This window comes from Schistocerca nitens, chromosome 6 (genome assembly GCF_023898315.1).
Source record: "Schistocerca nitens isolate TAMUIC-IGC-003100 chromosome 6, iqSchNite1.1, whole genome shotgun sequence".
NCBI lineage: Eukaryota > Metazoa > Arthropoda > Insecta > Orthoptera > Acrididae > Schistocerca > Schistocerca nitens.
The window spans coordinates 598,255,831-598,757,426 of NC_064619.1; the positions used below are offsets into that span (position 1 = coordinate 598,255,831).

Below are 501,596 nucleotides of genomic sequence, written 5' to 3' on the forward strand. Positions count from 1 at the left end.
TTTCTCCCGTGCCTGTTCTTCTTGAAATGCGAATTCCAGTTTTCGCAAAATGCCCTTAAATACCTCAGTATCGCTACCACAACAACCGGCAAGTGATCGTTGATACTGTTGATACGAGATGGGAAGTTTCATGTAGCATAATCTGATGATTTCCGCACCGCTACATGGGTTGTCTGGGTACTGGTTCCTTTTTGTCATATTTTCAAAACATTTGACCGGACTCCGGTACCCTGCCCCTTCCATATCTCTGGACATCATAATTTCTTGTTTGATTCTTTCTTGGGTTTCTTTAGACCAATACTTGTCCAAGAAGGCATTTTTGAATTCTTCGAACGAGACGCTCGTCTTCGCTACATTTCTCATGTACTCACCGGTCGCGCCGTCCATACGGGAGCACACAAAATCCAGCTGGTACATCAATGGCCAGTGTGGGAACAAAGATAACTCGAATTGTCCCATAAAAGTTTTTGGATGCAAGCTATTACCTTCGTCCTTGTAGTGATGGAACTTTCGGACTGATACAAAATACTTGTAGTCAAACCGGTCATCATTCCAGTTATCTTTTCGCCCTTTCTTACGTTTCGGGACGTGGACTAATTCGTTCCGACACGCTATCGTCATCTCTCCCCCTCGACAGTTGTTCGGTACATCTGATCAGCCGACAGCAATTGTGCTCACTGGACTGCTGCGCGCTGTCCCTGTTTACCTCGGTCGTTGCCTCAGAGCTGTGAATGAAGGCGTGGCTCCCGTTGCTTATAGTGTCAACTTTGTCACACCGTGAAGCGGTTATCTGTGTTCCGGCAAGTGACAGTTCAGTCGACGCAATAATTATACCCTTCTCCTTTCCTGATGTCTCTGTAATGAGACGTTTTACCCCGTCCTTTAAATTTCTTTTTAATATCGTCACCTCGTCTTTCAACATCTCGTTAGGCCCTATGTCCGGTTGTTCTTGCTGCTTTTCTTCGAAACGTTTCATCCGGCTTTGTAACCTTGATAACATGACCCTTCCTACTTTAGCCGTGTTTTGGGTGGAGTCCCGAGTTTCTCTCGCTATTTTTCTTGCAGTTTTCGCAATTAATTTGGCTTCAATTGCCGTTCGTTTGATGATGGCAATCTCTTTATTTTGATGCCGAGATTCTTTACCTCCTCTTTTACTTGCTCTTTCAACTCCGAATTCGATTTTTTAATTTCGGCATTACTGTTGGCGCTCTGCTCTTTCAGCTCCGAATTCGCCTTTTTAATTTCGGCATTAAGGTTGGCGCTCTGCTCTAAGTTCACCGTCTGCATCTGTTGCAACAGGTCCGTAATATTTTTGAGAGTAGCCGCATTTTGATCCTCGTTCTTTTGTGGTAGAAAATGCGACTGCCGGCCGCGGTGGTCTCGCGGTTCTAGGCGCGCAGTCCGGAACCGTGCGACTGCTACGGTCGCAGGTTCGAATCCTGCCTCGGGTATGGATGTGTGTGATGTCCTTAGGTTAGTTAGGTTTAAGTAGTTCTAAGTTCTAGGGGACTGATGACCACAGCAGTTGAGTCCCATAGTACTCAGAGCCATTTGAACCAAAATGCGACTCTTCTCTTCTGTTCTGAGGAACCCATCGATATCTAGACAAGTACCGTCTCCGCGCCCCCGTCGGTTCACTTGTGAATGAATCGTTTGATAATGGTCGGACACCGTTTTGTTCCAACACACTCTGGCTTCTTGGGCTGGATCTTCCATACTTATGGATTAATCCTCTACTCCCTGCGTCCCCCGAGCCCTCAGTATCACTGCCTGAATCAACGTCCTTGCTATTCAGCGGACTAAACCAGTCGTGAGGCGCAGTTTCACGAAGTTGCAGCTCGCGTTCGTCACGCTCATCGGTAGAGCTTTCCCTACTGTCACCCATGTTCTCCTGAGTAACAGTCTGATTATATTCTGCCATTGTCTTGGCTTCTCCCCTCGTTATCATTTGCACTTTTATGTTACTCAAAACCCAGGTACCCCTTACATCCAATAATTAGATAACGCAAAACATATATCAGGACACAAATTGATACACTGGTTGTGAGCAGTAACTCGACAAACAGTTCATGAAGAATTCCACCAAAAAGGCTAGTACCAATGATTGTGTTCTGTGTGCTTAGCATGGGCTGATTACGGCACTGCACATCATAAGTACTCCAACAAATCAAAAATACAATGCACAGGCACCTATAAATGTCAATTTGAAAGGACAGCACATGAAGAAGACAATGTAACTTATTGTAACTAATGCTACCCGTTTTTCAATTAAAAATGGCTAAGCAATGGATCACGTGGAATAATTTCCTTTTTCAAGACTACTTCCTAGCAAATCCCAAAGTGTCGTATCCTGGCATGGGTCAGCCATATCTAACACTCCACCCATCACTTATCTGGTTTTGTCGTGTGTTCACCCCAGGTAATTGACTAACAGATCAACACAGAGTGCAAAACTGCTGCAATGTTGGATAACGCAAAGAAAGTAATAAGACCCTGTGACTCCTGATTGAACTTCGGTGGCAGTGTTGACATTAATTGATTCAGAATTGATCCCTTTTAATTAAAAAGGGGTGCACATTGATGTTATATTCAGCTATTGAACACCAGATGCCAATGTTGAATATAAAATTAATTAAGAAAGTGACTTGGGATTTCAACTACTTGGTTGAAAACAGATTCAGTCGATTAGCACAAATTTATTTTAACTCACGACCTTCAATCATCACATTACATGACTCTCCAAACAGGCAGTGGTAATAAATTGCGTTTGCGTGGAGTAAAGAGTGATAACTCAAAAGTAAATCCTATGGACTGACCCAGGCATAATGTGAAGTGCGAGAAGAATTCTACAATACACGGCCCATGAAACCCTCATGGAAACTCTACCGACGTGATCCAACAAATTAATCAGTAGCGCCTAACTCAAGCCGCAGCGGGCGCAATATCACCGAATTCTGCGTGGCGGAGCAGTGTCGTTGTGCGGACGTTGGCCAACCTCGTGGTGCTGAAAGGCTGCACTCGTCTATTCTCTTCTAGCTTTCTTGCTCAGTACATAGCTTGAACGAAAACTTCTCTATCTTCAAGCTCAATCGTTCCATTTGCTAAGTCCTAAACTGCAGAGACGCTCACTCAGGCAAGCTGAGAACGCCACATCCGCACTCTAGGCAAGCTGGGAACTGGAAGACTTCTACAGAGGTCCACTCTTCGACTCGGTTTCCCCTCCAGCAAAATCACTTCCACCAATTGCAGCGCAAGTCGTGTTAATTATGCGTTGCTTCCAAACGCTGACCAGTGCCTGCTCTGGGAAGTGAACAAATTCCCACAAAATTTCCCTTCCTCTCAACTTCTGCTTTTTAGCTCCTCCCAGACCAAACATCAAGGTTAGCGTCTGCACAAAACACCAATTTTTCCGGAATTCTGACTCCCAGGAGAGTACTTTAAATTCCTTGGTCCTATGTTCCCATCAGAGGCCGGCGTATTTCCTACTGTCGCTCTTCGCCTGATTTACTTCAGACTCTGTGGACCTTGAATTCAGCATAAACTTGCTATATTTTGGCCTCTGTTGACTGCTCCACCATAGCTTTGCACGGCTTTCTCGCATGTTTCACTGAAAACGGGATGACGGACATTTATCAACAGGCATACAAATACTCTGTCTGCTTCCCGGTACACCAGCATGGGGTCAACCACCCCCTCTCACTGTCACTCATCTTAAGGCAGCTGGAGGCCGCGCCTTGTTACCACTTTCTCAGAGTTTGGGCCATCTTAAGCCGCCTATTGTCGCTTCCCTTCACCGCTCCCCAGCCCGGCCGTGGTCAACTCTGAATACTTCCTTGGGATAAATTAGCCTCCAGTAAATCGACGCGTTCCACAAAGTTTTCATGTCGCGTGAATTACTTCAAAACCATCACCTAATATTAATTATTCCAATACGTCCACACTATACCCTCTACAAGATGCATTGTGCATTGTCAGTCATTTTTGTTCAGCCCTACTGTTCACTCAACGTGAGTTTGGTGATCTTTAATTTCAATATGTATGTAAATATTACATTGAATGCACTTTAGGGTGAATTGCTCGCCAGCAGATGCGTCGTTTCGCCTCCCAATTCAGTGGGCAATTTAAAGGCACATTTGCAGAATGGGTGTCGAAATATAGCAAAAACATAGTTATAAGTTCAGAATATAAATAATGAATTACATACGATATTAATTCGTACATACAGTTTTATCGATTGTGGCATGCAATTGCTGAAACATTAGAATAATCAAGCAGTTCTGTTGTCTTGCTGAGAAGACAGCACCTTTTCTGTTTTGCTGATAATTATTTGGCACACTGCCATTATGACGCAATCTCACTGGAGTTACTCATAGTTCCACACAGTGACAGAATTAAAGTAAGTGTCTATATGGTTAAGTTTAGTACAATATTTTGTGAATACAGTCATATTATTTAATCTTGTGTTTAGTTTGTGTTGCAAGCTACTGTTCCAATAAAATGGCGTTTGGCATGGCTAAAGGTTCCACGTTACAAATTATATCAAAGGTCCACTACGAACCAAAACATTGCAATCATCAAACTACGAAGTCAGATATTCTCAGAAAAATCACTCACAACGAACGGATCTTACGCCAAAAGCCATTGTCAAGCGCCCAAAGTTTGAAAGTTTGTATAAACTAATCACATACCTTTATCATTACTCATTATTATTTTTTTAATCTTTGATATTCTTAAACCAGACAGGAAAAGCCTCAATAAAACCAAAATGGCTACACCACATACAAATACTTTCAAAGAAGAATTCCTGATACTTAAATCTATACTCGATGTTAACAAACTTCTCTTCTTGAGAAACGCTTTCCTTGCTATTGCCAGTCTACGTTTTATATCACATCTACTTCGACCATCATCAGTTATTTTGCTCCCCAAATACCACAGCTCATCTACTACTTTAAGTGACTCATTTCCTAATTAATTCAGTATCACCTGATTTATTTAGACTACATTCCATTATCCTAGTTTTGCTTTTGTTGACGTTCATCTTATATCCTCCTTTGAAGACGCTGCCCTTTCCACTCAACTCCTTTTCCAGGTCCCTTGCTGTCTCTGACAGAATCACAGTATCATTGGCAAACCTCAAAGTTTTTATTTCTTCTCCCTAGATTTTAATTACTACTCGAAATTTTTCTTTTGTTTCATTTACTGCTTGCTCAATATATAGATTGAATAACATCAGGGATAGGCTACAAACCTGTCTCACTCCATTCCCAACCATTACTTCCCTTTCAAGCCCCTCAACTCTTATAACTGCCTTCTGGTTTCTGTAAAAATTGTAAATAGCGTTTCGCTCCCAGCATTTGACCCCTGCCATCTTCAGAATTTGAATGGGAGTATTCCAGTCGACATCGTCAAAGCTTTCTCTAAAAATGACAGAAAAGTAGGTTTACCTTTCCTTAATCTATCTTTTAAGATAAGTCGTAGGGTCAGAATTGACTCACGTTTTCAAACATTTCTACGGAATCCAAACTTATCTTCCCCAAGGTAGGCTTCTACCAGTTTTTCCACTCTTCTGTAAAGTATTCGTGTTAGTATTTTGCAGCCATGACTTATTAAATTAATAGATTGGCAATTTTCACACCTGTCAACACTTGCTTTCTTTGGGGTTGGAATTATTATATTCTGCTTGAAGTTTGATGATATTTCGCCTGTCTCATACTTCTTGCTCTCCAGATGGTAGAGTTCTGCCATAGCTGGTTCTCCCGAGGCTATCACTAGTACTAATGGAATGATCTCTACTCGTGTGGCCTTGTTTTGACTTAGGTCTTTCAGTGCTCTGTCAGACTCTTGACGCAGCATCATATCTCCCATTTTATCTTCATCTACATCTTCTTCCATTTCTATATTAATGCCCTCAAGTACATCGCCCTTGAATAGACCCTCTATATACCCCTTCCACCTTTCTGCCTTCCCTGTTTTGCTTAGAACTGAGTTCTTGATATTCATACAAGTGGCTGTCTTTTCTCGAAAGGTCTCTTTAATTTTCCTGTTGGCAGTATCTATCTTACCCCTAGTGATATATACCTCTACATCCTTACATTATTTTGTCCTCTAGTCATCCTGCTTAGCTGTTGTGCACGTCCTGTGGATCTCATTTTTGAGACGTTTGTATTCCTTTTTGCCTGCTTTTTTTTACTACATTTTTATATTTCCTCCCTTCATCAATTCATTCAATATCTCTTCTGTTACCCAAGGATTTCTACTAGCCCTCGTCCTTTGACCTACTTAGTCTTCTGCTGCCTTCACTATTTCATCTCTAAAATCGATCCATTCTTCTTCTACTGTATTTCTTTCCCCAGTTCTCGTCATTCGTTCCCTAATGCTCTCTCTGAAACTGTCTACAACCTCAGGTTCTTTCAGTTTATCCAGGTCCCATCTCCTTCAATTCCCCAGCTTTTTGCGATTTCTTAAGTTTTAATCTACAGTTCATAACCAGTAGATTGTGATCAGAGTCCACATCTGCCTCTGAAAATGTCGTACAATTTAAAACATGGTACCTAAATCTCGAATTACAGTGACAATTCTTACTCACATGGCAATCCTGACCGTGAACCCACCAGAGGAGGCTGGACTTCGAGAGCCTACCACGGTCCAGCCCCCTCTTGGTTCTCCTCACACCCTCAAGATAAAATCATGGAGTTGTACTATAACGAAGTGATCGAGTTAATAAAGCGAATTTAACATAAACACGAAAATTATTTACTTACTTGGTAATCCTGTCTCCAGAACTCTATACCTCTTGTTGCTACACTCTGAATCGTTGCTGCTGCTACATCTCTTCATCTTGGAGAGGAAAAAACACGCACACACAGAGATGAAGGTACGCACGACAAGGCAGACAGTAGCAGACTGAGGACAATGGAGGTTGGTTGTGGGTTTATATATACAGGCGACCAATGAGAGAGCTTCATTTGAATGGACAGCCAGTGAGAAGCTTTTATGGAATGTCACTATTTCTGGAAGGGCTTGAAGCGACCATCATCCCGCTTTCCAAATAATAAGAATGCTTTTATGACTATCGACGTTTTCACAAGCATGCACAGATGTGAAGAAGGCTTTTAACCACGCGACGTTTACCATTCTTGAGATGTATGTTCATAGCAGGACATTAAGATTTCTGGGAAGGGTAATACACTCCTGGAAATTGAAATAAGAACACCGTGAATTCATTGTCCCAGGAAGGGGAAACTTTATTGACACATTCCTGGGGTCAGATACATCACATGATCACACTGACAGAACCACAGGCACATAGACACAGGCAACAGAGCATGCACAATGTCGGCACTGGTACAGTGTATATCCACCTTTTGCAGAAATGCAGGCTGCTATTCTCCCATGGAGACGATCGTAGAGATGCTGGATGTAGTCCTGTGGAACGGCTTGCCATGCCATTTCCACCTGGCGCCTCAGTTGGACCAGCGTTCGTGCTGGACGTGCAGACCGCGTGAGACGACGCTTCATCCAGTCCCAAACATGCTCAATGGGGGACAGGTCCGGAGATCTTGCTGGCCAGGGTAGTTGACTTACACCTTCTAGAGCACGTTGGGTGGCACGGGATACATGCGGACGTGCATTGTCCTGTTGGAACAGCAAGTTCCCTTGCCGGTCTAGGAATGATAGAACGGTGGGTTCGATGACGGTTTGGATGAACCGTGCACTATTCAGTGTCCCCTCAACGATCACCAGTGGTGTACGGCCAGTGTAGGAGATCGCTCCCCACACCATGATGCCGGGTGTTGGCCCTGTGTGCCTCGGTCGTATGCAGTCCTGATTGTGGCGCTCACCTGCACGGCGCCAAACACGCATACGACCATCATTGGCACCAAGGCAGAAGCGACTCTCATCGCTGAAGACGACACGTCTCCATTCGTCCCTCCATTCACGCCTGTCGCGACACCACTGGAGGCGGGCTGCACGATGTTGGGGCGTGAGCGGAAGCCGGCCTAACGGTGTGCGGGACCGTAGCCCAGCTTCATGGAGACGGTTGCGAATGGTCCTCGCCGATACCCCAGGAGCAACAGTGTCCCTAATTTGCTGGGAAGTGGCGGTGCGGTCCCCTACGGCACTGCGTAGGATCCTACGGTCTTGGCGTGCATCCGTGCGTCGCTGCGGTCCGGTCCCAGGTCGACGGGCACGTGCACCTTCCGCCGACCACTGGCGACAACATCGATGTACTGTGGAGACCTCACGCCCCACGTGTTGAGCAATTCGGCGGTACGTCCACCCGGCCTCCCGCATGCCCACTATACGCCCTCGCTCAAAGTCCGTCAACTGCACATACGGTTCACGTCCACGCTGTCGCGGCATGCTACCAGTGTTAAAGACTGCGATGGAGCTCCGTATGCCACGGCAAAGTGGCTGACACTGACGGCGGCGGTGCACAAATGCTGCGCAGCTAGCGCCATTCGACGGCCAACACTGTGGTTCCTGGTGTGTCCGCTGTGCCGTGCGTGTGATCATTGCTTGTACAGCCCTCTCGCAGTGTCCGGAGCAAGTATGGTGGGTCTGACACACCGGTGTCAATGTGTTCTTTTTTCCATTTCCAGGAGTGTATGTGATGGGTGGAGTGCATCATTAGGAACATCAGGGAGAATGCAGGTGGTGTTATTCTCGGCTATTTTCGTGAACAGGTCGTGTTAGGACACGAATTTCCATGCAGTGAGTGTTTCTGCACTGCATTATTTTCAGCTGTTTAAGCGTTGTGAGGGTGTTTGCATTGCTTCATACATGCGTTATTTTGCCAATTTTATGTGTAGTGAACGAGTCTGTGCATCAGTGTATTGTATTATTTCGGTAATTTACGAGTAGTTTGCATGTCTGTGGACTGTGTAATGCTTTATTTTGATAGTTTACAATTAGTGAGCATGTTTGCACAGCGCTATAAATGCATTATTTTGACAATTTACCAGTTGTTTTTGTGTCTGCACGTCAGTGTACTGCATTATTTCGGCGATTTACAAGTAGTTTTCAGGTCTGTAGGCTATTTACTGTGACCCCAAGCACGCTAGGGCGAGTGTCCTGTATGAGTGTAATAAATATACTGTGTGAAATCCATGCCAAAATCAATTGTTCTAACTTCTCACTGAAAAAAATAAATAAAAGTCCACTACTTCCTCTTTCCAGCAGCTGGGCACAGACATAGTCCTTTTCCTGCCAATTCCAAGGAAGAGGTGGTGGTCGGATGACTTAGGTTAGAGTAGGTAGCTCAACTGACCTTTTTTCCAGCCAAAATATTTCCGCTTTTTTCTTAGGTTAGTGGAGGTATCCTAAGTGACTATTTTCCCACCAAAATGTTCCTGACACTTTCTTAGTAGGTTAGTGGAGATAGTGCAAGTGACCTTTTTCCCAGCAAAATTTGAACTTCCCGCCATTTTCTTGGAGAGGGGTTGAGGAGGGGAGGGGATTAGGTTAGTGGAGATACCAATGGCAATGTTGCCACATCTATCGCCGCCATCTTGGATCCACCTTCTTGGATAAATCTGGCAGTGATGCAGAGTGAGGTGTGTCCTTGTTGTCCCACTACTCATATCTGCTTACTGGCCACCTGATGGCCATCTGCACTTGAGGTTCATACAAAGAGTTCTACTGAGTTGTTGGAGAACATACCCTTGGCTGTTATTTAGAAGTTGTGGATACAACATGATGGTGCACCACATCACTTCAGTGTGGATGTCCGAAACCATCTCATTACTGTACTTCCTAATTGCTGGATTGAAAGGGGAGCTCCTATTCCATGGCTTACGAGGATATACCTATGGGCATATCTAAAGTCACTTGTGTATGAGTCCTGAGTGGATGCATAGATGGAAAAAGTTGCAAGCGTTGTAGGCACCTGTGATGTGATTTGAAACACCAGGAATATTTGTCAGGGTGCATCAGAAACTTGTTCACCGATGTCATGCTTTCATTGAGGTTGATGTCCATTAGTTTCAGTACATTTTATAAGACACAGTACAAATGTTACGTTCATCATGTCACTGATGATATTTGAAGTTAACTGTAGCTAGTCTAAACAGAAAAGTACACATTAATGTGATTTTATTCCTATTATCTCCTTCAGCTGGTTTCTCCAACCACAGGTTCACTACCTCAAATTGTTCAGTGGAGCATCCTCTATGTCCTGTTAAACTTTTGCACACTTTTATGGAAACACCATCTGGAAGACTGCAGGTCGGTGAACATTATTCATAATTTATTCAAAACATATTTACAGAGAAAGAGATTTACCATATACACATAAATCCCTCCTGCTAACTCTCTCTTTTAGTTGCCGCATCCTGCAGAACTGGACATGTCCTCTTTAATCAAGCACTGATGTTGTAAAAAGACAACCACACAAAATGAAGAAACTTGATGTTTCCAAGCTTATACAACATTGCATTGTGCAGAGTGACCGATGGGCAAAGGAAAGAGTGATTGAACATAAACACCTGCAAGTGAATCACTCTACTATTTCCTCACGTCGATGTACCAAGCAACTAAAAATATCTCACCAAGTCCAAATTATCTCTGAGGTAAAATATTTGAAGCGAGTTCGCAAACTGAGGCATCTTTCCTAGGAATTCACATTCCTCCAGCTCGAAAACTCGAAGCTCATCGGTATTACAAAGCAAGCGCTTCATATCCATTGTACTCGTTGGAGGCCAGCGACGTGTCTTTGACACTTTTTCAGACTCAATGGACGTGCCTTCAAGTTCAGCTGCTGGATCGTATGCTCAAGCTACGAATGGTAACAACAATTTCTCTAATTTATTTTGCAAAGTAACCTATGTGGCTCCTGTTTACATCTTTACTTTATAAGCAATTCGACTAAAACTTATCTCAAGAACACAGGGAGTTTTTGTTCACTTCTATTTGGTTTTTGGGCATTACACCATTCAAAAAATAAAGATTTCCGCACTAGTTCATGAACCTCAGGGAAATGACTGCGGTCTAAACAGAACTAGTTCATGAATTGGCCTCAGAAAGCTAGACATCAAAGCGAGTATTTCTGTAGTTTACATATAAGCTTTTCTATTCTGATTTGCTCTGTTTTGAAGTATTGTGTAACAGCAGCAGCTTGTCTTTTTCCTCGTCATAATCCAACTGTGAACTAAGATTCACGAGTTACGTGATACCTTCAAAAGGCAGGACTGCAAAATGGATTTACAGGACTATAACTAAATTACCTACCAATGTGCAGTGCTTTCAAACCGGTAACTCTGTCGTGCCGTGTAAGCCGTGCAGTTCAGTCGTGGAAACTGTGCGACTATCGCGCTGTTGAATACCCGGGGACGCGACTGAACAGCGCGGCTAAAGCTCTGTAGCGAGAGGTGTGCCGCGCAGGGTAGCCGAGCGGTCTTGGGCGTTTCGTTACAGTCCGTGCGGCTACTCCCACTGAAGGTTCGAGTCCTCCCTCGGGCATGGGTGTGTGTGGTGTCCACAGCGTAAGTCAGTTTAAGTTAGATTAAGTAGTGTGGAGGCTTAGGGACCGACAATCTCAGCAGTTTGGTCCCATAAGACCTTGCCACAAATTACCAATTATTGCGAAATGTGTCTGTTGCTTGTGGGAATCAGTTTCGAATTGTGTTCTGACGAGGAAGCGTTGCATTTTGTTTTGTTATTGACGAGAAAGTACATACGTCAACGAAAGGATTGGATTTTCAGAGTTCCTAGCATTACGTTTTTCGATATTATTGCTGCAATCCTTATTTTCTGAATCGCAAATTACAGGGCGACATTCTGTCTCAATGGTGAAAATTTCTACGTCGAAAGCAACTTTTGCAGCGCGTGCACAAAATTGTTTAAAACGACACAGGAGCTTTTTCATTACCGAAGCTTCACTTCCGTATGGTACTGTTGGTACTGACATAACTTTATGAAATTCCTCCGGTATGTAGCAGCGAACACCAAGCTAGACTACAAAAGAAATGCAGATATCAGGATGGAATTAAATATTTTCGATATAAAAGGTAAGATTGACGAATACCGACAAAAATGGATATCTCATCTGTTACGAATGGACCAATCAAAATTACCACTACTCCGCAAGGTAAAAGACGCATTGGAAGACCCGCAAAACGATGGACCAGGTGTAGCTGCAACAGGTTGAGGGAAAGCCTAATGCATGACGTAAGAGGAAGAAGAAGAAGAGGAAGAAGAAGAAGACGACACAGGAAATACACAGGATTTGACAATCACAATGCGCAACAATCGACAAACGCAGCACATCGTGGTGAGGCGGCAACTGTTTACCGCCGCCATTTGCAACCGCGCTGCAAGATCGCCAGGTGTGAAAGGGTCAAACGTGGCAAAATCGTCGTGATAAGTCGCGGGGAGCGGCGGGTGCACAGCGAGTCGCTCTATCAAATAGCTACTGTGAAAGACCTTACGCCAATTGCGTCTCATATTAAGAATATTAAGTTGCGCGACCAAATCGCGGAAGTGTTAGGAGCGTATGCGCACACACTGCGTCTCTAAGGATTTCCTCCGGTGCGCTGCCTTGCCCTTCGTCGGCTCAGTCCTAATGTGTGCAAGGGCCAGGTCACGTGGGACGATTTTTGTCGCTGCTGTTTGAATAGCAGCGAGTAATCGCTTCATGTCGCAGAGTACTCATTACTGTTGACAAGCAGAAAATCAGGGAAGAAATGTGTGCAAATGGTGATGCAAGGATGGGTAAAAACATTTGGACTTCCAAATTTAAATACATTGTGCAACGAAACAGAAGTAACTTATTACAATCACATAGTCGTGACCAAATTTGTTTATTTTTGTGTTCGGTTTCGATCTTCTAAGGGATCATCTTCAGATTTCACATTCCTTGGTCACCGCAGGAAATGTTGGCGTGGAGCAGGTCCATCTGTGAAGAAAAAGAAGATTGGTCTGCTCTACGCCAAAGGTTGCTACGGTCATCAAGGAATGTGGAATCTGATGATGATCTCTTAGATGATCGAAATACGTCATCCAAAAATAAAAATTAACGACTTAAGTGCAACAATATTAATAGATCGCTGTTTTTCCTGGAACAACTTTCCGAAAAAATTTAATTTCAAGAGGAAGTAGTTTGCCGGTTACTCGCTATTAAAAGACATGAATGTGAGGTTGTCCAGAGAACTTCAGCCAAAAAAACCCCGTCGCGCTCCTCACCAAAAGACATGGGTGACCTACTGCCATCGGACCAATATTTGGATGGTTCATTTTGTAGAACTGAAAACACACCCCTACAAATTTTTGATCATTAAAAAACCGACTTACATTCAGAAAAATATACACTATTGTGTCTGGGCATTTGTGGGGATGTAACTATCTTTTTATTGATCGGTTTACTATACACATATTTTTAATTCATCCCCCTGAACAAAGACGAAAAGCAGAATGTCCATAATGATGCACATATAGATACAACAGTGACTGTCTTTGCATAATCAATCTTCACCGGCCAGTTTGCCGAAGTAAGAAAAAGTATTTCCCATTCTGTCACCTGCAAAAGAATCATTTAAAATATTTCTGGTTGTTCTGTCGTGAATGAGAGTTTCATTTCAAAGGAAACTATTCACTGTCTTCTCTTTTTGGAAAATATGAACATGAAGAACAAGCCCTTCATGGCTAGCTTTTAATATCTGTGTACATGTCTCAGTACAGTACATGTCCTAATAAATTAAATGTAATGATTTCTCTTAACTGAAACACACACGTTTAACATTATTAGCTGCCCGTAATTACTGATCGTACACAGCTAGTAATGTGATGTAATTGGGTACCTAGGTTTCTGTTGTTAATAATAGTAATGGCACCAGCTAAAACAAGAAGTGAAAGAAGAAGGCGAAGAACTATTTCATAGTTGCTTGCAAGTAAGTAAATCAGTTAAAAGGATGGACTAAAATCTGTGGCAATGTTGTAAGAGTCTTGACAATATCGCTTGGAGAATGCATGAATGTAGTTAGTCATCGTGAAATCTAAGTCTTAAACATACTTTTCCACTTAGCTCTAACGTCCTTCGAATTAATTACGTTATCATCTCAAAACAACTCATTGCTGTTATCAGGTGACTACCAAGTCTGTTCGTTCACTTATCACAAAAGTAAGAATGAAGTTACCATAGGCAGTGCACTGAGATCCGGGATGTATGACCGAGTTCAGTGTATTTGTTTTCAGGCATCTGCGCAGACAGAGTTTAAAAAGTGTGTCCTGAAATGTACATCAGAACACAGAGTTTCAGGTACCACGCAACACAGTGCAATAGACACGTATGTACTGGTCTCTCCATGTGGTGCTTATGAACAACAGCTGACAGAGGTTTTGCTGTGATTAATCTCGTTTCCAATACGTTTTCAGCTCATAAATCGATAAGAAAACCATCAAAACAGCCACAAAAGCTTGGGTTTTCCGTCCGGATAGTGCGTAATAAGGTCAGCAAAACGTGAGGGGACGCTTACTCCAGCAACAAAAAAGGTATCACCAACTTAAACCCGTGTCGAAATACAGATTGATCTTGATCTTTTTAATAGCATGTCACTTCACAGTTGTCAGTTTAACAGTCTGTGGTTACAGCTTGTCTTCGATACAATTTTCTGCCTATAACACAGTGGCAACTTTAGGCGTTTTGTAAACACAAAACAGCTCTAGTAGCAATTTTGTTTATTTTCACGGCACTTTTAGAGCAGCGACTGTTTGTCAACAAATTTATTGAAAGTTGTACCTACTGAAAATACAGAACTATTTGTGGTCATAACAAAAAAGGAGCTATTGCTTATCATGTGTGTTTCGTGAATCTAAAACCTAACTGTTGCCTTTTGTGAAATACATTTCCTCATGGACTGCTTTTATGTAAATATTGTTTTTTTGTTGTTATGGTGATGTATGTACTATTTATGCTTTGTGCTGTATGTATGATGATTTTAAAAGATATCCATGCGCAGCCGTTAGTATCCTGGAGGCTTACAGGGAATCTGCAAGTTGTGGGAAGTAGTTAAATTACGTCTTTGGTCGTTATGGGGTTGTTTCAGCGATATTAACTCTTGCGCCAGATGTGATTAGCCGTTAAGATTATTCCAAATTTAGGATGTATAAAATCAGCAGTTGTGAAGGCACTGTTGATATTGAGTTGTATTACTTTTTTCTTTTCTTTTCTCATTGCAATATAGGTACATTCCACTTATCTTAGCCAGCTGACGTGTTCGTTTTGTAATAAGGTGTACTATAACGTTTCATCACTTTAATTATGTGAGGGCATATATTGGTTATTAACATGTTTACTTTTGGCTGGGCAATATTTCGATTGCATTAAATATTTGTGGTAACTACATTAAGTGTAATGATTAAAATGATCTGCCATAGGAGGTGGAGAGAGCGAGTGCTGAATCGACAATCGGAGAGTTGAACAGTAAGTGTGTGTGTGTGAGTTTGCGTGAACGCGCAGAGACAGTAGCATGTCGAAGTCGTGTCGGAATGAACCGTATCCCAAGTAGAGCCGAACATCCACATTCTGAATACTTTATGGACTTAACATTGCCATGATCATTGTGTGAAGAAAATATCAGATAGCTTCAAATCGTATGAAAAGCTAAAAGCTACGCTGATAATTTATGCACGAGGTTGTTTTCGCTGATGTGATTAAGTGGCGAAAAACTGATGTTATGTATTTTTCGTTTACAAGCTAATGCGTCTTCGCCCGCTTTAGACCATAAAGGTAGTTATTTAAAGGGTGTTCTAAATGTGAGTTCACGGATGTGACATGTGAGGCGAAACGAGACGCAATACATTTTCATATCCGGCAAGTTGCTGTGATTCTGCATACTTTAAAAACTGTAAACCTGACACGTGGCAGACGATTCTATATTCCTCGTACATCCATAGTTGAAATGGAGGGCAATGGGACGTCAGCTGGTATAAATTTATATTAAAAATGAATAAATTCCTCCAGCTATATTTAAGGTGTCGAGTTTATTTTGGCAACTAGTTTCAACGTTGTAACAACGTCATCTTCAGGCCCATACACTTGTTGACGTCAACTGCGTCAGGCTGTTTCTAGAAGTCAGTGGTGAGAATACGGACGTGCTCCGTGTGGAAGGTGGTTAGTAACTAGTATGAAGTTTCACTTCACTGACTAATAGTATCAGCCGCACGTAGTTAACGTCAACAAGTGTATGGGCCTGAAGATGACGTTGTTACAATTTTGAAACTAGTTGCCAAAATAAAATCGACACCTTAAATACAGCTGGAGGAATTTTTTCATTTTTAATATGAATCTATATCCAGCCGGAGTGAGTGGAGGAATGTTATATCCACCGTATGGATTACGCATACGTCAAGGTGCACATATGTATTTTCATATTAAGGAACCATTTACAACTTCGCCAAGTGGCCTAGCTCAGACGACGCAGGAAGGCATCATCCAGCAAGCACAAATAAGCAACATTATATTATCGCGTCACTCTCCGCAAAAGCTCTGCAAACCGGCCAAGTAACTGTTAACGTAATTTTAATTACACTGACTTAATCAAATACGTGCCGTTCAATAAATGTAGTTCCATACTAACTAAGTTCAAGTATTTATCTTCACTTAAAACTTCCTGGCTGATAGGCCGTGGTCGAAGTATAAAGCTCTCCCCTGACGTTTCGTCTCCGACTGCGGGAGACATCCTCGGAGATACAGCGGCGAACTGTTAGCCACATAGTTCCCTACCACTACTATTTGTAATCTTTGCCTGTTTTTCATTCGTTTGGCATTATATGTGCCTCTACGTGCTTTTCTGGGGTATGTGCACCGGCAAGTGTGTGTTGAATAATGAGGGGGAATTGTACGTGTTTGAAAGTTGGTTTTTATGAAATTTGCGCGAGTTGTGGGCTCCGTCATCGGGTTTCTGGCTCAGACCAATCAGTATAAATTATTTTTTTTCTAACTGATGCAATTGACAACGTTACGATGACAGGAACTTACGTTTACGTTCTGACCCTCGTTATATTGCAACGTTGGCATGAGTTTACTTAGATTTTGAATTACCTAGGGTCAATGTTACGATCTGCTTAACTTATTTTATCAAAGGATTGCGATTTGCAATATTTTTTGGGTTTTGCTTTTTAGTTGTGAACATAACTTTTACAGTATCTGGTATCAAAACGGGCTTTTCCTGTTCTCGAGTGCTTAAAAGTTACTTCATTACAGTTCTGAGATAAATACTTTGGCTTATTCACTTTAAAAATTGGGTAGTTTACTCACCATAATGTTATTTTTAACCTAAGACTCTGGAATAACAAGGCTTGAAGTTTAATATCATCAGAGCCAGTTCCGTTACACAGTATTACAATGAATGACAATAAGAAGTAATACAATAACCACTGGTATAAACTATTAATTAGGTATTATGTTATTCTAGATCACCCTTTTTAGAAAAAAGTCTATCTGAATAGCTTTACTTGAGATTTTGCAATGTTCAAGAACCTTTACGTCCATAATTCGAACCACATCGCAAATTGGATTGATTCCGTCGACTGAAGGAAACAAGAATTAAAATTGTAAGCCGAGCCTAGGAGGCTTTCAGTTCTAATGCGGACACAACTTTTTATACAGTCTGACGATGATTACTCACTAGTCGAACTGCTTGTGGAAATAAACCAACTGAAATTGGAGCTGCTGCATGATTAGAACATATTAGTAGAGTTGTGGAACTCCCATAAGTCCTAAAATAATCGTCCACCAAACAACTACAGTGTTATTTAACGTTTAAAGGCCATCTCCACGGCTTCTGGCGCGACTAGCTGCACCAAGAAACGAAACGGAAGGCTGAGAACAACGCCAACAACGCCCCCAATAAGTCACGAGGAAAGTAAATATAGGTCACGAAAGCTCACAATATTACTAATTACTAACTTTATTTATCTCTTTTAATAAGCAAATTGATGCCTGTCACTTTCAGTCTCCTGCGTTGATTTTTACCTAATGTCCATAAAAATGGAGTAATTTTGTAAGAAAACACAAAAATCTTTCTTCAGTTACAGGCGCATCTTATACACACTCCGCGTCGAAGTTAATAGGCCGTTTATACGTTCTGAGAACGAATATAGTTACCTAACTCTCTCCTGTTTTGCGTAGAGTTGCGATATAAATGGTTTCCTACTTTTAAATGCATAGCTTCCTTTGTTAGTTGTTTATTTATCCAGTTACCATTTTACATTAATAGTAGGCGCGTCAGCTGAACACAGTAATGAAATGTAATTAACAAATTGCACGTACAGTTGAAGTTATCTATTGAAATTAATGTTAAACTATTTACCGACATCTCACCAAGAGTTGTCATCGTTGGACAACACTTTAGACACTTGATTTGGGACTGACATAAGGTCCACAATAATATTCCTGCCTCACCATTTAAATATTTTTGTAGTCAAACTTGTCTGAAGAACTGAGGCACCATTCATCTATATTGAACAAGTTTTTAATAGATCGATCTTAACTGCAATAGACAATTAGCACTTTCGTGTACCTGTTGCATACAGTACGTCATCTTAAGTGAGTTTCACAATTAGAAGGCACTGAAATGTAATTTTAAACGCGTGAATAGCTACTTTCACACGCACGTAATTATTACGAACGAACTTCAGTCAACAGCAATCATGTGGGGCCACAATCCGTGTCTGTGGACGCTACTGTTGCCGCGCGAAATGGCTCCCAAGCACGCGTTAGTGCGTTGCATATGGCGGCTAGCGCATGGCGTTGTTTACTTCACCTCGCAAGATTTCGTCGGAATTCATGCTGTTTTAAAAGAGTGCCGCATTTCCCTACGAGTGTCACGTACCTTTAGAGCGTTGTTGCTTCTCGTGTAACACAGTGACAGTGCTCTACCGCCGTCTACAGCGCAAAACTGTCTAAAAACAGCTGTGTGGCCAGTTGGCAACGCGCCGGCACCGTAGCAGACCTTGGATGACGTCAATAGCTGTGGCAACGGTACCCATCACACCGCACGCTCCGGAATCTGGGTAAGTGCGGCGGTATGAGATCCGCAAATTTCTGCTTAAACCTCTGAGTACTAATGATTTCTACAGTGGTTTTCACCTGAAACCACCATTTTATTATTTTGTAGTTTGAAGTACTAGTGCCTTTCGCATGAAACCGCCGATGCCATTGCAAGACAGAGACATCTAACGGTACCCTGATACACTTCTGCGAATACAGTGCATTGTAGCAGCAACTTTACAATGTTCAAACCAACAGTCAGCTCGGAGATTGTGCTACGTCATTACAGGAAACTGTGACGTGTTTTTTTTTTCTTTTTGTAGTGATCATATTAAGGAGATGATTAGTATATCTAAAGTTATACAGTGAGTCCAAAAAGTATTCGAGTAGCTGCATATCTTTTAGAAAACAAAGTCTGTGTAACATGAAAAGAAATGTATACAAAATCTAAAGAGCCAGTCATGTAAGAAGTACCTGGGTAAGCCACTTTTGTTGAAAAGCAAGGAAAGAAATACATCCAAATCGACAGCAAGATTAACAAAATAGAAAATGTACTACAAGAGCTAGTTCATAAAGTATTCGTCCACCATCTGAACATGCCGAAATTCTGCGCGCAGTGATTAAACTATAACGCTGACCCACGGCACACACTAGAGTCAGCCGTGCTCGGCCTGTTCTGAAAGCTACCGATAGAGTGCAATTAGCGCTATGGGCCGTAAGGGTACTGAGACGACGCTGATCGAAAGGAAACTTATTCTGCGCTTACATAATGAGTACAAATCTTCTTACGAGATTGGTCAAGTAGTCGATAGACCTAGATCGACGGTTCAGTCGATAATAGATCGATTTTGCGCAACACAATCATTAAGAAACCAACCACGTACCGGACGCCCTCACAGTTTGACTGATGCAGACCTGATATTTATCATGAGGGAAACGAAGAAGAAACCTAAAATCAGCGTTCTTAAGTTGGCTGGGTTCAAATGGTTCAAATGGCTCTGAGCACTATGGGACTCAACTGCTGAGGTCATTAGTCCCCTAGAACTTAGAACTAGTTAAACCTAACTAACCTAAGGACATCACAAACGTCCATGCCCGAGGCAGGATTCGAACCTGCGACCGTAGCGGTCTTGCGGTTCCAGACTGCAGCGCCTTTAACCGCACGGCCACTTCGGCCGGCAGTTGGCTGGGGAGTTAGAGTGTAGGGAAAAGAAGGTATGTGCCAATACAATCAGAAATACCTCCGAAACGTATGGGTATCAGGACCGGGTAGCGCGCAAGAAATTTTGGGTCAGAGAACAGAATCGAAAGAAACGTCATCATTCTGCGATGGAACATAGATCCAAAAAGGAAGACTTCTGGAATAGAGTAATATTTTCTGATGAGAGTAAATATAACCTACTCGGGTAGGATGGCAGGCGAATGGCGTGGCGTAAGAAGAATGTGCCAACGGTTAACAGTTCATGTTACACAGACTTTGTTTTCTAAAAGATATGCAGCTAGACGAATACTCCCTAATGGTGTGGGGCTGTATGAGTGCTGCAGGTGTTGGAAAATTACGTTTTGTAGAAGGTAAAATGAATCACCATGTATATATATCTACATTTTAAAGGACAATCTGAATCCTAGCGCCGAAAAATTAGGTCTGCAATGAAATTAGATTTTTCAACAAGATAAAGACCCAAAGCATACGGCTCTAAATACAAGGCTGTGGCTCCTGTACAATACCCCAAAACAACTTAACACCCCTCCTCAGAGACCAGAGATTAATCCTTTGGAAAGTACTGTAAGATAGCATCAGGATAAGGCACATTTCTAACAAGAAAGACTTAAAAGAAGCACTTCAAGACGAATGGGACAAAATTCCAGCCTCTCTGACGGCAAACTTCGTCAAGTCGATGCCCAGACGACTAAAAGCGGTAATAGCTGCAAAGGGAAACCCCCCCTAAATAATAATTTTTGTAACTGAAATCATATTTTCAGATTGTAAATTTAAAAAAATATGAATGGACGAATACTTTTTGAAGGAGCCTTTGAATAAATTACCCATTTTCTCAAAGTTGTTATCGCTATGGATGTATTTATTTCCTTGTCCATCAATAAAAATGACTTACCAAGGTTCGTTGCATATAACTGGACGTTCACAACCAAAGTTCGTTGCATATGACTGGATGTTCACATTTTGTGTTCCCTTCCTTTCACCTGACATATACCGGTACTTAGTGTTTTCTAAAAAAATTACAACTAGACGACTACTTTTTGAACTCACTGCAAGTCCTAGAATGCTTTCGCGATGTCATGCTCTAGTAAAATATTCTTGGTTTACAAGCCGCGTCGCTCTAGCTTCCGATAGCTGCCTATGCCATTGTCTTCTCAGTGACAGCCACCACTGGCTGGGTGTTCTGCTTATACAGATGCAATGTCAATGTCTGGGACCTTCCAGAGAGGAGCCGGAGTCATACGTGTGCAGAAGGCAAGCTGGAAAAGTTAGTAGCGGCTCCGTCCCGTCGCGGCACTGAGTGACGTCACATGCCGCGAGGGGCCGGCGACACGTTTGAAACTGCCGCTGCTGCGTCCCTACAAGCGTCAAGCCTACGTCTTTGCTTTCGCTCAATGTCCAGAGCCCGTCCACATGCCCTACTGAGTGCGTACCCCTATTATCTATTAAAACTTGCTGTTGAGTCTTATTTGGGCAGCTTATTTTATAACAGAATCCCAATATGATGGCGTTTGAGCCAAAACTCTCGGTTTTCAAGTAGTATTTTAGCCCAGTTTCTAGACAATGTTCAGCCGAGGCCGACTTGTCAAGTTCCCTTTGTCCGATATGTCACGAATGATCTGCACAACGCTTAGGAACAGTGCGAGTAGTTTAACGTTTTTAAACGCTACCACATTCACAGGGGCACTATACAGGGTGTAAATTTTAAGTTGACAACCACAACAACCCGAAAAATAAGCTTCACACGAAAAAATGTGTAGAATCCAAAGCTGATTATTTTCGAAGGGGACAAACATGATTCAAATGGCTCTAAGCACTATGGGACTTAACATCTGAGGTCATCAGTCCCCTAGACTTAGAACTTCTTAAACCTAACTGACCAAAGGACATCACACACATCTATGCCCGAGGCAAGATTGGAACCTGCAACCGTAACAGCAGCGAGGTTTCGGAGTGAAGCGCCTAGAATCGCTCGGCCACAGCGGCCCGCCGAAGGGGACATCTGCTGGTGCTAAAATTAGTCCGCCATCCCAGTCCCCTGGGATGGGGCGGGAGGCAACTTTAAAATTTCAAATGGGAACCCCCATGTTGTTGAAATGGCTCAAGTGGCTCTGAGCACTATGGGACTTAACTTCTTGAGGTCATCAGCCCTCTAGACTTAGAACTACTTAAAACTAACTAAACTAAGGACATCACACACATACATGCCCGAGGCAAGATTCAGACCTGCGACAGCAGCAACAACGCGGTTCCGGACTAAAGCGCCTAGAACCGCTCGGTCACAGCGGCCGGCTAGGACGCCTTCCGATCTAGTTTTGTCGTAAGGCCATGCTGTCAGGATATTGTTAGTTTTCAATTACTAATTATTAATTTGACGATATTATCAATTTAAGATGTTCAGTACATAAATAAATACATCATAATGGCATCAGTTTCGAACGTTACTTCGAATAATATGGGTACCCGGTGCATTATTTATAGTCACACGAAGTAGAATTGCACTTGCACTTTACAAACAATGCTCATTCTGCAAGGGACACAAAGTAGGAAACATAGAAAAAATCTCACACGACGACTCACTAAGATAGTCCAAGAACGGATTGTCTTAACTAACCTCCGCAAACACGACCAGTCATACTGTGGGCCTCTTCTACCATCCTCTACGGACTCACTGGCTAAACTGAGACATTTGTGGAGGTTTAGTGCAAGTGGGTGGTTCCTGCAACACCAAGTTAACTTTGTGCATGGACCTCATTTTAACTTTTTTACTGATACTCTTGAAAAAGGATGGCTACTGAATCAACCTGAGTCGTACAGTGCTATACAAAATTTTGTTTCAGATCTTGTAGACAGAAAGCAATAGCATTAAAATGACATGTAGCATACATCTGGGAACGATAAGGTGCTGAACTCAACACAACCAGAATGAAGACAGACTTTTGCAACGTTTATTCGCTTCAGCTGCATTTAAGCAATATTTACAATAAAGAACAACTGAATTTCTGTGAAGATAATGGAAGAGCGATCTCAAAGTTACTAATGAATCTTCTAAACATTTTACTGATAAACAGTGTGAGCGTTGATAATGACAGAATTTACATGTATCACGAAAATTTTCTTTTTTTCGGCAGATGTGTTAATTACCAGTGTTAAATCTCAATTCAAGGATATGAAAGCAAATGCATTTTGTTAATAATCAGGCACTGACATGAGGTTATGGCGTTTATGCCTGATCCCTCATAAGTTTATTACATTTGTGTTGTTATGTATTTAATGCACAGTATAGGAAGATTGGGTTACTGGAGGCTAGCGACTAAGTAGGATCACAAGGCAGACTCGCTGAACGACGCGCCAAATGGTCACATAGAGTGAGAATGATTGGGCGAGAAAAAGCCTTATCGCACTGGAGCAGAGAGACACGATAGGCATTCACCTACAACGCTGGCCGCCAAGTAGCGAATAGTAATATGCAGCTACAACCGTTCTGATAACGCTGCTTACACTGAGAAATTGTTAATAATAACTTCAATATCACCCAGATCACCAGGAAACGCTAATTACTGATCATAGCTACCGTTAAGTGCTTATTGATGTGAGGGATGGAGCAATCACAAACACGCCCTGACAGGGCAGGTGTCAAACTGCTAAGATAGTTCACCACTAGATCACGATCCGTTTCCGAGCAGGTAATACATGAATCCGTGTACAAAATCTGCTCTCATGTAAAGGCGGAACAGTTTGTTGAAAAATTGCTTCCGATGACGTACTAGTGTGATGTGTTAATCCGTGGCAGTCTAAGACCGGTTTTCGAGGTGGCAACACGCAAATTAGTGTGTGAAGTGCAACTCCGCGCAAAGACGGAATTAATTGTTAAAGTTGCCTCGGAAAGCATATTTGTGCGATCTGATGTTGATTCTATGATCGCGTGGAGACTTTTACGGTGTCTTTTGAGAATGATTATCATGCGGAAAATTTGCCATGAGTAATGATAGAAGTATCCCAGAGTTTTTTTCTATAGTTTTTTTGCTTCTGTAAACAGAAACAAAATCCATTTACTGCATGCGCGTCAGAGCATGCGGCAGCGGAGTTAGAAACCAACTGTGACGACAGCTACATCTTCACAAGACGTGAGGTAAGCAATTTGCCTCTAGTTATGCTAGGGATAGTGCGTGCTGACATTATTTACTGTAAGCGCCGTGTTCGTTAATCGTGGCATATCGTTTTTGTGAAAAGTGTTATCTACATCTACTTCTACATCTATATTGATACTCTGAAAATCACGCTTTAGTGCTTGGCAGAGGGCTTATCGAACCACCTTTACAATATGTCTCTATTATTCGACTCTCGGGACGGCGCGCGGGAGCTCTGATTTTCCTTATTCTACTATGATGGTCGTTTCTTCCTATATTTTCGCATTCGAAGGAGAAAGTTGGTAATTGAAATTTGGTGAGATGATTCCGCCGCAACGGAAAACGCCTATGTATCAATGGTGTGCATTCCAAAACCTGAATCATGCCCGCGTCACTCTCCCCTCTTTTTTCCGATAATACAAAACGCGCTGCTCTTCTTTGAACGTTCTTGATGTTCTCCGTTAATCCTCCCTGGTAAGGATCCCACGTCGCGCAGCAGTATTACGAAAGAGGACGGACAAGCGTAGTGTAGGCAGTTTCTTTAGTAGATTTGTTACATTTTCTAAGTGTTCTGACAATAAAACGCAGTATTTGTTTTTGCTTTCCTAGCAACATTTTTCTTTGTGTTCTTCCCAATTTAAATTGTTCGTAAGTGTTGTTCCTAGCTATTTAGCTAAATCTGCGGCCTTTAGATCAGACTGATTTTTTCGTGTAACCGAAGTTTAACAGATTCCTTCTAGAACTCGTGTGGATGACCTCACACGTTTCACTAATTAGAGTTAATTGCCAATTTTCGCACCATTCAGATATCTGTTCTAAACCGTTTTGCAATTTGTTTTGGTCTTCTGATGACTTTATTAGACAATAAACGACAGCATCATCTGCGAGGTGCCGGGGCTAGCAGTGTATTTATCACTAAATTCTACTAGAATCCACATATGTAAATCATGCTCTAAGCCCCCCCCCCCCTTTTATTCTAACTCCGACTTTTGCTGTTGCACAAGGATAAAAAAATACGCGAACTGACTCTAATCAACCCTGCCAGTGGAGTAGAAGAGAGTTTGGCACCTGCAATAATTTAATTTGATAAATAAGTTAAATAAACAAAGGTTTCATTAGCATAGTGAGGAATGATAGGGTTGCTCTATCGATTAACAGAATTAAAGTTCTGTCCAAAATAACAATATGATTTATTAAGACTAAACACAAATTAATAAACAAAAACACATGAATTCTAATTTATGATACATTAAATTGGCTCGAATTGGAGACTCATACAAAAACTGTAAAGGTGAAGTTGTCCCTAAACTAGATCGTGAGGTTTAAGACGAAGTGGTATGTGGAGCCAATTCCTTGCCACTCAAATCTCAAGAGAGACACACCGCTAACCCAACAGTAATTGCTGCTACTCAAGACAGAACAAAGTTAGAAAAAGACGAACAGGCTCGCTCTGCTGAGCTCTGATTATCACCTAGGAAAATCCCTACCTGCCGGTGCTGCGGACATACATTACCAAAACTGTCTTCTTGACTGCCAGAACACGATCTGGCGTACCGCAGGCGAGGGCTGGTTGCTTCGACGTCCTCGACCGAAAGGCGACTGCCGACTCCCAGAGCACCCGTACAGGCCCAACACACAACATTCCCGCCCCCACGACAGTGGCCGTGGTTACGTTCCAATCAGCAACCCGAAAACCGGCGGAAATTCCACTCCATTGCCGGAGCACTACCATTCCACCAATGGAGATTCTTGGCGCCAATTTCTGTGCTGATTTTGCTCCGTCACGGAGCTATGCCCTGAGCAAGCCAATCACGGTTCCTATTTTGCAGAAAGCGCGGGAATTTTCCCGCCACAGCTGCCTGGGTACATAAGTCATTCCCACGCCTCGCTGGTAGCCCGCCAGAAAGTGTTTTCGCTAAGCTTCTGCGAAGCAACGGAACCTCCAGCCCAGCCGCCACTTCCGGCTCCCGCGGGCGCGTCTCCTGACAATGTCGGCGTCCGGAAAGTATTCACTCGACCCCCCACACCTGTCGGCCTACCCTTTCAAAGTCAGAAGAGCCCGCCTGTCACTGGACCACCCGGGTGGCGAGAGACGCTGCATGGGAAGTCCGCGTGTGAAGGAATAGCAACGGAACCTCCACCGCATGCAACTAGAGAGGAGAATCGTAAGATAGAAATATGAGAGGGGGCTCATGCCACCTCTCACATCTACAAACAACCTATGACGGCTACTCAGATTGTCTCCTAAATCGTTGATATACATAAGGGACAGCAGAGGGACTGTAACACTACTTCGGGAATGCCATTTATCACTTCTATTTTACTCGATGACGAACTGTGACCTCTCTTTCAGCAAATCATGAATCCAGTCACGTTAGTGAGACGATATTCCATAAGTACGCAATTTAAGCGACCTAGTTTGTTTCACAAGAACGATGTTTTCTAAATCCGTCAATAGACCATTCTCTTCGAGGTAATTCATAATGTTCAAACGCTATATACACTTTGTGATCAAAAGTATCCGGACACATGGCTGAAAAGGTAGTGAGTCAATCGCCCAAGAACAATCTTACAAAGTGACTCCACATGCCGCACTCTATAAAAAAAATCACTGCAACTGAAAAATGCAGCTCATAGAGGGAGGATTATTTATGATGTAGCCAACTTCACCTTCTTAGTATGGAACACTAACACTCACATCACACATCCATACCCAGGGAGCCCCTTCCAAACACCGATTCACACAGATATTCACTCTCTAAATATGGCCCGGGCATGTGAGCCAAATATGGAGCAATTTATTCTTTACAATCAAAGTTGTAGTGCTCCGCAATTGAATGCCCAAGATTTTACAACAATTTGAATCATGAAACTAACCTGAACTCACTCTCACATGATACTATTTAAGTTAACAATCTCTTTGTGAGCTTTCAGAATCTAATTACAACCTCCGATTCATTCTGTCTCCCTGCAGCAAGAATAACCTTTACAAAATGTTCCCTGAACTGATGGTCCATTCACAATGACAGTGGTGGTATCTGCTTCAGTTTATGGGGACTTCAGGCACACTGTTCGCATACACACAACAATAAATACAAAATACAAAAAAAAACATGGTGTGGAGAACAATACAGTAATTTGTAATAAGAATTACAGTGTAAAAACACAAACACATACAAGGTATAACATACATTACAAAACCAACATTAGAGAAAGAAATTTAAGAAAGAAAAGAAAAAAAAAACAAGGTTCATGGGGCATCAAGTTGTGCGTGCACATTGCACAATGTTCACGACTGTGCTGAGAATGAGGCACTAAATCACATTGTTAGAAATATTCGAAGCACTTCACACATTACACCTTACTGACATCACATAGGACTAAACGTCGGGTGTTGTTGCTATGTTGTTGAAACGGCAGTAGGGTATGCTGGAGCATCTGCAGTACTCTGTTGAGATTGGACCAAGACCCACGCATATGATGACGGCAGTATGGTAGGAAGACACAGTGATAGGCTCTCCTCACGTCGATTAATTGTCTCTGAGGTCTACTTGTTGGGATACATCACTAGTGTAGGCCTCTTCTCTCGCTGGACAGTACTTTATGTTTCCCAATATTGCAGTTTGACGAGGGATGATGGCACGTGGAGTGACTCCACAAGTGTGTGAGGTCATCCATACAGGATCGAACTAGGAGCGACGATTGCCAAAACTGCTCTCTAATAGAGAGGAGAAGTTAGAAATGAGACCATACATTTGTTAGTGTGGCACGATACTGCTTTGTGTATGCAGATCGGCCAATGCTAGTGAGTTGTAAAAACCCAAACAGGTGAGTATATAGCGTCCCTTTCTGTCCTGAGGCACATGAGGCGCAGGTTCTGACACGATATGTGATCTTCTTCGTGTACTCACGACAACGTGGTCTGCCGCAGGGAATCCCTCCAAACGGCTGCCGCGTCCGGAGAGCTAGCAGGCTGTCGCGTGTGGGTCGCGTGTCAGTGTCAACGGCCAGCCCCACTTTCGCTTGTGGCCCGGCGAGGGTTGTCTGCCGCCTAATCCCTCAGGTACACGGCCTGGTGCTGTCAGCTTGTAGGACCGGATGCTCTCCCGCCCTTCACGTCAGGTAGCGCACTGACGCTTTCTTCTTGCAGGTAGCCAGTGACCTCCGGCTGGCCCCTGCATTGCCACGATCCCCGTCATCTGCACAATTCTTACAAAAATCTTATTCCTAACTTTTCCCCATGACCTTCTATGTTATAATAAATTTACAGAACGATACATTGATGGTCTGTCATTTCAGACGCTCTAATTTTAATTTTATAGTTATTTATCTGTAGCTATCATAACAAAAATCATGGAAATAATTTATCTTGATATTTGTGTAGAGACCGATCTCACTATTGTACATGGTGTGTGACGCTATATAGGATGAAGAACTAAATGTGCGGGCCCGCACTAATATTACTATTAATTATATAGATCGACAGTAGACATGCTCAAGAGTTAACTACCATATGCCAACGATCTACATTCTATGTCTTCTAAATAAATTATATTATTATGCAGGCTGAAGTTTTACTGAGCTATAAAGAACATGCAACTCTTGTACGTTCGAACATGCAACTATTGTACGTTCGCTCGCCGGTCGTCCCTCCATCTCGGGTCTGTGGTTTCATGACATAATTCCTGTTACGTTGAGATGTCTCGCTGCTCGCCGCTATTGACGACAGTGATGTGCGCGCCGTACGACATGGCCTCCGAGTTCTCACTACGCCTCACTGAAACTCCAGAGACTGGGTTAGCCATGGCTATACACGACAATAAATTTATAGTTGCAACTTCCTTCTCTATCTGATGCGGTTTTCGGGATCAAAGCACACCTTTCCAGAAGCAATGTAATATGACCAAGCCAGGGGTGGTTCCTGTTGAGGATTCAGTCGCCCAACACACGCCAGCTACACAGTGTGTCACGAATATCCAAGTATAAGTCCCTGGTTATTCATCTGTGACAGTCACGAGCAGCACGCTAAATCCCCAACCAGCACATTGGCATGGTAGGCTTTATGCTCGCATTTCTCTCGTCTAGGGCACCATTGGAGTCAAACGCTCACAGGATCACCCCGACTTGCAAGACAACGATGCTGGCGCAGCTCTGCAAAAAAAAAAACTATACTGCCCATATTCATCCTCGAAATCACGCAATGTACCACAATCTTGCCGTGCACTGACGCGTGCCTGCAAGCATTGGTATGAACGTTTCACGAACTGGTTGTGGCCGCTATTGAGCGTATCACGACTTCTCAGAACGCTTCTAAGAGCACGTTCTTGTATGCGCCCGTTTGTGCGACGTCTCGTCACTCATCTTTATCCCTTAACATGGACACCAGATAGGAAAGGACAAAAACATTGCTCATGGAAAGGTAGTCCCTCTTATCGCAACGACAGATGAGATCCCGAACATAAACAAAAAGAGGATAGCAGCAGTAAATTCTTATGCAAGACAACGCAGCGTGTTAATACTTTAGCAATCTTAATCTATTAATGTAACGATTATTGTTCCTCGAACAAAGGTTCATATATTTGCCTATTCTACTATGTACACTTCTTACACTACTACTATTCTACGAACTCCTTTATGTGAGAGATGTGGTGGAGTGCTGTGGACTTCTTTTCTTTCAGCGTCTCCAATTCATACGCATTGTGGTGAGCTGCTCTCCTTATACGGTACGGGCCGTTGTAAACAGAATAGAATTTTTGGCATTTCATTTTTTGTTTGTTCGAAAGTCGGAAAGACTTAACGAGCACCTTTTGTCCAATTTGGAAGTGTCGTAGACGAGCTCCCCTGTCGGCACGTCTCTTCCTGACCTCTGCTGCTGCCCGTATCCTCTTGAGAGCCAAATCCACTATGGCTTGGTGCTGCGTTCGCGCCCTTGGTGGGAAGTTTACGACCTTGGTTATCAAGTCCTTAGGAATCCGGTTTTTCAGTACTGTAATGGGTGCCAATCTTGTTATCCCATGGGGTGCCTCATTGATCACCTCCTGGAAGTCTTTAAGGAAAACGTCCCATGTCGTGTGCTGTTTGTTACAGTACAACCGGCACAAGTTTCCGAGTTCTTTAATAACCCGTTCTGCAGCATTCGAGCTCGGATGGTGTGAAGATATAAAAATGGGATCAATTTTACATCGACGCAACGTCTCCTTCCATGTTTTTGACTTAAACTGTGGCCCGTTATCAGAAATGATTCTACTCACATGATCAACCTGTGGTAGGAAATCCCGGATTAGGACTCGTGATACAGTTCGTCCTGTCGCCCTCTTCAGTGGCGTAAAGGTAACGTATTTGGACGTTAGTTCAACAAACACTAATACGTAAGTATATCCTCTTCTTGTTCTTGGCAAAGGTCCCATCAAATCTGTTGCTGCTAATTGTCTTAATTTGGTCGGTACGATTGGGTATAATGGTGCCTGCATGCTCACAGTGGTGTGCTTAGCCTTTTGGCAGTCTTTACACACCGACAGTACCCTCCGAATTCGACGCTCCATGTTTCGAAAGTAACACATGGTCCTTAGCTTGAGATTGCACTTGCGTGGTCCGAAGTGTCCATAGCTGAGGTGAGTATGCCATATAACCTTGTTTATTAGGTGTTCAGGGATGCATACCCCCCATTCAGTGTCATTGGTATAATTTCGGTGGAAAATTATGCCTTTCTGCAAGAGGTAGAACTGCCTGATGGTGGCGTGTCTTCTGTCTATCCATTTCTGTTTCAATAACACTAGGGCAGGGTCCTTGTCTTGCTCCTTCTTGATGTCCTGCATACTACAGGTAATAAAATTTTCAAAGGCTACTTTCTGCATATAGTAAAGGCAGTAGTGATTTTCCTCCAGATCTTCTTCCATGTTGTGCTCAAATCCGATCGGTGACCGTGATAAGGCGTCTGCAATAATGTTCTGACTGCCGGGGATATATTCTATCGAAAAGTTGTACTGCTGTAGATATGATGCCCACCTAATGAGCCGCCTGTGATTAAGCTTTGCAGTCATCAAGAACTCGAGTGCCTTGTGGTCTGTGTAGACCCTCGTCTTGCGACCAAACAGAAGGTATCTGAATTTTTCAAACGCCCATACAATAGCCAGCGCCTCTAACTCGGTTACTGAGTAATTCCTCTCACTCTTGGCTAGTACTCTGCTAGCAAACGCAATTGTCTTCCACACCCTGTTTCCTTCATGTACATAGTCTTGGAACACCATGACACCCAGACCGGAGTATGAACTGTCCGTTACTATGCAAAGCTCTTCTGCTAAATTAGGGTGTGATAGGATGGGTGCTTGTAATAATGCGAATTTTAATGCTTTCCATTCGGATTCTGCCGCCTCATCCCATTCCCAAGGAATCTTCTTTCCTGTAAGTTGATGCAACCGAGGACTGCTCTGAGATTTGACATGTATAAAGCGGTTGTAAAAATTTATGATCCCCAAGAACCCCCTTAACTGCTTCTTTGTCGTAGGAATGGGAAACTTTTCAATCGCTTCGATCTTTTCGAGATTTGGCGCAATGCCCTCACCCGTGATGATATGTCCTAGAAATTTGACAGAGGACGTCCCAAAATTCGATTTTTCGATATTGATAGTCACTCCGTATTCCTTGAATGTCGCAAGGAGTTCCCCGAGGACCGCATTGTGCTCTCCCCAAGATTTCTCCGCGATCAGCAAATCGTCCACATAGCTGGTGACATGACGTTTCAAATTATCGCTTAGTATGCCGTCCAGCCCCCGAATGAATGCGGCAGACGAAATGTTCAAACCAAATGGGAGACGACGAAACCGGTAACATCTTCCAAATGCTAAAAAGGCTGTGTACTGTCTGCAATTTGGATGGAGCTCGATCTGCCAGAAACTCGATTTTAGATCAACTGATGAGAAGATTGATATTCCATGGAAGTTTTGTAAGAGTTCCTCTAATCGTTCCGGTCTGTCTGTTTCGGGTTCTATTATGGTATTAATTTGTCGCGAGTCCAAGACTAAACGAATACTACCATCTGCCTTCTCGACTACTCTTAACGGGTTATTATAGGCTGAAGCCATAGGTTCTATTATTCCTTCACTCAGCATTCGCGTAATTTCAGCTGCTACTTTCTGTCGATATGCCAAGGGGATTGGATAGGGTGGCACACGAAACTGGTTGTGCGGACGAACACGAAATTCATATTGGAAGTTCTTTATTGATCCTGTCTTGGGAAGAAAGACCTCCGCATGTTCTACTAGTAATTTATGAAGTTCTTTGCGGTGGTCACTCCTTATATTCTTTATTGCTTCCACTTTTTCTCCTATTTTCTCCTTTATTTCTCCCATTATTCCGACTTCATTCTCATCCGTGTCCTCTCCCTTACCCGCAACGTCGACCTGTTCTTCCTTTCTGTCTTTCAGACACGCATAGTTTATCCGTACACAGTTAGACGGTAGTTGAGCTGGGATCAGCTGGTCGTCGAACTTAATGTGGACGGGATTCCCTTTCCTCAAAACCACTTCACCTCGTCCTAGATCAACTATCGCTTCATGTTCATTTAGGAAGTCCGTTCCTATTATCATGTCGATCGCCAGATTTGGCACGATCCAGAAGTTAGACTCTATTTTGTGTCCTTGGCAGGAGAATTCCAGTCTTGTTTGTTGGGTGACCTCCGTACATTTACCCGCTAATGCCCCTTTTATTTTGGTTTTCTTAACCGATAGAACAGGCCAGTCCACCTCCTGAGAGCACCTCTTGTATGCTGCCTCAGATATTGCTGTTATGTAGCTTCCACTATCTATTATCGCATTCATACTCTTTTCAGCTATTGTTACTGTGATAAGAGGCTGCCGATCTTGTCGAGGAGTTGCTTTATGTTCCTCGAGCAGGATTTCTGATAAATCTTCGTAATGTATCATCCGTAGTTGGCCAGGTCCGAGATTACGTGCGAAATTCCGGCGGCCTGTGTTCGCACTAGTCTGGCGTCAATCCCTTGTTAAGCTCCCCCTCCTCTGACGTGCATTAGGATTTGCGGGTCTAGTTTCAATCTCCTGGTTCCACTGTTGTCCTTGGTTTCGCTCTCTCCAATTACGGTCGCTTTGCCGTTCGTTATTCCTCCTATCCCAGATTCCTTGTCTAGATTGACCCTGCTCCCTGACGTTCTGGTTTCCGTGTCTTTGGTTTCCATAACCTTGAATAGCGTAACCTTGACTTCCGTAACCCTGGTTTCCTAACTGACCAGTGCGATTATGCGATCTGTTGTCGTCTTCCCTTCCTGGCCCGTGGTATTTGTTACTTTGCCCCTTCTTCCTGTCCTTTGCGTCTTGTTTATCAAAGACTACTTCGAGTTCGCGCAATAGACTCTTGAATGCTTCTATGTCAGATCCACACTTGCCGACAAGTGTCTGTTGGTACCTAACTGGCAATTTGGAAAAGCAAAATTTAATGATTTCTCCGTTACTATATGGACTATCTAAAAATTGATTCTTCTTGAGTAACTCATCAAGAAATTTGGTTGCGCTCCTATGCCCGGACACTTCCAGTTCAGGACAAAATATTATTTCCCCTTTAATCCTGTCTTGCGTTTGCTTTGACCAGTAGGTCCGCAGGAATGCACCAACAAATTCCTGATAAGTCCGACACGTCACTGCCACACCCCGCATCTTTTCCGCGGCTTGGCCTTCGATGTGTCCACACATGAATTCTAATTTTGCCTGGGTTGGCCATGATGCCGGTAATGAATTTGTGAACTGCATCACCCAGTTCTTCGGATGCATCGACCCTCCATTTTCTTTGAACTTCTGGAATTTTAGTATCGACAGGAAGTGATTGTGATCAAAATCCTGTCTGATCCTCGCACTGGTGTTGTCACTCGTTTCCGATACTTGCACGTCTGCTGAGTGTCCTGCTCTATCTTGCTGATAACTGTGATGTGCTACCTCTGTATCACAGTGGAAGTGGCTCTCAGAATTCACTCTCCTAGGTGGGCTATAATTATTGGAGCTATTACTCGCTGTTTCTGCGTGTGCATTGTTAGTTCCGCACTCTGTCACTGGGCTAGAGCACGGCGGGCTTTTGCTCGGAGACACAATTCTGTGTATTCCATCATTGGTATCCGAACGCGCAGTGCTCGTGTGCCCGTTTTGCTCTAGTTTTGCTATCCGACTCTCTACTTCTTCCATTCGTTTCGTGGTGTTTGCAACCGCGATATTACCTTGAGTTTTTAAGAATGCTAGGGATTTCGAGTGGGATTGTGTTGTACGTCGCAAGCGCCCTGCGAGTTTAGAAGTTGCTTCCGCGACTTTCATTGCTCCTATTGCTGCCGTTTTGGCCAGGCCTGCTACTTTTTGTGCAGCCATTGACATTTGTTTTGCTTCTCTACATTCTTCCTTTATTGTTATTAATTCCCCACGAATTTCCCCTATATGCGAAATTATAGTCTGAGTGTCCTTACGCTGTTTCTCATCTTCTTCTTTCATTGATCGTAGGAAGCTCAGTATTGGGTTTACGTCATCTTTTTGATCCTCTTCAAACGTGGGAGATGTAACTCTGGACACCTGGGCGCTAGAGCTCTGACGTGGCTGAGCTAGCCATTGTCTGCTCTCGTTCGTTTGATTATAAACTTCTGCTACCGTCTCGACCTGTGTGCCTGTCTCTGTTTCATCCTCTACCTCACTATCATAATCACGGCCGCGTCCAAATCACCGTCCTCATCAATGACCCTGTCGTCCTGTCTTGCTAAAAATGTGCCCATCTCACCTCTGAACCTATCCCCGTCAGTAACGTGCCCCTTATCCATTATAGTATCCACTTTTGTTTTAGCTTCGCTCACTAATAGTCGTGCCTTACTTCTCGTGATCATTCATGAGAGACAAAATTTATCTAAAATACACAATAAAATAATCTACTCCCTGTATTTTTTTACACATAGACATAAAATTTCAACAACGCTGTTCCAGCGCTGTAATTACAAGCACAATTTTATGTGGTACAGAAACGGCACACAAATCCGACAAAGTGCGATGTGGTACGGACACCACATCAACGAAACACAAAAAAACAATGAACAAAAAAATATATACACTGAAAACAAAAACTGTAATCATGCGCCGCTACTTAAAACTAAACGCGGAACTACCAGAAAAAAATTTGGGTATTAATCAATAAAAAAATTAGAGAAAAAAATTTGAATATTCGTACTAAGAATACTGTTTGTTAATCAGTGATTCTCAGGAAAGATCCGAGGCTAAGGGTCGCCATATTATGCGAGGTGCCGGGGCTAGCAGTGTATTTATCACTAAATTCGACTAGAATCCACATATGTAAATCATGCTCTAAGCCCCCCCCCCCTTTTATTCTAACTCCGACTTTTGCTGTTGCACAAGGATAAAAAAATACGCGAACTGACTCTAATCAACCCTGCCAGTGGAGTAGAAGAGAGTTTGGCACCTGCAATAATTTAATTTGATAAATAAGTTAAATAAACAAAGGTTTCATTAGCATAGTGAGGAATGATAGGGTTGCTCTATCGATTAACAGAATTAAAGTTCTGTCCAAAATAACAATATGATTTATTAAGACTAAACACAAATTAATAAACAAAAACACATGGATTCTAATTTATGATACATTAAATTGGCTCGAATTGGAGACTCATACAAACACTGTAAAGGTGAAGTTGTCCCTAAACTAGATCGTGAGGTTTAAGACGAAGTGGTATGTGGAGCCAATTCCTTGCCACTCAAATCTCAAGAGAGACACACCGCTAACCCAACAGTAATTGCTGCTACTCAAGACAGAACAAAGTTAGAAAAAGACGAACAGGCTCGCTCTGCTGAGCTCTGATTATCACCTAGGAAAATCCCTATCTGCCGGTGCTGCGGACATACATTACCAAAACTGTCTTCTTGACTGCCAGAACACGATCTGGCGTACCGCAGGTGAGGGCTGGTTGCTTCGACGTCCTCGACCGAAAGGCGACTGCCGACTCCCAGAGCACCCGTACAGGCCCAACACACAACATTCCCGCCCCCACGACAGTGGCCGTGGTTATTACGTTCCAATCAGCAACTCGAAAACCGGCGGAAATTCCACTCCATTGCCGGAGCACTACCATTCCACCAATGGAGATTCTTGGCGCCAATTTCTGTGCTGATTTTGCTCCGTCACGGAGCTATGCCCTGAGCAAGCCCATCACGGTTCCTATTTTGCAGAAAGCGCGGGAATTTTCCCGCCACAGCTGCCTGGGTACATAAGTCATTCCCACGCCTCGCTGGTAGCCCGCCAGAAAGTGTTTTCGCTAAGCTTCTGTGAAGCAACGGAACCTCCAGCCCAGCCGCCACTTCCGGCTCCCGCGGGCGCGTCTCCTGACAATGTCGGCGTCCGGAAAGTATTCACTCGACCCCCCACACCTGTCGGCCTACCCTTTCAAAGTCAGAAGAGCCCGCCTGTCACTGGACCACCCGGGTGGCGAGAGACGCTGCATGGGAAGTCCGCGTGTGAAGGAATAGCAACGGAACCTCCACCGCATGCAACTAGAGAGGAGAATCGTAAGATAGAAATATGAGAGGGGGCTCATGCCACCTCTCACATCTACAAACAACCTATGACGGCTACTCAGATTGTCTCCTAAATCGTTGATATACATAAGGGACAACAGAGGGACTGTAACACTACTTCGGGAATGCCATTTATCACTTCTATTTTACTCGATGACGAACTGTGACCTCTCTTTCAGCAAATCACGAATCCAGTCACGTTAGTGAGACGATATTCCATAAGCACGCAATTTAAGCGACCTAGTTGTTTCACAAGAACGATGTTTTCTAAATCCGTCAATAGACCATTCTCTTCGAGGTAATTCATAATGTTCAAACGCTATATACACTATGTGATCAAAAGTATCCGGACACATGGCTGAAAATCTCTTGCAGGTTTGTGGCGCCCTGCATCGGCAATGCTGGAATTCAGTTTGGCGTTGGCCCTCCCTTAGCCTTGATGACAGCTTCCACTCTCGCATGCATACGTTCAACCAGGTGATGGAAGGTTTCTTGGGGATTGGCAGCCCATTCTTCACGCCATGCTGCACTGAGGAGAGGTATCGATGTCGGTCGGCGAGGTTTAGCACGAAGTCGGCGTTCCAAAACATCCCAAAGGTGTTCTATAGGATTCAAGCCAGGACTCTGTGCATGCCAGTCCATTACTGGGATGTTATTGTCGTGTAACCACTCCGCCACAGGCCGTGCGTTATGAATAGGTGCTCAATCGTGTTGAAAGATGCAATCGCCATCAACGAATTGCTCTTCAACAGTGGGGAGCAAGAAGGTGCTTAAAACATCAATGTAGGCCTGTGCTGCGGTAGTGCCAAGCCCCCTCCATGAAAAACACGACCACACCATAACACCACCACCTCCGAATTTTACCGTTGGAACTACACACGCTGGCAGATGCCGTTCACCGGGCATTCACCATACCCCACAACGTCTTTCCACTGTTCAACCGTCGAATGTTTACGCTGCTTACACCAAGAAAGGCGTCGTTTGGCATTTACCGGCGTGATGTATGGCTTATGAACAGCCACTCGACCATGAAATCCAAGTTTTCTCACCAACTGCCTAACTGTAATAGTACTTGCAGTAGATCGTGACGCAGTTTGGAATTCCTGTGTGATGGTCCACTTAGATGTCTGCCTACTACACATTACAACCCTCTTCAACTGTCGGCGGTCTCTGTCAGTCAACAGACGAGGTTGGCCTGTACGCATTTGTGCTGTACGTGTCCCTTCATGTTTCCTCTTCCCTATCACATCAGAAACAGTGGACCTAGGGATGTTTAGGAGTGTGGAAATCTCACATACAGACGAATGACACAGCTACCTGTAATCACCTGACCACGTTCGAAGTCCGTGAGTTCCACGGAGCGCCCCATTCTGATCTCTCACGATGTCTAATGACTAATGAGGTCGCTGATGTGGAGTACGTGGCAGTAGGTGGCAGCACAATGCACGTAATATGAAAAACGTATGATTTTTGGGGTGTCCGGATACATTTGATCAAATAGTGTATGTTCCAAAATCCTGCTGTATATCGACGTTAATGATATGGGCCTGTAATTTAGAGGATTACTCCTCCTAACTTACTTAAATATCGGTGTGAGCTGTGCAACTTTCCAATCTTTGGGTACGGATCTTTCTTCGAGCGAGTGGTTGCAAATTATTGTTAAGTATGGAGATGTTCTATCAGCACACAATGAAAGGAACCTAATTGGTTGTCAGTCTGAACCAGAAGACTTACTTTTATTAAGTGATTTAAGTTGCTTCACTACTTCTAAGTGCCTCATTTTCGCAGCTGTTCTTGGTTCCAATTCTGGAATATTCACTTCTTCTTCTTTGGTGAAAGAATTTCGATATGTTGCGTTTAGTAACTCTGCTTTTGCTGCACTGTCGTCGATGGTATTTCCATTGCTATCGCAGAGAAGGCATTGACTGTTTCTTGCAGCTATCATACATTACTCACGGTCAGAATCTCTTTGGATTTTCTGCCAGGTTTCGAAACAAAGTTTCGTTGTGGAAGCTATTATAAGCATCTCGCATTGATGTCCACGCTAAATTTCGAGCTTCTGTAAAAGATCGTCAATCTTGGACATTTTGCGTTCGTTTGGATTTTAACCCAGTGTGTAGTATTTGAGGGTGACAATTACATCTTTTGGGAATTATACATGACGTACACTCATGAATGCTTTGCAAGGTCTGCAGGATGAGTTTAGTCCAGACATCGCTCGGTTTCTTTATTCAGCTCAGATTATGTTCTCTGAAACACGCACAGGGTAATATTTAAAACCACGTAGCTACAAGATACCAACTGAAACGAACTGCAGATCGGGCGCCGATTGATCTCATAAGGTCCTCTCAGATTTTAGCTATCAACAATATAACTTTTTATGTGTTTTGGCTCAGCAATCTTGAAAATAATTGTGGCAGTTTAACCCATAACTGTTTGAAAGGAGTCAGACACTTAAAAAGCAGTTTTAACAGATGGATCTTTAAAAAGAAAAACACAGTTTAAAAAATATTAATTTTTTAACGGCCAGCCATGACTGCACCAAACAATAAAAGATTTTCAAACAAAATATTGCCTTTTACAACTAGGTTTAAAGTAACTCAGGCATACGCCACTAGCTTGGGTTGCTCATCCATATTGAGGACTCAGACCAATACGACGGTAACTAATGTAAGTTAGACAGCATAACGCGCAAGAACCAAAATTAAATATGAATGACAAAGCATCGCTCAAAAAACAAGTGTTTCCCAGAACACAACCAATGCTTTAGTCACACATAATAGAAGGTGCTCACAATATCTTTCTACTCCGGTCCTTGGCTGCATCCACAAACCAAAGCAGTAGAAGTAAGAAATGTGCCAACTCTAAAGACGTAAACACTCGACCACGAAGGCAGCGGAAAGCAGTAAGTTTTCAAAAGTAGCAGGCACACGTTCCACAGTTGAAGATCTCCATCCATAATACTATTAACCGTACTTTCAAATCTCGGCGAGCAACTCCTAGTTACTATGTGGAACAGCAAGAAACGAGCGAGCGCAGGATAGAGCAAACGTGCGGTTAAATACACTCACCGTAGACTACGCTCGTTCTGGAGGGATTCGACGAATCCGTCGCTATAACATAACGTATAGAGAAGTTTAATGACAAGCAGATATGAAGCACAGTGGAAGACATTTCCATAATTATATTGTGCTCTAATTGAGGCGGACAATGTGAGTAGTTAGCTTATGAGTGGCCCGTCAGATCGTATAGCACACATAATAACACTGAAAATAGTGAAGGGTTACGTATTGAAGACAAGGACTTACAGACATGGATGAACTTGGAACGCAGCTATTCGGAGAGAATATCAAAATACACCCGAGTGTCGGGACCTGTTAAAGTTAGAGACTAATACGATGTAGATGTTTACACATAAATACCCTTGTATGAGTGTTATCGAAGCTTTTTTTTGGGGGGGGGGGGGGCAGCGTACATTAGAGATTAGCAATTTAGCTCCAAAAAGGAGTTGAACGGAAAATACAAGATGTTCTGTTGGTCCGATATAGGGCTACATGAAAGGTTTAGATCAGGTTTTATTCATTAAAGAAAAATCATTTGATTGTGTTGACTACACTATATACGAGTACTCCTGCTCAAGTTAGAGCGTTAAGGAATTGGCGGAAATGTTCCTTCCATATTTGTAAAAGAGAAAGAAAGTTTATCTCCATTATCAACAAAAAGAGATCCCGTTCCACTCTTCATCTTAGTCGGATTCTACAGTAAAAAAATAAAATAAAATAAAATAAAATTTCGCATGTGGACCAGTGCAAACAAAGAAACAGTGGGAACAATTTTAAATGGCTCAGGAAACGGGCACAAGAGACAGAACACTCACAAGCAGCAGAAATTAATAACTAAATAGGAAATGTGGTCTCACCCATCTACTCCTCAATTTCATCCCAGATGAATAGGTCGAGGGTAGCAGCACTTCCTCCATCGCCTTTGCTTATTTCCTGCATTTGCTGAAGTGGATCCCGCCTCTCCGCTATTCTACGAACAGTAAACCAGAACGCCATTATGTAAGACACACGTCGATAGCAGGATTCAAACTTATTCGATGATAAATTTAGTACCAAAATTTGAAAGACGGAGTTTTCACTCTAACGCGATGCTGCGCAAATTTTAAGAGAATGTGAAACAATGAACATATTTCGATGTGGTTAGTTGGTTGTGTATTGTTGTGTATATGCCCTCCCCCCCTCCCCAAGGAAAGTTCTCGCGCTCAAATCATTCTCGAAACCGAAAGCTGGATGAAAACCGAAGTAGAAAGCTCCGAAATGTTTAACGATGCCTGGAACGTATAACAGAAAGACGCCATAGACGGGGGCGTGTTCATTGCAGTGGACAAGAATATTGTCTCTATTGAAATTAAGTCTAACTCTGAAATTATCTGGACATGAGTAACCGGCGTAGATGAACTCAAGATAACCTACGAGTGTTTCTACTGGCGACTCGATTCCGCCGTAACAGTTGTAGAATCATTCAAAGAAAGTCTAGGCTCAGTAGCGCGGATGTAACCCTATCATGCAGTATTAGTTGAAAACGACCTTAACCTATCTAGTATAGTCTGAGACATCTATGGATTCAGTGCAGGTGGTACATACTGATACTCTTGTATATTTTGAACACGTTTTCCGAAAAAGTCTTGACCAACAAGTTCGACAACCAACACGCAATGGAAATATTTTAGATCTTGTACCTAAAAACGGATGGTCATCAACATTGTCAGTTTAGAGACGGGGATTAGAAATCATGATATTATTGTAGCGTCGCTGATTACTATAGTCGATAAATCCACTAAGATGGCCAGGAGAGTAATTATGTTGGAAATAGCAGATAAGCAGTTGTTGGAATCCTACTTAGACAATGAGTGGGCATCATTTTGTAATCATGATTAGTGCTCATGATATTATTCTAACGACGCTGATTACTACAGTTAGTAAACCCACTAATATGGCCAGGAGAGTATTTGTGTTGGTAATAGCAGATAAGCAGTTGTGGGCATCCTACTTAGACAATGAATGGGTATCATTTTGTTCCAATACAGCGAACCTTAAGGAGTTACCAGTAAGGTTTAAACTGATAGTAAAGCTCGTTCCGGAGAAATGTGTGCCGAGTACTTGGGTTACGGATGGAAAAGATCTACCGCAGCTTAAAAACTGAATTTGGAAAATGCTGAGACAGAGAAGAGTTTGTTACAACCTAGGGACAAAAGAGAACGAGGAAATGTCGACAGGCAAAGTTTAGTAGAAATCTACGCGTCTATAAAAAGATCGATGCGCGAAGCGTACAACAACTTCCTCTGTAATACGTTAATGAAAGATCTTGCCGGGAAGTCGAGTTCTGGTCCTAAGCAAAATCACTAAGCGGGTCGAAGACTTCTATCCCGTAACTCGTCGAACAGTCAGATATGACTATAGAAAACAACGAAACGAAAGCTGAAGTTTTAAATTTAGCTTGGACGTCGCACAGACTTTCCTGCGGAGAACATAGAAATAGGCGTCCCTGGCGTTTAGAAGCAAGTCAAGTAAAAGAATAAGCGGCCCAGACCGAACGGAATCCCAATCCGTTTTTAGAGAGATATCTCTACGGCATTGGCTCCTAACTTACGATGCATTTATGGCGAATCTCTCGCCCAGCGCACAGTCTCAAGCGATTAGAAAAAAGTGTAGGTGACCCCTGTATGCAAGAAGTGCAGAAAAATGAACCTCAAAATTTTACAGACCCATATCTTTAATACTGGTATTCTGCAGAATTCTTCAACATATTCTAAGTCGGAATATAATCAATTTGGTTGAGGCAGGAAAGCATCTGTCCACAAATCAACACAGAGTTATAAAGAACTGCTCGTGCGGAACTCAGCTTGCCCTTTTCTCGCTCGTTATCTTGCGAACCATAGATGTAGCGAAACAGATAGATTCCATATTCCTTGGTTTCTAGAAAGCGTTTGACACAGTCCACCCCCTCCCCCTCGGAGATAGTTAACGAAGGTCCAAGCGCACGGATTAAATTCCCAGATATGTTAAAGGCTGGAAGACGTGTTAAGTATTAGGACCCGACAGCGAGTGTTCGCCAGAGACGGGAGTGCCCAAGGGAACTGTTATAGGGATGCTCTTGTTTTCTATATAGGCAACGGCCTTGCCACAGTATATACACCGGTTCCCGTCAGATCACTGAAGTTAAGCACTGTAGGGAGTGGCCGGCACTGGATGTGTGACCATCCGGGCCGCAATGCGCTGTTGCCATTTTTCGGGGTGCACTCAGCATCGTGATGCCAATTGAGGACCTACTCGTTGGAATAGTAGCGGCTCCGGTCAAAGAAAACCATCGTAACGACCGGGTGAGCGGTGTGCTGGCCACACGCCCCTCTTATCCGCGTCCTCAGCTGAGCATGACATGGCGGTCGGATGGTCCCGATGGGCCACTTGTGGCTTGATGATAGAGTGCTTGTTTTCTATATACTGTTTACAAATCATCTAACGTGTAGAGTGAGCAGGAATATGCTGCTGTTTGCTGAGAGCACCATAGTGCACAAGGAAGTATCGTCGAGTGACAGCAGAAGAATACAGGATGAATCAGACAGAACTTCTGTTTCTTGTAAAAGCAATATTTGTAGTGTGCTGCTTTAATTAAATTAAATATCTAGGCGTTATGTTGCAAAGCGGTGTGAAATGGTGCGAGCACATAAGGACGGTAGCAGTGAATGGTGAGTGGTGAATGGTCAACTTCGGTTTGATGGGAAATTTTTAGGAAAGTTTAGCTCATCTACAAAGGAGAGCGTAGTGCTCGAGTGTATGGGATCCCCACCAAGTCCGAGTAAAGGAAAACACTGAAACAGTTCAGAGCATGCTGCTAGATTTGTCACCAGTGGATTCAGTCATAACGTATTATGGAGATGCATCGTGAATGCATATGGGGAACTCTGGAGGAGAGACAATTACACCTCTGAGGAACTATAGAGAGCAGGCATTTGAGGCTGAATGCTACTACTACGATTCTACTACCGCTAATATACATTTCACGTGAGGACCGCGGAATGGGCGATTGCTGTTATGGTTGAGATCCGCCGCGCTCCTGGATAGGGGGATGTGGGTGGTGATAGCTGTGTCACAAATACCGGACTAGCAATAGCACTTAGAGCTTTAGCCCAGATCACGGAAGAAACAGATTGCCCCATCGCTTTGTCTAGCAGGCAACCATTGTCAGGGAACGGCCACCAGGCGGCAACAGCGTCACACCATTACTTGTGGCATCAACTACTAGATGGCACTCCGTTCTGTGAAATATGTGGCAACATAGTCCGAACGCGTGCAGCTCTCCACCATTTGGCGTCTGTAAAGTACAGCTGTTTCTGACGTACCGATGGTAGTGGATCAGGTCGTCTTGCAGAGGGCCTGCGAGTATATCAACTGTGGAAGGAGTAGACGGACAAATCCTGAACTAAAAATGTAGTAGAACTGTCTCAAAACAGAAAATTATAAAAAAATATGTAGTTTATTCATATTGTATTTAAGTACCAAATAAAGATGCTCCGTTAGGCTGCACAAATATGTTTCGTTGCCTTTCCTTGATCACTCTACTGCGTTTAACTAGAAAGAAGTAATGTGTTAAATCTGAGCAAAACAGTACTGCTTTTCACAATAGTTGATGTGCTGACCGCAGAGTTAAGATGTTTACCATCACAGAATTTGTTTTTTACTCACGATATTTAAAGTTTCAGAATATTTATTTTTTTCGAAAATATCGTTGTTAGGTGTGTACGTGAAATTATATTCGTTTACAACTAACAGTAATCATATGCAAATGTGATTATACTTAAGAACGCTTACAGAAATACTTAGAAAGGATGCAAAACTGTTTCTAAAACTTATGTACAGTCTCAAAGTGAAAAATATATTGTCGTTATAACTCACCTAATCCCTATAGATACTCTATGCAAAATAAATAATTATGTCGGTAAAAATTGCTCTGAGCACTATGGGACTTAACAGCTGTGGTCATCAGTCCCCTAGAACTCAGAACTACTTAAACCTAACTAACCTAAGGACGTCACACACATCCATGCCCGAGGCAGGATTCGAACCTGCGATATGTCGGTATTGTCAGGACGCGAAACCCACTGCTAGGTGCAATATTTGTCAGTAAATTAACTGATTAAATTTCAAAGACGTTGAGAAGATTTTCATAAGCCATATGAGAAGAGCTGTATAACAAAGAGGAAATAGATGGCATGGAAGGCGAGTGTAAAACCTATGCGACTGCAATACAGTCTGCATTTAAACAGTAACTCACGAGAAATGTTTGTGTGTTACTTTTCATTTATTTCATTTCGCATATGATTGTGAGAAATATCCCTACAGTAGGAATAAACTTAGTTTGTAGAATTACAGAAGCTATTCTACATTCTTCGATTGAAAACTCGGGAGAAATCATAGCCGATCATGAGCTACAGTCAGCTGTGTGACGAATGGATTTCGCGCGCAGCACTCTAGCCGAACACAAATCAGCGTCGTTCACGTCACCGAAGATACAGCGTTGCCAATTCCGCGACATGGACAGGTCAGTTAGCATTGTAGCGTCACCTGCGACAGCTGTTGATCGATGGGAAAACTATTTTTACGGTTGCCTGTTCCACCGTAAGGATGGTCAATCGGTTTCTTATGTGATCTGGGGTTTTAGTCTGTAGTAGCTATAGAATACAATGTAGACGGTAATTAGCAACCATTAATATGTTTGGGACAGCAGCGACGTGAAGTAATTGGGCCAGCCCAGAGCCAGGAGTACGTCCAATGGTATTAGCTCGGTGGTCAGGCCAACGCTGTAGGTTTATAAGATCTGCTGGCACACAAATAACGCTGTAGAGGTCATAGCTTCTCAGTGTACTTGTAGTGTAGATTATTAGCAAGTACTAACCTTGTCCATGGTATTAGCCATTAAGAAAGTATGCAGCTGCAATGGTTAATGTAGTAATTTCTTTCTTTCGCTTACGCCATAGTCACACAACGATCGCAGGGTCGGCGTGGCTACAACGGATTTGGCAGCGTTAGTGTTAGGGATGGCAGGATGCCATTCCTGCCGTCACCCCGTACCCCCCCCCCCCCCCTCCTCAGGGCGGAATCAGTGTACCCCAACTCTCCTTGCTCCTTTCTTGATGGGTTATTTTGATGCCTAGTCAGCAGAATTCCTTAACATCATCTACATCGTGAACATCAATTCTAATGATAAGTGTCACGCTGTTCTCATTTGTGCCACTTATCATTACCTTCAGTCTTTCTTTGATTTCCCTCAACCCACAGACAGTACTCATTAGACTGCTCATTCCATTCAGCAGATCCTGCAATTCTCCTTCACTGAATATATCTATGTCATCAGCGAATCTTATCACGGATAATCTTCCAACTTTTAATTTTAATCTGATTCTTCCAATTTTCTTTCATTTCCTTCATTAAAACTTCGATGTACAGACTGAATAGTGTGTGCGAAAGACTACACGTATCTTACACCCATTTTAATGTCATAACATCGTTCTTGGCCTTCCAGTCTTAGTGTTTCCTTTTTGCTATTGTACACATTGTATATTATCCGTTTTTCCCTAAAGCTTACCCCTATTTTTCTCCGAATTTCGAACATCTTGCACCATTTAACATTGTCCAACCCTTTTTCCAGGTCCGTAAATCCAATGAATGTGCATCATTTTTCTTCAGTCTCGCTCCCATTATCAACCCCAACATGATAACTGCCTCTCTGGTGCCTTAACTTTCCTAAAGCGGAACTAATCCTCATCTGGTACATCCACAATTTTCTTTTCCATTCTTCTGTTTATCATTTTTCACAGCATCAGTAATGCATGAGCTGTTAATTGTACGATAATTTTCGCACTTATCGGCTGTTTCTATCTTCCGAATTTTGTAGATGATACTTTTCTGAAAGTGCAATGGTAAATTTCTAGTCTCGTCCATTCTATATGCCAATGTGAGGAGTCGTTTCTTTTGCCCCTTCCACCAACTATTTTAGAAATTCTCGTGGACAGTTATCTATCTCTTCTGTGTCATTTCGTGTTAAGTCGTCCGAAGGTCTTTTTAAATCGGATTCTAATAATGGGTCTCCAATCTCTTCCCTTTCTACCCCTATCTCTTCCTGTCTCCATTCATCAGAAAACTCCTCACCCCCTCGTACTCTTTCCACCCATCTGCTCTCTCCTCTAACAGTAGAATTCCCATTGCACTCTTAATGTTCCCGACCTTGCTTTTAATTTTACTGAAGGTTGTTTTGACTTTTCTGTATGCTGAGTCAGTCCTTTCGATAACCATTTCTTTTTCGATTTCTTCACATTTATCATTTAGTCATTTCACCTTAGCTTCCATACTCTTGCTTTTTAGGCTATTCGTAAATGACTTGTATTTCCAGATTCTTGAACTTCCCTAAATATTTTTCTACTTCCTTCTTTTGTCGACCGTCTGAAATATTTCTTTTATTACTCATCGTTTCTTCGCAGTTACCATTTTTGCACCTATGTTTTTCTTTCTAGCATTCGTGATTGCCCTTTCTAGAGATCTCCATTCCTCTTCAACTGAAATGCTTACTGCAGTATATTTTCAAGGGGCTTCAAGCTTATCTCTTCACTCATAAATACTTCCATATCCCACTTCCTTGCGCATTGATTCTTCCTGACTATTCTTTTAAACTTCAGCCTACTGTTTGTCATTATCAAATTGTGATATGAATCTGTATCTGCTCCTGTTCAATATCTGTTTTCAATATCTGTTTTCGGAGCCTCTGTCTTACAGTGATGTAATCGAACTGAAATCTTCTTGTAACTCCTGGTGTTCTCCAAATATACCTCCTCCTCTTGTGCTTCTTGAACAGAGTACTGCAGTATTAAATAATCTTTCTCCTCTCTCATTCCTTCTACCAAGAACTTATTTTCTCGTAATCTTTTCTTCTATTCCTTCCTCTACTACCACATTCCAGTCTCCCGTGATTATCAAATTTTCAATTCCATTTGTGTACTAAATTGCCTGTTCAATATCCTCATATACTCTCTCTCAATCTTCATCTTCTGCTTGTCACGTCATCATACACCCTACCTGAACTATCATTTTCGTGGTTGGTTTGCTGCCGATTCTGATGAGAACAACCCTTTCACTGAACTATTCACAGTAACACACCCTCTGCCCTTCCTTTCTGTTCATGACGAACCCTACTCCCGTTATATCAATTTCTGCTCCCAATGATATTGCGAGAGTCGTTCGAAAAGTAATGCCCCACATTTTTTTCTCAGAACATTTTTATCGTTAAGAGTCAGAATATGGTGGTAATATACATCAACATATCTTGTCCATGTCCTATTTTTCTACGTAGTCTCCATCACGTTCTATGGCCGTACGCCAACGTTGTGGAAGAGCATGTATTCCCTGCTCGTTAAATCAGTTGTCATTGTAGGCATATCCATGTTTTCGCTACTGGACTGACACTCGTCATCTTCAATGTGTGTTCCCCATAGAGAATCTTTAAGCGTTCCAAAGAGGTGGTAGTCCGAGGGTGACAGGTCTGGACTGTAGGGTGGATAAGGCAGTGATGTCCAACCCAATTTGGCGATGCGTTTCCGGGTTCTCAGACTTATGTGTGGGCGTCCACTGTTGGAGCAATATTTCTGCTGGATACTTGTCTGATCTAACACGACAGAAACGATTCTTGAATCTTCACATATGCCTCTGAGTTGGTGGTTGACACTCTTGGCATCATATCCACGAGAATGACGCCATCACAGTTCTCAGAAAATTGTCCACTTTTCCGGCAGAAGGGGTTGTCTTGTATTTCTTCTTTTGTAGTCAGTACGGATGGTGCGACTTTAGGTAGAGGCATGTTACCTATAGGCCGCCTGACATATATAAACGATTTATCAAAATTAACTCGCGACCGTTCGTCAGCCCAACAAGAGACTGAACTCTTGAAAGAAACTGCAGGAAAAGTTTCGGTATATCTCTTGGAAAGTCAGAGATCATGACCTGCAACAAAAAGCACCATAATTCATGGCAACGAAATATGATAAATAAAACGTTTTCCACAATTCAAATATGTCGGTGAAACCATTCAGGGAAATGGAACTGAAACAAGAGCTAATGAAAGCGGATGCCAAAAGACGGAAACCACATGAGAATTTCCCAAAATATCTACAACAATGGATATATTTCCAATCTCACAAAACTAAGACATTAAAAAACAGTAGTTAAACTAGAATTCCTTTATGTGTCAGAAACACTAATTTTGATCAGGGAAACACACACTGAAAACAATAAGAAAAAGGAAAGGGTAACTGTAAATAAAGATCTGGAGTCAGATCTTCTAAATGAACAATATCGATTGAGAAGCTATTAGGAAATCAAACAATACACAAGTATCCATAAAGACATTAGAAAACACAGATTAATATTCTAAGGAGACATTAAAAGAATAACCACAGATGGACTTACGAAACAAACAGCCGATTTTTGTGATAAAAGGTTGTTGTTGTTGTTGTGGTCTTAAGTCCTGAGACTGGTTTGATGCAGCTCTCCATGCTACTCTATCCTGTGCAAGCTTCTTCATCTCCCAGTACCTACTGCAACCTACATCCTTCTGAATCTGCTTAGTGTATTCATCTCTTGGTCTCCCCCTACGATTTTTACCCTCCACGCTGCCCTCCAATACTAAATTGGTGATCCCTTGATGCCTCAGAACATGTCCTACCAACCGATCCCTTCTTCTGGTCAAGTTGTGCCACAAACTCCTCTTCTCCCCAATCCTATTCAGTACCTCCTCATTAGTTATGTGATCTACCCATCTAATCTTCAGCATTCTTCTGTAGCACCACATTTCGAAAGCTTCTATTCTCTTCTTGTCCAAACTATTTACCGTCCATGTTTCACTTCCATACATGGCTACACTCCATACAAATACTTTCAGAAATGACTTCCTGACACTTAAATCTATACTCGATGTTAACAAATTTCTCTTCTTCAGAAACGCTTTCCTTGCCATTGCCAGTCTACATTTTATATCCTCTCTACTTCTACCATCATCAGTTATTTTGCTCCCCAAATAGCAAAACTCCTTTACTACTTTAAGTGTCTCATTTCCTAATCTAATACCCACAACATCACCCGACTTAATTCGACTACATTCCATTATCCTCGTTTTGCTTTTGTTGATGTTCATCTTATATCCTCCCTTCAAGACACCATCCATTCCGTTCAACTGCTCTTCCAATTCCTTTGCTGTCTCTGACAGAATTACAATGTCATCGGGGAACCTCAAAGTTTTTATTTGTTCTCCCTGGATTTTAATACATATTCCGAATTTTTCTTTTGTTTCCTTTACTGCTTGCTCAATATACAGATTGAATAACATCGGGGAGAGGCTACAACCCTGTCTTACTCCCTTCTCAACCACTGCTTCCCTTTCATGTCCCTCGACTCTTATAACTGCCATCTGGTTTCTGTACAAATTGTAAATAGCCTTTCGCTCCCTGTATTTTACCCCTGCCACCTTTAGAATTTGAAAGAGAGTATTCCAGTCAACATTTTCAAAAGCTTTCTCTAAATCTACAAATGCTAGAAACGTAGGTTTGCCTTTCCTTAATCTTTCTTCTAAGATAAGTCGTAAGGTCAGTATTGCCTCACGTGTTCCAGTATTTCTACGGAATCCAAACTGATCTTCCCCGAGGTCGGCTTCTACTAGTTTTTCCATTCGTCTGTAAAGAATTCGTGTTAGTATTTTGCAGCTGTGGCTTATTAAATGATTGTTCGGTAATTCTCACATCTGCCAACACCTGCTTTCTTTGGAATTGGGATTATTATATTCTTTTTGAAGTCTGAGGGTATTTCGCCTGTTTCATACATCTTGCTCACCAGATGGTAGAGTTTTGTCAGGACTGGCTCTCCCAAGGCCGTCAGTAGTTCCAATGGAATGTTGTCTACTCCGGGGGCCTTGTTTCGACTCACGTCTTTCAGTGCTCTGTCAAACTCTTCACGCAGTATCGTATCTCCCATTTCATCTTCATCTACATCCTCTTCCATTTCCATAATATTGTCCTCAAGTGCATCGCCCTTGTATAGACCCTCTATATACTCCTTCCACCTTTCTGCTTTCCCTTCTTTGCTTAGAACTGGGTTTCCATCTGAGCTCTTGATGTTCATACAAGTGGTTCTCTTATCTCCAAAGGTCTCTTTAATTTTCCTGTAGGCAGTATCTATCTTACCCCTGGTGAGATAAACCTGTACATCCTTACATTTGTCCTCTAGCCATCCCTGCTTAGCCATTTTGCACTTCCTGTCGATCTCATTTTTGAGACGTTTGTATTCCTTTTTGCCTGCTTCATTTACTGCATTTTTATATTTTCTCCTTTCATCAATTAAATTCAATATTTCTTCTGTTACCCAAGGATTTCTACTAGCCCTCGTCTTTTTACCTACTTGATCATCTGCTGCCTTCACTACTTCATCCCTCAAGGCTACCCATTCTTCTTCTACTGTATTTCTTTCCCCCATTCCTGTCAATTGTTCCCTTATACTCTCCCTGAAACTCTCTACAACCTCTCGTTCTTTCAGTTTATCCAGGTCCCATCTCCTTAAATTCCCACCTTTTTGCAGTTTCTTCAGTTTTAATCTACAGGTCATAACCAATAGATTGTGGTCAGAGTTCACATCTGCCCCTGGAAATGTCTTGCAATTTAAAACCTGGTTCCTAAATCTCTGTCTTACCATTATTTAATTTATCTGATACCTTTTAGTATCTCCAGGGTTCTTCCATGTATACAACCTTCTATCATGATAAAAGGAGCAAAGACAATACCGAAACAATGGAATGGGTTGTCGAGTCAAAACTTATATGAAATTACTCCACAACATTTCCAAAACAGCGAAGTCTTCTGGTGCAAAATTTACAAATGTCAAGTTGACCATGAGGAAAAACCGAAGAAGACTGGCATAACTTGGTCTGTAGTGAGAAGGAAAGCCCACAGGAGGAGAACTAAAGAAACATGGGCACAAAGGAGGACAGACGCCCACCTCAAAGAACTTGCCTTAGTCCTAATGGGCTTATTCGCAAATAAAATAAACAATAAACAACAATGTAATAATGAGGTTTGCACACAGGGTAAACTTCAGGCAAAGAAATCCTTGAACAAAAGACCAGGAGGCAACATATTGAGCAACTGGAACTTTAAACCAGTGCTGCACTGCAAACGCACTGCAGCACATGAATTTAGGCGCCTTGTCACGGTCCGCGCGGCTCTCCCCGTCGGAGGCTCGAGTCCTTCCTCGGGCATGGGTGTGTGTGTTGTCCTTAGCGTAAGTTTGTTTAAGTTAGATTAAGTAGTGTGTAAGCTTAGGGACCATAAGACCTTACCATAAATTTCCAAATTCCATAACATTTCACATGCACTTCCGGGTGGTGCATTCAGGCAATTCAGTGTCAAAACAACGAAGCAGAGGGCTGACATATACGAGTGTCTTGAAGGAAAGACCGCCACCAGCCGCAGTCGAGCATCGGATTAATCCGATGGTGAATGTTGAAAATTTGTGCTGGACCGGAACTCGAACCGGATCCCCCGCATAATGTGAGCCATTGCCTCAACTGCTTTGGCCTACCTGGGCGCGCTTTCCATCTGACCCAAATTCTCAACTTGTCACATGCTAACAGCGTCCTCTGTCCAAACACCTACTTGCTACAGCGACGCCTGGATTCTCGCATGAAGATATGCCCAACAAATGGACACCACAGATGTGTATATAATATATCTACAGGTATGGTGATCTTAGTAACTTCATTGCGGATGCACAGCAGGTTCTGAGCCCCGTGCGGGAATCCAGCAGTCGTTGTGAGGAAATAGGTGAATGGACAGTGGATTCTGTTAGCGTGTGACAAGTTAAGAATTTGGTTCGGATGAGAAGCGTGTCCAGGGGGCCACGGCGGTTAAGATAACCGCTCTCATTAAGCGGGAGATCCAGGTTCGAGCCCCTATTCATCTGAAACATTCAACGATCACCATGGAACTATTTTGGTGCCCAGTAGCGGCTGGAATCGAAATTTTATACTTACAGCAACATTATCAATCAACAGATTGGTGTTGTTACTGTCGGACATGTCCAACAGAACAGACGCCACACATTCATATGAATAGTAAATACGAAAGTTTCGCTTTAGTGGTTTTGAGCCCAACGCACACTGCGCAACGTCTAGTGAATGCCCGTGCACTCTAGTCACAGACTTCTCAAGCAGCAGTAGGGGCCGCTATCACCTTGTCGTCTTCCCACTCAGCTGCCAGCCTCCAAGCGCCTTCCTCGGCCGTTACTCCAACTGTAGGACTTGTTCCGCTCCCCGTCCCACACTACACTCGGTTGTCCCAGCTCGTCAACACCATATGAAGATGGTATCTGTTCTTTCGGACATGTCCGAAAGAACAGATATCATCGGTGACCATGCAGCGCTCTAGACTGAAATGATAATTAAATTAAGACCCTACATAGGCGTTGATATACATCATCGGGGACGGTTCAAAATGTGTGCCCCGACCGGGACACGAACCCGGGATCTCCTGCTTACATGGCAGACGCTCTATCCATGTGAGCCAGCGGGGGCACAGAGGATAGTACGACTGCAGGGATTTATCCCTTGCACGCTCCCCGTGAGACCCAAATTCCCAACTTAATGTCCACACACTACATTTGTAGTGCCCCTGCCCATTACACTCATTACTCGCGGCAGACAGTCTTACTGAGTCCCGTAAGAGTTCGGGCAATGCGTGTGCATCCGCACAGAAGGAAAAGGCCAATGGTCGGTTAGTCTGAAGTATATGAAGATGGTATTAGTAAGTGTAATGCCGCTTAAATTTAGGAGGCGAAGGCGTTCGTGCCTTACAGTGTATAAAGCTTCATCTTATTATATGTCTACAATGCCGTTGGTTATTAGGACAAGGAGTCGTCGTAAAGTAAATAAATCAGAGTCTGTGTCCGTATAGGTTAAAGGTGCACTGAATTATGCCAAGATTAAAGTTGTAGGTGATGTAACACATTACTATAGAAACTGAAAAAAGTACCTGCCCGTTCCATCTTCATATAGTCAAGGCTAACTGGCCGTTGACCTTCTTCTTCTGTGTGGATGCACACGCATTGCCCGAACTCTTACGGGACTCTGTAAGATTGTCCGTCGCGGGTAATGAGTGTATTGAGCGGGGGCACTACGAATGTAGTGTGTGGACATTAAGTTGGGAATGGGGGTCTCAGGGTGAGCGTGGAAGGGATAAATCCCTGCAGTCGCACTATCCTCTGTGCCCTCGGTGGCTTAGATGGATAGAGCGTCAGCCATGTAAGCAGGAGATCCTGGGTTCGAGTCCCGATCGGAGCACACATCTTCAAGCGTCTCCGTTGATGTATATCGACGCCTGTCGGCAGCGTAGGGTCTTGGTTTGATTATCGTTTCGTCGACAGCAGTTGCGCTAGCGGCATGCTCCTTTGCTGCTCTCTGCGCCCTCTTACTGGCAGCGAGAAAGGTCCTTCAGCATTAACCTCATCTGCGGAGCACGGCATGACCTCAGCTATGCCGCGATAGTTACGGCACATTTTTCCCGTAGAAATTAGTTGCTACCCATTCTTTTATTCGCCTAAGAGGTTGGGTCGTCTTACTGTACTGTACCATTCTGTTACCATTGATAACGGCCTCAAATCGGTGAAAGACAGAGTCTACATGTTTCTGCATGTATGACATACTCAGCAGAAAGTATTGCATCCAGTAAAGGTGTTGCATTACAGGAATACTGGCTGCTTTGTATCATCGCTATTCCTATTACTTCCAGACGTATTCCACGAGATTAAGATCAGGTGACATTAAGTACCACTCGATATGCAGTAGGGATCCTGAACGTTCGTTGACCCGGGAAGGTAAGCGTGCACCCTGTGAACGTGGTTGTTGTCATTTTGTTGTTGTTGATTTAGGGCGCAAAACGGATGAGTGTACTGACACAAAACGACTTAACAAATGTTCTGATTTACAGATGGATTGTATATATCACCTATGTTGACTGCTTCATGGCACAGATGGTAATTCAACGAATATCGCGCTTGGCGCGCTTGAGAATTAAGGTATTTGCGGCAGCCAAAGAAATTGATTGCGAGAATAAACTCTTTGTGGGCGATGCTACTCATTGCTGATAAAGCATCCCTGACCATGGGTTAATAATACCTTTTATTATCGCTTGAGATGCTGGAATAGAAAGACGTGTTGTCGGAGTGGACCTAAGGCCGTTTCCTACGTGAGCAACAGAAGCGACCAACAGCGAGCGACTTCTGGATATGCGACACTCCATCGACAAGCAGCAGCACTGAGCGAAAAGCTCGGGTGTCCTGCGTTCAAGCGACCATGTCGCTCTACAAGATGGCTGCTTAGAGTCAACCAGCTGTTTCTATAAAACGGCATCCTTAACCTGTAGAATATCGTAGCTGCAGAGTAAGGCTACAGAATTAGGTTTACTTAAATATATAAAGGGAAAAGGAAAGCTGTGAATCAAATTTACAAAGGGGGGAATCTCCATGGAGAATTTCATAAATATCACCAATTCCGAAGATCACCAGACACATTTTTCGAATACACGTGAATGGGCAGAAGAGCATTCGCCTTTGTCATCAAAAAATTAAATACGAATGCTTTGTACATGATCAAGAACTTTTTACCGCCAATAAATGCGGAAGAATGACTGACTACATGACTAACTACCCTAAATGGACACATTAACACACTGATTAGTAACCGAAATTAAGAGCTAGTTGTTGTGCAGCTGTTGCGATAGTTTGCGGTTCTGTCTGTTGGAGAGGTCCTGGGTTCGATTCCAGGTTGTTTTTATACCTTAATTTACTCAGTTACATTTCTGTATACAAAGTTTAATGTACGGTATACTGTTTACACTCATCGCTAAGTACACTACTGGCCATTAAACTTGCTACACCAAGAAGAAATACAGATGATAAACGGGTATTCATTGGACAAATATATTATACTAGAACTGACACGTGATTACACTCGCGCAATTTGGGTGCATAGATCCTGAGAAACCACCTCTGGCCGTAATAACGGCCTTGATATGCCTGGGCATTGAGTCAAACAGAGCGTGGATGGCGTGTACAGGTACAGCTGCCCATGCAGCTTCAAAACGATACCACAGTTCATCAAAAGTAGTGACTGGCGTATTGTGACGAGCCAGTTGCTCGGCCACCGTTGACCAGTCGTTTTCAATTGGTGAGAGATCTGGAGAATATGCTGCCAGGGCAGCAGTCGAACATTTTCTGTATCCAGAAAGGCCCGTACAGGTCCTGCAACATGCGGTCGTGCATTGTCCTGCTGAAATGTGGGGTTTCGCAGGGATCGAATGAAGGGTAGAGCCACGGGTCGTAAAACATCTGTAATGTAACGTCCACTGTTCAAAGTGCCGTCAATGCGAACAAGAGGTGACCGAGACGTGTAACCAATGGCACCCCATACCATCACGCCGGGTGATACTCCAGTTTGGTGATGACGAATACACGCTTCCAGTGTGCGTTCACTGCGATGTCGCCAAACATGGATGCGACCGTCATGATGCTGTAAACAGAACCTGGATTCATCCGAAAAAGAAATGACGTTTTGCCATTAGTGCACCCAGGTTCGTCGTTGAGTGCACCATCGCAGGTGCTCCTGTCTGTGATGCAGCGTCAAGGGTAACTGCAGCCATGGTCTCCGAGCTGATAGTCCATGCTGCTGCAAACGTCGTCGAACTGTTCATTGTAACGGCCCCCTGCCTTAATATGATGAAAATTTTGTTTTATGTTAGTAAATAAAATGTCACATGCTTTAGGAGAATATAACTTCTCATCAAAACATTTCAAAGATGTTCACAGGGTGGTCGTCACAACGCTGAATAATACTGTTTCAAAGGTAAAGTTTATAGCTCTTCACTTTTGTTGTCTAGGGTATTACATATTTATAAGAGGTCCGGATTTTTAAAAAAAGGTAAGGCTGGAGACATCTAGTAGTTTTATAAAAGTCATCACACGATTTTATTCCTCTTCAAAAAAACACACGTAAAGTTTACATGGCATCTCTGACAAAACAGTTACACCTTGTGCATCAATCTCTTTGGTTCTGCGATCCACATACGTTTACATACAATGGAATTAGCCGGCACTAAAAACACTGACCGACGTGACTTTCACAACTACACTGAGCCAATTACCCGCCGGTCTTTTGACAGTGCTCGTATTTATAACCTTCCAAAGAGATCAACAAATTATCTCTTTTTTTTAGAGTCAATTAAATTGTTATTAAATGAATTACTTGCATGAAATAGTTACAAATGATTCTGGTGCTCAGGTGTTTAATTTAAAACCATAAGTGGTGCATTTTACAAATAATTACAAGTGTCAACCAAGTGAAATAGCTGGATTACAAAGTGTTGAATATAACCTTTCTCATTTACATAATATTGGGGTTAAAAAGTGCAAATCTGTAAATTACGTGAGTATACAGTACAAAAGTATTATTAAACTTATTTGTTTTTCATACTAAGTGTAGTGAATAATCAGGTTTTCATGGCCAAATTTTATAACAAGCAATTTCGTAGTCACATATGTTGACACTTTGAATAAGCCTATGTGAGCAAAACATAACAGTTCCTAATGAAATATTCGTGTTAAAACAGTTTAAATAAATGTACCTTGCTTTTTAAATCTCTCTTGGATCGAAATATTATATATTAATGACATTGAAAAACATTCCATCATAATTACACCCACACGAAATTTAACTAATTTGAGTTTAATTTACTGAAAAATCGTAATTTATCATTAGTATCGTATACTTCCATACTTCTTTTCCCTCCTATCGGGATCATACATCGTGCAGATGGTTGTTGTCTTGCAAACGTCCCCATCTGTTGACTCAGGTATCGAGACGTGGTTGCACGATCCGACAATCTTTGATTGTCGATATATCCACAGCCTCAAATAAGTGACAACTTCTATGTGGATGAAGAGCCATGACATACCGCTACCACGGCAATGGACGCCGTGGCCAAGGCAAAGATAACACCATACGAACACACCAACTGCTATCATGACGACGGCGTCCTCGCTACACGGACTAGAGGGCACTTGATATACGCTTTATGATCCATGGCAACGGGGTCCTCACCACAAGGAGTAGAGGACTCTGTAGTCCTTCCATATTAGCCATTTTAGTAAATTGACTCAAACGTTTTCTACGTAAATGTACGAATAATTTAGTAATAAGAGATCTAATACATAAGTAGAACCTGCTTCCAAGAGCGTAACAACACCAGTATACGTGTGCTGCGGTTTCTGACCAATCATTGCGTTTGTGTTTGTTTAGGCCAGGTTTATTCTTATGGTGGACAGATTATAGCGCCGACTGCCGATTAAGTCAGCATTTCCTTTCAAACGTCTCCGCCCACCGTAAAGACTACTCTTGTCATTTAGTTTATCATTTTCAGCAATTTTTTTCAAAGAATGCTGATGTGAAGAAATAGCACACTAGTTGAATTAAAAATGTTTTTTTAACGCTGCTAGTGTACTATTTCTTCACATCGGAAACCTTATTATTCCATTCACACCTTCGCCCCCCAGTGCAATCCGGCTTCCTTTGTGCCACATATACTTGCTTCACACAGTCAAAGAGAAAGGTTGGACGCGATGAAAGTTCAAAAAGTAGTGGGACTCCTTGTCACAGTGAAAGTAAAATTATGTTCTACTAAAATATCAAATATTTACCAAAAATTGTTAAAAAAATATAAAATAAAGTAAAAATATCGGCATTCGATACTGCCATTCTGATATCGATATACAGGAGGAAAGTATATAGACTATATACGGATACGCTTAAGGAAAAATATCGATATATCGATATTTCATAAATAGCCCTAATTCGGAGGATGGAACAGTCTGCGACGGTGGGATTGTTTGATCTGCATTTGCTTCAGTTTCTACAACTAGTGTGTCTCCGAGTTTCTGTTTCAGGCCATCATCCAGTCGATCTACCTTCATATTCAGTTCCTCATACACATTTCAACAGCTACTTTGTAAGTAGCGTTTAGTCCAGCAGTGGTACGTTCTATCACCAGCTTACTGTCACTCACTAGCACAAAACAACAAAAATGTTGTCATTTCGTAAGGCAGGTGTGACGCTACGGAATAAAGAGGAACACTTGGCCAACGCGAATGACGACATAAACTTTTTGGTTCATGTTGACTGTAACCTGAATCGGTGGACCCAAGTCTTGGTACAGAAATCAACGAAAGATCATCGCACCATATCCAACCTGTGCTAACATTTCACACACTGTCGGCTGAATGCCTCATTGAGCTACCGGTGCACTGGACGTTTAGCACTATTGGAAGAGAGGGCAGATCGAGAATCTTCAAACCAAGCTAGACGCCCTCAGATAGCTCCTTGGCGCACTGCAAACGTTCAGCTTCAGTGCCGCTATGAACATTGGTCTTATGCAGGGTATCCGAGTCCAAATGACCATTGCAAACAGTTCTCTTGCTGATGGTCGCTCCGAAATTGGTTGAGATGGGCCTGCATTTATTGAGAACAGCAATTCATGTAGGTTTTGAAACCGATTTCATTGACAAGACGTGACACTCATCTCCACTCCCCGTTGGTTGGAATCTCTTCACGACCACTGTTATTAAGTCATGTTCCATGTCGTTAAAGACAAGTTGGACAGTTAATTAGCTTCGTTCATAGGTAGTTTCAAACACGAGAGGTCATTTCTTCTATTCTTTATCTCCACGTCGACCCGTCTCATAGTGCTGGTTCCATACAACAGGTTGGCACATACACAACACGTCACCGTCACCTCTTCCGCCAGGTGTGGAGACTCACATGTCCGCCCAATACCTGTCCCATACTAGCGCTCCATAGCGGACAGCGTGTAGTATTTTGCCATTTGAACTAAGATTTTATAGTGAAACGAGATGAAATGGGTACGCTTGTCTGAACATCCAACTGGGGTCAAATTACATTAGGTGTTCCTCAGGGTTCCATCACGGATCCCCTTCTGTTCTTGATATTTTTGAATGACCTCCCTTCTTATCTGAAACAAGAAGCTAAACTGACACTGTTTGCTGTTGATACAGCCATCACTATTAATCCAGTGAAAGAAACTCCAACAGAAAATGATACAAATAATGTCTTTGGAAAAGTTATTGGTTAGTTTTCTGCGAATGGGCTTGCTCTAAAATTTGAAAAAACAAAGTAAATCCAAATTTCTACCGTATGGAGTACATTTCCTTTAATAAATATAACACACCAACTGAAGTCAGTATCCAGGGCAGAACATACTAAGTTTTTGGGTGTATATATTGAAGAGAATATTAATTGGAAAATTCAAATTTTGGATCTCCTAAAGTGACAAGGTTCAGCAACTTTTGCAATCAGAATAATTTCTAATTTTGAGGATACAGAAATTGGCAGTCTAACATACTTTGCATACTTTCATTCTCTGATGTCATATTGAATAATATTTTGGGGTAACTCAACATTTAGGCAGCAAGTATTACTGCTCAAAAGAAAGTGGTAAGAATAATATGTGTAGCTCATATTCGCACATCTTGTAGACGTCCGTTTAAAGGGTTAAGAATTCTTACAACAGCCTCACAGTACATTTACTCAGTAATGAAATTTGTTCTCAACAGCATGGATCAGTTTAAAAACAACAGTGACATTCATTATTATAATACCAGAAGAAAGAAAGACTTGCACTATCCTCTACTTAAGCTATCTTTGGCATAGAAAGGGGTAAAATAAGCTGCTGTAAAACTTTTCGATAAATTACTACATGAAATAAAATATCTGATAGATAGCAGTAATAGTTTCAAAAATAAATTGAAATGATATCTCCTTGACAACTCCTTCTATACCATAGATGAATTCTTGAATATGAATAAATGAATCTGTAGGTATATCGTATGCATTCTATGCCATTTAAAGGAATGAGGTAGGTAACACAAATTTTAAGCTTAAAAAAAATCTTGATTCATGTTAGCATTTCTTATGCACTCGACACGTTCCACATCATAACGGTTACCGTGAGATTTATCAGTGGAACACTTAACGAACTAACTAACTCTGTGGGTGAAGATATGCAAACAGGCATCGGCCATATCCCAGCACGCTGGTCGTTACTCAACAGTGTCTGAGTGAAACGAATGTTTTCAGAGAGCATGGAATGGTGGAAGACGTTGTAGAGACCACGGTTTGGAGAATTTCATTGTTGTCACATACAGGAAGATTCATCCTATCAAGCTCGAATTTTCTCCCAGTGTCGAATTTGGACAGCAGTTTTATGAGTGTGGCACCATGCAAACTCGTTGCGCGGCGATTTTGTCGTTCACCGACGAAGCGACCTTCAACAGTGAAGGTGTGTCCAACGCTATCATAATCATATGGGCTGGCGAAGAACCTCCATTCCCCTACGAAAGAGGTAAACTGGAAACATTTCAATTAAATTTATAGGCTGACACACTACACGTTCTAAACAAGAAGGAATACAGCTATACGCTGTCCTCGGTGAAAGTGAGGGAAAACTACGAGACCTACTTCGTGCAATCTGTCTGTAGCATGTGTGAAGTAAACTTACGTTAACGGTATGTACTGTGGACAGTGAAATTTCACCGTACTATCGATTAGTCTCACTGATCAAAGGTAATTATCGAACGTGTCACTTCAAGTGGAATCCGCGTTGATAACACGCAGCGAACTTTGCTTCAGGCAACAGAGTGAGTGGAGTCATTACAGTGGAATGGCGTCTCGAGAGCCCACACTGATGTAGCCAGCTGTAAATTTACTTCCAGGTAAGGTGGCAACGAATTACCGTCGTAATTATAGCGTTTTTGCTGTTCCCTTCACAAGGCACTATATGGTATTCCCTTGACATCTGTGCGACAGATCAAGACACAGAAGAAAGAGACGATACTGGATGCGAAGAAATTTTCTTGTCTTACATTACAGATTTTGAGTCTGTCGGTAATCAGACCACGCTTTCCGACATTAAACTCATATATTTACCTGTCTCCGTCATACTTAAATGTCTGTACCACTACCACGGCCACACGCTATTGCCCTGTACTCGTTTTAGGGGGTATTGTTACAATGTCAGCTGGAAAATAGTATTTGAAAACTCACAAATTTTCTTGCAGTAATTACAACGGAATCTGGGATGGTTTCTTCAACGTCATGACCAGTTACTTCTCTTCTTCCTCGTCCAACCGACTTTATGTACCATATATAACGACCTTGATATCCTCCCTTTATTTTTCTTATTCACGTCCTATTTGTTCTTACAGTTTCCTAAACTGATGATTGGGAGCACATAAATTTTATTATAGTACAGGGAAATTTAGTGTGAAACATCTAAGTCAATCTGTTTTTATTACTCGCTATCCAATTTTCACACGAAAAAGATCTGACTGTAGTATATGACTGGATCTTTGATGTGTTACAGTAACGCTATAGTACTCGATATATTTTAACGATCTAAATTATATCTTTGGGAGCTGCTTCACACTTTTCACGGATGATGTACACAAGGAAACCATTAAGCCAAAAATGATGTATTTTGGGAGCCCCTGAACAGGATCGATACATGCCACTGTTGACCATCGGTCAGACAATGAAACAACGGTGCGTAAATTGCAGGAAAGAATTATTATCGTTATTCTATGAGCAGTCAAACGAAAACTAGACAGATGAAAATAGTTCGTAAAATGTTTGTTATTTCAACAATATTTGCCATAATTGTTAATACATTTATCCCACTTTGAGACGAGGCGTTCAATTTCTGAATGGAAAAACATTTTCTGCGGCCTATCGAACACGATTTTACCCAGGTGAGCAACTCTTCGTCCGCTGCAAATCGACAGCAGCCAGTGTCTTTCTTCAGGACTCTAAAAATAAATAATTATTGCTTAGTGAGGAGTCGGGACTGTTTGGAGGATGCGTAAGGAAGGGCTTCCAGCGGAACTTCTGCAGCCCAGTCAGAATAATAGGCTCGGCAGCTCTGGGAAAGTCATGATGACCTTCTTCTTTGACTGCAAGGGCGTGCTTCTTATTGACGTTTTGGACCACGACGCCATAATGAAGCACAGGGGTAGGTGCTCTCTTTGCAAAAGCTGAACCGTGCCATCAAGGTCATATGCCCAGGAATGTTGACGGAAGGCAACATTCTGTTGCAGGCTAATGCCCGCCCACATTGTCAAGATTGTATTGATTACGTTGCAGAAGCTCTGCCGGGAAGCTCTTACGCATTCTCCGTACGGTCCCGATCTCTGCCCATGCGATTTCCATATTTTTGGAGCCCTGAACAAAGACATTCGTGGCAGTCAAATAGCTTCGCATCAAGAGGTGCATGCCCGTGTACATTCATGGTTCAGTAGGTAGGCGCAAACATTTTTCCATGAAGGCATCGGAAGTCTTGTCTCACGGAGGGATAAATATACGACAGTAACAGTTACGCAGATTAATTTTGAAATAATAAACAGTTCACTTACATTTTTACATCTGTCTTATTTTTATTTTAATGCTCCTTATAACTGTGGTTAATACTGATCACTTAAAATAACTAGAAGCAGACAAAACCATAATATGTATTGGATTACGCGTGTTGCACGAGTAGTACGGCTATAAAAAGGTAATTATAGTGGAACGCACATACCACACTAGGGCAGTATCCAAAGCAAATGTAGATTAGCCACGGACGAAGTAATTTCATACTAGCTACTCGTAGGCACTGGTCTGCACTCCGATGCACTTATCGGGTTGGATTAATGGAATAGACAGTGAAGATCAAAGGCCAATGGTTCGTTTAGCAAGTGGGAAACTATCACACAAGTGGTAATCAGCCCACAGTGGCAGACGCCTCAAGTGCTGCATGTCATATTACAGTGCTGTTAGCTAATGAAATTCAAATTTAAATGGTTCAAATGGCTCTGAGCACTATGGGACTTAACTTCTGAGGGCACCATTCCCCTAGAACTTAGAACTACTTAAACCTAACTAACCTAAGGACAGCACACAAATCCACGCCCGAGGCAGGATTCTAACCCGCGACCGTAGCGATCGCGCGGTTCCTGACTGTAGCGCCTAGAACCGCTCGGCCACACCGGCCGGCAATAAAATTCAAAGAGTATTCATTCCAAGAACTGAGAAGCTCGTATTACATCGTTCCACATATATCTCGTGAAATTAGCATGATTTATAGATGACGATAGTTTACTTCGCAGTTAAAGTACACTCAAACATCAAAAAACGACGCACCACGAAGGAATTACCCGAATAGGAAACAAACTGGTTGGCGTGACGTACTTCTACACACAAAGAAATGATTGCAGATTTAGGGAAATTGGATGACTTATTCAAGAGAAAGAGATTCCGAAATTGAGGAACTCAATAACGTGTTGGCCCACGTTTGGCCATTATGCATGCAGTTATTTAGTTTGACATTGATTGATAGAGTTGTTGGGTGTCCTCCTAAGAGATATCATGCCAAATTTGTCCAACTGGCGTGATAGATCGTGATAATGGTGATTGGAAGGCCCTGACCATAACGCTTCAAACGTTGTTATTCGGGACGGGATCTGGCGAGACTATTGGATACGATAGGGTTTCGCAAGCAAGAAAACAAGCAGTAGAGACTCTCGCCGTGTGCAGGTGGGCATGAAATGTAAGCCCAAGATTACCTGCGATGAAGGGGAAGAAAACGGAACGTGGAATATCATTGACGTATCGTTGTGCTGTAAGGGTGCTGCGGATAACAATCACAGAGATCCTTCTAGCAAAGGAAATTGCGCTCCAAACCATCACTCCTGGTTTTATCATGTTTTTTTTTTTTTCTATCGGGACACCGTTGTGCTTAGCGACAGTATTCATTTCAAATAGGAGAGGGTACAGCAGTCAGTCGCAGTGATGTTTATTGCATATCCAGATTTTAGTCACTTACATTTACTGCACTGCAGGAGACCACCCATTGACCGAAGAATGGATATGCAATAAACATCATTGCTACTGACTCCTGTACTCTTTACTACATCGCTTCTGGTTGTTGGGCAGTATGGTGAGCAAAATTCAGGTTAGTATACCTCTGCTGTCCGGGGCATCCCCTGACACATCTTCGTTGGTCATCAGGGTAAGTTCGAAGCGATATTGAACACTGAGGACAATTCTACTGAAGTCAACGAGATTCCAGGCCCCGTCGACCAACGAAGACGTGTCTGGAGCCGGCCGCGGTGGACGAGCGGTTCTAAGCACTTCAGTCCAGAACCGGGCGGCTGCTATGGTCGCAGGTTCGAATTCTGCCTCGGGCATGGATGTGTGTGATGTTCTTTGTTAGGTTTAAGCAGTTCTAAGTTCTAGGGGACACATGACCTCAGATGTTTAAGTCACGTAGTGCTCAGAGCCATTTGAACCATTTTTTTTTGTCGCTTTCCGGAGGATGATGGTTCAAACCCGTGTCCGACCATCCTGATTTAGGTTTTCCTCGATATCCCTCTATCGTTTAAGACCAATGCCCGGTTGATTCGTGTCTGGAGACTCCTTGAACAGTGGTGGAATACCAACCAGGCTGTCGTCCATCATACGGCCCGACAACGAGGAGCGATGGCCTGGGCTGCTATTTCACTTCATGGCAGGACCATTTGGTTGTCATCCGCTACACTCCTACAGCACAACGGTTGGTCGACGACGACGTTCTGCGCCCCGTTTTGTTGTTCTCCATGGCAAACCGTACTGTGCTTACGTTTCACCACGATAGTACCCGCCTCCGTACATCGAGATGTTCTGCTACTTGTCTTCGTGCTTGCCAAACCGTACCATCGCCACAAAGATCGTTACATATGTCTCCAATTAAGAATGTTTGGAACCTTATGGGCAAGCCTCTCCTACCAGCTCGGGATCTTGCGATCTCACGTGCCAGTTGAACAGAATGTGGCACGATACCTCTCAGGAGGATATCCAACAACTCTGCCACTCAGCGTCAAGGCAAATAACTGCTTGCATAAGGGCCGGAGGTGGACGAACGCGTTATTGCCTTATTAAATTTGTGAAGGTCTTCCTCTTCAATAACATGTCATCCAGTTTCCCTGAAACTGCAAACATTTGCTTGCCCGCATATGTATATATGTCTTTTTCTTTTTTGAGCCTATTTACTCTGTTAGAATAAATCAGTGACTGAGACACTACGAAAAATTAGATAAAATACGTCTGTTATCGCAAGCAGATGATGGATTTAGTATCTGTTAATATACACTCCTGGAAATTGAAATAAGAACACCGTGAATTCATTGTCCCAGGAAGGGGAAACTTTATTGACACATTCCTGGGGTCAGATACATCACATGATCACACTGACAGAACCACAGGCACATAGACACAGGCAACAGAGCATGCACAATGTCGGCACTAGTACAGTGTATATCCACCTTTCGCAGCAATGCAGGCTGCTATTCTCCCATGGAGACGATCCTAGAGATGCTGGATGTAGTCCTGTGGAACGGCTTGCCATGCCATTTCCACCTGGCGCCTCAGCTGGACCAGCGTTCGTGCTGGACGTGCAGACCGCGTGAGACGACGCTTCATCCAGTCCCAAACATGCGCAATGGGGGACAGATCCGGAGATCTTGCTGGCCAGGGTAGTTGACTTACACCTTCTAGAGCACGTTGGGTGGCACGGGATACATGCGGACGTGCATTGTCCTGTTGGAACAGCAAGTTCCCTTGCCGGTCTAGGAATGGTAGAACGATGGGTTCGATGACGGTTTGGATGTACCGTGCACTATTCAGTGTCCCCTCGACGATCACCAGTGGTGTACGGCCAGTGTAGGAGATCGCTCCCCACACCATGATGCCGGGTGTTGGCCCTGTGTGCCTCGGTCGTATGCAATCCTGATTGTGGCGCTCACCTGCACGGCGCCAAACACGCATACGACCATCATTGGCACCAAGGCAGAAGCGACTCTCATCGCTGAAGACGACACGTCTCCATTCGTCCCTCCATTCACGCCTGTTGCGACGCCACTGGAGGCGGGCTGCACGATGTTGGGGCGTGAGCGGAAGACGGCCTAACGGTGTGCGGGACCGTAGCCCAGCTTCATGGAGACGATTGCGAATGGTCCTCGCCGATACCCCAGGAGCAACAGTGTCCCTAATTTGCTGGGAAGTGGCGGTGCGGTCCCCTACGGCACTGCGTAGGATCCTACGGTCTTGGCGTGCATCCGTGCGTCGCTGCGGTCCGGTCCCAGGTCGACGGGCACGTGCACCTTCCGCCGACCACTGGCGACAACATCGATGTACTGTGGAGACCTCACGCCCCACGTGTTGAGCAATTCGGCGGTACGTCCACCCGGCCTCCCGCATGCCCACTATACGCCCTCGCTCAAAGTCCATCAACTGCACATACGGTTCACGTCCACGCTGTCGCGGCATGCTACCAGTGTTAAAGACTGCGATGGAGCTCCGTATGCCACGGCAAACTGGCTGACACTGACGGCGGCGGTGCACAAATGCTGCGCAGCTAGCGCCATTCGACGGCCAACACCGCGGTTCCTGGTGTGTCCGCTGTGCCGTGCGTGTGATCATTGCTTGTACAGCCCTCTCGCAGTGTCCGGAGCAAGTATGGTGGGTCTGACACACCGGTGTCAATGTGTTCTTTTTTCCATTTCCAGAAGTGTATGATAGTGATTCAGATTTCCCGTTCATTCCGAGCGTTGATATGGAGGAATGCTCGGAGATGGTTGTGATTCAAAACGCAGCCATTACTTGCTTCCACAGAGTGTGCCGCTGCCTCTCCTAACGTGTTACGTGGGCCCATCCACCGATAGGGTTCACCTTGTCTGTGATTACGGTTTTCGATCCGGGTTGCTCCCTGACCTGTTGGCGGTCAATTACTAGCTTCTGGCTAGCCGTTCTATTCAAGAACTCTGATAGCACTGTCTACAGGAACCTCCTGTTTGTTCCACCAGTCTCTACGTCACCGGCAGTTTAAGTGATCGTAAACTGCGTTTTGCACGTGCCAAGTGGGACAGAAAAATAGGTAGAAGTAAAAGATTAATCTACCAAAAGGCTGATAGTGTTTGAAGATATTAAGACTTGCCGGTAGTAGTTCTTTCCTGCATATAACGAGACATCTGCTGTAGACTAACTCTGTGAAAATTGCAATACCTATAACGTACTTTGGAAATGAAGGAAAACGTACTGTGTAGAAAAGTTTGTCATCAATGTCAGATTTGATAGAAACAATACGCACATTCTTAGCAGTAGCTTCTGGTGCAATGCGTACTCGACAGCTGATAGAAAACATCGATGCACAGATCTCACTGCAGTTCGATTCTCTGAAGTTGGAGCGTATTACGGATTTATCACTATCTGTAATCGCAGTTGTATAAACTGCTACCGGTGACTGATCACCAATAGAGAGGTTCGGTATAGACTTTGAATAGCACCTGAATGATAAGTCTGAGAGCACGTGTAACAGACAGCGTGCCACAACGGTTTGCAGTGATATTTACCCACGCTATTATGAGACTATTTAGAGCACAATCACCACGACCGGCAGCCATTTCGCAATTATTGTAGGCCAACTGGTTGCTCCAGACTTCTCCACGATTTACTGCTTTCACGCAGTTATGTTTTTCTGCATGCTTTATAATTTCGTTTACTCAGTTTCCGCCATACTTTTTAATCTCGTACAACCCACCAAAGAACAATTTTCTTGGTTACATGTCCCATCCACATGATTTTTATTACATTCATAACAATATCATTCACCACAGTCTGTTTCCTGATGCAGTTATTTGTTGTCCGACGCTCCTAGTATTTCCCAACATGCAACTCTCCATTGCTCAACTTCTAACGCTTTTCGTGTTAGTCTTGATCGCCGTAACTCATATCCATTATAAACTTTCCTTTTAAAATAAATCCCAATCTCCTAATTAAAAACTCAGTTTCGTTCACCGAAACCTTCCTCACCAATTTCAATCTCACGTTTTTGCTGTCAATCCAGTGCTTATCTACAGCTGACAAGCAAATTTAAAATCTAATCCGAAATTATTTCCTCTGGACATCTGATCTACTCCATAAATAAATATTAACATTTGCGTTTTTAAGCTCTGCCTTCTGCAAGAGACAATGTATTTCCTTTCATATTTACCAAAGAAATTTTCGATACTTGCTTCATCTTCTCTAGACCTCTGTTTAATTCTGAAATTACGTTAATTCCGAAACTCGTTTGGATTTAAGCGTTTTTATCTGTTCTGCCGTGCATCATTGGTACGTTTTGTGGTTTTATTCTACGTTTTTATACTTTTCCACATCTATTATACATCACCTTCACCTTTTATCGCACATTTTCATCCATAGAACGAAATGATCTCCTTCATCGTATGACAACATTTGGTAACAGGTGACGGTGAAGTATAAAAAGTGCTGGTGTCTACAATAAAATGACAAACTTTGTTGTAATGTCCATGCTTGTGAAACAGTATCAATACCGTGTTGCTACTCCTCATGATTTGTGCGCGTAACATGCTGGATACTCCTCAGGATGCTATGTAGAATGTGGCGGACATCTAAACGTCTCACTCGTCGACGGCGGTGGCACTTCTTAGTTCGTTCATTCTGTAAGGAGGCTTCGCACGACGAAGTTCATTTGAAGACAAGCATACTGTTGTGTACATAGTTCCGCGTAGTCAGCGCGTACACAACTTTCCCACTAGAGCGCGCCCCGCTAAGCACAACAGCGCAGGCGCAGCGCTCGTCCGTCTCCGCACTACGAGATGGCGCTGCCATAAAGACGGACCAAATTCTGCTTCCGCCGATCAGCATATTAATATGTAACGCAGCCAATGAGATTGCTGCTAACGTAGAACCTTTTCTCCTCGCGGATCACACTCGCGCAGTGATACATGAACGCACGAGGTATTATAACGAGTGTACAGACCTCCGATTAATCAGTCTGCATCATTCTGTACGAGTCTGCATTTGTCTGTACCAGTCTATAGTCAAGTTTCAGTCTGTGCCTAATAAGATCATCATATTCCTGTACATAGCCATGAAGATAAATGTGTAGACAATTTTGTCAAGTATCAGAGATATGTGAGAATAAGATTAACGTACCAAGACCAAGGGAACTTCAGGCTGTCAATTGTAAATGGCATCCAGAACCAAGTTAAGTTATTTTTATGTCTGTTATTATTTTAATAAATGTGTGTGAAAATTAATCAAGTTCTGTTTAAAGTTGGCCACCGTCAATCTGCTACTCTAAGCGTGCAAGTGGCATTTCTATCGTCTGACCTAACGGCAGAAGATAAACACGCCACCTATTGCTGACACTCGCCTACTTTGTTAGAGCGACAAGTCAAATAATCTGATGGTGTGTGTACCGAAGGTCTTACAGTAGCGTACCACACATACTGAGTCGGGTCTGCCTCCTGGAGAAATCTGTTTATGAGTTCGAGGCGGAGCGCTCGTATTGATAGACAGAGCCTTTTCCAGAATGTTGGCGTCTGTGCTGAACAGTAGATTGAAGGTTCTTTCAGGGTACTGCTCAGCCTTCAAAGTAATCTCGACAGTGATACGAGAAATTCAACATCAATAAATGTTACTGGCCCAAAACATGGGTGTCCCACCTCCCCGCTGAATCCTTGAGACTGAATGCCTGAAACATGCAGTGGTATGTGTCCGCCACTACACTTCTACAACGATCATCAGGCGTCAGACATATCCAGCTTCCGTCGGTGAGCCAGCTTCCACTCATGGTACTTCATTGTCCTCATTTTTTTGTACGGGTGTTGCTATGCCCCACTCGTGTTCTACGTGGTAGACGCCAAGGGGTCACAATGACAGCATTGATCACGTGGACACGATTGCATCCACACAGTCCTTCCATTTTGCTCCAAAACGTAAAGTTCTGTTACAGTGTCCTCATTACCTACAGGTCGTGGACAAAAATACATTACCATACCTAATATGATGTAGGGAACCAGTTTGCTTTCAAAACAGATTCAAGTCGTCACTGAATGGATAAATACATGTCCTGTATGGTTTTCAACAGAATCTTATACCATTTTTCCTGCAAAATGGTGGCACGTTGAGGCAAAGATGATGGAATTGGATAGCGATCACGCACGCTTCTCTCCAAAGTAGACGAGATAAGCGAGTCAGTACAGAGGGCTAATGACTGTGGTGCCCAGGGTGCTGGCGACAATTCACTCCGTGCTCGCAAAACCAGTCCTGAATGTGAAACGTCCCCTTTGAACAATTATGAATGACAGTGCTAAAAAAACAGCTGAGTAAAACTAAACGTACTCAGAGATTTCTCTCTTTACGTATTCTCATCATCACTAAACTGACATACAATATTTTTTAGCGCAACGCAATCTGACTTTCAATAATCCCTACAAAAGAATGGCCCTGACTAACAATAACCTATACCTTTCGTGAATCACTTGCTCCACAAAAATCTACGTTACTCGAACTACTGCAATGCAGCGAGTGCCAATACTGCCAGCTAAATAAAATATTCTAACTACTGAAGGCACTAACTACTGATAGGCATAGTTAGCAAATGAAAGATTTTGATAGGGAACAGACTATGTATTTACATTATAACGTTCAAAACTCATCATATATATATCTACCAATTCATGACATCCATCTTTACGAATTTCCTTTTCCTGGAGGACACACGTCCAGATCGTCCGCTTATAGTAACCTCTCAAAACTCTGGCATCTCTCTCTCCACATAAACCACTGCTGGTGGCTCACCTCCAACTGCCCAACGCTGTGCGCTGTTCACATCCAACAGCCCAACAATACACTAGCGAATATTCCAACAATGAGTCCAACCAGCCACAGACAGCACACAGCGCAGTCAGAGATTTTCATGCACAGCACTACGTGGTATTACCAACATAAAAACCTAGACAGCCTACTTCCTAAACAGCGTACTTACAGCCTACTTACAAATGATACTAGCTGTCTGAATGGGGCCCCTGTCGTCCCGGAACACAGCTGCAACATTGGGGAACAAACACTGTACCAAGGGATGGAACTGATCCAGCAAAATGGTCACATAAACCTGGGCGGTAAATTATGCAGAGTAACTGTGAGACTAATCGAATATTAGCCGGCTGCGGTGGTCTCGCGGTTCTAGGCGCGCAGTCCGGAACCGTGCGACTGCTACGGTCGCAGGTTCGAATCCTGCCTCGGGCATGGATGTGTGTGATGTCCTTAGGTTAGTTAGGTTTAAGTAGTTCTAAGTTCTAGGGGACTAATGACCACAGCAGTTGAGTCCCATAGTGCTCAGAGGCATTTGAACCATTTTGAACTAATCGAATATTAACATATGGCTGCCCAAATCATCACTGAACCCCAACAATGTTTCAATCTTGAAACGTATACTCGGCCAGAAGATTGAAACAATGAGAAACAAGACTCATTCGACCAAATGACATTCTTCCACTGGTCCATAGTTCACGTTTTATGGCTTCCGGGCACTACGGTTTGCTTTTATAGGCTTGAGTATCAGTAATAACTAGTTATGGATTCCAGTTCTCCTGCTGTTCTTTGCATGTGGAGCTCCCTCATATTCAAGAATGAGATTTTCACTCTGCAGCGGAGTGTACGCTGATATGAAACTTCCTGACAGATTAAAACTGTGTGCCGGACCGAGACTCGAATTCGGGACCTTTGCCTTTCGCGGGCAATTGCTCTACCATCTGAGCTACCGAAGCACGACTCACGCCTCGTCCTTACAGCTTTACTTCCGCCAGTATCTCGTCTCCTACCTTCCAAACTTCTCAGAAGCTCTTCTGCGAACCTTTCAGAACTACCATTCCCGGAAGAAAGAATATTACGGAGACATAGCTTAGCCACAGCCTGGAGGATGTTTCCAGAATGAGATTTTCACTCTGCAGCGGGGTGTGCGCTGATATGAATTCTTTTGTTGCTGACAAGATTCGCGAGTGGGACCCACAGTTCTGCAGTGACTTCGGTAGCTGTCGTCCTCGTATTTTTTCATAACAATCCTATTCAGTGGTACTCTATCGCTGTCACTGGATACACATACTTTTACGCGTTGTGACGTAGCAAATTATGTTTATGCGCTCTCCATGTATGCTGTAGAAATCTTTGATTACGGTTCCTCTTGAATCACCAAACGCTTCGGCCAACTTGGTTACAGAACTAACCACCATAAGAGCAACGACTATTTGCCCACGTACGAATTACTTTGACTCCGAATAGAACAGCGCAATGTGCAGTCTTGGCTAGTATCTGCACTTACGTTCAAATATGCATTTATCGCTGTGCTTCCCTGTACATACTGTATTTTGTAGGTACCGGTCATCTCTGCAGCAAACAAATATGTTCTTCCCTAGTGTCATGTGTCTCAGATTAACGTTCAAGATATATTGTGACGTCGCTGTAGTGTTCGCCAATTCGTCGGGCAACTTTGCGTGCAGACGACCCTTCTTGTACTAAGTTGAGAATGCGTGTACGATCTAAGCTTCAAAGAACGTCTCAAGGCATGTCGACAGACTGAACAGTACACACAGCAAGCGTTGTCCTGTTCACAAGTATTGGGAAAGAGATTTACATAATAATAATAATAATAATAAAATGCATTCCAAGACATGTGGGTGGTGAAGTGCTCGTTTGATCATTGTAAAACTCTCTTCTTCTGGAGCTTATAGTACTCGGAATAATATTACACTACTGGCCATTAAAATTGCTACACCATGAAGATGACGTGCTGCATACGCGAAATTTACCCGACAGGAAGAAGATGCTGTGATATGCAAATGATAAGCTTTTCAGAACATTCACACAAGGTTGGCGCCGGTGGCGACACCTACAACGTGCTGACACGAGGAAAGTTTCCAACCGATTTCTCATACACAAACAGCAGTTGACCGGAGTTGCCTGGTGAAACGTTGTTGTGATGCCTCTTGTAAGGAGGAGAAATGCGTACCATCACGTTTCCGAATTATATAAAGGTCGGATTGTAGCCTATCGCGATTGCAGTTTATCGTATCGCGGCATTGCTGCTCCCGTTGGTCGAGATCCAGTGACTTTTAGCAGAATATGGAATCGGTGGGTTCAGGAGGGTAATACGGTACGCCTTGCTGGATCCCAACGGCCTCGTATCACTAGCAGTCGAAATGACAGGCATCTTATCCGCATGGCTGTAACTGATCGTGCAGCCACGTCTCGATCCCTGAGTCAACAGATTGGGACGTTTGCAAGACAACAACCATCTGCACGGACAGTTCGACGACGTTTGCAGCAGCAGAGACTATCAGCTCGGAGGCCATGGCTGCGGTTATCTTTGACGCTGCATCACAGACAGGAGCGCCTGCGATGGTTTACTCAACGACGAACCTGGATGCACGAATGGCAAAACGTCATTTTTTCAGACGAATCCAGGTTTTGTTTACAGCATCATGATGTTCGCATCCGTGTTTGGCGACATCGCGGTGAACGCACATTGGAAGTGTGTATTAGTCATCGCCATACTGGCGTATCACCCGGCGTGATGGTATGGGGTGCCATTGGTTACACGTCTCAGTCAGCTATTGTTCTCATTGACGGCACTTTGAACAGTGGACGTTATATTTCAGATGTGTTACGACCCGTGGCTCTGCCCTTCATTCGATCCCTGCGAAACCCTTCATTCCAGCAGGATAGTGCACGATCGCATGTTACATGTCCTGTAGGGGCCTTTCTGGATAGAATAAATTTTCTACTGCTGCCCTTGCTAGCACATTCTCCAGATCTCTCACCAATTGAAAACGTGTGGTCAATGGTGGCCGAGCAACTGGCTCGTCACAATACGCCAGTCACTACTCTTGATGAACTGTGGTATCGTGTTGAAGCTGCATGGGCAGCTGTACCTGTACACGCCATCCAAGCTCTGTTTGATTCAATGCCCAAACGTATCAAGGCCGTTATTACGGCCAGAGGTGGTTGTTCTGGGTACTGATTTCTCCGGATCTATGGACCCAAATTCCGTGAAAATGTAATCACATGTCAGTTCTAGTATAGTATAGTTGTCCAATGAATACCCGTTTATCATCTGCATTTCTTGTTGGTGTAGCAATTTTAATGGCCGGTAGTGTAGATGTTTTCGTTGCGCATCTTTGTGGCAGAGTACGCTAAAATTGACACTCAAATACATCGGGAACTACTTGAAGAACCAAGCATGAAATTTCAGGTAGTCAGTTGTTAATCGAAACGTGCTTGGTTGGCAGATGAACAGTTCGTCAAGATTACTGATAACTAGCTTGTTACAAACTACTTGCTCGGCCTACGGTGCAATACTGTCCACTTGAAAGCGCTATTTTGCTCGCAAAGTGGCTAGAAATACTGACACATAATCGAAGGTTATTGTAGTTGTGATTTCCAGTCCAAAGAATGGTTACATGCTGGTTTCAACACTAGGCTATCCTGTGCAAGTCTCTTCACCTCTGCATAACTATTGAAATCTTCAACCATTTGAACCTACTCACTGTGTTCTAGCCTTAACCTCCCTCTACTGTCTAGAAGAGGGGTCTCCAAACATTTGAGCCTTTTCTACCAAGCTGCAAGAGCCGTGGCCTAGCTGCATTTTGTCTAAGTTTTCTTGTGGCCTGATACCCCAGTACCGCTGGGAACTTCGCGGTACAGTTCAGAAGCTTTTGTGGCCCTTACCACTTCTGCCATTCTTTACGAGCTGATATTGAGTGGCACTGCAAGTAGGCATTACGCAATGAATTGTTTTTTGTTCGATCTTGAGCTGTGGACTTAATTCATTTCAGTTACATTGGTACAGAGAAATACTATATAATTTTTTCATAATGCGGAGCCACAGTCATAACATATTTCTTTAACGTCAGTACCGCCAATAGGCTGATGTTTATTTACAGTGTTACATTTACACTTACACGATCATGATTTAGGCTTCAAAGTGCCATTATCAAGCGTTTTCTGAAAGCAGGTTAGACAATAACAGTGAAATACATAACAAGTGATATAATCGTATAACAATCCATATTTGTAATGTTTACTTACCAGTGTTATAAGTTGCCTAAGATGGCTTTCATATGTGGTAGCTGATCCAGTTGTTAACATTGCTATGTCATCTTTACGTCATATAAATAAGATGTCACTACTATAACATGTATATAAGATTTATAGCACCAGGATTACAGCCATATATATCAATACCACGGTGTACTCACGTCTGTAATTATAGCTCATCAACCATTAACAAATACTGTGATATCCGCACTTTTTAACTTATTTTAAATTTAAATGTGGTGTTTAACTTGGAATCTTTTGATTCTTTTATTTGCTTAAATGCTTTTATGTACATGACATGTTTCACCAACCTGTGTTATTTGCACTTGTTCCTAAGTAATGTTCCAAGACGTATAAGCCAGGAAGTTGTTTTTGAAATGGTTATTCGAGACTGGAAAAATAGCACTAAACAGATTCTTTATGCGAAGTAATGTTCGTTAAGCAGGTTAGTTTCTTCCTTTTTTTTCGCTCGTTGTGTTCATCACTCGTCATGGGATGTGCTCGATAAGCAAGGTTCGAAAGTAATAAAAAAATAAAATACGACGGGCCGGATACCACGCATGTCTGGCCCATTACCGCGGGCCGTAGTTTGGTGACCCTGGTCTAGAATTTATATCCCACCGCCCACCGATACTTGTTACAGATGCCAAATTCTATCATACCTCAGAATGAGTCCTTGGGCCACATATTTCATTTTTCAACAATTACATTCAGCGCCTCCTCGCTAATTGTCCAATTTAACTACCTAATATTCAACAATCCTTTGTAACAACGCATTCGAAAAGTTTCTATTCTCTTCTTGTCTGAACCGTTTATCGTCCACGTTTCACTTTTGTACAACGCTACCCTTCATACAAACACCTTCCGAAAAGAAGTCATAACATTGAAATTTATATTCGGTAGTGTAGTGGAACAGGAAAATGACAGGGCTGGGTTGAGTCGTCAGTACAAATGGGTTTTGAACACACATCATTCCAAAAAAATTTCATGCTTAAAAAAGTAGCAACAATGAAAAGAATGCTCAGTGCAATAACAAATTTGACTTGTACGATATTGCAGTGCCTGTGTTGTTAAAAAGAACGATGAAATTTTCCTTTGAACATTCGTGCATGTAAAGCTGGAAATTCGGGTTCAAAAATTGCTCTGAGTACTATGGGACTTAACATCTGTGGTTATCAGTCCCCTGGAACTTAGAACTACTTAAACGTAACTAACCTAAGGACATTACACACATCCATGCCCGAGGCAGGATTCGAACCTGCGACCGTAGCAGTCGCGCGGTTCCGGACTGAGCGCCTAGAACCGCTAGACCACCGCGGCCGGCCCGGTATAAATCTCCATTGCCGTTATTCCCTTATACAGCTGGTGGTTGGTCGTATTCGCAACTGCGAATACATCTCGTGTATTTCATAACGGCTGTAGTCACCGCAGCGCTTGTTGCTTCGGACATGCATGCATGAAGGAGCATTGCGTCTTACTTCTGAACAACTCAGACATTGCAATATCTTATTTATTCGTCCACGCATGGTTTCAACATTCGATAAATTCAGTTCTTACGTAAAACATAAAATACAATTTTAGAAGGAATTTATGGTGTCTATGGAATCAAGTAGCCATCTGTGCTATTGTTATAAACATGTCTTACGTGTAAAAAAATAGGGTTTACGTATGGTCAAATTAGTTTAGCATCAAAGAGTCTGTTGCTAGTGGTCGCGATCGAATTTGCTCTAATAATCGATAATCAACAACGAAATTATATTATTCCACCTACTAAAAGACGTCATTACTTTGTAACAGATTTCAGAGATACTTTACTTCTTTTTAGTAATCTATAACTACACTCCAGTAAAAGACTAAATAAGGTACACACTCAGTCTTGATCTGTATATCTGAAAACTATAGGATATAACTATGGTGTAACGACCACTGATCTTAATATACGCAGCTGACTGCTGTTGAAGACCACACTTACAAGTAACTGTAGTCATACTACATCCGCAAACGGAACAACAAGAGATTTTAAAACACGATGTAATGAATAGCGCTCTCTACCACTTCATACTGATTAGCGAAGAATGGATGCAAATGAATGCAACAGATATTTCAGCAAGTCAGAGCTCCACCACGCATGTCCTCTCCTTGGAATGTTTGGTGAATACTTTGTTCTTTTGTTTCAGATGCAGGGATGACGGGAACAGCGACTGTGGAATATGAACTAGTTCCACCCGATGGAGGGTGGGGCTGGATGATTGTTTTAGGGGCGGCGCTCTCCAACGTAAGTCTTTAAGTCAATGTTCTGTACCTACTGGACATCTTTCAAAGCAAATAGATTTACTTTAAGACTGCATGACAAGGTCTGTAAAGGACAACTACGAAATATTCTTTAATTCAGATAATTAAGGAGTAACACTAATTTATTTACACACACACACTCGGGTGGCTTCCTGCCTACTGAAGGAAGGTCAAAAATTTGACTTTCCTGCTATAAGCTATTGTTCAGTAAACCACAATTAATAGCAGTTTAAATTTGTTTATTATTTTGGTTACTCTTAACGCATCGATTAAACGCTAGCATGACACTGGGCGTTCGTTTCCGTCTCTTGTTTTTGCCTGTTTCCTTCATCTTTGTCAATCACTGCAACAGCAGCCAAGAAAAGCTCACTGGGGTATTGTGACTTGAACCTTAAATTCACTGCGCTTATATTCTTCCACGCAGTAAAAAATTTTGATTCGCAAACCTGAAGGCGATGTGTGTCGTTAGGCGATGCATCCAAGTATGAGTGAGTTCAGGTACAATACACCAACTACGATGTCTCAACGTTAAAATAACTGAACTGATACTGGAAAAGTTGCAATCCTGTTACCACAAGCATTTTAACAGAAAGCCTTCTTAGAAATATGTGCCCAGATCTGGAACCACATTTACCAATGTTACAGTGCAGCGGAATGTTTAAATGTTCCGATATTCCAAATGGTGTTACCTTTATCCGTTTCCGTTCCTTTTCCATTTGATGTCAAGCAAGATCATAGCACACACAGCAAGCTTTGCTGCCACGTGCGCCATGGTCAGAGATTAGTAATCACAATGGCTGCTTTGGGGTCTCGAGTTCGGAACTCCCCCGCTTTTCTCTCCCCATCCACGCTTAAATTTTGGATAAAAATCATCAGCAATGGCGGCCGAAGACTTTCGGCATAAGCACTCACCCTCACTCTGCCAACAGCCTTGTCAAAGAAGGCGGAGGAGTGGTCAGAGGGTGGGATCACTCTCTTGACTTTGGGGAGGGAAACGGCCACTAAAAGGTAGAAGAATCAACAATGATCCAAGACATGATGACGCAGATAGCAATGGAAACCACTGTATTAAGGACACATTATGTGTATCCACAGGACTTGTGGCCTGTAGTTGAAAAATTGTTATGATGCTCTCTCCATTGGCAAAAGATTCCGGACTAGTCCCCCATTCGGATATTTGGGAGGGGACTGCCGTGGGGTAGGTGACCATGAGAAAAAGACCAACTAACCAACTAAAGGAAGTCTGAACTGGCAGGGAAACCAGGAAAACTGAAAAAGAAATGCTAAGGCTTCATCTACATTCAGTGGGCGTCAGTGAAGTGAAATGAAATGAAGATAAGGATTTCTTGTCAGACAGGTACAGGGTTATACATCAGCAGCGGAAAATGGTATAAATGGAGAAGGATGAATAGGAAGCTAAGACAGAGAGTGACTGATTCAAAAATGGTTCAAATGGCTCTGAGCACTATGCGACTTAACTTCTGAGGTCATCAGTCTCCTAGAACGTAGAACTAATTAAACCTAACTAACCTAAGGACATCACACGCATCCATGCCCGAGGCAGGATTCGAACCTGGGACCGTAGCGGTCGCTCGGCTCCAGACTGTAGCACCTAGAACCGCACGGTCACATCGGCCGGCAGTGACTGATTGTGGACTGTTCAGTGATAGGGTTAGTCTTATAACAATCGACGGCAGACCAACCCCGCAACAATAGTTCAGGTATACATGTCGACGTCACAAGCAGAGATTGAAGATATAGAGAAAGTGTACGAGGATAATGAACGGGTAATTCAGTACATAAAGGCATATGAAAATCTAATAGTGGTGGGGGACTGGAATGCGATTATAGGGGAAGGAATGGGAAATTGTTACGGGAGAATACGGGATTCGTAGTACAAACGAGAGAGGAGAAAGACCAATTGAATTCCACAATAAATTTCAGACGGCTATAGCGAATACTCTGTTCAAGAACCACAAGTCCAGGAGGTATACTCAGAAAAGGCAAGGAGATACAAAAAAGATTCCAGTTATATTACATTTTGATCAGGCAGAGATTTCGAAACCAAATACTGGATTTTAAGGCGTACCCAGCGGGAAAATATAGATTCCGATCAGAATCTGGTACTCATGAAGAGCAGGCTGAAGTATAAGAGACTAGTCGCGTAGAATCAATGCGCAAATAATTGGGATACAGAAGTACTAAGGAATGAAGAGATACACTTGAAGTTCTCTAAGGCTGTAGACACTGGTATAATGAATAGCTCATTAGGCAGTTCAGACGAAGAGGAATGGACATCTCTGAAGTAGGCAATAACAGAAATAGGATGAAAAAACAAACGCAGATGGAAGGTAACTGCAAAGAAACCACGGCTAGCAGAAGAAGGAGAAATCGCTGCGTGTGATGAAATCGAGAAAGAAATGATTTTCAGAGGGACCGACTCAGCATATACAATAGTCGAAACAACCTTCGGTGAAATTACTAGCAAGGATGGTGATATTAAAAATACAACGGGAATTCCCCTCTGAAATGCAGAGGAGAGAGCAGATAGGTGGAAAGTGTACTTTGAGAGCCTCTTCTGTGAGGTGAAGAACATATCTGGTGACGTGTGACATGATAGAAGAAGAAAAAGGAGACGATAGAGAAGAGAGAGGGGATCCACTAATACAATCAGAATTTAGAAGAGCTTTGGAAGACTTAAAATTAGATGAGGCAGAAGGGGTAGATAACTTTCCATTGGAATTTCTAAAGTGAGTGTGGATAATGACTAAAAAGCGATTATTCACAGTGGTGTGTCGAAAGTATGGGACTGGCGATATACACCACTTGACTTTCGGCAAAACATCATCCACACAATTCTCGTAATTCCCAAGATTGCAAGAGCTGACAAGTGCGAGAATTACCGCATAATCAAATTAACATCTCATGCATTCAAGCTGCTGACCAGAATAATACATAGAAGAACGGAAAAGAAAATTGAAGATCTGTTAGATGACGATCAATTTGGCTTTAGAAAAGATAGAAGCACGGAGGGGCAGTCTTGACGTTGCGGTTGATAATAGAAGCAAGACAAGAAAAATGAAGACACGTTCATAGGATCTGCGGAACTGGAAAAAGCGTTTGGAAGTGTAAAATAGTGCAAGATGTTCGAAATCTTGAGAAAAATAGAGGTACGCTATAGGGGAAGACATTTAAAATATAATTTGTAACATAAGCAAGAGGAACCAAGAAGACTGGAAGACCAAGAATGAAGTGCACGGGTTACAAAGGGCGTAAGGTAGGGAAGTGTCTGTCGCCCCTGCTGTTCAATCTATACATGGAAGAAGCAATGACGGAAGTAAAAGAATGGTTCAAGAGTGTGCTTTAACTTCAAGGATATCAATGTTAAGATTCGCTTGCATCATTGCCATCGTCTGTGAAAGTGTAGAATTACAGGATGAAATGAACAGAACATAGATTGAGTGTAAGCTGAAGAAAGACGAAAGTGGGACGGTCACTGATGCGAGGACATGAAGCGAGTAACGAGACTCATGGCTGGCTGTTCGAATATGTGTTTTAAATACATACGAACAATTTAATAAACCAGAGTTTGTGTACAATTGTAGTTATTTATGTTTATAACAATGCAAAAGTGTTGTGTTTATAGTAGACCGGTAAAAAAAAACCTTTGTGTTGTAAGGGAAAGCTTTCCACTACTGTTCGTCAACGATTGCCAGTGATGTCCTGATGCAACCACAATGAATATGCATTTCGTTTTATCGTTAAATAAATAATTATCAAATTGGACTTGTTAACTGCTGCTTCAGGTACAACAGTCAAATTACTATGACTATAAAACTTACTGTCCTTAGGACTTTCCGCGGAAAGTCATAAACTAAACGAAGTATTTTCTTGAATCGACTGTGTTTTCTTCCAGCTGAGAAAAGGTAATTATGGAGTGATATGAATCCTCAGATGATGAAGGAAGGACGGAATGAAGATTTGGCTTTAACGTCCCGTCAACGACGAGGACAATATAGGGGTAGCAAGCTGAGACGGGGGAAAAGATGAGGACGGAAATCGGCTGCACGCTCGTATTCTTTTCAGAGTTGCTTTCCCGGTTTGAAGCTTCAAAGCTTTAGAAACTATGGAAAACTTATCTCTTTTGGCCAGATGAGAATCATGATCGAAAGGACATGCGTTCTCATTATTGGAGAAATCTCACCGAGGGAAATTTGTATACTGCCGCTAGTCGATCTCTGACAGGTGTTCGTCCGTATTCGGGTGACACAGACCCTCTTCATAGTTTCTTTTCTCCGTCATTTATGACACTGTCGTTTCCTGGCAGCAAGTGGAATGTAAGACAATTAACTTCACGAAGATATGAAACGTCAATTTCTCATGGTATTGCCGAGGAGATTTTTACTAGGTTTTTACAAAATATTACCGATCCAGATGTGACTAAAGGAATTCAAAGCTGAATGCTCAACACATGTTGAAATTTTTTTTTAAAACGGTCTTCCTTCAACAGTTTGCATGCCCGTCCACCAGTGACAACTTTTCCATTGTTTTGGGTTAACTTTTTTAGACAAATTTCTTATTGAGATATAAAAATAGGACCCCAGCCTTGCTCTTGATCTTTATATAACTGATATTATGCGAAGGAAGTATGATTGTACAAGATGTACATGATCTAACTAATTGTTTGTAGGGACGTTAATTAGCCCGATTGTTCTTCAGAGACAATTAGCAAAAGATTATGATGTAATATCGTCTCAAGTAACCTAATACGGCAATTTCTCTCGGATAATTTCGGAAATAAACTACCTAGATTCGGGATAAAATTCGCAATATAGCGTGATATCTACTTTCCTTTCAGCCAGAGACCTTAACCAGATGGAACCATGTTGACATCACGAAGAAGGATGACTTTCACACTCAATTTAGATTAACGTCTGAGTAAATCTAGAACAATTGATTTGTAGTAAATTCTGTGATCTACATCAAACTGTAAGGGGTACTCAAAAGAAAAGACACGGAAGAACACTACGGTTACAGATGAAGTCTTTATTCAAAATTAATCACCAGAAACCTGTGTACAATTATCCTACTGTTTCATGAGCCGAAGGATTGCCTGGTCTCATAATTCCCGTGGCTTTGACAGGAGCCAGTCCGTCACAGTGTCCAGTTCGTCGTCCGACTGGAAGCGCTTCTCATTTATAAGTTCTTTTTTCTTTTCTTTTTTTCTTTTTTTTCTTCGCACGAAACACATTACAGTTTCAGGGCAACATGTGCGGGCTATTGGTGGATTCTCAATCTGCTTCCACTTGAATTTGACCACTACACTATGTGTGACATTCGAGACGTGTGGATGCGCGTTATCGTGGAGCAGAATCACCCCTCCCTGTGCAGCCCAGCCGTTTGCTCCTGATAGACTTGCTTAGGCTACGGAGACTCATGGAACATCGAACCTCGGACATGGAAAAAGACGGTGAGCGTCACCTTGATTCCTGTGGACAGTTTTTAATATTACAGTGGGTGATGACGACACCACAGTTGCATCTCTAGATGTATAACTACGTCATTCGAAAGTGGCACACGCAAATTTCGTCCGATTTGGATGTTACTTCGTTTCTAACCTTTCCATTTGAAAACTACTTTTATCTGAACGCTGGAAATGCGTTTCAGTACACTAATCAAGACAATCACCGCAGGCTTCATTCTACGTCCGCCGCTTCCCCTCCGCAAGCTAATAATAAAATGCAGACAATAATAATAATAATACACCCAGAAACTGAAAGCCGATGGAGGGAGGGGGATGGGGCGATGCTCCTGAAAAAGTTATAAACAGGAAATTCTCAGTTTAAGAAGGGCCTGGACTCCTGTTTAGCAGTATATACTCGTATTCCTTAAATGTGTTATTTTTCTCGTGTATACTAAGTGAAGCCAACGGCCTTGCTGCAGTGGTAACGCCGATCTCCACCAGATCATCGGAGTTAAGCGCTGTCGTTCTTGGATAGCACTTAGATGGGTGACCGTCTGGGTCTCTTGGCAAGTAGAGAGCACTCAGCCCTTGTGAAGACCATTGAGGAGCTACTTGACTGAGAAGTAGCGGCCCCGGTCACGAAAATTGACAATGGTCGGGAGAGTGGTGTGCTGACCACATGCCCTACGCAACCGTATCGCGAGACGCCTATCGGCTGAGGATGACATAGCGGTCGTGCTGTACCTTTTTGCCTTCCGAGACCTGATCGGTTGGATGACATCCCTGCAAAAAGTCAGTTCACTAATTTAAGCCGTATCAGATGCTATATACTTTCATCTTTGAATCATTATCTCACTCACACAAGAAAGGTAGCTCCTGTTACAAGTTTTTAAGATCGCTCGAATAATCGGCAAGCACAAACGACAATAATCTGCTATCACAGGTGCTGCCTTGTACTATTTGTCACTTAACTAACTGTAAATTATTGCAGTCCACGTTGTAAAGCAAATTGTGTTTTATTGTAAACTATTATTGGTTAGATTTCTGGAGAGTGCAAAATTTCGCAACACGTTCCATATGACTCTGTCACTGATCTACATTGTTCTTAACAGCGAAAACTGGAAACTAATCACTGCGACATGCAACGAGAGAGGTTGAATACACCGAAGTATCTGAAAGGGTTAAAAGCTGATAGATGAATAAGTACTTTACAGAAATGCTTTGAATCAATTGTAGACAAACGCACTGTAAAGGCAGATTGCGGCAGATCTCAAAATTATTTAAAGCAATGCAAAATAGGTCTACAAACACAGCACTAAGCCAGGCACTAAACAAATCCCGCTCGAAATGGATAACTGCCGGGATAAAGGAATAGTCCGGTGGTCCAACTGTTGCTTAAACTAGAATTACTATGAGTACGTTCTTCAAATATATCGAAAATACCCACTGCTGTTATCTCATTGATCTATTACTTCACATAATTTGAAAATATTACACTGTCGTACCCAACTAATCCTAAATAGTACTATTAGCTACGGTTCTAAATTGCTGACGCATAATTATTTCCTTAAGAACTGTCCAGTGCGGTGCAGCGCACAGACAGCGCGGGGACTAGTACAGGGTGTGGCATTTAAAAACGGCCTTTAACGTAACTGACACTCATCTTCCGTCAAATGAGAATAAACCCCTCCAGGATTCCCAAACAGAGGTCACCGTTCACTGTCATCTCAAAGAATGTTGATCCCATAACACATTTGTCGGAAATGACACACCAAACACCAATCTTCTCGTTAAGCAGGGGTACCTGGTGGATCGCTTGTGGATTTTCTGTCGACCAATACCGGTTGTTTTGGCAATTTATGCACCCAGATAAGTGTAACCACGACTCGTCACTCATGACGAGGATTACTGTTATGTAATTGCTTGCATTAAGGCATGTTGCTCTTCACTGACAATAATCGAACAAATGTTACCCATTTAAATTTCTGCAAGTTTTAGTGTGCAGGGATCTGAACCAACCGCGCCACTTAATTTACAAGCAAGCGTTTAATGGGAATGTAATAACCCATCAATCATGACTGTGACATTTCGTATTTATCTAATTAATAGGGTTTTGATAAAGGATTTTCAGAATCTTGTGTGACAGCTGCTTCATTTACATCTCATATCCTATGCTACACAACTCCGTGTATCACACGGGGACAAATCTTGGCAGTGTTTTGAAGCAGCAAATACTTTAATAAGTTTCTATATGTCATTGCGCATCAACAGTAAGAGGAAAGGAAATATATTACGATTGTTTGGTTTGTTTTGTATTCTTAACTCTAATGTGGGTATGTATTGTAATGTGAACGTTCTTTCAACCGAATAATGCAAATGGCGTGGTTACGTAAACTTCATCGTATGAAAAGAATAGCCAAATTCATATGAAACTGTGCAACTATTTTCAGTTAACTTATATTAAAACTAATTATAAGACCAAAAATTGTAATCTAAAGGAGCTATAATGCAATCCTTAAAGCTAAATTATTTTATTGCGTCTTAACAGTGATGTTAAAATGGCCCTAATAAACTTTCGTGGCACTGAATTACAATATAAATTTGGTAAGGTTATGGTGAAAAGTTGAACCTACAGAATGGTATAAAAAGACTAACATTTAAAATCTAAATTATGAAAATGATTTTCATCATTTACAACAATCCTTACAAAATTCATTTCTAATAAAAATATAGCTCTGTCATGTAATTCGTTAATGAAATGGTATAGGAGTGGTGAATCTAAAACTACAGTCAAGGGCTCCCGTACCCAGAGGCAATGGAGGCCGTGTACCCCCTCCTTTCCCCACCCCCTGGCTCTCACGGATTGGGAAAATATAGTGCAAGCAGGTGCTTTTCTTTCAAGAAAATGAATTAAAAATTGGGATTTCGAAAATTTTTAACAGGGTAAAAACTGACTCTTTTTTGTAATGGTTACTTACAAGTCGATATTTGTCTTCCCAAATATTAAAAGTACTTCATACTATTTCATAGCCATACGTTTGCCCTCCCCCACCCCCTTCTAAAATATGTTATGGGCGGTACAAGCCGCGTGAGCAGCTAATTCGTGAGCAGCTAATCCCGTCTCCAAAATCAAACTAACTGTATTGAATCAACAATGAAAAATCACACCGAAACTTTACCTATCTCAAACTTATCATAAATGACGCAGGAGCAAGCAGCAAGCAATGCAGCGATAACGTTACCTGAATATCTTTACATTTCTGAAATCAGTCTTTACTAAAACTGGTTTCCAAAAATCAACATCCTCTATGATTGCATCTCCGTCTTCTGCAAGTTATTCCCAGACCGCTAAGCAGCGAGACCAAAACCAGACTCTGTCACGTAACACTCGCGAATGCTGCACGGGCAACGACAGTATACTGACAACCAAAGATCACATTGCTTCTACGCGGAATCTCTGTGGCGTAACGTACAGATTATTGAAAACTTCTGTTTGAAAAAAGTATCCCTTTGATATTTTATGTCTTGGAAACAGGATTAAAGAACTTCCTACGGCGTGGACGGGTGAAGACAATATCATCCTCGTCCAGTGGTACTGGGAATTGCATATTATCTGCATGGCATCGGATATTGTCATCACGCCATCGCCAATGTTAGTTCGTTGTCCATACCCTGGGGGAGCTGAAAAAAAGGTGAAACATTATACTATGAGCGATTCTGAGAGGAGGTACTTCAACATTTTTTTAATAGCTGTGTTGGTTTATCCATATACCCCTGTATACTAATGAGTATTAGAGTATTACTTTCGTTTGTAGCCATTCCACAACTATTTACTTTTCTTTCTGTGATGACATAAGCGCTAGTGCTTTCTTACTATCTTTCTTTGTTTTTACGTGTTTCCTTGTTTTTGATGATGCCATTTCCTTGTTTTCTATAAGTTTCCTGATTAAATCTCAATTATAGTTTCATTCTTGTGCTACATTATCTACTTTTCCTCTCCCTCAACATTTGTTAATTTATTCTTCTTAATGTAATATTGAATATCTTGCTCTATTTTTTTTCAACTTCATACATTAGTGCGTGAGTGAGATTGATAAGAACAAATGTTAACCTCAAGTAGACCTACGACCGAAACAAACAAAAAATTTCCAGAATGAAATTTTCGCTCTTCAGTGGAGTGCGCGCGAATATGTATCTTCCTGGCAGATTAAAATTGTGTCCCGGAACTGGAGAAGTACGACTCACGATCAGTGCCCACAGATTTACTTCCGCCAGTAGCTCATCTCCTACCTTCTAAACTTCACAAAAGTTCTCCTGCGAAATAAAAAGCTATATTAGCCATTCAACAACACCTATTACATTACTAACGTAGAACATTACGCATTGCTATCTCCTACCTTCAATGTTGGTCGATGCAGTGGTATCAATCCTGAAACGTTTCTAAAAATGTCATACGGTGTTAGATCAACTTCTGTACACACAGTTTATTGAACAATATTTGCAAACAACATATGCTGCCCACATCGTAGACAACACAATGATCAAAATTCAGCCTGTTTTACTTGTTATATATTGGCTTTATATCACATAACTGTAGTAAATATTAAGTAAACAAACACTTTTACATTATTCTCACAACCATCTGAAATTCAATTCCAGATATAGCACCAGTTTCAAGCAATAAAATAGAATATCGGTTTAGCTGTCGACACGACTAAATACTAAACCTTCTTTCCACCGAACGTCAAAATACGAAATAATGCTACTACCTGTTTGTGACGCCTACGTTGTCAACATACATATGCTTAGGTACACACTGTTCACAACAGCTTTATCGAAAGGAGAAAATCTAGCAGAACAGCCAATTATATTCACTCAGAATTGCTCGTAGTATAATGTTTTACATTTGTATCTCCCCCCCCCCCCACACGTACTGAAAACGAACTAACGTTGTCGATGACTAGTTGGACGAGTTACCATCTACATCTACATCTACATCGTTACTCTGCAATTCACACTTAAGTGTCTGGCGGAGAGTTCATCGAACCATTTTCATACTACTTCTCTACCATTCCACTCTCTAATGGCCCGTGGGAAAAAGGGACACCTAAATCTTCCCGTTTGAGCTCTGATTTCTCTTATTTTATTTTGATGATCATTTCTCCCTACGTAGGTGGGTGACAACAAAATATTTTTGCATTCGGAAGAAAAAAGTTAGTAATTGAAATTTCGTAAATAGATCTCGCCGGAAAGAAAACCGCCTTTGTTACAGTGACAGCCACCCCAACTCGCGTATCATATCAGTGACACTCTCACCCATATTGCGCGATAACACGAAACGAGCTGTCCTTCTTTGCACTTTTTCGATGTCCTTCGTCAGTCCTACCTGGTGAGGATCCCACAAGGCGTAGCATTATTCCAGCAAAGGACAGACAAGTGTAGTGTAGGCTGTCTCTTTAGTGGGTTTGTCGCATCTTCTAAGTGTTCTGCTAAGAAAGCACAGTCTTTGTTTCACCTTCCCCACAATATTATCTATGTGGTCTTTCCAATTTAAGTTGCTCGTAATTGTAATCCCTAGGTATTTAATCGAACTGACATCCCTTAGATTTGTGCGATTTATCGTATACCTAAAATTTATCGGATGTCTTTTAGTACCCATGTGGATGACCTTTCACTTTTCTTTGTTTAGTGCCAATTGCCACTTTTCGCACCATACAGAAATTCTCTCTTGATCATTTTGTAATTGGAATTGATCGTCTGACGATTTTACTAGACGATAAATTACAGCGTCATCTGCAAACAATCTAAGGGGGCTACTCAGATTATCCCCTAGATCATTAATGTAAATCAGGAACAGCAGATGGCCTATGACACTACCTTGTGGAACGCCAGGTATCACTTCTGTTCTATTTGACGATGTACTGTCTATCACTACGAACTGTGACCTCTCTGACAGGAAATCACGAATCCAGTCACACAACTGAGACGATATTCCATATGCAAGCAATTTGATTAACAGTCGCTTGTGAGGAACGGTATCAAAAGCCTTCTGGAAATCTAGGAATATGGAATCGATCTGAGATTCCTTGTCGATAGCACTTATTACTTCATGGGAATACAGAGATAGCTGCGTTGCACAAGAACGATATTTTCTGAATCCGTGTTGGTTATGTATCAATAAATCATTTTCTTCAAAGTGATTCATTATGTTGGAGTACAGTATATGCTCCAAAATCCTACTGCAAATTGAGGTCACTGATAAGGATCTGTAATTCAATGGTTTACTCCTATTTCCTTTCTTGAATGACCCGTGCTACTTTCCAGTCTTTAGGAACAGACCTTTCGTCAAGTTAGCGGTTGTATATGATTGCTAAGAAAGGCGCCATTGTGTCTGCATACTCTGAAAGGAACCTGATTGGTATACCATCTGGACCGGAAGACTTGCCTTTCTTAAGTGATTTGAGTTTCTTCGCAACACCTAAGGTATCTACTTTTATAGAACTCATGCTACAGCTGTTCTGGTTTCGAATTCTGGAATATTTTCTTCGTATTCTTTCGTGAAGGAATTACGGAATACTGTATTTAGTAACTCCGCTTTAGTGATGGCATCATCGGTAAGATTTCCATCGCTATCTCGCAGTGACGGTATTGACTGCTTTTTGCCACTGGTGTACTTTACATACGACCAGAATCTCTTTGGGTTTCCTACCAAATTTTGAGACAATGTTTCATTGTGGAAACTATTAAAAGCATCTCGCATTAACTTCCGCACCAAATTTCAAGCCGTCTTGAAACTTAGCCAGTCTTGGGGATTTTACGTTCTTCTGAATTTGGCATGCTTTTTTCGTTGCTTCTCCAACAGTGTTCTGACGTGTTTAGTGTACCATGGTGGATCAGTCCCGTCTCTTATTTACTTATGCGGTATGAATCTATTTACTGCTGTCGATACTGTATCTTTGTATTTGAGCCATATCTGGTCTACACTTACATAATTAGCTTTCTATAGGAAATTCTGCAATCCTGTTTCTAAGAAATGAAATAGGGACTGGAGAAGTGATGCAGGAGAAGGGCAGACGTGAGATAGGAGGAATGATGACTGGAGGGCGTGGTTCGGGGATTAGAACGGAGGAGGGGACGTCATAGACAAATACGATCAAAGTCGGTATTGCCCTCCACCCATGATCCAAAGTGGCTATTGCCTTCCTAATAATATCTAGTAAAGCTAATTGAGAAGCTGCAGAAAGTTTCCTATTCTGGCTGCATCAGTGCATTCGAACGAAATTCAAACATAATTAATCTATTAGTTTACAGTAACATGAGAGTAAGAAAAACTGAAATTAACTACCACTTCCCCATCTACGTACACAATGCTGTTGCATATTTTTACGCCTCACAATAGTAACTTCATAGTTCATAAATTGCTGCCTTCAAATTTCAAAGTAGTACGATTAGAAATTTTTACCATGTTTGCTTATCAAGTTGCTAAAAACACACACACACACACACACACACACACACACACACATATATATATATATATATATATATATATATATATATATATATATTGGATTTATATGATGATTATTTCGTAAAAATCAAAATGTCTTATCCGAACTGATAATAATTACAGTTATAACATGAATACTGCTATTAATATAAATATTAAGTTAGTATTTACTGCTTCACATTTTTCTAGACAGTAAATTCAAAGAACAAACTTATTTAATATGAGCTCTGACCAGATATTCGAGTAATTTCTTGGTGTACGTATTCAGCACTTGTCATGATAGTGCACTTCCATAAAAAGTTCCGATCACAGTTACTCTACGACAACGGGCACTTGACCCTGGCTGGCATTTCCCATGGATCTGGGTACTCATGTGTGGTTGATGTTCCCTCCACATTTCCAGCCTGGGACCGTCCTATTCATACTTTTTGTGTTTGCTTCCCTGTTATTGCTCCTAGTTTTCATTAGAGGTTTAACTTAAGCTACAAAGCTGCGAAGTACCCAAATTTCTGCTGGCAGTATCCTTTCTTGTAACTAATGGTTGTCTGATAAAGTCGTCGCACATCCCATTCTGTTTGCTTTTTATTGTGCATTTCTTATGTTTCCCACTCTCCCTTCCAGTATTTTCTGTTGACGGTCAGCCGGACGTCATCCACTTCATTATAATATGTTAAACATCTATGGATACATGGTTTTTAAAGTTTACCAGCAAAATTTTTCACATGCACGTGTTACCTCTAATCTCTTTCATTCAAGACTCCTATTTCCTCATACTTATGCTCATATTTGTATCTATACGTTTCTTTATTTCCAGAAAGCTTTCCGTACTGTTAGGCATCGTCGTCTAGTAAATAAAACACGCCCATACAGAATAACGTAATGCCTACAAATAAGGAAAAGAAAAAATCTATATGTCGTTTGACTACACAGTCATTTATTAGTAACTGCGCTCAGTCATAAACGTAAAGTATCTAAGAGTAATCGAATCGGTAGTTAGAAGAAGGGAAGAAATACAAAACCTCCCTTTGTGGGGAAATACGAAAAAATCTCTCCTGATTTAATTGAAGATAGTTTTAACCAAATACTATATGATATTCTTCACATAAACCAGTACCTCAGAAAGATGAATTGGATTGACCTGAAGGACTCACTCTCCCCTGATTTTATTCAAGGTTCTTTTAACCAAATACTTAAATGAGATTCTTTACATTAACCTACTATCTCAGTACCTTGAAAAGATGAACTGCATTGGCTTCGAGGACTCATCACGATATAAAAAACCGAGGATTTGTTCCCTTCTTCAAAGTGATTATGAATTTGACATTAATACTTTGTACAACACTGAATCCCGTCTTTCTTGAGAACTGACTCAAATCAGTGTACTGTTGTGGTGTGTAAATTCCGTCTGGTCATCTGATATTTTTTTTCGTTGTCCCAGAATTGACGAAAAGAGTGCCCTCGCAATGGCAAGTACCAATAAATCTTTATAAATCGTCTTCCAACAAAAAACTGAAGGAGCAAGTGCACTAAAGTGTTACGGTTTTGATACCCACAGGCGTCACTGAAAAGTTGTTTATTTTTGAACCAGAGCTTGCTATATACTTCTTCAGGTCCACGTTTAGCTTCTCCTTCAGAATAAACATAGAATTGGAAAGAATATCTTTACATGTCGTGTATGCTGAATTCATATAGCCAGACTTTCCTCAGATGGTACATTTTTTGAACTGGGAATTTTGGTAAAGGGAGTTTTTACCCGAAGTCAAAACAAGTGCTCGAACCTTTGGATCATTGGTAGAAAGAAGTTTTACACAACTGTTTGTAAAAAGTGAAACAATCAGAAGCAGTTGCCTGCAACACGCCACTATAAGAGGAAGTGTAGAACGGCGGAACCACAATACGGGATTTAAATGACAGATAGGTGGCGCGGATGTAGGCCCCATAGGACCCTCTTCTTGTGACCGGATAGGTCATTGTAACGCAACGTTCAGTCAATGCTGAACTGTCATACGAAGTAGAAACGTGTAATCATGTGGCATCCTGCTTCGCCGACATCCACATGGTGTAATACCGGCATGTGAATGCGTCCGAACGGGGCAGAATATTTCGTCACTGGGTGGCAGGTCTGTCGTCGTTCTGTGACACTGCAGCTCGTACACGGCACTCTCTTTCAACAATGATGCTTATGGAGTGGAGAGCACCTACAGGCTACTGCACAATACGATGTGACCACAGCTCGAAACTACCACAATTTTGTTCGCTTGGCCGTAAGGGGACACAACTGCTTCGTGCACGTTGTTGGCGAGATGTTGGAGCACTACAACAGGTGTGGACACGACGACGCTGGCGGTTCGACGTCGAGTTGGGTTGATTTGGAGTTGATTTGGGGGTAAGAGACCAAACTACGAGGTCATCGGTCTCATCAGATTAGGGAAGGATGGGGAAGGAAGTCGGCAGTGCCCTTTCGAAGGAACCATCCCAGCATTTGCCTGAAGCGACTTAGGGAAATCACGGAAAACCTAAATCAGGATGGCCGGACGCGGGATTGAACCGTCGTCCTGAATGTGAGTCCAGTGTGCTAAACACTGCGCCACCTCACTCGGTCGTCGTCGATTTCTGTGGGCTGTACAGGTGGCGCGCATGCCTTTGCGTCAGCATCCAGTGACCAGAACCGACACATGCCACAGACGGCAATGGACACGTGAACGCCGACTATGGCCTGCTGAATGGCAAAATGTAGTGTTTTCGGACGAGTCCCGCTTTAACTTGTCCTGCAGTGATTCCCGGACACGCGATCGAGGTCGCGATAAATGGTTCAAATAGCTCTGAGCACTATGGGACTCAACATGTTAGGTCATAAGTCCCCTAGAACTTAGAACTACTTAAACCTAACTAACCTAAGGACATCACACACACCCATGCCCGAGGTAGGATTCGAACCTGCGACCGTAGCAGTCCCGCGGTTCCGGACTGCAGCGCCAGAACCGCCCGGCCATCGTGGCCGGCGAGGTCGCGATAGCGAACGCAGTCGGGAAGACTGCATCGTTGAGCACCTTAGCGGACAAACGCCACGTATCATAATGGTCTGGGACGCCATTGTCTGTAATGCCTTGAAAATAATCTGAATAGCTACCGTCACATGAGGGAGGTTTCACAGCCCGAGGTGCCGCTCCTCCTGCAGGCCGTTCCACATGCCATATTTCAGCAGGACAACGCCTGGCCTCATGTGACGGTGAACGTGCAAGCTTTCTACGATGAACGAAGGGCACCACTGCTTCCCTGGCTTGCCAGTTCGACTGACACGTCGCCCATCAAACGAGTTCGGATATGGTCCGTCGGCAGCTTATTCATTCAGTTCTTCCTGCAGCCTTAGTGCCCGAGTCTTCAAACGGCGTGGCAGAGCATTCCCCAGGGGCGTTCTTTGGTTCCACGCCACGACATCTAGCGGCTCCGATTGCAGCACATGGTGCCACTATTGCTCACTGAATTTCCACAGTCACAGTGCACGAAAACATGTGCTGTGCTAATCATTTGTGTAGTGTCATGTCCCTAATTGGCGAAATTAATTTCATTGTGATCACATCTGTCGGTTTTGTTGATTCACTTTTCCCAAACATTAGTGTATTTCTTTCCGTTATAAAACTTGCGAGCCTGACGATCATGCGTGATCTTTTCGGCGACAGAAGTACGCTTTACCTTGTCGTTCAGACTTTTATCTTCGCAGTAGTTCTTCACAAGTACTAATGACACTGATTTGAGGACGTAAAAGTCAATAGGCATAATATATAAAAAAAGGTCACATTGTACCTCCTTGGTGTGCATGTTTTTCACAAGAGGCTTTACAAAAGACGTTTAGATAAGCTTTCAAATCCAGGGTTATTCTAAATGATGGAACCACTTTCTAAAATTCGTATGTATTCAGGTACAAATCCAAAATGAACTACTTTATACCAATAAAAAGAGGAAGTTTCTCAAAGTTTTTGGTGGGCGGCGGCGGGCGGGCGGTGATGGTTTCAGAAGCGGCCGGTAGAGCTCGCGCGGCAAAAGGGCCGTCATTCCGTTTCACTGTCAGTTGTGAGTGATATGGCGAATGTGGAGTACAAGGCTTTCGGCGTTCTTGAGTTCGCGAAATCTTAGTCGCAAATTGTAGTGCACCGGGCATTTCGTATCAAATTCGATGTTCAACCAGCAACTGGCAAAAGCATTAGCCGTTGGTTTAATGAATTTAAACAACTGCGAGTGTGTGCAAAGGAAAAAGCACAGGACGAAAACGCGTAAGTGAGAGGATAATGTCCGACGGATTCAAGAAAGTTTTGTGCGCAGTCTCAGTATGTCTACCAACAGAGCCAGTCGAAAAATGGGAGTACGCCAACCAACTGCAGGGAAAGTTCTGAAATGACGTTTCCTGTACAAGCCCTACAGATTGCAGCTTGTGGAGGCTCGCAACAAAAATGACAAAGAGAAGCGTCTTGCACTTTGTGTTTATGTGCTAGCAAGGATGGACGTTGACGCATTTCTACAGCGTGTAATTTTTAGCAATGAGCGACGTTCCACATTAGTGGAAAAGTCAACAGTCACTATGTTCGCATATGGGGTTTGGAAAATCCACATTCACCATTGCAACACGAAACAGACTCACCGAAGATCATCGTGTTCTGTGCCGTAATCCGCACAACGGTTTATGGATCATTTTTCTTTGCTGATAGAACTGTACCTGTACCTGGACATGTTGGAACAGTGGTTGTTCCCTCAAGTTATGGAACATTTCCAGGACTTCATTTTCAAACAGGATGGACCTCCGCCCCATTGGCACCGTGATGTATGAAGCTTTTTGACTGACTCCCTTCCTCAGAGCTGGATTGGTCGCAGGGGACTTGAGGACATGGCTCTGCATTTCTGGTTACCGAGATCTCCTGATCTCACGCCCTGCGACTACTTCTTATGGGGTTATCTGAAGGAAGCTGTTTACGTCCCGCCTGCACCAACCACTCTGAACGATCTGTGTAACCGCATCACTGCTGCCGTGCACTCACAAACAGCAGATACAGGGTGTTTCAAAAATGACCGGTATATTTGAAACGGCAATAAAAACTAAACGAGCAGCGATAGAAATACACCGTTTGTTGCAATATGCTTGGGACAACAGTACATTTTCAGGCGGACAAACATTCGAAATTACAGTAGTTACAATTTTCAACAACAGATGGCGCTGCAACTGATGTGAAAGATATAGAAGACAACGCAGTCTGTGGGTGCGCCATTCTGTACGTCGTCTTTCTGCTGTAAGCGTGTGCCGTTCACAACTTGCAAGTGTGCTGTAGACAACATGGTTTATTCCTTAGAACAGAGGATTTTTCTGGTGTTGGAATTCCACCGCCTAAACACAGTGTTGTTGCAACAAGACGAAGTTTTCAACGGAGGTTTAATGTAACCAAAGGACCGAAAAGCGATACAATAAAGGATCTGTTTGAAAAAGTTCAACGGACTGGGAACGTGACGGATGAACGTGCTGGAAAGGTAGGGCGACCGCGTACGGCAACCACAGAGGGCAACGCGCAGCTAGTGCAGCAGGTGATCCAACAGCGGCCTCGGATTTCCGTTCGCCGTGTTGCAGCTGCGGTCCAAATGACGCCAACGTCCACGTATCGTCTCATGCACCAGAGTTTACACCTCTATCCATACAAAATTCTAACGCGGCAACCCCTCAGCGCCGCTACCATTGCTGCACGAGAGACATTCGCTAACGATATAGTGCACAGGATTGATGACGGCGATATGCATGTGGGCAGCATTTGGTTTACTGGCGAAGCTTATTTTTACCTGGACGGCTTCGTCAATAAACAGAACTGGCGCATATGGGGAACCGAAAAGCCCCATGTTGCAGTCCCATCGTCCCTGCATCCTCAAAAAGTACTGGTCTGGGCCGCCATGTCTTCCAAAGGAATCATTGGCCGATTTTTCAGATCCGAAACGATTACTGCATCACGCTATCTGGACATTCTTTGTGAATTTGTGGCGGTACAAACTGCCTTAGACGACACTGCGAACACCTCGTGGTTTATGCAAGATGGTGCCCGGCCACATCGCACGGCCGACGTCTTTAATTTCCTGAATGAATATTTCGATGATCGTGTGATTGCTTTGGGCTATCCGAAACATACAGGAGGCGGCGTGGATTGGCCTCCCTATTCGCCAGACATGAACCCCTGTGACTTCTTTCTGTGGGGACACTTGAAAGACCAGGTGTACCGCCAGAATCCAGAAACAACTGAACAGCTGAAGCAGTACATCTCATCTGCATTTGAAGCCATTCCGCCAGACACGTTGTCAAAGGTTTCGGGTAATTTAATTCAGAGACTACGCCATATTATTGCTACGCATGGTGGATATGTGGAAAATATCGTACTATAGAGTTTCCCAGACCGCAGCGCCATCTGTTGTTGAAAATTGTAACTACTGTAATTTCGAAAGTTTGTCTGCCTGAAAATGTACTGTTGTCCCAAGCATATTGCAACAAACGGTGTATTTCTATCGCTGCTCGTTTAGGTTTTATTGCCGTTTCAAATATACCGGTCATTTTTGAAACACCCTGTACGATTTCGCGTGTGTAGGACGAGTTTAGCTACCGCGTCGATGTTTGCCATGCAGGAAACGGTGGCCACATTGAACATTTATAAAATTTATCACATTTCTGATTATTAAATAATTATTAAAAACTAAGTAGCTACAAATTATTACATTTATTAAATTGATATCAGACATTATGAAAAAAAAGAAAAACTTAGGAACTTCCTCTTTACATTGGTATAAAGCTTGCTCATTTCGGATTTGTACTTCAAGAAATACGAAATTTTGACAATGGGTCCATCATTTAGTATAGCCCTGTACTTCATATTCTGATTGCTGCAGTGCGTTTCTTTAACACGGTATTCGTTAATGTGTTCATCTATAAAAGAGCGAATGTTGTACGATATTGCATTACTGCGAGGTCCACACTCGCTCTGTTAGCCGCGGAAACCTGGTTTGCGGTTACTAATGACGGTAATCGAAAGTTTCCTGGGACGGAAAAATCAAGAGTTTGTGTTAAAAAATTCGTATTAAGTGAAAAACACAGATTTTAGTATTTATACATGTACAGTACAACAATAATGAGTAATACACTACACTATCAATCATTTTACACTAGTATAGGCTTATAACACCCAAAGTGACTGTAAAAGTACAAGTACCCACAAGTTACAGTACTTTATTGAAAAAAAATTCAATCATGGTTCGCTGAAGTTCACGGGAACGAAAATGCCTTGTAATTTCACAACCAACTATATGTACTGAGTCCGTAAACTCAGCAGTAACGTAGGTTGTTAAAACAAATCACTTTAAACTCTCCAAGGTTGTAAGCATCTCATGACAGGTAGATGGAATGGTATCTGTATTCCCCTCCTCCTCACTTTCTTCCTATGATCCTTCTTGCATATCGCTCACAGCTTTTGTCATATCAGATTCCACAAAAACACATACGGCAACACCGTCGACTTCACTAACGAATTCCTCAAAATCAGTCCCAGAGTAAAGCATTGCAGTACTTACCATGCATCAGGTGAAGTGGCATCGTTTACCTCGTGGACATCAACAGTGTTGCTGTTTCTCCAGGCTCTGTTAAAGCGCTTCTCTATATGACGTGACGTCACGGAATTCCAGGTGGCTGCGATGGTTTTTATTGCTTGAAGCAGATTCCAAATGGGGGTTGCAGTATTCTTTTGAGCAGCACCAATTGCAGCTCTTACAAGTCGCTTCTCTTCATAAGATAAATGATGCCTTGGTCCAAGGGCTGAAGGAGGCTGCCGCGATTTGGTGGAAAAAACTGAACTCTTATATTCGTTAGGATGAGATCCTGTGCATTATTGGCAATACTTCTGTCGAATGCAAGAATAACATGTCTACCGAGCAACCATTCCACTGCTGAAACGAAGAAGTCACTTGCGAAATGATGTGTCATCGATCCAAGCTTTCTTACAGTGAGAACAGATGCAAGATAAAGTCACCATATTTATGTGTTTAAAACATCGCAGTTTCACGGACTCACCAATAATCCAGTGACGAAACTTCTCACTGCCGTCCGCAGTACATACGAGAGCGACAGTTACACATTGTCCACTGCGTCCTCCACCATGACATTTATCATCTTTTATCCCCAGGGTGCGATTTGGAAAAAGTTTGTTGAAAAGTCCAGTTTTGTCTATATTGAACACAACACACGAGGCATGCTTTTTCCCGACTCAGTCGAAATCAGGCAACCAACTGTTCACACTTTCTTCATCAATTTTATTTACTTCACTACAAATTTTTACAGATGAAAATGAATGTCTCTTTTGAAACAGTTACAGTCAAGTGGCAGAACAATTGAAGACTTCGATGCCTAAGTTTTTGACAGTCTCATTTGCTTTTGACTGACTCATAAGGCAACTTAAAGGTATGTTAGCTGCACGCAAGTGATTGAACCATTCCAGCAGTAACTTCTCGTTGTCTTCTAACTTAGCGCTACCAAATCGTCTACATTTGTTCCCGGAAACTGATGCAGCAGCATTAATGATTTTTCCTCGATTCTTAATCATCACAGATAAAGCAGATTTGGGAATTCCAATTTCTGTTTTCTTTGTACCACGGTCTACCTCATCTTTATTCTTAAGCTTTACATGTATATTTAGAGTTGTATGTTTCCTGTTCGCCGTGTTTCGCGTGTTAACCTTTGTAGATTTTTATACGCTAGTCTAACTCGACTAGGCTACGATTAAAAGAACACCTGGCATCGAATACGTTTCTAAATGTTAATGCACACATTACTGAATTCATTTACATGTACCGTACAAGCTGACCATTGAGAAAATAATGGCAGCTGCCGACGTAGAATACGTTAGAAGCGAGTCAACAGTGGGTAGTTAACTTTGTAGTTACTTTTTTTGCATTCATTTCGGAAAAAATAACACTTAAAAACACTGTAGCCTGTGTTATAATGAAATTTAATAACTCTAGGGACTGAAAAAGAGTTCGTCTTAACCGAAATTCGTGTAAACGATAAAACTCCCCATAAGATTCCTGGCGGGGGCAATATCATTTTCACATTAACGGCAAGTTCATCTTAAGCGACTTCGTGCTAACGAGGTTATACTGTATCACTTTCAGAGGTGGATGAAATTGTAGCAATAACCTAAACACCAAACAATTGAAAAGCAGGCGTACAACAGAAAACATGATATCACATTAGAAACGCCAACTGACACGGTTTTAAAACATCTAGAACAGTTACTGCATCAGTGACTCTTACTTGTTTACCTGTAATGAGTAATATCGAAACTCCTACGCCAGAGATTAAACACAGAACAATACTTAGACGCACTGCAAGCAAGAGGTTTAAAGCAACTGAACAGCAGATGCGAACATCAGCTGCTAGCACGACCACAGCGTCGAGGGAAGACGAACTTAAAACTGAAACGTTCGCTTTTTCAAACTAACTATATATTGCCAAGTTCAAATGGCTCTAAGCACTATGGGACTTAGCATCTGAGGTCATCTGTCCATTAAACTTAGAATTAATTAAACCTAACTAACCTAAGGACATCGCACACATCTACGCCCGAGGCTGGAATCGAACCTGCGACCGTAGCAGCAGCGCGGTTCCGGACTGAAGCGGCTGGAACCTCTCGGATACAGCGGCCGGCGCTATTGCCAAGTCCGATTAAGCCGGCGTATGAGTGGTTTTCGTTCCCTTTTGATAGCGCCCAATGTGCCTCTATATTCTATCACACGTTTGGTGATAAAGAAGAAATATTGAATTTTTGGCGCTTGTCCCTTCTTCAGATTATCGATTTAATTTTAAGGTTGAATGACGGCATAGTTCTATCACTATGGCACCCAAATTTATCAGAAACATCCCCATCAAATAAAATTCACGGACGAAAGTGATCTCTTACATAAGCATCGTCCGATCAATTTTTAAATATTGTTCGACAGTCTGTATTGTTTCCGAAATTGTATTAAAGGAAGTGACAGAGATTATTCGAAGAAGCGCTGTGAGTTTCGTTTCGGGTTGGGATTCGCTTAGTGTACCGTAGGTGAGAAGCATATTGAGTATTGTTGGACGGCCTGTGATCCCTGCCAAAATGGACTTACGGTAGACACAGAGAACGTTCGAAGAAGAGTTATGAACTCCGCTACTGATTAGCTTAACGTACAGTAAGTGGGTGACGCTACAAGAAATGCCTCGCGCATAGCAAATACGGTTACAAAATAGCAACAACCGATGTTCCAAACCAGGAAACATGTCACTGCCTCTAAAATTCGTCTCGCTCAATGAACATTACAGTTAAAATTAATTACATTTTGATTTACACAAATTGCAATCCTATATTTCCACGTATTGTCCACGAATAGTACAGGAAAGACCGATGGTCGGGCATGGTATTATGAAACGCTATTACAATATATACCATTACCTTTACCCCATACATTGTCGTGCTAAGGATGAGTGTTGTTATTGTTGTGGTCTTCAGTCCTGAGACTGGTTTGATGCAGCTCTCCATGCTACTCTATCCTGTGCAATCTTCTTCATCGTCCAGTACCTACTGCAGCCTACATCCTTCTCAATCTGCTTAGCGTATTCATCTCTTGGTCTCCGTCTACGATTTTTACCCTCCACCCTGCCCTCCAATACTAAATTGGTGATCCCCCGATGTCTCAGAACATGTCCTACCAACCGATACCTTCTTCTAGTCAAGTTGTGCCACAAGCTCCTCTTCTCCCCAATTCTATTCAATACCTCCTCATTGGTTATGTGGCCTACCTATCTAATCTTCAGCATTTTATGTAGCACCACATTTCGAAAGCTTCTATTCTCATCTTGTCTCAACTATTTATCGTCCACGTTTCACTTCCATACATGGCTACACTCCATACAAATACTTTCAGAAATGACTTAATGACATTTAAATCTATACTCGATGTTAATAAATTTTTATTATTCAGAAACGCTTTCCTTGGCATTGCCACTCTACATTTTATATCCTCTCTACTTCGACCATCATCAGTTATTTTGCTCCCCAAATAGTAAAACTCCTTTACTGCTTTAAGTGTCTCATTTCCTAATCTAATTCCCTCAGCATCACCCGACTTAATTCGACTACATTCCATTATCTTAGTTTTGCTTTTGTTGACGTTCATCTTATACCCTCCTTTCAAGACACTATCCATTCCATTAAACTGCTCTTCCAATTCCTTTGCTGCCTCTGCCAGAATTACAGTGTCATCGGCGAACCTCAAAATTTTCATTTCTTCTCCATGGATTTTAATACTCCGAAATTTTCTTTTGTTTCCTTTATTGCTTGCTCAATATACAGATTGAATAACATCGGGGATAGGCTACAACCCTGTCTCATTCCCTTCCCAACCACTGCTTCCCTTTCATATCCCTCGACTCTTATAACTGCCATCTGCTTTCTGTACAAATTGTAAATAGCCTTTCGCTCCCTGCATTTTACCCCTGCCACCTGCAGAATTTGAAAGAGAGTATTCCAATCAACATTGTCAAAAGCTTTCTCTAAGTCTACAAATGCTAGAAACGTAGGTTTGCCTTTCCTTAATCGTTCTTCTAAGATACGTCGTAGGGTCAGTATTGCCTCACGTGTTCCAACACTTCTACGGAATCCAAACTGATCTTCCCTGAGGTCGGCTTCTATCAGTTTTTCCATTCGTCTGTAAGGAATTCGCGTTAGTATTTTACAGCTGTGACTTATTAAACTGATAGTTCGGTAATTTTCACATCTGTCAACACCTGCTTTCTTTGGGATTGGAATTATTATATTCTTCTTGAAGTCTGAGGGTATTTCGCCTGTGTCATACATCTTGGTCACCAGATGGTAGAGTTTTGTCAGGACTGGCTCTCCCAAGGCCGTCAGTAGTTCTAATGGAATGTTGTCTACTCCCAGGGCCTTGTTTCGACTCAGCTCTTTCAGTGCTCTGTCAAACTCTTCACGCAGTATCGTATCTCCCATTTCATCTTCATCTACATCCTCTTCCATCTCCATAATATTGTCCTCAAGAACATCACCCTTGTATAGACCCTCGATATACTCCTTCCACCTTTCTGCTTTCCCTTCTTTGCTTAGAACTGGGTTTCCATCAAAGCTCTTGATATTCATGAATTGGTTCTCCTTTCTCTAAAGGTCTCTTTAATTTTCCTGTAGGCAGTATCTATTTTACCCCTAGTGAGATAAGCCTCTACATCCTTACATTTGTCCTCTAGCCATCCCTGCTTAGCCATTTTGCACTTCCTGTCGATCTCATTTTTGAGACGTTTGTATTCCTTTTTGCCTACTTCATTTAGTGCATTTTTAAATTTTCTCCTTTCATCAATTAAATTCAATATTTCTGCTGTTACCCAAGGGTTTCTACTAGCCCTCGTCTTTACCTACTTGATCCTCTGTTGCCTTCACTATTTCATCCCTCAAAGCTATCCATTCTTCTTCTACTGTATTTCTTTCCCCCATTCTTGTCAATTGTTCCTTATGCTCTCCCTGAAACTCTATACAACCTCTGGTTCTTTCAGTTTATCCAGGTCCCATCTACTTAAATTCCCACCTTTTTGCAGTTTCTTCAGTTTTAATATACAGTTCATAACCAATAGATTGTGGCCAGAGTCCACATCTGCCCCTGGAAATGTCTTACAATTTAAAACCTGGTTCCTAAATCTCTTTCTTACCATTATATAATCTATCTGATACCTTCTAGTATCTCAGGGTTCTTCCATGTACACAGCTTTCTTTTATGATTCTTGAACCAAGTGTTAGCTATGATTAAGTTGTGCTCTGTGCAAAATTCTACCAGGCGGTTTCGTCTTTCATTTCTTAGCCCCAATTCATATTCTGTACATAGTATAGTATATATAGGATGAGTATAGACTTTAATATTGTCCATCTCCTTATTTTACATAAGCTGGCGAAAACTTACCAGTAGCCCATATAACATTACTCTTGATGGATTGATATTCACGATTACTCGAGGTAACAACTCCGGGAACAGTGAAGTTATCACCGCTTGTAATTATATATAGGAATTCTTTGGGTTGGAACGTTATATAACAGAATACATGCTGGGGTATAAAATGCACAGGAACAGCGAACACACAGAATTGATGGGGAATGGTTTCAAATTTTTATTTTTATCGTCTTCATGTTGGTAAGTCATAACTCATGTCTGAATTTTCTTTAATGATAGTGCTTTCATACTAGTGAAAAAGATTAGGAAAGAGAGTGTAAACTCTGTGACCGGTGGTCTTGGTGTCCCAGACAGATAGTTATCCTTCCAATGTACATCTCTATAGCCCTTACTTGTTGTATCGTCAAGTCCTTATTATCTGAGTAACTTTGGCTACCTGCATTCGTGCCATGTTCAGAACCAGATGATATTTCATGTTTTCTTCCAGATGACTGGTCAATGCCTGGTCGCCATATTCAGCATACTGTTTGGAGGCAAGATGCTGTCCCTAGGATTCAACACAACGAGCGCTGCCGTCATCATGAACACCATGATGGCAGTCATGCAGTTCTCTGGTGAGTGAGCTTCAAACACTGCTGCAAGTGATACCTAGTGGCAGAAATTATTTTGGAAAGCTGTTTCACTGCGTCTCCAGACTGACAATACTACGGCGATATCCGAAAGAGAAAACGTGAAATGTCAATCTAAAGGTATTTGACTAATCCATGTTGTTGAACATGGTCAATAATGTGGAAAAGCAAACTTCGCTTTCGATGATATCTCTATTTGTACAGATCGTGTTTTCATAAAACGATATGACCCATTTCGATTGTGCTAGTAGTCGTCTTCAGATTATAAAATAGTGTTACAGGGCATTCTCCGACCCATCTTGTACAATCAAGTAATTTGTCGTAGATCAACTCACTACTAGGATGCACAACATGTAATAGTTTACACCCGGTAACCATATTTTCCGATCTGAAGATAATTGCTAAAAATTTAGAAACCGATCATATAATTTCATAAACTCTCAATCTACATAAATGAAGGTTACATTTTGATAAATGACTCTTGCTAGTGAATATTGTTATCCATAGAGTCAATACGTTATAGTAAGTTCTTGGTGAAAAAGTTGTGCAAAGTTGTCCAACTTCCTCAGATTTTGTGATGATGCCATTGAGTAGTATATCCTATGAACTATTGGGATGTCTTCCCACATGCCTAGTGGCCGAGAGAAAAACAATTGTTGCCTATATCCAAGGGCAATGCTGTTATCAGTAGCATTGAATACGTGACATAAAGATGGTGGATGGCGAGAGATTTAAAAATCCAAGATGGTAGATGGTGAGAAATTTAAAAAATGAAGGATGTCAATGGTGAGAAACTGTAAAACTTTCGAGACTGCCATGGTGTGTAATTTTTAAACTAAGTACACTACCGGATGGAAAATTAAAAATTAAGTTGGCAGAACTACACAAGTTGTGCCATATATCCGGTGCCCTTTCCTACCTACCCTCCTCTCCTCTCTGGCGAATCACAGCGACCTATTAAAATCAACCAGTCACGGCTTAATATTTTAGAGGTCATTAAAATGAAAAGTTCGGCTACAATGTAGCTATCTTGACAGTGCACAAAAGTATTTGAATGCCCTCATGTTTTCGTCCCATGCAGTTATGTAGGTTTCAACTTACCTGCGTATATTAGTGGCATCAATACATGGACACATATTTATCCAAGAAATAACGTGCAGTTGGTAACTTGCAATATTCCACAGTATCCAATCGCTCTTAATTTTTTTTCTGTGTGTCGCTCAAAACTATACCAAAATTTATATAAAGGGCATAGCTTGCAATATTTTTCGCTGTGCTCGGAAGAATTGAAACACTCTGGTTTTTATTTGCGTTACATTCAAAGAATACAACCAGAACTTACGTAAAGGATATAAATCGCAGTATTTATGGCCGTGCTCGAAAGTCTATGAACACACTGATTTCTATTTGGCATAATGGTAGAGTGAAATTCATGGATATTTCTAGGATACTTGCGGTCTACTTCTAAAATGTAATCTATGTCTGACTCATCCCTAGTATGCTCATTACATCGAAACTGTCCACCATTTTTGCAGACAGCCACGCAGAATTAGAAAGTAGTATGTGCTGCTTCATTGTCTAGCTGTAGAGACTATTAATGTCGAGGTATATAATATAAGATAGGCTGCTATTTTCATTTTGGTAGCTATTAAGCTGCTGCCTGTTGTTTTCAGCAGAATGTCTATGCATACAGTAAAAAATAACACCTGTGATGACATGTTCACCAAATTGTAATTTTTCTACGTCACAGAAAATTGCAATTTCAGTTTAATAATTTTTAGCAAAGCATACCGCGCTAAACGAGCTGAAGTCACATCCAGTTCAAGAAGTTTTGGACAGAGTGCTATATGACTGCTGGTTGGCTGTATGCTGGTTCTTTACACATTTTTAATTTATATTGAACTTGTGTGACCAACTCCTCGCGTTACCTTAGAGAATTGTACTCGATTTTGCGTCCTGGCTGCTAATATACCGGGCCCATAAGAAATGGTGTCTATATTGTGACCCTTATTTGATTAACGTGATAAACAAATTAATTATTTTTGAAATATGCGCAACGGAAACTGGTGCGAGTTTCTCTAAGATAACACGTTCTGGGGTGGTTGAACTCATAGCCGTCCTATAGCAGCTGGTAGCCTATCTAAATTCACTTTGCAGATTATTTCTGTCTTTCATTAACTTTAGAAAATCGAACTGAATAACATACATCCTACCCATTTCATGTGTCAGGTGACTGGGGGAATATTTCTTAACTGAAATGCTGACTCTCATTTAATAGATTTATTTTCTACTTTGATGAAAACTTTAGATGCCGACACAATACAATTTTTCTTTCGTTACAAAACTTATGCCTGAATCAGCGTTACCTCTCATGGGTAGGACAATGACAAAACGAAAACACTACACGAATAATTTCATATATGACACATAATTTCATAATAACACAAAAAATATATAACACATAATTTCGTAATAACACAAAAAATACTTAAGTGGGCCACACCATCTTTAGCGGGAAAATCGTCTTTCATTCTTTAAGACTCACTTATCGTCATGCAGGAATTACACCACTAGAAATTTAAGGTAGGACACTGCTGAAGGTAGATAAACTCTATCAGAGAAAAGATTCTGAGCAAAAATGATGTACTGTTGACGCCAACATGAGGTGCGAACTGAACTCACAAAGGAAGTACCAAAAATAATTAAATTTCGCGACAGAAATTTCTCGATCTACCATCCGATGCGCAATCTGCACTCATTGAGCTAAAAGTGAAGCTTATAACTCGGGAAATAGCTACATGAACTGATGGTTCCTGTTGCATGCTCACTACCACAAAGCAAAATTTCACCAACACATTTCAGAGAAAACTATTGGAATAAATTAAAACCGTAACCTGTACCGATGAAAGTATGTTGAATGCGTGCTATGAGCATACCCTATCGTGAATTTTTAGCCATATTACCTCATTTCTATCTCACCAAATCTGCGAGCTGCTGTGCTCCCGCGTCCGGTCCGTCTCATGGCTGGCCCCACAGTGCTCTCCACGCGCCAAAATCCGACCAACGTTCCTATTCAAACGCGGTGGTTGATACCTCACCGCCGCACCAACTTGGTAACCTACCCTCGTGCCTGTTTTCATCTTCGCTTGCTGCTCTGGCCTACTTGCCGTTATTCCTGTAATGTTGGCAATGACTGTTGTTCCCTTAAACTGTTCCCTTTGATCCATGCTCCCGCTACATTTGACTTCCATTCATACCCATGCACACTCATATAGGATGGAACAGGGAATATACATATAAACGGCGTGTGACCTCTTTGTGAAATGATGAAAAGAAATAAACAAATGCGTCAAATATTCCTTTCACCCAGCGAAGTATTGAAGCTGCTAGCAATCAAAGAAAAACTTATATCTCGATATAGAAAACATAATTACTTCCTATTGTAACCTGAGGCAAAACGAAAGTAACGCCTCAAGAGTATGCGGAAATTTTCAAAGACATCTGCCAATAGCAAGTTATTCGCTTTCAAATAAGGGCCAGGGTAATCTTCTGATCTCCTGTATTTAAATAAACGCCAAAACTTCCTTGTAATAACAATATTCCTCATCCTTGTAGTAACAATACTCCTCACCGTCTTTCAAATGAACAATGAGGTCTGTTTGAGTTCCATTCATTCGAAAGAGAAGTAGGTTGCACATCTATTTGATTTCTAGCAAGACAAACTAAAAAACAGTATCGTGAACATAATTTAATGTGACAACAAATTTTGACAGGTGTAGTAAGCTATTAAAGCTACTGTTTGTCATACATACAGATATGAGTGCATATTACAGCCAAGTGCTACTGACTACATTCAAGTGCATGAACAAAATAATATTGATTTTTAGATGAACTGCACTGTGACATATATACAGAGATTCAGTTTTAGTGGGGTGTAAAGCCGGCCGGGGTGGCAGAGCGGTTCTAGGCGCTACAGTCTGGAACCGCGCGACCGCTTCGGTCGCAGGTTCGAATCCTGCCTCAGGCATGGATGTGTGTGATGTCCTTAGGTTAGTTAGGTTTAAGTAGTTCTAAGTTCTAGGGGACTGATGACCTTAGAAGTTAAGTCCCATAGTGCTCAGAGCCATTTTTTTTTTTTTTTTTTTTTGTGTAAATAGTAGCGTATGGCTTAGTGACCAGGAGCAGTTCTTTCAGTTGGACATGACTTCAGCAAGTTGTGTGTTCCTAAATCAACGCGGTTATCCAACTGATGAAAGGTCACCTATAATTTAACACGGAATCCGAATCACGTATCGTTCTTGACGACTCCTCACATCGTTGAGAGGTAGAAGCTAAATTAACAGCAGACTGAAAATCTCAGTGAGCCGATCGGTATTCAGTCCCTCTACCTCCCTGTTTCCCGGCACACGTGGCGCAGTGGTTAGCACACTGGACTCGCATTCGGGAGGACGACGGTTCAATCCCGTCTCCGGCCATCCTGATTTAGGTTTTCCGTGATTTCCCTAAGTCGCTTCAGGCAAATGCCGGGATGGTTCCTTTGAAAGGGCACGGCCGACTTCCTTCCCCATCCTTCCCTCACCCGAGCTTGCGCTCCGTCTCTAATGACCTCGTTGTCGACGGGACGTTAAACGCTAATATCCTCCTCCTCCTGGCACACGTCTTGCTGCTAGACCACTAGGCTTTACAGCAGGGTTCTAATTGAATGGGAAAGTTGTTTAACAGACAACTGTATCCGGTCGCCGAATGCATAAAAATTTTTTGATACGAAACAAAGGTATGAATACTAGGCTCAAAGAGGCAGTAGCGTTACGAACACCAGAAATTTGCAGCATCTGCAAGGAATGCTGGAACCAAACTGATTTAAAACAGAGGGATCATTATCATGTTGCTAGCAGTTTCCAAGGAAATGCACATGCTTACTGTAATTTAAATCACGGACCTTATTTTACAATGCTAGTTGTGTTTCATAATGTAAGAAATTACGATGTTCATTTTCTAAATAGTAATCTATGTGAATATGTGAAAGAAACTGAGCATAATAGAACGTTCAAAATAAATCCAGTCCATCTTTCTGTGATTGCGACGAACATGAGGAAGTATAATTCGTTTACTCAAGGTATCACAGCGTAACATCATTGTGACATAAAATTTCGGTTTGTAATTCCATGACGTTTATGGCGTGTTCGCTGGGAAAGTGTGTGAACTGAGACTAACAATAAAAAAATTCCACGCCTGTCAACAGTTTATCTTTAATAATAAGAAAGATTTGATTCCATGTGAGCATGTTACTGAACAATCGGTTTTGTTGGACGAACAGTCGCTGTCAATTGAAACGTTCAGGAACTTGACGACTGATAGAGCCGTTATAACAGAATTTGAACACCTAATAACAAGCAGGGTGCGGTGTTTATTTGAATCCAATAACTATTCCAACCTATATTTGATAATCAATAACTTGCTACTAGCCGAGGCCGTTGAAAATTTTCGCGCACTCTGTCTCAAAAGTTACGAACTGGATCCAACCCGTTATGTGAGTTCAACTGCTGTAGCGTGGGGAGGTACGCTGAAAATTTGTAATTTAAAATTCCAACTTATTACAGACATGGAACAATTACACTCTGGTGAGTGTGAAGTCAGAGGCGAACATTAACCACTATTTACACAGACTGTGTGAGAGTACTGTGTCTGCTGCACTGTAATATAAGGGATTACAACTAAAATTTCTGCCTGCAGAAATGGTGCATTGTTTTGATGTCATGAGGGTACCAGATTAACCAGATTATTGATAAGTTTTACATTATCGAAGAAAACATGGAACATCCAAAAAGTTCACTGTGATTTATCGTAATGGTAGTCTGTTGCCCAGCAGTAAGGTGTCATTTCAATTAGACGTCATGGACGTGGGTGTTGCATGATTTCTTTCGATTGGCATGTAAATGTGATTGGGAAAATAATACCTAACATCGATTATACAGGGTGGTCCATTGCTAGTGACCGGGCCAAATATTTCACGAAATAAGCATCAAACGAAAAAACTACAAAGAACGAAACTCGTCTAGCTTGAATGGGGAAACCAGATGGTTGGCACGCTAGATAGCGCTGCCATAGGTCAAACGGATATCAACTGCGATTTTTTAAATAGGAACCCCCATTTTTTATTACATATTCGTGTAGTACGTAAAGAAATATGAATGTTTTAGTTGGACCACTTTTTTCACTTTGTGATAGGTGGCGCTGTAATAGTTACAAACGTGTAAGTACGTAGTATCACGTAACATTCCGCCAGTGCATCGTGATACATTACCCGCGTTAAAATGAACCGTTTACCAATTGCGGAAAAGGTCGATTACGTGTTGATGTATGGCTATTGTGATCAACATGCCCAACGGACATGTGCTATGTATGCTGCTCGGTATCCTGGACGACATCATCCAAGTGTCCGGACCGTTCGCCGGATAGTTACGTTAGAAAGTGATCAGCCACATGTGAAACGTCAACCACGACCTGTAACAAATGATCATGCCCAAGTAGGTGTTTTAGCTGCTGTCGCGGCTAATCCGCACATCAGTAGCAGACAAACTGCGCGAGAATCGGGAATCTCAAAAACGTCGGTTGAGAATGCTGCATCAACATCGATTGCACCCGTTCCATAGTTCTATGCACCAGGAATTGCATTGAATGTTGTGTACAGTTTTGCCACTGAGCACAAGAGAAATTACGGGCCGATGACAGATTTTTTTGCACGCGTTCTATTTAGCGACGAAGTGTCATTCACCAATAGCGGTAACGTAAACCGGCATGATATGCACTACTGGGCAACGGAAAATCCACGATGGGTGCGACAAGTGGAACATCAGCGACTAAACGAGCGTTCACACTTAGCTGTTAATATAGCAATAATTTCCGAAATACAAAGCACTGGCAGCAGATCACAAGGCTATCTTTCAGTATATCTATATTTCTTCTACTCCTTAAAGTTCTTATAATTTTCGTTTCATTTGACATATTTTGCAGAAATGAATTATACTTTCTTCTTCATACGTTATTCTTAGCTTCTCAGGCCATTCATATGGACTTAAAACTCTTATGTGACAGAGGAGATTATTATACCTATTACTGTTTTGCAAACCTTGATTCATTTCACGGTAAGGAGGCTGAGTAGCTAGCAATGTTGATTATAAACTGGCGGCAAGACGCATGTAAAACTACCCTGCATGAATGATTTGTATTTTATTGGATTTTGACGGAGGCACAGATTTGATATTTGTTTATTTAATCATAGTGTTAGCATAAGGGTCAAGATTTTTCTGCAGTGACTGAAATACTCTGCACTTCTTTTTACTAGTTTCCCTCATTCAAAGATCACATGAAGGAGCGGCTAATTCTATCTATCCGTCCAACGTTGTTCTTAAATTTTCCACAAATTCTGCGCTTCCTAAATATTACCATACGCCCGAATATTTGGTTCTTTCGTTCTGATCCCATGTAACATCATTCTCAGCAGTGTCAAAATGGGAATATCAAATCTCAGAGTCTTCTAGCGTTGTTTTAATTAATGAAACTCTGCGAATTGTGAAAATATTACCAATAAGCGACATTCGACGCTGAAAAGCTTTTGCGCAGGTGTTTAGTTCCCTTTGCTTCTCAGGAGGTTGATTGTGTAGAGCATGGATTCCCAAAGTGGTCGCCGGCCGCGGTGGTCTCGCGGTTCTAGGCGCGCAGTCCGGAACCGTGCGACTGCTACGGTCGCAGGTTCGAATCCTGCCTCGGGCGTGGATGTGCGTGATGTCCTTAGGTTAGTTAGGTTTAAGTACGAGTAGTTCTAAGTTCTAGGGGACTGATGACCACAGCAGTTAAGTCCCATAGTGCTCAGAGCCAATTGAACCCAAAGTGGTCGATATCGACCCCTTGGGGTCGATATCGGTTTCCTAGGGGTCGACATAAACGAAAACTGATTTTCGGGGTCGACGAGGTCTAAAAATCGACCCCTATTAAATTAACACAAGTTCTTATTTCAAACTTTCAACATAGGTAGGTACTGTATTGTTTATGTTGTGTTACGTGTACTAAGAATAATTAATATTTTTGTAGGAAATAACATTGTTGTAGTAATGTAAAGTCTCAAGTTCGTACAAGATGAAAAACTCGGCAAGTCTGTGTGGACAAGTTTGTGCAAGATAATGAGTTCGTGCGTACATCTTTCAGGTGCGTTTTGACTTGCTCCCTATTTGACGCTTACGCGATCTAACACGAACCAATTCATGATCGAGTCCAAACATGTTCCTGATATTTTACTATTTAACGAGCTTGCACTTAGGTTGAAAGTTCATTTGCGTTTTGAAATTAGTTGGAGCTTGAACGATAATAACTCATATAAGTACTCATTTATTTCAAGAGATTACAAATAGGAAAAAACTAAAGATAGGCCCCCTTATTCATAATAGTCTGCTAACTTAAAGGATTGCTAATTCTCACTCTGTCTTCTTCTATTGACCTAAATCAGAATGAAAAATAACACTCTGTAGCAGCTGTTTTAAGTTAGCGGACCATTATGAATAAGGGGATTGATCTTAAAAAGTAGGTAATTTGGCCATCGGGGTATGGGGTAACAGTTCATTTTGGAAAAGGGGTCACTTGTCCAAAATAGTTGGGGATCCTTGGTGTAGAGCATACAGCTTTGCTATATGTGTCAGAAAGTAACTTATTCCATAAACTTTTCTAACAGAATTATTAACAACTAGCTCTAATCTATGCTTTCTGCAATGCCATATTTTGATGGAAATTAATTTTTAAGTTGTGCCCCTACACCTCTGTTTCTACAAGGGTGAGTCAAATAAAAACCTTAAATTTGTAATAACAAATCGAAATTTCGCGCCGTTATCCTGTAAGTTGGTAAGCGTGCTACAAACAGCGTGCAGAATGGCCTGTAGGTGGCAGCGTAATGCAGATGCACACATACCGTCGCAGTATCAGTATGCAGATGGCCGCCCCACTTGCAACTTGCACCAGGGAAGAACAACGTTCTGTTATTCGGTTTTTGAGTAGTGAAGGTGTGAAACATATTGAAATTCATCGATGAATGAATGTTCAGTACGGTGATGCATGTTTGTCACAGCAGCAATTCTACGAATTGAGTAGGAAGTTCGTAAATGGTGTGATTTCAGTGGAAGATGCTCCTTGTCCAGGTGAGGCACAACGAGTTGTGACTCCACAAAACATTGCAGCAGTTGAAGCCATAGTGAAGGAAACCGCCGAGTGACATTGAATGACATTGCAGCTTGTTTACAGATTAGTCATGGGTCAGCACACCACACTGTGCATGATGTGCTCCAGTTTCACAAAGTGTCTGCAAGATTGGTGCCACGGCAGCTGACTCCTGAAATGAGAGAACGACGTGTTGATGCCTGTGAAGAACTTTTTCGGCACTTTGAACGAGAAGGTGATGGCTTTCTTGCAAGAATCGTTACTGGGGACGAAACCTGGGTTCACTTCCACCAACCGGCAACCGTACTCACCAGACCTTGCCGCAAGTTATTTCCATATGTTTGGACCACTCAAAGACTTAATGGTAGGAAAGAAGTTCCGTTATGATGAAGAGGAACGTCACGTGGTGCATGGGTGGTAGCGCGGACTACCAAAAACTTTTTTCTCTAAAGGAATTATGCACTTTGTAAGCTCTGTAGGACTTTCATTGAGCATGGGGGAGATTATGTGGAAAAGTGGTACAGCTTTGCACCAATTCTGCGCAATAAATAATATTTAAAAAAATATTTAAGGTTTTCATTTGACTCACCCTCGTAGGTATCTTTCTTGAGGCACCATCATGTGAGGAACATGTAAGACATTCTTTCAAATATTCTTCATTCGTACCAAAGAAATTGAGTTTGTGTAAAAAGGGCAGTAGTAATACTAGAAGATATTCCTCTCTCTAGTCAGATCTAAAACATAGTTTGACGATAGTCAGTGTCTTTCATAGAAAACCTTAAACATACAACTACAACATATGAAATGACACAATTTCAGAGACTTTACTGGTCTCACAGAGAAACGATTTTACGTATATAGACTGAAGCGGCGAGTGAAAAGTTGTACCTAGGCCGGGAATCGTTCGGTCGCTTAGTGGCTAACGCGCCTGCCTAGCAAGCAGGGGCCCTGGAGGAGGAGGAGATTAGTGTTTAGCGTCCCGTCGACAACGAGGTCATTAGAGACGGAGCAGAAGCTCAGGTGAGGGAAGGATGGGGAAGGAAATCGGCCGTGCCCTTTCAAGGGAACCATCCCGGCATTTGCCTGAAGCGATTTAGGGAAATCACGGTAAACCTAAATCAGGATGGCCGGAGACGGGATTGAACCGTCGTCCTCCGGAATGCGAGTCCAGTGTGCTAACCACTGCGCCACCTCGCTCCGTCAGGGGCCCTGGTTTCAGTTCCTGGGGTAGGTACAAATTTTCGTTCACTTCTTCGCTCTGTATACACAATTAGCGCTTGCTTTTTGCTTAGTATGGTCGGCTCATCTTTAGTATATTTATTTTCCGCTTGTTTACTACATATTTCATCAACCTTTGACGAATACTTTTAGTGATATGAGATGTGATGTTAATATAAGAGAAAGCTGTGTGAAGGATTCTTCCTACATGGAGGTAGTTAAGGGATCTATATTAACAGGCATATCAGGATAAGGTCTTTGATATTTTGCAATTATGTAAGCTGTACTAAAAAGGCAAGCAGTGGTTACAACCTCTTCTTCTTCTTGCACTGTTATAAGTCTTTTGCTAAGTATCGCGTTTTGCTTAATTCCACTATTTCTAACGTAGATAAGCGTTATTTACTTAATTTATGCTCATAAATTTATTTTCGTCAAACTCTGTTCTCGAGCTTTTTTCATCGCTTCCACATCAATTTCTTTTTCATTGCACTCTTCCTGCGAAATGCAGATTTTCTTCTGAACATATCTTAAATTCCGAGTTAGCTTTACTGATAATTATCCGTGGATTCTCAGTGTTAAAATAATTCCGCTGATCTGAGGTCGAACAAGGAGGCAATGGAGAGGAGGTGTCACTAAATGAATCCGTTACTCGATTTACTGCAGAGCTTTCAGAGGTAATTACTGCACTTTCAGCTACGGCGGATCTTTTCATTTCACTTCTAGTACTGTTACTGTCTGTATTCGAAGCCGGCCGCGGTGGCCGTGAGGTTCTAGGGGCTGCAGTCCGGAAACGCGGGACTGCTACGGTCGCAGGTTCGAATCATGCCTCGGGCATGGATGTGTGTGATGTCCTTAAGTTAGTTAGGTTTAAGTAGTTCTAAGTTCTAGGGGACTGATGACCTCAGATGTTAAGTCCCATAGTGCTTGCAACCCTTTGAAGGAACACATAAAAATGTTGTGGGGACGGCTAACCAAAGACTGCGCTTTATTGGCAGGACACTTAGAAAATGTAACAGATCTAGTAAGAAGACTGCTTACACTATGCTTGTCCGTCCTCTTTTACAATACTGTTGCGCGGTGTGGGATCCATACCAGATAGGACTGACGGAGTACATCGAAAAATCTGAAATAAGGGCAGTACGTTTTGTATTATTGCGAAATATGGGAGAGAGTGTCACTGAAATGATACTGAAATGATGAATTTTGGGCTGGACATCATTAAAAGAAAGGCGTTTTTCGTTGCGACAGAATCATCTCACGAAATTCCAATAACAAACTTTCTCCTCCGAATGGGAAAATATTTTGTTGACACCGACCGATGCAGGGAGAAACGATCACCAAGATAAAATAAGGGAAATGAGAGCTCGTACGGAAAGATATAGGTGTTCGTTCTTTCCGCGCTGGAATAATAGAGAATTGTGAAGATGGTTCGATGAACCCTCTGCCAGGCACTTAAATGCGATATGCGGAGTATCCATGTAGATGTAGAAGTTAATAACATCTAATTTCTAACAAGTCAAAGTACGTACTGCAACTGCAATCGAAGTTTTGTTTCAGATGTAGCCTAGTTCTAGATACGAGTATAACGTGTCTCGTTAACATAAAACATCCATTAAATCTTTGTTTCAGTGCTAAGCAGTACGGCGGTATGGTATTGCATTGGATATTACCGATTAAAGTTGAACTTGGTTTGATGCAAACAAACAACAATACTTAACGTCAGACGAACTAACTGACTGTTGAACATATTTTTCTTTGCAGCCCTTAGCAACGTCTCAGTGTTTGAATCTTCAAACAGCTATAGGATTAGCTTTTTTAAGAGCCAGTCCATATCGCCATAGATTTGTAGGTTCTAGAACAATCCGCGGTCCGCATGCGGGGCGGCGCCAAGCCAGGTATCAGTGCGACATAAGAAGTCAACGTCTATTACACGACTGGGAAAAAAGACCGTAAAATTCCTTTTATGTAAAGGTATTATTAAATGAATGTTTTCATTTTGCAGTTTCCGCCATACCGCCGAGCCTCCCACTCTCTCTTTCTCTCGGTTCTCTCTGTCTCTCTCTTTCTCATTCTTTATTTTATGACAATGTAGCAAAGACTTCCATAATATATTGAGTTGCATATCTCAGTGTTTTTCTTGTGGTCCATGCCTGTATTAGCGATAATTCTGTCATACGTTATGCAACTGCTAGTAAGAGCCGTCATCTACCCTCCGCTATTGTCACAGATTCTACCCCTGGATGATTATTGTCTAATACGTTCTCGTTCATTGCGTGTGCCGATTTCGAACTAAATGGTTAGAATTGTGTGTTTTGACACCATAGTTTACACTGCGTAATAGTTTCTCCTAATTATAATCAAGTATGGAGCATTAATCACAGAGTCAAATTGTTGTATCCCAGTGTGTGCACTTAAATACCCGTCGCGTGAGTAACTAGTGGGGGCACATACCCTGCAATCATGCACAACTCCATTTTACGCTAGATAGTCAGGCGTGAGTATCTAAGATGAATACTTTCAGAGCCAGAACAAAACAAAACTCAACCAATGTAGCGCAGTCTTAGTAGCAGTTTGCGCATAGTCTAGAAAAGAGCAGGATAGAGTTTGTTTAGCAGTAATAACGTACGAAGAGATTTATGAACTGCGAACATGGTAGGGTGTGCAATTATTAACGAAACTGTTAAAACAATACCGTTAGTGAGTCGTACTTATTATCAATTAATACCTTCCACTCTGGACCCTATCAAACTTTTAATATTTTAGGGTAAATTTTTAATGTTTTGGGGTTCACCTTAACAAAAGCGAATTTCACCTTTCACCTTGTTTCTGAATGAGAATGAGAAACTTATTTACTTTTTATTACAATGTTTCTCTTCTTGCTGCTAAAATTTCAGTAATTTCAAACAAATCAATACTATTGGTACGTTGTTGCTGTAGTAGATAGCTTTAGAGTTCCGTTTCGCAGCTTGTTATGCACAGATAGCTCTGTGCGGTCACGGTGTTATTCGCGTGCCTGTAACGTATTCCTTCCTTCTCAATGTTCTAGCAATTCTTTCCACGCCACTGGCGTGATTCATTAATACGTCACCCGGGGAGGATGTAGCTAGTGGCTGGATTATACTCCTGGAAATGGAAAAAAGAACACATTGACACCGGTGTGTCAGACCCACCATACTTGCTCCGGACACTGCGAGAGGGCTGTACAAGCAATGATCACACGCACGGCACAGCGGACACACCAGGAACCGCGGTGTTGGCCGTCGAATGGCGCTAGCTGCGCAGCATTTGTGCACCGCCGCCGTCAGTGTCAGTCAGTTTGCCGTGGCATACGGAGCTCCATCGCAGTCTTTCACACTGGTAGCATGCCGCGACAGCGTGGACGTGAACCGTATGTGCAGTTGACGGACTTTGAGCGAGGGCGTATAGTGGGCATGCGGGAGGCCGGGTGGACGTACCGCCGAATTGCTCAACACGTGGGGCGTAAGGTCTCCACAGTACATCGATGTTGTCGCCAGTGGTCGGCGGAAGGTGCACGTGCCCGTCGACCTGGGACCGGACCGCAGCGACGCACGGATGCACGCCAAGACCGTAGGATCCTACGCAGTGCCTTAGGGGACCGCACCGCCACTTCCCAGCAAATTAGGGACACTGTTGCTCCTGGGGTATCGGCGAGGACCATTCGCAACCGTCTCCATGAAGCTGGGCTACGGTCCCGCACACCGTTAGGCCGTCTTCCGCTCACGCCCCAACATCGTGCAGCCCGCCTCCAGTGGTGTCGCGACAGGCGTGAATGGAGGGACGAATGGAGACGTGTCGTCTTCAGCGATGAGAGTCGCTTCTGCCTTGGTGCCAATGATGGTCGTATGCGTGTTTGGCGCCGTGCAGGTGAGCGCCACAATCAGGACTGCATACGACCGAGGCACACAGGGCCAACACCCGGCATCATGGTGTGGGGAGCGATCTCCTACACTGGCCGTACACCACTGGTGATCGTCGAGGGGACACTGAATAGTGCACGGTACATCCAAACCGTCATCGAACCCATCGTTCTACCATTCCTAGACCGGCAAGGGAACTTGCTGTTCCAACAGGACAATGCACGTCCGCATGTATCCCGTGCCACCCAACGTGCTCTAGAAGGTGTAAGTGAACTACCCTGGCCAGCAAGATCTCCGGATCTGTCCCCCATTGAGCATGTTTGGGACTGGATGAAGCGTCGTCTCACGCGGTCTGCACGTCCGGCACGAACGCTGGTCCAACTGAGGCGCCAGGTGGAAATGGCATGGCAAGCCGTTCCACAGGACTACATCCAGCATCTCTACGATCGTCTCCATGGGAGAATAGCAGCCTGCATTACTGCGAAAGGTGGATATACACTGTACTAGTGCCGACATTGTGCATCCTCTGTTGCCTGTGTCTATGTGCTTGTGGTTCTGTCAGTGTGATCATGTGATGTATCTGACCCCAGGAATGTGTCAATAAAGTTTCCCCTTCCTGGGACAATGAATTCACGGTGTTCTTATTTCAATTTCCAGGAGTATATATTCGTTCCTTGGGTAAGAGTAAATGTCGAATGCGAAGTGCTTCCACTGGACAAGCAGTGACACCGTTCCAACGCGGAATCGATGACACGTTACAGCAACAAGTGTGTTGTGCGTTCTTTTCTGCATATTTTTCTGTAAGACAGGAATGTAATAAACTGGCACTGCGCAACATTTCCGTATCTGTGATCAAACATTTTGTTTCAAAAAGACTGTGAGGAACATGTTATGAAATGCACTGTCACAGGCAGATAACGTTCATCATTTATAAGCGCCCTTTACGTCGAAGCGAACGCGAATGAAAGCAAGCGAATGCACATTCTCAAACAATGCGCAGGAGGTTCACTTCCTGGCACCATCGTTGACTCGTACCAGCGAATAAGCATTTACACTAGAGCAAACGCAAGAGAAAGTATACAATGTGCATTGTTTTTTGGTGCAAAAACGTTGCCGTGATACAAAGTTGCTTAACTTATATTCAGCACACCGTAATGGAGAAAAGACACATACAACATGATTTATTTTGAATAGGAGGCGCGCTGTTGGTCATGGAAACAAGACGGCGCGGACACAGAAAAATGAGAGTGTTCGAATTTTTGCGCAGGCTTGTAAGACATGGAGGTTTGCCCCTGATTAGTGATTTGCATTTTTAATCACGGCTTGCTTTACTCTAGAACTATAGCCGCATCTCGATGGACTATTTTCGCCTTTTCCTAGCTGCAAATGAACCGACGATTTCAAAGCAAGAAACAAATTGTAAACGATCCATACCAGCAGAAGAGAGGATAGCACTAACGCTACGATTCTTAGCAACAGGTGATAAGATAGCCTCAAATATCTATTTCGTATATCAGTCGCAACTCTTCCCAAATAATGAGTGTCATGTGCGGAACACTTGAGGAATTTATGAAGGTAAATGAGTATTGTAAGGTAAAAATATACAGAAGTCCAACCACACCTTTATTGGAGGAAAAACAATTTTCATTTATTCTGTTCCAACCTTTAAATTTCGTGAGAAGGTAGCTAAACTGTGACATTTAGACAGATACGTCGAATGTAAGCCACGAGAATGATCAGGTCTTTCCTCCATTTTTATTTTACATTGATCTACGTTATCTATTTATTTTGATGACATTTATTTCTCTTATAGGTATTATGTGAAACAAATAAAGAGGTACACGAAAATGGACATAGATGATACCATAAAGTTTGTGCACCGCATTCTCTGTCACTTATGTAGTATCTATAGATGTGGACGTGGAGGAAGAGTATATCATACCACAGAGGTTTGAAGACAAACCAACTGGATTTATATTTTTTCACTGCACCCATTCCAGATGTTTTACGTTGTTTACCCCTTTCACGCCTACAAGATTGCAATGACTTCATTTCCTTCATAACTTCCCTTGTTGACGCTACGAGAACTTCGGCAGTTTCTTTCCAAGGATAAATATTTTGGTGAGTATTTTGTACAGTGGATCTTTAGAATCCTATAAGCACCTGTGGAACCTACACTTTTCTATCAATAGTGCACGCTTTCTACCACCACAAGAAACATTTACAACAAACAATACGGACAGCTGTACGCGCGGGAAAACAGCACACTGCGGCAAAGCAAGTACACTGTGTAGCGGAAAGGATGCCAACTACCTTCGATGGTTCACTCTAAAATCGTCAACGAGCAGATCACAAGCGAACACTTGTGAATGTGACCTGCGCACGGCCGAACACTAAGCGCCAAGCATTTACACTAGAGAGAATTCTCGTTCGCTGTTGTGCGTTCGCTTGCGTTCGCTTGTGTTCGCTTTGGTGCCTGCCGGGTTATTTGTGGTCAAAGAGACGCTTGTAATAGGAAGTCCTTGTTCAGTATCCATACCTTTATCGCTTTCTGCTTTGGTGTTACAGCATGATTCACGGCCTACGAGAAAGTTTTTAAACAATTAACAGGTTTCTGGAACTAATCACCTCGTTTAACTGTAACGCTGTAACCTGTTATTCTTATTTTGTAAAATAAAGAAACCCCACAACGTCCTGCTTGTGTTTCCGGTCGAGTAGCACGAGGAAGCGGTTTTTATGGATTTTATGTCCCTTTTATCCTTTTGACCCAGAACCCTTGTTCCATGACAACAATGGGGTGTGGATCACCTCAAATGATTGAGTGATTTAGCTTTTTACACCAAATGATGGAACTTTAAGTGTTCCGAAACTTGTGGTGTACACAATAAAAGATTGTGGCTTTAACAACTGTTGTGCAGTTTTTTTTCATTTTACAAAATGGGCTTATACAGTTGTGACTGCCCCATAGTAAGAACTCTTTATGTTGTTACTTGTAATCAGTAGCTTAGCCCATCCCTATAACAGGCGAGTGTCGCTCCACTGCCGTGTGGCCGGCAATACACTTGCAAACTGACAGTTGGCCACGTCTATTGCCGCATAGGTGGCGAGGCTCGCTCGCATGACTGTGTCGCAATTCAGCAAAAACCTTAAGCAAATGTTATCAGAGAAATTATTTCTAAAAGTTAATAAGCATATTTCACTATGTCATCCAAGTTTACAACTGTCGTCACTTAATGAGAAATCATGTCCACAAATTTCTAAATATAACTGTGTACGTCTTTTTCAGGTCTTCTCACGGGGCCGCTGCTGAAGAAATTCAGTATACGTCAAGTGGCTTTCAGCGGGGGCTGTCTAATAGTGTCGGGGCTCCTTCTCACCAGTTTTGCCAATTCGTTCATCCACATCATTATCACGTACAGCATCTTCATAGGTCAGTGATTCGACTTACCATCTTTGTCAATACGCTTCTTCCACGATTATTCTCGTTCTTTGCAGTTGGATCTGCCCCGTTAATCTTTCCCTGCAACACTCTCCTTTCCTTCTTTCTTTCTTCTTCTTCTTTTTCTTCTTGTTATTGTGTAGTCGTTGTCGCAATGCGGAAACGAGGCTATTTATCTAATGCTCAAAGGGGCATATCATTGGCTTTCAGGCCAAGGGTGGAAGCATTTCTGAAACGACCAAGTTTCTTAACCGTTCGGTTGTCACTGTGATTAAAATATACCGTACATGGCAAAATGACGCCATCCAAAACCATCGTCAGGTCATGTTGAGGGGTGAACGACGGTATGTGTACAGGCGAATAGACGTGCAACTGTTGACTAACAGTCACCCAGATGAACTAAAGGTCTCCCATAGAGTCTTCTCAACATTGCTGCGTATGGACCTCCACAATAGACGCCTGGTTCATGCACCCATGCTGACTGTTGTTGACTGGCGACGAATACTGGAATTTGCGCATTAATACCGTAACTGGACGTTCACTGAGTGGTGACATGTGGCCATTTTACCTGAATCATGTTTTACACACAGTCTACCGAGCGAGGTGGCGCAGTGGTTAGCACACTGGCATTCGGGAGGACGACGGTTCAATCCCGCGTCCGGCCATCCTGATTTAGGTTTTCCGTGATTTCCCTAAAATCGCTCCGGGCAAATGCCGGGATGGTTCCCTTCAAAGGCCACGGCCGAATTCCTTCCCCGTCCTTCCCTAATCCGATGAGACCGATGACCTCGTAGTTTGGTCTCTTCCCCCAAACCAACCAACCAACCAACCACTCAGTCTGAGAGATATCTGTCGGCGAGCATGGTTCTGCAACAGTTGTCGTAACTGGTCCAGGTCAGTGGATGGAGCATTTTGGTCTTCGAAATGCTTTCGTGGCACTACCTGGGTGGTCTCGTCATTCTGGAAGTCGCAACTGAGCAACAAAAATGTTTATCTATCCTTGGGACCATGTTCAGCCCTACATGCGGTTTCTTTTCTTCAACTCGATAGCATCTACCAGCACTACAGTGCAATGTGTTACACCACTCGCAGTATACGTGCGTTGTTTGGAGAGCACCAGGATGCGTTTACGATACTCTCCTGTCACTAAACTCTCCAGATTTAAACCCAGTCCAGAATCTGAAGGACCACGTCGATCAGGCTGTTCGACCGCCCAGGTGGCATGTTGATGACTCCACTCTAGGCGTGCCTTCATTAAAGACGAATCAGAGGCAGACATACAGCAGGTCTCTGACAGTAAAGGCCACTCTGCCGAGCGAGGGTTGATTGAAATATAATGCCTCCACCTTCGTAACTCTTCAATAGTTGGCAGCATTGGCATGCGGCAGGTACTGGCTTCTTCCGTAGCCTCTTCTCTACAGCTCCAGTTGGCGGGAAGCCTAAGCACTGAACGATTGTGTTGTTACAGTGTAAAGTATGGAACCCTGCGCAGACGCTCGGTCAATGCGATTTAACCAACGTGCAGTCATTGAACACTTGACAGCAAAAGTTGTCACCCCAAAGAAGGTTCATCAGAGAATGAAAGCAGTTTATGGTGATTGTGTTGATGTGAGTACTGTGCGTCGTTGGGCGACGTGACAAACAAAGAGTTGGACGTCCTGTGGCAGCAATCACCGAGTTTCACAAGCAGAATGTTGACATATTGATTCACGACGATCGTCGTATCACTCACAGAGAAATTGTTAGCACAATCGGCATTTCACAAGAACGTGTGGAGTCACATTATTGCTTTGCTTGGCTATCGGGAGATCTGTGCACAATGGGTACCCCGGATGCTGACTGCTGAAATGAAAGCGCCCAGACTTGAAATTTGCCAGGAACTCCTCTCACGTTACGACATTGAAGGTGATGCCTTTCTCCATTCAATTGTGACAGGAGACGAAACGTGGGTACACCATTACGACCTGGAGACGAAACGTCAGTCTATGGAATATCGACACAAAGACTCAACCCAGAAAAAGAAATTCAAGACGCAGCCGTCAACTGGAAGGATCATGGCCACAGTGTTCTGGGACGCAGATGGTTATCCATGTTGATTTCCTTGATCGTGGAACAACAATAAATTCAGAGCGTTACATCACAACGCTGCGAACGACGGCTAACAAGGGTCCGAAAGGAAAAGGGAAATGTTTTCGTGCAGCATGACAATGCCAAAACACACACTTCACGTGTCACCACAGCAGAACTTCAGAGACTGAATCTCACCACCTTGCGGAATCCTCCATTCAGTCCAGATTTAGCACCGACTGACTTCCATCTGTTCCCGATAGTGAAAGACGAACTGCGGGGACATCATTATTCTTCTGATGAAGACGTTGAGAGTACTGTGAGACTGTGGTTGCGGAAACAAAGTGTCGACTTCTTCCGTGACGGCTCTAGAAAACTTGTTCATCGTTGGCAGAAATGTATCCAATTGGCAGGGGATTATGCGGAAAAGTGAATATTGGTAATTAAAGATCACATTATAAGGATTATTTCTGCGTTTGATTTATTAAAATATTCCCATTACTGATGATTCTAAATGAATGCAGTGGAGTTTACCCTCTAAAAGATACTGATAGTCATTGATGATAATGCATTTGGTGAATGAAGTGCCAGGGAGAATGTTTAACTTCAACCACATGTTCATTAGACGACAAGCAAATATGTGAATTCCGACATCAAAAGTTTGGTAGACAACATTTTTCTTGAGAATTATCTTTTGAAGCATATAATACAACAAAGCATATACAAGTCCTTAGCTGTGGTATTATTTCGATAAGTGTTATTTTACCCAAGGGAGGCTGACTATACTGGTCATAATAAAATATTACTGCAAAACTTGAGAGGTGGCATGAGCCCCCTCTCATATTTCTATCTTACGATTCTCCTCTCTAATTGCATGCGGTGGAAAGTTGCTATTCCCTCACACGCGGACTTCCCACGCAGCGTCTCTCGTCACCCGGGTGGTCCGGTGACAGGCGGGCTCTGTTGAACTGGAGAGGGTTAAGCCGACGGGTGTGAGGATGTCGAGTGAATGCTTTGCAGACGCCGACATTGTCAAAAGACACGCCCGGAGGGGTTTGAAGTAGCGGCTGGGCTAGAGGTTCCGTTACTTCGCAGAATCTTAGCGAAAACACTTTCTGGCGGGCTACCAGCGAGGCGTGGGAATGACTTGTGTACCCAGGCAGTTGTGGCGGGAAAATTCCCGCGCTTTCTGCAAAATAGTAACTGTGATTGACTTGCTCAGGGCATAGCTCCGTGACGTAGCAAAATCAGCGCAGAAATTGGCGCCAAGAATCTCCATTGGTGGAATGGTAGTGCCCCGGCAATGAAGTGGAATTTTCCGTCGGTTTTCGAGTTGCTGATTGGAACGTTTAACCACGGCCACTGTCGTGGGGGCGGGAATGTTCTGTGTTCGGCCTGTACGGGTGCTCAAGTAGTCGGCTCTCGTCTTTCGGTCGAGGACGTCGAAGCAACCAGCCCTCGCCTCCGGTACGCCAGATCGTGTTCGGGCAGTTAAGAAGACAGTTTGGTAATGTATGTCCGCAGCACCGGCAGATAGGGATTTTCGTAGGTGATAATCAGAGCTCAGCAGAGCGCGCCTGTTCGTCTTTTTCTAACTTTGTTCTGTCTTGAGTAGCAGCAATTACTGTTGGGTTAGCTGTGTGTCTCTCTTGAGATTTGAGTGGCAAGGAATTGGCTCCACATACCACTTCGTCTTAAACCTCACGATCTAGTTTAGGGACAACTTCACCTTTACAGTGTTTGTATGAGTCTCCAATTTGAGCCAATTTGATGTATTATAAATATTTCATGTGTTTCTTTTATTATTTTGTGTTTAGTCTTAATAAATCATATTGTTATTTTGGACAGAACTTTCATTCTATTAATCGGTAGAGCAACCCATCATTTCTCTCTACGTAATGAAACCTTCGTTTATTTAACTTATTTATCAAATTAAATTATTGCAGGTGCCAAACTCTTTTCTACTCCACTTGCAGGGTCTATTACAGTCAGTTCGCGTTTCTTTTTAATCCTTGTGCAACAGCAAAAGTCGGAGTTAGAATAGGGGGGGCTTAGAGCATCATTTATATATGTAGATTCTAGAATTTAGTGTTAAATTCACTGATAGCCCCGGCACCTCGCAAACTATACAGTAAAAATTAAACTAAACGATAACATCTTTTATTTACGCAAGCCATCACGTGAGTACTACAGCTGAATGTCTATGGATGATTACGTCTCTACAAAATTATTGCTGTAATTCGACCGTCACCATGACACTGCCACGTACAAATGTAGTTTTCATTTTGATCTTCTGCAATAGAAGTGGTCTATCTGCTGTTGGAAACAGGATGAACGATGACTCACTGGGCCACGTTAGTATTTTCCGATTGTAGTTGGCCTAAGCTACATGTCCTCGGCCTATTTGCTTTTACTAATGCGCTCTCGGTAGTAATGTGAAATTGTGCATTAATTTGCAGATTTTTACGATTCTGAGCTTAGAGAGTACTATAAGAGCAATAACGGGCATTAAGTACTACGAGCGTATTTATTAGATCGATGATCTTTCTCAGATATGAGATCTTTTGGCTCAAGTTTAAATGATGTTCTACTCTGTATTAGATTGACAGCATGATGTGAGTTATGTTACTTTCAGCTGGTTTGATGCTGCTTTGCACGTTAGTCTATCCTCTGCAGTCTTCATCTCTGCATAACTACTGATACATGCGTTCAATAGAATCTGAACAGTGTAACCGAGCCTCGACTTCTTTCTACAATTATTAACCCACACTTTGCTCCTTTACTAAATATAGTATTATTTCTTGCCTCAGGTCCAACAAACCATAAATTTCTTTTTCCTCAATTCTGCTCGGTAACTAAATGTCAGTTACTAAATCTACTCATCTAATTCTCAGTGTTCCTCTATACCCAACATTTCTAATTATATTCATCCCAGTGGAGTAGTCTCTTTCCAGTCTTCTGTGTATAATTAATGTAATTTTTTCTGCAACCAACTGCAAACCTCCATTAAATGCATTCTCAGTTTATTTTCTGATTTATTTTACTCATATCGGACTCTTCTATAAGAGCTCTATATAGGGAAAACGCTTCGTTACGAAATAAACATGACCATATGCCTAATACGGTAACGGCCTTGCCGCAGTGGATACACCGGTTCACGTCAGATCACCGAACTTAAGCGCTGTCTGGCGTGGCCTGTAGTAGGATGGGTGACCATCCGGGATGCCATGCGCTGTTGCCATTTATCGGGCTGCACTCAGCCTCGTGATGCCAACTAAGGAGCTACTCGACCAAATAGCAGCGCCTCCGGCCAAAGAAAACCATCGTAATAACCGGGAGAGCGGTGTGCTGACCACACGCCCGTCCTATCCGCATCCTCAGTGAGGATGACACGGCGGTCGGATGGTCCCGATGGGCCACTTGTGGCCTGAAGACAGAGTGCTGTATGCCTAATACGAATCGTGTACATATGGCTGTATTACAGTGAACACAAGGTACAAAACGGCAGTGTATTGGTGGAGCTGTTATTTATACTTGGTGATTCATGTGAAATTGTTTCCAACGTGATTGCGGCGGCACGACTAATTAACGGATTTGCACGCGGAATGGTAGTTGGAGCTAGACGAATGGGGCATTCCATTTCTGAAGTCGTTAGGGAATTCAGTATTCCAAGATCCACAGTGTCAAAAGTGTGCCGAGAGCACCAAATTTCAGGCATTACCTCTCACCACGGACAAGGCAGAGGCCGACGGCCTTCACTTAACGACCGAGTGCAGCGGCGTTTGTGTAGAGCTGTCAGTGCTAACAAGCAGTTCAAAAATGGTTCAAATGGCTCTGAGCACTATGGGACTCAACTGCTGAGGTCATTAGTCCCCTAGAACTTAGAACTAGTTAAACCTAACTAACCTAAGGACATCACAAACATCCATGCCCGAGGCAGGATTCGAACCTGCAACCGTAGCGGTCTTGCGGTTCCAGACTGCAGCGCCTTTAACCGCACGGCCACTTCGGTCGGCTCTAACAAGAAGTCAACACAGCGTGAAACAACCGCAAAAATCAATATGGGGCGTACCACAGAAGTATCCGTTAGGACACTGAGGCGAAATTTGGCGTTAATGGGCTATAGCAGCAGACAAGCGCCGCCAGTGCCTTTGCTAACAGCACGACATCGTCTGCAGCGCCTCTCCTGGGCTCGAGACCAGATCGGTTTGACACTAGACGACTGAAAAACCGTGTCCTGGTCAGATGAACTCCGATTTCAGTTTGTAAGAGCTGATGGCAGCTTTCGTGTGTGGCGCAGACCCTACGAAGCCATGGACCCATGTTGTCAACAAGGCACTGTGCAAGCTAGTGGTGGCTCCATAATTGTGTGAGCTGTATTTGCATGGACTCTGTCCTCTGGCCCAAGTGAATCGTTCATTGACTGGAAATGGTTACATGCGGCAGTTTGGACACCATTTGTAGCCATTCATCGACTTAATGTTCCCAGACAAGATGGAATTTTTATGGATGACAATGCGCCATGTCACTGGGCCACAATGTGTTGCGAATGGAGTTTGTAGTAAAGAAATAATAAATTAAGTTAAATTAAATAATCATGTCAGATGCTGAAGTTTTGCAGCATGAATAGTGAAAATTTAGGAGGGTTTCCTAAAGGTTTGAAATTATCTGTATCTAGCTTATAGTCGATGCTATGCTCGCATATGAGTAGTTCTCTTATGACGAGTGATGGTAAGCAAGTAAGCTATTGTACGTGCAATAACGTCAGCTGCTCTCGCATGTCTGTATTTTCAGGTAAGCGTAACACAATAACTCGATGCGCCTACTCCCCTAAGTACCGGCAAACATGATGACGTGGTACGTATACTGTGTTGCTGCCGATCAATGCATGTGAAGGGGTCTTGTCAGGTACGCGCATCTATATAGTGTGCTACTGAAGTAGCCATGCATTGTACAATGTTACAATATGCAACAAATTTGATAATTTTTTAACATAATTTATGTTCAGTGATGTGAAAAAATGTGTTTTGTCTTCTACTTTACACTTCTAACTGTTTACTTTATCGCGCGTATTACATTATAGTATAGAAATATGGATGAAACATCTTGAGGACAAGCATTGCATACATTATGTCGGAACGTACTATGTAGAACATACCAATCAACAAAACGTTTTCACAAATATGATGAAGTACAAAAGTGAAAGAACAAATAGCTTTTTCAAAGATTAACTATATTTCCCTAATTCGCGTAATATTCTACAAATCAATAAATACCTTATACTGCTTTTTAAGTAGCCTATGTTCTTCCTCGGAGTTCACGCTACATCCATACTAAATTTTATCAAAATCGTTTCAGCGGTTAGGCGCGAAAAGGAACAGACAAACACATTCATGTATATAAAACAGTAAATTACGGTATGTTTTTTGCATAATCCGATTTTGATGAAGTAAAACCTGTATGTTGCCTCAAGCTAAGCTCCCGTTAACTGTGAAAACCCCATGAAAATTCGAGTAGTGCTCTTGGAAATTAGCGTGTTAAAACAGACAAATAGACTGACATGATGTTTCTAGATAAAATTTTAAATCAGTCCAGTTTTGATTAAATAAAGCCTATACGCTGTTCCAAATTACTCTCACGGTACCTGCAAAAAACGCACAAAATTCGTCAATTAATTTTGAGGATCAGCGTATCCAAATACACAAACAGACAGACACGACGGTTTTATAATTTTATTGTTAGTATAGACTGAAGCCCTTATTTACATACGGTACAATACTTTTAGCGATGAATGCCATCAAAAATGTTCAAATGTGTGCGAAATCTTAAGGGACCTAACTGCTAAGGTGATCAGTCCCTAAGCTTACACACCGCTTAACCTAAATTATCCTAAGGACAAACACACACACCCATGCCCGAGGGACGACCCGAACCTCCGCCGGGACCAGCCGTGAATGCCATCTTTTTCTGCGCTAGTCTCCTTCTTATATAATTCTTGCTCTTTGCTAACAACTGAATTGTTTATCCTGATTATTCGCTCTTAATTTTATAAACAAGATGACTGATTTTGTATTTGCAGGCTTTCATGAAATCTTTTATGGCAAACAGGATACATCAATATTAGTTACTTCCATCTCCTGATGACTGATTTTGTATTTGTAGGCTTTCATGAATTCTTTTATGGCAAACAGAATACCTTCCTTTTGTGCTTTTAACATGAAATCACCGACGCTGTTGCAGTAAAGAGACATCTAGTGGTACACTGAGGTACTTCTACGAACGTAATGCATTGTGGGAGACATTTATAGGGTCGGCGCAGGAATGTACTACATGATTTTAGGAGATCACTCCATCTTCAGGCCACAAGTGGCCCATCGAGACCATCCGACTGCCCTGTCATCCTCAGATGAGGATGCGGATAGAAGGGACGTGTGGTCAGCACACCGCTCTCCCGGTCGTTATGATGGTTTTCTTTGACCTGAGCCGCCACTACTCGGTCGAGTAGCTCCTCAATCGGCATCCCAAGTCTGAGTGCACCCAGAAAAATGACAGCAGTGGACGGCGGCCCGGATGGTCACCCATCCAAGTGCCGGCCACGCCCGACAGCGCTTAACTGCGGTGATCTGACGGGAAGCGGTGTATCCACTGTGGTAACGCTGTTGCCAAGTATGTCTAAAGCTATTATAATATTAATTATGCACTACTGCTCTTATGAGTAGTTTCGATATGAAACCACTGGGGCAGAATATAGTTTTGACAGACAATTTCTTTAAAATGTAGGTCCATTTTTGCTTGTTATTTTGGACTGTAACTTGTTTTAGGCATTTTAAGTTCACGGGACTTCGAGATGTGGAATTATGTTTGTGCAAAAGAAGAATATGCTTTCAAATGTATAGCATGAAATGATGGGTAGTTCAGAACTGTGTATCCCAGAGGTACTGACGTGAAACCATCTCCTTAAAACATACTGATTGTTTACTTTTTGCCAGTTTCATCTCACATTCTTTGTTTGCTATGGTAATATTAGTTTTGAGAAATAAATTTTCAAATTATATTCCAAAATGAAATGACCAACTTAAAACAACTGAGTGCTAAGGTTTTACCAATTCCTTCTTGTATGGTTTGCTTACTATGATGCTGTTGTTGTGGTCTTCAGACTGGTTTGATGTAGCTCTCCATGCTACTCTATCCTGTGCAAGCTTCTTCATGTCCCAGTACCTACTGCAGCCTACATCCTTCTGAATCTGCTTAGTGTATTCATCTCTTGGTCTCTCTCTACGATTTTTACCCTCCACGCTGCCCTCCAATATTAAACTGGTGATACCTCGATGTCTCAGAACATGTCCTACCAACCGATCCCTTCTTCTAGTCAAGTTGTGCCACAAACTCCTCTTCTCCCCAATTCTATTCAATACCTCCTCATTAGTTATGTGATCTACCCATCTATTCTTCAGCATTCTTTTGTAGCAGCACATTTCAAAAGCTTCTATTCTCTTCTTGTCCAATCTGTTTATCGTCCATGTTTCGCTTCCATACATGGCTACACTCCATACAAATACTTTCAGAAACGACTTCCTGACATTTAAATCTATACTCGATGTTAACAAATTTTTCTTCTTCCGAAACGCATTCCTTGCCATTGCCAGTCTACATTTTACATCCTCTCTACTTCGACCATCCTTACTATGATAATGAGAGTTAATTATGTCAAAATTTTGTAAATAATGTTTTTTGATATTGGTGGGACTACAGGGTTCGGGAAACGTACTTATGTTGAGCTCACTTTCGACAGGTCTCGGCTTTGGGCTGGTCGCTCCCTCCGGCTTTATGGTAGTGAAAACGTACTTCTTGAAGGCACGAGGTCGTGCCGTCGGCATGTACATGTCGGGTGGAAACGTGGGCCAGATGGCGATGCCGCATGTGGTGCGTTTCCTGCTGGAGAACTACGGCTTCACCGGCACCATGTTGGTTCTGGGAGCCGTGGCCATGCACGGACCCGTGGGCAGCCTCCTCTTCCACCCGCTGGAGTGGCACGCCGAGCGCCGACCCGTCGCCAGCGAGTTCAAGCCTCTCAAGGGCGAGCCAGACGGGTCCACGGACTGCCCTACAGTGGATGTGGATCGCACCAAGCTCCGGCAGCCGAGGCATTTCACCTCCGTGACGTCACTAGCCAACTCCGAACTGGGCGACGTGAACGAAGCCGTGCCTGTCCATTACAGCAAGCGTCTGCCCACCACTAGCGAAGAGGACACGAGTTCAGTTCGACAGAGTGAGTACCAACGAACAGATTCCTGTGAATTACTAGAACTTTCTTGAGCATCCAGTCTCATTCAGTGGTTGCAGTTCCATGAGCTGTCGCAAAGAACAGCTTGTCAGCTGCAGCCATTCTGGCGACAGTACATCTACATCTACATGGATACTCTGCAAATCACGTTTAAGTGCCTGGCAGAGGGTTCATCGAACCACCTTCACAATCCTCTATTATTCCAATCTCGTATAGCGTGCGCAAAGAATGAACACCTATATCTTTCCGTACGAGCTCTGATTTCCCCTATTTTATCAAAAAAAAAAAAAAGTTCAAATGTGTGTGAAATCTTATGGGACTTAACTGCTAAGGTCATCAGTCCCTAAGCTTACACTCTACTTAACCTAAATTATCCTAAGAACAAACACACACACACCGATGCCCGAGGGAGGACTCGAACCTCCGCTGGGATTAGCCGCCCAGTCCATGACTGCAGCGATAGACCGCTCGGCTAATCCCGCGCGGCTTATTTTATCGTGGTGATCGTTCCGCCCTATGTAGGTCCGTGTCAACAAAATATTTTCGCATTCGGAGGAGAAAGTTGGTGATTGGAATTTCGTGAGAAGATTCCGTCGCAACGAGAAACGCCTTTCTTCTAATGATTTCCTGCCCAAATCCCGTCTCATTTCTGTGACACTCTCTCTCATATTTCGCGATAGTAAAAAACATGCTGCCCTTCTTTGAACTTTTTCGATGTACTCCGTCTGTCCTACTTGGTAAAGATGCCACACCGCGCAGCAGTATTCTAAAAGCGTAGTGTAGACAGTCTCCTTAGTAGGTCTGTTACATTTTCTACGTGTCCTGCCAATAAAAGGCAGCCTTTGGTTAGGCTTCCCCATAACATGTTCTATATATTCTTTCCAATTTAAGTTGTCCGTAATTGAAATACCTAGGTATTTAGTTGAATTTACGGCTTTTAGATTAGACTGATTATCGTGTAACCGAAGTTTAACGAGTTCCTTTTAGAACTCATGTGGATGACCTCACACTTTTCGTTATTTAGCGTCAACTGCCACTTTTCGCACCATTCAAGTATCTTTTCCAAATCGTTTTGCAGTTTGTTTTGGTCTTCTGATGACTTTGTTAGCCGATAAACGACAAGGTAAATACGTTGTTTGTTCTCTATCAAAATCTTTCATTTGCTAACTATGCCTATCAGTAGTTAGTGCCTTCAGTAGTTAGAATCTTTTATTTAGCTGGCAGTATTGGCGCTCGCTGTATTGCAGTAGTTCGAGTAACGAAGATTTTTGTGAGGTAAGTGATGCATGAAAGGTGTAGGTTATTGTTAGTCACGGCCATTCTTTTGTAGGGATTATTGAAAGTCAGATTGCGTTGCGCTAAAAATATTGTGTGTCAGTTTAGTGATGATCGGAATAAGTAAAGAGATAAATGTCTGAGTACGTTCAGTTTTGCTCAGCCGTTTGAAAATCAAATAACGTAAGGGGTTTACCAGCACAGTTATTCATTAATTTTTCTAAGGGGAGATTTCATAAATGAAAGATTTTCATAGACAACAAACAATATATTTACCTTAATAATATTCCAGAGTCATCATATATATGTCAGTTCATGATATACAGTACTCTTTCTGATGGACACACGTCCAGATCATACGCTCTCAAAACTCCGCCATCTCTCTCCCCACATCCACCACCGCTGGCGGCTCACCTCCAACTGCGCAACGCTACGCGCTGTTCACATCCAACTGCCCAACACTACAATAGCAAATATTCCAACAATGCAAACCAGCCACAGACTGCACACAGCACAGTCAGTGATTTTCATACAGATCGCTACATGGCGTTACCAACATAAAATCCTAAACAGCCTACTTACAATGTGTCGTCGATTGCGGAGGCCCTGCTTAGGAGCGTTCGATGTACTTGCGTGTTCAGACACACTCCTACTCTGCTCAACATTAAAGTCTGTATTAGTTCCGCCACAGTTCACCGCCAGTTCTGTTGTACCGGTCTGCCTAGCCTAGACGTGCGACAATTTTAATGAGACGTGGCCGCCCAGCCCACGATATCTGGATCTGGTTTCACCTTGGTTTCGCCGCGTTTTGAATACACCATAGCACTTCTCGAATACCTGACAAGTGGTGCAGTTTCTGAAATGCTAGTGCCGAACCTCTGGGCCGTCAGAATCAGCCCTCAGTCAAACTCAGGTAGATCGCGTGCCTTCCCCATTCTACACACGGACAGCACTCTTCAAATGGTTCAAATGGCTCTGAGCTCTATGGGACTTAACTTCTGAGGTCATCAGTCCTCTAGAACTTAGAACTACTTAAACCTAACTAACCTAAGGACATCACACACATCCATTCCCGAGGCAGAATTCGAACCTGCGACCGTAGCGGTCGCGAGGTTCCAGACTGTAGCGCCTAGAACTGCTCGTCACACTGGTCGGCGACAGCACTCTCACCGATACTACATGCACTGTGCGTGTATCTGACTAACAGTCACTCTTCGCCATGTGGCGCTGCTATCGCCTGGATGGGTTCATATCGATGGTGGTTCGATGGTCATTATGTTATGGCTGATCAGTGTATTTCATCTTCACAAGGTTGAAAGGTAACTGGATTTTACATGACTGTGAAACTCTGAAATCTGCCCAAAGACAAATGCTGTTAACCAGCATATATGAAATTACACTAAGAAAATTAATTCAGTTTTATCTCTTTTGTTAACACCTAGTGATACCGCTAAGGCAAATGTTAATTATTGTATCAATTAAATGAGATGCAAATTCAAGTCAATACACTACTGGCCAGTAAAATTGCTACACCACGAAGATGACGTGCTATAGACGCGAAATTTAACCGACAGGTAGAAGATGCTGTGATATGCAAATGATTAGCTTTTCAGAGCATTCACACAAGGTTGGCGCCGGTGGCGACACCTACAGCGTGCTGACATGAGGAAAGTTTCCAACCGCTTTCTCATACACAAACAGCAGTTGACCGGCGTTGCCTGGTGAAACGTTGTTGTGATGCCACGTGTAAGGAAGAGAAATGCGTAACATCACGTCTCCGACTTTGATAAAGGTCGGATTGTAGTCTATCGCGATTGCGGTTTATCGTATTGCGACATTGTTGCTCGAGTTGCTCGAGATCCAATGACTGTTAGCAGAATATGGAATCGGTGGGTTCAGGAGGGTAATACGGTACGCCGTGCTGGATCCCAACGGCCTCGAATCACTGGTAGTCGAGATAACAGGCATCTTATCTGCATGGCTGTAATGGATCGTGCAGTCACGTCTCGATCCCTGAGTCAACAGATGGGAACGTTTGCAAGACAACAACCATCTGCACTAACAGTTCGACGACGTTTGCAGCAGCATGGACTATCAGCTCAGAGATGATGGCTGTGGTTACCTTTGACGCTGCATCACATACAGGAGCGCCTGCAATGGTGTACTCAACGACGAACCTGGGTGCACGAATCGCAAAACGTCATTTTTTCGGATGAATCCAGGTTCTGTTTACAGCATCAAGATGGTCGCATCCGGTTTGGGGACATCGCGGTGAACGCACATTGGAAGCGTGTATTCGTCATCGCCATACTGGCGTATCACCCGGCGTGATGGTATGGGGTGCCATTGGTTACACGTCTCGGTCACCTCTTGTTCGCATTGACGGGACTTTCAACAGTGGACGCTACATTTCAGATGTGTTACGACCCGTGGCTCTATCCTTCATTCGATCCCTGCGACACCCTACATTTCAGCAGGATAATGCACGACTGTATGTTGCAGGTCCTGTACGGGCGTTTCTGGATACAGTAAATGTTCGACTGCTGCCCTGACCTGCACATTCTCCAAATCTCTCATCAATTGAAAACGTCTGCTCAATAGTGGCCTAGCAACTGGCTCGTCACAATACGCTAGTCACTACTCTTGATGAACTGTGGTATCGTGTTGAAGCTGGATGGGCAGCTCTACCTGTACACGCCACCCAAGCTCTGTTTGACTCAATGCCCAGGCGTATCAAGGCCGTTATTGCGGCCAGAGGTGGTTGTTCTGTGTACTGATTTCTCAGGATCTATGCACCTAAATTACGTGGAAATGTAATCACATGTCAGTTCTAGTACAATATATTTCTCCAATGAATACCCGTTTGTCATCTGCATTTCTTCTTGGTGTAGCACTTTTAATGGCCAGTAGTGTAATAAATGCTAAAAATATTATGGCAGAGAAACTGTCAGATGTTACGATCGCGTTGTTCCTTGTTATCTGTTTAGCATACTGCCGTCAACCAAAGCTAAGCTCTTTTGAACTCAGCTATAGCAGCTGTTGCTGCAACCGCCTCGCAAGCTACATATTTGGCAATTCTCAACTTGTTTTTTTAAAAAAAATTTGCAGTGAGTCTTAGCATTTTGACATTGGGTTTCTTTCGGTGTTTCTTCCTGTATAAAAAAATTGAGCTCAGGTTTCGACATGTCTGATTACATACGTCCCTTGTAAGTCTATACAGCGGGACAATTTGCCTCATACAGCAACAAATAAATCAAATATACAAACCTTCCAATGTATAAGTCCATTTTTACTGAAAACCATATAAAAATCCCTACAGTAGTTATTGATATTTGCTTCACATACAGACAGGAAAGCGTGGCGTGGGACTTTAAATTATATATCCTCCCCCACAGTTCAGCCTCGCTGTACCCAGCATCTGTTTTCCGAGGCACATACGAGTGGACTGCAAGGTACTGACGACTCGAAGAGAAGAATATTGCATCCAGGAATCACCCACAGAAACAGCAGATACAGTTCTACTGAACATATTGTGAGAATGGGGATGTAATCACGCGTGCAGTGGTGTTGGTAACGTGCATTTGGCATTGTAATGATCAATCAACTAATTCGAAGTAAGCGAACCTCCTCCGCCCCCTTCTTCACAACAAGGAAGGAAGGAAGGGGCAGGATAATGTGCTAGCTACTTGTTGGATTGCAGTTCTTTGAGTTATGTTTTATGTATTCTCGTTCTGATACCGAATCAACTGGCGAAATTAATCTTAAGCGGTGGAAAAAATTAATCTACAGCAAATGAGTCAGCCAGAAAATGGCAGACACTTTCCAGTTTCTCTAGTTTTAACCTAAACGCCCTACCAGTACCCAATTCACTCATTTCTTCTGGTGTATTCATTGACTTTCTTTTCCTCGTAGTCCTGACACCAATTCAACTTAAACTCTTACGAATACTGAACTAAACTTTTACCATTTTGAAACAATGCTTGCGATTTTTTGGTAGAATAATATCGAATCTTAAGTGAAATTTGGTCTTCGACTTCTCAGAGCCCCAACCAGTGTGGCGCCGAGTGATCGCCTTCATGGACCTGGACCTGCTGCGCAACCAAGTGTACCTGAACGTGATGTTCGGCTCGGCGTGCACCATCACGGCGGCCATCAACTTCTCGCTGCTGCTGCCCTTGTACCTGCAGCGCCACCTGCGGCTCTCCATGTCCGACACGGCGCTCTGCCTCACCATGATGGCTGCCGGCGACCTCGTCGCCAGGCTCACCCTGCCCTCCTTCACTGACCGCCTCAGGGTCAAGCCGCGCCTCACGTTCTTCGTCGGTACTGTCTTCTGTGGCCTCACCCGTTCAGGTCAGCGACCCAGGCTTTGCTAAAAACACTAAAAACAAATGTACATTACTTTTGAATTTCTATTAAGATTCCTTTCACAGAAGTATCTGACGAAATCAAACATTGTATCTTATGAGATCAGGATAGTGTCATAGGATCTAGAGTAACTGCTGAGCCCTGAAGGAATATCGTGCTAAACAATGCTGACTGTAAACATCGAAATTTTGGCAACATTGTCATATTACTGAAGGTCTCTTGTGTGTGTGCACATATACTCGGAAGTTCATCTGTAAATGGAACCACATTTATTTCGCGAATGAAGAACGACGGAAAGAGGTTTCCGGCAAATGAGGCGCGAATAATTTTTTTGAATTTTTTTTTTAACTCTTGTCTCTTCTTATCTCTTAATTCAAGCGAGATAAGAAGCAAGAATAGTCGTTTCTGTCAGATAATGTACCTTTCTTTTAGGGATAGCACAAATGTGACCACCTTCGACACTTTGGCCAGGTAAATAATCAGAATGACGTGGTTATTTTGCCTGGTAAGACAATTCTCAGATGGAAACCCAGTTCTAACCAAAGAAGGCAAAGCAGAAAGGTGGAAGGAGTATATAGAGGGTCTATACAAGGGCGATGTTCTTGAGGACAATATGATAGAAATGGAAGAGAATGTAGATGAAAATGAAATATGAGATATGATACTGTGTGAAGAGTTTGACAAAGCACAGAAAGACCTAAGTCGAAACAAGGCCCCAGGAGTAGACAATATTCCATTACAACTACTGACAGCCTTGGGAGAGCCAGGCCTGACAAAACTCTACCATCTGGTGAGCAAGATGTATGAGACAGGCGAAATACCCTCAGACTTCAAGAAGAGTATGCTAATTCCCATCCCAATGAAAGCAGGTGTTGACAGATGTGAAAATTACCGCACTATCGGTTTAATAAGCCACGGCTGCAAAATACTAACACGAATTCTTTACAGGCGAATGGAGAAACTGGTAGAAGCCTACCTCGGGGAAGATCAGTTTCGATTAAGTAGAAATGTTGGAACACGTGAGGCAATACTGACTCTACGACTTACCTTAGCAAACAGATTAAGGAAAGGCAAACCTACGTTTCTCGCATTTGTGGACTTAAAGAAAGTTTTTGACAATGCTCAAATTCTGAAGGTGGCAGGAGTAAAATACAGGGAGCGAAAGGCTATTTACAATTTGTACAGAAACCAGATGGCAGTTATAAGAGTCGAGGGGCGTGAAAGGGAAGCAGTAGTTGGGAAGGGAGTGAATGAGGGTTGTAGCCTATCTCCGATGTTATTCAATTTCTATATTGAACAAGCAGTAAAGGAAACAAAAGAAAAATTCGGGGTAAGAATAAAAATCCATGGAGAAGAAATAAAAACTTTGACGTTCACCGATGACATTGTAATTCTGTGAGAGACAGCAAAGGACCTGGAAGAGCAGCTGAACGGAATGGACAGCGTCTTAAAAGGAGGATATAAGATGAACATCAACAAAAGCAAAAAGAGGATAATGGACTATAGTCCAATTAAATTGGGTGGTACTGAGGGAATTAGATTAGGAAATGAGACACGTTAAGGTAGAAAATGAGTTTTGCTATTTGGGGAGCAAAATAACTGATGATGGTCGAAATAGAGAGGATATAAAATGTAGACTGGCAATGGCAAGGAAAGCGTTTCTGAAGAAGAGAAATTTGTTTACGTCGAGTATAGTTTTAAGTGACAGGAAGTCGTTTCTGAAAGTATTTGTGTGGAGTGTAGCCATGTATGGAAATGAAACGTGGACGATAAATAGTTTAGACAAGAAGAGAATAGAACCTTTCGAATTGTGGTGCTGCAGAATAATGCTGAAGATTAGATGGGTAGATCACATAACTAATGAGGAGGTATTGAATAGAATTGGAGAGAAGAGATATTTATGGCGCATCTTGACTAGAAGAAGGGATCGGGTGGTAGGGCATATTCTGATGCATCAAGGGATCACCAATTTTGTATTGGAGGGCAGCGTGGAGAGTAAAAATCATAGAGGGAGACCAAGAGATGAATACACTAAACAGATTCAGAGGGATGTAGGTTGCAGTAAGTACTGGGAGATGAAGAAGCTTGCACTATAGTGTAGTATGGAATGCTGCATCAAACCGGTCTCTGGACTGAAGACCACAAAAACAACAATATTGCATTGGAGAGGCACTAGGAAAATATGGAGAGGTTCAAGTAGGTAGACAGTGTGACTGAGGAAAGTGACAGCAACAAAAAGATGGTAGTAGAAGTATAAAAACGGTACAATTCTCAAAAGCCTAAGAAGCCAAATCTGGAATACAGAAGTTACCTAAAAGTGAAAAGTGTCACACGTCAGTTAGTCTTATGCTACAGAAATATGGACAATGAAGGAAAGTCATACAGTCAATTTCAAGGCTATTAGGTATCTTGATGAATAGAACTCCAGAGATGGAGACAAATAAGAAGAATTTAAGGATACCAAGGAAATGAGAGACCTTAGATTTTTTTAGAAGGACACTGAGGGGAAGATCGAAGATTATAAGGCTGCGAGGATTATAGGAATATGTCAAAATGTAGGGAAACGAATATGATAGAAAAGGGCAAAAATGGGAAGTGATACGAGAGTAGGAAGGATTTTGTTTGAGGCAGACTTGTTAAGTGTCTGTATACTGTAGTATAAAATATCGCCCATGATAAAGATGATGACGATGATGATGATATGACGTTTCCTTCGGCACAGACAGATACATAATGCATGCCGTCTACTTTGAATTTTTTTATTTCAGTACCTTCTTTCATACTTCATCGTAAGATAAGGGCAACAAAATAATTATAGGGATGGATGTTGTACCTGGAGGAAAGTGTACCTACGGTCACGTTACATATCCTCAATGTTGTTTCAGTCTAGTGACTCATTTTAGAATCACGCGGAGTAAAGTGCACTTGAAACTGATTTAAGCAGGTTCTGTCAGCTTCTACTGTTTTTCTTAGCGTGAGACGGAGGTTATGTTTGGTGAAGCATTTACAGATTTACGAGTTCTACGTATTTAAGTGGTGTGTAATGTATGAAACCTATTTGGAAGATACTGTTAATTCTTTAATTACACAGTTTTGTGGCGATTCAGTTCTGTATTTTCTTAGAACCAGTTACATAAAACAGGTAAGCTGCACTTCATTCGTCATACACCATATTCTTCCTTGAAATAGAAGCAGGTCATCTATCACGGAACATGTAATATTTGAAAACGAACTGAGATTTTTTATTCCGTTAATATTTTCCCTCCCTTGAAAATGGAAATTTGCATTAGTTGCCATTAGTTCCTGTTCAAAATGTTTTTGACTTGCAGTTGTCCATAGTATTTCCTTTAATTATATTTCACTTACTGATTTTTGTTGTGTAGTAGAGTAGTAATGTAATATAAAGGCTGTTAATTGCTGAATTGACAAGATTTTCTCGGTTGAAAGAATTTAAATAGAATATTTGTTCCTAGATACATGATCAGGGTGTACTTTGAAACAGTTCTCCATATTTTGAAGAATCTTTCTTTTCTGCAGAAATTTTTGTAATTTCAGAAAAATAATGCAACAAACACAAAGTGATAGTTATCATTTCAAAGATGTCGATTGACTATTTCGTTTATGCAACTTAGATAATTCGGATACTACTGCAACATGTACTGATATACATAATTAAGGCCATTTACATATTTCTGAACACGGCGCCAGTTTACAAAAGTTTTTCAGTTGGATAGTTTTGAAGACTGTGTCAGTTTATGCAATTCAGATTTTGATACTTTTGGTCCTGGTACAAATTTACGCTGTTCAAGATGTTCATATAGTTTTGAACTTGGGAGCAAGTAATGGTTTTCAACATGGCGCTAAATTATGAATTTGGGTCACATGGACACTTTTGAACGTGGCACCAATTTATACCATTCGGTTTGTAGGATACATCGGAATATAGTTCCGGTAGTTCGCATACTTATCAACGCTACACTAATCTATGCAATTCACATTGTTTGGATACTACTGGACATCAAGCTGCTTTACACAACCCAGGTCAGTCGGATACTTTTGGACATAGGTGGACGAGATGGTAGTTCTGAGGTTCATACTGACTGGCTGCTTCAATTTAACTGCTGCATTGTTGCATTGGAGGGGGTTTGTAAAGCAAAACGGAGCTAATTCCGCAGTCTTGGATTTTCGAATTTTCTGACATCACTTTTTTTTTTAGTCCATCGTCTATTTCATTGCCATGCACCTGTATTTTGGCACCTGTATGTGATCTTACAATGTGGGCCAGGTACACTACTTCTGCTACAGTACCCGGTGGAACGTCGCTTTCATGCACTACTGCCACTGACTCCTCTTTGTTATTGGCTACTCTCCTTTCCCGCAGTGATAGCCACGTCTTCTGGCATGGTGGCTCTGTGCATATGGAACGCTCTGTCTGGTTTCTCCCGAGGCGCCGCCATGATCAACACAAACCTGTGCGTGGCCGAGGTGTGCCCCGAGCACAAACTGCCGGCCGGCATAGGCTTCAACATGGTCTCCTGCGGCATCCTGCTACTCACTGTCGGACCTGCCATAGGTAAGGAAATCATCATCACACACCACACGAATGCGTCCACACACACGCACATATTCACGCACACACACGCACACACACACTGCGAAAAAAGTGGTCCAACTAAAACATTCATATTTCTTTACGTACTACACGGACATGTAATAAAAAATGGGGGTTCCTATTTAAAAAAAAACGCAGTTGATATCCATTACCTATGGCAGCGCCATCTAGCGGGCCAACCATAGCGCCATCTGGTTTCCCCCTTCAAGCTAGACAAGTTTCGTTCGTTGTAGTTTTTTCGTTTGACGCTTATTTCGTGAGATGTTTGACCCGCTCACGATCAAGTGTGTGGTGTGTGCGAGCGCACCGGATGCAGCCTTAGTCAGTTCTAACCGACGTTATGTATTGCATTTTAGATAATACTTATATTACATAATACTTACTTGATACTCAAGACTTGAGGAGTAGTGAAATGGACATAGGTTTCACTATAACTATGCTGCTTTAGATGTTTTACGAATACTTTTCTCCTGTCTTATGGAAAAGAAATGAGCGTTTGGCGTTATTGGCCGGGAGGCCCCTTGCTGGGCAGGTCCGGCCGCCATGGTGCAGGTCTTATTACATTCGACGCCACATTGGACGACCCGCGGGCCGGATGGGGATGAAATGATGACAGAGACAACACAACACCCAGCCCCTCAGCGGAGAAAATCTCCAACCCAACCGGGAATCGAACCCGGGCCCGTAGGACGGCAATCCGTCACGCTGATCATTCAGCTACCGACGCGGACTCCTGTCTTATGAAACAGTACACATTCTCTTTGTTGTTGGTAATCTACACCACATTTGTCATGTGACGAATAGGATGGTACTTACTTTGTAATTTTCTGTAAGTGCAATTAAACAGTTGCAAAATGACGCCCCAAAGATAAATAAAATAATTGATTTGCACCTACTGTTGAGCACTAGTAATGCAAAACATTATGACTTGTCTTTATTCTAATTGGCATTCAATATCTGTATATAGATGCATGTGACTAATTGTTGCCAAGGTATTCTGAAGTAACCCCATATCTCTTCATGTTATATGTTTTCTGCAATTTTTGATAATCATTATTACATCACTTTATCATTAGAACTGCTGTTTCATTATTATCATTTCATAAATGTGTTTTATAATTTCTGTACTTTTCACAGTTTTATGAGCTTCATTTGTATATTTTACAACTAAGGTGGACTTATCATTCAGGTCTGGAAGTGCATTATACTACTATACTGTCTTCTACACTCCAACGGCCGTAAAGTTTAGAGCAAAAGATATCCCAGACTTGGAGATTGAGAAAGCTTTCAGATTTTGGTAAAACACATGTTTTCCTTATAGAAGAACTGATCACGCCTCTGATAATATATTCAAAGTAAGTGATGAAACACTGATTTACAGAAACACTTGATCAGAACTGCAGAAACGGGAAACTGGACAAAATACCTTTTTGTGGAAATGAATGATATACGGTCCCTTCGACATAGCTTAGTGAGGTGCACTGAAACAGACGAAAAAGTCACGGATACGAATTACCTAATGCTGAAACTTCTAAATGGATGACCGACTTCCATTCTTGGTATGGAGCGAAAACTAGAACACGGAGAAGAATGATTATGATTCGTATTCGGATGGAAATTGCGACAAGAAAATGTTCAAATAGAAAGGTACGAAATGTCGCAACAACCAAGCCGGTTGAAGTTAGCACATGTCGCTTTGGGATAATGTAGTGAGACATCTAGAGATGCAAATGCACAGGGTGATCAAAAAGTCAGTATAAATTTGAAAAATTAATAAACCACGGAATAATGTAGATAGAGAGGTAAAAATTGACACACACGCTTGGAATGACAGGGGTTTTATTTGAACAGAAAAAAACATAGTTCACAAAATGTCCGACAGATGGCGCGTCAAAGATCTCTTGCGCGCGTCGTTTCGTGACGATCGTGTGCTCAGCCGCCCCTTTCGTCATGCTTGCCCTCCCAGATCCCTAGACCTCAGTCCGTGCGATTATTGGCTTTGGGGTTACCTGAAGTCGCAAGTGTATCGTGACCGACTGACATCTCTAGGTATGCTGTGAGGCAACATCCGACGCTAATGCGTCACCATAACCCTGGACATGCTTTACAGTGCTGTTCACAACATTATTCCTCCACTACAGCTATTGTTGAGGAATGATGGTGGACATATTGAGCATTGCCTGTAAAGAACATCATCTTTGCTTTGTCTTACTTTGTTATGCTAATTATTACTATTCTGATCAGATGAAGCGCCATCTGTCGGATATTGTTTGAACTTTTGTATTTTTTGGTTCTATTAAAACCGCATGTCATTCCAGGCATGTGTGTTAATTTGTACCTCTCTATCTACATTATTCCGTGATTTATTCAAATTTATAGTGGCTTTTTGATCATCTGGTAGCTCCCAAGTGGTTGTGCGCATGAATCGTCTCCCCCTACAAAATTTAATGCTGTGCTGCTATCACCGTCTTTTTCGGCGTCGGAAGTCCGATACCCATCGAATTCCTCAAGCACGGAAAACAATCAACAGCGACGTGTACTGTGAGGCAAGCGGTAGCCTACGCAAGGCCAACCAGAACAAACGGGATGGGTTGTTCATGGATATAGTGATTCTGCTTCAAAACAACTCGCCTTTACACGCCTCCGAGGTCACACAAAGTGTAATGGCCATGTCGAAATGGAAGAAGGTTGAGCAGCCGCCCTACACCCCGCATATGTTGCCCTGCGGCTTCCATATAATTGGTGCACTTAAAAAACATCCCAAAGGAAAGCACGTGATCTGGTATGACGAACTGAAGGATATAGAGGAGGACTGGTTGCTGACGCAGCCACTGAAACCTTGCGAACAGGATATCCTTCGGCTCCTGGAGTAGAGGGAGAGTTACGCTGAGGCCTCTGGTGATTACTTTTGACTAAAGACTTCAGGTATACCCACAGTGTTGTTCCGTACCTTTTCTTTTGAAAAGCCCTTATAACAACGTTTCACCACACGTCAGTCCTGTGCAGAACAAACGGGTAATATAACATCAACCAGAGAAAGCAGGGACGGTGCTGAAGAAAGTAAAAAATCTGGAACTTCCTGTCAGATTAAAACTGTGTGCCGGTCCAAGACTCGTACGCGGGACCTTTGCCTTTACGGGCAAGTTCTCTACCATCTGAGCTACCCAAGCATGACTCACGCCCCGTCCTCAGAGTTTTACTTCCGCCGGTACCTCGTCTCCTACTTTCCAAACCTCACAGAAGCTCTCCTGCGAACCTTGCAGAACTAGCACTCCTTTCTTCCAGGATTGCTAGTTTGCAGAGTTCGCAGGAGAGCTTCTGTGAAGTTTGGAAAGTAGGAGACGAGGTACTGGCGGAATTAGATCTATGAGGACGGGGCGTGAGTCGTGCTTGGGTAGCTCAGATGATAGAGTTCCGCCGGCCGGAGTGGCCGTGCGGTTCTAGGCGCTACAATTCCGGAACCGAGCGACCGCTACGGTCGCAGGTTCGAATCCTGCCTCGGGCATGGATGTGTGTGATGTCCTTAGGTTAGTTAGGCTTAATTAGTTCTAGGTTTCAGGCGACTGATGACCTCAGAAGTTAAGTCGCATAGTGCTCAGAGCCATTTGATAGAGTTCCGCTTGGGACGCGACAGCGACCGGACGTAACGGTACTTCCGCGTAGTCGTAGCGCCGCAATCCGTGTTTATAGAAATTCTTGGACTGTGACCTGTGATATTCTCAGTGCTTCTTCACCACCGTCGTACACACGCTTCTTAATTAACTCACAGACGTCTCGGTTGCTCATATAGTGCAGTTAAGGCTCCCAGTGTACCACGTAAGAATTAACTGTTTTTTGCATTTGAGAAATCTTCCAGGAATGTGCAACCGAGTTCTCTAGAAATCCGTGACTGGATAGTAAATATTATTGGAATCACGTCCAACCAGATCCACACACCATATTATAGCATGGCGGAATACTGTTTCTTTGAGAAGTTTTTAGATCAGATACAACTGGAGAAAATTTTGGTGAATACTGGTGGGAAAGAAGAGTTCCGACTTCGTGATCAGTCGGTGAGTACAGCTTCAATTACTAACGCTGACATCAAATATAAACAAGTGCGAGGGCTCAATTTGCCACCTGAGGCTGAGAATTGTTTTGTTAGAGATGTCCTCGCCAAATACGGTGACATCCGACAGATTAGAAACGAAAAATGGTGGAGCCGTCACAAACTCCAATGTTACAGTGGGGTTCGCTCAATTGACATGGCCGTTAAAGTTAATATCCCATCCTATACAATGGTTTGTGGTTATAAGGCTCACGTCATTTACGGTGGACAAGTAGGCACTTGTTTTATCTGTAACACGAGTGGCCATTGACGAGATGACTGCGCACGGCGCTTTGTCGTACTTAGAAACAAGCTGCAACAACGACAGAGATTAACACTGGCTGATGTCCTAACATAAAACCAGACGCCTTCTGTGATTGACTCCCAACCATCTGTGTCAGAGGACAACGATCTCGGTAACGGCACCTTCCCGCCCTTACCTCAGAAACCTGTGGCCAGTCACCCCTTAGCCGCCGGTGTTGCATTATCTGTCGGTAACCAACGACGCCGTACTAGTGACAGTAGTGGCTCCGGTGACCAGGTCGTAAAAAATCAAACCGACGACGCCGAGTCACGGGCCTCCACACAGGACACGCATGTGTCGGATGGCTCAGTTACGACCCGCGAAATTCACATTCAAACTCCCGACGCAGAAACTGTCAACACGAGGGCAGTCGAGTGTTTACAGCAATACGTTCCGATGCCGCTTCTCGACTCGCCACTGGTGGTCAACACACAAGAGGCGGATGTCAGTCAACGCCAAATGGTGGACACAGAGGATGATGCACGCGGTGTAGAGCATAACATAAACAGCCGCCACCTCGAAACTGCTTCCAAACAACACGAGGACCCGGACAGCTGTATACAAACAGCCAGTGCGGCTCCAAACGAACACAGTGAGCCTACTGAAGCCGCGTCTTCGGACTTGCCGTCACCCGTTCCGAAACAGGGACTTTCACATACTGCTTACAGCCATGACTCGCCGACTCCGCCGTCTTCTATGAAACTTCGGACGACTGTGCGACGGCAAAATAAAGTTAAACCAAATGACTCCATGGCTGGAAGTAAGTCAAAGAGTAAAGTCAGCGCAAAAACTGGTACAGAACCGGCGGATGTAGTTTCGAAGTCCGACGGTGAGATGGACTGGGCTTCCTACGCTTTCCAACACCCACACGTCTCTGACGATCACGAGTCAAGCTTATAAGTTTTTGTCCCTGAATATTAATAGAGTTAGCCGCGCAGGATTAGCCGTGCGGTCTAGGGCGCTGCAGTCAAGGACTGTGCGGCTGGTCCCGGCGGAGGTTCGAGTCCTCCCTCGGGCATGGGTGTGTGTGTTTGTCCTTAGGGTAATTTAGGTTAAGTAGTGTGTAAGCTTAGGGACTGATGACCTTAGCAGTTAAGTCCCATAAGATTTCACACACATTTGAACATTTTTTTATTAATAGAGTTAGGATAGATTTAAAATTAGCAATGCTACGGCAGTTTATCTATGAGCTAGAAGGTGATATAGTTCTGTTACAGGAGGTGTCTATCTTAAGTTTTGATGTATCAGGATTTGCAACAATCGTAAACACCGGGGCGGACGGGGGTACAGGTACGGCCATTCTATCACGAGACGGAATCCCAGTGAGGAGTATCGAAATGTTGGACTCCACTAGAGACATAGCTTGCCAAATTTTTGACGTCACCCTCGTTAATATCTATGCTCCATCTGGAACGACTCTAAAATCAGAAAGAGCTAGCTTCTTTAAACAAGACATCATCTAGTTGTTACGCCGCAACCCAACCCAGTTCATAATTAGTGGTGATTTTAACTGTGTGATCCACAGGAAAGATCAATCGCCAAACTTTAATTACTGTAGGGAACTACATGATCTGGTGCGTCACCTGCAGCAGAAGGATGCGTGGAAACTAAAATTTCCTACCCCGGTAAAGTACACGTACCTGAGCTCCACCGCATGTAGCCGTCTAGACCGTTTGTACATCTCTGAGAACATTTGTCAACATTTTCTGGACGCCGATGTCATTCCGGCTAGTTTCTCCGACCACTTCGCCCTCTGTGTCACGATCAATCTGGCCAAACAGCAAACTAAATGGCATAGGATTCCGTGGAGACTAAATGTTTCTGTTCTCGCCGATGCCGCGCTACAAGATGTCATTTCCACGACATGGGCGGATTGTCTCAAGCAATGCTGCAGATATTCGAGCAAGATAGTCTGGTGCCATGTCGCGGTCAAACGGAAAATGCGATTATCCATAAAAAAAACTACAGTTGGCAACGGGCGCAAGGTGTCAAACGCACAATTGATTTTTACCAGACAGTTCTGCGAGAGTTGTATGCGACTACGTCACCAACCAACACGCAGCTGACGGCCATCAAATAAATAAAGGCGAAGTTTATAGGCATAAAGCGAACGCAGCTTTAAGGACTGAAGATCAGTTCTAAAGCAAAATCGCTTCAAGAGGACAAAATTGCATCGCTGTATCACCTCATAAAATATGGTGCCAGTCGCAAGCAAGCTTTTATCGGGGAGCTGGACACAGATGATGGACACCGTTTGACCCGGCAGAGTGATATTCTTACTGCAGTTTACCGGTACTTCAAAGATCTGTACTCGCAATGCGATGCACATGGTGATGTCGGCGGCGATATCGTGCGTGCTCTGCCCACCGTAGTCACGCCTGCGGGGAACTCTCCGGTCGTACGCGATTTTGCTCCAGACGAAGTCCATGAACTGATTTCTGGCTCACCATCAAATAAATCCCCTGGCCCTGATGGTTTTCCACAGGAATTATATGTGCGTTTCTGGTCCATACTCGCAAACGCTTTTACAGATTTTCTCAATGAAGTGATGCGAGGGAGTGACGTGCGGGTCGAAATGAAGGAAGGTCGAATTGTATTGATACCAAAAAGCAAACACCGAAAAACGTTAGATAACTTCCGACGGATTACATTACTCAATTTTGATTACAAAACCTTTGCCAGAGCACTCAACAGCAGATTGTTTCCATTAATGAAGCAAGTGATTAACAACCATCAATCTTGCTTCCCTGGTCGCACAATTATAACGCCCCTTTCGGAATATAGAGATGCAATAGCTATAGCGTCAGTCACTAAAGTGAATCTCACATTGCTGTTTATCGACTTTTGTAAGGCATTTGATGGCGTCCGCCACGAGTACCTCCTACAGCTACTGCAGCGGTGTGGTTTTGATCAACGGGCTATTAATGTCGTGCAACATTTCGTCACGGGCATTACAACGAAAGTCAGAGTAAATGGACAGCTTACTCAACCCATCGAGGTCCAAACAGGAGTGCCGCAGGGGAGCCCTCTCTCATTACGCTATTTGTTTTATCGCTCGAGCCACTCTTAGGCTCCATTTTTTATCTCTCGGGCCGCTCTTACGCTTCATTCATGACAAACTTGCATGCCTTTCGATCGCCGGGACATCCTTCGTGGTTCGTGCTTACGCCGACGACGTCGGAGTGTTTCTGCGCAACAACGGAGACGTATCAACCCTCAAGACCGGGATAGACGAGTACTGTCGTGCTTCCGGTGCTACAATCATCGCCGATAAATGCACCTTTGTCAACATTCGAGGATTCGACGGAGTTATTGTACCTTGGGCGAAGCGTGTCGAAGTCCACACCACTCTGTGGATGATTATCGACAAATGCGCGCTCAAAATGAATGCAAAAAATTGGAAGTAGGTCACCAATAAAATGCAAGATGCCATCTATGAAAACAACTGGCGGTCCGTTGACATTCTCCAACGCATTCGAGTCCTCAGCAGTTACATATTCAGTAAAGCGCAAATATTTCCAATCCCCAAGATGCAGGCCAAACACGTGATGAAACTCTCTAATAGATTTATCTGTGCAAGGGCATCTGTTTAAAGTGAAATACACCATGCTGACGTCTTTCAGACAGGCCGGCGGACTCAACATGCCTGACATTAACCGAAAGTGTACTGCGTTATGTATTAAACGAGTCACCCACTTGTTGGACAAGGAACCTCTCAGCGTAACCAGTTGGCTCTTCCGAACCTTACAACCCACCGACGTGCACCCACCCATTAATGTAGGTAAAATGCATCACAAACTACGACATGTCAAGCAGTTTTTTCTTGAAGTAAGCTGTATAGTTGGAAACTATCTCACGCAGGATTTACCGACGACGCATCTATTATTAAAAAGATGGACATCTCCAATAGTCCGGAATCCCATTGAACTTAAATACCCGAGTTTTCACTGGAAGGCAGTTTTGGACAATATAAGTTTAACCGTCCACACTGCTGAGGCGGTTTCCACAGGGTATAATGTGGTAAACGATGTTATACCCACTAATGAAAGGTTGAATAAAATCGGCTTATGTGGCAGTGATAAATGCGACCGCTGTGGTCTGGTCGACACCTTACGCCATCGCTTCACTTGTGGCGGTCATCTCATTAACTGGAAATGGGTGCAGCAGAGGCTGGGCCTGATTACCCGCAGCACCCCAGCCAGCCACTGCACCGACATCCTGCCCTGGCCGGACACGAAACATTTTTCCGCGACACCGTGATGTGGATGTTAGGACAGTGTGTGACATATATCATCATCTACAACAGTGAAGATAATCTCATTAGTTTCGAGGCTTACATGAGAACGGCACGCTGGAAGATGAAACGTTACCCAAATTTCAGGACGATGTTTGGTAACATGTTAGACCTATTTTTGAAAAACAAGGCGTAGGGTAATTCTCGACACCGGTAAGGACACAAATCACGTGCACGACGATGTAGCGGACAAAATACACAACGAGTATGGGGTTACACCGGTTCCCCGGACTGCTCCCGACTTCTCAACAGTGTTATTAACTTCATTATGACGTTTTCCTTAATTAATGTTGTCTATTCATGTCTTTGTATTTCGTTTGTCTGCTCCAAATGACTTTCTGTGAAGAGTTTGGACGGTTGTGAATCAACTGACAGAGCTGCAATTCTAGTTTTGGACCGTCAATTATATATTTTTTGTGTGTTTCTCTTTAATATGTTTGCGTTTTGGTTCTATACCTCTGTCTGGACTGAAGATGCTATTGTCAGTTTAAAAACTTTGTTATGTTTTGTAAGCTTAAAAATGGCACTAAGTATATTGACATGTGTTCTTCAGCCTACTGTGGGATACAATTCGTGTTGAAACAGCTCCGGTACTTCATTATTTTGTTTTTGTGCTTATGTGCTTATATGATTGTTTAATAAAGAAAAAAAGATGTTAGAGCACTTGCTGTCAAAAGTCATAGGTCCAGAGATCGAGCCTCGGTCCGGCACAAAGTTTTAATCTGCCAGGAAGTTTCATATCAGCGCACACTCCGCTGCAGAGTGAAAATCTCATTCCAGTAAAAAAATTCTCTCACCGTTCAGCAAAGATTGGCAGCATTTCCAGCAAGCACGTTGAGGTACTTCGTGATTTTTGCATCAGATATTTCATAAGTTGATAACTGCAAGATCATTTACATAAATTATATTTCTATGTTAATGCCTGTTAAAAAAGTTTTGAGGCATGATGCATATAAATATTACTTCTCTTCAAAGACACAAAAGTAAATTTAGGAAAATGTGAGATCGTGAATTGAGACACAAATCTGAACCTAACAACTGCCAATAATTATTATTATGCTGGTCCCAGCACTCACAGTTACCTAAAGGTGCGATATACTGGCAATAACACTAACCTTTGGATATAAGGAGCAATTTCAGTGAATCATGATTTCAGCTCTATAATCTTACTCAGGTGCTATTTGTAACCTCAAAATATATTTTCGAACTGCCTAAATGACATGTCATAGTCGAAATAACATCTTCTGAGATTCCAGATCGCCCTTGAGAATAGATACATTTATTGTGTGAAATAAATGTGAATACAGATCCTCAGTCAAACGGCGGAAATTTCTTTTAAAAATTTCTCCACAACTTCTGTCCCTCACAAAGGAAAAAAAAATCTGGGAGTTCTTGAAACCTCAGCATCTTCAAAAGAAGAGCAAAAACTAAGTAGAGCATAACGGACAAAATTCCGGCATTTGCTTGTGATAGGAATCGACATAGACAGACTAAATGGCCCCTGCACAAATCAATAAAAATTGTTTAATCGTGATCTGTTGTAACCCCCCCCCCCCTCTCCGCTCCCCTTACTGCCACGAAATTTTTAAGTTAGTCTTAGAGTTGTTTCCACTCACTGATGGTCTAACGACTGGTACAGTGTGGATTATTTCCAAAAGATTTACAGGAAAAATGGACAAAATTCGTCATAAAGGGCGGGATGACACCAGTTTTACCACACAGATTTGTTGAACACCAACTCTCCATATCAGAACAAAAGAGAGAGGACAATGGAGCATTTTGGAGCGGCATTCTGAAGAACAGGCAATCGTTTCGCATACCAGTAGCCGTGAGTCGTATTAGGTGGATGTCAAACGCAGTCTCAACGTTCACGATAGCCTCTTTTTCAAGTTCAGTTTCAGTTATCTCAGTGGGAGAAGAACTCCTTAAGAGGGATAGGTGTTTTCCTTACCCGAATGTAGCAACAAGCCTAGTTTGTCTCATCATATGAAATTAATACACCCAACCATAATTTCTTGGTCATGAATCAAGAGATAAATTATCTGAACCCTGATACTGAAAACTGTAAGGCTTATATGAAATTATTTCTAATCGTCTGTAGCACTACCGGAGTATGTGACTATCGTTACACAGGGTTACCTTAAGCCTAAATGATTTATCGGGTTTGTAAGCAATGTTTATCGGCACGTATACATCGTACAAACACGGGTACTACATGAGGAGAGAGACACACTCACCAAGATTAAAAATCACATGGATTGGGTTTTGTACCCGAACGCAACAAGCTATGGAAGATGTTGATGACTTTGCAAGAACATCGATATTCGTCGCCGTGGCGACTTTTTATTCGCCGGAAAACGTGAATCGTCACAGTGTGCGAGTGTGGGAAACTGAAGTGCCGCAAGTCCGTGTGGAGTTGGAAAGGGATTCGCCAAAAGTGAATGTCTTCTGTTACACTGTGGCGTAACGCTCCTTTTTAAATAGGTTATAACACCGATATTTGCTACAGTAATCAACACTTTCGATCACATGTGGAAAGTACTAAATTTTGACCTTAACAGGCTTTTTTTCCAGTGGATCGCCACAAAGAAAATTGAATTAAGTCAAAGGATTGCTTTGATTAAGTTTCTACAAGTTCGGGTGTTGAGAGAGACGAAGATCCAGTTTTTTGCTCATCAAACATTTATAAAACTCCTTCGCTTTTCCCAAATTGCACCAAATGACAAAAATCTCTGCTGGTAACTCCCAATACATCGATCGATACCTCACTTTAATATTCAATGACCCTCCAAAATTCATCAATAAAATTCGATCCTCAAATCAATCGTCACATGATGACGACAGACTAAAAAAGATCGTACACATCTTTATCTTATTCCAATATATCAGCATTCTTGACCGAGAAACACGTCAACTTTCATAGTTAACGACGTACATTATTGGGCATTAAAATTGCTACACCACGAAGATGACGTGCTACAGACGCGAAATTTAACCGACAGGAAGAAGGTGCTGTGATATGCAAATGATTAGCTTTTCAGAGCATTCACACAAGGTTGGCGCCGGTGGCGACACATACAACGTGCTGACATGAGGAAAGTTTCCAACCGATTTCTCATACAAAAACAGTAGTTGACCGGCATTGGCTGGTGAAACGTTGTCCAAAATGTTCAAATGTATGTGAAATCTTATGGGACTGTTAAGGTCATCAGTCCCTAAGCTTACACACTACTTAAACTAAATTATCCTAAGGACAAACACACACACCAATGCCCGGGGGAGGACTCGATCCTCCGCCGGGACCAGCCGCACAGTCCATGACTGCCGCGCCTTAGACCGCTAGGCTAATCCCGCGTGACTGAAACGTTGCTGTGATGTCTCGTGTAAGGAGGAGAAATGCGTACCATCACGTTTCCGACTTTGATAAAGGTCGAATTGTAGCCTGTCGCAATTGTAGTTTATCGTATCGCAACATTGCTGCTCGCGTTGGTCGAGATCCAATGACTTTTAGAAGAATAAGGAATTGGTGGGTTCAGGAGGGTAATAAGGAACGCCGTGCTGGATCCCAGCGGACTAGTGTCACTAGGAGTCGAGATGACAGGCATCTTATCCGTATGGCTGTAACGGATCTTGCGGCCACGTCTCGATCCCTGAGTCAACAGATGGGGACGTTTGCAAGACAACAACCATCAGCACGAACAGTTCGACGACGTTTGCAGCAGCATGGACTATCAGCTCGGAGACCATGGCTGCGGTTACCCTTGACGCTGCATCACAGACAGGAGCGCCTGCGATGGTGTACTCAACGACGAACCTGGGTGCACGAATGCGAAAACGTCATTTTTTCGGATGAATCCAGGTTCTGTTTACAGCATCATGATGGTCGCATCCGTGTTTGGCGACATCGCGGTGAACGCACTTTGGAAGCGTGTATTCGTCATCGCCATACTGGCGTATCACCCGGCGTGATGGTATGGGGTGCCATTGGTTACACGTCTCGGTCACCTCTTGTTCGCATTGACGGCACTTTGAACAGTGAACGTTACATTTCAGATGTGTTACGACCCGTGGCTCTACCCTTCATTCGAGCACTGCGAAACCCCACATTTCAGCAGGATAATGCACGAGCACATGTTGCAGGTCCTGTACGAGCCTTTCTGGATACAGAAAATGTTCGACTGCTGCCCTGGCCAGCACATTCTCCTGATCTCTCACCAATTGAAAACGCCTGGTCAATGGTGGCCGAGCAACTGGCTCGTCACAATACGCCAGTCACTACTCTTGATGAACTGTGGTATCGTGTTGAAGATGCATGGGCAACTGTACCTGTACACGCCATCCAAGCTTTGATTGACTCAATGCCCAGGCGTATCAAGGACGTTATTACGGCCAGAGGTGGTTGTTCTGGGTACTGATTTCTCAGGATCTATGCACCAAAATTGCGTGAAAATGTAATCACATGTCAGTTCTAGTATAATATATTTGTCCAATAAATACCCGTTTACCATCTGCATTTCTTGTTGGTGTAGTAATTTTAATGGCCAGTAGTGTATATTTGCACATCAGAATTCATATACTAACACAGATATTCTTATTATCAAGTTCAAACAAGATCTGCTCTTCAACGTCGTGTTTTTGTATTTCCAACATAGCTCCCTCGTATTACAAAACATTTCAACGATTATTTTCATTCATTCATTTGATATCAGTCGAAAGGCGATAACAGGCGACGATAGGATCTTCTCATACACGATGGACTTTGAGCGAAGGGCAACAACGGCCAGCTCACGTTCATTGGCGGCGACATCGAAGATGTTGCCGTCTGCAAGTTATAGTGCCTTTCCTCGTTTTGAAACAGAATAGAAACAGAGCATTGAGTGTACAGTTTAAATATGTTAGTTACAACAAAAATATTTAACACTAATGCTATTCAATCTAGGTCATCCTATAGGGATAGTATTGGCTCAGCTGCCAGCTGAGCTTCTTGCCACACTACGACATATCCAAGAAAAAGGCATATGGCCTCTTTACTTCATCGAGCAGACGACGATAGGCTCTGTGTAGCTGGACATGTTGCAGGGTTGGGGTTGGGTTGTTTGGGGGATGACAACAAGCAGCGAAGTAATCAGTATGAGACTGATGGAGAGGAAGTCGGCCGTGCCCTTTCAAACGAACCGTCACGGCATTTGCCTGGAGCGATTTAGGGAAATAACGCAAAACTAAAACAGGATGGCCGGGGGCGGCATTGAACAGTCGTCCTCTCGAATGCGAGTCCAGTGTGCTAACCACTGCACCACCTCGCTCGGTGGACATATTACAGTTGTGGGTGTTACCAGAACTGATTTCTCACTGTCTGACTTTCATCTTTCAGCAGGGGGGAGCTCTATCTCACAAGAGCACAATTTTTCGCGCCTCCCTCAGCTGGCAACTGCCTCATCGACGGATGTGGCGCTCCGTTCTGAGGTGATGTTCCTCTGTTTTGCCACGTCGCACAGGTCGGGGGATGTCATGCCATTTGATTTCTACCTGTGTGGTTATAATCAAAACAAAGTTTATATACCCCCATGAAGACAACTGCTGCTGTACAGTGAAACTGTTATTGAACGTATGAAATGAACTGTATTAGCGTTCGGATGTGTGCCGGGTGACCAAGGGTGCGCACATCGAAAGTTGGTAGAATTTACCAGAAACTTCTTTTCATTTAACGCCCGTCTTTGTTCATCGAATACTATAAATAAACAGTGCTTTGAATTCCGATGAGTCATGTAGGCTAACCTTGCATGATGTTGCAACAGTGGATTAGACAAACATGATGGCAGTTATCCTAGGAGGAGACGAAGATGAAAACGAAAAAGAAAAAAATCAACCGAAGAGGTACAGTCTGATTCAAAGTGATTTTCTTCTTTTATAAACATAAATTTCTCTTCTTTGGTAACTTTCGGTAGAAAATGTTCTTCAGGAGATATTCCATCAACGGCGAATTCCTCAACAAAGAATGTACAATAGGAAATGAAGATTCTCATCACGAAAGTGATAAGATTTGGAAGACGGTTGTGATATGCAGAAAGAGAAGATTAGGACATTCCCACAAAAGATGAACTGAGAAACAATCTATTTGGTAGGTCAGGGATGAAAAGTGTACGTATTACACAATACTGCCAAAGTCCTGATGAGGAAAAAGTAATGTTCGCTAACATCATGTCTCGTTTCAGTTCTGGTTAGTAAAAACGCCTCTCTTTTACAGGAAATGTGTGCATTTTTATCGACAAATTTTTAACAAAAAGTTATTTCAAAAAATTTTAACTATTGATGCTGTTTCTTCCAGTAAGTTTCTTTCAGAAAAGAAAAAGGAAATGCTGGAGTTTAATGGAATTAATCGACATGTGTGCTATTTTTTATTTTGTACCTTCAGCCGTAAAGATCGCAACGAGCGGGGTGGCGCAATGGTTAGCACACTGGACTCTCTTTCAGGAGGATGATGGTTCGAACTCGCGTTCGACATCCTGATTTAGGTTTTCCGCGATATCCCTCTATCGTTTAAGACAAACGCCGGGTTGATTCCTTCGGAAGGGCACGGTCGCATTCCTCCTCCAGTCTTCCCTAGGCCGAGCTTGTGCTCTGTCTCTAATGACCTCGTCGTCGACGAGACGTTAAACACTTATATCCTCCTCCCCCGTAAAGCCCTCCTACCAGTTGTTGGTTGGAGACGAAACTTTGTGACTGAACAGGATTCGAGACTGGCAGCAAATAAATATTACCTTTTGCTAAATAACTTGTAGCAAATAGCATGGTATGTTTCCACTCCCAAAACAAATACCTGTACGTTACTTTTGATGATTTCAGGTACTCCACCGATTATTCCAGTGTCCTAAGAGCTATAGAGCCAAATTTAACGTTATCTGATGACTAACTACGACATACGAGTGTAAGCCGCACGTGAAAGCTAGTCGGGGGAAACAGTTTAAGGGTTGCCTACACCCTAAGCAATTGCTTATTAGCATTTGCATAGAATGATTTAGCGAATTATGTTAACGCCGTGTCATACTCAACATGATGATCTGCAGTGTCATTTTCTTAACTGTCTTATACTGTCGTTTGTTATAGACGACGATTTTTAAAAATGAAAGCAACAGAGAGGTTGGAAATTCCTATTGACATGTGGTCCGATTGTCTCGAATGCCACTAGACTTTGCAGAATTTAGAGCACAGTCCGCCACGTTAGGACAAAGGAAAACAAAAACTAATCTGTCACTAAAACCTGTGAAACGTCTTAAGTCTGACGGAAATAACTTAGTAACTGCTGGTGTAACTCCCGAAAGTATTACCTTGCCTTTATGATACTATGAAACTTGTGAGCATTCTTTGGTGACACTTTTAACTTCTGTGATACTTTTAAATTTTTTAATAAATATTAAAAACTTGTGATCATAAGCTCGAGGCTAAATAGTATTGCTAAATAAGGAGCAAAAATCAGTCGTTTCCTGTGACACCAATATTGTTCTTTTCTGACAGCAAATTTGCCGCTGTTGAGTGTGGCTAAAAGTGTCTAACCTTTGTTCCTGTTGTATCAGCATATATGGTTGTTCACTCGTTACCTGTGTTGTGGCAGAATAATTATTCCATTGTTCATCGCGTTATACGTTGCCAATTTTCACTGTCCATGAGTGTAAAAATGTTATCACAATAACTTGCGACAGTTAAACTTGAGTCAGAAGTCAGGACCATGTGAAGAAACCTATATTATTTCAAAAACAGAGCCTGCTTCTTAAATAATTAAAAAAACTATGAAGTGCAGTGCGATTTTTGGGAGATAAAACCGTAAAAGTTTCGTAAGTCTTAGAAACTCATTACCCTAACACTCGTAAGTTACTTGCTAGTTGTGCAGGTAAGTTCATATAATACAACCAAACTTCATTTATTCCGTGTTCACAGACCGGCATTCGTATTAACTGATTTCCGAAACAATGTCCTGACCGCTAGCAAGGAATCTATTGCACGCACCTTGTGAATGCACAACCACTGTGTACCAGACGAACGATGCACTTCTGGCACAAATATATTAGTGTAGAAGTATATATTGGCAAATGAGACAAAGCGCGTATAGTTCTACATCGTTTACGGTCATAAAAATTTAGAAGCAATTGAGGAAGTCTAAGCAGCTTATCTATAGGCGCACCCACTCTTTGGATATTTGTAACTGGATATGGCGTAAACCGACAAAATTTTTCAAACATCGAACGCTGCATGAATGATGCGACAGAGGGGAATCAAATTTCAGTTTGTACATCCAAGATATTTCCTTCGATATGGTCAGAGTTGAAAGAAGTCGCCTGGGACGCTGGTTCTCGAAAGCTATATAAATCGGGGACATTGGATAAGATGATAGTTGCGTATGTGAAGAGATCCAACCAGTCTCCTCCAATTCTCCTTGTTTTTATTTTAAGTTCAAACTGGGCTTTATGGTTAGCTTTTTTCCCACTGATGTGACTGGTTTAAGGAAAGTGGTGTCGTGATTATATTATTTACCCCTCTTCCATTTTTCAGGCTACGTCCGTGACGAGACAGGAGACTACCCACTGTGTATTCATCTACTGACTGTGTTGATGCTCGTCGCCATGATGTCGTGGCTAATTGAGGGCGTCGTGCAATGGTGCCGCCGAAAGAGATGATTCCAGACTTGAGTTAGCGATGAAGAGATACCACACGGAGAACGATGGTGTCTCTCTTTCAATTGGAGAGGAATCTTGTATACGAAACATTATTGCAAATTTGTCAGCATCTTATGAAATCTCATTATGAAGTGAAGTTACAAACACTGTGTTAATTTAACGAGTTTTAATTTGACATGTGATAATTTGATATTTAATCGTATTACACTCTCCAATTTCTGTATGACTGCTCACGGACAATAACAGTACCAATTTCTCAGTACCTACGATGGTACGTGAGGTACGAGGTTGTATGGCATGATGATCACGTACATTATAGATACTTGTAGAGTTTTCGAAGTTCTGTAAAACTGCAAAATGTAAAATATGGACATGGAGCTCTTACCCAGATCAATCTGTCTCTTCAGTGTGTTTTTACGATGTAAACTAGAATAATAAATATTTATTTTACGACCTTGCAATTCATGTATCTGGACGTAAATGTTCAATAAATCAAAGTATCTCTAGAATTATAAAATTACACTATTGTCTTTGACTACAGTATAAATATGGAAGTCCAACAGAGAGTTCTGTATGAATTGTACGAAACACGTATTCAGTAGGGTGATCAGTGTGTAAGTGAGCGCCTACCCGGCACAATATTGGTTTCCTTCCTGATTTCCACAGATTCATTGTTATAATCCGCACGTTGATTTTAGGATGACTCTTAATTCTATATTCGCAGTTTTGCATCAATGACTATTCTCCTACTAAATACTAACGTATTTGGCGGTCTATGAAACATTATCCCTTTGCTCTTCTTTTCAAAACATAATACTGTTCTTTTTATCCTTGAATGCTGTGGTCCAAATGCAATACTGAAATCTTTTTCTTTAATTCAAAGAAAAGTATTGAAATAAATAAAGTTCTATTTACGACGCAGGTCCTTTCAGTTTAGGCACTTCACTGTCGATGATTACTTTACTGGAAGTATCTGGCACTGTCTGGCTTACAAGTTACATGAACGATTTCACTTTTGCAGATCTTGTGTTTAACTTGTCTGTCCCAGTTTTATTTTTATCACATTCTTTTTTTCACATCTTACCCGTCAAGAACATTTACGTTACTTTTTGTTTCTTATCTGATGATATAACTTTTTACTCAGCAGGTCGTCAATTACATTTACTTCTGATCTGTATTACTGACACTTCAACGTTATCTTAGAAATTGTTTTACTTTTATCACTGTTCTAAGCATTTCTGTTACCTGCTTTGTTGCAATATCAATGTCTAAATTCAGCTGCAGACGGGGTGAACCATTTTAGCATGAGTAAGCCTTTCTATACTTCTACATTAATTCCACCTCCTTATATTTAACTAAATTGCACTCCTGTCTCTCTGTATTTAAACTTTACTCCCCCACAATGTCGAGCATGTTATCCGAAACGGCTTTATTTCTCTATGTCAAATGACAGTTAGTTTGTTAAGTATGGAAGTGCCCAAGAACTTGAAAGTAGTTTCAACAATGACCATTACCACATTCACCGAACATTCTGTTTTAAATTTGACGCTTGCACGTACGTGTGCTCGCTTTCGTAACTGCCAGGTCTGCTAATAAATAGTAGGACATGTTGGCATCTATAGCCTTTGAGACTCGTCTGCATGACTAAGACTCACCAGTCGTGTGAAACTACATAAAGTAGAAACGTGTATACAACAGCTAAAGTAAAGAAGTTAAAACGTCCTTCCTTTCTTTTTTTTAATTTTTCTTTGCCTGAAGTTCAGCACCTGTGGTTACTTTATCATTTGATATTTATTGTTGTTCCTTTATTTTTTTTTACTGTTTTATTGTAGTTTTATTTTTATTGTTTCCTTAAAGCATTTCTTGAGTGTAACGAAGAGCTCAATTTTGTTGTACTGACTGCTAAAACGCATTTGTGCGTCCAAGTCCACAGACGATTGCCATTCCTCAGCCAATTGCTGCTGCAGTATTAGCTTATCAGTAAGTGACGATGTAAATCAAACAGAAGATGTTTACCTTCAATTCTGTATAACTAAAACCTTCTATCTTAAGCATCAAGATTTTGCCGTTTCCCTTGTTCAAGGGGCATCTTGTTCAAGGGGCGTTCAATAATAAATGCAATAAATATTTTTTTCTCAATTCCGGAAGAAAAAACGCGGAATTTGTGGAACATCGCAGGTTGTTCCCGCTTCAGCCTCTATAGATGCATGAACTTGCAGTAGGTAGCAGTGCTGTAAGTAGCCTTCAAAATGGCGTCTGTAACGGAGATGTTTCAAGCAGAGAGCTCTCAGTGAGTTTCTTTTGGTAGAAAAGCGGAGCATCGCAGATATTAAGAGGCACTTGCACAAGGTCTATGGAGACCCGGCTGTGAACAAACGCACGGTCAGTCGTTGGGCGAGACGCCTGTCGCCATCACAACAAGGTCTCTCAAACACGTCCGATTTCCCGCGCGCCGGCCGGCCGCATACTCGTACAGCCGTGATTCCTGACATGTGTTCGTCTCCACAAAAATGCAACCGAAATTCTCCTTCTCCATAACGCGGATCCTCACACAAGTCTGCACTCCAGAGAGGAGCTTAGAAAACTTTATTTCACTGTTCTTCCTCATCCAGCCTACAGCTTGAATCTCGCACCTAGTCCAGTGAAGAATGCACTCCACAGAAATCAGTGCGTGGGGAATGGGGAGTTTATTGCTTCAGAAAGTTGTTGACTCGAACATCGACCAATAGAGTGATACCATGCGCACATTCGGGTCCTCACAGTAAGCTCGCGTATCGCCGTCGCACTCACCGTAAATCATGTTGAAGAATAAGGTTTTCTTAAAAAATAGGGTTTGTCGGGAATACGGTGTACTGGAATCTCGAATTAAATCAATCTGCTCTCAAGAAAAAAATATGTTGCATTACTTACTGAACGCCCCTCCTGCTATAGTGATATCCGTGACACTCTCTCCCCTATTTCGCTTTAATACGAAACGAGCTGTCCTTCTTCGAACTTTTCGGATATCCTCTGTCACTTCTATCAGGTGCGGATCACACTGCGTAGCAAGCTCCAGAAGAGGACGAACAAAGGTTGTGTAGGCAGTCTCTTTTGTAGACGTGCTGCATCTTCTAAGCATTCTGTCAACGAAAAGCAGGCTCTGGTTTGTCTTCCCACCAGCATTATTTAAGTGAGCTTTTCAGTTTGTTTCTAACTGCAATTTTTAGGTATGTAGTTCGATTGACAGCTCTGGGATTTGTTTGATTTATCGTGTTACCGAAATTTAACGGAATCCTTTTCTTATGTGGATGATTTCAAGGTTTTAATTACTTATGGGGAACTGATGCTCTTCGTACTATACAAATACCACGTCTAAATCATTTTTGAAATAATTCTGATCTTCTGATGACTTTACTGGATGGTAAATGACAGCATAATCCCAAAACAATCTAAAATAGCTGCTCAGATTGTCTCCGGAATCATTAATGTAGGTAGCAGAGGGCCTATAACACTCTTTTGTGGAACAACAGGAATCACTTCTACTACAAACTGTGACCTTTCTGACAGGAAATCACGAATCAAGTCACGTAACTGAGACGACAATACATCGGAACGAAGTTTGATTAGAAGTCGATTGTGAGGAGCAGTATCCAATGTCTTTTGGAAATCTAGAAATAAGGAATCAGCTTGAGTCTCCCTGCCGATAGCAAGATTACTTCGTGAGAATAAAGAGCTTTCAGTGTTTCAAAAGAACGATATTTTCTGTATCCGCGCTCTCAGTGTGTCAACAAATCATTTTCCTCGAGGTAATTCGTAATGTTCGAACACAGTAGATATTCTGCAACTTCACAGCATATCGACGTGAGTGACGTGGGTCTGTAATACATCGGATTACTCTTACGTTCATTCTTGAGTATCGATGGGACCTGTGTAAGTTTCCGGTCTCTAATACGGATCTTTCGTAGACCGAGAGGTTGTGTATAATTAAGTGCGGAGCTGTTATATCAGCATACTCCGAAGGGAATGTAATTGGTACGCATTTTAGAACAGAGGACTTGCGTTTAGTAAGTGATTTAAACTGGCTTGCTACACCCAGGATATCTACTTCTACTTCTAAGCTAATCGTGTTGGTAGCAGTTCTTAATTCGAATTCTGGACTAATTACGTCCGTCTTCTTTGGTGAAGGAAGTTCGGAAAATTGAATTTAATAACTCCTTTCAGTGGCACTTCATCGGTAACATTACCATCACAACCCTTAGTGGAGGTATTGATTCTGTCTTCCCGCTGGTGTATTTCACGTCCAGAATCTCTTTGCATCTTCTATCACATCTCTAGATAGAGTTTCGTTGTTGGAACTATTAAAAGTGTCTCGCACTGAAATTAGCGCTAAATTTCGAGCTTTTATAAAACTTCGCCAGTTCTAGAGATTTTGCTCTTTTCGTCGCCTCTGCAACAGTATAAAGGCAAGTCAGGTCCGACTTTCATTAATTTATTTGGTATAAGTCATTCCATTGCTTCCGATACTACTTCTTTGAATTTAAGGCACATACGGCCTACGCTTACATAGTTCAGAGGGGAAGGCTGCTGTCTCGTAGGAAGGCGTCAATTGATATTTTTATCTGGTTTCTTAAATAGATATATATTGCTTTTATTTTAGGTGGGTTTTGGTGTTACGGTATTCAGTCTCGCCACAACGACGTTGTGGTTAGTAATCCCTGCATCCGTCATAATGCTCCCTGTTTACTTGAGATTATTTGTTGCGAGTGATTTTTCCCAGACATTTACACTTCGAGTGGAATGCTGAACAAACTGTTCAAATATTTGGTTAGAGGGACATGTGCAACTGATCTTCATAGAGCACTGCGGTAACAATGGTCATGGGGTAGGGAAATGCACATATACATATGTCGGCGGTACCGCTTACAAAAGGTATAAGAGGGCAATGCATTGGCCGGGCTGTCATTTGTGCTCTGGTGATTCATGTGAAAAAGGTTCCCGACGTGATAAAGGCCGCATGACGGACATTAGCGGACTTTGAACGGGGGACAGTATTTCGAGACAGACGCATGGTACATTTCATTTCTGAAATCGTAGGGAATTCAGTGTTCCAAGATCCACAGTGTCAAGAGCGTGCAGAGAATACCAAATTTCCGGTATTACGTCTCACCACGGACAACGCAGTGATCGACGGCCCTCACATAATGACCGAAAGCAGTGGCGTTTCCGTAGAGTTGTCATTTCTAACAGACAAGCAACGCTTCGTGAAGTAACCACAGAAATCAGTGTGGGAAGTACGATGATTGTATCCATTTAAAGAGAGCAGCGTATTTTGGCGTTAATAGGCTGTGACAGCAGATGAGTACCTTTGTGTATTAAACCGGGGACCTAGAAACAATGGGGAGGCTTCGTCCCCACCCTAGGTTATTGTGTGGTTTTGTCTCCCAGTGGATGCCCCGGGAACGTCTCATGGTGGACGCGTACGTGGAGACAGTGTTTACGCAGCAATCGCCGACATAGAGTAACTGAGGCGGAATAAGGGGAACCAGCCTGCATTCGCCGAGGCAGATGGGAAACCGCCTTAGAAACCACCCACAGGCTCGCTGGCACACTGGACCTCGACACAAATCCGCTGGGCGGATTCGTGCCAGGAACTGGCACGCCTTCCCGCTCGGGAACCTGCGCGTTAGACAGCGCGGCTAGCCGGGCGGGCTGGCGAGTGCCTTTGCTAACAGCATGACATTGACTGCAGCGCTTCTCCTGGGCTCGTGACCATATCAGCTAGGCCCTAGACTACTGGGACTCTGCCTCGGGCATGGATGTGTGTGATGTCCTTAGGTTAGTTAGGTTTAACTAGTTCTAAGTTCTAGGGGACTAATGACCTCAGCAGTTGAGTCCCATAGTGCTCAGAATCATTTTGAACTACTGGGACTGGGAAGCTGTGGTCTGGTCATATAAGAGCCGATTTCCGTTGTGTTGCGGCCCCATGTAGTAAGTGTTGCTTCACACAGTGGAGAATGGCAAAACAGGAGCACTCCGGTGACCGAGGCGTTGCGAAGTAGGCAAGCACAGATAGCCTTCCTGACAACACCAGTCTACCAACAGACTGACGCAAGGACGCACACAGACCGAGCGCCAAACAAAGCCTGGAGAGTGCTGAGTAAGGGGAAGTGAGGTCAGCACGTTAAGTTACGCTGAAATATACTGCGGGAGTAATAACAAAAAGCTACCACCGAGGGTAAAAAAATCCTCCTGCTGGATATAAATAGTGGAGCGCAGGCAGCAACAGACAGAAGCCATTAGGAAGCAGTTCGGATCAGAGGATAGACGTGGTCCTTGTCCGAATGTTCAATCTTCGTAGGTGATGATTCCAGAAGTCTGTTCCAGCTCGCAGGAGCCATCCGTTCGCCGCCAGATGTCAACTTCAGCTCTGGAAGTCGGCCCGAGTTCGGTCGACACCATGGCTGACTAACTACAGCGAGAACTTCCAGCAGGACCGGCCGCAGCGCGGTCTTGGTCACAGGCGCTGCCGGGGACTGACGCCCGGACTTCACGGCAACCAGGCCCCACGGCGCGTGGCCCGTCCATGACGGTACGTCGCGGACATCGCGACTGACAGCTTCGGAGCCGCCGGTGCAGCAGGCGTCGGCAGCTGACCTCATGGCGACGTGGCTCCGTGGGCGTGCCCGTACTGGGGCGCCGGGCGGCGACGAGTTCATCCCAACCACAGGGCATCCTGGTTTCAGCGGAGCACTGGTGGCCTGAGGCTCCCGAGTGTGATCAGCAGGGCGCGTTGCGCGCATTGTCGGAGAATCTACACAGCAGCAGCCAGGCGGAGGGATCCGCAGGCCTGGGCGGCGACGACGAGGGAGAAATTGTAAAGAAAGTTGAATAAATAATTGTAAAACTCCACGCCGTCTCAGTCTTTGGCGCAGCCACTGTGTCTGCTGCTAACAAGTGGTGCATAAGTCGTGACAGTTGGTAAGAGCTGATGGTAGTGTTCAAATGTAGCGTAGACCCTACAAAGCTGTGGGCCCAAATTGTAAACAAGGCACTGTGCAAGCTGGTGGCTGCTCCATAATGGTGTAGGCTGTGTTTATGTGAAATGGACTGGCTCCTCTGGTCCAACTGAACCTATCATTGAAGGGAGAATGCTATGGTAGGCTACTTGGAGACCATTTACAGGCATTCATGGGGTTCGTGTTCCCAAACAACGATGGAATTTTATGAATGACAATGAGCCGTGTCACCGGGGCACAATTGTTCGCAATTGGTTTGAAGAAAATTCTGAACAATTCGAGTGAATGATTTGACCACCCAGAGCCCGACATGAATTCCATCGAAGATTTATGGGACATAATCGATAGGTCAGTTCGTGCACAAAATCCCGCGCCGGCAACGCTTTCGCGATTATGGGCAGCTATAGAGGTAGCATGGACCAAGATTTCTGCAGGGGACTTCCAACGAATTGTTGGGTCCATGCCACATCGAGGTGCTGCACTGTGCCAGGCGAAGGAAGATTCGACACGATATTAGGAGGTATCCCACAACTTTCGTCACCTCGGTGTACTTTTTAAATATTAAAGTTGTTCAGTTCTAAAATGGAAAATGTAATTTTCAATAATAACAGTACAAATAAAATTTCTTTGTTTCATTTTCCCTTTGTCACCTAACGCACTTCACTAACAGTGCCTACGCCCATCGAGTCCCTTAGTAACATTTAGGCTTGTTCTATATTCACACTGAAACAACCATTTCTACATTGCACTTTCATTCGGATGATGCAGGTAAGAACTGATCACGAAGCCTTTTTATTTACGTTCTACTGTCAAAGTGTTTCTCCACGAAAAATACTTATTCTCTGACACGACACTCTTTTACTCATAAATCTTATTATTAATCCCGCGCGCCTCTTCTCGGAACAACTGAATTACCCGAGCACCTATCTTCTACGAAAAGACGTAACACATTCACTCTTAATTACACTTTCTACCAATTCCTTCATACTGCTTATTAGCGACGGGGCTATGCGCAAAATCATTATACAGCAAGACAGTTCTCTCTCAGAGTAAAGGCGCGCTCAGCCTCGAAGGTCCAGAAGCCAGCGATAAATAAGGAGTACAATATCGATGCCTTACAACATCAAAGACTGCACTACTGCTTAAGCAACTAGTAACTTGGTAATATTCATAACAGTCGGCGCCTGACGTCTTTGAAACTGGAACTGACACACTCTTACTGGATTCAGAGGTGTTTCGCTTATGTCATATATCTTGCATGCCAGGTGCGATAGTTTCGTTACGGCTAGCTCTCCCAAGGATCTCGATAATTCTGACTGAAAGTCATCTACTCCAGGAGTCCTGTTTCCACCTAGAGTCTCAGTGCCCTGTTAGATTCTTTTCGCAGTATCATATCTTCCATCCTATCATTTGTTTTCTCTTTCCTTTCTATAAGAGTGTCTTCAAAAGCCGGCCGGTGTGGCCGAGTGGTTCTAGGCGCTTCAATCTGGAACCGCGCGACCACTACGGTCGCAGGTTCGAATCCTGCCTCGCGCATGGATGTGTGTGATGTCCTTAGGTTAGTTAGGTTTAAGTAGTTCTAAGTTCTAGGGGACTGATGACCTCAGATGTTAAGTCCCATAGTGCTCAGAGCCATTTGAACCATTTTTTGTCTTCAAAATCATTTACCTTGTAAAATCCTTGCATATATTCCTTCCACCTTTCAGCTTTCCTTTATTTGCTTAGTACTGGCTTGGCATCTAAGCGCTGCGTATTCATTCGGTCTCTTCTGTTCGTTCGAAAGATCGCTTCAATACCCCTGCAGCCTTGCACGTGTCCTCTATGCATCCTTGCTTTGCCATTTTGCATTTTCTGTCAGTCTAATTTTTCAACTGTGAGCATCCACATTTGCTTACTTCATTTACTGTATTTTTATATTTTTCTGTAGAGTCAGATAATTAACCACTTCAGTTGTAAATAGTGTTACGGGTTCAAAATCATGACTGGATTTCACAGTTATAATCCCATATTCAGTTGTACAAGAACCATGAGGCGCGTGGTTGCTCACACTGTGAAATTTAGCTACGGGCCGGTGACAGCCGCACGTGAAGCTGCGGATGTAGTTCACGTGCAGCTGTCACCTGAGTTCAGACGTGTTCACAGCAGGTGACGGCTAAGCGTCTTCCAGGATTCGGGGGAAAGATTAATAGCAATTGCACTCCAGCATCGTGTTGTAACTGCCTTCACGCGATGACGTAACTAACGTTACGAAACCGGTCGTGCTTGTTAAATAAAGTAACCACACAGCTGGAGCAGGTTTGTCCAGTGCTCACAACTATTTTATATGTGCTGATGAAAAAACCCATGCCACGTGGGAACGAGGTAGTGAAGAAACATTTACAATAAGATCATAGACTGGTACGGTTCTCCTTCGGGAAAAAAATGGTTCAAATGGGTCTAAGCACTGTGGGACTTAACATCTGAGGTCATCTGTCCTCTAGACTTAGAACTACTTAAACCTAACTCACCTAAGGAAATCACACACATGCTCGCCCGAGGCAGGATTCGAGCCTGCGACCGTAGTAGCAGCACGGTTCCGGACTGAAGCGCCTAGAACCACACGGCCACAGCGGCCGGCTTTGGAAAGAAAGGAAGGATAAAATATACGCTGTCCTCAGTGAAAGGAATAATAGCGAGAGCTGCTGCCTGAAATCCGTGTGTAGTAAATGTGAATCAAATCTACATTAACTGGAGGACAAACATATTTCACCATGCAATCGATTGTCTCACTGATCACAGGTAATTATCGAACGAGTCATTTCGAGTGGTATCCGCGTTGATAACACGCAGCGAATTTTGCTTCAGGCAACACAGTGAGTGGAGTCGTGACAGTGGAATGATATCTCCAGAGCCCCCGGTGCTGCGGTCCTGCTGAGCATTTACATCCAGGTAAAGTAGCAAGGCATTATCGTAGCAGTTATCACGTTTCTGCTGTTCACTTCATGTCACGTAACGGGAGACAACTTTATGCGATTTCACGGTACACACGTAAGAAGCAGTAGTGGATGGAAGGGAGTTTTCTCGTCTTCTCTTACAAATCTGGATTCTGTCGTTAAACAGATCACCTATCCCTAAATCATACTGGCACATTTATCATACTCCACAACCCCTAAACTTTTATGAAACTTCTAACCGGTGTCTTTCTACGGCTATTGACTAGTGGAAAGAGTGCATTTGCACCATCAGGTGTACAATTTCATATTTATTCTCTACCATTTCCAGTTATAACAACCATATTCACAGGCGAGAAACAGTAAACGTCAATGAATGTTCTACAATTAGCATGTCGTATTTGACGAAAATGTATTTTTAATCCATTGTTGTATACAGTTTTTTTTTCTTGTGGAGATCGTTGTTGCAAATGAAACCAGTAGAGATGTATATACCCTAAATGTTTGTATCATTATCACGTGAAAACGCTACATGCGCTGTAGGCGTTTTAAGGAGTGTTGTTCAAAATTCCTCTGGAAAATCCCGACACCTTTTTTGCAGTCATTACAACTGAATGCTGGGATGTTTTCTGCAATGCCTTGGTTAGTCCTCTCCTCCCTGCGTCGTTCCTAGCACAATCAAGTTGGTGCGCCGTACGTAAGGACTTCCATGGCCTTTAATTATTTGTTTTCTTCGCGTCTAAGTTGTTACTGCTAATTTAATAGTTGTTGGTTGAGAGCACGAGAGTTTTATAATACACACATCAAAAAACGTTTTGCATCACCACGGTTCCGAGAGTTCCGGAACCTGTACAGGAAACTGGAACAGAGATCAACATAAACACATAAACATCACTTCCGCCCTTTTTATTGCTCATGGAAACCACACATTGCATGTCGTACCACCATACACATCGGTATCTCTAATACCCAGTAGCACGTCCCCTTGCATTGATGCATGCCTGTATTCGTCGTGACATACTATCCACAAGTTCATCAAGACAATGTTGGTCCTGATTGTCCCATTCCTCAAAGGCGTTTCCTCGTAGATCCTTCAGAGTGGTTGGTGGGTAACGTCGTCCATCTATCCCAAGCATTTTCGATAGGTTTCGTGCCTGGCGAATATGCTGGCCACTCGAGTCGAGCGACGTCGTTATCCTGAAGGAGGTCATTCACAGAATGTGCACGATGGGGGCGCGAATTGTCGTCCATGAAGACGAATGCCTCGCCAATATTCTGCCAATATGGTTGCAGTATCGGTCGGAGGAAGGCATTCACGCATTGTACAGCCGTTACGGCGCTTTCCATGACCACCAGCGGCGTACGTCGGCCCTACATGAAGTCACTCCAAAACATCAGGGAACCTCCACATTGCTGCACTCGCTGGACAGTGTATCTAAGGCGTTCAGCCTGACTGGGTTGCTTCCAAACACGTCTCCGACGATTGTCTGGCTGCGACACGCATCGGTGAAGAGAACGTGATGCCAATCCTGAGCGGTCAATTCAGCATGTTGGTGGGCCCATCTGTACCGCGCTGCATAATATCTTGGTTCCAAAGATGGACCTCGCCATTGACGTCGGGAGTGAAGTTGCGCATGATACAGCCTATTGCGCGCAGTTTTAGTCGTAACACGATATCCTGTGGCTGCACGAAATGCATTATTCAACATGATGGCGTTGCTGTCAGGGTTCCTACGAGCCGTAATCCTTAGGTAGCAGTCAGCCACTGCAGTAGTAGCCCTTGGGCGGCCTGAGCGAGGCACGTCATCGAAAGTTCCCGTCTCTCTATATCTCCTCCATGTCCGAACAACATCGCTTTGGTTCACACGGAGACGTCTGGACACTTCCCTTGTTGAGAGCCCTTCCTGGTACAAAGTAACAATGCAGATGCGATCTAACCGCGGTACTGACCGTCTAGGCATCGCTGAACTACAGACAAAACGAGCCGTGTACCTCCTTCCTGGTGGAATGACTGGAACTGATCGGCTGTCGGACCCCCTCCGTCTAATAGGCGCTGCTAGTGTATGGTTGTTTACATTTTTTGGCGGGTTTAGTGACATCTCTGAACAATCCACAGTCAACGTCTATCTTCAGGAGTTGTGGGAACTGCGGTGATGCGAAACTTCTTTTGAGATGTGTAGTGTATCAATGTCAGTCTGTTTCTATCGCTCGCTATCCAATTGTCACAAAAAAAGTTTTCGTTAAGGTATCACAGTGGATCTTTTATAGTGTTAGAGGAGCGCAACAGTTCGTGATTCACACTGAAGAGCCAAAGAAACTGGTACACCTACCTAACAGCATGTAGGAACCCCGCGAGTACGCACAAGTGCCGCAACACTACGTGGCGTGGACTCGACTAATGTCTGAAGTAGTGCTGGAGGGTACTGACACCATGAATCCTGCAGGGCTGTCTATAGACTCGCATGAGTACTAGGAGGTGGAGATCTCTTCTGAACAGCACGTTGCAAGGCATCCCAGATATGCTCAATAATGTTCATGTCTGGTGAGTTTGGCGACCAGTGGAAGTGTTTAAACTCAGAAGAGTATTCCTGGAGCCACACTGTACCAATTCTGGGCGTGTGGGGTATCGCATTGTCCTGCTAGAACTGCCCAAGTTCGTCTGAATGCACAATGGACACGAGTGGATGCAGGTGATCAGACAGGCTACTTATGTACGTATCGCCTGTCAGAGTCCTATCTAGACGTATTAGGCGTCCTACATCACTTCAAGTCACGTTGAACGATTATCTTCAGTCGTTGGTACCGTTCTTGCAGGATCTTTCTCCAGCCGCAGTGACGTCGTAGATTTATGTTTTACCGGATTTGTGATATTCACGGTACACTCGTGAAATGGTCTTACGGGAAAGTCCCCACTTCATTGCCACCTCGGAGATGCTGTGTTCCACCGCTTGTGCGCCGACTATAACAGCACGTTCAAACTCACCTAAATTATAACAGTAGTAACCGATCTAACAACTGTGCCAGACACTTGTTATCTTATACAGGCGTTGCCGACCGCTGTGCCGTATTCTGCCTGTTTACATATCCGTGTACTTGAATATGCATGCCTATGCCTGTTTCTTTGGCGCTTCAGTGTAAAATAAAGCTGCTTGACACTGTTCACGAATAACGTCGTACAAAGGAAAGTCGCAAGATCCGAAAAAAATTGTGTTGGAGTGGAGGAAGCTCTGAACAGGATCTAAGCTTCATGCAGGGTACTGCAGTTAACGCTCACAAGGGGAGGCCGCCAATTGTGAAATTCAGATTCGATTCATACTGCGCATAATAAATGCTCATGGCCAGAGGTGTAATGTGGCAAAGCACCAAGACGCACTTCTCAGCCGTGGTCGAGAAAATGGACGGTTAAAAGAAACCGCTGCGGTGAAATACTCTCTACGATTAATATTTGTCTACAGCGTATTGGGCGCAGCGGTAAGGGCTCGGGTTCGTAACCCGAAGGTCGCGGGATCTATTCTCGCCCCATGCAATTTTTTTTATTATTAGTTTTTTGTGAATTGCTTATGCATGTTGGTGAAGGCAGATCGCTCTCCAATTGTAACGCCTCCATTTTTCCGTTTGTTTAACAGGGTGTACCAAAGCTCTCACGTCCGCACCAATTTTCGACGATGTTATAAGTTGCGCTAGGGATCGCATCTACCTTCTTTCGAAGTTAGCAGCCAACTACGCTGTTATGCGGCGGCTCGTTTCGGCCCATTCAACACCTGTCCTTCAAGTGTAACGAGCGAGTAACGGAGTTTATATTTCATACCTGCCACAGCAAATTTGTGTTCGTGGGGTCTCTATTCTAATTCGAATGTTTGACTTACGCTATATGTATTCGTTTCGGAATATCGTTTCTACGTCTTCCGTTAACTATACGTGGTTAACATTATGAGAACAATTAATAACATTTATGAAATACAACTTTGTTTGCGGAAAACATCATGATGTTCGAAGTCGCCAGTTTTTCCACGACAAACGACTTTCGACAACTTATTATATGCATAATTGTTGCAACAGATTGCCGGGAATATATATATATATATATATATATATATATATATATATATATATACATGTGTGTGTGTGTGTGTGTGTGTGCACACATTTGAATTACAAAAAACAAATACTAAAAAAAAAATTCATGGCGCGAGATTCGATCCGGTGACCTTCGGATTACGATCCCGAGCGCTTACCGCTGCGCCACGATGCTGTAGAAAATTATTAATCGTAGAGAGTATTTCACCGCAGCGGTTTCTTTTAACCGTCGATTTTCTCGACAACGGCTGAGAAGTGCGTCTTGGTGCTTTGCCACATTACACCTCCGGCCATGAGCATTTATTATGCGCAGTATGAATCGAATCTGAATTACACAATTGGCGGCCTCCCCTTGTCAGTCTAGACAAATGTAACATTTTGTTCATGATATGCTGGAAAGATCCATTATTATTGTTATTACGATGATAACTGTTCGCTTACAAGCATGAGAAACAGACACAAGCTTAAGATGTGCCGAGGTAGGAGTGTAGAGCGAGTGGTATGACCACATGAAGCTAATAGGGCAAAGACAGATGACACACTGAGCTGAGGTCCAAAGGAAAAGTAGCTCACCGACAAAATAGTAACTTCTTTCTACTGATCCCCGCTGGTACGCCGTCTGTGACCCTTAAAAAGTTGGATTTATGGAAGAGATAAGAAGATCCGACACCAGTGGTACGTTTAGCAAATGGGGAAGCATCACAGAAACTTTCATCAGTTTTCCGCATCGAACGCTATGATTGTTGGAGCGTATATTACAGTGTGACAGTGTGGTGGTTGCTAAAGTGCAAAAACTGTTCATTCTACGGACAGAGGGAAGCATCTTCCACATACATCTCGCGAAATTACCGTTACTCGTAGATAACGATGGCTTACCTTCCTCCTGATGTAGTTACGATGCTACAGCAAAACAACTGAGGCAACATGAAGGAACCTTTGTATGGAATACTTCTGCTGTCAGAAACGGATGGTAGATTTAGTATCTGACAGTGATTCGGATTTGTCATCGATACGGAGGAAAGGTCAGATTTTGATTCATAGCACCATCGCAATTTGCTATGGTGAAATGCTCCGACGCTGCTGCGAACATGTCACGTGGACTTGTCCCCGGACCCACAAGAAAGACGGGCGTCGCAAAGAACTTGTGACGTCACTCCAGTTGCATTGTCCACCATACGTTGCATACAGACGGCTCCATACAGGGTCCGCAGGAAATCAAAATGTCAATGAAGAGGTGCCCAGTACTCCTGGGAGAAAGGGTATTCCGCAGACATGGCTTAGTCACAGCCTGGGGGATATTTCTAGAATGAAACTTTCTCTCTGCAGCGGAATGTGCACTGATCTGAAACTTCCTGGCAGATTAAAACTGGAATGATTAAACTACCCAAAGGATGAAAACACTGAAAATTTTTGAAGATTTTGAGAGTTAACAATAGGAAGCTATTTAAAACATATTATGAGACATATGGTGCGAGCTAACATTGTAACAGTCACCGTATCCAAAACTAACAGTTGAAAGGAAAGAAAACTCACTGTGTAGAAAAATTTGTCAGCAGTAGGTGATCAGTGATTGCAATACGCGTTCCCGGCAACACCTTTTCTTGGATAATCGTGTAGGAAATAGAAAGTTGTAAATAACAGTAGTGTGTTAACAGCAGTGGTTCGTTCAGTAAGCGGGAAAGCATCGCAGAAATGGCCATCCACCTCACGTTTCAGACCCTACAAGACTTGCAGTATTCAAAAGTGTGTGATTTATTATTAATATTCCGAGAGGCTACGTATTACTTCCATCGAATCACGGCTTGCAAAACGACCACGACAAGAAAAGCAGAGAATTCGAGCTTATTCAGAGGCTTAACTTGGAACCCATCCACCCGACTCACAAATGGGTCAGGAAGACAGTAAATGATAGCAGCAGACAATGTACACTCCGCAACACACCGGAAGATTGTTTGTGGTTTAGATCGTCATTTACTGCAGCACTCTGCGATATTGTAGATATAACACTGCCGGCAGGATACTGTTGTATGACTCTATGAAGTAAACGTATTGTTACTATGTAGTTTAACAATGACAGAATGATGACACATGATTAATAAATGAGAATGGAGTTACGCGTCGATAAATAAAGTAGACCTTAGTGTACATCTCCACTGCAGACTGATAATCTGATGTTGCTAGATGTTGTCAATTTATCACCGTCCGTAATCGCAACTGTATGGATAAGTTGCTACCTGTTTCTGATCATAAACAAGAGGAGGACGGCCTTGGATAGCACCTGTACGATAAATCTGTGATGTTGCGACAGGAAGACTGTCGCAATAGTGTGCAGTGACATTAAGGCGGGATAAAGAGAGACTGGTGCACAGTCACGACGACCAGCAACCGTTACTGTTCAGATTCGTTAATCAAAGCATGATTTAAAATATCATCTGTCCACCTTCCACCATAATCTTCGTAATGACGTCGTCCACCTCAGTGTTTTCTCAGATGCATTTCTGTGTGTTTCCCATCACTCCTAATATTTACCAAACATGCAACTTTCCAATGCACGGTCTTAATTTTTTTGTATTTAAACTGCATTCTTCAGTCCCATAAGTCAAAACTAATAACACAGTCTCATTACAAACTATTCATTTCAGATATATTTCAAATTTCAGATTAAAAACTGTGATTAGACTACAGAAGCCTTCCTGAGAAATCTTTTACGTTTACGTCTCTTGCATCAATCCAGTGGTTCTCTTCAGCTGCAAAGCAGATTATAAATCTACTCTGAAATCATTTCTTCTGGACAGGTCCTTCTACTCCATAGATAAACTCTTAAATTTGGTAGGTTTGTTTGCGTGAGCAAGTACATAAATACTCATTCTACAAATTCAAACGCCTTTTACTTGGTGCAATCTATTTTATTTGCTCCAAACGCTTTTCACTTTACATTTAGGCATTTTGAGTGGATTTAATATAGTGCAATACAGTTTTGTTTTTACAAGCGATACTTGTAGATTAGAAAACACCTCACATCCTAATTTTTAGATACTACTTATAGTAATTCGTTTCTGCTGCTGAAATCTACAGAGTAAGCAGGAAAATACAAGAGAAGATAGAATATCGAACTCAGTGACATACAAACACAAACTCAGACATAAAATCACTAACATTTTCAAAAACAAGGCATAAACATAGCATACGCAATAGACAAATCTATGAAAAAATATCATCTAAAACTGACAACAGACATACACGTACAAAAAAGAAGGTATACATTAATTGAAATGTAACTCTTGTGATGGGAGGTATCGGAGGCAAACAGGTAGAAAGTTCAATGACAAATACGAAGAACCCATGACAGCAGGGAAAAACGGGACAAACCACTCTACTTTTGCTGAACATCTCAGAGTACATAATCACAAGACAATCTGTAGTGAAGGAGACATGAAAATAGTCAAAATATACAATAAAAGACACTCCCTGATACTAAAAGAGAATTACCATACACAGAAACCTAATCAGAGAAGAAAGCCCTTTTGTCTGACTACTTTTAAGTGGAAAACAACTCACAATTTACATTAATAGACAAAATAGTAGAACAACACGCCAACAAATGATCATAAGAATAATACCTTGCAATTATTTCCCCTCGCTCTTCCATGGTCCACTCTAAGTAACCTTTAAACCAAAAATCCAACCATACAAACCCCAATGACTTGTTATCTACAGTCTGATAACTATGGGATCCGCATTCAGCTTTCTACAGCGTCGTCCCTGACTACCCAGAACCCTACCCTCCCGAATATCTTAATATTATATTACATATTTTAAAAAAATGTGGTTCATGGTGTGGGTTTCTGTTGTCATGTCCTAGTTCATGAACCACGGGCAACGTATGAGTGGCCAAGTAAGTGGTCCCGTCAGTCGGGATACCAGTTACTTTGGAATAAGGCTTGGCATCTCGGACATATTCTGAGTCGTGGTCACCTTTGTGCTCATACGGCAAAGACTACCAAATCCACCGGTTAGTCCCTCAACCGTTAGGGGTAAAACTCAATGGAACTCGGGGCAAGTAAGGCTAGCAACCTGCTTCCCTGGTACTTTAAATATGATGCTGGCAACAATCAGCAAAATGCCTCGGACCTTTGGAGGTGACGGAGTCCCACCTCTAACTGACAAACCAGGGACTCCTAAGATACGACTTGGCAAACAAATGGTAATGAGATGGGGATCTATTAATATCAATGGGGGCTACCCTGGGGAGAAGGTAGAGCTGGCAGAGGCTGCAAGTAAGAAGGGGCTGGACGTTTTAGCTGTTAGTGACATTCGGGTAAGGGTTGAGAAAGAACAGGAAGTGGGAGAATACAAGGTCTACCTATCAGGAGTCAAAGCAGGAATAGCACAATGGGGTGTAGGGCTTTACATCAGGAAAGAAATGGAACCGAGCGTAGTTGCAATATTGTATGTAAACGAACGAGTGATGTGGATAGATTTGACAGTGTCTAGCAAGAAAAGTAGGATAGTGTCAGTATATTCGCGTTGTGAAGGGGCAGATCAATATAAGATGGATAGTTTTTATGATGCACTCAATGATGTAGTTGTTAAAGGACAAGGACAGTGTTCTGCTCATGGGTGATATTAATGCCAGGATTGGAACTCGAACAGAAGGGTATGAAAAGGTTATGGGTGAATTTGGAGAGGATATGGAGGCCAAGAGGAACGGGAAACAACTCTTAGATTTCTGTGCCAGTATGGGCTTAGTAATCACAAACTACTTTTTTAAACATAAGAACATTCACTTGTATACTTGGGAAGGCAGGGGAACCAGATCTGTCGTTGACTATATAATAACAGATCAAGAATTCAGGAAGGCTGTGAGGGACACACGTGTGTTCAGGGGATTCTTTGATGACACTGATCATTATTTAATCTGAGGTGAAATTGGTATTGTGAGGCCGAAAGTGCAGGAGGTCAGGTCCATATGTAGAAGGATAAGAGTGGAGAAACTTCAGGATAAGGAAATCAGGCACAAGTACATAACAATGATCTCAGAAAGGTACCAGTTAGTTGAATGTAGTCAATTACAGTCACTGGAAAAGGAATGGGCAAGGTACAGGGACACAGTACCAGAAGTGGCTAAAGAATGTCTTGGAGCGGTAGTGTGTAAAGGTAGGATGAAGCAAACAGCTTGGTGGAATGACACAGTCAAGGTAGGCTGTAAAAGGAAAAGGAAGGCATATCAAAAATGGCTACATACTAGAACTCATGTAGACAGAGAAAGTTATGTTGAAGAAAGAAACAAAGCCAAACAGATAATTGCAGCATCCAAGAAGAAATCTTGGGAAGACTTTGGAAACAGGTTGGAGACTTTGGGTCAAGCTGCTGGAAAACCATTATGGAGTGTAATTAGCAGTCTACGAAAGGGAGGTAAGAAGGAAATGACAAGTATTTTGGAAAGGCCAGGAAAACTGCTGGTGAATCCTGTGGATTCCTTGGGCAGAAGGAGGGAATATTTTGAAGAGTTGCTCAATGTAGGTAAAAATACGATCAGTAATGTTTCAGATTTCGATGTACAATGGGATAGGAATGGTGATGGAAATAGGATCACATTTGAGGAAGTGGAGAAAATGGTCAATAGATTGCAGTGCAATGAAGCAGCTGGGGTGGATGAAATTAAGTCGGAACTCATTAAATACAGTGGAATGTCAGGTCTTAAATGGCTACGCTGGATAATTGAAATGGCCTGGGAGTCGGGACAGGTTCCATCAGACTGGAGAAAAACAGTAATCACACCAATCTTTAAACATGGAAACAGAAAAGGTTGTAACAATTACAGAGGTATCTCTTTAATCAGCGTTGTGGGTAAAATCTTCTCAGGTATTGTTGAAAGGAAAGTTCGAGTATTGGTTGAGGACCAATTGGATGAAAATCAGTGTGGGTTTAGGCCTCTTAGAGGTTTTCAGAACCAGATCTTTAGCTTACGGCAAATAATGGAGAAGTGTTATGAGTGGAACAGGGAACTGTATCTATGCTTTGTAGATCTAGAAAAGGCATATGACATGGTTCCTAGAAGGAAGTAATTGTCTTTTCTACGAGATTATGAAATAGGAGGCAAACTTTTGCAAGCAATTAAAGGTCTTTACATGGATATTCAGGCAGCAGTTAGAGTTGATGGTAAATTGAGTTCATGGTTCAGAGTAGTTTCAGGGGTGAGACAAGGCTGCAACCTGTCTCCACTGTTGTTCATATGATTTATGGATCATATGTTGAAGACAATAGACTGGCTGGGTGAGATTAATATATGTGAACACAAAATAAGCAGTCTTGCATATGCGGATGACTTAGTTGTGATGGCAGATTCGATTGAAAGTTTGCAAAGTAATATTTCAGAGTTAGATCAGAAATGTAAGGACTATGGTATGAAGATTAGCATCTCCAAAACGAAAGTAATGTCAGTGGGAAAGAGATATAAACGGATTGAGTGCCAAATAGGAGGAACAAAGTTATAACAGGTGGACGGTTTCAAGTTCTTAGGATGCATATTCTCACAGGATGGCAACATAGTGAAAGAACTGGAAGCGAAGTGTAGCAAAGGTAATGCAGTGAGTGCTCAGCTACGATCTACTCTCTTCTGCAAGAAGGAAGTCAGTACCAAGACTAAGTTATCTGTGCACCGTTCAATCTTTCGACCAACTTTGTTGTATGGGAGCGAAAGCTGGGTGGATTCTGGTTACCTTGTCATTAAGGTTGAGGTTACGGATATGAAAGTAGCTAGGATGATTGCAGGTACTAGTAGATGGGAACAATGGCAGGAGGATGTCCACAATGAGGAAATCAGATAAAAACTGGGAATGAACTCTATAGATGTAGCAGTCAGGGCGAACAGGCTTAGATGGCGGGGTCATGTTACACGCATGGGAGAAGCAAGGTTACCCAAGAGACTCATGGGTTCAGCAGTAGAGGGTAGGAGGAGTCGGGGCAGACCTAGGAGAAGGTATCTGGATTCGGTTAGGAATGATTTTGAAGTAATGGGCTTAACATTCTGAAGAGGCACCAATGTTAGCACTGGAGGAATTTTATAAGGGAGACTATGCTCCAGACTGAACGCTGAAAGGCATAATCAGTCTTAAATGCTGAAAAAAAAATAGTTTGATGCACACTTGGAAACATACAAACACACATACACAGACACACACACACACTCATACATGCATGGCTACAAACAGACCAGAAGGGAACAGTTATTATTATGTCCTTCGTTTGGTTAACAATATTTACGTAAGATATTCGGAAAAGAGACATCAAATGAAAACATTGCTGCAACAGAAATTATAGTTCTCGAAAGAAAATCTGCAGTAACTGCTACATTAGTAGTGGTGTGTTACAGCAGTTAGCTTATCGAAATATGGAATTAAGAGAAAAAGTGTGACTTGAAAATGTGTCTATGTTTCATAAGCGAAGTGATTGTGTGACATCTTATCTATGACCAGATGAGAGGAGACCAGATTTCAGGCTGGAAAACGAGTAATTGTAAGTAGTAATTAATTTACGTAAAAATTAGGATCTCAACTGTTTTCGCGTCTGGAGCAAACACAATACATTGTAGCAAGAACTTCTGCATTTAAATTTATAAAATGAGTGTTTAAATTTGGGTTTGTAAACTTTTCCTTCTGCCAAACAAAATGTATTTTTTTCTGTGTACCGTAACGCGTTTCGACATCTATGTACTCTGCCAAAGGTCCAAAATGGGAGCGACATTTCGGTTAATAAAGTGCAGAATGGATGCTTAACATTTTTAGTTAAAGTATTAAGTGCCAAAGAAATCAAAATATTAATAATTACTTGCCACGACATTTAAACAGAAGTCTGTTTACAATGAATGGTTTGTTTCACTTCTTTGAAAGAACGTACCTTCATTGGTTACAGTCAGCCAATACTTCTTGTTGTTCATAACCACTCACAAAATGTTATATAACTTACATTACAATTTGGGCAAGGGAAAAGAAAAGTGCTCACGCAGAAATTGTGAGCAATTCGTTTCCAGTGACATATTGCAGCTACGACATTTGCGGTTGTCGTAAACAAGACAAATGTCAAGGTTGGGGACGAGAGACCCAGTATCCGCAGTGCTGAAGCTATTATGCTTGTTACATTTCGCTGAAACCTCGTATTCCTGGAAGTCGTGCCGAAGTCGTGGAACATTCGGGTGAGTAGTAGCATATTTCTCTAGAAATAATTAAAACCCGACATTTGCTTATAAAACATAAATAACGAATTAGGAATTCGTATTTGTTGAACTTGAGTTTCGCCTTACACACTATTCTGAAAACCCTGAAAAAGCGAAATACAGTCAAGTCCTATTTCATATCGCAATTGCTTATTGTCACAACAGACGGATCCATTGTTAAAAAAGCGACAGAGGTTTGTCTCTGTACGACGAATTATTCCCACTGTCGGTTCGTTCTATGAAACACATTTGGTTTAAGACAAGAGCCTAAAATTAACCACTTTCTATGGTGTCTCAGTATTTAACAATGTCTGCAAAATTCGTTGGCAACACGGACAGTGAGATGTTTACATCTATTATCTAGGACCTAGTAGAGTTGAGTACAAGAAAAAAGCTGTAAACAACTAATAAACTGCTTCACCACGTCAATGATGTGAGAATATTCTAAAATGCAAAAGACAATGAAATCTCTGTGTTGTGGCAGTATCTAAATGCGCAAAGTGTATTCAGTATCTATAAAAAAATTAATGTTTATGTAGATTATCACAGAATGTTTACGTCAAAATTATTTTCCACACATGTCTCACTGTGTTTGTGATTTCTGAAGTATGTGTCATGTGGAAGGGGGAGAAAATGCATCACCAGAAGAAAATCACTAACAGACGCTAAAGAATTATTGGCCACCTAGAAGTTAAGTACAAAAGAAGCTTTGAAAATCTATAATTAATTGCGTTACCACATCTGTTGTGCCGCAATATTCTAAATTACGCCATAAAATGTAATGTTTACGTTGTAACAGTGTCTAAATACATAAAGTGTATTCAGTCTGATAATGTGTGCAACGTCATCACCCAACGTTTGTTTCATTCATCAACAGAATAAGCAGGGATAGGAGAGGTGGAGAGGGGGAGGGAGGGGGGGGGGTGAATAAAGATAATGCAGGCAGGAAAATAATGATGCTTCAAATTAAATATAGCCGCATTTAAAATGTCTGTGTAATTCATTAAAATACCTACACAGTCTGATGCTTATCGTATTATGCAGGACATCTACGAAAATATGACCAAAAAACACCTACTGCATATGACAACACATTGCCTGTGAGCATACGATTGTGTGACCATCCTCCATTGCTGTAAAAACCTTATTAAACGGAAATAATTATATATAATGTACAGATATGTAGATGCAGATTCAGAAGTGGTAGTGTTCCACAATTTAGGGGGCCACAACTAAAAATGGCATGAAAATTCTACCAATACTTAATGCTACTACAGCTGAAATATAGTCTTAATATCAAGTACTCAGCCACACAGGTCATGGTTCAAACCTCAGATTATCAAAGTTCAAACAAAATAGCTGTAAATATTGCGAAGTAAGGTACATGAACATTATAGAATGTGCGTGAGTGTGACAGCATGAAATGGCCGGCTTGCAGAGAAGATAATATCGACGTCTTAATACATTGTTGTTGTTGTTGTGGTCTTCAGTCCTGAGACTGGTTTGATGCAGCTCTCCATGCTACTCTATCCTGTGCAAGCTTCTTCATCTCCCAGTACTTGCTGCAACCTACGTCCTTCTGAATTTGCTTAGTGTATTCATCTCTTGGTCGCCCTCTATGATTTTTACCCTCCACACTGCCCTCCAGTGCTAACTTTGTGATCCCTTGATGCCTCAGAACATGTCCTACCAACCGGTCCCTTCTTCTTGTCAAGTTGTGCCACAAACTCCTCTTCTCCCCAATTCTATTCAATACCTCCTCATTAGTTATGTGATCTACCCATCTAATCTTCAGCATTCTTCTGTAGCACCACATTTCGATACATAGAAAACAGAAACGAAATAAAGTGACTACTGCAGCGATAGCGATGGGGAATTACGTATAATCGTCGAAGTAATTAAATTTCATAACAGAGTAGCTGAAAAGAAAGATGCAAGTCGTCGTGTGTGTACCTAAACAGTCTCGCACAGGGATCAAACACTCGGTCCATTCGTAAACATTACGTTTTCTGACGCGTTTTAGAACGTTGCGGTACCACAGATGTCGGAACATAATTAATTTGAGCCTTACAATGCTTCATTTGTACTTAACCTCAGCTAGGTTCCAATCATTTTTGGATTATTTGTTATCGATTACTTTTTATAGTGATATATTTTCTTCACTCTCCCCTTCCCCCTGACACATACCTTGGAATGCACAGTCATAACGAGATACGTGAGCAAAGTAATTTTGATGTAAGCACACTGCGATTACACACATAAGCGTCACGTTTTTTACTCAGACTGAATACACACTTCACGTATTTAGATATTTCTGCAACATAAACATTTCATATCCTGAATTGTTTTAGAATACTGTGACATCATAGATGATGTAAATTAATTGCTTTGAGGCTTACAGCGCTTTTTTTTTCTTGTACTTATCCTCAGTTAGATCTTAGACATTCGATCCGTGTTGCCAACGAATTTTGAAGACATTTCAAAATACTTTGACACTACAGAAAATAATGAATTTTAGGCTCTGTTGTGTCTTTAACCAAGTGTGGTTCATAGAGTGAACTCTGAATGCGTTTGCCCAGTACAGACAACTTTCGGTGACAGTGATAATGACTCATGGTAGAGAGAATGAACGTTTCACTTTTTTAAGTGGGGATCCATCTGTTGGTGACAGTAAGCAACTAGAATGTGAAACTATTTCACGTTTTCAGGGTTTGTGGAGTAGCAATTACGGTAAAACTCATGATTAACAAACACGAATTCCTAAATCGTTATTTACATTTTGAAACAAAATTGCTGGTTGCAGTACACCATGGCAGGTGATATATAGATTTGAAGGAAATTTATCGATGTGTCTAGTGAGTCAGTCCTTAAACGAATTTTTGGAAATCAGTAATGCAATCATAGTTGACGAAAGTTCCAGCACACTTGGGGTTGGGTGGGGGTGTGGTTGCGGGGGTAGGGGCGTCTTGCCATGATGATAAAATATAGTAGTTGCTGATGTCAGTGAAATGTATCAAACCCAGTTACATGAGAAACGGTTGCTGCGCAGTAGGCGACTTGAAATTTCTCAAAGGGTGGGGGGCTTGCATGCAGCTCGCTGACAGCATGATGATGAGAGTGTCCAGGTGGGCTGTGGCAGGAGGGCTGTCTCCCTCCACGACCATGGCTTGTAATGATAGAATCCCAGGAATAACACATGTTAGCGAAACATAACAAGCCTAACCGCCTCAGCACTACAATGCTGAACCTGCCATCCCTAACCTTGACACATGTCTAATTTATGACAGCCACAACTGCGTCAGCTGTAATATGACACCGCAAACAAGGTGCTGACGGGTGCTGAATCAGCACATTCCTTTCCTCTTGGCCATGTCCTAAGGTAGTTTATTTTTTTAGATCATCAGAGTATACATTGTACATAACATTTTCTAACTAGTTGCAAACACCCCTAGGTATTCGCTGACTGTCACTAGTGAAGGGACGTTCTTTCAAAGGAATGAAACAAGACATTCAATCTTAACTGCCAAGTATTCGATTTCCGTGGCAGACAATTATTTAAATTTTGATTCTTTTCCATTGTAATACATTAATTAAAATGGCGAGGTAGCCTTTCTGCTTTTTATTAACCTTGTTGTCGCTACCACTACCAACCTGAAGGAGGGTACACAGATGTTGAAGCATGTTAGGATAAATAGAAAAAAATTTCATTGTGTTTGACAGAAGGCAGAGTTAAAGGACCCAAAATTAAGTACTTATTTTATACATTTAAATACCGTTTTCTTTCTGCAGTGTATTTTATTTGCTCCAGACGCGTTTCAACTTTTACGTTGAGGCATCTTCAGTGGATTTAATGTGGAATAACACAGTTTCGTTTATACGTGCAATATTTGCGAATTATAAAACATTTTACTACACCTAGGTTTATACTTTACGAAAACACAATGGGTTTGATTGTTTAACGTGCATGACATCCAGTTACCGAGTAAAACTTATATAACACATTTATATGTGAATCAAAGAGTCAGCAAAGTTGTTGATAACCACCTCACAGATTTTATAAATTGTCGTGACATGCCACTATAGGGTCTCTTCGTCCCTCTCCATTACCTTGGTACCAGTGGATAAAATTTCAAGAATTCCAGATGTCAGTGAAATACTGTATAACAAGCATAACTATCTTAGCACCACAGATGCTGGGCTTCCCCTCTCTAAATTTGACACATGGCCTGTTTATGGCAGGTGCAGTTGCGTCAGCTGTAAGATGATACCAGAAAAAAGTGCTGATGGATGCTGCTGAGCCACCAGTCCTCACCGTCCCTCCCCTCCCCCCCCCCCCCCCAATCGCCATATGCATAGTGAACCACTGTGCTTGCAAACCCCCAAGACAAAATCATACATCGTATAATGTGTCATGTGTAATTAACAACAACAGCAAATACTTATCTAAATTAAAGACTAAAGACTAATATAACCCTTCCTGGCCACCGCTGTGGCTAGGAAATTTGAATAGGTTTAATGCAGGAAACACTCAGTTAAATGTTCAGCCAGTGTATCACTTCTTAAGAGTGACCTATTTCCCATTCACTCACCACACGTACAGCAGACTTCATTAGCAGTGACCCCATATCAACGCAGTTGTGTCCATTATGGCTATAACCAATGTGGAACGGCTCCGGCTACGATCTGATCTACTTCATTTGCCGAAGTCAAAACACCAGGAGTCTGGGAACATACCCTGGGCAGACACCGGCAGTTCCAAGTCCACAATTTATGGGGAGCTGACCCACCTGACATACAGCCTACAGTTACGGAGTTAACAGTAGACAACAATGAAAACATGATATTTCGTTGAGTAAAATGCATCTACCGACAATACAGTCCTTCCTGCAAATTCGAGCGTTCTCATATAGGTATGCCAAGGTTTTGTTGAGAATCTTGGTTTGGAACATCCACAGCAACAGGCGCTAATCCGAATATGGACAGATAAAAACCAACTGGATTCTGCAAGAACCATTGTAAACAATCACGCCACCGTGCCGCTGCTCTTTATAAACAATGCAATAACACTCGAAGGTCACACTGCCAGCTCCCGTAGTCAGTTTACTGTCACCTCAGGCCCTTCCTGTTCGTAGACTCACAACCGACTCCTCCGGCGGCCGCTTCGGCATACAGGGGCAGCCACCGCAAAGAGCCAAACATCACAATGCTCACCTCAACGACAACCATCTTCTGTGGTCTTCGATTTACTTTTGACATTACATTAATTCTGAAAGTGGATTTGTACAAGTCGGCTTACACTTACGTCTACCGATGACCACGCTGTCTGGTCTCCTTCACCAAACCAACCAACCAACTTAGTCTCATTATGGTTTTGCAGCATGTCCAGTTTACCGTCATCTTGTACATCATAGATGTGTTCTGTTGCTCCCTTGCAAATATAGACACGTCTCGCATTTCTTACACTTCGGCTTCATCCGTTATGACGCATTCAGGAACTCACTGTCTCACTCTTCAATGTCACTTGTTCTCTGGTCATTACTGAGTGGGGAGGATTCCCATGACGCCCTAGAAGTTTGAACTAAACACAACCCTGCTCAGTCGGGATCTTCCTGCTGGATGAATGTGTTTTGCGAGTTGCACGCCTAGCACTCAAGCATTCTCGTTCCAATAGACGAACCCCTTGCAATAACACTGACTGTTGTGCTGAACAGTTGGCTGGAGGATCTTGTCTTGACAATACACAGACCTCAAATTAATCTCGCCAGTGATATGAGACCCCGACGTCTACACATAGTACCAGCTGTGAGCATGATTGGCTCAAGTCCGTGTTGTACCCAAGGATAACATGCCTGAAACATGCAGTGATACACAGCCACCACCATACTCTTCTACAACAGTTCTCAGGTATATGATATATATACTATATTCTTCTGTGTTACACACTGGACACCACTATTGATCAATACTTCGTTCATGACGTATCCTTGCCTACTTTATTTGTATAGAATGACACCAGAGCTTAGTTCTGTTGTTCGTGATCGACGCTACGGTATGAAATTGTTTGTGCGGACATGATTGGATACTCTCTAGGTTAACATAGCCCCGCAGCTCTCTCTACAATGACGGCATGCACTGCATCTTATATTTTATAAAAACTTATATATCGTTTACTTTTCTGTCTAAGTTGCACATTTCTCTACAAATGTCTAGCTTCGATCATATGTGACCATTTTCGGATCTATGTACTTGCGTAAACACCCCACTGTATCATGCAGACTGGAAATAAAAGGCGATCAAAAAGTTTACATTCGAAGGCTGTTCTCTCCACAATTGGTACGCCAATCAGGCAAGATCGTTGTAAGCATTGAGGCAATCACTCCACTGACGCACCAGTTTGAAGATTCGTGTTTGGTAAAACTCTGTGTCCTGCTGCGTGAAGGAGTCCGTAACAGCCTGCTGGGTGTCCTTATCTGCCAGGCATTCTTTACATTTCAAGGCCTTTTCTAAGGGATTGAAAGAGCTATAATTGCATGGGGAGAGGACCACAGGGCGGATGTACGAGTATCTCCAACTTGAGTTAAGCTGGCTCCCAGATAGACTGGCGTCTTGTGTCGAATCGTCACCAGTACAGAACTTGGTGCATCATTCCACAACGGTGATTTTCGACCGACATGCTGCCCTACCCAAATTCTTCATCCTCTGATGGATGTCTAATCTGTATGTGCTTTGGAATCCAAGAGAATAATAATAACATCATGCTGGTCCTGTTTGGACGCATTTGGGAATAACGTCGCCATAGTTCACAGTGCCACGTTTACCGCACACGCTTCAGAAAGACATAAATGCCACATCGATCCCTTGCCTTGTGCTTAAACATTCGCATTGGAGTCACGGTACGTTGCATAGATATTGCAGCAAAGCCCTCAAATGCCATCTTTCGGATCGACCCGTATACGTCAGGATACATTCTCTCGACATTACCTACGAACCACAAATTACAACTAACGGATATCAGCAGCTCACTTGGTTCTTCAGTGCTGTCGAACAAGCTACCAGCTTTCCATGCTCACAACCCTTCTTGTCGTGAAGTGATAATGCATGCTCGATCTAAGTTTGAAATGTCCCTTTAAAACACGTTGACAGACTACACAGAACACGCAACAAATGTTCTCCCGTTCACTAGCAGGGAGAGATATTTTCGATAGTAAAAACACGCACTGTCCAAGTCAGTGGTTTGGAGTAATACTCTTATGAGCAGAGGAAAACATCTCAGGATTTGTCAGTGTGTGTTTGTTGACATTCCACGATGTCTATATAAATGTCTCTCTCATGATATGTTGGTGAAGTGTCGAGAATACGCGCCGACAGGGCGTGCTCAGGGGGGAAGGGAGGAGGGAGGTTGACCTCCAATCACCAAGAGACGAAAGGCAGTCCACCCCATAGCACAAGACGATGATCTCTGATCCAGGTGTTTAGGGGGAAAAAGTCGGACGCTGTAATGGGACGCACACATAATCTCGACACTTCGCCAGAAGATGATGAGAGTGACACCGCGAATTTGAACATAACTACATGAATGGAAGTGTAAGCAAGAATTTTTCAGCAGTATGCACCAGGAAAATCTACATTCACACTCTTTTGATCTTTATACACACTCTATTCGGCAACTTGTGCAGCCTAGAATAATATATTTACGTTGTCACTGCTTGTATATCTAACGGAATAGGTAAAAACTGTCAGACAATAATATCGGGATAGTTCCCACTGTAAAAAGCTGAAAATTCAGATAATTTTTAATCGAAGTATGCTTTGCGTGTGAAAGAAAAATATGTGGAGGGTACTGAGGAGGTGTAGTTTGTTTTCAAAACAACTGCAAGACCTACGCAGGAACACTGCACAGCTTTTTGGAACCTATACCACGTTTGTTTAACATAGACTTCAAGTGTATAGACTGAAGGTCAGCGTAATTTTGCTTGCAGAAAGGTTGAAAGTCTCGGGTTTTGGAGTGTTCTGGCAGATGCTTATCACTTCATCCTCTCACTACATCTGCAAACTGAAGGTGAAGATATTTTAAAAGATGGTTTTATTAAATGGATCTTCTGTCAGATACTTCTTAATAGTCAGTGAGTTATGAATGTAGATGTACACAACAGACAAGGCTCAGAGCTGATGGACACATGGCCTTCGTTAGGAAGAGCACCTAACTTCATAATACACGCATGGATTTTTCAGCTAATTAGTCCTGTTCTCATTTTCAGATGCAGAGATGGCTGGAGCAGAAACTGTGGAGTATGAACTAGTTCCGCCCGATGGAGGGTGGGGTTGGATGATTGTGTTAGGGGTCGCGCTCGGAAACGTAAGTCGAAAGACAATGTACTGCATGTATCGAACATCTTTCAGAGTAATAAATGACTGCATGATTAGGTCTATAAAGAGAGCTGTGGAGGAGATAGTACCACCAATTTATGCACACACACACACACACACACACACACACACATATATATATATATATATATATATATATATATATATATATATATATATATCGAAAAGAGGGTAACTCTTCCACATCTACATTCCATACTGCGGACTATTGACCAATAACCCATTATTATCACAAATTTAAATCTCATGAGTATCCTGTTATTCGTAAGTATAGACAAAATTACTACTCTGTCAGGTCACTTTGGTCTTTGCCTCTGCCCAATTCCATGAACATTCCAGTCACAGCAACGCTGCACAAGAAGAAGTCACACGTGTCTTGTGGTGATACTGAATACTAAACTAAATAATGAACTGAATACACTTCACTTACTTCCTCCCCCTAGCAAAATTATTTAATCCGCAAACAATTTTACATCGTTCAGGAACGTTACTCATACACTCACTACATGGTCTATGTCTCCATGTGTATGCCGCTAGACGATGTAATCAACTATGAGTTAATTCAGCATGAGACACTAACTTACATGGGTTAACGCTTATAAATACTGAACTGATTTTGAAAAAGTGAAGATCCTGTTACCTCCAGCTTTACATCACAGAGTCTTCACAGATATACGTGCCCTTTTCTGGATCCCCATTTACCTATGTTATAGTGCAGTGGAATATTCAAGAGTTCTGATATTACATTTACATTGAGCAGTTTCCGTTCGCTTACAATAGTATTTCTACGATATCTGAAGCTACATTTAAGTTTTTCAGTACTAACGTTGTATCTAGAAAATGTATCAAAGCTTTTGACGTAGGACTATGGAACAAGTTATATCATTAGCAGAAGGGGAACTCCCAAGCAGTTTACAGAAATGCTGAAAACCACCTACGAAAACGCACACATATGTACTGAGAAGAGGCCAGAGTAATTCATTGCTAAATACACTGCTTGACAAAACAAAATTAAGCACCCAGAAGACGTAGTCGGATGTGAATGTGACACCAATACATACACACCGTTGGCAGGTATTTAAATGATGGCAGAACGACCTCCAAAATGCATTAGTTTTGTTCATGATTAGTGTTCTTACCGTTCCCAGAGGTTTACATATTAAAATAGATTCCTCATGTGAAGTCGTTCGTTTTGATGGAACACTTTCACCCAGTCAAACATTATCAAAGTAGCCAAAATGTTTCTAACTTTTGCTCTTAGAGATTGATGTTTCGGTTCGCGTGTTTCTCTTGAATGTTTTGGTATTATTTGTAGCACTTAGCTTTATACTAACTTTTCTCGTGGCAGTAATAACACTCAATAATTTTTTGTTCGCAAGAACTTTGCTTAAATTACTTTGTCAGCACTAACATAGTAACATTTTTCTGATCAACCCTAACAGTAGCGAATGCACTTACCATTTCTTGTCTGCGACAAGCGAAACTCTTCAAGTCTGCCTCTTTTCATCACACAAGTCCTAAGCCATACTAAACGAAACATATTTCGTCGAAAGTTAGCCTAAAACTTTATCATCCTTGTCTGTTTCTCCACTGGTTCACCAACATCTGCAGGACATCCTGCTAATGTTTCAGGTTTTCAAATATAGTGCACGATAGTATTATAGTGCAACATTTTGTAATTAAAATCGTTGTTTTAATGTAACTTTATTTGTGGCTGATCGTTGTTCATGAATTACGTTAAGCCGCTTCCACAGACCAATTGCAGTATCATACGACGCAACAGTTTGTAGCTGGTCAAATTTCAAACCATACGAAATAAAAAGCTCTGCTTATGTCTTAAGCTCATCCTAACAACATTCTGCATCTGTGTTGGCACTGGCCTTATTTTCTTTTCATCAACAATGTCCGTACATTTCCCAGGATGGAAGAAATTTCCATTTGACATTTCCATAATCATAAATTATTTCAATCAAATTCCTGGGTACTGACGAAACTTTCCCTTTTCGCTTCACAAATGAAAAATTTCGATGTATTTGAACTCACTTCAGAGACATGCTTGAAGTGAAGAGAACAAAGTATCACTCTGCTGAATTATGACACCGGCATCTTAACAAATGGAAATATATCTTTTTTGAGGTATTGGAAAGAGATTTTGAAACTCATCTCAACAACTTAACATGTTTGGAAATTGATCGAGTAGTACCCAGATCAAAGTGGAGGAGTGACTGTCCAATCGTCGGGACGAAAGGTCCAACGAACGCTTGTGCTAGTGCAACAGACTAAGCAGCAATTTAACTCAAGTATTACTCATGTGTTTAACTGTGCCCTAGAATCCCGTCAGTCTGTGCCCTGTTGTAACGATCATATGACCAGCTCGTTAAGCTATTCCAACTTTCACATCGTGTACAAAAGTAAAAATGGGGATATAGTCTTCACGCTGAATCTTGCTAGAGTTTTAGCGCCGTGGTGTGGTTGTATGATGAAATACGTTATAATGGTACCATCCCCTCAAGATATGTCTTTACAAATATAAAAACTTTTCAAGAACCTGGAAGCTCTGTTATGTGAACGAAAAGCTAAAAGAAATGCAGATCATTTTATCAGAAGTAACACCCAGTCAGTACTAGGCAGTTTGAACATGAGAGTGGGATCAGCCGAAGAAGTGTTTTTTGAGCACTACATTCCAAATCATTCAGTGTATTCCATATTTCTCCATCACAAATACCATGGCAGTTGTTTTCAAAACATGATAGAATTCCACAAATATTTTCTACGAGAGCTGCTAAATGTTCTGGTGTTGTTTACGAATGAAGCATGATTTTGAAGTTATGGTCAAATCAGTCTTGACAGTGTATACTACTATTCTTTAAAAAACTGCTCTGGCTACAGGAACAGGGTAAACAACAACCTTAGTCTGTCATCATGTTATGTGAGCGTTTCAAGAATCATATCAGCGGTCCCTACTTTACTGCTGAGAGTCTGGAAAAATCACAGGTATCTGGAGTTCCTAACAGGCATTTTGTCTCAGCTATTGGAAGACATTTCAGTAAATAAATGCAATGGATGTCATACCTCATGAATCCCCCTCCCCATGCTGTGACATCTTACTTGAACACTTTAAGTCACTGGACTGGTCGCTCAGAAGACACAAAATGATGTGCCATCTCGCCAGACATAACAAGCCTGTACTTACATCTGTGAGGAAATATATAGCCAAGACGTCTACAAAGTTTTAACACAGACTTATACTGCAATGTCTAGATGCAATTTAATGTGCAATGCTGTTCGTCAAGAACAGTTTTAAACATGTCTCAATGCTCCAAGTCATTATGTTGAGCACTTTGTGTAACAATCATAACAAACCCACAATGTATACTACCTGTGTCTTTGCCTTCATTTCGTACAGTAGGGACTGCACTAACATCAGTTATCTTGTTCACAGTTTTGGCGAAAGTTGCTACAGTTTTGGGTAAATTTGTTACAGTTTGTTGGAGCATGGGGTAATTTGTTACATTTTTAGAGACAGTGTCTTGCAGTTCTGCGGCAAGTTGTTAAACTTTTGCACCAAGTTTTTTACAACTTTTAGTCAATTAAGTGCAATTTATGGAGAAGGAGTTACAATTTTGGGGAAATTATTTAAAGTATGGGGCAGCTTCTTGTAGATTTGAGGAGGTTGGTACAGTAGTGCAAATGTTTGTAGGACCTGTTCTCCTGACAGTGGGACAGTGGTTTGGAACACTGTTATCCTGTTAGTATTTCATAAAGTTCCATACATGTTATGTTGTTAAGGTCTCTAATCTGCACCTTGGTTTTGAGATTTGTTAAAGTCAATAGTTGAAGTTCATCAGCAGATATCAATGACATGCACTGCTCTCCATATTACAGAAAACAAAGGCCAGGCGATTTAGCAGTGCAGTGGAAAAAACACTATTTGATAAAGAATAAGTAATTGCAGGGAAAAGTAAATTCTGAGCCATTTTTGTTTGTGCAGGTTGCATACATTCAGGGGCAAGCATATATTCAGGGCCAAGTATACATTCAGGGGCAAATTAGCTGCCTCCTCATTAATACTGTTTCGGATTGTGGGAGATTTCCAGCAGCAGAGAGGAGATGCGAAACCTGCGTTCCTCAGCCGAAACACTTTATAAATTCGCTAAGATCTCATTACGATTGACCGTCTGCCCCTATGTGGATGGGAGTAACAAAGTATTACCGCATTCATAGTTTAAAGTCAAAGATTGAAAGATCCCACCAACAGCTTTACATGACATCAGAACGTTTATCTCGAGCAGCATAACGGGCCTTTCATCTTACTACACTTAGAGAAGTGCTAGGCACAGCATGTTTCGGTGTTGTTCCTTCAGCATAGCTAATAATTGAATGTTAAGACTGCATGGGTCTATCAGGACCTATCGAATGCGTGTGCCTGATTCAACGACCTCTGACGTTCCTTTCTTTGGTGGGGTGTTGAGAAGGCGGTGTACATTAGTCCAGTCGCCATCAAAGCTAATTTCATTTCCTGCGTCAGTGATGCTTTCCACGGCACCACCTTGTAAGTGAATCCTGCCCAGCTTCAGTGGTACAGTCACTGATGCAAAGACATAAAGACATGGAGCAAGTCACGAGACTGACGGCAGGCTTTTCGAAAGCGTGTTGTAAATTTATGGAAACAATTTAATATATCACAGTTTGTTTATAATTATTTTTATTTATGAACATCCAGTGTTCAAATAACTTACAGGTATGCAGCTGGATGAGGTCGTCGACAGCCGCTGATATTTCGCCAGGAGCACAACCCTGCGATTTTCAAGGCAAAACAGCAACAAGTAAACGCTGAGCGAGCGAATTTAGACCCTCGGTTTTCAGAGAACCTCCGTGAAGGTAACGTGCGCGCTTACACACACACACACACACACACACAAACACATCACACACTCTAATATCTAGCGCCATTAAAAACCAAAGATGGCCAAAGTCAGAAGTTATCGAAAGGGAAATAAATAATCAACGGCTGAGGTATCATAAACTCTGTCCTTCTGTTTTTCGACAACTGAGAAAGTAGGATTACATCCCCAATTTAAGCAAAAACCCCCATCTCTATTTATAAGATTATTGGCTAATTTAATTTCCACTTCTTCCTTAATAACACTATCCCAGTAGCAGGAAGTGCGTGCCAAAATCTCCGTGTTGTTACATTCCGTAGGGTGACGGATGCCTAAACGATGTTCTGCGTTGGCGCATTTGCTCGGCTGTTGTAGTGTGACCAATACATGAGTTGCCACAACTTCAGGGAATACGGCAGATAAGGCGTCATTGTCACCTTAAAGGAATTTCTGATTAATAGGAACTCACTACGTCCAACCTGAAAGGTAACTAACGCACACGACCGTTACAGCGAGTATTTAAAACACACCTGATTTGCGTCCTCAAAGTGGAGCTAGTAGTGCCACTCTTTCCGGACTGGCGGGAAATTTGAGCACACAACACCTGTCAGATGTAGAAATACGCCTGTTAACCTTTGCTTATGTCACACAACTCCTTTTTTGTGTTTAGTTTCTTTTTCCGTCAGTGTAGAAGTATTAGGAACCGACAATTAGTTATTTTCGTTATTCATGTTGCTGTTAATTAACACATATATTTGAGTTTTCATAAGATCAGTGCTTCGATACTACTCAGAAAAAGCGTTGGGAAAGAGATTGTAAACTCTGCACCCTATGGTCTGTAGCTACTAGTCAGGTAGCCACTCTTGCAATTTTCATCTTTTCAGGCCTTCATTCACTCTTCTTGACATCCCCTTCGCCTTGCCTTCACATGTAATTGTCATTCTCAGCACCACCGTGTTTTCTGTGTTACACACCAGATGACCGGACAGTGCCTCGTGGCAACTTTCAGCCTGCTGTTTGGAGACAAGTTACAGTCACTGGGCCTCAACACGACCAGCGCTGCCGTCATCTTGAACACCATGATGGCTGTCATGCAGTTCTCCGGTGAGTCTATTATGAAATGCAAACACTGCTTCAAGTCTTATTGACAGAAATAATTATGGAAACCTGTTTCACTTGAAACAGAGTCTGCAGAATATGGATGGTAGAAAGGGATGATATCTGGGTACAAAATACGAGAAATTACAAATTAAAATAAATGAACAAATCTATGTTGCTCGAAATTCATTTGCAATTGGAGTGAGTTAGTTTGCACAGAAGTCTGAGAATAATTTTCAGCGCTTTTTGATGTTATTGAGATTTCTATAAATATCGTTGTTTTTCAGTCTTGTTGCGTTTGTTATAAACAATTACTTTTATAAACGAACAAATACTGCCTTACAAAACATATCCGTAGTTAGTATGAAACAGGAAAACATTAAAAGAAATTTGGACATTAACTACAATGGAATAAGTTTCAGTTAGATCTTCAGTAACTTTATTAGTTTAGCATATAATAACTTAAATTAAAATTTATACAAACTAGGAATTGCACACTGGTGAGATGCACTGCATGTCAATATCCAAAAAGCATCCAAATACAAATAAATGGTTCAAATGGCTCTGAGCACTATGGGACTTAACTTCTGAGGTCATCAGTCCCCTAGAACTTAGAACTACTTAAACCTAACCAACCTAAGGACATCACACACATCAATGCCTGAGGCAGGATTCGAACCTGCGACCGTAGCGGTCACGCGTTTCCAGACTCTAGCGCCTAGAACCGCACGGCCACACCAGCCGGCATCCAAATACAAAATAGAAAAAATGAAAAGGGCTAAGTTGCATGCTACATAGGTGCAACCAAACTTATATACAAAGCATTTTATCCACATAAAGATTACACTGCCTGTCGAAAAAGTCTACACGTTACAGTAAAAAATCTTCACCAACAAGCACACTGTGTTCATTGCATACATTGCTAGAACATTTTGGACAACACAGAGTGACTTTCCTTTCCAGTTCACGTGGACCCAAAAAGTGTCTTCCTTTAGGCATTTTGATAAATGATGTTCATTTCTTGGTGATTTTTGTGGCCACATCTAGCCAGTGCTTGCTGGACTTGTCTTTGGAAATTTAGAATTTTGATTCTGAGTTTCATATGTGGATGAATAAAAAATGGTTCAGATGGCTCTGAGCACTATGGGACTTAACATCTGAGATCATCAGTCCCCTATAACTCAGAACTACTTAAACCTAACTAATCTAAGGACATCACACACATCCATGCCCGAGGCAGGATTCGGACCTACGACCGTAGCAGTCGCGCGGTTCCGGACTAAAGCGCCTAGAACCTCTCGGCCACCGCGGCCGGCGTGGATGAATAAGTTCTAAGTCGAAGTCTTTCAAGAAAATCCTTCTTTAACGTGATTTTCCATTGTGTTATTGTGGATGTTAGTTTGAGAATAAAAAGAAAGAATCTATATCTGCACCAGCCATTGCATTAGCCTATAAAACAAACGGACATCTCCATGTCTGCCTTTCGCAAGTGTAAGCACGTACCTTTTGGTCAAGAGAATCCACTCCTGATCTCTCGTTTATTCTTTCTGTGAGTCTCATCAACTGTGGCAGCACTGCACTCTTACTGTTCTTTGGCGCCCTCTGAAAAACACTTGTTGCTCATCTATTGTGGCGTTCTCTCCTGGATATTCTCTGTCTGCATTTGCTTACGAATCGTTCCCACGCATTGTGAAAAGCTACCACATTATCATCTTTGCTCCTAGCTTGTCGGATGTGTCTATCGTCGAACCTTATTTCTTCAAACTTCTTTATAGACAAAGTTACCATATAAACAGGACTCCCAGTTGATTCGTGGAATAATTTTCTTATAGGAACATTCCAGCATCTGTAACTGCCAGTTAATAGGAGCATTCCAAAAAATGTATTGATTTCCTCGTTTGTCACATTATAGCTGCTGAGCGTCGTCTTTCCAGATGTGGGCAATGAACTATTTCATTAACAGCTTTATTTGTGATGACATAGCTCCAAGCGTCTTTTGGCGTTTGTGTATTTGTTCCCCTAACAGGACCTGGGGAAACTTTCATTATATTATGATTAAGCGTTCTGCTAGAAGGAGGTGGTCCTTTTCTTCTCTGAGACTCAGTATGTCCGATAAAAAAGTTTGCAGACTTCGATGAACTTGCTACGTTACTTGCATTTTCAGGCTGATTTGTGCTTGGTATATTATTTGTGTTTGCAAGCTGGGGTCTACTTGCTATGTTATGTGAATTTGCAGGCTACGCTGTATTAGTAGGCTAGTCTATCCTTGGTAAGCCTACGTTATTTACAACCCAGGATTCATCACTACTTTGTTTAGATTCTGAGCTGTCCGACATAAGCCTATAAGCAGGATCAATTTCATCTTCAGAAGCAATACTAGATTCACATTCGTCCAACCATTCAGAAATAATCGTTGAAGAGTTGGGACCATCTACATTCATTGTATAAGCAGGTTGCTTTATTCGAGAACTGCTAGATGATTCCATACTGTAAGAAACGAACGTTTCGGTTGGAAAGGAAGTCTAAATAGTTACTTTGTCAGAGAAAAAGAGAAGGAAGAAAAACACAGAAAATAACTAACATAATTATTTACATCAGCTATGAAAGAAATTCCTTTCACTTCTGTTGACTTCAGAAATGAGTAGAAAGTCGATTATTGTTCTTGCTAGTCTAGTGGGTGTGCCAGTATAAAAATACCACAAGTAACAAAATTCAAAGATTGGCAGAAAATCGCTTGCTAAAGAATTAGATTACACCATGTCTGAAAATTCCTCTTCACATATTATGTGCATAGCATTTACAATACGCTTTTTCATACAATCGTTGCTATATTAAATACAATTTTGTCATGTTTCTTAGTTCTATACATATTTTTAAGGATTACATAAGATAAGGTTAAATTATGTGTAATTTTAATATGATTGAACGCATGGTTAATTAACTCTCTGACCTTAAAGGCCCTGTCACGCATCCAAGGGTTAAAAGTGAAATGGACCCAAAACATGTTCACCAGAAGGATATACCAGAATTGAAGGCAAACTGTGCGGTACGAGGCAATCACCTACTTCCTGCAAATGTAGAAGTCAGGTCGTTGCTTGTCAGGGTCAATGAGTTCGATGAAGTACCAACATATTTCACTTTGTCATACAGAAATTGATGGAAACCTTTGGATTAGGATTGTGTGTGAGAGGTAGCTGTTATGGGCCAAACCACAGGACACAGAGACAGGAGGAATCCTGCCGATGTGGCATTCAAAGTTTATAAAGACTAATGTTTTATGGTGTTAAGCCGTTCAAAGCCTGTTAAGACTGTTGTTCATCTAGTTTTGTGACAGGAGGTAATACGCACTAGTATCTCTGTGGTCTGAAAACAAGAAATCGGTCAATGGATGACGTCACGCGTTTTCCACAAAGCGTAAGAAGTTTAAAAGTCAGGTATCACAACAGCAAAGCACTCTGACTGCTTTTTAGGGTGATGAGAGCGTTATTATGCGCACAGTACACGTTGCAAAACCGGAACGTACAATAACAAACGGGTTACAAATATATTTCACGCGCAGTCAACAGAAATGACGCTACAGGCCGTCCACGGTGTATGTACACTGGTATTTTATGCAGAGGGTATTTTTCGTATGAAATCTGTAGATAAAATAAAAACGGTGGCCAAGACAATGGCTTACGATACTCCCACCGTTTTTTGAAACGCCGCTACTGAAGCGTCCCCAATCGGCTGGTGTATATAAACATGCTGTGAACGGATTGTGTATTGAGTATATGGAATACAGAAGCACACTGAAAATGCAGATGATCTATCAATATTGAAATGCTTCTTACAGTTTTGGGGTAGTGTTGTCTCAGTAACAGAGAGGGAGATGGAAAGCGAGTTAGAATAGTCTGTACTGACGGATTTGTATAAGAAATCAAAACTAGAAAAGGTGTGAGGTAAGTTCGTTCTCACCGCTCATGTTCATTTGTCGATTGAGAAGTGAATGAGGGCATTAAAGCACTGTTGTATTTCGTCAAGGACACAAAATTTGCACAATACGAGTCATTGATGATGCATCAGTGGTAGCCTGAAGTGGACAGCTTGGGTTTCGCTCTAAATATATTAGGAGGTGTGCTAGCTGTAGCGTTAGATATGGACAGCAGGGAGAAGAAAGCGTCACAGGTGAATATGCTAGTGGGATGAATTATACAGCCGGGAAAGTGAATCTAGAAGGAATACATATATTTTGATACCTGGAAAGCAGAGCAGATAAACGTCAGAAGTTCACGGAAGGCATAAGAGCAAGGACAATGACAAATGATCTTTTGTAAATAGCACCTGATGTCCAAGAATATAAAAATTTTGCTTACTTCTGAGTATATTAAAATGAGTCTGATATTTGTAAAAAAAAAAAACCCTAGAAACGAATTACAACAGGCGCAAAGCATCAGAAGGTACGTGACAAGTGTTCGGATATACTCATAAGCAGTCCCTTTTCAACTTTAACACGTCAGATCGTAGTTCATTTCTCGTGTTTTCGATGATACGATTACTACTTGGTTACTGTGAACTGTATACATTGCATTATCTCAGATATACTAGTATATGTCAACATTAATAGGAAGAGGGGTGTTGGTTTAACTACATTTTCCTAATGATATCGGAAAAACTCCTCCGCTTTCAGTGGCTGGGAAATTTGGAAGTAGCAACATTAAAAATAGCAATTTCTGAGTGAAATCATTCTACTGTTACTATATGCCAGGCTCTTGCAGAGCTAGAACATCGCTAAACTGTCAGAATGTTACATTCTTTTGCCCTTTGCACTTTCATGATCGTTTTTCGTGGACTGTGATAAAAGCAAATAATGATTCCCATAAAAAAAAACTCTGACCTATGTAATAGTATACGTTCTCTGCGCACGACCTTTTGCGTCAACAGTTATACTCAAAGTATCTTCGTGAGTATTTGTTACTGTACGTTAACGTTTTGCAACATGTACCATGAATTTTCAGTTGTGTGAGAGATGTTTAATATGTGTGAATGTCTGTATCGGAAGACTACTAGAAATCGTATATAAAAATATTTTTTCGCAAATTCGATATTAGCTACGCATAAAGAGTCATAATTATAAAATCGCATGTTATGTTCACAATTAATTATAAAATTGTACGTTGTTTGTATATTACAGTAAAGGCAACAATTAATACTGCAGCTCATACATCGAAAACATCACACGCAAACAGGACAGTATACAGAAAAACGCACTTGAACATGGGAATTATTTGCCGAAAACCTTCGTGAAAGAATTAAATAAGAGGAAATCGTTTCTGGCTGCTGAAAAAGTGATTTCCAAAGATATATTATTCTTACAGTTGCAGACTTTCACCAATCTTTTCTAATAGGTTAAGGGAAAAAAGTTTTAGACCCTTACAGTTCTCGACTATCAAGTGTTCGAGGACCTGAAAGCCCTATCCTTGTCATGCTAAATAAAACGAAAACGAAACAAAATATCTGGTGAAAGCTTTTATAGTGAGATTGCGGACAAATACGCCCTTTGTGTCAACGAGGAGTAAAGAAAAGGAAGAATTTGAGAAACGGAACAAAACCAAATTCATGTCACGACTTTCGATTGACAACATAACACAGCTGAAATACCAACTCCTAATAATAGGGCAGTCATAATCGGTTAACATTAATGGCGCTTGTCGACGTAGAGGAGTTGGACAAAAATATGAAAACTCTATGAGAAAAGCATGCTCCAACATCAATTCAGGTGCTGCCCAAGCCTACAGGTTGCGCTGTTGAATTTGACCACTAACGGCATCTCCGCAATGTCCACAGTACGTTGGAAATGTTAGTGGCGGTCAGAGAAGTGTTGTGTATAGATGTGAGTGCATTATGCAAGAGCTAACCGAATTGGAATGTAGGAAAATGGTTGGTGTCATGTGGTGAGTGCTTCTGTAACCAAGGGAACCAAAGTGTTTGGTGTTTCACCACGGATATGGTGGGTGCTTCTGTAACCAGGGGAACCAAAATGTTGGTGTTTCAAGAGGCATCGTATTGAAGATTTACACTGCATACAGGAAAAGTGGGAAAATATCATCTACTAAGTCACAAAGCGGACGAAAGTGTATTTTGAATGATTGTGAGGCGAACCCAGTCAACACCAAAACAACACGAAGGGTGCTCAATTAGGAGGGAATTTCAAGACGAACCCGAATTTCAGAACCACTCATCAGTAATGCAAATGTCGGTAACAGGAAAACTCGGTGAAGAAGCCATTAAACCCGAACAGTGAACCAATGGAAAAATGTCATTTCCGTCGGACGAGTGTTATTTTACACTGTTTCCAACATCAGGCCGTGTTTGGCCCGCATCTCGTGGTCGTGCGGTAGCGTTCTCGCTTCCCACGCCCGGGTTCCCGGGTTCGATTCCCGGCGGGGTCAGGGATTTTCTCTGCCTCGTGATGGCTGGGTGTTGTGTGATGTCCTTAGGTTAGTTAGGTTTAAGTAGTTCTAGGGGACTGATGACCATAGATGTTAAGACCCATAGTGCTCAGAGCCATTTGAACCATTTGAATCAGGCCGTGTTTATATCCCAAGAACTAAACATGGGGGGAGTTTGGAGATGGTTTGCACAGCCATATAATGCCATTTCTTGGACCCCACCAGTACTTTGCAAGGTCACATTACTATCGAAACGCCGGCTGCCGTGGCCGAGCGGTTCTAGGCGCTTCAGTCCGGAATCGCGCGACAGCTACGGTCGCAAGTTCGAATCCTGCCTCGGGCATGGATGTGTGTGGTGTCCTGAGGATAGTTAGGTTCAAGTAGTTCTAAGTTCTAGGGGACTGATGATCTCAGACGTTAAGTCCCATAGTGCTCAGAGACATTTTTGAACTATCGAGGTCTGTGTAACCATCTGGGATTTTCAGGTCGGTGCCATGGTAAAATATTTGTTAAAATATTTGTTCCTCAAGAGGATGCTGTTTTCCAAGATGACAGAGCCCCTGTTCAGGAGCTGAGATGGTCCACAACTGGCTTGTTGAGCATAAGGTTGATTTTCTCATTTCCCCTTGCACCACAGTCACTGTATATCAGTATTATTGAGCCTTAGTGGTCTACTATGGAGGGAAGGATGTGCGATCGTCATCCCACATCATCGTCACCTCAAGGTGCCACAATTTTGCACTAAGAATATAATAAAATAGCCTTCGAAATCATATAGGATTTGTACTTATCCATTAAGAGACGATTGAAGATGTTTTGAATGACAGCTGTTTTCCTGCAACGTATTCGTCATATTAATGTGTTGTGTTTTTGTGGTTCCATATTTTTTTCCAACTGCTGTAGTTCATTGTGCAGCGAACAGACGGCGGGCAGTGTATTCGCCATTCGGCTACTGCCCCATTTACTGCCATGTTGATAGCGACGCTTACGTGCATCTGTGTGTTGTAAACCCAGTAAATATAGCAAACAACCATTCTCAACAAAACTAATTGTGAAATTTAATCGAAGTTCTTCAGACTTTCATGGTAAATGAAATGTCGTGTGACGAGGGGTAGACCGCTCGCCTGGTGCAAGTCTTTCGATTTGACGCCACTTCGGCGACTTGCGCGTCGATGGGGATGAAATGATGATGATTAGGACAACACAACACCCAGTCCCTGAGCGGAGAAATTCTCCCACCCAGCCGGGAATCGAAACCGGACCCTTTGGATTGACGGTATGTCGCGCTGACCACTCAGCTACCGGGGGCGGACTACTTTCATGGTAATTGGTAACTGCCGTCACATAATAGGAAATAATGAATACTTTTTACGTAGAAAGTTTCTAAATGTAACTATGTACATATTTTTCAGGTCTTCTCACGGGGCCATTGCTGAAGAAATTCAGTGTACGTCAAGTGGCTTTCAGCGGGGGCTGCTTTGTGGTGGCTGGGATCCTTCTCACCAGTTTCGCCAACTCTTTCATCCACATCATTATCAGCTACAGCATCTTCTTAGGTTAGTGAGTCGATTTACTCACTTTATCAAAATTCCTCTTCTGCAATTAACTTCTCTCTTTGCAGTTATCCCTGTCCATTAATCTTTCCTTGCCCGTCTCATCCTTTTACTGTCTGATTTCCTTTTTTCTTTTTTCTTTTTTTCTTTTATCTTCCTCTCAGTATTTTGCCAGTCTCCAGTAATTTATCTATGTTGTGAATTCTATACTGCAATCACTGTTAAACGGACAATTTGATATAGAAAGGGCTGAAATCCTTTTTATTTTGATTACTGCATTTTCCCCCCCCATGAACCATGGACCTTGCCGTTGGTGGGGAGGCTTGCGTGCCTCAGCGATACAGATGGCCGTACCGTAGGTGCAACCACAACGGAGGGGTATCTGTTGAGAGGCCAGACAAACATGTGGTTCCTGAAGAGGGGCAGCAGCCTTTTCAGTAGTTGCAGGGGCAACAGTCTGGATGATTGACTGATCTGGCCTTGTAACATTAACCAAAACGGCCTTGCTGTGCTGGTACTGCGAACGGCTGAAAGCAAGGGGAAACTACAGCCGTAATTTTTCCCGAGGACATGCAGCTTTACTGTGTGATTAAATGATGATGGCGTCCTCTTGGGTAAAATATTCCGGAGGTAAAATAGTCCCCCATTCGGATCTCCGGGCGGGGACTACTCAAGAGGACGTCGTTATCAGGAGAAAGAAAACTGGCGTTCTACGGATCGGAGCGTGGAATGTCAGATCACTTAATCGGGCAGGTAGGTTAGAAAATTTAAAAAGGGAAATGGATAGGTTAAAGTTAGATATAGTGGGAATTAGTGAAGTTCGGTGGCAGGAGGAACAAGACTTTTGGTCAGGTGATTACAGGGTTATAAATACAAAATCAAATAGGGGTAATGCAGGAGTAGGTTTAATAATGAATAAAAAAATAGGAGTGCGGGTTAGCTACTACAAACAGCATAGTGAACGCATTATTGTGGCCAAGATAGACACAAAGCCCATGCCTACTACAGTAGTACAAGTTTATATGCCAACTAGCTCTGCAGATGATGAAGAAATAGATGAAATGTATGACGAGATAAAAGAAATTATTCAGGTAGTGAAGGGAGACGAAAATTTAATAGTCATGGGTGACTGGAATTCGTCAGTAGGAAAAGGGAGAGAAGGAAACATAGTAGGTGAATATGGATTGGGGGGAAGGAATGAAAGAGGAAGCCGCCTTGTAGAATTTTGCACAGAGCATAACTTAATCATAGCTAACACTTGGTTCAAGAATCATGAAAGGAGGCTGTATACATGGAAGAAGCCAGGAGATACTGACAGGTTTCAGATAGATTATATAATGGTAAGACAGAGATTTAGGAACCAGGTTTTAAATTGTAAGACATTTCCTGAGGCAGATGTGGATTCTGACCACAATCTATTGGTTATGAACTGCAGATTGAAACTGAAGAAACTGCAAAAAGGTGGGAATTTAAGGAGATGGGACCTGGATAAACTGAAAGAACCAGAGGTTGTAGAGAGTTTCAGGGAGAGCATAAGGGAACAATTGACAGGAATGGGGGAAAGAAATACAGTAGAAGAAGAATGGGTAGCTCTGAGGGATGAAGTGGTGAAGGCAGCAGACGATCAAGTAGGTAAAAAGACGAGGGCTAATAGAAATCCTTGGGTAACAGAAGAAATATTGAATTTAATTGATGAAAGGAGAAAATATAAAAATGCAGTAAATGAAGCAGGCAAAAAGGAATACAAACGTCTCAAAAATGAGATCGACAGGAAGTGCAAAATGGCTAAGCAGGGATGGCTAGAGGACAAATGTAAGGATGTAGAGGCTTGTCTCACTAGGGGTAAGATAGATACTGCCTACAGGAAAATTAAAGAGACCTTTGGAGAGAAGAGAACCACTTGTATGAATATCAAGAGCTCAGATGGAAACCCAGTTCTAAGCAAAGAAGGGAAGGTAGAAAGGTGGAAGGAGTATATAGAGGGTTTATACAAGGGTGATGTACTTGAGGACAATATTATGGAAATGGAAGAGGATGTAGATGAAGACGAAATGGGAGATAAGATACTGCGTGAAGAGTTTGACAGAGCACTGAAAGACCTGAGTCGAAACAAGGCCCCGGGAGTAGACAACATTCCACTAGAACTACTGATGGCTTCGGGAGAGCCAGTCATGACAAAACTCTACCATCTGGTGAGCACGATGTATGAGACAGGCGAAATACCCTCAGACTTCAAGAAGAATATAATAATTCCAATCCCAAAGAAAGCAGGTGTTGACAGATGTGAAAATTACCGAACTATCAGTTTAATAAGTCACAGCTGCAAAATACTAACGCGAATTCTTTACAGACGAATGGAAAAACTGGTAGAAGCTGACCTCGGGGAAGATCAGTTTGGATTCCGTAGGAATGTTGGAACACGTGAGGCAATACTGACCTTACGACTTATCTTGGAAGAAAGATTAAGAAAAGGCAAACCTACGTTTCTAGCATTTGTAGACTTAGAGAAAGCTTTTGACAATGTTGACTGGAATACTCTCTTTCAAATTCTGAAGGTGGCAGGGGTAAAATACAGGGAGCGAAAGGCTATTTACAATTTGTACAGAAACCAGATGGCAGTTATAAGAGTCGAGGGGCATGAAAGGGAAGCAGTGGTTGGGAAAGGAGTGAGACAGGGTTGTAGCCTCTCCCCGATGTTATTCAATCTGTATATTGAGCAAGCAGTAAAGGAAACAAAAGAAAAATTCGGAGTAGGTATTAAAATTCATGGAGAAGAAGTAAAAACTTTGAGGTTCGCCGATGACATTGTAATTCTGTCAGAGACAGCAAAGGACTTGGAAGAGCAGTTGAACGGAATGGACAGTGTCTTGAAAGGAGGATATAAGATGAACATCAACAAAAGCAAAACGAGGATAATGGAATGTAGTCAAATTAAGTCGGGTGATGCTGAGGGAATTAGACTAGGAAATGAGACACTTAAAGTAGTAAAAGAGTTTTGCTATTTAGGGAGTAAAATAACCGATGATGGTCGAAGTAGAGAGGATATAAAATGTAGACTGGCAATGGCAAGGAAAGCGTTTCTCAAGAAGAGAAATTTGTTAACATCGAGTATAGATTTAGGTGTCAGGAAGTCGTTTCTGAAAGTATTTGTATGGAGTGTAGCCATGTATGGAAGTGAGACATGGACGATAACTAGTTTGGACAAGAAGAGAATAGAAGCTTTCGAAATGTGGTGCTACAGAAGAATGCTGAAGATAAGGTGGGTAGATCACGTAACTAATGAGGAGGTATTGAATAGGATTGGAGAGAAGAGAAGTTTGTGGCACAACTTGACTAGAAGAAGGGATCGGTTGGTAGGACATGTTTTGAGGCATCAAGGGATCACAAATTTAGCATTGGAGGGCAGCGTGGAGGGTAAAAATCGTAGAGGGAGACCAAGAGATCAATACACTAAGCAGATTCAGAAGGATGTAGGTTGCAGTAGGTACTGGGAGATGAAGAAGCTTGCACAGGATAGAGTAGCATGGAGAGCTGCATCAAACCAGTCTCAGGACTGAAGACCACAACAACAACACTGCATTTTCGTATGACTATCAAATCAAAACCACCATGAACAAAGTATTTATTTTGTTGGATCACTTTTAGTCTTTGATACGGCAACCCACTTTTAGGACCACAGTTGTTTCAAATTCACTCTCCGGGTTTCTTGACATGATAAAGTTTATCTAATCCGTCACTCAGAGGAGTAGCTGTTTCTTTTCTCCAAAAAGGAGCCCGTGATCATCGATGGTGATCCTTCTGGTGACTGAAATGCCGGGGAGAGTGTTCTCAAATAACCACAAGTTAGTAGTGTGAGATATAGTATCACGTCTTTAGTAGACCATACTGTTCCAGAATATCACCACATATAGAGCAGCGTACAGTTAGGTGGCAATAGTATTTTACCTTCACTTTTGTTTGTATGTCCTTAGGTTAGTTAGGTTTAAGTAGTTCTAAGTTCTATGGGACTGATGACCATAGATGTTAAGTCCCATAGTGCTCAGAGCCATTTTTTTGTTTGTATCGATTACTTCTGTCATAGATGACTGTGGTGGCTCATGTTCAAATGAATTTCGTCTCTGCGTTTCACTCAAAGCTAGTTTCGAAGGCAAGAAAAGCTGTGAGGATTTGTCATAAGTCGTGCTTGTATAACTCAGTATGTGAACACTTACTCACGAAAGGGAAATGTCTCAGCCTGGACTTCTGTTTTAATGTGTCAGGAAGCTTCAGTGTGTTAGTCACTTGCTACAAAATCTGAATGGTGGAGAAACTGCTGCATTATCTCATTTCTGAACAGTAGTAGAAACTGAGTAGATGCGGCGGCAAAAGGTCTGTTACACTCGCGCAGTAGGACAATCAAAGGCGGCACAACGCCCCTTCGTTTGTCCCGAATAGATATCTGGAGCGTTATTTCACAATGTTCATCCGCAGTGATTGTTGTCCATCCCGAGGACCAAATGATCCACCGGAATTTTTAAATTTACTTCATCTGTGCCATAACGTTGTTTCTAGTCACATGCTGGCACTGAGATTTGCGCAGATATTAGTGTAGCGTTAGGTCACAGGTCTGCCTTAGATCTCCAGGTCAGACGGGGGTGTCTGCGTCCTCGCCTTGTTGCTGTTACTTTGTTCGCCTACAAGTCGCGTAAACAACACAGAACAACGCTAACCCGTGAAATCAATTCTTGTTTTAAGACTATACCTTATTCGTTTCACATGTCTAGCATGTCTAACGTTTGGCCCGGCATACTGCTCTTCCTTACCTGTGTCTGCTTTTCACCAGTCTTGTGTGTCTCCCATAAACATATGAGTAGTCATTGTGCTTAGTATCGCTGTGGTCATCTTGTGTCACCGCACTTTTTTCACTCATGAACAATTTGAAATTGTGTTGAAATTATAGTATTCCTAAGCCTATGACGAATCGATCAATTTGTTTTGTAATGTGACCGGATGTCCAGAAGGTCTACTGTACGTCTAGCTTACAGCTGAGAGCGGGATGGGCGACATCAGTAGACTCGGTCATGGTCAAACAATACACACATGAGGTATGAGGCACTTGAAGCTCCCTGGCTTTTCAAGTACTATGTGCTATAGAGCAGTTACCAAGCAACAAGTTAATGATCTTTTTATTCAACATATTGTACTGTTTTTGGACACTAAAGGCTTCAAACTTTTGCCCATCATTCGATATAGCTGCTTTGCAGGATGAACTGCTAGTCAGATATTGTTTGTTTTGCTTGCCGTGCTACCCACTTGTGAAAATATATTAATGGACCAATATTCATAAAGGATGTGAAAAAAATAACATTTGGAAATTGAATAAGAGTTGTTTAAAACAAGTACTTGAAATGAATGTGACTTGATAACTCTAAAGCCTTGCATTTCTGTTGTTTTACATTTTTATTATTTTGCGTGTAAAGTGCAGTAGTATTATGTTCGACGTGTCCTGGTGTTATAACATCACGAAAGCACAGAGTAGAACATGGATCACCATTAGCTCTATTACAACAGATAATCCGATTTTATATACAATTCATATGTTCTGAAAGCTTACAAAGTCACTTGGACGCAAAAATATTCATTGTTTACATTAGGTATCAGATATGAGGTGAAAGATATCTGATTAACAAGGATATGTTTTCGCTAAGGTAAATAACCGCTATGCAGCAGAAAAATTTAACATATTTGTCTTTTAGAACACATATGAAATAATCCTTTATAATGAAAATAGTTCCAACACTTAACTTTTTATCACGTAGAAATCATGTTAGAAATTTATTTTTGTGTCCTATGAGAGAGTATTGTTTTGGAAGCATTTTATAAAAGGATTGTTAGCCAGTTTAGTTTGTTCATGGAGGATGTTTGTGCTAACATGCTTTTATTTGGAAATATTTCTGTTTCTTCAAGATACTCATAATACTGTCCTTGTCTGCATAGTGAAGAATCTGCATGTTGTTTTCAGTACTTTGCACAGAACATTCAGCAATGCGAACAGCCAAGGTGTTTTTCCTTAAACTGTTTAGCCAAACTGCATTAACTTACTTCCTAAACCTTATGCTGAAGCATCTGCCTACCTGATAAATGTAGTATTTTGGGCAGGATTCACATAGTAGTTTGCATGTGCCTGCTTCCTTATGGGAATAAATGGAAGTACATTTCAGGAATAGCTTGGTGCTGCAGCTTACTGTTAATGAAAAAACATATTCTGTTATTTATACTTTTGAAGAGATTGGCTATCTTATAGAACAATCTTTCCGAGAAAGGACATAGAGCATGTTTTGTGGTGGATTTGGCAGATTGTAGTGGCAATAATGATGCAATAGATGTGTTGTGTTTAGTTTTTAGTATATCGAAAAATGTGTCCAAAAAGGGGAGGGCTGTAACCATTGTTCCTCGTTATTGGTTTAATAATATTAATTTCCTTTAGTTCCTCTTTTCTGTCAAGCGGTATCTTAAGCATCTGCTTCAGCATTGTTCTATAATATGATGTTTTATGTTGATATGGCTGACAAGAACTATTGTTAATACTTACATCAGGGCTGTTGATTCCCTGAATATACCGAACTGGTATTTCTGATTTTTATTCATAATTGTAATGCTTTTATTATTTCCATTTTCTTTGGCGAAGGTGATGTTTTCATACACGTTGCTGAGTTGATTCGCAGGAAAGTCTATTTCACCACATATATCGTCATTCAACTGAACATTCTTTTATACCTGGTAGTTTATGACTCAGACTTTTCTAAATGAAACTCTATAGTTTTTCCGTGGCATTTGAATGTTCTTCAAGAGTAATTGTGTGGAATATGATCAAATAATAATAGGATAACAACATTGCAAACCACTGTCCTGTCGTTGCGTTAGAATGTACCTTGCCATCTGTCTCACTGTAGTAAATGTCAGCAAACATGTAATGCAGGCAAGGCCAAAGCTAAACTCAGAAGAGAATAAAACAAAAGTAGTTATAATAGCCCATGAAACAGCACCACTAATAAGACACAAAAAGCACTGATGCGAAACGAACACTGCGAAGATGCATCACTGCTTAGAAAACGGTCTGGCACCCCGCCAGAATCCAGTGTGGAATGTATTAGCTTCAGACAGCAAAGGTGTCAAAAATCAAACAGGATAAGGACACATAAAAGGAGGTTTGAAGGGAACCAGGTGTCACTGACTGAGGAAGACTTCTAAAAGAACAATATCAGGAACTTCTACAAAACTTTTAAACAAACCCTCCAAATGACCATCTACTTTCAGCTTCAAAAATAAAGATGGAAAATTAGCCCTAAGGACCCAAGAAAACTGCGAAATACTAACAAATTATTTCAACAAGTAGTTAAATAGTAAACAAAAAATTTCTCGAATAAAATCTGGACTGTATTTACAGAAAATAATAACCACCAAGCATGACTGAAATACAAAGTAACATTAAAGTAAAAAGGCACCCAGGAAGGGAATGTAGAAAACTGCAGATATTGGGACAATAAAGAAGCTACATGGTGTCTTTCAAAATATCTGGCAAGCAGAAGCTACACCAGAAGAATGGGAAAAGTCATTAAGTCATTCTATTGACCCTGGAAACTTACCAGTAACAAGCAAATTTCTTTCAAATGAATTACAAAAGGGACTGGAAAGCTAACAGAGTCTGCAATTGGGAGAGTACCAACTTTGATTTAGAAAAGGACAATCCTGCGTGGTACAAATTTTAAATCTGAAATTTACAGTCAATTACAGAAGAATTAGAATGAAAATCATTAATAAATTGTGTAGTCCTCAAACGTTGTAGGAGTGGTAGGAGTGATAAAATATCATCTGCAATAATAAAAGGCACATTTATAAATATAAAATGTTAACTTAAATTTTTAGGTGAAATCTTCAAACATTTTGAGCTCAAAAATGGTGTAAAATGGTTCGTGGCCCTACAAGTTCAATTGTGTGCCAGAAAAGGTGGCCAGACGTTGAGTAAATGAACAGAAGAAGAAAGAATTCAAAAAATCATAACCGGGAGAGAGGGTGATAATCTGAGGATTATTGATTGTTTGGCTTCTGCAGACGATCTTTCCATCTTAGCTGAATCTATAGAAGAAGCAACAATACACATAAATGTCCTACAAGCGATATTTTCTCAAGCGGGCTATGGATATCTTTGTAAGAACAAAGTATGTGACAGACGGGATGTAAGCACCGAAACATAAGGAAACGTAATATGAAAGAGTGAAAAAGGCTACATAAATTAAATATTTATATGGTAAATGCAGTCTAATACCCTGGAACAGAATTTAATACAGGCAAGAAAAACTGAAGTTTCTTTCCAACCCTGGCTGAAGCACTTTCGTTTAGTACTGCCTAACGGGTGACAGAAACAATGGAACATCAATGATGTGGATCAAAGAAGTTAAAGCAGACCCAAAGAAAATGGAAATAACGGAGAAAAAATTTAAAAAAGAGAAAAATTTAGAATAAAACTAAAATCTTTAAAGCATTCCTGGCGAAAACGGAGAAAAATGCAAGTGCAATATGGTCAGAAGAAACCAGATGACAATATAGGGAAAGGGAAAAAAAACTGCTGGAAAGAAAATACGAAGATGTAAGTCATTTCGTGTGGTCCTCAGTAGGGTAAACTAATAAAAATAAATCAGCTTCATAATTCGGCAACTTACGGGCGACTTACGTTTTCCCGCAAATTCGACGCATTGAGCAACCGCAGTTTCATATTGTCGCAGAAACCGTGACATAGTGGTTATGATAGTAAACTGTTACATGGAAAGTCGTGAGTTCAACGCTCTCCTGAACTGAAAAATTTTAATTTCTATATTCGGTTCGAATACATTCTAGAAGTATCCACAAATCTCAAGAATCAGTGTATTGTAATGTTCTGTAACTGAATATATACCGTATGTGTTCTAGCCGGAGGCAGTTCGCTCCACGCTTTTGTATGTACAAGTGCTGGATGACCCTTCGTTAGGTGAAGTTAGTGTACGTCATTCATTTATTTACACCTTCTTCTACGTGGCATTATTCTGGTGGAGACGCTGGGTATTGGAACTTGTGACAGCTCACTTTATCGACGACACAGTGGCTCCCATCAGGCCACGACAGAGCCGCCATTTACGTGGCGAGAATCCCGAGTTCGAGCCATATTCAACAGATCGCAATCTATCGGAGACAGAAGAAGAAGAGGACGCTACGATGACAGTAACTGTGTACCACCACATGGGACATCCTTCCAGGTTCTCTGGTGACGATGACCAAGATCCAAGCAAGTGGCTGAAGGCATATGAGCGTATAGCCAAATTTAACAAATGAGATGACACCGTGTGATTGGTTAACGTATTTTCCTACATGGAGAGCACTGCCAAGCAATGCTAAGAGAACAGCGAGGAGAAGTTCACAAGCTGGGAGGTATTCGAGGCGGAACTGCGCAAGTATTTCAGCGACACACAACGACAGAAGTGCAAGGCTGGAGATAAATTAAAGTGCAGGGCACAGCGTCCAGGAGAAACTACAGCATCCTGCATTAAAGACATCTTGGAGCTGTGTAAAATAGTGGATCCTAGAATGAAAGAGGAAGATAAGGTTGCAAATCTCATGAAGAGTGTTGAGGACGTATCAAGCCCTACTCCTGAAGCAAGTTTCGACACAGACGACTTCATAAAATGGCGCCAGTATATCGAGACAATGCATCAAAAAAAGAATTACATGCAAGAAGTTAGAGCGGCTTCCAAACGTCATATCGATGTCTTTGATGGAGGAAGGAAATGATTTGACAAGTGTTCTTCGTCAGAGAGTGAGAGAGGAAGTTCAGAAGGCACTTGGATTGCACAGCGAGCAAAAAACCGAGACGCTTCAAGAAGGTCATAAGGGAGGAAGTGGGTCAGACATTGAATCCAATCTCTCGCCCTTCATTACCCTCTAAAACGGTGAAAAAGTCAAGACCCAGGGGACGTTACGTCTCTACAATGCCGAATGAGGAACCTGTTTGACCTCCAAGGAAGACTGAAGTCTGGAGGACACAGGATGACCAACCAGTATGATTCCACTGCGGACGACCGGGACATGTGATGTGCTGTTGTCGAGAAAGGCGGCGGATATTTGATGACGCCCGCGCAAGGAAACAGCAGACCGATCTTAGCCGACCCCAACTGCGAGGCGACGGAGATGAACGAGAAGATGTGGGTGCAGGACGACGTAGGTCACCATCGCTGCAAGGTAGCCGCTGGAGAGGACGCTCCCCAACACGCCGATCAAGGTCTCCGTTGCCTTTTAGAAGCTCCAGCCGATCACCTAGCCGCCCCAACCTGGAAATCAAATGGTGTGACCTTCCTTAGAGGTGAAGCCGCCGAAGAGAAATATCCTCTGCCACCGATAACGACAAAAATGATAGGAAACTGCGTCGATATCCTCATGGATGGACATCGAGCCCAAGCTCTTGTGGACTCGGGAGCATCATATTGAGTCATTTCGGAGAAGTACCGTCGCCAGTTGCAGAAAACCGTATTCGTCAACAGCAAAATCTCGCTGCTGAAGGTGGTTAATGGGAAATATTTAAAAACTACTGGAAGAGGTACCATTCGTGAGGGTATAAGTGGCCATCACAACCCTTAGAATTCATCGTCTTACAAGAGTGTAATCATGACGTCATTCTTGGATGAGACTTTTTCAAAGCTTCTCATAATTATAGATTGTGGTTGCTCAAAGATTATGCTAGACGAGATGAGATACTGTGGGCAGGAAGATGCGCATCCGAGTGTGAAGACTATGTGTGCTGGATGAAGTGGTCATTCCTGCTGTCAGCGCTAGAAAGGTAACTGTCATGTGTCATGCATCAACCATTGATCTTGTAGTGGAATGTAAGAGAAGCATACCACTGAAGAATAACTTGGTCATCCCAGTCTCTGTCGACCCTTTTAAGACAAGATCTTCTAGCTCGACTATCACCAAATCTCACAAAGAAAGAACTGAAGAAGCTACTTGCCATTCTTCAAGAGTCCTCTGAATGCTTCAATCCACAGGTGAAGAGCAAATTAGACAAATCGACGGTGAAACACCGGATTAGCACTGGAGACCATCAACCAATAGGCCAGAGACCATACTGTGTGTCAGCAACGGAACGTCGAATAATTCGCCACGAGGTAGAGAAAATGATGAAGAATGACATCATTCAGCCTTTGCAGAGCCCATGGTCGTCACCAGGGATCCTCGTCAGGAAGAAGGATGGCAGTTGGCGCATTTGTGTTGATTACAGGAAGCTTACTAAGATAACTAAAAGGGACGTTTACTCTCTTCCACGAATTGACGATACAGTAGATTGTCTGAAGGGGGCTAAGTTTTTCTCGACCATGGACATGTACTCGGGATACTGGCAAATCAAAGCAGATGAGGCTGATCGTGAGAAAACTGCATTCATCACCCCTGAGGGCCTGTATGAGTTTAAGGTAATGCCGATTGGTTTGTATAATGCACCAGCAACTTTTGAACGGATGATGGATAGTCTTCTAAGTCACAAGAAATTGAAGATGTGTCTTTGTTATTTGGATGACATTTTAGTGTTCTCAGAAAAATGTTATGAACACATAAAAAGACTGAGGGCCGTTATTAAGTGTCTCCAACAAGGCGGACTGAAACTTAATCCGAGAAAGTGTCTCTTTGGAGCAAAAGAAATCAAAATGCTTTGACACCTTGTGGCAAACGGAGGTGTGCGGTCAGACCCAGAAAAGGTGCGATCTATAACGGAATTTCCTATTTCTAAACGCATTAGAGATGTGAGAAGCTTCCTCGGATTATATTCTTATTAACGTCGTTTTATCTAAGACTGCTGTATCAAAGCCAGGCCACTCCAAGAGTTGTTAAAAGGCGATGCTAAATTTATCTGGGGTGGTGCTCAACAAGATTCTTTCGAAGTGCTACGAAAAGCTCTGACGACTGACCCTGTACTTGGTCTGTATGATGAGATAGCACCTACACAACTACACACAGATGCCAGTGGGTATGGGATCGGTGCTGTTCTGGGGCAAATTTCGGATGGAAAAGAGAAGCCTACGCTTCTAGGACACTTACAAAAGCCGAGAGAAACTACTCAACTACAGAAACAGAATGTCTTCGTGTGATCTGGGCCATGTGCAAATTTCGATACTGTCTCTATGGAAGGTCATTCACAGTTGTTACAGACCATCATTCACTTTGTTGGTTGACAGGTCTTAAGGATCCAACAGGACGACTCGCCAGGTGGGCACTACGTCTTCAAGAGTATGACATTACAATAGTGTACAAAAGAACACACCAAGATGCGGTCTCTCTCTCAAGAAACCCTATGCAAGACCATCAAGACTTTGATGAAGTTAGTGACTGTCTCTGCTGAGCAGCAGAAGGACGCCAAGATATCTCAAATTATGCTTGCCTTAAATCAGTCAGAGGATGTGAAATGACAGTTTAAGGTAGTTAGTGAATTCCCTACACATTTTCCATTATTTAATCCTAGTATAAGTATGAACCAGTATTAAAAGTACAATTTCTCTTTTACCAGCATACATATTTTATAAAGTTTCACTAGTTTTAAACATTATTAAGTTTTTGCAATATATACTTCATAGACTTCCACTTTCCCTCAGACAATTCAAAGATCTTAACTAGTACAGAACAATCACTTCATAGTCACATACACATAATTACACTGTATAAACTTCTTACAATCGATAATGGCGTTACAAGCGTAGCGGCAATGGAAGTTATAAGAAGATCGGAGTACGCAGGACCAATGACTCGTTCCCGGACTAGGAGGACGTAAAACGGAGACACTTTCCTATTAAGGAGGAAGCAACGTCGCAGTCACCGTGGTGTAGTGGTTGTGATACTAGACTGTTGTATCGAAGGTTGCGAGTTCAACATCCACCTCAGCTGTAAAGTTTTAATTTCTATATTCGGTTCGAATACATTCTAGAAGTATCCACAAATCTCAAGAATCATTGTACTGGAATGTTCTGTAACTCTATATATACTGTATGTGTTCTGGCCATAGGCAGTTCGCTCCGCGCCCTTGTATGTCCAAGTGCTGAATAAACCTTCGTTAAGTGAAGTTAGTGTTCGTCATTCACCTAATCACACGTTCTTCTACGAGACAACATTTTTACTCTGCTCCTTGACTGATAACGCACTACACCCCGCTTTCATCTTCTTCTGGATGTATTTCGGATGGCCTTAGTTGCCCCAACCCGCGGAATACAGGAGTCTTGGCCAACAAAGGCACTTCTGCTCACTGTAGGTCGAATTGCAGAGACACGGGCATGGGATGTTGGGAGCACATTGGAAAGCACCCTTGTACTGGTGAGTCACGGTACACGTTCGTTCACACCCGTAGCTACGGTTACCTCGAGAACCACACTGAACGATGCAGTCGACGTGCCAATAGGGCAACTTTCAGACAGGTAGGGGAGTGTTCTCGTGTGGTGGTCGTTAACATGGGATGAAATGGAGCTCATGCTACATGTACCATCTGCTCTCACCAGCCCATGATACGTGAATCTACTGTCCAATAATGTATATCTGTTGGTTCACCTATAGCACATTTAAGGTGTCCTGTACCTTCAACAAGACAATCTAGCACGCTATCGCTCCAGAGGTGTTCTAGAGCATTCTGTTGCTCCTGAGATGATTCATAGTGGTATGAGAAACACTCCACTGTCAGGAGTGTGATGATGTATCCTCACAGATCACATGAGCCCCGTCCTATTGAAGTATTTTTTGCGTTGCAGAGGAAGAAGTGCGTACCTTTGACCGAGATTCGATCAATCTATGTGAGTTATTGGTGGCAGTGAAGTGGCTATGAGTCAGGATGGCTCTCTAATACCTGAGAGCCGATGCAGCGATGGAGGGCCATTGTCTGGACAAAACAAGATGTTACACGCCTGTGGGTAGATGTCTGTAATTTAGCTGCCCTGTTTCTTTTGCCGGGGACTGCTTGAGTCTTCAGACTAGTTTGATCTTGACTGTCATGGTTTCTTCTCTTGTATCTTCCTCCCTGACTACTACACAACAATATGAATAACTTGTTGGATGTATTCCAATCTCCATCTTTCCCTACACATTTTGTCCTCTACAGCTCTCACTAGTAACACAAAAGATATTACCTTGTGTTTTAGCACTTGTCCTACCATTAACTCCTTCCATTCCATGTTTACAACATATTTTTAACATAGTCTGTTCTGTGCAGGAGCTCTTCATTTCATATATCAGCCCATTTAATTATCAAAGTCCTTCTGTAATTCCGCAAATGGTTCGTTTGTCTTCCTTTACAGAAATTTATTCTTTTAATTAAGGGCTATGATGGTACAATCCTTTTAGTGAGGAATGTCCTCTTTGTCTATGCTAGTATGTTTCTTATATCGTCCTTACTCTTTGCAAGCAGTTGAAAATGTATCTTGAATAATTTACCTAATTACTAGCTTTTAATTTTAAAAACAACGTAATTGTCTTCATAGTTGTAGCCTCTCAACAGACGTTTTCTAGCGAATAAAATACAACAGCTATCGTTGCACAGGTCTCGGCAGTGGGTTTGTGGCGCCCTCTAGCTTCATAGCAGTCAAATCGTACTTCTTGAAAGCACGAGGGCGTGCCGTCGGCATGTCTATGGCAGGCAGCAACGTGGGGCAGATGATGATGCCGCACCTGGTGCGTTTCCTGCTGGAGAACTACGGCTTCAGTGGTGCCATGCTGGTGCTGGGAGGCGTTGCGATGCACCTTCCCGCATGCAGCCTCCTATACCAGCCGCTGGAATGGCACGCCGAGCGCCGACCAGTCGCCAGCGAGCTGAAGCCGCTGAAGGGCGAGCCAGACAGTTCCACAGATGGCACTGCAGTGGACAAGGAGTCGCCCAAGGTCCGGCAACCGAGGCGTTTCGCGTCCGTGACGTCACTAGCCACATCCGAGCTGGGCAACATGAGCGAAGCCATACCTGTCGATAACAAGAAGTGTCTACCTCCCACTAGCGAAGAGGACCCAGGCCCTGTCCAGCAGAGTGAGTACCGACGAATATGTTTCAACATCTTGTCGCTCTACTAGCTGTGACCTTAGTGATTGTCAGTCCATTAGCGAATAGATCAGTACATACATAACGCATCCACTGGGACAGCCCGACAAGGGCCAGCTGGTATGCTGAACTGAAACTTGCTGTCCTTATTAAGGGTGCATTCAAGTTACTGCTTTTGTTACGCTGTATCGCTGTTCATGTAATGGTCTAATGCAATTATTTGTCGATTTTTGGAAGCATGATCCACGTCAACTGTTTTCTCGGAATAAGCTAGATACAGGTACCTCTCGTGTTCTATCCGATGTTGCTGTATAGCACGCTCTGTCTGCCTGAAATAATAGAAAGTGCTTAGACAAAGGATCCAACATGTGTTACACATTTTAGTCCTGTGTCATTATTAACTGGCCTCATCAGTTATCACTTTGACGGTGGTTTGTCAAGTATCCTTGTAAAAGTCAGTTAACCTTTCCTCACAAAAAAAAAAAAAAAAAAAAAAAACAGAGGCAAAAACGCAATCAATTACAAAAATTTGCAGTTTGGGTAACAACTTTCATTAATTTCTACCAGAAACGTTATATCATTACAGGTAATGCCTGAGTACGATTTCCCAAATAAATTACCATGTAGTTGGTTATCATCTCTGTAAACGGCAGATTCATCTCACATACTATGTTGGAAACCAATTTTGTAATTATTAGTTTATAACCATGGAATCTTCCATGCAGCCACTTGTCACAATCAATGGCAACTTTACTGAAATAAGTATACAATAGGAACTATAACATATGTCGGAAGTTTCGGCATCTGATTTTGACATAACCGCTATCTAATTCTCTTTTGGATTTATATTGTATGTCTGTCGTTGTTAGTCTTTACTACTCATATTTTATTAATCACAAAAGAACCAAAAACACTTTTTAGAGTTCGTATGAATTTGGTATGTATGTTAATCTACAAGTGGTTTATGGTAAGTGACTTCTCATATTTAATCCACCTTACCCAATAGTTGAAATCAGGTTTGTACTGGGTCTTTGTTCCTTCCGTTACTTATATCACCTACATTACAAAGCCAATCTCTAATGACCTCATTGGTGATGGGATAATAAGTACCAATCTTCCTTCCTTGTTGGAAACGTTCCCCTCCAGTAACTAAATGATAAGGCAGCTGTGTATTATGAAGAATATTTTATGCGATTTATCAAACTGAAACCACCTTACAAAATTGTAACTTATGGCCTTAACATCTGAAAATTTATACTAAAATAGTGTGCTACATAGACTTATTCCATGCTCATTATAGATCTGATGATGGTTGCTGCACCGTGAACCTGCTAATATTCATCAGAATGTTGTTGCATTTGTAAATAATACAAATTATTAAACTAACTATTTATCAGTTGTTATGTGTCTCTGAAACAGTTTGTGTATCCTGATGATACAGATAATTTCTTGCAATGTCACATGTTAACGGATCTGAGTAATACGCCCATATGGCCTTCCTACGACAATGTAAGTCTCATAATATGTCATATAATAATGGTCTATTTATTGTGAGATATTACATTAAAAGTGGTACGATTATCACCTTACCATGTAATGTTGTAATGATCTAAGCATATATTCAATAACAAGAAACTGTTTGAACAAGGAACTCAAACTACATCTACATGATAATTTTGCAGATCACAACTAGATGGTTCATAGAACCACTTACACTTCATTTTTGTACCATTCCATTCTCGAACGGAGACTGGGAGAAAGGAGCAAGTAAATGTTTCTGTGCGAGTTCTGATTTCTACTATTTCTTCATGAAGATAATTTCTTTCTATGTAAGTGGACGCCAACAGAATATTTTCGAGTTGGAGTAGAAACTTTCATGTTTGAATTAAATGACATACTTGAACCCAAGTTAAAAGTGGAACTTAAAATTCACAATACTGACTGCCTTTTAAGCTCTTCTGTAAAACCTACAGACACTTCGTTCTGCGAAATTACTTACCTCTTCGCAGTCCAATGATATTTCAGTCACTGTGAAACGCATCAGTCAATTGATGGATCGCCGTGCCTCATATATAGTGGCAATTGATTCAATTAATTGTGATCCATGTCATATTTCGGCCAGTTGATGAATATTGGATGCTGATAACATTGGTGATGTCAGTGAAACGCAAAGAGTGAGCGACTAACAATTGTCTTTATTTTCTCCTATCTGTGTAGTTACTTATATGTTCGATATGGGTTGTGTAATAGGAATCTGATGGAGTCTTAGATAGGCTTCACGAAGGCGACCAGCCCCAAGAGCTCCCTTGGAGAGAACAGTCAGCTTCCAAACATTAGGCTACTTGGAGCAGGGAACAGCGACCTGGTAACTTAGCGCCACATAGACGTTTACGTGTCCTGTACTGTCTGCCTCGGCGCTAGTATGGCACAAGCGGACAACATTTCAAAACTTAGGCAGTGCGCTGGGTGGTCTCCTTTCTCGTGGGAAGCTTGGTAGCTGTTTATTGCTAAAAGTTTTTTCTTCTCCCCTGTGGGAAGTACGGCAGACAGGCACAACTCTACACGCTGTGAGAATTCCTATGTCTCGCAAGGCGGGAAGGAAGCTCAATGGGTGATCTAAAAAAATCAGTAAGTGATAGTTTCTCTCGAAATTTCAAATGCAGGAAAACAATTCACAGGGGACACAAAAAGATATATATGAGGAGTTTGAAGCTTAGTTTTCTCACAGTTGTCTAATTCTGAGGGCAGCTCATTGGTTACCTTATAAAACATTCGCTAGGTTTTAAGACACATTATGATTAGTAATTCTTAGTGTACCATTCTGATTTCGAAATATGTTTTGTGTGGGTTCAGTGCTGGGTAAAGAGGAAAGACAAACTTTTTTCGACACTCTGAGTGGAGAAATGGAAGCTGTTTTTTTTTGGATTTTGAGACATAGAGAAGCGGGCACTGTGATGACACTGACTTTGGAGACACAGCAAAATTCAGACTTACTTTCCTGGGGGGCAGTCCATCACACTCCGGCTAATGAATAGCACTTATCAGCAGGCCCGACTGTATGCATGACTCGACTCTCCAGCTCGTCAGTTGTGGTAGGAATATCTGGCAATCCAGGCTACTCAGGAAGGAGAGCAGTTGGTTAGGTCCCGTTATTTAACTCTCGGTTAGACATTCGAGGGTTCATCAATGACCAAGCAGGGTTTTCAATTTGTGTGTGGGTTTGATACAACTTTCTGACATTATCAGGGCAATCACTGCACATTCATCCATGATTATACTTTTTCGAGAATATGTAGTTATAACGATAGTCACTCACATCACACTTGTTCTTTGTGGACATTGACAAATCAGCCTAGTTCTGGCTTAAACTTGGTTTAATGTGAACACTGGTTCCTGTCAGATCAACGAAGTTAAGCGTTGTCGGGCTGGGCTAGCACTTGGATGGGTGACCATCCGGTCTACCGAGCGCTGTTGGCAAGTGGGGTACACACAGCCCTTGTGAGGCAGACTGAGGAGGTACTTGATTGAGAAGAAGCGGATCCGGCCTCGGAAAGTGACATACGGCTGGGAGAGCGGTGTGCTGACCACATGCCCCTCCATATCCGCATCCAGTGACGCCTATAAGCTGAGGATGACACGGCAGCCGGTCATTACCGTAGGGTCTTCATGGCCTGTTCGGGAAGAGTTCAGTTTAGTTTACTTTTAGTCCTGAATTGGCACTTTCTCTCACTCCGTCTTTTATTAATGACTTTATTGTGACATTTATTGTTTTCTTGATTATGCATGTGCTGGTGAGGAGTAATTGTAATAAACTGAGACCAATTTGAGCCAAGGCTTTTAATTCATTTGGTAGAGGAACCCCTTCTAGATAATTAAACTTGCAAAGAATTTTGTAAGAACCAAGACCCGGTACTAATGTATGAAGGCCTCTCTGTTAAATTATTCAGTCCACTGCTTGTCAGATTTATTTTCGTGTCTGGGTTCATGAGGAAGGATCTGTCTCTTGACCCAACCAGTGCAGTTCATTACAACAGCCTAAACGCTTGTTAGCTCTATTGTGAGCTTACTTTTGCAGTTGTAATCAAAGGATCGATATCAAATACTTCGCAGTTGTCAAGGGAGATGCATTTGTTTTCCTTGAAATAATCAAACTTTTTACAAATTCATACTGAAAAGAATGTAATACCATAAGCTTCTATATTTCAAATAATGTTTCAAACTGACTGGCATGCATTAATTTTCAATACCATACAGAACTTCTCAAAAAAGGTATATTCGCTGTTCCTAAAAAAACTTAAACTGTGTGGAAGTTGCTGCTGGAAAGACAGTCCGTAATACCAAAGCAATTCAATTAAATACCAAAGGTTAAACATTGTTGTACTTTATGTACTTATTAGATTAGCTGTTGTTGTTGTTGCTGCTGTGGCTGTTGTTGTTCCTGCTATAGCGCTCTTCAGTCTGAAGACTGGTTCGATGAAGCTCTGTAAGTCACACAGTAGAGCTGCTATCCCCAGGAAGTAAGAAGTCCCTAGTTTTCCCTTCCTTCAACTTCTTGCAGCACCAACATGGTAGGTGACTGAGCAGAGTGGTGCCTCTGCAACAACTGAAAGGACTGCTGCCACTCTTCAGAAACCATTTTCTTGTCTCTCCACACACATATCCCTCCTATGTGGTTGCAGCTGTGGTCGATTATCAGTAACACAGAGGTATGCAAATCACCTATCCTTCACAAGATTCATGGTTTTTGTGGGTCACCTAAATTATTAAATTTTGTTATGTTTATTGTCAAACTTATTCAACTACATACATTACGCTATAGATGAAGACTAGGAATGATCAAGATCTTCACAGACTTGCCGATTAATGTATTCTTGTGAGACCCTAGAAACATACAACAATCACTGTAAAATACAAAAATTATCCATTACGAAATACATACATATGTATAATATTTTTCAATGGTGTAATATACACTCCTGGAAATTGAAATAAGAACACCGTGAATTCATTGTCCCAGGAAGGGGAAACTTTATTCACACATTCCTGGGGTCAGATACATCACATGATCACACTGACAGAACCACAGACACATAGACACAGGCAACAGAGCATGCACAATGTCGGCACTAGTACAGTGTATATCCACCTTTCGCAGCAATGCAGGCTGCTATTCTCCCATGGAGACGATCGTAGAGATGCTGGATGTAGTCCTGTGCAACGGCTTGCCATGCCATTTCCACCTGGCGCCTCAGTTGGACCAGCGTTCGTGCTGGACGTGCAGATCGCGTGAGACGACGCTTCATCCAGTCCCAAACATGCTCAATGGGGGACAGATCCGGAGATCTTGCTGGCCAGGGTAGTTGACTTACACCTTCTAGAGCACGTTGGGTGGCACGGGATACATGCGGACGTGCATTGTCCTGTTGGAACAGCAAGTTCCCTTGCCGGTCTAGGAATGGTAGAACGATGGGTTCGATGACGGTTTGGATGTACCGTGCACTATTCAGTGTCCCCTCGACGATCACCAGTAGTGTACGGCCAGTGTAGGAGATCGCTCCCCACACCATGATGCCGGGTGTTGGCCCTGTGTGCCTCGGTCGTATGCAGTCCTGATTGTGGCGCTCACCTGCACGGCGCCAAACACGCATACGACCATCATTGGCACCAAGGCAGAAGCGACTCTCATCGCTGAAGACGACACGTCTCCATTCGTCCCTCCATTCACGCCTGTCGCGACACCACTGGAGGCGGGCTGCACGATGTTGGGGCGTGAGCGGAAGACGGCCTAACGGTGTGCGGGACCGTAGCCCAGCTTCATGGAGACGGTTGCGAATGGTCCTCGCCTATACCCCAGGAGCAACAGTGTCCCTAATTTGCTGGGAAGTGGCGGTGCGGTCCCCTACGGCACTGCGTAGGATCCTACGGTCTTGGCGTCTTGGCGTGCATCCGTGCGTCGCTGCGGTCCGGTCCCAGGTCGACGGGCACGTGCACCTTCCGCCGACCACTGGCGACAACATCGATGTACTGTGGAGACGTCACGCCCCACGTGTTGAGCAATTCGGCGCTACGTCCACCCGGCCTCCCGCATGCCCACTATACGCCCTCGCTCAAAGTCCGTCAACTGCACATACGGTTCACATCCACGCTGTCGCGGCATGCTACCAGTGTTAAAGACTGCGATGGAGCTCCGTATGCCACGGCAAACTGGCTGACACTGACGGCGGCGGTGCACAAATGCTGCGCAGCTAGCGCCATTCGACGGCCAACACCGCGGTTCCTGGTGTGTCCGCTGTGCCGTGCGTGTGATCATTGCTTGTACAGCCCTCTCGCAGTGTCCGGAGCAAGTATGGTGGGTCTGACACACCGGTGTCAATGTGTTCTTTTTTCCATTTCCAGGAGTGTAAAATGGATTTCTTCACATAAATGAATAGAATATGATGTAATACTAAACATCTCAGTACACTATTTAAAAAATATTTGCTTCAAATTTTAGAATCACATGCCTTGACATCTGCCACATCTAAAGTTAAAAACAATTTGCGGTAGCACATAAAGTAATGTCTATAGCATCTCGATTTTTCCGGTTCAGCCTAAATCATACAAAAAGAGAGCTCATTAAATTTTGATCTGGATCTGTGAAGCTGTGTTGCTGTGTGGCTGTTGAAGAGTTTGACTTTCAAAGCGTTACAAAAAGATGTTCTGTACTGGTTTAAGATACCTTACAAATAAATTATACTCTATACCTGAAGAGCTTAATTTTACTGTAGTGCAGAATTACACTCAACAGTTCTAGAGAAAACCTTGTATTAAAGCGCATTGCCATGTGTAACACATTACACATCCCAAAGCAATTGCAAAATCTACAGGTTGTGTCCATCATGATGACACAATTATTTGGGGATTATAAAGAACGTGATGTGTATCAGTTTCAGTTAACAAATCCTATGACTAAAGGCTACTGAGCCAACAACTCTTAAACAAACTACTTTTTGAGGTATTGGAGAACCTACAAATAGTTGTTTGTAAGAGGTAATGAGTTGATATGTTTTGGATGTAGCTTATATAAGGAAGACTAACTTGACGAACATGTAGGTCATCACTATGTGGATTAAACACAGGAAACTCCATTAATTTGTTGAAAGTATAGTAATAGATACACCACCATTATCACTGATTTTGTAAAGGTCTTTAAAACTTCAGCCTATGTTTACAAGTTGAAGTGTACAGTAGATCTGTCTTGAAGAACTTGTGATTTACGGGAACTTGTGATTTACGGCGTTCAGTAGCAGTAAATATATCTTCAGTGTTCATTAATGCTAATAAGAACTATAGAGAAGCTGTCATATTGAATCGAACCGTGTAGGCGACATCCGATCCAAAACATATGTCCAAAACATATGTCTTTTGTTTAGTTGTACCATCGTAAAAACCTACAGCAGAGCGATATCAGGCATCGTTGTTCCGGTTGGATACACGATTTGGGGTGCAGATTTAACACGAGGCACTGGGAGGTATTGACAACTGCAGTGTGGGACGACAGGAAGTGTTGCCAATTAGAATGAGGGTCTGCATTAGCGTTGTGTAGCTCACGATGCCGTACGCTCAGGTTCAAAAAAAAGAGAACACCTTGAACGACTAGAGACAGGACGTTCATATTCATAGGACATGTACATTACAATGTTCTGCAGAAATGATTAGCATTTCAGTCACCTTAGTTCGGCATATGTCTTCTAGTCTAGTAGGCACATGGTAAGCCATGGGCACTGATAAATTCTTCCGTGCATGTTGGCACCGGTGCGTATAAGGCGCGAATGGCATCCTGTTGTGCAGCCATTCATGCTGCATTCACCTGGTATTAAAGTTCATCATAGGTGCTTGGCATTGGGTCGCAGTGCTGCACCTGTTGTTTCATCATATCCACCACAAATTCGATTGGCGACAAGCCTGGTGATCAGGCAGACCAGGACAGAAAGCTGATATCCTGGACACCAAGAAGGTACGTGTTTATGCAGCAAGATCTGGTCGTGCATTGTCTTGCTGAAAAATGGCGTCTGGGGTTTTGTGCAGAGAGGGTGTGGCTGTGGGTTGCAAATGTCATTCACATAGGTCAAACTGGTCACAGTACCCTGGACACCAGTTCTGATTTGCCGTTGCACCCAATAGCACTCCACACTGGAGGGTCATGAGTTGCATTGCATGTCTTTTACGAATGTAATGACTGTGATGCCACTCCCCCTGTGTGTGGGGCACCAAAATGAGGCCATCATTTTTAAACAATAAGAACCTGGATTTGTCCAAAAACACTGTCTATGCCATTCCTACCCCCAGTGAAATCGTCCCTTCTTTTATATTCGACCTTAATATTATCTTTTCACACATGGTTCACGATATTATTCCAATCTTCTGGCGTTATGTTACACCTCATTCACCAGCCTCTTTGTGACTCGCAACATAAAGGTTTTATATCGCTCCCCGACATCTGCTTTTATTTGAGCTCAGATAACTTCGGTGGCACACGGTGGAAGACGTATAACTTTGTGGCTGTGATTTTCTGCTCTCGTATCAGCTACATACTACATCTTCTGTGTCTTATATCGCTTCACTAATACTAGAAGTCCCGCTTTTCGCATATTGTGTTCAAAGCATATTTTACTATCTTTCAACCAGCTGTCTATTCCGTCTCTCCTTGCAGCAGCATTCGTTGTACCGAATGGTAAGGTGCATTTTCCATTACGAAACCCTACCGTAATTGACTTTTAGAAGTAGACGAATGATGAAATGGTCTTTAAATGTATCTGCATTCATTTCGTCTTGGTAATAGACAGGTTTTTTTTTTCACTGAAATGACACCATAGCACTGGGCACAGCAATTAATCCATTTGTCATTAATTTTATTACACTCTCCAGATGCACTGCTAGGAACTCAGGCAGAAAACGGCTAGTGTCCCCGCGTTCCATTAGTACCGTTCTTCCAGAGAATTTTGTCGACCGGTAGCCAGTTTTTTTTCGTTTTTAACAATTGAGAGACTTGTCGTTCTGCCGATAAAGTAATCACCGTTCGACAGTGAAGCCATTAACTTTTTAGGTGTTGGGAACTTTTTCGTGCTGTAACACGTGTTTGTATGTTGTCTCATAGCACTTTCGTCCAAGGTGCCTGTTTCAACCACACGACACGATCTCTTCCTTGACTTTGCAGGCGTGACAATAACAAGGCCACCAGCTGAACTGGCACCCTCTTTATCATTTATCACTCTCTTCACGTTGCTGTAGAGATGATGTTCAATACTTCCACTACCTAGTCAATCATTTTATTCATTGGCGTCAAGGGCCCTCCATTGCCCCTTTCCCTTTCAAACTAAACAGACAGACTGTATATAAATTCGTGTGCTTGAAAATTCAGCGTTGCATCTTTCCCAAAAGTCATCGTCTCTTCACAACAGGAAGCCATTTTCCACACACATGACCGAGAGAGGTGACGCAGTGGTTAGCACACTGGATTCGCATTCGAGAGGACGACGGTTCAGTCCCTCGTCAAGCCATCCTGATTTAGGTTTTCTTCTAAATCGCTCCAGGGAAATGCTACGGTAGTTCCTTCGAAAGGGCTCGGCCGACTTCCTTCCCCGTCCCTCGCTCATCCGATGAGACCGATGACCTCGCTGTTTGGCCTCTTCCCCCAAACAACACAACCCACACACATGTCAAGAAACCCACATAGTCAGTGGAATGCACACACAAACGTGAACGAAGCACGCAGCACCCTTGACTGAAAGCAGGGAGGGGTTCGTCTAGCTGTCTAGCACTACAGCAACACTGGGGCGTTGCCTCAGTAACGTAAGAAAAATCTCAGAATCTGACTGGCCGCCGTAGACGCGCGAAGCACGTGCGCCAAGACCACTTCACCTGTCAGAGCTCTTCTCTCGGCCCAGGGAGTGTATGTAGTAGATGTGCGCCGTCTAAAACGTGCCAAGATTGCGTGGGCCGCACTGTCTCAAACAGCTAAGTAGGCCGCGAATTGTGAAGTGCTGTGTAATTCGTAATTAATGGTACAGGACTTAGACGTAGCTCTCGGTGTGTACTGTTCAGCGTTTCCACAAAAAATGCAGTGCCAGTGGGAGCCACGTAAGGCAGCATGAAAACACTGGTAGCAAAGAGATCACTGGCTGGAACGACAAATTGTAGACGCATGTCACTTGCTACCAATAAGACTGATTTCAAATCCTACAGGAATGTTAATGAATACAGGTTTATTTCATGCAGTTTTGGTGCAAACAGTATGACGGGAATTGCATACGATGGGCGTATGGAGACGGGTGTCCCATAAAAGGATTTTGCTCACACCGGCAGATAAAGCTGCACGTCTTCAGAAACTCGACCGCAGATGACTGGAAGCGTGTTGTGTGGTCGCAATTTACTGACTTTCTAAATGAGAAAATTATGGTCGTGTTTCCTCACCTTGTTAATTTTAGCTGTTGAGTTGCAAGTTTTTTTCAGGTGACGTTACAGTGGGCGACTTGCGTGTTGGTGATGAGGAGGACAACACAACACCCAGTGGCGAAAATCTCCAAACCGGCAGGGAATCGGACTTAGGTGCATTGTGTGGCAATCAGACGAGCTGACCACTCAGTCAAGGACGCGGACTTTCTAAGTGATCCAAGTTGTCGACTACATTGTTGGCTTAATTAGACATTTAACTTGTGGAGTTTAGAGGATGTACTTCACGCCAGAGGTGGTTCTGTGGTGTTTTGATGGTGGACTTCCTAGCATGACTTCACTTCACTCATTAAGGTTACCATGTTAATGATTGAGATGTTTATTTCAACATCTGCAGGGGCCAAGCAATGCACTTTTTCCTACATCTCCCAATGCAGGTGCTGTTGATACTCACGTCTTTCAAGTTGGAGTCACAAAGGGCTGCTCATATACGTTTCCTGCTTCACAGAAGCATTCTGTTGCGTCTCGACAGGCCAACTAAATCACCAAATCCCATGCCCCAAGCGAAAATATCTGTGATTTTCTGGAAAAGCAAGTAAAATGTAACAGCTAACATCTCCACAGTTTAGTAATCCAATATGGCCTAATTAGCTATGTGTGGATTCAACTGGATATGACATATGTGAAGAAAGTTTTGAACTCTCTTCTTCACACTATTTAGGCCATTGTAATGCTAGAGGTGTTGCTAAGAGGTCTGATATCTTCTGGGGGAGTGACTAATACTTTGTGCAGTAAAATGAGCCGGCCGGAGTGGCCGTGCGCTTCTAGGCGCTACGATCTGGAGCCGAGCGACCGCTACGGTCGCAGGTTCGAATCCTGCCTCGGGCATGGATGTATATGATGTCCTTAGGTTCGTTAGGTTTAGTTAGTTCTAAGTTCTAGGCGACTCAGAAGTTAAGTTGCATAGTGCTCAGAGCCATTTGAGCCAGTGAAATGAAATATTGTATGGCATTATTGGCTGGGATACCTGATCTGGAATTGTTCAGCATACTGCTGCAAGTCTTTTTATTTGATGCCACTTCGGCAGCTTCCACGTTGATGAAAACGAGATGTAATGATTACGACAACGCCAATACATAGTCTCTGAAGAAAATGTCTGATCCGGCCGAGGAACAAACCTGTAACCATATGGTCTAGAGGTGACAATATTGACCACTAGACCACAAACTGCAGTACTTTTTTTTCAGTGTGCTTACTTTTATATTATCCATAACCTCCAACGAGCCTCTATCTCAAATTACATTTCTCTTATACTGTATTTTGTTTAGTTTAAGCACCACGTCAGTACGTTACTCAGTCATTACTTTTATCTTGTCATTCTTCTACTCGTGAACCTATAGAACCACAATTATGAAGATACTGAAATGCCCATTTGTTGAGATACGCTGTGCAACGTTCCTTGAGATATGTATGCGTGGCCGAAGAATCAAGCACTCCTGCGACTACAGGCGTCATGCAATAAGTCAGTTGTGAACGCGGGCAACCATCAGCTGTGCAATGGAATACGTCAACGGAAATTTGTGCCAATCCAGTACTCGAACCCGGATTTCCAGCTTTACGTGAGTGGTCGAATTAACTGCTTTGGAATTGGCGCACGACTCAATGCCAGACCCAAACATCCAAGTGCCATCGTTTATGCGTTAGAACCTGCATGTGTACCTCTTATGAAATTCCCGCATGGAGGGGTGGGGGGATTGTTGATTCTTAGTCGCTGCCTGGTATGGTCGAGTCAGTACGATATTGCAGTAACTGTGGCGTTACGAGGCACGAGACAGGAAGTGCATGCAATTCTGAAGAAACATCACACCTTACTTAAGAACACAGGTACTGCTATAACGAACTAATCCAGAGACTTTCAATCAAAATGCCTCCTACCCCCCTCCCCCACTCCAACCTCCTGTACGAGAATTACATGATGTGAATGACAACATATGAACGTTTATGTCTGGTTGTAAGTCGTGCACGGATAGTTAAGGCGACCACTCGTGTAAATCGGGAAATATCGGCTCAAGTCTCGGTCCGGTACAGTTTCCGTTGTCGTCATTCCATTACACAGCTGATGGTTGTGCGTATTCGCAGCTCAGAAAACATTTTATCAACAACAGTCATATTTTCAGCTCTTGTGAAGACTGAACAAAACCTTTGTCCATTCCAAAAAATGAGTGTATTCTCTTTTCATAGAATAAACTGCAGCAAAATTTACGTTAATTGTTCGACTTCGCAGAGACTCAGCCAGTGTGGCGTCGAGTGATGGCTTTCATGGACCTGGACCTGCTGCGGAACTGGGTGTACCTCAACGTGATGTTCGGCTCGGCGTGCATGACCGTAGCGGCCATCAACTTCTCGCTGCTGCTGCCCTTGTACCTGCAGCGCCACCTGCGGCTCTCGCTGTCGGAGACGGCGCTCTGCCTCACCGTGACGGCCGTTGGCGACTTCGTGTCCAGGATCACGGTGCCTTCTTTCACGGACCGCTTCAAGATCAGGCCGCGCATTACGTTCTTCGTGGGCGCTATCTTCTGTACAATCACTCGCTCAGGTCAGGACCCTAGTCTCTGCAAAACCAAAACTAACATCAAATTCTCTTTTGTTCGTTGTTTCAGATAGGAAAGATTCATCAGCAGACTGGTCTGGTTAAATGTAGCAATGTATCTGGTAAGATCGAACTATCTTTATAGACCCAAAAGTTACTACTGAGGATGAAAGCAGCATGTTCCTTATTTCAAAAACCTGTATTTCAGCAAATCAACCATTTAACTATGGGGAACTGAATGACTGTACATACACGAAGGCTAAGTCATATTTTATTTTGTGAATGAGTCAGTATATCCTAACCAGGTTTTGTACAAATGATGTTAACCGAAATACAAAATCAGGTACAACTGTTTTCATCGAGAAATGTAATTTCCTCAATAGCTTTGAACGGCTGTGGAAACATCAGTACAATGGTTTAACTGTTGTTAATGTTTGTCAAGTGGGGCTGTCAGGCCATGAGGAAGATTCCAAAGAGAGGACGAGTCAGATATCAATTTTGTGTCAAACTGTCCACAGCATCACTTACATAAACTAATGGAAAAAACTGCAACGCCGTTAAATAATTATTGTGGTATAATGAAATTTTGGGAATGCGTTTGTCTATTTAAGTTATCAATATTGCAAGATCAAAGGTTAATGTCAGAGTGAAATAAGCCACTGCAAAAGTGGAATGCTGGTATACGAATAACAGGTGTAATCACCAAAATGTTGAATGCAAGCAAGCAAACGGCATTGCGTTGTGTTGTACAGGTGCTGGATCACAGTTTGTGGGACGAAGTTCCAGGCCTGTTCCACTTGGTCGGTCAGTACAGGGACGGTTAATGTTATTTGTTGATGACGCTGGCGATGTAGATCGATGACGTCTAATACGTACTTTACTGGGGACAAATCTGGAGGTAGGCGGCTAAAGGGAGAGGTTCGACACTCTACAGAGCATTTTTTACAGAAGAGGTATGTGTAAGAGTGTTATCCTGTTGGAAAAAACCGCTGGAATACTGTTCATGAATACAGTTCAGTAGGTCGAATCATAAGATCGACGTACACATTTGCAGTCATCGTGAGTAGAATAACCACGACAGTGCTCCTGTTATCATACGAAATCGCACCCCAGACCATAACTTCAGGTGCAGGTCCTGTGTGTCAAGCACGCAGACAGTCTGGTAGCAGGCCTCCTTCTAACCAATACACGGCTATCACTGGCACTAAGGCAGAACTAGCTTTGATTGGGAATCACAACAAACCTCCATCCTGCCCTCCAATGAGATCTTGCTAGGTACCTCTAAAGTCAGAAATGGCTGTGGTTTGGGGTCAGTGAAATACGCAGCAGCAGTACGTCTTGCTCTCAGCTGTCTCTGAAGTAACCGATTTGTATCAGTTTGTTGTGTCACTGGGGAGCCAACTGCTGTTTAGATTGCTGCTGCAGATACTCTAAGATACTCCAAGCTATATGCCGAACACGATGGTCTTTCTTCTTGCTACTGGCAAGTGGCGATCTAGTGCCTGGTCTTCTTTCGACTGTACATTCTCATGACCATCGCTCCCAGCAATTATGAACAGTGGCTACCATCCTACCGACTCTTTCTGAAATATCGCAGAAGGAACATCCAACCCCTCATAGCCCTTTTATACGACCTGTTTCAAAGTCATTGACCTATTGATAATTGTTTTTATTTTACCTTAAAGTCAAGGAGTTGTGCAACATAAACGAAAATTGGTAGGTGTCTTTCTACATCTGGAAGACGATGTCTTTTCAAATTTCGCACCACTATGAGGATATAAATCAGGTATGCAATAAACACCTACTGTAACAGTTGTGAGCGTTAGTTACCTTTGGGTACTAGGCGTGGTGGGTTGGTGTTATCAAGAATTTTAATATACTACTTTAATTCCCTTACACAGATAGGAAATTTAATGTCTAGTTACACCTTTTTCGTACTTCTTTCGTGTAACCATATATAGGGTGTTAGGGGTATAAGTGCTGATATTTTTCTAGTGACTGAGAGAAGTATACTGAACGACGTTACAACAGTGTTTATCTCAACTACAGAATAATAATGATAGCCATGGGTGTAGTGTGTTTTTATGTGGGTAGGTACTTCCAAGTATATGCGGTAAGGCGAATCCATTAACGCATGTTTTCAGCTGAGCAGCAGGTCAGGTGTCGATGTATGGATGCATGGACGCAAAATGCTTAGCCTACACCGTTTTCGTACAATTAGTAGTGCAGTTACAAACACACAGAAAACATCAGACAGCGCATAATGTGATGTGTTTGCTAGAAAAATGTTAGATGCAGAGAAAAAAACAACTAACCCACTCATTAATGTACCAATGATAATAATGTACTGCACTTATACCCATAACACCCTGCATAACGGTCAATACAATAATATTTTATAATTTTCCTAATCTGCACAAAAAACTTCCGGTTGCTGTATACTGATTAGAGAATCGTAAGAATCAAGCAAGTTATTCATGTTCTCTTTCCTTAGATTTCAGGTGTTCACATCGCTTTCACTGAAAAACTAATTCAGTGACAACAATGTTTTTCTTTAATACACAACATACAGAACTGTGTTCTATACTTAATCTAACGATCTAATTTGCTGTCCTTTTATCAGGTTTTATTTTGTTTGTATCTCTAGCCAAGAGTTCTGACGTTCTGTCAATTATTACAAATATATTCTCTATTCTAACTATTTCTGAAGTGATTTATATAGTGTACGAACTACACTTGTGCCAACACGAAATGTCAACGAACTAATGTGATTCGTCTGAAGCATTAATTACCTATCATAGATCTAAAAATGTATCTGTGATGTTCTCACCTTCTTCAAGTGCATCAGGTCCCATTTCTATACTCTCTCATGTAACTTATGCAGTAATGGTACCAATTTGAAAACTAAACTGTGCCATTTTTCTTTATTATTACCATATCTAGTGTCCACCCCTGGGAGCTGAGTGGTCAGCGCGACGGTATGTCATACCTAGCGGCTTGGGTTCGATTCGCTGCTGGGTCGTAGATTTTCTCCTCTCAGGGACTGGGTCTTGTGTTGTCTTTATCATCATTCTTTCATCCCCATCGACACGCAAGTCGCCGAAGTGGCGTCAACTCGAAAGACTTGCACCAGGCGAACGGTCTACCCGACGGGAGGCCCTAGACACACGGCATTTACTACATGTAGTATAACTGAAATATTTCCTGGCAAGGGATAACAGCAGAGAAAACTGGCCTGTAGCTTTCTGCGTATTTTAGATTTTGCTTCTTTCTCTAGTCATAGAAAATCTCTGTCCGTGTTAGACATTCTGGATAGGTAATTGATCACAATGACACAGTCATTTTGTTTGCTAAAGGAACCTTGGGTAGGGGAGACACTGTGTCAAGCACGACACAATTAATGCTGAAAAGGTAGGACTATCTGTTTACTTGAAACTCTCTATGAGTTTCAAGTAAACAGATAGTCCTACCTTTTTAGCATTAATCGTGTCGTGCTTGACACAGTCATATCGTGTAAATATCTGGGAGTAAAGTTGCCAAGCGATGTGAAATGGAACGAGCATGCCAGGATTGCGGTAGGGAAGCCGAATGGTGGACTTCGGTTTATTGGGGGAATTTTAAGAAGGTGTGGTTCATCTGTAAAGAAGATCGCGTATAGGACGTTAGTGTGACCTATTCTTGAGTGCTGGTCGAGTGTTTGGGATCCTCACCAGATCGGATTAACAGAAGACATCGAAGCAATTCAGAGGTAGACTGCTAGATTTGTTACTGGTAGGTTCGATCAACACACAGTTTTTACTAAGATACTTTGAAAACTCAAATGGGAATCCCTGGAGGAAAGGCGACGTTCTTTTTGAAGAACAGCATTGAGAAAATTGAGAGCACGATCCTACTGCCGCCAACATACACTGATCAGCCAGAACGAGTCATAGCATGGTAACAATGAGACCTTGGTAGGTCATTGGAAGGAGCTGGCACCACATATACACACACGAGTTACCTTATTCCGTAAATTCTTGGAAGGGGGGTGATGAGGTCCGACATCACAATGAATCACATTCCATATGTGTTCATTCGGGTACATATCTGGCGAGTTGTGCGGCCAGCACATCAACTGGAATTCGCCACTGTGTTCCTCGAACCACTCGTTACACTCTTGACCTTTTGACATGGCGCATTATCTTGCTGAAAAATGCCACTGCCGTCGGTAAATATGATCGTCATGAAGGGGTGTACGTGGTCTGAAACCCATGTGTGATACCCCTTGGCCGTCATGGTGCCTTGCACGAGCCCCACTGAACTCATGGATTCCCATTTGAATGCTCCCCAGAGCATAATAGAGCCGCCGCCAGCTCGTCTCCGTTCCGCAGTATAGGTGTCAAGGAGCTCTTCCTCCGGAAGACGACAGATTCCGTCCCTTCCGTCTGCATTATGAAGAAGGTATCGGGATTCATCAGACCATGCAACGCTCTGCCACTTCGCCAACATCTGGTGCCGATGGACACGTGCCCACTTCACTCGAAGTTGCTGGTGTCGTGATGTTAACATTGGCACTTGCATGGGTCGTTGACTGCGAAAGCCTATCGTTAAGCGGTTCGGTGCAGTGTGTGGTCAGACACATTTGTACTCTGCCCAGCATTATAGTCTGATGTTTGTTCCGCCACAGTTCGCCTCTTGTCTTGTTTTACCAGTCTACCCAGCCTTCTACGTCCGACATCTGTAATGAAGGGTGGCTGCCGAACCTCACGGCGTATGAATGTGGTTTCACCTTGCTTTCGCCACGTGTTGAAGACACTCACCACAGCACTCCTCGAACATCCGAGAAGTCTTGCAGTTTCCGAGATGCTCGTGCCGAGCCTCCAGCCTACCCTCGATCAAACTCAGATATATCACACGCCTCCCCCATTCTACACACGGACAGCACGCTCATTGACACTACATGCCCCCTGTGTGTCTGCCTAGCACTCATTCTTCGCCAGGTAACGCTGCTATCGTCTGGATGGGTTTATATCGATAGTAGGTCGTTGGTCGCAATGTTCTGGCTGATCAGGGTACATTTGTCATGTGGACAACGAAGCTAAGATTCGAGAAATCAGGGCTCGTACAGAGGCATATAGAGAGTCGTTTTTCCATCGCTCTGTCCACGAGTGGGAGAGAAAGGAAACGATTATACTGCTACAGGGTACCCTCCACCACACGTAGTATGATGAATTTCCGACTACGTATGTTGTAGATTTAAGTGTACCTTTCTGCCCTGCAACGCTTCCAGCTGTGTGTCCACGCGGGCGCTCCCTAGTTACACCTTGCTGGCTGTTTCCCCTTTCGCCCGCCGATGTAACTCACCTCGCTCCATCGCCACTGCTTCACCCTGATGGTAGCAGTGGTCTATACAGAACCGCGTTGGCTCCAGAAGGCGACATCAGAAAAAGATAAATTAAAGCAGTAGAAAAACAGTAGAATTTTCAAAACCATAAGAAACGAAATTTGGAACACAAATATTCCCCAAAGGTCGATAAGTGTCGTATGGAAGAGTGCATGTACTCATTTTATCTTATGATGCAGCAATATGGACACTGAAGTTAACTTACTTCGCGGAATAGAAGCATAGGATATTTAATTAGAGGGATGAAAGAACGTTATTGACACAGGAGATGAATTTAAGGATACCAAAAATATGAAAGACATTAGGAGACCAAGAGAAAGACCTCCAAAGGCTGAAGGAAATATACGAAAGTGTCCAAGGCTAGGGAAACAATTAGAATATGGTAGAGGAGGCAGAAGAAGTCAGAAAATGTTAGAGAAGCTTCTCTTTAAATTAGACATATTCCATGTCTGTGCCTGTTCTATATACTGATAACGATGATAATTCCTTCTGCGCAAACTGACACTTCATGGATGTACTATTTTTTGTTTACAGTATTTCCTTTCTTACTTCATTCAATGTTATGGACAACAATATAATTATACTTGGTGCACTATGTTTTGCATTTAGTATGTTCTGAGTGACATAAAAATATGTTGCTGAACTGAATAACTTCCATCCGTGATCTAAGTGCTGCTTTGTTTGTACTTTCTTTTTTAAATGTTCAATACTTTACTTCACGCTGCGAACCATTTGACATTTCTCTTTTGTATTACATGTGATTCAGTTGGTCGTTAGTTAAGTGATACTGTATCACTCAAAATGTAGCTTTGAATGCGCCACCGCCATTTACGTCGCTTCGCTACTGGCCACTATTCCTCTCTGCAGTAATAGCCACGTCCTCCAGCATGGTGGCGCTGTATGTGTGGAACACTCTGGCTGGATTCTCCCGAGGCGCCGCCATCATCAACATTAACCTGTGCGTTGCCGAGGTGTGCCCCGACCACAAGCTTCCAGCCGCCGTAGGCCTTAACATGGTGACAAGCGGCGTCTTCCTCTTCACCCTTGGACCCGCTATAGGTAAGGAAATCCGCATCATATACATACAAAATTACATATACTAAGTGTAGGACTAGTGCATAATTTTCTTTTTCATACATCTGTAAACTTACATTGTTTACAGAAGTATTTATGGGAGTGTGCAGTGGCCATTTTAGACAATTCTGACTTAATACTCAGTTCCATATGTTAGGAATTGCGAAATCGGCATAAGTTTTTGCTACTAAAGTTTGATTATTTATGTGATTTATCAGTATTTTTCTCCTGCATTATAAAACGAATTACTGACACGCTTCATACACACATTTGTTTATGACTGTTATGATTGCCTTTATCTTCAAATTGGCTAAAAGGTCTGTCTAACAATAAGAAAGCAACCCCCGCCCCCCCTGCCCCCAAACGACCGTCACCTTCTGAAACAGTCACTCATAAGTTCATTTTTCTTAAATTATTTATTTGTACTTCCTTTTAGACAGTAGAAATGCCAAATTTTGTCAGTAAATTTAATAACTGATGTTTAATATTTATTCCCAGACCATGTGATTTTCTATTGATAACTTATTATGAAAGAACACTTAATCTTTTTCATATGGTTAATGTTATGCATTTGCTTACAAATGTCATTAGATAATCTTATGATGTTATCTTTAGAATACTTATTTTATTATTTCATAATTTTATTTTACAATGTCTTCATCTTTACGGTTTCATGTGCTTGGTTTACTTATTTCATAACCACATAAGATTTTATCTCTCAGGGAAGATTTTTCATTTAACATTTCGTAGTACTACCAAACTAGTGAGCTATAATTTTTTTTCTAAAATTTAAGATCTCCAAAGTTTAGAACCAAGGGTATCAGTAGTATGTGTACAGCGACATTGACTCACTATGCACTTAAACACAGTATTGAACTATGTGATACCACTGTCAAAATCCAAGATGGTGAGCACTTTGCTCTTTAAACCCATATTGCCCCATGGAATATCACTAAGGTCAAAAGCCATTACCTATGATTACCCCTTATCATTGATGTGACAATCATGATGTCAGAGAGGTGGGAAATAAAAAAAAATTCAGGCATGGGCACAGAAACAGTATGTATACAGTTTGTTTAATCAATATCAGTAGTATTTTCTTTTTTTAATATCTAACTTTCTTCCAAATTGCGTAAAGTGGTGCCATTTAAAAAATGTGTTGCTAATACTGCAGAATTTCCAAAAATTGTCCAGGCTTAACCTAAATTACGTCTCTCTCTATCTCTCTCTGCCTCTCTCTCTCTCTCACACACACACACACACACACACACACCACACAAAATTTATTGATGAGGCAATACAGTGCTGATCATAGATATTTTGGAATCAAATGCTCCACTGCTGACTTGACAAAGACTTTTACAGAAGCCTTCCAACTGCACTCAAGCCAAGAGGGCTGGGAGCAAAATTTCTTTTTCAGATGTGTGTATATATATATATATATATATATATATATATATGTGTGTGTGTGTGTGTGTGTGTGTGTGTGTGTGAGAGAGAGAGAGAGAGAGAGAGAGAGAGAGAGAGAGAGAGAGATGAACAGCATAAATCTACACAATTCAGTTGAAGTTTCCTTTTTTTTCTGAGAATGCTGAGGTATTGGGAGTACTTCCTTTTTGAATATGACAGCAATTTACGAAATTCAGAGGATAGTTTAAGTATTTTTAAAGAAAATAATACCAGTCATTTGTACTGTACATGATGGATACATTCTGAATGCCTGTTTTATCAGCCTTTTTTTAGTTTTCCGGCAATGTGACATTTTAATTATGACGTCATAGATAAGGTGGCAAAGCTTGTGACTTTAGTGGTATTGCACTGTTCAGCTGTGTATTTAATTGCAAACTGGCTGAATGCTTGGTTGTGATGCCAGTGTTATCACACAATTCAGTGCTGTGTTTAAGTGCAAAGTGAGCCAGTGTCACCATAGCCATACTACTGATACAGTGTTGGTTACTCAAAAAGTGTCCAGGTTTTGAATAAATGCATATAATCTTACTCGACAAGCTAATAAGCTGATAAACTATTCCAACTATTTAATAAATGGAATGATTTATAGAAACAACTGACTAGAACCGTGGACAGAAAAGATGGTTTTATGTAAAAATTATCTGATGTCTTAGGTGTAATGTACTGAGACACGTACAAACAGACAAAAAAAAACGATGATATGACTTTAATGTAGTTTGAACATCACAACTGATGACCAACTTCCATTGTTGGTGTAGATCAAAAACTAAAACAGAAGGCAGAGAGATCAGTGAAGGCCATTCCTATGTCAACAGTATGACATCTCTGCTCTGTAAAAACCATGGTCGGGTGGCTGGTTGTAACAAGCTATCGGTTTGTGTGAGGACTGTAGTTGGAGACATACTGCATCAGGTACATCTCATAGTTTTTCTATAGAACTCACCTCTCGTCTTCTAAATATATTCCTTTCGTTGTAGAAGGTAATGTTCAGAGGTGGCTTGGAGTATGAAGATATGCTGCAACTGTGATGATGTGGATCTACCTTTCAGTAAACAAGTACAAAAATTTTCATCCAGACTTTTTTTACTGAGTGCTGTACTTCTTAAAAGTTATACAACGAGTTCTAGACAGTCTTATGTAAATCGGTACTGGGAATTCATGAATAATAATGAAGTTGCACACAGTTTACAAACATGTATTCATTATGAATGTTTAAGATAGCTTTGAACACAAAATCTCAGAAACATTAATGCAGTTATATAATGATTTTACATATGGGACTGCTCTCGGCTACGAATGCTAGCCAAGTGCAGTGAATCACATTCTCAACAATGGCTATTAATAATACATGTTTAGAGCAGTGAACAGATTGCTACCCAGACCATCAGCTTACATACCATGCTTGGCTATGGACCTCACCTGACTTTGCATAATAGTACAAGACAGTTCCTGTCTTGAGTGCCGTACCCAATTACAACCCAATAAAATCGTGCCATCTCAAATGGCCATGGTTTGCTCATCTAACAGGAAGTGAGGTAATTGTTTCCAGGTGGGTTGTGGAGCCATAACCAATCATCAAGATGCCACCACTGTCATCTACCCATATTGCATATCTTGTGACATATGGAAGTATAACACCAATTACTGGATACAATTTGATATCGGTGTAACAACTACCAAGAATAATGTGACCCATTTTTCTCATACTCAACTTTTGTGCATAACGAACATATGAAATCCAAGCTGTTACTTACAATAGTAAGAAAGTAATAATGTCACCATTCAAGAAGATCGGTTGTTGCGACAACCATAGCAGTAGATACACTTTGTATGTACTGGTGCACTAACACAATCTTAAAAAAATGAGTATTTTATAAATAAAACCTCTGATCTGTTAAAATTTAAAACTGCGTCAAAAAATTGAGAAATATTTAGCTAACTAAACTGATTTTATAATGTTAACTAAATACCTACTTTTTACAATAAAACAACAAAATACAATAAAAAACCGATTTCTAAGTTCAGTTACTTCATTTATAACACAATTTGTAAAATAAAATCGTATTAGTTAAGAAAAAAGTGTTACTTTAAAAAATTTTCCATTGTGAACATAAGTAAATTAATTAAAAGGATTTATTTAAAAAAGTACATTATTTTTTAAAAATCACAATGTGAAAGTAAGTAAATTAATTAAATTGTATTACTTACCAAAGTACATTATTTTTAAAAAAGTCACATTGTGGAAATAAGTAAATAAATAAAATGTATTAGTTAACAAAAGTAAATTTTAAAAAATTTACAAACTGATTGTAAGATAACAAAATGTATTAGTTAAAAAAGTAAGTTATTTTAATATTTTTAAACTGTGAACATAAGTAAATTAATTAAAATGTATCAGTTAACAAAGTATATTATTTAAAGAAATTATATTCCAAACATAAGTAAATTAATAAAATTGTATTATTTAACAAAGGTAAATTACAAAAATTTTACAACAGCTATAAAATCCTTATTGAGTTCCACACTAAAGTGTTCTCCACATCTAGTATTTCAATAATCACAGTTCATTTATGTCAAGTTCATTTACATTTTTAATTTATTATAAATATTTATATTGTTGAGCTTCTAGATTAAAGTAGTTACCATTAACATAGAAAAAAGTTTAATTAGTGTTACAAAAATAAATTTGTAGTTTGCAATAAGTATATTTCTAAAAAAATAGTAATTTCGAAATTGGAGGTATATGATTCATAGAAAATTATTATTTTATTTTTTATATAACAATTGACATTATTTCTTATAAATGGAAAACATAAATGAAATGCAACTAAATTAAAAGAAACTAATGAACTAGTTGTGCAATCATATTTTTCACAAAGAGTGTATTGATAAATGGTTAAGGCAAAAAATTGTCTACTTTGTAAAACTACTTTTAAAAATAAATCACCAGAAAGAGCTTTGATAGATGGTAATGATGTTTCTGAGTATTTTTCTAATGATAATATTTATTAAATTGAAAAAAACTGTAAAAGTTAATTTTTCTCAAATCTAATAAATTTTTTATATAAATGGAGAAATTTCAAAAAGAATATTCTGTGGCATCTAAATTTTGTAAATATTGTAATACAGAGAAAGTAATCGATAATTTTAGTTTACAGAAATACACAAAAGATGGTTATAGAAGTATATATGGAACCTGTATAAATAAATAACCTGTAAAAAATTACAACAAAAACAGTATTCATTGTGATTGTGGAAAAATCGTTGCTAAATATTATTGAAGGTACATTTACAGCGAAATGCAAGGGATCAAAATTCAAAAATATTATTAACAATGAATAATGAAAAATCTACACCTACAATAAATAAGGAAGAACTTTTAACTGAAGAAACATCTATATCTACAAAGATATGTAAAAGTTGTCAAGAGATTGAGGACTCTAATTGTTTTTATATAAATCCTTCACATAAAGATAAACATAATAATAAATATAAGATCTGTACTTTAGAATATATTAGCAATAAGACAGCTTTAACTTTATGATTTATTATTTATTAAATAATGTATCTTTATCTTTCATTATCTAAATTATTAAAACTAATTGATTGTTGAACAGAATAATATACTAAATCTTTTAAAAAAGTAATTCCTTTAAAAGTAAGTAATAAACTAAATATCTTTTTGATTAATTATCTATTAACTATTAATCCTTATCCATGTATTAAATTATTATCATTTTGTTAATTTTTTATAATAATCTAAAGATTTTTCTTAAATTAAAAGATCAAAATGCTACATACATTCCTTATACACTGCAACAACTTACTGTTTTAGTCTTTGTTAGTTTCGTAGAATAAATAGTTGGAGGATATTCAAAGTTATGTAAACCTAATTAAAGTACATTTATTATTAGGAATATTTTAGTTATTCCTAGATATTACAGACGTGAAGTAATTAAAAATCATAGAAATATTTTTAAAAATTATGCAAATGAAGTAAGCGAAAATTATCAAAATATTGTTAAAAATTATATAACTGAAGTAATTAAAAATTCTACAAATATATAAAGTAAGTGAAAATAATACAAATATTGTTAGAAATAATACATGTGTAGTAAGTGAAAATTTTTGGAAAAATTACCAAAATCTATTAGAATGTGAAAATCATAAATATTTTTACAAATTATACACCTGAAGTAAGTGATAATTTTTGGAAGTAGTTACCAAACTATTAGAACTTATACACAAGAAGTAAGTGAAAATCATACAAATATTGTTAAAAATTATGCACCTAAATGAAGTTCCAAGGTTGCTGGAGCTGTCCCAGAAGAAAGTGAAAATTTTAGGAAAAAGTTATTATATTACAATATTGATGATGTTTTTATAACTAATGAAAATAAACCATTAAGATAATAATTCCATTTTTTGCAAATATATTTGTAATACTGAATCCCACAGATAGAAACATAGTCAAAGATTACTTAGTGGAAAAAACTTTTGAAAACAGATTACAAACTATGTATTTTGAAAATATTATAGATATGCTTGATCCTAATCATTTTTTAACTGCACTAGAAAAAAAAATTTAAATAAATGATAAAGTTCAAGAATTTGGAGAACAAACACGATACTATACTATTTTTGTGGTGTCACCGCTAGACACCACACTTACTAGGTGGTAACTTAAATCGGCCGCGGTCCTGTAGTACATGTCGGACCCGCGTGTCGCCACTGTGGGATCGCAAACCTAGCGCCACCACAAGGCAGGTGTTGAGAGACTGAGGAGACCTCGTCCCCAGTTGTACGGACAACATAGCTAGCAATTGGACGTGCTAAGCCTTGCTCTCATTTGCCGAGAGATAGATAGTAGAATAGCCCTCTGCTAAGTTAAATGGCGACCACCTAGCAAGGCGCCATTTGTATCAGTGCCTATAGCTTACTAATATTCAAGAGAGATGTATTCCAAGGACTAATTAAAAGTTAAGTAACAAGCCTCTACATACTTTTCTTCTTATTCATTTATAAGTCTCATGTTCCAGACTTCACGCCCGTCTGCGTTAGCATTGCGTGCCCTATCGGCTACAGCAATGTGTCTAGGCTGTATGGTCTAGACACAACAATTTTGACAGAAAAAGATTTTAGTAAATAGATTTTACTAGGTAAAAGAGATATATTAGAAAAAAATCACATGTATCAGGATGGACATTAAGAAGAATTATTGGTTTGCTCCTAGATATTAATAAATATATTCCACTAAAAGGATCTTATATTGATTTACCTAAAATAATAAGAAAGAAAACAGCTTGCATTAGAGTAGAAAATAATGATGAAAAATGTTTTTTATGATCTATAAAAGCAGCTTTTTTCCTGTAGATAAAGATGCTCAAAGAATAACAAATATAAAAACGTTGTTCTTGATCCTGATAAAAAATTTGAAAATATTGAATTTCCTGTATTAGTTGGTCATATTCCAAAAATAGAAAATAGATTTAATGTATCTATTAATGTTTATTCATTTGATGATGAAAAATAATAATCACTAAATCTAAAAAGGTAATACATATTAATTAACTTATTTCAAGTAAAGTAATAATTCACACAATGCTTATATAAAAATTTATCTTACATGTATCTAGTCAAATCAATAAACAAGAAGAAGTAACATTTGTATGTGATTTATGTTTACTACACTTTAATAGTAAAGAAAAATTAGACTATCATACAAAAAACTGTTTAACTAAAAAAAAATTTAAATTTGAAATGCCAAGTGAGGGAGAATTTGTATCTTTTAAAAATTATCAATTTACTCAAAAAGTTCCATTTGTTATTCAAGTTGATTTTGAAAGTTTAGTTTTAAATATGGACAATGTTGAACCAAATCCAAAAATATCATATACAATAAAATATCAAAATATGAACCAAGATGATCATGTTTTTTATAGAGGATCAAATTGGTATAAAAAATTTATTGAATGTATAAAAGAAGAACTTGAAGATATTGGAAAAAATTCTTCTGAAATTGAAGAAATGACACCTCTTACATTTGAAGAAAACAAAATACATAATAATTCTAATTTTTCACATTTTATAAATATAATTATATAAAAATAATAAAATATTTGTCATCAAGATCATATTGCTTCATTGGTCAATAATTGTAATTTCAACCTACAACAACTGGATTTTGTACCTATTTATTTACATAATTTATCTGGATATGATTATCATCATTTTGTAAAAGAACTTGGTAATGGTAGTAAAGAAATAGAACTAGTACCAAACAATGAAAATAAATACATTAGTTTTAGTAAATGCACAAAAAATAAAAAATGACATTTGTTGATACTTTTAGATTTATAGCTTCTTTACTTGATAAACTTTCAACAAATTTAAACGAGAATCATTTATAAAATATTAAATGTATTTTTCTCCATAATTATTTAAGTTTGTAATTAGAAAACGTGTTTATCCACATGATTTTATGGATTCTTGGAAAAAATTTGAAGAAACACAATTACCAACAAAAGAAAAATTTTACAATTAATTAATATGTAATATAACTAATGAAGTTTATGAACTTATAATAATAGTTTGGGAAAAATTCAATATAAAAAATGTTGGGAATATCATGATTTGTATCTTAAAACTGATGGACTATTATTAAGAGATAGCTATGAAAATTTTCGGAAAACTTTTATAAAAACATATAATCTAGATCGATCTTGGTATTATACAGCAACAGGTTTATCTCGGGTTGAATTGTTAAAAATTACTGAACAAAAACTTGAATTATTATGTGATTATGAAATGCTTTCAATGGTTAAAAAAGAAAAGAGATGAGGAATTCCACAATGTTGTAAAAGATTTCCTTCTACATCTACAACTACATTTAAACTCCTTTAGCCACCCAACGGTGTGTGACGGAATACACTTTATGTGCCAGTGTCATTACCTCCCTTTCCTGTTCCATATGCGAATGAATTTGCAATTAGAACAACTGCCAGAAAGCCTCAGTGTGTGCTCGAATCTCTGTAATTTTACATTTGTGATCTCCTTGGGAAGTATAATTAGGGGGAAGCTATATATTCGATAACTCATCCAGAAACTCTCCCTCTTGAAACGTTGAAAGCAAGCGACACCACAATGCTAAGCTCCTCTCTTGCAGAGTCTTTCACTTGATTTTGCTAAACATCTCTGTAATGCTATCACGCTTACCAAATAACCCTCTGACGAAACTCGCCGCTATTCTTTGGATCTTCTCTATCTTTTCTGTGAACCTGAAATGGGATGGATCCCACAATGATGAGCAATACTCAAGTTTAGTTCAAACAAGTGTTTTATGAGTCACCTCCTTTGTTGATGGACTATATTTTCCTAAGATATGTAAAATCAAATAATAAATATTTAAAAGATTTTGATAATAAACAAATATCAAATTATATAACATATCTAGAAGCAAATAACTTATATGGTTATGTTATGAACCAATATTAACCATATGGTTGATTTAAATGGGATGTACTAACGAAATTTAATTTTACAAAATACATGAAATTTCAAACAATCGTTAAAATGGTTATATATTTGAAGTATATTTAGAATATATAAAAAAATTACGGATTTACATAATAATTTACCTTTTGCTCCTGAATCAAAAGTTGTCCATGTACATTTATAAGTACTTTAGATAAAAAAAGATAATTATGTAGTTTATTATAGAAATCCAAAACAATACTTATCCCTATGAATGCAATTAAAAAAATACACAAAGATTAAAATTTAAACGAACTAATTGGTTAAAGAAAGTATATAGATTTTAACACACAGTTAAGAACTAAACCTACAAATGATTCTGAATAATGTTTGTATAAACAAATCAATATTTGGAAAAACAATGGTGAATGTAAGAAATAGTTAAGGTGTAACCTTAGTTTCAAATAGTAAAATATGTGATAAACTTGTACCTAAACCAAACTTTAAATGTAGATCTGTATTTAATGAAAATCAAAGATTGATTAAATTAATAAAAATGATTATATAACAGATAGTATATAAAATATTCCACAAATAAGCAGAAAAGTTGTTTGTAAAATAAAGGAGAATGTAGTAGAGAAGTAATGGAAGAATTTTGAGGTTTAAGAGCAAAAATGTATGCTTATAAACTTGCTGATAATATTGAAGAAAGACTAAATGATTTAAGAAATGTGTTATTAAAAACAAAATAAGTTTGCAGGATTATAAAGACTGTTTGTTTAACAATATAGCACAAACGGATAAATTAATATAATTAAAAGTGAAAAACATGAAATTTATACAGTTCAAGTGTATAAGAAAAGTCACGTATAGGAAAATTAAATATATACATTTCCATCTGGACATTATAAGTTATTAAAAATTAAATAAAGTGTTTTATTTATAAAATAAATAAAATTATATGTATATAAAATTATTAAAATATATTAAAAATATAAAATTTTTTCTTTATAAATGGAAAATTATTCCAAGTTAAAATAAACATAAATATTTTTGAATAAGAAACTACAAGCACTGAATAAAATATGCAACAGAACAACAAAAAAAGAGAACGAATTATTAAAATAAACAATGAAAAAATTGAAAAATTAAAGATGAAACAATTAAATTAAAAGATTAATTAATTAAACTACAAAATGTGCAAATCCAAAATTTAACGGAAGTAATTGATAATCATTTAAAAACTAAATGATTGTTAAAATAAATAGCAAACTAATTCATTTAAATACCAGTTGTTAAAAACTAATTGATTGTTAAACTAAGGTAAACTAATTATATATAAAATTACTTTATATTTATGTATCCAACTCTTATGTGAATGATCAGAATCTACCCATTTAACATAAACTTTATTTACTTTCTTTTTTTAAACTTTTTCAACTAAGTGTAGAATTGGATATATTTTTTCTGTAGTTCTTGATCATAAATATTTCCTTTTATAACTTATAATTATTTGTAATTGGACTGGTATAAATGACATCTTCAATTTCAAATACTTTTGTTGACCTATTAGTTGTATGAACTTATTCAAAAAGATCTTTAAGTTTAGGAATTCTAACTTTATAACCAATTTCAATTGTCTTTTAATTAGATATAATGTTACTTTTAATTTTTTTCACTGTCTTGTATTGGTTTCATATTTATTGTAGATTGTTTTGTATTATTGTATTCATCAATTAGATTTCCTACTACATATAACCATTTACAATTTTCTTGAAATGCAAATTTCTTCAACATTTTTACTTAAACTGTTCTGTTAAATCGTTCAACATTAGAATCTATTAATTCTGAAAATGTTGAATAATAATAAATGTGTTATTTCCCCATTAATCCTTAAATTCTTTGTTACTGAATTCTTTACTATTATCTGATTGTAAATTATTGGGCATTCAAAGTTTTTTGAAATGCATCAATTATATTTTCAGCTTTTTTATCTTTAATAGGAACACCAAATACAAATTCTGAGAAAATATAAATTATTGTTAATAAATATTTATAATTTCTTATTGTTAAAATTCCCTTTAAACTACCATAATCCATTCCAATTGGATCAGCTTGCCATACATAATCTATATTAGGGAAACAAAATTTTTCCTTTGAATTTTTTTCTAATTGGTTTATTATTTTCATGAGTATTATTTTAACCTTCATCATCTATAAAATTTTGTTTACACATTTCAGATTTAAAAATTGTACTAATACCTTCAATGCTTGGTCTTCCATTTTTAGTTATTACTCTATTTTGATTATGGTTCAAATGGCTCTGAGCACTATGGGACTCAACTGCTGAGGTCATTAGTCCCCTAGAACTTAGAACTAGTTAAACCTAACTAACCTAAGGACACCACAAACATCCATGCCCGAGGCAGGATTCGAACCTGCGACCGTAGCGGTCTTGCGGTTCTAGACTGCAGCGCCTTTAACCACACTGCCACTTCGGCCGGCTATGTTGATTATGTGGTTTCTGTAAATTCTTTACATTTCAAACAATAAAAATGATCGTCTTTAAGAACTAAATGTGAACTTTGATTTTCCATTTATACGCAAAAAATATATATAAATTAAAAATTTATTAAGATAAATAATATATTTAAATTAAAAATTCATTTAATTTGAATTATTTCACCAAATTCGATTAAATTTACATCTACAGGTACAGCTTTAACAGAATCTTTCAATAATACCGTTATAAAATTTGATTTGTGTTAGTTAATTATTATTTATTTGATTTATCTTATCAGCTACACTTACTTTTATATCAGAATCATCAAAGTTTAAATCTCTATTTAAATTTTTACTAACAACAAAGATCCTTTTAAGTGTGAAAACATATTCATAAATGTACGTTGTTTTTGTTCACCACCTGGTTTAGAAGTATATTCAATTATTTGTTTATCATATACCCTAACTTTAAGTTTACTTACTCAAGTATGGAGTTATGTCTGTTTCTGAGAATTAAACTAAAATGCTTTTTCAGCTTCTTGTTTTCTAAAATAATTATTGTGCTGTGTTAGAATGCTTGTGTATTCTGGTTCTGTAAAATATTCCTTTTCTAAGTATTGTTTGTTAACTACTTTTTTTGCAACAATTGGATCATTTATATTATCAAGTCTTCTATTTTTAAACCAATGTAACTTTTAGTTATTTTATAAATAACATTAATTCTTTTTGAAATTTTTTAATTTTATTAGTTATCATAGGATCTATTGATGATTACAGTTCTTTAATATTGTTTTCAATTTTTTCTTAATTGAATTCAGGTGTATTAAGTACTGGTTCAGTTTGTTTAGTTAGATGTATCTTATTTCCAAAAATGTCAATTTACTCAATCTCAAATATCATTAATATTATAATTCGCACATAGCAATTTGAAACATATAAACTTAAATAACCACATAATACTTCATCAAAATTTTGTATTCTTTCTGTATTGTAGTATAGTTCACTTTTTCCTAAGTAGTTAACTATTTGTCTTGTTAAATTACCTAAAAATGAATCAAAAACGTATTTTGTATCATTATTTTAATAACAAAAGCGTACAATGAGTCCCAGGATTATCAGACATATTTAAATTTAACACACCACATTCAATTTTTTGTGTTTTATTTAATAATATTCAATCATATATACACCACGAAAGTGGCTTTAATTGTTTAATTACTTTTTCAATATTAAAACTACTTAATGCATTAGTATATTTATATATTACTTTTTGAAATTTCATTTCGTTGTCTTTATTCCAGTTCCTGCTTTGTTGTCCACTGCTTGGTAATGTCTTTTTTCTTCTTCTAATTCTTTATCAATTTTCCTTTTACTTAATAATTCATTTGCAATTGCTGCAGATCCTCCAGCTAATGAGCCAATTGTTGCTAAATATGGTAAAGCAGCTAATAACAATGGAAGAAATCCACCTTCATGTTGTGTTAAACCCTTATCACCTTTCTTTTTCGTTAAATATTGAATAATTTTCTTAACAGGAGTCCCAAATAGGATAAGTAAATTTCCACCAGTTTTGATTATCTTTCTGACGTTTCTTGGGTGCAGTTAAAGATGGATCAATTACTCGTACATTTAATTGTTCTTATTTAAATTTAATTATTTGATTTTGGTTTATTTTTGCCACTAGGTAGCAAAATTATAATTCATTGAAAGTTAATCAACTATATAGTTAAATTTATAATAAAAATTTTATAAATCATAAAAATCTATAAAGATTTTGATATAGTTAGAAATCTAAGAAAATTTTTTATCTACTTAAAAATTTACGATGATTTTCTATATAGTTAACGATTCATAAGGATTTTTTATATAGTTCAAAATGATAATGATTTTAATAGAGTTCAATACTTTATATGTTTTTTTTATAATCCACAACCATTTGCAATATATCATCATTAATTCCCATACCTAGTATTCGTTCTTCATACATCTTTCCTCTAGCAGTTGTTGCTGCAACATTTTCACCATATGATTTATCATTTGCATACATTCTTTCTTTTGCAGCTGACTGAAGTTCTTCATCAGATATATGTCTTTTTGTAAATGTTTATTATCTCTATATGCAATATCATGTTTTTACAGGCTTCATCTACTTGATTTATACCTTTATCACCTTTTACTAATCTTTCTTCTAATTTGTCCCTGGAGAACAAAATTTACAACTGAAAGAGGCATTCAAATGCTTGTTTGTACATTAAAGTACTTACTAATCCTTTTTCATATTTATCACTTTTCCAAACTGTATGTGGAAGATAATTTAAATATCAAATAAAATATGGAATTCCTTTTGGATTATCAATTATAAAATCACTAAACGTATTTGTTAACATTTGTATTATACTAACACTTTCATTATGATAATTACCAGCTAATTCTTCACCATGAATAGCTGCTAAACTTTCAATTATTAATCTAATAACATTTAAACAAATTCAGGAGAGTAAATAACTGAAGAATCTATAGTTTGTCTTCTTAAATTTGGGAAATAATCTTCAACAAATGGTTTTATCAAATATATTTATGTTTATTATCTCTACTTAATCTTATTTTATTTGGACTATTATCAGATTATTATGTACCTGAGTTTAATAATATATCTGCATTATTTGATAAATTTACACCATCAAAATTTTTATTTAAATATTCCATATAAATTTGTTTTTCAGTTAAAATTCTGATTATCGAACTGTTCGTTCATATGTTTTTTTTACCAATTGTTAATTAATATATTTTGATCTTGCTGATGGAATGTATATAAAACATAATGATCATTTTCATAAAGAAGCTAATATTATTGGATCATTTAAACATAATGCAGAGTTTAGTGGACAAAAATTTATGAACGAAATTATACTGTAAATGTTCCTATTTATAATACGATTCAAGATTAACAAGTTACTATTACTAATGAAAATGAGAATATAATGGTGCTGGTGTAACAATTATTTTAAATTTTTCCTTAATAAAACATGAATAAAATTTAAAGTTATCAATTTGTTCAATTCCTGTTAATGAAAAAGTTAAAATAATTTAAATGTTACTAAGATATATACAGAAATTGAAATAAATATTGGTGATGGTTGGCTTTTTCCAAATCATGCACATTTGTACACGAATTTTAGTATTACTGGTAATGATGGTACAGATTATGCAACTTATTATGGAAAATCAAACAAGAAATTAACTGATAAATATGTAAAAAGCAATAAAAAAGGAAATAATATATTATCTATAATCGAACATCCTTTTATTTCATCAACAATTTTGCGACATCTAGCTTCATCTATTACTGACAAAATAAGCTTAGAAGGACATATTCTTAATACAAGAAAAATAAATAGTAATAAAAGTTACTTTATCAATGCTTGGTGGATTTTTCAAAGATTATAAAGAATTTATGTTACGAGGCCACTTAAATGTAGTTTGTACATGTAGTTCATTTTCTGGAGATGAAATTCTACGTTGGTTTGATAAAAATGGTGCTGGTGTTGAAATAAAAGATACACTCCCTAAAGAAGGTAAAATTGTTATAGAATCTCTACAAATATGGGTCCCAGTTGTTAAATATGAACCAACTTATGAACTTGAACATCGTGAAAATGTTTCAAAGAATCCTAAAATTCCTATTTCTTTTTATGATCTTCAAACAAAAGAAGTTGCTGCATTATCTGGTAAAAACAATTTTGAACTATATATAACAAATTATGATAATTCTATAGCATTTGCTATGCCATATTTCGTTTTCGTTGTATTTCAGACAATTCGTCAGAATAATCAATTAGTTGATTTATCACTACTTGATCATTTTCTACTATGCACTGTATATTTAAGAAATAGTAAAAATGAAATTTTTCCTCAAGAAATATGGAATATTAATCCACCAAATAATTTTCTAAAAGCATATGTTGCAATCCTGGATTTTAAAAGACTTACTTTACTTCAATCAGATATTTTATTAATCCATTTACTTTTATAACTAACTATGCAATTTTTGTAAGTACATATGACATGTATAAAAATGTTACAACTACACAAGAAACAAACATGGAACTTGGTGCAACTTTCAATGATAAAATTCCAAATGTTACACTTGCTTATATAATTATGTATGGTAAAAAGAATATTACATATGATACAAAACATAGATACTTACTGAAAATTATTAATTATTAAACATTAATTATTATTTCCTTCTATAGAAATGAATGAGAAACTTAAAAAAATTATAAATATGTTAACATCATGCTTGTATACATTTTAAGAAACATGGACAAACTAAAAACTGAAAATTTTAATATAATTTAGTTTTGTTAACTAATATATTTTAATTAATTTACTTATCTTCACAATGTTATTTTTTAAAATAGGGTACTTTGTCAACTAATAGATTTTAATTAATTTAGTAATGTTCAGAATATTTTTTTCAAAATAATGTACTTATGTTAACTAATGCATTTTAATTAATTTAGTTACGTTCACAGTTTAAAATTTTTAAAAATAACTTACTTTATTTAAGTAATAAATTTTATTATCTTACAATCACATTGTAAAATTTTTATAATTTACTTTTGTTAAATGATACTTTTTATTTATTTACCTACTTTCAGAATATGATTTTTTAAAATAATGTACTATGATAACTAATAAATTTTAATTAATTTACCTATGTTCACAGTGTTCATTTTTTTAAAATAACATACTTTTCTTAACTAATACATGTCATTATTTTACAAATCGTGTTATAAATTAAATAAATGAAGTTGGAAATTATTTTTTTAATGTATTTAGTGGTTGCATTTTAAGAAACTAGGTATTTGGTTAACGTTATAAACTCCATTTAGTTAATGAAGTATAGTGAATTTTTTGGCACTGTTATAAATTTAAAAATCTGTTGTTTTACTTATAACATACTGAATTTATTTTAAGATTGAGTTAGTGTCCCACAACCTACAAAATGTATCTACTCATAGAAGCCTCAGTAGTTTCTGTATGTCGTTGTACTTTGTACTCTTTAGCTCCATGTCTTTCCTAAGTTGTTGACAGGAGCATGATCATTTATGTAAATGGAATTTATATTTTAATGGGTAGTGCAAGAGATTTTGAGCACAATGCTAAAAATATGCTACTAAATCGTACTTTTTTCATACTTTTAAAGGTAAATTTAGAGAAAAGTGACACTCAGAGGCGCCACACAGCTTTAAACTTAACGAAAATTAGGAATTATTGTTGCACTCGGTCGTGAAACTGTTGAAAAGGTTGAAGGACTAGTAATAATAGTAACTTTTGAAGGTAAGGAGCAATTTCAGGGAGTTCCTTAATTTCCTGGATCTTCAAAAATAGAGCAACTAGTCACCAAGTGGGTTATAACTGAAAAACTTCTCACATTTCATAGTGATACGACAGCAAGAAACATAGGCCCACTAAGTAACACCTGTACAAAATCAGTTCGAATTATTTAACTGCAACCAATTGTCCCTCCCTTTCCATGGACACATTTCGAAGCTGCTTTGGTTTGTTGATAGCATTATGTCAGGTACAAACTCGATGCTTTCCAAAAGATTTAGAGAAATATGGATAAAATGTATCAAGAAGTGTGATGACTGGGTTCTATTATTAAGTAAAAATTTGTAACATAACTATTTTTTATATCCTCTTGCTTTTATCTGTTACTTCCCTGTTGGCAGCTACCGACATAAATTGTCTACTCAGAAAGGCTAGTAAAGTTAAATAATAGCACTATTGGTGATTACCTTTACTGGCAAATTAAATGACTGGAAATTTACTTCTGTAGTATCAATTTCTCAGCGAAGTTAATCATGTTATGACATCTGTTCAAACGATGGCTGAGGCTATCGTTACTATCCAAAGTGTTAAGTGGATATTATTGAGGCTTCCAGAATGAGATTTTCACTCTGCAGCGGAGTGTGCGGTGATATGAAACTTCCTGGCAGATTAAAACTGTGTGCCCGACCGAGACTCGAACTCGGGACCTTTGCCTTTGAAAGGCAAAGGTCCCGAGTTCGAGTCTCGGTCGGGCACACAGTTTTAATCCGCCAGGAAGTTTCATATCAGCGCACACTCCGCTGTAGAGTGAAAATCTCATTCTGGAAACATCCCCCAGGCTGTGGCTAAGCCATGTCTCCGCAATATCCTTTCTTTCAGGAGTGCTAGTTCTGCAAGGTTCGCAGGAGAGCTTCTGTAAAGTTTGGAAGGTAGGAGACGAGATACTGGCAGAAGTAAAGCTGTGAGGGCCGGGCGTGAGTCGTGCTTCGGTAGCTCAGTTGGTAGAGCACTTGCCCGCGAAAGGCAAAGGTCCCGAGTTCGAGTCTCGGTCGGGCACACAGTTTTAATCTGCCAGGAAGTTTCATTATTGAGGCTGTTTATAAATAAACAATCACTTTTCATTTATACTTCAGTTCTCACCCAATTTGTCTTTTAGATAGCTTTGTATTAGTCATTAAACACCAGTGCTAAAGAAACCAGAACAATCTTACCCTATGCATTTTCCTTCTGAAAATGGATATATTCACTGAAGAAAATGGTCATCAGTTCTGAAAGGACAAATTTTGAAAATAGCTACTGTATTTGCACTTGAATAATTGCTAGAACTTTTCTTGATATGTTATCACATTCCTCTAGCAAACAAGTGAAACAATCAGTATTTTATTAGTTTACTTTTGCGAGCAAATTAATGAAAATAACATTCTTAATCTACACTAAGCTTGAAACATGCTGGAAGTCAATTTAAACTTGGATTATTTCAGAGTGATTCCTTCAAGCATAATGTAATAAATGCCAACTCTTTTCATCGTAAAACTAGAAAGCACACCTTCTATCTCTCCATGATTAATAAAATAATTAGTTTACCACTAGAACAATGAGCTATACAGAAAGAAATGAAACCACTCCGTTACATAGCGTACAAAAATACTTATCTAGAACCAGTAAGACACTTACATAAAAAAACATGCAAAACTGAAACCCATCATGATACATAATGACATACGTCTTATCAGAGCAACCTTAACAAAACTTAGAAAAACCTACACACCTACAGTATATTTAGAACGAATATCAAATAAAATAAATGCACTATTTAAATGCAAGTACATACAAGTGGCTTTTCATACAAATAATAATCTTATGAGAAATTATGTTCATGCCCAACCACAATCTCAGAATATACTTCTGGAACAAATAAAATCACCTATGATGATGGCACAAATTGTCTATGTTGGCCAAACCGGATTAGTTTTAACAACAGATTTAAAGAACACACTACAAACAGTGGTAGATATCCGTCAAGCTTCTATTTACATCTGAAAACTGTCACGTAAAATACCAAAAGGATGTTGTCGAGGAACTGAAAGTTTGTATTCATACAAGGAAAAATTCACACAAAATTCTAAACAAACACACAGATTTTAAACATAAATACTATCTCGAAAACCTTATTGACATAATAGAATAAGAGAAGAAGTAGTCTTATGGTGAGCGAAATTTACAGTGGCAATAGGTGAAATTTAAAGGAAAATAGGAACAACGAAATATAACATCATCTGTGATGATCCGTAGATGTGTCGGTACTTGGTGTTAGATACACACCTACAGTGAACTCCTGGGCCCAACCAACATGCAAGGCGCCAGCTGCAGGCATGAGTCTTCAGATTCACAACTCAGTCTTCATTTCCTCATTATGAAAAGCGGTCCATAAACCTTCCATGGTTATTATTTTCGAAATGAATAAGACTTGCTTGTATTTGTTACTTCTTGATAACACCATTGGCCACCACCCATAGAACTGCATACGTCTCCGCAACACAGAAACAGAGCTGTCTCACAGAAAATTTAATCTTCATGATGATATAGCTTCTCAAAATAATAGATTCAGTTGAACGTTGCAGATCCTTATACATCAATCAAAGAAAACCAGGAGATCTTCCTACTGCTGGTCACGTAACATCAGTATAGACAAAACAAAATGCCATCGCTATTATATCGATCTCTAAATGTTCTCTCCTTGGTATCAATAAATGTTTAGTTTACGTCTCACACAACTGTGGATTATCATAACTGGATAATTCATCTTCTGAATTTAACTGAGATTAACATGAGCTTCCTGGTAATACGATTCAGTTTATCTGCAGTCATAACTTTACTTAATAACATATCATATTCATAGATACTAACGTAAAAATTCAGTATCGACAAGTAATATTATTGCTTTTCTAAATTGATTGAAACGACAATTTAACTTCACACAAGATTGTAACGATACTGAAAAGCCTTTCGAGATTACATAATTATCAATGAAGTCAGTTACATGTAATTCTCAATAAACTCTTAACCTAAGTACTGACTACTAATGTAATCACAGTAAAACACATTATGAACTGTCTCTTGAATGTTCAATGTCACGAGTTATTTCGATCTTCTCGATTATTCTGTTTTAGAATGCACATTGTGATCAAAAACATTATTCACCTTTCAACATTTAATTAATTTTCCATCCATTTGAAGGATTAGTCTCTTGAATATGTTGGCTCAAATTATTGGACGTTGTAGTTTGAATCCCGATAACTCCGGAATATTCTTCAAAAATCTTTTGAAGTGCTTTATCTTTATTGGCACTATGAAGCGACACTGAGTGAATGAAACACACACATTTAATGTTTACAGTCTGAGAGTATCTACATTAGTGGTTACAACATTATGTTTCACCATTTATTTCGATATTTTAACGATGCTATAAGAGTGTCAGCAACTTCCCCAAGGCTTCCTCCCATCGGCTGGCTGTTGGCTGCACTATAATATTGACTGCATTCGGACATGGTCGAAACGGCAGCACACTTCTGTATTAACTTGCCACTCTCATGGTTGTCACACGAAACAAATCAAATAGTTTTTTTAGGTATAATAGCATGGAAAACAACCAACACTATGACTAACGTTAATAATGTACCTGGTATCATACAGCAGAAATAAACACTTCCAGTTTCACTGGCTTTTGAAGCACTACAATGCACTTGTAGCGTGAACGATCAACACACAATTTTTTCTTGGAAACATGATGCATCTGAGGCAGTTATTTGAATGAGATGACTTGTTACTGTCAAAGTATCAAAACGATGCTCCCATTCTACATTTTGCGCCACTTTAGTGAACAATAAGTAATATTTTGTTTTGCACATTATTCATTTCTGACATTGCCTAGAAGTGACTGATTGCTAGTAAAGAGTAGTGCTCCATGACAAGGCGATGTACACCCTCTTCGTTTGTGGCTGAGTATCACGCTAAAAACTTTCTAATAAAACAGCTTTATTAGGAAGACGACAATCATTTCCAAATGGAAATAAAGAAAATTCTTCCATGTGAAACCAGCTACAAACAACTGCCAACATGTTACATACATATTAACACTTCATTTTTGGTAGGCAACTGAGATACAACGATAATGAATTATGACACACGTAGAGCTGCTATATCACAAAATATCAGACAGCAATGAAGAACCGGATGGCGCCCGTTCCACCATTTACATTTCTTGATCACCATCTTTCGATGCAGAAAAAATGATATGGCACTAGAAAACCTATTGAATCACTGTCGGTATTCCGAAGAACAGAATATAAGTTCCGAATCCGGGAGCCGTGCGTCGTGCTACGAGACTGTCAAAAATTTCCAGTCGTCTAGTACTTTCCTTAATGTGAATACATTATGATGATTTTCCAACATCGGATTAGACAAGTATGTGGCAAGTCAAAAGGCAAATAGACGAAGGAGAAGACGAAAAAGAAAAAAATGTTCATTCTGCGTCAAACTGATTTTTCTTCCTTCACAAACATGCTATTACTGTCTTTTGTAACTTCTGGTACAAGAATTTTCTTCAGGAGAGATCCTATCAGTTGTGACTTTTCATCACCACAGACAATTGTTATTTCCAGAATGAGAAAATAAGGAGGGTATTCTCACAAAAGATGAAGGTGAGAAATAATCTTTTTCTTAGGTCGTGGTTGGAGGAGCCAAATGCAACCAAATCTTCTATCTGTTATAGAAGCTGTAAGCATTATTAACTAAATAATATATTATTTACAATTTTCACGTTCTTCAGAAGATTTAAAAAACATGTTTTGAAAAAAAAATCAATAAAATTTTTCTGTTTGTGACCGCATTGTCAGTATGTAAAGCTCCTGACGTTTCGGTCACTGTTGAAAGTGACTTTTTTAAGGGTGTTGTAGAAGTATTAGAGGTCCCATATAAAAAAACACCTTCAAAAGATCACTTGCAACAGTGATCGAAACGTCGGTGGTTTTGCATTTTACATATTGACAATACGATCACAAACACAGAAAAATTTTACTGATTGTGACAATGGCCCCGGAAGCCTACGTTTATATGTTTTTCGGAAAGTTTATACACTGAAGATCCAAGAAACCTCTACACCTGCCTAATATCGTTTCTGAATCCCGCGAGCATGCGGAAGTACCGCAACACAAGGTGGCATGGACTCGACTAATTTCTGAAGTAATGCTGGAGGGAATTGAAACCACGAATCCTGCAGGGTGTCCATAAATCCGTAACAGTACAAGGGATTGGAGATCTCTTCTGAACAGCACGTTGCAAGCCACCACACATAAGGTCAAAATTGTTCATGTCTGGGGAGTTTGATGGCCAGCGGAAGTGTTTAAACTCAGAAGAGTGTTCCTAGAGCCACTCTGTAGCAATTCTGGACGTTTGGGGTGTCGCATTGTCCTGCTACAATTGCACAAGTTCGTCGGAATGCACAATGGACATGAATGGATGTTGGTGATCAGACAGGACAGTTACGAACGTGCCATCTGTCAAGACTCGTATCTAGCCATAATAGGGGTTCCATATCTCCTCAATTGCACACGCCCCACACCAATACAGAACCTCCACCAGTTTGAACAAGCCCATGCTGACATGCAGGGTCCACCGATTCATGAGGATGTCTCCAACCCATACACGTCCATCCACTTGATACAATTTGAAACGAGACTCTCCCAACCATGAAACATGTTTCCAGTCATCAACAGTCCTATCACTCGCGTGTCGACAATAACACAACATTCAAACTCATTTTAATCTTGATAACCTGGCATTGTAGCAGCAGTAACCGATCTAACAACTGCGCCATATATTTCTTGTGTTATAGGCGTTGCCGATCGTAGTTCTGTATTCTGCCTGTTTACATATCTCTGTATTTGAATACGTATAACTGTACCAGTTTCTTTGGCGCTTCAGCGTATCAAAATTTTTATCAAGTGCTGCTGTGGCCATGATGTTTTCCATCTACATCTATATCAACATCTACATGGATGCTCTGCAAATCGCATTTAAGTGCCCGGCAGAGGGTTCATCGAACCACCTTCACAATTCTCTATTATTACAATCTCATATAGCACGCAGAAAGAATGAAACCCTATAACTTTCCGTACGAGCTCTGATTTCCCTTATTTTATCTTGGTAATCGTTCCTCCTTATGTAAGTTGGTGTCAAGAAAATATTTTTGCATTCGGAGGAGAAAGTTGGTGATTGGAATTTCGTGAGAAGATTCCGTCGCAACGAAAAATGCCTTTCTTTTAATGATGTCCATCCCAAATCCAAATGACACTCTCTCCCATATTTCACGATAATACAAAACGTGCTGCCTTTCTTTGAACTTCGATGTACTCCGTCAGTCCCATCTGGTAAGGATCCCACACCGCGCAGCAGTATTCTAAAAGAGGACGGACAAGCGTAGTGTTGGCAGTCTGTTACATTTTCTAAGTGCCCTGCCAATAAACGCAGTCTTTGATTAGCCTTCCCCACGACATTTTCTATGTGGTCCTACCAATTTAAGTTGTTCGTAATTGTAATATCTAGGTATTTAGTTGAATTTACGGCTTTTAGATTAGACTGATCTATCGTGTAACCGAAGTTTAACGAGTTCCTTTTAGCACTCAGGTGGATGACCTCACACTTTTCGCTATTTAAGGTCAACTGACACTTTTCGTACCATTCCGATATTTCTTCAAAATCGTTTTGCAGTTTGTTTTGATCTTCTGATGACTTTATTAGTCGATAAACGACAGCGTCATCTGCAAACAACCTAAGATGGCAGCTCAGATTGTCTCCCAAATCGTTTATATAGATAAGGAACAGCAAAGGGCCTATAACACTACCTTGGGGAACGCCAGAAATCACTTCTGTTTGACTAGATGACTTTCTGTCAATTACAACGAACTGTGACCTCTCTGACAGGAAATCACAGATCCAGTTACATAATTGAGACGATATTCCATAAGCACGCAATTTCGCTACGAGCCGCTTGTGTGGTACAGTGTCAAAAGCCTTCCGGAAATCCATAAATACGGAATCGATATGAAATCCCTTGTCAATAGCACTCAGCACTTCATGTGAATAAAGAGCTACTTGTGTTTCACAAGAACGATGTTTTCTAAACCCATGTTGACTGCGTGTCAATAGACCGTTTTCTTCGAGGTAATTCATTATATTCGAACAATATATGTTCTAAAATCCTGATGCATATCGACGTTAGCGATATGGGTCTGTAATATAGTGGATTACTCCTACTACCTTTCTTGAATATTGGTGTGACCTGTGCAACTTTCCAGTCTCTAACTGGAGCGAACGGTTGTATATGATTGTTAAGTATGGAGCTAATGCATCAGCATACTCCGAAAGGAACCTAATTGGTATACAGCCTGGACCAGAAGACTTGCTTTTGTTAAGTGATTTAAGTTGCTTCACTACTCTGAGGATATTTTCTTCAACGTTACTCATGTTGGCAGCTGTTCTCGATTCGAATTCTGGAATATTTACTTCGTCTTCTTTTGTGAAGGCCTTTCTTGAGACTGTGTTTAGTAACTCTGCTTTGGCAGCACTGTCTTCGATAGTATCTCCATTGCTATCGTGCAGAGAAGGCATTGATTGTTTCTTGCCGCTAACGTACTTCACATACGACCAGAATCTCTTTGGATTTTCTGCCATGTTTCGAGACAAAGTTTCATTGTGGAAACTCTTATAGGCATCTCGCATTGAATTCTGCGCTAAATTTCGAGCTTCCGTAAAAGATCGCCAATCTTGGGGATTTTGCATCTGTTTAAATTTGGCATGTTTGTTTCGTTGTTTCTGCAACAGTGTTCTAACCCATTTTGAGTGCCAAGGAGGATCAGCTCCGTCGTTTGTTAATTTATTTTGTTTAAGTCTCTCAATTACTGCCGATACTATTTCTTTGAATTTAAACCACATCTGGTCTACACTTATATTATTAATTGGGAATGAGTGGAGATTGTCTCTCAGGAAGGTGTCAGGTGAAGGTGTCAAGTGAGTTTTTATCTGCTATTTTGGATACGTAAATTTTTCGCTTATTTTTCGAGGATTTGGGGATTACAATATTCAATCTCGCTATGACGGCCCTGTGTTCACTAATCCCTGATTCGGTTTTGATACTCGTTATCTGATGCTCGTTATTAACTCAGTAAGTTCTTTTAGTATAAAAAAGGGACAGCAGAGATTATGAAGCGTAGAGCACTTCGAAATGAATGTATATAAATGTATATAAATTCTCAACTTCAAGCTGCTTTGAGGTCGTCTAGAAGTTGGCAGTTTAAGTAGAAATTTCGGTCATACTTTTCTTGTCTTTGACTGGAACAAGGGTTCACCTTTCGGAAGTAACCTATAGCTAAAAGCAACCTAATTCTCCATTGGTAACAGTACCAAAACAAGCAAGTGTACGTTGCTACTAATGAATGTAACAACACATTCTACTCATTTTATCGGGGTCCTGAGAAGAGTAGAGTAAGATTTAATATTGCATGATGACTATCTTTGAGTCATGATTGTAAGCTGTAGCTGAAAAATAGCCGCTGGAAATAGTTTGTGGGTGTCGATGACGTCTTTGCCGCTAGTCATCCCACACCCTAGAACATATCTGTAACATTGGCGTGTGAGTGTCTGTACAGAATGGTTTCGCGAATTGTATTGTGCCGTATTATACTCGACCTGCTGTTCAGCGGTAGAAAGCTCTAAGAAGTGTTATGTTGTTGTTTCTTATAGATGATGGTTGAAAAATGAAAGCAGCGGATAGGCTAGACCTCTGTACTTACATGTGATCTGAGTGTTTCGAATAGCACCAGACACCCTTGAGTATAGCATGCAGCGTTTTGGCGAGTATTTTAATATTGATCCATCGAAGGCGACAAATATGACGTGTTATGCTGTAATAGACCACAGCCAAACTAAAGGAGATTTATAACATCCAAAATCGCCAACTACATAATGAGTTTTAGCTCAATGATAGTAGCCGCATCTGTCTATAATAGTATATTGTCGCTGTTAAGTTATAGTACTTGTGAGTACAGTTTAGCTTGGTGACATTGTTTTTCTTTCAATTTTGTAGTGAACATTAAGTATTTAGAACCACAAAACTATTGCTAGTAAATATTAACTGCTTGGAAGTGCAAGTTTGTTAATACAGAGCAGATGCTTAGGCTAAATGGCGTTGCCGAATAAGGAAATTAAGTCAGTTATCTGTGACACTTACATGCTGTTTCGTGACAACAACATTTGCCATTGTTAAGTGCAGATAAAGATTTATAAAGTCAGTCACTGTTAGAGTAGCGTTTTTGATTGTTTGTTCGTTAGCTATAAATTTAGGGCTGCAGCAGAATATTTAACGTATGTTACGAAAACATCTTTATGACTCAGTGTGTTGCAGTTCGCCAATATTTATTAACCATGAGACTTAAAATGTCATTGAAAAACCTTTGGCAGTTACCCTTGCATCAGAACCGCATGAAGAAATCTACATTATTTCGAAATCAAGACCACTAAATAATTGGAGAAAAGCGTATGATACACTGTACTTGTATTGGGAGATAAAACCATAATACTGATGATGTCCAGGGCACTCTGGAAAGTTGAGACTGAAAGTCTTATAAACAGGGTAACTTGAAGAAGATGGTATCTTTGTATGTGAAGACATCGAATCAGTCCTTCAATAAAAGATAGCGAAGTGTTGGTAAACAATCCCAGCTTTACAGTTCCATGATAACGGCTTTGACCAGATCTCTTTTACTTTTATTTTAAGTACCTTAAGTACCTAATTTAATCTTTCAACTTCCTGACATTTTTCTGTGAAAAGCAGGTAGATTCTGATTCAGATCAAGACGGAAGCAGCACAATATTTTTGCAGAGAATTGTATAATTTTGCTGCACTGTAGAATTAGCACATAAATTATGTAACTGAGCTCTGTGGCTAGTTTTCATTCATTTATGTGAGTGGTTTAATCAAATGGAATCGTTATCACATTCTTCACTTGTCTTCCATTTTCAGGTTACGTCCGTGACGCGACAGGAGACTACCCACTGTGTATTCACCTCCTGACTGTGTTGCTGCTCGTCGCCATGGCGGCTTGGCTCATAGAGGGTGTCATGCATTGGTGCCACCGAAAGAGATGATTCCAAACTTCAGTTAACGATAAAGAGTAACCAGAAGGAGAACAATGATGTCTCTCTCTCTACATCTGAACAGGAATCTTATATTTAAAGTATTATTGCACATCTGTAAGCTTCTTTGTGAAATCTCATAGGGAAATTAAGTTATAAATTGTGTGTTAATTTGATGTGTGTTAATTTCATCTTTACTCATGTTACCCTTCTGACAGAAATCAACAATGCTAACTTCTCAATATCTATAGTGGGACGTCACATGGAACATATTGTAAGTTAACCACGTACATAACTACGTCTTGCAGAGTTTACCAAGTCCTGTGAAGTTGTAAAATGTACAAATGGTGCTTTCAACCAAAACAATGTTGAAACGATGTAAAACAGAAATAGAGGTAATTTCAGGAGTAAAAAGAACAGAATTTTTTTTCCTGAGTAAAAAATATCTTACTTTACGACACTGTAATGCATGTATCTGGATGCCTCATAAACAAAAGTATCTCTTGAATGATAGACGTGCAATACTATCATGTGTCTATACTAAAAATGTGCCGAATGCAACAGAAATTTCTCTGTGAATGTAACGAAATGGATAATGATGCTGGAGGGTCGGTTTCCACTTAGGCGCCGAAACTTCTGATTCTCTTTCTGCCTTATACAGATTCATTGTTACAAGTCGCTCATTGATTTCAGTGACTTTTAATACCATGTTAGCAGTTTTGTATCAACGTATTTTGTGCACTTCTCCATGACTGGCTTATTCACTTGTCTAAGTAACGTTATCCCCTACCTCTTCCTTTCAAAATATCATGCTGTTCACTTTACTCCTCCATTGCTGTGATACAAACGGACGTACTTAAAATGTTTTTCTCTAATTGCAAGAAAAGATTGGAATAAATAAACCTCTACTCTTCGTGAAGGATGTGTAAATATATTTAAATATATTGTACTACTGCTGTAATTCATCTTTACTCACTATGTAATGTCGAACATGGTATCCTAAATGGGTAATTTAAAAGATGTCTCCGTGTCTAAAACTACCTTGGTGGCATATTGGTTCTTCTTATGTCTCCCTTCAGTTGCTGACTCGAAGTTGAGGCTCGACTGCATTTATATGAAGGTGTGAGAGCAATAAACAATGTGTATAAAAAAGAATCACCCGATTTCGCACGTCTATAGTTCTGAAACTAATAAACATATGCAATGAATTTTGGTTTTTGATGAACAGGAAACTCAAAAACTTTTTTCATACCTTTTCATAGGTTTTCAATATGCCCTACTTGAGATGCACGGCATATGTGAATGCGGTATTCAGATTATTCCCACACTGTAGCGAGCATGTCTTCAATTACAGATTCCACAGCTGCTGTTATGCGATGTCTCAGTTCATTCATTGTTGTTGGTAACGGAACCACACAGAGTCTTTTATAAACCCCACAAGAAATAATCACATACAGTCATGTCTGGTGACGTTGGAGGCCAGTAAGGTAAGGTTGAATCATTTGGTCCAGTGCCACCGACCCATCGTTCAGTAATCCTTTGAATTAAAAATTCCCGCACTTCCAGATGTCAGTGTGGCGGTGCCCCATCCTGTTGGTAAACGAAGTCGTTCGAATCAGTCTCCAACAGTGTGAAAAGAAAGTTCTCAACCATATCGAGATACATGCCTCGTATAAAGTGTTCTCGCCAAGGAAAAATGGTCCATTCCTGTTTTCCCGTGAAACTGCGCAAAACACATTAAATTTTGGAGAATCCTTCTTATGTTATACAACTTCCTGTGGTAGTTCGGTACCCCACATTCTCACATTATGACGGATCACACTTCTATTTAAATGAAATGTTGCCTCATCACTAAACACTAAGCGTGGAATCAAACTGTCATCCTCCATGTTGCCAAGAACGAAATTACAGAACTTCACATGTTGCTGTTTGTCATCTTCACAGCACCCTTTCATGTAAAACACATCTTGAAAATACCTCTGCCAACATAAATATTCGTCAGTATATTACTCAAAAAATGTGTGAAATGACATGAGGAACTTCAGAAGATATCTTGCGCACATCATTCGTTCCGCTGGTCTTCTCAAAGGCCGAGTGTTGTGCCTCGCTGTGGCTAAACATTTGCCACACTAACTTGATCGACTTCCAGTTGAAACACACTATGCAGTTAATAACTGGGGCAATCCTAGCAAAACCCATTTATTGGTTTCCTATGCTGAGCAACATTTGTCCTCTCGCAATCCGTAGAAGCTTCAGGAATAGAACAAGCTACAGGAGAACCTGGAATTACCAGTAGAGGGAGACATACCAAGTTGCCACGAAATACACTCCGTTTAAGAAACACACTTTTACGGTAAGCAGAACAGTTAAATGCTAGTAAAATTGAGGTGACAGACCTGTGGGTTCGGAACTGTCGACTTACTGAAAATCCTGAAGAGCGTGAATGACTCCGAAAGTATAACTGTGATCTACTGACACAGAAATCGACAGGAAAGTATGGGTCAAATGGAACAGAGCTCGCAGACGGCATGATCGATGCACATAATAATTTTACAAATGGGGTGCTACAGAATCTCCAGTTTGTAAGAGTGGGGCTCCGAACAGACAATCAAGCACATTAGAGATGAATGACCCTTGCGTTCCTATCAGGGGAGTCGGAGCGACTGCATGAAAGCTGACGATACAGGTCTTATATTTATTACGAACTGAGATATTGACATTTTATTAGTTTTATAAGTAGTTTTGTCTTTCTGTATTCTTATCGTTTGCATATATTAGTGTTATATAACTATATTTTTACACTCCATGTGATCTATAAGAATAAATAAATTAAATCTACATGTTGTTTTAGTCATTAATTTGAAAGCACTAGGTGACAACTGATTGAGTATAACTTTCATAATTACCTGGTTGTGGGTATTATTCTTTACAGTAGTACGATAAAGCTATCCTCGGAATCTGACACAAAATTTTGTGAATTTCTGGTTTCAGATACACGCGTTTTATTTTTTAGTTATGTGTCCACAAATCTGAACCCGAGAGACCCTTTTTCGTCGTTAACCTAGCATCATTCTGCTAACATCAATTACGACACTGAACTGTAACATATAGAAACTAATAAGAGAAACTACACGTTACAAACTTAGACAACATTGTATTCTGCACATGAAAATTATGACAGTTCTGATGTCATAGCGAAATCGGATGTACATACTCAGAATAGTCCTGGTAATGACATTATCAGAAGGAGTTTCACATCACCTGAACATCTGGGAATGTTTCGAGTGGGGACGAATAAGTGACCCTATTTAAACTAAAAGATAACTACAGTGTGAAGTAAAAACATAATAATAATCAAATTATAAACAGTCTTTGGACGTACACATGTTTGGCGGGGTATTCAGTAACACTTAATCCATATCCCTACTAAAATTATAAATGCGAAAGTAACTCTGTCTTTTACGCATTCACGGCTAACCTGCTGCATCAGTTTTGATAAAATTTTCTATGGAGGTAGCTTAAACGCTGCGGAAGAGCATAGGCTACTGTAGAAGGGGGTAGTAGAAGATATTTAGGGGGTAGTAGAAGATATTTATTCATTTGAAGAATATAACGTGAAAAATGGAAGTATGATTACTCTTTCAGAAAGCTATTTATTCTTTGTCTTTTGAACTTTATCACATTTCTGAAAGTGTTCTCTTTGTTTGATATGTTCTACATAATACGATTCCACGTAATGAATACGTACTTATACAATCTTTAACGTGCTTGTTCTATGCAATCCATACTTCCATACTGGTATCACAAATACGAAAGTGAGTTTATGGTACGTTTTTGCGACTAAACCACTGAAACGATATCCATGATATTTGACGTGAAATAGCCTGAACCCTAATGAAGAAGGTATACAACTTTAGGAAGTGTGTAGTACAACATATTTATCAATTTGAGTATTTACTCTTTCATTTTTGAATTATAGGATATTTGTGAAAATGTTTTTAGTCGTTGATATATTCGTAACCAATACAATGTTTATTTAGTTCTCAACTCGTTTGATCAATCCTCAGCCAGTGTTATTAACTGTGAAAGTAACTAACTTGTTACGTTTTCACGACTCTCTCGCTGAACCAATTTCTGTGGCATTTAGTATGGAGATAGCTTGAACCCTCAGGAAGACCACAGGCTACTTCACTTTTTGACTGTTATTAACATTTTTAAATATGGTATATGTGAGTGGCAAGCAGACGACGCTGGTAGGCCATTTTTAGTGTCTATAGATTATTCCGCGACAGTGCAAATCCAATATTACTGTGCCCGTTTTGAGTTCCTGCAGCACCTTGCATAGCTAGAGAGTTTTGGTGGATATACAACAATAAAATCGGACGATAAGCCTGAGAAATATATTTGAAACTATTACTATAAGCCTCGCAAACGTAAGTCTGATTGAGCGCTTAGTCCTAAGAGAGCTCACGCTGCCCAAGTTAATCGAATTCAACAAATCTCAAAGCAATCTCATGTCCCCAAGAGCTTGGATGCAGAACGTAGGGGTGTACAGACGTTAGAACAGCCGTGAGCCCGTCTAATTTTAGACCCTGAGTGTCACTCGTCTCTTAGCAACTTCCAAGAAACTTGATGACTCACAACAATGTCGTCATTTAAAGGCTGTACAGCAAACAGAGAGTAATGCCTTTACCTGTCGAACGTGGGAGGCGTTTGGCGAGGCTGCATTTGATTATGATAAATTAACTATGTTAATCACAAATTAATTATCGTAGGGAGATGGATCAAAACTGTAGATACCATAGTGCATCATAATGGACGGAAGAAACGATTGGTATGTGTTTCTCTGGTAGCAAAATCTCACATCCATTACTAGGTGAGCCAGAGAAACTCCTAAAATCTCTACTTCTGCATGAATATAATGAATGGAGACAACCTGAAAATAATTGGTAAATATAGTTCAGGCTTTCAGATTCGACACACAGCAAAATAATAGATATACATTCATTATGTACCTACATGCCGCCACTGCATGCATTTTTCATACATACGTCTCTGCACCCTCCGTAAACCATGGATCTTGCCGTTGGTGGGGAGGTTTGCGTGCCTCAGCGATACAGATAGTCGTACAGTAGGGGTAACCACAACGGAGGGGTATCTGTTGAGAGGCCAGACAAACGTGTGGTTCTTGACGAGGGGCAGCAGCCTTTTCAGTAGTTGCAGGGGCAACAGTCTGGATGATTAACACATCTGGCCTTGTAACACTAACCAAAACGGCCTTGCTGTGCTGGAACTGCGAACGGCTAAAGCAAGGGGAAAGTACAGCCGTAATTTTTCCCTAGGGCGTGCAGCTTTACTGCATGGTTAAATGATGATGCCGTCCTCTTCGGGAAAATATTCCGGAGGTAAAATAGTCCCCCATTCGGAGACTGCTCAGGAGGATGTCTTTATCAGGAGAAACAAAACTGGCGTCCTACGGATCCGAGCGTGGAATGTCAGGTCCCTTAATAGGGCATGTAGGTTAGAAAATTTAAAAAGGGAAATGGATAGGTTAAAGTTAGATATAGTGGGAATTAGTGAAGTTCGCTGGCTGGAGGAACAAGACTTCTGGTCAGGTGAATATAGGCTTATAAACACAAAATCAAATAGAGGTAATGCAGGAGTAGGTTTAATAATGAATAAAAAAAATAGGAGTGCGGGTAAGCTGCTAAGAACATCATAGTGAACGCATTATTGTAGCCTAGATATACACGAAGCCCACGCCTACCACAGTAGTACAAGTTTAATTCCCAGCTAGCTCCGCAGACGAAGCAGAGATTGAAGGAATGTATGATGGGAAGAAATTATTCTGATAGTGAAGGGAGACGAAAATTTAATAGTGTTGGGCGACTGGAATTGGATAGTAGGAAAAGGAAGAGATGGAAAAGTAGTAGGTGAATAAGGAATGCAGGTAAGGAAAGAAAGAGGAAGCCACCTGGTAGAATTTTGCAGAGAGAATAACTTAATCATTGCTAACACTTGGCTTAAAAATCATAATAGAAGATTGTACACATGGAAGAGGCCTGGAGACACTGGAAGGTTTCAGATAGATTATGTAATGGTAAGACAGAGATTTAGGAACCAGGTTTTAAACAGTAAGGCATTTGCATGGGGCGGATGTGAATTCTGACCACAATCTATTGTTTATGAACTGTACATTAAAAATGAAGAAACGGCAAAAAAGGTGGGAATTTAAGGAGATGGGACCTGTTCAACTGAAAGAACCAGAGGTTGTAGAGAGTTTAGAAGAGAGCTTTAGGGAACGATTGACGAGAACAGAGGCAAGAAATATGGTAGAAGAAGATCGGGTAGCTTTGAGAGATGAAATAGTGAAGGCAGCAGAGGATCAAATAGGTAAAAAGACGAGGGCTAGTAGAAATCCTTTGGTAACAGAAGAGATATTGAATTGGTGAAAGGAGAAAATATAAAAATGCAGTAAATGAAGCAGGCAAAAAGGAATACAAATGTCTCAAAATGAGATCGACAGGAAGTGCAAAATGGCTAAGCAGGGATGGCTATAGGACAAATGTAAGGATGTAGAGGCATACATCACTAGGGGTAAGATAGATGCTGCCTACAGGAAAATTAAAGAAATCTTTGGAGAAAAGAGAACCACTTGTATGAATATCAAGACCTCACATTGAAAACCAGTCCTAAACGAAGAAGGGAGAGCAGAAAGGTGGAAGGTGTATATAAAGGGTCTATACAAGGCCGAAGGGCAATATTATGGAAATGGAAGAGGACGTAGGTGAAGATGAAATGGGAGAAATGATACTGCGTGAACAATTTGACAGTGCGCTGGAAGACATAAGTCAAAACAAGGCCCCAAGAGTAGACAAAATTCCATTAGAACTACTGATAGCTTTGGGAGAGCCAGCGCTGAAAAAACTCTACCATCTGGTGGGCAAGTTGTATGAGACAGCTGAAATACCCCAGACTGCAAGAAGAATGTAATAATTCCAATCTCAAAGAAAGCCGTTGTTGACAGAAGTGAAAATTAGCGAACTATCAGTTCAATAAGACATGGTTGCAAAATACTGACGCGAATTCTTTACAGAGGAATGGAAAACCTTGGGGGAGATCAGTTTGGTCTCCGTAGAAATGTAAGAACACATGAGGCAATACTGACCCTACGACATATCTTAGAAGATAGTTTAAGGAAAGGCAAACGTACGTTTCTAGCTTTTGTAGACTTAGAGCGAGCATTTGGCAATTATCACTGGAATACTCTCTTTCCACTTCTGAAGGTGACAGTGGTCAAATACAGGGAGCGATAGGCTATTTACAATTTCTACAGAAAACAGATAGTTACAAGAGTCGAGGGGCACGAAAGGGAAGCAGTGGTTGGGATGGGTACGAGACAGGTTGTAGCCTATCACCATTGTTATTCAGTCTATACATTGAGCAAGCAGTAAAGAATACAAAAGAAAAATTTGTAGTACGAAATGAGATCCGTGGAGAAGAAATAAAAACTTTCAGGTTCGCCGATGACATTGTAATTCTGTCAGAGACAGCAAAGGACCTGGAAGAGTAGTTGAATGGAATGGGCAGTGTTTTGAAAGGAGGCTATAAGATGAACATGAACAAAAGCAAAACTAGGATAATGGAATATATATTCTGGTTAAATCAGGTGATGTTGAGGGAATTAGATTAGGAAATGAGACACTTAAAGTAGTAGATGAGTTTTGCTATTTGGGGAGCAAAATAACTGATGATGGTGGAAGTAGGAAGGATATAAAATGTAGACTGGCAATGGTAAGGAAAGCGTTTCTGAAGAAGAGAAATTTGTTAACATCGTGTATAGATTTAAATGTCAGGAAGTCGTTTCTGAATGTATTTGTGTGGAGTGTTGCCATGTATGGAAGCGAAACATGGACGATAAATAGTTTGGACAAAAATAGAATAGAAGCTTTCGAAATGAGGTGCTACAGAAGAACACTGAAGATTAAATGGGTAGATCATGCAACTAATGAGGAGGTAATAAACAGAATTGGGGAGAAGAGGTGTTTGTGGCACAACCTGACTAAAAGAAGGGATCGGTTGGTAGGACATGTTCTGAGGCATCAAGGGATCACCAGTTTAGAATTGGAGAGCTGCTGGAGGGTGTCGCAATTAAGAAAGGATTTAGTGACGATGATGTGTTTATGTTTATACCGACAGACGTCTTCTTTAGTCAGCCATATGTCATATCTCCCATTTATTTACATGTTATTTACCGACGCGCACTTTTGCTTTTGTATCTGTAAGACTGATCGATTTCAGCATTTTCTCTTGATACCCTTGTCTCTTTTTCTGTGATTTTGAGGGCTAGTTTTCGAAAGGAAGAAGTAGCAATTGGAGTAAAATTGGTTCAAATGGCTCTGAGCACTATGGGACTTAACTTCTGAGGTCATCAGTCCCCTAGAACTTAGAACTACTTAAACCTAACTAACCTAAGGACATCACACACATCCATGCCCGAGGCAGGATTCGAACCTGCGACTGTAGCAGCAGTGCGATTGCAGACTGTAGCGCCTAGAACCGCTCGGTCACTCCGGCCGGCAGCAGTTGGAGTACTGCAGTCAGTTAAAGTGTGTTTGCTGTCGTGGTTCCAAGCAGCCAGATAATGCAAGTGGTCGCTAGAATTTGTACGTGATTGTCAGACAGTTGTCTGATGTATTGTTTTTCGGAACTGCTACGGATAGCAGGTGTGACATTGGTATAAAGTGGTAATGGGCATCGCTACAACAAGATGCACAGAAAGGGAGACAGAGAGAGAAAGAGAGAAAGAGAGAGAGAGAGAGAGAGAGAGCTGAGTGCAGTAAGGAGTTCGTATTGAGAACGTTAGAAAGAACGTTAGAACAAAAGGCACATACCGCTCCGCTCTATTGGTCAGCTCAGCTGAACGAAATAACGTGTACTTTTACTTTACAGCTTGGCATATTACATTGGAGCAGTGTGGTTGCTTACGTCCTCTTGGCGAAAGTGCAGCAGACAGGCGCTAACGCCTACGATCAATGAGTGGCGGATATTGCTCTGTCTATCACCTTAATTTGACCTATAATGGAATGTAGTAAGTCGGCACTTCATTCGCCAAATAGGTCTTGCATCTCTCATACCATTTTGAAACGTGTATTAAGGAATGGATCTTTGTCTAACGACGCCGAGAGCAGCAGACGTTTCTACAGCAACAAGTTGAAATGTGTAAGACTTTTGTAAATTTTGAAGTACAATAGTAATTGTAGAGTGAGCGCGAATCTCATTTCTTTCAGATTCGCACCTTTTGTAAATTTAATGATCTGAAGCATACATTTTATCAGACTGTGGAAGAGTGCAAGCGTGAGGTGTAACCCAGCGCCTACGTGGACGTAATTAAACTAAATAGCCTCGTACCTAATCCAAGTGGTTCTTTTGCATCGAAAAAACGATATCTGCTCAAGTAGGCGCTCACAAAGAACAAATTTTTATGTTAGTAAACTATTTTATGGTGCATTTGGAGAGCCTCGATAAGGCGGCTACTCTATATTTTATTCACTTGTTTTGTGGTGTTGTGGAGTTTCAAGGTCATTTCGGCGAAATGTAACAACGTTATATACGAAATTAGAAATCTTGGTTTGTGTCTTGCAAATCTAGGAGATATTAGAGGAAACAGAATGGGAAGTGGACATAAGTCCTAGTCTCTTCCTCCCCCCTCTTTCTCTATCCCCCTCATCCTCCCCCTAACACTGTCCACCTACTTCTCCGGCTGCCTGTACAACTATTATTCCATACTCTCTCCATTCATCTCCTCCTCCCTCATCTCTCTGTCAGAATCCTTCTTCCCCTTCTTTATATCCAGTCCCCCCCCCCCCCGTTCTCTGTCCATCTCCTTCTCCTCCCTCTCTCTGTCCTTATTTGTTGCTATTGCAAACGGAACCTTGATTGGGAATAGAAGTCAAAATGAATGGGTAAATCAGGTGGAATCATTAGTACACGGGCTATAAGAGAGACGTTTCCAGCTGCTGGACCTGTGAGAACAATACCTTTAATGACAGTATTTGGCATGGTTTTAATCTACGAACAGGCAGGATTATAAAGTTAGGCACAAACATAACACTCCTGTTTTCTGTTAAAAATGACTGAGAAAAGAAAAACAAAACCGCACGTTATCACAGCACAACTTAGCATGTTCTTTCTCGCAGCCGCTTTAACAGAAACTGTTTATGACATAGGCTGTGGTGCCAATTGCAACAAAACAATTTGATTTTGATCATTAACATTTGACGGTAGTGCGTCGGTATCCTAAATGCGTTCATGGAGACGGAATTTATTGGTTTGACAATAACAGGGCTCCCAAGTTAGCGGAATTTCCGCTAAATTTGACGGATTTTACCCACTGTCAGCGGGTGAAATTTTGCATTTAGTGGTCAACAGATTTTTTCACGGATTTGTGGATAGATGACTGCAACAATGTTTTTTCCGTTTAATTCAGTCTTTATTGTTTTGACCATAACAAGGCTGCCAAGTTATCGCAATTTCCGCTAAATCTGACGGATTTTACATACTGTCTGCGGGTGAAATTTTGCATTTAGCGGTCAACGGATTTTCTAACGGATTTGTGGATTGATGTCTGCAACAATATTTTTATGTTTAGTTCAGTCTTTCCAATATACAATTTGAAATTGCATTTAGCGTGAAAAATCATAAACCGGCAACAATATGGCTCCAGCTAGCTCTATTAAATCAGATTTCGATATAGTGTTTCCCCTGCCTCAACACAACAGAACAATCCTTTCCATCTTAGTTCTTTGCTCTTAGCATTGTAGTGACAAGTTACCGTGTACCTAAGTCGGTTCAGTGCACAGTGTTGGACTGTTAATGTTTATGGTGCAGTTAATCTTGTTGTAATCAATGATTTTTTTCACTTTTTATTAGTTGTCTCATCAAAACATCGAAGCAAAAGTACAAAAAATACACCCAAAAGTTTAGAAAACAGTGGCTTAGCAACAAACAATTGAAAGACATGGCTTGTTGAGATCCTTCTAGAGTGTGATGTCGATTTTACCAGTGCAATTTAAATTCGCATCTGTCGGATTCATGGAATCATTCAAAAAGCATGTAAAAGCTGCAGCACTTTTTTCTTCACAGGGGCAGTTGAAACTCGATGCACATGTAGTTAGGCAGTCCAATGAAGTTTCTGTTGCAGAAGCTGCATTATGTTTATTTATGGCTAACCATTCCGCAAGAAAATCTGTGGATCATCTCCACAGCCTTTCAAAGAGGTGTTGTTTAGGTGCTGACCATGTCTCTCACATGCGTTTGCATAGAATCAAGTGTAGAGGTGTGATAAAAAACACTCTTTACCCATATTTCAAGGACAGTCTGAAAAAGGACGTAGGAGACGTATATTTCAGTGTACTTCTGGATGAATCCTCAGACATTAGTGCCAGTAAATTGTTAGCTGCATGTGTGATATACCTTTCTGAGGCCCGAGATCGCAATGTTTCCACATTCTTTGGAATGGCAGAGTTAGATGAAGGCAACGCAGTGGCAGTAACCAATGGTTTGAATTCTTTGCTTAATGGGAACGCCTTGAACATTAATTTAATTTGCGGTTTTGGTACTGACAATGCAGCAGTTATGGTAGCAATCAATAATGGTGTGTATCAGAATCTGAATCGGAATCTAGTGTTAATTACTTGTGTCTGTCATTCCGTGTAGCTGTCGGTATGTCCTGCTACATCTGAAAATTGGCCCCAGAATTTGGAATTTTTGTTGCCAGAAACATATTCTTGCTTTTCCAAATCTTCATCTCGTCAAATTGCTAATAGAAGTTATTCAGTGCACTAAATGACGGAGCTAATCCATTGAAAATAGTTCAGAAGTGCAATACACGTTGGATGTCTATTTCTGAGGCTGTTTCTCGTGCTTTGTCTCAGCGGCTTGAACTAAAAACCAACTCTGAGATAGCAGCGCTTCATGAGAAGTGCTATACTGCCCAAGTCCTTCATAATATATACAGTGATGATGTGAACAAAATTTATCTTACTTTTCTGAAACCCTATTTGGAAGAATGTCGGCTGGTAAATAAGGCATTTCAGTCAAATTCTGCAGACCAATCACGCCTTCTAAACGATGTTGTTTTACTAATCAGTGGGAACGTAAGGAAAATTGTATATGCTAGGGTATAGAGGCGATCTTTTAGCAGCACATGTTCGCAACTATAGATCTTCAAGAATATACTTAAGTCATGTAGTCGAAGTCTTACTGCAGGATATGAATACTTCCAACAAAATTTCAGGTTTTTTTACCGTGAGGTATGGTAACCTCAAATCTACAGAGCCGATTGACATGAGTCTTTGTTTCCGCTAACTAAATTTTCTAGGAGTTGTACCACTTTTATTCCGATCCATCAATTGTAAATATTTTTACTGAGCCGATGAAGTCGAAAATCTATTAAAGAAACCCTATTTTTTCGAAATGGCTGCCATTTCGTTTCCAATTGTCCAAATTACTTAAGCAAGGTACAACTCCTAAAGAATCTTATATGCTTCGCTAGCGTCAACTCAATTTTAATTTCAGATGAGCCGGCTGACCTGTGACGTACCTAGATCGCCCGACATGAATTCCACCGAACATTTATGGGACCTAATAGAGAGATCAAATTGTGCACAAAATCCTGCACTGGCAGCACTTTCGCAGTTATGGGTGGCTATAGAGGTAGCAGTGGACTTCCAACGACTTGTTCGTACTACACCGAGTTCCTTCGGCACGAAACCAAGCAAAAAAAAAAAAAAAAAAAACCACGAAGTCAGGTGAAAGATTCACTAGTGAGTTCCAAATTGCTTTCGTCAGTCCATCTAGCACAATCGCTGTGCGTATGGAGTTACAGGAATGGAATATGGAGTTCGAGCAACTCCTCATAAGCCACACATTTCTGCAGCCAGTTCTAAGCGACGCTGTAGATGGCGTGAAGAGCAACGCCACTGGCCAGTGGATTAGTGGAAACGGCTGGTTTGGAGTGGTGGATCACGCTGTACTCTGCGGCAAACCGATGGAAAGGTTTGGGTTTGGCGAACGCCCGGATAACGTAATCTACCATCCTGTGTAGTGCCAACAGTGAAGTATGGAAGAGGTGATGCTACGGTAAGGAGGTGTTTTTGTCGTTATCTGTAATCCCTTTTATGCGCTCAAGAAAACGCTAAATGCGGAAAGAATATGAACACGTTTACCACATTGTGAAGTGCGTACATTACAAGAACAGTCCGGTGTGTGATTGTATTGGTATGGCGGTGTACCGCGTCATGAAACAGCATATGTTGGTTTGTGGAAAATAACATTCCGGCAATGAAATGGGCAGCGAGAGTCTCAATCTGAACCCAATGGAATTTTGGAATGAGTTACAGCGTCCAACACCTCAACATTTCAGGTTTAAAAAAAACGGCTGTGAGCGCTATGGGACTTAACTGCTGAGGTCATCAGTCCCCTAGACCTTAGAACTACTTAAACCCAACTAACCTAAGGACGTCACACACAGCCATGCCCGAGGCAGGATTCGAAACTGCGACCTTAGCGGTCGCGCGGTTCCAGACTGTAGCGCCTAGAACCGCTAGGCCACTCCGGCCGGCTCAGGTTTCTGCTTTTGTAAAATAACGAACTGACATTTATCCACAGACATTCAGACACCTCAGTGAAAGTGTTCCTAGCAGAGCTGCTGTCGCCATAACGGTGAATGGTGGGTACAACCCACATCAGTGTCCATTAATGGGCGTGCGGACACTTTAATCAGATCGTGTACTTGCTTAGCTTATATGTGGTCCACTAGCCTTGTAATCATATATTACCAGAGTCTTTTTTTTAGCTTAATAGTTTTTTATGGACACTGTCTTCCATTTATCGACGTTTATAGACAGCTGTCATCTAGTATTGTCTCAGACAGTTCAAATATAACCTCAGCAAGAAGTAAGTAATTCTGCCTAACTCGTTCTGCATTTCGTCACAGTCAGCAAACAATAATCGTTTCATGCAGACAACAGCATCTCATGTGAATAATCTCACTGCACTACTGAGCCTTTCTCATCAATGAATTATACGTTTCCGTTGAAAATCCGTAATACACAGGATTGTGTCAGTGAAGACAACATCAAGGTTATCACTTGTTTCTGAGTGTAATTCATATGATCATACACTGAAGCGCCAAAGAAACACGCAGGCGCGCGTAGTCAAGTACAGAGATATGTAAACAGGCAGAATACGGCGCTGCGGTCGGCAACGCCTATATAAGACAACAATGATCTGGCGCAGTTGTTAGATCCGTTACTGCTGCTACGATGGCAGGCTAGCAAGATTTGAGTGAGTGGTATTATTGTCAGCGCACAAGCGATGGAACACAGCATCTTCGAGGTAGCGATGAAGTGGGGATTTTCTCGTACGACCATTTCATGAGTGTACCGTGAGTATCAGGAATCCGGTAAAACATATAAACTTAAACATCGGGGCGGCCGGTAAAAGATCCAGCAAGAATGAGACCAACGACGACTGAAAAGAATTGTTCAACGTGACAGAAATGCAACCCTTCCACAAATTGTTGTAGATTTCAATGATGGACCATCAACAAGTGTCACCGTGCGAACCATTCAACGAAACATCATCGACACGGGATTTCAGAGCCGAAGGCCCACTCGGGTACCCTTGATGTCTGCACGACACAAAGCTGTACGACTCGCCTTGGCCCGTAAACTTCCTTACGATTAGAATGGGAAGAAAGTTCCGAATATACCTAGGAACTTTCTTCCATAATGACTTTTACCGTGGCTTGTAGACCATACATCTTCTCGTAGCTTTAGCAAAACACTCTCTACTGCGAGGCCAGTAAGTGGATGACAACGTTGTTTTGAAATCCCGAATGATTTATCTAATTATTATTTGAGTTAATTACTATATTACTCGAATATTCAACAACTATCCGAGATAAGATTACATTTTTGTAGAAGACGGACTCAAGTGTATAGCTGGGCAGAACAAACCAGTCGAAGGCCAACGATTGCTAAACGATAGCTGTACACCGTTATCCATATCAGTGCTTCTGTGTGTTTCGCTAAATGATCTCTGACTGTGTTACTGCGTGATATCGTCAAGATCGTCTTATGATAGTTTAGAATGCATGGTTTTTTCCCCCAACAAGAGACACTCTCATAACGGCAGGGATGGCCAGCTTACATCTTATCGAAAGATTGTGATCTAGCGCTGGAATATCAGTAGCCACTGTCACCTCTACGCGAATGGAAGACGAGTAATAAGGAGTCGTTCTATGAGCAGTGACTGTATCTGACAGTGAACCATCTATTCGTTGAACGCCACTGAGATCTTGATGTTATTGTGGTGTATCGGTTCGCCGAGGCGTCTACATGTACTACTGAAAGAACAAATCGTGCCAGTTTATACGTAACAGTTACCTGTAGGTAAGAATCAACAGAATGTGTTACTACAATTAGATCAGAGGAGAAGCCGTTCTCTGTGTAGATATAAGATACATTTATTTTGTCATAACGATCAATTGTCATTTTTCCTCCACAAATACTGGTTGTCGCGCTTCATACAAGGCACAATGTCTATGGCCAGAGGTCAGCTAGGATAAGAGAAATGATATCTGCGTTATCAAGTACCTTATCCATACCTAACCCCCCTTCCACAAGTTTTCAATTTGTATCGACGAGTATTTACATTTTATAAGCTACTGTAGCCTGTCTGGTGCGCCGAAACTGTCACGGTAGACTATCACCTGGCCTCAATTTTCGTCTCCTGAAGTTGGACCTCATAGTTACCTTTCCCTAGGCTAATTTCCTAGAGACCGATCGCGAGCATTATTTAAATAAATTACATTCTAAAATGTGCCATATGTTGCAACTCGTTCTCGCATTTACTGAATGGAATTTTGTGAAACTTCTGCAGAACATTCCTGCAACTTTGACAAGTCAAATTGCGGCATGTTATTAGTTGCTGTCACATAATGCATAGTTCGTTTATCAAACGTACGTTAACTCCCTTTATATTTTAATCATGTATGTTGTTGTTGTTTTTGTTGAGGTCTTCAGTCCTGAGAATGGTTTGATGCAGCTCTCCATGCTACCCTATCCTGTACAAGTTTCTTCATCTCCCAGTACTTACTGCAACATACATCCTTCAGAATCTGCTTAGTGTATTCATCTCTTGGTCTCCCTCTACAATTTTTACCCTCGACGCTGCCCTCCAATGCTAAATTTGTCATCCCTTGATGCCTCAGAACATGTCCTACCAACCGGTCCCTTCTTCTTGTCAAATTGTGCCACAAACTCCTCTTCTCTCCAATTCTGTTCAATACATCCTCATTAGTTATGTGATCTACCCATCTAATCTTCAGCATTCTCCTGTAGCACCACATTTCGAAAGCTTCTATTCTCTTCTTGTCTAAACTATTTATCGTGCATGTTTCACTTCCATACATGGCTACACTCCATCATACAAATACTTTCAGAAACGACTTCCTGTCACTCACATCTATCCCCGATGTTAACAAATTTCTCTTCTTCAGAAACACTTTCCTTGCCATTACCAGTCTACATTTTATATCTTCTCTACTTCGACCATCATCAGTTATTTTGCTCCCCAAATAGCAAAACTCCTTTACTACTTTAAGTGTCTCATTTCCTAATCTAATTCCCTCAGCATCACCCGACTTAATTCGACTGCATTCCATTATCCTCGTTTTGCTTTTGTTGATGTTCATCTTATATCCTCCTTTCGAGACATCGTCCATTCCGTTCAACTGCTCTTCTAAGTCCTTTGCTGTCTCTGACAGAATTACAATGTCATCGGCGAACCTCAAAGTTTTTATTTCTTCTCCATGGATTTTAATACCTACTCCGATTTTTCTTTTGTTTCCTTTACTGCTTGCTCAATATACAGATTGAATAACATCGTGGAAAGGCTACAACCCTGTCTCACTCCCTATCCAACCACTGCTTCCCTTTCATGCCCCTCGAGTCTTATAACTGCCATCTGGTTTCTGTACAAATTGTAAATAGCCTTTCGCTCCCTGTATTTTACCCCTGCGACCTTTCGAATTTGAAAGAGTATTCCAGTCAACACTGTCAAAAGTTTTCTCTAAGTCTACAAATGCTAGAAACGTAGGTTTGCCTTTCCTTAATCTTTGTCGTAAGGTCAGTATTGCCTCACGTGTTCCAATATTTCTACGGAATCCAAATTGATCTTCCCGGAGGTCGGCTTCTACCAGCTTTTCCATTGGTCTGTAAAGAATTCCTGTTAGTATTTTGCAGCTGTGACTTATTAAACTGATAGTTCGGTAATTATCACATCCGTCAACACCTGCTTTCTTTGAGATTGGAGTTATTATATTCTTCTTGAAGTCTGAGGGTATTTCCCCTGTCTCATACATCTTGCTCACCAAATGGTAGAGTTTTGTCAGGACTGGCACTCCCAAAGCCGTCAGTAGTTCTAATGGAATGTTGTCTACTCCCGGGGCCTTGTTTCCGCTCAGGTCTTTCAGTGCTCTGTCAAACTCTTCGCCCAGTATCGTATCTCCCATTTCATCTTTATCTACATTCTCTTCCATTTCGATAATATTGTCCTCAAGTACATCGCCCTTGTATAGACCCTCTATATACTCCTTCCACCTTTCTGCTTTCCCTTCTTTGCTTAGAACTGGGTTTCCATCTGAGCTCTTGATATTCATACAAGTGGTTCTCTTTTCTCCAAAGGTCTCTTTAATACTCCTGTAGGCAGTATCTATCTTACCCCTAGTGAGATAAGCCTCTACATCCTTACATTTGTCCTCTAGCCATCCCTGCTTAGGCATTTTGCACTTCCTGTCGATCTCATTTTTTAGACGTTTGTATTTCTTTTTGCCTGCTTCATTTACTGCATTTTTATATTTTCTCCTTTCATCAATTAAATTCAATATTTCTTCTCTTATCAAGGATTTCTACTAGCCCTTGACTTTTTACCTAGTTGATTCTCTGCTGCCTTCACTACTTCATCCCTCAGAGCTACCCATTCTTCTTCTACTGTATTTCTTTCCCCCAATTCCTTTCAATTATTCCCTTATGCTCTGTCGGCCGGTGTGGCCGTGCGGTTCTAGGCGCTTCAGTCTGGAACCGCGCGAGCGCTACGGACGCAGGTTCGAATCCCGCCTCGGGCATGGATGTGGATGATGTCCTTAGGTTAGTTAGGTGTTAGTAGTTCTAACTTCTAGGGGACTGATGAACTCAGATTTTGAGTCCCATAGTGCTTAAAGCCATTTGAACCATTTGATCCTTATGCTCTCCCTGAAACTCTGTACAACCTCTGGTTTAGTCAGTGTATCCAGGTCCCATCTCCTTAAATTCCCACCTTTTTGCAGTTTCTTTAGTTTTAATCTACAGTTCATAACCAATAGATTGTGGTCAGAGTCCACATCCGCACCTGGAAATGTCTTACAATTTAAAACCTGGTTCCTAAATCTCTGTCTCACCATTATATGACTGATCTGATACCTTTTAGTATCTCCGGGATTCTTCCATGTATACAAACTTCTTCTATGATTCTTGAACCAAGTGTTAGCTATGATTAAGTTATGGTCTATGCAGAATTCTGCCAGACGGCTTCCTCTTTCATTTCTTATCCCCAATCCATATTCACCTACTATGTTTCCTTCTCTCCCTTTTCCTGCTCTCGAATTCCAGTCACCCATGACTATTAAATTTTCGTCTCCCTTCACTACCTGAATAATTTCTTTTATCTCATCATACATTTCATCAATTTCTTCATCATCTGCAGAGCTAGTTGGCATATAAACTTGTACTACTGTAGTAGGCGTGGGCTTCGTGTCTATCTTGGCCACAATAATGCGTTCACTATGCTGTTTGCAGTAGCTTACCCGCACTCCTATTTTTTTATTCATTATTAAAGCTACTCCTGCATTACCCCTATTTGATTTTGTATTTATAACCCTGTATTCACCTGACCAAAAGTCTTGTTCCTCCTGCCAGCGAACTTCACTAATTCCCATTGTATCTAACTTTAACCTATCCATTTCCCTTTTTAAATTTTCTAACCTACCTGCCCGATTAAGGGATCTCACATTCCACGCTCCGATCCGTAGAAAGCCAGTTTTCTTTCTCCTGATAACGACGTCCTCTTGAGTAGTCCCCGCCCGGAGATCCGAATGAGGGCTATTTTACCTCCAGAATATTTTACCCAAGAGGACGCCATCATAATTTAACCATACAGTAAAGCTGCATGCCCTCGGGAAAAGTTACGGCTGTATTTTCCCCTTGCTTTCAGCCGTTCGCGGTACCAGGAAAGCAAGGTCGTTTTGGTTATTGTTAGAAGGCCAGATTATATTTAATATCATCTTGAGATTAGTCGAGAAGATAAAAAATAATGCTTGGGAAGTATTAGCAATAACATCTGCGTACATTTTGTAGAGACCGACATAGGAGCTAGGATAATGTCTCCGTTAGGGAACATACCTGTGTCAATTCAGTTGCATGGAAACATCATAAATTTTGTGCCAAGATTGGCGGCTTCAGAGAATAAAAAAAGGTGATAAAATTGAAGAATAAAGTTTACCAATAACTACATGATCCTTAATTTTGTGTCTTTTAGAGCTATCTGAAGGTGATTATTAATAGTTAGAGCTATTTTTCAAATAGAACAGAAAACCACCCGTGCCATCAGAGATTGGAGTAAACACAAGAGTTTCAAACGGCGATTTGTTACTCTAATATAGAGAATCTGTACAGAGGCTGTAGAAGGTGAGTGTGGGATCAAGCTATGTGGAGACCAGGGTGTGGTATTGTTGGAGATGCTAAGTTTACCAATTACAACGAACACTGCCCCACTAAAAGAAGAAGTAAACCTTTAAACCATTGTTTGGTTGCTAGACTCAAAGCAGACGTGTTACTTTAAAACAAGAAAAAAATTTCAACAAAGAATAATTCGAATTCTCGAGAAATAGACAGTAAATGAACGAGATACTGTAGTACAGCAATCAAACTGAATGTCAATAGGCACTGCCCAGCCACAATTTTACGACCACACACCTTTCGTGTTCACTCTTAGGTTACAAGAGAGGTCCTTTTTACAAGGAATAGGTTTGTGACAAGTGGTAACGAGACAGAGAAACCATTCTACCAATATTGTGCGCAAAATGTTAAGAAAATACTGTAGAGGCCAGTGATGGCCGAAATTATGTTTTCTACAGAAAGTACCATAAAAATTGTGTATTTCGTGAATATCACAGGTGAAGATTTGAGACCTGTTAAGCACTACGTTTTCTCTATGGGACATTAGAGTCTCCAACGTACACTCCATTTTCATATAACGGTAAACAAAGATAATTTTTTATGTTTTTAAAGACGATCAACAGATGATGCTATTAGGATGTGACTTTACTACTGTTTTCAAATTCCTCATTTCTTACTGTTAGAACAGTGACAGCTCAATAACTGAGTAGCTTGTTCATAGAGAGCACTTGAAGAAACTCTGTTTTAAAATACTCGAAATTTCTCATGAAGGTTTACACTGAATGACTTCTCGCTATTCTGTTAGCGGTTCAACAACTCAACAACAATGGCTCGTATCTCTTTGTTCAACTTGTGCTGCTCAATTCCCTCCAGAAACAACAGGTTACAATTACTTAGCCACAATTTTTTACCCACAGTCTAGCGATGGAATCTGGAGAAACAACTTAAAACCCAGCACAATCCTTCACTGTGATAATCCCAGCTGTCACACAAGACGTCAAAAAAATTGATTACCTGACATATAAAGTTTTCGAATAATTTCTCATTGCCGGTATCCAAATACGAAATGTATTCACAGAGATTGTCATTATTTCATGAATCTGTTGGATTGTTTGAAAAAGACGTTCAGAGTGGAAAAAAAGCATCCAGAGTTGATTTGAATGCATATGGGTTGGAATAACTAATGCAGCTAGTGTAGATAATACGCGTCATATTACCGGCTCCGCGATATACAGAAAAGCCCGTGCACACGGAACTATTGTTCAGAGAGAACTGACTCAGCTGAAGATAGTTTCGCTGCAGGCGCCCTCACCACTGACCAAGGAGTTTCATTTTCCTTGCTACGGTTATCGATAGTGTAGCCGCCACAGAGCATCCCCTCCCTCACTAGCCGTCACAGAGCATCTCCTTCCTCCCTCCTCCCGAGGGGCTCTATTGACTGTTGGAGCAGGGGGGAGAGGGGGAAGATTAGGTTATCTTCGCACAGCTGCGCCTGACCCGCAATATCGTGTCTGGATGCCTCGCAGTGTACGGCTGTATCGTTTCTCAGAGAGAGGGAGAAAGTGACTGTGTGTTGTTATTCTCATTCCCTTTTCAAAACAGGTGGTATCGTGTAAGCCGAGAAGGAGTCGGTGGGTTCAACCATAGCGTGACTGTCGGTCTATGTTGGAATGGGGTGAGTGAAGTGGGAGACACAGTTGCGGGGACGGTGCAGCTAAAGTTGCGTTTGCCTCAACCTCTGTTTGTATGCGTGGGAGGGTGTGCTGTTTCTTAGTGGTTCTGATGGTAATAACTCCTTCAGCTCACAGTCGTGACGTGATTGTGGTCGGTTCGACATCATGATGGAGTCTCTAGTTGCGAGTGAACAGTCCCATCGTCGACCTGATTTCCCCGTGCCGTCCTTCGACGAGGATAAAAACGCCGACCGGTTTCATTGTCACGTCTTCTGACTGAAATTCCTGCACATCACGTATCAGCAGGAAGGTGCTGATTTCATAACACGTGTCAGATGCACCTGCGTGCCTTCGTGAGTTGTGCTACAGGCATCCCCTAGAATCCACGCAGGCTGTGACAGTGATCACTGTCCTGTGGAAGAGAGTGTGGAAGGCGTTCGCTCCGCATTTTATCACTCTCTAGGAGCCTCAATATGGTTGCTGCAAAGCAGGGTAGATCGTATCTTCTCACAACATGACATAGTCACAGTTTCTTAGAGCTGGATGTCAATAATTCTGGGTGATCCGTGTACCTGAGGAAGTGATATTCTCAGACGTGAGGCGTGCTGTTTAGCTGCGGACGAGAGTAGGTAATTCCCTGTCAACTGGCAATCAGTAAGACGCAATCACTTGGTAGGCTGAGTGGCTCTCTATATAGGCTTTCTAGTTACGAAGTACAGAGGCCTTCCATATACGCAGAACAACACTTAAAAGCAAACATGATAAGTATTCAGTCCTGTCACCTCTGTTACACATGAATGCTGTTTTTAGTGTGCAGTGCCAAACCATAAGTTTTAGGATGATACTCTGTGACGTGGTAGCGCTAAACACCGCAGTAAACAACCTTGGTCTGTCATGATAGGAGCAGGACAGCCGAAACATGAGATCCCTTGTTGTATGCTTCCTACATTTATGTAGTCCAGAAAAGATTTATTTTGCTGTATGCATGTTTTCCTGCCAGTGCATTCCCCAAAGGAGCCTGCACGATACCCACATGGGGTAAGAGCAGTCAGTAAAGATTCACCATGTCAAGAAATCGGCTTAGTTGGTGGTAGTTCTGGGGCACACCAGCTGGTAGACTAGTTATGTACGTTGCGTAATTGGTCGGATGGGCAAGACCAAGGAAGGTCACTACAGATTTTCGCATTTGGGGTTTCTTGCTGCCGAAATATTTCTGTGGTTCGGAAATGAGATGTTCCTCATGTTGATGTGAGGAAGGGAAATTACTACAATATCGTCCAGATATGTATGTCTGGAACGGAACTCAAAGAGAATATTGTCTGTAAAATGCTGCCAACTTTGCACTGCATTTTTCATGTCATAAGACATGCGCAGAAATTCATAAAGCCCAAATGGGGTGATAATAACCGTTTTTGGTATGTCTCCTTGGCTACAGAGATTTGCAAGTAAGCATGCCTACAATCTGAAACAATGAACATAGAAATTCATGCATGGGTAACGTCTTGAATGTTTGGCACTGTGTTGCTATCGAGGACTGGAAGAGCACTGAGCATCTGATACATGCTACATAATCTATTTGTGCTGCCCTCTTTTTGGGACGAGATCGATGGACGAGATCCTAGGGTTGTCAGACTGTCCTGCTATGCCGGGTTGCTGTAATTCATCTATAACTGACTTGGCTGCACGAAGCTTGTAAACTTTCTATGAAACGTTGTATGCGTAAGGGTAAACTAAATACACTGGTTTCGAAAACTTCCTCCTCGTGTAACATGTACTTTAGATAACGTATTCAGTTGCTGAGCATAGTTGAATATCGGTTAATGCTGTGATGCGCATATGAACAGTGTCGTGAAACAAAATTTTAAACTTTATGAAATGCAAGTTTTAAAAGGAGAAAATGAATGTAATTAGATGCCAAAAAAACTAATTGTGTGCTTAATGACAACTGTATAACTAAAACTCAGTACCGGAGGGCATTACGAACGTTGCGTGATATGGAGTACAATGTTAGACTTGGAGTATCCACAGAAATAAGTTATTGCTCTACTCGTAAAGAAATAACTGTTTGAAATTACCAACACTGTTCACTGAAACTTAATGTGCTAGCTATCACGACACCTGACAATCCCGACTACACTCAGTTTGCACAAGAATACAAGGTGAGATCTACTCTGAAATGAAAGTGACTTATCTCTTGCTCAGCTTGCCCTTTTTGTGTTTAGAGCACTGAAGTTCTAGAAAGCAACTAAAAATCAGCAGATGCAGCAGCTAAAGACAAATAATCTACTGTAATTTTTTTTGTCTGAAACAATCTGTTGCTCCGTGTGGCGTAAGATGCAGTGTACACACAATAAAAATTCAAAACTTTACTGTGAATCGTGAAAGTGGATTTTACATTCAAGAAAATCCTTTTAGATAAATCAAATTCCGATTATTGACAAAAATATTACACAACATAAGAAAACTCCAACAATTACAAAATTCTCTCATTAGAAAGAAACTACAAACATATCTTTAAAATTCCTTCAAAATCTAGTCTATCAACAACATGAACAAGAAACCATAATGTCTGAGTTCTGACCACCATAATAAAGTATTCTAGATAGTATCTCCCAGATTCACAGAAAGACATCTCTTTCTTTGAAACACTCAGCTCCACGCTACTATCCTTCAAATAAGAACGTCTCAACACTACACAACTGACTGAATAAGAAATAAACCACAGATGAAACTAAACATACAGTCAAGAACCTTATTAACTACTCTGAGACAGTCATCATCATCATCATCAGTTATCTGCTATATTAGCAGGTCATTTGCCTCTCCATTTTCTGCGATCCATTGCTTCCTTCTTAAGGCTGCTGTATGTTGTACCGTACATCATGTCATCCAGTATCTGGAATCTCTTCCTTCCTCGCTTCCTTTTCCCTTCTACATAACCTTCTAAAACTGTTTTTATCAGTCCGTCATTCTTTCTTAATATATGCCCAATCCAATTTCTTTTTCTTCTCTTTATTACATCTAGTAACTGTCTTTTCTCTCTCACTCTTCTCAGTACCTCTTCATTTTTTACTCTGTCCATCCAACTTATTCTTTCCATCTTCCGGCATGTCCAGATCTCAAAAGCCTCCAGCCTTTCTCTGTCTTTTTTCCTCATAGTCCATGTTTCAGCGCCATATAGAAGAACACTCCATAAAAGACATTTTATGAGTCTCTTTCTGAGTTCTCTGTCCAGACCGCTGCAGAAGATTCTCCTTTTCTTATAAAACGCCTCTTTTGCCATTGCTATCCTTGTTTTAATTTCTGTGGTGCACTTACAGTCGGTGTCTATCCTGCTTCCAAGATACTTAAAATTTTGCACCTGTTCTAGTGTTTCTCCATTCAGCACAATTTTTATTTCCTTATTTCCTCCTATTGCCAATACTTTTGTTTTATTTGTGTTAATTTTCATTCCATATTTTTTTCCGTTAGTTGCAATGGTGTCCACCAAATCCTGTAATTCTTTTTCCCCTGTGGCTAGAAGGACCATGTCATCAGCAAATCTCAAGCATCCTACTCTTCTTCCTCCAATTTTTACTCCTTTGTCATCTAATGAGCATTGGTCAATCATATTTTCCAAGTACAGCTTGAAAAGAGTAGGTGATAAACAGCATCCTTGTCTTACTCCTTTCCCTAGTCTGATCCAGTTTGTACTTTCTCCTTTCACTTTAACTGAAACTTTTTGATTAAGGTATAATGAGTTTATAAGTCTTCTGGTTTTCCAGTCCACTCTCTTTTCCCTCATAATAGTCGCCAGCTTGTCTCAAACCACATTGTCAAATGCCTTTTCTAAATCGATGAAGCACGTATATAGGTCTCTTCCTTTTTCAATAAACCTTTCTCCCAAGATTCGTAGGAGCCCTATTGCATCTCTGGTGCCCGTATTCCGTCTAAAGCCAAACTGCTCCTCGCCGAGATTCTCCTCTATTACTTTTTCAAGTCTTTTATTAATTATTCTTAACATCACTTTGGCTGCATGTGAAATGAGGCTGATTGTCCTGTGCTCGCTGCATTTCTTGGTTCCTTGTTTTTTCGGTAATGGAATCATTACTGTTGTCAAAAAGTCCTCAGGCCATTCACCACTGTCATATATTTAATTACATAACCTCAATATTTCTCTTATTCCATTGTGGTTAAAGCATTTTAGTATTTCTCCCGGTATTGTATCTGTACCTACTGCTTTGCCATTTTTCATTGCAGCAATGGCAGACTTTACTTCTTCGATTATGATGATCGGTCCTTTCTCTTCATCACTTACACTGTTGTGTGATTCAAGTTCCAGAGTTTCTGGTTTGCTATTTGTGTCATATAGCTCTTTTATATATTCTTCCCATCTCTGGAGGACATCGTCACGATCTTTGTACACTATCTCTTCGTCTTTACTCAAAATTTCCATAGTAGCACTTCCTGCTCTGTTTTGTTCCCATGTCATAGTCTTTACTCTGTTGTATAGTAAGTCGTATCTTCCCTTCCTGTCCAGTTCAATTTCATCACATTCCTCTTTCAGCCATTTTTTCCTAGCCTGCTCTGTTTCTCTTCGCAGTTCGTTATTTAACCTTCGGTATATCTTTCTTGCATCTTCAGTGTTCTTGTTTTTCAATTTTCTTCTCTCCTCCATCTTGGAAATCATTTCTTGTGTGACCCATGGTTATTTTGAGCTTTTCCCTTTTACATATCCTATATTTTGCTGTCCTGCTTTAATTATTCCTTCTTTCAGCATGTTCCAGTACTCGTTGGCATTATCAGGTGCTTCTTTGTCTCGTAATGTGTTTAGAAAGTCCCGAGATAGCATTTCTGTAATTCGTTCTTTGTTGGACCTTATCTTCTCTAAATCCCACTTCACCATTGTCGCCTTTTTCAGTTTTTTCATTCTTATTTCTATTTCTGCCATAAGTAATTTGTGGTCACTATTAATATCTGCACCTGGTAATGTGTGCACCTTCTTGATTCCATTCCCGTATCTTTCTTCTACCAGTATAAAATCGATTTGGTTTCTGTATTTATCCCCTGGTGATTTCCAAGTGTAGAGCCTCCTCTTATGGTTCTTGAACCATGTGTTGTCCGCTATCAGCTGCCTTTCCCTGCAGAAGTCAATTAACCATTCACCTCTGTCATTTCTCTTTCCAAGACCATGACTGCCTACTATGTTTCCCTCTTTCCCTTCTCCCACAATGGCGTTCCAGTCTCCCATTACTATTTTGCAGCATTTTTTATTTTCGTCCATTATTCTCTCTATTACACTGTACGTTTCCTCTACAATTTGGTCATCATGTTCTGAAGTTGGCATATACACCTGAACAATCAGTAAATCTTTTTGTGCTCCTTTCAGCCTTACACCAATAACTCGGTCATTTGCATAGTCCACATATTCCACACATTTAGCCAATTCCTTTGTCATAATCATTCTTACTCCATTAATTCCTTTTACTTCTCCTCCTGAGTAGTAGAATACATATTCATCTGACTGCAACTCTCCATGTCCATTCCATCTTACCTCAGCAACTCCTACGAGGTCCATATGATTCTTGTCCATCTCTCTTTTAAGGTTTTCTAGTTTTCCTGCTTGTAACAGAGTTCTGACATTCCAGGTACCAATTCTCGTTTTGATATTTTGCCTCCTTTCAAGTTGTCCCCCCCGGAGATCCGAATGGGGGACTATTTTACCTCAGGACACTGATTTAAGATGAGAGGAAGCCATTTTTTGTGCATAAAATGGAGACTGCATTATGCAGGGAAGATAATCTGCGGTGGTATTCCGTTGCCTTCCGCAGTTCTGGAGGCCGCCCCTAACATGGGATACAGACGCCTTTTGCAGCCGCCCGCTCCGGGTCAGACGCTGCACGAGAAGTATAGGTTGGAAAATGAAAGACCCCTAGCCCTCGAAACCTAATAGCGTCAGGGTTGGAAAAGAACAAGAGCTGGCCGAGGGTGGCCAGATAGGAAAGATAAAAGTGAGGAGCCTGGCATAAGTAAGTGGAAGCAATGCCACGACTCAGCTCGGGGCCCCGTGATCGCCAGCCACGTATCACTAGGTGTGACTCCCTGAGACAGTACATAACCGTAATTGCAATTGTATAGTTGCTCTTCCTAATTGCAGTCCATACGAACAAACCAGTTGCGTCATTACCTTCGGTTACTCGTACTTCAGGTACTGGCACTATGCACGGTTCTGTTTAAAAAGAATACCTAGCTGTAGTCATAGGGTCGAGCTGTGCACGTCTGCTTCCATGCTCGCAGTCAGTTCACTGCAAATAATAACCAGCAGCTGCGATCCTGCATTCAAATACGAGTAGTCTATGCATTGGCTAGAATTGCGAGTTAACATAACACACAGAAACATAGAACAGAAGATAAACGAATAATTTCATAAATGGGATCTATTCTAATGTCTGTAATTGATGAAGACGACAGAGAATTATGCTGATAAAATGTATTCAAGAAAGGACATCTCAAATGAATGGGAAGTGGTCCTAAGATATTCAGTTAAAATACAGAGAGGAAATACTCTTGTCAAATGCAGTAAAATTATGTTGATAGCGTTATGACAGTCGCAACAAAATCCCCAAACTAAATAGTCATCAAAGCCTCGCTAAAACTAAGTCCATTTGGCGATCACAATACACAAAGATTCACCACCTCAAAATAGTTTATCGTTCAGCATGATGATTCACAATTTAGTACACACAATATGAAGACTAGCAACTCATTCTGTCTTTTCTGAGTTCCATAAAATAAATGGAATAAGTTAGAGTTCTACTCTGGAGTACATTCAGATGTCTCGTATTATAACGTCCCTAGAGAAATTAAAGTATGGCAGCTGCTGTTCACTGCCCAGAATGAGTCACTTATATGACCGAAAAAACATGGCAGGCCTGCCTTCTTCAAGTATGTGTAATCGCTCCCTTTAGTTTGTCACTCGAAAATTCCCAGTCTTCACTTGATCCCATGGTGTTCCGTTACTGTATGCTTCTCCACTTGATGCAAGCCGTCCCCACCAAAAATACCTCGTCTTCAAGTTTGGCTGGTTGGTTTGCGGTTTAAAGAGAACAAACTAAAGGGTCATTAGTTCCGTCATTAACCTCTACAGATATGATCTGATTCATATTGACTACTTTACCGATCTAACGTAACATATTACAGCAATATTTAAGAGAAGAGACGTCATAAATGTTCAGTTACAGTGCGATTACGAGTATTTACAATAAATATAAGTAATAGTAGATTTCATAAGGCAGTATTCTTGCGCAAGTGCACTCATGTTAAAAGACTACAGATCGTGGCTCATTGTTATCTACACAGTTATTTATGCCTTCTTAACAGAAGCGTCTTTTGTATCTATTTTTAATTGTAATGTCTGCTAACACATGTGGTTGACCATTTTTAAATTAACACAGTTTTGTAATAGCACTTGTACTCAACATTTGAATAAAGTTACTGGAAAAATATGAGTTCATGCAAGAATTACTCCGTTATGACAAAATACGAGGTATTCTTGCTCTGTTCATTTGATAATGAAAAAGGTATAAAGGACATCGTAAATCAATAAGTCAAATAGATATAGATATGTAGCTTTTATGGATGATAGCCATAGTGAAATGCTAACACCTGAGATACCCCGTTTGTTGAAATCGCATGAAGCGATTAAAAGCTGGTAATTCGTATGTTTATTGTTTTAATATTTATTCATGTTGAAATATTAAGTTCTGTAGTTTCATAGGTACTGAGATACTGTTGTGTTATTAGATGCACCTAATTTAGCTTGTAACGTTTTTTTTTAAATATGTGTTACGTCCTTTGAAAATGTGTAGGTGTTTGTTTGTTAATGAATATGAAATGCGTAATGCTCGTGTTATTCAAATTTACTGTGTGATGCGTTGTTGAGCCACAATTGTTATAAATGCAAGAATTGCTATAAATGCTCGGTTACACTCTGATTATTTACAATAAATATAAGCAACAGTTGCTTCATAAATAAATAAGCCAGTATTCTTGGGCAAGTACGCTGATGTTAAATGACTACAGACTGCGGCTGATTATTATTTAAGAGATTATTTATGCCTTCTTAACAGAAGCGTCTTTTGGTTCTCTTTTCAATTTCTGTGTCGACCAACACACACTATCGACAACTTTTAAGTTAACAGCAGTTGCATTCAACATCTGAATAAAGTTACTGGGAAAATATTAAATTGTTTATTCAGTAAATACTCAAATATGATAAAATATGAGGTTTTTCATGTTTCTCTGTGTCATTATAGAGAATATGATGTTCTGACAAACATTTGCATAATGAAGAGATATAGAAGTCATTGTAAATCAATATTTAAAACAGATACCGATACATATCTTTCAGCGATGATAGCTACCGTGCAGTGCTATCATCTGAGATACCGTTTGTTGAAATCGCATGAAGCGATTGAAAGATGGTAATTCAAAGGTCGTTGTTTAAATGTTTATTCTCTGTGAAATATTAAGTTCTGTAGTTTTAAAGGTATTGAAATATTGTTCTGTCATTGGATGCACCTCATATATCTGAGATCGCCGATGTATTCAGCCTTGAGTTAATCAGAAACTGTGATTTACTGTCGGAGTACAGAGAGCTGTATCTTACCCTCATTTATAATTGTCTGCAGTTTCCTGTAGCATTGTCTGTCCTCCTAAGCGACTGTCCATCGCCAAAATTTCCAGTACTGGCATTAGCCCACATCCCATCCTTCTCTGATGCCCTTGGTCCTGGTTCCAGGAGAGCCAGGGGCGTCTGCTGCAGACCACCCTGAGCCTCAGGCCCACTAGCGTTCAACCGTACATCAGATACACCTTACCTCATAGCGACTCTAGACAGTGGATTAGCTTGCCTACATATGCATAACATTACAACTCCTGTACTCCTCTTCATCTTTGTCCCAGTACAGTAAAGACGAATTATTTACAGTAGCAGAGAACATATGAGAACCTTACAGTCTACTGGGGCCAGTCATCACACTTTGTGGTGGCTCAGGGGGGGTATAATATAAATTTTATGTACAGTTCCTTGTCGGACAGCATTCTGTTGCAACGTCACCTAAGAATCGTAAAGATCAGGGAGGGGGGGGGGGGGGGGTTAGATATGGCTTGGGCTCTATGAGAAAAATTTTAGCATGAAGTTTGCGAGTCTCCTCACATACGTAAATTGCCTCTTTCTGAATTCTTCATAGCACTATCATAACTCTGATTTCAAAATGGTTCAAATGGCTCTAAGCACTATGGGACCTAACATCTGAGGTCATCAGTCCCCTAGACTTAGAACTACTTAACCCTAACTAACCTAAGGACTTCACACAAATACATGCCCGAGCCGGGATTCGAACCTCCAACCGTAGCAGCAGCGCGGTTCTGGACTGAAGCGCCTAGAACCGCTAGGCCACAGCGGCCGGCATTCTGATTTCATCGTCTGGCAATCGCAGAGGAGTCGTAGATGGTTATCGTAGGCATCAGCTTGGTTTTATACTTGCGATCAGTATCTGACGACGGCTGCTATGTTTGTTGTGGCTGGGCACCGATGATGCCAGTCACAGATCTTCCGCTGCTGTTTTGTGTGATGATCCCACTTGCCACATACAGAGGGAAATGAGAAAAGTGGTTTGTTGCGAGATCCAAGGTGCAGACTCAGTCATTCTCACACGGAATTGGAGCGAACCTACTGTGGTCCACGTGTCGTGATTGTTGACGACTGTACAAGTGCTGCAGTTCGAGGTGCCTATTGCGGAAGATGGGGCTGGGGCGGTTGGCCATATTTTTCGTCAATAGCTGTGAGTTCAGTGCAGCAGAATGCGTCTCTTTCAGAGATAGCCGGAGCTCGATGTCTGGCGTTGACGGCACAGTCGAAGATGCTGAGAAGCCAAGTGCCTTCTCTCGACTCTGTCAGTAAGTGTCCCCTTTGGCGTCTTATTTCCCGTCACGACGGCCAGTGTCCTCTGTTCTGTTCCGAGGACGAGTGCCTTGTTTCTCATCTCGACGACAAGTGCCACCGAGGGCGATAATTCGACTTTCTCTAGAGTTATTTCGATGGGCCTGGCTTTACACCCAAGTGACCAGCTGAAGTCTGTCTTTAGGCCAGTCAACGTCTTTTTGAAATATTTTTCACTGCTCATAGCCGGCCACTGTGGCCGAGTGGCACTAGCCGCTTCAGTCTGGAACCGAGCGACCGCTATGGACGCAGGTTCGAATCCTGCCTCGGGCATGCATGTGTGTGATGTCCTTAGGTTAGTTAGGTTCAAGAAGTTCTAAGTTCTAGCGGACTGATGACCTCATATGTTAAGTCTCATAGTGCTCAGAGTCATTTGAACCATTTCTTTCACTGCTCATAATTGTCACACTAAAACAGGAAGACCATACACAGAATTTATTTTAGCCATCATTCCTCACACCTACCAAACAGCATGTTGTCACTTAAAAATTTATGTCCTGTATCTTGTAGACTCATCCGAAATCACTGTAACTAAACTTACTAATGTCCCATTTCACTACAGCAAAATAATGCGTTGGGTCTGCTATCGTTGCCACAGTTGTCAGCAGGAGGCCACACACAGATATAAATTTGCTTCAAGAAGAAGTATTCCTTCACCTAGTACACCTTAAGCCATCCATGCAAAACTGCCGTCCATTAAATACCTCCTTTCCTCTAGCTTGACATTGTGAGTTCACACCCCTTTACCCTTTTGAATAGCAGAGACCCTTCTCGCCAGGAGCTGAAAGTCTCTACTCTCTTGGAATATAGGAGGGGCTGCTTGGTTGTCACTGGAGGTCCCTACCCCGTTGGAAGAAAGGTATAGTGTGGCCGGGCCCATGAGTTACATGGGGGACGTATCCTGACGTCCGTTGTGTACCGGCGACGTGTGAATACATCACAGTCTTTATGAATAGTATGAATCCAATGATGAAATTGTCCGTTACACTGTATTACTTCTTCAGTTAACCTTCCAAGAACGGTTGAAAACAATTGCAGAGTTTTACTTTTAAATTGCGGTGATGGGTGGTATAGAAGGCAAATCTTCGCATTTTAAAATAATTTTCACTGAGTTTTAGGCGTTCGAGCACAGTTCTTCCATTCTAAGTGTTGAGGCAAACACGTCTGCGTACGTTGCAGTTCTCTGATTTTCTTTCAACAATGTAAAGGAAACTGTATTGTTCATTACGGCCGTGTGCAGCATGCCATCCTCACTACGCTTTGTCTAGGAATTTGTTGATGACAGAACCGGTAGTTCATCTGTGGGCCGATGGAACGGAGGGCTTTCGGAGGAGAGACATGAGGGCCAAAAATCTATTTTACTGTAGATGCCAGGTGCTCTTAGATACTCCACTGCTCCAGGGTGATTACCTAGGTTATTTTGCAAACTGTAAGTGACCAGACGCATGTCGCTCATATCTGCAGTGGTTTCTCTGTAGGCTGTCATATCCAGGACGACCCTGATGGTAAACAACACGAAGCTGTACCAGCATGCAACGCTCGCGCCACTTTTCAACCTACGCGTTCGTTGCATACGCGTGACTACCCGTGACAACACAGTCATGAAGCACATCAGTTGCTAACCAGCCATCACCACATCACTTGCCAAACAGCCACAGTAATCCAGCCATACTTCTCTGCCGCTGCTCAGTAGCCAGTGTACACTCATGAGTGAGCTATTAGGGCTGTACAGTTTTCCGGATAACCTAAGACAAGAGAAAGAGGAGCATAAAGGAAATCAAAACTGCATCTGCAAGACGCGAAGCTCACTCAATAGTTTCCATTTCTGATCAGTATCAGCAACTGGCGCCGTGAGACGCTCGTTTAGCTGACTGGTGGCGTTCATGTGACGGTGTTTGATTACAATTTTATCTACGCGCAGATAAGGCACCCTGTCTGCCGTCTGGCACGTCGATGTAAGTTCTCGCTATCGACACACAGATAAGTGAGAAATATTTTTATTTCTGAATGACGACAATTTTCCACACTGGGTTCCCTCATTTGAATTAAAAAATCCTTTCATTTTGCACTCTTTGCTACTGTAATATTTCACCGTGCAGACATGGTCAGCTTGCAACTGAAGTATTGGAAGCTTGCAATAGTTTCTACTAGGAAATCTGACCATATGTTTGAGACTTTCCAACTGTAATTTTCGATGTTCCAGAACGCAAGCAATCCGATATCAAGAAACTTGATATTACTTTTGTACATCAGTATGGAACGGATTCTTCGACTTTCGGAAATCTGATATAAAAGTAGAAGCGCTCACATATCTACTTACCAGACCACATATGACAGCCTTGCGTTACCAATCTCGCCAGCCAGAGTGGCCGTGCGGTTCTAGGCGCGTCAGTCTGGAACCGCGTGACCGCTACGGTCGCAGGTTCGAATCCTGCCTCGGGCATGGATGTCCTTAGGTTAGTTAGGTTTAAGTAGTTCTAAGTTCCAGGGGACTGATGGCCACAGATATTAAGTCCCATAGTGCTCAGAGCCATTTGAACCATTTTTTTTTTTTTGTTACCAATTTCACGTGGAACGAACAGTTATGATATTTCGAAACATTTTATACCTCATTGTTGTCACAGTGCCGACACGTATTGGTATTCAGAGAAATGTATCTCAATGTTCCGTCCACGGAAGTGCCTCATACTTAAAAACCGAAACACTGCATTAATTATACCATCAAACATATTATGTATGTTAAGAATCAATGATTTTTTTGTTTTGTGTCATCTTGCACCTTTAAAGCTACGTATTTCAAAGCCTGAGAGTTCTGTGTTTCCTTTTATGTGTCGCCATCTCATATTATATTTTCTGACTGATAAACGTCATTTATTAAAAGCACTGTTGTGTCATCATCGTAAGGATGGCAAACAATTTTGCATTAACGTTCTGCATTACCTAATTTTATAAAGTCAACCAAAGTCTACAAACTTCCAGCTGAAAGACTATAATTTCATTGTAGCTGCAGATGTAGTACAATTTTCATGTTTTAATGCAATAATATCTTATGACTTCATTATTTTCTTTGCAGAGTTGTCTCTATAAAATGTTTTCGTGCCCGATACTCATGTGGTTTAGTTATCAAAGAGCGTGGAAGGAAATTATTATGATATGCTGTAGAAATCTAGATACAGTGGCTGCCATTGAAACTGCAATAACATGAAATTTAAATTGTCATGAGGCTTACTACAGTCTAGGATTTTCATTTTAGTAGGATTTCAGCACAACTGATAACGTGGCTAGGAGTAATGCCGTCTATATTCTATACATAATGAAAGAATGCACATCGGGTTTCTCATTCGGAAATAGCATTCGAGTTTTGTTTGGGGAAACCTAAAGCTGTGCCTCATACAGGACGGAGAGACGTATACCATCAGTAGCAGGATCGTCGTCTATGAAGAATGGGTTTCGTCATTTCGTGGTATTTCTGCTCTCGCTGTATTTTGGTTCCGCCACTGTCTTGCAAATATAGAATCGATTGGTGCAATAGGGCTTCCCGTGGCTACAGGCGGATAGATGGAGCGTAGATTTGGGGAAGCAATTGGTGTCAACATAATTCCGTTTGATAATTTTTTTGCACAGCACGTTAGACATTATGGACGTGGAGATACAGGGAACCCTCACCTACAGAGAATGATTCGAACAAAATTTCAGAATGAATTGTTTTATTTTGTGCTGGTCCGGTCTGGAGCCCAAAGCACATTATCAAGTGTGGCTGTCTCACACGCTGTGAATTTCTTCAGGAGCAAGGCGAACAAATACTTGTTGAGAAAGGGGCCATTCCACTTGTGTCGAAAACGATCAGCACTATCTTCCTGTCACGCTCATTGCTAGTTTTCTATCCGTTGTGATTGTCTTTGTTCTTTGTTCTCTGATGTCATGCTTCTGTCAGATAAAGAACTTGTAACTTTGTACGTTATCCAACGTAAACAGTGAAATATTCTGTTGTTGCACACGATAATTGGCCAGAATTGGTATTCTGTTATGTCTTGGTCAGCGGCGTTAATCTGCAATAACTGTCACGTAAGCCGAACAATATCTTCAAAGCCGCACTTCATCTGAACAAATGTTCAGCGGGCTATTCCAGCGACATGCAGACACGACATCATTCGTCTCGAGGGAAAGCAACCTCGGTAGATAAAGCTCAGTATGCACGCCGGGTACTTAGGGCAGCGTGTAGCGACTAGTAGACTATGTCTAAACCATAATACTATAGTCACTTCTTTGGTCTTTTATTTCCTTTTGGATGCTGTCGCAATTTCATTAGCCACTTCCAAATGATTCATTATTACCCTACACTAATTAGCCTCATTGCATGCCACTGCTGCTATCAAGAACATTTTGAGTATTTGACAATACAGACATCCTACTGTCAACCCCACTAGTATGGAATGTCAAAGCTCCAAATTCAACACCGGTCAGACTTGTAAATTTCTGTCACAGTACAGTCTATCTTCAGTTGTAATTTTCTTTTCATAACCAATAAATTACGGTCAGAACCGACATCTGCACTGAGAATGTTTTGCAGTTTAAAATCTTGATTTGGGATCTCTGCCTTATCACTATATAATCTACAATAAATCATCCGGTGTCTCCAGGTCTCTTCGGCGTATACGAATCGCTTCATAATTCTTTAAAAAAGTGTTTGATACGATTAAATTGTGGTCTGTGCAAAATTCTGCCAGGCGGTTTCCTCTTTCATTCCGTTCCCCCAGTCCTTGTTCGCCTACCCTTTTCCATTTATCCCATTTGCTATTATCGAATTCCAGTCCTCCATTATAATTAACTTCTCATCGCCCTTAACAATCCAAATATTTTCTTTTACGTCATTACATATTGTTTCAATCTCCTCATCATTTAAGTATGTTGTAGGCATATTACCTTGTACTACTGTTGTGGGGGAGAATGGCTATGCTAATGCATTCACTACGCTGTTCATAATAGTTCACTCGCATTCCTATTTTCTTATTCATTATTAGACCTCGTCCTGTTTGATTTTCTGTTAATAACCGCATACACCTCTGATCGCAAGACCAGTTTTTCCTATCACCGCACTTCACTAAATTCGCAGTATTTAACTACAACCTATTCATGTGTCTTTTTTTAAGACTATAACCTATCTAACCAATCAAGCGAACTAACGTTTCACACTCTAATGAGAACATTCTTCTGAGTAGAACCCGCTTGGAAATTCGAATGGAATGTTTTACCCTAGAGGATGCTATCATTATTAAAACATGCAGTAGAGCTGCATTTCCCAAGGAAATATAACGCCTGTGGTTTTACCTTGCTTTCAGCTGTTTTCAGTTTCAACGTAGCAAGACCATATTGCTTAATCTTACAAGGCCGCATCAATCACCCAGGCTGCTGCCCCTGCAACTGCTGACAATGCTGCTGTTTCTCCTGAGGAAACATATATTAATCTAGCCTCTCTACAGGTACCCCTCTGTTATTATTGCAGCAACGGTACGGCGATCGGTATCGTTGAGATACGCGAGGGTGGCAAGGTTCACAGTTCTTGTGGTGCAGAGAATGTAGGCAATTAGTATATTATAATAAATGATATCTCACCGAATTAATAGGCCTGATGTTATCGACAATGGAACTGATTTAAAATCCAGGCAATACGTGCGTCACTTACGGCTTCTTGGACAAAGTGACAGGATGATTACAGTCCAAGGTTCACGTTTACGTCATGTCATAAAATGCTTCAGCGTGATTAGATTATAACAGTTGTAACCTCCCCACAAGAAAAATGAAATGACAATACTTAATGGAAATGGAGCCAGAGCTAACTGTAGGTTCCCGACAAAACTATTAATGACAAAGACAATTAAATAAAAGCTCGCTATCTGACTCAAGTGCAAGTTCCCATAAAATAATGAACGAGAATCCCATGACAATGAAACTACAGTGATAATCAAAAATCAATTTAACCGAAATGTCGGTCTTTGCCCTGTGCGAATTCAGAATAAATTTCTTACCTTATTAAAACTGCATGTCAAAATTCTGCTCTTATTGTTGGCTGCGGCTTGGAGGAAAAACATTGCAATTGCCTTTTTTTTTTTTTGAAAAATTTTGTTAAAGGGAAATGGAGGGAATTTGAATGATTGTTTGTAAAATTGTTTTTTTTTTTTTTAAATCCAAATTATTATTGGGGGCGATTTTTGAAAGTTAAATTACAATGAGTGGACCTTACATTATCTGATAAGCGCAAAGCTGCATAAACATTTATTTAATAAAATTATACCTTGTCCTGAATCTTGACCATCGCTGTGCCGACGCCCGCCGACGCAACTGCTACAGACATACTACTCTCCGCGGCAGCTACCAACAGACTACCTTACGCGACTGCTCGCGACACACAACTTTACGCGACTGCTCCCAACAGACTAATGTACTGCACTGCGCTTCGAGCGCAACTGCTCTGGTCAGAGATTCTACAATGCCTCAGCATCGCTGCCGCACAACATACGTGTTTCATAACCCTCCACTGGGGGGCAAAAAATTTGGCAGCGATGGTGAGTCATTTGGACTTGCCATCGTAACAAATTTTTCATTTAATTAATTAACATTTACAAATTATTTGGGTGTAATACATGAATTAAATGTTGTGCGCATGCACTGATTACAAAACATTACAGACAAGAGAAAATATAAGTACTGAGCATATCAGCAAATCCGAAAAATGTATATACAAATTATTTGACAGATAACAAAGTGCAAAGACGAAATATATATACAATGAGTAACAAATGACATAAATCATAAAATTGTACAGAAAAACACAAATCATGTTGAAAATGAGAAGAGTGCACAGGCACTGGAGTTCAGTTGAAAACATATTCACATAAGTGCACATGCACTGAAAACTTTTGAACATTTTTATAACAAATAAATGCAAGGGTAGAAAAATCATCAAATCACAAAAAGTATATACAATATAGATGACAAGAGTGCACACATACTGCACTTCAAAACAAATCGAAAATGTCTTTAGTATTTTGACAACAAATGGCAAAAATCATGTCGACAAGTGACACAAGTGTACTCGCACTAGAGTTCAACAAATCGAGAAAAAATGTATAGGCCATGAACATAAATGGTGTTAGTAAAAAAATGATTTTCACTATTAGGATAGGAAAGGAAGGATTGCATCATGGTTGTAGCACTTTAGTTTGCACATAGCTGCACTGAAAGTCCATATCTTTCCACAGAATCACAACTAAGTGATACAATCTGCAGTTCCGTTCCCAGAAGTATTTATCAGCGTATCAAGACAGTGAAACGTCGTAGTAGTATTCCATACTATCATTTGGCAGTATACCAGGTACACCAAACAGTGGGACCAGAATAACGTCTTCATCGCTTACGGTGGTGGACAGCATGTCGTGTCAACACCACGCTCTTAAGAGGCGGCACACAGTGCTCCATAACAAAGTCTTGATTAGTGATTACATAAGTAGTTTCTTCGCCTACAGTGGTGGACAGCATGTCGTGTCAACACCACGCTTTTAAGAGGCGGCACACCAACGTAGAATTAGTGCAAAAACCAAATATAGTGCTCCATGATAATGAGGATGGACAAGACAAATGGATGTTACAATAATTTCAGGTAGTTAGGTCAGAAGGTGAAGGACATTAACTAACACACAAGTCTTGATTAGTGATTACATAAGTAGTTTGCGGTATCCATACTCTAGTCATTGAACATTTCTGTACCATGAATGTAGTATTACAGAAAAATGTTCATTAATTAATTTAAAGACAAGAGTGGTAATCAATCGCCATCAAGTATTGAGTATTACAAAACATTTTTCCTCATTCAAATAACATATTTACAAGTAACTATTAACACTCAGTGGCCTAGCAACTTTCGATTAGTACAAAATATTTATCATCATTCAGTATTAATATGGGAAGTCATCGTTGAAAACACTAACAAAACGTTAAGTTACATTAATTATTGGCACTCAGTGGCCAGCAAGTATTGAATAGTATAAAACATTATTCATCATTCAGTATTATTCATATCATTAAGAAATCATTATAAAAAAAATGTTAATTACAATCATAGCATGAATAAGCATGGGCATTATAAGTAATTACATTAATTATGGGCACTCAGTGGCCAGCAAGTATTGAATAGTATATAACATTATTCATCATTCAGTATTATTCATATCATTAAGAAATCATTATTGGAAATCAGTTAATTACAGTCATAGCATTAATAAGCATGGGCATTATAAGTTACATTAATTATGGGCACTCAGTGGCCAGCAAGTATTGAATAGTACAAAACATTAGTAGCATTAATAAGCATGGGCATTATAAGTTACATTAATTATGCGCACTCAGTGGCCAGCAAGTATTGAATAGTACAAAACATTAGTAGCATTAATAAGCATGGGCATTATAAGTTACATTAATTATTGGCACTCAGTGGCCAGCAAGTATTGAATAGTACAAAACATTAGTAGCATTAATAAGAATGGGCATTATAAGTTACATTAATTATGGGCACTCAGTGGCCAGCAAGTATTGAATAGTACAAAACATTAGTAGCATTAATAAGCATGGGCATAATAAGTACTCTCATTACAATAGATAGTGGCAATTATGTTTTGGTATCATTAAGAAGTCATTATTCAAGTGACATACTATTCAGAGCTGATCAGTGTTATTCAGAATTATCATAAACTAGTGACATTATCTGGGACTGTTAATACATTTTGTTTTTTCTGCTAGCAATGCATTGCTTTGGGTAATTATAAGGGAAAGCAAGAAGAAATAAGAGAAAAAATTGCTTCTAGGTTGTTCCTATAAATGAAAAGATTGTGTAACGTCATTCGTCATGAGTCAGCTGTAGCAAGGTTATCACATTTATAAATGATAGACACAAGTGGGTAAGAAAAATGCAAGTACTAGAACAGGTATAATAAGTAACAAGTTTAGTAACTATCATAAAAAGCTTCTCCTGAAAGAAAAATACAAAATGGATTATTGAACTGAAAGAAGAAACGCAGACTATGCTGAAAAGTAGTGAACTTCGAATTAACAGGTAGTGAAATGTGTATAAAAAATGTGTTCCATAGCTGTCCTTTCCAAAACCTTCAGTCATCCTACTACGCAATATAACACCTGCTGTCAAAGTAAACTGCAACAAATACTTAAATAACTACATAGCATAAATACATAACTTCAACATTATCCTCATCTGTAAAGAAAAAACTTCATTATTCATATCATCAGAACTCCATCATTATCATCACCTGTAAACAAAAACTTCATTATTCATAGTACCATATTCTTCATCATTGTTCATTATCAGCATTCATTATCATCTGCAAAAATCATTTCATTATTCATCACACAATTATTCCTAATCCCTAGCATATTTCATCACTTAAAACTAAAATGTGTAGTTCTGTCTGACAGCTTGCATCAATCGCTTTGTATTCTGAAAGAAAAAATTAGTTAAGACTGCTATTCTGCGATGTGTATAATATATTCTGGTTAATGCTTGTTAATTCTGATCCATTTACTCGTCCTCATTAGCTTATTGCATCTTCTTTCGTTTATTCCATAGGTGAAATTCCCACTTCTGTTTAATTCATTTCCTGTACGCATCATTTATTTCTGAAATTGATGAACAAAGATTAATGTCTTGCATTTAAATCATATACCCATTAAATAGTGACTGGTTAATGGTGACACAATTAAGCATACAGCATAACATGACAGAAAACGTAATATGTCAAAAGCATAGACAGTGTTCAAAGGCAAAAAATGTACAGAGAATATCACAATGCAGCAGCAAAAAAAAAGAAAATGTAAAACAGTCACGATGTTGAGATATCATAGGGCAAAAAGTCAAAGTCAAATGGTGTGTGTTATACCTTAACTAGTTCACAGTGCATACAAACAAAACATGAAAACAATCGTACATACATAAGAAAGACAAAATGTTATATTCTTTGTGCTCAGCTTGTTAATTAAAGACTTCAATGGAGAGAGAATTTGATAAAATTAATGCGTCATTACTGAGGATTACATAATTATTCATAAAATGCGTAAGTTCATCTGAAAAAATGCACGGTCTAGTGTGTAACGACAAGAAGAGCGACCTGCTAACCTTACCTTGCCGGGCACTTGCCAAGAAAAAATACGATAATCATCAATAGGTAGTCACATAAATGTAATTGCATAAGTGGTCACAAAATGTGTAAGTTCATCTGGAAAATATGCACGGTTTGATGTGTAACGACAAGAAGAGCGACCTGCTAACTTTACCTTGCCGGGCACTTGCCAAGAAAAAATACGATAATCATCAGTAATTAGTCATGTGAATATAATTGCATAAGTGGTCATAAAATGTGTAAACGGCCTCATAGCATGTTACATCGTAAAGTGGTTTCATTCGATAAAGGGTTTTATGTTTGACCAATGGTGGTTGCCTTTCGATTTTCTGGTCCTCAAAGTTTCGACGTGTACAACATTGGGGTGAGGAATGCTGCGAATCCGATATGGACCTGCGTATAGAAGTTCAAATTTACTGCACTTACCTTTTAATTTGCTGGATAAATAGTGTGTACGTACTAATATCTTCTGTCCAACGTGAAAATCTCGGTGTCTACAAACCTGTTTTTGCTGTCTTCTCCGGCGCTCTGCGGCACGTTTGATGTTGTTCAGCGTAATGTCAATTATTTCGTGGTGTCGTAATCGACGAGATGTAGAAAATGTTACTAATTCTTTGATTTTGTTTGGTGGTTCAACGTTTTTCAGTATAACAGACGGAGGTAGCATAGTGGATTCATTTGGAATGGAATTAATTACATCTTGAAATGAGTGTACGTGTGTGTCCCAATTAACATGTCTTTTGTGGCAGTATATTCTACACAGTTTACCAATTTCTTTCATTAGTCGTTCACAAGGGTTCGAAGAGGCGTGGTACTTGGATATATAAATCGGAGAAATGTTTCTAGCTCGTAACATGCGTGTCCATATGACAGAACGAAATTGTGATCCATTGTCAGAAATTACTTTCATCACATGCCCTACATGAAATAAGAAATGCTTTACAAATGCTTTCGAAACAGTTTTAGCAGTAGCTTTGCGTAACGGAGTGAAGGTAACAAATTTTGAAGTGAGTTCAACAGCGACAAAGATGTAGCAAAAACCTCTATTAGTTCTCGGAATTGGACCAAAAATGTCCACTGCGGCCATATGTCTTAATTTAACAGGTACAATGGGATATAATGGAGGAATGTGTGAAGTGGTGTCAGACTTAGCTTTCTGGCAAATTTTACATGACGCTAAAACTCGTCGTATACGTTTTTCCATGTTTGAAAAATAACAGTTCTGTCTCAGTATAAGAAAACATTTTCTGGCTCCGTAATGTGCATAACTTAAATGAGTGTACCAGATTAATTTGTTAACAAGTTCGTCCGGAATGCATAATAACCAATTGCTGCTGTCTGGATGAGTGCGGCGAAACAGAATGTCATTGCGTACAGTGTAGTGGTTCCTAATCGTAACATTATTCTTATCGTGCCAAAGGTGTTTAATTTCTTTCCACACATTGTCTTTGCTTTGCTCTCGTGCTATGTCCTGTAATGACGATGAAATAAAATTTTCAAATGCAACTTGTTGAATGTACATGACGCTGAAATTTGCTTTGCAGAAGTTGGTTGCTACGTCTTGCTGATTGTTGCTGAGAGAACGAGAAAGTGCGTCTGCTACAACATTTTGTGTGCCGGGAATGTGAACTATTGTAAAATTAAATTCCTGTAAATACAGTTTCCATCTGCTTAATCTGTCGTGAGTAAATTTAGCTGAAAGTAAAAATTGTATAGCTCTGTGATCTGTGTAAACGGTGGTATGTCTGCCATAAAGAAAGTGCCGAAATCTCGTAAAAGCCCATACAACACATAATGTTTCTAGTTCAGTAACGGAATAATTTCGTTTAGCAGGTGACAGAATGCGGCTTGCAAATGCGATGTCTTTAATTACTTTAGAACCATCTTCTTCAATTTCCTGAAAAATGTGTACGCCTAAAGCTGTGTTGGAACTGTCGGTGGCAATGGAAAAATTTCTGGTAAGATCTGTGTGCGATAAAAGTGGTGTATTCAGCAAAGCATGTTTCAACAACATTCTCGTGAATAAGATTCTACGTGTCAAAATTATTGCTTACGTTACTGGAATATGCAACCTGTACTGTATCTGGTCAAATTCAGTCGTACGTGCTGTTATTTTCGGGAGGATGCTGTGGCATTTCGACTATTTGAACTGTACTATTATTTCTTCCTGACATCTTACGCTATGGATGACACCTATTGTCTGTTTCATTCGTTATAATATGTTGTTGCTGACATTCTTGCTGCTGAAAAGATCGACTGTAATGAAATGTACGCTGAAAATTGTGCTCGTTAATTTTACGTCTGTCATAATAGTCACTTCTATACGGCGCATTGCGATACTAGTCGAAATAGTGTGTTTTCTGTACGTAGTTATTTCTTTGCTGCCGTGCGTTACTATTTGTTGTAGCTGAGACTATACGTGGACGCGGCGAAACATTAAAGTTTGGTTGACCTTGTAGACTGCATTGTTGGTTACGTATGCTAAGCGGCTGACTTTCATGCTGTTGTGGTGAAAACGTCTATTGTTACAAATATGTGGTTCCTGTTAATGAAAATTTTGACGATTGCTGTAAATGCTATACATACTAATGATTACAATTTTATCTGATATCAAAATTACGCTGTTAGTTCTGGAGTGCCTAATGATAATTGTCACTTTCGGTAAAATTGTCATATCCGGTGTTCAGTACATATTCTTAATTCTAGGTAGAGCAAAAGTTAAAGAGCTGTTTTGATAGATATAAAGGATAGTAGAAGAGAAGGCAGCAGTGCAGAAAACTAAAGATGAAACAGCACTACTACAGCTCGGGGCCCTATGCTCGCTACGGCACATATTCATTAAAGCGTAATGAATCCCCTGAGGTCGATTACGCACTGCAAATAAAATTTAACTTTTGCGTCACAGGCAATGGCGGTATAAATTCAGAAGAAAATTGTAGTATCCATGCTAATTCCACTTTCTGCATTATAGGCAATACTGATGAAAGTACAAAAATAAATCGACGTAACCAGTTCAAATCGTGTACCTGTGCTCTGTCATTATTAAATTCCTTAGATTTTCTTACAAATGCAAATTGCTCATAATCTACGTTCTCGTCACTGATTTTAAGAATACGTTCAGGTTTGTGTGAGAATCTGTTTCTCTGTGTCATTTCTGAATCTAAGTCCCGTACTCTCTGTTGATTACACAAATTATACGCGTTGCGCGAGTCTGACAAATGTTCGTAAAGTGGCGTCTGCTCTGATGTGTTATTAACTGAAATGTTTTTCATCTGTGTTACCTCCTGCTGTAAACTAGACAATTTTCTACGTAAAGTGTTGTTAGATGAATCGATCTCATTAATCGTCTGCTGTAAATTTTGAAATTCAGGTGTTTGATTAAATGAAACCGGTGTAGTATCGTCTGATTTATTGTCATTAGTATTTTCGATGACGTCAATACGACTGGCCAATTCTTCACATTTTTCAGTCAGTATTTTAACCTGATCATCGGTTTTAGTGTCAGTGGCCTTAATCTGGTTTTGCAATTTACTTGTAGTTTCGTTCAGTTTTCTAACATCGGCTTTGACGACATCGGAATCCTGTGTTAGCTCTAATTGTTCGAGTCTATCGGTCACTGTTTGAATATCTGCTGTGTGTGTATCTGTTTTTGATTTTAGGTCAGAAATTTCGTCACTTAATTCTGTGTTCGCCTGTTCGAGAGTATTAATTTTGTCGGACACTGTAGCAATATTGTTGTCTACATACGTTTTTGCCTTCGCAAACATTTTACGTTTGTCTTCCTGTCTCTGAGCAGTAATTGTTTCCATTACTTGACGTTTTACTTTATTTTGATCATCAATAAATTTGCGGAAACGCGTATCACTGTTTTGTATGTGAACACTAAGACGTTCGTTAATTTGAGAGTTCTGTTGTTCGAATTTCGCGTCAATCTTTGCATCTACTGTGCGCGAAAGTTCTGCTGTCATTGCTTTAAATTCGTCGCGTAATTGTGTAGCTTTTTCAGAGCATTGTTTAGCGACTCCGCTAATTTCGTCTCTGAGTGTTTCTGTTGCAGCTGTTTGCAATTCCCTTAATTCCTGAGCAACAGCCTCAATTTCTTCGCGTAACTGTTCCTTAGTGTCATGACACTGTGCGGCAACGGCTCTAATTTGTTCACTAAGCTGTCTGGAATTGTTGTCTAATTTTTCATTTAAGTGTTGTTTGAGATTTTCGTTATCTTGTTTGTTCTGTTCTCTAAGTTGTCTGAAATCTTTACTCTGATTGTCTAATTTTTCATTTAACTGTTGTCTGAGATTTTCATTCTGTTGTTTGGACTCTTCTTTATTTTGTTTGGAATCGTTATCTAGTTTTTCTATACGTTCATTAATTCGTAGCAACAATGCCATGATTGGATCCTCAGTAACATTACCTACTCTATTATCTGTAGTGTTTGATGGTGGATCTGGAATTGTCGCGCTTTGTGTGACCATTTGGCCATTCTGCAATTTACAAAAAGAATTATCAGTCGGACGTACACTGTCACTCACTATTTCGGAATTAAATAAATCCGTCGAACTTTGTGTATCCTGTTCATTTTCATTAGACAAATTTGTCTGTACGTTACTTGAATTTTCCAAACCGGGTGTGTTAAGCTGGGCAGCGCTCATTCCAACAGAACGCCCCGCGTCATCAATTGTCGTCAAATTAACAGACGAGACAATTGAGTTCTCTTGTTCATCATTAAGGTAAAAGTCGTCATTCGCGATTGGAACGCACTGACTGTTAGTGAACGCAGGATTGTCATCATTGCACTGCGTGTCACTAGTACTATTGGTGAAGTTATTTAATTCGGTCATGTCGTTCATGATACCTCGCGATACACTATTCACAGTCTTTCGCGGCATTTTCACAATAGTCACAATTAATCACAAAACAAATAAGCACAATGCAAAATCAACACACAAATACAACAGAGCAACGAATTGCCGTTGACCTGTAGAAAGAAAGTCACAAGATTAGTAAAAGCGTTGCGCCAATTTCTAATTATATCTAAGCAATAAGAGCAGATATCTGACTGTTTTTCAAAAGATTCTCACGAAATACGATCCTGGACCGGGTGTCGCCAAGTGTAACCTCCCCACAAGAAAAATGAAATGACAATACTTAATGGAAATGGAGCCAGAGCTAACTGTAGGTTCCCGACAAAACTATTAATGACAAAGACAATTAAATAAAAGCTCGCTATCTGACTCAAGTGCAAGTTCCCATAAAATAATGAACGAGAATCCCATGACAATGAAACTACAGTGATAATCAAAAATCAATTTAACCGAAATGTCGGTCTTTGCCCTGTGCGAATTCAGAATAAATTTCTTACCTTATTAAAACTGCATGTCAAAATTCTGCTCTTATTGTTGGCTGCGGCTTGGAGGAAAAACATTGCAATTGCCTTTTTTTTTTTTTTGAAAAATTTTGTTAAAGGGAAATGGAGGGAATTTGAATGATTGTTTGTAAAATTGTTTTTTTTTTTTTAAATCCAAATTATTATTGGGGGCGATTTTTGAAAGTTAAATTACAATGAGTGGACCTTACATTATCTGATAAGCGCAAAGCTGCATAAACATTTATTTAATAAAATTATACCTTGTCCTGAATCTTGACCATCGCTGTGCCGACGCCCGCCGACGCAACTGCTACAGACATACTACTCTCCGCGGCAGCTACCAACAGACTACCTTACGCGACTGCTCGCGACACACAACTTTACGCGACTGCTCCCAACAGACTAATGTACTGCACTGCGCTTCGAGCGCAACTGCTCTGGTCAGAGATTCTACAATGCCTCAGCATCGCTGCCGCACAACATACGTGTTTCACAGTGTAACGAATAATATTTCGCAAACAATATGTTTTGCGTCCAAACTTGGTCAAAGCGCGCAGTTTAGTCCTCCTCTCTGCGGAATGATTATCATGAATCAGTCCTCTCTGGGGAATGATTATCACGATTTAGTTAAATATAAGGGAGATGAAAACCTAAATGAATATCACCAGATATCAGTAGATTAACCCACGTACAGACCATCGGTGTTAATGTATGAGTTTTGCTATTTGGCTTTGTTTATCTTAGCAATGAAGTGCGAATTACTGCGAAAAATGTTTAAAAATCAGTTGGACATCAATATTTGTTCATATAAATAAACATAATGTTTTCTCTTTAACTGTAACATCAGATAATGTGACTCTATAGCCGTACATATCGAATATCTATAAGAACTTGTCGAATCAGCTTCAACATAAAACTACCTATTTACACAAAGGCCATTTGGAAACTAAGACACTTTTACTAACAAAAGAGTTGTTTAAATACTGTACCTAATAATGTTATTAATTTCTTCCTTGCCGGACGCGGTGGTCTCGCGGTTCTAGGCGCGCAGTCCGGAACCGTGCGACTGCTACGGTCCCAGGTTCGAATCCTGCCTCGGGCATGGATGTGTGTGATGTCCTTTCGTGAGTTAGGTTTAAGTAGTTCTAAGTTCTAGGGGACTGATGACCACAGCAGTTGAGTCCCATAGTGCTCAGAGCCATTTGAACCATTTTAATTTCTTCCTTTTCTTGATTAGTGTGACTAATTTGGTGTGGACCAACCCGCTCTCCAGTTCTGAGACAATCTTTTGATGACAGAGTAGCGCGTACATCCAACTTCCTGAATTATTTGTTGTGTATATTCCAAATTCTGTCTTTTCCTACAGCTTCCTGCCTCTTGCCACTGAATCCGAAAACTGACCTTAAAGGCGAAAAAGATCTGCAATAATCAAAGGAATGAAAATGCAGAAGACAATGACGACTTGTGCATTAAATACGCATAATGTGTATCAGCAGGAATTATAGCTTGTAACTGATATGTGTCATGACCATCTCTCCATTGGCAAAAGACTACATTTGTATTTCATCACATGACCAAGAGGAGACTATCAGGAGGGAGATGATCATGCAAATATAGAGCTGTACTGGTCATCGAGCCGCTGCTTGACCACAAAACCAATACATGAGTATATCTTGATTCAGTCAGCTTTTGGGAGAATAGTTCTGGTAGTTGGACTAACCAGGTAGATTCAGTTTACTAGGGAAAAGTAAAAACTTCTCAAACAAACACGAAGATGGCGTTTATGTCTACCATATTTCGTATTATTCATGTTGCCACAAGTGATATGTCAATTTGAACTGTAAAGTAGTATGCGTATTAACATAGACTTTTTGTGAATGATCCATTAAAACCGATAAACTAGAAAACCTGGTGTCAGAAAATTATCAATAAAGTGTGTTAAACACATTGAAATGAATAGGTCGAAGGGGATGAAGTATACGAAGATGCAGTGATCTTAAATAGACTAGTGATATTGTGATACGAAATACATACTGTTTACATAAACTGAACCTGCATTGAAGAGAATACGTAGTGACACTGGAGTTCCGCATGCCCCATGGGATCAGAGATTTCAAGACTTCCAAACAATTTTCTCGCTAACGTGTTCTAAGTCAGAGCAGAAGACGATCAAGTATGTTTACAAATAGCCCGTCCACCTTGCCATGTGGTCTAACGCGCTGCTTCCCGAGTGGGAAGGTGTCCCGTTCCCTGGCACAAATCCGACCGGCGGATTGGTGTCGAGGCCCGGTTTTCCATCTACCTCGGCGAATGCGGGCTGGTTCCCCTCATTCCGCCTCAGTTACACTATGTCGGCGATAGCTGTGCAAACACTGTCTCCACATACGCGTGAACCATAACTCCTCTACCATGCAAACATTTGGGTCTACACCCCTCTGGTATGAGACGTTCCTGGGGGGTCCACTGGGGGCCGAACTGCGCAATTACCTTGGGTTCGGTGTGGGGTGGCGGTGAGGTGGGAGGACTGCTGTGGCCTGTCATGGGGTTGTGAACCACTGAGGGCTACGGCGGGACGAAGTCTCTCCATCGTATCTAGGTCGCCGGACACCCAAATGGGGAGGCCAGTAAAGTGATGATCGAAAAACTCCGTGTTGGTTCATGTTCGTTTATAAAAAGTACCCCTTAAAGTTCTTCAGGAACGAATTAGCTAGCACTTGGCTTGGTTTGAAAGGTAAAAGCAAACAATCAACAAATTAACATATACAAGGCCTATTCGGAAAGTAAGGTCTGGTCGACTGCGAAATGGAAACCGCTATGAAAATCCGATGAAGTTTTCCATGGATGTGTTGGGTAGTATCTGTAGTACAGCCATAGATCGCGTCACATCACTCTTGCCAGTTCTGAGTGCACAGTGAGCATGTGAAAATGCCTAGAAGGTAACATCTTCCTCCAAATATGAGTGCCTGTGACCGACTTCGCCTGATTTCAGGCAGCCCACAAGACGTGACTTTCGCGCATTTCCTTCTTCATGAAGGCCACACACTGCAGGGGCAATGAGAACGCTCGTGCAGCGTTTTCGGTGGTAAGTATTTTATCATGCACCTTACAGCCAGGACTTGATACCCTCGTTTTTCACCTCTGCTCACATGAACTGTGGGCTATGAAGGCAACATTTCGCCATCTTTTTTTTTTTTTAAATCAGACAACAAGCTGCAGATCAGCGTAGAGAACTGGCAGAAAGCACAGGCTGTTGCCTTCTATGATGATGATATTGGAAAGTTGGTACAACGCAACGTCAGATGTCTTACTCAGAACGGCGACTATGTAGAGAAGTAGCTCGAAGGTGTAGCTAACTGTTGGTAATAAACAATTTTTGAATTTCACTGTGGTTTCTCTTTCGCTACCGAGCGGACCTTACTTTACGAATAACCGTCGTACTGTAATGACGCAAATGGCGTCCAGACAGATTTACAGACGGACGCTGCATCTTACGTTGTGATACATGGATTTAAATTTTCGATTATCTATGAAGTTAGCGGAGCACTTGCGCCGTATATTTTGCCGCAGATGAAATTCCCACCACGAGGGAAAGGTACCCGCAGTAATGTACCGTGTTAAACTTTGAAAACTGTATCGCTGCGACTGCTGATATGATGAACACACGTATACTCAAATTAGAAACAAACACGACACAAGCAGAAACCTTCTCTTGCGTTACCAAATGAACAATACTGGAGATACGGAGCCCAAAATGCGAACACAGGGTAAAGCTTACGAATAAGTGATAGAGAGCAAACGAGACCTCAGATTGTAACGCGAAGATGCGTGTAACTGTAGTCGAAGTTAGCAAACCCATTCAGCGACGACGGAAAATACACACTCAGGACAAGCAGGACAGGAAAGCAAGAAAGAAAAAAATTCCAAGAACAAAGAAACGGGGCCGAAAAACTAGTAATGAGCAAACGGAGAAAGTTGATGTCTCCGTGGATGATGCTTACGTCGTGGAGACACAACCATACATTGTTTCCGGCAGCGAGAAGCCGGACACGATGGAGGCAGCCAAAGATGCCGACTCCGCTCGGAGTTTAATATTGTCGGAAAATAAGGACTTTTTACGATCGACGCCAACAGAACCAAAACCTTTAACGCAGTCACGTTACATTTTAACCTCATAATTTCTGAAACAAGCCTTAAATCTTAGCACCATACTTGCGCACGGGCGAAATTGATATCGTGATGCTACACAGGGTGAGATTTTACGATTTACGGAAATCCCAAGCAATGATTAAGTACTCAGTATTGAAAATAAACCAGGAACAGCTACGTTACTCAAAGCAGTTGTGAACAACACCTGATTTTACAAGCATCGAAAGCCATTACATGTCAGCGATAGGACAGACTACCTTAACTATCCAGTGGACTTAGGACGAAAGGAGATGTCGTAAGAGGCGCAATGGTGAAGTTGCTTAATAATTTACGTTACCATACCATCTTAGGACGGGGACTGTTTAACTGCATAGTGCACAGCGCGGAACTATAAATATATGCAGCACAGAATCTGAACCTATTTGATGCATGGTAGCATCTACACCAGAATACGATCTCTTACTGTTACAGATCTGCGATGACATCGAGTACAGTGAAAGGTATTTTCTGCACAAACAAAGGTAATCCAGACACATCTCAACCGCAGATTCTAGGTACTAAACGTTTTCGATCATTCTGCAAATCATTTACTAATAAAACGTATACCTCAACCAGTTTACCAGGGGCCCGGGATCTGGCAACACAACCTGAAACTTCCCCTTAGAACAATTTTACTAGACTGTGCTTAACCTGACACACAATATTTTGTTAGCGCAACGCAATCTAACTTTCAAAATTCCCTACAAAAGAATGGCCCTGACTAACATTAAACTATACCTTTCACAAATCACTTACCTCAAAAAAATCTTCGCTGCTCAAGCTACTGCAATACAGCGAGCGCCACTACTGCCAGCTAAATAAAAGATTCAAACTATGGAAGGCACTAACTACTGATAGGGATAGCTAGCAAATGAAAGATATTAATAGAGAACAAAGAATGTATTTACCTTGATATCATCATATATATAGCAGTTCATGACAAATTACAAAACTCCGCCATCTCTCTCCCCACATCCACCACTGCTGGCGGCTCACCTCCAACTGCCCAACGCTACGTGCTGTTCACAGCCAGCTGCCTAACACTACAATGGCGAGTATTACAACAATGCAAACTGGCCACAGACTGCACACAGCACAGCTAGTGATTTTCATACTGAGGTGGCGTTACTAATAAAAAAACCTAAACAGCCTACTTACATAGCCCCCATGCTCCCCACAAAAAATTTTACAATTTTTTTTGGGCAGTGGCCAATACATATTTCTTAAAATTTTTCATAATCGTAATTACAATAACAAAGAAATCTAATGCACACACTTATTGATACAATGTTGGTCAAAAGCTAAAATTTTCTCACAGTCCATAAAGACAGTCCTGATTCATCACAGTAAAATTACAGTGTTTTTCTTTTTTTTCAAAGTCTGAACAGTGAAAGAGAATGCACACAGAAGTAGTGGATTTCCATGCAGTCTTGAAGAAGTATCGTTGTCCTTCCAACGGAAAGACAGTGCTGACTCTCGACATGCTGACAGGTAATGGGCCACAACAGAGCAAACCCACAGCGGAGTCAATCGAAGTTTTGAAGAATATCGTTTGGTAGGTCATCACAGAGCAGACCCACTGTAGTCCTGGTAGAGATTACGGTATTGGTGGGCCACCAGAGGTGCAGACCCACTGCAGTCCATGTAGACATAATGGTACTGATGGATCATCAAAGATGTAGACCCACTGTAGTCCTTGTAGAAATAATGGTATTGGTGGGTCATCAAAGATGCAGACCCACTGTAGTCCTTGTAGAGATGGCCAGCAGCCATCTGTTGCAACTGTGCAGGTGCACAATCACCATCGAAGAGTCTTGCGGACAATATAGCAAGTCCATAAACCACCACTTGTGCACTCACAAAGTTTTTGGAATTGTCCTTAGAACCAGCAATGCTGTTATCCAGTCCCTTGCTGAATTATTAACACACGTGCAAACACTAACAGTCCCTACTTCTCACATATTGTCCATATACTATGACCAACAGAAACGTGTGCAGTGAGATGTAACTTACAAGTTACTTAATTTGATGAACTGCTGTCAATTACAATTTTATAACATGAGAATACAATTACAAAGATACAAAATACATCATTAAAGAACATAACAATACAGATAACATTTGTAGTAAAACAGGCTTTACAAAAGAATAGAAATAAACATATACATCAATGTTACAGGAATTATGAGATAAGGAGATACATAAAAGTTGAGAATAACTTTCAAAACATCAACTTCACACATGAGCATTAAAATAAAACAAAATAAATAATGTCTAAGCATATTTACAAGGTAAATAACATATTATTAATGCCAATTATATTTGAGGATAACAGTATTCCTCATCATAGTGAATGTAGCTTAGTATTAGAAGAAGAAAAAATTCTATGAAACTACACAGAGACAGGAAGAAAACAAATACACAAGGGTACACAAACACATAGGGGGATAACACAATGGAAAGGACAGGGTTCGTTTTCAGAGTAACTTTTGGTACTGCAGTCCAACCCAAGACTTCATTCCCTAGATCTTTCGTCTTATTTCCACATTTGTTTCCACCAAAAAAATCCTATTCAAGCATGCTTTCTGTATATATAGATTCACATATTTCTTACCTCATTATTTATTTTCCATTATCGTACTTCATCATTTATTTCCAAGAAAATCCTACCTAAACCTGTTGTCCCTAAACCCTACTTTTTTTGGTTCATATCCTCTTTCAAAATACCCTTTTTTTTGCCAAAGCATTTTCTTTAAGCTTCTCAATGCATTTCTTCCAATCCATCATAGTTAGTTTCTTATATAGTCTACCCCCTCTTAAGCTAACTTAAATCTACTGAGCTCAGATATATATACCAATGGATGAGGCAATGCAGCATCACATAAAACAATTAATATAAACAGCAATGAAAAAAGACGCAGATTTGCGAAGCAAGCTGCATTAAGAAATTAGCAAAGCAATTGTAATATTACAACTAATCTAAGGCAATGTGCAGCAAACAATAAAAATAAATCATTAGTAAAACTAGCTTAACAGAATAATACAAAGTCAAATTCAATAACACTATGCCTGGCAAACAGCAGCAACTTATACCTAAACATGACATAGCTCAAGCAGAAAAAATATTACAGTAAAAATGGCCATGTATGTCACATCTTAACACTAGAGTGATGCATCACGAGAACTTACACTAGCAGATAAGCTACCAAATCGTAAAGAAATTATTTATGCAATTCCTGTGAAGGGAAATGTCTATTTATGTGCCCTCGTTTTCTTGGAAGTAGATCACAAAGCTATTATTTACTGGATCTGTAAACAGAAAATATTTATATTAGTACATCTATAAAATTTTATTTTTACCAATGCTGCAGTGCAGCTAGAAACTAGATATTAAACAAAATGGGCAAAGCAAGGCGTGAAATGTCATTCACTAGCCATATGGCATTTCTCTCAATTAGCACGACAATAGCCGTGAAATGTTTCTCATCGTTTTCAAGTTCGACCATGTCGTTTTTGCGATGCTTTCTACAAAGGAACGACAATAGCGAGGATAATGGCCTCCCCTTTTTTTTTCTACCTGTGCTGCTGGAAGGCTAATGGCTTTTTTTTCGGGCGGCTGTCGCCCTGGTGGGTGCCCGCGACGCATTACGTGCAGGTGGTCACTTAACTTTCGTACGGAAATATTTATGACAGCAGTTTGCGCTACAGTGGCAGTCTCATATAAAAATATTTCACAGGTCAAGAATTAGCGTTGCAAATCTGTAGAAACAAAATCCTATAAATGTAAGTGTCCAAAAAAAAAATATTCGTCAGCATTGTGATACATTCACGCATATACACACATTTCATTTCATAACTCTTAAAGTACGATTCTTGGTTTCCAACATACGTCTTCACAAGGCAGAGTTCCTAACTGCTACTCATTACTCCTTACCTTATTACACATATATATATTCGTCGACGCTTCTTTAATATTTCATCATATGAAACACGTAGCATAATCAAATTCCTCATATAGCATCAGCTTCTTGACCATAAACATACCTCAGCAGCATAATACACATCGTCGTCGTAAAAATAACATCATAACACCTCAGTCAACTCTCAAAATCGTCGTAGCTTCCTCCAATAGTTTCAAAACCTAAAAAAATTCTCTGCTCATGTCAAAAGTGTCATCCGCCTCAAACGCACTTCAAAAATCATGATCCCATACCAAATACATCATTCAAAGCTCTCATAGTATCACAATGGTTCCGAAAAAATATGAACAGTTCACAAAGTACTGACAACATACAATTTCGTAAGTGTGAAGTTATCCAACTGTGTAATTGCGTAAACATCTGTCACTGACGTAGTAAAAAGAATGTTTATTTCTCTGTCAAATAATCAGATAGCTGTGTAATTTATGTGTTGGAGAAATATGGTACCGATGTGTAAAGTTGTATAAGCAAATACCATATTAGCTAGGGTTCCTTGTGGTTGCCACACACATGGTACACAAAGTAAGCGTGTACCCCCCTGAGGATAGATGTAATTATACCCTCAGGTGTTACAAATTACAGCAATGGAATGAAATGTATCACGGAAAACTTTCTTTGCAATTTAAAAATCTTTAAAAATAAATGTTTTAAGTACAAAATTAATCACTCAAATACGTGTCCTGTAGCGCTAAACTGTGCGTCTTGTTGTAAGATAATCTCTCTGGAAGTCTCGTAGTTATCGTCCTCCGAAAGCTAAGTTCTGCAGAAGTCAATGTACTTACCTCATGATACACAAAAGTGAAATGCTTTGCGTATAGATATCTTAGTTATTACGCTTATTGGCGTGATGAAGAAAGTACTGTACAGTAACGTATTGTTGTGCACGAAAAAGGCTGTCTCATTGTTGCTATACCACAAAAGTTACTACTAAAACATGTTTTTCTTTCCAGAAGAATTCAGAAAACTGTGCAGATATAAAACAGATACACCGCAAAAGCAACATTGTAAATTGTCACTCATTAGTGGCGTCGTGATAAAAATCGTGTAGCTGTCACATAACTAACCTCTGTGTCATCTGGTATCCCTCAGAAAGCACTTTAAATTCAGAATGTATTTTCAAATAAACCAAAATGTTGCATTAAAATCTCATTAGCAGTACCAGTATGTGTCCTAAGTATGTAAGCCTGATAGTCGTTACGTAATCGTGCAACTAACAAGCAAGAATGTACAAATACAACACTGTGTCGTCTGTTCACTATAACAATGCATTCGTAATTTCTGTTTAAAAATGTTCCCTAGGTTCTAGACTGGATATTTGACTTCAAACATTGTTGCATGTTAACAGTTTCTAAATCTGACAAGCATACTAGTAATCTAAAGTGAAAAATTTTATGGCAAAGACTAAGTTAAAAAGCAGATTATCTTTCTATAAACGGTTTTACATGTGAAATGTGGTGTAAACCTTTACTCTTCCTAGTACGCAGAGTTTCAACTTTAACGCAATTATCAAGTGGTATACGTCGGTAAAGAATACTGGAATTTTTCTCAAGGTTAGGGTCTATGTTATTTTTCCCTGAGCCAGCGGGCGCACGTGGCTGCCTGTGGTGCGAGTCATTGTCTGCTATCTCTTTGTTGCCGCGCGTCGTTATTGCGGTTAGGAGACCTAACTTCTACAAATTCACTCTGACGAGAAGGCCCTGCCCTGTTTAAATCCCGCCAGTTCTGATGCAATTCAGGTCTGTCGTTACGAATATATCGTCTGTCGTCATGTCGGTAGGTTCCGTAGTTTCTTCCTTGTCCGTCACCTGGTGGAGAATTTCTCCCTGAATCGTAACTGTGCTTCGAACTGTTGCGTCTGAAGTTATTCTGCCTCCCTTGATAATAATTGTTTTGGTACCCATATTGTCTGTTTCTATGGTAATCTCTGTCATAGTCATTACCGCGGAGAGGTGATCTTTCCCTGTAACTATTACTACTCTGCCAACGGTTGTCATACGGGTGGTGTGTCTGTTTTGGTCACGATTTATGTTGTGAGAATAGCCTTGTCGCGTCCAGTTATTATTTCTTTCATCTCGGAAATGTGACGGATGTGACCTGTAATTGTTGTGCTCCCGTTTTCGCGTTCCGCGACTGTCAGTGTCAATTTCCAGTTCTTGTAAGAGTCCCTGAAAAGCTTCAATGTCGTCTTTGCAACGTCCTGCTAAAATAATATGCCGTAAATGTTCAGGTAATTTGATTAAGCAAATTCGGATGAGTTCTGAGGGGCTGTATGGGTTTGAAAGATACTGATTCTTATGCAACATGTCTTCAAAATATTTCATAATACTGGAAAATTCAGATTGTTCGAAACGTTTCATCATTATGATGCTATGTTTTACTCGGTCTTGTGTGGCTTGAGACCAATATGCTGAGAGGAAGGCATGGTAAAATTCTCCTTCACTGTGGCAATCGTGAATGACAGATCGCATTCTTACAGCTGGTTCATTCTCTAAGTAGCCACACATAAATTCTAATCTGTGTTCTAATGACCAGTTGGGAGGAAAACAATGAGAGAATTGATGGAGCCATGCTTGTGGATGAATGTCGTTGCCAGAATTCTTAAATGTTTTGAATTTACGTGTAGTAATGAACAGCTTATAGTCAAAATCATCATGTCGGCGAGTCGCATATCGGTCATTGTTAGGTCGTGTCGGCCGTTCCATCTCAAAATTCGGTGCACATTGCCAATTTCTTTCATAACTTCCGAAATGCCCTGTGTTATTATTTTGCGGCTTTTCCGTATTTCTAAGTCCCTCTTCCCGTGTTGGAGCGCGAGTGTCCTCTGAAATACGTAATTCTTGTATTACCTGTGTCAGCTGATCTTGTTGGCTCTGAGCACTATGGGACTCAACTGCTGAGGTCATTAGTCCCCCAGAACTTAGAACTAGTTAAACCTAACTAACCTAAGGACATCACAAACATCCATGCCCGAGGCAGGATTCGAACCTGCGACCGTAGCGGTCTTGCGGTTCCAGACTGCAGCGCCTTTAACCGCACGGCCACTTCGGCCGGCAGCTGATCTTGTACTTCCCGGATTTCTCTTTGGTGTTGCGTATTAATTTGATTCAGATTTTGTTTCAGTTTCCTAATTTGTTCGAACTCTTCTGTGTCATTAAAGACTACCGGTTTTGTGTCGTTCAGATTATCATCTACCTTCGTAGATAAGTTAGTGAACTAATCCGAAAGTTCGCCTACTTTCTCCGATAGTGAACACATTTCCTCAGTGTGTTTTTCTGAACCAAGTTTCAGAGTATCTACTGTGTCCTTTAAGTTTTCCTGAGTTTTTGCAAGTTGCGTAACCGAATCGGTAGATGCAACTGAGTCAAATTTAGCTTGCAAGGTCTCATGATTTTCATGAACAATAGTTTGCAGTTCTTTTATGGCTGCTTCGTGATTCTGTAGTGCATTTTCATGCCGCGAAAAAATAGGTTGAAAATGCTCACAAATTTGTGTTTTTACGTCATTACATACTTTTTGACATTTAGATTCAATGTTATGTAACTCTGTAGTTAAATCTTCACGTGTTTGTTCAACCGTGGAGTCTAACTTTTGAAGATTTTGTTCCATTGTGTCTAACTTTTGAAGCATTTGCTGTGTTTGTCTCTGATTTTGTTCCAATGTGTCTAACTTTTGAAGCTTTTGTTGTGTCTGTCCCATTTGTTGTATTAATTGTAATAACAATGCACTGGTATCTGGAACATGTTCCTCAGTGCTTTTCGGCAGTGAATTTGCACCGGAAACATTCACATTTTGACAAGCAGAAAATGTGTCTTGACTTATTTGAGAAAACGGTGAGGATCCAAAACCTGAATCTACAGTATTTGCGAGATCGTGTCGTGTCATTTCGGATTCCTGAGGCGAGCTATTGCCGACCGATCGATCGATAATACTTCCCTGTTCACCAATTGTTTCACTGCCTACGCCATTGTTTGCCGCCCGCTCCATTTCCCTATGCACAATTACCAAATTACTACTTTGAACATCAGTTAATTCATTACTCGGTGGCGCTAACACACTGCTTTCATTTTCACTGTCATTTCTCAGTTTACTTTGGAGCCTAGTATTACGTTTTTCACACGCCATTATTGTCACAATATTTCACACGACAACACAGAAAAACACAATTTGAAGAGCAAAAATAAGAACACACATTAACATGACACTGAAAATAATATCTAGTTAATTGCAGCTGCGAAATACTTGGTGCAAATCTACATGCATGCCACAACTGTTTTACTGTACAACAATGAAAGACTGCAACTACACAGGAGATTTTCTCTACAATTACGCGCTAGCAATAAACAAAATCTACACTAATTACACAAACTACAAGAAAAAAATCAGAAGATTCCAGTGAGGTATCCTCGGCTAAGGGTCGACATATGAAACTTCCCCTTAGAACAATTTTACTAGACTGTGCTTAACCTGACACACAATATTTTGTTAGCGCAACGCAATCTGACTTTCAAAATTCCCTACAAAAGAATGGCCCTGACTAACATTAAACTATACCTTTCACAAATCACTTACCTCACAAAAATCTTCGCTGCTCAAGCTACTGCAATACAGCGAGCGCCACTACTGCCAGCTAAATAAAAGATTCAAACTATGGAAGGCACTAACTACTGATAGGGATAGTTAGCAAATGAAAGATATTAATAGAGAACAAAGAATGTATTTACCTTGATATCATCATATATATATAGCAGTTCATGACAAATTACAAAACTCCGCCATCTCTCTCCCCACATCCACCACTGCTGGCGGCTCACCTCCAACTGCCCAACGCTACGTGCTGTTCACAGCCAGCTGCCTAACACTACAATGGCGAGTATTACAACAATGCAAACTGTCCACAGACTGCACACAGCACAGCTAGTGATTTTCATACTGAGGTGGCGTTACTAATAAAAAAACCTAAACAGCCTACTTACAAACCGAGTACGTCTATTGTAGCCTAGGCTCTAACAACACATTGTCGATAGCTAGAGGAAACCACTGCTATCTAGGGAGGGATAGGACAAAACGATCAGCTAAACCCGATATCAATATTTTAGTTCTGAGTAACGGGTATTTTTCGGTATTTGTTTAGTCTCGGTTATAACAAGTGTTTTTATTTGTTACAAATAACAAGGTAAAAAACGGAAATATCACTTACTCATAGCAGCACTTCTAAAATTTTTCGTTTTCAAACAAACTCTTTTTAAAGAACGAGTTATTTTTATCTGTAAAATTTGTATTGCTTTGAAATATTGCATTATTATAGAAAATGGGAAAAATTGATTACTGGTATTTTAATAACAATGCTGCCAGAAACAAGCAACAAATACATGTATTAAAATTGGTACAGCATTGCTGACATAATAATGTACCTCTTATCCGTAGCTTGGCCAATTAGACAGCACACATGCACATGCAATGTGTGAGAGTTGCCCCATATGGCCTAGACGACAATTTTGCACTGTTGTCGGACATCAATTGTATCACAGAATGACACTATCCCTAGCCTGGAAGTATTTAATGATGTGCAGTATCAGCGAAGTACAACGTTCAGTTCGCGTAAAAAGATCAGAAACCGGAGAAGACAAAAACTTGTGGTATAATACAAGGAGAAAACTTAATAGTTAACAGTTCAGTCATAGTCACAGTAAAAATATAAGGCTGCTGATCTTCTGCCTGATCTACATAATATGTCTTTCTCTCCAGAATGAGATTTCCACTCTGCAGCGGAGTGTGCGCTGATATGAAACTTCCTGGCAGATTAAAACTGTGTGTCGGACCGAAACTCGAACTCGGAACCTTTGCCTTACGGAGGCAAGTGCTCTACCATCTTTTTTCATTTTGTGCTTTACTTTTCGTTGTATTTGGTCGTTGCGGAGGTTACTTGACAGTCGTTGAAGTTCTTTGTTACTCGCTTGACTCAGTTTTTTTTATTACACAGACCATCCAGTTGTCTGGCCGAACAAGCTGAGCTACCATGCTGGCGTCCCTCTGAGCTACCCAAGCACGACTCACGCCCCGTCCTCACAGCTTTAATTCCACCAGTACCCTGTCTCCTACCTTCCAAACTTCACTGAAGCTCTCCTGCAGATGTTGCAGAAGTACCACTCCTAGAAGAAAGGATATTGCGGAGAGACCTGCTGTAGAGTGGAAATTTCATTCTGGAATCATCCCCTAGGCTGTGGCCAAGCGATGGGTCAGCAATATCTTTTCTTCCAGGAGTGCTAGTTCTGAAAGGTCTGCAGGAGAGCTTCTGTTAAGTTTGGAAGGTAGGAGACAGCGTACTGGCGTAATTAAAGCTATGAGGACGGGTCGTGAGTCATGCTTGAGTAGCTCAGATGGTAGAGCACTTGCCACCGAAAAGCAAAGGTCCCGAGTTCGAATAACGGTTCGTTACATAGTTGTAATCTGCCAGTAAGTTTCATGCCTTTATCCGCTTGTACCTCTTGACAACGGAAAAACTGACACGAAACATAAGAGTTCTTCAGCCTCAGTTTTCACCCTTGTACACCGACTATTCGTAATGTCCAAATAATTATATGATTCCCGCTTACAAGGTGACTTTTTACCAGAGTTTTAAAACATTAGAATCAGCAGGAGAATACTGGTGACTTCTTGTAGTATTGAACCACTTACCACATTTCGAGTAAAGCGGCGAACGATGGACAGTCTAAGTTTTCTTTTATTTGCTTATTTAATTTAATACTTTGATTCGATGTATCTTGAAACAGAGTCAGCCAAACTATTTCAATCTTCGTTCGATTACTACATTTACTACATGAAATAAGAGGAACAAAACACCGATAAGCGGTTACTTCAGAAAAGTGTCATTCTGAGCCGTTGTAACAGTCCGTTTAAACTTGCTTGGAAAAACCGATTGTCTCAGCAATAACCGCCATCCCTACTGTTATTTCAGTCAATACACACTCTACAAATAATAGAAAGTAAGAAAAAACGACGCACGACGAAAGAATAATTCGAATGAGACGGAAATCGGTGGATGTGATATACAAGTACTGACAAACAAATGATTACAACATCAGAAAAATTGGATGAGTTATTCAAGAGAACGAGCTGCACAAACTGAGCTAGTCAATAATTGGCCCTTATGTAAGCAGCTATTCAGTTTGGCACTGATTAACATATCCATTAGCTGTCCTCCTGAGGGATAAGATGGCAAATTCTGTCCAATTGGCCTTGTGCATAATGCTCGAAACATTCTCAATTGGGGAGAGATCCGGCGACCTTCCTAGGCAAGGTGGGGTTTTGCAAGCGCGTAGACAAGCAGCAGAAACTCTCGCCGTGTGCAGGCGGGCATTATCTAGTTGAAATGTAAGCGCAGAGTAGCTTGCCATGAATGGCAATAAAACGGCTCGTAGTATATCGTCCAAATACCACTCTGTTCTAAGGATGTTGCAGATGACAAGCAAAGCTTATCAGTTCAGTAAAGTGAAACTATAGTGTTCCCTTTTCTTAAAAGAAATTAAAACTGGCCTTAACGTACTCGTCCACTTTATTGGTATGCACACTCTAAGAAGAAGAAGAAGAAAAAAAAAAAAGAAATAAAAGTCTCACTATGAAGGAATTATCCGAATCGGACAGAAAACGGCAAGTGTGTTGCGCATGTATAGACAAACAAACGATTAAAACTTTAGAAAAACTGGATGACTTCTTCAAGAGAATACAACTTCACAAATTGAGGAGATGAGTAAAGCGTTGGACCACCCGTGGTCCTTATGTAAACAGTCATTAAGCTTAGCGTTGATTGATAAAGTTCTTGGATGTCTTCCTGAGGTCGGGTTGGCATCTCACTGCCGTCCCAGGCGTTCTCAGGTACGTCTTCGGCCTGTAATCTCATTGAATCGAGTAGAAATTTCTACAGTGCCAAATTCTGTCCAATTTCCGCATTAGGTAGTCATAGTCCCGAACTGGCTGGAGGCCCCTGTCCGTAATGCTCCATGCGCTCTCAGTTGGTCAGAGATCCCGCGACCCTGATAGGCAAGCACAGATACAAACAGCAGAAACGCTCACCGTGTGTGGGGGGCATTGTCTTATTGAAAAGTAAGCCCAGGAAGGGTTTGCCATGAAGGCAACAAAACGGAGCGTAGAATATCGACGACGTACCGCTGTTATTATCAGAATCTACAACAAACCAACACCGACAATGTTAGTTCAGGTACACATGCAGACGTTGCAAGCTTCAGATGACGAAATAGAGAAAATATATGAGGATATCTGAAAGGGTAATATAGTACGTAAAGTGAGACGAAAATCTGATAGTCATGGGGGACTGGAATACAGGAGAGGATGGAGTAGAAGGAAAGGTTACAGGTGAATGTGGGCTTGGGACATGGAATGAGAGAGGAGAAAGGCTAATTCAGTTCGTAATAAATTTCATCTAGTAATAGCGAATGTTCTGTTCAAGAATCACAAGAGGAGAGGGTATACTTGGAAAAGGCCGGATGATACGGGAATATTTCAATTAGATCAGGAAGAGATTCCGAAATTAGGTACAGGATTGCAAGACGTACGCAGGAGCAGATATAGACTCAGATCCCAATGTAGTAGAGATGAAGAGTAGGCTGAAGTTTAAGAGATTACTTATGAAGAATCAATACGGAAATAAATGGGATACGAAAGAACTAAGTAATGATGAGATACGCTTGATGTTCTCTAAGACTAGGGGTACAGCAATAACGAATAACTCAGTTGGCAGTACAGGTAAAGAGGAATGGACTTCTCTAAAAAGGTGTCACAGAAGTTCGAAAGAAAAACATAGGTACGAAGAAGGTAACTGCGAAGAAATCACGGGTAACAGCAGAAATACTTCAGTTGATCGATGAAAGGAGGAACTTCAAAAATGTTCCAGGAAACTCAGGAATACAGAAAGACAAGTCGCCGAGAAATGAAATAAATAGGAAATTCAGGGAACCTAAGACGAAATGGCTGCACGAAAAATGTGAAGACATCGAAAAAGAAATGACTGTCGGAAGGACAGACTCAGCATACAGGAAAGTCAAAACAATCTTCGGTGACATTAAAAGCAAGGGTGGTAACATTAAGAGTGCAACGCGAATTCCACTGGTAAATACAGAGGAGGGAACGGATAGATGGAAAGAATACATTGGAAGCCTCTATGAGAGGGAGGATTTGTCTGATGTTATAGAAGAAGAAACAGGAGTCCATTTAGAAGAGAGAGAGGGGATCCAGTATTAGAATCAGAATTTAAGAGTGCTTTCGAGGCCTTAAGATGAAATAAGGCAGAAGTGATATATAGCAATCCAACATAATCGTTGAGGGAAGTGGCAACGAAACGACTATTCACATTACTGCGTTGAATGTATGACTATGGTGACGTACTATCTGACTTTCGGAAAAATGTCATCCATATAATTCCGAAGAAAGCAAGAGCTGACAAGTGCGAGAATTATCACACAATCAGCTTAATATCTCGTGCATCCAAGTTGCTGATAAGGATAATATACATAAGAATGGAAAAGAAAATTGAGGATGTGTTAGATGACGATCAGTTTGGCTTTAGGAAAGATAAAGGCACCAGAGAGGCAATTCTGTGGTTGCGGTTGATAACGGAAGCAAGACTAAAGAAAAATCAGGACACGTTCATAGGATTTATAGACCTGAAAAAGGCCTTCGACAATGTAAAATTGTGCGAGAGGTTCGAATTTCTGCGAAAAACAGGGGTAAGCTATAGGGAGAGACGTGTAATGTACAATATGTACAAGAGCCAAGACGAAATAATAAGAGTGGACAACCAAGAACGAAGTGCTCGAATTAAAAGGGTGTAAGGTAATGATCGATCTAGACATTGGAGAAGCAATGATGGAAACAAAAGAAAGTTTCAGGAGTGGAATTAAAAATCGAGGAGAACGGATATCAATGCTACGATTATTACCCTTACTGGAATGAACACTTTAATGTGTACAGAAAATGGATGTAAATAGAAGAAAGACGAAAGTAATGAGAAGCAGCGGATCTGAGAACACCTAGAAACTTAACATCAAGATTGATGGTCACGAAGTAGATGATGTTAAGGAATTTTGCTACCCTAGGCAGGAAAATAACAAATGACAGACGGACCAAGGAGGACATTAAAAGCATACTAGCACTGGTAAGAAGCGCGTTCCTAGCCAAGAGAAGTCTACTAGTATGAAACACTGGCCTTAACTTGAGGAAGAAATCTCTGATAATGTACTTGTGGAGCATAGCATTGTATGATAGTGGAACATGGACTGTGGGAAAAGCGTAACAGAAGAGAATCAAAGCATCTGAGATGTGGTGCTACAGACGAATATTGAAAATCAGGTGGACTGATAAAGTTAGGAATGAGGAGGTTCTGCGCAGAATATAAAAGGGAAGGAATATATGGAAAACACTGACAATGGGAAGTGACAGGATTGTAAGACACTGTTAAGACATCTGGGAGCTACTTCCATTGTACTAGAAGAAGCTATAGAGAGCTAAAACGGTAGAGGAGGACAGGTTTTGGAATAAATCCTGAAAATAATTGAGTAGGTAGCTTGCAAGTGCTAGTCTGAGATGAGGATGTTCGCACAGGAGAAGAATTCGTGGCGGGCCGCGTCTAACCAGTTACAAGATCATGACTCTAAAAAAGAAAAGGAGACCGCTATGTCTTGAATGACAACCAAAGGGGTCCTGGTACGAAGAGAAACGCCACTCTAGACCATCATTCTCGGTTATCGGGCTGTGTGGCGGCCTCACTCAATTTGGCATGCCACTACACTCCGCAGTTCGGGGCGTCTTCAGATACGTCCAGTTTGATCATTGGGGCTTAATTCGAAGCGGGACAACTCACTGAAGACAATTCCACTCCAGTCAATCAGATTCCAAGCCGAAGATTTATCTAGAGACACTCCAGGCAGTGGTGGTATGCCAACCTGACTGTCGCTCGCCATACGGCTCGACAACCAGAAGTGATGGTCTAGGGTGCCGTTTGTTTTCATAGCAGGACCTCTTTGGCTGTAATCCACAATACCCTCACAGCACATTGGTACGTCGACGATATTCTACGCCTCTTTTTGGTTCCCTGGAGGGAATTTAAGGAGATGGGACCTGGATAAACTGATTAAACCAGAGGTTGTACAGAGTTTCAGGGAGAGCATTAAGGAACAAATGACAGGAATGGGGGAATGAAATACAGTAAAAGAGCAATGGGTAGCTTTGAGGGACGAAGTAGTGAAGACAGCAGAGGATCAAATAGGAAAAAGACGAGGGCTAGTAGAAATCCTTGGGTAACAGAAGAAATATTGAACTTCATTGATGAAAGGAGAAAATATAAAAATGCAGTAAATGAAGCAGGCAAAAAAGAATACAAACGTCTCAAAAATGAGATCGACAGGAAGTGTAAAATAGCTCAGCAGGGATAGCTAGAGGACAAATGTAAGGATGTAGTGGCTTATCTTACTAGGGGTAAGATAGATACTGCCTACAGGAAAATTTAAGAAACCTTTGGAGAAAAGAGAACCACTGGTATGAATATCAAGAGCTCAGATGGAAACCCGTTCTAAGCAAAGAAGGGAAAGCAGAAAGGCGGAAGGCGATGTACTTGAGGACAATATTATGGAAATGGAAGAGGATGTAGATGTAGACGAAATGGGAGGTATGATACTGCGTGAAGAGTTTGACAGAGCACTGAAAGACCTAAGTCGAAACAAGGCCCCGGGAGTAGACAACATTCCATTAGAGCTACTGACAGCCTTGGGAGAGCCAGTCATGACAAAACTCTACCATCTGATGAGCAAAATGTATGAGACAGGCGAAATACCCTCAGACTTCGAGAAGAATATAATAATTCCAATCCCACAGAAAGCAGGTGTTGACAGATGTCAATATTACCGAATTATTAGTTTAATAAGTCACGGCTGCAAAATACTAACGCGAATTCCTTACAGACGAATGGAAAAACTAATAGAAGCCGACCTCGGGGAAGATCAGTTTGGATTCCGTAGAAATATCGGAACACGTGAGGCAATACTGACTCTACGACTTGTCTTAGAAAATAGATTAAGGGAAGGCAAACTTACGATTCTAGTAATTGTAGACTTAGAGAAAGCTTTTGACAATGTTGACTGGAATACTCTCTTCCACATTCAGAAGGTGACAGGGGTAAAATACAGGGAGCGAAAGGCTATTTAAAATTTGTACAGAAACCAGATGGCAGTTATAAGAGTCGAGGGACATGAAAGGGAAGCAGTGGTTGGGAAGGGAGTGTGACAGGGTTGTAGCCTCTCCCAGATGTTATTCAATCTGTATATTGAGCAAGCAGTGAAGGAAACAAAAGAAAAATTCGGAGTAGGTATTAAAATCCATGGAGAAGAAATAAAAATTTTGAGGTTCGCTGATGACATTGTATTTCTGTCAGAGACAGCAAAGGACTTGGAAGACCATCTGAACGGAATGGATAGTGTCTTGAAAGGAGGATATAAGATGAACAACAACAAAAGCAAAACGAGGATAATGGAATGTAGTCGAATTAAGTTGGGTGATGCTGAGGGAATTAGATTAGGAAATGAGACACTTAAAGTAGTAAAGGAGTTTTGCTATTTAGGGAGCAAAATAACTGATGATGGTCGGAGAGGATATCAAATGTAGACTGGCAATGGCAAGGAAAGCGTTTCTGAAGAAGAGAAATTTGTTAACATCGAGTATAGATTGAAGTGTTAGGAAGTCGTTTCTGAAAGTATTTTTAGGGAGTGTAGGCATGTATGGAAGTCAGACATGGACGATAAATAGTTTGGACAAGAAGAGAATAGAAGCTTTCGAAATGTGGTGCTACAGAAGAATGCTGAAGATTAGGTGGGTAGGTCGTATAACTAATGAGGGGGTACTGAATGGGACTGGGGAGAAGAGACGTTTGTGCGTCAACTTGACTAGAAGAAGGGACCGGTTGGTAGGACATGTTCTGAGGCATCATGGGATCACCAATTTAGTATTGGAGGGCAGCGTGGAGGGGAAAAATTGTAGAGGGAGACGAAGAGATGAATATACTAACAAGGGAACGTCCCCATCGCACCCCCCTCAGATTTAGTTATAAGTTGACACAGAGGATAGGCCTTGAAAAACTGAACACAGATCAATGGATAAAACAGGAAGAAGTTGTGTGCAACTATGAAAAAATAAGCAAAATATACAAACTGAGTAGTCCATGTGCAAGATATGCAACATCAAGGGCAGCGTCAGCTCAGGAGCGCCGTGGTTCCGTGGTTAGCGTGAGTAGCTGCGGAACGAGAGGTCCTTGGTTCAAGTCTTCCCTCGAGTGAAAAGTTTAATTTTTTATTTTCAGACAATTATTGTCTGTCCGTCCGATGCGAGGTAAGTGCGCCGTAGTATGGGGACGCTACACCGAAACAAACATCGAAACGTACGACGTCAGTCGACTACAGCGCGCGGAAGAGAGAGTATTCTTGGTAACGAGGCTCCCAGGCTGGCAGTTGACTGTTCGATACTTTGGGCGAGAGTGCATTAAATACGTGAGATGTATTCCGTGGGCAATATGAATCCAGCAAATATAGCTCGCGAGTTCAATAATAATCGCACGGTTTTGCGGTGCGGTCGCAAAACACAGACACTAAACTTATTACAGTGAACAGAGACGTCAATCAACGAACGGACAGATCATAACTTTGCAAAAATAATGAAAGTAAACTTTTAGCTCGAGGGGGGAATTGAACCTATGACAGCTGCTCACGCTAACCACGGGACCACGGCGCTCCTGCGTTTACACATCCCTTGATGTTGATTATCTTGCGCATGGACTACTCAGTTGTATATTTTGCTTATTTTTTTCATCGTTCCCCACAACTTCTTCCTGTTTTCTCGATTGATCTGTGTTCAGTTTTTCGAGGCCTATCCACTGTGCCAACTTATAACTAAATCTGAGGGGGGTGCGATGGGGAGGTTCCCTTGTAAGCACATTCAGAAGGATGTATCTTGCAGTAGGTACTGGGAGATGAAGAAACTTGCACAGGATAGAGTAACATGGAGAGCTCCATCAAACCAGTATCAGGACTGAAGACCACAACAACAACAACAACAACATGTTGTAAGTCATCCTGGGATCATATCTTAGTAAGATAACGCACGTCCTCATACGGCGAGAGTTTCCACTGCTTGTCTTCATGATTGTCAAGATCTAGCTTGGCTAGCAAAGTCGCAGGTTCTCTCCCCAATTCAGAACTTTTGGAACGTTATGAACAGGGCCCTCCAACCAACCCTGAACTTTGACGATCTATAGCGCCAATTGGACATAATTTTCAGTGAAGACAATTCAACGCAACTCAGTGAGATTCCAGAGCAAAAACTTGTCTGTAGACGCCATGGACAGCAATGAGATACCAACTTGATCACAGGAAGACATAAAACAACGGTATCAATCAATGGCAAGCTGAATAACTGCTAACATAAGTGCCAGGAGCGCACCAACATGTTATTGACTTGCTCAATTTATGAAGCTGCTTCTCTTGAATAAATAATCCAGTTTCTCTGAAATTGTAATTACTTGTAGGTCTGTATATGTAAATCACATCTACCGATTGGTTTTCCATTTGGATAAATCTCATTCTTATCTCATTCTCCATGCCAAGAAAAGGATACACTATAATTTCATTTTACTGAATTGAGAAGTTACCCGAACTTTGAATTCCATCTCTCAGAGCGTAAATCAAGAGGATTATGCGTATAAAATGCGCGTGTGTTGTAATGAACATCCTATCAGGCGCTATATTAGGGAGCCTTATTGCGATTGTGAAGGAGTTGGCAGAAACTAATAGCTAACATTCAGTATGAAAAAGTAACTTATACGCAGATCAAAGCTCCATACTAAATTACGTTGTCGGGCACTATACATGCTTACGTAATTAAACCGACACACACTGGAAAGCGGAGTGGGCTTGGTGGAACATAGACGCGAAGAATGGCCAGTACGGAAAGAATAGGAAACTCATTGCAGGTATTACATGCGAAGGCCTAAAAGAGATAATCCTAGCGGTACCAAGAAACAAATGCGCAGGACTGGACGGACTTCTCATTGAATTCCACCAACGTTTTCGGTATTCGACGAGAGGAAAATACGTGCCAATATTAGACAACCTGCTTACCAGTGACACTTTCCTCACTGCCTTCACAGATGACTTTGGAGTACTTACCCTGAAGAAGAACAGCGTCAAGTCTACAACAAATGTAGGGACATTAACTCAGTTGACTCCCAACTGGCCGGCAGGTGTGGCTGTGCGGTTCTAGGCGCGTGACCGCTACGGTCGCAGGTTCGAATTCTGCCTCGGGCATGGATGTGTGTGATGTCCTTAGGTTAGTTAGGTTTAAGTAGTTCTAAGTTCTAGGGGACTGATGACCACAGATGTTAAGTCCCATAGTCCTCAGAGCCATTTGAACCATTTGAACTGCCTACTGCAAACGTGTAGAAACATCTATATCCCGTAAGTTTACTGAAGCTGACAAAACTTTATTAAATTACTGGTCAATGAATGCATACACAACACCATCCCTATAGATAGCCAACAGCAAGATAGATAAGACAGGAGCTAATGTTAATACTAAAGCAATTTGTTAGAAAAATTTATCTATATCCAAATCCAAAGATTACTCCAATTATTTACTTTACTAACCCTTCTCTGCTCCGAAAGATGTTTAACAGCAGAAGATTGCATAAGATGCCTAGAGAAGCAACCCACAACAGTAGAGATATGCTTACAGTTTCCGTTACTTCAAGTCCAAGATGGTAAATTGTAGTTGCTAATGAAATGACTGTAGCTGTAATCGCTGTCGGATTTCAGCTTTACTTTGATTAAATTGAACTTCTCTTTCAAAGATCACGATCCATTGAATTTTTTTTTGCCCTTCAGGTTCACCAGTTTCCGCCTCTATATGGCTCTGAGCACTACGCGACTTAACTTCTGAGGTCATCAGTTGCCTAGAACTTAGAACTAATTAAACCTAACTAACCTAAGGACATCACATACATCCATGCCTGAGGCAGGATTCGAACCTGCGACCGTAGCGGTCACTCGGCTCCAGACTGTAGCGCCTAGAACCGCACGGCCACTCCGGCTGGCTCCGCCTCTATAGCCTGTCTAAGTTTATGTCGGTGATCACAGAATATGATATTTCTGGTGTATCCACAGCTCTTTCTATTGTTAAAACCCATCTAAGCAATAACAGAATGAGCCTGTTTAGCATCTCAAGAAATTGCATAACCTCACACTATTTATCCTTTCCTTTATTATCACAACAGTAGACCCAACAGCGAACGCTTGTAACACGTGTGTAATTGGAACTTTGCCCCTTGTGCACATCGATAACTTCATATTTCTGTCCATCTTTTATAAGGATATTATTAGTTTTCCTTGTGCTTAATGCAAAAGCGAAAATTTTGCTGCCTGTGTCTTATGAATACAGTATTTCAATGTACTGAACCCAAGAAATATTTTAAAAAAGCGTCATTGTCCCTTAAGACCCCATTAACATTGAGTTACCAAAAACTCATTGAATTTAATAACACAAGTTACGTAAGTACCAAAAATTGAACCTGTATGTACAGGAAAAAAGATTGTACCTTGTAAGTTCTTGCTCTGCAACTTCAGACCATATCTTGGTGGTCTTGTTACAAACTGACATTTTTAAAACACATAAATATCGTTTTTTGTCTTCAGGCGCACACATGAAACAGCCGAGTGCAGCTGATTATGAGCTCATCCCACCCGACGGAGGATGGGGCTGGATGGTCGTCTTGGGTGTCGCCCTCAACACTGTAAGTTGAAAGACCCGGTGGGGAGAAAGTAAGCCAAACACTAATAACATCGATAATGGATGTCCTAATCCAGGACAACAAGCCAGTACCCAAATCCCGTGCTATTAGGACTAGTACGAATTCATACAAGGTCCAGTCACATTAAAGCTACTACTGCCTACGTTCGACATCCATGTACAATAGCTACTCACACACGGCAGGTGGCAGCACTAGCACTGAAGGGTATGTAAGACAGGTCGGGGGGACACAGACAACAGTTTACCTGACATCCAGTAGGGCACGATCATTTGCTTTCGGGCCAAGTATGGAAGTGTTTACGAAACGGCTAAGTTTGTGAACTGTTCGCGAGCCGCCGTGGTAAAAGAGTACCGTGCATGGCAAAATGTCGCTTTCCAAAACTGGCTCCCAAGCAACTGTGGTGCATCACTGTACACAGATGAGAGTGGTGAGCGTCGGCTGTGGAGATGTGTTCTGTCGAATAGACGTGCAACAGTTGAGCAACCGACAGTCCAGATGAAGCAAGGAGCTACCAGCAGCGTCTCCTGAATGACCGGTCAGCGAATGTTGCTGGTATGGACCTTCGCAGCAGGCACCTGGTTAATGGTCGACGAAGGCTAAAATTTGCGCGCCACTTCCGCAACCTGGCGTCCACTGAGTGGCGACAGGTGGCCTTTTCAGATGAATCACGTTTTATGCTCCATCGGACAGAAAGCAAAAACCCTGCAACAATCGCCCGCATCTCGTGGTCGTGCGGTAGCGTTCTCTCTTCCCACGCCCGGGTTCCCGGGTTCGATTCCCGGCGGGGTCAGGGATTTTCTCTGCCTCGTGATGGCTGGGTGATGTGTGCTGTCCTTAGGTTAGTTAGGTTTAAGTAGTTCTAAGTTCTAGGGGACTTATGACCACAGCAGTTGAGTCCCATAGTGCTCAGAGCCATTTGAACCATTTGAACCCTGCAACAATCGTCCGTACGTGCGCTGTTGAAAGAGCACTAGCATGAGGTTACTGTATTCCCCTGGCCACCGAACTCCATGAAGGTAAATCCAGTCAAGAATCTGTGGGACCACCTATATCAGTCTGCTCGCGCCATGGATTATGAGTCGAGAACTCCCGCGCATCTGGCAACGGCAGTGGAGTCGGCATGTCTCCAGATCGCTGTCGTTGCCTTCCAGAAATTCACTGACTCTCTTCCCGGACGTGTCGCAGCGATCCGTACTGCAAAAGGTACTTGCTCAGGCTTTTGACAAGTGATCACATTAACGTGACTGGACAGCGTAATTATGTGTAAATGATAGCAAACTATTAATTTATTTATGAAATTCAAAGGGAAATGGACACGTAAGCACATATTTATGTGCAAATGTTCGAGTGGAACGAAACTGAGACCACTTTATAAGTTACACAATGGAATTTTATCCGAATTGTCATAACGAAACTAAGAGTGAGAAATAGACAAATTGGGTATCAAATCGACTAGCGTGATCTCTAGTTTTGCAAGGAAAGATTTACTTGCTCGAAATGAATCAGGTTAATTACGAAAAACTTAATTATTCATTAGAGGAGATTCTTTTCCAAATTTTCATAGCCAAACGAAGAGTGGAAAATGTACAAGTGATGTGTGAAATTGACCAGCAAGGGATCCAGCTTCATGCAAAAGTTTTAATTGCTTGAAAGTAATCAGCGTAAATAAGAAAAACTTAATTAGTGAATTGAGAGAAAATTGCAATATTTCATGAACAGTTGCTGTTAGCTATGTACACGAAATGTCAAAAAGTTCATCTGTATTCTGTATAAAGCGTTACACCGATTCGATATTAAAGTGTCAATAAAACATCCGAAACAAATGTTGAAAAGGAAACGGTCAAATGTTTGTGAAATGACTGGTCTAAAAGTAGGAAATAAAACTGGTTAGAGAATCATTTGACCAACTTGCTGAAGCTGCTCTAAATCATCTACAGCAAATGAGGAGGAGAATAAAAAATCACAGTGCGGAATTTTACCTAGAATTTTAACTAGTACTAGTTGACAAACGTATAGTGGATTATGTCGACCGCGCAATCTTATTTGATTACGTGATTTCGAGTATCATTTAGAGGCGCACCAAATGTTTCTCTAATGTGCTTCATTTCCTACTTTTAGCAAAAATATTTTCTTTTCAGACACCTTTTTTCTGACAGAATGCTTACTGCCTGCTGTTTTGTACGCCTGCAGATGACCAGCATGTCCCTGGGTTCAGTTTTCAGCGTCCTCTTCGGAGACAAGCTGACTGAGATGGGACACAAAACAACCAGCGCTGCAGTTATCATGAGCATCAGAATGGCTGTCATGCAGTTCTCAGGTAAGTCAAGCGTCGTATTGCCTCTGTTCTCAAGCTTCAGTAATCGTAATATATCAAGAGAAGAATTGCTGTTTGAAAATAAAATTCGAAGGCGCCGTACACCTTGAGATCTTGACAGATAAGTGATATCCGATCTCGTAACCCTCTTTACGTGTCATCTAAGAGTACGGTGTTAGTAGCATCACGGTAACCTAAAGGGAGAGAAATAAAATTCGGATTTAAAGGTTGGTCGACATTAACAAAAATGGTTCAAATGGCTCTGAGCACTATGGGACTCAACTTCTGAGGTCATTAGTCCCCTAGAACTTAGAACTAGTTAAACCTAACTAACCTAAGGACATCACACACATCCATGCCCGAGGCAGGATTCGAACCTGCGACCGTAGCGGTCTCGCGGTTCCAGACTGAAGCGCCTAGAACCGCACGGCCACTTCGGCCGGCGACATTAACATTATCAGTGTCACAGTACTGGTAGCTTTTACTCTTGGGGAAGAAAATCACCAGTAAGTTTCTTCAAAAGTCCAACGTGGCCTTCACTGTAAATTATTTAACTAAGCAATGGAAAAAGCTCGAGGGCAGAACAGGGTTTGAGTCTCATTTCTACGAAACGCAAGTATCGTGTTGAATCAACTCGTGCACCCCGTTCAGAAGCAATAAGTACGCGCGTAATCGTCGTAATTTACTGTTGAACGCTGCATTTCGGCCAACTGTAGCACAGGAATATCACTCGCCAGTTCAAAGCTCCGAGGGTCAGTACTAACTCATTCCATGAAGCATGCACACTAATGAGCTACCAGAGCTTACTAATGTTTAATGTACTCAAACACATGGATGGGAAATTGCATATGAAATGGGCAAAAGGTACGAAATAACTTCAGGTCAAACATTTATTCTATAGGTATACAATACAAAACTACTATTAGAAATAGCTCTGAAGGATCAAAGGAAGACCTCAAGATATTCCACACAGCACAACATATGTTCCTGAACATGAGTAAATTTCGCGCATTGTACACTCCTGGAAATTGAAATAAGAACACCGTGAATTCATTGTCCCAGGAAGGGGAAACTTTATTGACACATTCCTGGGGTCAGATACATCACATGATCACACTGACAGAACCACAGGCACATAGACACAGGCAACAGAGCATGCACAATGTCGGCACTAGTACAGTGTATATCCACCTTTCGCAGCAATGCAGGCTGCTATTCTCCCATGGAGACGATCGTAGAGACGCTGGATGTAGTCCTGTGGAACGGCTTCCCATTCCATTTCCACCTGGCGCCTCAGTTGGACCAGCGTTCGTGCTGGACGTGCAGACCGCGTGAGACGACGCTTCATCCAGTCCCAAACATGCTCAATGGGGGACAGATCCGGAGATCTTGCTGGCCAGGGTAGTTGACTTACACCTTGTAGAGCACGTTGGGTGGCACGGGATACATGCGGACGTGCATTGTCCTGTTGGAACAGCAAGTTCCCTTGCCGGTCTAGGAATGGTAGAACGATGGGTTCGATGACGGTTTGGATGTACCGTGCACTATTCAGTGTCCCCTCGACGATCACCAGTGGTGTACGGCCAGTGTAGGAGATCGCTCCCCACACCATGATGCCGGGTGTTGGCCCTGTGTGCCTCGGTCGTATGCAGTCCTGATTGTGGCGCTCACCTGCACGGCGCCAAACACGCATACGACCATCATTGGCACCAAGGCAGAAGCGACTCTCATCGCTGAAGACGACACGTCTCCATTCGTCCCTCCATTCACGCCTGTCGCGACACCACTGGAGGCGGGCTGCACGATGTTGGGGCGTGAGCGGAAGACGGCCTAACGGTGTGCGGGACCGTAGCCCAGCTTCATGGAGACGGTTGCCAATGGTCCTCGCCGATACCCCAGGAGCAACAGTGTCCCTAATTTGCTGGGAAGTGGCGGTGCGGTCCCCTACGGCACAGCGTAGGATCCTACGGTCTTGGCGTGCATCCGTGCGTCGCTGCGGTCCGGTCCCAGGTCGACGGGCACGTGCACCTTCCGCCGACCACTGGCGACAACATCGATGTACTGTGGAGACCTCACGCCCCACGTGTTGAGCAATTCGGCGGTACGTCCACCCGGCCTCCCGCATGCCCACTATACGCCCTCGCTCAAAGTCCGTCAACTGCACATACGGTTCACGTCCACGCTGTCGCGGCATGCTACCAGTGTTAAAGACTGCGATGGAGCTCCGTATGCCACGGCAAACTGGCTGACACTGACGGCGGCGGTGCACAAATGCTGCGCAGCTAGCGCCATTCGACGGCCAACACTGCGGTTCCTGGTGTGTCCGCTGTGCCGTGCATGTGATCATTGCTTGTACAGCCCTCTCGCAGTGTCCGGAGCAAGTATGGTGGGTCTGACACACCGGTGTCAATGTGTTCTTTTTTCCATTTCCAGGAGTGTATTTCACTTAACAACGGGGAGAAAATCATGCTGATCTGAGGATATGAGGACAGAGCAACCTGAACGAGCGAACAAGTGGGTTACAACTTTATTTCGCAAAGACAGGAATCGAAAATTTACTAACTGAGAGAAAAGTGTAGAACAGCCATACCAGGAACAGTCGAGGAAGGAACTTTGTTCCTACGACCAACCAAACAACGATGAAGAGTATCGCAATGCAGCCTGCATACCTAATCCTGCAGGTGGTGCACCTCCAAGACGTCTCGTCGGATCGGTTAACAGCGAAACAGTATCCTTAGTGTCCCCACATCCTACACAACATCCCCATCCACTCTCCCCCCCCCTTCTCCCATCCCCCACTCACAGCAATGCTGAGCCAGACCGTCAATGGTAACAGAACCTTCAGGGCAACAGTTATCTATTCATCCTACCTAAACAATAGTTCTGTAATATACAGAGACTAGCTCGTGATGATTAGAAAATGTACATTCATGTTCCGATCCATCTTCTGTTTGCTGTGGCCTTAAAATCTTTAACGAAAAATGTAAGTTCGTTATTACACAATATTGTGCAACTCATGTACGGTTAGCAGCATAGGCGATTTTCGTGTTCAAAACATTAAACACTTACTGTTATTCTTTTCTTCTTGCACTAAGAGCCTTCCATACCTTTCAACTATTTTCTACATTTCTCCATCTGTAGTCAATGTGCATAATTCACATAATTATGAACACTGCGAGTCGCTCTCTAATCTTTCGAACGCCTCACATGCTCCTGCAAGAAGTCGCCGATGCTTCTACCATGAACAGCAGTCTAAGAGACGTGTTCCACCTGACAATAACGGTGCAACTGTCGAAACGCGTTGCAGCTGCAGTATAGACTTTGTTTTCTTCCCTTTTTTTTCAAATGTATCACACTTTAACAAACAACGACGCGGTTTATTCATACTATTTTGCAGGGTCAATACGTACGGACACAAAAACTAGCACAGTTATATCTTTAGTCGAATGGGTGAATCTGCGTGTTGCTTAAATAGGATGTAATATTATGCGTTTCCTGCAAAACATAGCTGTTAAAGTAAACCTCGGTAAAATCGTCGTTGAGATGAAATATTTTAACATGTTACTGATTTCTGAGAAATATTTCGGCATCATTCGCTTGAAAAAGCAGGTCGAAAAGAACTTTTAAGAGATATATTCTGATTAAAGATAAACACACTGGATGAGGCGTGAGATAGCGGGTCACGGTTTTCTCGGTAGACTTACACAATGGTCACTGAACCTGACCAAAGGGGAACGAGGTACCAATTCACACTGATAAGTGACGCCAGCGCTACACATTTGGATAACCCCCTTTACCCGTCTATCTGCTACCTGCCCATCTTCCTTCCCGTAATCATTATTTCGTGTCTGTTGCATCTGCAGCCACAGCACACTCATAAATCTTATCGTTGTGGGGTCAACGTCCGATTTCCAGTGGGTCTGACTTACACAGCTTTATTCTCCTTTTTGTTTGTTGAAACGTTTGGTCTCGCTGTTAGACTGTTTCTCGATTGAGGGGATACTTTCCACATTTACAACGTACATTAGCAAATAACTGAAAGAGATCTTGATTTGACATTGAAATTACGTTGACAGATGGCCTTCTGCTACTTACGTACTTGTTTACTGATACTTGTTAGCGGGATAACGCGCCTCGTATCAGCACTTCTGATAAGAAACGTAAGAACTCCAAATCAGGTAATATTCCGATAGCTCACTTCGATAGCTTCAATATAATTGTGGAGATAACAAAATAAAACTCGTTTTGTACAACACTTCAATCCGTATGGGAAATCGGAAAAGTACTCGAAAGAAGTAGAGTTTAATCAGAAGCATTTCAGTGATAACCTCACATGTTGTTCGATTGATAACACTCTCATGTAATATATCTCCATCGAAAAAATATTCTGACAAATTTAGTTCTCCTCACTGCACCACTGGTCAGATTTATTATACTCCATCCCACGAAAGGATAATCTGAATAACTGTTACGTCCTTAGCTGAAATTAAAAACGTATTAGGACGTCATTCTTTGAAAGAGAGGCTCCGAAAAGCTATCTGCAGTGCGGCAAAATTCACTAGCCCGAATGTGATACACCTGACCAATTTTGTTATGTAAAAATGTAAAATATGAATGGCGTATGACATTGTTGGCTGTAATATCGCATGGTGTGGCATCAGCAACGAGTCGAATAACGTATTCTTTCTCCGAGCAAATTGGCCACTTTCCTTGTGGATATACGAGTGTTGTGTCGCATTTTTAGCGCGCAGGTGAGTATAACGGATGTGTGTATAGTGTAGTGTTATGTTTATGGTGCATGGTGATGCAGAGAGAAGAGAGGTGTCACCTGGTGCCGGTACATAGCCTTGTCTTCTAAAATACCACCAAGCTGACCACCGCACTTAATGTGCCCCTCTGATCGACGGACCATTTGTCAACAGTGCGACATGCCCTCAGATCATGAGACTCTACGGAGAGGTTTGGAATTTAATCCAGCTCATTGATGCAGAGACTGGCGATCAAAAACTTAACTCTTCCACCTCTCTTTCCCTTGCCGACCGAATATTGTCTATGAAAATTTCATTCACGGCCAGTATTCGAAGCGGTTTACATCCGAGTCGAGCGCCACCGCATAGCTTAGCTACCTCGGCTGTGGAGGCGGTTCTCTTGTATGCTTTGTGTTATCCATCCGAGTCTCATTTTGGACCACGGTTAAACGCTGTGTGGTTGACATTGCATCGTGCCGAATACCTACGCTCTCGGCCTTCGATATACGACAAGCAACATATTTAGGGAAGATGACTGTACTTGTTGATATCATTGTCCTGGAAGAAATTCTCAGTGATTGACGGACTTATATAACCTGTTGACATGAAATGTCGGGTCTCTATGTGAAAAATGCCATTATATTGATTTTATCTTTCTGGTGAGCAGTCGCCACTAATCGGAAAACTGGGAAAACCTGATAAAGCACAAACTCTCAAATTTGTTTATTAAAATAGTTTTGGCGTCAAAATGAAAAGGAATCCTTTGCCGTTCAATAAATTTACATATGCTAGTTAACTTTCGTTTACAAGGCTTGGTTCTACCGTAAGATGACTTTCGTCAACGTACCGTGTCGGATACGTTTTTCAGTCGGTCAGGGAACGTTGCCAATAATCCAAATCAAACAGACGTCATCCCATGATGCTCCACACAGGCATAATGATGGGCTAGTGGCGTTCACATAGGACAGCGTAGTCAACAAAGAATGTGGATAACAAAAGGCGCGTGTGCACGGGAAGTGTCCGTTTGGGAGAGCAAATCGCCCCGGTACTTTAGGGATAACAAAGCAATTAGATAAAGGCATCCTACACTCTTCAGTCTTCCGGCAACAGTTACAGATGTACTTCACTGTTGGCTTTAGTTCCCCATAACTTGACGCCTGGTATTTGTACTGTAAGTCGATTGTCTGGCACATTTAGGAGTTACTGCTCTTCTGGTTGAAGGCGTACTCGTAAACGACCGTCACTGGAGCCAAAACAGAATCTTTTCTCCTCACTAATACCATTGCACACCATTCATTCACGTAACTGGGTTTTTCTTTGCACCAAAGTTGTGCCTGTTAGATACAATATGAGAGTGGAAATATGACGAGTGGCGCATTTCTAGAAGTCTAACTTGTAACGAACGCTGTTAAAGTCCACGAAAAGTCCCCTTTTGCTGTTTTAGTGCGCCACAAAGCGCAGATCTTGGCTTTGCGTCTTGACGATAGGCTGGAGGCAGCCAGTGACGAAATGTACTTCATCTTCATCAGTCTTCTGACTGACGAATTTCTCTCCAGTGCCAATCTTTTCATTTCAGTGTAGCACTTACAGTCTACGCCCTTAATTACACTGGTGTCCAAAATTAAAGCAACAAACGGAAATTGTGCAAGGTTGCGTTTGTTTTACAACAAAACAATACAGATAGGTGACAGTAAGGTAGATACAATGTAAAGAATACAGAATATAAACATCTGCAAGATACATAACGGTAGACAAAAATGTTGTCCGTTTTTTCTGACTTAACGGATTTGCACACACAGTCCGACAACCGGTTAATGTGCTCAGTTTGGGGTGTGACCACCTTTGGCAGCAGTAGAGGCCTGACAACGACGGGGGCATGCTGTGAATGAGGTCATCACTCTTATGTCGAGGCAATAACGCCCATTCTGCCTGCAGAGCTGCTCTCAAGTCTTGGCGGATGGTTGGTAGATGCTGACGTGATGCAGCCCGTCTCCATAGTGCATCCCAGACATGCTCTATGTGATTCAAATCGGAAGAGCAAGCAGACTACGCCATGCGTGCAATACCTTCCGTTTCCAAGAAAACATCAACCACCCGTGCTCTTCGAGGTTCAGCATTATCGGTCGTCAGTACTGAATCTTGGCCCACAGTACTTCGCAACAACTACACACCAGGTCCCAAGATCTCGTCACAATACCTCACAACAGTTAAACCTTGCCGATTCACCGGTACAACTTCATGAAGAGGTGTTCGAGTGGTCGACATAATCCCTGCTCACACCATTAGGGATGTTCCTCAATATCGATCTCTTTCGACAATGTCTGGGTCCCTAAATCGTGTTCCACGCTCCCTCCAGATGCGAATCCTTCGAGGAACACTCTCTGGACCAAATCGATACTCATCTGTGAAAAGAACGTTGGCCTACTGTTTCACTGTCCAGGTAGCATTTTGACTACTTCACTCTGGACGTTGTTCCCTTTTGTGAAGACGCGTCAAAGGTACACATACAGCAGGTCTCTGACAGTAAAGGGCACTCAAAGATTTCTGTACACCATTTGCCTCGATACATCTCGTCCAGTGGATGCTGCGAGGTCGAATGCCCGTCGTCGTGCAGTACTAAGGCGGTTCCCTCATGCCCTTGCAGCCAAATAACGGTCCTCTCCTTCTGGTGTCACACGAGATCGGCCCCGTCCTTGTTTTCGGGAGATACTTTCGGTTTCCACAAACCGTCACCACATCCGAGAAACAACAGAACGAGTCATCTTAAGTCATCGGCCCACATTAATTTGCGACTGTCCTGCTTCCTTTCTTTCTCTGGCCCTCCACCACAGAGAGTCTGGTAGGCGTCTTCTCTGTGCACCGTCTGTGACTGTGTACACAGCGATTGTGGATGTGAGACTACCCGGCAAACACTATCCTGTTTGACAGGTGTCTTGACGTCAGCGTTGGCGTGGTTGTCCGTTGACGGGAATGCCATCTTCTGTGCAGAACACGATCGTACAGACATCTGTTGACAGTTCGTATTATTTTATCGTGAATTAGACGCATGACGAGAAAACAGTGGTTTGTTGCTTTAATTTTTGACAGCAGTATATTTAATGAATGTATTCCAATATCTATTTCCCTCTGTAGTTTTTACCCTCTACAGCTGCATCTAGTGGCCTAAGTAATTCCCTGATGTCTTAACAGATATCATCTTGTTCCTGCTTTCTGTGTTTTCCATATATTACTTTCCCCACCAATTCTGAAGAGAAAATCTTTGTTCCTTATTTTATCAGGCCACCTGATTTCCAACATTCTTTTGTCGCACCATATCTTAAATTCTTCGCTTCTCTTTCGTTCCGATTTTCCTACTGTCCATGTTTCACTACCATACATTGCTGCGCTCCAAATGTACATTCTCAGAAATTTCTTTCTCAAATTCAGGCGTATGACACTAGTAGACTTGTCTTCTCCTTGCTACATCCATCATGGATTATTTTGCTGAATTGCAGAATCGCCTAACTTCGTCTACATCGTGATCCCCACTGTGATGTTAAGTTCCTCGCTGTTCTCATTTCTGTTACTTGTCATTACTATCCTCTTTCTTCGATTTATTTTCTGTCCATATTACGTACTCGTTAGACTGTTCATTCCAGTCAACAGATCCTACAATTCTTTTCCACTTTCACTGAGGATAGCAATGTCATCAGCGAATCATATTGTTGATATCCTTTCACCTTACATTTTAATCCACTCTTGAAACTTTCTTTCATTGGCGTCGTTTTTTCTTCGGTGTAAAGACTGAATAGTAGGGGCGAAAGACTACATCTCTGTCTTACCATTGCTTCATCCGAGCACTTCGTTCCCGGTGTTGTAGTCTTATTTTCCTGTCTTCGTTCTTGTACATACTATATGTTAGCTGTCTTTCCGTATAACTTACACCTATTTTTTCCGAATATCGAACGTGTTCTAAAATCCGACATTGTCGAACGCCTTTTCCAAATCAAATTATCGTTTTACGTTGCCTTGATTTTTCTCCAGCCCTACTTTCATGATCAACCGCAACTCCAGAACTGCCTCTCTCGTGCCTTTATCTTTCCTAAAGCCAAACTGATCATCATCTACCAGATCCTCAGATTTCTTTTCTATTTCTGTGTAGTTATACCAGAAAATACCAACTACTAATTTTCTGCTATTCTTTTTAGAGACACCAGTATAGAATGAAATACAAATGTCTCGCATTCAGTTTTAGAATTTATCTGATATTCAAGTTTTCATTATACAAGATGAATGCGGAATCCACCTACTAACTTGGTTCTGTATATTTCAATATACTGGCTCTGGCTCCACGTTTGATTTCCTACCCTCATTCATCTTTCTACCGGTATTGTAATGATAATATTCGTACAACAGTATACATGACGACGGTATTCACTGTGTGTGTTGTTTGGATTCCAACTTGTTCAATGTACTCACGGTACTTGTTGTCGACAACACTAACGCCCACTTTACTCTTCGCTCTCAGCCTTGCATTCGGTACTGGGCGTTTCTGACTCGGATTAGTTTATCCTACACATTTAGCTCAATATGGATAGCAATGCGGATAAGTTTACTGAAGAAGAGTAAGGGTTAGCTGAATTCAATCGAAAAACGGACAACGATTCTACGCCGTGCTATTGTAGCAATGACAGCAACCGCGTAGCAATATTTTCGAATCTGTAGTAGGCGCTTGCGAGTAACCGGCCCCATTTCCTGTTGGAATGTAAGAAATATATACGAGGTGTGCTGCAATATCCTATCTGGAAAGGAATGTGCGACTAGAGGCTATCGAGGCACTAATAGTTGCACGAGGTCTGAACAAAAGCAGGATAACTGATCTGAGAGTCTTTCTCATATTATCCACCGAAAGTGCAGCCATTTTGAGTGGAGTTTGGAAATTGGTCTCTATAGAAATCCCTGATTTCACAGTGTTTCCTGAAGAGGCCATGTTTATAGTACACTGGGTGTCTAATAATACAAACATCCGTGAATAGAAACGTAAACTTACATGCATTGGAGTGTTGATCCCATCACTACAAAGTTCGCTGTGAAATGGAATGTGCCATGCTTCTAGCTCAACTAGTGTTCCGTGTTCAAAGTGTAATTCCCGTCGTGCGGCCATAATCACGTAGGAAACCTTTTCACACGGATCACCTGAGTACAAAGGACAGTTTCGCCAACCAACACATTGTGTACGCCGTACTACCGCCATCTGTATGTGTGGATATCGCTAGGCCATGACTTTTGTGACCTCACAAGGGGACAGTACGTACTTTCCCTCACCGATCTAATTCATGTTGACATGGTGTATAGAGCATGACTACGACGTCAGATTAAGTAAAGATCAAGGGGCAAATCTCGACCGGCCACGAGAAAATCGAGTATGAAAGTTATAGGGATGCATATATGTGCTACTGTGTTGGCGATTATCCGCACGGTGCCAGTAACCAAGTGATTAAGCACTTAGTCACGTAAGCAGAAGGTCTCTGGATAGAATCTCGCTGCTGGTATTTCTTTTTTATTCCCGCGTAACTATAACGTTAGATTTATTATGGCTGTAAAATTATCAGCATATAATGATTCATTTACTATTTGCATAATATTTATAAGGAAAAATAGGGAAACAAAAAACTTAAGGACATTGGAGATAAAAAAGGACACACGACCATTTTGAAACTAATCAGTATAGTTTTTTTACTGACATTATTGTATCCACATCTGTGATAGTTACGGAGCACTGCACAAGTCAGGATGATACTGATCGTAGAAACATGTAAAACAATAATTATTGCGGCATACAGCAAACGCTATGAGCGCCGAGTTTTTGCATTAGCATTGTTTCTTCTGTGTTCCTACTACAAAACAAACTTGGTTTATGTGGTGTCACCGCCAGACACCACGCTTGCTAGGTGGTAGCTTAAATCGGCCGCGGTCCATTAGTACATGTCGGACCCGCGTGTCGCCACTGTCAGGATCGCAGACCGAGCGCCACCACAAGGCAGGTCTCGAGAGACTGACTAGCACTCGCCCCAGTTGTACGACGACTTTGCTAGCGACTACACTTACGAAGCCTTTCTCTCATTTGCCGAGAGACAGTTAGAATAGCCTTCAGCTAAGTCCATGGCTACGACCTAGAAAGGCGCCATTAACCATTAGCCTTAGATAGCTTGTATCTAAAGAGTCTCACTTGTATCGCCACAATCTCCATATGGCTCATCAAGAACGAGTTATACAAAGGATGGATTAAAGTTAAGTATTATAGAAGCTACGTACTTTTCTTTATAGCATTCATTAGGTATCCTGTTTCAGACCTCACTCCATCCTTCGTGAGTTAGCGCGTGCATCTTGGCTGCCTCTTTCAATTAGTGTGCGTAGTGTTGGCAAGTCTGCCGACACTACATTTTTGGCGACGCGGATCAATCAGGATCTTGTTCTTTCTACTTGCTTACATTTACTTGTGTCATGGCTTCTCCAGATGTACTGTCCGAATTTTATCGCTTGCAGAATCAGCAGACGCAGGCGTTATTGGATGCCCTTGGACAGCTCGTCCAGGGTCAACGTGCACTGCAACACGATGCGGCCGCCGCCGCTTCACCGCTACTGCAGCCACAACATGCAGTTGCACCCCCGTTTTGTAGCTTTGATGCAGCCATTGAAACGTGGACGGAGTGGTCACGCCAATTTGGATTTCATCTCGCCGCCTACATAATTCAAGGTTATGAGCGGCAGCCGTTTTTGCTTTTGTGTGTAGGTGTGTACACCTACCGTGTGATAGTGAAATTGTTTCCCCGACGCGACGTAGCAACTCTGTCTTATGAAGAAATTTTGTCAGCGTTAGATGCCTATTTCAAAGAAACAGTCAATGTCGTTGCCAAACGGTATACGTTCTTTCGTACCAAACGTACGGCCGGTCAGACTAATAGGGAGTGGGTTGCAACATTGTAAGGCCTTACAAGGGATTGTGCTTTTGAGTGTGAATGTGGACTTCCTTATTCAGATACAATGGTACGTGATGCCATAGCACAGAACGTTTCTGATGTTCGTGCACGGGAACAGATTTTGAAACTAGTCAATCCCTCCCTTCCACAAGTGATATAGACATATTGGATAGGCAAGAGACACTTGACTTTGCTCAGGAATCATTTGAAACTTCGCCAGCCGTCTGTCACATTAACCGGCCCGCCGGGCGCGCTGCACGGACTGCTAAACAGCCCTCGCGCACGTCCGCACAGCTGCGGCCTAGCTCTCAACCACGTGTGCCGCGTAGGCAAGCAAATGCAGTGAAATCATGCCCGCGGTGTGCAACTAGGCATTCGCATGACAATTGCCCGTCACGCCAAGCTATTTGCTTTTACTGTCATAAGAAAGGACATGTTCAAAGTGTTTGCCAGAAAAAGCTCAGATCAGACAATCACAACCATTCCAGGCCCTTTGCTTCGCGCCAGAATCGAACCCAGACTCATCGGGCCCGTGAACCTTCGCCCATGGACATTCATGTAGTTCATTCCACCCCGTCCAGTGCCACTATCTCAAACAGTGACTGTGTTCGTCCCACAAACAGTGTGCGTCGACGTCGCCGGAAATCCTGTAAAGTCGCAAGTGCTTCTGTACCAGTATCAGTTCACATTGCACGAGAAAGTCGCTCTTGTCGTCAGCAGGACAATAAACTTTTTGTCGACTTGGACTTTGAAGGCAAAGTAATCCCATTCCAGCTCGATACCGGAACTGCAGTTTCATTGATCAATCAAGACACGTACAAACAACTGGGCAAACCTCCGTTGCTTGCCGCAAATGTTCAGCTCACTAGTTATTCAGGACAAGCTATCCCTGTGTTAGGACAGTGCAGCCTTCTTGCAACATACAAGGGACAAACGAAACTTGTGTCATTTTACGTTCTTCGTTCTTCTACTGCAGTGAACTTGTTTGGTTTAGGTTTATTTCAGTTGTTTAACTTGTCTATAGTAAATCAGGTCCTATCAGTGAATCAGACTGTGCCTTCAGACAGTATTTCGCGTCTGTGTGACGAATTTGCAGACATTTTTGCACCGGGCCTTGGTTGCGCTACGAACTATGAAGCACATTTGGAACTGAAAGTCGACGCGCAACCGAAATTTTTCAGAGCGCGCAATGTTCCCCACGCATTGCGTGATGAGGTCGCAAGAACATTACACGATTTAGAATCGCAAGGTGTAATTGAACGTGTGCAGGCTTCTCTCTGGGCCTCACCCTTAGTACTTTTGCCTGTTGCTGAGGATAGAGCATTCGATTCTTCCGAACTTGCTTGCATGTTCATTGATGCGGAAACCGATGACGTGGTCGAATCGTTTCCGATTGATTTTCGTCGTGTCGCTACAGCCACAGCTGCTGACCCTGTCCTTGCTACTGTTTTGCGTTTTGTTGCTACGCAATGGCCCTTGTCAAAGTCGCGGATCGAGGATCCGTTGGTTCGCCGATTTTTTTCTCACAAGGAGAGACTTTTTGTACGACGTGGTGTTTTGTTGTTGCGTTCTGATAATGATCAGTCCAGAGTCGTGGTCCCACGTTAGTTGCAGTCCTCTGTCTTATGGCTTCTTCACCAAGGACATTGGGGTATAGTGCGAACGAAACAACTTGCTTGTCAGCACTGTACTTGGTTCGGAATCGATGCTGCGATTACGACTATGTGCTCTTCTTGCATGGCGTGTGCCGAACAACAATCCGCACCGCCGCGGCAATTCTTTGCATGGCCGCAAGCCACTTCCCCTTGGCAACGCTTGCATATCGATTTTGCTGGTCCATTCTGGAATGCTCGATGGTTGGTTGTGGTCGATTCTTTCAGTAATTTTCCTTTTGTTGTCTGGATGTCTTCCACAACGTCTTCTGCCACAATCCAAGCGTTATCCGCTATTTTTTGCATTGAAGGTCTTCCGCAGACTATTGTTTCCGACAATGGCCCACAATTCTTGTCCGCAGAATTTCAGTCATTCTGCAAGGCCAATGGTATTCAACATCTGACATCCGCGCCGTTTTCGCCTCAGTCAAACGGTGCCGCTGAACGATTGGTCCGGATTTTCAGGTCCCAGATTTTTAAGTTGAAAGAGTCGCATTCTCGGGAGGACGCGTTATTGCTCTTTTTGTATTCGTATCGCTCTCAGCCCCGCGATGGTCGCTCGCCGGCTGAGTTGCTGCACGGTCGTCCTCATCGAACCTTGATGTCTTTGCTGCATCCGCCGCATCAGATTCCTGTGCAGCGGCAGACTCCTGTTTTTGCTCCAGGCGACGTTGTATTCTATCGCAACTATCGCGGTTCACGGCGTTGGCTCGCAGGGCGCATTCTTCGCTGCCTCGGCCGCGCAATGTATTTGGTTTTGGGGGCCTCTGGTGAGGTGCGTCGGCATCTCAATCAGCTGCGCCTCTGTCGTCGCACGGGTTCTGCCGCTCCCCGTCTGCTTTCAGCGACGGTGCCGTCCGGTCAGCGCCCTGGGGACCCATCTACTGGCTCGCCTCATCCCCAGGTGTTACCGACGCTGCCTTCCATTTTGCCCCATGGCGACGCGCCGCTGCCGCCGCCGCCTGTTCTCCCGCCGGCGCCGCCCGCAGTGGACGCTTCGCTGCAGCCGCCCAGCGCCTCCCTGGATCACGCGCCGCCGATCGCTTCCCGTGACCAGCTGCCCTCCGCCATGGAACTCTTGCCCGCTCCGGACCACATGGCGTCATCGCGCGTCGGGTGCCCCGACGCAATGGAGGTCGACCCTTCGGCCCCTCCTGTCTCATTACGGGCGCATACACCGCATGTTGACGTGCACCCTGGACTAGGTTTTCAGGTGTTTCCTAGTTCCCCTCGGACCGAATGGCAGGGTGCGGGTGGCACAGCCTCGACTGTTGTTAGGCTCCCCACCTCGTCGCATACGTCAACATGGGGTCCTCCCCACGGCGGGCGGAAGCCTTATCACACGACCGTCCGCCGATTTGCGGGGGAGGAATGTGGTGTCACCGCCAGACACCACACTTGCTAGGTGGTAGCTTAAATCGGCCGCGGTACATTAGTACATGTCGGACCCGCGTGTCGCCACTGTCAGGATCGCAGACCGAGCGCCACCACAAGGCAGGTCTCGAGAGACTGACTAGCACTCGCCCCAGTTGTACGACGACTTTACTAGCGACTACACTTACGAAGCCTTTCTCTCATTTGCCGAGAGACAGAATAGCCTTCAGCTAAGTCCATGGCTACGACCTAGCAAGGCGCCATTAACCATTAACCTTAGATAGCTTGTATGTAAAGAGTCTCACTTGTATTGCCACAATCTCCAGATGGCTCATCAAGAACGATGTATATAAAGGATGGATTAAAGTTAAGTATTATAGAAGCTACGTACTTTTCTTTATAGCATTCATTAGGTATCCTGTTTCAGACCTCACTCCATCCTTCGTGAGTTAGCGCGTGCATCTTGGCCGCCTCTTTCAATTAGTGTGCGTAGTGTTGGCAAGTCTGCCGACACTACAGTTTACTTTCATAAACTGTTCTCGGCCATCACGTATATATGATCATATTACCAGATGTTAGTGCAGATAACTGATGGCTATGAGATCTTCCCTTGAAGCTATCTCTCTAATGTGTTCGATGATGTAAGAGCAACTTTGTATTCACATAATAAGGTTTTTTAGCTGCATGTAAAAATAAACGTCGCAGGTCTGCACCAACGGAGTTTATTTTGGATGAATTACTTTAATACCTGCTCGCTGGCAGATCCGCTCCGTCTTGACAAATTTCGTCGTACAAAATCGGGTTCGTTTGCTCTTCCCATGAATCGAGGAGCAAAAGAAATTGTTCTTCTCTCACGTATGGCTTCAAGACGTCAATTAAAAATCCCCTGTATAGTACTGTTGTGAGTTTTTCGGACTTCGAAGTTGTTACCACAACGTTTTTGTATTTGTGTGCGTGCTCATCACTTGCTTTTTGCTTCCTTAGCCCAAATGAGCCAGTGGTCTCTTGCAAGCAAACGAAGACCGTTCGTAGTAATTTCCAGATAAGGTGACAGTATATTGAGCAGTGCACGAGTGTGTCACTTCTTACATATTCTTTCGGTACACAAGAGCCACCTTTGTTTCGCGTTCGGTGAGAGTTCCGTCATAAGTTGATTGATATTGGCACCCTAGGACAAACATTTAAAAATTAGCATCGTATGATCTATAAAAATAGTACTGCAGTTGATGTAAATGAATCAGGTCCTTTTACGTGTAATACTTGTTTGACTAGTGTTCATAACAGAATCCTTGTCGTATTTTGGTATGAGGGCTCACGTCTACATTCGGAAATTTGCTGCTGCATCAAGGACTTGCTTCAATGAAGAACTTTCGTTCTCGGATACAAATCTGATGACTTTCTCTGACGAATCAGAAGTCTTCGTTTGAAGAACACTACCCACGAATCGGAAGTTTCAAAGTATACATAAGGAAATTGGCTGACAGCGGCAAGGGTCCAATGCTGCAGGTTTCTCGCCGTCACTCGCTGATTACATTCTCGAACTTGTAGGAAATTACATAGGTCCAAGAATCAATATTTTTAAGTTGTTCTTGCCTTCTTCCAGCTTGCTTTATATGGTCTTCCCATCATTGTAAACCTTTCACGCTTTTTAGGCGCGAAGCTCCCCTTCTATGAAGCTTAGCCAAACTCCCTCCCGGGTGCTCTCTCGCTTAACAGACGATCCTAATCTTCTAATACTGCGGAACGTAATTGCTGTCCATTTTTGACTGCTTATCTTCGGCCTCGTAATCGTCTGATGAAGATGAAGCCACCTTCGGTTTCTTCAAACACACCCTCTTCAACAATATCTTGGTGCGCAATTAGTTCGTCTTGTACCACGAGTTTTTTCTCCCCTTGCATTTCGAATATTCCTCGATATATTTCTACTCTAATTCCCATGTATTCTTTGTTATTACTGCAGAAGATTTCGAAGCGATGAAATCATTTTACACAAGGAACTCTTCACTGTACACAAGTGCAGTTTTTAATCATACTTTTAAAACTTTTCTATAAAGCGATTCGGTTTTATAGCCAGGTTCAGGTTGTCTTGCTTTCGAAGTATCAGGCACATGAATACATTCACTCGTAAAACCAGACATCTTCGAGTGTTAACATGGAACTACCCCGGGAGTTAACATACGAATGATCTACACGTTTGTAAACGGTTTTCCCTTTCTCCCACCACCAACGGAAAGCTGTTTGTGCAATGCAGCTGTTTCTGGTGCGTCAGAACTAGCTGGAAGATTACCAGAAAAATGGGTTCATACGGTGAATCGTACCTTACCTTTACCTATACGAGGAAAATGGGCTCATGATGGCTCGAAACGTATCTTTTGAAGTACGGTTATAGTTTCCAGAATGAGATTTTCACTCTGCAGCGGAGTGTGCGCTGATATGAAACTTCCTGGCAGATTAAAACAGTTTTAATCTGCCAGGAAGTTTCATATCAGCGCACACTCCGCTGCAGAGTGAAAATCTCATTCTGGAAACATCCCCCAGGCTGTGGCTAAGCCATGTCTCCGCAATATCCTTTCTTTCAGGAGTGCTAGTTCTGCAGGTTCGCAGGAGAGCTTCTGTAAAGTTTGGAAGGTAGGAGACGAGGTACTGGCAGAAGTAAAGCTGTGAGTACCGGGCGTGAGTCGTGCTTCGGTAGCTCAGTTGGTCAGTTTTAATCTGCCAGGAAGTTTCATATCAGCGCACACTCCGCTGCAGAGTGAAAATCTCATTCTGGAAACATCCCCCAGGCTGTGGCTAAGCCATGTCTCCGCAATATCCTTTCTTTCAGGAGTGCTAGTTCTGCAGGTTCGCAGGAGAGCTTCTGTAAAGTTTGGAAGGTAGGAGACGAGCTACTGGTAGAAGTATAGCTGTGAGTACCGGCCGTGAGTCGTGCTTCGGTAGCTCAGTTGGTAGAGCACTTGCCCGCGAAAGGCAAAGGTCCCGAGTTCGAGTCTCGGTCGGGCATACAGTTTTAATCTGCCAGGAAGTTTCACGGTTATAGTTGTTAACTACTTCTTAAATGTTAGAGAAAAACCCGAATTTTCTAGATGAAGATTATGTTAACAGCAAATTATTCCTTAGATACCGGTAATTTACACGATTATAATAAACCTGTTGTTATAGCTACGTGGGAAGGGGAAAAAGCAGTAGCAGGACCGAAGTTCGATCCGGAGTTCTCCAGCTTGTGAAACCAGGCGCCCACTCTGTCGGCTACGGACTTCTTTGCTGTTAACAGTGCCAGTTCAGTATATACACATGTAAATTCAGATTTGATTTTCTCGAAGAAAGTTGAGAGTTGCGTCTTCATGTTTACGTATGTTGAAGTCCTATCCATGATCTACATATCCTATCAATATGAATCAAATCGGTGGGGGCAATTACGTACGGTCCACGTGTTAGGGAGTATCGTTGACGATCCGTAGGGCACTAGTTTCCATGTAATTGGCTCCTGTCCTCAGAATGTTTCTCAAGACATCTACTACAACCCTTCGAAGCATGTAGGTATCGTATCGACGGGTCCCGTACACACTGCTTCGTACTTGCTTTTGATGATTAATTAATTCATCTATTGTGCCAGATTCTAGTTGTGCCGACAGGATGATTTGTACCATAATCTGAGGTCCTAGGTTGGAAAGTAACAATTTTATTTACCACTAGGTAGATAAGTAGTTTGAAAAAGGTGAAAATAACAGTTTTTTTGCACGTGCAAAAACAAGTCGTCTCACCATTAGGTCACTAGTTGCCGATTTCCTGGTTGTCCAAACTCTGTAGTAACTGGCATTTAATAAATTGCGCTTGTCGGTGACGTCCTGTCATATCAACAATGTTGACTACCTCAATGCGAGCTCAGAGCAGGTGACACATTCAGCACGTAAAGTACGGTTGTTATGAGCTCATAATTTTTTTTGTCATGGCATAACAATTGTATCACCTATAGCAAGAAACTTAGAATCACAGCCTTGACTGGACTGCATCATAGCCTTAAGTAAATATGGCCTTCTCATATCGTCATAGGTGTGATTTTTCCATTACATCTTCTATTCGGGAATGGCAATAAATGTTATTGCAAATACACCATCAAACTAGAATTTCAAATACTACGAGACAATTTCACGTTTGTGCCGAATATAAAATACCAACAGACGTTCGTCATGCAGTGATCGTCACTGGTCAGAGCGGTTTTCAAACCAGCACCAGACAAGTAGGTATTCCCTAGTTTCTGCAAATTTATATCCGAAAATTACCGGAATATTTCCTTCAAGAGCGTCTAGATTCTTTAGTCCATCGCGAATGAACTGCATTGCTAGTGGCCTGCACTTAGATGTAATTTTCACTTCCCTCTATCCTCCAAGTTCCTCTTTCGATGAAATGTTATGTGTTAATAACCTATATGGCTTTTTGACTCAACGATGGATTAATCAGACATTTGATGATTTTGCTTTTAGTGCTAAGTGCTATCTGTAGGGTACGTATTCTTCATTTAGTATTTTTCTATAGGAACAGTATGTCAAATCACAGCCATATTTTTACCGAAGACATTTCTTTGCAGGTCTTCTCGTGGCTCCGTTGCTGAAGAAATACTCCATACGTCAAGTCTCTGTGTTCGGTGGCTGCTTGGTGGTGGTCGGAGTAACGTTGACCAGCTTCGCCAACTCTGTAATCCACATCATCGTCACGTACAGCATCTGTGTAGGTCAGTGAGAGCGTGCCGTTATGTCAGTGTGAATGAGAAATCACCAAAGGTGTGGTGTACTTCATCGGCACATAACTGGATGAACTCAAGGACGGCCAACAGAGACCTGTTCAAGGAACTATCAATTAAAGTTTTCCAATTCGTTTATATGTTGACGAAATTAATCATAAACAACGTCCCTCGTTTTCAAACAAACAGCTCTGTTCATGCGATCAGCATCAGAAATAAGAACATTCGAAGTAGAGAGTTCAGTTCGTTTACTTGGTCCACGAAGATGTTCACTATTCAGGAAATTAATTTTAATAACGTGCCAGCAACAATAAAAATTCAGCTTTTAACAAGGTTCAGTTTTAGTGTAGACTAAACATTTATAGGCGGTCAACTACTTCTACTACATTGATGAATTTCTTACGGTAAATATTTGCTGTATGTATTTTTAATAACATCAAATAGCTTGGATGTCACGTAAAATTTGACATATGCGAATCTTCAGCAACGTCTTCAACGTAAAATCGTGTTTTACACGGTATTCTGTTTGAAGATACGAGGTTGCATTAGCCTAAGAATTATGTTTTGTACCTCAGAATATATACCCATACATTTATATTTTTGCTACACGTTAAATGAAAATACGTTTCACAGTTTCTGACTTAGTCGCCATCCATGAAGATATTGTTACTTAGAATCAGTGGAAGGAACAACGGCATATCTCTTGTATGTATTAAAAAACCACGTTTTACTGCATCCTTGCGGATCTTCTTGCAGTGCATCTATGAGAGAAGTACTACATCTAATGTAATCAAACGGTTGCTCTCTGTCATTCCCCATCGCCCTCTTCTGACGACCCCCACTCACTCAAAGACAAACTGAAGTAACTATGTATCCTACACAAATTTGAGTTTTTTTGTGTACTAGCCTTATCCCATTGACTTTCCCCACATATGCAATTGTCACATATATTGAACACACGTCCTCCTTCTACCCATCGCTGTGTCCAGCTCTTTTTCCCTCTACCTGAGCACCTCATATTCCCCCCTCTATCTGTTATCTCCTCATTCTCTATGTCCCATTACATCCTCTTCCCCTCTTTTTGTCCATTTTTCCCATCCCCTCCCACACCATATTTTCCTTCTCAGATGTACGGATTTTGATGCAAAATAGATCGATAAAGCATGCTGATGCTACTCCAATGTACCTTCCATGCAGGGCAGCCTGCATATCGAGGTCTAGAAAACTAATTGTTGCCAATAACGTCTAGGCTGCCCTGCAACACAGATTGAATTGGTAATCTGATACTGTTCCCACAAGACATACCTGCCATGCAGGGCAACCTATATGCTAGGGGCATGTTTTGCCCATATCCCCACTGCCATTAAAATTAGCTGGCTATAAATACCACAGTGCTGATACTCAGAAGGTCTGCAGTTTCTGTGCAAAATTTGGATCAATCGATGCAGTGGTTTTGACAGTGGTCCCAAATATAAACGCATATATGCAAGAGGCACCCAGAAGAACCAAACTTACGTTTTTAACTTACTTGTTCACATTTTAAACACAAACGTTCAATCCTCCTCAAAGTGTTCTTCTTTACACGAGTACACTTGTCTAATTTTTTAATTTGTTTTTCAAAACATTCTTTAAATTCATCTTTTGTGACGCTTGACAGCACCTCTGCCATTGATTTCTTCACCTCAGCAACATCAACAAAATGTTTTCCTTCCATGTTCTTTTTCATTCTAAGATACAAAAAGATGCCGCATGGGGCAAGTTCAGGCTACAAGGATGAGTAACAGGGGTCATACCACTTTTGGTCAAGAACTCTCATACAGACAAGGCTGTGTGAGCAGGGGCACTGCTATGATGGAGAAAACCAGTCACCGGACTACCACAAATCAGATCGCATCAGCTGCACACTGTTTTGTAATTCTTTTCAAAACTTCCAAGCAAAAAGCCTGGTTAACTGTATGACCCTGCAGAGCAAACTCTGAATGGACAACTCATCTCACTTTGAAAAACAAATTAGGATTACTTTGTTTTATTTCACCTGATGAGCTTTCTTGTGGAGAGGCGAACTTCCTTTCACTGGCTTGATTATTGCTTTGATTCACGATTGCTGTGATTCAGGATTGTCATCTGCGACAATTTTTGAAACAAAGTTTTGAATCATTTCAGGACCCTTCTTTGAAAGTACAGCACGCTTCCATGCAACCTTGTTTTTGTTCAGCAGTCGTGGCATGAATTTCGCAGCCACCCTATTCATTACCAAATCTCCTGTCACAATTCGCTGCACAAAACTCCATGTCACTCCCAATAGCTCCACTGTTTCTTCAACGGTCCATCATCTATCTTCGTTGATGACGACACGAATGTTTTCAACATAGTCATGTGTTCAGACCTTAATATTAAATTTACAATGTTGTAGGTGTTGTTAGATGATTTAACACATTTTAAAGTAAATCTTGACAGCAGTTTTATTTCTCTTTGGGATTCGTGATCTTAAAATATCAATTAAAAGCAAAAATTGTTGTACACTGTCACTAAGGTAGTTTATTTTCAGATAGTAAACAGTCTTTATTTATTTTTATCTCTCTGGCTTAAGTTGCTTTACATCAGCAACAAAATACAAGAATTTTCATTTCACATCTTACTGCAGAATGCCAATTGTACTCGAAGATTTACTAACATGTTTTTGTAATGAGACCTACCAACACATGCAAAGTAAATTAAATAATTTTTTGGTATCATTAGAAGTACTCCTCCGAATTTCTGACTGCTGACTCATTTAAACATTCTTAATCAATAGCAACACAAATACAGAACCTAATTATTTAAAAAAGGAGCCAGCATCATATTTTTTCGGTTGTATTATTTCTTTCACTTACATATAACTTGATCAGACAATAGACATTCATAATTAAGGCGTGATAACATCGTTCATGATCATCTTTGAGACAGTTGATGTGCTGTTTTGTACAGCAGTATTTTTTACCGGAAAGGATATTGTAATGCTGTAAGGCGCACTATCTCTAATGTTTCCAGAGTGAAATTTTCACTCTGTAGCGGAGTGTGCGCTGATTGGAAACTTCCTGGCAAATTAAAATGTGTGCCAGACCGAGACTCGAATTCGGGACCCAAGTTCGAGTCTCGGTCCGGCACACTGTTTTCATCTGCCAGGAAGTTTCAAATCAGCGCACATTGCGCTTCAGAATGAAAATTTCGCTCTGGGAACATCCCCAAGGCTGCGGCTAAGCCATGTCTCTGCATTATGCTTTCTTCTAGCAGTGTTAGTCGTGCAAGTTTCGTAGGAGAACTTTGAAGTTTGGAAGGTAGGACACGAGGTACTGGCGCAAGTAAAATTCAGAGGACGGGTCATGAATTGTGCTTGGGTAGCTCAGATGGTGGAGCACTTGGCCACGAAAGCAAAGGTCCCGAGTTAGAGACTCGGTCCGGCACACAGTTTTAATCTGCCAGGTATTTTAAATATCTCTAATGTTTTGGCATATGTTTTTAATAACTAAAAGATATTTTTTTCGATTAAACCAGAGACTTTTTATGAAACTATCTACATCTACATGATTACTCTGCAACTCATAATTAAGTGCCTTGCAGAGGGTTTATAGAACCACCATTAAGCTTCTTCTCCACAGTTCCACTCTGGAACAGCGCGTAGAACACTTAAAATTTTTTCGTGTGAGGTCTGATTTCCCGTGTTGTATTATGATGATCATTTCTCTCTATGTAGGTGGGTGTCAATAAAATATTTTCACACACGGAGGACAAAGTTGGTCACTGAAATTTCATTAGAAGGTCCTGCCGCAACGTAAAACGCCATTGTTTTAATGACTGCCTCCCCTATTTTGCTATAGGAAAAAATGAGCTGCCCTTTTTCGATGTCTTCCGTCAATTCTATCCGATGCGGATCCCACAAAGCACAGCTGTACTCCAAAAGCGGGTGGACAAGTGTAGTGTAAGCAGTCTCATTAGTAGACATATTACATTTTCTAAGTGTTTTGCCAATAAATCATAGTCTTTGGTTTTCTTTCCCCATAACATTATCTATGTGATCTTTCCAAGTTAAGTTATTCGTAATTGTAATCTGTAAGTATCTAGTTGAGTTGACAGTCTTTAGGTTTGTGCGATTTATTGTGTAACTGAAATTTAGCGGATTATTTTTAATTTTTATGTGGATGACTTCACACTTTTAATTATTTAGGGACAATTGCCATTTTTTGCCCCATACAAATATCTTGTCTAAAACATTTGGCAATTTGTTTTGATCATCTGACCACTTTACAGGACGGTAAGTGAGAGCATGGTCTGCAAACAACTTAAGGGGGATGCTCAGACTGTCCTAAAGCGTTTACGTAGATCAGGAACAACATAGGGCCTATAGGCGTGTAACTCTTCTTTGGGGAAAAGCAGATATTCCTTCTGTTTCACTCTATGGTTTTTCACCAAATGTTACAAACTGTGACCTTCTCGACAGGAAATCACCAGTCTAGTCACGCACTCTATCTTCCGACAGGAAATCACGGTCTAGTCACGCAACTGAGACGATACTCAATAGGCATGCAATTTGATTAGAAGTCGCTTGTGAGGAACGGAGTAAAAAGCCTTCTGGAAATACACTCCTGGAAATTGAAATAAGAACACCGTGAATTCATTGACCCAGGAAGGGGAAACTTTATTGACACATTCCTGGGGTCAGATACATCACATGATCACACTGACAGAACCACAGGCACATAGACACAGGCAACAGAGCATGCACAATGTCGGCACTAGTACAGTGTATATCCACCTTTCGCAGCAATGCAGGCTGCTATTCTCCCATGGAGACGATCGTAGAGATGCTGGATGTAGTCCTGTGGAACGGCTTGTCATGCCATTTCCACCTGGCGCCTCAGTTGGACCAGCGTTCGTGCTGGACGTGCAGACCGCGTGAGACGACGCTTCATCCAGTCCCAAACATGCTCAATGGGGGACAGATCCGGAGATCTTCCTGGCCAGGGTAGTTGACTTACACCTTCTAGAGCACGTTGGGTGGCACGGGATACATGCGGACGTGCATTGTCCTGTTGGAACAGCAAGTTCCCTTGCCGGTCTAGGAATGGTAGAACGATGGGTTCGATGACGGTTTGGATGTACCGTGCACTATTCAGTGTCCCCTCGACGATCACCAGTGGTGTACGGCCAGTGTAGGAGATCGCTCCCCACACCATGATGCCGGGTGTTGGCCCTGTGTGCCTCGGTCGTATGCTGTCCTGATTGTGGCGCTCACCTGCACGGCGCCAAACACGCATACGACCATCATTGGCACCAAGGCAGAAGCGACTCTCATCGCTGAAGACGACACGTCTCCATTCGTCCCTCCATTCACGCCTGTCGCGACACCACTGGAGGCGGGCTGCACGATGTTGGGGCGTGAGCGGAAGACGGCCTAACGGAGTGCGGGACCGTAGCCCAGCTTCATGGAGACGGTTGCGAATGGTCCTCGCCGATACCCCAGGAGCAACAGTGTCCCTAATTTGCTGGGAAGTGGCGGTGCGGTCCCCTACGGCACTGCGTAGGATCCTACGGTCTTGGCGTGCATCCGTGCGTCGCTGCGGTCCGGTCCCAGGTCGACGGGCACGTGCACCTTCCGCCGACCACTGGCGACAACATCGATGTACTGTGGAGACCTCACGCCCCACGTGTTGAGCAATTCGGCGGTACGTCCACCCGGCCTCCCGCATGCCCACTATACGCCCTCGCTCAAAGTCCGTCAACTGCACATACGGTTCACGTCCACGCTGTCGCGGCATGCTACCAGTGTTAAAGACTGCGATGGAGCTCCGTATGCCACGGCAAAGTGGCTGACACTGACGGCGGCGGTGCACAAATGCTGCGCAGCTAGCGCCATTCGACGGCCAACACCGCGGTTCCTGGTGTGTCCGCTGTGCCGTGCGTGTGATCATTGCTTGTACAGCCCTCTCGCAGTGTCCGGAGCAAGTATGGTGGGTCTGACACACCGGTGTCAATGTGTTCTTTTTTCCATTTCCAGGAGTGTATAACAACATGGAATCAGTTTAATCTGATGTTAGAAAGTACCACAGAAAATTACACTGATGGAAATACTCTTTTTCAGTGAATAATACTGACCTATAAAAATAATATTATGACGTAATCTATCATTTATGAATAACTCAACACAGGCGTACATAGTAAGATCTAAGGCATAATCGGGTCTTAGAATTATCTAATATTTTATTCAAATGGTTCAAGTGGCTCTAAACACTATGGGACTTAACATCTGAGGTCATCACTCCCCTAGACTTAGAACTACTTAAACCTAATGAACCTACGGACATCACACACATCCATGCCCGAGGTAGGATTCGAACCTGCGACCGTAATAGCAGCGCGGTTCCGGACTGACGCGCGTAGAATCGTTCGGCCACAGTGGCCGGGTAATATTTTATTATGAGTAATATTCCTACGACTGATACGTACATCTGATGCTATAATCTTTTTCTATGTAACGCCTTACTGTCCTAAATTTATCTTTAGGATCCTGGAATAAATCTGATAGAATACTGAAGGCCGTATTCTTGGCTCAAATGGCTCTGAGTACTATGGGACTTAACAGCTGTGGTCATCAGTCCCCTAGAACTTAGAACTACTTAAACCTAACTAACCTAGGGACATCACACACATCCATGCCCGAGGCAGGATTCGAACCTGCGACCGTAGCAGTCGCGCGGTTCCGGACTGCGCACCTAGAACCGCGAGACCACCGCGGCCGGCCCGTCTTCTTGAAGTGAAAACAATTAAAATGGGAATAACGGCTGTGCTGATGGCACAAGATTGTAATTACTTATCATTACTGCTCAATGTAAGTCCATCTACTTTCATTTATTTGGGAGACAAATTTTATAAGAAAATGTACATATGTACTTAATTTGACTAAGGAACGACGTGTAAATAAATGTAAGAGATATTGTAATATCTCAGCCGACAGCCAAATTCATTCCAAACTGAGCGTAAGGTGTCTTCTGTCAGTGAAGCTACAGCAGCTGATATTCTGGTTTTTAGTTCATCAATCGCTTCCCACGCCCGGGTTCCCGGGTTCGATTCCCGGCGGGGTCAGGGATTTTCTCTGCCTCGTGATGACTGGGTGTTGTGTGCTGTCCTTAGGTTAGTTAGGTTTAAGTAGTTCTAAGTTCTAGGGGACTGATGACCATAGATGTAAGTCCCATAGTGCTCAGAGCCATTTGAACCATTTTTTAGTTCATCAATGTCACGAGGTAAGGGAGGAAAGTAAAGACGTTGTTTGACACATCCCCACAGGAAAAATCACATGCTATTAAGACAGGGGACTTAGGAAGCCAAGAATGTGAAGCCTGGTCTCGCGATCCTGTACGCTCTATCCAACGTTGAGGCACGTTGGCATTGAGGAAACTGTGCACATTTCTGTGCCATTGCGGTGTTGCCCCAACTTGCTGATAGATGAAATTTTCCGTGTCAAGTTGTGGGAATAATCAGTTCCGTAGCATTGCTAGATATGATTGTCCTGTTATGGTTTCTTCCGCAAAAAAGTAGGGTCCATAAACCTTGCTTTGAGAAACAGCACAAAAAAATTCACTTTTGCTGAATCACAATCATGTTCAATTGTTTCATGATGATTTTCGAGCCCCACATACGCACATTATGACGGTGAAACTCACCACTAATATGAAAAGTTGCCTCATCGCTGAATGTCAACCGTGACATAAAAGTGTAATCTTCCATGTCCTCTAGAATAGCATTGCTAAAGTCCACTCGCTTCACTTTGTCAGTATCTCGAAGAGTTTGTACTGGTTGTAATCGGTATGGTTTGAGGGCTAAACGACGCCGTAACACACGCCACACTGTCATGTGTGGTAACGCAAGTTCTTGGCTAGACCTGCGGGGACTCCGCTCAAATGCTCGTAGCATTGCTTCCACTGTTTGTTCAGGAACGCGTGGCCGGCCGGGACATTTGCCTTTACAGAGGCTCCCTGTTTCTTCAAACTGTTTATACCACCATCGAATGTTCTTTAGTGATTGCGGTTTAGCACGAAATCGAATATGAAACGCCCACTGAATTGCGATCACTGATTGAGTACGACTAAATTCAATAACACAATACACCTTCTGTTGCGCGGACGCCATACTGTGCGAGACTGGCTGCATGCTCCAGATCAGCGCTCTTAGCGACATCTAGCGGATTTTTTCTGAAACTCTAGACCATGCCGATTGAATCTAGCGCTGTCTCAGTTACCTAGTGACATTTGTCTCAATATTATTACAAGTTAAAATCTGGTCATTCTTTTTGGGACATGTACAACACCCTTTGCTATAGCAGCCGCAAGTCTTTGAAGATAGTGCAATATACCGTTGATGCTTTTGTTGTACGAGGGGGAGCACCAGTAGCACAGTCTTGGGAGCAGCAACTTTGGTGGACAGGCATGCGCTATGTACGGTCTGGAGGCCTATGTAGGATGACAATATGCAGCCTTGGCATAACTTTTCAGAGGGATTCATCAGCATTCTCCTGAAGATAGCGGAAAGCCGGTTCGCCGGAATATAAAATCATGTAGATTTTAGGCTACGGCAGACTACTATAACACTTGGTAGTTGGCAAATTCTAACAGACATCTTTCAACTCCCAATGCTAGAATAAAGTTTGTGACCTCCTGAGATATCAACAACTGATGTTTCCTTGACATCTGTGCAGGTCTCGGCAGTGGCCTAGTGTCGCCTTCCAGCTTCCTGGTAGTGAAGACGTACTTCGTGAAGGCACGAGGGCGCGCCGTCGGCATGTCCATGGCGGGCGGGAACGTGGGCCAGATGGCGATGCCGCACCTGGTGAGCTTCCTGCTGGAGACGTACGGCTTCAGCGGCGCGCTGCTGGTGCTGGGAGGGGTGACGATGCACGGCCCGATGGGCAGCCTCTTCTTCCACCCCCTGGAGTGGCACGCCGAGCGCCGACCACTGGCCGGGGAGCTGCAGCCGCTCAGGGCGGGGGTCGAGGGCGACGCTCCGGTGGACGCGGAGGCCTCGCTGATGCGGCGCTCCAAGCGGTACGCCTCGTCGCTGTCCCTGGCCAACTCTGAGATGGGCGAAGTCACGGACGTCGTGTTCGAAACTCACGGCAAGAAGGCGACGCCAGCCAACGAGGACATCGGAGGTGACGGAGAGCAAAGTGAGTGACCCTGCTGGCATGTCTTTTGTTGCAAGATATAGCTACTGCTTTGGTAAGCAAGAAAAACTCGTATTTTATTGCGGGCTGGGTTGGTTTTGACGTCTAACTGGAAAGGAATTTCTGAGCCTTTGTACATATGACAGCTATGCTTGAAATCTAGGCGACTGCTGATGTAGACCGTTATGGGCCATCTTCACACTTCTCCAACTTTGTTACAGCGTAACATGCGATCTTCGTTACATGTACATACGTGTTCAACATGAAAATATCTCAGTATTAATGAACGGGTGAAACATCAGGAACCATGTAAGGCTGGAGTTTTGTGAAAGGTGAGCGAGAGAACTTCAGAATTGGCGGAAGATACGATCTAGAAGTTGTGAGCAGAGTGTATTGACGAGTTTTCAATTTCTGATGTAAGATGCGAACTACAGAAAGCGATTTCTTTGAATCCGTTTCGGAAACATTCTTTGAATTTCTCTTGTGAGTAGCACTACAGTAGTCAATGACTTGGGAATTGGATATACACCCAAGATGAACACCATCACAATGAAAACAAGGGGAATGGATTGCACTAGAAAAATCAGAAGATTCTGCGGAAATTTGATCAAAAGTAAACAACTGAAAGTAGTAAAGCAGTTTTCTAATTGACAAGCTAAATAATTAATGAAGGTATAAATAAAGACGATATAAATGCAGATTTTTCTAAAAAGATCAAACGTTAACATATAGCATAAATTTTAGTGTTGGGAACTACTTTCTTAAGATGTATGTATCGAGCGAAGCGCCAACGACAAATTTTACTGAAAAATAGGAAGTTTTTAAATGTGTTGTTATAGAAGTTTGCTGAAGATTACTAGGCCATATCAAATAACAAAAGAAGAGGGACAGAAATGAAAAGGACAAAAAACACATTTATTATACAACTGGACTAAAAAAAATGGTAGTTTGATAGGAAGTGTCCGGAGGCCTCAAGGAACAGTTAATTTGCCACCTTAGGGAACGGTGTGGGGGCTAAGACTGTAGTGGGAGATCAAAGTTAAACACAGTAAAGAGATTAAAGTGGCTGTAGTACTAGTTATACAGGGGTGAAGAGAACGTTGAGAACTACATTACTCCATCCTTCAGACTGAAGACCACAACAGAGTATTATCTTTCAGTAATATTCAGATGACATTGGCTGTTTCGTCTTCTTCAGCCTTCTGGACATAAACGTCTTCCAAAGATATCCATACCGCTCTTTGTTGGTCGGTCTCGACCAAGTGTTTCCCTACATGTCTCGTTCCCCTCTCGACAACGTCGCAGACCCACATTCTTCTCCTTATGCCTTCGTTCTTGCTCCTGTCTCTCAGACTCCCTCTCAGCATTGCTCTCCCTATTGCCCTTTGACAGACCGGAAGTAGATTTGAGCTATTAATTTTGCCATTGTTTTCGATGCATGTGTCGTAAATCTTTCCTTTTAAATTTATAGGAATAGTCCAGTTGTGGATATTTTGCCAGAACGTTGTCCACCTGAAGCCAGTTCGCTAGGTAATCTCTGCTGTCTGATTACATTTTTCAATTTCGTTTTTATGTCCCTGATAAATGAATTTATTTATTTCCAGAGTGTGTTCTTCGATGGAGACGGTAATAATCAAGTCTCATGATTGTTGGCAATTCGTGTATGACATTGCGACAGAGAATGATACTATCAGCAAAACGAAGATGGGTGAGATGTTTTCTATACATATTGACAACTATCTGTCCCCTGGATAGACACTTGAACACGTTCCACAGAGCCTAGGTGACTCGTCGTCTGGAGCCTCTTTTTCCTGGAACTTTTCTACTGATCCAGTCTTTCTTTACATTCACCTGTAGAGTGGCGTTCTCGTAAATGTAGATGATTAGGTTGATACATCTGTAGGCAATGCGGCCTTGTCCATCGCCCTGAATACCGCCTGCGTTAGAGTGTCTTGAACGCCCTCTGGCAGTTCAACAAGGCAATATGAAAAGGGATATTATACTTCGCTATTTCTCTATCACTGTGCGTACTACATGAATATGGTCATATGTACTGAAACGTTTGCTGAATGCGCGCCTGTTCAGCTGGCTGGTAAAAGTCAAATTTCTATCTCAAACGGTTCTTAATGGTTTTTGTTAGCAGCTCGGAATAGATAAGTAAAATATTAACGGAACAGTCATTCCCCATGTTCGTGTAGTCACATTTATTGAAGAGGAGGACGACGTCTGTAGTTTTCCATGACTCTGGAATCAACCCTTCCTCGATACCTTCATTTATCATAATTAGGAGTGCAGATTTTAAGCATCACACTTGTGATAAGATTTTCTCCTAGTGCCTTACAGTTCTTGAGTTGTTTCAGGAGATTCCATTTTTTTTATCGATAGGTTCCAGTTCTTTCGATCCTATATTAACAACAGAGTGTCTTGTTTAATCATGCAGGTTTTGCTGTGTCACTGACTGACTACAGAGCTTCCGAAAAAGTCCGCGATATTTTTTATAATTATGTCTGTTTTAGTAAGAATTTCTCCTCAGCCATTCCGAATTTTGTGGATGATCAGGTTACGTTTTGGTTGACTGGACCAAAAGGCTCTCGTGTTCATATTTCTTCCGACGATCCTCCATAAGTCTTGTGTTTTACCTCCTCCGACCTCTTCTAAACTTTATTTTTACGTTTCTGTTGCGGAGTCTGTATTTAAGTGAGTCCCTCTCAGTGTTTCTTCTTTCTTCTATAAGATACCCTGTTTCGATGCTGAGTGATTTTTCTGTTTTCGAAGTGCTATAACTTTCTTTACTGCCGTTCGAATACTGTTGATAACTCCTGTTGAAAATTCATTGAGTTCCATTCCTCTCACCGTTTCTGTTAGTAGTTCCTTGTCAATTCAGTGACTGAATTCCTTTCATTTTTCTTTCTTCAGATTTATTGTGGATCGGATCCACCTTCCCATCAGACATTTTGTCTAACGTCCAGCGTTAATATCCATCCTGTCTCTAAGAGCCTATGATCGCTGCCTATATTGAACCAATGTATGACTGACACGTCTATCACATTCGGTTGTTCGATGTTAGGATGTGGTCTGTTTCATTCTTAACCGTGTCAACAGTGCTTCTCCAGGTCGAGTTTCATTCCGGACTTTTCTTGTAAAATACGTTTATGTAGTGTAAACGTTCTTTGTTTATCCATCATCATTTGTCCTCGTTGGTTTCCTGTTCCAAGTCCGAAATTTGCAATGAAGGGAGGGTCTTCTGCGGTCTTCGCTCCTATCACAGCATTAAAATCGGCCGGTACTAAGGAAAAAGTGGTGTTTTGTAAATTTTCATAGAACTGTTCTACCTCGTCATCAGTGCAGGTGGAAGTAGGTGCAGAGGCACAAATGGCTGCGAAATCTGGGAAATCAATCTTGGCTTTCAACTCAAGGACCACGTAGACCACACAGTCTGATATGGAAGTGATCTTGGTGATAGGGTATTGTGAATTAGCAGATACAAGTCGTCAATATGCGAATTTACATCAGAATTATTCTGGAATTGGAGGTGCCTGGACATTAAGATAGTAGCTGTGCCACCTTTCAACCTCATCTCACTGACTGCAACAACGCCCCATTTGACGTTCCTCATTTCGTATTCCACACGGGCGAGATGTTCTTCAAGTCCCATGGTGCGAACATTAAGTGCTGCAGTATTTCCTTTTGGTTGATTTTGTTGTGCAGTAGGATATGTCGAATTCCTACCAGCCTCTCACCTCTCCCTTCCCAAAAATCCACTGACATTTTAGTGCCAGATTCTGAGCCTCCAGCTCTATTTGCTTGGGGGTGCTTGTTTCAAAGTTCGTCATTTTCATTTAAGGAAGGGTTGGACCATATCTTCTAACGCTGATCTAATGCAGGTTCGGAAGAGCTGCAGCATTGCATAGTAATTAATAGAGATTAGGAGCGGTAAGGGTTTGAGGGCTGCGGTATCGGCCGTTATCTGGTTGGGTGCACATTCAAATACGCGCGCCGCCGATTACGCCGCCGCGTTTCCTGCAGCCGCCACTGCTGCACGAGGACGCTGCTACGAATGATTACGCCGCTGCCAATGAGATGCAAACGACCACACTCGGGGTCGCCAGCGGCGGGTGTATTTAAGTTCAAAAATGGCTCTGAGCACTATGGGACTCAACTGCTGAGGTCATTAGTCCCCTAGAACTTAGAACTAGTTAAACCTAACTAACCTAAGGACATCACAAACATCCATGCCCGAGGCAGGATTCGAACCTGTATTTAAGTTGGAGCATCCAAGCACTGTGCCCATTTTATGTGTTTGCTAGCTTAATAACATTTACAGACTTTCGTAGTGGCCAGGGCTCCACATCTTCTGAATAGACATTGTATTGGAGAGTGACAGATTTATAAACCTTCTGTTTCTGTGTATGTTTCAACATTCAATGCAACTGTTAGCAACTGACGTCTCAGCAAAGCAACAAAATTATGTTCTCTTTTTTGCTATTTGATATTAGTTGTAGAATAAATTAATATCAGGATTCTCTGTTCATGAGCAACAACTGTTATGTAGCCACTAAAGAGCCACACGGCGTGTAAAGGTGACATAATAAGGACATATTTCCCTCAGGATATCGAGTGCTCGTATAGCGCAGCGTCGCCACTCCCTGACATGATCCTGCTCCCATTGGGTTCATGAGAGGAAACCACCTTTTACCCACATGAAACAGACAGTGAGTCGAAATGAATGGGGAAAAGAACTGAAAGCACACGGCAAAATATAACAATGACAATTGTAAATTAATAGGACAAAATCCTTAAGACTCCGAAGTAGCGAGTATTAAGGCACAACGAATAGTCCAGTGAGGTGTGAGAAATAATAAATTAGGAAAATTGAAGCTTGGGTTACCTGAATGGTTGTAACTAACAACTTACTCCTTGCACAGTTGACGAAATATTCCCAAAGTTTATCTTATGGAAAGCTGTACTGGCCACAGGCGATGATATAGGAAACCAAAGTGTTTATCGTTTAGGAACGAACTTAAGACACTACATAAAGAAGTAAAATACAGGGCTATTACAAATGATTGAAGCGATTTCATAAATTCACTGTAGCTCCATTCATTGACATATGGTCACGACACACTACAGATACGTAGAAAAACTCATAAAGTTTTGTTCGGCTGAAGCCGCACTTCAGGTTTCTGCCGCCAGACCGCTCGAGAGCGCAGTGAGACAAAATGGCGACAGGAGCGGAGAAAGCGTATGTCGTGCTTGAAATGCACTCACATCAGTCAGTCATAACAGTGCAACGACACTTCAGGACGAAGTTCAACAAAGATCCACCAACTGCTAACTCCATTCGGCGATGGTATGCGCAGTTTAAAGCTTCTGGATGCCTCTGTAAGGGGAAATCAACAGGTCGGCCTGCAGTGAGCGAAGAAACGGTTGAACGCGTGCGTGAAAGTTTCACGCGTAGCCCGCGGACATGCTGGAAAATTGGCTCATGCCACAACTGGAGACCGACAGCGCTGACTTGATCTTTCAACAGGATGGTGCTCCACCGCACTTCCATCATGATGTTCGGCATTTCTTAAACAGGAGATTGGAAAACCGATGGATCGGTCGTGGTGGAGATCATGATCAGCAATTCATGTCATGGCCTCCACGCTCTCCCGACTTAACCCCACGCGATTTCTTTCTGTGGGGTTATGTGAAAGATTCAGGGTTTAAACCTCATCTACCAAGAAACGTGCCAGAACTGCGAGCTCGCATCAACGATGCTTTCGAACTCATTGATGGGGACATGCTGCGCCGAGTGTGGGAGGAACTTGATTATCGACTTGATGTCTGCCGAATCACTAAAGGGGCACATATCGAACATTTGTGAATGCCTAAAAAAACTTTTTGAGTTTTTGTATGTGTGTGCAAAGCATTGTGAAAATATCTCAAATAATAAAGTTATTGTAGAGCTGTGAAATCGCTTCAATCATTTGTAATAACCCTGTAGTAAAGATTATGAACTATCGGGAAATTTCAAAACAATCACCTGCAGGAAAATTTCATACAGTCTGCAGATATATGAACTTAGGTATTAATCTGCAAATGTATAATCGTAGGCAGGAAACATGAGTACGTGACAGGCCCATTCCAGAAAGAAAATCTTTCCAATAATATCACAGATTTGAAAATCAGAGGAGGTGTCATAAAATGAGTGTCCTAGTGAACTGCTGCTCTCAAGAATTACTTTTTAGGCTTGCGTTGTACAGTTATTTATCTTCTGATGCGTACTATAACATCTCGAGAAGTGTTCTGAGGCGTCAGTACTTCAGTACGGCCTAACTTTTGCATCATTATGACAAGATCTAGAGATAATGGGGTATTTTCACTTGCTAAAACAATGGTACAAGATGAACTAGTTTCCTAATAGAGACAGGGTGGCATTAAAGAGGCCCGAAATAAAAAAAATCTGTGTCGCCTACCTGAGTGTGCAATTTCAGATACGCATAGAGAACTTTAGGTCGAAGCTACCAATGATACGGGAGTGCATAAACGAAAGACTGAAACTGGATAAGTACTCAGCCTGGATCAGTTTGGATTTGTAAGCGACAGAGATGTTCTGAACCTGCGCTCTCTAGTAGCTTAAGAACTGGTGTAAATCAAGAAAACTTTTAGGCAGTTGCAGATTCTAAGAAAGCCTTGGCCCATTATTGCAGAATAAGACATTCGAAAGAAAAATGAAGGTACAAAGAAAGTAACTGCGAAGAAACCATGGGCAAGAGAAGAAATACTTCAGTTGATCGATGGAAGATGTACGTATAAAAAATTTCGGAGAAATTCAGGAATACAGAAAAACAACTCCTTTAGGAATGAAATAAATAGGAAAAACATGGAAGCTAAGGCAAAATGTGGCAAGAAGATTGGGCGAAATGTGAAGAACTCGAAAACGAAATGATTGTCGGAAGGACTGACTCAGCAGATAGAAAAGTCAAAACAGCCTCTGGTGAAATTAAACGCAAGAGTGCTAGCATTAAAAGTGAAATGGAAATTCCACTACTAAATGCAGAGGAGAAAGGGGACAGATGGAAAGAGTACGGGGAAAGCCTCTCTGAGGAGGATAATTTGTCTGACGACGTGACACAAGAGGAAACAGAAATTTATATTGCAGAGATAAGGGATCCGGTATTATAGTAAGAATTTAACAGAGCTCTGGAATACCTAAGAAGGAATACGGCAGAAGGGATAGATAACATTCCATCGGAATTTCTAAAATAATTGGGGGAAGCGACAACAAAACGACTATTGACGTTGGTATGTAGAATGTATGAGTCTGGCAATGTACCATCTGACATTCGGAAAAAAACGTCCATCTATACAATTCCGAAGAGCCGCCAAATGCAAGAATTATCACAGAGTCAGTTTAACAGTTCATACATTCAAGCTGCTGACTAGGATTATATACAGGAGAATGGAAAAGAAAATTGATAGTGTGTTAGATGACTATCAGTTTGACTTTAGGAAAAGTAAAATCACGGAGAGGCAGTTGTGACGTTGCAAGTTTAAAGAAAAATCAACACGTTCATAGAATTTGTAGACTTGGAAACGCCTTCAACAATCTAAAATAGTCAAAAATCTCTAAATTCTGAGAATGGCTCTGAGCACTATGGGACTCAACTACTGTGGTCATAAGTACCCTAGAACTTAGAACTACTTAAACCTAACTAACCTAAGGACATCACACACATCCATGCCCGAGGCAAGATTCGAACCTGCGACTGTAGCGGTTGTGCGGTTCCAGACTGTAGCGCCTTTAACCGCTCGGCCACTCTGGCCGGCTAAATTCTGAGAAAATTAGGGGAAACCCATAGATGAAGACGGATGATATACATCATTTACAAGAGTCAAAAAGGAACAATATCAGCGGAATATCAAGAACGAAGTGCACAAAGGGTGTAAGACAGGGATGTACTCTTTCGCCTCTAGTGTTCAGTCTGTACATCGAAGAAGCAATGATGGAAACAAAAGAAAGATTCAAGAGTAAGATTAAAACTCAAGGAGAAATAATATGAATGATAAAATTCTCTGACGAAATTGCTATCCTCAGCGAAAGAGAAGAAAAATTACGAGATCTGCTGAAACGAATGACTAGTCTAATGACGGCTGAACATGGACTGAGACTAAATAGAAGAAAGGCGAAAGCAATGAGAAGTAGCATAAATGAGGATAACGAGAGACTTAACATCGCGATTGCTGATCACGAGGTAGATGAAGTTAAGAAATTCTGCAACCTAGGTAGCAAAATAGCACATGACCTACAGAGTAAGGAAGGCATAAAAAGCACGCTAGCACTGGCAAAAAGGGCACTCCTCGCCAAGAAATGTCTATTAGTATCAAACACAGGCCTTAATTTGAGGAAGAAGTTTCAAACAATATTTAGTAGTAAAGCACAGCAGTATACGGTAATGAAACATGGACTCTGGGAAAGCCGGGAAAGAAGAGAATTGAAATTTTTGAGATGTGGTGCTACAGAAGAGTGTTCAAAAGTATGTGGAGTGATGAGGTAAAAGAAAATGAATTTGAAGCCTTTTTGACTAGATGACTGCTCGCGAGACGTCCACGAAGCCCTCATCATCTTCAAACACTACCAGAGGTTCGGGTGGTCGGTTCGGCAGTATTAACAGCTGAAATCCGTATTGCGCTTCGTCAGGAACACAGGCCATGATCAACCTTTTCAACATGCTACCGCGCTGATTTCAGGCAAAAGTTATGAATTAGTTATTTTGTAAGGCTATAATTTCTATCTGTGCAGAACTGCGTTAGCAGATGCTACTGTTACGCCAGTGCGACGCTTTTTTTATTTATTTATTGCCACTGCAGCTTCCAAGACATCTAGTTCACCTGAAACTTATACACAGCCTGCTATAGTCTGACCTATAAATCAGAGCATATGAGATAGCCTCCCTGGTGTTGATTCCTGTGCAACGCTGGACACAGTTCTTGTATCGTACGTGAAATAGTTACGCATGCACAGTACTAGCGATCTTTCCCAGCTATGTGCAGATTGCTCTAAGTATCTACCGTCAGACAACATTTTCCTAATATGTAGCAATATACACAAAGCTCTTCCGCGAATCAATCTCTCTATTAGCCAATCCCGTGTTGCAGTACTTACTGAGATCAGACTTTATGACAGACGGAAAGTAGTGGCTGGAGAATCGGCTGCCCTCTTGAGTTGCAGCGGTTGTTTACTGCTTTTCCCACCAGATACCGCCTCCTTTGTAGCTGACCAGCTCGTAGCTCGTATCATTGCCATCAGATGTCACTCCAAACGCCAATGAAATGTGGAAAAGATACCAATACATATATTAAACAGTCATCATTAATGTAACAATGAATTATGTACACAAATCTTCCTCGAGAATGACTCTTTCTGCTAGCGAAACCTGTAGCGACATGCCTACAGTAGATCCTGAGATTAGCCTTCACGGTCAGACAGAAATGGCGTCAGGGGACTTTGATTTGTAATACATATGAAACATGATTTATACACCCAATGTGGCTTTCGACCTTCCTTCTCTGCCGATGACCAACTCCTACGCCTCACTTATCTCCTATCCCTCCAGCTTAACTACCGTCGCTTCGCCCTCCCTAGACCTCGAAAAGGCCTATGACCGTGTATGGCATCCCAGTCTCCTGTTTAAACTCCAGACCTATGCCCTCCCTATCAACTATGTCCGTCGGATTACCTCCTTGCTCTCCCACCGCCCCTCCTATGTTACCATCGATAACGCCGATTTCCGCACCTTCTACCCCTCCACAGTTGTGCCTCAGGGCTCTGTCTTCTCCCCTCTCCTCTACCTCCTGTACACAGAAGGTATGCCCCAACACCACACCCCCCAGTCCACCTCCTGCAGTGTGCCAATGACACCGCCTTCCTTGCCCTCTCTCCTACCATTCAGTGGTCTACAGACTCACATTGACCTTTCTGCCACATAGTGTAATCAGGAGCTCCTCAAAATCAATCCTTCCAATACACAGGCAAACATCATACGTTGTACCACTCGATCCTTCTGGCTCCTTGATTTTTCCCTTACCATCTGCGCCTGTCCTGTCTGCCTTTCTCCAACCCTCACCTACCTTCGACTCACCATTGACTATCACCTCACCTGGATCCCTCATCTCTGCTCTATCCAATCCAAAGCCCACAACCGCCTCCATATCCTTCAAGTTCTCTTTGGCTTGACATGAGGGCTGAACCCCTCTACCATTGTCCGTACCTACAAATCCTTAATCTGTCCCATCCTCTGTTATGCTAGTCCCAGATCACACACATCCATGCCCGAGGCAGGATTCGAACCTGCGACTGTAGCGGTCGCACGGTTCCAGACTGTAACGCCTAGAACCACTCGGCCACCCCGGCCGGCCTCACCTTCCATATAGGCCTCCAGTCCCAAATGCAAATCCTCTATGAACTGATTCCTTTCCCTAGAACATATGCACGTCCTCTACATCTCCTACCGACTTGATCCCCCACATCCCCTGGTTGCTCCTCTCCTCTCCAACACCCACCTGCTGCCGCGCCTTCACCGTTCTGACCCCCCTACCCTCCACCTTTTCACCCTTCATCTCCTTTCCCGAGGTGGCCTCCATCCGCTCCCCTCCCGGAAGATGCCCCCTCTCCCCCCATTTACACCTCCTATCAACTACGATTCTCACCTTCCCCTCCCTCCATCTTTTTACTGGGCTCCCTCTGACCCCCTTCCATCTTGTTTTTTCTGAACCCACCCATCCCTTGACTACATTCTCTCCCCCTGAGTCCTTTTTCTTTCCCCTCCATTGTCTTCCCACTCCTTTTCTCACATCTGCCCTGCTCCTCCCCTCCCCTATTGCTGTGTACTTTCCATCCATCGGCTCCCCCCCCCTTTTTTGCTTTCCCCACCCTTTTTCCCCTCATCTGTCCGGTTTCCCCCCCCCTTCCCCCTCCCATCTGCTTTAGACAGTGGTGTGTTATCTTCGTCTCTAATCTCCAGTGCAGTGTTTGAGTGTTCAGTGTTGTGTGCCCCTTCTTAAAGTGTTGCGAACTGAAAACATACTGTCACCGTGTTTTTCAGTTGTGCCTGTGTACTTACCGTCTGTCTTCATTAGCATCGTAAACCTCATGTTTTTTCTACTTTAATTTCTGCAATTTTCCGCCTTTTTACTGTTTTCAAGAGTCACCGTTTTATCGCCTTTACATATTGTTGGACATCTTCCCATTATGTTTTTTAACTCTTCTACCGGCTGTAGAGTGGCGTATTAAGCTGGGGAAGAGGGGGGGGAATCGAAAACCAATAAAGGAGAAAAAAACAAGAATTATAAATGGCGGTAGGGGACTTTGATTTATAATATCTCGTATATACAGAACATACAAAAAAATGGTTCAAATGGCTCTGAGCACTATGGGACTTAACAGCTATGGTCATCAGTCCCCTAGAACTCAGAACTACTTAAACCTAACTAACCTAAGGACATCACACAACACCCAGCCATCACGAGGCAGAGAAAATCCCTGACGCCGCCGGGAATCGAACCCGGGAACCCGGGCGTGGGAAGCAAGAACGCTACCGCACGACCACGAGATGCGGGACAGAACACACATAACAAAAGTATATCGACAAACGCCGTAGGCTGTAGTTTATGTCTTCAGGGCCCAGTTCAGGATGGGAATCCATGTCTGCAAGCGTCAGGCAACGACTACACCGAGAGCAGAAATTATAGGGTTGAACAACTACTGTCAGGCCACTCCTTCCACAGATAACGCGAGTTTTTTCGTAGACGAGCTGTGGACGGAAAGTACGCAGTGAGCATGACAGCATCCAGGACGTCGGGCGGTGTCGAACGCTTTCACGCCTGTCACAACAACAGAGTCTGCGGTCCGTCATACGCCATGCTCCAAACTTAAGTTTTCTATGCAACGGGCAGCTTAGCGGTGGCTGTTAGCTCATGCAACTTCGATGGTGTGTAGCGTCTTTCGATGACTTTTTCCGTAAGTTATTCCGAAAATTAACCGACAGGAAGAAGATGCTGTGATATGCAAATGATTAGCTTTTCAGAGCATTCAAACAAGGTTGGCGCCGGTGGCGACACCTAAAACGTGCTGACATGAGGAAAGTTTCCAACCGATTTCTCATACACAAACTGCAGTTGACCGGCGTTGCCTGGTGAAACGTTGTTGTGATGCCTCGTGTAAGGAGGAGGAATGCATACCATCACTTTTCCGACTTTGATAAAGGTCGGATTGTAGCCTATCGCGATTGCGGTTTATGGTACCGCGACATTGCTGCTCGCGTTGGTCGATATCCAATGACTGCTACCAGAATATGGAATCGGTGGGTTCAGGAGGGTAATACGGAACGCGGTGCTGGATCACAACGGCCTCGCATCACTAGCAGTCGAGATGACAGGAATCTTATGCGCATGGCTGTAACGTATCGTGCAGCCACGTCTCGATCCCTGAGTCGACAGATGGGGACGTTTGCAAGACAACAACCATCTGCACGAACAGTTGGACGACGTTTGCAGCAGCATGGACTATCAGCTCGGAGACCATGGCTGCGGTTACCCTTGACGCTGCATCACAGACAGGAGCGCCTGCGATGGTGTACTCAACGACGAACCTGGGTGCACGAATGGCAAAACGTCATTTTTACGGATGAATCCAGGTTCTGTTTACAGCATCATGATGGTCGCATCGCAGTGAACGCACATTGGAAGCGTGTATTCGTCATCGCCATACTGGCGTATCACCAGGTGCAACTTAGTAAACATTTGCTTTACTGCCAGGCAACAACGCTGTGTGGCATAACAATCGCCTACCTCTCGTAGTTCACGAAATATGAAGTCATAAACAATGTGACTCGCGAAAAATAGCATGAAGGTTTCAATACATTTATTATTTATTGCTAGGACACTTCTACACTCGAGTCGACCTTAGGAAATACTTCACACCTGGCAGAACTTTGACAGCTTCCAACTGCGAAGCAAAAACGGTTGTAGGCTAAAGCAATAACCGTCTACAGAGCTATGAAGATGTTTTGTCATACAGACGTTTGTGATGTCGCGTTGAAGACACGCGAAACAGCTTTGGCCAGCCCTCCGGTATCTTCGAACGAGTGTTTCATAATTTCAAATGTGCTCTCAGAGAGACCTTTTTTTCGTATTACACTGAAAACACACTTCATTTTTAGTTTCCGTTTCTAACAGAAAATTGGCAAAATGAACATCCGGGTAGTGCCGGGATCGTCAACTAGTACCTTAGTAAGAGTACTGCCTTCTCGGATCGTCGCTGTGTGACTGCGTACCCAACGAACCAAGAGACTGTCACGCGACTGAGGTACTGCCGCTTGCAGAGCCGCAGCCGGTGTGGCGCCGCGTGGCCTCTTTCATGGACCTGGACCTGCTGCGCAGCGGCGTCTTCCTGAACACGATGCTCGGCACGGGCAGCATGGTGACGTCCAGCGTCAACTTCACGCTGCTGCTGCCGTTCTACCTGCAGCGCGTGGTCGGCCTGCCGCTGAGCGACACGGCGCTCTGCCTCACCATGCTGGCCGTCGGCGACTTCCTGTCCAGGCTCACCGTGCCGCCCGTCACCGACCGCCTCGGCGCCAGGCCGCGCCACATCTTCTTCGTCGGAGCCGCTCTCACCGCACTCACCCGATCAGGTGACAGTCTCTCTCACATTAGAAACTGAAGCGAGACCCAAAAAGACCTATAAATGTGCTCACTCTCTCTCTCCTTCTTTCCAAGAATTAATCCCGACTTGCTAGGTCTTCTCTTTTGCTACATCTCCTCCATTTCTCCCTGTCGTTGACATCTTCTGGTCTTAAGCCAACAACGTGCATGTCTCCCCTGACATTTTCAGTCCATCTCTTTTCCGGTCTTCCTGGTGGTCTTGTTCCTCTTGGGTTGATGTGGAGCGCAGTTTTTGCGACCGTCTTGCTTTCTCATGACGTGGCCGTAACAGCGGAGACGGGCTTCTCCCACTATGTCCGCCATTGGCGCACACGAGACCTTTGCCGGACGTCTGTATTCTTCACGTGGTCACATCGTGTCAGCCCCACGGACCATCGGAGCAACTTCATCTCCATGGTGTGTAGCATTTGCTCCTGTTGTTTCGTCATAGAGCGACACTCAGACCCATACTTTGCTGCGGGGCGTACCATGGTCTTATATACCGGGCGATCAAAAAGTCAGTATAAATTTGAAAACTTAATAAACCACGGAATAATGTAGATAGAGCGGTAAAAATTGACACACATGCTTGGAATGACATGGGGTTTTATTATAACAAGAAAAAAACCAAAGTTCACAAAATGTCCGACAGATGGTTCTGGACAGAAAAACTGCTACCGTGACGGGTGAGAGGTACGCCGGTATGTTACAGAATCGCATCATCCCCAGCCTGGCTGATAAACACATGCTGGAACGTACGACGTTTAGGCAGGATGGCGCTCCACCCCATATTGCTAGACGCTTGAAAGATCTCTTGCGCGCCTCGGTTGGGATGATCGTGTGCTCAGCCGCCACTTTCGTCGTGCTTGGCCTCCCAGGTCCCCAGACCTCAGTCCGTGCGATTACTGGCTTTGGGGTTACCTGAAGTCGCAAGTGTATCGTGATCGACCGACATCTCTAGGGATGCTGAAAGACAACATCCGACGCCAATGCCTCACTATAACTCCGGACATGCTTTACAGTGCTGTTCACAACATTATTCCTCGACTGCAGCTATTTTTGAGGAATGATGGTGGACATATTGAGCATTTCCTGTAAAGAACATCATCTTTGCTTTGTCTTACTTTGTTATGCTAATTATTGCTATTCTGATCAGATGAAGCGCCATCTGTCGGACATTTTTTGAACTTTTGTATTTTTTTGGTTCTAATAAAACCCCATGTCATTCCAAGCATCTGTGTCAATTTTTACCTCTCCATCTACATTGTTCCGTGATTTATTCAGATTTCAAATTATACTGACTTTTTGATCATCCGGTACTTTTTCCTTTAGATACTGTGGCATCTCTTTATCGCAGAGCACTGCAGTGACCTGTCTCCACTTGAGCCAAGCTGCATGCACCCTCATCCGAGTATCAAGAGTTGTGTCGCAGTCTGAGGTGACTTACGGTACCTCTGGTTTAGGCGCCGCATTCTAAGTACTCTGTCTTCTGGACATTGAGGTGCAGTCCATTTACAGCCAGTCTGCCCTTCCACGTTTGAACCTGGTGCTGGAGTTCAGGGCGGGCTTGGTCGGAAAGTAACAGATCATCTGCATAAAGAAGGGTCCAGGGATGTGAAGTCTGTGTGTTAGCTGTTGGCGTATCCATGCAAAGGATGAAAAGCAACGATGAAAGGGCTCACTCTGACATTCCTTTATTTTATTTTTTAGACAAAATTTATGGTGCGCCGTCTAGCTATTACGATGAACCGTACATTTCATTAATGAGCACCTTCCATTCACGGCTACAACAGTAAGTAGACACTACCTGACAAAAAATGAAGCATTCAGTAGTGGTGCAGGAAACGGAGTGAAACTTCACAAGTTGAGAAACTGTGTACTGATATTACAGCAACCACGATATCGCCTCAAATTTGCAAAGAACTTGGCAGAATGAACTGCTCATCACTATGACGTTATTCTCCCACTGTCTTGGATGCACGGGCGCTAAAGATATTCCTGTTGTGGGCCCGCAAAACCTAATCACTATCATCGCTGCTGTGGATGCACGTACTGATTATGTTGGGTTGGGTGTCATAAAGTCATTATACCCACTCCTGACCCAACCTGGCTCACAACCGCTGTATCCTGACACTGGGACTTATACTGACGTACAAAATTTAAGGGCGAAAGTAAATTTCGCGTGAGTCACTCTCAGGTAATTTAGTTCGATGAAATTTGCACCATGCGTAGAAAGAACTCCATATACAGTATGAACATTAATAAAACCGACAAACTGCAGGGACGGCTTCCTAACTGGAAATGGAGGATGAGGTATGATGAATACGGGTCAGGAAATGAGTCAATGCCACGGTGGATGGCGGTGACGAATGAGAAGTTCTTCTGACCACGTGCCGTGTGTTCTTGTGTGTTGCAGACTGTGTGACTGACGTAGCGTATTGTAAGCAGCGGAATGTTCCGGTATTCATGTCAGGTACAAGCCGAGATGCTGTCTGTGTACGGCCAAGCAGATGGAACGGCCGAGAGGCAGCACGGCTATACCAAAACAAGGGCATTTGTCTGATCATGGGTCCTTTCAGACAGGCGAATGTACAGCGGGTAGTGGATATGCGTACACCAGATCTGGAGGACCGGGTTCTGCCTCTCGATCTCTTCCATCTACTTAGCCGTACAGAAACACCACCTCGGCTTGTTGCCGACTTAAATACCAGATCATTCTGCTGCTTACAGTGCGCTTCGTCAGTCACACAGCCTGCAAAAGATAAGAAACACACGGTACATAGACAGCGGAACTTTGATTTGTCAGTGCCATCTACCGTGGCAACGATGCATTGCCGGACACATGTTCGTAGGACGTTTTTCCTCCATTTGCAGTGAGGAATCCGTCCCTGAGGGTCTATTAACGGTCACCCTGTATATATATACACTGAAGGAAAAAAATCACACCACCAAATAGTAATTAACGTAAAGTAATGAAATTTCGGAAATACATTTATCTAGGTTACATAGTTAAGTGATTAAGATTGCAGGATTGCAGGTTAATATAAGCACGAGAGGAGCCATTGCAAATGTGAAATGCTGGTACATTGACAACCGGTATAACAGCCACAATGTTGAATGCAATCATGCAAAAGTGCACGCATTGTGTTCCACAGGAACCGGATTCCAGAGTTCCATACCGGTTACACTTGGTCGGTCAATACAGTGACGCTTAGTGCAGTTTGTGGGTGATGTAGGATTTGTCGCCCAATGATGTCCCATATGTGCTCGACTGGAGAAAGATCTGGTGATCGAGCAGACCAAGGGAACATTTCGACATTCCGTAGAGCGTGTTGGGTGGCAGAGGTAGTATGTGGGCCAGCGTTATCCTGTGGAAAACGACCCCTGGAACGCTGTTCATGATTGGCAGCACAACAGGTCAAATCACCAGACTGATGTACGAATTTGCATTAAGCGTTACGTGGGATAGCCACGACAGTGATTCTGCTGTCATTCGAATTGTCACCCCAGACCATAGTTCAAGGTGTAGGTCAAGTGTGTCTAGTATGCAGACAGGTTGGTTACAGACCGTCAACTGGTCTCCTTCTGAACAACACACAGCCATTACTGGCACCGAGAGAAAACCAGATTTTATTAGAAAACGCAACCGACCTCCACTCTACCCTCACTTGACACCACTGAGGTCGCAAATGGCGGTACTTTGGGGTCAGTGAAGAGCACGCTAGAGGGCGTCTGGGTCGGAGCTGTCCTTGAAGTAACCGATTTGTAACGATTCGTTATATGACTGAGGTGCCAACTACTGCTCAAATGGCTGCTGCATGTAAAGTACGAACCCAACAAAATTGTCTCTCCTCTCGGCAGTGCCACGTGGGTGAGTGGAGCTTGGTTTTCTTGCGACCATACATCCCAGTGAACACTGCTGCCAGAAATTACGTACGGTGGCTACATTACTGCCAAGTCTTTACGCAGCACGATCTCGTTGAAACGCAATGAGATATCGATAATGGCGTCTTTGTCAGCTTAAAGACATTCTTGACGAACATCAACCCTCCACGTCCAATCTCAAAGATAGCTAACGCTCACGACCGTCACTGCTTGTATTTAAAACAAACCTGATTTTCTTCCTCATAACGTTGCTATTAGCGCCACTCTTATTCGACCAGGGTGAAATCTGAACAGACATTATCTCTCAGATGTAGGAACACACCTACCAAGTTTCATTTACGTCACACAACTCCTTCTTGCAGCTGCTTTTAATCCGGCAGTATGATATACGCAGTGTGGCTAACGGGAATGACACCTTTGTTTTAAGACAGTAATTATTCTGAAGTTCACGCGATCTATGATGGTCCCCCTGGACATTAAAAAAGGCGAGAAGTTGTTCTTAACGGGTCGAGTCATCACCACGGACGCAATGCACGTTCTGCGACGTGTTCCCATGCTGGCCACAAAACTGGCTAGTAGTTCTAGTACTACGGCGTTGCATTCCTCCACTAGTGCGGTTGACGACTGTCTGATACTCGTTGGTACCTGTGGATGTGCTGCAGTATTTCCCTACCGAGGCAGGTGGCGTTGTGGTTAATACACTGGACTGTGATTCGGGATTACAACATTTCCAATCCGCTAACAGCCTTCCATATTTAAGTTTCCGTCGTTATCATACATCGCACTGGGCAAATGCCGCGATCATTATTCTTGTGAAAGGGCATTGCCAATTTCCTTCCCCATTCTTGAATGAAACAATCCGAACTTGTGTTCGTCCCTAATGGCGTAGACGGCTATGGGACGCGACAAGATCTGGAAGTCACTACACCAGTGCAACATTATACTTCCCCAAACACGTGGCCTGCCAAAACGACCGTATTCGATAGTGCTGGACATACCCTCACATGGCGAGAGGTGGGAGCCCGTAATCAAGCCAGGAACATTGTCGAAAATGATTGTTTTTGTGGTCCAGATGTTGCGTTGTGTGGGGAGGCAAAATATTGCATAGGCATACTTATCTCCAAATATTTGAGAACGGTTTACTGACTAATCAACATTATTGTGAAACTATACTCATTCTCCATGTGCGTCTTTTCAGGCGGGTATTCACCCATGACTTTACGACTGTGATGATCACACACACTTTTGAGGATCATGTCCCATCTTTCATAATGACAAAGCGAACATCATATATTGTGATGACTTCAGTGTAATTAATGGCTTTCAATAAAAGTGTCGTTCCTCTTTGTCATACTGCATATTTCTTTCAGTTACCTTGTGTACTATATTATAGCAGTTGTTTCTGCGTATGGTCCAAGTTTCATCGATCTATGCTGACGGTGACACATGATGAAAAAGTTTGTCTTATAATTGCATTTCGCACGCCACTGTTATTCATGGCCGGCTGGAGTGGCCGAGCGTTTCTAGGCGCTTCAGTCTGAAACCGCGCGACCGCTACCGTTGCAGGTTCGAATCCTGTCTCGAGCACGGATGTGTGTGATGTCCTTAGCTTAGTTAGGTTTAAGTATTTCTAAGTTCTAGGGGACTGATGACCTCAGATGTTAAGTCCCATAGTGCTCAGAGCCATTTGAACCATTTTTTTGTTATTCATGTCGTAGCTGCTTCCACAGATATTCTACAGAGGCAGATCTGAAGAACTCGCTGGTCACTGGAGAATCTCAATATCACGCGCAGACAGTTCATAGAGATTGTCCTGTGGAAAAGTGGCGACATGATACTGTCACATTAAACACATAAGGAAGCAGACTGTCCGTTGATAGTTGTTTATCTGGTGCTGCAGGGGTCGGTGCTCGGACCCTTTTTGAACTCCATGGACAGACCTTTGCGTCGTGAGTGGCTCGCGTAGAGACAGCACTCACCCACAGTATGTTTACCATCAGCATATTCACCTGCAGCATGAATTCCAGACGATGAGACGGCGCCTCCAGCTCAGGTGCGACTCACTGGGTGCATTGTCGGGAAAGTGGCGCCCCAGATGGAATGCCGGCAAGGGGCAGGCAGTAATCTTCACCCGACAGATGCTGCCGCCTGATCTGCCACCTTTCTACATCCTGGGAAACTCTAGCTCTCGGACAAAGTTCGCAAAATACCTCGGAGTGCCCTCAGTTAGCGGCTCATCTGGGCGCCGTGTACACGAGAAGGGAGCAGTCGGGCGCCTCCAGGCCTTGTGTTCTCTGCTTAAACCTAAGTCATCGCTGTCTCCGCAACACGACATTAAACTCTACCCATCCCTTGTCAGGCCTTTGTTGGAGCATTTCTTCCTCGGCGTGCATGCAGGTCAAACACGAAAATCTTATCCGTGCTGAACGTCTTCATTCGGTGTTACGCTAACCTGACTAGATGGGTTAGCCTCAGTTGATGTGGGGATGCCTTGTCTTCAAGCTGCTATGGAGAATATTGTTCTCAGGATTGGCCTCGGGTGATGTGGAGGTGATCTGTTCTCAGGCTGCTGAGAAAATAATTATCGCAGCAGGTTTAGCCATTGTGTTGACCGCCTGCATTGTTCTTCGTGGCCCAGTTCCAGAAGGAGCTGACTGCAGGATTGACCTGCCCTTTAGCAGAAAGCACGACTGGTGCGCTGGAAGCTGACTCACTGCAGTGGGGTGCCTGTCTCATCACGCAGCAGACGAGTTGAATATGGCCTTGCAAGAGGCATGAGCTTAAGAGCCTGATTTGCGTGTCTGCCGCTTTTCCCCACACACTGCCACATACTCCAACAATGGTCTGACAAGGCATGGGTAGGGCTTAGTGCTGTGTGGCGAAGGCAGCGATGACTGAGGGTTAAGCAGAGAAGGCACGGAGGCGCCCCACTGCTCCGCTTCTCGTGAACACTGCACCCAGATTAGCCCCTAATTGAGGGCACACCAGGGCATTTTGCGGCCTTTGTCCGGGGGATGGAGTCTCCCAGGATGTTGACAGTGGCGGCAGCATCTATTGGGCGAAGATAACTGCCTGCCTCTTGGAGGCATTGAATCTGGGGCGCCACTTTGACGACCAGGTACCTAGAAAGTCACAACAGAGCTGGAGGTGGTGACTCATCATCTGGACATTCATACTGGAGGTGAACATACCGTGGGTGAGTGCCATCTCTACGCGAGCCACCCTCGACGTGAAGGCCTGTGCAGGAAGTACAAGGGGCCGAACACCAATTCCTGTGGCACCCTTTGACGTAACTGCTTCTCTGTGGATGACCCATCGTCTGTCCTCATGTGGAAGGTCCTAGCAGGTACTTCCTTGTTTCCAGCGTCCTCTTTGCCACCTCCACCAGACGCAGCAGCTGGTGAGAGCAGTTAATCTGATATATATATATATATATATATATATATATATATATATATATATATATATATATATATATATATATATATATATATATAGTTAAGGCTCACCGGCCATTTGACCATCTTCGTCTGTGAGGATGCACAAACAGTGCCCGAACTCTTAAGGGGATCGGCAAAAAGCTGCAATTAATGAGTATAATGGGCAAGGGTACTATGAATATAGTGCGGGACATTAAGTTTGTGGGTCTCACGGAAGGCGTGGCAGAGATAAGTCCCTGCTGTCGCACTATCCTCTGAGTCCTCGGTGGCTCAGATAGACGCCGGCACGGTAGCTCAGCGTGTTCGGTCAGAGGGTTAGCTGTCCTCTGTAATAAAAAACTGAGATAAATTGATCAACAACGAACTGAAACGGGTGTCTTGCGACGTTCGCCCTGAGCAGATGCAACGAACTAAAACGAAAAAAAAAGAGGATAGAGTGTCTGCGCTGTAAGCAGGGGATCCCGGGTTCGAGTCCCGGTCCGGGCTCACATTTTCAACTGTCCCCGCTGACTTATGTCAACGCCTGCATGCACCTAGGGGTATTCATTTCATTGTAATTTCATTAATGCCGTTGTTAACTATCATTCTTACTAACTGTTTTACAAAGTTTCAGAACAACTTGTTTATTAGAACTGTTTTAATAATTCATAGCAATATATGTAATATTCGATCGCTGTTCAGTGCATGCAGACGTTTCGAAGAGCCATCTGATCCATGTGCAAACAGCTGTGGAGCAGTGGACTTCTTGCTCATATTACAAATAAATGTCTGAATGACTACGAAAGAAAGAAAACGAGTTGCTGAAGTTGTCACGTTGCCTGACCTTGAATAGTCAGAACAGCAACAGTGCTTCAGTGTGCATATAAAAATGTTACGGAGCAGTCTCGTAAAGACATCGGGATTGTGTACTGCACAGTATCATAGTACGAGGGTTACACACTGCCTTCCAATGCGTAGCCCCTTCTCATGGCCTCTAAAGAGCTGCAAGTTGTGCCGATGTTGTTCTCAAGTGGTACTGTGTATTCTGCCTGGTACGGTGCTATTTACCTTCGCTTCACATGCAGATTTCCTAATACAACATACGCGCTCGCTTCTTCGATAGCACAAGTTACATGCACTAATAGCTCATCATCCGCATTCACGAAATTATGATGATGATAGTTATGTAACTGTACCCTGGAACATTAGTCCCTTGCCTTGTTTCAATCTGTTCCCTAACACCGTTGTAGTTGTTACGGTTAAAAGTTATAACAATTCAAAATACATTTTCACTAGCTGATTTTTAGTTTTAAAAAGTTGACAGTCAGTTCTGGACATTCTGAAACAACTTTCCAAAACAGACAAAATCCCCTTCAACACACATCTATAGCGTGAAGACAATCTGTTGCGTTGCTTATCCTAGAGCGTCTCTGCATTCCATCACAGCGACAGAAGTGATTACAAGGGCACCTACAAGTCCAAACCGCACGTAAGCCGATCTGCTACAGATGTATTTGTGCATCCACCGCCATAAACAGAACTGCAACAGTTTTAGGTTTGGAGATTCTGTTGGCCTGAAAATGACACCACTGTGAGCAATCGACTTATAAGGGGACACGTCGCTGAGATGATGCCTCGAATATGAAGTATGCTGTGTTACTCAGCTATAATGTATGTACATTCCATTCTGTGTTGATGACGCAAAGTAATTTGTTTAGCAGTTAGTTCAAATGCAAGTTACAGTGTCCCATTATTCATTTCACTAATTTGGCAGCGTCTACAATTACGTTACCAATACTGCCAACCAACTAACTTACATAGAAACAAACGTGGAAATTGGTTTCCAAAGTGCATGTCCAATTTTTCTGCAAGCATGGGTCATTACGTGTGTATGAATGATATGCCCCTTGCTTCAGCCGTTTGAAATACGGGGTGTAAGTGATACAAGTGGAGATATTTCTATTGATTAGTGAGAAAGGTGTACTGAACAACATTACATCAAAAATTACATCATTTGCAGACCAATAATTATAGTTATTACATGTCGTATGTTTTTGGGTTGGGTGTTACCTCCAAGTGCATGTGGTCAGGTGTGAAAATTTGGCTGCATCGACGCAAGAGAGGTAGTTTATACTTACCAGCGTAGTCCACCTGGTGGTGCAGTTACGACTGCGCACAAAACATCAGGTTGTGAAGTTAGTGAAGTGTTTGTGGGAAGAGTGACGCAGAAAAATCATCCAACTCTCTGATTTGTGTATATATTAAATTATCACATATAAAAATATCTGCACTTGTACAAGTTACACCCTGAATGTTGGTGCTCTCTCGTAATACATAGAGTATCGTACAAATATCCTATCATGTCCACATACCTTTCCTTTGAGGAGAGATTTTTGTGAGTTTCTATTCAGCGATCGCTTATTTCGGCACAGTATCCAGTTCTGAGACCGTGACGTGATAACGCTGTGTTGCAGCGGTGGCCATGAGCTCTGAGCTGGTGACGCTGTGCGTCTGGAGCGCCCTGTCTGGTTTCGCCAGAGGAGTCGCCGTCGTCAACTCCAACATGTGCGTCGCAGACACCTGCCCCGACCACAAGCTGCCCGCCGCCGTCGGGCTCAACATGATGTTCGCCGGCGTCCTCATGTTCGCCGTTGGGCCCATTGTGGGTAAGGCGCTAACCTTCCAACTTCTGCTTCCCGTTACTAGTGCACACTGGATGGATTTAAAAGGTTACGATATCTACCGGCAGCCACATTCTTTCTAAGGCGGATATTCGTTGGTTATTGTCGTGTTGACAATGGAGATTTTACGATTTGAGCGGGCTTTTGTTTTCATTAGGGAAGGTACATCGAAAGATAAATATTGTAATTCAGTATAGTGGAACATCGCCTTGCTAAGTACCGATATCGACGGTTCATCGAATCAGAAGTATCGATACTTCGATATATCGGCGCTAAAAATTCAGGATTAAAATTCAGGTTAATTAAGATTGCTTGTGTTATTTGAAACTGTGAGGAGTGGGTTTTATGAAATGCCAAAACATTACGGAAAACCAACTTTAATTATACATTATTTTTCACATAAATAGAGAAATAAAGAAGCTACACTAGACCATAGGACAAAATAGAAAAAATTGGTCAAAACACAGATAATACAAAGGAAAAGTTGTCAGTACAGCAAGTTATTTAAAAAAAAAGAATTAAGTTAATAAATTTGGTAGTGCGTTACGCTTTTAATCTACTCCTTTGTGCATTAATCACTTCACCAACTTTGGAAAATGTCTTTTTGCGGTAACGAAGGTCTCTTCAATAGATGAATAGTTCCTAGCTATCTAGTACAGCCTGAAACTAGGCTGAGATACGATACTTTCTTCCAGATTGTGAATTAGGCACACACCAACAACTGTCCACCGGGTGATAATTCTGGGAGAAGTTTCCAAATTTCTGTAGCAACTTCAAAGTAAGAAGCAGTTGGCATCTATTCTAGATTGTAAGTACTTCAATATTAAAAGAAATCAAACTTCAGTTTTCTATGTTATTGATGGTGATAATAAATAATATTATCCGTTTTCATTGTCACAAAATATCAATATCACCGGTATATCAGCTGGACAAGTATCGATTAAAAGTGTCGCCTTATGTGATTCCGACATATCAATTATTCGATATATGGCTGTGCTATATCCTAACATTAGTTTCTTATGTCGCTTGGGAGTCGTGTGTGTTAGAGTGAGTCAGTAGCTCGCTTCACGTGAGAAGGTAGACAGAACGTTGAATCAAGCTAAATGGCGCAGGAGAATACTAAATGCGAGACAAATTCCTGCGATCTAAGACGAGGAAAGGTGATAAGAGGGAGAACATTAATAGAACACTTCAACGGGTAAAGTGGTTTTAGCAGCTCAAGTGAGCATTATGAGCAAGCTCAATAACTGTCTAATACGAGGTTCATCTCAACGTTAGTAATATGCAGGGGTAAATTTTCACAATGTCACTAACCTGAGTAAATTAGTGCTGAAAAAGTGAAGACGAGCGCGAGTGCGAAATGACGTATAGTAGGGTTGAAATTGTTGTGTAATAAATGGCGACTGTAATTACAAGTGCCGTTCATCAGAATTATTAAAATTATTAGTGGAAATTAATGTGGGGTGGGTCCATGCGTCACCTTTATGATGTCTAAAGCTCTGCTGGGAACACTTGCAATGAGCTGTCTGAATATCTGTGGAGAAATGGCAGCACATTCTTACTCAACAGCTGATATCAGAAAATGCACTGATGTTGGAAGTTGGGCTACAAATGTTTACATTAACTTTTATTGTAGCTACAACGGAATTATTTTTTCCCAGTGGAAAAATGTTCAACCTTTTCATCATGCGAACGTATTGCCAACAAGAGCTTGCGGTGCTTTCCAACGAAAACAGTCTACAAGTCTGTGTGAAATTAATCTTCTTGCTCGACTTCTACTTTAGTTCCCACTCCCAAGAGCACAGACTCCTTTCTGTAGTAATATGGCTTCATCACAATAATCTACATGTTAACATCGTAGTTTAGGCTAAAATATTCGTTTCTTTTACCGGCAGCTATGGGGTGATTAATGAAAATTTGTGCCGTACCAGGACTGGTCGTGGGATTACGTGCTTATCGAAACTGGTTGTGGTATTACTGATAATTCCTAACGTTACTTCCGAACACAGGAGCCAAAGGTTCTCCAAGTGTCAATTTGAAATAGCACCCCTGGGAGCTGGGGCAACGGATTCACTGGGGGTCCCTGGCTTCCCTTGCCAGATGGATATATATAAAATGACTTCAATCCAATGAAATGAAACAAATTGCATCAGTGGGGATAAAAACAAAACTTAGATCCGCAATGTGCATTTCCCACATACTGTTTGCTCTCATATTTGGAAGTAGTGGAGAAAACATTAGTGACAATGAAACTTATAATCAGCCTTTGAGGTGTGCTCACACAGTCTAATCGTTTATCACAGTAAGCATACCAAGAGAAGGACATGCTTTTCGTTTCGTTTCAAGATTAATTCCTCACAATTCTTTAGTCCCAAGAAAAAGCCTTGCTTAGGGTACATGAAGACGGCATCAATCGCCAAAGATTCAATGACTGCGAAGACGTTCATTGGTAAAAACTAGCAGGGGCTGAAAGGGGCGGTTGAAGACCCGATAAAAACAGTAAAAATAAAAGAAAAAGGAAACAGTTTGAAAACAAAATTTAAAAAGGGGTTCAGGCATAGTCACGCCATATTCATTACACTGAACTTCAGCATTTTCTGTGTATACTTCACTGACATCATTTGATGTCACTGAATTTCGTTCAGTTCATCCTCATCGATTCCACCCATGAATTTCAATTTCTGGGCAAGTTAGTCATCAAAAGTGAACCTTGCAGCCAGTTGAGTAAACAACCTAACGTGCTTCTGTTGTACACATACATGATACCTAACTATATGTGATACAATATCTCGCTTAGCTTCCGCTTCATTCAGCCTCGACGAAATAATCAATAACTGAACGGACTAAGCACTCTTTGGTCTAGTTTGCCTTAAGGGTACCCACCTGCATCACATTCAGACTCGGGGGGCGGGGGGGGGGGGGGGGCATAATTCTGCGGCAATAAATTCTAGTAACCAAGGGTCGGTCTTATTACCACCAATCGTTGTAGCGCTTCGTAAATATCTCTACCAGATATCATCCGTAATATGTGCTTCTTAATGTTTGTACCGATCGCAGAGATATAGTTGTTACTGGAATAGTATTCAGAGGCGCTACGCTTCAAATGCCCGTCGGGCCATCGAATATTAAGCTTCTCATGCTTTCAGTAACGCCCCTAAAGAAAATTCTAAAATGGTTCCTTTGGAAACGATGCAATCCTTCCCCGTCTTACCTTAATTCCAACTGGTACTGCACCGATAACGACACCGTCGTCGACGAAACGTTAAATGATAAGTTTCCTTCAGTCAATCTTCCATTCTGCTGGCCAGATTCCTTTGCAAATATCCGAATAAAAGGTCTCATATTCACAGACATCGTATCTTCTCGTCTTCTAACCAAAAACAATTTTGTGATGTACTTCTTCAGTTGATTAAATAAAGCTTGTATAACAGTATCTTTGGGTGGGGAGTGGAAGCTGACGCCATCGCACCGAAGTGGGTTATTGTTGTCCAAGATATCGCATATTATAATTAAATGTAAGGGATGTACGACAAGAATAACACATTGTCCGTGATATGACAAATTATACAAGGCAAGCGGTATTTATTAATTCTGCGTTAATGCCGTTGTATTTACAACGAGAGAAAACATTAGCACAATTAAAATTAACGTATTTTGGTGGTCTGTTTATGCTTTCTCATCTCGTCTCCACTATGTCGAATCTTCCTATATCCTATAGACACTTCAAAATGATTTTCTGTCAATACTTACTGCATTTGTGTGCTATAATAGTTTGTACGATATTATTATCGTCCTCTTTGTGTATCTAAGAAAGCCCATAAATTCGTCCACCACTTCCTCGGTCATTTTTGAGGGTCATGAAACTTACTATCCATACAGATATCTTTCACATCCAGAATTATGCATTAATCCCACAGTAAGACCAATTTTTCCTCTCTCTCTATGTGTTGTAAAATTCCTAGACGAGCTGTCGTTGAATTACGTGCCCATGTCTTTACCCATAAACAGAATATATTTTGCAGCAGTTGTGGTTGTGGGGTACATTATATTAAATATTTTCCTATTTTTCAGGTTTTGTCCGTGACAAGACAGAAGACTACCCGCTGTGTATGCACCTCCTGTCTGGAATGCTGCTGACGGCCATGTTTTCTTGGTTTATTGAAGGCGTCGTTCAGTGGTACCGCCAGAAGAGATGAATCCTCTGTCTATAATCATTCCCGATCATCAGTCGTTTTATGCCTTAGTTTTTTTAAAGAGATTTTATAGATCATAAGAACGAGTTATTTATTCAGGTCTAGCAAAGTAGATTCTTTCGAAGTAGTCACGAACGGGAAAACGCGTGTAAATGTACTTATGCAGAAATGCACTTTCAAATTTGAATGTATTGTTGAATCTCAGAAAAGCATGGATAAAATTTGTATTGCCTAAGAAAACCGTTATATCCTTAGAGATTACTGTTATATATAGCCTTCACCATTAACATCCTTTCAATATCTGGCTGTCGTCGACCACACTTTGCAGACAGGTAAATATCACAGATATAGCTGTAACATAATGGAGAGCTAGTGAAAATTCATAGCGTACAGTTTTGTCATATGCAGTAGAACTTTGGTAACCCAGCAAGTAGGAGAACAAGATAGGTAACAAAAATTGTTACCGAGAGTTTTGGTGCAGTTTAATAGGCATCAGTATCTTTAGGAATAGAACAGGTATCTCTCTTTGTCGAGGACATGCAATATGTTGGACGTGTGTCTACCACTGATGGTTTTGCTGAAATTTTCTTCTGAGTCCTGTGAAACATTGCAGAAATACTGTACTAACTTGTTTCTTGGGCTGAGCTCAATTTTGACAAAAAATGTTTTGCTAAGCGAATTTCACAAAAGCTTTCAAGGCGTCTGGAGACACAGCCTAAGAGACGTGAATTGTAAGAGTTTCTTCTTCGTCACTCTAAGTTTCTTGTGCCTCCTTTGGGTAGAAAGCACTTTCTAACATAACATCGTCAGTTGGCTCTTCTTCGATAGCTAAATTACTGTTAATGTTGATCTATTCATCAACTGCTACCGATGAAAACGCACGCACTTCACTAGTGGATGCCAAATTTACCAATCGTCCATTTTCAGAGCGAAAGGTCGTCGACTCATCGTCATTTACATTACTTTCCGCCTAGGCTTCTTCAAGCAGTTTAGGCCAAAGTTTTCTCCAGACACTGCGCAGTGTTGTATTCTAAGCAATTGCAGGGGTCAAAATAGCGTTTTTAATTTAAAAATTCCGTTGGAAATCTTTGACACTGCATTCTGAGCTTCTCAGTTTTTCCCAAGCATTCCTCTGTATTAGCATTTGAAATGAAATGAAATGATCGTGTGGCATTGATGGCCGGGAGGCCCCATCCTCGGGAGTTCGGCCGCCGAGCTGCAAGTCTTATTTCAATCGACGACACATTGGGCGACTTGCAAGCCCGGGATGATGGTATGATGATGAAGACAACACATCATCCAGTCCACGAGCAGAGAAAAATCTCCAACCCGGGCCCGCTGCGTGATAGACAAGAACGTTACAATCAGCTAAGCAGCCACTTGAAATGTTGTATGACACCTTCGTTTATTTGTTGAAGTAGTGACGTAATTTTAGCAGGAGGATATGTGTGAAAATATATCACCTGACACAAGGTCCCGTAATGGAGGGTGAGACCACAACTGGTAATGATGGGAACCTCTTTAGAGGTTCTTTCATAGCTGGAACGAAATGACGAAAGAATAAATTTTTTTTCTGAACTCTGCTCTCATCCAGGCATTGGTCTGTGGACCGTAAACAACCGGCAAATTTGTCACTTTTTTTTAGGGATCTAGGCTTTTGATATCTCAAAATCACAATCAAAAGCAGTTTAAGATTGCCTGAAGCATTTCCACCCACTATGAAAATTATCCTGCATTTGTTCTTATTAAAACTCTTTGCGTTGGAGTCCTCAGCTGCCACTAAGATTGAATATGGCGAAGACTGGCATAGCAGACCAACCTCATAGGCTTTGCAAATTTTGTGTGGAAACAATTTATGCTCATAAATAAGATTACGAAATTTTGCTTTGACTCATTTGCAGCACCCTCATCAGCGGATTTTATTTCCCAGAAACAACTAGTTTACGGATGCAATGACGAATTTTGAAATTACGAAGCCACATTTTTGAAAATGAAAGAATTTCATCTGTTAGCAGATCTAATTCCTTGCGAAAAAATGTGGCCAGTCATTACAATCTACGTCAGCACTCAGATAAAACTGCATGGAGAAATTCGATAGAGATACAGATGAAGTGAATTTTATCCATAGTGGATGCTGTTGAACTCCGTTACTGTTCCTTTATAGGGTGTAGAAAAATGTCCGGTACCAGTCACAATAAAATGTTATTTATTTCTAACACGATCGGTTTCGGGCTTGCACCCATCTTCAGGTGTTTATACATTCATGTACATGTTTATATGCTGGAGATCACTGTATAAATACAGAAACATTATTTGCTAGTGACTAAACAGATACAAGTGGGACAATTGTAAGTGGCAGGGTAGCATTTGTCGAAAAAATATCTGTACTTACGAAAAGCTGAAGAATCATTATTATAGTTACGCTGTGGCGACTGTTTATCCACTTAGTTACACATCATTTTCACGTCGATATTTCAGTTTTATGAAGTGTAGCTGCACTTTTCACTATTACGATGTGCACTCGTGAAATACACTGTGTTTACAAACAAACATGTGGGTTGTGGTCAAAGAACGTGGATGTAGCAGGTGTAAAGATGTTGCTCATACTGAAACGTGTAGGTTATGGTCAAAAAACTTAGCCACGCTAAGTGCAAAGGTGTTTCACATATAGGATCTTGAAAAGCTAATATAGACTGCGAAGTTTTTTGATACACATTATGAAATTTTTTGATCCACATTTTTATTGGAGAACTTAGAGCCAGGAAGTACAATGATATTATATGTATGAAATTACTAAAAGCTATTACAAATTAAAAAATGACAGCTAGAACTGTTTTCAACCACACTGTTGTCAGAGAACTTAGATCTAGTAAGTACAATGATGTTACAAACATGAAAATTTAATAGCTACTACAAATCGTACAATGACAGTTACAGCTTGTGTTTACAATGTGACTATTACAAATTACGGTAATGAGACTTGAACTGTTGTATGACTGCTACATAGAATTTCCACAGAATATTTCTTTGTTATTATGTCAGAGGATAATTAGTTTTTGTTTTTGAATATGTAATTAAATATGTGTAGACAAGACTTGTTTGCAGGTTCCACTTGTTCGTTGAGAATAAGGTCTGGTAAGTTAGAGCTGTGGATATAAATTTCTAGCTCTTCGAGCAGGTTCATTTTCTTGCAAACAAGTCTTATTAAGATTAAGGAAGACAGTTAAATCTTAAGTATACAGCTATTTCGTGCTTACAGGAACTTACAAATTTCAGTATTTTATAAGCTACCTACTTCCTGCAGGTAACGTGTTGTTAAACCATTAATTTCTAGATTTTATGACTCAATAGAGTTACAATATTTCGTGGCAACAAAATCACACAGCTGATATTGATACTGAGAATATTTAGAACATCTCAATAAGACATTGGTATGCTTCGCAGTCCTTAAGTAAATTTATGCTACGTCTAACATTTATGTTTTCCTAAGTCAGTGGAGCTTGAAAAAAATTATATTTTATGTCCGAACCTACACTGTACTGACACACTGTTACACATTTTGTGATCCAATGGATTTTCATGCTAAACCATCTATGCAGTTAAATGGCGGAACTGTCTGTTAAAAAGTGTTACATTACTACGGTCCAATCCATGGTAAAATTATATCGTTGTATTGTTGTGATGAGAGAAAAGTTTTTTAAAAAAATTGAAAAATTTCTTGAGACTGTGTTACTTACATTTTGGGCATGATGAGAGTTCTATAAATGAAATCATAGTCTAAATATATTAAATTTCGTTATATAATGCAGTTGTCTAGCATAAAAATGAGAATATATTCACAAAGTGTCTGGCAGAAATAAACCAAACTTGCCAAGGGAACATGTCTACACTATAGAGCACATTGAGTTACAACAGCACTATGTGGGTGAGCGTTATTCTGTTTGAAAACACACCCTGGAATGGTGTTCATGAAAGAAAGCACAACAGGTCGAGTCAACAGAGTGGCGTACAAATTTGCAGTCAGTTTGCGTGGTATTTCCACTAGAGTGTTCCTGCCGTCATACGAAATGGCACCCCGGACCATAATTCCATGTGTGTCTGTCTCACAGACAGGCTGGATGCAGGCCCTGAACTGCCCCCTTTCTAACGAACACACGGACATCAACGACATCGAGGCAGAACCAGATTTCATCATAAAACGTAACAGCTCTCGCTTGACTCCACTGGTCTCAAATGGCGGCGGTTTCCGGTCAGTGGACTGCACGTTGGAGGGCGTCTGGCTGGGAGCTGTCCTGGAATTAACCGATTCGTAACAGTTCGTTGTGTCTCTGTAGTGACAATTGCTGCTCAAATTATTGCTGCAGAAGCAGTACGATGCGCCAGGGCCATACGCCAAAAACTAGAGGCCTTCCTTCTCGTGACCACCGCTGCCAGTAATCACGTACAGAGGCTTCATTCACGCCAAGTCTTTGCGAAATATCGCAGAAGGAACATCCAGCTTTTCGTGACCCTATTACATGATCTCGTTCAAACTCAATGAAATGTCGATAATGGCGTCTTTGCCGCCTTAAAGGCATTCCTGACTAACATCAACTCATCACGTCCAGCCTCAAAACGCCACGACCATTACAGCGTTTATTTAAAGCAAACGACATTTGACTCTGGCACGAAATTTGAATATACTACGTCTTTTAGATGTAGAAACATGCATACCAACTTTCGTTTTTGTCGAACAATTCCTTCTTGGTTAGTGATTTTGTTTTTCCGTCAGAGTATTTGTCACAGATGTTACTACGCCTGGCGTACCTATTTATTTTAACCATGAACAAAATCTGAAAAGGAAAACTGTGTAAGTAGCGGATTCACTTTTTTACGCAGTCTTTTGCAAGGCTGTCTATTTTTTCGTCATGCATTATGGCAAGATGTATTCATGACTCGTTCTTCGTAAATTCGGTCGTTGTTTACTGCGATCGGCATGTGAGCCATATCAATATCTAGCACAGACGAGGTAGCAGTCGATACGTTGCGTTCAGAGCCTGATTAAGTACTCGGGGTGACAGCCCAGGCAAATTCACGCGAACTGCCTCACCTGAGCGCTCTAAGCGCCAGTTATCCATGGGGCATGCTGCTGGCACTGTCTGCTATGGATGCACTCGCCGCAGGCTATCGGAAGCCACTCTGGCTTGTAAGACTGATTAGTCATCTCTTTGCATGTCCACGTTGCTTCACCTTTACTTTGGATTCCACTCAAATGCCACTTTCGGCTGCTATTGGGATTCCAGCTGCTGCGTAAGATAACTTAGCTTTCATTATGCACATATTCTTCTTTACTCCAACAGGACATTCTGAAGCCCGTTTTACTCGAGCGACATAAGCTCACAGAGTATAAATTACCTGTAGTCACCAGCTTAGAAGAGCACACTGATCGCTTTAGAGCACAGTATATGCTGTACAACTGGTACACATGCCATCATGTGACCTTCTACCACCGTAAGACATGGGAGTGAAGCTGTGTATGTACCTATCGGATATATTGGTGATCGCATTAAGATGGGTTTACTCATAGATGTGACAGTATGAAAAGAAGGTGCTGTCATGTCTCGATGTGCGGTGAGCACACCGTGAATGTGGTTCCCCGATCTGGTGATGTATCAGTGCAGACTGTATGAACTTACAAGGAATGGTGTACCACTTGCAACCACATATTATGGCATAATAACAGCGGTCGTAAGAAGCTGAAGCGGAGCCGTGGTCCGCTTTGTGACAATCGGTCTCAAAGACAAGGAATTTCTGCTCTCGGTGAATGTAGATCCACTTCAAATTATTCCTGACTGAACAATGTCAAGCGAACTACATGCAACAGCGATTAGGAGCCGGTTACCTCGCAAAAGGCCACAGTTTATAATAGCACATCAAGCACAACATCTTCAGTAGGTCTTACTACACAGAAGTAGGGCAGTTACTCACAGCAGTCACGTAATGTCGTCCAAGGAATCGGCGTTTTGCCTTTTTCCCAATGACTCTATTGCACCGATGGCCCCATCAGGCGTCCGACTACAGTGTGTGGACATTGTAGTTTAGGCTGGAGGTGGTTCTGTTATGTTTTCAGTGTGTTCCTCGTACCATGGTTTAGATTAGACTCATTCGTTCAGGTTAAAATTAACGTGAACCAAAATGATTAATTTAGCATTATCGTAGACCAAATTTCGACTTTTCTTCTATGCCTTCCAGGATAACAGTCGTGTTCACAGAGCAGCCCGTATAGCTTCCTTGTTTGACGAACACTAGCCCGCTAAATCCTTTGATTTTAAACAGACTGGAAAAATTTAGGACTATTTGGAGCCTTTGATGGCAGTAGCCATCAACATGGCATTTACTGTGTGGGATCTCATCACCAGTGAGATGACTCAGCTGAATGCTGCAAACCTGGAGTCTACTCTCTTTGTCAAGGTTAGAGATGATAGCATGTCGTATCTTCGTGATGTGTCCTGTGGGTGACACATATCTTGTCGAATGTATTTATCTGCTTCAGCCAACTACTCGTGGCAATTGAGTCTACCACAGCATCCCTTGTCACGAATGTCCTTAAGACGCTAGCACCAAATCGGAGTATGTGCTGAGTGCTGTCGGTTCTAAAAGTGAGGGAATGAGAAACTGTCTTTCTCATTAAAAATTGAATACTTGTAGCAACTTCATTAAGCAACTAGCAACGAAAGTAGATTTTATTAACAACCAAATTCTTAGTGAAAGTACTTGATAAAGATATACGAAATATCCTCCATATTGCTGAAAGCTGTATGAACAAACAAAGTCTCGTACAAACATTACATACCAAAACCCTTTGCTTGCTTTGTATAGTAATTAGAGTGGATATGAATACATAAAAAAATTTATTTATGCACTATTTCGTCACTTTTTGGTAGAAGACTACCATATTTAAGGTACAAAAACAGGTAACCTGTTTTTAGTCCTCTGTTTTTTTTTCACACACACACACACACACACACACACACACACACACACATATATATATATATATATATATATATATATATATATAGTTTTCGGTTTATTGGGCCAAGTTCATCAAACAACTGCCTAGTGTCCACAAGCAACACTAGTTCTTGGGTAACCAAAAATAACAAACAAAGTTACAATCCACTAGCACAGAATATTGTGTTTAATATTGTCCATTTCATAAACTGTAATATACAATGTAAAACGTACTTGGTGCACAACATATGTGTCTAGTGCCCAGTTAGACAGTTCTCAGCCAATGTGACGACCTCAGAAACTATGGCATTGTATCTCTGTATATAACATGTACTACTGTAGTATTCTTTATTTTAAATATTGAAACGCGTCCGTCTCATATGTACCAGCGATGGCGAGGCATGACAGAATATCTGACCAGAGAGTTATTTATCGTTGCTAGTCTGCGCTTGACCGCGCGAGTGTTCAGTTGCGAGAAAGTAGTTGTACGTAGCGAGTCGCGAGAGCATGTAGTTCTGTTGCGAGTTTGCAGATGCGAGTCGGAGTTGTGTGTGAGGAGTCGACGGGCGTCGACATGGGTCTCTGGTCACGATTCATGACGAGGTATATTGTTATCAAAGGTAATGAAGCAGCATTGCGCTCAGCCAATAACATCTGTCAATTGTAATTAATTTGTTCAAGAAATGCCCCCAATAATAATTTTGTTTTCAAAGCAATCTTTTTTAAGAAAAGAATCATTCCAATTGAAACAATATTTCCTATGCTTTTCATCCCAGAATCAATTTATCAGATTAGTTACTGCACAGGGCCTAAGGTCAGCGATGCTGCCCTTGTAAAATTTATCAGGTTGATCTTAACGTTAATTTTGTGGGGTCTTAACATTTTTGCACATTTTTATTATCATTGAGTTTTATTACTATGGGAAGCTAACATTTGGCAGTATTTGCAATTCCATTCAATTATTTTCATTTTCATATTTTTGTGGGAAGGTTACACTTGGCTCTATTCCCATTTAACATTTAATTTTTGTCCTTTCAAAATTCCACGGGGAGGTTACACTTGGTGACATCCGGTCCAGGATCGTATTTCTTTGAGAAACTTTTGAGAAGTAGTCAGATAATCGCTCTTATTTACTAAAATATAATTAGCATTTGGCGCAACGCTTATACTAATTTTGTGACTTTCTTTCCTCAGATCATCGGCAATTCGTTGCTCTTTGTTGTATTTGTATTTGTTGGATTTTGTATTGTCTTTGTCTCATTTGTGAATAATTGTGTAGTGTAAAAATGCCGCGAAAGGCTATTAATAGTGCATCGTGAGGTATAATGAATGAAATAACCGATTTAAACAACTTCACCGATAGTACTTGTGACACGCAGTGTAATGATGACAATCCTGCGTTCACTGACAATCAGTGCGTTCCAACCACTAATGATGATTTTTATCTTAATGAACAAACGAACTCAATTGTGTCCTCTGTTAATTTGACGACAATTGATGGCGTGGGGCGCTCTATTGTAATGAGCGCTGCCCAGTTTAACACACCCGGTTTGGAAAATTCACGTAACGGACAGACGAATTTTTCTAATGAAAATGAACAGGATACTCAAAGTAGGAGAGATTTATTTAATTCCGAAATAGTGACTGACCGTGTACATTTGACTGGCAAACCTTTTTGTAAATCTCAGAATAACCAAATGGTTACAGAGAGCGAGACAATTCCAGATCCACCATTAAACAGCACAGAGAATAGAAATACTAATTTTGGCTTGGATCAAACGACGGCATTATTGCTACAAATTTTTGAATCAAACAAGCAACAGAGTGAAGATCTCAAACAACACTTTAATAAAAAACTAGACAACAATAATGAAGATCTCAAACAACTTAGTGAACAGGTCAGACAACAGAGTGAGCAGAACAAACAGTTTAATGAAAAATTAGACAACAATTCCAGACAGCTTTGTGAACAGGTCAAACAGCTTAATGAAAAACATGACAACCTTAATGAAAAATTAGACAACAATTCCAGGCAGCTTAGCGAGCAGATTAGAGCTGTTGCCGAGCAGTGTCATGATACTAAGGAACAGTTACGCAAGGAAATTGAGGCTTGTTCAAAGAAAAGTAGCGAAGAAATTAAATATGTTGCTCAGGAATTAAGGGATATGCAAAGAGCCACAACAGAAACACTTAGAGACGAAATAAGTGCAGTCGGTAAACAATGCTCTGAAAAAGCTACACAATTATGCGACGAGTTTAAATTAATGACAACAGAACTTTCGCGCACAATGGATGCAAAGATAGACACGAAATTCGACCAACAGAACACTCAGATTGACGAACGTTTTAATCACCACATACAAAACAGTGATACGCATTTCCGCAAATTTATACAGGATCAAAATAAAGTAAAACGTCAAGTCATGGGAACAATCACTGCACAGAGACAAGAAGATAAACGTAAAATGTTTGCGAAGGCAAAAACATACGTAGACAACAATATTGCTACAGTGTCCGATGAAATTAATACCATCAAACAGTCGAACACAGAATTACGTAATGAAATTTCTGATCTTAAATCGAAAACAGACACACACACACAGTAGATTTTCAAACAGTGACCGACAAACTCGAACAATTAGAAATAACACAGGATTCTGACGTCATCAAAGCAGACGTTAAAAAATTGAACGAAACCACACGAAAATCCAAAAAAAAATTAATGCTTGTGACACTAAAACCGATGATCAGGTAAAAATACTGACTGAAAAATATGATGAATTGGCCAGTCGTATTGACGTTATTGAAAGTAATAATGACAGCAAGTCAGACGATACCTCACCGGCTTCATTTAATCAAACACCTGAATTTCAAAATCTACAACAGACTATCAATGAGATCGATTCATCTAATAACACCTTACGTAGAAAATGGTCATGTTTACAGCAAGCGTTAACAGAGATAAAAAATATTTCAGTTAGTAACACATCACAGCAGACGCCACTTTTCGAACATTTGTCAGATTCACGCAGCGTGTATAATTACGGTAATCTACAAAGAGTACGGGACTTAGAATCAGAACAGACACAGACAAATAGATTCTCTTACAATCATGAACCTGTTCCATCATACAGAGACGATAATTTTGATTACAAACATTTTCTGTCAGTGAGAAAATTTAAAGTGTTTAAAAATGACAGAACACAGAATCACCTAGTGGATGGGATACAACAATTTAGCTTTGCTTTTCCACCGACTTGGCCCGTAACGCATAAACTTGAATTTATTTGCAGTTTTTTGGAAAGCGAACCGGCAACTCGTATGAGACCGATCGCGAGACAATGCTATTCGGTAGAAGAGTTTCAGAATGCTTTTCTATCAGCGTATTGGTCGAAGACGACACAGTGCGGAATTAAGGATCAATTAATTAGTTTATCAAATTATGAAAACTAAAATTTTTCTACTGTCACGCAATTTTTTGAGAACATGGTCCAACAAAATCAGTATTTAAGTGAACCTTATAGTGAATCTGCACTTATTCAATTATGTATCTCTAAATTACCACGATCATTAAGAGTGTCACTTCTAATGGGTCAGCAGAAGGAAAAAATTTCAGCATTCAGAGATCTGTTGCAGCTTTTAGAAGTGCAGCAATCAGATTATTCCTTCGTGAACAAAAACTTTTCATATAATAACCAAGGCCAACAAACTTACAGTAATTACGATCAAACACGCAATTTCAATAGCAAAGGTAACAGACGCTTTTAGAACGACAACCACCAGAACTTTAATAGCAGACAAAATTTTGATTATCAATATCGAGAAAATTATCAGCAAGAAGGACCACGTTTTAGTAACAATAGAGGTTTTTCACAACAACTGCAACAATTATCAGCAAGAAGGACCACATTTTAGTAACAATAGAGGTTTTTCACAACAACTGCAACAAAACCAGTCGGTTAGAGTACCTAACCAACAATATAATGCACAAGGTCAACCTAACTTTAATGTTTCGCCGGGTGGACGTATAGTCCCTGGTACAACAAATAGTAACGCACGGCAGCAAGGAAATAACTACGTGCAGAAAACACAGTACTTCAATTCCTGTCGCAATGCACCGTATAGGAATGACTATCACGACAGACGTAAAAACAATGAGCATAATTATCAACATACGTTTGTAATAACAACAACTGTACATATAATAATTTTTTCTTCTGATATTCGATAAATTAGTGTAAGCGATGTTCTGATTTCATTTTTTTTCTTTTCATGTCATTATGTTAAAGAAACTGTAAACAATTTTCGATGTGCATATTAATGTTTATGTCAAATTGCAAGCAATATTATAACAAAATGGAAATGTAAGAAATGTTGAAACTGTTGTAAGATGTTAAAGTTGTATTTATGCGCCTGGTCCATACGTAGGCAATGTATTAGGATATGTGGAATGCAAAACGTTTGGTGAATACCCTGTCTGTAGGGGAGCGGTAAAAGGTGGATGGCAGGCGAGCGCGGGAAAATGCACACGGGCGCGGCACGGCATAAAGGGCTCAGCAGTAGTAGTCGGAGTTGGGCATCGGTCTGAGAAACACGCTCTGGATCGAAGAGGCTCTCCTGGAAAACGTGATTTCATTGAGCCTCGGATGTGCCGTTTCTGACGACTATACAGCATGGCTATATTCCATAGGCACTAAAGGGAAAAGTATTGCGACGCTAAGAAGAAGCAAAGTGCCGATACATCAAGAGCCATAGCTGTGATTGTATGTGTGCTTTGCGCCTCGCCATCTCGCCTCCCGCCAACCGCCGCATCGACACGAACAGGTTGAAACTTTTAGTACTGTATTCGTGTGGACCAGTGTTACTTTTGTTCCAGACTGTTCAATAACAACTTAACTTTTACCAGAACTGTCCTATCATTTAATTATCCTCATCACTAACCTAGACAGTGTCCTTTCCACATGTTGTACAATCCGAGTGTCCCGAAATGAAGATTTAAAGTTTATGTTAATAATACTTACCTGCAGACCTATCTATGTTAGAATGATGCTTAAAGAACTTTGTTGTTAATGAATATATTGGTCTGGCAAAGTTGGAAGATAATGTTGAAATTGGTTTAGTAATGAAGTTTAATTAATTTGAGACAAAAATAATGATAGTTAAATAAGCAAGAAATAAGACAAAAAGAGTAGTAACTCATGTATTGGAAATCTTCAGTGCTTAACGATTTCGATAAACTAAAATCTCAGTACAGTGATCACAACAGTTTCAGCCCCCCCCCCCCCTTTTCTCTTCTATTCATTTAAATTCTGAAGTGTACTGAACTGATTTGACTAGCAAAGTTAAAGTCAATATAAAACCAAAATTTATTAGTGTTTTACCTTTTTCAAAATTGACATTGTATGTATGTTTCGAAAGTGCTATTTCTAGGGTAACCTATGCCCGATTTTAATCAGATCAATAGACAGTACGAAGTTTGTAGTAAACATTATAGTGTATTGTTGTGTATTTATGGCTTGTTCACATTAGTACAGAAAGTGAAATCATTAGTTCAGTAGATTTTCTGGTTCTAAAATTTACCACATTATGCAGTGCTATTACGTGTTGTTTTGTAAGAACATACATCAGCTTGTACTGGGAAGAAACTCAGTTAATGCCTAATTAGGCTGGCGACCATATTATTAAAAATTTGGTAGCATCTGCTGTGTCGTTTCTTGTCTGTCCTAATGTGTAGTTGCACTTCAGATTTGCTTGACGCATTATTGTTGTTACTGAGTGGGTGAAAGTCTGATTTTGCCTCCATTCGGGTGCACGCGGTCAATATCTACCCCAAAATCCTTTCTTATAAGGTGAAGCCCTTCAACTTACCATAGTACAGGCTTTAATAAGTATCGTACGCAGTAGCGTAGTGTTACACGTTTACTAACAGTCGGTCTTACCAACAGCAAAATCATCAGCAAAAACATATTCTCATGAATGAACCCGACAGTAGGTATCATCCAGAGCGTAATACGTCTGGAAGAAATAATAGAACAGTTCAAATAGTAGAAATACCACAACATCCTCCAGAAAATAATAACACATCAGATAGAATCTGACTAGATACTGTACAAGTCGCATCTTCCAGTAACACAAGCACTACCTTTGACACACAGAATATTGTTCACGAAAATGTTATTACTTTTGACGACATCCGAGACACTCTTTTACAGGAAAGACCAGTTGTTCAGAAAACCATTCCACACCCTGTCATCGAAATTAAAATTGGATCACAGAATCTCTGACCAGAGAGTTATTTTTCGTTGCTAGTCTGCGCTTGACCGCGCGAGTGTTCAGTTGCGAGAAAGTAGTTGTACGTAGCGAGTCGCGAGAGCATGTAGTTCTGTTGCGAGTCGGAGTTGTGTGTGAGGAGTCGGCGGGCGTCGACATGGGTCTCTGGTCACGATTCAGGACGAGGAATATTGTTATCAAAGGTAATGAAGCAGCATTGCGCTCAGCCAATAACATCTGTCAATTGTAATTAATTTGTTCAAGAAATGCCCCCAATAATAATTTTGTTTTCAAAGCAATCTTTTTTAAGAAAAGAATCATTCCAATTGAAACAATATTTCCTATGCTTTTCATCCCAGAATCAATTTATCAGATTAGTTATTGCACAGGGCCTAAGGTCAGCGATGCTGCCCTTGTAAAATTTATCAGGTTGATCTTAACGTTAATTTTGTGGGGTCTTAACATTTTTGCACATTTTTATTATCATTGAGTTTTATTACTATGGGAAGCTAACATTTGGCAGTATTTGCAATTCCATTCAATTATTTTCATTTTCATATTTTTGTGGGAAGGTTACACTTGGCTCTATTCCCATTTAACATTTAATTTTTGTCCTTTCAAAATTCCACGGGGAGGTTACACTTGGCGACATCCGGTCCAGGATCGTATTTCTTTGAGAATCTTTTGAGAAGTAGTCAGATCTCCGCTCTTATTTACTAAAATATAATTAGCATTTGGCGCAACGCTTATACTAATTTTGTGACTTTCTTTCCTCAGATCATCGGCAATTCGTTGCTCTTTGTTGTATTTGTATTTGTTGGATTTTGTATTGTCTTTGTCTCATTTGTGAATAATTGTGTAGTGTAAAAATGCCGCGAAAGGCTATTAATAGTGCATCGTGAGGTATAATGAATGAAATAACCGATTTAAACAACTTCACCGATAGTACTTGTGACACGCAGTGTAATGATGACAATCCTGCGTTCACTGACAATCAGTGCGTTCCAACCACTAATGATGATTTTTATCTTAATGAACAAACGAACTCAATTGTGTCCTCTGTTAATTTGACGACAATTGATGGCGTGGGGCGCTCTATTGTAATGAGCGCTGCCCAGTTTAACACACCCGGTTTGGAAAATTCACGTAACGGACAGACGAATTTTTCTAATGAAAATGAACAGGATACTCAAAGTAGGAGAGATTTATTTAATTCCGAAATAGTGACTGACCGTGTACATTTGACTGGCAAACCTTTTTGTAAATCTCAGAATAACCAAATGGTTACAGAAAGCGAGACAATTCCAGATCCACCATTAAACAGCACAGAGAATAGAAATACTAATTTTGGCTTGGATCAAACGACGGCATTATTGCTACAAATTTTTGAATCAAACAAGCAACAGAGTGAAGATCTCAAACAACACTTTAATAAAAAACTAGACAACAATAATGAAGATCTCAAACAACTTAGTGAACAGGTCAGACAACAGAGTGAGCAGAACAAACAGTTTAATGAAAAATTAGACAACAATTCCAGACAGCTTTGTGAACAGATCAAACAGCTTAATGAAAAACATGACAGATTTAATGAAAAATTAGACAACAATTCCTGACAGCTAGGCAAGCAGATTAGAGCTGTTGCCGAGCAATGTCATGCTACTAAGGAACAGTTACGCAAGGAAATTGAGGCTTGTTCAAAGAAAAGTAGCGAAGAAATTAAATATGTTGCTCAGGAATTAAGGGATATGCAAAGAGCCACAACAGAAACACTTAGAGACGAAATAAGTGCAGTCGGTAAACAATGCTCTGAAAAAGCTACACAATTACGCGACGAGTTTAAATTAATGACAACAGAACTTTCGCGCACAATGGATGCAAAGATAGACGCGAAATTCGACCAACAGAACACTCAGATTGACGAACGTTTTAATCACCACATACAAAACAGTGATACGCGTTTCCGCAAATTTATACAGGATCAAAATAAAGTAAAACGTCAAGTCATGGAAACAATCACTGCACAGAGACAAGAAGGAAAACGTAAAATGTTTGCGAAGGCAAAAACATACGTAGACAACAATATTGCTACAGTGTCCGATGAAATTAATACCATCAAACAGTCGAACACAGAATTACGTAATGAAATTTCTGATCTTAAATCGAAAACAGACACACACACACAGTAGATTTTCAAACAGTGACCGACAAACTCGAACAATTAGAAATAACACAGGATTCTGACGTCATCAAAGCAGACGTTAAAAAATTGAACGAAACCACACGAAAATCCAAAAACAAATTAATGCTTGTGACACTAAAACCGATGATCAGGTAAAAATGCTGACTGAGAAATATGATGAATTGGCTAGTCGTATTGACGTTATTGAAAGTAATAATGACAGCAAGTCAGACGATACCTCACCGGTTTCATTTAATCAAACACCTGAATTTCAAAATCTACAACAGACAATCAATGAGATCGATTCATCTAATAACACCTTACGTAGAAAATGGTCATGTTTACAGCAAGCGTTAACAGAGATAAAAAATATTTCAGTTAGTAACACATCACAGCAGACGCCACTTTTCGAACATTTGTCAGATTCACGCAGCGCGTATAATTTGGGTAATCTACAAAGAGTACGGGACTTAGAATCAGAACAGACACAGACAAATAGATTCTCTTACAATCATGAACCTGTTCCATCATACAGAGACGATAATTTTGATTACAAACATTTTCTGTCAGTGAGAAAATTTAAAGTGTTTAAAAATGACAGAACACAGAATCACCTAGTGGATGGGATACAACAATTTAGCTTTGCTTTTCCACCGACTTGGCCCGTAACGCATAAACTTGAATTTATTTGCAGTTTTTTGGAAAGCGAACCGGCAACTCGTATGAGACCGATCGCGAGACAATGCTATTCGGTAGAAGAGTTTCAGAATGCTTTTCTATCAGCGTATTGGTCGAAGACGACACAGTGCGGAATTAAGGATCAATTAATTAGTTTACCAAATTATGAAAACTCAAATTTTTCTACTGTCACGCAATTTTTTGAGCACATGGTCCAACAAAATCAGTATTTAAGTGAACCTTATAGTGAATCTGCACTTATTCAATTATGTATCTCTAAATTACCACGATCATTAAGAGTGTCACTTCTAACGGGTCAGCAGAAGGAAAACATTTCAGCATTCAGAGATCTGTTGCAGCTTTTAGAAGTGCAGCAATCAGATTATTCCTTCGTGAACAAAAACTTTTCATATAATAACCAAGGCCAACAAACTTACAGTAATTACGATGAAACACGCAATTTCAATAGCAAATGTAACAGACGCTTTTAGAACGACAACCACCAGAACTTTAATAGCAGACAAAATTTTGATTATCAATATCGAGAAAATTATCAGCAAGAAGGACCACGTTTTAGTAACAATAGAGGTTTTTCACAACAACTGCAACAATTATCAGCAAGAAGGACCACATTTTAGTAACAATAGAGGTTTTTCACAACAACTGCAACAAAACCAGTCAGTTAGAGTACCTAACCAACAATATAATGCACAAGGTCAACCTAACTTTAATGTTTCGCCGGGTGGACGTATAGTCCCTGGTACAACAAATAGTAACGCACGGCAGCAAGGAAATAACTACGTGCAGAAAACACAGTACTTCAATTCCTGTCGCAATGCACCGTATAGGAATGACTATCACGACAGACGTAAAAACAATGAGCATAATTATCAACATACGTTTGTAATAACAACAACTGTACATATAATAATTTTTTCTTCTGATATTCGATAAATTAGTGTAAGCGATGTTCTGATTTCATTTTTTTTCTTTTCATGTCATTATGTTAAAGAAACTGTAAACAATTTTCGATGTGCATATTAATGTTTATGTCAAATTGCAAGCAATATTATAACAAAATGGAAATGTAAGAAATGTTGAAACTGTTGTAAGATGTTAAAGTTGTATTTATGCGCCTGGTCCATACGTAGGCAATGTATTAGGATATGTGGAATGCAAAACGTTTGGTGAATACCCTGTCTGTAGGGGAGCGGTAAAAGGTGGATGGCAGGCGAGCGCGGGAAAATGCACACGGGCGCGGCACGGCATAAAGGGCTCAGCAGTAGTAGTCGGAGTTGGGCATCGGTCTGAGAAACACGCTCTGGATCGAAGAGGCTCTCCTGGAAAACGTGATTTCATTGAGCCTCGGATGTGCCGTTTCTGACGACTATACAGCATGGCTATATTCCATAGGCACTAAAGGGAAAAGTATTGCGACGCTAAGAAGAAGCAAAGTGCCGATACATCAAGAGCCATAGCTGTGATTGTATGTGTGCTTTGCGCCTCGCCATCTCGCCTCCCGCCAACCGCCGCATCGACACGAACAGGTTGAAACTTTTAGTACTGTATTCGTGTGGACCAGTGTTACTTTTGTTCCAGACTGTTCAATAACAACTTAACTTTTACCAGAACTGTCCTATCATTTAATTATCCTCATCACTAACCTAGACAGTGTCCTTTCCACATGTTGTACAATCCGAGAGTCCCGAAATGAAGATTTAAAGTTTATGTTAATAATACTTACCTGCAGACCTATCTATGTTAGAATGATGCTTAAAGAACTTTGTTGTTAATGAATATATTGGTCTGGCAAAGTTGGAAGATAATGTTGAAATTGGTTTAGTAATGAAGTTTAATTAATTTGAGACAAAAATAATGATAGTTAAATAAGCAAGAAATAAGACAAAAAGAGTAGTAACTCATGTATTGGAAATCTTCAGTGCTTAACGATTTCGATAAACTAAAATCTCAGTACAGTGATCACAACAGTTTCAGCCCCCCCCCCTTTTCTCTTCTATTCATTTAAATTCTGAAGTGTACTGAACTGATTTGACTAGCAAAGTTAAAGTCAATATAAAACCAAAATTTATTAGTGTTTTACCTTTTTCAAAATTGACATTGTATGTATGTTTCGAAAGTGCTATTTCTAGGGTAACCTATGCCCGATTTTAATCAGATCAATAGACAGTACGAAGTTTGTAGTAAACATTATAGTGTATTGTTGTGTATTTATGGCTTGTTCACATTAGTACAGAAAGTGAAATCATTAGTTCAGTAGATTTTCTGGTTCTAAAATTTACCACATTATGCAGTGCTATTACGTGTTGTTTTGTAAGAACATACATCAGCTTGTACTGGGAAGAAACTCAGTTAATGCCTAATTAGGCTGGCGACCATATTATTAAAAATTTGGTAGCATCTGCTGTGTCGTTTCTTGTCTGTCCTAATGTGTAGTTGCACTTCAGATTTGCTTGACGCATTATTGTTGTTACTGAGTGGGTGAAAGTCTGATTTTGCCTCCATTCGGGTGCACGCGGTCAATATCTACCCCAAAATCCTTTCTTATAAGGTGAAGCCCTTCAACTTACCATAGTACAGGCTTTAATAAGTATCGTACGCAGTAGCGTAGTGTTACACGTTTACTAACAGTCGGTCTTACCAACAGCAAAATCATCAGCAAAAACATATTCTCATGAATGAACCCGACAGTAGGTATCATCCAGAGCGTAATACGTCTGGAAGAAATAATAGAACAGTTCAAATAGTAGAAATACCACAACATCCTCCAGAAAATAATAACACATCAGATAGAATCTGACTAGATACTGTACAAGTCGCATCTTCCAGTAACACAAGCACTACCTTTGACACACAGAATATTGTTCACGAAAATGTTATTACTTTTGACGACATCCGAGACACTCTTTTACAGGAAAGACCAGTTGTTCAGAAAACCATTCCACACCCTGTCATCGAAATTAAAATTGGATCACAGAATCTCTGACCAGAGAGTTATTTTTCGTTGCTAGTCTGCGCTTGACCGCGCGAGTGTTCAGTTGCGAGAAAGTAGTTGTACGTAGCGAGTCGCGAGAGCATGTAGTTCTGTTGCGAGTCGGAGTTGTGTGTGAGGAGTCGGCGGGCGTCGACATGGGTCTCTGGTCACGATTCAGGACGAGGAATATTGTTATCAAAGGTAATGAAGCAGCATTGCGCTCAGCCAATAACATCTGTCAATTGTAATTAATTTGTTCAAGAAATGCCCCCAATAATAATTTTGTTTTCAAAGCAATCTTTTTTAAGAAAAGAATCATTCCAATTGAAACAATATTTCCTATGCTTTTCATCCCAGAATCAATTTATCAGATTAGTTATTGCACAGGGCCTAAGGTCAGCGATGCTGCCCTTGTAAAATTTATCAGGTTGATCTTAACGTTAATTTTGTGGGGTCTTAACATTTTTGCACATTTTTATTATCATTGAGTTTTATTACTATGGGAAGCTAACATTTGGCAGTATTTGCAATTCCATTCAATTATTTTCATTTTCATATTTTTGTGGGAAGGTTACACTTGGCTCTATTCCCATTTAACATTTAATTTTTGTCCTTTCAAAATTCCACGGGGAGGTTACACTTGGCGACATCCGGTCCAGGATCGTATTTCTTTGAGAATCTTTTGAGAAGTAGTCAGATCTCCGCTCTTATTTACTAAAATATAATTAGCATTTGGCGCAACGCTTATACTAATTTTGTGACTTTCTTTCCTCAGATCATCGGCAATTCGTTGCTCTTTGTTGTATTTGTATTTGTTGGATTTTGTATTGTCTTTGTCTCATTTGTGAATAATTGTGTAGTGTAAAAATGCCGCGAAAGGCTATTAATAGTGCATCGTGAGGTATAATGAATGAAATAACCGATTTAAACAACTTCACCGATAGTACTTGTGACACGCAGTGTAATGATGACAATCCTGCGTTCACTGACAATCAGTGCGTTCCAACCACTAATGATGATTTTTATCTTAATGAACAAACGAACTCAATTGTGTCCTCTGTTAATTTGACGACAATTGATGGCGTGGGGCGCTCTATTGTAATGAGCGCTGCCCAGTTTAACACACCCGGTTTGGAAAATTCACGTAACGGACAGACGAATTTTTCTAATGAAAATGAACAGGATACTCAAAGTAGGAGAGATTTATTTAATTCCGAAATAGTGACTGACCGTGTACATTTGACTGGCAAACCTTTTTGTAAATCTCAGAATAACCAAATGGTTACAGAAAGCGAGACAATTCCAGATCCACCATTAAACAGCACAGAGAATAGAAATACTAATTTTGGCTTGGATCAAACGACGGCATTATTGCTACAAATTTTTGAATCAAACAAGCAACAGAGTGAAGATCTCAAACAACACTTTAATAAAAAACTAGACAACAATAATGAAGATCTCAAACAACTTAGTGAACAGGTCAGACAACAGAGTGAGCAGAACAAACAGTTTAATGAAAAATTAGACAACAATTCCAGACAGCTTTGTGAACAGATCAAACAGCTTAATGAAAAACATGACAGATTTAATGAAAAATTAGACAACAATTCCTGACAGCTAGGCAAGCAGATTAGAGCTGTTGCCGAGCAATGTCATGCTACTAAGGAACAGTTACGCAAGGAAATTGAGGCTTGTTCAAAGAAAAGTAGCGAAGAAATTAAATATGTTGCTCAGGAATTAAGGGATATGCAAAGAGCCACAACAGAAACACTTAGAGACGAAATAAGTGCAGTCGGTAAACAATGCTCTGAAAAAGCTACACAATTACGCGACGAGTTTAAATTAATGACAACAGAACTTTCGCGCACAATGGATGCAAAGATAGACGCGAAATTCGACCAACAAAACACTCAGATTGACGAACGTTTTAATCACCACATACAAAACAGTGATACGCGTTTCCGCAAATTTATACAGGATCAAAATAAAGTAAAACGTCAAGTCATGGAAACAATCACTGCACAGAGACAAGAAGGAAAACGTAAAATGTTTGCGAAGGCAAAAACGTACGTAGACAACAATATTGCTACAGTGTCCGATGAAATTAATACCATCAAACAGTCGAACACAGAATTACGTAATGAAATTTCTGATCTTAAATCGAAAACAGACACACACACACAGTAGATTTTCAAACAGTGACCGACAAACTCGAACAATTAGAAATAACACAGGATTCTGACGTCATCAAAGCAGACGTTAAAAAATTGAACGAAACCACACGAAAATCCAAAAACAAATTAATGCTTGTGACACTAAAACCGATGATCAGGTAAAAATGCTGACTGAGAAATATGATGAATTGGCTAGTCGTATTGACGTTATTGAAAGTAATAATGACAGCAAGTCAGACGATACCTCACCGGTTTCATTTAATCAAACACCTGAATTTCAAAATCTACGACAGACAATCAATGAGATCGATTCATCTAATAACACCTTACGTAGAAAATGGTCATGTTTACAGCAAGCGTTAACAGAGATAAAAAATATTTCAGTTAGTAACACATCACAGCAGACGCCACTTTTCGAACATTTGTCAGATTCACGCAGCGCGTATAATTTGGGTAATCTACAAAGAGTACGGGACTTAGAATCAGAACAGACACAGACAAATAGATTCTCTTACAATCATGAACCTGTTCCATCATACAGAGACGATAATTTTGATTACAAACATTTTCTGTCAGTGAGAAAATTTAAAGTGTTTAAAAATGACAGAACACAGAATCACCTAGTGGATGGGATACAACAATTTAGCTTTGCTTTTCCACCGACTTGGCCCGTAACGCATAAACTTGAATTTATTTGCAGTTTTTTGGAAAGCGAACCGGCAACTCGTATGAGACCGATCGCGAGACAATGCTATTCGGTAGAAGAGTTTCAGAATGCTTTTCTATCAGCGTATTGGTCGAAGACGACACAGTGCGGAATTAAGGATCAATTAATTAGTTTACCAAATTATGAAAACTCAAATTTTTCTACTGTCACGCAATTTTTTGAGCACATGGTCCAACAAAATCAGTATTTAAGTGAACCTTATAGTGAATCTGCACTTATTCAATTATGTATCTCTAAATTACCACGGTCATTAAGAGTGTCACTTCTAACGGGTCAGCAGAAGGAAAACATTTCAGCATTCAGAGATCTGTTGCAGCTTTTAGAAGTGCAGCAATCAGATTATTCCTTCGTGAACAAAAACTTTTCATATAATAACCAAGGCCAACAAACTTACACTAATTACGATCAGACACGCAATTTCAATAGCAAATGTAACAGACGCTTTAGGAACGACAACCACCAGAACTTTAATAGCAGACAAAATTTTGATTATCAATATCGAGAAAATTATCAGCAAGAAGGACCACATTTTAGTAACAATAGAGGTTTTTCACAACAACTGCAACAAAACCAGCCGGTTAGAATACCTAACCAACAATATAATGCACAAGGTCAACCTAACTTTAATGTTTCGCCGCGTGGACGTATAGTCCCTGGTATAACAAATAGTAACGCACGGCAGCAAGGAAATAACTACGTGCAGAAAACACAGTACTTCAATTCCTGTCGCAATGCACCGTATAGGAATGACTATCACGACAGACGTAAAAACAATGAGCATAATTATCAACATACGTTTACTAACAGTCGGTCTTACCAACAGCAAAATCATCCGCAAGAACATATTCTCATGAATGAACCCGACAGTAGGTATCATCCAGAGCGCAATACGTCTGGAAGAAATAATAGAACAGTTCAAATAGCAGAAATGCCACAACATCCTCCAGAAAATAATAACACGTCAGATAGAATCTCACTAGATACTGAACAGGTCGCATCTTCCAGTAACACAAGCACTACCTTTGACACACAGAATATTGTTCACGAAAATGTTATTACTTTTGACGACATCCGAGACACTCTTTTACAGGAAAGACCAGTTGTTCAGAAAACCATTTCACACCCTGTCATCGAAATTAAAATTGGACCACAGAATCTCTGACCAGAGAGTTATTTATCGTTGCTAGTCTGCGCTTGACCGCGCGAGTGTTCAGTTGCGAGAAAGTAGTTGTACGTAGCGAGTCGCGAGAGCATGTAGTTCTGTTGCGAGTTTGCAGTTGCGAGTCGGAGTTGTGTGTGAGGTGTCGGCGGGCGTCGACATGGGTCTCTGGTCACGATTCAGGACGAGGAATATTGTTATCAAAGGTAATGAAGCAGCATTGCGCTCAGCCAATAACATCTGTCAATTGTAATTAATTTGTTCAAGAAATGCTCCCAATAATAATTCTGTTTTCAAAGCAATCTTTTTTAAGAAAAGAATCATTCCAATTGAAATAATATTTCCTATGCTTTTCATCCCGGAATCAATTTATCAGATTTGTTATTGCACAGGGCCTAAGGTCAGCGATGCTGCCCTTGTAAAATTTATCAGATTGATCTTAACGTTAATTTTGTGGGGACTTAACATTTTTGCACATTTTTATTATCATTGAGTTTTATTACTGTGGGAAGCTAACATTTGGCAGTATTTGCAATTCCATTCAATTATTTTCATTTTAATATTTTTGTGGGAAGGTTACACTTGGCTCTATTCCCATTTAACATATAATTTTTGTCCTTTCAAAATTCCACGGGGAGGTTACAATATTTATTGCGTTTAATATTATCTAGTGCGTAAAGTGGAGTTTACGAAGCTGAAAAACAAATTTGGTTCGCACCATTGTGTAGGAGTGTATTGTATTTTTGTTTATAACGTCAAGTTACCTAAGGACCAGTGTTCCTTGTGGAAGCTGGTCACTTGGTTCTTGAATAAGGCCTAATAAGCCTAAAACTAGTGAGAAAGGAACAAATATCAGTATAACAAAAACAGTACTGGTTATTCAACATTAAACATGAAACAGTGTTCAGCAGTCACTACATAACGTCTTTTTACGTTATACTGTGAATCATTTTCTTTCCAAGTGCCATAAATAATCCTAAACTTGGTTTTCCATTCAACGGAGCTAACGTTTTTGTTGTTGAAACTAATGTAATTGAAAGATTTTATCTAATTAAGTTCTTATATAAGCGCAGTGTAGGCTTTTTCTTTTTCGCAGTATACTACAACACAATTACTTTCTTGCTTTCAGATATTTTTTCATTGTTGTGGGAGAAAACTCATAGGGAAAATGTAAAATACTCACGGAACTTTTGTAATTTGTCATGGAAACGAAGAAAACAATGAAATAAAAGTAAAGAAGCGCTAAATCCATTATTATAACAAGAGTGGTTGCCCGAGAACTGCATAACCTTTCGTGTTAGCAGACAATGCCGCCGTCCCATATTTCGGCGTTGCTACACCACACTCAGGATTTCAGTAATCTACACGCAGCACAATGGAGTGATCGTTGACATAACTCGATTAAAGATAATGTGTATTAAACAAATTACGTGATGGGAATAAACGACAGAGTTCAAAGTAGCATTAGAATATTGTATTTTGAAAATGTAGTAATTTAATGTGTAAGGTAATTCTAAATGAAACCTCCGCTGTTGTATACTAGGCACCACATGGTGTAGTTGCCGTTTCAGCACGTCCCGTGCACGTGCCCATGCCAAGATAAAACAAAAATGTTGTCTGTAGTTAATCGCACGCTGCATCTGCGAGGGTTACAGCTGTTTGTAAAGACGAACTGAAACGTCAGTTGCTTATGAGATTGTGGGCATCATCTGTGACCTCTGAAACGCGTACGTTTCATGGGCAGCGATGGCGAGCCACAGAATCTCTGACCAGAGAGCATGTAGTTAGTGCAGTTTCGCTCGACTCGCAGTTGCGAGGTAGTAGCGCGAGAGTTCAGTTCAGTTGCGAGCTAGCGGTCGGAGAGTAGTGCCGCGTGCGAGATGACGTAGTCGCGGTCGAGATGCGAGAGAGTTTAGTTGTGTGTGAGGAGTCGACGGGCGTCGACATCGCACTCTGGTCATGATTCAGGACGAGGTATATTTTTATTAAATAACGTATTCAAGCAGCATTGCGCTCATCAGATAATCTAATGTATATTTATTGTAACTAACTTTCAAGAATCGCCCCCATAATAATTTTGATTTCAAAGCAATTTTTACAAAAAAAAAAAAAATCATTCGATTCCCTTGCATTTCCTTAACGAAAATTTTCAGTTAAATTAAAAAAAAATTATTATTACGATGCATTTCCTCCAAGCCGTGGCGCAGAATAAGAGCAGATACAGTTTTACTAAGGTAAGAATTTCAGTTTAATTTTTGCACAGGGCCAAAGACCGACATTTCGGTTTAATTGAGTTTTGATTATCACTGTACTTTCATTGTCATGGGATTATCTTTCATTATTTTATAGGAACTTATACTTGAGTCAGATTGCTATTTTTCATTTATTGTCATTATCATTAAACTTGTCTGGGGAGCTTACACTTAGCTCTAGGTCCATTATACATTTCTTGCGGGGAGGTTACACCTCTGTGCTCAAAATATGACATCAGACTTGCTGTGTGCTAGCTAATGACATACATACGCAGGAAGGAAGCTATGTCTATACAGGGTGTTACAATAAGGTACGGCCAAACTTTCAGGAAACATTCCTCACACACAAATAAAGAAAAGATGTTATGTGGACGTATGTCCGGAAACGCTTAATTTCCATGTTATAGCTCATTTTAGTTTCTTCAGATGTACTGTACTTCCTCGATTCACCGCCAGTTGGCCCAATTGAAGGAAGGTAATGTTGACTTCGGTGCCTTTACAAGTACGACACAATATGTGGTTCATGCACGATGGAGCTCCTGCACATTTCAGTCGAAGTGTTCGTACGCTTCCCAACAACAGATTCGGTGACCGATGGATTGGTAGAGGAGGACCAATTCCATGGCCTCCACGCCCTACTGACCTCAACCCTCTTTACTTTCATTTATGGGGGCATTTGAAAGCTCTTGTCTACGCAACCCCGTTACCAAATGTAGAGACTCTTCGTGCTCGTATTGTGGACGGCTGTGATACAATACACCATTCTCCAGGGCTGCATCAGCGCATCAGGGATTCCGTGCGACGGAGGGCGGATGCATGTATCCTCGCTAACGGAGGACATTTTGAACATTTCCTGTAAAAAAGTGTTTGAAGTCACGCTGGCACGTTCTGTTCCTGTGTGTTTCCATTCCATGATTAATGTGATTTGAAGAGAAGTAATAAAATGAGCTCGAACATGGAAAGTAAGCGTTTCCGGACACATATCCACATAATATATTTTCTTTCTTTGTGTGTGAGGAATGTTTCCTGAAAGTTTGGCCGTACCTTTTTGTAACACCCTGTATAGTTAAGTATTGACACCTATAATTGGTGGTAGGAAACAGTCTGAGAAGGTTGTAAATGTGTTGCGGGGTAGGTTACGCTGAGAAATACATGTAAAGAAAAAAATTCGATACGTTGTGCCGTTTCCGAGCTAGCCAGCATTGAAGTTAGCCAATCAAGCAGTTGCACGCACGAATTCAAGCGGGCTGCTAGAAACGGTGTCGTCAAACGTGTTCTTCATTTGGTTTGCTAAAACCAAACAAGAGAGCGACACAAAAGTGAGACTGTGGAGCGGTAGTAAGAATCGAACCAGAACCCAAGTCTGAGCAGTCCTCTGCCCTATAATCTACGCTGTGATAACAACTAATTCTATTTGGCGTGTTGCCTGAATTTGCGCGCGCAACTGCCTGATTGGCTATCCTGAATGCTTTTAACTTGGAAACGACGCAATGCATTGAATTTTTTTGTTAACAACTATTTCTTCGCATAACCTACCCTGCAGCACCCTTACATGCTTCTGAGTCTGTTTCTGATCACCCTGTATAATGAATGTAATGTTTGCAAGATCTTCTCCACCATTGTGACTACACATTCAAAGTCACTGAACAAAGCCCTCCACTGCTTTCTCCAACATTTGAACCCACCTTCCTCGAAGGTAGCCGTTTTGAAAGTCGGTGGTAGAAAAATTTACACATGCGTAATTAGGTCAGCAACAGACGACAATTTGTGGTCTAATGTTCCTGCTAACTAGACTTTATGCCAATGTCGTGAATTAAATTTCAAATCTATCAGCAGTGTCCCACGGAATGAAGGCTTTGTTGTGTCCCATTCTAAAGTTATTTGAAACACGATGTGTTATAAAAGACAATAAACAGCGACCCTGTCCAGTTGCGTATTTCTGCTACACCCAAGGAGGTATAATTTACATTATTTATTGGGTACAACAGAACTCAGCATAGTTATTTAAATCTGTCATACTTCTACTGGCAGAGTCTAACTGCGTAAAGAATAGAAAATACTTTTTTAGTTGCCCCTCAGATATTGGTATGCAAAGACGCAAACTTCTATTGCGAGCTAACGAACCGCCATTTTTTTTGGTATTGAAATTAAGGAGAATCATTCTCGCTGTACTCTGGTGAGGATTACAACAAATAGCGGCACTGATATTGATTTTATATATCGTGACATTGCCTTTAATTTAAATGTGTGTTGCTGAGCGCTAGAAAGAATCCCATCCTAATTTTCTATGGTTTCCTAAACAGTTCGAAACTGCTGCTAACAGAAGTTTTCCAGTTTTTGTCTCTGTCGACGTAGCAGTTTATTTGTTTTCTTCGACTTCACCAAACATAGAATTTCACTGTTGAATTGATCATGTCTTCTTGGGCTAGGACCTAATAAAAAATGAGGTAGCAATATTAGCGCATATGACACTGTTCATGTTGATTCGTATGCCCAATAGGGACTTTGAGCTTGCCGGCCTGCTTGATACGACGGGCTTTTGTGTTCCATTGCCCCCGTCTCTCATCATCACACAACACAAACATGACACCACACCACATCAAATGAAATTATCGTATGGCATTGCTGCCCGGGAGCCCCCATCCGCGGAAGTTCGGCCGCCAAGTGCGAGTCTTATTTCAGTCGACGCCTCTTTGCGTGACTCGCGTGCCGGCGATGAGGATGAAATGATGATGCCGACAACACAATACCCAGTCCACGAGCGGAGAGAATCTCCAACCCGGCCGGGAATCGGACCCGGGCCTGCTGCATGGGAGGCAAGCACGTTATCACTCAGCTAAGCTGGCGGACACACACTACATACAAATTCATTACGGTAACTTGCACTCAACAGATACCGTATAGACATTACTATCACTTTTTTTTTGGTCATCAGTCTACTGACTGGTTTGATGCGGCCCGCCACGAATTCCTTTCCTGTGCTAAACTCTTCATCTCAGAGTAGCACTTGCAACCTACGTCCTCAATTATTTGCTTGACGTATTCCAATCTCTGTCTTCCTCTACAGTTTTTGCCCTCTACAGCTCCCTCTAGTACCATGGAAGTCATTCCCTCATGTCTTAGCAGATGTCCTATCATCCTGTCCCTTCTCCTTATCAGTTTTTTCCACATATTCCTTTCCTCTCCGATTCTGCGTAGAACCTCCTCATTCCTTACCTTATCAGTCCACCTAATTTCCAACATTCGTCTATAGCACCACATCTCAAATGCTTTGATTCTCGTCTGTTTCGGTTTTCCCACAGTACGTGTTTCACTACCATACAATGCTGTACTCCAGACGTACATCCTCAGAAATGTCTTCCTCAAATTAGGGCCGATATTTGATATTAGTAGACTTCTCTTGGCCAGAAATGCCTTTTTTGCCATAGCGAGTCTGCTTTTGATGTACTCCTTGCTCCGTCCGTCATTGGTTATTTTACTGACTAGGTAGCAGAATTCCTTAACTTCATCAATCCTGATGTTAAGTTTCTCGCTGTTCTCATTTCTACTACTTCTCATTACCTTCGTCTTTCTCCGATTTACTCTCAAACCATGCTGCGTACTCATTAGACTGTTCATTCCGTTCAGCAGATCATTTAATTCTTCTTCACTTTCACTCAGGATAACAATGTCATCAGCGAATCGTATCATTGATATCCTTTCACCTTGTATTTTAATTCCACTCCTGAACCATTCTTTTATTTCCATCATTGCTTCCTCGATGTACAGATTGAAGAGTAGGGGCGAAAGGCTACAGCCTTGTCTTACACCCTTCTTAATACGAGCACTTCGTTCTTGATTGTCCACTCTTATTATTCCCTCTTGGTTGTTGTACATATTGTATATGACCCGTCTCTCCCTATAGCTTACCCCTACTTTTTTCAGAATCTCAAACAGCTTGCACCATTTTATATTGTCGAACGTTTTTTCCAGGTCGACAAATCCTATGAAAGTGTCTTGATTTTTCTTTAGCCTTGCTTCCATTATTATCCGTAACGTCAGAATTGCCTCTCTCGTCCCTTTACTTTTCCTAAAGCCAAACTGATCGTCACCTAGCGCATTCTCAATTTTCTTTTCCATTCTTCTGTATATTATTCTTGTAAGCAGCTTCGATGCATGAGCTGTTAAGCTGATTGTGGGATAATTCTCGCACTTGTCAGCTCTTGCCGTCTTCGGAATTGTGTGGATGATGCTTTTCCGAAAGTCAGATGGTATATCGCCAGACTCATATATTCTACACACCAACGTGAATAGTCGTTTTGTTGCCACTTCCCCCAATTATTTTAGAAATTCTGATTACTATCACATATCCATAGAAAGAGATCACTGGATGTAGAGGAACAAAAGTCCTTCCGATTAAGCGACTAAACCTACCATTTGGCGTCTCTTCTTTTGTAATACCTGCGCCGGCACAGGTGCGTTATCTCAAAGAATCTCAATTTTTCACATTCCTTTCTTCGTTTGGTCCCTCATGTCTGGCCTATTGAAACGGGCTCGTCTACCAAAATGGCACTTTACACTCAGTGCCATGACAAGAGAAGTTGCGAAGTTTCTATTGCTGACGGGCGGAAGAATTACTGATGCTTAGCAACAACCTATTTGTTTGAAAAATAATAATTTCCTCTGTCTTACTCTATTTTAATGTAGTCATCATGTATTTTCTTTAATTGCAGAAAAACTTACTCATAAGTCAACACCAGAAAGTGTAAGGCTGCTCATGCGCTGCTAATTCCGAGCCAACACCCTAGGAACTGTCCTTAGGAGATCTGCCAGTCCTTGAAGATTCGCCGCCAGCCGAGAACGTAGCTTTAGGCCCGTTTTATGCGAGCGACTTTCTGGTCAAAAATGACTGATCGTTGAGACCCTATGCCAAGTGTCTGCATGTAAATCTGCCCCCTCTTCATGCTAATGACACTTTCTTTGGAACAGACTGGAAAAGTTGGGGTTGAAGATATCTAACAACATTTAAAATTCATTTGCACTTAGCGACTTTAACTTCGTATTTACATCCTTTTAAGAAACGTTTTCGTACTATGACCTGTCGTGGACAATAAAGCACCTCTAACACGTTTCATGGTGGATGACGTAGTCTTATCAATGTAACCAAGACAATATGTACGGTACGTTATGTTTTCAAATGAAGTACTGCTGAACTGCTACGATCACTTATGAAACTGGTAACATTTAGTTACATGATATTTCGGGCGTGCACTCGGGACAGCGACAATTCTTCTTGCGATATTTCGGCCAGAAACCTCCCAGCCATCTTCAAGGCGAGTCGGAGACTGAGTTCATAGCGTTTGCGCGTGCCTATTAAGGAAGCTGTAGAAATACTACTAGCCGACAACCTGCTAAACCGTGACGAAGGATTTCATCTCGACAATGCTTGGAAACCGCTTATTTCACATCTTCATTCGGAAAGAATTTCTGCATCTTCACTTCCGACAGATGTTACCACTTTTAAAGATTAATTATTTATTTACAAGCACGGTGGATTTGCAGCAGCACTATTTTGTTTGCACTCTGCGCTTGTATGTTTATCTTTGCTACATACATCTTATCTATGACTAGCGCAGTAGTGGCGACATTTGACATCTTTGACGCATGCGCTTTCAATCCTCAACAGCTTTGTATCACGTGACTCTCCATATAAATAGGCACGCGCAAACGCTATGAACTCGCCTTGAAGATGGCTGGGAGGTTTCTAGCCGAAATATCGCAAGAATAATTGTCGCTGTCCCGAGTGCACCCCCGAAAGATGATGGAACATTATGTCCGCCGGGAAAACTTCAAGAATCACATGGTAACATTCAGTTTACTGGATGGATTCACAGTCATGTTTTCAAACGAATTCTGCAATCCATCACGGAATCCCAACTTCTTGGTCACCATACAGGTAGTTTACGTTTGAAAACTATCTAAACGGCTATTTCTAAACACTGATGCAGAGACAGATCCACCACACGACCAACGAAACTGTTGTAGGGGTTGAATAATACATATACAACAGAATCAAGAAGAATTAGTTGTCCGCAATGAGAAGAGAAAATTTAATAGAGGTAACCAAATTCCTAGTTGGCAGCAACAACTCACAGCTTCCATAATTTTGTAATAAGATAATCGTTTCTTTGGAAGACTATGCTTAAAAACACTGGTGTCCAAAATTAAAGCAACAAACCTCTGTTACCCCATCCTGTGTCTAATTCAAGATACAGTCACGATATAATCTCCGCAGTGAAGGGCCATAGGAAGAACGGATGTGCCCCGATGGCTTGAGGTGAATAGCTCTGTTGTTTCTCCGGTAAAGTGACAGTTTGTAGAGACTGAAACTGTATCCCAAAGGCTAGGACAGGGCCGACCACGTGTAACAGTAGCAAGGGATGCCCGTTATTTTGCTGAAAGGGTACAACGGCACCGCCATAGTACTGCATGGCAATAGACACCTGACCTCGCGACATCCACTGGTCGTGTTGTGTCGAGGCAAACAGTGTACAGAAGGTTTCGACAGAGTGGCCTTTATTGTCGGAGACCAGCCTCTGCCTCTGACATGTCTTCACAGAGTATAGAGTGGAATCGTCACTACGCCACCTGAACGGTCGAATAGTGAGCCAATGTTCTTTTTCCATATGAATCCCGATTTGTTCTAGAGAGTGATTCTCGACGGATTCGCATCTGGAAAGAACGTAGAACACGATTTCTGGACCCAAAAATTGTGGTAATAGACCGGTATGGATGTGTGGGCAGGGATTATACTGATCACACGAACAGCTCTTCATGAAATTGTACGGGTGAAACGGTAAGCTTTAACAACTGTCAGGTATCTTGACGAGATCTTGGTACCTCGTGTATCGCTAGGTGCTGTGGGCCCAGACTTTGTATTGATGAACAATAATGCTGGACCTCATAGAGTGTGGGTGGAAGATATTGCACGCATGGAGTGCCCAGCTCGCTGCTGCGATTTGAATCCAATAGAGCATATATGGGATGCACTGCGGAGATGGGTTGCATCATGTCGGCGTCCACCAATCACTCCCAAGACATGCAAGCAACTCTGCAGGCAGAATGGGCGTTATTGCTTCAACATGAGATTGTTTGTATCTTTCACTGCTTGTCCTATTGTTGTCAGGTCTGTGTTGCTCTCAGAGGTGGTCATACCCAATGCTGGGCACTTTAACCAGTTGTCGGAATGTGTGTGCAAATCCGTTAAGTTGGAAAAAACAAAGAACATTTTTGCCTACCATTACGCATGTTGCAGTTGTTTACGTTCTGTATTTTATACATTCTTTCTACTTTACTATCAACTGTTTATACTGTTTGTGGCAAAATATTTCCGTTTGGTGCTTTAGTTTTGGACACCAGTGTGGTTTGAATAATAAGCCACTTTTCTTAGATTTCCCTGTACAATTCATACATTTTTGAAATAATGAAACTGATGCATTAGTTAGGTATTCACAAAGAAATATTATAATACTAAAGCAATAAAAGTTACTGCTACTATAGTACATCTGCACTGAATTGAAGTATCATGAGTCAGTGTAAGTATTTATTTACGCTGACTTGTTATTTTACGATTGTTCATGTTATGTAACTCATGTGTTGTTCTTATCATCTCCAGAGCCACCCTGTTTAATTTATTGTAAACAAATCGTCAATCTAAACAAGCCTGAAGCCATCTACTTTAGAGTTTCAAGTGTAACATCGTTTTACCAGATGTGACTATAGGGAGAAATAGGTGCCTATGCGTGTCTATTTATGTATTTATTTATTGGTCATGTAGATCATATATTTTGTACACCAAAGCGCATCATGATATAGGCGAAGTCAATTTGAAAATTATATTGAGACGGTGCATGATGAGAGATGGTGGTAGTGGTACGCAACTCACATAGCAGAATACATATAGAATATATAGACAAAATATAAAAAAAGGTGGTGTGTGATGAGAGATGACAGTGGTGGTACATACTACACATAGCAGAATACAGATAATAGATACAGACAGAATATAAATAACATGCAATAATTAAATTATCTTACTAAGTAAAAATACCTACAACTGAATAAACAGCTTATTACAAGTAATTCAAATTTTGTGGTACATACTTCACATAGCAGAATACATATGTGAGATACAGACTGAATATAAATGAGATACAGTAATTAAATTATCTTACTAAGTAGAAATATCTACAAATGTATAAACAGCTTATTATAAGTAATTAAAATTTTGTTTCAAGAAATTCATGTACAGAATAGAAACAGTGATTTAGCAGTAACTCCTTTAATTTAATTCTCATTATTTTTGGGTTTTTCTTTTTTTTTATTTCTATTGGGAGGTGGTTGTATATTTTAATGCCCGTACACTTAACCCCATCAGCATATAATTTTGTATTTTGAGCTACAATTTTAATTGGGTATTGCTTCTGGTGTCATGTGTGCGGTGGTCTGCATTTCTGTGGAGGGCTTCCAAGTACTGTACTGTAAAACAAGGTAGTTCCATTATATAGAGGCATGGCACTGACAGGAGTTATAACTGTTGAAACAGTGGTTTACAGTGTTCAGATCTTTTTTTTTACATTTCATTATTCTTACCACTTGTTTTTGTAACTTGAAAATTATGAGAGATTCAGAGCTATTTCCCCAGAAGATTACACCATAGCTCAAGAGAGACTCAAACAGGGCATGGTACACCAGCTTCAAGGTATCTACACTGGCTGTGTCTTTCAATGATCATAATAAATAACAGATTCTATTAAGCTTCTGTGACAGTGCCTCAATATATGGTTTCCAATTTAGAGTCTTACTGATGGTAAGTCCAAGAAATTTGGTATCCTGCCTGTTTGTAATGTCACCTTTGCCCATAACTATAACTGCATTGTAGGGGGTAAGATTTTGTCCAGTGAGGAAGTTCATATTTGCAGTTTTATGAGTGTTTATGAGTAGTCTATTTTCTTCAAACCAAGACTGTAATTGACAAGTAGTTTCATTGACTGCATCCCGCAACGTGTCACCGGTACTGGTTATTGGAATATTTGTGTTGTCAGCATACAGGAAGGAGCTGGCATTTGGTATTTGTTCTGGGAGATCATTTATGAACAATATGAAAAGAACAGGCCCAAGAACAGATCCCTGAGGGATGCCATTAGTTGTATGTAGTATATCTGACCTGCAGTTCCTGGATGTCCTTGATTTTCTTGTTTCTACATTTTGCTTTCTTTCACTAAGGTAGCTATGAAACCAATTGTTGGGTACACCTCTAATCCCATATTTCTGGAGTTTTGTAAGAAGCAGCTTGTGGTCGACCATGTCAAATGCCTTGGACTGATCAAGAAATATACCAACAGCAGGTTGTTTATGATCAACAAAACTTGAGAACTTTTCTAGAAATGGAGACAAAGTATTTGTGGTGGACTTGTTTTTCCGAAATCCGTATTGGGAACATGTGATTATGTTGTCAGAATTTAAAAACATTTTTAATCTTATTGTCATACAGTATTCAAATATTTATGAGAAGGCACATGGTATAGCTATTGGCCTATAGTTTGCTATGTATATTTTCTCTCCCTTCTTGTACAGAGGTACAATGTTATCAATTTTTAGCTGGTTTGGAAATGTTCCCCTCTAGAAATGAGGTATGTATGATATTTGACAGGGGTCCACTGACGTAATTTGAACACTTATGAAGTAAGAAACAGGGTATCACATCATGAAGTCCAGAATAAATCTTTTTAAATCTTTGTTTAATGATATCTTCAATTTCATATGGTGTTGTACGAGATAGGAAAATGGAGGTCAGAGGAGTATTGTTTTTGAGAAGAGAGTGTACAGTGTTTGGAGAGTTAGTCAGGAGATTTGTGGGAAGAGAGTGTACTGTATTTGAAGAGTTGGTTAGGAGATTTGTGGAAATTTTCGAAAAATAACTGTTCAATCTATTGGCAATTTTATGTTCATTTTCAGTCTTTGTCCTTCTATATTTAGTGTGATTTTATCCTCTATCCATAACTTTCTACCAGTCTGTTCATTTACTATACCCAGATGATCTTACATTTGTTGGAAGAGCACCCAATTGTTTTATCATTATGAGTTTTTTTAGCCCGTTTGATAAGTCTCCTGTATGTGGTTTTGTAATTTTTATAGTACACCTTGAACTCTTTGGATTTGCCACTGTCCAGTTTGCTAAGCCTGTACAGCAGCCTCATCTTTTCTGATGATGTTTTAATACCTTTTGCAACTCAAGCATTTTGTTTGTTGTTAATGATAGTCTTTGTTTTCTCTGGGAAATGGCAACTAAAGTGATATTCAAATATCTGCAGAAAATTGTCATATTTTTCATTTGTAGTTGAAGAAGTAAATGCATTTTTCCAGACTTCTTTCTTTTAGCTAATTACAAAGTTATTTATATTACTGTCACTATAACTTATACACTTAATAACTGATTTTCCTGTTGGGAGTACATTGAGTTGTGGATTAAAATGTGTTGGTGCACTGTGATTTGAAAAACCAACATCTATAATTTATATTGTGCAATCAGTGTTACTAGAAACATGATCAAGACAGCTGTTTAATCTCATTGGACATACAACTTTCATATTTAAGTTGAATGACACCATTAAATATACTAATTGCGACTTTCGAGCAGATTCTTCAGGAAAATCAGTGTTGAGATCACCACGTATTATTATATTCTTTGAGTTATTGTGAAATGATTTTTCTAGCAATAGTGCAAAGTTCTGAGGAAGACAGAGAAGTTACCACTAGGTGATCTATATAAACACATTACATATATATATATTTAGGTCGGCAAGTACTACCCCAGCTATTTCAGTGTCTTTCTCTAAGGAATACATTTCACAGGGATGGAAAGGTTTACAGGTATTCCACAAGATTTCGGGATTGCAGCCGCATCTCATCGACTTCTTTCCACGATATTTCGGCTGACAACCTTACAGCCATCTTCAGGCGAGTGTTTGACACTGGAGATTGCTAGTGCAAGTCGCTCAATTTATACGTAAAAGTGCCGCAGGCGCGCATGCGCAAATTACCGTAGCATGCGCTCCACCTGTCGATTCCAAGGCCCTCTACAATATTACTGCATCTATGGAGCGCAATCGAATGCGTGGAAAAAGTAAAACATGCACGCAGACGTGTCCAAAACAATAAAATGCAAAATTTCAATATTAAAATTACTTGTCGCTCGACGTGTCAGAAGCCATAAAAAGTTTTCTTTTGGTTGAAATTAATAAAAAGCCGTCATCACGATTAATAAGATTTTCCGCTAAACGTATTTCCACGGATTCCTTCACAACTGAATCCCAGAAGGATCTCGATGGGGCCAAGATTTTCGTGGCCGATTAATCCATAGTATGTCCTGTCGAAATACAATGTTCGACTATGGCCAACTTACTGCGCTGTAAAAGGCGAGTGTGGCGCTCATGTTCAACGCAGCGGTCGTGTACTGTGCGTGTGGTCTGACCAATGTAGGCTTTCCCACACTCGCAAGGTATTTTATAAATTCCAGCCTTCCGTAATCCCAGATCATCCTTGGCTGATGTCGTTTCACTCTTCACGAGGGTCCCTCTTTTGGATTCATTGTCACTTATCGGCAATAAGTTTACGGCCGATATAACGGCGCTGTTTCACCATGCCCTGTCCTCTACTTACTTTCTATTTAATAATGAATATTTTGAGCAACTTGACGGTGTTGCCATGGGCAGTCCTCTGTCCCCTCTGGTAGCAAACTTTTATATGGAAGACTTTGAGGAGAGGGCTCTCGATTCGTCGATGTTGAAACCAACAGTCTTCTGGCGGTACGTGGACGATACCTTTGTAGTGTGGCCTCACGGTGAAGAAGAGCTTTCACGGTTTTTACAACATCTGAATTCCATCCACACAAACATTCAGTTTACGATGGCAGTTGAAAAAGAAGGTTGCCTACCATTTCTGGATGTCATGGTTAAACGCAGGGTGGATGGGGCATTGGGGCATTCTGTCTATAGAAAACGCACGCATACGGATCTGTACCTGCACGCGTCAAGCTGTCATCACCCGTCACACACTATGGGCGTCCTTCGAACGTTGGTGCATAGAGCACATGTCGTGTCTGATAAAGACAGCCTTGCAGACGAATTAGAGCACTTGAAATCGGTATTTCAACATAATGGATATTCTGCACATCAGGTCAGTACAGCTGTAAGGAGGAAAAAACGTGACCACCAACAAGATCAAGAGGATAAGGAGGTGTTTAAGTCCAGAGCATTTCTCCCATATGTCGGGAACATTTCATCGAAAGTAGGCAGAATTTTAAAGAAACGTTGTGTGATAGCAATCTTCCGGCCACCTACAAAGACCCGTGCTCTTCTGGGCTCAGACAAGGATGATCTGGGATTACGGAAGGCTGGAATTTATAAAATACCTTGCGAGTGTGGGAAAGCCTACATTGGTCAGACCACACGCACAGTACACGACCGCTGCGTTGAACATGAGCGCCACACTCGCCTTTTACTGCGCAGTAAGTTGGCCATAGCCGAACATTGTGTTTCCACAGGACATACTCTGGATTATTCGGCCACGAAAATCTTGGCCCCATCGAGATCCTTCTGGGATTCAGTTGTGAAGGAATCCGTGGAAATACGTTTAGCGGAAAATCTCATTAGTCGTGATGACGGCTTTTTATTAATTTCAACCAAAAGAAAACTTTTTATGGCTTCTGACACGTCGAGCGACAAGTAATTTTAATATTGAAATTTTGCATTTTATTGTTTTGGACACGTCTGCGTGCATGTTTTACTTTTTTCACGCATTCGATTGCGCTCCATAGATGCAGTAATATTGTAGAGGGCCTTGGAATCGACAGGTGGCGCGCATGCTACGGTAATTTGCGCATGCGCGCCTGCGGCACTTTTACGTATAAATTGAGCGACTTGCACTAGCAATCTCCAGTGTCAAACACTCGCCTGAAGATGGCTGTAAGGTTGTCAGCCGAAATATCGTGGAAAGAAGTCTATGAGATGCGGCTGCAATCCCGAAATCTTGTGGAATATTCGATACACCGGGAAAATTTCAAGAGTCACAGGTTTACAGGTAATGATATATCTTATGTAGATACAAGTTATACCACCTCTGTAATTTTCACTAGAATGGTGGTGAACTAATCTGAAGTTTTGAGTACACGGATAAGGTAATTCTGACTCTTTTAGCCAGTGTTCACTAATACACGGTAAGTGCATGTCTGACGAAACAATAGTATCACTCACAAGAATTTCAAGTTCACTTACTTTATTACTCAACCCTTGTACATTGTGACAGTATATGTTAAGGTTGTCACATTCTTCTATATGAGGAGGATTTATCTCTGCTGTTTCCTCTTGCGAAAGAGGTGACTTAACCATAAAAAATCTTCGTTATTAGCTGACAGTTTTTTTTTATTTTTCTTGATGATGTTTTCGGAGATATTAAGACCTGCCACACTTCCCTCCAGTACTAAATAGGTGATACCTTGATGTCTCAGAATGTGTCCTATCAACCGATCCCTTCTTCTAATCAGGTTGTGTCATAAATTTATTTTCCCCCCATACGTGCTCATTAGTTGTGTGATCTACAAATCTAATCTTTGGTATTTATCTACTACATTTCAAAACCTTCTTGTCTAAACTGCTTGCTGTCCATGTTTCACTTCCATACATGTCTACACTCCATACAAATAGTTTCAGAAAAGACTTCCTGACACTTACATCAACATTCCATGTTAACAAATTTCTCTTTTTTCAGTAATGCTTTTATTGCCTTTACCAGTATACTTTTTATATTCTCTGTGCTTCGGCCGTGATCAATTACTTTGCTGCTCGGACAGAAAGCGCATCTACTACTTTAAGTCTCTCGTTTCCTAATCTAATTCCCTCAAAAGCACCCGATTTGTTAGGACTGTTACTGCTGCTATGATGGCAGGCTACCAAGATTTAAGTGATTTCGAACATGGTGTTATAGTTGGCGTAGGAGCACCTCAGAGGTAGCGATGAAGTGAGGATTTTCCCGTACAACCACTTCACGAGTGTACCGTGAATAACAGAAATCCGATGAAACGTCAAATCTGCGACATCGCTCCGGCCGGAAAAAGATCCTGTAGAACGGGACCAACGACGACGGAAAAGAATCGTTCAATGTGACAGAAGTGCAACCCTTCCGCAAATTGCTGCAGATTTCAATACTGGGCCATCAACGTGCCAGCGTGCGAACCATTCAACGAAACATCATCGATATGGCTTTCGGAGTCGAAGGCTCACGCGTGTACTCTTGATGACTGCACGACACAAAGCGTTACACTTCACCTGCACCCGTTAACACCGACACGGGACTGTTGATGACTGGAAACATGTTGCCCGGTCGGACGAGTCTCGTTTCAAATTGTATCGTGAACGGGTATGGACACAACTTCTAGGATCAGTGGACCCTGAATGTCAGCAGGGGACTGTTCAAGCTGGTGGAGGCTCTGTAAAGGTGTGGGGTGCCGGCCATTTGATATGGGACACCTCACACGTCTAGATGAGATTCTGACAGGTGACACGTACGTAAACACCTGTCTGATCTCCTACTTCCAATCATGTCCATTGTGCATTCCGATGAACCTGGACAATTCCAGCAGGACAATGCGACAACCCACAAGTCCATAATAGCTTCAGAGTGGCTCGAGGAACACTTTTCTAATTTTAAACACTTCCGCTGACCAGCAAACCCTCCAGACATGAACATTATTTGACATATCTGCGACACCTTGTAACGCCCTTTTCAGAAGAGATGTCCATCCCGTTGTACTCTTACGGAATTGTGGCCAGGTCCTGCAGGATTCATGGTGTCAGTTCCCTCCAGCACGACACCAGACATTATTCGAGTCCATGCCACGTCGTGCTGCGGAACTTTTGCATGCTCACCGGGGTCTTAAACGATGTTAGGCAGGTGTACCAGTTTATTTGGCTCGTCAATGTATTTGTCATCACCAAGAAGTTCATGGCAATCTGAGGATGGTTCCTACCCGAAACGCGTCAAATAAAACCGTTGTTTTGCCAGCTGGTAGCTTCTTATTTGGTGACGAATACAGGAATTCTGCAGTACTCCTACTGATTTGGAGCATGGTCACATTTTTCCTGTGTGACTTGATGTGACAATTACAAGCAACTGAGGTTACGTTTATTATGACACGTTCCACAACTCTTACCATTGGTATTTTCACGTAAGTAGTTTGCATACGGCAATTTAAAATCCAGAACAGTTCCTATAGATGCAGCTTGCTTTATTAAAATATCAACTCCAACTCTGTAGCGGATACCAGCGTAGGAATGCACCCACAGCAACATCAATTGTCCACCCCCTCCGACTAGTGCGAGCATATTCCAGCACCACATTCAGTGAATAACGGTTGACTGTTTTATTGCACGTAAATTAAGTGACAAAAGGATACCGAGCGGTGATCACAGACCTTAGCGATAAGTAACTGCCAGAGGAGTAAGACTGCTGCTACACTGTCAGCTATGTGGAACGCTAAAACGTATTACGAATTAATAAATGAAACACATGTAACAGAGTCACCAACAGAAAGAGGAAGTTCCGATACTAGACACTGGGTTTGACCAGTGGCATACGTAACAATCGGCAATTGCCGTAAGTATAGCGACTGTAGCTTCATACGATTGGCGACATTTTGAAACGTAAATGAGACAGACAGTTATGATAACGAGAATTTATTACACCGGAAGAAATTATTTCCAGTTACAACCCTTGTGATCAAACATATGTTAAATGAGAGACATCTCTTCGAACGAAATGGGACCAAGTATCCTAAACAGTGCTCTACAGCTGTAGTGAAGAACGCAAAATCACAGTAGCAGCTAAAAATAGTACTTACAAAGAAATAAACGCTAGTATCGGAAAATTCACTTCGACCATATTGAACAAGCGCACACTACGATACCTAAGTTCAATTACAACGAGAATCTTACAACACATGTCACACGAATCAAATAAACAATTACTATATTCGCCTCAAGCACGTTGCAGGGGGCTAGGATAATCTAACACTGTCGATTCAGTAGTTGGCTAAAAGCAACTCAAAACTGGTATACACAAACACTATTATGCAAATAAGAACTACAATCAAAATATATTCTGCAGTACCTACAAACAGCAGCTGAGTATTGTAATGGAACAAGGAGGTTGCTCTATAGCTTTCTTGGTCAGCGCTAAGGATACGCGTGTCGTAGCAGTGAAGTGTAGCCGTTAAATATGTTCTTGTTTCTGTACCGTAAGACGTCTGTTCATCTGTTGTCCAAAAAAAATTTTTTTTACTGTGTTGCATGAGTGATGCAGAAAGAAATCGACAACGACGGCAGTCTTCACTCCGTAGGTCAGCCATAAGAGTATCTGGTCGACTTCACCATCCAGTCGACGACCACGGGGAAGAAGAAGACGCCTCGCTCGTCTAGTCATGGCTGCAACGACTTTTTATTAGCTAAAAGGAAATTTCGTGTGACTTTGAATTGTATAGAGTCAGTCTGTGTAATGCTGTCATGGGTGTTCACGCTACGTGGCTTGTGCTGAATGAGGAGAATGAAATAAAATTATCTATAAGTGCCTAAAGTTTCTATGAAGAGTTTTGACTTGCCTAAAAATAGTTTGACGTTAGTAATATTTGAATCTGTGAAGAGGTATCAGATTTTTCCATCTGTGAAGAATTTATAGTAAAGTAAAGTCAATTTGTTCGCCATACAGTTGACAACGAGCAGCGTCTTTGATATTTCTCGCACTTCATTTAAAGTGAAGTTAACACTTACTACTATAGGCTGTAAAAATACATTGCACCGGAATACTTACTTGATTCTCATTTTGATGTTGAAGTGACATCGTAAGTGGTATTTATTTATGTGTGATAACATTGACATTTTCTATAAATACGTGCAACGTGAGGTCCAGAGCTAATGTAATCCGCCGATTGAGTCAGGAAGAGAGTCTCTGTTGGAGCGAGCTTACGCAAATGTTTGCGAAAATTGGCTGTTAATTAACTCAAATGTACTTCGACATCATGTACAGTGAATTAAAATATAAGAGAAGAAAACGATGAATACTGATGTGCCACAGTAACCTGAGATACGTACACATACAGATTCGCTAACAGTGTTGATAACTCGATGTCAAAGATAAATATAGCTTGGGAGGTAGCAATAGCAACGAGAGATATACAGGTGAAAAGTTCGGCACACATGACTGTAATTAACATCGCCGTATTAAGCTGACACAATCATCTCTATATCTGCCAACACACAAATTGCATAAACACCAAATCACCATAGTTTAGCGACGCGCGTAACTGCTGATAGACTTCCACAGCACGTATCACTACAGGAAAGGTGTTACCATTACAGTTTTTGCACATAGTGTCCGTACAGCCAAATCAGACTGAAACAAAAAGGTCGCTTGAGAGGAATTCCACTTTCAAATCTACCACGTCTCTTCAAAAAATCTTTGAAATCCGGTGCAGTAGCAACCCTCGCGATGTTCTCCATATTTCGCTGTTAAAAGGTCTATTTAATGACGAAATGTTAGAATTTCCAACAACATTGAAAAAGTAGGCTTTTGTTTTTCAGACACAGAAGAGATTAAGAAATTGATTATCTTGAAACCGAAGATAAAATCGCAGCAAATATCGCTATAAACGACTGCAATTCGAAACGCGAATCAGGAACCTGATTTACAACAGCCATTTACATTGCGTCGCTGGTCAAAACCATAACTAGTATGGCAGTTTCTTCTTTATCCACATACCCTGCTAGAGCGTTGGTCTTCACATACGAAATCCACAGATTACTGTGTTTGAGCGACAGATCGAAATTGTGCGCTGGTTGAGAAACCAATCCGCGCGGGATTAGCCGAGCGGCCTGAGGCGCTGCAGTCATGGAGTCTGCGGCTGGTCCCGGCGGAGATTCGAGTCCTCCCTCGGGCATGGGTGTGTGTAAGTGTAATTAAAAAGGCGATACCTAGTAATTAATAAATACTTGACACTAACGATGCTAGTCTGTCATGTTTCGCACGAAGATATTTCTCACTTCTAAAGGTGACGATACACTTTACATAAACCTTCCAAGCCTCCGTCAGGGCTATCAGTGATTCCTTTGTTTGAATCAAGACTTCATCATTACAGGGCACTATATCGACACAGGACTCTATAAAAAGAAACTCGAAGTAACGCTAAGTGACAATAGACGACGCTCCAGGCGCTTTTAAATTGTTTTGATCGTTCTCTGGAATGAACACTGAACTGCAGACTACTTCTCAGTGGTTTACTGGTCATATGCTATGAGTTTTCCGTACAAATGTCTGTGCAGAAGAATTGGAAGCTATTTAAGATAATGCTGTATAATTATTGATTACAGTTCAGATGCAGCTGGTCTGTAATGTAAAAATATTCATCAACAAATCTGACGTTAAGCCGCGGACTATTTAAAATGAAGAATTTTCCATTAAAATCAGTTCTGTTTACTTGCTGTTATTAACGGATTTGCCGAAAATTAGGTAACAAGTGAAGTGGTTACAACTAGAGGAAACTGGTAGTATTCCTTACTGGAGAACCGTGCACAGATTACAGTTGCAATAGCTACGGTCAGTGACAAGAAGTGAAGTATGCAGATATGCCAGCGTATATGCATGTTGCCTTAACCATCCTGCTCTGGAAACGAGCGCCCTTCATGATTCCAGGAACACTGTCAAGCAGTAACTATAGGCAGCGCATAATACATCAAACTTGTAGGAAAATTCCATTAAAATTATTCTGGGTGTCCTGTCTTGTTATAGAATTCTAGAGTGTATGTTTCTACCTTGTTGCAGCATCTTCCTCATGGCGATGATTAAATTAACAGGTGAGTGGACCTTCAGTACATTGCGTTACTTATGGTGTCGCAAGGCCATCTGTGTCAAAACGGCTAGACTTTATTGGTCCTAAAGTACCACTGGTCGTGACCACTTCTCCAGTGTTTGATTTAGGGTAACACTGGCGACCCACACTGGTCTCGCACTATCAGATCAAATGTATCCGAGCACTCTGAAAAGGATACGTTTTTCACGTTAGGTGCACTGTGCTGCCACCTACTGCAAAGTACTCTATATCAGCGACCTCAGCAGTCGTTAGACACCGTGAGATAGCAGAATGGGGGCGCTCCGCGGAACTCACGGACATCGAACGTGGTCAGGTGATTAAGTGTCACTTGTGTCAAACGTCTGTACTTGAGATTTCCACATTCCTAAACATCTCTAGGTCCACTGTTTCCTTTTTGATAGTGAAGTGTGAAGAGACACGTAGAGCACAAAAGCCTACAGGCCGACCTCGACTGTTGACTTACAGAGACGGTCGACAGATGAAGAGGATCGTAATGTGTAATAGGCAGACATCTATCCACACAAGAATTCCAAACTGCATCAGCCTCCATTGCAAGTACTGTGACAATTAGACGGGAGGTGAGAAAACTTGGATTTCATGGCTGAGCGGCTGCTCGTAAGCCACATTTCACGCCGCCAAATGTCAAAGACGCCTCGCTTGGTGTAAGAAGCGTAAAAAGTGGACGATTGAACAGTAGAAAAACGTTGTGTGCAACTACTGATCAGAGTGCACAATGTAGAGATCCGGTGGCAGGGTGCTGGTATGGCGAATTCCCGGTGAACGTCATCTGCCAGCGTGTGTAGTGCCAACAGTAAAATTCGGAGGCGGTGGTGTTACGGTGTGGTCGTGTTTTTCATCGAGGGGGCTTGCACCCCTTGTTGTTTTGGATGGCACTATCGCATTGATGTTTTTGCTTCCCACTGTTGAAGATCAATTCGGGGAAGGCGATTGCATATTTCAATAAAATCGAGCACCTGTTCATAATGCACGTCCTGTGGCGGAGTGGTTACACGACAATAACATCCCTTTAATGGACTGGCCTTCACAGAGTTCCGACCTGAATCCTATAGAACACCTTTGTGGTGTTTTGGAACGCCGACTTCGTGCCAGGCCTCACCGACCAACATCGATATCTCTCCTCAATGCAGCAGTCCCTGAAGAATGGGCTGCCATTCCCCACCTGATTGAACGTATGCTTGTGGGAGTAGAAGCTTTCATCAAGGCTAAATGTGGGCCAACACCGTATTGAATTCAAGCATTACCGATGGAGGGCGCCACGAACTTGTAAGTCATTTTCAGTCAGGTGTCCGGATACTTTTGATCACATAGTGTATATACGGACAGACGGCTGGTCTGTTGTTGCGATAATAAATTACACAGATGAATCTTCCTCGTGAAAGATTTTATCTGTCAGTGAAAAATAGTTCTCATGAACAGCCAAAAAACCAGGTAGGGACCTGTTTTTTATAAATGGTCCAGTCATATTAAAGTGACCATCACCTATGTTCGATGTCGGTGGCAAGAAATAACCGGTCACAGGCGACAGGTGGCAGCACTAGCAGTGGAGGGCATATAAAACGTGTTGCGCGGACGCGGGAACAGTTGCACTCGTTGCTGTAATGCAGAAACGGAAAGATTTATCTGACATCCAAAAGGGCATGATCATTTGCTTTCGGGCCAGGGGTAGAAGCAGTTCCGAAACTGTTAATTGATGACAGGGCTAAACGACGTCTGCAGAGATGTGTACGGGTGAATAGACGTGCAACTGTAGAGTTAGTGACCCCCTAGATGAACGAAGGGGCTATCAACAGTGTTTCCTCAACGACAGTTCAGCGAACGCTGCTGCCTCCTCAGCAGGCACTTGGTTCATGTACTCCTGCAGACTGCCGTTCGTGGGCGACGAAAGCTGGCATTTGCACGCCAGTACCACCATGGTGACAGGTGGCCTCTTCTGGTTAATCACGTTTATTCTCCATTGGACTGATGGCCGTAGGCGCGTGCGGCATGAAAAGTCTGAGAGCAAATACGCTGCAACAATAGTCGGAGCGTTACGATGTGGAGAATTTTTATGTGGCCTTGCCTCGGTGATCACATCATTCTGGAGGTCATAGTGGATCGGCATATGTACGGGGACCATGTATGCTCCTACATGCAGCTTGTTTTTCCCTCTGCACAATGACATCTACCAGCAGGACAATGCAGTGTGTCTCTCAGATTGCAGTGAAGATGCATGGCTCCAAGAGCACCACGATGAATCTACCATACTTCCTGGCTATCAGAATCACCGTATTTAAAACCAACTCAGAATCTATGGGAACACATCTAACAGGCTGTTTGTACCATTGATGCTCAACCGAAAAATCTAGCGCAGTTGTCGACGGCGACTGTGTCCGCACCGCTCCATATCCCTGCCGCTATCTTCCAGTACCTGGTTGACTCTCTCCCCGCGCGTCTGAGCTGTAAAATTTGAGTATCCATTCTTCCGATAGGTGGTGACATTAATGTGAACGGACCGTGTAATATGCTATGTATACATTCTAGTCATCCTTCGCTGCTCACTGTTTACTATTATTCCCGCCAGATACTGCCTCCCCTGTAGATCACCCTGCCTGGAATAGAACTATCACAACTTGGGCAGTCGCTCACACAACGCTCTCCGTCCATCATGCACTCAGAAATTAGAATCTGTGGTACCCACACGAGAAAACAAGGAAAATAGCAAAAATCAAGAATTGTTTATAAATTTCTTAATAAATGCATTAGAGACAAATTTTAATGTACTTTGATGAATGTCATCAACCACCGGTTTAACAACAAGAAGAAACCTATGGGCTTCTAGCAACATCGAGACGCAGCAACACAGTGCGTCAAGACCTGGAACGGTTCAAGGCTGCACGAACAAGGCACGCCCGGAGCCTGCCACCCAGTGACACCGAGCCACAATGAACTGTATCAATTGTCAAATTATTTCCAATTTACAATGCTCAATTATCTATGTAAATTCATAAGATTATAATAGAAGCTTATTAAGAAAAGTTTCTCAGATCTTTGCAACGAGATGTCATTCCAAACACCAATTGGTACATGTAACATACACGCATTATGCACTCATAATTACTATAATTATACACTATACATACAAATCTTCCTTGTGAGTCAGTCTATCTCTTCGTCGAAACCGTATAAAAATCCCTACAGTGGTTCCTGAGATCAGTGTTCACATACAGACAGGGAAACGCGACAGGGGACTTGGATTTGTAATATGTATAGATATACACTGAAGCGCCAAAGAAACTGGTATAGGCATGCGTATTCAAATATGTAAACAGGCAGAATACGGCGCTGCAGTTGGCAACGCCTATATGAGACAGCAAGTGTCTAGCGTAGTTGTTAGATCAGTTACTGCTGCTTCAACGGCAGGTTATCAAGATTTAAGTGAGTTTGAACGTGACGTTATAGTCGGCGCACGAGCGGTGGCACACAGCACCTTAAAAGTAGCGATGAAGTGAGAATTTTCCCGTACGACCATTTCACGAGTGTACCATGAATATCAGGAGTCTGGCAAAGCTTCAAATCTCCGACATCGCTGCACTCGGAAAAAAATTCTGCAGGAATGGGACTAACGACGACCGAAGAGAATCATTCAATGTCACTGAAGTGCAACCCTTACGCAAATGCTGCAGATTTCAATGCCGGGCAACCAACAAGTGGCAGAGTGCGAACCATTCAACGAAACAGCATCTATATGGGATTTCGGAGCCCACTCCTTTACCCTTGACACGACACAAAGCTGCACGACGTATAGCTTTACGCCTTGTCTGCGCCCACCAGCACCGACCATTATTGATGACTGGAAACATTTTGCCTGGTCAGACGAATGAGTCTCTTTTCAAACTGCATCGAGCGGATGGGCGTGTACGGCTATGGAGACAACCCCATAATCTATAGACTCTGCATGTCAGCAGGGGACTGTTCCAGCTGGTGGAGGCTATGTGATGGTGTGGAGAGTGTGCAATTGGAATTAAATGGGACCCCTGTTACGTCTAGATACGATTCTGCCAGGTGACACGTACGTAAGCATCGTCTCTGATCACCTGGACCCATTCATTTACATTGTGCGTTCCCATGGACTTGCGCAATTCCACCAGGACAATGTCACACTCCAGACGTCCAGAATTGTTGCAGAGTGGCTCCCTTAGGCTACACTGACTAATGGATTCTTCTAAGAAATACCAAATTAAGATAACCTGAAGATGCCTAAATAAGGCGAAACGCGTCGTTGAGAAATAAAAAAACTAAAATTGTAACCAAGACTGTTTTTAACCAATACTGTTAAGCACTGGTTTGCTGTGTGCCATATATGGATTGGAATAATTTCGACACTCTTCTGAGTTTAAACGCTTCCGCTGGCCACCAAACTCTCCAGGCATGAATATTAGCCGGCCGGAGTGGACGTGCGGTTCTAGGCGCTACAGTCTGGAACCGAGCGACTACTACGGTCGCAGGTTCGAATCCTGCCTCGGGCATGGATGTGTGTGATGTCCTTAGGTTAGTTAGGTTTAATTAGTTCTAAGTTCTAGGCGACTGATGACCTCAGAAGTTAAGTCGCATAGTGCTCAGAGCCATTTTGAACAATGAATATTACTGAGCATATCTGGGATGCCTTCAACGTGCTGTTGAGAAGAGATCTCCACCCCACGTCCTATTACGGATTTATGGACAGCCTTACAAGATTCATGCTGTCAGTTCCCTCCAGTGCTATTTCAGGCATTAGTCGAGCCCATGCCACGTCGTTTGGTGGCACTTCTGCGTGCTTGCGGGGCGCTACACGACATTAGGCAGGCGTACCAGTTTCTTTGGCTCTCCACTGTAGATCAGACAGAAGCAACTGCAGCCGCATGCGAACGGTTTTAACCTAACTGTACCATATTCTTTCATTAAATTGTCCACTCTGAACTTTGTTGTCACAACAAGGGGACAACATAAATCGTTCACTGATTGTGCTGGATTCTAACCTGCTAAAATAAAACATTTAATCCCTACATCATTTGATTGATCTGATAAAGGAAAAACAAACAAACGCAATGGATACCCAAAGATCAGACAGGACCATGCAATGTAGAGTCCCTTCACGTGCATTCAGTGCGCATATTCTTTGGTAGATTACTGACATCAAACAAATATTCTCTAAAGGAAAAGCAAGTGGAATTATCTCAAATAATAGTTAACCTACATTCAGAAGTCTGGTTATTTATGGCAAAACGTAACGCCAGATTGAACAAATGCATAACATAAATCATCTTACATTACTTTCGTTCATTATGTATTCACGATGGAGGAGTGGAAATTGTCAATTTATATGGGAACTCAGCACGGAAAGCCTCTTCATACACTTGGGATACTGATCTACTTCAGAATAGATTTAAGGGCATGCAAAAAGGCAGGGAATTCAGGCAGAATCAGAGTAGTCATTCCAGACTGGGATAAATTCTAGGGAGCCGCCAAATTATTCATGTAGTACAATGAGTACTGATACTCGTTAGACTTGACCTGAGTTCTCCCCAGATAAGTTGGTTATTGTCAAATTTGCAGTGGCCTCACACTACATGGCTTTCGACGCCATGTTATGAAACATCTCAGATTTACTCTTCTCAGTATCGAGAACAAAAGGAATTAATGTTTCGCCCACCTAGCTACATATAATGATGATGGGCAAGGAACTATGTAGTGTGAAACTTATCGTGAATGTGACAGTGAGACGGTTTGAGATATTCTTGGTGGTCACTTCCTCTTTGAGATAGGAACATGGGGTTAAGCATTTAGTTTAGCAGGAAGCAGTGGCCATTCGAACATCTGTTACAGTATATTAAACAAGGCTGGAATCGGATCTGGCATGCAGGTAAATTGTATGAATCGATTTATTCCTTTTCCAAAATATTTTAGTTGGGCTGAAATTAATGTTCAGCTAACAGCACCATTTACATGTACCTCGTCCGGATTTTAGGTGTAAAAACAATTTCACTGGTTCGGGTTTTATGTGCAGAAACAGTTATCCTTAAGCAGATCGGACTGGAGCGAAACTGAAATTTGGAGCACCTTTGTATCGGACCATGGATTAAGATAAGTTTTACTCGCTTGAAAAATCTTGCTTCGTTTGGATATTACATGCCAGGAAAAAAGCTTATGGAAGGTTTTTGAAGAGCGTCACTTCCGTGTTTCAAAACTGTGCGGATCGTCCAAACGTTTCACGGATATATATATAGGGATAAAGTAAAAACCAGTTTTTTAATCCCATAATCTTTAACGTTGCCAAGATACGATAGTTTAAAGTCGAGCTAAATTTAACATGTAAAATTCGTTCTTATATAAACTGAATGCTAGGTAACGTCTTAAAGTGATTGAAATAAATAAAAAGTGCATTCTTATAATAAAATTGAAAACTCACTTTCTAAAGAGGGAGAAATAAGAATTGAAGGACAAGAGGTCAGTGGTCATACTAAGTAGGATGCAGTGTAAGGCTACACTGTTTGTTCCCTCCAGTTCAACCCATACATAGGAGAAACAATAATGGAGATAAAAGAAAGGTTCAGAAGTAAGATTAAAATTAAAATTGAAACGCTACTGGCTATAAAATTAAGAAAGAAAGTAAGATAAACGGACACCATCACAGATAAAGTGCCCATTGCTAGCTAAAAACGATTTACTAATATAAAACATAGGCATTAATTTTGTGAAGAAATACCTGAGAATGTACTTCATGTGGAACTGAATCATGGACAGTGGGAGCGACTGGTATGAAAACTGAACCATTTCATATGTGGTGTGACAGTAGGATACTGAAAATTATGTGGGCTGATAACATAAGAAACGAGAAGGCCGTCTGCAGAATCGGTAAGGAAGGGAATATGTGAAAGAAGGAGCAGGGTGAGAGGATATGTCTGCGTTAAGACATAGGGAATAACACTGAATGTGTTTGAGGGAGCCGTAGAGTGCTGAAAACTCTAAAGGGAGATATCCAATACACAATTGAGGAATTCAGATTTAAGTTCTATTACGTCCAAACGGTTTAGCACAACTACATTTTTAATCATAACAATGAAAATCCAGAATGCAATAGTGACAGTACTATGAAAAGGATAGATTGCTATTCTAAATATAGTGGAGATGTTGAGTCACATATAGGCACAACAGAAAGACTCAAACAAGTACGCTTTCGGCTAAAAAGGCCTTCATCCGAATTAGACAGTAGTGTGCACGTTGTCTAATTCGGATGAAGGCATGTTTGGCCGATGGCGTACTTGTTTGTCAGTCTTTTTGTTCTTTCAATATGCAACTCAACTTCTCCGCTTTATAGTGAATAGCAATATATCCTTTTCATAGTATTTTTAATCATCTTAGCAGTTATAAAGCTGATCGGCCTGGCAGAATCAACGCAGGACTCCTTAGTTGGAGATATTACACCTCTTAAACAAGTACCCAAAGACAATGGTAGTTACTGAATCGTTGAAGACAGCGGAAATGATGCCAGTCTATTAAAAAAGGAGAAGATACACCTGCGAGACCCCGGAAGAACAAGTGTACTCAACGATTCTTACGGACTTAGCCAAGAATTATTAAGAAGAGAATCGGAAAGATAACTCGTGTCTCTCTAATGGAGGAACAAAATGGATTTACAAAGAGACAATGTTACAAATACTCACTAGTTAAGTGAAAAACGACTACAATACAACCTGGACATATACATCACGTTAATAGATTATGAACAGAAGCAAGCTTTGGAACATCACAGAAAAATGAGGTGTTTTAGCACACAGAAATTAAAACAAACACAGAGAAACTGAAGATAGAACCAACAGAGATCAGTACTTTGACACGGCCGTAGCCTTTCACCTACTGGATCCCTTATACATACCATGTTGTTAAGACAATGGAATCGGGTTAGCTAACAAGGCGTCAGATTAATACCACGACATTCACAAATAAGCACTCTGTTTCCAATAATTCGCCTAAGTACGGTATGTACTGACTACCAGTGTTCTCAGGCTAGCATTGCTAGCTATTCATCAAAACGTCCTAAGTCCCGAGTTCGAACGTAGTCACTGTTTGCATTCTGAATAAAAATCATCAGCAATGGCCCTGTCGATGAGGGCATGCTGCCAATCGGAGATCGGAATGTCGGAAGTTTGAAGCTAGGATATGTGAAAAAGTGTAACACATAGGTTCATTCGAGGTATAGATGGAGTCAGTGACGTGAAATGGACACCTTGTATATTTGGATAAGAATTAATTGCAATATTGGTTGTAGTCTACAAAGATATTATCATGATATAATTAGCTCACAAATTCACAAAGACTTTCAGTCGTCGACAGTAAGAACCCGGAAGTATGAAAGTAGATGTCTTAGTTGATCATGTGACTGGTGGATGATTAAGATCACCGCATGGCGTGGATCACGTGACGATCAGCTGGTGTGCACTTCTGCGATAAGCTTCTCCGCCGTATCCATGTGGCATCTCGCAGTCAAACAAGGCTGCTTGTTCATTGGAACATCAGACATCACGGTAGCAGTCCGTGTTACGGGGACGAGTAGTTATCAAGATGATGAGCTAATGTCAGATACGAAGCGACAGCGACCAGTCAGACTTTGAACGACGCTCTGAGTGGCACTCCTCAACTGCTTCAGAACAGTAGGACGCTACTCGGCACTCGTGATTGGACACAGTAAATTCTGCAGGTAAGAAAATACTTCACTAGTCATCATTTCGTCTCTTTATATTGTAATGTTTTATAATTGGTGAGGTGTGACCTGCTGAAATACTAAGATGGAATTTTCTTCACCGTATTATAATATGTGTGCTTCGTGACGATTACTGAGGAATTCTATAGGAAATATTATTTGGTTATGGGCTATAGCGAGTATGAAATTCTACTGCCACCTCTTATCATATTCCATTCGGACAGTACCAAGAGAGCCATCGAACTTAATAAATCCGTCAGTGGTCACAGATGCTTCGACAATGCGTAAAGGTTTGCGACGAACATCACTGGCGCATAGTGATTGTAAATGTTGAGTCACACTTTCGGTCTTCAGATACTGGTGTTGGATACTTGTTCAACAATTAGGATTCGAAAGAGTTATGCTAACATAGTGTACAAACACCCCAAAGAATTCTTGTGAATTTCTAGGGACTGGATTAAGAAAATATATCGAATTCCATTAACGTGCTGTAGGACCGAACAAAAGGGAACACTTACCGTCGCAGTATTTCACGAAAGATTTATTTCAGATTCTCCGTAGTTGAATACGAACAGATTCTTCGATGTTCATTCCACATTTCAAAAAAACTTCTCAACATTCGCACTTACTACTGGCAAGTAGGTGACGACCAAACCAGTAACAAATTCTGTAAAATATAATGAAATTCTATAGCTTCCATGTCGAAAAGTAAAGGTTGCAAGAGAAGAAATTCGACTTAAAAGTTATTTTGGATTCTTCTGTTACTTCTTGGTAGAACAATTCCATATTTAAGGTTGAATAAGAAGTTCACTTCTTTTGTTCTTCTGACATTTATTTCTAACTAGTTTTCGGCTTATTAGGCCATCTCCGCGAAACAACTGACTTGCGTATATAATGGACACTAGTTCTTAGGTAACAAAACATTATAAGAAAAGATACAATTCAGTGGCATACGAGTTTGTACACCAAAGTCTCTGGTTGAAATTACACTTTAAGAAATGGACAATATTAAGTGCAACAAATAATTAAACTACAAGCTATTACAGGTTACATGTTCATAATGCTGAAGTTTGTAAGGTCTTGACAGTGGTTGAGAAACTGTCAAACTGAGCATTCTTCATTTATGTTGTGCACCAAACACGTTTTTTAACATGAGGCGGAAATGTTACCTACAGATGAGTAAACTGAAAAATACTACATACGAATTCATACATCTCCATTCTAGGAAAAGCACAGAAATCCGTAACATCATCATAGATATTAAGTAAGGCGGGTAATAACTTTAGATTGCATTGAAAGAACCAGTAGTCGCGCTGTTTCCAAACGCTGCCTAACGTCACCTCCACAATGTGAGTGAATACCTCCTGCTTCTATAACAACACTCTGTGTTGGATCTGTTCCCCACGTATTAGTGTCTCCCTTGTTATTAGTTCTCCAGTAATGTGGCATTGCACATAAACTACGTTCGTGTTGAGAAAAAAAATGGTTCAAATGGCTCTGAGCACTATGGGACTTAACTTCTAAGGTCATCAGTCCCCTAGAACTTAGAACTACTTAAACCTAACCAACCTAAGGACATCACACACATCCATGCCCGAGGCAGGATTCGAACCTGCGACCGTAGCGGTCTCGCGGTTCCAGACTGTAGCGCCTAGAACCGCTCGGCCACCCCGGCCGGCTGTTGAGAAAAAACAGAACGCTTTGACCGACTAGAAATAGATACTTATATGGATATGGTGTCTGTTTTCTCGGACATGTCCGAAAGAACACCATATCCATATAAGTATATAGTTCTGGCAATACCGGCCATGACCTCCTTCTTCTGTGCCGATGCACACATATTCCCCGAACTCTTACGGGAACTGGTATGAACGTCTTCCACAGGTAATGAGTGTGTTGCGGTGGGACACTACGAATGTAGTGTGTGGACATACAAGGTGAGAATGTGGGCCTCGCGGGAGGCGTGCGTCAGATAGTCCCTGCAGTCGCATTATCCTCTGTGTCCTCAGTGGCTCAGATGGACAGAGCGTCTGTCATGTAAGCAGGAGATCCCATGTTCGAGTCCCGATCGGGACACACATTTTCAGCTGTCCCCATTGATATATATCAACGCCCGTCAGCAGCTGAAGATATTAAAATTAATTCTAATTTCGACTAGAAATAAGGCGTTCATATTCACACGGGGTGCACATTAGTATGTTCTGGTGAAATGATTAACATTTGAACCATGTCAGCCCGCCGTGTCAAGGTCAACATCGACGTCGCGGCGCAACACCACCTACCGGTAAAATGTGCCTGCGGCTTTCGTTGTCGCCACAAACCCAAGGTTATGGATCAGTGTGACCTCAGCAGACGTGCAGGATGCCTCGCAGAGGTATGCGCGAACCGTACCGACAAATCAGTGAGTTTGAAAGAGGGTGCATTATTGTCATGAAAGGATGAGATGGACCGATTCGGGAAGTTGCTGTTTCATGTGGGACGAAGTGTTTCGGCAGTGCAACGTATATGTGCCGAATGGTTCACGGAAGGCCGTAGAACACAACGATATAGGTCAGGACACAACGGCCCCCGGGAAGATGGACACCTCATCCGAATGGCATTGCAGGACAGTTCTGCGGCCTCCTCGGCTCTGGCGTAACGGTGTAACACATAGTACACTATCAGTCTGTCTCCGTTATTACGTCATGGGTTAAATGCGCATCTCCATTTCTCCGTCTACCCTTGACGAAAGTGCAGAAATATAGTAGACGCCAATGGTGTACGGAACGACGTCATTGGGGGACAGGAATGGCATCAGATAGTGTTTTCGGACGAATCCAGGTTCTGATTGTCTCCAAATGATGGCCGCATTTTAGTTCGCCGCAGGCAAGGCGAGCAGCGTCACAGTGATTGCATTCGCACGAGACATACTGATCCACCTCAAGACCTTAAGGTGTGGGGTGCTGCTGGGCACAACCACAAATCACAGTTGGAGGTTCCTAGTGTCCTGCAAGTAGTGTGACCTTCGTGGATGACGTCCTGCAACTTGTAGCCATACCCTTTCTGCACAACTCCCCAGACGCCATTTATTAACAAGGCAATGCACGACCACATTTTGCTGCTCGAACACGTGACTTCATGGTGTCACAGGATGTCAGCCTTTTGCCCTGGCCCTCGAATCGAAAATGTTTGAGATATGGTGAAAAGACGGTCACAGCGCTGCGACCCCTTCCCAGCCACCACAAATGAACTTTGGAATCAGGTGAATGCAGCATGGATGGCTACACCATAGGACGCCATACATGCCTCATACGCGTCGATGCCATCACGCATGAAACAAGTAATCAGGGCCCATAGCGGACCCTGTGCCCACTAAGCAATAGGATACATGTTGAACTGAGATGACTGAAATGCTAATCATTTCTCCAGACCTAGCTAATTTCCATGTCCTACGAATATAAGCATCAAATCTCTAGTCGTTTAAGGTGTTATGCTTCTTCTAAACATGAGTGTGTCAGTATGTCAAATAATAGAACAGAGGAAAATTTTTCAGAACAAACTAGCTTTCGGGCCGGCCGCGGTGGTCTCGCGGTTCTAGGCGCGCAGTCCGGAACCGAGCGACTGCTACGGTCGCAGGTTCGAATCCTGCCTCGGGCATGGCTGTGTGTGGTGTCCTTAGGTTAGTTAGGTTTAAGTAGTTCTAAGTTCTAGGGGACTGATGACCACAGCAGTTGAGTCCCATAGTGCTCAGAGCCATTTGAACCAGCCAAACTAGCTTTAACTACAGTTCGATCTTATGTATGATATGATTTTCAATCACCGTAATATCTGTATGTTTCTTTGTCTGCGTCTAAAACCCGCAGGCGGATTAACTTTTTTGTATCACAAAATTTAAGAAAACAATACATAATATCAGTGTAAGAGGCAAAGATCATTTTATCACTTTTACTGATGAATTCAGTCTAGATGTTAAATCATTTTTTTATATTTCACAAATAATTAAATTCGGCATTTGCCATGACATCAGCAGATTTATGTAGTAGGACATGTAACAAAAGATCGTGAAGTGATGTTTGGAAACGCTGAAACAGTGATGTGTAAAATATGTATAAAAATCGCCGTCCAGATTGAAGTCCTTAGTAAACCATGGCATTTGAATTGACTAGGAGTGTCAAATACTTAGCAATATTCTCGCCCATCTTCTTACCACAGAAATACGTAAATTCAAATGTGGAGCAGACAGACCTGGGTGAACATGAAGAAAAGTTATACTGAAATGTCGTTCATCCACTGAAGAGAGTAGTTTATCCTTTATAAAACCCATATCTGGTATCTTAATCATGTTGGATCAAAGGAAGGGAGAGAGAATTTGGAAGAAGAGCAGCGGGACTCGTCACTGCATCGTTTATTCAAAGACGAACATTTTCCAATGTGAGACGCTACTTATCTCATCGACAGGTTTGTCCTTAAAATTTTGGCTATGGACGAACCAAGCAATACATCACACGCCCTCACATGCATTTCGCGTAATTAGGTCTACCATGAGGTTAATAATGCAAAAATTCGGGATTATACGTATGCAAACCCTCTTTAGCACATTCGGAAAGGAGATTTTTGGAGAAAGGGTTGAGGAGGGGAGACGAGAGACAGAGGGATGGAGTGATGGAGTCTTTTTCACACCATGTATCCTCCACGACACACCATACCTTGGTTTGTAGTTTGAAGATGGTCTGTTCATTTACCTGTTTGTTTCTGGTCACAAACACAATATCTTATGAACTTCTTTATTCACAATGAACTTCAGCGCAAGATAAAAAACACCCAGAACAGGGTGACACTGCGGGCAGTTACCGTTTTCATGGGCGAATTTGAGAATAGCAAAACGTATTTCTTGAGCCTACAACTAAATAGTTCTGACTGAAACAAAAAAATCTAAATTTCACAAATTTCTATTTGCTCACGACAATGGGATGTGGTGGAAATGAAATAGAGACAGCGATGTATAAACAAAACCATATACAGCGAATAACTAAATTAAGCCGGCCACTGTGGCCGAACGGTTCTAGGCACTTCAGTCTGGAACCGCGCTGCTGCTACGGTCGCAGGTTCGAATCCTGCCCCGGGCATGGATGTGTGTGATGTCCTTAGGTTAGTTAGGTTTAAGTAGTTCTAAGTCTAGGGGACTGATGACCTAAGATGTTAAGTCCCATAGTGCTGAGAGCCATGTGAACCAATAATTAAATTCCCATTACAGCACAGGTTCCTTACACCAAATCAAGAAACAAACGTTTAGTAAACATGGGCTCTAAATCCATGCCTTAAGATCTATATAATCAAAAAATAATTGAACTGAAATATTTGGGACATGATTGTAACTATACAAAATAGGACGATGATGAAATCAATCTTCAAAGATTTAGGCATTTCTGTGGTATAACGCGACAAACATTAAAATGTAATGCTCTTAAGGAAACACTTCCGAAACTAAACAAAGTTGTTCTTCCATCGTTGTTGCACGGGTGCGAAAGTTGCATTCTGTCTTCCGACCATATTAGACAGTCTGATTTTCTCGTAAATGAGGTTTTACCGCAATGTAGCAGGAGACTCGGTCCTAGATCATAAGAGTAACGTTGGTATTAGTTGGGAATTAACTATGCGTTCGGGTGCAGATATAAAAAATAGAGTACGGAATAAACAGAACGGTCATGTTCAACGTACGGAAAAAAACTGGTGTGCAATAATGTCCGTGGGAAAACGAAATACTGACCACTTTTAAGAATGTGTTGTGAACAGTTTTGTGGTGTATTATACCACTAGCTCTAATATATGACGACGATGGTTATGATGAAACTGATGAAAAAACGAATTTGGCAAGCAGCTGTGTTACTGTTGGAGAAGACAGAATAAACCTTCACCGAGCCTTAAGACAAACACACTTGTATTTCCTTATGTATATTTATGAAATCTGATGTTGTTGTTGTTGTGGCCTTCAGTCCTGAGACTGGTTTGATGCAGCTCTCCATGCTACTCTATCCTGTACAAGCCTCTTCATCTCCGAGTAACTACTGCAACCTACGTCCTTCTGAATCTGTTTAGTGTATTCATCCCTTGGTCTTCCTCTACGATTTTTACTCCCCACGCTTTCCTCCAGTACTAAATTGGTGATCCCTTGAAGCCTCGAAATGTGTACTTCCAACCGATCCGTTCTTCTAGTCAAGTTGTGCCACAGATTCCTCTTCTCTGATGTATGTAATCTGAAATACAAAATGCTAAATGGGTCATAGATTGTGTCGTCGTTATATCGCGGAAAATTACTCTTGTCAATAAGAGACGTGTCGGCGTTATCGGTAGTTATCTGGTTATTTGTCAGAGATTGCTGGCTGTAATCTGCTGGTCATACCCTCATTTACAGTCTGACACGCCACTTCTCGTCACTAGACAGCGAAGCGTGCACCTGGCAACTCAGCCTCATGGTCAAATGGGCAAGAAATGTGACGAAGCACCGGCGCTGCTCGTCAGTGGGCCCTTACGTTGTTCGGTCAACTTACATTCACCTACACTGGTTTGCAAAACGTAAGGACGAAAGTAGTTGTCGCGTGATGCGTCACTGCCAAGTAATATAAATCGATGAAGCTTGGGCCATACATTGAAGGAACTGCTGTAGTGTACTGTTGTGTCCTCGTCGCCACTGTAGAGTCTTGCCCTAAGGAAGCGAGGGGAAGGATGTGGTTATGAATGGCTGGTATCTTCTTTCTACAACACAAATGCACTCGTGGATTAATATGGTTCTTGATTTACACGAAAACATAGCTGCTACGTAACTTTAACAGAGTCCATGTGTTGTGGTAGAAGCTCTTCCGTAATAGCCCCCTTGCAGACAATATCGGTACTCTTGCTATCACATTAATCTGGACGCTATGTACTGGTGTAGCCTGTGCTGAACTATGCCGCTCCACAACTGAATGACAGATGCCAACCTGGAGTACTGTACTGAGTTAGTGACTGTGGTAGTGAGTGAAGCCTTCCAATCAGCGGTGCCGGCCTAAAAACTTGCGGTCGAGAGGGCGTTGAGGCTGTTGCTTGTTGATGCGTCGCTGGTCTCTCTCGTGATAGGCAAGCTTGATTGATCGCCTACTATCTATCTTCGCAAGATCTTTGGCACTACATCTTTGGCGACAGCTTAAAGCGGCACATATATTAGAGAAGGTAACTGAAAGTAATACGTAATGATACGAACAGAATTGACGTTTTTATTCAAAGACGATAATTACCCTGAAGCCACAGCGGTTTATGATCCCCCCACCTGTGCGGTTCACAACAGCTGTATTGTTGGTGCATATACACCTCATGCAGTATGTCTCCCTAACTCATCCTACACGTATTTGATGAAATTTAAGGGGGGGGGGGTGTAGGACGTCAAGCGGGCCGACTTGGAGCAGGAGAGTCACCACAGGACATTTTAATTTGCACTGTCTATAGTTTTACAAATAAATTCATAAAACTTTGTCACCATGACCAGGAAGGATTGAGGACTCCTTCCTGGTCATGCTGTTAAAGTTTTATGAATTTATTTGTAAAAGTATAGATAGTGCAAATTAAAATGTCCTGTGGTGTCTCTCCTGCTCCAAGTCGGCCCGCTTGACGTCCTACCCCCCGTAAGTTGGGTTAAAGGGTAGACCAGCCCAGTCACTTAATATCCTGTCGTTCCAAGAGCTCTTTCATCCGTCTGTTCGATCCGGTCGCGCACTGTCATCCATAGAAATGAATCCACCCTCTGACAATACACAAATGGGGAACGAGTACAACGTCACAATAGCGTTGACTGTTCAACAGGCCGTGTTCAAAGATGTGGAGGTAAGTACGCCCATGCAACATCATGCATCTGCACATTACAACACATGCATCACCAAATGGTCATTTTCGATAATGTTTCTGGGTGATTATGTGTTCCCGCCTGTCGATGTCGTTTTATGCATCCCTAAATATTACATCTGGCCTTCAAAAGACACACGTGAGATTTTCATATTCTGTCGCTCGCTACGTGATAACTATTTGCATTACAAAAATACGAGCACGACCTTTTTGTATAATATTTAATGTACACTCATTCTCATAAATCAAGGATAATTGCAGAATGTGGTGCCACACAACGTGGCACTACACAAAACTGGCGTTAATAGCATAGGCACATAGGGGACACACACGACACAGATCTGTAAGTCCATATTGGTGATAAGTTGAGAAAACCGTCCCGAAACACATGCGCTACAAAACGCCACTTTTTCCTTCGTATGTACCCCCACATCAATATGGGATATGATCACCATACATACGTACACAGGCCGCACAACGCGTTGGCATATTCTGGACCAGGTGGACAAGCAACTGCTGGGTTATAGCCTCCCATTCTTGCACCAGTGCCTGTCGGAGCATCTGCAGTGTCCTAGGGATTTGAAGACGAGCAGCGAAACGTCGACCGAGAGCATCCCAGACATGCACGATGGGGTTTAGGTCTGGAGAACAGGCAGGCCACTCCATTCGCCTGATATCTTGTGTTTCAAGGTACTCCTCCACGATGGCAGCTCTGTGGGGCCGTGCGTTATCATCCATCAGGAGGAAGGTGGAACCCACTGCAGCCCTGAAAAGGCGGACATACAGGTGCAAAATGACGTCCCGATACCTGACCTGTTACAGTTCCTCTGTCAAAGACATGCAGGGGTGTACGTACACCAATCATAATCCCACTCCACACCATCAAACCATAACCTCCATACAGGTCCTTTTCAAGGACATTAAGGGGTTGGTATCTGGTTCCTGGTTCACGGCAGATGCAAACCCGGGGAGTATCACTGTTCAGACTATACCTGGACTCGTCAGTGAATATAACCTGGGACAACTGTTCCAATGACCATGTACAGTGTCCTTGACACCAGGCTTTACGGGCTCTCCTTTGACCAGGGATCAGTGGAATGCACCTTGCAGGTCTCCGGGCGAATTAACCATGTCCGTTCAGTCGTCTGTCGACTGTGTGTCTGGAGACAACTGTTTCAGTGGCTGCGGTAAGGTCCCGAGCAAGGCTACCTGCAGTACTCCGTGGCCGCCTTTGGCACTGATGGTGAGATATCGGTCTTCTTGTGGTGTTGTACGCTGTGGACGTCCCGTACTGTAGCGCCTGGACACGTTTCCTGTCTGCTGGCATCGTTGCCATAATCCTGAGATTAAACTTTGTGGCACACGGAGGTCCTGTGCTGCGACCCGCTGTGTTTGACCAGCTTCCAGTCGCCCTAGTATTCGACCCCTCATAACATCATAAATATGAGTTAGTCGCTGCACTGTACTCTGAAACGCACCAACACACCTCTGCATATGTGGACTGCTGCCAATGCCACCGTGTGACGACCAAAGGCCAAATGCACCGCATGGTCAAACCCCGAGGTGATTTAAATCCGCAAAACCGCCCACCAGAGCGCTGTTTCCCCATGTATCAGCATTAGCCTTAATTTATGAGCATGATTGTTGTTATAATTTCTACTGGGACATGTTTCTACTAGAGGCCGTAGTTTTCAAGTTATTTAAGAAAAAACGTACAAAAGTGACCGTCAAAAGCATCTCCTCGCCCACCAATCTCTCACCAGTCCGGATTTCTAGTACAGTGGTCATGGCACTCCCTAATAGTGCTGTACAAAAATTTGCGACTCCACGAATTATTTCCCACATTCAACACTTTTTGGTCTTCATTGGATGGCCTTATTACGCCACCGGCTTATTGGAGCACTTGTAAGTTGTAAAACAGAAATGTGTGTAAATAGTATCCCACAATTTTGTGAATTTTAACAGTATAAAAATAGACAAACTGCATCACTGTATTCGTCAGGCTCCCTGACCTCTTGACTAAGAAACTACAGTGTCTGTAAGTGTTAAGTTTGGATCGAATTGTCGATGCAATTAGTTTTAGCGTAACGTTTACGAAAGTCATTTTTGTTTAGGTATCCTCACGGGCGCGTTTGAATTAATAATGTTAACGAAGTACCTGACTATGCTGATGGCGTAATATCCCAGTCAAGACAGACAAAAAAAATGTCGAATATCGGGAATAGCTTGTGTAGTTGGGAACTGTTGCATAATTGGTTTCGGTATTTCTTTTTTCCTCCGTTTTAGTAATTAACTAATGCTCGTAGTAGTTAAGGCCGATGTAATCTGATGTATTATGTCTGTCTTTTGCTCTCGGACTTATAATTTTAATACTTTTGACACGTTTTTACCCCACGATTCGCCTCATTGGCTTCTACTGACTTCATGTGCAGACGTTGTGTGGAACCTCTCCTATTCAAGCCATAACGTGTTCACGCTAGTCAGCAGTTGACGTTTGTGCCTTTACAACAGGTAATTGACGTTTGTACCTCTACACAGGTAGTTCGCGCTTCGCCCGCTGTTTCCGTTCATCACCTGAGGGTATAAATGTTACAGTGTTGTTTTTTTTATAGGTCTTACTTTTTTAACTTTCATTGTTGCTGTGTTCCTCTAAATTGTAACGTTATCTGCATTTCAAAGTCTGGTATGAAGCTGATCATAACTGATTGAAACCTTTTACTACTTTAATATGTATTTTATGCGACCAAGATCGTTGTAAATAATTTTTAACTGAATGTGAGTGGTTCGATGGGGCTTTGAATTCCGTGCCTCTTGAATGTGAGTTAAGTACAATTTGTGCCATCCGAGATGTGAATTAATTAATCGTTACCTGAATCGGAATCGCAGTCGATGGAAGTGCACCACACTATATCGTCGAGGATAAAACTAATCAGAACTGTGCAATGTGTACGTGAAAAGAAAACGAGTGTGGTTTGGTATCCGGTGTATGTGAATCTGTGGGCATTTTCAAGACGTGGCAAACACATAATTATTTGTAATGTATCACCACTGTGAGAAAATCATGCCTTAGTTGAACCATGATCTTGCGTGACAATGAAAGATTATGCACTCGAACGGTAACCACTGCTCGTTACACAAAACTCGCCTCATTTATCTTGTATATAAGGGTACTATCAATTAGGACACTTAAGGAAACTCGATATCATGTTCGCCCTGAAGTTTTGAAGACTGCAAAACTTCGTGCATAGTTTACTGAGATGAAAAACAAATTTAAAATGGACGTAGGTTATACTGAAAAGCGAACGAATAATCGCGAATGTGACTACTGGATACGTAGAACTAATTACGGTGTTTATCTGTAATTTTGAGAAATGAATTCCTGCTGACCTATTTGACCTGTGGTGTCACCGCCAGACACCACACTTGCTCGGTGGTAGCCTTTAAATCGGCCGCGGTCCGTTAGTATACGTCGGACCCGCGTGTCGCCACTATCAGTGATTGCAGACCGAGCGCCGCCACACGGCAGGTCTAGAGAGACTTCCTAGCACTCGCCCCAGTTGTACAACCGACTTTGCTAGCGATGGTTCACTGACAAAATACGCTCTCATTTGCCGAGACGATAGTTAGCAGCCTTCAGCTACGTCATTTGCTACGACCTAGCAAGGCGCCATTATCAGTTGCTATTGATCTTGTGATGCATGTACCGTCAGACCGACGTTCACCATTAATGGATTAAAGTTAAGTATTCCACCAGCTACGTCCGTTTTTCTAAATTCTAATTTCCTTGTCCTGTTCCAGACCTCACGCCAGCCTGCGTGAGCTAAAACGCGTGCCTTTCGGCTTCCTCTATTAATAGGGTGTTGGCTCTCCTGCCAACCCACAACATGACCCATCGTTTTTTTCTATTAGTTAAGAAATGAATTCCTGCTTACCTTCTATTTGACCTATGTATAAGGTCTGTCGAATAACTGGGCATGTCATTCCTACAAGCACAGGGTTATTTATACATACCTCTAGAGTTTCATAAGACTACTGCTCGAAAAGTACAAGACACACAATAAAATGACACATATCAGTAGACAGAGCATATCTCCAGGTTTCGAATCGTAACACACGTCACGACGTAGATGCGCACAACTAGGGGTCAGGCATGTCGGAACAGGTAGACATATCATCCACTGTATACTGTCAGATCGAAATAGTTCTTGCCTGCAGATAGGCAACCGTACGACCAGTTTAACACAGCTGGCTGCTGTCGTAGCGACCTCAGTGAATTCCTCGGATGTGACCTTCCGCCCGTATTGACGTTTGCCGCATCACAAATGGTGTCCATACTGAAAACTTGTAGTATGAGTTAATCCTATGGAGATGCTCTATCCACTGTCACGTGGCTCTTTTCGAACACTTGTCTTATGAGACCCACGAAGAGCAAAGATGACCACTTATGTCGTTATTCCGCACTACTTGACAGTTTTCTGGACTTGTTTGCAAGTGCTCAGTGGCTGTTCCTTATTGACTACAATAAGTAAGTTTTCTGAACATCCTGATGTATGACTAATGTTCTGCTGCACTTGGAATGTGTTTATCCCCAACAGTAAGAATTATTATCCTATTTTTTTTTCAGATGCGAAGATGACTGCGATGAAAACAGCTGAATATGAAATCATTCCACCTGATGGAGGCTGGGGCTGGATGGTGGTCCTTGGGGTGGCCCTAAATTACGTAAGTACTGCGTCTCAACTTCTCAAGCTATCAAATTACTGTCCTGTTCTAATTCTGCATAACGTTGGTTCTAATGGAATCCAAAGAGAACCCTAAGCGGTTAATGAAGTTGAAGGCAGACATTTGTTTGCGATGCCCAAAAAGTGTGCTGAGAACTGTTGCCGGTACCAATGTTCAAAACAACAGCCATTTTACAAAGACATATTATCTTAACTGATTCTCAACGAGAGGCAGTCATAAAGTTTTACTTATCGCCTCGGAATAAAGTTACGTGTTTAATTTTTTGTTAGACTGCAGATACATGTTTGAAGTTCACGTACATACTAGCTTAGCGTCCGCTATTTCGCTTCCGCATACTGTATGGCCTGAAGAGATTTTTTGTTTTTATTTAGTTGAATGTTTATGTTGTTCACAAATTTCAACACATTTTAAGGTTTTCACCTTTTTTATTAATATACTTCTGACCAAGAAGCGAGTCTGGTAGCTGGACCAAAGTTTGTGTTATTTATGCCTTTTTCGTTGTTGTGGAGATATTTCCATAGCAATCCGCACCCCCTAACAAATACTTCTTTAAACCTAACTGAGAAGTGAAATACCAGTTTTCATAAATTTACCTTTACAATTTCTTAATGTAGTGTTTTCTTCAACAAAATCACGCCCTATTGCACTCCCTTAGGGGTTGAATTTCCAGAAACACTGAAACACGATTTTTTTTTTACTTTTGACTAAGAAGTCTAATACCATTTGTCATAGACGTAGCCTCGAAAAATGCTTTAGTAGTTCTTTAGTAATTATTTATTTTCTCTATTTTATGCCCTTGGTGGCTGAATTACTAAAAATGCTGAAACATATATTATTTTATTTTCTGACCGAGAAACCAGATACCAGTTTCGACAGTTCTAGCTTCAAAATTCTCTTAACACCGATTTACTTTTCAAAAGGTTTTCAACTCCAATTTCACCCCCATTGCAGTGAAATTTCTGGCAATTCATTCTTAAATGATGCCTACAGTATAAGATCCACACCTTGTCCAAACTTGAAGTTTCTATCCTTGAATGTTTGGGCTGGGCGATGATGAGTTAGTGTATCGGTCTGACCCTATTTCATCCCCTTAGGGGCTCATTTTCGAAAAACTTTGAAACACGTAATTTTTCATTTCAAACCGAAAAGCCACACATGAATTTTCAGGTATTCAGCTTTAAAATTACTTTTGCAATGAAATATTTTCATAAAACGTTTCACCCTCTATTTCAAACCCTTAGGGGTAGAATTTAGAGAAGCAGTACAAGCGTATCTCTTTATTTCTAGCAGAAAAGCCAGTACAAACTTTCATAGATTTATCTTCAAAACTACATTCGCAATGAAATATTTGCATAAAAACTTTCATCACCCATTTCGCCCCCATACCGGCTGAATTTCCCAAAACAGTGAAACACTTTTTTTATTTATAACTGAGAACCGAAGTTTAAATTTTCATGCGTTTAGCTTTAAAAATGCTTTCACAATAAAATATTTTCCATAAATTTCTCATCACCTATTTCAATCCCTAGGGGTTCACTTTCACAAAACACTGAAACACTGTTTTTTATTTAGTAACCGAGAAGTCAAATTTTAAGTCTCTATCTTTAGCGGTTTGGGCTGGACGATTGTGAGTCAGTCAGTCTGTTAGTCATTACATTGCCTTTTACATGTTGCGATTTAAATCTTCGCTCCACGGTACTGAGGCACGACGCTAGATGAGCCAAAAAATTCGCCAAATTCGTTGATGAAAACGAGTACCGTGCGGTAATTCGTTTTCTGCTTTTGACGGGGAACAACGTTGCCACAATCCGTGCAGTGTTGCTGAACGTGTATGACAACAGTGTACCGTCATATGACACAATGGTTAGGTGGCGCAGTCGCTTATAGCGTAGTCAAACAAGCCTAAGTGTCGAAATGTCATTCTAACTCTCTACGAAAGAACAACGTTCTACAATCCGTGCAGTGTTGGTGGACGTGTACGGCAACAATGCACCGTCGTATGACACAATGGTTAGTTGGCGCAGTCGCTTCCAGCGTAGTCAAACTGTAAGTAGGCTGTTTATGTTTTCTTATTGGCAACGTTACGTAGCGCTCTGTATGAAAATCACTGGCTGTGCTGTGTGCAGTCTGTGGCTAGTTTGCATTGTTGTCTGCCATTGTAGTGTTGGGCAGCGGCAGCTGGATGTGAACAGCGCGTAGCGTTGCGCAGTTGGAGGTGAGCCGCCAGCAGTGGTGGATGTGGGGAGAGAGATGGCGGAGATTTGAAATTTGTAAGATTGGATGTCATGAACTGCTATATATATTATGATTATTAAGGTAAATACATTGTTTGTTCTCTATTAAAATCTTTCATTTGCTAACTATGCCTATCAGTAGTTAGTGCCTTCAGTAGTTTGAATTTTTTATTTAGCTGGCAGTAGTGGCGTTCGCTGTATTGCAGTAGTTCGAGTAACGAAGATTTTTGGTGAGGTAAGTGATTTGTGAAAGGTATAGGTTAATGTTAGTCAGGGCCATTCTTTTGTAGGGATTTTTGAAAGTCAGATTGCGTTGCGCTAAAAATATTGTGTGTCAGTTTAAGCATAGTCTTGTATAATTGTTCAAAGGGGACGTTTCAAAACAAGCCTAAGTGACGGACTCGAAATGTCATACGAACTCTCTGCGAAAGAAATTAGGTTGGAAAGACAGGCGATTGGCAGTCGAGGTGACAGTGGAAAACATGAAAGATCCCTAATGGATTAATTTTTAACATGTTTTCAAGACATTTTGAACAAAATTCGTCGATTTCTGAGTGCCACGACAGCTCACACTCGTTCAAAAACCCCGCCGAACTCAGACAGCAGCCGAAGTAGTCCAACTGTCTCAGGTCAGATGGACTTTTTAGCCTCCTATTCACCATGAAATAGTGGTGGAAAACAAAAAAGCAAAGTAAGCAATGTCAATATGAGGTTTCGCCACCACCAAAACGGAAAAGACTCAACCACTTGAGGCAAGGTAATTCACAGGGTTACTTGGGTTAGCCATGGTATGCTCCTAATGCACAGCCGCATGCGAGCCGCATCAAACCAATCAGAAGACTGATTGCAAAAAGTCATTCATCGCTGGGAAAAATACGCCACACCGAAGGGTGAATATGTAAAGACTGACTGACACCAAGTCTCATGGTCGCATCTCTGTTAGTTTAGAATTTGTTGTCCGCTTTCTTGGACACGGAGGTGGCTAGTAATAAATGGCTCTGAGCACTATGGGACTTAACATCTGAGGTCATCAGTCCCCTAGAACTTAGAACTACTTAAACCTAACTAACCTAAGGACATCACAAACATCCATGCCCGAGGCAGGAGTCGAACCTGCGACCGTAGCAGTCGCACGGTTCCGGACTGAAGTGCCTAGAATCGCTAGGCCACCGCGGCCGGCAGCTAGTAATAACACAGTTAATTAGAGAACTCTAAATAATTAATACTTTATTAGTGACAACAAAACTTATCTTTCCTCGCCAGGCTCGGCTGTAGCTATGAAACTGTACACCTGGACTTGCGGTTCAGAACACACTAAATGAGCCACGATTACTGAGTCGCGAACTGATAAAAGTTCAGAGTAGCTGTAACGTGCCTTCACTACAGTCACTACGAAACTCAAGTTCGTTGACACTTGTTGACACAGTTCTGACAGCGATAACGCGTAGACGCAGGTCACAGAACACGGAAGTCTCTTCACTCCCCGACGGTTGACACGGGGTGTGTCACTGCGAGCAGGCAACACAACGACGTTACACCGACAGGAACTTCCTTGAAGTGGGCAGGATCCGACCTCGAAGTGAAGTGCCCCCCTGGCCTCTGACGACGCTATTTCATGGCAGTGGCACGGCGGTGGTCGCTCGGAACTACGGGACGCACGGCTTCTCCCTAGCATGTCATTGGCGCCTCGTGATATGGCTTTGCTCTGCAGTATCTCTGCAGTGATCAATACTTCTTGCACGTCTCTCGATACTTGACAACACCACAAATACGAATACTTAGAGAAAGGAAGGTTACTGACAGATGTAGTGATTTTTCTGAAGAAAACGCTGAGGAATATTTAGGTACCATCTCCTTAAGAACTTAAGGGTCCATAGTAAAGCGCAATGGGAAACAACATTTCTTACGAACTTAAGAGTTCATAAGAATGTGCAATGGGGAACAACGTGAACACTAAGGCTCGGAATAAGGATTCGTATACAAATGATGACATGAAAAAAATAAATAAGTTAAGAAACTTGACTCTTTAATACCAGTGAAGGAAACAGATCATTAGACAAGAGAGGCGGCATTTTGATTAATATTCTTATTCTCTCGTTTCCCTCAACATCTATGTCCGCTCTTCTTAAAGCAAATGCATTTAGTTCAAAATGGCTCTGAACACTATGGGACTTAACTTCTCAGGTCATCAGTCCCCTAGAACTTAGAACTACTTAAACTTAACTAACCTAAGGGCATCACACACATCCATGCTCGAGGCAGGATTCTAACCTGCGACCGTAGCGGTCGCGCGGTTCCAGCCTGTAGCGCCTATAACCGCTCGGCCACCCCGGCCGGCAAATGCATTTAGTGTTGAGCACTGTTCTATTTATCTTTTACCGAAAATTTTTCATGATGGTTTATACAGTTGTTCTCAGACAAGCCAGTAGCATTAAAAGCAGTCTCAAGATAATGCTAGTACACTATTCTCAGATGATTTCCGACGTACATTTTCTTGTTGAGCAAGCGACAATGAAATTTCGACATTACACTGACCGCTGTAAGGCCTTCATGGTACGTTTTTAGCCTTGGCTGTCATGAAAAACTTAGGAACAGTCATAGAATTTGGCGCTTGTATTCCCAAAGTGTGAAACAGCATTTTCCCGGGTTCGATTCCCGGCGGGGTCAGCGATTTTCTCTGCCTCGTGATGGCTGGGTGTTGTGTGCTGTCCTTAGGTTAGTTAGGTTTAAGTAGTTCTAAGTTCTAGGGGACTTATGACCACAGCAGTTGAGTCCCATAGTGCTCAGAGCCATTTGACCCATTTTGAAACAGCATTCACGAGTATGACCACGTATGAACAACCGTTGCTATCCCCATTTGTGGAAAAAGTTTTCAGCCTTATTTATATGAACTGTCTTCAAACACTTTTTTTTCGTTCGAAAAAATCTTACACGCATGTGAATTAAACATAAACCCACTTAAAATAATATATAATCCAAAATGATTTAAATCTTAAGTGTCTTACAAGAGGTTTGTTCTCAAATAATGCTACCTATAGACCATAATTCATTTCTTAGCTTTTGTGTTTCGTTATTTTTGGAATCGGAACGACAACTCTTATAACACCCTTAATTTGGCCAGAAATAGGTTATCCCTTTACTTAACAAACAGAATGATCGTATTTCTGTAAGAACCTCAATACAAACTAGATGACTGTCAGTGGAACTCACACTTAAACAATGTTGCAGCCACGAAAATTTAGGAATTTAAGAAATCAGTAGACTAGCCCATTATATCTAGTAATTTTCCATTTGGCTCCTCTCTTAATTACAGAGGATCAATAGTAATTAATTATGAAACTAAACTATACAACCATCAGACCGTGGTGCTTAATGCCTCTCCCATATGCCTGTTACGAAAACAATTGTTCTTTAATAACAAGGTATTCAGTGTTTCCGATAAATGTCGCATTATTTTTACATTAAACACATTGTGAGGAAACTTGTATTCACAAAACAAATCACTCTCCGCAAATCATTGTGAAATTGTTCCTGAGACAAGTTCATACCGCCTTTCCGTATGCAAGTTCACTGACATCACATGATTAATGAGGAACCAGCTTCGCATTTGTAACATCTTCTACCTACAGAACTGCTGTTTACCACGTAATCGACCGAGCGAGGTGGCGCAGTGGTTGGACACTGGACTCGCATTCGGGAGGACAACGGTTCAACCCCGCGTCCGGCCATCCTGATTTAGGTTTTCCGTGATATCCCTAAATCGCTCCAGGCAAATGCCGGGATGGTTCCTTTCAAAGGGCATAGCCGACTTCCTTCCCCGTCCTTCCCTAATCCTATGAGACCGATGACCTCGCTGTCTGGTCTCCTTCCCCAAAACAACCCAACAACCATGTAATCGACACTCGAGATAAAATCACCGATTACTACTTGTATATATACTTCTAAGCTACGACTGTAGACTGTAAATACAGATTTGTCAATGTCAATAATCATTTGAAAGGAGTAAGATATCGCCGAGGTACAAAAATTAATATAAGTAACTAATATTTGAAAAAAGAGTCCTGGGACAATAATGAATAGAATAAACAAATTGTATCGATATATGATAACGAAAGGTGATGTTACTGCAACGTGCCATAGTCACTATCCTCTGCAGACGACTCTTACGATGCCACTGCTTATGTTTTATTGTTTCTCTGCAGATGACCAGTCAAGCCCTCATCTCCGTGTTCAGCGTGTTGTTTGGACAAAAGCTGATCTCGATGGGACATGAGACAACAAGTGCAGCCGTCATAATGAACGTTATGACGGCAGTCATGAACTTCTCTGGTGAGTAGCAGAGATAATCTCCTCATTGGATTGTCTACTTGTTGCCTTCTTTTTTTCAGTTCTTATGATATACCCAAGTCGGCAGGTTTAGTTGTTTTTCGGACCTTATCACAGTGAAGTGGCAATGGAAGGATTCGAAGTTTTAAAAGCGAATGTGCCGGATGCGTCATAAAAACAAGGAAACCCGTTCTACATGCTAGCTCGAAACTGAGATTTTGATGTAATTAATTTTAATGTTGGATTAATACTATCTCAATCAAACCTATGTGGCCTTAGCGCTCTACTAGTTGTAACCTGCAGCTTATTTCACATACCAGTAGTTCTGATTCACACACGAAAAGAAAATCGCAGTGCCATAAAATAATTAATGTAGAGTAATGAAATTTCGGAAATACAGTAGAGCGTCGATTATCCGAAGTAATTGGGGGACATAGGTGTTCGGATAATCAAACTGTACATGTTTATTTGCCAAAAAGAAGTACTGTACAGCAAAATTTATTCATAAAAACAGGCATCTCTTTTAGTATTACAAAGTGACATACAAAGGCAACTTCAGTAGGAATCATATTCCTTTCTATGAGAGACAAGTACGAGATTATTACTATAATCTCGTACTTGTCCTCATAGAAAGGACAACACGTTTACTTTTAAGCATTTTGTATCGTAAAGTTCACTTCTTCACGCAGCAGCACACAAGTGGTCGTACAAGAGAACAGAAGGTGACTGCACCGTGAGAAGCTCTTGTTGGGGACGCGCAATCCTTCAAACTGCGCGGAGCGCCACGCCTCAACTCTAAACTGGCGCAGCTGTTGCTGTGAACAGCTTTGATACTGCCGCTACTTCTACTGCCAGTGCCAAGCCGACAGAAGTGTGCTGATTGTTGAAACACAGCGACTGGCGGCTTGGCCAGTCAGCAACGCATTGTGAAGGCCCCATTAGAAGCAATGTTCCGCCAGCGGTGGCCCAGTGCGGCGTCTACTGTGGGAAACTTGGTTTGGGTTCAAAAATGGTTCAAATGGCTCTGAGCACTATGGGACTTAAATGCTGAGGTCATCAGTCCCCTAGAACTTAGAACTACTTAAACCTAACTAACCTAAGTACACCACACACATCCATGCCCGAGGCAGGATGCGAACCTGCGACCGTAGCGATCGCGCGGTTCCAGACTGTAGCGCCTAGAACCGCTCGGCCACCCCGGCCGGCCTTGGTTTGGGAGTGAGGGGGATGATGGACGTTAGGGTGGGAGAGTAACAGGTGCAAGCGAGTACACAGTTCGGTTAAGCGGTCGTTCGGTTGACTGACGTTCGGATAATCGACGCTATACTGTACTTTTGTCTAGATGACATATATAGGTGATTAACATTGCAAGATCACGGGCTAATGTAAGCGTGAGATAAGCCATTGCAGATATGAAATTCTGGTACATTAATAAACAGCCAACAAGCAAAATAATGAACGCAGACAGCCATGCCTTGTGTTGTACAGGTGCCGAATGCCGGTTTGTGGGCTGGAGTTCCATGCCTGTTGCACCTGGTCGGTCAATACAGAAATGGTTAGTGCTGGTTGTGGATGACATTGGAGTCGTCGTCCGGCGATGCCTCAAATGCGATCTATTGGAGACAGTGACGGCGACCGATCAGGTCAAGGCAACATGTCGGCACTTTGTAGAGCGTGTTGGGTTACAGCTGCAGTAAATGGGCGAGCGTTATACTGCTGGAAAACACCCCTTAGAATGCCACTCACGAATGGCGGTACAACAGGTCGAATCGACAAATTGACGTACAAATTTGCAGCCAGGCTGCATGGGATGAACACGAGACTGCTCCTGCTGTCTTACGAAATCTCATCTCAGACCGTAACTCCAGGTGTTGGTCGAGTGGGTCTACAATTGGACAGGTTGGTTGCAAGTCCTCTACAGTCCTCTTTCTAATCAACACACGGCCATCACTGGCACCGAGACAGAACCAGTTTTTATTCAGAAAATACAACAGACCTCCACTCTACCCTCCAATAAGCTCTCACTTGACACCACTTAAGTCGCCAATGGTAGTGGTTTGGGGTCTGTGGAATGCAAGCAACTCGACCGCATGGCTCAGGGCCATCCGTGACTTACCCTATTTGTAACATTTCGTTATTTTTTATCTAATTATTTTCAATTTTCTTACTCCTGTATTAATATTACCAACGGATCATTCTTATTACTGTATATAATATATAATTGTATGTCACCATGATTATTAAACCTGTACGACCTGTTTAAAGTTTCCAGATAACTGGTAAAAATTCGAGGCAATAAATTGATCGGAATTGAACTGAATTGTCAGTGTTTATTGAATATATACGACCCGTTTAACGTTTCTAGATAACAAATGACTTGAAACAGAATTGAAATGAATTGAGACTGTGGTACCTACTGCTGTTCAAATTACTGCTGCAGATACAGTGCGATGCGCCAGAGCCGTAAATCGAACTCTATGGTCTTCCTCTCGGTAGTGCAACGTATCCGTCTGGAGCCCTATCTTCTTGCGACCGTACCTTCTCCTGAACACTGCTCTCAGCAGTCATGTGCAGTGACTACATTCCAGAAACAGTCTTTCTGCAGCATTGCAGAAGGAACATCAAGCTTCTCACAGACATATTACACGACCTCGATCAAACTGAGTGAGGTACTGATAATAATGCCTTAAGGGCATTTTTGATTAACATCGTCTCACCATGTCCGGTCTCAAAGATCGTAACAGCGTGAATTTAAAGAAAACTTGACTTGCATCCTCATAGGTGCGCTATTAGCGCCCTTCTCGTGTGACTGGCGTGAAACTAGAAAAGAAACCATCTTTCAGATGTAGAAACATGCCTACCAACTTTCGTTTATATCGCACAATTCCTTCTTAGTATTACAATTTTCTTCTGTCAGTGTATCATGAGTGATGGCGAGAAAGTAATCTATTGTACATGCAAAAATGACAGCTGGCCTCAAGTATCTACTTGTTTGTGTAATCATAGCTCATGATGCGCAACCCCCCTCCCTGCTTAGTCAACTATCCCATTGCATGAAAATGCAGCATGCACGCATAGTTGCCACCGTGCGGTGCATGGGGGCAGGCAAGGGCAGAAGTGTGCATCTCTGCACAGTGCTACTGTAATAGGTTAACATTATATAACGTGTGCATTATGAAACAAATTTAATACTTTTAAACATGGTTTATGGTCACTGATGTAAGAAAGATATTCCTTCCGTTACTTCATACTTTTAGGTGTCTACTTTTCTTTTTTCTTTTTCTTTCTAAAGCAGCCTACGTTTTCCATCGAAATTTTCTCGGCTGTTTAGTCGTGAAAATGTAGCAGACCTACTCTCATATGTATTATAGTACAGAAGTGAGGATTTAACACATTGAAGATAATACAAGCATTGTACTCATTATAGTGAATCGTATTATGTAGAAGGCATATGAATCAATAAAAGCATTTTCCATTAAAAGCATTTTCACAAATATGATAAAATTCAAAATCCAAAGAATAAATAACTTTTTCAATGAGTAAATATTTTTCTCTAATTCGGGTAATACTCTTCAGATCGATAAATATCTCGTACTACATACTCTCTAAAGAAGCCTGCGTTCTTCTTCTGCGTTCAGGTTACACCCACACCAAATTTCTTCCATATCGGTTCAGAGGTTTAGTCATGAAAAGGTAACAGAAAACCAGACTTCCACATTTCTAAAATTTTGAACTAGAATAACTTCTTTCCTTGATCCGATTTTGATGAAATAAAGAATATATATGTTCCCACAAGCTGCTGTCAAATTACTTGTGAAACCCCGATAAAGTTCCTCTAATAGATTTGGAGATTAGCGTGTTCAAACAGACAAACAGACATACATGACGGTTTTACAGTTTTTTGTTTGTATAGAGGAAGATGACCTCTTTTCAGCAGAGTAAGTAAAAAGGAGGCATGCGAAAATTTGTGCTTAACACATCAAATCGTTCATCCACTGCATGGAAATACTGCAATGTCTGTCAAATGTAGTGGAGTTTCATACTGTAGAATATACTGTCTATGTAACTGAAACTGCAAATTCTTATTTACAGTTTTGTTTTTCATCTTTAATTCTTTACCACAGTAGATGGGAACACAGGTAAAGAACTATCGCTGCTATTCAATCACTCTCCAGTGAGACAGGAATGCGGACCGCTACGGTCGCAGGTTCGAATCCTGCCTCGGACATGGATGTGTGGGATGTCCTTAGGTTAGTTAGGTTTAAGTAGTTCTAAGATCTAGGGGAGTGATGACCTCTGATGTAAGCCCCATAGTGCTCAGAGCCATTTGAACAGGAATGCGGTAAACTGGTAACATCTTCTTATTTACTTCATTCTCTACCTTGAATGTTAGAACGAACTGTCTGAGCTTCACACAACTGAGCTAACGATTTTTATTTACTTTATTTTAGTTGTTTCAGAGAAATTTAAGCGTTCTGGAAGTGAAGCAGTCGGGTTCCACGCTAGGAATACTCGGCAGGACACTACCAATTCCACCATCATGTGAAATTTCCCGGAAACATTGATCAGAATCGCGGGCTTACGTTTGCATTTGATAAGTTTCTGGAACAACATGTCCTGGATAAAATTACGAACTCCTAATGCCTATTTGATGGCAAGAAACTAAAGACAATGAACTGCTTTGCATATGCTGGGCATCTACCTCTAATGAAGTGATTCCAAATTTCTTCCTTATATATTTCATTCTTTGTCCCAGAAAGTAGTGCACGCTGGTAGCGAAGCAGAGATAGTCTCAATTGGAACTGTTTTGGAGGGGATTTCCAGTGCAGGGAATCGCGTTACAACCAAGGGAAACGTTCACCCCCCCCCCCCAAAAAAAAAAAAATGTCTCTGAGCACTATGGGACTTAACATCGGTGGTCATCAGTCCCCTAGAACTTCGAACTACTTAAACCTAACCAACCTAAGGACAACACACACATCCATGCCCGAGGCAGGATTCGAACCTGCGACCGTAGCAGTCGCGCGGTTCCGGACTGAGCGCCTAGAGCCGCTAGGCCACCGCGGCCGGCTCCCCCCCCCCCCCCTTCACCCCACATCTCAAGTTTTCACCTTCATTGCTGCGATAATGTCTTTTGTCCCTGATGTGTTCTGGAAAGGTGTAGCACATTAATGTAACTGCAAAGAGAACTGTTTAAGATTTTTATCAGATCTGATTGCCAAAGATGTCGAAGGAATCGAGAGGTATGATACAAGTATCTTAACAAGTCAGTAAAGTCTACACAATAGTATAAATGTTTTAAATGGCTCTAAGCACTATGGGACTTAACATCTGATGTCATCAGTCCCCTAGACCTAGAACTACTTAAACCTAACTAACCTAGGGACATCACACACATCCATGCCCGAGGCAGGATTGGAACCTGCGACCGTAGCAGGTTCCAGACTGAACCGACTAGAACCGCTCGGTCACAAACAATACTATAACAGAGGTGATCTTGAGACTTAACAGATTCGGGAAAGATGACATTGATTTAGCGACACTATTGTAACAGGATAAACGATTTTGAGCAAAAGACAGTCTTCCAGGACACTGGGCATCGGCTGCTGCCACTCACCGACCTGCATGATCAGCACCCCAGTATTATCAAGACACTTCCGTGACACTGTTATTCATACCAGTCCCGTGGGACTTGCCTTGGACAAGCCGCCTGGATGTGACCAGCTGCCGTGGTCGACGGTCATTGGTTCTTTTCAAGAAAAATTACGCTGTGGCATAAAAACGCCACGCTTCGACAGTGTCAGACGGTAGCACCTGCATTTAAGCCCGCCCACATCCACCACGTGGCGGTGTAACGGCCGACAACAATGTGACGTCGAGCGTGTGTTGTCCAACGCCGTATCGATGACACTGCCGCCACTGTAGTGGCCGGGCACGGAACTTATGTCCATCCACTGAGCATCCGAACTGTCGGGCACGCTGCAGCCTTTTACTGGCTACGACGAGTTCGCCAAGCCATTTCCTCCTCTGCCAAGACGTCAATGTAGGACTTGTATGTCTGAGGCGTGCCGCAATCTGATGTTTCCGGAGGGAAGTACACATTCTCGGTTTCTTGTAGGTACAGTTCTGCTGAGCTACGGATAACTGGTGCATCACAGTGTGCGAGTTAAGTGGCGCGTCAGCGTTCTCCAGAGCTGACGTGAGCAGTGCAGAATGACTGTTACGACCAAAACGTTTATGTTACACGCAGATTCACCTTGAAATTCTGGTAGTACATTTCCCAGTCACTTTAATATGACCACCATCTATTTTCGTCCTCAAAGGCAATAACTCCTCAAAACCGGAAGGTGGCAGCACTAGCAGTGAGGGTACTGAAAACCTGTAGAAGCGACACAGAAAACAGTGCAGTCGTTGTCGTAATGCGATTTATCTGACGGCCCTCAGGGTATGCTCATTGGCTTTCCAGAATAGGGTGGAAGCATATGAGAAACGGCTAAGTTTGTCAACTGGTCGCCGTGGCCGGCCGAATACAGTGAAATTGTTGAGCCAAAGACAGCCCAGATGATCCAAGGGGCTACCAACAGCGTCTCTTCAATTAACATTTGGAAAACGTTGCTGTATATGGGGCTCCACAGCAGGCACCTAGCTCATGCACCCATGCTGACTGTTGTTCATCGGCGACGAAGCCTGGGATTTGCGTACCAGTACTGAAACGCTCGCTAAACCCGCTGGGCAGAACTAGGATTGTGAAAAGGGCCAAATAAGATGTCAGTCAGATACTCTCAAAATTGTAATTTATTGTAATTTACTAACACATTTAAACCAAAATGGCACATAGCCGAACCTTCAGAACTACGGCTGAAGGTCTCCAAACAAGAAATCTTAAAAGCAACAAGATAAATCTCAAGTAGAAAGAACATGCAGTTAAAAATGCTACTAAAATAATTAAAATACATATAAATATAAGGCAGCTAGGCGGAAAGCCACAGGGCAAAAGTGAATAAACAAACGTAAACAAGATGCAATACAAACGGCTGAAGGCCCGCAGTAAAATTTTCAAGATTTTTAAATAAATTACCATAACGTTTCAAAGGCAGAAGGCCGCATTTGTTAGAATAAGGGTTTACGTGGCTGAAGGCCCACAATTGATTTTGCAAAATTCAAAAATACATAAAATCCAGTAAAAAAAATGGCTCTGAGCACTATGGGACTCAACTGCTGTGGTCATAAGTCCCCTAGAACTTAGAACTACTTAAACCTAACTAACCTAAGGACATCACACACATCCATGCCCGAGGCAGGATTCGAACCTGCGACAGTAGTGGTCGTGCGGTTCCAGACTGTAGCGCCTTAAACCGCTCGGCCACTCCGGCCGGCAAATCCAGTAAAAGCAAGAATTATTTAAATCCTAGGATATGATAGATTATAAACAGACAATTAAACGCCAGTGAGAAGGACAATAAAGAAAGCGGCATTCGGAAGCTCCAGGGAGGTCGGTCTGACCTCGTTCACGTAAGTGAGATAGGTGGTGAGCCCAACTACACTTGATCCTTCGCAACCCAAACAAGGGACAGCCACGAACCGACCAACAAACGACTTGCTTGCCACCATATGGCACATGAGACTTCAAACACAAAATGTTACGGGCGTGATCATCCACAGCCGAATATGTATATGTATTAAGCTGTCAAAACTACACACCGTGTTGGACAGGGTTCAAATGGCTCTGAACACTATGGGACTTAACTACTGAGGTCATCAGTCCCCTAGAACTTAGAACTACTTAAACCTAACTAACCTAAGAACATCACACACATCCATGCCCGAGGCAGGATTCGAACCTGCGACCGTAGCGGTCACGCGGTTCCAAACTGACGCGCTTAGAACCGCACGGCCACACCGGCCGGCTGTTGGAGAGGGACAATAGGTGACGAAAGTACACTGAAATTACGTTAGTGGCCAGGGCAGATAACCAGAGCACTAACGGCCACAAGGCAGAAAATTCCGCTGGTGCACTAGAATTGTAGTCAACCAATGTAGTTAATTCCACCAGATGGCGGCTAAATTTCAGCAATACAAACACTCGGTGTTGCTCACAGGAAGTTCAGTACCATAAGATTTCACACACATTTGAACATTTTGCTCACAGGAAAACCTCCCCAACAGCAAACCACCGAAACGAACAACAGAACACGAATGGACGTGGCCTGGGTACTTGAAACCATTACTCAACTTGCCATTCTGGGTCGGTGAACCACGAAGCTCGTAGCGATCGGACAGCTCCACACACGCTCCGACACTGCGCAGGGGCTGCCAGCGGACCCAGCCGACTGCACCGCGCAGACATATTCTCCCTGGCCCGCACCAACCGACCGACCTCCCGCAGAATGCCGACAACATCTAAAATAGTCAGTGGAAATAACGCCAACTACACACACAACCTGACAAACACTTGCGCGAAGACCTGAACGATACCCAACAGTAACTAAGCACCCACGAAGACAAATCGAGAGAATGCACACACAAACAGCCGACTTTTGAACGATCGGCGGTCCAAAACGCTTCGTCCGGTGGGACGACCGACCGACGATCCACCAAGACCGTGGCGCGGCTCAAGTGATGCATGACGGCAATGGTCGGGCGAGCCATGTCGACGCAGACCCCACAGTTGCAACCTGACTGCACTAGTGCCACATTACAACTCCCCGACTGGCAGGTCCGGACTGCGCTCCACACGCGTTCCAATTGAATGGCAGCCGAACTAGCGATCCGAACTCCTCTTACGACAGACAACGCCCGGGAAGTAATAGCAGTCGAGCAAAGATACTACGAGAGGGGATACGCGCTGCTAGCGCCGGTCACGGTCAGGCAAAGCAGCAACTCAGTGACAGTAGTAATTTAAATTAAGGTAGTGAGCTGGAAGTACGTTAAAAACGGGGTGTAAAATACATGATGATGGGGACACTAGCCACGCACAGCGCAAGTACCGTAACAGAACGTTCACTGAGCGGTGACAGGTAACCTTCCAGGCTTTTGATAGGTGGTCACATTAATGTCACTGGACAGTGTATACAGACCAAAGCAATGTAGCGTCCTGCCACTGTGAAACAGTGCCAATAATTTCGCCAAGGTGACAAAGACGTGGGTGAAGCCGATCAGGAGGAAAGAACATCGACATCGACCACAGATGAGAATGTCCACGCAATATTTTCGGCAAGCTGAAAGAACATCTGTGGGAATAAGGTTTTCCAATGATGAGGATGTAGACGCGGCAGTTTTCGAATGGTTCAATCACCATAGAGTGGATTTCTATCGTCGAATAAATGAACGTTTGCTAGAACGTTCCTAACCTTGCTTACAGAGACTATGTTGAAAAAGTGTGTCATGTACCTGTATCATTTCGAAGTATAGTGCAGCGTTCGCTGAAAGTTTCTTAACCTGCTATTATAATATGTAACTTTACTTTTTGAAGTTCACTCGCGCTATTTCATTTTCAGTGTTTACGAGCCATGAATAAGACAATTTAATCAGCCCTAATTGTTTGAGCGGACGGCAAGAAACGTGCCTTTTCAGGTCTACTTACCGGACCGCTGCTGAAGAAGTTCTCGATGCGGCAGGTGGCGGTCGTGGGAGGGTGCTTCGTGGTGACCGGCCTGGTGCTCACCAGCTTCGCCAATTCTATCATCCATATCATCATCACCTACAGCATCTTCGTAGGTAAGACAAAATCAAAAAGTTCAATATATTCTTGCGGGCAAGTACATAATCGAATTCTCATTGTTCAGAATTTAAGCTATTCTGTGACTTTGAATAACTGGTTTCGATTATGGGCTGCTATTTTTGTCCACTGCGATAATCAAGTTCCTTCGTTCTAGTTTTTCATTCTCTTCATACGTATCACTGTGGTTTACTTTCCCTCATTTCGTTTTTTTGAATGTATGGGTTTGCGTGAATTCTGAATTTAAAGTACCATTTGCAAAATGTTTCACTGCACTACTTCAACTCGAAGGATGACCTAAACTACACGTTGCACCTTCAGACATAGTACACTCTAGGTATTGTGTGGGGGCGATGTTTATTCCAGTTTCTGTTTTGTTTTCTAGTACAAACTTTACATTAATTGTTACTATTCAAAAGCACATTACATGATATCGTAATTACGTCTTAATTTTTTTTAAATAATTACGTTCTCAAGACACTAATGGTGGTAAAAATAACAGTAAAAATGCATTTATCTCCTTACAACGCCATGCACGCATCTTGCGTCCAAAACATGTGTAGTTGTGTGAGGAAATCTGTTGTGCAAATATAAAAAAACTGTGGAGACAGCAGTACAGTTCGTAAGTTGTCTACATGGATTTACAGGAACTTCCACTCTTTGATGTGCTATAAATGGTTCACTATACATCCATGCACACGTCTAAGCTGAATCACCTAAAATTTTCACCGCAAATATTTCGGAAATGGAAAGTGCTATTGATGTGCAACTTTCACAGAATGGATTGATAGTCGGGTCTCGTTTTGTTAGCCAAGAAACGTAGTACATGGAAAGTGTTTTTGTTCAAACATGCACTTTGTTAAATGCAACAGTGACTATTCACACGAACTAACTAAAAGTAGGCGCTACAGTCTGGAGCCGAGCGGCCGCTACGGTCGCAGGTTCGAATCCTGTCTCGGGCATGAATGTGTGTGATGTCCTTAGGTTAGTTAGGTTTAATTAGTTCTACGTTCTAGGCGACTGATGACCTCAGAAGTTAAGTCGCATAGTGCTCAGAGCCATTTTAACTAAAAGTGGGGTAAATTACAATACTTGTGGTGTTTTTTCCCGGATTCTAGTGCGAGTCATTTAGGAGATATCGTATTTTTAAAAGTTTTGACGGCAACACTTGTTTGTGCCGTTCAACCGGCATAGTTGCTAGGTACGATGCTGTTGTTTGCTTATAGTCTGCTTGTGTGCTCCTTACGTGAGACGGTCGAAGCAGTAGGTCGTGAGTGGACAATTTCATTTACCAATGCAGAGAAAGCCGGCACGCACGTGGTGCTCAGAGAGTGTAGGAAGGAAGCAGTTCATTATTGTACAGTGTTTGTAGCAAGATGTCCCAATAGGCGTCAACCATCTCGGCAATTACTTATCAGTCTCTTCAACCAGTTATGACAAAGTGGTACTGATCTACTCGTTAGCTCCCGCGCTATCGCGCAGGGAAGTGACTTACTCGTAAGTCAGTCAAATGTCCTACGCGTTCTCCTTCGACATAGGTTCCATCTCCATCACATCTCTCTCCATCAAGAGCTGCATGGAAATGATTATGAGAATCGTGTTAACTTCTGGGCGTCGTTATTTAGACAGGGTTCTCCAGATGTATCACATGTGCTGCTTAGTGATGAAACTACGTTTACCAATAATGGCCAGGTAAGACACCGAAACATGCACTACTGGTCTGTTGACAATCCGTCAGATGGAACGTCAGCATCCATGGAGTGTAAACGTGTATTGTGTTATAGTGGGTCATTAGACGATGGACCTATTTTTCATAGAAATCATGCATGCATGCTTACAAACAACATCACGTGCGACCTTCAGATCGGTACAGCAACAGTCACAATAGCAACACACCTGCATGACATATCGAGATGACTTTTGTTGATGTTTGTTCATTCCAGCGTCCACATCATCTTTTCATGTTTAAATTTGCACGTAATTATTGTCTGATGTATGTATCTTTTAGTTTTGCATAGAACGCTTTTGATAACGAGATGGGCTGAACTGTTGGAACGCACAGGGCAGTAGCAGGACTGGGGGAGGGGAGAGGAGGGGGGTGGAAATCGATGAATCGGTGAACAAGGAGGCGAATGGTGGCTGGTGGTAGAGGACAGCTACTCTCTCTGTCTTGACGCTTACATGACTTGGAGGAGGTGTTTGGAACAAGGTCGCGGAATCGCAGTAGAGGCTCTGAGTTCTTTCTAGAAAATCCGGCAGTTAAAACGGACGAATAGGGGATCCATAGGGAGCACTTTTGGCGTGAGTCAATTGGGTCGTTGTGTTGGACCCAGAAGTTAGGCCCATGATTGGCCGAAATAAGCGCCAGAAAGTGCTTCCTCTCAGGGGTAATGAGAGCTAATGGTATTTAGTGGAAGGGGGGATAAGCTACAGTATGGACGTGTTGGCCGGTGGGGACTCACTGTGCAGCTGCACCACGAAGTAATGACGGTGAGATGTAATGCAAGTGCTTGCTGGCCGAATTGCTGAAATACTTGTCATGCGTGTCGCAAGCTAATTTCTTTACACTGTGCTGTTTTAGGTTGACCAATATGTTTGTTCTCTTGCTTCAATATTGTAACTAAATCCATTTTTCTCTCACTCTGTCCTCATTCCATGTAAACCGGTTAACAAAATTGTAAATTTATTAGCCCCGCGAATCTCTGTGAATGACTAATTGCAATTTTCTCTCTTGTTCTTTTCCCTCAACAACGCTTACGTCTGTTGCAGCATGTTGGATCACACACAGTCTTACAATTGAAAGATTGCCTTCTGGGCAGGCCACTGCCATGGTAATACCTGTCAGGCACCTCCCCTTTCATTTTGTTTCGGTGATTATCATACATCTTCATTCGCCTTTGATGTATCTATATTTTCCGTGATTGATATTAATCTGATGGACTATTAGGGTTAGGGTAAAGCGCTGACTGATCTCACAGTACTTACATGACTTGAGCAGCAGTAGTAGAATTACACTCGGCTGTAGAGATAGATTTTTGGACCCTGTAGGTGGCCGTTGCGTTAGGGGAAGCTTTAGAACTTTCCTCAAGCAGCAAGAAAGTTGGCGGATTCCTTTACAGTGAGGGAAGCGGGCCGTGGGCCTGGCAGGGCAGTGGTTTATGGGCAGCCATTCTGGTGGCCGGCCTTGTTCCACTAGCGGTCAAGCAAGAGGGTGGGAACTCCACGGTTGTATGCGAAATGACACTTCTTTAGAAATTGGCGGCGGGGGCCATCCTGCCGATGGCCTAAACGCTTTATTTGAGAGTGGACGTGGTGTAGGTGTCTGGTCCCCTCATTCCACGTGTGGGTCCAGGTAAAGCGGCGTCGGGCTGGCGCTCTGCTAACGTGTTTATTACAAGAACAGCGTATCTTGTGAAAAGGGACGACGAATTTCTCCGGACGTCGCGTTTCTTAGATGCCGCAGCGCCTCGCTAAAATGGCGCCGTCTAAATCGTTTTATGGACGAGACAGAGCTTGTTTCCACTAGGAAGTTCCTCATCTTGTGAAATGCGTTGGGGGTTTGGCTGCAGGACCTCCAGCCATTGTGTGCTATTTTTTCGGAGAACAGAATGTGTACTGCACTGCAGTGATTTGTTGAGGAAGATCGGGTCTCCTTGCTAGTAAACATGATTGGCACAGTAAACACTGCTGGGCTATAATAGGTTTATTCGAGAACACCGGGGGAATGGCTGTTTTGTGGAAGGTTTTGAGCAAAAGGGAGAGGCGACTTGCTTCTCAACCGCCGTGGAGTATAGTCGCTAGAGCTCTTCCATTCCTACGGAGAGCGTAGTTAGTTGTAAAGACGTCTGGACACCTGGGCGAAACTTTATATTTTCTCAGAGGTGAGGCAATAATTGGAGGATATAGGGTCCTCTCCCGTGGTACGACACTTCGGCAGAGTCTGCCCGCAGACCACACCATCTCGTCTTTCACTAGCTACAATCCTGGAAATTGAAATAAGAACACCGTGAATTCATTGTCCCAGGAAGGGGAAACTTTATTGACACATTCTTGGGGTCAGATACATCACATGATCACACTGACAGAACCACAGGCACATAGACACAGGCAACAGAACATGCACAATGTCGGCACTAGTACAGTGTATATCCACCTCTCGCAGCAATGCAGGCTGCTATTCTCCCATGGAGACGATCGTAGAGATGCTGGATGTAGTCCTGTGGAACGGCTTGCCATGCCATTTCCACCTGGCGCCTCAGTTGGACCAGCGTTCGTGCTGGACGTGCAGACCGCGTGAGACGACGCTTCATCCAGTCCCAAACATGCTCAATGGGGGACAGATCCGGAGATCTTGCTGGCCAGGGTAGTTGACTTACACCTTCTAGAGCACGTTGGGTGGCACGGGATACATGCGGACGTGCATTGTCCTGTTGGAACCGCAAGTTCCCTTGCCGGTCTAGGAATGGTAGAACGATGGGTTCGATGACGGTTTGGATGTACCGTGCACTATTCAGTGTCCCCTCGACGATCACCAGTGATGTACGGCCAGTGTAGGAGATCGCTCCCCACACCATGATGCCGGGTGTTGGCCCTGTGTGCCTCGGTCGTATGCAGTCCTGATTGTGGCGCTCACCTGCACGGCGCCAAACACGCATACGACCATCATTGGCACCAAGGCAGAAGCGACTATCATCGCTGAAGACGACACGTCTCCATTCGTCCCTCCATTCACGCCTGTCGCGACACCACTGGAGGCGGGCTGCACGATGTTGGGGCGTGAGCGGAAGACGGCCTAACGGTGTGCGGGACCGTAGCCCAGCTTCATGGAGACGGTTGCGAATGGTCCTCGCCGATACCCCAGGAGCAACAGTGTCCCTAATTTGCTGGGAAGTGGCGGTGCGGTCCCCTACGGCACTGCGTAGGATCCTACGGTCTTGGCGTGCATCCGTGCGTCGCTGCGGTCCGGTCCCAGGTCGACGGGCACGTGCACCTTCCGCCGACCACTGGCGACAACATCGATGTACTGTGGAGACCTCACGCCCCACGTGTTGAGCAATTCGGCGGTACGTCCACCCGGCCTCCCGCATGCTCACCATACGCCCTCGCTCAAAGTCCGTCAACTGCACATACGGTTCACGTCCACGCTGTCGCGGCATGCTACCAGTGTTAAAGACTGCGATGGAGCTCCGTATGCCACGGCAAACTGGCTGACACTGACGGCGGCGGTGCACAAATGCTGCGCAGCTAGCGCCATTCGACGGCCAACACCGCGGTTCCTGGTGTGTCCGCTGTGCCGTGCGTGTGATCATTGCTTGTACAGCCCTCTCGCAGTGTCCGGAGCAAGTATGGTGGGTCTGACACACCGGTGTCAATGTGTTCTTTTTTCCATTTCCAGGAGTGTATATCGCCGGCCGGTGTGGCCGTGCAGTTCTAGGCGCTTCAGGATGGAACCGCGTGACCGCTACGGTCGCAGGTTCGAATCCTGCCTCGGGCATGGATGTGTATGATGTCCTTAGGTTGGTTAGGTTTAAGTAGTTCTAAGTTCTAGGGGACTGATGACAAAAGATGTTAAGTCCCATAGTGCTCAGAGCCATTTGAACCATTTTGAACTAGCTATATCGGCAATGTTGCGCAGCTTCGGCAAATTCAGAAGCCTATCAATCGTTTTCACGACCATATTTTTCCATAGTAGCCTTGTACTCGCAGTAGTCACTACAAGAGTCCATTGCATGGTTAATTATATTTTGATGTGAGAGAACGAAACAGCAGAGTGTGCTTGCCTAGATTGGCACCCTTCCACTGACAGTAGCCAGTCTCATTTACAAATAAATTCTAGTAGGCTCCCCAGGTCTATTGCCAACCAACCTGAGTTCATTTTCTAAAAAATTTTGCACGGTGGAAGTTTCTGTATGTTTAATCTCTTTTGACCTTGATATTAGTTAATAAATCGCTTTGTGATACCACAGGTCCTTGTTATCAATTTTTTCAATGACACCCATTCTCATTCCCTACGACGTCATTTATATTGTTGTGGGTTTGAAGAAATTAAATTAATTTTATGTCAAGTTAGCCAACTCAGGAATAATCCACACTGGGGCCACTAGTTACGAAAGTCAGATATTCTTGCGCTGTTGATAATCGTGGCACCTCATGAGAATGGAGGTTTCGAATTTTTTGTCGTTTTGCAGACACCACAGGCTAGCTTGCAAAATCCTCACCAATGCTGATCATTTAGTCTGCTAAATTATTATCAGCTCTTCATTTCGTAGCGGACAGTATCACTTAAGAACATTGTTTGTTACGCAGTTAACATTTCCTTGGTGTAAAAGTAACCATGTTGACAGATGTGAAAATTACCGAACTATCAGTTTAATAAGCCACGGCTGCAAAATACTAACACGAATTCTTTACAGACGAATGGAAAAACTGGTAGAAGCCGACCTCGGGGAAGATCAGTTTCGATTCCGTATAAATATTGGAACACGTGAGGCAATACTGACCCTACCACTTATCTTAGAAAATAGACTTAGAGAAATCTTTTGACAATGTTGACTGGAATACACTCTTTCTGAGGGTGGTAGGGCTAAAATACAGGGAGCGAAAGGCTATTTACTGTTGTGGATTGGCAGGAGAGCCAACCCACGGAGTTTGCAGGAAGCCGAAAGGCACGCGTTTTAGCTCACGCAGGCTGGCGTGAGGTCTGGAACAGGACAAGGAAGTTATACTAGAAAAAAAGGATGTAGCTGGTGGAATACTTAACTTTAATCCATTAATGTTGAACGTAGCTCTTGTCTGTACATTATTTACAATATCAATAGCAACTGATAATGGCGCCTTGCTAGGTCGTAGCAAATGACGTAGCTGAAGGCTATGCTAACTATCGTCTCGGCAAATGAGAACGTATTTTGTCAGTGAACCATCGCTAGCAAAGTCGGTTGTACAACTGGGGCGAGTGCTAGGAAGTCTCTCTAGACCTACCGTGTGGCGGCGCTCGGTCTGCAATCACTGATAGTGGCGACACGCGGGTCCGACGTATACTAACGGACCGCGGCCGATTTAAAGGGTACCACCTAGCAAGTGTGGTGTCTGGCGGTGACACCACAGGTCAAATAGGTCAGCAGGAATTCATTTCTCAAAATTACAGATAAACACCGTAATTAGTTCTACGTATCCAGTAGTCACATTCGCGATTATTCGTTCGCTTTTCAGTATAACCTACGTCCATTTTAAATTTCTTTTTCATCTCAATAAACTATGCACGAAGTTTTGCAGTCGTCAAAACTTCAGGGCGAACATGATATCGAGTTTCCTTAAGTGTCCTAATTGATAGTACCCTTTTATACAAGATAAATGAGGCGAGTTTTGTGTAACGAGCAGTGGTTACCGTTCGAGTGCATAATCTTTCATTGTCACGCAAGATCATGGTTCAACTAAAGCATGATTTTCTCACAGTGGTGATACATTACACATAATTATGTGTTTGCCACGTCTTGAAAATGCCCACAGATTCACATACACCGGATACCAAACCACACTCGTTTTCCTTTCACGTACACATTGCATAGTTCTGATTAGTTTTATCCTCGACGATATAGTGTGGTGCACTTCCATCGACTGCGATTCCGATTCAGGTAACGATTAATTAATTCACATCTCGGATGGCACAAATTGTACTTAACTCACATTCAAGAGGCACGGAATTCAAAGCCCCATCGAACCACTCACATTCAGTTAAAAATTATTTACAACTTTCTTGGTCGCATAAAATACATATTAAAGTGGTAAAAGGTTTCAATCAGTTATGATCAGCTTCATACCAGACTTTGAAATGCAGATAACGTTACAATTTAGAGGAACACAGCAACAATGAAAGTTAAAAAAGTAAGACCTATATAAAAAAAAACCACTGGAACATTTATACCCTCAGGTGATGAACGGAAACAGCGGGCGAAGCGCGAACTACCTGTGTAGAGGTTCAAACGTCAATTACCTGTTGTAAAGGCACAAACGTCAACTGCTGACTAGCGTGAACACGTTATGGCTTGAATAGGAGAAGTTCCACACAACGTCTGCACATGAAGTCAGTAGAAGCCAATGAGGCGAATCGTGAGGTAAAAACGTGTCAAAGTATTAAAATTATAAGTCCGAGACCAAAAGAGAGAGATAATACATCAGATTATATCGGCCTTAACTACTACGAGCATTAGTTAATTACTAAAACGGAGGAAAAAAGAAATGCGGAAACCAATTATGCAACAGTTCCCAACTACACAAGCTATTCCCGATATTCGACATTTTTTTTTGTCTGTCTTGACTGGGATATTACGCCATCAGCATAGTCGGGTACTTCGTTAACATTATTAATTCAAACGCGCCCGTGAGGATACCTAAATAAAAATGACTTTCGTAAACGTTACGCTAAAACTAATTGCATCGACAATTCGATCCAAACTTAACATTTACTGACACTGTAGTTTCTTAGTCAAGAGGTCAGGGAGCCTGACGAATACAGTGATGCAGTTTGTCTATTTTTATACTGTTAAAATTCACAAAATTGTGGGATACTATTTACACACATTTCTGTTTTACAACTTACAAGTGCTCGAATAAGCCGGTGGCGTAATAAGGCCACCCAATGAAGACCAAAAAGTGTTGAATGTGGGAAATAATTCGTGGAGTCGCAAATTTTTGTACAGCACTATTAGGGAGTGCCATGACCACTGTACTAGAAATCCGGACTGGTGAGAGATTGGTGGGCGAGGAGATGCTTTTGACGGTCACTTTTGTACGTTTTTCTTAAATAACTTGAAAACTACGGCCTCTAGTGGAAACATGTCCCAGTAGAAATTATAACAACAATCATGCTCATAAATTAAGGATAATGCTGATACATGGGGAAACAGCGCTCTGGTGGGCGGTTTTGCGGATTTAAATCACCTCGGGGTTTGACCATGCGGTGCATTTGGCCTTTGGTCGTCACACGGTGGCATTGGCAGCAGTCCACTTATGCAGAGGTGTGTTGGTGCGTTTCAGAGTACAGTGCAGCGACTAACTCATATTTATGATGTTATGAGGGGTCGAATACTAGGGCGACTGGAAGCTGGTCAAACACAGCGGGTCGCAGCACAGGACCTCCGTGTGCCACAAAGTTTGATCTCAGGATTATGGCAACGATGCCAGCAGACAGGAAACGTGTCCAGGCGCTACAGTACGGGACGTCCACAGCGTACAACACCACAAGAAGACCGATATCTCACCATCAGTGCCAAAGGCGGCCACGGAGTACTGCAGGTAGCCTTGCTCGGGACCTTACCGCAGCCACTGAAACAGTTGTCTCCAGACACACAGTCGACAGACGACTGAACGGACATGGTTAATTCGCCTGGAGACCTGCAAGGTGCATTCCACTGATCCCTGGTCAAAGGAGAGCCCGTAAAGCCTGGTGTCAAGGACACTGTACATGGTCATTGGAACAGTTGTCCCAGGTTATATTCACTGACGAGTCCAGGTATAGTCTGAACAGTGATACTCCCCGGGTTTGCATCTGCCGTGAACCAGGAACCAGATACCAACCCCTTAATGTCCTTGAAAAGGACCTGTATGGAGGTCATGGTTTGATGGTGTGGAGTGGGATTATGATTGGTGTACGTACACCCCTGCATGTCTTTGACAGAGGAACTGTAACAGGTCAGGTATTGGGACGTCATTTTGCACCAGTATGTCCGCCCTTTCAGGGCTGCAGTGGGTTCCACCTTCCTCCTGATGGATGATAACGCATGGCCCCACAGAGCTGCCATCGTGGAGGAGTACCTTGAAACAGAAGATATCAGGCGAATGGAGTGGCCTGCCTGTTCTCCAGACCTAAACCCCATCGTGCATGTCTGGGATGCTCTCGGTCGACGTTTCGCTGCTCGTCTTCAAATCCCTAGGACACTTCAGGTGCTCCGACAGGCACTGGTGCAAGAATGGGAGGCTATAACCCAGCAGTTGCTGGTCCACCTGGTCCAGAGTATGCCAACGCGTTGTGCGGCCTGTGTACGTATGTATGGTGATCATATCCCATATTGATGTGGGGGTACATACGAAGGAAAAAGTGGAGTTTTGTAGCGCATGTGTTTCGGGGCGGTTTTCTCATCTTATCACCAATATGGATTTACAGATCTGTGTCGTGTGTGTCCCCTATGGGCCTATGCTATAAACGCCAGTTTTGTGTAGTGCCACGTTGTGTGGCACCACATTCTGCAATTATCCTTGATTTATGAGAATGAGTGTACATTAAAGATAATACAAAAATGTCGCGCTCGTATTTTTGTAATGCAAATAGTTATCACGTAGCGAGCGACAGAATATGAAAATCTCACATGTGTCTTTTGAAGGCCAGATGTAATATTTAGGGATGCATAAAACGACATCGATAGGCGGGAACACATAATCACCCAGAAACATTATCGAAAATGACCATTTGGTGATGCATGTGTTGTAATGTGCAGATGCATGATGTTGCATGGGCGTACTTACCTCCACATCTTTGAATACGGCCTGTTGAACAGTCAACGCTATTGTGACGTTGTACTCGTTCCCCATTTGTGTATTGTCAGAGGGTGGATTCATTTCTATGGATGACAGTGCGCGACCGGATCGAACAGACGGATGAAAGAGCTCTTGGAACGACAGGATATTAAGTGAATGGGCTGGTCTGCCCGTTTACCCAACTTAAGGCGGGTAGGACGTCAAGCGGGCCGACTTGGAGCAGGAGAGACACCACAGGACATTTTAATTTGCACTGTCTATACTTTTACAAATAAATTCATAAAACTTTAACAGCATGACCAGGAAGGATTGAGGACTCCTTCCTGGTCATGCTGTTAAAGTTTTATGAATTTATTTGTAAAAGTATAGACAGTGGAAATTAAAATGTCCTGTGGTGACTCTCCTGCTCCAAGTCGGCCCACTTGACGTCCTACACCCCCCCCCCCCTTAAATTTCATCAAATACGTGTAGGATGAGTTAGGGAGACATACTGCATGAGGTGTATATGCACCAACAATACAGCTGTTGTGAACCGCACAGGTGGGGGGATCATAAACCACTGTGGCTTCAGGGTAATTATCGTCTTTGAATAAAAACGTCAATTCTGTTCGTATCATTACGTATTACTTTCAGTTACCTTCTCTAATATATGTGCCGCTTTAAGCTGTCGCCAAAGATGTAGTGCCAAAGATCTTGCGAAGATAGATAGAAGGCGATCAATCAAGCTTGCCTATCACAAGAGAGACCAGCGACGCATCAACAAGCAACAGCCTCAACGCCCTCTCGACCGCAAGTTTTTAGGCCGGCACCGCTGATTGGAAGGCTTCACTCACTACCACAGTCACTAACTCAGTACAGTCCTCCAGGTTGGCATCTGTCATTCAGTTGTGGAGCGGCATAGTTCAGCACAGGCTACACCAGTACGTAGCGTCCAGATTAATGTGATAGCAAGAGTACCGTTATTGTCTGCAAGAGGGCTATTACGGAAGAGCTTCTACCACAACTAGAGGTGTACAAATTCCCCTTGCAGCCTGCTTGCCCCTAGCTCCTCTGCAACCATTCATGCAGGTCAGCCTGCCGCGACGTAAACACAAGAGTGCGCGTGTACTGAGGCACAGTGGGTAATGCGGCCGACTTGGGCTCCCGCAAGCCCGGGCTACCTGGGTTCCCGCAAGCCTGCCAAGCTTCACGGGACCCGCTCAGCTTGCTGCGCCTGACAACAGGTTGCGCTGTCAAGCTACCGTGACTAGAGTAGCCAGGTAGTTAGCCTGCAGTTCATTTATCGCAACGGTGGAGGCAGCACAATGAATAGGTCGAACTTTAGTGAGATTGAAAAAAAATTGACAACTGGCGAATACATGCTGGTACCGAAACAGAGCACAAGTGCCGCATGGGAAACGTTTTCGTGTGTTTATGAGGCCGCTTCAAATAAATCGGTAGGTGTGTCTCAATGCAAACTATGTAAAAAGCCCTTAAGTATTTATTCGGGAACCTCGACTATGTTACGACATTTGTGCAAATTTGACAAGCAGTTCCCTCACTCCGTAAATATCTTGAAAAAGGACAAAGATTTAGTGGCCGAAAAGTGTGTCGAAATGTGTGCTAAGGACCTGAGACCATTTAGCAGTATAGAGGGAGAAGGATTTCTTAATTTAGGGCAGACACTGATCGACATAGGTAAAAAATATGGCTCAGTTGATATTAAAAATGTTATGCCTTCCCGAGTGACAGTAGCTAGGAAAGTTCAAACCTTAGCTGATAAAGTGCGCAGCAAAATACTCCCAGATATAGTGCATGCGATTCGTTCTGGTATCTGTGCCAGTACAATTGATCTATGGACAGACAATTACATAGGGGTGCATTACATGTCCGTGACAATGCATTACATAAATTCAGACTGGCGTTTGAACAAATATGTAGTGATGTGCTCTGCGTTTCCTGACTGCCCAAAAACTGGCTCGAATATTCGAAACGAGTTGGAAGATGGCTTAGAAACTATGGGTGTTTGTCGTGAAGACATTGCCAAAATTACGTTTGTCACAGACCAGGGCAGTAACATTGTCATAGCTCTCGAAATATATCAGCGTCTTCCATGCATGGCTCATAGTATAAACACAGTCTGTTCTGAGCGAACAGTTTTTGAAAGAAAATGTTCGAAATATATTAGCCATTCTTAATACAGTGCGGGCTATGGCATCGTACTTCAAGAGAAGAGGTCTGTATGAGATTGAGCTCATCTTTAAAGCAGTGGGTTTCAACTCATTGGAATAGTTATTTTGACATGCTTGTATCAGTCCATTCTCAGATTGATCCAGTGAAGGCTGTTTTACATAATGAAGGTGCCTCTGATAAGATGCTGGGTTATGACCACCATATAACTGGCCAGCTTATAGAATTTCTTAAGCCGTTTAAAGAAGCCACAGTTGATCTAGAGGGTGACAAGGAGCCAACCCTACATTTAGTTCTACCGTGGTTTTATGCCTTAAAAACTCACTGTACCGTACGGGATAACGATGCAGAGGTTTGTAATTTTATTCCATCTGAATATTATAGAACCACTTGTGAAATATGTATGTGGAGAAAATGTATTTTCAGGAAATGAAACCTTTGAAACAAGCCGCCGATGCCTTCCTAGAACAGAAAATGTGCGTTAGTATGTTGCATAAAACTGCAACGTTTATGGTGGCTAACTACCGCACATTAAGAAAGTTAACCGAGGATGAAAAAATTGAAGTTTACCAAGCAGCACGACAGATGTGTGCTGAAGGTAAGCTCCTAAGATAATGCATGTATTCTTCATCTACATGTACGTGGTTACTCAGCAAGTTGCTTGGTTGAGGGTTCATCGAACTACTTTCAACTTATTTGTCTCCTATTCTCGAATTTCGCGCGGGATAGAACACCTACATCTCTCCGTCTGAGCGCTGCTTTTTTGTGTTTTATTCTGATGATCATTTCTTCCAATGTAGAAGGGACTCAACAATATATCTTCGAATTCGGAGGTGTAAGTTGGTGATCGAAATTTCATATATAGATCGCGCCACGCCAGAAAACGCCATTGTTGTAATGATTCCCACCCCAACTCTTGTGTAATTTCCGCGACACTCTTTCCCCTGTTTCACGATAATACCAAACCAGCTGCCCTTATTTAGACTCTTTCGACCTCTTCCGTCAATCGTAAGGCTCTCCAACTGCGTAGCAATGCTCCAAAAGAGTGTTTTGTCATTAAAACGCCTACAGCATTTTCTGTGTGTCCATTCCTATTTAAGTAGGTCGTAACTGTAATCAGAGGTATTAAGTAGAATCTACAGCCTTTAGATTTGACTGGTTGACCCTGTAAATGAAGTTTAACGGACTTAGTTTAGTACACACAGGGATAACCTCGCTCTTGTCATTATTTATTGCCAACTGCTAATTTTCACACCAAAAATATATACCTTATTTAAATCGTCCTGCAGTTAGTTTTGATCTTCTGGTTACTTTACTGGACGATAAATGATAGCATCATCTAAAAACTATTATAATTTCAACTATATGTAGTACGATCTTCACATTATTCTGCAAATATTAATTGCAACATGTACAGTTTCAGTACAAGTGCCCAATCACAGCACCCAAGAAACAAATCCAGGGCCGTACAAAATGGCGAAATTTGAGGACTAGGCTGAAGAGCATCCTCTCCTACATGATGAAGTCAGCAGATACTTGCAAGAACACTGTGTGAACGAGGGAGATATTCTACAGTGGTGGAAAAATAACTCCCAACGATTTCCTCGACTTGCGTGTGTGGCAAGAAAAATATTAAATATGCCAGCCACTAGTGCATCTAGTGAGAGAATTTTTAGTTGCGCTGGAAACCTAATTAGCGAAAAACGATCACGTCTTAATGCAGACAGACTTAACGATCTCGTCATAATTAATTCAAACACTAATCAGCAGACACATTATGAATACAGTAGAACATTAAACAGGAAACTATGAGTTTGAGTGCAAATTTACTAATTAAGAGTGCAGATTTCTTTCTTGTGCTTTCTGGGCGTCAATTTCTGAGATAGAAATTTTGTAATGCATACAGTTCATTTTTATTTTAGACTAAACTTTTTGATTTCAATCCCCCAAGTGACATTTATTATTGTTTGTAAACCATTTTCTGTTACTTGTGTTTGCAAAAGTAGCCACATATTTTTAGGAGTATCTGGTTTGGCCTAAATAATACTTTCAGGGGAACTAAAGGAAAATTTGTAAATATTTTATGTTGAAAAGTGTTCTGCAAAATAAAATATTCATTTGTGGATTAAGGCAATACACATTATGAGTTTAAATTACAATTTATTTTGTTGAGTTCCACACACATTGCAAAATGTAATTTTATTCTTGTATTTCTATATTAAGGGTAATCCCACATGCAGAGTCAAGATGCTGAACACCTAGACACTACAAATGCTCCTAAAATGCTCTTTTTCCATGAATATATTGTAGTAGGAATATAATGGAAACTCTGAGCCACTCTCCGCAGCGTCTACATCTGCGGCATGAGGATTCAGACTTGTCGTTTAGGTCTGTGTTATGAGGGTCTACAGTCGTCGTTTAGGTTTGCATCACGCAAGTAAACACTCGTCATCTTAGTCTGCATCATGATGGCCCAAAATATGGTCCCTCATGACGCAGACCTAGACTACAAGTGTGGACCCTCATGACGCAAACGTAGGCGCCGCGAAAAATGGCTCAGGGTCGCCATTGTATTGCCAGTACTATAGTTTTTAGACGAACTGGATACGAAACAAGTCCTTCGAATTTGTTAAAATGCATTTTGGCCATTAAGAATGATTTTGCCAACTTCGAATGAATTCACAGAACCAGCAAAATACATCCTGGAAACGTAGTTAAATATTTATATAATTGGTGTCTTACTTGGCTGAAACATGCTAAAGTTAAAGAATGTAGACTTCCAAAGTCTTAATTTGGTTCTCATTGCAGTACAGTGGTTAATAGGGGCGTAGATAATTTGTGGTGTCACCGCTAGACACCACACTTGCTAGGTGGTAACTTAAATCGGCCGCGGTCCTGTAGTACATGTCGGACCCGCGTGTCGCCACTGTGTATTCGCAAACGTAGCGCCACCACAGGGCAGGTCACAAGACACGGACTTCACCTCGCCCCAGTTGTACGGACGACATAGCTTGCGACAAGACGTATCACGTATTCCTCTCATTTGCCGAGAGACAGATTAAATAGCCTTCAGCTAGCCCATAGCTACTATCTAGCAAGGCGCCATGTGTCTCAGTGCTAATTGCTTACTACTATGCAAGAGATGTATTTCAACAAGAACAAGACTACATTAAAGTTAAGTATATTAAAATCTCTCTTCTTTTCTTTATAGTTTTCATCCAGTCTCCTGTTTCAGAATTTACGCCCGTCTGCGTTAGTTTCGCGTGCACCTATCCACTCATTGTGTCGAGACCTTAGGGAATCGACACAACAATATTTTGGCGCCGAGGAGTGGTGCCGCGCCCACGTTGCAGTCTTTGTGTTATACTTGCTCTAATTTGTTTGTGTCATGGCTTCGCCGCATTCTCCAGATGTACTGTCCGAATTTTTTCGCTTGCAGAATCAGCAGACGCAGGCGTTATTGGAAGCCCTTGGACAGCTCGTCCAGGGTCAACGTGCGCTGCAAACCGATGCGGCGGCAGCCGCTTCATCGCTACCGCAGCCACACAACGCTGTCGCACCGCCATTTAGGCCCTTTGAGGCCCATAACGAAAGCTGGACTGAGTGGGCCGATCAGTTCCGGTTCCACCTCACAGCTTATGGAATTCAAGGTAAAGAGCGGCAGCCGTTTTTGCTTTCTTGTGTCGGTGTGTCTACCTACCGGGTGATAGTGAAATTGTTTCCCCGACGCGACGTAGCAACTCTGACCTACGAAGAAATTTTGTCGGCTTTAGATGCCTATTTCAAAGAAACAGTTAATGTAGTTGCCAAACGGTATACGTTTTTTCGTACAAAACGTACGGCCGGTCAGACTAATAGGGAGTGGGTAGCAACTTTGCAAGGACTTACTAGAGACTGCGCGTTTGCCTGTGAATGTGGCCTCCCATATTCAGATACTATGGTGCGTGATGCAATTGCACAGAACGTTTCTGATGTTCGCATACGGGAACAGATTTTGAAGCTAGTTAATCCCTCCCTGCAACAAGTGATAGACATATTGGACAGGCAAGACACACTTGACTTTGCTCAGGCATCATTTGAAACTTCGCCAGCAGTGTGTCACATTCATCGGCCCGCCGGGCCCGCTGCACGGGACGCTCAGCGGCCCTCGCGCCCGACTTCGCTGCGGCCGCCTAGCTTGCAACCACGTGCGCCGCGTAAGCAAGCAAATGCAGTGAAATCTTGCCCGCGGTGTGCAACTAGACATTCGCGTGAAAATTGCCCGTCACGCCAAGCTATTTGCTTTTACTGTCAAAAGAAAGGACATGTACAAAGTGTTTGCCAGAAAAAGCTTAGATCAGACAATCACACAAATTCCAGGCCCTTTGCTTCGCGCCGGAATCGAACCCAGGACAATCAGGCTCGTGGTCCTTCACCCATGGACATTCATGTAGTTCATGCCCACCCGTCCAGTGACACTTTAGCTAACAGTGACTGTGTTCGTCCCACCCAAAGTGTGTGTCGACGTCGAAGGAAATCCCGTAAAGTCGCAAGTGCTTCTGTACCTGTATCAGTTCAAATTGCACGAGACAGTCGCTCTTGTCGTCAACAAGACAATAAACTTTTTGTGGACTTAGACTTTGCAGGAAAAGTGATACCATTCCAGCTCGATACCGGAGCTGCAGTTTCATTGCTCAATCACGACACGTACAAACAACTGGGCGCCCCGCCATTGCGTGCCGCACATGTTAAGTTAACTAGTTACTCAGGACAGCATATACCTGTGTTAGGACAGTGCAGCCTTATTGCAACATACAAGGGACAGACAAAACTTGTGTCCTTTTATGTTCTTCGTTCCTCTAGTGCAGTGAACTTGTTTGGTTTAGATTTGTTTCAATTGTTTAATTTGTCTATAGTAAATCAGGTCCTATCAGTGAATCAGACTGTGCCTTCCGCCAGTGTTTCTAGTCTTTGTGAAGAATTTGCAGACATTTTTGCACCGGGCCTTGGTTGCGCTAAGCACTATGAAGCGCATTTGGAACTGAAAGATAACGCGCAACCAAAATTTTTCGGAGCGCGCAATGTTCCCCACGCATTGCGTGATGAGGTCGCAAGACCATTAGCCGAATTAGAATCTCAAGGTGTAATTGAACGTGTGCAGGCTTCTCTCTGGGCCTCACCCTTAGTCATTTTGCCAAAACCTTCCGGAAAATTGAGACTTTGCGTGGACTTCAAGGCAACTGTGAATCCACAACTTGTGACTGCTACTTTTCCTTTGCCCCGCCCGGAAGATCTTTTTGACAAACTGTGCCCGGGAAAATATTTTTCAAAATTGGACCTAGCAGATGCGTACTTGCAAATACCTGTGGACGACGACTCCCAGCGCGTCTTAGTGGTAAACACGCATCTTGGCTTGTATCGCTTCAAAAGACTGCCATTCGGGTGTGCATCCGCCCCTGCTTTATTTCAGCAATATTTACAAACTATTTGTGCGTCGGTCCCTACGGCTGCGAACTATCTGGACGATATTGTAATCTCAGGAAAGACAGAAGCAGAACATTTGCAAAATCTCCGAACATTATTTCAGGTATTGCGTCAGAATGGTCTTCGCTTGAGGAAGGACAAATGTGTGTTTTTTGCTCGTGACTTACCGTACCTGGGGCATGTCATAAATGCCCAAGGTATCCATCCGAGTCCAGAGCACCTTCGTGCCATTCAGGACTTGCCGTCACCGCAGAACTTAAAACAGCTACAGAGTGTGCTGGGTAAGGTAAATTATTATTCAAAGTTTGTGCGCAATGCTTCTTCCATTTCAGCTCCGCTGCATCGCTTACGCCGTAAAGGTGTTCCGTTCGTCTGGACGACGGAATGCGAACGCGCCTTTCGTCAGTTGAAATCGGCGTTACTTTCAAATACTTGCCTTACGCCATTCGATCCCCGAAAACCCCTTTTGTTGATGGTTGATGCATCGGATTTCGGGATCGGTGCTGTGCTTGCGCACACGGATGGCTCGCGTGATCGCCCTATTGCCTTTGCGTCAAAATTGCTCTCATCTGCGCAAAGAAATTATTCACAAATAGAGAAGGAAGCTTTGGCTCTTGTGTTTGGTGTCACAAAGTTTCACGATTTCTTGTATGGTCGTCACTTTACCATCATCACGGACCACAAGCCTTTGACATCGCTTTTTCATCCGAACAAGCCTGTACCTCCACGTACAGCGCAGAAATTCATTCGCTGGTCACTTTTTCTCTCGCAGTACCGCTACGATATCTTGTATCGGTCCACTGCTAAGCACGGCAACGCTGATGCGTTGTCCCGTTTGCCTGTTGCTGAGGATAATGCATTCGATTCTTCCGAACTTGCTTGCATGTTCATTGATTCGGAAACCGATGACGTGGTCGCATCGTTTCCGATTGATTTTCGTCGTGTAGCTACAGCCACAGCTGCTGACCCTGTCCTTGCTCCCGTTTTGCGTTTTGTTGCTACGCAATGGCCCTTGTCAAAGTCACGGATCGAGGATCCTTTGGTTCGCCGTTTTTTTGCTCACAAGGAGAGACTTTGTGTACGACGTGGTGTTTTGTTGTTGCGTTCCGATAATGATCAATCCCGAGTCGTGGTCCCACGTTCGTTACAGTCCTCTGTCTTAAAGCTTCTTCACCAAGGACATTGGGGTATAGTGCGAACGAAACAACTTGCTCGACAGCACTGTACTTGGTTCGGAATCGATGCTGCGATTACGAATATGTGCTCCTCTTGCGTGGCGTGTGCCGAACAACAATCCGCACCGCCGCGGAAATTCTTTGCATGGCCGAAAGCCACTTCCCCTTGGCAACGATTGCACATCGATTTTGCTGGGCCGTTCTGGAATGCTCGATGGTTGGTTGTGGTCGATGCTTTCAGTAATTTTCCTTTTGTTGTCCGGATGTCTTCCACGACGTCTTCTGCCACCATCCAAGCCTTGTCTGCTATCTTTTGCATTGAAGGTCTTCCGCAGACTATTGTTTCCGACAATGGCCCACAATTCATGTCCGCAGAATTTCAGTCATTCTGCCAGGCCAATGGTATTCAACATCTGACATCCGCGCCGTTTTCGCCTCAGTCAAACGGTGCCGCTGAACGATTGGTCCGGACTTTCAAGTCGCAGATGTTGAAGTTGAAAGAGTCGCATTCTCGGGAGGACGCTTTGTTGCTCTTTTTGTCCTCATATCGCTCTCAGCCCCGCGATGGTCGCTCGCCGGCTGAGTTGCTCCATGGTCGTCCTCATCGAACTCTGATGTCTTTGCTGCATCCGCCACATCAGGTTCCTGTGCAGCGGCAGACTCCTGCTTTTGCTCCTGGCGACGTTGTCTATTATCGCAACTATCGCGGTTCACAGCGTTGGCTCGCAGGGCGCATTCTTCGCTGCCTCGGCCGCGCGATGTATTTGGTTTTGGGGGCCTCTGGTGAGGTGCGTCGGCATCTCAATCAGCTGCGCCTCTGTCGTCGCCTGGGTTCTGCCGCTCCCCGTCTGCTTTCAGCGACGGAGCCGTCAGGTCAGCGCCCTGGGGACCCATCTACTGGCTCGCCTCATCCCCAGGTGTTACCGACGATGCCTTCCATTTTGCCTCATGGCGTCGCGCCGCCGCAGCCGCCGCCGGCGCCGCCAGCAGCGGACGCTTCGCTGCAGCCGCCTCGCGCCTCCCTGGGTCACGCGCCGCCGCTCGCTTCCCGTGACCAGCCGTCCTCCGCCATGGACCTCTTGCCCGCTCCGGACCAGATGTCGTCTTCGCCCGTCGGGTGCTCCGACCACATGGAGGTCGACCCTTCTGTCTCATTACGTGCGCATACACCTCATGTTGACGTGCACCCTGGACTAGGTTTGCAGGCGTTTCCTAGCTCCCCTCGGACCGAATGGCCGGGTGCGGGTGGCACAGCCTCGCCTGTTGTTAGGCTCCCCACCTCATCGCATACGTCAACATGGGGTCCTCCCCACGGCGGGCGGAAGCCTTATCTCACGACCGTTCGCCGATTTGCGGGGGAGGAATGTGGTGTCACCGCTAGACACCACACTTGCTAGGTGGTAACTTAAATCGGCCGCGGTCCTGTAGTACATGTCGGACCCGCGTGTCGCCACTGTGTATTCGCAAACGTAGCGCCACCACAGGGCAGGTCACAAGACACGGACTTCACCTCGCCCCAGTTGTACGGACGACATAGCTTGCGACAAGACGTATCACGTATTCCTCTCATTTGCCGAGAGACAGATTAAATAGCCTTCAGCTAGCCCATAGCTACTATCTAGCAAGGCGCCATGTGTCTCAGTGCTAATTGCTTACTACTATGCAAGAGATGTATTTCAACAAGAACAAGACTACATTAAAGTTAAGTATATTAAAATCTCTCTTCTTTTCTTTATAGTTTTCATCCAGTCTCCTGTTTCAGAATTTACGCCCGTCTGCGTTAGTTTCGCGTGCACCTATCCACTCATTGTGTCGAGACCTTAGGGAATCGACACAACATAATTTATTCTTCTGGGGAGGTGACCAATCTTCTCTTTGGGGGGTGGAGGTTCACTTCTTTAGTACAAATATCCATCCGTTTCGGTGTTGAAAAGTGCAGCACAGACTGCATTGTGTGGCTGGGCATTTATTTATTCCATACTCTCGTAGTCCATCTTCCCTCCCCTATTTTCTCTCTATCCATTTAGTCCTCTCCCACTATCTCTCTGATCACCTCCCCCCCCCCATCCCTTGGCCGGCCGGAGTGGCCAAGCAGTTCTAGGCGCTACAGTCTGGAACCGCGCGACCCCTACGGTTGCAGGTTCGAATCTTGCCTCGGGCATGGATGTGTGTGATGTCCTTAGGTTAGTTAGGTTTAAGTAGTTCTAAGTTCTAGGAGACTGATGACCTCAGAAGTTAAGTCCCATATTGCTCAGGGCCATTTGAACCATTTTTGAACCCATCCCTTGGCCCATCTCCCCCCACCCTCTATCCTTCTCCTCGTCCTCTCTCTGTTCGATTCCGCCACCTCAGTTCATCTCCTCTTCACCTATCTATGAAAACTTTTGTGGTGTTCAGTGAATCAAAGTTTATTGCTAGGTAGCATTTATTGTAATACTTTTTGATAAGCAGCATTAATAGTTTTGTTTTCTGGTGCGTAAACAAATGAAGTTGAAGTTGACCCGACAGGGGAATATGCGACATTCAAATGGCCATGTGGAAAACATGATTTTCAAGATTGATGCCACAAACATATAACAACTGCCCTTGCGATTTATCTATCGACATGGCAAATGTAAGCTGCACTAGAAATTATAACCGTTTAAAGTCGAATGGCGTGTCGGTCGGATACTGGT

General features: G+C 41.6%; 4 protein-coding genes, 2 non-coding genes and 1 pseudogene across 13 annotated transcripts in view; 6 read left to right on the forward strand and 1 right to left on the reverse strand.

The window, feature by feature from the left end:
* Positions 1-14,367: 14,367 nt before the first annotated feature.
* On the forward strand, positions 14,368-161,109 carry LOC126262900 (monocarboxylate transporter 2-like). 5 transcript variants are annotated; one of them, XM_049959799.1, is made up of 8 exons: positions 14,368-14,490; positions 78,255-78,352; positions 104,815-104,941; positions 122,543-122,686; positions 132,555-133,031; positions 138,363-138,674; positions 143,071-143,262; positions 160,531-161,109. In XM_049959799.1, exons 2-8 carry the CDS (start codon positions 78,263-78,265, stop codon positions 160,653-160,655), a joined length of 1,467 nt encoding a protein of 488 aa, XP_049815756.1. In that variant the 5' UTR covers positions 14,368-14,490; positions 78,255-78,262; the 3' UTR covers positions 160,656-161,109. The 5 variants fall into 5 exon arrangements, with proteins under 5 accessions (XP_049815756.1, XP_049815755.1, XP_049815754.1 ...); XM_049959798.1 differs by lacking the exon at positions 14,368-14,490 and adding an exon at positions 18,739-19,014; XM_049959797.1 differs by lacking the exon at positions 14,368-14,490 and adding an exon at positions 61,755-61,823.
* On the reverse strand, positions 115,285-115,357 carry Trnaa-cgc (transfer RNA alanine (anticodon CGC)). Its single transcript has one exon. It is a non-coding gene; the product is annotated as a tRNA-Ala (tRNA).
* Positions 127,886-128,003, forward strand: LOC126191870 (5S ribosomal RNA; annotated as a pseudogene).
* A 9,399-nt stretch (positions 161,110-170,508) lies between the features above and the next one.
* Positions 170,509-267,076, forward strand: LOC126262903 (monocarboxylate transporter 1-like). Of its 2 annotated transcripts, XM_049959804.1 has the most exons (8): positions 170,509-170,578; positions 191,131-191,228; positions 197,121-197,247; positions 205,085-205,228; positions 219,798-220,274; positions 233,002-233,313; positions 239,558-239,749; positions 266,628-267,076. In XM_049959804.1, the coding sequence occupies exons 2-8, from the start codon at positions 191,139-191,141 to the stop codon at positions 266,750-266,752; spliced, it is 1,467 nt and encodes a 488-aa protein (XP_049815761.1). In that variant the 5' UTR covers positions 170,509-170,578; positions 191,131-191,138; the 3' UTR covers positions 266,753-267,076. The 2 variants fall into 2 exon arrangements, with proteins under 2 accessions (XP_049815761.1, XP_049815763.1); XM_049959806.1 differs by lacking the exon at positions 205,085-205,228.
* A 14,938-nt stretch (positions 267,077-282,014) lies between these two features.
* Positions 282,015-397,596, forward strand: LOC126263516 (monocarboxylate transporter 1-like). Its single transcript, XM_049960608.1, has 8 exons — positions 282,015-282,198; positions 338,633-338,730; positions 340,939-341,065; positions 360,381-360,524; positions 369,262-369,729; positions 383,094-383,405; positions 393,194-393,385; positions 397,472-397,596. The coding sequence occupies exons 2-8, from the start codon at positions 338,641-338,643 to the stop codon at positions 397,594-397,596; spliced, it is 1,458 nt and encodes a 485-aa protein (XP_049816565.1). The 5' UTR covers positions 282,015-282,198; positions 338,633-338,640.
* Trnas-cga (transfer RNA serine (anticodon CGA)) lies at positions 358,722-358,796 on the forward strand. The gene has a single exon. It is a non-coding gene; the product is annotated as a tRNA-Ser (tRNA).
* A 52,921-nt stretch (positions 397,597-450,517) lies between the features above and the next one.
* LOC126263167 (monocarboxylate transporter 2-like) overlaps positions 450,518-501,596 on the forward strand; it is a 257,848-nt gene continuing 206,769 nt past the window's right edge. For 2 of the 3 annotated variants that reach the window (XM_049960210.1, XM_049960209.1), the window contains exons 1-4: positions 450,518-450,709; positions 463,188-463,285; positions 469,743-469,869; positions 479,440-479,583. In XM_049960210.1, the coding sequence (XP_049816167.1) occupies positions 463,196-463,285; positions 469,743-469,869; positions 479,440-479,583 (361 nt within the window). In that variant the 5' untranslated portion in view covers positions 450,518-450,709; positions 463,188-463,195. Of the gene's footprint in view, positions 450,710-460,955; positions 461,075-463,187; positions 463,286-469,742; positions 469,870-479,439; positions 479,584-501,596 lie in introns of those variants that run through there. The other variant, XM_049960211.1, reaches the window with a different exon arrangement.

Bases quoted from the DNA above. Each gene is read 5' to 3' on its own strand.
- LOC126262900 (XM_049959799.1), top strand. From the start codon at position 78,263: ATGACGGGAACAGCGACTGTGGAATATGAACTAGTTCCACCCGATGGA. The intron at 133,032-138,362 runs GTGAGTACCAAC...TCGACTTCTCAG, and splicing joins CACGAGTTCAGTTCGACAGA to AGCCCCAACCAGTGTGGCGC. The intron at 143,263-160,530 runs GTAAGGAAATCA...TCCATTTTTCAG, and splicing joins CACTGTCGGACCTGCCATAG to GCTACGTCCGTGACGAGACA.
- LOC126262903 (XM_049959804.1), top strand. From the start codon at position 191,139: ATGGCTGGAGCAGAAACTGTGGAGTATGAACTAGTTCCGCCCGATGGA. The intron at 205,229-219,797 runs GTTAGTGAGTCG...ATCGTTGCACAG, and splicing joins CAGCTACAGCATCTTCTTAG to GTCTCGGCAGTGGGTTTGTG. The intron at 233,314-239,557 runs GTCAGGACCCTA...TCCTCTCTGCAG, and splicing joins CTGTACAATCACTCGCTCAG to TAATAGCCACGTCCTCCAGC.
- LOC126263516 (XM_049960608.1), top strand. From the start codon at position 338,641: ATGAAACAGCCGAGTGCAGCTGATTATGAGCTCATCCCACCCGACGGA. The intron at 338,731-340,938 runs GTAAGTTGAAAG...GTACGCCTGCAG, and splicing joins TGGGTGTCGCCCTCAACACT to ATGACCAGCATGTCCCTGGG. The intron at 341,066-360,380 runs GTAAGTCAAGCG...ATTTCTTTGCAG, and splicing joins GGCTGTCATGCAGTTCTCAG to GTCTTCTCGTGGCTCCGTTG.